The 576,716-nt window shown below is 44.0% G+C and overlaps 2 protein-coding genes and 1 long non-coding RNA gene across 10 annotated transcripts; 2 read left to right on the plus strand and 1 right to left on the minus strand.

Annotated features, from left to right (window-relative positions):
* The first annotated feature begins 62,883 nt into the window (after positions 1 to 62,883).
* LOC102452866 (pinopsin-like) lies at positions 62,884 to 222,717 on the plus strand. 5 transcript variants are annotated; one of them, XM_006114559.4, is made up of 5 exons: positions 63,230 to 63,499; positions 68,328 to 69,096; positions 100,642 to 100,967; positions 140,169 to 140,402; positions 166,248 to 168,638. In XM_006114559.4, the coding sequence occupies exons 2-5, from the start codon at positions 68,748 to 68,750 to the stop codon at positions 166,485 to 166,487; spliced, it is 1,149 nt and encodes a 382-aa protein (XP_006114621.2). In that variant the 5' UTR covers positions 63,230 to 63,499; positions 68,328 to 68,747; the 3' UTR covers positions 166,488 to 168,638. The 5 variants fall into 5 exon arrangements, with proteins under 5 accessions (XP_075773976.1, XP_075773985.1, XP_075773955.1 ...); XM_006114560.4 differs by having other exon boundaries at positions 63,235 to 63,372; XM_075917861.1 differs by lacking the exons at positions 68,328 to 69,096; positions 166,248 to 168,638 and adding an exon at positions 222,603 to 222,717 and having other exon boundaries at positions 62,884 to 63,372.
* On the minus strand, positions 156,366 to 474,680 carry ST6GAL2 (ST6 beta-galactoside alpha-2,6-sialyltransferase 2). Of its 4 annotated transcripts, XM_006114562.4 has the most exons (9): positions 474,545 to 474,680; positions 334,493 to 334,606; positions 266,128 to 266,337; positions 193,998 to 194,061; positions 183,632 to 184,634; positions 179,192 to 179,289; positions 175,806 to 175,907; positions 174,632 to 174,806; positions 156,366 to 161,692 (listed from the first exon to the last, which is right to left on the minus strand). In XM_006114562.4, exons 5-9 carry the CDS (start codon positions 184,575 to 184,577, stop codon positions 161,424 to 161,426), a joined length of 1,590 nt encoding a protein of 529 aa, XP_006114624.1. In that variant the 5' UTR covers positions 184,578 to 184,634; positions 193,998 to 194,061; positions 266,128 to 266,337; positions 334,493 to 334,606; positions 474,545 to 474,680; the 3' UTR covers positions 156,366 to 161,423. The 4 variants fall into 4 exon arrangements, with proteins under 4 accessions (XP_006114624.1, XP_075773918.1, XP_075773934.1 ...); XM_075917803.1 differs by lacking the exons at positions 266,128 to 266,337; positions 334,493 to 334,606; positions 474,545 to 474,680 and adding an exon at positions 231,365 to 231,560; XM_075917829.1 differs by lacking the exons at positions 156,366 to 161,692; positions 266,128 to 266,337; positions 334,493 to 334,606; positions 474,545 to 474,680 and adding exons at positions 168,654 to 168,964; positions 231,365 to 231,559.
* LOC142827047 (uncharacterized) lies at positions 283,219 to 304,986 on the plus strand. Its single transcript, XR_012901418.1, has 3 exons — positions 283,219 to 283,350; positions 304,203 to 304,259; positions 304,849 to 304,986. It is a non-coding gene; the product is annotated as an uncharacterized LOC142827047 (long non-coding RNA).
* Positions 474,681 to 576,716: the final 102,036 nt, after the last annotated feature.

Here is a 576,716-nt window from a genome sequence, read left to right on the forward strand (position 1 = left end):
ACTGCCACATGTGATAGTTGAACACTTTCCAAATTGTTCACAAATGCAACTACTTTTGGGAAGACTTGTGAACAACCATTGGGAAGTGGACTACTAGTATGTATACAGTTGTTCACACGCAAAGTTACTCACATGCATAGCAAGGCACTAGGTTATGAGCTCTGTCATGTGAAATGTTGAGCACAGTAAGATTTCATTGTTAACCTTAAGCTTTGATCCTGCAGGATGATTCTGACCTTGTGAAATTAAATCCTCCCTGCCCCCTAGAAAAAATGTTTTGTGTTTTCTGAAATATTTTGTTTTAATTTTGACCTTTTTAAACCCAAAATTTTTGTATAAAACAATGAATTTCATCTTGAAAAAAAATCAAAATGTTATATTCAGAAAATGTTGAAATGGGAGATTGTGGCATAATTGAAAGGTATTATTTGGTGGCATGTGTACACTAGGAAGTTATTTCGAAACAACAAGATGAGTGTTCACACTACCAAGCCTGTTATTTCGAAGTAATGGGCTTGTTATTTTGAAATAATAACTCCTGCTTCTGAAAAGGAATAAGCTTATTTTGAAATAGCTAATTTGGGAATTATTATTTCAAAATAACTTATTTTGAAATAACCTGGTAATGTAGATATAACCTGGGTGTTTTTAAAAATAAAATGTCATCAAAATAGATGTGATTTTTAAAACATTCCAGTTTTAAAGAATATGGCATATTTCACTGGCCAACTATATAAAAAAATTCCAACTAGCTCCATAAATGACAATAAGCTGTTTCTTTGGGAAAATTCCAACCAGTGGAAGATAAATGATTAAAAGGACATTATGGGTACATCTACACTGCACGCTTATTTCAAAATAAGCTATTCCAGAATAGTTATTTCAAAATAGCTTATTTCAAAATAGCACGTCTATACTGCAGGGAAGCCTCAAAATTAGTTTGAGGCAGGCTTCCCTAATGTAGACATGCTATCTCAATTTAGAGCCCCAGGAGACACTGGGGAAGATTAGCTTAGAATGGCGCTGGTGAGAGGCTATTTCAAAATAGCAGCAGTGGAGTGTCTACACACGCCTTATTTCGAAATAGCTATTTCAGAATAGGCATTATTCCTCATAGAATGAGGTTTACAGGTTTCAAAATAAGCCATCTGTTATTTCAGAATTGTTTCAAAATAATAGAATGGCTGTGTAGATGCTCACATTGTTATTTTGAAATAACATTAGTTATCTCAAAATAACGGTACAGTGTAGATGTAAACAACACCCTTAGCTTGAAATAAGCTGTATACTTTGAACTATATAAATTGCATAGCTTATTTTGAGTTAATTTCAAATGATCTTATTTCATAATTTGGCACTGTCTATACAACGCCAAATTCCAAAATATCCCTTAATCCTCAGAGAACGAGGTTTACCAGGATGTTGGAATAGGACACGTGTTATTCTGAAATATATTTTGAAATAACGAGTGCGCTGTCAAGAACAGCTATTTTGGGATACTGGAAGTATCCTGAAATAGCATCGCAGTGTAGACATACCCTATGAGTAAAGAATCAAAATAACAAACTAAATGTTTAATGTGCAGGAAGAAATAGGTTGCTTCATATAAGAGGTTTTGTGTTTGCTATAAAGCTTGTTAAGTTATTGCTCTAAAGCAAATGTATGTTTGTAAGGAAGTCTCCAAGGAATATTTATTTTAAAACATCTGTTCATCAAAAAATCTGGAAGCAGTTGGAAGATTTTGTTTTCATAAAATGACATTTTATCCATTAGTATTTTTTAAAAGAGTAATACTTGACGTTTTGTGTACACTCTTTAGTAGAAATAATAAAAAAAATGCCTTATGCCTACATTTGTTGTTTTTCAAATGTCTTATGTTCCACATTATGAAGAGGAGAATGAAACAGTTCATTTGTTCCAGGAATGTTTAAAGCTAAATAAATTATTAAAAACAAACACCGCTCCAGATATGAGCTAAAACAATGAATACTGCTATGATCTCATCTGGGCAAAAATGTCAATGGTCTTGTTGACATCCAGGTGTTCTGAAGCCTCACATTCATAGGCTAAAATTATCGAGCTCCCATCTCTCATTGAGGATCTTAAGTAGTCCTTTACTCTTTTGAGCACAAAGAAGTACCTCTCATCCAGTGCTGTAGAAATTGAAGGGCTCAGCACAATCTGTACAATAGGCAGTAAAGACTGGGAAGCCCTGAGTAAGTCCTTGAGAGTATTCCAGAATTCAGAAATGCAAGTGAATATTTGTGGTGCAATGTGCTCTTGACAACCTTGACTTCTGCATCCAAATCACCAAAATTGGCCTCTGTTGATCTATAGTGATCTGGAATTACTTTCAGTTTCTCATAATCAAGAACATTTTCGCTTTTTGGATCACAAGCAATGCAGAAAGCAAACTTCAGTTGGAGGTCAATTGTCTACCAAGCTCAGTAAGAATTCTCTCCCGAGCAGGATAGTAGAAGCTGGATTGTATAGATGCTTGAGTGCTCTTGGGAACGTCATGTGACTGACCCCTGTTACTAGAAACAATAAACAAGGCTGATATGGAAGATATTTTGTTAGATCTTCTTGCCACTTTTGTACTGCAGTCTGACGCAGAATGGCAATTTCACATTCCTTGACATTGGTTTTAGCTTCATCACATAACTTCTTCCATTTGCTTTCAGATGTTCTCATGTTTGTTGACAAGCAGCAAGATTGCTTGCTACTAATTCCATGGCACTTAATCAATTCAGGTTTTCATTTTACAGTTCTTCTGAAGCACTATTCAAATTCTTGACTAATCTATAGATCTTGACTAGTCTTTCCAAAACTAAGACCCTCAATGGAAAAGAATAGTTCTTTATCCTTGCCATTCAGCCCATTGCAGAGCTAGCGGACGATCCATCAGATTTCTGACCTGAAATGGCTTTCACTGTTTCCACTAGAGTGCCGCAACAGAGGGAGTCATACCATCTAGTTTCACATAATTTATCAGGATCAAGTAGCTTCCGGCCTACTCCTGCTGTGCCTTAAACAGTTTTTGTGGTGCTTATAACTACTTTGACACAAGATGTACAGCTCCTGAGTAAATACAAAGACTTCCTGACACCAGGTGTTGCTGGCACATATGTCTGCAATGACAAGCTGAAGCCTATGTGCGTGACAATGCACATAAATGGAATAGAGAATCCTTTCCTGAATTCAAGCTTGCTCTCCTGTTGAATGCCCACTCAGCACTAGGGATGTAAGCGATTAGTCAACTTGTCAACTACACAATAAGCCTAGGCTTATCAGGTAATCAAGTCAACTACTCACATTTGTCCCCCTCTCTCCTCCACTCCCCCTCCGCTGCCTCTGTATCAGAAGCAGCAACAGGAGGGGGAAGCAGGAGCTGGTGCTGAGGAGATCTGGCTTAAAGGCCGATTCCCCCAGCATCATCTCCATGATGCCACCTTCCCCCCCCCCACACACTGCTGCCTCTATTAGAGACAGCATTATTGGAAGGGAGGGGGAGACAGGGGAGGCTGCCATGAAGCAACTTCTGTTCGCGGGGGCTGCTGGATCCGGCACGGGTTGGGACAGAGCAAGCCCAACTCAATATCAGTTTGCACCAGATCTGGGAGCTACCCCCACTCTGGCTCTTCATTTTAAATATAGTAAGAACCGGGCTGGCAGGCAGCCTGGCTATTACTACATTTAAAATGCAGATCCACAGTAGGGTTAGGTCCTGAACTTGGTGCAAGCTGGGACTGAGCCGGGATGCCTGCCCACCCAGCTCTTACTACATTTAAATTGCAGAGCTGCAGCGGGGTAGCTCCCAGACCTGGCGTGAGCCAAGACTGAGCTCTTTCCCCTATCGAGTAATCATGTAATTGATAAAAATTCTATGGCCCACACGATTAGTGAAATACCCACCTCTGAACATCCCTGCGGAGGGAGGCCCTAAGCCTTGAGGGTCAGATCCAGGCAACCCAGGGGCCACATCCACCCCCGGGCCTTAGGTTTCCCACCTCTGAACATAGTGTGTGTCTTCACATAAAAAGCTGTGCCTGAGTTAGCCTGCCTGATGTCCACTTGACTTCAGCTAGACCAGGTAATAATGGTAGCGAAGACTACACAAAGTCTTCAACAAGGATAACACGAGTTTGGTATTAACTTGATTTAATTAAAAAACTGAAAATGCATGCTAAAGCCATGCAGACGTAGAACCCAACCTCTTTCAGAATAATGTCAAGCCATTGCTTCTTTGTCCCAAGGCCTCTCTTATGGAGGGCTACATCTTATCCCCATTCTTGTTCAACCGGCATGTGGTCTGGTTGTGTTGTGGACTGTTTGTTTTGTGTTGTCTGTGGGAGGTTAGTGGAAGTCTGTGTATTCTTCATTAGAAAGATGGTCCCCATTTCACATTTTCAACTCCGAGGACCTGGGCATTAAAATAGGTCAAATGACAGTGTCTCATGGGGAATGCAGCATGAATACAGCCTGAGGCCTAACCCGGACAAGACAAAGATAATGCTTGAAGCTGGGGAGAATAAGTGGAGGAAGTGGCCGAAAGCATCTCAGCACTGCTGAGTGGAAGTGCAGCCAGTGCTTAATTTGTAATGAGAGAGGTGCCAGGACTCAAGCTGGGTGGGCAGAGAGCAGTAGCTGCTGGCTGGGAGCCCAGCTCTGAAGGCAGCGCTGCCACGAGCAGCAGTAAGGGGGACATGATATAATGTTGCTGGGTGGCTAGAGAGCAGTGGCTGGGAGCCTACAAGTGCTGGGGCTCTGAACTGCCAAGCCCAGAGGCACAAACGTGGCAATACTCTGCACAGACTAAGCACCGGGTATAGCTGTCAATCATTTTTTATGATCCACAACCTCAGAGAGACTTCTTGGATCCCAGACAATTTCTAAATGTCCAGATAGAGAAGCACAGTTGGCAGCATCCCTGCCTTTGGCAAGCAGATTATACTCCTCCCCCTCCCCCAGAATGAAAATTCACCTTGAGGTTAGATTGTTGCAATGTGTTGTACGTGGGGCTATCCCTTGAAATCATTGGACATTATAGCTAGTGATGAACGTGGCATCCCATTCATTAAGCAGCACTTTCCTCCAGGACTACATTACACTCATGTTCTATATTGGCTGGTAGTTGCTATTTCAAAACATTAGTTTCCTCATCTATAAAAGCTTTATGGTTTAGGTCTTGCTTCCTTCATCTTCTGAAGCTGCAGAAGTGGAACACATCTGGAGTACTAGAGCCAAAAACATCTGGCATAAGCAGGCAACGGCAGGGCGGGAAGTCATTCTTGGGGAGGGGGCTTGGTGGCTCTGGAGTGTGCTTTGCATCTTGGTATACCAGAACCCTCTTGAGTTCTCGTACATTGCTGTCCAAAGAGAGAGCAGAATTTCACTAGAGTACTTCCCCTTGTCTGGTTGCTCCTGTGCATGATGTGTTGTAAACTAAAGCCCCTAAAATAAATAGCAGCTGAATATCTACTGAGACATGCACAGATGTATACTCTTGGTCCAAAATGCCTTCCTCCAGCTGACAAAACAAAACTCATAACTCATTTTTAATTCCTTTTTATGCTAACATTTTGTGACAGAGGGTACATCTAGACTACAGGGTTTTGTTGACGGAAGTTTTGTCGACAGATACTGTCGACAAAACTTCTGTCGACATAGAGCGTCTAGACACATTCAGTTCTGTCGACAAAGCAAGCTGCTTTGTCGACAAAACCCTGTAGTCTAGACGCAACCCTACAGGCAATAACACCTTCTGTCGACAGAACTCTGTCGACAGAAGGCGTTATGCCTCGTAAAATGAGGTTTACCAGCGTTGACAAAACTGCTGAGTTCTGTCGATGTTATGTCGACAGAACTCAGCGGTAGTGTAGACGCAGGTATAGTTTTGTCGACAAAAGTCCACTTTTGTCGACAAAACTCAGTAGTCTAGACACACCCAGAAACACAAGTGTTGGAAGACTTAGGTCACAGCATTAAATCCAGATAAAGGTGACCTGTGAGAAGCCCATAGCACAGAGAGTTGGAACACTCTGCTTCCCTCTTAAGCAGCATGGTGGAAAGACTCTCAGCCAGTAGGCTCAAATTACATAAAGTATCATTTTACTTACCCTAGGTTCCACATTGTGCGCATTTGGTGTTTATTTACATTTTGATTTTATACCTGAGAGTTGTTTAATGTAACTAGATTTATAGAATAGCATATGAATTGTGCAAGACAGAGAAAGAGTCACACTGAATTGAAAGGTAGGAGACACTCCATACAGAGCCCAAATTTGAAGAAGAGAGTTGAGGGAAGGACTGACGGGGTTTGATTCATATTGGATTCATGTTGGATTTCCTTGGCGATACTGAACTCTGTGGTGAACTGACTTTGCTGGACTGGACGAAAGCCTTACTCTTTCATGTCACTTTTAGTCAAACAGGGAGCAAGTTTGCACAATATGTTCAGAATCTATTGCTTTCTATAAAGTCACCTATACAAAAAGATGGACACCAATATAATCTGGAGATTTATACGTAATATAAGGAGGGAAGAAAAAGGGGATATGGGATTTAGACTTTGATGTCAGAGACCCATTGAATTCTTGGAGGGAAATGTTACTTCTTTGGCAGCTGCCAGGAGAAAATGAGACTCCAGTCATTCAATGAGCTGCAAATAGCCTCAGAAGGCCCAAAAACTCTTTATAGGTTTGGAGCCCAAGTGAGGAAAGTGGCAAAGAAGGTCTACATGCATCTCCAGAGCACAGTCTTCATTCAACCTAGCCCAAATGAGAGAATGAAATAATATGAGGTTGACAAAGGCTAAAACTTCAGCCATGATATCTGAAAGAAAAGCAACTGTAATGGTAGCATGATTATGCCATGCAACCAGAATTAAAAAAATGTTCCAACGTAAGTGAAATCTGATCCAACTCAGTGTTGCGTGCACCGGTTAGAATCTAAAGCAGAAAGGAAAGCCTTAAATAATTGTATTTTATTATTATCATAAAATGCTGATGATAAACTTTGTTGTATTCAACATTACAAAACCAGTTTTCATTATAACCGCCTGTTTTCAGATTCTTGTATTTTAAATCTCTTAGGCTGTGAATCTCCATACTTAATTTCCCTCCTCATTTAGTTTTCCAATTAAGTATTGGGGTGCAGCTGAAGAAGGGAGAAGAGTAAAAGCTTCATGCTTTAGTCAAAGTCCTGCAGTATGTGTCTTGAATATTTTATTGTGTGCCCTGAAAGTTAACACTGTTCACTGAAAATTAAAATCAAGAAAGGTGTTCTTTCAGAGAATAATGGACATTTTCCTAAATGTGAATGCAAAATAGAAATATATTTACAAATCTATCTATATATTTTTACAATTGTGCATCTGTCTGTCCTTCTGTGAGTCAGTTTGTTCAAGAACTAAAAGATAAGAGCTAGGACCAACAAGTTTGGTATGCTGCTTCTTCTTAAAGCAAGATCAGAGTTTGGTTGTGCCAGGACAATGGGATGTGCCTAGAATTCAATTGTTTCTCATACAGTGGAAAGGGAGGGGTCTGGTAGGAGGGAGTTATACTGTGGAATGACCACGGGGGGGGTAGGGGGGGGAGGGCCAGCAACCACCCCAGTGGGAAGCCACTGGCTGGCAGTAGCTGACCTGGCTTGCCCTGAAGAGCAGCTGCTTGCTGCTGCATGACCCTCTCCTAGGGATGGGGAGTGCTGGCAGGAAGCCTGTGTGATTCCCCCCACCTCTAGTTTTGGCCTGGGTAGTGCCAATGGGAGGCCTGTGTGGGCCCCCAACACTCCCTACCCCGGGAGCACCAGCAGGATGCCTCTAGATTCCCATTCTTACTCCAGGCTGGCCCTGAGGGGTAGCTGGTGGCCGGGGTGCACAGTCCTTTCCGCTCCTAAAGCAAAGCCAGTGACCATGGTGTGCACTCCTCCAGCAGATGCCAGGAAGAAGCTGGCAGCTGGGGTGTGTGGCCCCAGCCTGCCCTAGGCCAGACTCAGGCAATGTTGGGTAAGTCTTCTAGCCCAGTATAAATCCAATGTAGTTTAGGAATTAATGTGTGTATATTTTAATGGCACCATGTCATATATTATCTGATGGAATTACAATGGTATAAAGTCACTGAAAATGTTGAAGTCCTAATTATGAATAATGTAGCATCCACTGGGAAGCTTAGTTCAATTCAAGGACAAGGATCTGATGCCATTTTTATTTAAAAGCCAAATCTCTGGTTTCTCAGTTCAGCTCATCTTTCCTGTATGTTTTATAGCTCTGGGAATTAGCAATGTCAAATCTGTTCAAAGCTTGTGGGCTTACAGAAATTTTCATGATGTGAGATAGAAGGGAAGTTTTAAGAACATGCCAACAGAGAATTGCTTTAGGTGCGGTATCTTTGCACAAGACATTTAGGAAGAACCCAATAAAATTATAGCAGTAATTATACAATGACAGAAAGAGCATGACAGAATCAGTTAAGTCAGGTTATCATCAAGCTGGTGGATCAGCTATGGAAATGAGTTTCTAAACAATCACAGAAACTAACAAGATCTTTGCCAGACAAACCGTGGCCATCTAAAGGCAAAATAGAAAAAAACCAACCTCACTCTAATTACACAAAAAGACTAATCTATCCAAATTGCACTTTGGCCACAGAGAAATGCTGGAAAAGAAAAAAATGTTTGAAGGGAATTATTTAGCTTTTACATTAACTTTGAATAAATATCTCTGGAAGTTTTCCCCAAACCTCCTTTTTTCTAAATATTATAGATTTCAAGATAGTCTATTCTGATATCTATTCTGGCATTAAATGTGAATGTGGGGCTCCCACTATTGACAGTGGGAGTTCCATGCAGTCAGCTGAGAGCTGAATCTGGTTGTTCAACTTTAAGGTTTATATATGTAAACAACTTTGTTTAAATTACTCATTTACTGCCCTGTCATTATATCCCTTAGGGTATGTCTACACTACCACCCTAGTTCGAACTAGGGTGGTAATGTAGTCAACCGGAGTTGCAAATGAAGCCCGGGATTTGAATTTCTTGGGCTTCATTTGCATGTTGCTGGGCGCCGCCATTTTTAAATGTCCGCTAGTTCGGACTTCGTGCCCCGCAGCTACACGCGGCATGAACTAGGTAGTTTGGACTAGGCTTCCTATTCTGAACTACCGTTACTCCTTGTTCCATGCTCCATGCTCCACGTTCCACGAGGAGTAACGGTAGTTCGGAATAGGAAGCCTAGTCCAAACTACCTACATCGTGCTGCGTGTAGCCGCGGGGCACGTAATCCGAACTAGCGGACATTTAAAAATGGCGGCGCCCGGCAACATGCAAATGAAGCCCAGGAAATTCAAATCCCGGGCTTCATTTGCAACTCCGGTTGACTACATTACCACCCTAGTTCGAACTAGGGTGGTAGTGTAGACATACCCTTACTGAACTACCTACCTCCAATTATATTAATTGTAATGTGTCAAACTGCATATCTTGTCATGCATGACTACTTTACTCGTAGTATGGCCTTCATGTCTCACTGCATAAATTATAGAACTCTGTGTAGCATATGGAGTATAGCATTTCTTTCCCAAGGCTCTTAATAGAAGGGTTAGGAATTCTAAATATGATATATCCCACAGTAAAAACCTAAAATAGTTCCCTAAATATCTATTTTTTTAAAGAGAGAAACGGTTGCAAAATTATTCCATATGATCTGATGCCCTCCTTGGCAATGTGATTCAATCCAGTCAATAGGAAAACTCCAGTACTTTTTTCAGTGTGATTATTCATTAAAATGTCTACTGTACATTCCAGTATCTTTACAAACAAACACTGAATTCTCAGTATTCAAAACTAAATCCAATATTATCATGACATTTTGAGGATTATTAACATATATGCATTTATGTTGACTGCCTAATCATCTTAGATATTTTTTCAGAACATTATTAACTCTGTTTCTCTTCTCTTATATAAGTCCTTCTCTACTGCAAGAACAGCTGGAGTGCTTTGCTTGTTTATGCCCAGAACAATGGTCCCCACAGAGAAGGGATAGTACAGAGCTGTGACCAGGTTTGAAATAATTTAGCAGAGACTGGAAAAACATTAGTTCTGACAGGCTTTGAAAGGTGTTTTTTAAAAATAAAATTATTTCTCTGTATGAGCATAACATTTCATTAATTAAAATGCAGCTTGCCAGCCCTTAGAGAGTTCACCTGTCAGTTTACCTACTTATCTTCAAATAAACAACCTTTAAAAATATGACCCTTAATGGATTTTAAAAGCAAAGGATATTTAAAATGTATGTTTCTGCAGGTGTACTGCATCTGACCAACTCCAAATGCCCTGACATCTTTCATAAGTATATGATGACTGCATAATTTATGTAGTCAGGGACAACAAGATAACATTCACAGAGCTTAGGGAAAAGTACTCTATGTATAGAGTTGAAATGTAAATGGAAGATTAAAGACCTGATTATTTTTATATGCCAAGGAGGAAAAATGTTGGTTGTCAGATCCACTTTTATTTATTGTTTTCCTCACTTGTCAGCATCTTTTCCCAAACAAGAATAATAATTAAGGTGCATGTATGGGGGAGAAGGATAGCTTAAATATTGCAGTGAAGAAAATGTACCACACCTGCTGAAGCCATGAAAGTGGGCTTTACACAAAGCTGGCCAAAGCTCAGAATTTCCACAAGTGGACTCTGAAAAACATTTCTAAAATACTGATGCATGCCATTTTCAAAACCAAATCTCCTCAGGACTTCAGCACCTGTGCATGAAACTTTTATTATTCTTGTCAGTTTCATTGTAGCTATTTAGTGATAGCCAAGAATCAATTTCATACAGTACAACTTCTCCTGCTATTTCATGGCAATGGTTAGTTTTCATCTAGCACATAAAGGGTGTATCTACACAGCACCCTTACCTTGAAATAAGCTACGCAATTTGAGCTACACAAATTGCATAGCTTATTTTGATGTTATTTTGAAATAGCTTATTTTGAAATTTGGCACTGTCTATGCAGCACTTATTTCAAAATAAATTGCTATTCCAAAACTTCCCTTAACCCTCGTGCCATGAAGTTTACAGGGACGTCAGAATAGTGAGCCCATTATATTTTGATATAACAGGCTTGCTCTTAAGATGCACAGTGTAGACGTGGCCAAAATGTTTATTTTGTTACTTAGGGGGAAAAATGCAATTATATTAGAAAGATCTGCTTGATTAGTCAATGACAGAGCTGGTGAAAAATGGTAAATACATTTATTGCAATTTTTAACTCTTCCAATGTTTTAACAAAATCTATGAACAATTAAAAATGGTCAGTTTTTGCCCTTTTTCTGCCCCTTTCCCATCCCAGATTTGACAGTGACAAAAGGTAGGAAGTAGGCAAGTAGAATACAGACATGGAAAAACAGAAAATGAAAAGTTCTGATCTACTGGCATTGAAAAATTAGAGAAAATATTCCAGCTGAAAATGTTCATTTGGGGGGGAGGGGAGGTAATTTTATTGCAAAAGATTTAGAACTAAAAAATTTAGTTCTATCTTTTAGATACAGTGGGTTGGCTATCCAAACCTTAAAAAAAACCCAAAGTAATGAAGAGTAAACCTCTTTCAAAATGAGAAGTCATTTTAAAGCACCTGGGAGTCTGATACTGGAAAAAGAATTGTTTCTGGAGAATTGATAATATGTAAATGGCTCTGTTTTCTGTAGTCTATCCTTGTGATTGAGGTCTATACCAGCTGATATTAGAGAACCTTTGTTAATGGTTATATGTGAATGTATATGTACCCTATCAAAGTTTAAAGCTAGTATTTTGAAGTCAGGGCATATCTACACAGCAGGGCAAAAGTCAAATTAAGTTACACAGCTTCAGCTATGTCAATTGCATAGTTGAAGTCAAAATAGCTTAATTTGGAATTTGGCATTGTCTATACAGCAGGAAGTCAAAGGAAGAACACTCTTCCTTTGACTTCCCTTACTCCTTGTGAAATGAAGGTTACAGGAGTTAGAGTAAGACGTCCTCCAGCTCGACATTATTTCAAAATAATGGCTTGCTGTGTAGACGTGCTCTGTTATTTCGGAATAATGTCAGTTATTTCAAAATAACGCTGCTGTGTAGATATATCATCAGTTATTTGACTTAAATGCAACTTGTACTGCTATTCAGTATGGGCATTGTACACTTTTGGTGATGAGTGTTTGGCTAAGGGCGGCAATATGAATGTAATATTGATCTTATGTGTGTAATTGTGACCGGGGGGGCTTACATCCGCTCCCCCCCTCTGGTCGCTTCAACACCTATCGGCTACAAATACTCGGATCCAGTCGAGCTCGGCCGGCTGGGGAAGGGGGTCCGGGCCCACCCTCGCTCCTAACCCCGACCCAGGGCCCTAAGGTCAGGATAAAGATCCTCACCTAACGGGGGGGGTCGAGAACCCTAAACTCCCCCACTCTCGGGGTTCATGTCCCCGCCCTGGGTCGCTTCTTCCCCAGCCCTAGGTGGCTCCGCTCCCGAGGCTTTCGCGCCGCGGCCCCACCCAGGGCCTCCAGTACCTGGGCCTGCCAACCCTCTGCTGCGGTGCCCCCGTCTCCCACTTATCCCCCCTGCTTGCCGGCACTGGGCTCCCTTTTGAACTGCCCGCCGGCCGCAGGCAGATAACGTCGCCGCCCCCGTCGTCTTCCCGCGACTCTTCCAGCCGGCGCGCCAGTGACGTCATCCTCACGGCCTCCTCCCTCTGCCCCCTGCCTCCGGGGTCCGCCTATCCCGGCTCGTCACCCGGCCGGTGCATCCCTGTCCTGGCTTGTGGGGCGCGGGCGGCTGTACTCGTCGTGTTTGGGGAGGTCTCTTTCACCCGCTGCCGTGGTGCCGCGGCGGTTTCCGGGAGGGGCGGGGCTGCCCCGCCACACACCTTACCCCTCAAGTCTAGTGTCATACTCGCCGTTTCTTCCCCTGGGGTTTCTGCTACGCATCATAGCCAATCCGCGTTGCCGTTGGCGACCCCTGGGCGGTGCGTGACCTGGAATTGATATGGTTGCAGGCTAAGGTACCACCGCAAAATCCGCGGATTCGTGTCCTTCATCTGTTGCATCCATTGCAACGGGGCGTGATCCGTCACCACGGTAAATTTATCGCCTAAAAGAAAGTATCGTAATGAATCGATAGCCCATTTCAGGGCCAAGACCTCCTTCTCGATCGTCGCATACCCTCTTTCCCGAGGAAAGAGTTTGCGACTCAGGTATAGAATAGGGTGTTCCTCCCCTCCCTCCTCCTGTGTCAGCACGGCTCCCAGTCCCACCTCGGAGGCATCCGTCTGGAGGGTAAAAGGTTTATTAAAGTCTGGCTGGGCCAGCACCGGCGCCCTTACCAACCGGTCTTTCAGTTCTTGGAAGGCTGCGTCGCATGTTGGCATCCACCTTACCTTCTCAGGTTGACCTTTTCGAGTGAGCTCTGTGAGGGGAGCAGCTAAAGATGAAAAGTTAGCTATAAACCGCCGGTAACAGCCCGCCAATCCGAGGAATTGCCATACCTTCCTCTTAGTGGTTGGGGTGGGGTGTTCCCTCACGGCCTGCACTTTATCTATCAAGGGCCTGAGCTTCCCCCTCCCCACCGTATACCCTAGGCATGACACCTCGGTTCTCCCGAACTGACATTTTTTTGGGTTGGCCGTTAGGCCCGCCCTCCTCAGGGCTTCTAGTATAGCAGTTACGTGTTCTAAGTGTTTTTCCCAGGACTCGCTAAATATTATAATGTAATCAATATATGCCGCCGCGTAGTCCTGATGTTCCCTCAGGATTTGGTTCATGAGTCTTTGAAATGTAGCAGCGGCTCCATGTAATCCAAACGGCATATTCCTGAACTGATATAACCCGAAGGGGGTGGCGAAAGCTGTCTTTGCCTGGGCTTCTCCCAATAACCAAAGGGTATTGGCAAATCCCATTAAGTCGATGGTTGACAAGTAGGTGGCTCTGCTGAGGCGGCCCAAGAGTTCATCTATGTGAGGTATGGGGTAGGCATCAAAACGAGAGATTGCATTCACTTTGCGAAAGTCTATGCAAAATCTCATCGACCCGTCTGGCTTGGGCACCAATACAATGGGGCTTCGCCATTCACTGTGGGACTCTTGGATTACTCCCCACTCCAGCATAGACTGGAGCTCTTCCCTCACTGTATCCCACAGCTTCCTGGGGAGGGGGCGTATGTTATCCCTCACCACTTTGCCCTGCTCCGTTTTTATCTCATGTCGTATTAACGTGGTCTGCCCGGGCCGGCTTGTCAATACTGATCTGAATCAGTCGAGGAGTTGGTACAGCTGTTCTTGTTTCAGGGGTGGGAGTTCTTCTCCAACCCGTACCCCTTCGATCCTCACCTCGGGCTCCCCCCATGGGCCCCATTCGATGTCTGCTGTCCGGGGGTCAATCAGGAGGGCTTCCCGTGTTTTCCACTTCTTTAGCAGGTTCACGTGGTAAATTTGGGTTTCCCGCCGGTTCCCGTTTACCCGTACCTCATAATCGACCAGGCCCACTTTCCTTATCACCCGGAAGGGTCCTTGCCGGTGGGCTAGCAGCTTAGATTCCCTTCTAGGGAGCAACAGCAGGACCTGCTCGCCCGGTTCGAATTCCCTCACCTGCGCTTTCTTATCATAGTATGTCTTTTGTCCTTCCTGTGCCTTTTTTAGATTCCCTTGGGCCCATCCCGCTAAGTCGTGCAGGGTTTTCTTCAGCTGCTGCACATATTGGGCGGCTCCCAGGGTGGGGGAGACTGCCGCTTCCCACCCTTCCTTCACAAGGTCTAAAATCCCTCACAGTCGTCACCCATATAATAACTCAAAAGGGGAATATCCGAGCGACGCTTGTGGTACCTCTCTCACGGCGAACATCAGAGCCGGGAGCAGCTTATCCCATTCACGTGGGTCGTCCTGTGCGAACTTCCGTAGCATCCCCTTCAGCGTGCGGTTGAAGCGCTCTACTTCAAAGTAGGAATAAGAGATCCTCCGGAATAGGGCTTTATTCCGGAGGATCGGGCCAGTCTAGACGCTTTTTTCTGGCTTTTCCCCAAGCCGGAAAAAAACGGCGGACATCTTTATTTAAATCCCGCGGGGGATATTTAAATCCCCCGCGGATTTCCCTATTCCGAAGTTTAAAATTAGCATGCCCCTTTCGAAAAAGGGGCCAGTGTAGACGTAGCCATGGGGATGGGATGATTGACCCACCTGACGTGAATCCTGTCCATCACTTCAATTGTAAGAAAGAAACCCATTAATCCCCTATAACATGAAGGGTATGTCTAGACAGCGGCACTATTTCAGGATACTTCTGGTATCCCGAAATAGCATTTTCTGTATCTTGACACCCATCCGTTATTTCAAAATAGCTTTCAAAATAACAGGCGTGCAATTCCGACAACCCTGTAAACCTTGTTCCCTGAGGATTAAGGGATGTTTTGGAATAATTCTCTATATCAAAATTAACTTGAAATAAGCTACGCAATTTGTGTAGCTCAAATTGCGTAGCTTATTTCAAGTGAAGGGTGCAGTGTAGACTGCCAACTTCCCATGCAGTTGTGTCTAGATTGTTCCAGATTAATGATTCTTTACTTGTGGTGGTGAGCCTTTCAAATTGCAATAATTGTAGGTTGAATCTTTAATTGGGTGAGAAATAAAGTCACAACAACAAAATAAATAACCCCAAACATTCATAACCATGCTTCCAAGACTAGGTCATTGCTGAGGCAGGGAAGAAAAGAAAAGGAAGAAAAGGAAACTTCTCCAAAGATACCGACTGCCTATCAGGAAGAGTTGCAACCTAATGGCAGGTGGCCCTGGGTGCTTTCAGCCGGAGGCTGATTCCATAGGCTGCCTCTGCAGACATTTGCAGCAACAAAGCAGCCTTCAGTCTGACAGACTAGCTTAATGGGCATTATTCATTGCAACATCATGAATGACTGGTAAGGCTGAACACCCTGGTGGACATAATGAATGGACTTAATGGACCAAATCCAGCCCCAGTGTGAGGCAGTACAACCTCTTATACTGTGTCTGAATTTGTACAGACAAAGGGGAGGTTCTCACCACATTCTAGTGACTGAAATCACAGACAAGCCCAATACCAGAACTATTACTTTTTTATTCATCACTCCCAACTTCCGTAATATCTCTTCCCGTTTGTTTCATTCTTGCTGCTTGTTCTATAACACAGTAATACCCTATAAAGCTTAAAATATGGCACAGCACATCACAGAAAATATTTAACGCACACATTTAGTTTTACCTCTGAAGGAGTCAAGGGTGGTTTTATTACATGAAAGAAATACTTCTGCAGGGAAGAATGGTATTAATGACTGTGCTCCCTGCAGGAAAAGCAATAACACAAATGGCCCATGAAACAAAGAGGCTATTTGTTTATTTCTGTTATTTGAATCAAAACAGTTGCCCTTAAGTAAGTCAATCTCTTTTGAAATACAGATGTTCTCTGTTTGATACACTTAAAATGTATAAAACCGGATCAAGCATTTATAACAGTATATGATGTGGTAGAAATAATCTCCTTAATTTTGCTTGTAGTTGTAGTCATTGTTGATAATGAACGTGTTCCAGGGTCACGGCTCTAATACTGTATAGGGAACACAGTCATTTACCCTTGAGCAGAAAGTAATTCAGATAATTGTTGCCTCACTAATTAATCTGGACTATGAAGTCCAATGAATATCAGGGGGGAAAAAATCAACATTACTGCAACATATAGGCTGTGTCTACACTGGCCCCTTCAAGTACTTTGAAGTAGGAATAAGAGATCCTCCAGAATAGGGCTTTATTCCGGAGGATCGCGCCAGTCTAGACGCTTTTTTCCGGCTTTTCCCCAAGCCGGGAAAAAAGCGGCGGCCATGTTTATTTAAATCCCGCGGGGGATATTTAAATCCCCCGCGAATTTCCCTATTCCCAAGTTCAAAATTAGCATGCCCCTTCCGAAGAAGGGGCCAGTGTAGACACAGCCATAAGGAAAATCATGTGAGGCTACATCTTCATACAGCCGGCTCTAAGACTGGTGGTCAATTTAACAGGTGTAATGAAGACCCACCAAATCAACCGCAGACTGCTATGCAGATGACCCATGTACTCTATCTTGGACGAGAAGAGTAAGATAAGTTGATGGGAGAGTTTCTTCTGTTGGCCATCTGTGGTATAGACACTGTGGTAACTCAGCCTTAGGTAGGTCAACTCCAGCTACATTATTCACCGTGTGTATCTACCCTATGAGTGGCCACCAGGGAAACCTGGGGAGGGCTAGCCTCCCACTAGTTCGAATTAAGGGGCTACACACCCCTTAATTCGAACTAGCTAGTTCGAACTAGGCTTAATCCTCGTAGAATGAGGATTACCTAGTTCGAACTAAGCGCTCCGTTAGTTCGAATTAAATTCGAACTAACGGAGCGCTAGTGTAGCGCCTATGAAAGTTAGTTCGAACTAACGTCCATTAGTTCGAACTAACTTTGTATTGTAGACATACCCTAAATGTTCTTAGCCTTTGCTCCATTTTTTTTTAGATAACATCCCTCTGTTTCAATATTTTCAGTTTTGATGAGCACCAAAGAACAGTCTTATGTGAGGAAATAAATGAGTTAATGTTTATAGAATACAACTTTAACCCAATTAATAACTTCAAAAATTTAAATTCTTCTTCACAGAAGTTTCTAATTCTATTGACACATAGTTGCCTTCTACCGCACAACAAATATATTGGGAACAGAAGTGTTAGTATGTTTCTATATAAAATAGTTCTTGAACTTTTTGGTTCAGCAAACCTCCCTGTAAGTGAATAGTACTTTAGGTAGGATTTCACCAACTGGGACACTGTATTTTAGATCACAGAGTGCATAAGCACTCACAGAGCTCAAAACTGTTTCTGCTTTTGTATATTTTAGAAAATATGTATTGATGCTACCTCTTGACAATTTATTGTTGCCAAATTAGGGAAATATCAAATACAGTACGGGTGCATCCAGTGTAGACAGGCACCTTAATTTTTTGCTCAAGAAAGCCCGATGGCTAAAATGGCCATCGGAGCTTTCTTGCGTAAAAGCGCATCTAGATTGGCACGGATGCTTTTGTGCAAAAGCACTTTTTGCACAAAAGCATCCTTGCCAATCTAGATGCTCTTTTGTGGAAATACTTTTAACGGAAAAACTTTTCCGTTAAAAGTATTTCCGCAAAATCATGCCAGTCTAGACCTACTAGTAGCGTACTAGTTCTAAAATCTTCAATCCATGAGACATGTCCTCATATTTTCCCAAAAGGACACCTACTGGCAAGATGTTGTATCCAATGAGGCCAATGTGTAGTTTATTTTTAGTGCAGATTTTTGACAGAAAGCAGAGTTTACCAATGCCACCAAGGCCCTGTCTCTCCCCTGTCCACTTGTGGGTGCTCTGACTGACCTACTACACAGGCTTTGCAAAGGGGGAGTATAGGAAAGACTCCTTATACCACGCCCACATCCACAGGAAATATTTTAGTTTTGATCTAATAAATAGAGTCCTGCCAATCCATGGATCTCCACTTTAGATCCATGGGTGTCTGCATCCACAGATGTCAATGCTGATATCCGTAGCTCATTTTTGTGAATACAGATGCGGATGCACTGGGCTCTGCTAATAAAGTTCCTTCTGTTGCTAACATTGTTGTCCCACAATATCAGGTAAATTGTGTGGTCTGCATGGAGATGAGAGGTCTGTCTAGAAGTGTTCTCCACCTTATGTGCCGTCCCACATTTCTGTAGTGGTACTGCTCCAGGTTTCCGCAAATTAATTTCTAAGGAATACACTGTTTCTCTTAAACTGATTTGGTGAGCCAACAGGTCATTGAAGCACACTCTTTTAGATGTCAGTCAGCCCATAAAAGCCCCAAATGTTATCCTGTGTCACCAAGTTCCAAAAAAGGGCAGAGCAGACTGTGAAGTTCTATTTCAGTCTATTTCAATATTTCTCAGGACTTTTGACCACCACTGGTGGCTTATTAGAATTTGCCCTCATATTCAGGGCAGGCCCCCAGATGCCAACCACATATATCAGAAGGCTTCATCCTTCAGTTTTCTTCATCTCATTTGATATAGTTTAGGGCAAAATCTGTGTTATAATGAATGCAGCCCCTACAGCATCTCCATTAATACAACATATAAGCAAACATGCAGAAACAATCCCTAGCAGATATTTATCTCACATTGGGTGCTTTACCTTTGACATCCTGTGATGTTACACTCACCCTGGGTGTCTTGTCATGTTGTGTCACTTTATATCAGGCAAAAAGAGACTAGAACACACGAGGAAGGACTTTTGAGCCACCTTGATGTAAATTGATGACTCCTACTTTAAAGCAAAAAGACTACTTTTTACCATGACTAGCTGCAATCTGAAGTCTGTGAGCTGACGTAATCAGCCACCTTTTCAATTTCAATATTTTAAGAGTACTTTGACACAGACTTAAGTCAACCCTTTAAATGGGTGGTGGTGGTAGTGGTGGCCAGGAGCCCTGGGACCTTTTAAATCACCAGGCCCTGAGACAACTGTCCCCTTTGCTCTCTTCTTCCTACTATACCATGTGTCACCACCTAATGATTATTAGATGCTAGGTCTCACATACAACTATAAAAAGTGAATTTCTTGCATGTTTGGCATTTGATGGAAGTAGTTGTGTTTTTTATTATTTAATGAAGGAGACTGGACATTAGAATATCTCGTATTTTGGCCCTAAATGATCTTCAATCTAAATAATAGTGCCTAAATTAATCTGCACTACATACAACCCTGACGTTATTTCATGTTTAGTGTGGTAGAGCATTTAGGTCCCAATCCATAGCCCATTCAAATCAGCAGGACTCTATCCACTGACTTTAACAGGCTTTGGACTTGGATCAGAAATACTTATTTATCAAATTGGGTGCATGGGATATATAATTTTTGTTGTAAATAACCATGTGAATAATGTTTAGCTTTCCTGCACTATTTTCTTTGGCTGCTTATTTTGTTTCTTTGTCTCACCTATCAGCAATAGCAGTTTGTTAGACGTAGGTTACTGTGAGCTACTTATTTTCTGCCAATGATTTGCATGCAATCAGTGAGACTGCTGAAATGAAGTTGATGCAATTTTCACGCCTGCATGGAGAGTGCTGCTTTGATTTGGAAATTGGTTTTGATGTACTGGGAGATACAGGAACAGATGACATAACGCAGTGTCTCCCTGTGTGCTTAGTTTGGATGGGAGGAAAACAAAGGTCACAGGATCCGTCTCTTATTTTTTTGGCTCTCTAGGCAATAAAGATAATTTCTTCTTTGGCAGATTCTTAGTTTATGAATAACTGATGTGATTAAGATGGTATTTCTCTACATATTTATAAGTATCCACAGAAATTCAAGCAAGCACAAAGGATGATGGGAACTGACTCATGGCAAGACATATGTGAGAGGTGCTGGAGCTAGAGGATGCTGCAGGCTGATAATGAAAGCTACTGGACAATAGAAGCTGTGGAGCCGGTGCTTGGTGTGAGCATAAGGCCCAAAGTCCCCATGGTGGCCCCTGTGCCTGAGAGCTGTGAGGAACTGGGCAGGCAACTTGCCTGCCCCACTTTGGGTGGCCAACCAAAGTTTTAACTATCAGAGGGGTAGCAGTGTTAGTCTGAATCTGTAAAAACAACGAGAAGTCCTGTGGCACCTTACAAAGTAAGGGTACGTCTACACTTGCTCCCTAGTTCAGGCTAGGGATGCAAATGTAGCCAACCAAAATTGCTAATGAAGCAGGGATTTAAATATCCCATTCTTCATTAGCATAATCTTGCCCGCGCATTATTCTGCTGAACAGCTAATTCGAACCAGGAAGTGCGCTCCGGGACGCGTTTGTTCGAATCAAACCCCTTGGTTAGAACTAACATTACTCCTCATTTTTTGAATCAGCTGTTGAGTAGAATAACACATGGGCAAGATTATGCTAATGAAGTGCAGGATATTTAAATCCCCGCTTCATTAGCAATTTTGGTCGGCTACATTTGCTCCCTAGCTCTAACTTGGGAGCAAGTGTAGATGTACCCTAACAAATTTATTGAAGCATAAGCTTCCGTGGGAAAAGACCCACTTTGTCAGATTAAAGTTTTAACGGCTCTTACAGCAGTGCTGACTGGAGCTGCCAGGTCCTTTTTCTGACTGGGGTTCTGGTTGGAAACCAGTTGCTTGGGAACCTTAGTGAGAGCAGTGCTGTCAGTTCCGCATGAGCTTATTCTGATTGCTCCTTATTGCCCACAGGGCACTTAGCTTGGGGGCAGCCTCCATCAAAAGTCTGTAGTGATGGTTCCCCAGCCACTTGCAGCAGCAATTTCCTTGCCTTGTATAGTCAGGGTGATGGGGTATTGGGGAAGGTGAGGCGTGCTCAAAGATTGGAGCAAAAGCAGCAACACAGAGGCACGTTAATTCAATTGTTGCCATTTTCATTCATAATAATGCCTTATTTCCACCATTTTCCACCACGGGTTACACTAGCATACAGTGACAGATATGTCCTAATATGTTGCCTACGTAAAATGAGCCAGTGCTAGACACTTCCCGATTTCTATACTCCGGTGGTTATCAAATGTCAGCTCACACAGATGTGGTATAATGCTACGCTCACTGTGCACTGGAGGAAATGCCTAGACAAAGCACTAGAGAATCAAAACATATGTCTCTAAAGCATGGCTATCATCCCAGCAATTGAGTTCCTGAAGAAGCTGACATTTCGATTGCTGTGATACAATAACTCTTTTCCTATTGGCACAATTATCTGGGTAACTTTAGTTTTTTTCTTCACAGGCAGGTTTATACATTGGATGCAGTCAGGGAAACCTGGGGCCTGATCTTCAGCTGGGATAAATCCTTATGGAGCTACTGACTTTGGTTTATGCAAGCGGAAGATCTGCCCTATTGACTTTCAAAACCATTCCTTCACTACAGATGGTTTTGTGGGAGGAAGGGCTACACTCTGACTGGAATTAAACCAACCTCAAAACCATTACCTAGCCCAGTGGTCTCCAACCTTTTTAACATGACATCACTTTTTGAATTTTAAGTGCAATCCAAGATCTACCTCAAACCCAAACACCCTTGCCCTGCCTCCTTTGGGCCCCTTCTCTACTCACTCCATCTCCCTCTCTCGCCCATCCTCCCTCACTCCATCCCTGCTCACTCCATCTTTCCTCCCTCCCTCCCCAATCCTCCCTCACTTTCATCAGGCAGGGGCAGCGGGTTGGGGTGCAGGCGCTGGTCTTGGATTAAGGGACTTTGGGTATGTCTACACTACAGCGCTAATTCGAACTAACTTAGTTTGAATTAGTTAATTCGAACTAAGCTAATTCGAACTAACGCATCCAGACTAAAAAACTAGTTCGAAATAGTGTTTTGCTAATTCGAACTAGCATGTCCACATTAAGTGGACCCTGAACCAGGCTTAAGGATGGCCGGAAGCAGTGCCGGCAGGGCATCAGAGGAGGACTTAGAGCGTGGAGATGCTGTCTCAGGCTAGCCGAGGGCTGCGCTTAAAGGGACGTGACCCCCACCCCGGACAGACAGTTCTCAGGGGTGCCCTGCTTGCAAACCAGTCCTGGCTTGGATTGCCCGGAGTGCCCACACTGGGCACATCACAGCACTCGGCCATCAGACCGGCTGCACTTGCCGCAGGCTGCCATCTGGGGAGAGGGGCAATTGGGGGGCTGCAGGAGAGCTTCCACCCCCAGAAGCCCGCAGAGCCAGCCCAGTCCTCCCCATCGGGGGCTCGTACCCCATTCCTCCCTCACCTCCTTCCACTTACACTTCCCTAGCCCCTTTTCTTGATGTACAAAATAAAGGACAATTGTGTTCAAAAATGGAATCTGTCTTTATTGAACAAAACTGGGGGAGACTGGGAAAAGGAGGTGGGAGAGGGGAAGAGAGAGGCTGGGAGAGGGGAGGGCAACTAAAATGATCAGAGGTTTAGAACAGGTCCCATATGAAGTGAGGCTAAAGAGACTGGGACTTTTCAGCTTAGAAAAGAGGAGACGGAGGGGGGACAGGATAGAGGTCTCTAAAAGCAGGAGTGGGGTGGAGAGGGTGCATACAGAAAAGTTCTTCATTAGTTCCCATAATAGAAGGACTAGAGGACACCAAAGGAAAGGAATGGGTAGCAGGCTTCAAACTAATAACAGAAAGTTCTTCTTCACAAAGCAAATAGTCAACCTGTGGAACTCCTTGCTGCAGGAGGCTGTGAAGGCTACAACTAGAACAGAGTTTAAAGGGACGTGAGATCAAGTGACGGAGGTTGGGTCCATGGAGTGCTATTAGCCAGGGGGTAGGAGTGGTGTCCCTGCCCAAGGTTTGTGGAAGGCTGGAGAGGGATGGCACGAGACAAATGGCTTGGTCACTGTCTTCGGTCCATCCCCTCCAGGGTCCCTTGGGGTGGCCACTGTCGGCAGACAGGCTACTGGGCTAGATGGACCTTTGGTCTGACCCAGGACGGCCATTGTAAGCTCAGGGCTCAGGGTCGGGGGTCTCAGTGGACCACCTTGATTTTCATGCACACCTGCTCCTGGGTGGCCAGGCTGGCAGCTCTCCTGCCCTAGACGGCCACTTTCCTGTGCCTACTGCGGAGATCGTGGACGAGGTCCACGATGTCCGCACTAGCCCAGGTGGGTGCCCACCTCTTGCAGACCTGGGCAAGCTCCTGGGAGCCGCCAGCCTGGTCCCGGGAAGAGGGGGAGGGCTGGGGGGCATCGGGTGGGTGGCTCGATCTGTGCCAGGTGCAGGGTCTGCTGGCTGGGTGCTGGCAGGCTTGCACCTGGCACGGGCACTGTAGCCAGCCCGTGCCCCTTTAAGGGGTCCGGGCCCGGGAGGGGGGCAGTAGAGTTTCCCTGGTGTTGGCCAGAGTGGCCACCAGGGAAAGCTGGGGAGGGCTAGCCTCTCACTAGTTCGAATTAAGGGTCTATACACCCCTTAATTCGAACTAGCTAGTTCGAACTAGGCTTAATCCTCGTAAAATGAGGTTTTCCTAGTTCGAACTAAGCGCTCCGCTAATTCGAATTAAGTTCGAACTAGCGGAGCGCTAGTGTAGCGCCTATGAAAGTTAGTTCGAACTAACGTCCGTTAGTTCGAACTAACTCTGTAGTGTAGACATACCCTTAGAGTGGGAGAGGGGCTCTGAGCTGAGCTTGGGGCAGACCGTTGGGGTGCTAGAGGGGTTTCTAGGTGCTGGCTCTGGGAAGGTGTTTGGTTGCAGGATTGCTCGGGGCTAGGGCTGGAGCTTGGGGTACAGGAGGAAGTTCATGACTGGGGTAGGGTTTCAGGATGTGGGCTCCAACTGAGCACTGCTTACACCATGTAGCTCTTAGGTGGTGGTGCAATGGGGCTAAGGCAGACTCACCCCTGCCCTGGCCCTGCACCACTCCCAAAGGCAGCCAGCAAACTCCATCCCAAGTCCTGTTGTGCCTCTCAGTCTGATCTGTGGAGATAGAATACAGCATGGAAGAAGGAGCACCTTGACATCAGCTCCCCTCTTGTCCCTCCCCTGCCCTGCACAGCAAGCAGGAGGCTCCTGAGGAAACAGATCCAAGGCAAAGGACAGGAGATGAGCAGCAGTGGGGGGAGGAGCAGCTGAAGCGCTGGCACTTGACAGCCTCTTAGCCAAACCAGTCAGGATCACCTGTCAGAGGCTCCAAGATCTACCAGTAGATCTCGATCTATTGGTTGGTGACTACTGATCTAGCCAATATAAACATTGGGACAGGAAGGTATTGGAACTGTCCTTTTAAAAAAATACCAGACTTGCTAAAAGTGAATGTGGAGTTAATGATGAGAGCTATAAATCTAAGTACATACAAGGCTGCTTCTCTTTCTAATGTTTATTGTACTAGCAGGTCTGGTTCCTCAATTTGTTTAGATGACAAAACTGAGTCTTCAGAAGAACTTGAAAGACTTATTCTAGTAGAGGGAAAGAGATTTGGTGGAGCTCTGCATGTAGCTCGTGTGTCTCCAGGTGCTGTGCTTCAAATCAAATCAGCAGACACTAAAGGGCATATGTGAACGCCACAGCTGTGCAACCCATGTCAGTAGTGTTACATGTTGTCCTTATAAGTTCTCTCATGGGCAAGGCTCGATGGGAGTGTTAGCTGACTACATTCACAGCTGGGAAAGAGCTGTAGAAGCCACTGAGCTCGAGTCTGTTAAAAATGATCATTTTTGCCCCTGTTTTCAAGGACCAATGTGTCTTATTTTTGTATTGATGCGAAGTTGGGCAGGAGGAGAACAGAGGAGTTTTGTATTTCAGTAAGTCCATGTCCCCCGGTCACACATATTCTCTTAAAAAACTGTCCAAAAGGGTAGTTAACTGGGTCTGATTCTGATGTAAACTTTTGTTTGTAAACTTACCATATCAAGGTTCAAATGTTCAGTTTCTGGTAGATATTTCATTATGTTTACTTACAGCTACATGGTGCCTTCATCCTAAAGTTCAATATGTTCTCTATGAATGTAAGCAACTGAAATATAAACTATGTAGCCTATATTTCCATCTTACAGTGATGTGATGTTGGACCCCCATATTCCTTATACAAATATGCTTTTGAATATGAAACTGCCTAATTCAAATTTGCTTTATGCAAAATATTACATGTAACAGATTTTAAAAGTTATAACCTGCTGAATGTGTATATTTTATTTGTGTGCCTGTATTATTCCTGTATTTGAAGTTAGAAAAATGAAGCATAAGCCTGTTTCCTGATCTAGACATACGGGCTGTGTCAAGACTGGCCAGTTTTTCCGGAGAATCAGCCGCTTTTCCAGAAAAACTTGCCAGTTGTCTACACTGGCCGCTTGAATTTCCACAAAAGCACTGACTTCCTACTATAAGAAATCAGTGCTTTTTACGGAAATACTATGCTGCTCCCATTCGGGCAAAAGTCCTTTCGAGCAAAACTTTTGCGCAAAAGGGCCAGTGTAGACAGCTTAGATTTGTTTTCCTCAAAAAAGCCCCGATCACAAAAATGGCGATCGGGGCTTTTTTTGCGGAAAAGCGCATCTAGATTGGCATGGACGCTTTTTCGCAAAAAGTGCTTTTGCGGAAAAGCATCTGTGCCAATCTAGACGCTCTGTTCCAAAATGCTTTTAACGGAAAACTTTTCCGTTAAAAGCATTTCCGGAAAATCATGCCAATCTAGACATAGCCACTGAGTTAGGGTATGTCTACACTGCAGAGTTTTTCCGGAAAAACAGCCATTTTTCCAGAAAAACTACACTTACATCCACACTGAAATTGCTTTCTTTCAACAGAAAGTCAAAAAAATGCATAGACTTCTCATTTCAACAGAAAGTCAAAAGAATGCAGGGGTTTTTCTGACAGCGGTAAACCTCTTTCTATGAGAAAGAAGCCTTTTTCTGAAAGAGCTCTTTTGGAAAAAGGTGTGTGTGAATGGGGAAGAGAGTTTTTTTTTTTTCAGAAGAAGAGGCCTTCAGGAAAAAAGCACAGGTGCCCTACTGGCCACTACATCCGTAGTAATCACAACTTAAATACGAGATAGCGTCCAATCAACATGGACGCTATCTTTCAAAAAAGCAGATCAGTTTTTCGATGTGCTTTTGCTGTATGGACACTCTGTTTCAAAAGAAGTTTTTCCAGAAGATCTTCCGAAAGAAGCCTGCAGTCTAGACATAGCCTGAGAGTCATTAGTTGTACTTAATTAACTTAATGGCCCTGTATTTGGGACAATGTGAACAACCTTGCTTTTCCAATAAGCCTAGACCGTGGTTGGTCCTACAAGGACATGTGACCAGGCCACCGGACGCTAGAAACCACTTTGGACACTACTTTTCCACTTGGGCTGAGAAAAGTTTAAACTCAACACAAAGGGGTCCCATCTTGGGCAAAATCTACATAAAGGCATGAAACCAAACAACAGAGGCTGCTTCCAGATGCCAGGATACTTCTGGTTACTTCCTAAGATGACTGCTGGAAACATCTAAGACTGAACAGGGGGAAGAATGTGTGATAAAAAGTGATGAGAACTACTGTTAGGGTAAGAAACTGCATGTAATAAGTTTCTTAGGCTATGTCTAGACAGTGATGCCATTTCAGGATACCAGAATTATCCCAAAATAGCTCAATGCCCGTTGGTGTCCGATGCCTCCCTCACTATTTCCTTCCATCTTTCCCTGTCCAGTGTGGAGTGGCTTAGTTTTTGTAGACTAGCTCTGCACCAATCTACTATATCATCTACCCATTCTCTGTGGGGTGTGCCTCTCCTATTCAGTCCATCCATTATGCCAAATACCACAGTCTTAATTTTGTTCGTCGTTCATTCTGCAGATATGCCCGATAGCTGTAACTTCTGTTGTATAACCTTCTTCAGTAGGTTCTTTTTCAGCTGTATCTTCCTATAGAATTCCTCATTGGTGACCTTCTGCATCCATCCTATTCTCAGGATCTTTCTATAAGAACTCCTCTAGAACAACAATATCCTTCTCTTCAAATCTTTCATTATCACTCATGTCTCACATCCGTACAACATGCTGCTAAATACACACATTTTCAAGACGCTCAGCTTCGTTCCTAAACTAATCGCTATTCTGTGTCTTTAAATGGAAAGAGCTCACTCTGTATAAACTTTATGCATAGTGAGAAGGATTCTATCAGACATATCTGAGGTAACTAATTACTGGTTTCTGTGGGGAGAGCTCCCCTGTAACAGTGAACAAGTGTCTGGCTGCTCTCAGGAAAGGGTAGCCCCATGCAGGTTGTCAAGCGTCCAGCGGCTCTGAGGAGAAAAGCGGATCTGCATGAGGTGCAACAGCCATGTGTACAGTAAGTAGCTATCTCAAAGGTCTCCTTCCTACTGGATACTGGCAGTGACAACATAGACTTCTCATTTCAGTATTAACAAGCCTAATTTTTGCCTAGAATGGACCACTACTAGGATTCAGAGAGAAAATTAGGGTTAGTGATGATATCCATTGAAATCAATAGGAACGGTCTCAGTGGCTTGAAGGTACTTACTCTCTATTTCTATCCAGTCTTGGTCTCTTGCTCAGATTATCAAAATGGGCACCATTTGTTTCCCCCTGTGGCTATGGATTTTTGATACGGACATTTATACAGTGGGAAATGGATGATTCCACCCATTCATTTCATAAATGTTACTAAATGCTGCCAAATGCCCGGACTGGGTTTGAATATAATCCCTGGATGGGAAAATGGCTATGATTTTAATTGTCCTAAAGGAGTATTATGTGATTAATTTATTAACAGCATAAGCATTACCATAGTGCCTAGGAGCCCTAGCCGTGGACTAGGACCCCATTGTGCCAGGTGCTATACAAACGTAGAACAAAAAAGATGTACCCCGTCCCAATGATCTTACAACCCAAGTATAAGACAAGAGACAAAAGCAGAACAGAGTGTTACTCTCCAAGGTGAATTGCAGGGGCAAGAAAGTATCAGAAGTTCGTCCACCTAGAAGATACAACAGCCTCCCATAAAAATAAACTTACAATAAAGATACAGGCAGTCCCCGACTTACGCGGATCCGACTTATGTCGGATCCGCACTTACGAACAGGGCTTTCTCGCCCCGGAGGTCGAGGTGGCGGATTGCTGCCTGCGAGCTCCGGGGCGAGAAAGCCCCGTTCGTAAGCTGCTCCCGGTGCCCCTGGTCTGCTGGAGACAGTCTCCAGCAGACCAGGGGCACCGGGACTGAAGCTGCAGCAGCGGCGGGTTCCCGCGCTTCTGAGGCTTTGCTCTGCTGCGGCTTCGCTCCCGGTGCCTGTGGTCTGCTGGGGACCCTCCCCAGCAGACCACAGGCACCGGGAGCGAAGCCGCAGCAGCGGCGGGGTCCCTCGCCTCTGAGACTTTGCCAGAGCAAAGCCTCAGAGGCGCGGCACCCCGCCGCTACTGCGGCTCTGCTCCCCGTGTCCCTGGTCTGCTGGGGGGGGGGGCGCAGCTAGTGTGCCCCCCTCCAGACGACCAGGCTTTTGTTGTGGACCCTGGGGCAGAGCAGCTGGGGCGCTGCCGATTGGTCCTGCAGCGCCGCTCTGGGCACTACTGGACCAACCCGGCAGCACCCCAGCTGCTCTGCCCCAGGTCCTGATTCAGCCGCTGCTGGTCAGTTTCAGCAGTGGCTGAATCAGGACGCCTGGGGCAGCAGCTGGGGTGCTGCTGGGTTGGTCCAGTAGCGCCAAGGAGCGAGGAGCGGTGCTACTGGAGCAACCCAGCAGCACCCCAGCTGCTCTGCCCCAGGCGTCCCCAAGTCAGCCGCTGCTGAAACTGACCAGCGCTGACTACAGGAAGCCCAAGGCAGAGTTGCTCTGCCCCAGGCTTCCTGGAATCAGCCGCTGATCAGTTTCAGCAGCAGCTGACTTGGGGAGCTTGGGGTTCTTAAGTTGAATCTGTATGTAAGTCAGAACTGGCGGTCAGTTTCAGCAGCGGCTGAATCTGGATGCCAGTTCCGACTTACATACAGATTCAACTTAAGAACAAACCTACAGTACCTATCTTGTACGTAACCCGGGGACTGCCTGTATTTGAAAATGTTACTGGGGAGAGATGATGGATGTAGCAGAGGGGCAGCTGCTGTTTCTCTCTTTCAGTCTAGAGAGAGAATGGTAGGATAAATCATTTTGTTCTATCTTTCTCCTGGAGACTCTCTCAGTTCTTTCTTTCCCCCTTAATTGGAAATGAACAACAACTATGCAGAAAAATGTGTGATTTGGTGTAAGAGAAAAGCCAAGAATTCCAAACAAGAACTTTTAAAAAGCCTCTATGAAGAGCTGTAGATTTTAAATCTGAGGTGGTTTGTTTGCTAGAGAGTACATATCTAGCAAGCCTTTTACCAGATTCTACTCCCAAAGGGCCAAATCCTTGCTCCAATGATGTCAGTTACAAAACTCCCATTGACTGAAATGGAGCCAGGATATTTTGTAATGTCAACTCCCAAGGTAATATCAACAGTTAATAATTCTGAGTTTGCGCTGTCAAGAGGATCAAACTTAAAAAAAAAAACCTTTAAAATATGCAGTCTATTGTCATTTGAGCCTTAAACATCAAAGGCCAGTATTTAATATGAATTAATTTGATGTCTGGTCAGTGACCTTATCTTCTATTAGAACATAAAAGCAGATTCAGAGTTGTTTATATTAATACTTGCCCCAGAGCTATGGTGTCTTGTGAAGAATTCAGTCAGAACAAAAGATACAAGAATTTAACCAGCACGGTAGGCTTATTCAAAAGGGTAAAAACTAAATGAGAACTAAAACTGCAAGAAAGGACTAAGAGTGTGTTTACAAGTGAAGTAGCCTGCACTCATGAGCTCCCTCAACACATTTCCATAGGCAGTCAAATTCAGCTCATGCTGTCTTTTCTTTGTCAGATTTGATGTTGAATCATGGCCATTGGGCAAATGAAAGGCCCTTTAGATCTTCCAGTCCATTTTGTGCTAATGCTTTGTCCAGTCTAATTTTAAATGTCCAAATGGAAACGGGAAACCCTTTTGCTTAACTAATTCAACCTCAAAACACCACAAGGATAGGGATAGAGGTCACATAAGGAATTGGGGGCAAAAGTTTAGAAGATTCTGAACAGCAGTTCTGTGCTTGGTCCAGGAGTTCACTGTGCCCCTACAGTGCACATAAGCAGTTCCTATTAATATTACATATGGGCAGCAATAGTGGTGGAACAAGAAAAAGGCCCTTAAAGTCTCTATTCTACTGAGTTTCCCAATTGTGTTAGTAAGTTTCCAGCAAGAACAGCATTTCATTGTGGTTCTCTCAGTCCCTGCTTATGTTAGATGAGAAAGTGTTGTAACAATTAAGTGTGACCTTAAGCAGCAACACTTATGCATCACCTTGCACCCCAACACAGACATTCAAGTCATTTTAAAAGCACTGGTTAAAACAGCTGTTGCTGGATAGGGTGCATCCAACTCAGAGCAATTTGAAACATTTTGGGTGAGAACCTAAGCTGGTGTAATTAGCATTACCCCATTGACTTACACTGGGCATTTGTTGAGGCTTTTTGTTAAGCCACACACTGCTCAAAAACCAAATTTCCTAGCAAATAAATTCTTCAAGCCATCAAAATACAAAAGGATTCAAAATCCAAAGTAGAACTTATGCACTCAAAAAAAATGAGTCACCTTATAGCTTCTTCTTATCTGTGTTTCAGCATATTTCACAATTTTGTAAATTAAGAAATAAGGTTCGTGCAGCCAGTTCTGGGTAGACAGTACATTCTGTGTGGGGACGGAAGGATGGAGGACTGTCATATGCCAGTCTTACCAGTTACAATTAGTTTCACAACGTGCCCTGACTTCAGTTTTCAGCATTTCTTATAAAAAAAATTTTAAAAACCCCCAAAAACAAAAACCAACAACCCAAGAATATATATTGGAGGGTGATATTTTAATTTATTTTAAAATTAGGGTTCAATATTTTTAATTTCAAAATAAAAAATAAATTGGTATTCTAAACAGATATTCTATGGTTTCAACCATTTTAGCTATTCATATTTTCTTTTAGTGTATATATGGGGGAAAGGAGCTTCAAAAGACATTCATCTCCAATAGATACAACTGGACTGTTTTACATGCCAAAGATACAAAAGAAAATAAATTATGGAAATGTAACACACTGGCCTGGTGTATGTACTTATGTGCCACCCTAAAGGATGGGCACAACAACAAATAGCCTAGTGCAGTGGTCCCCAACCTTTATGGGCTCCCGGGCGCCCGGGGGTGGGGCTGCGCGTCCTGGGGCATGCCAGGGCCGGGGCCGCCTGAGCCCCTTGTGCCGTGGGCCCGGGGCTGGCGCCGCCGCCCGAGCTGCGCGCTTAGGGCCAGTACCGGCGCCGCGCGCCCGCATGTGCCCCGGGGCTGGGGCTGCCCGAGCGCCGCACACCAGGTGCCGGTGAGTGTCGCGCTCCTGGGGCCGGCGGCTCCAGTGCGCCGTGCGCCGGGGGGGGCGGGGCCAGCCCGGGTTGTCGGCGGGCGCCTACCAATGCCCCGGCAGGCGCCATGGCACCTGCGGGCACCGCATTGGGGACCACTGGCCTAGTGCTTTCTCACAGCCGAAACAAGAATTTTCTTTTAAGAGAGATAGACAAAGATGTGGGATTTTAGCACTGAGACTCTCTGGTTCATCTCCACCAACAATCAGGTGGTGTCCCTCTGGGGAATCCTGACAGGGATACGCTCACCCTCAAGGCACCTCCTGCTGGTCATCCTGGGAATTAGCTCTCCCATTCAGGAGTGCTCTCTTTTGGCAGTGTCTTCCCCTTCATTACTTGACTCCTTCAGGATCTCTGCCACGTCGGGACCCATGTCCCTCCCAGCCCATGGCACTGCTTCCCTTGGGTTCTGCCCACCCTTGAGTTCCTCCCCTTCAGGGAACTGGCTATGTCTACCCCCATCATTCACCTCAGAGACCCACTGCGGTACTTCCCTCGCGGCAAACTGTAGTCTAAATTGGCCACTCATCATTTAATGTGTGTGGACCTGCTGCATATTTCCTCCCTGTCTGCCTCCTGCAATCCCAGTAACCTCCGGGGCCCCTGTGATTAGGCCTCAACCTAGAACTGTCAGGCTGGAGTTCCCGTGGCTTCTACTGCTCTGTCCATGGTATCTCCTGTATAGACAGCCAGTTCTTTTACCTCTGTCTTGCAGTCCTTTTTATACAGCCCACACAGATCCTGATTGGCTGCCTTAAACCTTCTTCTGATTGGCTATTGCCCCCAACCCTCTCCAAAGTTTTAACCCCATTTTAGCCAGGGCAGGGCAACTACCCAACCACAGGAATGCATGCATAGTTTGTAACAAATGGCACCCTAAACAGGCCTTGAACGTCTGTGGATCCAAACACCTGTGATAAGCTTGTCTGATAGAGTATTACCACATACAGCTACGGTTGAATACTCTTGCCCCATCCCTTTCCCCTTCCCTGGGGCCTTGTCACGTCTTTGAGGCCCTGGCCCTGTTCACTGCATCCCCCTCTGTTGCTTGCTCACTCACTCACTCACTCATTTTCACCAGACTGAGGCAGAGTGTTGGGGTGCAGGAAGAAGGGGTAAGGAGTGTGGCTGAGGGATCTGGGGTTGAGTTAGGGATGAGAGGTTTGGGGTCCATGAGAGGACTGTGGGGTGGAGTCTAGGGGTTCAGAGTGACTCTGGGTTGGGACGGGTTGAGGGCTCCACCTGGGAGTGTGGGCTCAAGAGCAGGGCCAAAAGTGAGGGTTCAGTTTGTGGGAGGGGGCTCCAGACCTGGGCTCCAGCAAGGGGGGGCAGGCTCCAGGATTTGGCCATGGGTGAGGGGTTTAGGGTGTAGGACGGGGCTCAGGACTGGGGCACAGAGTTGATGTGTATGGGAGGTGAGGACTCAAGCTGGGGTTAGGAGTTCTGAGGAGAATTTCACTGTCTAGGCTCCAGCCGCAAGCCAAATGTCAACACAGCAGTTTTATAGTTCTGCAGCTCAAACTCAAGTCAGCTGCCCTCAGCCAGCTGCGGCCATGCTGCGGGTATTTTATTGCAGTGTAGATGTACCCTGGGTCAGCATTCTCTAGATGCTGTTTCTTTAGGGGCTTAACTAACTACCCTACAACAGTATTGAAAGACTCCCATTAATTTCAATGAGCTTTGCACTAGACTCTTCGTTAGCTGCTCCTAGGCTATGTCTACACTGGCATGATTTTCTGGAAATGCTTTTAATGGAAAAGTTTTCCGTTAAAAGCATTTTCGGAACAGCATGTCTAGATTGACAGGACACTTTTCCACAAAAGCATTTTTTGCGGAAAAACGTCCGTGGCCAATCTAGGCGTGCTTTACCGCAAAAAAGCCCCGATCGCCATTTTCGCGATCAGGGCTTTTTTGCGGAAAACAAATCTGAGCTGTCTACACTGGCCCTTTTGCGCAAAAGTTTTTCGGAAAAAGACTTTTGCCCAAATGGGAGCAGCATAGTATTTCTGCAAAAGCACTGACAATCTTACATGAGATCGTCAGTGATTTTGCAGAAATTCAAGCGGACAGTGTAGGTAGACAGCTGGCAAGTTTTTCTGGAAAAGCAGCTGTTTTTCCGGAAAAGTGGCCAGTCTAGACACAGCCTAGCTGTATAAGGTTATCTAGTACACCTTCCAGGAAAGAACTCTTACTCAGCAACAGGATTGTTTTAAACAACTTGGCTGAACAGAATGTTGATTGGAACATTGGGCTGGTTCAGAGGCACTTTCAAAGGTGCTCTTAATTATAATTGATGAGCCCTGGGAATCTAGAATGCCTGTCAATCTAGAACTACCCCTGGGATTTACAAAAGAATAGCACTGCCCTGCTGTTGAGTTGTAGAATTCAACCTTAAAAAACAATTCAGGGCTACTGCTGACATAATTATGTTATTTTCCTGTAGCATCCAGCAAAGGGAATGCAATGCTGCAATCTTTTGTAATGGATACAGAACAAACCTAAGAGCACTCCGTCTCAAAGGATGCTTAGCAAGTTACTCACCCACGCAAAGCCATACTATATAATAGTAGTTGACATTTTCTGAGAACTCATTTTGTTGCATGCTCTATAGTTTCTGAATAGGATGATTCATGTTTCATTAAAAGAGAGGTAGCCCAAGTTTTTGAAAAAATGACTAGTCATTTTGGCCTGAAGTATGGGTTGAAGAAAATTCCAAAAGTCCTGTTTATACAAGGCTTTCCTCCATTACCTGCATGTTTCTAATCATCCTTCATCTAGAAATCAGATAGAAGTTTCATAAAACAGATTGACTCAAGATATCCTGTGTTTCTTCATTCTATTGTCCTTGTGGTATTTCCAACCAAGGTTTTTTCTTTCCAAAGCTTTTGTAGTCAGATACAAGAAACTGTGCAACTAGCAGGTAGTTGAAACAAGGTGAGGGTAGGGGGGTTTGTGTAACAAAATTAACAGAATTGAGTAGAAATAGAATTCTGTTTAAGCGGTCTCCAACCTTTTACGCCTAAGACCACTTTTGACATTTCAAGGTAACTTAGGATCTATCTTGCTCCTTCCCCGAGGACCTGCCTCTTCCCCTATGCCCTGCCCACTCCTTCCCCTCTCTCTCCATCACTTGTTCTTCCCCACCCTCACTTGTTTTCACTGGAAGGGGGTGTGGCCTCTGGGCCAGGACCGAAGGGCTCGGGAGCAGGAAGGCGTGAGGGATGCAAGGTTTGGGAGGGAGTTTGGGTGCAGGAGGGGGCTCCAGGCTGGGGCAGAGAGTTGGAGATGCAGGTAGAGGTCTGGGGTGCTGGCTCTGGGAGGGGTATCAGGTCTGGGACACAGGAGGGGGTAAAAGGTACAGGCTCCAGCCAGGAGCAGACTCTTACCATAGGCAGCTCCTGGCTACCAACGCAGCATGGTTCAGACAGGTTGCCTGACTGCTGTGGCTCCATGCCGCTTCCAGAAGCACCTGGCTGCAGGCTTGTCTCTGTGTTTCCATTGGGGGAATGGGGACAGCATGTCTCTGCGTGCTGCACTCTGTCCCTAGCACTGTCCTCATAGCTCCCATTTACCAGGAGCAGGCACAGGCATTTTGCAGAGACAAACTGTACCCTTCCCCTCGACAGGAGCACAGAGACTAACTCGCAGCTGGCAGGCAGCCTGACTGAGCCTTGCTGTGCTGCTAAATTTTAGTGGCTCAGAGATTGTGATCGACTGGCTGAGACTCCAGGATTCACCAGTCACTCACTATTGATAGGTGGGTGAGTCATGGTTTAAAAATACACTCTGTGTATTTTGTTTAAATTGTGTTTAACACCCAGATGCTATTGGAATAGAAGCAGCACAAAATCTGTCTAAAAGAAATTAAATGCAAACAAAAAAGAAAAGGAACAAATTTGAGACCTCCAACTCTGAATTAATTCATCCCTGTTTCAAAATTAGAACAAAAATTCTTCCTTATTCTCAATGAAAAGTTTTCTGTAAAGAGTTCTCCTCTAAAAGGCCTAAAAGTAGATTAGATATACTATACAGCTATAGTAACAATGAATGGCAGTGTCTGAGAGAAAGCATCGCAACTCCCAAGCCCATTGTGCCTACATTGCAGGCATTTATTGAGCTGTGTTCTGTTTCAGTTCATGAATCAAACAACAGTGGACATAGCTGATGCTGAGGCATGAATAAAAAAATAACAGCTACAAGCTACTCCCAGTTAGCACACGCACTGCTGGCAAGGAGGAAAAAAAGTCCGGCGATAGTTTATAAATGTCATCTGAAAATAATTTGACGCAGAAATCACAGAAGTATTGGTACCTGACATCTAGATGACTTTCCCGCAGTGTGACTTCTGTCACACAGATGCAGGGGAAAGGGTCAATATAACTTTGAAGTATTTATTTTATTAACAGCAAACCTCTCTCACACTGTCAGGACAAATAATAAGTCCAGGCTACCAGGAAATTCTAATGGATGGAATAAACCCCCTGTGCAGCAAGTCAATCATAAACTATTTGCAGTGGGAAACTTTATCCAGAGCAGACTCTAAAACAAGAGTTTTGGATAAAAACTATAAAAACCCACACCTCTTGCCATTCTGTTAGCTTATTATTAAGCAAAGTTTAAATCCATTTTGTTATTTCTATCTCTAAGCTATTAAGTTATTGTGAGATCAACCTGCAAGTTTCATACTCAATATAACACAAGTTACCACTTGGAAGCAGTTGCTTGGAGTCAAATTTGGCCTCAATGGACATCTAAGTTCTCCTTAGTTCTAAGAGTGGCATCACTGCACCTGGCCAGGCATTTGAGTCCTCAGAAATGACCATGCAGTTGCACTGAGGATGCTTAATCCAGCAGAGGGAAGATTTTTCCCTGAGCTGACAAGTCAGTCAAATCAGGTCAGGAAGAAAATGTTGACAACTCTGATACAGAATTCCACCATGGAGGTGTTCTGCTCATGAGACATTTAACCACAGCTTTCCTGCCCCATTCATTTCTCGCTGAGGATGATGACGCCAAGAACACTAATGTATGGTGTGGGAACCAAACACCAATTTGTGGTGGAAGCTCTTTTTCAGACCTGGGAAACTTTCTCAAGGCAGGTCTACACTACGGAAGTACTTTGGAATAACTTTGTCACCCAGGCCTGGTCTGCACTAGACCAAGCAGGTTGGCTTAAGATACGCCATCCAGCCATACAAAATGTGTAGCTGGTTTCGTCTTACCTTAAGCAAAGCCACCACAGTGTCTACAGTGCAGGAGGCCAATGGAAACACACGCTCCCGTCAGCTTCTCTTACTCCGCACAGAATGAGGAGTATACAATTGCCAGCAGGAGCTGTCCTCAGCATTCAATGTGGGGGTGTACATTAGACCCATTAAATCGAATGCTAGAAGATCAACCTCTGAAGGGTCAATCTTCTCCATAGGATAGCCATGCCCTCCCGGAGGTAAAAAAAACCCCACACTCCCAGTTTAGAGTGATGTAGTTATACTGCTCTAAGTGCTGGTATAAACAGTACTATGTCAAACAGCACTGTCTATACCAGAGAGAGCTTTTCCTGATGACCTACCTATTCCCTTTCATGGAAGTGGATTAACTACACTGACAGGAGAGCTCTTTCCTGTTGGTCTAGAGCATCCTCATTAAAGTGCTAAAGCACCACAGCTGCACCTAAGCAGTGTTTTAAAGTGAATGGCTGTGTCTACACTGGACCCCTTTTCCGGAAAAGGGATGCAGATGAGACAAGTCGGAATTGCAAATGCAGCAGGGATTTAAATTTTCCCCGCTCCATTTGTATAAACATGGCTGCCGCTTTTTTCCGGCTCGGGGCTTTGCCGGAAAAAAGCGCCAGTCTAGACGGGGATCTTTCAGAAAATAAAGCCTTTTCTGAAAGGTCCCTTATTCCTCTTAAAATCAGGAATAAGGGACCTTTTGGAAAAGGCTTTATTTTCCAAAAGATCCCTGTCTAGACTGGCGCTTTTTGCCGGCACAGCCCCGAGCCGTAAAAAAGCGGCAGCCATGTTTATACAAAGGAAGCGGGGAAAATTTAAATCCCCGCTTCATTTGCAATTCTGACTTGTCTCATCTGCATCCCTTTTCCAGAAAAGGGGTGCAGTGTAGACACAGCCTAGATGTGCCCCCAGAGTATCACAACTAAATACAAGGCGGTACAGATCGGCAGAAGTAGTTAACCCATATGTCAAGGGACCAGTGCAGGTGAAGTGGCCTGTTAGAGGCAGTACCTCATCCACCTTGTCTCTCGAATAACCTGGGACTGACTTGGCTACACCAAATCTGGGTTATAGACCAGTGAGAATTTTTCATTTGCATGTTTATGAAGTTCTGTCTAGTATGAAGTTGTACACCTGAACCAAACAAAGAGAAAATACACTCAGCTTCCTATTTATCTAGTCACTGGAAGTCATAACAGGGAAATAAACGTTCTTGGTAGGAATAGCTGAAACTCAAAAGAGAGTAATTTTGATGAGTCCTGGCTTTGCTTCCAGAATCTGAAGGAAGGATCCCTGCCCTCTCCACAGACACTGCAATGCTTTTAGAGCTACACTACAATTAGGCACTCTGACTGCCTAATGCCAGTTGACTTGAGCTCTCAGGACTCCAGCAGCGGCCTAAGCTCTGAGACCCACCCACTTCACAAAGTCCTAAAGCCTGTGCTACAGACTGAGCTCAAACATCTGCACTGCCAGAGCCAGGTGGCACAGGCCAGTGGCAAATGTCTAACTGTAGCTTCAACATACCCTTGGCGCACAGCACAGTTTATTGAATATGACTTTTATATTTTAAGCTCCTTAGCTCAGGAGGTGTGTGTCTGTACAGCATTATGCACAGAGAGTGTCTCCTTCACCCCACCATCTGTCATGCGACTGCCTGTCAGCTGTCTCTCTAAAACTGCACGGTACCTTCCCCTATTAAATCCATGGCTCCTTTTACAGATTTTAACACCATTGTAGCCCAGTACTGGATTTCACTTATCAGGTTTGAATGTAGTAGTTGCTTTCAGCTGTGGCACTTTATTCTTAGCTCTTCACAGTTTGCCATCTCAAGGCCTCAATTGTTTGTCATTGTTTAGAGTGAGACTATTGAGACACAGTTTGGGGAGTTTGAGCCTACACAAATTAACCTAATCTAATAGTTGTAAAAATCCTCTTGATTGCTGCTGTCTTTTGTACATCAGTCAGTTTTTTTGAAGATTACTAAGGGCTTCTGATGTTTGCTTCTTTTCTCTGTGACTTAACATCAGGATGTATTCAATTATTTGATTATTCAAGTGACTAATTTTGATTCCTATTTCTAGGGAAAAATGTTTCTACCCTTTTTCCCCACCTCTACAAATCAAGTTTCATAAACAAAGCTCTATCTGTTCTGCATGGATATTAATAAATAAGTCTTAGGATTTATTTTAGATGAGAGCTTTTTCCATGCAGCTTTAGCCAAAACTTTCCCTCCTCAGATTGGTATGGCGTGTTCTGGCTACCAGAAAACTGGTGCTCCGCCACTCATATGTAGCTCCTTTTCAATCATGTATTTTTATAATTTGGAAATGTTTAAGAATATGTGCTTTAGAATGTAAAATATGCTTTAGAAAGATAATGTATTATAATTCTTATACTTGGCCAGAGTTAGGTCACCAGTGAAAATAATCTGATAGTTTTAATGTAGGCCCCAGTGAATACTTACCCATATCACAAAGTCACTCCGCAGTTTGATAGAATTGGCAATTTCTCTTCAGGAGAGGCAGGGTTTGGCACTGCAAAGATCCATTCAGCTAAGGATTATGATTGTCAGAATTTTAGGAAAGAAGTTATACAACATGTGCGTGCAATGTGCCTATTAGCAACCAAAAGCATTAGAGTCCTGACTTATTTATAGAAAATCCATCTTATTAGAGATGTGACTCAACTGTACAACTCTAATACAGTTGAGTGCACATGAACTTCCTATAGTGAAATTATTGGGAGTATACCTATGGTCAGAGAGATGGCAATATAACCTCCTGCTAATCAGATGAGATGTAGTGGTCTGTTCAGTCCCAAAGGTCTTCACTGAAATATCTCCTGCAGTAATTTACACTAGATACAACTAGCTAGCTGAATAATAAGAACTGGCCCCTTTCACTTTTAACTGAGCATGCACAACCACTTGTTGACACATCCCTCTTGCAGAGTCCAGGAGAAAGCAATTGTTACTCATTATAAATGGAAGTCTTCTAATCAAGGCTGCTAATAAACCTCAAGAAATGTCTAGGCAACATTCTGCAGCAATTTACATGACGATCCAAGTTAATCAGTAGGTGCAAGACAGTCAGGAAACGGGGTGCAAGCAGCAAAGTAATTAAACTTGTTTCACACTGTGGCACACTATTTTCACTGCCTTGAAAGATGCCGTGATAACCAACTCTTATGGATTAAGTCAACCAGAAATGAGGGATGTGGGGTTCCAACTCTCCATTGCTCTAATTTATTTTTTTCAAACCCTGTTTAGCTGCATAATGACCTTTTCAACCTCCTGTTCAAGTTTATGCTGTAGCTCTCGGGCTATTTAGAGAGTATGAGCCTCCCCCTGAATTCTTGCTATCGACTGCCCTAGTGAGACACTACAAAGTCATGGGAACCAGAACAGTGACTTTTGCATTGACTAGATTCTTCTTCTGGGTGCTGGACACATTACACTCTCAAATTAACCCTGGTGAGTGACACAGTCAGCATGGATGGAAATTAATTTATTTCATTGTTGTCTTTGTGCTGATTGACGCCTTGTCCAGCTGTCTCAGTGGCTGCACTGTCACCAGCACAACAGGTTTACAGAGTTACTCAGCTAAACCAGATTGAGATGACTGGAACAAGTGTTTCCAAACAGAGTTGTAAGTTCTGTAGACCTCCTCAGTTACAGAATGGTAGAAAGTAGAGCCCTGTACAGAACCATTTTTTAATTCCAATCCCACCTGCTCTCGCTATTATGGGCAACAGGTCTTACAGGACCCTGGGATCCCAATTCTGCTGCAGGGCTCTACACTAGTTCTGTGCAGGACTCTAGGAGAAGGGAACAGTGATGGGCAATTTCACTGCCCGTTTATTAAATCTTCAGCTACACGTCTCAAATGATGCTAGAGACTGACAGCTTGCAGAAATATTACAGATGATCAAAGGGGGAAAGTTCACTCTGCTCAGTGTAAACACACAAGATCTGGCCCACATTCTAACTGGGGACAGAACATGGGGGAGAACATCCGGGATCAACAGCTCTGCAAGTCTCTGACAGAACAATGTATGCCCCCTTCCCCCACATACAGACACACACAGACACACACAGCTCTGCAGAGATGGGCAAAGGACCACACACTTACTTCCAACCCCACCATCCCATGTCTTTTGGAGAGAGACTACCACTGAAAGCACTTACCCTCCCAGTGGAAATGGTTGCAGTCCCGTGCAGAAGCACAAGGCACCATGCACTCCCCCTCTTGCACACTTGTGCAGGACCGGCCATACACAAGCCCATAGGAAATATGCTCCAGACTGAAAATCATGTTCAAACGTGCTTGCTAATTTTGGGTGCTCCACTTGAGACCCAGGCTCTCATTTTCATAGATGGTGATGTCAATACAAGCAATAAGCTCAGCACTCTGAGAATCAGCCCTAGGAATCTTGTGCAGACACTCAAAATATTGGATAATATAGATATGACAACTTTTAATCTTTCCAGAACCTCTAGATTTAGTTCTGTCTTTTCTAGAGCTTCCTTAAAGCAGCCTACTGTCCTTAAACAAATATCAGTTACACTATTTCATATAGGTAAGATTTCACTTAATTCAGTAGGGACACTCTGGATCTGCACAAATGTAAATGCAAGTCTATAGTAACTGATTCTCCTGTCTAGACTGAGAAGAACCCAGTTATCTCATGTCTTGGTGTGATATCTAGAGCTGGTGCCCTTAGTTTCTTTTAGGCAGTTCTAATGTCTCTGAACACTATTGGCATTTAATCCCAAAACTGGGCTAGTAAGGCCAGGTCTATGCTAGACCTGGAAGGTCGGCTTCAGGTGAGCAACTCCGGCTACATAAATAACATAGCTGGAGTCAACGTACCTTAAGCCAGGCTTGGTGCTGAGCTTACAGTGGGAGGTCGATGAGAACAAACACTCCTGTCAGCTTCCCTTACTCATCATGACTGTGAGGAGTAGCAGCGCTAACCGCCAATTTACTAGACCCACTAAATCAAACACCAGAAGATTGATCTCTGATGTGGCAAGTGGAGACATGGCCTAAGTTTCCACCAAGGGACTTAACCAGCACAAGTGATCACCATGATGGTCTATGGGGGAACTGGTTCTCCTTGCCTTCATCTCCATTGTTGAGCTTTGCAGCTTTGAAATCTTCCAGGTCAACCTCATTTTTTCATCAGCCCTGCCTAGTGAAGTTCTGATGTAAACAATTTACCCTTCTTGGAGGGTGCTGTCTCCTCATTTCTCCTTGCCCTGAATTTTCCTTAAAAGGATGCATGGGGCCATGCCCATTTTATGACGTGCATCTCCTGGACCAAGCAATAGGATAATTTTTATAGGTAAGTTTTGTAATCAGTACATTAAAGGATTAGGCTACAACTAATTAAGAATGTAATGATTCGCTGCATTTAAAAGTGGAAATGTTACAATTGATCTGTTTTTGACTAGATGGATCCAAAAGAGAGTTAGCCATTTTTAAACACCAAGAAATGACTTATCTGCTTTCAAATGTTCATACTCTTATTTCTAGTTTGCCCTGAGCATAATCATAATGGCTGAAAGCTGAAAATGTATTTTTCTACTGCAAAAATATAAGGGGCCTAAAAATCCTCTGACAGTGGAACCCAGCTTGCAACTTGAACTAGGAGCTCTAATTGAGTGGATCACAGTGAGTATATTGAATAACCTGCAATTCCAGGGTTCCTTAAATGTCTCTTGGAGCCTCACAACTGTGCCAGTACATGACTTTTTGCAACCAGACGTGATATTCTGAAAAATCATCTGCAAAGGTTGTTCTGCAACAAGTCCCTTGCTACAATGACCACCCTGTTACTAGAACACATTTGCCTGGAGAGTGCAGACTGAAGCTAGTGCATTGATTCTACAGTTCTGAAACCAGACATCTGCCGTGTGCAGGGGCGGCAGGTTTATATAATTTTTGGTGGTGCCCCATTAGCCACACACCCTGAACCCCCATTAACCAGGCCTCTGGAGGTAACACGCTCAGGGCAAGATGGACACATGAGCAGATGTAAAAGGTGTCATGTCACCCCTCTCGAAGGACTTTTCCCACCATCCTCCTACCAATAGAGATTAGTTTGGCCCCACCAAATCCCCCTCATGCAACTACCCTGCAATTGCATTAACCCAATGTGTGTGACATTAACTTGGGGACAGCGAGGCTGGGGGAAGTGTTCCCTCCAAGGCTATGTCTACACTTGTGGCTTCTTGAGCAAGTACGGCCATTCTTGTGCAAGAACCCACAGGGCTCGTCTACACTGGCCCCTTTTCCGAAAGGGGCATGTTAATTTCACAGGTCGTAATAGGGAAATCCGCGGGGGATTTAAATATCCCCCGCGGCATTTAAATAAAAATGTCCGCCGCTTTTTTCCGGCTTTTAGAAAAGCCGGAAAAGAGCGTCTACACTGCCCCCGATCCTCCGGAAAAAAGCCCTTTTCCGGAGGATTTCTTATTCCTACTTCGAGTATCCACACTGCCTGCCTGCTCTTGTGCAAGGAAATTTACATTACGGCATGGAAAGAGAGGGCGTCTTGTGCAAGAGCTATGCTCTTTTCTAACAAGTGTAAGCTCTCTTGTGCAAGAGGACAGTGTGGATGCTCAGCAGGGATTTCTTGTGCAAGAAACCCCTATGGCTAAAATGGCCATTGGAGCTTTCTTGCGCAAGAGAGCATCCACACTGCCATGGATGCTCTTGCGCAAAAGCACAGCTCACACATGGCACATGAGCAGAATGAATTTCGTGCTGTGCACCAGTACTGAGTTCATGTGGCTTGTTTGGATGTGCCACTGTGGCACCCAAGTTATTAATAAATATTTTATAAACCTTTATCTTTTATCTCTGCTGCCATGTCTCCTCCCCTTGCTCCATCAGCTCCCCTGGCACCTGCTGCCCCCCAACTCCTCACCCTCCTCTGCTGTCCTGACCTCTGCCCTTCTCACTGCCCTCAGCCCTACTGCTATCTGCTCCCCTCCACCAGCCCTTCTCTGCCCCCTGTGCCCACTCCTCCAGTAGCCCCACCCTGATCATGTGAGCTACTCCTCCTCATCCCCTCTTCTAACATCTCCCTCTACACACCTGCCCTGCCTCTCCCCTCTGGTGTTGGTCCCTCCCCTGCAGGTGTCTGCCCTTCTGCTTCACCCCCAGAATCCCTTGCCATCTGCACCTTCCCTTAGCCCTGCACCCTCCTGGTGCCTCCCCCTTCCCTTACTACCCTTGCCTCCCCCTCCTTTGCCCTCTTTTTCCCTGATGCCCACCCCCTCACCACTCTCTGCTCCCATTCCCCTCATGCCCTCACACGATTTGCTCCATCCCCAACTTTCTCATGCCCACCCCTTTTTTCAAGCCTTCTCCCAGCACCTCTCCCTCCCACCTCTAGCCCGCAATGCCCTTACTCTCTCCTCTCCCAGCATCACCCTGTCCCCCTTCCCACTGACACCTCCCCTCCTGCCCTTTTCCTCATTGTCTGCACTTGGCCCCCTGGCATTTGTCTCTCCTCTACCCTGTCACTTGGTATCTTCCCCTTTCTTCCCCCTCCTCCTCCACACAAGCCCCTTCCCCCTAGTTTTCCCCCTTCCCTCCCCTCCCCTTCCATTCCCTCCCTTCCCTTACCTTGTGCTTTCCACTTTGTGGGGCCGGAGTCTGTGCTCAGGCCCCAGAAGCCCCAGACTCCAAACCTGGAGCTAGTCCGCGTGGTGCCATGTTGCGCCGAGCAGTTTTAAAGTCCCGGGCCATGACGTCACATCACACCTGGGCATCTCCCTGCTCACCTGTAAACGCCGTGCATGGCAGCAGCATCTAGCAAGGGGGAGCCAGACTGAAAGCTGCGCATGGCAGGGATGGTCCAGGTCCGGGTCCGGGGCTGGAGTGGGAGGACACACAGTGGGGCCAGCAGGTGGAGGTCGGGGCCTGCTCCAGGCAGGGCCGGGGGAGAAACCCAGCTCCAAATATTGGTGGAACAGGGCCCCCAGCTCTAAATATTGCTGGAGCATGGGCACCACGAGCCCATATAACTTGCTGCCCATGGCCATGTGATATAATCTAAACTTTCATTTAAAATTGGAGTTTGCAGCCTTTCTAATTATGCTGATGAACTTTAAAATATAAGCTAGTGCATAATATGCTTTTTTGAGACAGACAGACAATAGCATCCATCAAAATATGATCTCTTAATAACCCACTTAAGTTAAAGAACAATCACAACAGTTTAAATTAAGTGTAAGTAATTATTAAAGTTTTCACATTGATCACTGGATCAGTAATATACTACTAATGAGTTTACACCCAGCCACACTGGAGAACTTTAAATGATGTTCCAGTCATATATTTCATAAAGTGCTCTTTAAGAACATGGCTGCATTCTGGTATGCAAATACTTTAGCATTCAGCTCTTTCAAAACTGAACACATTTTCTATCCTTCAAAATGAAGTAAAAATGTAATGTGTTTGGTAGTGTCAGCTAGACCATGTTGCCTCTCATGAAGAAACTTGCAAGAATGAGAATTCTCTCTTGCTACAGGCAAGACGTGCATAAGCAGCATTGCACAAGTCAACTAGGAACATACTTTTAGAGGTATTTAGGCATCTAAAGATACAGATAGGCATCTAGTGGCACTTTCAAAAAGTAGTTAGACACTTCACAATCTTTAACATCAGTGGGAGTTAGGTACTTTTGAAAATTCCAAAAAGGTACCTATCTGTGTTATGTGTCTATATACCTTTAAAAATTTGGCCCTTATTCTGCCTCAGTTTCCCCACTTAACATGGCAATGATACTTACCTACCTCACATAGGTGTTGCGAATTAATTTTTGTAGACATTCTGAAAGCACAAATATTGCTTCAGAAATCCCCCCTCCTACACACACAATTCAGATTTGCCCGTTTCTCATCCACCCATTTCTCTTCCCCACTTCTTTTTTACCATGCCTAGAAGTGAACGAAGTTGAATTTTCTGAATATCAAGCCCAATTGCCAAAAGCCATGTCTAACTGCAGTTGGGAGGATCCAGTGGACATTCATTTTTATAATAATGAAGTGAGAGACATGACCAAAGTAAGTCTGAAACTAGTCAAAAGTTCCCTGTTCACACAAAAAGGTAGGCAATTTTAGGAACATTTTATGAGAAAAAGTATGTTCATGGGATAATCATTATTCTTAATCACCCAATATTAGCTTTGGAATAACAAGAATTATGACAGTGATAGAAATGAAGCCGTGTTAGTCTGGTGTAGCTGAAACAAAAAACTGGACTATGTAGCACTTTAAAGACTAACAAGATGGTTTATTAGGTGATGAGCTTTCGTGGGCCACGAAAGCTTATCACCTAATAAACCACCTTGTTAGTCTTTAAAGTGCTACATAGTCCTGTTTTTGTTTCAAGAATTATGATGAAATTGCAGGCTTTGCTTTATCTTGAAGGGGTTGAACAATTGCGGCTTGTGCACAGTTTCATGGCCTGTGTAGCAGTGCCAAATGGAATGCTGCCATCTTTTGGTTTAGTTAACAGAAGCAGATACAGATCTATTGAAGATTTTTCCTTTCTTTTGAAGGTAGCCAGCTGTTCTGAATAATTGAAATACAAATTCATGGCAAGTCTTAGTTTAAGTTTCAAGAGCATGGTTGCTATCCGTTAACCTTGGTTACTACTTTTTTCCTCGTGACTCTCTTACACCTCCCACTTCTGTTAATCCAGTCAAGTAATGAGAAAAGCAGTGGTGTATTTCAAACACCTTTAAGAAAGAGGCTTGAATAATTTCATGGACTCAACTGAGACCTAATATAGATTCCTGAAACTGCAGTGACTTCAACATATTGAATCAGTTGCAGGAGGTCTCAGTCTTCTATTCTATTCCAGTTCTCATCACTTGTATTCGAGAGCCTTCCAGCAGTACATTAAGCAATATGACTAACATCTTGGAGCTGAGACAACAGGGACAGAAAAGAAAATTGTGAATAATGATGATTTACAATGGGACGCCTCAAACAAATGTTTTGGAATCAGTCTCTTCAAGCTAAAATGTGGCAAACTGAAACCAAGTATTTCAAGTTGGGTAGCAACAAATGACAGCATCGTTGTCCTGAGGACGAAACATACTGAATGGCTATTAATGCCAAGGAAGGTCTATTGATCAATCCCAGACCAGCTTATTAGGCTACGTCTAGACAATGGCGCTATTTCGGGATACTGGAAGCATCCCAAAATAGCTATTCCATGTTTTTAAACATGCCCATTATTTTGAAATATATTTAAAAATAATAGGCATGCTTATTCTAGTGTCCCTGTAACCCTCATTCCACAAGGGTTAAGGGACTTGTCGGAATAGCACTTTATTTCAAAATTTGGTAAATTGCATAGTTTATTTTAAGACAAGGGTACAGTGTAGACACACCCTTAGGGATCAGTGCCCAGAATTTCAAAAGTCTGTAGGTTCCTAAGTTCCAATGACATCATGACAAACTTGCTACTTGTCCAAAATATTGAGGAGTGAGCAGGTCAGAAATCAGTCAATCCAATTGAAATTTGGAGCCTAAATACCTTAAAGAATCTAGGCCCAACAGACTTATCTTCTGATGGCTATTCAACAACTTATTTTGAATTAGTAGATGGGGAGAGAGAGTATCATAGGATACTTGGCAAGAGGAGGACTACCTGATTTACAACTTGCTTGTGCCTCAGTATTTTGGACAAGACACCAAGGTTGCCATAAAAGCTTAAATTAATTTCCTTGATAGAATCTGAAGAAAAAAGATGGATTCCCATTAATAAAAAGGTAACATGACCCTTGCACTAGGCACACTATAGTCGTATTGAGAGCTGCAGCAGATGCTCTTCTTTGGATCTTTGCTCAAGGCACAGCAGCACTGAGAGTCACCTGACAGGGAGACTGGCCAGAATTACAAGAAATATTTTCCTGGATCATCTGGCAACATTACTAACATTGAATCTTGTATGCCACATTGAGAAAGTATATACATAAAAAGGAAAAAACAAAATCTGCCATTGAATTGAACAAACTCACGGATGCAAGTGCCTCTGAAATAAACACCCAGAATGGACAAAGGAAGAGGACAGCCTAGAAAACAGAACTTAGAAGAAACTACATTTTTATATTAGAAAGGTGTGAAAAGAGAGGTGCTTTTGGGTTTCATTAGAAGTTGCTCTCCAACATACTGAAATTGAGCCCTTAGCTTCCCACTCTTTACATAAGAAGGCCTGCATGTCAGATTCAAAATTGGTAGTGTAGAGGGACAGAAATAAGACAAGCTCAGATCTGCCTGCCTATCCTTCTAACATTTGAAATCTAATAAGATAACAAATGCTGCCAAGAAAGAAGGAAAAATACAGTGCAATGACATGAATATTTCAATGTTCCTTAGTTTACATAGTCTGCTGAAGGGAACAACAAAAAAAGCGGGGGATGGATAGAGGGGTTGCATTTAAGGAAATTGACAATATTCAAACATCAGCTTCCCAGACAATTGCAATAAGATTTTACAAGGCACCAGCTGAGATTTGGCTGATGCCTCAAGGTCTAAGACCAGATTTTACCTAAATGTTTGTCTGGTTCATGCACAGCACTTGATATCCTGAGAGAGAGGATTTTCATTACAACTTTGCTCAGTTCTGCAATTTCACTGGAGTATAAAAGTTAATCCTCTTACCTATTGCCTTAGAACTTTAGTATTTCATTTCATAAATGCCATTTATCACTTTAGTACATGGAGGATTAGATACCATTACAGGTTGGCCCTCTCTGGTCTGGCACTCTCGGGACCTGACTGGCCCTGGATGAGGGATTTTGCTGGACCAGGGGAGGTTATTTCTGGACCCCTTCTGCCAGTCCTCCCGCTCAGCCCACTAGCCGGCTCCTCTCCTCCTCCTTGCCCCACTGCCCTGCTGGCCCCACTGGGCAGCCATTGCTGCCCTGGCTCGGGGACTCATAAGGCAGCTACACGCACAATTCAGGATATCTGACTCATGCCGGGCAGCCATGCACTGTGGCTCCCTGCCCCACCGAGCTATTGCAGCTCCAGCCCAGCTGGGCAGCCACACATGTGTCTCCCAACCCCACTGGGCAGACCGGCTGCCACGTGCTGATGGCAGGCTCACTGAGAATAAGGAAAAAAACAACAAATGGTCGGGTAGCACTTCATAGACTAACAAAGTAAGGCTGTCTCCACCTCCTGGAATATGTGTTGTGGGGTTTGAAGCCTGTCACCAGGGGATTCTCCCAAGCCCCCCAGTCATAGTCCAGGAGTTCTCTGATCCTGCTCCTGCCAGGACCAACCTCTGACACACCATAGGGGACTCCACCATCTGCCCATGAAACCAAGGATTGTGTAGCAGGGGCTCTGTAAGGAGATCTATTCCCTCGGTAGCCACCATGGGCATGGTTGCTGTAACCAGAGTCCAGGTCCAAAGGAGGCCCTGGTAAAAGATAAGCAGCTCAGAGAGGTCTCACGGAAGACCTCTTGGATGGAGATAAGTGAGCTCCTGGTCAAATTGGAGCCCTAGGACGCAGCAAAGGAAGGCGTGCACCAGCATGCTCCATGCCAAACCACCTGTATTATAAAGGAGTCTCTGCAGGGCATGGACGCAGAGCACAGGGACCTGTATGTGTATGAGGATGCCTTCTCTAAGGGAAGATGGAAAACCCTGCAGAGACCTAGTGCAGTCCCAACCAAATAAATAAATGAATGAATGAATGAATTCCGGAACTTTTGGAGATGGGCCAGGAATGCAGGGTCAGGCACAGGTTGTTGAGCTGGTACCAGAGCATGGACAGGACCAGTTGGTTGAGCACTAGTGCCCTTCCTCACAGTAGCCCTGTGCACCTCTGCAGCTGCTCAGTCACCTGACCCTCTAACCTTGCCAGTTCTCCGGTGGGGACAGATGTGTGGCAGAAAGATAAATTCTGAGATAAAGCAGCAGACGTGCTCTCCACCGAATGGCCAGAAGTGCTGGTGGCAGGGAGGGAGCTTGCCTGCCACCTATCCCTGACCATCCAGTTAGAGCTGCTGACCCAGGCAAAAGAGGCTACCAAGTCAATGGCTTGACAGGACGCCACCCAGACCAGGTTGCTTGGGCCCTGGACCACAAGGAGCACATCATCAGCATATGCTGAAAGGATCAGCCACAGCTCTGACTCACAGAATCCCAACCCTGTCAACCTCTTACGAAGGAGACACAGGAAGGGCTCAATGGCCAGAGTACACAGCTGGCCTGATAGTGGGCAGCTTTGATGCACGCTTTGCCTGAAGTTGGTCAGTTAAGCCTGACCAAGCACTGAGTGGAAGTACCTGGAGAAAACCTACACACTGGGACACAAAGCCCAATGCACAGAAGATACCCATACCCAAGCCTTCTCCTCATCCAGAGACTAGAAGGCGAACGACAGACCATCCCTAGACATATGCTCAAGGAGATCCTGGACCAAATACAGATTATCGAAGATGGTATGACCAGGGATGGTATATGTCTGATCAGGATGGACCACATCCAGCAGCCCAGACCCCAACCCCAGCAAGATGGCCTTCACCACAACCTTATAGTCCATGCTGGAGAGATGGAGTGCCTGTTCCGAAGGATGTGGAGGCACCCTTCTATAAAAACCCAGTGAGCACAGCTCACCTGCAGGACATGGGGAGGGACCACTACCCAAGGACATAGCCCATTGGGTGGCAAGGTTTGGGGCTAGGACATCCCAGAACAGGCAGTAAAACTCCACAGTTAGCTCATCTTGCCCAGAGATTTATCAATAGGAGATTTATTATCTATGAGACAGAGACCTTCCGAGGACTTGGCCAGAGTGAAAGGCAACTCTAGTCAGTTCTGGTCACCCATGCTGACCCTTGGGAATTCATTCCAAAGCACTCTGTACGCAGTGGCGTCATTCCGATCTGGGGAGAAAAGGCTCAGATAGTAGACTCTAGTCCTCTCACACATCTCCAGTGGATCCATGAAAAGGGCACTATCTTCCCCTTTTCTCCAGGCCATAGAAGAAGTGGGAGCCAAGATCTATGTCCCGCAAGAGACAGATGCAGGATCAAACAAAAGCACCCTGAGTACAAAGGTCATCAAGGGCCTGGATCTCCTCCCACTTCTTCCAGCACATTCTGCAGAGGGACTTATTCCCAGAGCTGGTGGTCAAATGTCTCTCCAGCTCTAAGACTTCCTGTTCTAACTTCTCTGTCACCATATTCCTCTGCTAGCTGCCCCCCTGAATAAAGCTATGGCAGAGGAGGCAGGCATGCACCTTTCCCACATCCCATAACCATTATGTAGAGGGAAAGGCACTCCTCTGCCTTTGCCAGGCCACCCAGAACTCTTGGAAGGATGCCACAAAGCCTTCATTCTCCAGCAGACTGTTGAAATGCCAATTGGCTGGCTCCGGCTTCTCCAAAATGAGAGGTGGTCCAAAAACGGGGCCAGCCCAATGCTAGAGGAATGGGGTATGCAAAAGATGCTGACAAAAGAAGCAGATGCAGTCCAACTGGAAGCGGCATGACCGATGGTCTTCCCCCTGGACATAGGTGAATGTAAAGTCATTGTCTGGGAGGTGGCTTTTCCAGAAGTCCATCAGGGAGTGGTGATCTATACACGGCATTCAGTCCCCATGCATTCCCACTCCTTGAGGGTGCAGTGGAAATCCCCAAGATCAAGCACTCGCAATGATCTAGAGAGCAGAGGGAGGCAAATGTTTGCCTGAAGAAACGCACTGGCTCTGGGTCCGATGTTGGGGCACAGATGTTGATAAGATGCAGTGTCAGCCCTTCTCCCCAACCATGGAAGTGCAGCAGAACCTCGGTAGTCCCCAGTACCTCAGGCTGTATACTGGGGAAGCACAAGGTTGCCACTCTGACCTGATGAGCCAAAAGGAAGCTAAAATTTCTCCACACCAGCTACCAGCTAGCTTTGGTGGCAGGGTCCATGTGGGTCTCCTGCAGGAAGATGACTGATTACCCTCCTTCTCAAAGGAAGGAGAGCGCCTGACACCTGCAGAAACCCACCCTACAGCTCCAGGTGTTCAAAGTGGCAAAGTCAGGCAGTGACATAGGGAGGGCTGGTGAAGATCTTTGTGGGCAGGAACACGAGTAGTCCCCATAGGACTGACAGCAAATCATGTCCAACCTCAAAAGCCAGCAGGGCATCCGGGAAGCAGCGGATCCACTGGTAGGCTGCCAATGGTAGGCTTCCTGGTCATTTCAAATTTTCATTTAATTTTATGAACAAAAATTCAGAAACACTAACTGTATAAAATCAGAGTGAAACTATGCTTTTGGGGTTGAATGAAAAGATTTGCTTCAGCCAAAATGCAGGTTATCTTTTTTTTTTCACTTTTTGATTTGCTGATATTTTAAAAAAAGATATTTTTAGATTATCCTTGAAATAATTTTTTTCAATGTCAGAACTGAACTGAAAAATCCAGTTATTCACCCACCTTTACACAGCACTGCTATGAAACTTAATCCATCAATGATTGCAAAGCTCATTACATTTCTATAACACTCACCATCAGAAGATCTCATAGCATTATTACTTTATCTTCTAAAAATGCAGTTAATCACATCAGTGTTTAATCCTAGATGTTATAGCTGCCTTTTGAGCTTTATACTCATATGCTTTCTGCACAAGAGGATTATAAGCAGTTTGCATCTTGAGCTCAAGTCCACCATTTTCTCTTCAGAAGTCAGAAAATAAACTATCTGTGCCACTCAAATCATGTTTAAATGTGTATTCCAAGCCAATGCACCTGTCATGTGCTGCAAGTAAGTATTCTTCAAATCAAGTTCTTGGATTTTCAGGTATAGACCATAAGCTGCTGTGATTTTAATACTTCCATTTGAATAAAAATATACAAACAGACTTCTAAATAAGAAGCTCAAGACTTACACATGAATCCAGGTATTGTTTCTGGATATCTTGATAGCCCTGAATAGACAGAAGAGAAAGGGCATGACTTTTAGCATTTCTCAGTGGTACTCAAGTGATGTCATGTTGTGATGCTGCATCTCAAAGATGCCATATTTGTGTTCACCTGGAATGATGTTCTGTTTTGGACACTTCACCGCTTTGTGATGGTGAGTTCTTTTAATGTCATTGCATTCTGAAGCCTGAAGTAAATCTAAGATTATTTAGTTGTCATGCTAGCATGACTAATTGAACATAAGTGATAGTTATGACCTATGTTTTGTGAATTTCAGAACAGGTAATAACCTTAGCTTTGGATTGTTCAGGGAGAATAGTTGAATGAGGAAAAACTAGGAAGAGAGAAGTACGCTAGCCTGAATTCTCTAGACAAATGAGGGGGTGAGTAATTAGAATGAAGATAGAGCAAGAAAGATAGAATGATTGTGTGTGTGTCTCAGAAAGTAGCTTGTGGACCTCTTATGACCACAACATCTTAAGAGGCTAATTTTCAAAGTAGGCCTGAGTATTCAGGTTTGCCAGAATTGCCTGCCCTACAGTCTTCTCAATGTCCTTCCCGCAAAAGCAATATTAGAGACCAACTTATTAACAACACTGATTTTTGAAAAGGTAGACATAGATAATCTCCAGCGCAATACATCCACTCTCTTTTCACAAGATTTTGCAAATCAAAAAGGATATGATCCAAATCACAGCATAGTCTGCCCTGGACTCCAGCCAGAACAAAACCCTAACAGAAATTATCTTATATTTATTAGGAAAAACTTTAAAAACAACAAATAGTCTAGTAGCGCCTTAAAGACTAACAAAACATGTATCATGTAGATACCATCTACATGTTTTGTTAGTCTTTAAGGTGCTACTAGACTATTTGTTGTTTTAAAAGTTTTTCCTGTTACAGACTAACTTGGCTACCCCTCTGAAGCTTATATTTATTATTTGCCAAGTCTCCACTGTCCCAGATCTGCCACAACAGAGGCTTCCGATCTGAGAAACAGGTGGATCTCATGGCAGCAAGATGGACTTCATTGTTTAGCTACCCGCTTATTGTTGACAAAGGTTTTTGCAAGTGTATCCTACCTTGAAAGTTTGCGGATGATAGAAAAGTTTGCGGATGATACAAAACTGTTTAGGATAGTCAAGATGGAAGCAGACTGTGAGGGACTCCAAAAAGATCTCACCAAACTGAGTGATTGGGCAACAAAATGGCAAATGAAATTTAATGTGGATAAGTGTAAAGTAATGCACATTGGGAAAAATAACCCCAACTATAGGTACAGTATGATGGGGGCTAATCTGGCTATGACAAATCAGGAAAGAGATCTTGGAGTTATCGTGGACAGTTCTCTGAAAACTTCCACGCAGTGTGCAGCGGCGGTCAAAAAGGCAAATAGGATGCTAGGAATTATTAAGAAAGGGATAGAAAATAAGACACAGAATATCTTACTGCCCCTGTATAAAACTATGGTACGCCCACATCTTGAATAGTGTGTACAGATGTGGTCTTCTCACCTCAAAAAAGATATTTTGGCCTTGGAAAGGGTTCAGAATAGGGCAACTAAAATGATTAGGGGTTTGGAATGGGTCCCATATGAGGAGAGGTTAAAGCGACTGGGACTTTTCAGTTTAGAAAAGAGGAGACTGAGGGGGGATATGATAGAGGTTACAAAATCATGAGTGGTATGGAGAGGGCGGATAAAGAACATTTATTTATTAGTTCCCACAATAGAAGCAGTAGAGGACGCCAAATGAAATTAATGGGTAGCAGGTTTAAAACTAATAAAAGAAAGTTCTTTTTCACACAGCATGTAGTCAACCTGTGGAACTCCTTGCCAGAGGAGGCTGTGAAGGCCAGGACTATAACAGAATTTAAAGAGAAGCTAGATAATTTTATGGAGGTTAGGTCCATAAAAGGCTATTAGCCAGGGGATAGAATTGGTGTCCCTGGCCTCTGTTTGTCAGAGGCTGGAGAAGGATGGCAGGAGAGAAATCACTTGATCATTGTCTTTGGTCTACCCTCTCTGGGCACCTGGTGCTAGCTACTGTCGGCAGACAGGCTACTGGGCTAGATGGACCTTTGGTCTGACCCAGTACGGCCGTTCTTATGTTCTTGAAAACTTATTCCTATATTTTCTGTGGCTTGGAGCCTTGCTATTTAGGACTGAATGTTCAGAGTTTAGCATAAGAAACGGATATTCCCTTATTTCATCTGGCAATAAGGCTTCTTTAGTGCCTGCAAAAGCTCACTCTCCTGTACATGAAAGAGCATTAGTATAAGTGAGTTTGGTATCTGTGTACCAACTTGCACACTGAAGTACCCAACTGAGGGGGTTGAGGGCACAGCCTTCTAACTTAATTGAAAATCTGGCCCTTCAATTTTTCCTCCCATTTTGAGTTGTTCTCTACATATCGGATACATTCAGACTTGTATGGAGCTTTGAACAGCAGAAAACCTGTTAGGGCTAGCCAATTCTTTTTAATTTACCAGTAAGAGGAATTCCAACCAGCAATTAGTGGAAGTGGATTATTGACTCTCTGCTAAAAGGACTGGCAACTCTGTGTTTAGTTTCCCTTGGGCTTATTGCTTAGTAGCTTTGTTTGGAAACTCTTTTAGCAAAACATTATGATTTATTTTCTGTATTATCAGAATACCAATCATAGAACAAGGCCCCATTGTGTTAGACACAGTTGCAAAACAAACAAACAAAACCCAAGCTTGTCTCAACTGTTTTCGCTCAAATCTTTGTGGCTACATCTAGACTGCAGGCTTCTTTCGGAAGAAGCTTTTCTGGAAGAGATCTTCTGAAAAAACTTCTTCTGAAAAAGTGTGTCCGCACTGGCCAAGCACATTGAAAAAGCAATCCGGTTTTTTGAAAGAGAGCGTCCAGACTGATTGGACACCCTCTCGCATATAAGGCCACTTGGAACTACTTCAGGCAGGGCTTTAGATCACCAGTTGCTTCTGAGTGCTGGTGCCGGCACCTAGCAGAGACACACGCTTACATGGCCCCCCGGACAACCATTTCTCTCCTTCTGCTGTGTGCTTGCGTACCTCTCTGAGGGACAGCAAAGCTCTTGCAGTGTGTGCGGTGGTTGCCCAGCTTTTTTGGATGCCACAGCTTTTTCCTTTGTGCCATGGAGCTGGAGCTGCCTGTGGGCATGCAATGGCCCCACATGGCCATGCTGAAGTTTCTGCAGCACTTTGTGCTGGCTGCCTTCCTGGTCCTGCACAAGCTCGACACCGAGCTCATTCAGGGGGCGTAGGGAGGAAGGGCTTAGATTTATAAGGAACTGGGGAAACTTTTGAGATGGGGAAGCCTATACAGGAAGGATGGGCTCCACCTAAACCAAAGTGGATCCAGACTACTGGAACTTAAAATTAAAAAGGTTGCAGAGCAGTTTTTAAACTAAGAGATGGGGGAAAGCCGATTGGTGCAGAGGAGCATGTGGATTGGACAGAGACGTCTCTTAGAGGACAGTCTATTGATAGAGATTATCTAGGTTTTAGTCAGGAGAAGAGGATGGATGAGGATAAAGTATGGGCCAGATCAGACGAAAAACATTCACATAAAAAAGAATGACACCAGAAAAAAGCACACAAATAAACAATGATAAGTTTTTAAAGTGCTTGTACACAAATGCTAGAAATCTAAAAAATAAGATGGATGAACTAGAGTGCTTCGTGTTAAGGGAGGGCACTGATATAATAGGCATCACAGAAACCTGGTGGAGCGAGGACAATCAATGGGACACAATCATTCCGGGGTACCAAATATATCAGAAGGACAGAACAGATCGTGCGGGTGGGGAAGTGGCACTATACGTGAAAGAAAATTTAGAATTAAATGAAGTAAAAATCTTAAATGAATCAACATGTTCCATAGAATCGCTATGGGTAGTACTTCCCTGCTCTAATAAGAATATAACAGTAGGGTTCTATTATTGACCACCTGACCAGGACAGTAATAGTAACTATGACTGCGTAGAGATGTGGTCTCCTCATCCCAAAAAAGTATATACCGACACTAGAAAAGGTTCAGAGAAGGGCAACTCAAATGATTAGGGGTTTGGAATGGGTCCCATATGAAGAGAGATTAAAGAGAGTAGAACTTTTCAGCTTGGAAAAGAGGAGACTAAGGGGGGATATGATAGAGGTATATAAAATCTTGAGTGGTGTGGAGAAAGTGAATAAGGAAAAGTTATTTACTTGTTCCCATAATATAAGAACTAGGGGCAACCAAATGAAACTAATGGGCAGCAGGTTTAAAACAAATAAAAGGAAGTTCTTCTTCACACAGCACATAGTCAATCTGTGGAACTCCTTGCCTAAGGAGGTGGTGAAGGCTAGGACTAGAACAGGGTTTAAAAGAGAACTAGATAAATTCATGGAGATTAAGTCCATTAATGGCTATTAGCAGGGCTTGACAAATAATACAATCTACTCACCCGTGGCGAGTAGATTGTAACCCAGAAGAACTGGGTTCGGGCAATTTGCACATGCCAATATGGGTAAGGAATGGTGTCCTAGCTTCTGTTTGTGAGAGAGTGGAGGTGGATGGCAGAAGAGAGATCGCTTGATCATTACCTGTTTGATTCACTCCCTCTGGGACACCTGGCATTGGCCACTGTCGGCAGACAGGGTACTGGGCTGGATGGACCTTTGGTCTGACATAGTATGGCCATTCTTATGTTTCTGGAGGCAAGACATCAGTTCTGACTGATGGGACCGGCCGATTACGGAGGGGTAGGACGACCAGCAGTGGCTCCAAAACTTCCGCATGCAGAAGGCCACATTTTTGGAGCTGTGTGCCTGGCTTGCCCCTGCCCTCTGATGTCACGACACCCTCCTGCAGCCCACCATCCCCCTGGAGAAGTGGGCAAGGGAAGTGTCCGGCCACAGTGGGATCCCCCCCATGGGTGGCAGAGGAGCTGGGAGCAGCCTGGCCCTCCCTGGCACCCACACACGTCTGCGCCTGGCAGCACTGCCCGCCGGAGAGGGTGCTGTCTTTCATGTGCAGGCATGCCCATGTGCGGCACTCCTCTGTGGTCTAGAGTCATGTCTGCACCTTTGTGGCCAGGGCCGCATTATGACTTTCGTGGGCCCTAGGCACTTTTGCCTCCATAAAAAAATATTAAAAATTATTTTTGATATAACTTTAAATACGTTAACATTGTTTTTTTTCTGTTTTAGGCAAAATTTAATAGATTTTCGTGGGCCCTAAAAGTTTAATTTTTTTCTGATGTGAGAAAAAAATTAAAACATTTCTTCAACCCTAAAAGTTCATTTTTTTTCTTCTGATCTTAAAATAGATTAAAACATTTTTGTGGGCCCCTAAAAGTATCGTGGGCCCTAGGCACTGTGCCTACTGTGCCTAATGGATAAGTTGGCCCTGCTTGTGGCTAGCCTGCTTCCAGCTATGGTAGGTGGTGGGAGGGCGTTTCTCCCTCACTCTCTCTCCCCCTCCTCCCCCCGGGGCCAAAGGTGTGTGTGGCCTCCCCTGAGTCTGGGAGCAGGATCCCGGGCATGCTCAGGGGCTGCCTGCTGAGTCTGCGTGGTGCACACTGCTTCTATATGTGGTTCCACATTCACGGATTGCAGCATGATGTCCAGCACGAGCAGGCCAAGCAACACTCACATCGCACCTCACCCCCTCTGCGCCCGCCTCCCCCGCCCTATGTGTGTGACAAACTGAGAGCACTCACCTGAAGATCCCTCTCCGGCATCAAACGATGCCTGGAAGACATCCTGGCTCGCAGCAACTGGCTCCAAGGAGAGCATGACAGTGGCTGTCTCATTTTCCTCCTCCTCCTGCTGTCCCTGGTCCTCCTTCTCCTCCACAATAACTTCCATCAGGGTGACAAGAGGCAAGTCAAGGCCGGAGTCCACCACAACAGGTGAAGAAATGGCTTCCCCACCCCAGGTTTTGGTGGCACTCCTTGTAGTAGGGGCAGGTAAGGGGTCCTGCTCCGGAGTGCAAGCTGTGCTCTCTGGCCCTCATGTATCCCTGGCAAAGCTCTTTCACCTTACTATGGATCTGTTCCAAGGGCCAGGGTGGGTGTCCACGCTCCGCCATGGACTCAGACATCTGGCCATAAATGTCCACATTCTGGCATTTGGAGCAGAGCTCCTGGAGTGTCTCCTCCTCTCCCCAGAGCTCGTGGAGGGGCAGGATCTCTATTCCAGACCAGGAGGGTGTCTGCCTCTTGGTCCCCCTGGGAGAGTCCTTGGAGCCCTGGTGCTGTTCCCTGTGAGGGCCAGGAAGGTCTTAGGGAACTTGTGGCTCTGCCATGGGTGAGCAGGCCTTTGACAGGGAGAGCCGCGCGGTCAGGGTGCTGCTCCCAGGCCGGCTTCCAGCCATAAGGTTTGTCTAGGGTGTCTTCAGCTTTAAGAGGGGCCAGGAGACAGGAACTATAGAGTTGTGATTATTTTGGACGGAGTGGCCACCAGGGCACCTGTGTTATTTCCTGGAGGGCTGTTCTTTTGAAAGAAAACCTTCTTCCCCATCCACACACTCCTGTTTCTGAAAAGGCTCTTTCAGAAAATCCTCAGAGAAAGAGGATTACAGCTGTCAGAAAAACCCCTCTGTTCTTTCGATTTTCTTTCGAAAGAACGTGATTGCAGTGTGGACGTAATTCAAGTTTTTTCAGAAAAAATTCTATAGTGTAGACATAGCCAGAGTCAGGGCCGGTCCTAACCAATTAGTGGTCCCGGTCGACCGCCTGTCTCACCCATAGGGTTGCCAGATGGTTTTAAAAAAATGCCCCCTGAAAATGGCAACTGCTCGCCCCTAACACCGGCTCTGGCCAGAGTTACCCTCTCTTTCCAACTGGCAAATGCATCAGGCTAGCCATTTATTAGGCAGGGGATATAGAGAACTCCCTGAGTCCAGTTTTATAGAAAGATCTTGTTCTATCTAACTGAGGTGGAAAAGGAGGAGGATGTTCAACTGCAGGCATTTACTTTCACTGATAATTTTTAAAAAGCCTCATGTTGGAAGCTCAGGAAGAAACAGGACTAACAAGGGTTGTCTTCAGAAAGGCAGATCCCATAATAATTTTCTTTATGAGAGTTTTTCTACAGATGCATTCCCCAAAGTCCTTTTCCCCTAGTAAAAGGAACTTATTGTATACATTATTGAATTTTGAATTCAATTTGAATTAGAATTATATTTTTGTATGTTTTGATCTTTTTTGCACAATATATACTTCAGCAAAGAATAATTCTAAGCTTAGAATTGCCTGCTTTACTCCCAGTCATAAAAGTTCAAAAACAGACAAAGCTGAACATGACAAATGTGGATAAATCTATAAACAAATAACTGCATGCACAATATGCCTCTGAGGACTATATTCACAGAGGGATTTAGGCTTAGTGATGCTGAGCATCACAATGTTTAAGGGTCTAGCAAATTACAGGAACATCACTGGGTTTCAGAAAGCCTGATTTTAGGTACTTGGGATTTTTATATGATGAAGAGGTAAAGAGAAATGCTTTAAAATAGAATTCACAAAAGCCAGCATGCTAGGGAGAGAGACACCTAAAATAGTCAATGAGAAATGAAAATCAAATAGGTGTGTGCTAAATCCCATCCCTCTAACACCTTTATTTTCCCCATCTGACATCAGAGGAGAAGAAAAACGTGGGAGACCATCTGGGCCGTCACACCAGAATTTCTAGTGGGGGAGTGAGCCATGGGAAGGCCAAATGGTTGTCCGGCCCCCATGACCCATCTCCAATCCCAGCCTCGCTCCTCGAGGGAGGGAGAAAATCAGCCCCATTCTTTGGCCTGCTGGAGCATGGGGGAGGAAGGCTGGGGCAATGAGCCGCTGGTCAGCTGGAGCATGGGGGAGAGAGGCTGGATCAATGTGCTGCTTCTGCCTTCCCCTGACCAGCCGGAGCACAGGGAAGGGAGGTAGGGGCACTGCGCCGCCTCAGTCTCACGATTACTTGGAGGACAATGGGGGGAGGGGAGAGTGCATTCCCACCCTTTGCATCCCCCCTTACATATGGGCCTGCCATCTTGCAAATCATCAGGGCTCTGCCCTAAGCACTGAGTATGGGGTATTTGGATGTGGGGTGCCCTTGGTCTCACCTGGTGAAGCATCTTCCATTGTGGTTAAAAACTGAAATAGTCACTGGGCCAAAGGGGGGCGGGAGGGGATGATTCTGTAACCTGGTGGTTAGGTTGGAAGTCCCAGGGTCTGGTGCCCCTGCTCTAATTATGGTTTAATTTTGCCTCTAGTCAATATTAGTTTCCCCAATGTACACAAATAATCAGTTCCCCCTTGTCCCTTTGTGTCTTTCACACAACAGGAAGGGAAGAAGAAGCCCTGAGGAAAAGCCCTTTTACCTGCTGGCCTAAATTGTTGAAGTCCAAGACCCCAAGCCTCTTGCAATTCTAGTAGAGAGATATAAGGGACTAATCCAGTTTATCATCTAGGTGTGAGACATTTAAAAACCTACATTTGTTACACACACTTTTAAATTGTATTACTCTTTAAAGGGTGCTGCCAATTTTGCCAGCTTAAATTCTCAGCAGCCGTATTAAACGAGTGTTTTCTTTTTTGAAGGAAAAATCTATAACTAGCATTCATTGTATGGGCTCACACGGGTGCGTAACTCAATAAGTCATGTGACGCAACACTACATAGCAATACAACTCAGAAGTGACTATAAACACACAGAGCAGACAGCAGATAATGCTAGGGTTTGTGCCCAAAGCCTGAATTGTGGCTTATCCACTGGCCACTGAAATTCATCTTGAGAGTTCATTTCTGTTTTGTTTTCCAAAATGGCCTTTCAGCTACCAAATTATTGCTTTTCTCTTCAGATACAAATGTATCCTCATTCCTTGCATTCTGCTCTGGGAAAGCAACTTATTAAGAGCTCCTAAATGGGCAGGTTACTGGGTTTGTTTTTATTTAAATGCTTTGAGCCCTGGATTTTGAGACGGAAAACTGTCCCTCTTTCCCAATTCCGTCCTTAACTAAGACACCCAACAAGAGCCCAGTGGGGTTGAATTAGGGTTGCCAGGTGTCTGGTATTGAACTGGACAGTTTGGTATTTTCGCCTCTTGTCCAGTAAAAAAAATTCAGAAGATACCCGACACCTAAAATGTCCGGTACTTTCTGATTTTTTCCCAGCCAGGAGGTGAAAATCCTGGGCTGTCTGGCTCAATACGGAGGCAGCCTGGCAACCCTAGTGCTTACCGGATTCCACAGGTGAGCTGTCTGGCCCCACGCAGGGAGGCAAGATGGCAGGCAGCCGCCAGCAGCCTGTTAGGGCCAAAAAGTCTCACCACATGTTCCTTAAAGGGGACATGCTGTTTTGGGTTCTTTTTCTTAACAATTCTCGGGGTCCTTTTTTTCTTCTCTTAATAACTCTCGGGGTCCCTTTTTTTTGTTCAGTATTTTTTCTGAAACCATCTGGCAACCCTAGGTTGAGTTGGTTGGGAGGATGGGAATTGACAGTCATTCAGCAAGTCAGAGGGGACAGAAGGTGCCAGGGGATTTAGGAACCAAGTCTCTCCTGCCCCTTTGGTTTTTATGTACATTGGAAACAGGTAGGTTTGCCTAACAAGAAGAAAGACTCCAGGACAAAACTCGGGGGGGGGGGGGGTGGCAACCCCAGGAGCAGGAGCATCAGCCGGCAGCCGCGGCTAGCTCTTAGGGAACTGGAAGACGCGCCAAGCTGTCGCACACAGAAGGCGGGAGGACGGCGGTGGTGGGGAAACGCGGAGAAGCTCAGCCTCCAGGCCGGGCACACAGACGCCAATGCAGCCCCCTGCAGGCGCGCGTCTGGCCTCCCCCCGGCGCACGTGGGGCTGGCAGTGCCGGAGGCTGCGGCCACAGCTTGAGCCCTGGCAGCGGCGCCTCCTGCAGCTGCAGCTGCCTCGGTCCCACCTCCCGCCTGGGGGGCGCGTTCGCTGCTTGCTCCGAGAGCCCCCTGCCCGGCGCACGGGGGCCGCCCTGCGAGCTGGCCCCTCGAGCGAGCCGGGCAGCGGAGCGGAGCCGCGCCGGGGGCAGGGAGCGGGGCGGAGCCTGGCCGGAGGCGCCAAGGGAGCGCGGGGGCCGGGCTCGCTCTCTTTAGAGCCGGGCAGCGGGGCGGGAGCCGGGCTGGCAGCTGCGCCGCGGAAGCCGCAGGATGGGCGCTGCCGCCTTTGCCTTCCCCAGCCCGGGCGGGACAGAGCGGCCCCCAGCACCTCGGCAAGTAAGTAGCCGGCTTGGCTGAGCCTTGGGAGGGAGACCCCCAGATCCCAGCGCGGAGGGGCTTGGAACAGCCCGGAGCAGCCTGCCCCTCTGCCGCATGCTGTCAGCAAGAGAAACACATCTCGGAGGTAATAGCGATGTAGCCTGTTAGTCTAGTTTAGCTGAAACAAAAACCATCTTGTTAGTCTTTAAAGTCCTGTGTTTTGTTACGTCTCAGAGGGGCAGCACTGTTAGTCTGTAACTTTAAAGCCAGCCAGCCCTCCTGCCGCACCTTAGAGACTAACCAAAACAGCTGTCCCGCCAGGAGCCTTAGTGGGAACAACCCACTGAAGTTTTGTCCACCCAAGCTCATGTTTCTGTATATTGGCTAGTTCCTAAGGTGCCACAGGACAGCTGGTTACAAGCCAGTCTGTGATGCGGTGGCCCTGGCTGGTGGTGACAGGCACTGGGCATTTCCCAGTGTTAATTTATTACTTAAACTTTCTTCCACCTTGTCCTAACTGGCATGCAACATTCAGACATGATTGTTTTCTAATTCCTCCTGCTGCCTCCACTGAATTGCAGGAGATTACATCTTCTCCACAGCTGAGCTAAGAATCACAGTGCTGGGGATACTACTTTTTTTTTTTTTAATCCTGACTGGTGCACAGATGTAGATGTATTGTTTTCCATGCCAGATTAAAATTATCTGGAAAAAAGCTATAAAAATGTTAAGAAATCCGGTTAAGTCACACACAAAGGTCTGGCCAGCATTGTATTTCATTTATTTGGCCGTACATATGTGTATTCTGCTGACAGATGTGAGGCAGTTTAAATGCTTGGCCAGTTTTAAGGTTCTTCATGAAGAAACTGTGTATTCATCAGTTGAAAAAATGCCATACTGCTGCTGATAAAGCCTAAAATAGCATCCCAGAGTGACTCCCCAAGTCCCCAAAATGGCACCTCTTTGTCACTTTTGCTCCGTATTGATCTTCTGTATTGTCTAAGTGGCAGTTGTAAGTTCAATTGTAATTACTTGCTTTTCCTTCTTGAATAGCAAAGAGCTGTGGTGTGTGAGTATAATTTTTAAGATTTTTTTAAAAGTTTTTCCCACCACAAAGGTAGCTTGGAGTTTTCTTATAAATCCTTCCTCTCCTTTAATATTTAAAAAAATTCCTTGCCCCCTTCACAACTACGATGTTTTCCTCTAAATGAGGGAGGCTATAGGTTTTAGTTTGTTTTGATACACTAATATAAAGAGAGGATGCAGTTTTCAAATGTGGGTTTCCAAAGTTAAGTATCTGAACAAGTAGTCTGATGTTCAGAGTTTTGGGGACATCTGTGAGTGCTACAAAAATTTGTCTTGCGTTCTGTATTTGGATTACTTCCAAACACCTGAATTGAATCTTTCCTGTGTCATCTTTTCTGTGCTTCAGGCATGTACAAGGCTCCATCATCCTTGTGTAGCCTGGGTTGTACTTTGAGATTCCCATAAATTCTCGGTCTGAGTAGTGTTCAAGAGGGATTCTTTTGAGTCTTCCCCTTTTGTATGTGGAGAACTCAAATGCATGACTTTAGTTTGCTATATATAAGCTAAAAAGGTAAGAGATGATCATGCTTGTATTTGAGTTTTAATATAGTAAAAAAAAAAGTACCTTAAATTGTTGACTAAAAGGTGGATGCTCATTAATCCATCATAAAATCCACTAATTAGTTGTTTGCATCTTTAAAAAACTTTCAGCTATAAGACCTACTTTGCAATATCAAAACAGTTTTAAACATTACATTTTCAGTACACTTTTATGCTAGATAAATGTACTTAAGTTCATTTTTTTTAAACGAACCACTGCATTTACTGAGAAACTTTAAATCAGGTTCAGGGCTATACCCCAACAAGTTACAGTTTATTATACCACTCTGATGTGTACCAGCAGGGTGGCTGCTTTTTTGTTTGTTTGTTTTTGGCAAGAGGTTTTGGACATCTCATTGTGGGTTTTTTTTAAAACAATTTTATCAACAAGTAAGCTTGGGGGTGAATTGAGGACCCTTTGCTGGCATAGTTTACAGCTTTGCAAGATAATGCACATTATGAATTCCTCGACTGGAAATAAAAATATATAATTTCAAAAATATAAACAGAAGTCCCTTATGCTAGTAAGTTCAATAACTTTAAAGTCAAAAGCTGTTTCAGATTATTTCCAGTGTTTTCCTTCCCACCCCAAAGCAAGCTAATAGGGTCTGACGAATGCCATGCGATTCATTTACTAATGATATTTTTTAATTGTTGTAAAGCCACTTAGAGATGTAATATTAAAAAAAAAAAAGTCGGGTTGACTGTTCAATTAAGAATTTGCTAATCAGAAGAGGTGAAAAATCATACTGATCTAGGGCTCAATCCCACATCATGGTGAAGTAGGTACTGAGAGTCCTGGAACATCTCACAGTAGAACTGAGCACCTGGGATATTCATATCACTTAGTTATATGATAATATTAAACTATTAACCAGATAAATCCAATTTAGGATCTCAATTTAAATGAAGTCCAGAGGCTTTCTTAACATTATCATTTGGCATGTGGTTTAGCTAAATTTATAAAGAAATACAGGCTATGGTATTTGTGTTTTTAATATGGGACCTACTCTTGTCTAGCACAGAACTATCTACATGTTTTGTTAGTCTGTAAACAAATGGTCTGGTAGCACTTGTTTTTTCCTGTTTAGACTAACTTGGCTACCGCCTGAAGCTTCTTTCCCCACTAGGTATCTTTATGTCCTCTTGGAAATTTAAGCAGACTTTACAGCCAAAATAAATACAAACTAGGCTAAGTATTAGCACACATCCCCGATGTGTGTGGTTTTTAACAATTAGTATTTATTTCTCAAGCCCATAGATAACTGCTTTGTGTTTTCCCATACGAGCTAAGTATTACTGTAGTATACAGTACATGAGAAGTCTGTGGCACTAGACAGTGATGGCAAAAACATACCCTACCTGAAAAAAGAAGCAAACAGTGAGATGGTGCGGTTTGCAGGCTAAACAAAATTCTTCAGGATAGTCAAATCCAAAGCATATTGTGAAGAGTCACAAAGAGATCTCATAAAACTAGGTAACTGGGCAACAAAATGGCAGATAAAATTCAGGGTTGATAAATGCAAAGTAATGCAAGTTGGAAAACATAATCCCAATTATGCATACAAAAGGATGGGTTCTAAATTAGCTGTTACTTCTTTTTCAAGACACTGGTGTCCAAGGATTGCTTAATGTAATACACCTATTTTTTTTCTTTGTTTTCATTTGCATTTTGTCCCTGCATGCTTCCCTGCTATTGCTTTAAAGTTACTTCTACAGGTTGGACCCCCCTGGTCTGGCACCCTTAGGACCTGACGGGTCCCGAACCAGTGAGTTTGTCAGACCAGAGGAGGTCAAGGCTCCCAACTGCTATTGGTGCTGCTCCGGTCCCAGCTCTGGCCACTGAGATCTGCTCCTGGCTCTGGTCAGGGCTGTGTTCCCCACTGCACCAGTCCCACTGCCACCAGCCCCGGTTAGGGCTGCATTCCCTGCTCTTCCAGACCCACTGCCTGCCACGCCAACTGAGGCTGTGCTTCACATAGTGGTCCGGGCTGGGTTCCCAGCTAGCACCCTTGGCCTGCTGCTGCCCCCTGACCTGCAGTTGCTCCAGGAGAGGGGGGCCTTGTATGAGGCAGTGCCCCCCCCCCATCTTGTAGCCTGTTGGGGTGGGGCTGAGCACTGCAGGCTGGTCTTTGGGGGCTATCTCCAGCCTCCAGTGGCCCCCTCCGTCATGCAGACTGTTTGGAGGTGTGCTTGAGGGGGTGGGGCTGGCCAGCTCCATGGCCTGCCCCCAGCCTTCACCCCCCCCCTTGTCCTGCAGGTTGTCTGGAGGGGACTAGACTCTGGGGGCTGTCCCCAACCTCTAATGCTGCCCCCCCCCCCATGGTCTGGAGGCTGTGTGCGGGTATTGAGGCTCTGGGGGCTGTTGTAACCAAGATGGAAAAACTTAAACAACAAATAGTCGTGCAGCACCTTTAAGACTAACAAAACATGTAGATGGTGCTATGAGCTTTCGTGGGTACAAACCTAGTTCTTCAGATGAATGGCTATTTTTTTTTTAATTTTTCCAGTTACAGACTAACTTGGCTACCCATCTGAAGCTTTTGAAACCAAGATGTTTTCCCTGGATAGGGTGGTTTTGCTAACTGTGCATGTGTACCTAAAATGTGCGGGGCATGCCGCTTTAACCTTAGCAGCTCTTTGATTGGATGCAAATGGAGTGCACACAAGTCAATGTTGTGTGCAATCAGCATATCTCTTGGTTCACGTGCGTTTCACTTTAATATTTCCGGTAGGAAAACAAAATGTCTTGCAGGCCACACTTAGAAGCCTGATTGGCTGCATGCAGCCCCCAGGCCTCCGCTTTCCCACCACTTCCCGAGGCTTTAAGGTGGAGAAGCTTCTCCGTAGGGGGCCATATCTGAGAGATTTTTTTTTTTCCAGTTGGGGCCAGATCAGTATTGTTTTTCTTTTTTGCTTCTGATTAGCGTGTGGCCCCTGACTGATTTTTTTTTTTTCCCCTCCTATGGCTTGATGTCCCTCAACAAAAGGTTTCCCCACCCCCGTTTTACAGTTTGGGGAGCTATACACACACCGCAAGTGACACAGTATTGCACTGGAAAACTAACTTAAAACCATGTTCTTTACTAACCATTTCCTCGTGCTAGTGCTTGACTTACGAAGTGCTTACCTGGTCTTCTGCATCATAAACTGCTGGCTACAGAGAAACCTTCTGAAATAGCTTTCATAAGTACAAAAGGCGCTCAAAGACGTCAATTAACTCATTTTATACAGATAAAAGACTGAGCTTTGGCAAGAAGAACTTTTGTTAAAAAAGACAATATAGTCTATTGTTGTAGTTTTTTTTTGTATTGGGTGTAATACTTGTTTTCTTTCCATGTGTGCAGGATATTTGTGCCAGGAAGACGTTATTTGTGACACTGGGAATGAATGCCATTACTAGGCATTGCTCTGAAGAAGAACTTTTTCAGGCAGCTTTATAAGATGCCTTCTACCTGTGGCCTAAAAGTAATTATCTCAGATAACCCAACTTTTAAATAATGAAGGTGCCCTGGAGGCTTTCAGTCTCTTCTGTTATTCAGCCTACAGAGTTTCATACACAAATGATTACAAGAATAAGCAATGCAATAAGCTTTTCTACAGTGAGACACTATTTTCTATTCTAGTTAATGGTCAAGAAGCAGTTAGTTGACTGAAGACCACAGTAATCTAGTGCTTATTTGCATTGTGATGGAGGCCTACTTTTGTAAAGTAGCTCGAAGATCTGGGAGTAAAACATTTAATTTTTCTGCGTTCTCTGGTCTGCTATGATGTCAGAAATGAGTACCAACTGGACAGCCAACCTGAGCTTTGAAGCAGCTGCAGATCCTCATGAGTCAAGAACTGGACTCTCTAGAACAGGGCACACCATAGTGGCTGTTTTTCTTGGATTTATCTTGGTTTTTGGCTTCTTGAATAATTTGATTGTTCTCATACTCTTCTGCAAGTTTAAAGCCCTGCGCAACCCTGTGAACATGCTACTGCTGAACATCAGTGCCAGTGATATGCTTGTGTGCATCTCTGGCACCACACTCAGTTTTGTATCCAACATCCATGGTAGATGGATTGGAGGGGAGTATGGTTGTATGTGGTATGGCTTTGTCAATTCCTGCTTTGGTAAGAGTCTAAACATTTTTGTCTTACTATTATTTTTAACATGATGGATGTGGAATGTATATGTGTACTGTCAGTGTGACTAGCATTGTCAGGAAAATCAGCGAGGGATTCCAAGACCACGCATGACACTTTGGATTACACATTCCTGCAGTATTTGATGCATAGTCATCATCTCATGCAGCATTAGATCACCAAATGTGGACTCCCTACCCCAAACTGATGCTCTCCTAAAGGTAAACATCCAAGGCATCTATCTTGCACTAGGCAATTGCCACATTAACACAGTGAGCACTCAATAATAAAATGGTAGTGTATAATTAACATGTATTTTCAGATTATCTGAAAATAAATTCTCAGCCCCATTACTGTCTTGTTTCTCAAAAACCTATATCCAGATCGTTTTACTGTGCCTGTCGGTTCTGTTTTTGTGAGCCACCAATGTATTTAAGCATACAAGAATTCTGTTCTGTAGATTACTTGGAGGGGTGGTTTTCTGTATAGTTCAGTATCCAGTCTGCACTCTGAGACAGTAGATATGAGTCTTGTGTAGGGAAGAGGAATGTCAACATGTAGATGACTACACGACATGTAGATGACTATCGGTTAATCTTGTTGACTACATGCATCACCCTGCCCTTTCTACCTCTGTATTAGAGGCAGCAAGGGGCGGAGGAGGCAGGAGCCGGTGCCCTTGGGGAGCAGGCTTTTAATCTGCCTCCTCACGAACACCAGATCTGCCTGTCCACCCCCTCCACCCTGCACTGCTGCCTCTAATAGAGAGGCAGCAGCATGGAGGGTGAGGGGGGGCAGATGGAGCTGATACATCTGAGGAACTGACTTTCAAGACCAGAGCTGCCTGTCTCTCCCCCCTCCCCGTGCTGCTATCAGAAGCAGCGGTCAGGAGCAGAGGAGGTTGCAATGGAGCAGCATTGACCTGCCTATGGACAGGGACTGCTGCCGTGGAACAGCCTCTGTTCACGGGGAGCTTGGTCGCTCCTGTGGTCGCCCCACAGACAGGCTGCTGCTGCCTGCAGTACTGCCTCTGTATCTGATATAGGGACAGCAGTGCGGGGTGGCAGAGGGCTCCTTAGGAGTGGGGCTGAGAGCCCACTGGCTGCTGTTTCTTCCCCTGGGGGCTATTGGATAGTCATGTAACCACTAACATTTGATGTGGTCACACAACTATTCATTTACACTACATCTAACATCCCTAGTAGGGAGATATGGTCACCTATGTTGAATAAAGGACACCTGGTAAAATTACTTCTATTCAAGCAGTTTAACTGCAGTTAATCAGAACTATGTAGTATAGTAATTCCTCATTTAACACGTGCCCGCTTAACATGTTTTCACGATAGCACGATCTTTTTTTTTTTTTTTTTTTTTTTAAGGGAACATTTTTTGAATTACACAGCTATCCCCGGAATAACACGATTTCACTAGCTGGCCTGTCGCCGGCAGCTGCGCAGGGGAAATTGGTGGAGGGTTCGCCTCTTGCTGCACCATTCCCCGGTGACCTTCTCCCCCCCCCCCCCCTCGCTGGGCGCAGTGCGGGTCTTGGCAGACCCATCACAGGGGCATACTCCCAACCCAATCCCCCTCCCCTCCCCTCTCCTCCCTTCCCCAGAGCCAAACACCTCCCCTCCCTGCTGTAACCCAATCCTCTTTCTCCCCCAACCTTACGTCCTGGTCCCAACAGACACCACTACTTGAAACGCAACCTCCACCTTTTCCATGATTTTCAGTGGAAAAATTGACCCTGCATAACACGTTTTCACTTAACATGATCGTTTTCTGAAACATATCTATAGTGTTAAATGAGGAATTACTGTACAAACATTCAAATTAACTACAAGTCAGCTGAGCCCCTCTTAAAACAAAATAGTAGCGGGGGTCTCATTTTTATTTACCTTCTTATCTGTAATGCTTGCATGGGGAGAGGTGACATACCTACGCTGCCGGGCACCTCTCTCACATGGGAATGGGGGTGGCCGGCTGAACTGGCTCAACCCTGCTGGCCCAGTGCTCTCCAGGCCTAGCTGCATCTTCAGGATGGACCTGCCTCTCTTGGTACCTGGCACCATGTTGTTTTGAGGCAACGTGGGGGACATGCAGGGTCACAGGCCCCCTGATTTCTGTGAGGGTTCACACCAGAACATGGCCAGCAGCATCCTTTCGGCCCTCTATAGGAGGGAAGGAATGGGAGCTGCTTCTAGCCGTAGGGGTGTGGGGTTGGAGAGTAAGGATGATGTGGCTTATGTCTTTACAGAGATCATATCTTCACTTTCTCTTATCCATTCTCTCCTCCCCCCCCCCACTTCCCTGTGGTTAGAAGCAGCTTGTCCCTGCCTGCCTCCTCCCTCCACTGCTGTCTCTGACATGTGGGGGGGGGGGCAGGTTCCTTACATGCACTGGCTCCTGCCTGTCCATTTCCCCTCCTGCTGTGCTGCTACTGCATGGGTGGGGTGGGGGAGACTGGCATAAGCCATTACACATAAGGAGCCTGCCCCTCCCCCCAGGCGTGTCAGAGGCCGCACAGGGGGAGGGGCCGAATGTAATCGTGCACATTAATCGATGAGCCCAGGTTCATTGGTTAACCATGTAAATCAGGGCTACTCAACTCTGGAAGCCCCAGGGGTCACAATGATACTCTCAGCACATGCTGAGGGCCACAACTTAAGTGCATATGGTGTTGCACATATATATGCAAATAGCTTCTGTCACACTGATGGGAATGAATACAAACATAAGGCAAGACTACACAACATGCAGGCAGGCCCCGTTTAAGTCAGTTCTGCTCCTATTAATAAAATGCAATATCTACCTGATTTCTACCCATATGACAGCACTTTTAATGAGCAATGCTAGTCCAGGAATTTAACTGCTAAAGCGCATATCAACAGAAGGCCATTCTATTGACTACTTTTTTGTTTTGACACAGGGGGGGCTTGGGCAGCGAGGCAGCCCAAGCGCGCCTGGACTGCTCCGCTGCCGGCTTCCCCGCGGCTTTGCAAAGCCGCGGGGGGGGGAAGGGAGGCTCGGGCAGCGGGGCAGCCCAGGCGCCCCTAGGCTGCCCGAGCCCCTCTGCGGCTTTGCTCTGCGTCTTCTTGGTCTGCAGACCAGGGAGACGCAGAGAAAGCCCCAGAGTACACGGGCGGCAGGACCGCGAGGTCCCGCAGTCCGTGTACTCTGGGGCAGCCCCGTTCGTAACTGCGGATCCGACGTAAGTCGGAATCGCGTAAGTTGGGGACTGCCTGTATTTGGTACTAAGATCATCAGTCTAGAAGAGGAAGGTATTGCATGATCCAGTGGTTGGAAGTTGAAGCTAAACTAATTCAGACTGGATTTAAGATGTACATTTTTAACCATTAAGGGAATTTGGAACAATTTACTAAGGGTCATGGTGAATTCTTCATCACTGGTCATTTTTGGAACAAAATCACATGTTTCTCTAAAGAGTATGCTCCAGGAATTATTTTGAGGAAGTTCTATGGCCTGGATTACAGGAAGTCAGTGTAGATAGTTACAAGGGTCCCTTCTGGCCTTGGAATCTGTGGGAGGACAGGGCACTCTTTATTTAAGTGAAGAGGTACCAGAGTTTTCTAATTAACAGACATGTCACCAGTCTGGGACCCAGATTATGGAATCCTTGGTCTCATTGGGTCGTACCCTATTCCACAAAGAGCCTCACTGAGCTCAGTGAGAAGGCACACCTCTCTTATTGGCAAACACCCCCACCGCCAGGCTGCCTTAGGTAACACCACACCTAGCATGTTGGCTTTGTCTTTTGTGGATTATAATCTAAGGTGACTCTACCCCTTCGTTGTAGAGAGACCCTAGGTGCCTACCTTAGGCTTTGAGGATGTCAGTGTTGTTCCTGTGATTTTCTAGGCACTTGGAAGTTTGGTGTTGCAACATTCAGGGTCGCCCCTTTGAATTCAGCCCTTGGTGAGGGTGACAGAACAATTTCCACTTGATTTTGTTGTAACACAAGCAAACACCATGTACGACTCCTGTAAACCCTCTCAGCTCTTGTACCTTTAAGCCAAATACATGTTAAATAGTCAGAAAGAAAAAGTAACCCTGACATCACATATAGTAGTCTCTTACTGTTTTAAGCATCTGATGCAGCAAACCCATACTTACATTAGTACTTACTCATGCTAGCAACTCCCGAAGGAAGAATTTGGAGACTTGGGCCGTGCGTATGTTGAAGTAGGTTTGGTAATTCTGTAGGACGTTCTTTTTTTATATAAAAACAATGACTTAATTCTAGAGTGAGGCTGAGTGAATAAAAATATCCCTGTAAAAAACAATGCAGTGACTAACGTTATAGATCCTGTAAATTTTTCCACATGCCTGGGTCTCTGCACCCCACATGGAGTCTCACTGAGCTCCATGTCGACACTGCAAGAACAGACCTGCATTGTATACGTGCAGGGCTCTGCCTGTTCAGAGGAACAAGGCAGGATGGGGGCTTGTATTAGTATACGAGTTCTCAGGACACATTTTTGGTAGCCTCAGAGTGCAGCTACCAACTCTTGCTAGTGGCCACTCTCACTTTTCCCTAAAACACTTAGTGAGCTTTAGGGAGAAATAAATTACACACACATACACATCCATGTATTTATTGCTAGCTAATAAGCCTGCTGTGCAAAGTGCTGTTAACAAACATACAAGCATCACTTTTCCCAGCATCAGACTTACTCAGCTCTGGCAAGCCTGGGGACAAATTAGGCCCTGAGGGAGTGGAGAGGACTAAGGGAGGCAGCAGGGGGCTGCAGCTTGAAGCCCAATGACTGGAATACAGAGTCTGAAGATATGCCACATGAGCCCAGGGCTGGAGCCTGAAGCCTCCGCAGCCATAGCCTGCCTACTAGTGTTGACAAACAAATCCCTGAGCCCCACTGCTCCTAGGAAGGTGGGGAACTCACTGTCTGACTGCTTCTCCAACCCCTTCTGGCAGTCCCAGCAACCAACACCAAGGTGAAACAAAAAACAGGACTATATAGCACTTTAAAAACTATCAAGATGGTTTATTAGGTGATGAGCTTTTGTGGGTCAGACCCACTTCCTCAGATCAATATGTGGAAGAAAACAGGCATGACCATATATACCAAAGGGATACAATTAAAAAAAAGTGAACACGTATAAAAAGGACAAATCAAATTTCAGAACAGAGGGGATGGGGAGGAGAGAGGTAAATGTCTGTGAGCTAATGATATTAGTGGTGATAATTGGGGAAGCTATCTTTGTAATGGGTAAGATAATTAGCGCCTTTGTTAAGACCCCAGCGTAAAGTGTCAAATTTAAGCATGAATGACAGTTCAGAGGTTTCTCTTTCAAGTCTGGTGTTAAAATGCCTTTGAAGCAGTATGCAGGTAATCAAGTCGTTGAGACAATGCCCATTCTGGTTGAAATGGCAAGAAACTCTTTTTTCTTTGTGATACTGTCTGATATCCATTTTGTGTGCATTGATTCTTTGGTGAAGCATCTGAGATATTTGTCCAATCTACATAGCAGATGGACACTGTCGACATATGAATAGGGGAGGGAGTTGAGGATGAGAGAAAATTTGCCCATATTAGGTTATATGATCGTTCTCTGCCCCATTGCTGCCTTTCAGATGACATTTAACAGCCTTATTTTTAAAAAATGAAATCTTTGCTGATGCCGTCAGCTGTAGCTGTTCTTGATAACGTCGTCATGCTCAGTGTGCCTCAAGCACAATGGGTAGGTCTCAGTTCATTGTCAGGTAGTCATTGTGAGCACTGTCTGCTCTACCGATTCACAGCTTTTGCGGATTGTGAAAATAGCTGTCCTTATTATGATAGTGAAAAATTTAGTGTATGTTACTTATCCCATGGGTAGAGCGGGATTAGAGTGGGAGGCTGCCCATTTTTGGGGGGGCTCTCAATTGGTCAGGGACCTTTGGCATGGTCCCACATTGGATAATCCAATACTGCATGTCACCCTTAGTTCAGTTCATGTCCAGTCTGACTCAGGGTATGTCTACAATACGGAGCCCATACCACCATAACCATGTAACCCCATTGTAGATGCAGCCTACACCTCCTCTGATTCTTCTGTTGATATAGACACATCTACACTGGCGGTTATTTCAACATAGTTATGTTGGTCAGGGATGTGGATTTTACACACCCCTGACTGATGTAGCTGTGTCAACTTAACTTTTTCTAAGTGCAGACCAGGTTTGTGTTCCCTGCCATAAGCAACAGAACATGAAGCCCTGTTGACATATGATACTCACTGAAATAGAGAAACTAATGGTAGTGTTGCATCTTTTAGGTTCCGTTACCTAGTCATACATGATGGCCATTTTCGGTTGATTGCTTGCAGCAACCAGCACACTAAGCTATACTGCTAGAGAAAATATGTAAACAACATATCAGATCACATCTAGCTGAAAGAGGCTTAGGTGAAGATAATGATCATCTAGGATTTCCTGCAAAGTTACGTTGAACCTGAGCCAAGTCTAAAAGGTCATGGTTGTCAGATCTCTTTAAAAAGATGGAAGGTGTTTTCTGGCCAAGTTAGATTTAATCGGTTGCACGTGAAAGCACTGTTCCTTAATCTTGGTGCGCAGTGTTAATGTAGGAAATGCTATGCTTTATGTCAAACATGCTGTTTGAATGACCTAATGTTGAGGCAACAAAATGCCAAGGCCAGCTGTTTCTTTAGTCATTTAACTTATCTGTGAAGTAACATATTGTTGAAATATATATGAAGCCAAATCCTATCGTGGATTATAATTGTGCATCCTCACTGACATTGCTAGGAGTAGATGGCTATAAGTGAAGCCAGGACCTAAAGGGTAAATTGTGTTCTATATAATCCCTTTAATAGCCTCTGATCTTCTTCCACCTGCTTTAGCACCTCCAAATTGAAGGTCATTAAAATCACTTTCTTAAATTTTGTAAAATATAAAAACATTTCATGCAGCAATCTCTGAAACTTGCCAATGGGAAGAGAGACTGCCTTTTTTCTCTGCCTATTTAAATTACAATTAATTAGGCAAATGGTTCCTTTATAACAGCTGACATTTATTTTCCATTACAGTTTCTTTTAGGAAATGTTTAATTAGGACAAAAGGTATTTTCCAATCTGTTAGCCAAGTGAATGCTTAAAGGATGCTCAGAGACAATCGCTGTTTCAATGATTTCAAATAACTACATGATCACATAGGTGATAATTAAAATATTTCAGATTATCCAACTTCTCAGCCATAAGATGTCTCACCTAGAACAATTACAGCTTGCCCCGTTAATGTGTCTGCCAGTGTCCTCAGTAAGAATATTTCCTTACATGAAAAATCCTTTGCAAATTATCAAATAAGCATATTGTTGGAGAAAAGTGTGGGTGTGTGTATGGGGGAGGGGGGGGGGCTTCAGAATGATATATCTAAGTTGTTTACATTTGTATTTTTTCTAAACATTGAAAAGTGACAAACCAACATTAGAGAGGAAGCATCTTCCAAACACACTTATTCAGTAAATAGCTTGTGAATCAATAAACCACAGCCTCTATTGATTCACATACCATTTATCATTTTTTGTATACTTCACAACCAACAGAAGTACTACTTAAATAATCTATACCCCAGCCTGGTAACCAGACATTTTCTGGATTATTGAACTAAACTGACCTCTTGTTGCTTTAATCTTTTCCATAATTGACACAAATGGCATGCTATTGATAAACTGGAAATGCTAGGGAGAGTCACTCTGGGGACAGCTGCAATACAGTGACATCCTTGCTCTATCCTTTCTTTTTAAATCTTCATATTCCATTTCATTTTTATTTACCCTAAGTGATTTGGGACCTGGTTACTCAAGAGATGGCCTTTTCCCCAGTGTCACATAACCCCAGATGAGATCAGTGTAGGTACTGGAGCTAGAGGTCCTTTGATATAAATGAGAGGGGTCTGCGGAAAGGTATCCATCTGCCATGAGTGGTCCGTGACTTTGCAATATGCTGACCCATCTGGTATGCAGAGCCCACATTTGTTTGTTTTCTGCAATCACCCAAGGCCCATCCTTACCCACCTCCTTCCTGAAGGCTTTTGATGAGGTCTGGGTCAGCAGATTTATTGTATTATTCTCCTGAGCTCTTATTCTGCAAGGTGCTGAATTCTCTCAACTTCGACTGGCTTCAGGAGGAGTACAGGCTGCTGAGCATCTTGCAGGTTCAAGACACTATTAATTGATTTCAAATTGGATGAGCAGTCCCTTAGGGCACGTCTAGACTACATGGCTCTGTCGATGGAGCCATGTAAAATAGTTTACTCGGCATAGTTAATGAAGCGGGAATTTAAATAATCCCCGCTTCATTAAAATAAAATTGGTTGCTGTGCTGTGCCGATGATCAGCTGATCTGGCACAGCGCGGCAGTCTAGACGCGGTGCGGTCAATAAGGAAAGCCTTTGTCGACTGCTCTGGTACCCTCTAGACTGCCGGTACCGTCTAGACTGCTGCGCTGTGCCGGATCAGCTGATCATCGGCACAGCACGGCGGCCAATTTTATTTTAATGAAGCAGGGATTATTTAAATCCCCACTTCATTGACTATGCCGAGTAAACTATTTTACATGGCTCCTTTATAGATGGCACAGGTACTGCTGCTAATTGCTGACATTGCCCAACCCTTCCTACTTAGGACTCTGTTTCAGTTGTTATGACTTTGCCAAACTTCAACTGGTTGAGCTGAAGTTTTCCATAGTAGATGCTTGCCTCAGGCTGAATACGTAATTTGTGAAAGTTTTAGCAAAAACAGTAGAGCTCATTCCTTGGATGAGGTTAGGCAAAAAACACATTGTTTGCCACCTTAAAATTCTTTTAGCCATGAGAAGCTCTAACACCTAAGTGCTTTACAGCAGGAATGTCTTCCTGGCTGTAAATCTCTGAAAAGAAATCAGTTTGCACATGCTCAGTGGTTTATTAGAGGCTGCTATTTGCTATTTACTATTTACCATGTTCCTGTTAGCCAAATGGATGGTTAGAGGATGTTCATAGACAATCATTATTTTAACGATACCAAATAATTACATGACCATAGGTGGTCATTTAAAATATGCTATACAATTAAAATATGCTATACAAATAAAATATACAACTATACAAATAATTAACATAAAATATACAAATATTTCAGCAATATAGTCAAAAGCAGAGACCACATGTAATTAAGGGATCCATCACACCATATGGAGAGCAATTAGTCAAAGTGACAAGGCTTCAGTCAACCAATAAGCCTGTATTTTGTTTGCATATAGTGGCTGGAAAAATCAAAGTCTGTTTATGAACAATTCAGGAACAGAAAAAAAGAACCTAGCTTTTTCAGAATGAATAATTAAACCATCTTTTAAAATCAGCATTAGCTCACAGTTATGCTTAAAATATGTATATAATTATGTATAAGGTTCAGAACCATCAGTTATTTCTACACTTCTAGGTTTTAACTTGGCTTGAAGCACAAATATGGACATGCCACTAAGGGAGCAAATCTCATTATGCTTTTAGTGTTTTTGGAACTAGAAAATAGTGTACTTTTATGAGATTTCTAGAACAAGCAGTTGTGGGTTGACATGGACTTTGGATAGGCCTTTAAACTGTTACTCAAACTCACAAGCTGTGAGTTTCCTCTGCAATTTGCGTACTTTTTTCCAATAGTTTTGTTGGAAGAGGCTTTTCTGAAATTTGGCCAGTCTACACTGGGCCAAATTTTGGAAAAACCTTCTCTTTCGGACGAGCCCTTATTCCTCATGAAACGAAGAATACAGGGGCTTCCAGAAGAGCGCGTCTGCTCTTCCACATAGCCTCAGTCTTGAATTCACCAAAAGATGTGCTGAGTTTCACAAACCACTTGGTAAATCCAGGCAGAATTTCAAAGGGAAGAGTGTGGACCAACATAGGGTATCTCATAGATCACAGATTGAGGTGAAACAGTCAGCATAAGGTGCAGCAAGAGCAGATAGAGCATTGTACAGTAGAACCTCAGAGTTACAAACACTTAGGCTACGTCTACATTGTGCAGTGTTGCGCAATAAGATATGCAAATGAGGCGTGGGGATGAATATCGCCGTGCCTCATTTGCATACCTAATGAGCTGCCATTTTGCGGCACAGGCTTTTGCGCAAGAAGGAGCTGTCTACACTGCTCCTTCTTGAGTAAAAAAAACCCCTCTTGTGCAGAGCCGTTCTGCCGCTTGTTTTCAGGAAGAACAGCTCTGCGCAAAAGGGGGAGTTTTTTGCTCAAGAAGGAGCAGTGTAGACAGCTCCTTCTTGTGCAAAAGTCCGTGCCACAAAAATGGTGGCTCATTAGGTATGCAACTGAGGTGCGTCGATATTCATTTCAGATATCTAAAAGGGTGTCATAAGGAAGAGGGCGAAAACTTGTTCATCTTGGCCTCTGGGGATAGAACAAGAAGCAATGGGCTTAAACTGCAGCAAGGGAGGTTTAGGTTGGACATTAGAAAAAGTTCCTAACTGTCAGGATGGTCAAACACTGGAATAAATTGCCCAGGGAGGTTGTGGAATCTCCATCTGTGGAGATATTTAAGAGTAGGTTAGATAAATGTCCATCAGGGATGGTCTAGACAGTATTTGGTCCTGCCATGAGGTCAGAGGACTGGATTTGATGACCTCTCGAGGTCCCTTCCAGTCCTAGTATTCTATGATTCTATGATCCCTACTCCTCATTTGCATATCTTATTGCTCAATGATGTGCAGTGTAGATGTAGCCCTAGGGGATAGAAGTGGTTCATAACTGAAATGTCTATAACTCTGAATGTTATGGTTCTTTCAAAGGTTGATGGAATACAAATTGGAAACTTTACTGTCCAAAAGAAAAATGCTGTTTTCCTTTTATTGTTTTAGTAGTTTACATTGAATATAGTTCTGTACTGTTTGCTTTATTTATTTGTGACTGCTGTTGCCTGATTGTGTACTACAGATTGCACCTCCACGATCCTGCACCCTTGGGAACTGACCAGTCCTGAACAAGGGAATTTGCTGGACCAGAGGAGGTCCCCTTTCATCAGCCTCCCAGGAGCCCGCTGGCTCTGCTTCTGGTCCCAACTGGCCCCCACTGCCCTCAGCCAGCTGGGCTGCTAGCCCTGGCTGGACCCCTCAGCCCTGGGACTCCCAGCTGTGGAGCTCCCCCTGCCACTTAAGCCCCCTGCCTCAGGGCTCTCTGCACTGCCCGAGCCCCTGCCACGCTCCTGGCTGCATTAAATTCTCCCTTAGTAGCATGTCGCTACAGGGAGCAGCTTTGTACAAACTTCCAGAGCGCCCTGCGCTGCCTGAGCCCCCTGCTGCAGGGCTCCTAGCTGTGCTGCGGGGCTCCCTGAACCTCTTGAGCCTCTCCCATGAGATTCCTAGCTGTGCCACTGGAGCTTCCCGCGCTGAGGGAGCCCCTGCCACAGTGCTACTTACTACTGCCAGAGCCCTCTGCCACAGGCTCCCGGCTGCATCATGGGATTCCTGTGCTGCCTGAGCCCTCTGGTGCTGCAGTCTCTGCGATGCATGAGCACCCGCCCACCACTGGTTTCCCTGCCCCGGCCTCTCTGGTCCAGGAACATTCATGGTCCTGCTGGACCATGGATGTTACTGGTCCAGAGAGTCCTGGTTTAGGGAGGTACAACCTGTACCAATTCCAAAAGAGATGTGTAGCTGACTGGCTGGTTTGTAACTCTGGTGTTCGTAACCTGGATGGGGAGGGTCTACTCCCCTGTGTGCATTCCTATAAATGTAGGTGTATTTGTTTTTCATGACCTTGTGAGATGGGAAGACTGCAGTAGAGGAATCGGGTGATGGCATACAGGAAAAAAATATCAGTCAGTGCAGACTGAAATAGGATTTTTGTAATACTCTGTTGTATATAAAACACTTTGTGACACAAAAAACAAAGTTAAGGATTAAACAGTCTCTTCACAGTGTGAGGAGACAGTGTAAATGCTTTATGAAACTTTGCCTGCACTGAACAGAGCACAATTGCTAGCTTAAAACTGAATTTGAGGATGAATATAAGTAAGACTTTGTGTTATTTAGGACTGGGACAGACTTTAGAGATATAAGGATTAATGGCAGCTGCTGAAAGTGGATTGTTTCTAGCTGTCCTACTTTTCCTGTTATCTTTCTAAAGGTGCAATAAATTGTTCAGTAGGTGGGAGCATGGAGTGTGTGTGTCCATATTACACATTATTAATCCCTCCGGAAAAGACCACCTAACATTGCACAGTTGCATGAAACTCAGAAAATGCTGAAGTTAAGGTGTAGGTTGTCATATACAGCAGACCCCTGCATCCTTACTCCTCCCATTAGTCCACCTCCCTTGGGACTATTCATGTCCCAGACTTCTGAGCTGCTTTCAAGAGACAATGTTTTATTTAAACAACTAAAACAAACTACTGACACACATTTATTTATTTCCTCTTGTGGTGAGGACTCCCCTTTTTGCTAGGCAGTTCCAAACTCCTACCAAAGGCAGGAATTCACACAGGAATCACACCAACGCCCAGTGCTTGATTTGTAATGAAAGAGGTGTCGGGGCTCAGGCAATTCTTTTACATTTGTTTCTGCAGTGCTTTTTTTGTGCTGGTACTGCCCGGTACTCAGTACCGGAACCTCCAGACGCAGTACCAGCACCTCCAGTCAGAGCTTAACAACTTTTCCCCTGTAGTACTGGCACTTTTTACAAAAAAAGCACTGCGTAACTGATTCAGCAAGCCCAGATGTGCTAGGGCTATGAATTGCCAAGCTCCAAGTGCACAAATTAAGCATCACCAATGCTAGAGATGTAATTGTGCAAATGAGTAAATGGTTAACTGCTGAAGCTGGACTTCCTGCCCACCCCCCTGCGCTGCTGCCTCTGTGTTAGAGGCAGCAGCTCAGGGTGGGGGGTGGGAAGGCAGCTCTGTAGGAGCCATTACGTGTGGGGAGCTGGCTCAAAATCTGGCTCCACATGCACACTGGGGCCCCTCCTATGTGTAAATGTGTACCCGCTGAATATTTCTTCATCCCTCAACCTTCACTCTCGCACCCCATCCCCTCACCCTCACCCTCCTGTACCCTCCCATCACCAGGGCCCTGCCCTGAAGGACCCGGGCAATGCTAGATAAGTCTGCTAGTATCCTATAGTTAGTGTTCACTTTGTTAGGGAATTGTCTTCCGTAATATTAATACCATGTTAGAAGTGTGGCCCTGCCACAGTGAAGTGGTACTACCACTACGGAATTATGGTCCGTGAATTCCTTCCCCTGGCAATTGAGAGATGTGATATGTAGCAACTTGGAAGGATTAGAATTTTAACCAGTACCTGCAGTAAATGTCTTTCACCATACACAGACCAGCCAACAAAAAATATTTCCATCAATAATCAAAAGTTTTAGAAAGAAAAATGCTGCTGGAGAACTGATTAGGGTTTAATTGATGGATATCTACTTTGAGGATTTTGATATGTGGTGTTGATCATTTTTGTTTTAATGGTTATAAAGCTTTAACTTTTTGAATCTCAACATCTACTGTCATTAAATAATCATCAGACCCCAAGTACATAAATGGTCACAGTTGCAGGGATTTAAGTCAAATTAAAAAAAAAAGCTTAAATCCCATAATTTTGCACAACTGAATGTTTAAATAGATAAAATAGAAACGGTGCTTAAAATAAACATATTATTCAATTTAATTATACAAATAAAAATCTGCCAAGCTAGCATAAATCTACTTATGTCATAGGAGAGCATTGTCTAATATTAGCAATGTTACTTTGCATGTTCCATAACGCAAAGACATCTGGATAGTAGAAGGACCAAGGTGTTGGCCTGATGAGAGTTAAGAAGCTTCATGTTCCCACACTGACTTTGTATTTCATGGTGGAACTGAATACTGGAGACAGAATATAAAACTAATTTTGTTTGTACCCTGTAAGCTCTAATGAAAATGTAGGGTGTACACAAATTTACAGGTAATTATATTTACCTGTATTCATATCATTCAGACACAAGAGGGAACTCTTTTCTACATTAAGACATTTGTAAAGAAAGTGGGTTTATATGTGTATGTTAAAAACATTATTCAAAATTGTGCTATTAGTAAATGTCAAATAACAAAGCAGGAATAGCAATTAGAATCACCCTTAATTCAAAACAGAAAAGCTTTCTTTTAAATCCATCTACAGAAAAAAAGATAAGGAAAAAGTGGCCTGAGTTTTTAAGCTATCCTTTACACACTGCATTACAACTAGAGTAAGAGCTACTCCAAATCCTGAAGACCTTACCAGAGAAAGAGAAGAGAAAAAAAGTGAAGACAGAATTTCAAGTAAGGAAAGATGAAGAGGAAATAATAGTGAAGAAGAAAATTGAGTGGGACTGGTACTTTGTGCTTCCAGGCTATCTGAAAAGGTCTGGCTGTGGGACGAGTTCCTTATCACTTACTTTTAAATATAGTCAGAATTCAAATTGCCTTATGCCTGTTAGGCTCAAGTAAAGAAGACCTATGCTTTAAAATAAAATTGCAAAATTTTGCTGATTGAATAGACCACTACTACAAGTTATACAAGTAGAAGAAGAAAAAAAGAAAACAAAACACTTAACAAGGTCTGGTCTCACAAGAAATAGCCTCTACTTTTTCTGATTACATTTAGGAAAAAATCTTTGATGTCTGAATTTGGCTCTACTTTGAAAGACTAACTTGGAGACATTAAAAAGCTGGGTTTTAGAAACAACGGATTGTGATTCTGCACAAAATGCTTTTCCAATTTTAAATTAGTGGAAGAATTTAAGACATAAAGGAAATGGTAATCTGATCACTAAAGTCTGCCAGTATCATACTGGAATAAAAGGATCTAAAGATAAGTGTTTTTGTGCATTCTGACTGATAGTTACATTTCTTAGACATGTGTAGTTGAAATATTGCAGTGTGGGAACAATTTCAGCTCTCATGCATCCCCATTGGTTGGTTAGAGCGTTCATCATGTTGCAGGTTTGGTCTTTCAGAGAATTTCCTGGGAAGTATAAAGAATGCTGCTGGGGCGGGAGGGGGCGCAGCTAGTGCGCTACTGGACCAACCCGGCAGCACCCCAGCTGCTCTGCCCCAGGCGTCCCCAAGTCAGCCGCTGCTGAAACTGACCAGCGGCTGACTACAGGAAGCCCGAGGCAGAGTTGCTCTACCCTGGGCTTCCTGGAATCAGCTGCTGATCAGTTTCAAGAGCGGCTGAATTTGGACGCCTGGGACAGAGCAGCTGGGGTGCTGCCAGGTAGGTCCCCGCAGCGCCACACCTCAGTGCTGCGGGGACCAACCTGGCAGCACCCCAGCTGCTCTGTCCCAGGCGTCCAAATTCAGCCGCTGCTGAAACTGATCAGCGGCTGATTCCAGGAAGCCGGGGCAGAGCAACTCTGCCTCGGGCTTCCTGTAGTCAGCCGCTGGTCAGTTTCAGCAGCGGCTGACTTGGGGACGCCTGGGGCAGAGCAGCTGGGGTGCTGCCGGGTTGGTCCAGTAGTGCACTAGCTGCGCCCCCTCCCCCCCAGCAGACCAGGGAGACACGGGTGGCGGGACCGCCAAGACGCGCCGCGGTCTCGCCCACATCCTCTGTGGCTTTGCTCCGCGTCTCCCTGGTCTGCTGGGGGAGGGGCGCTCCCCCCAGCAGACCAGGGAGACGTGGAGCAAAGCCGCGGAGCAAGCGGGCAGTGGGACAGCCCAGACGCACCGCGGCTGTCCCGCTGCCAGCGTGCTCCGAGGTTTTGCTTCCCGTCTCCGTGGTCTGCTGGGGGGAGACGCGGAGCAGCTTTTCTCACCCCGGAGGACGCGGGCGGCAGGACCGCGGCGCATCTGGGCGTCCCGCTGCTCCCGTCCTCCGGGGTGAGAAAAGCCCCATTCGTAACTGCAGATCCGACATAAGTCGGATCCGCGTAACTCGGGGACTGCCTGTACTTAGTAGCCTACAACTTACAGAAGTTGGTTCAGTAATGTTTAGTTTTTTAGTAACAACAATGCTTGTTTGAGCATGCACCTCTGTTCTGAAAAATTTTAAGGTTTTGAAGAGGTAGGCCATGTAATGTTGTAATAGTCAAGTGGCACTCTTTTACCCCAGTGTGTAAAGTCTTATATCTGGGCCACCATACTTCAGGAATTTTGCCTTGAAGAATTCTGTCAGGCAGAGAAAGGTCCTGCCAACAAACCACATTGAGCTCATATTTTTTCTGGGGTTGTTTAAGGACAGAAGGCCATCTGCTGGAATACTTGTGCTCTGCACTGGCTTTGACTTTCATAGCTATTTCTGTTCCAATGCAGCTTTTGGTTCTATCGTTTAAAAAAAAAAAAGTGTTTTTTGTAAAAAGCAACAAATAGTCCTGTGGCACCTTACAGACTAACAAAAATATATAGAATCATGAGATTTCATGGGTAAAACCCTTCATCAGATGAATTGGAGTGGAAAAGTTACTGCTATTTCATCTGATGAAGTGGGTTTTACCCACAAAATCTCATGATTCTATACATTTTTGTTAGTCTCTAAGGTGGCAGAGGACTATTCATTTTTAAAGCTACAGACTAAGATGGCTACTCCTCTGAGACTTGGTAAAAAATGGTATTGTGTGCTTCTATATTCACTGTGTCTCACTAAATTCCATGTCAAATTTGCTGTGTGTATAATGTTTTCTTCTTTGTCAGCACCACAAACTCAAGCTGTGCTCTGATAATCAAGATACATCTCTTTTCATTCTCTGCACCCTCTCTCATATGAGATTTTGCAGACAAAAGTATGCTCTGTTACACCTGTGCAAATATATTGTCTGCACTGATGTTGCGGATAGCATAATCTGTAAGCTTTCTAAATGGGGTTGCACAGTTGTAGCTGAGGATATGATTTAATTTGCAGAATGTATTATGGGTGATTGTGTACATGGTGGAGCAAACGACTGACAAAACTGAGAGAGTTTGCAGGTTTTAGAGTTAGAATAAAACTTGTACACTGGGCAAGTTTTGTTTTCCCTCTATGTTTAGTATTATATTTTGCAACAATAATTTCTTGCTCATAATTGGTAAGGGGACTTCAACTGCCAGGTCATCAAACTCCCCAATGCGTCCCATACTGGCCAGTGACTTAGCTTTTGAAAATTTTTGCTACTGCTGTTACATTATTCCTACATCAACAGCTGCTGTAGATTTGAAAACAACTGGGGGGCTGTGTTTTAAGTGCTTTGATCTGTTATTTATAGCAAATCGGATGAAAGTGTTTTGCTCAGTACAATAACTAATCAGTTGCATGAGAAACAATCCCAGGGCCCAAATGGTACATGGATTTCACTTTTGAACACTCCCCTTTGTTATCTCAGGGACTAAGGCAACAAAATAAATTGCAGCAAACCCTGAATTTGGGTTGTCCCTGTCTCTCAGGAGTTCATGCCTCCTGGCCAATACTGTCTCTGACACCGGAAGGGGTGTTACTCAATTCAAGTAAATTAAAGAAAAACCGACACTAAATCAGGTTAGCAAGTGTATTAAGGGATAATTAATAATAATAAAAAAAATAAGATGGGAAAATGGGGAAATACTTAATCAATCAATAATAACAGTCAGATCCTTAAAATACAAAACCTTAGAAGACAGTACAGGAACCAGTAACAGTCAGAAAGCCTAGGCTCAAAATATCCCAGGTAAAGAAGAAAAAGATGATAGAATAGACCCTGTACAAATAGGAAGTTTACAATACAGTGTTGATAAATGAAGGACAGCGTGAATCCTGGGACATCGACCATTGAGCTATTGGGAAGCTCATCAGGAGGAACACCAGGGAGATGCTAATGGAGAAATCCTGTGATGATATTGGATCTTGTCTTCACTGTAGCACTGCTGGAATTCCTCAGTGCTGGGGCCTGGGCTGCCTGAGGAGTCGCACTGTCCTGGTCTCAGATAGACAGAGATGGAACATCTCAGATGGAACAAAGACGCTGCCTGATTGACAGGTGCAGGGCTTTTATCCATTCAGTGGTGCAAAAGTTCATGTGATTAACAGCTCTGTGGTACGCAACTTGTGAGGTAAAAGAGCTTGTGGTGGGAAAATCCAGTTGCAGCCAGATTGATCCAGCTTCACCCAAGCACCTTTCCAAAATGGAATCTATCCACACAAAATGGAGTGTTGCAGACACAAAATGGAGTCTTACAGAAACCATTATATCACATAATCTTACCACTTACAAATTCCTCACAACACCTTGGTCTCCATGTAACTGCAGCAGGTAGAATGCAAGGTGCAGCTGGGCCTTATGTCGACTTGAAAATGACCTCTTCATACCAGTTGCCTTTTTCTTCAAACCCACTTTTATACTTTTCACATAAAGCTTCCCGTGCTCGCATTTCATACACTGAGGGAATGCATGATTAAAAAGGTTTTAAAAAAAGAAACCAAAGAATGAGTGTGTTGGAAAGGCCACCTTTTTTCTTTTGAATTGCTAAACTGTGCATTTCATGCATTCAGTGCATTATTCCCATGGGAGACCATCATAAAATGTACTTTCGTTTAAAAACAGTAACAAAATTATTTCCCCTGAAAGAAGGTCCTCTCTCACTGGATCAGAACAAATTAGTTATATAACGGAATCAGATAGGAAGTAGTGATTTTTGACAGTGCGGAATTAATTCTGAAATCTTAAAATGGAGCCTTCAAAGAGCTTTGGTGTACAAGGCATTATCAGTACTGGAATTGCTGTACAAATTGTTTTCCAGGAACAGAGATTACAGTTCTTCTTTGAGTGCTTGCATATGTCTCTTCCAATGTAGGGGTGTGCCCACCGAGCACAGTTGCTGAAATTTCCCCCCTACTGATATCCATTGGGTTGCGTGCTCATAGCATCCATGTAAAGGGCCTTGTCAACCCTGCTTCCCTTCAGTTCCTTCTTACTGCTCGTGGTGGTTGTTCAAACCCCTCATTGCTCAGGCAATTCATCTCCTATGTGGTTTTTTTTCCTAGTTTTGAGTGTAAATAGTTTAGTATTTATAAATTAGTTTTGGATGCCTCCCATGCTTGCTTAGTGGGATTGTCCACTTCCTCAGTGCTAGGACATGCCTTGGTCATCAGGTTTCAAGCCCCACCTGCCCTGCGTTAAGTCCGTGCCTTTGAGCAGCCTATGTTCAAGCTGTCTCAAGTACTCGGGGAAAGCTTATAGGAAAGACCATTTCCAAATGTGCAGCCACTTTAGACCCTGGACCATGAAGGACCAAACTGCAAAATTGTGGGTCCTGGTCATGGAGAAACACTTACGACTTCCTTCTAGATGCGTTTGGGCTCAGCACCAAGCACCTCAGCCTTGGTGCGGAGTGCTTCTCCAGGGACTCGTGGCTCTCAACACTGATCCTCTTTTCCGATGCTGAAGAAGAAGCATCAAGAGAAGAGCCGGTGCCCAGTGCTGATGGTGACAGGAAGCAAGATTAGAACAATACCTGTTTTTGGGCATTCTTCATCCCTGGCACAGCATTATGAGGTGTGTGCAAATCTGGTGCCGTCACAAGCACCCGTCACCCACACAGGAGCTACCTCCTCAAGGAAAATGGTGTATCACCTGTAGTGTGGTTCTGTTGAAGTCTGGGGGGATTTGTAGTGTCTGGAGACTGTTTCACCCTACTGGCAGCAGTGTCACTGGAGGGTCAAGAATTTGTTACTGCTGGTACAACTGAGCAGCAGGGAGTGAACACAAGAACCTTGCCTGGTGCTGTGGCCACTGTCTAAGGGAATCCTTTAAGAGCAGGTTGGGTAGGCATCTAGATCATGGGTTCCCAAAGTGGCGGGGGTGGTGAAGAAATTCTGTGTGTGCAAGGCGAACCAGTTCCCCCCTTCCCCATCAAGTTTTTTCCCCCAAGTCAGTTTTTTTTTTTTTTTTTTTTTGGTCAACAAGTTTTGCTGCTATTTTTTGCGGGGGGTGGTGGGTGGTGTTTCAAAAATCCGAAAGGGGGCGTGATGCCAAAAAGTTTGGGAACCCCTGATCTAGACAGTGCCTGGTCCTGCCGTGAGGGCAGGGGACTAGACTCCATGACCTCTCAAGGTCCCTTCCAGTTCTAGTGTTCTATGATTCTGTTGTTCTATGATCCTCCCATTGACAGCCTCAAGATCTCCACCCCAGCAACCTTCTCTTTACCAACAGGCACAGTACTATCTTCATTTCCACACTGCAGCTAGTCAGATCTGGTAGGAGGATCTTATTCAGATAGTAATGGGTCCTGCCATGAGTGCAGGAGACTGGATTCGATGACCTCTCGAGGTCCCTTCCAGTCCTAGTCTTCTATGATTCCCCGCGTTGGCATCTTGCTGTTTACAGGACCATTTCTATTCTACCACAGCCCTGAGTTCAGCAGTACCTCCAAATGTTTGGGCAGCAGGTCCATGGGCATTGGCATCTATGCAGTGCCTTTTTGGAACCATTGGGGGTGCCCCCCCTCTTCAGGGAACCCCCTCAAGGCACTCATACTCTGTCATCTCAGAGGCTAGGGCACAACCAGTACTGTGCTGAGAGCTTCCAGATCTAGATTCCAGAACAGAGCATGGCACGAAGCTTCAGGAAGGCACCCTAGCAGGTTCCTGCAGATGCCAGAGAACCAACGGAGGCTCCTCAGCCAGTTTTTTAACCTCCGCATTCTCCTCTCCAAATGAGACAATAGTGACACCTGAGGTCTCCCTACCACAAGCATCCCAGTACCTGATAAAGCAGGTAGTCTTGAACTTGTGGATCCAAGCAAAAGTGGTCAGGGAGACAATATGCAGTCCAGAAGACATTTTGTCTTTAAAAGATCATCATTCTTTTCAGAGCAACCGGTTGCTTGGCTGCATGGCCTCAAGGACTCAAAGGCAATCTTGAAGTCTCTGGAGCGCTACATGCCAGCAGAGTCAAAGACACAGAATGGCTGTTGTACAGGCTGTTACTTTCTCAGCCATGCAGACAGAGGCAAAATTGGAGGGAGTTCTGGTATAGACACCCTTCACTGTCTTCCTTTGCAGGTCCCATGCAGTCCAGCCCCAGGCATTCAGGATTTTCAAAGCGCTTCTTTTGATGAAATTCTCGAGGTCAGCATTGCAATCCCTTTTTGTTGGGTCCATGATACTCTTTGTTTTCCAACCACCTCTCCTACTTGCTGGATGCCTGGACTCAGATCACTTCAGACTGCTGGGTTCTCAGCACACTAGAACTGGTTTACACCATCCAGTTTCTGTTGGCTACCATCTTCTCATCCCCTCTCCCCATCCCTCTTCAGGGACTCTTCTCATGAGCACCATTTGGAGCAAGATGTCCAATCCCTTCTTTGGGTCAGAGCCATGGAAAAGGTTCTCTTTCACCTGAGAGGAGTAGGGTTCTATTCCTACCATTTACTAATCCCAAAAGACAAAGGTGGTCTCAGACCAATTTTAGAACTGTGTTGTCTCAGCCGCTGTCTCAAGAACTAAAGGTTCTACATGGTCTCCTTGGCTTCTCTCATTCCCTCGATGGGTACTGGAGACTGGTATGCTGTCTTCAGTCTTACTAACTTCCACAATTTCTATCTTCCATGGACACAGATATTTCCTAAAATGTGTAGTGAACTAAGGACACGACTAGCTGGAGGTTCTTCCATGTGGCCTGTCAGTCCTGCTGTGAGTCTGCATAGTAGTAGTAGATGCCTTTCTCAGAAGAAAGAGAGTCCATGATTGGTTAATCAAGGGCTGGTCCAGAGCTCAAGCAGAAGCCAACACCTATCTCATTCAATCAGTTTTCTTAACTGTTGCTCATAGGTCAGGTTTTCTAAACCATGCATCAGTTTTGTTGCTCTCCTGTGGACTTTCTCTAGTTTGTCCACATCTTTCTTAAAGTGTGGCACCCAGATTTAGACACAGGACTTCTGCTGAGGCTTCATCAGTGCCAAATAGAATGGTAATTACTAGGGATGTGAAAGTGTAACCATGAACACAGTTAACTGATAAGTCTGAGCTTATCAGTTAATGTTAATGGTTACACGCAGGCTCCCGGTATGCGTTAGAAGCTGATTTAAAAGCTGGCTCCCCGCGCACACCAGCTCCCAAGGAGTCACCTGCTGTGCTTCCCCACGCTGCTGCCTCTGTTTCAGAGGGAGCAGTGTGTCGAGGGGCAGGTGGGAGTTGCCTGCTGCCCCACATGTAACAGTAACCACTAACATTTTCAGCAGTTGCATGGTTACCTAATTACACACATTTTAACATCCCTAATAATTATTTTGCATGTCTTACATACTACACGCCTGTTAATATTGGGGTGTAGAGGATTAACCAGTTAACTGGCTACCCAGTGGGCATGCACTTTATTGGCATGCTTACCGGGGTAACTGGTTAACCAGTGGAGGGTGGGAACTTAGGAGCTGCTCTGGCTAGGCACATCTGGGCTGGAGCAGTCCCCTACCCATGGCATAGTGTGGCATCCAGAGCAGCCCCCTGCTGTGGGATCACAGTTAACCAGTTTAATGGACTTTTTAACTAGAATGTTATATCCCTAGTTAATATGGCCAAGAATTATTTTAGCCTTTTTTCAACTACAATACTATCACCTAACCAGTTATTTCCTAATTGTAGTTATGCATTTGATTTTTCCTTCCTATATGATGTACTTTGTCGCTATTGACTTTCATCTTGTTGATTGCAGACCAGTTCTCCAGTTTATCAAGGTCATTTTGAGTTCTAATCCAGTCTTCCAAAGTACTTGCAACCCCTCCCAGTCTGGTGTCTTCTGCACTTTTCCTAAGTACATTCTTCTTTCCATTATCCAAGTCTTCAGTAAAAATACTGAATAGTACCCAGAACTAACCTTTGCAGGACTCTACTAGATCAGTGGTTCTCAAACTTTTTGGCCCGTTGCCCATCTGGCTCAGTGCAAACCTTTCTGTGGACCACCAGTTGTTAATGGAAACTTGCCATTTGTTACCTAATTATGCCCAAACCATTTTGCTAGTGCTGCAGCTAGAGAGAATGGTTTAATTTAACCAGTAAGAAAGGAAATATGAATTTAAATTATTAAACAGATTAAGTGCTTTAACTTTCTCATGTTAGTTTATCAGACTTCATTTTAATAAAATAAAATACTAATTTATGTCCAACACAAAAAGTTCCCATGTTTTCTTTATTTATGACAGGGATGCAGAACCTTTTTTGGGCCACTGACCACAGAAAAATCAGTTGGGGACTACGCAAGTGAGAAGGAAAAAAACCCCTCTAAAGCCCCAACCCTCATTGATTGGTGACACTTCACTCCTCTGGCGCTTCAGCCCCATCTGTGGGGGAGGGACTGGGAGGACTGAGGTTCAGGACTTCCTATAGGCCAGATTAACTCTTTTGGGGTTCTAGGGTGAGTGGATTTTGTGGATTTCCCCCAGGTTCTGGGCTTCGGACAAAAATGAGGGGTTTAATATGTGGGACAAGGCTGCCTGTGAGGGGGGGGTGCGGGATCTGGGCAGGAGGTGGGGTGCAGGAGAGAGTAAGGGGGTAAGGTCTGGATGGAAGGTAATGTGCAGGAGCAGGCTGTGGGAGTATGGTGTCTGGCCAGGGCGAGGGGGCAAGAGCAAGGGAAGGTGCAGTGTCTGGCCAGAAGGGAGGGGGCAGAAGCAGGTTCAGGGTGGGGTGTCTGACCAGGGGAAAGGGGACAGGAGCATGCTGGTGGTGTGGGGTCTTGGTACTAGAGTTCTGTAAATGGATGAATGTCCTAGTTTGTGATATTAATTTGAAATCCTTACACAATCTGTTCCCTGCAACTAATTGCCACACAGGAAGTTCCCCATGCCTGAGATACAATTTAGCTAATTACTGGTCTTCTATGTCAGTGTTTGACACTTCATTTAGAGAGAATTCTGTCTGATGCTTGTTTATTATATTGAGAAATAGGGGCTAGGGAGTTACATTTAGCATATATAGCATAGCATTATGAAAGCTAGCTAGCCAATTAGAACCTGAAGCCATGCTGATAAAATATTTGCACTAGCTAACAAGACCATGATTATAGTCAGCTCAGTTTTGAATGGCAATGTGACCAGAGCACATGATAATTAGCTAGCTTTTGAAAAACAACTATCAAGACAAGGCAATGTATGTATGTGACAACAATGAAAATCATTGAGCAGCCTCCATGAATAATACTGTATGTACACATTGGAAATGCATAGTCCCCATATTGCGTTCAGATGTAATTTTAAACCTTATTCTGACTTAGGTCAATGTTGTACTAGCTGAAACCTAGTGCTTGCTCGCTCGCTCGCTCATTCATTCATTTTGTAATTAGTATAGAAAGAGGCTAAGCAATTTTGGTGCAGAATCTGTTGTTCACTAGGTGTTAGTGTATTGGTTGATTAGAGTGCCTGGAAACAACCATACTACCAGAAATAAATAACTTCACATGTAAATCTACATAAAAATAGCTTTACTAAGCACCAAAGTCAAGCACTGAAAAGTTAGAAAATATAAGAATTGAGGTTGCCCATACAACACTAATTTTTTTGTATGCCTTTAATTATGTGATTGTAGGCAGCCTTAATCCTGGCATTTCTTAGCCTTTAGACTTTGCAAACTTAATGATGCTCTTTTAACAAGAGATTTGTGTGCAGTGTTGATAAATGCAAAGTAATACACATTGGAAATCAATTCCAACTATACATATGAAATGATGGGGTCTAAATTAGCTGTTATTACTCAAGAAAGATCTTGCAGTTATTCTGGGTAACTCTCTGAAATCACTCATTCAATATGCAGCAGCAGTAAAAAAAAGTTACAGAATGTTGGGACTCATTAGGAAAGGGATAGATAATAAGACAGCAAATATATTGCTTCTCTATATATCCAAAGACCAAATTGCACTGCCTCCTTTCCCCATGCCAGGTGAGCTAATTTTCCACAAAATGAAAACCTTGTACCTTAACACTAGTGAACTAGCCAGCAGTTCTCTTCAACAATTTTCTGCCTTCTGTCTTCCATCACCACCTGTGGGACGGGTAGCATCTCCAAGAGGATCACTTGGACATTCTACACCTTCAGTGTACTAATGAGAGGAGCAGTTGTTTTTTATATTTTTCCAGGTTATTGAGAAGTCATATTCCATTAATTAGCATAATGTGCATTACGTATTCTTGTTCAAATATTGAAGTTGTTCACGTGCTGCATTGTAATAAACAGGAGATTTAGATTAGAAAATAACACAAGATGGGTCCATCTGTACTGAGTAGCTGCTGCCCTTAATTATTTTAAAATAAAGTTGAATATTTCAACTATTATGCTATATCATAATATGCATTACTAATGACTTGTAATACAATGAAATAATATAAAACTGAAAACAAAGTAAATATTATGAACTGCAGAGCCTCCTCTCTGATTTTTCTCTTCCTCTTTTTCTTTCTTCCTCGAATTGAAGGTTCTTCTTAAATGTGGTTGTCCAAGAACTCCTCAGTCGTTCTGATGCTTTGTAGTGTCTGTACTTATCTTTCTAATCCATGAATTATTTCTTCCACCACATTGACCAATTTCATACTCAGGAAACCTTTCTGGCTTCAGGCAGGAATGAAAGCAAGACATGCCCATTGGAAGTCCCAAACTCTATTCCACTGATGCCCATCATATTTTTGGGAGTAAAACAGCATCTGGAAATCAAGCCTCTCAAATACCTATTCTGAAGACCCTGTAAAAACTGTTTCACTTCTTTTCATCAACGTGGAAATGAATCAGACAGAAATGGGAATACTCAGTAATGTGCAATCAGAAAATAACCAGGGCTGAACATGCAAATGAAACTAGAAGTCTTGTCTACCCGAAACAGATTTAATTAATTTGGTACAGCTTTCTCATGGAGACAATCTGTTGATAAATACACAGTTTCTATTAGCATTAATTGTGCTTACATGGAATGTATCAAGAAAGAATACAACATGTTCAAGTCAAGTTTGTATTAAGAGAGGCATGGAAAAGTTGCAATTTATTAAAAAGGAGGTAATTTTCATCACTGATCACATCTCGTTGCTAATAAAAGTTGCAGTTCATAGGTGAATTTCTTAGTTCATAAAGGCAGCACAAGTAGAACTCAATGAGTAGCTCTAAACATACTTATTCTTATTCTAATACTGAGGCTTATTAAAAAGTTAATATGTTCATACCTCTTGGATTTGCAAAGCTGGGCTAAAAATCTTGTACTACTGTATAGCAATATTTCAGCCCTTCCATTTCAGGAGGCTGAGCAATGAAGAGGCATACAAAAGTGAAAAAAAATTAGGGGAAAATAAAGATGTAACAAACCTACTAAACTTTTAATGAAATGTTATTTAATGCTTTGGACAAAGTTTTGGGTCAGTTCTTTACTAATCCAAATTAATTAGTCAATTTTTAATAATATCTTGTAAATTAGCAAGTAGTAATTAAGCTGAAAATATATCATGTAAGTATTAAAACAAGGTAATTGAATTGTTTGTAATAAGCACGCATAGCTTGACCTGAAGTGTTCAGATAATTTTTTAAATTATGAAATTCATTATAATTGCAGGAGGAAATTACATGAGAGAGCAATATCTTTATCAAAGAATTCACTGTGGTTCTTTCTGATCTTCATCCCTTTCATGTGGCTTTGAAACCTACCCAGACACTCAGGAAATGAGTGAAGCCTCCTAGCTCTTTTGTTGCATACCAAAAAGCATCAGGTGCATAAGTCACTTCACTCTTTTTGTATGTATGTAGGGAAAATATGGAAAGATTTTAAAGTGTGTTTTAGCAAGTATCCAATAGTGCGGTCATCAGACGCTTTGAGTTGCTTGTTTTCTTTTATACACCTGAAATATGGAGACGTGGTTTGCTTATAGGAGGGACTCTCCCATCTCCCGCTTACTCAGGCTGGAGTTAGTGAGCCACACCTGCTGCAATGAGTTGTCAGCAGGAAGCCAATGTCTCCTGACAAGTCCTAAAACCTCCTAGAAGGGTGGGGTCACCAGCATAGTTACAGGCCATAAGGGAGTCTTAAGAAAACTATGGTAATCTAATATGTAGCTGATAGGAATTTAAATGATGTCTCTGTATGGCTGCTGAGCAAATCTTGTCTGCAAAAAACCCCCAACAAACTCAAAAGTGATTGATGATAGTGGGACATATGTGCTGAGGTCCTTTTGTAGGCCTGGGCCAAAGTTCAGAATGGAAGCCCTGACAATGGCCACGCTCAAATAGAAACTTTCTGCTCCAGGTTGTTGTGCCATTGCTTGTTGTCAAAAAACCACAAAACCCCACCCCAAAAAACAAACCAAAAACAAAACCCCCCCAACAACACACAAAATAAATAAAACCAAACTCCAGACCAAGCCACCGGATCCGGCCCACAGACCACCCTACAGGGACCCTCAAGTACACAGCTGCCCCGGTTTAAAGCGCAGTCCATGCAGATCTCTGCTCTGCAGGGAGTGGGAGACTTCCTGTGATCTCCCCGCCCCCACCCCAATCCTCAGCTCATATTGGCTAGAAACAACCAGCCAATAAGAACTGAGAGATTGGCCTGGGGGACAGGGGCAGCACAAATCTCTTCCCCTCCTCCCCCCCCCCCCCCCCCAGAGCTGAGAGCCACGTGGAGGGAACAGCCTGCAGTTTCACGTGGTCTGGGGCTGCAGCAGGCAGGGAGCCCAGCCTTCTTTAAGGGTGCTGCAGAGTTGTTGGCTGGGAGACAGGGCTCGTCTAGACTACGCTGAAGTTTCGAAAGAGGATATGCAAATTCTGTGGTAATTTGCATATCTTCTTCCAATCTGACTTTCGAAAGCAGAGCTTTCGGCATAGTCTAGGCTATGTCTAGACTATGCTGAAGTTTCAAAAGAGGATGAGCAGAGCTTTCGAAAGTGAAAGTCGGGACGCGTTTTTTTTTTTGGCAACCCCGACCCCCTTTTTTTGAAAAGCTGCTCTTCCTCAAAAAAATGAGGTTTATGCAGCTTTTCGAGAAAGGGGAAGTTTCCGAAAAAACACATCCTGACTACTTTCACTTTCGAAAGCTCTGCATATCCTCTTTTGAAACTTCAGCATAGTCTTGACATAGCCTTAGGTAAGTACCTCCCAGCCAGAGCCTGCCTCTGGCACCCCAGCCCCTCCTGCACCCCAACTCCCTCCCCCAGATCACCATCCAAACCCTCTGCACCCCTGTACGCCAAGTCACAACTCCCTCCCAGACCCTGTACACCTTCCTTCACCTCTCCCTCTGGCCGGAATCCTCTCCTGCACCCAAACTCCCTCCCTTACCCTACACCTCAATCTCCTGACCCAGGTCACAACCCCCTCCTTGACCCAAACTCCCTCTCAGACCTCATGTCATCTCCTGCACTCCAGTCCCTTACTCCTGCACCCCAGTCCCTTACCCCATTTGTCCTTCTGCACCTATCTTCCATCGTAGACTCTGCATCTTCTCCACAGGAAAGTGTGGCTCTTGACCACTTTCCAAAATCTTGGAGTGGCCCCCACCAAAAATTATTGCCCACCCCTGCTCCACACTCACAACAAGAAAATCCCAAGAGTTGAGATTTATATTGCATTAGGTAGACCCTCTTATTTTATAAACATACTTGAAAGTAGGAATAAGAAATCCTCCGGAAAAGGGCTTATTTTCCGGAGAATCACGTCTAGACTGGCGCTTTTCTCCGGCTTATCCCAAGCCGGAAAAAAGCGGCAGCCATGTAAATGCAAATGCCGCGGGGAATATTTAAATCCCCCGCGGATTTGCAATTCCGACTCGTCACATTAGCATCCCTTTTCCGGAAAGGGATGCCATGTAGACGTAGCCCCTCTGTGTTGCTATAAGATTGTTCCTTATTGTGCATCTTCTACTTTGGTCTTATTTTAAACTTTTTCACTTTTTAAAGTGAAAGGGCTTACATTATTTACTTTGCAAATTATTCCATTCTAATACTTCGCATTCCTAGGAAGTATTCCCTGTTAATAATCCTGGGTTTTTTGTTTGTTTGCATTTTTTGCTCCTCTTAATTTTATCTTACTGCTCATTTTTATACCCCTTGTACAATCATTTCTCACTTCAGAAGTATTTGGGGTCTTCAAAAGCTAGTTGTCTCACAACTGCTTAGTCTTTATTTAACCAATTTGCACAATGTATTAATATTTTATGCCATCGTAAGACAATCCCCATTAGCACTTCCATATTTTGCCCTGCTCTTCTCTAAATTTCCACCTAGTCACACCCACTGCTACTGTTTTTAAAAGTACCAGGACTCAGTATGGCCTGATATTCAGTGCAACACTGTTATATGCTCTAATACAATACACAGTTTAAAGTCTTACTGGGACAAAAGTAGGAATATAATTTTTTAGAACTTCTGTAGTTTGGAATCACATATATCACTGGCCAGGTTCTGCAGAGAAAAGTAGAAATATTTGTTGTATCAGAGGAAAGACTAGAGAAGTAAAACTAAAATGGCTTTAGGTTAGGGTTGCCAGGTGTCTGGATTTGAACTGGACAGTCCAGTATTTGAGCTTTCTGTTCGGGAAACAACTTGAGAAATTATAAATGTCTGGTATTTTCTAAATAAGATGTAATGTAGACTGTGATGTAATAGCAAGTGTGTCCGGTATTTTTTTGGAAACCATCTGGCAACCCTACTTTTGGTACATTATAGATGTGTGTACATTTCTGTGTAGATAAGAGAAATGGTTTCCTATGCAATATTCTAAAGGAAAATGTGTTTTTGGGGGTTTGTGTTTTATCATGGTTGATAATCCCCGAGTCCTAAGTTAGTAGTTGAGCGTCTATTCTGTGTTGTTTCAAAAGAGAACTTTAAGTTCAAAAAAGTGTAAAGTGGTATTAAAATAACTTATTTTGAAATAACTCCAGAAATAACTATTTCAAAATAGTGTGTCCACGCTACAGGGAAGCCTCGAAATTAGTCCAAGGCAGGCTCCCTTAGTGTGGGTGTACTACCTCAACTGAGAGCCCCAAGAAGCACTGGGGAGTAATTATTCTGAATGACTCTGGGGAGTAGTTATTTTGAAATAATGGGCTTGGTAGTGTGGATGCTCTGCTTGTTATTTTGAAATAACTCCCTAGTGTAGACCAGGGTTAGGTGAGGTATTTTCAGGCTGTGCAGTTCCCTGATTATACCGCAATCTTCCCAGCAAAAGACAGACTGCCTATGCTTTTCTTCTCTCCTCAGAATTGGTATAATGCCAGCAGAGCCCAGTTGTCTCCAAGTGGAAATGAACCTGGGACCTCTGGAGCTTAGTACATGAGCCTCTACCTCATGAACTAAAACCCAGCTCTTAGCTAAGGCTGTAGAGCAGACTCAATACTCTCTTTCTATGTGGCCACTAGATGGGAGAGTACACTACGCCCACTAGGTATGTGGGTTACATAGGCACACAGTGTAATTGCTACAGATAAGTTACCACACGGCCCTTTATACGCTAGCACATTTATTGTTAAAGTGAAGTATAGTAAAACTCCAATAGTCCGGCACCCAATTGTCTGGCACTCCTGATAGTCCGGCATCAAAATGGCAAGTGCTCCTGTTGGAACCGGGACGGAACCCGGAACCGCTCAGGTCAGCCACTCTCGTGTGTTACAGCAGGGAGGGGAGGTGTTTGGCTCCGGGGAAGGGAAAGGGGAGGGGAATTGGGTTACGCTTGGCGTCCCTGCCAGCTCATTGAAAAGCCGGATACTCAGCGCACGTGCCTCAGTGCCTGGAGGGAGACGTGTGGCTATACCAGCAGCTCTGGGACCCGAGCATAAGGTTGGGGTGGGGGTGGGGAGTATGTAGTACTTCCTGATACTCCGACATATCCTATAATCTCGCACCACCTAGGTCCCAAAGTTGCCAGATTATCGGAAGTCTACTGTAATTACTGAGAAAACATATTAAAAACAATGAAAGAACCTACACACAGGCTAATCAGTTTATCAAACACCATTCCAACACTCCAGGAAGTACTCTGGTTGGTGATTAGACCTTCAAGCCACACACAATGGTTTTTCCCTTGATCATAAATTCATCAAAGTTTAAGCTCAGGACTAGCTCCCACCTCTTATAGAGCTTGAGTGAGTCAAAGACCTTCCAACCCTTCCCTAAGGATTGTGCTTTCCTCCCCCTGGCCTCCTTTGTGGACAGAAAGCCCTGTCTGTTTATTGGATCAGAGGGAAGTCCCCGAGTTAACTTAGGTTTAACTTAGGGTATTTAACTGACAGTCTTCTTTTACTGTTGGTTCTGGGAGCATCCAGTTTGAACCAGTGTCTTTGAGACTCTCACTGTTGGTGGCACCTCTCTGAGGATGTTGACATATGAGTGAATTTGCCTAATCCCCCTCTCGCTGCTCTTAATTCCCAGAGGACTATGGTTCCCCTCCTCGATAGTAATTCATACTTACCCTCAACAGTACTAAAACATTTGCTCTTTCATTACAATGTACTCCTAAAATACTTAAGCATAATTCAATAAGGTTACAACTTTATTCAATGATGTGTGTCCAGATTATTATCGTATCTGTGACAGTGATGCCATACAAAACAGTGGTACTAAATCCCTAAATTGTTTGGTTTGTTGCAGGCATTGTGTCCCTGATCTCCTTGGCTGTCCTGTCGTATGAACGGTATAGAACCCTCACCCTGTGTAACAAACGTGGCTCTGACTATCAGAAGGCTCTGCTAGCAGTTGGGGGCTCCTGGCTTTATTCCTTGATCTGGACAGTACCACCACTCATTGGCTGGAGCAGTTATGGGCTTGAGGGGGCCGGCACAAGTTGTTCAGTACGTTGGACCTCCGAATCAGCTGACTCTGTATCCTATATCGTCTGTCTCTTCATATTCTGCTTGGTCATCCCTGTAACGGTCATGATATACTGTTACGGGAGTCTCCTTTATGCTGTGAAACAGGTAAGCTACAGTAGCTAAATACAGACAGTATACATGACCTGAGAGATACTGCCTCTATGAGCACTCATTTTCCTTTCAGTATCTGGTTTTAAGCGGTGGTACTAATAAGAATGAAAAAAAGGCAGAAAAAGTTTTGGGGACGGAAGATGGACCTCACTAAGTGTTGGGGTTTTTTTTATATAGTTTTTCTTTAATTGAAACAGAAGTCTGGGTATCTCTAGTGCATGCTGGCTCTCAAATTCACAGAATGGAACAGCAAAATGTTAAATATTAAATAAGCCAATGCACTGGAATGAGCCCTGCAGTCAGCTTAACGGGGCCTTCAGTTTCACCTTTCTCCCCCATTTCAGTCCTACATAAATGACATTCTAATATGCTCTGCCTCTTAAAACTCTAGGTCCTAATTCAATACTCATGTAACTCCACTACAGGCAGTGAAGAGGAGTTTGATCTTTTCTCTCTTTGATACACTTTTAAAAAAATGATTTTAAATAAAAAGACTCCTTGGGATTCCCCCTCTCATTACTTTACAGAGCAGCCTGGATCATCTGGCACTCTAAATTTTAGCTTCAGACAAAGCTGGCCGGAAGAAAGGACACAGTGAAATCCTGGCACTGTTGGGACTGTGGTGCAGTGTAGTGATGAATAAGGAATGAGGAGAGAATGCTTAGATCAGGGGTTGGCAACCTTTCAGAAGTAGCATGCCAAGATTTAATTTTCCCCATCCCTCTTAGTGATAACCCTGTGCCCTCACATCTTACCCAGGCATCATCCTCTCCTGCCCACACATCCTTGTGCCCCCAGGACACACACTGTCGGGGCAGCAGTGCTGGGACTCGTTGCTGCCCAGGAGCAGCGCTGGGGCAAGAAGGGACTGTGGGGCAGAGTCAGTTCCTTGCCTGGCCCAGCCCTTTGTTGGGGCTTGTCCCTCACCTACAGGCTACGCTCTGGAGCTCCCCCATGGAAATGGCAGCAGCGTGTGACTGGCCACACCACCCCTATCTGCAGAGCAGCCCAGCCCCACCCCCTCCCAGAGCGGGAGGCAGAACCCATAGCAGGGGGGAGGGTGTTAACCCCTTAGCTCCTGGGAGCTGCATGCCCCAGGGACGTGAAACCCAGCGCAGGGTCATGCTGCCCGCTCTGCTTGCCAGGCTGACAGGCCCCCACACCATGCTGTGAATGCCACAAAAAATCATCTTGCATGCCCTTGTAGCATGCATGCCATATGTTGCCAATCCCTGGCTTAGATTTTGTCTATATGGGGACATTCTGGAAAATTAAGATGAAAGGCATGAAATTAAAAAGATTTAATTCCCTGTGTGGATGCTGTCATTCAGAAGTAAAGTAGCCATAGCTCCTGGTTTAGCTTAATCTTTAGGGATTTGTTTTACACCATTAGTTAATTAGTCTTCATTAATTAACTAATTGTGCCTGTGTACACAAGCTCCTAGAGGTGGCCCAAAAAAGAGTATACAGTAGACACTTGCTATTCTCTCCTGTCTGGTGAGTTCCTAGCAGTTGCTGGGAGCACCGTGAGTTCAGGAGCTATGGGGAGCTCACCCCGGGGATGGGGAGCTGTGGCCCCCAGTATTTGTGGATTTTGCTATTCGCAGTGGTGCCAGGAACGCACCCACCACAAATGGCAAGCGTTTCCTGTATACTCTTAGCAGTGATCATAAAAGTATCATTTTCTTATTCATCTCTTGCTTCGCTAAATCTTTGGTACTGTCACCCACCAGCGGAGCGTACAAATACATTGTGAGGGGTTCTCAACCTTTATCTTTACAAGGCCCCCCTCCAACATGCTATAAAATTCCATGGCCCAGCTTTTTATATAAAAGCCAGAACTCGTGTTAGGAGATAGTAAGGAGGGCACTTGCCTGACATCCCACTCTACAGGAGGCAGCAAGAAGCTCAGTTCGGCCGCGGGCTGCAGTCTCACATGTCACGATTTCAGCTTTTTGCCCTTGGCCCTAGTGAATCTAATCCAGCCATGCTTGGGTAACCCCCGGAAACCTGCTCACATAGACCTCTAGCTGAGAACCATTGGCATATTCCTCATTTTATGAGTACTGCTATAATTACCAGTGTCACTTTACTGGCAGTTCTGTTTTTAAAAATGAGTAATATTCTTCTCACACATACATGGCTGATCTGAACTTGCAATAATGAGCATGTTGAAAGAGCAAAATATTGGAGACAAAGTTCATGTGCAATCCATAGCCACAATGAATTTAGATCCAAAGGGATTTCTGCAGCATGTGGTATAGAAAAACTATAGATTTTATTGGTAATTGACCATAACAGAGGTATGAACCTTCTACTGAGGCTTTTAAAAAAGACTGGTTTCTGATTAAATCAGAAGATACTTAGTCCTGCAATGAATGCTGAGTACTGGACTAGATGACCTCCTGAAGTCCCTTCCAATCCTATGATTAATGACTTTATGGAATCATTCAATGGAAAACATTGGGACATTTAGGTTAGAGATACATGGATTTCTTGTAAATGGTGGAAATGGGAAGGAGTCAAACTGGAGTCGTGCATATTTTTTCAGTAAGCTAAAATTAATTCAGGACAAAGGAATAACCGTATTGGATTAAATCATCAATACATAAAATACATATAGATCCAGCTGTACATTAATGGTTTAATATTACATATGTATCAGATAAACATTGGACTGCCAGCCATAGCATCTAATTCACATCCTGTCAACATTTAAAAAAAAATCTGAATATGATTCTTATTGCTGAAAAGTAATATAACAAAATCCTGACTGCATTCATAATGTGTGCTTAATGTTCAGTGGCATGAATTTGCTGTAATACATTCATGTAATATGACTTTTCAGAAGATTTCCATATGGTTTCTAGCAGGCCCAGCTGAAGAGTGTGCGGGGCCCAAGGCAGCACACTGAGCCGCACGGCTGCGTGGCTCCCAACTGGGTGGGTGGGGCCGGGAAGCACAGGGCCCTGAATGTGTGGGGCCCAAGGCAACCGCCTTGCCCAAGGGCCGGGCCTGATTCTAGAAGTTTCTACCATAACTTCTTTACCACTTTCCATTTTTTTCTATAGCAATCTTTCTTATAAGATAGAGGGATTTTTTCCTCCAGTTTCATGTCATCTAACTATTTGTAATCTCACTCTACGTAGTTACCTTCTGTAAAATGCTAGGCAACATTATGGTTGAATATACAGATGAGCTGGGGGGTGATAAGAAATTGGCTCCTTTCTATACAGAAATAAAGGCAGTATTTTTGGTAATAGAAAAATATTTGAGAGGTTACTAATTCATTTTAATGTTGTTACTTTTTAAGTAAGGAAAAGAGTCCACTATCAGAAAGCAGAACAATATTCTTATTTTATAGATGAAAAGGTGAGTGTTTTTGTAACATTACCAGTAATATGTTAGGAATAATGTAGGTCTGCAGCACACTATAATAAGTAAAATAACTATGCTGTAGCTGCTGGCAAGTTTTCTAAAATATGCATTATTACATTTTTATAAGCTATGAAAGAAGTTTGTACATTAGAAAATTACATGCATAAATTATATTATACCCTGAGATTAGGAACACAGGAGTTATGCCACTTTTAATCCTGTCATGTTAATTCATTAAAGTAGAAGAAATATCTTAATAGACATTGAATAGATAATGCAAGGACTGGCATGGTGCCTACATTTTATTTTTAGGGGCTGTAATTGTGGGTCTACTTTTCTCTTTTCCTTTTGAAAATGTAACAGGATATTGTAGTTTTCTGGTATACTAGGCATTAGTGCTCTGTGTAGTCATGTGTAAGTAATTCATTGGTAAAATTTTGCAAGAATTTCATTCACAAGTAGGTGTTGTAAATGATACCAATTTCCAAAGAATGTAATAAACTTAGAGAAAGTTACATATCAGTAGAATCTGTGTATCAATATTGGAAAAATACCTTTTTGAAGCAAATAACATTAAATATAACTAAAAAGATGACATCTATTTTCAGTATGCCTCTGATTTAAGGGTCTCGAAGAGTTTTGGACATTTTTTTTAAAAGTATGTTACGTTAGGACAGGTTTCCTGCAAAAATTATACTGGATGGCTGGGATTGATTGGTTGGTCAGACTATGTGCTGCCAGTCTCATGGTAGATTAGGAATGTGTCTCATAATGGGGGGCTACATATATTTACATCTTTGTGTATATGAACTTCCATATGCCTGCATTTCAGTACACACACTCAGGGGCGGATATAGGGCAGGGCGAGCAGGGCGGCCACCCCGGGCCCCGTGCTTCAAGAAGCCCCGCACATGCACTGTGGTGCCACCGCGCATGCGCCGTGGCAAAGGGGGGCCCTGCAAAATTGGGCTGCCCTGGGCCCCGCAGAATGGTCATCTGCCCCTGCACACACTGACACACCACATCTAGAAAATATTCATTAAATGTCACACTGTCTGTTTTAGAGCAGGGAGGTTTGGTAAAGGCTGCAGGTCAGCAGGCATGTCCTCCAGACAAAAAACTGAGCAGTGTTATTGTTTTATTATGTCTTTCATAATTTATTAAAGAATTAAAAGGAAAGTATTATAGGAATTCCAGATTAGAACCAAAGAAATAGAAGGGGATATTGAGAACACTAGGTGGATTTGAAACTTCCGAAGTTGGTAAACAATGTCAGAGATCTGAAGATCAGGAAAGATTGTGAATTGGTGATTTATGACTGCTTCCTGTGCTTTATGGCCCTATTATTTGAAACAGTTTAAAGTCAGATTACATACACAGTCTTTTAAAACATTCAGGAATGCATAAAGAAAGAATATTTTTGAGAGCTTAGCCAACTGTCAGGCCCATTTGGATATGATAGACTTTATATGAAGGCTGCATTGGGAAAAACTGTTCAAGTGAGTCAGTACTAAAATATATCATCTTCAAAAGATTAATCAAAGGAGGGAGGATAGGTAAAGTATAGATTATTTCATCACACAGTATTATGCGTACTGTATGCCAACATTTGTGGATAAACTTGGTGGTCTAAACTCTCCTTCTTCTACCCTTTTTTCCTCTTTCTTTCTCCATGCACTTTGCAATATTCACCCTCCCAGCCCACTGTTCAAAGTGTGATCCAGCACTGGCTTGCAGGATCTCACAGAATACTCAGTTTTTATTCTCCTCATTGGGTCTGTCATTGTTGTGGAGGGGAAACGACTGTCAGCAGAGTATATACTGAAAGCAACACTTAATACCCAGAAATCTCCCCCTTCCTTTGCTCCCCAAGCGTGTTAAACAAGACATGTTTATTGGCAATTCTGATTTAGAATGCTTATTCACAGAATCACTAACCACACCAGCCATAATGAGTATGACTGCCAGGGTGAGGGAACAAGGAGAGACTTGCTTGGGGCATGGAACTGAGTATAGGGCAATGGCCCTAGCCTGAGTTTCCAACTCATGGTGGTGGTTTTAGTTCTCATTTCTGAAGGTAAGGAAGGCAGAGAGAGAGGCTATGTCTACACTACAAGGTTTTTGTGCGCAAAAACTGGCGGAGTGTCCACACTTCAAGCGCGTTCTTTTGATAGTAAATTGACAGGACAGAGGGCTTTTGCCGGTAGAGTTATTCCTTTCCTCATGAGGAATAACTCCTTTTTGCACTACAGCTTTTGTTCAAAAAGGCAGGTCTGGACACTCTGGAGGGGTTTTGTGCAAGAAACCCCTATTGGAAAAAGCACAGGTGCTCCGATGGCCATTCTGTGAACGGCAGTCACAGCTTTCTTGTGCAAGAGTGTCCATGCAGTGTGGATGCTCTCTTGCACAAAAGCACATCACTTTTGCGATGCACTTTGAGGTCTGGACGTGCTTTTGTGCAAGAAGTTTTTGCGCAAGAACTTTTCCGCAAAAGGCTTCTTGTGCAAAAACCCTGCAGTGTAGACAAAGCCAGAGAGAGAAAGCACGGTTACTGCTGGTGTCTCAAAGTTACCTGAGCCCCTATACCACTAGCCTGTTTAAGGCAATGATGTCTGCTGAAGCTGTCATCAATTAGCATTGGAAAGTGGTCTACTGTGGAGGAAGAAATGAGGCTGCAAGCCATAGAAACTTTCAAGGGAGGAATGGAGGTACCTGGTGAAAGTTTCATTGCGTCTGAGGAGGCTACGAGGGACATCACTGTGTACATACACCAATTGATCTGTATCTTTCCATCCTACCTTAGAGGATAATAGACAGTTGTTCTTTCTTTGTTGTATCATTCCCTCTTCTGGTGGAACTAAACTAATTATTGAATTTTAACTGTTCTGAAAGGTTTGGGGGACTGATAACTGTAATGGGAAATTTATTTACACACTTACCTGAGATTCCTTCCCCTGCTTCAGGCGTGCCCATTCTCAACTTCATGGCTTGCAGTGGATTAAAAAACAGGTCCTGACTTGTAGTACAGGTGTATTCTCCCCCAGCTGCCTGCCCTTTAGGCTCCTTGGATATACCAATAGTATATTGGTCAGGAGCACTTTGTCATGGTGACTTCCCCACCAAATATGGCATGCAGCTCTTCGTAAAAGCTGCCACAGGCCCCAGAGATCCAGTATCTCCATTCTGCTCCAGGCCGGAGTGTGTCCAGAGTATGTAAGCAGTATGGTTAGCTGGGTGGTTGCACACAACAATGGAGAGATGGTAGTTGTGCTTGCTCAGCTGGACAATTAGGAAAAGGCATTTCAGAAATGTTCAGGGATTTTGGAGTGGGAGGGGCACTTTCAGACTACATTACCCCTAGACAGTGTAGTTCATGACTGTAACCAAAGCAGTCAGTATGCAGTATTGTGGGACAGAAGTTGGAGAACTGTTAGGTAACGCAGTGTCTGTGCTCACACTGGCTGTGTCTATGCTGCACAGTTATTTCGGAATAAGCTATTCCGGAATAGTTATTCTAAAATAGCTTATTTCAAAATAGCACATCTACACTGCAGAGAAACCTCAAAATTAGTCCAAGGCATCCTTCTCTAATGTAAACATGTTATCTCAATTTAGAGCCCCAGGAGGAATGGCCCTGTTGAGGGGCTATTTCGAAATAGCAGAAGTGGAGCATCTACGCACGCCTTATTTCAAAATAACTATTTTGGAATAGGCATTATACTTCGTAGAATGATGTTTACAGAAGTTGGAATAAGCCTTCTGTTATTTTGAAATTACAGGCAGTCCCCAGGTTACGTACAAGATAGGGACTGTAGGTTTGTTCTTAAGTTGAATTTGTATGTAAGTCGGAACTGGCGTCCAGATTCAGTATAATGCCTATTCCAAAATAGCTATTTTGGGTTGGTCCTGCCGCCCGCGTCCTCCGCGGCTTTGCTCCGCGTCTCCCTGGTCTGCTGGGGGCCTCCCCCCCAGCAGACCAGGGAGACGCGGAGCAGTTTTTCTCGTCCTGGAGGACGCGGGTGGCAGGACCGCGGCATGTCTGGGCGGTCCTGCCACCCGCGTCCTCCGGGGCGAGAAAAGCCCCGTTCGTAAGTACGGATCCGACATAAGTCAGATCCGCGTAACCCGGGGACTGCCCGTATTTCGAAATAAAAGAATTGCTGTGTAGATGCTCACATAGTTATTTTGGAATAACAGACATCATTCCAAAATAAGTTTGCTGTGTATACACACCCACTGTGTCCACCTAGACCTGATACAATTCTGCTTGGGAAGATAGTCTTACTGGTTACGTCTAGACTGCATCCCTCTGTCTACAGAGGGATGCAGATGAAGCACATTGAAATTGCTAATGAAGCCGGGATTTAAATATCCCGTGCTTCATTAGTATAAAAATGGCCGCCACTTTTTTCGACATGTTTTGTCAACAAAAAATGGCAGTCTAGATGTGGATCTTTCGACAATTAACCCCTTTTTTTACAGTTCCTGTAAACCTCATTTATTGAGGAATATAGGATCTGTCGAAAAAGGGTTTATTGTCGACAGATCTGCGTCTAGACTGCCGTTTTCTGTCGACAAAACTCCGAGTCGAAAAAAGCGGCAGCCATGTTTATGCTAATGAAGCACAGGATATTTAAATCCTGGCTTCATTAGCAATTTCGATGTGCTTCATTTGCATCCCTCCGTCGACAGAGGGATGCTGTCTAGACACAGCCACTGTGTTGGTGTAACAGTGCCCTTACCTTGGTATGAGACAGCTTTTAAGTGTAAACCTGTTAACAACTAGGTCAATACAAGGTGGTTTATGTCAACCTGAGTTTGTAATTTATACCAGGCCTTTGTGAAAGTTGGAGATTTTTAGGGATATTTTGGATCTGTTCCTAAGCCAGCTGAAGTGTTTGTGATGTTTTGCCACTAATTTCAGTAGGCTCAAGACCAAAACTGTTCAAATCTAGTTCTTCAAGGTTAAGGTGTGGTGTGAGTTCTGAGTGTGTTGGCACTGATGACTCTGTTCAGCTCCAATGATAAGGCTTCCTTGTAGACTTTACTTCATTTCTTCCCTAAGGGCTTCATGTTGCTTCTCTCCCCCACAGTCTACAAGGCTGGTTATTATCCCTGTTTTATGGCAGAGAGGGGCAGGAGAAACAAAGAAGTAACCTACAGAAAGAACTCTTTGAAGTTTTCTTTATCTGCTGAATAGCAGTCTCTTGCATATTCTTTCCTGCTCCTTATAACCTCAACTTTCTCTTTAAGAAGATGAATATAAAGCAAGTGTTAATTAATCTTTGAGTAAGTTCCTATGTTCCTGACTTTGTAGTAAGGCCTATGGAATTAAAAGGTTGTTTCTGCAGACCTATAAGGAGAAATTTTTAGTTCAGTTAGCTCTTAAAGATATAACTTGTACTGTCCTTATACTCTTTCTGAGTTGTCAGTGGTGGCCCAGTAAGAGTATGCCTACACAGCAGCGTTATTAGTGTGGGTCTACACTACAAGCCTTTATTTCAAAATAATGTCGAGCTGGAGGACTTCTTATTCCGACTCTTGTAAACCTCATTTCACGAGGAGTAAGGGAAGTCGAAGGAACAGTGTTCTTCCTTTGACTTCCTGCTATGTGGACAGCGCCAAAAGCCAAACTAAGCTATTTTGACTTAAGCTACCCAATTGATGTAGCTGAAGTTGCGTAGCTTAATTTGACTTCAGCCCTGCTGTGTAGACATGCCCTAAGTGAACAGAAGAACTTGTTATAGTTAGGCTAGTGTGAACATTGATTTCATGGCTTATTACTTGTGACTGTAAAAGGGGTCTAAGCATATGTACAGAATTGATACCAAGGCAGTATGCCTACAGCTGCTGAATCCAGTATTTCTGTAAAAAGCTGAAAAGTCAAGGAATAAAGATAGCTGGGTAACATCTGATTTTTCTTTATATCGCTGCAAGAGCCAAATGTTCAGCTGTCTAGCTGTTATCTGACAGGCTAATACAAGGTGAATCCAATCAATGCAGAAAGTCTTCTAAAGTATTTGGACATACCAGATTTTGTCTGGAGAGTCACTTCTTGCATCTAATTTAGGAATCTTTGGAAACATTCAGCTGGTATAATGTAACGTATTTCTAATTAATAAATGCAATCTAAGACTGTGTCTACACTGGCATCCCTTCCGGAAAAGGGATGCTAATGTAGCACATCGGAATAGCAAAATCCGCGGGGGATTTAAATATCCCCCGCGGTATTTGCATTAACATGGCTGCCGCTTTTTTCCGGCTTGGAGATAAGCCGGAGAAAAGCGCCAGTCTAGACGTGATTCTCCGGAAAATAAGCCCTTTTCCGGAGTATCTCTGATTCCTACTTCAAAGGAATGCCAGTGTAGACGTAACCCTAATGTTTACACGCACATGACAGGATCATTCTCAGTACCTTCGGTTATTTATGAGCAAAGCATAGGTCCTTTCCGTTCATTGCTGGGATGGAGACAGCAAGGGAGAAATGTGATAATCCTAAATCTTTAGTAACTTCATTGAATTCAATTAGCTATGGGCACACAAAACTAAAATGAGTGTGATCAGGATCAGGTGCTCTATCAATCCACTGTAAAAAAGAAATGGTTCTTGGGAAGAGGATTTCCTTTTGCTATCTTTAAGGAAATTTTATAGAAATTGGAGGCTGAGGGAAGCTTGCACACACAAACTAGAAAACTTTGAAACACATATATTAATGACAGCAGCACTCCCATAAGGGGAAGTCTGACAAATCACAGAAATGTAAGGATGGAAGGAACCTCAAGAAGTCATCACGTCCCCAGCCCAGTTCTGTGGCCGGACCAAGTAAGCCTAGACTATTCCTGACAAGGGTTTGTCCCTACTGGTTCCTACAAGCGTCCAGTAATGGAGATTCCACAACCTTCCTTGGAAACCTATTCTAGAGCTTAACTATTATAGTTAAAAAGTTTTCCCTAATAACTAACCTAAATCTCCCTTGCTCCAGAGGGTGTGTGGCACCAACCTCCCTGGCCCTGCAGCACCGGAAAGGTGCGTGATGCACAGCTCTGGTCTGCCCAGCCCTGGGAGAGATCTGGAGTCTGGGCAACATGGCCACAGCCTCCACAGCTCTAGAGCATGGGAAGGCAGGCGGCATGTGGTCCCAACTCCACCAGCAGAGCACTGGTTTGTGTGGGTGTGAGTGGGCTGGAGCTGGAAGCGGCAGGGTCATGCCTGGCTGTTTGGAGAGGCTGAGTCTTCTACAGACAGATCCCACCACCCTCTCTAAAGGGCATCTTGGGGGTGGGAGGCTTGTGGCTGGGGCAGTCCCAGATGGGGGGGAGGGCATGACCGCAGCCAGTTCCTTTCACCTGCCTAGTGATTCTGTCTCTTTTCTATATGGTTTTATGCATCCCTGTACAAATTTGAGGGGGAGAGGAGGAGCTTCAGCCGCGCAAACAAATGTTTACCTTGCTTTAAGTTATGATGAGAGGAAGCTGTATACTGAATTTGGTGGTCCTAGCTCTTACTGTTTATGAGTTCTTTTTATGCATCCCCATATGAATTTGGATGGGATGGCAGCTTTATCCCCTCCACCACCTCAACCAAACCCTTTCCTTGCTTTAAGTTACAATAAGAGGAATCTGCTTACCAAATCTGCTCTTACAATTTAGGAGGTGTTTTTGAATAAATTGATGGACTGACACAGACAAACGTTCTCATATAGATAGTAGATAAAAATAGAGAGGCTTAACTTTGACTTTTTCCAGTTTTGAGTCTGAACTTTACATTTGGTTGAGCATTGCCCTTTGATAAGTCTTACAGAAAGTAGTTGGCATCTGCTCAAGATCTTAAAATCATGGAGCTAAACAAATGTGTCTCTAGTGTTAGGATTTTTTGAAATTGTTGTTTGTTTCTAGCTGACAAAATGCTATTTTATTTGTTTAACTAGTAGAAATAACATCTGCTAACCAGATGTGTGTTTGTTACAGCTTCCCTTTGGGTATCTTCCTGGCATTATGTTCTAGGTAAGAGTAGTAACATAAATTCAAATTGGACCTCTCTCAGCTATGTAAGTAAACTGTAGTTGAAAAGTGCTGTGAGATTTTTACCAAGAGACTTTTAGTAAGACTGCACACAGTTTTATTTCTAGGCACATTAAAGAGAAATGAGACACAATGCCAAATGTTTGAAAAGGCTGTAACATCTGTTGCAATGTAACCCAGGCCTTTCAAACTTCATTGCACCACAACTCCCTTCTGACAACAAAATTACAACATGGCTCAGGGAGAGGTGTGGTACCGGAGCCCTGCTGCCCTGGTTGGGGTCACGACCTGCAGTTTGAGAATTGCTGATGTAACTCATTCGCCTAGTATTGGCCATTGTGCACAGAGAGGAAGTAATGTTCAATGAGTGTCAATATTTACTCTGTGTTTAAACATTTTCTATTGGCTAAATAAGAAGGGAGAGAGGTTTATTTGGAAGCACAAACAAAAGTAGCTTATCAATACTCTGAGCCCAAAAGAGAATAAGGTAAATATTACTTTGAAAAAAAATGGAGATTTTGCAAACACTTAAGGGCATGATAACTCTATTCACATAAGTATCACCGCTGAGAATGTACAGAATGAAGGCCTGTACTCTGTTAAGCATTACATAAAAAATCAATGCTCCATTGCAATAGACATGAGGACAAGCAATTTGATAATGCCACTAGCTTTTGGCCATACCCTTCGCTAGGTAAGGCCTGTTAGTAGGGGAAGGCCAGTTTTTCAAAAGGGCTCAACATTCAGCAGCTCCACTTATTTTGGGGTGCCTACATAGGAGCTGAGCCCTAAGAGACATCCACCTTCTGAACTAAGAGCTGCATAGTAGGATAGCACAGCTGAATTTTGCTTTAAGTTTTGCCATAGGCTGGGTGTGTGAGCATGCTAGATCCTTTTTTGGGTATCATGAATGTTGTCTTAGTGCAGCCAAGTATGACAAGCGAAGATCTATAAAGTAATCGGCGGATTGACTGTTGGGTTGTATATCTGGGGGCCTCCTTAGGGCATGGCTACACTAGGAAACTTTTTCAAAATAACTTATTCCAAAATCAATTTAATAAGTCCCAAAATATCAAAATCGAAATAGTGTGTCTACAATATGAGGAAGCCTCAAAATTAGTCCACGGCAGGCTCCATTACTGTGGATGTCCTACCTCGACTTAGAGCTCCAGGAAGCCCTGGGGAGTAATTACTTTGAATGACTCTGGGGAGTCGTTATTTCAAAATAGTAGCACCAGAGCATCCACACTACTGCTATTTCAAAATAGCTATTTTGAAATAAACATTATTCCCAGAGGAAAGCTGAAGTTATTTCAAAATAACCAGCCCCTTATTTTGAAATGACGGGTTTGGTAGTGTGGATGCTTCACTTGTTATTTCAAAATAAGGGGGGTTACTTTGAAATAACTCCTTAGTGTAGACCAGGGCATAGTGTCCCTGAGAGAGGTGTCTGCATAGAACAAAACCCAAAACAGCTGGCACTCACTGACAGGCTTTTAAGCCATCTCAGCTGAAAGGCCGAGAATTGAATATTCATGAACTGTCTTCTCAACCTGATCTCTCCAAATCAAGCTTTAGGCCTATTGTGGGCTTCCTTCTAGCATGTTTTATCCTACCAATAGTTATCTCCAGCATATGATGGTGTACTTGTCTGCCTGCTGCATCTGGGCATTTGCCCTTAAGTGAAACCAGCAGCACATGAGTAAGAATAGGAGGCCAAGGAACAAGGAGCATAGAAGTGAGGGAAAAACTCCCACAACTATACTAGATTTGTAGCTGAGGGCATTCTGGCCCCAGGCAGTCAGTAGCGTTGCAGCAGCAACAGCAGAGCCCTTCAATTGGGGGGGATAGCCTAAATAGGGACCAGCCGTATCCCACTGTTATGTGGCTTCCTGGAAAGCATTGACAGGGACACCCCCTAAAACATTTAACCCGAAAACATCCCAGGCACCTGCCCTTTTCACAGTCACCAAAATTCTTTAACAGATTGAAAAGCTGTTCCCCCACCCCATATATACAGTGAAAAACATCCTTATAAAGAGGGGTGAAAATATGCTAATGTTTCAATTACAGTGCAGTGTAATACAGGATTCCACATTGTGGCACATATTTGGATGATTTGTGTCACCCATTGGCATGTTTGAAAGTTGAGAGGTCTTTTGGAGTTCGGTTACCATCTTGGCTGGCTCACACTACCAGTCAAGGATTCATAATATGCATGGAGCGCGGTCATATAAACAAAATAAACATAGATTCTAGTGATAGAGTATTGTGGTTGCTGTCCACCCTGCTAATCAGTTATTATGACTTAGAATGTATGGTCAATCAGCTATGGCTGTGGTTATAAATGCAGTCACTTGCTTAAATGTATTTTTTCTTCGATTTCTTAAATGTGATCTGCAGAGGAAAACAAAAGTTAGGTTGTGAGCTAGGGGAGGGAGATGAGAGTGGCCATTTTTTTCTTCTGTGTGGTATATAAAGAAGATCTGAATATTTGTTTAAGTGCTTTCTTTCTGCTTGTTGTTCACATTAGAAATCTGGGTCTCACCTACTCTGGGAGGCTTATAAATGGATTTGTAGATTTTAAGGTGAGAAGGTACTTCAGCTCATTGACTGCTTTTATATCACAGGCCATTAAATGTTACCCAGTGACCTCCATATTGAGCCCAATAACTTCTGTTTGGCTAAAACAGATCTTTCAGAAAGGCACCCAGTCTGCAAGACATCAAGAGCTGGAGAATAACACTCTGCTAGTCATCATAACAAACGAGCTTTTCCTTTATCATGTTTCTTGTGCAGTTCTTCCAGCTTGTGAACATTTCATAGAACTGTTTTAGAAGCTGAATGCAGGAAGGATACTGAAAGGGTTGGGCCTGCCTCTTCGTAGGGCACAGGTGAGGAACATGTTTTGAGTCAGGGACCACTGACCCACAGAAAAATCAATCAGGAGCCACACACAAGTGACACCCACACCCACCCACCCACCCCCCTCCACACAAACACCCCCACCCCCCACCACCACCACCACCCCCCACCACCACCACGCCCCCAACCCTTACTGACATGGCCTCAGAATGAGAAGGAGAAAGACACTTCCCACATCAGAGCCTAGGGGGGCCAGCCTAGTAGATTTTGTGTGCTCCAGCTCTGTGGTAGGCCTGAGCACCAGCACAGACTGCCCAATGCTGGGGCGGGGACCCTGAGTCTGGGGGGCCAGATCCAGGCAAGCTGAGGGCCACACCCTGAGTTTCCCCACGCCTGGTGTAGAGAGTTTTTATAGATCTTTACAAGTGAGAGCTGTGGACCATTTTCCTTTTAATTTCTTTCCTTTATCTTGTTTTCAGATAGGTGCATTTTAGCTTTAGTCAAAAGAGAGTTTGCTGGCAACAGATGCTTTTTGTATTAATTCACAGGTGTGTTAAAATGCAGACATGACTGTGTTGCCTTTTAGTTCTCTGAAAGCTTGAATAGAAATGTATTTATGACTCCTCTGTTAGACTACGCCTATATTTCTCTTTCCCAAAAGCTGCTGGAATATAATCAAGTACTGCATAATGGAAATTCTAGATCGGGGTGGCCAACTTGCAGCTCGCAAGCTGAATGCAACTCTTCTCCCCCAAAAGTGTGGCTTATGAAGCCGCTTCTGTGCTTCCCCAAACTGCCCCTGGCTCCCATGTGCTCACTGGGGTGGCGATTCAAAATGGCACCCAAGATGATGGCTGTCGATGGGTGCCTGATATGGCCAAAAAGCCTATGCGGCTCTTCGCATTTTTTCCGCCACTATTTCGGCTCTCTTTGTTAAATGGGTTGGCCAGCCCTGTCCTAGATGGTCCTACTGGTGAAAGATTAGCATGTTATCGGCTAATCTGTCATCACACTTTTCTCTGTAGTTATAACTTATTAAATAATTAAAAAAAAACCTGTAAGGCATCATTGTGGTTTAACTCATAAGAGTACAAAAATCCAAAAATAAGATTGCCTGCTAGTGTGCCCTTATTTCATCTCAGTGTGTAGGTTTTGCATAAATACCAATAGCCCTAATGCAGGTTTAGCCTGAGACATATGCAGTAAAGTATGCCTAGGGACGGGATGTTAAGCAACCGAGAGCAACACTGACTCCAGCGGCCCTGTCCCCCTTCTCCCTACATCTTCATCCCCTAGCTCACCCCCTCCCCTGGCCACCATCTCTCCACTTCAGCATATGCCCAGCCCCTGCTCATCAGGCGGTGGCGAGCGGTGCAGGTACAGCCCAGAGGACTCAGGAAAAGCAGAGGGTGGATGCACAGATGGCAACTGAAGGGAAGAAGGAAGAGGTGGTTGGCAACCCCATGTCTTCTACAGCTTCTGTCCCCACTCTCCACCATGGGAGTGCCAGTGCTGGGCTTCATAGCACACTAGGATTGATAGGGATGATCCTGCCCAAATGAACTGTTATAGTTCAGTATGAAATTTCTGGTAAAATATACAGAAAAGATTTTCTATTGACACTGATTTTTGAGCTGCTGTCCCTACTACAGGCAGTCCCCGGGTTACGTACAAGATAGGGACTATAGGTTTGTTCTTAAGTTGAATTTGTATGTAAGTCGGAACTGGCTCCAGATTCAGCTGCTGCCACTGAAACTGACCAGGGGCTGACTACAGGAAGCCGGAGGCAGAGTTGCTCTGCCCCCAGCTTCCTGGAATCAGCCTGATCAGTTTCAACAGCTGCTGAATCTGGAGCCTGGGACAGAACAGCTGGGGCGCTGCCCGGTAGGTTCCCACAGGACCAACCCGGCAGCACCCCAGCTGTTCTACCCGAGATGTCCCGCAACAAATTCCTGGTCTGCTGGGGGGGAGAGGTGCACTAGCTGCGCCCCCTCCCCCCCAGCACACCAGGGAGACCCGAGCAAAGCCGCACAGGCGGAGGGACCCCGCTACCCGTGCGGCTTTGCTCCCGTCTCCCTGGTCTGCTGGGGGGGGGGTCCAGCAAAGCCGCTGGACCCCCCCAGCAGACCAGGGGGACAGGAGCAAAGCCGCCCAGGCGGGGGAGTCCCGCTGCCTGAGCGGCTTTGCTCCGGGGCAAACGAGCAAAGCCGCCCAGGCAGCGGGACTCCCCCCGCCTGGGCGGCTTTGCTCGGGTGTCCCTGGTCTGCTGGGGGGGTCCAGCGACTTTGCTGGACCCCCCCAGCAGACCAGGGAGACCGGGAGAAGCTTTTCTCACCCTGGAGGACACGGGTGGCGATCCGCCGCCCCTGAGCTCCGGGGCGAGAAAAGCCCCGTTCGTAAGTGTGGATCCGACGTAAGTCGGATCCGCATAAGTCGGGGACTGCCTGTACCATCATTTGACTGTTATTCTCCCACCATGCAGAACCAATATAACACAAACCTATGCTTCTTTTCCACATTGTTGGTAAACATTGCTATCCAGAATAGGGCAACCGAACAGTAGTAGCAAAAAATATGCACTAGTGAAACGTTCAGTTTTCTCCTTTGTTATAATTTATTAAAAGGAGAAAACAACATTCTTAGAAATGCAGACTATGATGCATGATGTCTCATATTGAGCTGCTCTTGCAGGTAGTGTATCCAACTAGTGGTTGGATCCAATATTGTGTTGGAACTGAGTGATTAATCAGAGTTTGGGATCCTGGACATGTTTTGATTGGGAGTTGAATTTGATCTCGGGTATTTATTTAGTGCAGTTTTGTTTCTTTTCAAAATATATACAAAATCCTATGTACCTGGACACTAAACAGCAGGAAGAGCTTCTTTTGTACCAAGGACAGACTCTTCAGCCTGCACCCCTGACCCAAAAAAGCTCTTCTCTGAGGTTCATCTAAGGTCAGACACTGATTTCAGGTGCTCTGTCTTTCTTTCAGCCTAGCTCTTGCTTGTTCTGCATGCCCCCACATACACACCCAAAACAATACTCAGCAACAGCTCCTGGGAGAGTTCACATACACATTACCGAAGAGCTGAAGAGTAGTTGAGAATGTTTTAAGCAATGTTTCATAAAGCAAATTTGTTTTACTTTATAAGAACTTTGTCATTGATAATTAAAAGCTTGTTTTCACAAATACCTCTTCAGGCCGTTGGTGCTTCGGGCATCTTTTACTGGCAAGAAATAGCACTGGCCTTAAGGTTGCCAGATGTTTTCAACAAAAATACTGAACACACTTGACATTAAATCACAATCTATGTTACATCTTATTTAGAAAATACCGGGCATTTATATTTTCTCATTTCTATCTTCTCAATTTGTTTCCTGAACAGAAAACTCAAATACTGGACTGTCCGTTTCAGAACTGGACACCTGGCAACGCTAACTGGCCTTAAAATGCTTGTGTGTCATCTTTTTAAACTTTTCCTAATCTTGCAAGTAGTGTGTAAATGCCATTTTGTGAGTCATGCTCAGTAGGCTATGGCAAAGAATGGACGAGAGATATGGTGAGCCAGTCCTGCTCCTCCTGGCACATCAGAGCAGGCAGCATGATGGAGTTGTCATGTGCCACGAAATATCATGAGAGCAATAGGAGCAGCTGTCCTGGAGCCCAGTGATGTAAAAGGGCCTGAGGTTCCTTGTCTGCTTCTCCAGTGGCTGAGGCTCCACTAGTAATTTGAAGGGCCTAGGGCTCCTGTCTTTCACTGCTTCAGGCCCCAGGACTCTCGGCTGCTGGCCAGGAAGGACTGGCTGGGAAAGGATGCTGGGCCCGGTGCAGGATCCACCAGTTAGTCCCATTGTCTGCTTTCTCCCCTGATGACTAGTGAAGGGTACAGGGAGAAGGAAGAGATTACTGTGGGAAGGAAGAGATTACTTCAAAGTAGGAATAAGAGATCCTCCGGAATAGGGCTTTATTCCGGAGGATCGGGCCAGTCTAGACGCTTTTTTCCGGCTTATCTACAAGCCGGAAAAAAGCAGCGGACATCTTTATTTAAATCCCGCGGGGGATATTTAAATCCCCCGCGGATTTCCCTATTCTGAAGTTTAAAATTAGCATGCCCCTTTCGGAAAAGGGGCCAGTGTAGATGTAGCCTTGGTATTATTCACAGAAAAGCAGGTGGACTTTCCCTTTCCCCAAGCGTGTAATATGCCAATTTAAAATGGTCATTTTGCATTTAGAAAGACAACGGTGTTTTTCCTCATCTGGAGGCCTGTTACAGTTGCTAGGTAACCAGGCCTTTACTTTCACACTGCTTTGTCTCTCTGTGTCAGAGTTCAGGGGCACAAATGTCTGCTATTCTCACAGACCAGCATGGCCAGCTGGGATTCATTTAGAAAACATTGGGGTTAATGAGCCTGACTGCCCAGGGATTTATTATCATGGTCACACCTGCCTTGTTAGCCTATACAAATGCGTCATCAGTGTATGCAAATTGGCCTGATACACAAAAATATCTCTTGTATATTTTGCTAGGCCGCAGTGCCATACTGGGACTGACAAACCGGTCAGGATGCATTCTTCCCTTGATGCTCATAGCGGTGCCTGGAATATTTTGTACCCAAAGGTTCTCTCTGTGAGTCATCTGATGTTCCTGATAGACCTACTGTAGGTCTCATCTGTATAGATCTATAGGGAAGGATCGTGGAGGCAGGAACATAAGAGAAAAATCTCTGTATCCTGTGAATGAGAGGGCAACTGTGGCATAGGTGCCAACTCCATGCATGCTCGAGGGTTCAAGCACCCCTGGGGGAAAAATAGTGTATGCTCACAACTCAGGGGCCAGAGCTTGAGTGTGGAATGTCATGAGTTCTGTTTTGCTAACAACTCATGTCCTTGGGAAGGGAGTTTGTTTACAAACAAAGGCAGGTGAGAAAGATGACAAAAGGCTTGCCATTAAATTGAGGATCCTTAGATGATCATGAAAGCATTGCCAGGCACTCCAGTTAAAAGATAGGAAACAAAGGGTAGGAATAAACAGTCCGTTTTCACTATGGAAAGAAGAAAATAGTGGCATACTCCAGAGACTTGTATAATGGGGCTGTTCAACCTTTTCATTCATGATCTGCAAAAATGAGTTAACAAGGAGGTGGGAAAGTTTGCAGATGATATAAAAGTAGTCACGATTGTTAAGTCCAGAACGGACTGCAAAGAATTACAAAGGGATCTCACAAAACTGGGTGACTTGGCAACAAAACGGACAGATGAAATTCAGTGTTAAATGCAAAGTAATGCACATGGCAAAATATAATCCCAGGTTCACATACAAAATGATGGTGCCTAAATTAGCTGTTACCCATCAAGAAAAATTGTCATTTTCAGTACTCTGGAAGCACTGTGTTTCCAGAGTACTACAGATTCATAAGCAGCCTTCTCATTGTGCCTGTGTAAGGTCAACAGATGGAACCAAACCTGAGACCTGTAGAGCTTATTGCATGAGCCTCTAGTGGCTGAGCTAAAAGCAAGCTGGCTCACAGCTGAAGCTGTAGAGCAAACTCATTCCTTCTTTCTGTTAGTGGTCTAAGTGCCACTGCATGGGACAGTGAACTTCACCCAGCAGGTGTATGGGTTACATACCCTCTCTAGGGGTACGTCTAGACTACAGGCTTTTGTCGACAGAAGTTTTGTCGACAGATACTGTCGACAAAGCTTCTGTCGACAAAGAGCGTCTAGACTACATTCAGTTCTGTCGACAAAGCAAGCTGCTTTGTCAACAAAACCCTGTAGTCTAGACACAACCCTACAGGCAATAACACCTTCTGTCGACAGAACTCTGTCGACAGAAGGCATTATGCCTCGTAAAATGAGGTTTACCGGCGTCGACAAAACTGCTGAGTTCTGTCGACGTTATGTCGACAGAACTCAGCGGTAGTGTAGACGCAGGTTTAGTTTTGTCGACAAAAGTCCACTTTTGTCGACAAAACCCTGTAGTCTAGACACACCCTAGCTGAGGAAGCATATACTGAACTTTAGAGACATTCCAGCTGAAATCCCCAGTGAGCCTCCACTTGTAATTGCCAACAGGCAGAATGGAACCTCGACAGCTTTAGTGCGTGAGCCTCTACTGGTTCAGCTATAGGCTCTCAATTAAGGCTATGGAGCACACTCATTCTGTCTCTCTGTAGGTGGTCTAAGTGCCACTGGGTAGGACAGTACACCATACCCAGAAGGTGTGTGGCTTACACCTGTATCATCCTGAACTCATTCTCCAGATTCAGAAAACTTCACAATTATCCAAACTTGGTTCATTAGTGTGTGTATGTTCTCTAAAGCATCCAGCTCTTGTATAAAGCTGCCTGCTTTAAAAAAAATCCATTACATGCTCCTATTTCACTTGCACCTAGAATTAAATGCTCATGTGGGGATTTAGGCATGCCATGCTTCTAAAAATGTAGCCCATAAATCCTTCCTGGAGAGTTTTGCATGTACATCACATTCTGGAGACTTCTTGACCTCTAACTGTGAGAGATTTGGTGGGAGGATTACACAGTATTTAGCATAGGCTTTCGTTTTGTTTAGTTGTGGATTATTTGTATGTTCAATCATGACTTTTTGTAAGCAGAAATAACTGCACAGTTGATGTTTGATTTACGGGATAATTTATCAGATTGGTAAAGCATTAGTTTTGTCAGAAGTCAGAAAAAACAGACAATAGAGATATGAGAATCTACAAAATATAAAACTTCTATTACAAAAGTAAATATATTTCCTAACTGGAAGCTTTTAAATTACATTTCATTTCTAGACGATTCTCTTTCGTGCCTAACCCTATGTAAGTACCGGTACTTGATTCTGTCTAGGAGAAACTCATGATGTTATTGTGCATTCATTTTATGAACACTCAGATTGAATATAATTCATCAAGATAATTTCATTATGTTCACCATCTCTGATATTCTCAAGGCAGAGTTTGAGAGACCCAACTCTTCCCACTTACGATGTAATTATTTTTTCAAGTGTTTAATCTTCCTGGATGCATGACCTCGCTATTAAAAATGGATAAACATCTATTTGACATGCATATTGGAGGTAGAGAAATTTTATTTCCTTCAAGTTTACAGTGAAACCTTCTTTCCTCAACAAGCAGAGAAGTAAATGAATTAAACCTGCCTGGTTACTGATCCCCATTAGCTTCCACTGATATCAATGGAATGGGTGTTGAGAAGACACAGCACTTTGCAGAGTCAGGCTGCTACAGAGTATGTTTCTATTAGGGTGAATACTCCAACCTTTGAGGGAAATGGACTAACAACACTATGGAGTAGAGGCCTGATGGCCAATTTCCGTTCAACTTCTAGGGTTAGGGTTGAATTTTCAGAAGTTCTAATGAGACTTGTACCCCAGAGTCACTGAGGCTACATCTAGACTGCAGGCTTATTTTGGAAGAAGCCTTTTTTTTTTTTTTAAAGATCTTTTGGAAAAACTTTTTGTGAAAGAGAGCATCCACAAACCAAAGCGCATCAGAAAAGCAATGTGCTTTTTCAAAAGAGAGCATCCAGACTGATTGGACCCTCTCTTGCATATAAGGCCATCCGCATATAAAGCCACTTCAGGCAGGGCTTTAGGTCACCAGTTGCTTCCAAGTGCTGGTGCTGGAGTCTTGCAGAGACACGCGCTTAAAGAGACCCCCCTGGACAGCCATTTCTCTGCTTCTGCTGAGTGCTTGCTATCTCTTTGAGTGACAGCAAAGCTCTCGCAGTGCCTGCTGTGGTTGCCCTGATTTTTTGGATGCCACAGCTTTTCTCTTGGTGTCATGGAGCCAGAGCTGCCCCAGGCATGCGATGGCACCACGCAGCCGTGCTGCAGTTTTGCAGCACTTTATGCCAGCTGCCTTCCTGAGCCTGACCAAGCTTGACCCCAAGCTCATTCTGGGGACCCTCTCCCTGGGTGGGGGAGCTACACACTGGCAACCACAACCCACTGTGGAGAGGCATTTCTGGAGGATGGACACCAGTTTGGACTGGTGGGACTGGCTGGTCATGGAGCAGTGGGATGACCAGCAGTGGCTCCAAAACTTCTTCATGCAGAAGGCCACCTTTTTGGAGCTGTGTGCCTGCTCACCCCTGCCCTCCAGAGATGCAACACCCACCTGAAGTCCGCCATCCCCTGGAGAAGCGGGTCACAATTGCCGTCTGGAAGCTTGCCACCCCCAACAGCTACCAGTCAGTGGGCAACCAGTATGGCATGGGGAAGTCCACCATCGGGGCCCTCCTCATGGAGGTAAGGCACTCTTGGACTGTAGTCCCTGCACAGGGGCGGGGAGAGTCTTATTAAAGGAGGACCCTTGGGAAAGGGGGATTAGGAGCGGTGGGAGGTAGAGTGAGAGTGGGGGGAAGCCCTGTCCCAAGGAGGTTGTGCCTTCTCTCTCTCTCACACAGCCCTGCAGCTGGGGGGGAGGAAGGGGGACAGACTCATAGGGGATGGCTCCTGGGGTGTTTGAGTGGGGGAGGGGTGAGAGCAGTCTCACTGCAAACCATTCCCCATGTTAGTATTCCTCCCTGGTGCTGTTCTCCCCTGTATGTATCACCTAGACTTCTAGGAGTCTAGACCTAGACATTGATTTGTGCTGCAGTAAAATGAGCGACTCGGTGGTTCTTTCCTGGTGAATTATAGAAGAAGGTGTCTGTTGAACTTGTTCTGAGCACAGGAGTAGGAGAGGGGGAAAGAACGGTGTGAAAGCACTGGAGCACTGTCTGCACTCTAGTAATTTAGCATGCATCCTCATGGCAAACTGGAAAATGAAAGCAGAACCCACACTGTAACTAGTAGAGTGGGTAAGCTGGTACAAGTCACATATGCTGTACCACTGAGACACTTATTGACAATAAGCTGTACTGGAAAGGCACATTTTCAGAACCACCGGGCTCTCCTGGAAACCGCAGCATCAAAAGGAGCAGAATGTGGGGCCACCGCTCCCACAAGCTGGCAGTTCCTCTCGTAAGGCTGTATGGCTCTTCAGCCAGCCTTTCCACAGAGTCATGTTTCCTGTCTGGGGTCTGTACAGCACACCAGAGGACAGGACTAGGGGGTAGGGATGGTAGCAGTACAGCCTCGCTAGAGGAGCTGTTGGTGTAAGGCACTGGTTCCTGGGAGTGGTGGCCCCACTTCCTGTTCCATTTGTCACTGCAGTTCCCAGGAGAGCACTGCACTTCAAGTGATTAAGCTGTTTTGGAGCTGCCTTTTAGGAATTTTAAGATCATTTGAGTATTACGCTGTGAGAAATAAGTCTGTAGCAGAAGAGAGCAGACGTTTAATATGTAATGCAAAAGATGAAGCAGAGAAAAGAAATCCTCTGCATACAATAGTACTTCAATAATATAAAGACCAGGCATGTGTATGAAAAGTATTAACAAAGATACTGATGGATGAAGGGATTGCTTCAATAATTCCTGATTGATGTAGCATTAAAAAGAACAACAACAAAAACTTATTTTAACATCCCTTTGTAATTTAAACACAATTTTACAATAAGCACTACTTCCCTGGCACAGTACTGATATTTTAAAAAGAATATGAACATTAACTTTTATGGTGTCATCATGACCTGTAGGTATTCAAGTGTGTCAAATCAAGACAATGCCATTGCTATCTAATTGTCTAAAGACCGATTGCTTAATAGTTTAAAAGCATTCTGCTTTGTTTTTGTTGTCCTCTTCACTGTAGTGCTTTTTTGGAATTGAAGTACATATTTTAAAATGCCTTTTATCATTAAATATCTTGAGTGACCAGGGACACATGAATTTATACTTATGAATGAACTTTCTGTTTTCAGAAAAAAAATTACTTTCATTTGTGAACTAACTTTATAATGCAAATGTGTTTCTAATGATTTCAGGGTAAGCTATGTAAGCTGTATCCAATATACTCATTTGACAGCTTTTGATGACACAAAAGTGACACGAAAGTTCATTTTGCCTAACATATTCTTGCTCTACTGAGATCTCAGTGAAATGTGACTGAAATAACCAAGAAAATGAACAATATTCTAAGATACTACAAAGCGGATAGAGCCCTGCGCAGATACAAATTTCTGTCAATGGATGCAGATATTCAGGAATAGAAATCAGTATCCTCTCTCTCCAAGGGTATGTCTATACTAGCCCCCTAGTTTGAACTAGGGAGGCTAATATAGGCATTCAAAGTTGCAAATGAAGCCCAGGATTTAAATATCCCGGGCTTTATTTGCATCTTCCCATCCGGGCGCCATTTTTAAATCCCCTTACTCCGAATTAACTGCCCGCGGCTACACGTGGCAGTCAAACGATAACTCGAACTAAGTCCTTAGTCCTTAGCAATTAGGAAGGAAAAAGTCTTTCCTGCAGGTCTTGCTAAGCTGGCTGGTATAGAAAGAGCAGCAGGGTCATATGTCTATACTCTCCATCCTTGAAGAAAAGCAGCAGTGAGTAGCCTTTGTGTACCCCAGAGCATCAGGAGAGAGGAGAATGCTATTTTGGGTTGCCCTTGTACATCCAAAGGGAGGAAGACTACCTGTGCTCTCCTCCACATTGTGTACCTGCCCTGACTTATATTTTCTATAACTTCAGAAATGGCATAATGAGGAATGAACCTACCAAACAGTAGATAGTATTTCTGTTTGATTTATAGGGGTTTAATTGTTTTTAATAAAAGCCAGGCTTTCCGGTAAATATACTCCCATAAGAGCTGCTGTATGGGATCAGATGATGGCCCATCTTGCCCAGTAGCCATGTCTTTGACTGTGGCCCATACCAAAGCTTCAGGGGAGTCTAGAGAACAGAGAATAGGGCAACTGTAGAGTGATAATTCTGTTCTTTATTGTAGTTTCTACTAATTTGCTCAGTACTGAAGTCAGGCTCACTGGCTTGTAATTACAAGGATTTACTTGGAAGCACTGTGGGGGGGGGCAAGGGGTTGTGTGCACCCCAACACCATGAGTGGGAGGAGCAAGGGGCCGGCAGGCAGTGGGGCCTAACCCTCTGGGCAGCCCAAGAGACTGGTGGGGGCTCTAGAACCTGAAGCAGGGATCGGGCTCACCCCTGCACTCACCAGCAGTGGCGGAGGGAAGCAGAGCGACGCGGCCCTAGCATGCTCTGCTCCCCTGGCTCCCAGCCATGTCACTCAGGAAAGAGGGTGGGAACTCACATGGCTGGGGAAGCAGGCTAGGCTGGGGCCAGGTTGCTCTGCTTTCTGCTGCTGGTTGGTTCGGGAGGGGTCCAATCCCTGCTGCCAGCACCAGGTCCCCCCCAGTAGTCTCCCAGGCCATATTGCTAGGAGGGAGGAGCTTGGGGGAAGAAGTGGAGTGGGGGTGGAGCAGGCGCTGGGAAGAGGTGGTTATGTGGCCTGGTAAGGGTGGGAAGAGGCGTGGCAGGGGCAGATCCTGGGGCAGAGAGGGATTTGTCCCCTCCCCTAGGCTAGAGGTGGCATAGGGAGGAGTCAGATGTGGGCGGTCACATGGCCAGTGTCACCCCCACCCCCTGGTGTCCCTCCTCCCCTGTCACTCCTGCTTCTAGTCATCTGGTACAGAGGCTGATTTAAGCAATAGGTTACATACCACAGTTTGTAGCTTGGCAATTTCATATCTGAATTCCTCCAGAACTCTTGGGTGAATATCATCTGATTCTGGTGACTTATTACTGTTTACTTTATTAGTTTGTTCCTACACCTCTTGTACTGACGCATGAATTTGGAACAGTATTGCAGATTTGTTGCCCAAACGGAATATCTCTGACGTGAGATCTCTCCCACATCAGTGGTGGGAAAAAAGTAATTTAGCTCCTCTGCAGTATGCTCCTTTAATACCTTTGTCATCCACACTGATTGTTTGGCAGGCTACCTGCTTCTGATGTATGTACAAAAATTCTTATGGACAGTTTTTGTGTCTATAGCAAGTTGCTTCTCAAATTCTTTCTTGGTTTGCCTTATACTTTTACTTGCCAGAGTTTCACTTACTTCCTATTTTCCTCATTAAGATTTGACTTCCAAATTTTAAAGCATGGGTGGTAATCTCTAGCTGGCAGACCACACACGGTTCATTAGACTTTGTTTATCTGAGCGTCCACAAGCTCCCAGTGGCCGCAGTTTGCCATTCCCAGCCAATGGAAGCTGTGGGAAGCAGAAGCCCAGCATGCATCGCTTCCCACTCCTCCCATTGGCTGGGAATGGTGAACCACGACCACTGGGAGCAGCCAGCAGCTGTCTCTGCAGATGCTCAGGTAAACAAAGTGTCTGGCGGCCTGTTAATTCTGCTGAGCTTTGTGCGACCAGCTCAGTGGAGGTCCCCCCCACCCACCTTATTTTAAAGGCTACCTTTTTGTCTCGAATGGCCTCCATTGCTCTGCTGTTTAGCCATGGTGGCGTTCTTTTGGTCCTCCTATGGTTTTTCTTTATTTGGTATATACTTTTAGTCTAACCATCTATTGTGAAGTTTTTAAGTAGCCCCCGTGCTGCTTGCAGGCATTTTTTTCTTATGATTGCTCTTTTTAATTTCCTTCTCACTAGAGTCTTCATTTTTGTGTCATTCAGTTGTGATAATTGGGCCTACAAATTGATTCTAATTGAGAGCTCAACTGTAAAAAAGTATGTGACAGCTTATAAGATGTTGTATAATAACTAACAGTGATGTGAAAAGGTACAAAAATGAGACAGAGAAACATAATTTGTCTAAATAAAAGCCTATTGCCATAACTCAAGAACTGTGTTAAGGTTGTGCTTGATTAAACAAAAAAAAGTGGGTCCAAAAATAAATGATCCAAAATTGGTGTCCTGGAAACTGGGCCTACTTGGTGGACAAAATAATGAGGGGATTCCACACCCCACTTCTCTTGTGGACACTTAAAGAAGGAAATTTGGGGAAGGAAGAACAGATGGAAGCTATTGAATCAAGGTTCAATATAATGGATGTTACTCCCACTATTTCCTATGACCTCAATCCTAAGAGATGTCCTGACCAGACCGGGCCAGAGAGAGGGACCCAGATAACATCACCACCTCTACCTACTCCAAATGAATCTCAAACACTAAATGGGATGAAATAGGATGGGATTTTAACAACAACAGCTGCAGGCCATCAAGAGTGACCAGACATCTCAATTTTATCAGGACTGTCCAGATAATAGAAGCTTTGTCTTCTCTAGGGACCCTTATTAAACTCTCCCCTATCCCAATTTTTCACTCTTGCTCCTTGATCATCCTTAGCCAAATTCAACTAACTTATTTTCTTTTCCCCAAAAATACAGTTATAGCCATCTTTGATACCCTCTAAGAGACTGTTAAACCCGTTTTTCTCTTCTAAAACTCTCTCCAGCAAAAGGGTAAAGAGACACAAATATTGTTAAAAGGAGAGTGCTACTTAGTTCTTTACATTTCAAATTATTTAACTGCTTTTCCTTCTTGTCTGTATCTTCAGTAAAAGGTTCAAAGGATTTTTAATGCTGTGTTTGCCACAGTAACAAGCAAACTGAGGTCTCTGTGCACCAAATCCCAAACCTTGTTTAACCCTGTTTAACGTTGGATGGAGACTGGGCTATATTAACACCTTTCACCCACATATTCCATCTAATTTAATACAACATTTCCCCTTTTTAAAGTTAAATGTTACTGTGGCTATTAGGTAGGGTGGGGTTGTATTATCCTTCGTCACCTCCCTCCCCCACAAGAGGATGCTAAATGTAATTGCACTATGGTCACTAACTGAACAGCTTGGTAAAACAGTGCCTCTTGGATCACAGTCTGTGCTTCTCTTAGGACTAAATAAGACTTTGCTTCTTCCCTTGTAGGACTAGCTGCTCCAAGAAGCAGTCATTTATCCTTGCATCACACCCTATGATGTCATTTACCTAGTCAATATGGGGATATTTGAAATCACCCATTATTATTTCTGTTCTTGTAGGGTTTCTAAGTTTTGTTATTGTTTCATAATAAACATCATTCTCTTACGTCAGGTGGTCAGTAGCATTTTCTCAAGCATATAATTTCTATCCTTTGAGACTCTATGGTATAGTTTGATTCATTATCAGAGGGGTAGCCGTGTTAGTCTGAATCTGCAAAAGCGACAGGGAGTCCTGTAGCACCTTATAGACTAACAGATGTATTGGAGCATAAGCTTTTGTGGGCAAAAAGTGGGTCTGACGAAGTGGGTCTTTGCCCAAGAAAGCTTATGCTCCAGTACATCTGTTAGTCTATAAGGTGCTACAGGACTCCTTGTCGCTTTTGATTCATTAAGATTTTCACCTTATTTGACTATGTATTTTTTAACATAGAGTGCCACACTTCCCACCAGCATGTCCTATTCTATCATTCCTATATATTTTGTATCCTACTATTACTGTGTCCCATTAATTATCCTTGTTCCATTAAATATCCACAACAGCTGTTGTATCAATATCCTCATTTAATACTAGGCACTGTAGTCCATTCATCTTAGTATCTAAACTTCTAGCAATTGCAAATAAACACCTGTACATTTTGTCAATATTTATTTGCTTGCCTTCATATTTTATGTGTAACTGGGACCCTTTCATGTTTGATTGTTCCTCACTACCTCCAACCTATACTTTATCCACTTCTTTCCTATCTACAGTAGGATACTAAGTCTCTCTTTAAAAAAATTTAATCTTATCTCTGTGCAAATTGCGTGCTCCTCCATATCTGTCAGCTTCCTCCCTTCCCAATATTAGTTTTAAAAAAATCCTCTACATTGTTTTAAATTTTATGGGCCAGCTGCCTGATTCCATTCTGGAGCCCATGCCTTTTCTGTCAGGATAAACAACTGCAAGTTCTTCAAACTGTCTGTGCTCTGTAGGTATATCTACACTGCAATGTACGGGTAGGGGTTAGCAGACTCTGGGTTTGTAATCTAGGGCTCGAACATCTATATTCATTTGAAACCCAGGTTAGGAATTGTTGAACCTTGTGTTCCAACCTGAGGTGCTAGTGTCCACAGTGCATTATCTGGGCCCAGATCCACTCTCCCATATCTCAGACTTCCTAGCACCTTCCCCAAATGTGGCCATTCTAACCCTTTGTTCTTGCTTCAGTGTAGAAGAACTTGACTGTTCACTAAACTCAACTGTCTAGACTGGAGGACAAAGAAATTTGGCAGATTCCCAGAGCACAAATCTAGTGGGGCTGGGTCTCTGCTGCAAAGTAATAGGACTCAAACCAAGGGTTGAGCCCTTTTGACTCAGGCTCCTTGGAGCCTAACCTAAAACCGTAAGTCAGCACAATTTGTGTGTAGATGGAAGGGGTTGGGGGGTTAGGCTTGAGCCTGCGTTCCAACCGTAGGCTTATACTGCACTGCAGGCTTACTATCAGTCTGCAAAATGGAGCATGACAATTTGTGAGAACAGGATCCTGGGTGAAATGTTCAGTATTAATTGTGTTCTGGCTGAAAAATGCAAAGGAAGAAGAAATGAACCAAACTATCCAAATTGTCACATTTGAGTTTGGGGATACGGTTTTGGTCTGTTCTTATTTTGGCCAAATCAGTTCCCTCATCTCAATTGAAATAAACTCTTGCTCTTTTCCTAACCAGCTACCACACGATTGTTGTTATTTCCTACGTTAATCATCATTGTTTCAATTTATCTTGACACTGTTTTACTTTTGACATCCAATGCTACACTTACAGGTGTAGGTGCAAATTCTGTTTCCTACACACAGGTGATATTAACATTGTATTTTTTGGCAACCACACATAATGTGTGTAATTAATTGAAGCTTCTCAGCTGTAATTTAACTTCAGTCTTTGAGGAGTTCAACCACAGTTGCAATATTCAATTGCAGATATTCAATTGAATAGATACAGAAGGTGCATTTAAACTGGCAGGGAACAAATAACTCACACTCACACACAGTGGGCCCTTTCACACTCTATTTTAACAGTTCAGTCAATGCAAAATGCACAGAAGTCAAATTTTAAATACCGATTTGTTTAATTTTCCATTTTTCTTAGCTCTAACTGAATGGTTAGATCAGCTCATAACATTACAAGAATTAATAAAAAAATAAAATAAAACAGCAGAACTTAGTTATTGGAAAACTACAAAGAATTTCTGCATAGCTTATTGCAGAAGCCTTAAGTTAGACACCTAAGTTCATATTTAGGCCATCTAAGTTAGATGCCTCATTTCTGAAAGTACTCCCCTTGACCTCAATAGCAGCATGACTCATTGCTGAGTAGCACCTAATAATTTATATTCTCTCTTGTTACATGACTTGCTATTCATGTTATTGTGCTAGATGCACCATTGTCCTCACTCTAGTCTCTGAGTGCTTCCTCTCCTGTGTCAGACCTTGTGCTTTTACTAAGCCTGAGTGGAATTCTGCAATTCTCTGTCTTAGACCGGGCCCTCCGCTACAGTATCCTGCAGATCTGATTTTGCCATCTGTGATTTTTCCATTCAGGAGCCTGTGGCCAATGGGATTCAGTAACAAAACACCCTTCCTCAAACCCAAGCATTGTCTCTTTTGACAGAAGGAACAAATCAATCATGCTATGCTGTCTGGAGTGATTTAGGACCATGAACGCCTGCTTCAGGAGACTGACAGAAACAGAGTAGACACCCCAAACTGGTCTGTGTTCTTTAATTAGATTCCACCAAGGCTGGACAGTGGTGGGGGAATACTTTTAATAGTGGGGGTGCTGAAAGCCAGCCTGCATTTCTCTGTCCGCCCTGCTCCCTGTGCCTGAGCTGGGGCCAGGACTAGAGCTGTGTTTTCAGGGGCCGGATAGGAATAAGTGGCCTGAGACTGGGGCCACAGCTGGGAGTGGGCATGGTGCTGGCAGCCAGTTACTAGAATCATCTTTAACTTGAGCATCTCAGCCTGCATTAAAAAATGAAACACACACACACTTACAGATTTCTATCTTTTGTTAGCGCAACAGTCAAAATCACAAATCCTAGACGTTCCAACACAAGGAGGCAAACTGCAATATGATTGTTAAAATGTCATGATAATGGGGAGGCCTTGCTCATGGAGTTTGGACACTTGGGGCTGTCAGTACTACAACTGATTTGTTATTTAATTATAGTACAACACAGTGTGTGCATATATATATATATATATATATATATATATATATATATATATATATATATATATATATATAAAAGCCCATTGTCTGCAGCTTCCTGACCTGCCTCTGCAGCCTACAGCGCTGCCTTCTGGAGAACAACCCTTCAGATGCACAGCTACAAATTAAAGACCTCTTCTCCACCCAACAGTGGTTTCTGGTGCTTTGGTCATGGGGTTACAAGGCTGGGAGAAGCTCCTGTCCTCCAGGTGTGGGCCAAGCCAATCATAATCTGGCCTGCTGAAAATATTCTCTTTCTAGAGAACTGATGAACTTAAGATTCTAAAGGAAGGAATGTCAAGTAGATGGAAAAAGAGAAAAGTCAGTCAATGAAGTGTGAAAGTTTGACGCTAATAGGGGGGGGGGGGGGGCAAAAGCCTTCTATGGTCAAATAGGATCAGCCTGAAGATGAAGTCCCTGCAGCATTTTTGTCTAATTTCAGACCCAGTTATACTGTTTATGCCAGTATTCACTGATTTGAAATGTTATATTTATACCCTGCAGTGGTTGTGGAGTGTGTTAGGTGCAAACTGGGCAATAGAGAGCATTAGCTGGCATTTGTATCAGCATTGTCACGTCATTCATTTGTCTGAAAAAATCATGGATGGGAAGAAAATGAGACATGGAAAGGGCTATGAAGTGTGTTTGATATTCAGAATAGAACAGTTTGCCAAGAAAACCTGTAGGCATTTAATTCTCAAATGGTATGTTCAAGGTCATTTACATTCACATTATTTTTCCACCAGCAGCGATGAGTAGAAATAATATGGTACAAAACAAATACAAAGTATTTTTTTAAATAAAAAACCCGCTCCCCTTCTTCTTAAGATTCCTCTCCCCTCCCTCCCTTTTTTTGTTGGACTGGATGGTTTAGGAAATTGTTAGTAATGTGCCTTTCACTTTGAGATCACCAACCCTAGTCTGACCCAGACTGGTAGCAATTGGAAGCTCTTACTATCTGCTTATACTGGTTGCTGGTGTGAGTCCATTTCTGGGCAGGTATCTATATCACACACAGAATTGTCACACCTGGGACTGAATAGACTCATAGATTGAATTATTTCCTAAGACTGGTTCTCACAAGTCACAGCGGAGACATGAGGGAAATTCAGGTATGAACTGCCAGAATGCACAGACCACAATGGTCATGACACCCCACTGTGTACTCCAGTGAGCCCATGAGCATCATATGAGTTTATTCTGGTGGGTGGTGAAGCTAGCTATAGCTACTGGGTATAGTGATGTTCTAAATGTCTAAAGCTATGAAGTACAGGGTGCAACTCCGAAAACTGGCACTCTCTGGTCTGGCAACGTCTGTGGTCCTGCTGGATCACAGATACTCCTGGAGCAGACAGCTTGGAAGCCTACAGGGCTCTTATACATTTCAAAAAAGCAGAGAGCACAGGGCCAGGAGGGAACTGCTTGCTGGCCCCATGCTCACCATGGCGCCTCCGCCTTTGAAATGCAGCAAAAGCCAGTAAGGCTCTTGCTGCATTTCAAAGGCAGAGGCGCCCTTATCGACTAATCAAATAGTCGATGCAAATTCCATCGACTATTCGATTAGTTGATTAATCTAAATTTAACATCCCTACTTCTTAAAGCATGAAAATGTGTTTATCAAATCAGAATACTATTAAGAAACATTTAACTACGATGGTAAGAGAATCCTCCCAGGCTGTGTCCAGACTCAAGGGTTTTTTCGAAAAAAGTAGCCTTTTTTCGAAAAAACTTCTCCTGCGTCTAGACTACAGCCGCGTTCTTTCGAAATTAAATCGAAAGAACGTGGCTTTTCTTTCGACGGCGGAAAACCTCATTTCACGAGGAAGAACGCCTTTTTTCGAAAGTGCTCTTTCGAAAAAAGGCGTTCTTGAATGCAAACAGGGCTTTTTCAAAAGAGAGCATCCAGACTGCCTGGGTGCTTTCTTTCGAAAAAGCGGCTTGCTTTTTCGAAAGTACTGCTTGCAGTCTAGACGCTCTTTTTTGAAAGAGGCTTTTTCGAAAGTATCTTTCGAAAAAGCCTCTTTCGAAAGAGGCTTGCAGTCTAGATGTAGCCTCAGTGAAACTAATTAAAGGTAGAGAAACATAGACTTCCCTAAGTCCAGAAGAGAGCTTAATTTCTGGTAAGGGAAATAACATGTGTGATGTCACATTCTGTATATGCCCCTAAATTTGGGTCTATCACTGTTTTTGTATTATAGACCGAAACATTAACATTTAGGATCAATAACTGTTCTAGCTTCACTATTCAGGATTACAGTAATGCTACAGGTAGTTTAATAAAATATCCTTGATCTCAATTTGATCTTGTAATTGTAACAACAATAGTAAAATAAGTAAGAGTAAAGCACCTTTTATGATGCCATGACTTATTCATTTTGTATTTTTCTGCTGATTTTAACCGGGATCTGTGGGAGACACTGGCACTCAGAGCCAGAGATGGAAATTGGAGAGAGAACTGGGAGCCAGTTGGCTGGGGTCTGAGAACACTGAAACTGGAGGAAGAGCTCGGTTGCAGGATGGTGAAGACAGGGAATAGCTGGACAAGGATTGTGGGACTAGGAAGCACTGGGGGTACGGGAGGGGCAGGCAAGGAAGGAGACATCTGACAAGGAGCTGTACTGAAAGAGGGGGAGGGGTCCTGTGGACTAAATCGTGATCATGTAATTAAAGATTGTGCCGTAAGTCATATGTGTAAGGGGACTGAATTAAGGATGTATAAGAAACCTCAATTATAGCTTTTTCTAACACGAGAGCTTGACTTTTCAACCTTTTAAAAAACCTGTGTTAAAAGAACATGTTGTATAATACAGAAAGTGTTTACAATGTCCTAGTATTTCATCTGATTTAGACAATGCATCCTGAGCCGGCGTAGTTTAGAAGCTAGATCAGGGGGTCTCAAACTGCCAGCTTGTGGGCCAGTCCCAGCTGAAGCAGACAGCCCCCCCACCCCACGCAGCTTGCCAGGATTCCAGGATTTCACAATCGCTCTGGCTGGGGAAAGCCCACAGGCTGGAAGTTTGAGATGCCTGATCTGGAGAGACCCCAGGAGGTATAAATATCATTCCAATGGCAAGCACAAGTTGTCACTATATGACTGTTTTCAGCCATAGTACAGGCAGTCCCTGGGTTATGTCCAAGATAGGGACCGTAGGTTTGTTCTTAAGTTGAATTTGTATGTAAGTCGGAACTGGCGTCCAGATTCAGTCGCCATTGAAACTGACCAGCAGTGGCTGAATCGGACACGCCTGGGGCAGAGCAGCTGGAGTGCTGCTGAGTTGGTCTGGTAGCACCGACCCTTGGCGCGGCGGGACCAACCCGGCAGCACCCCAGCTGCTCTTGGGGATGCCTGGGGCAGAGCAGCTGGGGTGCTGCTGGATTGGTCCCGCAGCGCCGCTCCTCGGCACTACTGGACCAACCCGGCAACACCCCAGCTGCTCTGCCCCAGGTGTTCCCAAGTCAGCCGCTGCTGAAACTGACCAGCCGCTGACTACAGGAAGCCCGGGGCAGAGCAACTCTGCCTTGGGGACGCCTGGAGCAGAGCAGCTGGGGTGCTGCTGGGTTGGTCCAGTAGCGCAGCACCTCGGCGCTGTGGGACCAACCCGGCAGCCCCCCAGCTGCTCTACCCCAGGTGTTGGCGAGAAAAGCCTGGTCTGCTGGGGGGGGGGGGGGGCGCACTAGCTGTGCCCCCTGCCAGCAGACCAGGGAGACGCGGAGCGGCTTTTCTTGCCGCGGAGGACGCTGGCGGCCCGACTGTGGCACGTTTCGGCGTTCCCGCCGTCCGCGTCCTCCGCGGTGAGAAAAGCCGCTCCATGTCTCCCTGGTCTGCTGGGGGGAAGCGCCCCCCACGCTGCCGGAGGCAGCGACAGCGGGGGAGGTGCCCCGCACTAGCTGCGGGCCCCCCCATTCGTAATTAGGGGTCCGACTTAAGTTGGACTGACGTAACCCGGGGACTGCCTGTACATCCTTTCCAGGAGTGGCTGTAGCTATAACTTGTCTTCTAAGATCAGTGGTAGCAAAGCATTGAGATAAATTTGGTTCAGGACAAGTCCATTCACATGTTTGCTCCTGAATCTTCAAAACAAGTACAGACTTTCTTCACACTGGGGTTATGTCTGCACTACAAGCTTTTTGCACAAAAACATCCATTTTTGCACAAAAATCGGGAGAGCGTCCACATCTCAAGCGTGTTTTTGCGCACACAAAAAATACAGTAAATCGACAGGACAGCAGGCTTTTGCTAGTAGAGTTATTCCTCTCCCCACGAGAGAGGAATAACTCCATTTTGCACTACAGCTCTTGCACAAAAAGGCATGTGTGGACACTGCAGGGGTTTCTTGTGCAAGAAGAGCCTATCAGAAAAAGCACAGGTGCTCTGATGGCCATTCTGTGAATGGCAGCCAGAGTTTTCTTGCACAAGAGCGTCCGTGCAGTTTGAACGCTCTCTTGTGAAAAAACATATCGCTTTTGCGATGCGCTTTGAGATGTAGATGCGCTTTTGCGCAAGAAGTTTTGAGGAAGATGCTCAAAAATGCTGCAGTGTAGACAAAGCTTGGGATTTCAGTCACGGGCATAGTTGAAGTGATGCAACCCCTTAGTGTTGTCAAGGCTTATACTTACGTAGCATGATTTGGAGAAGCACATCTTTTTTCACCCAGCAGGGCAAATAAACAAAATTGTTACACATTGAATCTATACTAGGGTTCAGATGCTGTGCTGTGCTTCAGCTGACAGCCAGGGGAAGAAGAGAAACTGTGGTGGCTTTCAGCCATGCTCATGTCCTGCCAGTCCCAGGCTCTTCCTTAGCCTTTGGTGTACCTGAGCCTTAGGGGATAGTGTCAGTGCTTGTGAGTGCTGCTCCATGGGCCATTGCACTGCCTGGAACTCTTGCAGTGCAGTTCCTGCTGCCCCAACATGTCCTATGGCTAGGCTCCCTATGTTAGGGCTTGCAGGGGTTGAGGAGTCCTCAGAAGGCAGACGTACAGTGTCTTGCACAATGCCCAAGCCAGGAGAATCTTCTCCAGGCCAGAACTGGGGCTTACAGAGCCACTTCATGCTCATTCAGCCCTCCCCAGAGTACTGGGATTGTAGTAGGAGTAAGAGTTTCACCCTAGGAATTTGTACTGGGGCAGCTATTCAGAGGAAGGTAGTGGTTTTAAGCCCGGTGTAGATCCATTTATTAAATATGGACCCCCAATGGACCCCAAATATATATTTTGCTATCTTTTCAGTTTACTTTTTTATTTAATTAAACTACATTTCACTCAAAATAGCAAAACAAAACATTTGAACCTCATTGCAATGAATACATATGGAAACAGCTTTTGAATACTCTTTTGCTTGTTGATCTTTATGGCATTATTTAAATCACTGAAGAAGATATTGAACAGAACCAGACCCTAAACTGATCCTTACAGAACCGTACTCATCATTCCCATCCAACTTGACTATGAACCACTGAGATCTACTTTCTGAGAATGGTTTTCCAACCAGCTATGTGCCCATCTGTTAGTAGCTCCATCTAGGATGTATTTTCCTACTTTGTTTTTGAGATGGTCATGTGAGACAGTCTCAGAAGACTTATTATAGTCAAGATATATCACATCAACCACTTCTTGATAACCTGTCAAATAAAGCTATTGGCTGTTAAAGCTGTGACAGCCAAGTAATATTCGTGAGTGCACAGAAAACTCATATCCCCCTTAGGCAGAAACCTCACTAGACACTGGAGGAATAGACTGTGTTTTGTGAATTTAGTCCCTTTTTTGTTTCTCCAAGTGCCCCCTACACATGAAATATTCTTCCTGATCATCTATGCCATACGACCTCTTTGCTCTTTCATCCCCCTACTCTTACAACCCAACTTTTCCCACAATACGTTAAACAATGATCCTCTCATTAATAAAATAAGAAGTGTAATTCTAAAAGACTTGCTCTTTAACGCCTCAGAGAAGAATAAAATACAGGACTATGTAGCACTTTAAAGACTAACAAGATGGTTTATTAGATAATGAGCTTTCGTGGGCCAGACCCACTTCCTCAGATCAAATAGTGGAAGAAAATAGTCACAACCATATATACCAAAGGATACAATTAAAAAAAAAAGTGAACACATATGAAAAGGACAAATCACATTTCAGAACAGAAAGGAGGATACGGGAGGGAGGGGGGGAAGGAAGGTAAATGTCTGAGAGTTAATAATATTAGAAGTGGGGAAAGGTAGATGTCTGTGAGCTAATGGTGCCGTATTTTGTTTCAGCTACACCAGACTAACACGGCTACATTTCTATCACTATTCAGAGAAGAATAGAGAGTATTGGTGAAAATGAGAGTCAGACCCAAATGATCACATAAATATAAATGTCAGATTCTTCAAACAAAAAACTGATAAGAGTTTGTAGTGAACTGATTTTGGACACATTCTGCTGTAGACTGCTGAAATGCACATAATGAAGGCTTTGTTTCAGGAGAAAAAACACATGTACATGAAGTGATTAGAGGCAAACTTGGGAAACTTGACAGTTTGAGAAGTATAGTTTCTTCCAGTCTTTACATAAACTATGCACATTTTAATGACATTAGCCATGCAAATGATATAACCCATGCAAATTTTAATGACATTTGTATACTCAGTCCTTTATTTACTAAGTTGAACGTGTGTACACACACACACACACACACTCACTTTTCAAATTATTAACAAATATTTGTATGTACTGTGACTAATGTGAAAGGTAGAGCAATCTGATGTGATGGCAGTCCTCCTGATGTGGCATTTGTTTGGTACCACAAATGCATTTTACTAGTGCGTACAGAAAGCAAATAAAACATTGCATGACCCAAAATGACTTTGTCACATTTCCCAGAACCCTCTATTCCAATTCTCTCTTTAAATAGTAATAAAGAAATCTCGACTTTCTGATTTAGGGAAAATCATTTAGTAGGAACAAAGCTGCATATATAATCATGCATTGCTTGTTCACATAAAACTCCCAGGGGGTGCGTCTACACTGCACCTTAGCTCGAAAAAACCTCTGCAATTTGAGCTATGCAAATTACATAAACTATTTATAAATTAACAAAATAATCTATTTCATAATTTGGCGCTGTCTACACAGCACCAAATTTCGAAATAAACCGCTATTCCAATACATCTCTTAATCCTTGTGGAATGATGTTTACGGGGTCGTTGGACTAGTGAGCCTGTTATGGGCACTTATGGGCTTGTTTCAAAGACATGGAATAGCTATTTCGGGATACTGGAACTACCCCCTTGGCTGTAATGGAAATAGTGTCTATTTGCAGAGTGTAGGTCCAGCTCTGGGAGCTGGAATAGTATTAGAGACTTAATATTAATAGAGACAGGCAAAGTCCCCAGTTCAGTCACGTTAGCCAGAGTTAAAGATGCTTCCACCAACACATTTGTGCACCCCATCTAAAAGATGGCCCTGTCGTGAAGATGGTGTTAAATTGTTGTACCTCTTTTAAGAAGCACATGGGGATGATTTAGGAGATGAGAAAAATGAAGTGATGATTTTGTCATCTTTCTACTTTTTCTTAAAACTTAAATGGGGGTCAGGCTGATATTTCCAGACAGCTTTATGCACTCAGTGCTTCATCCAAAGCCCAGAGGAGTCAATGGAAAGACAACCATTGACTTCAGTCACTTTTGGCTCAAGCCCTCATTTTCTTTCTATAGTTAAAAGATGGATTATTTATCTCACAGTGTGATACTCTGAGTGTAGTCCAAGATTTATAAGCTGTTTGAGAGAGAAAATGGCCATTGATGGTCCTTAATAATTATATATTATTGTTTCCCTTTCACTAGGTTGGAAAAATCCGGAAGAATGCTGCCCGTAAAAGGGAATACCATGTCCTCTTCATGGTGATTACTACAGTAATCTGTTATCTAATATGCTGGATGCCTTACGGAGTTATAGCACTGATTGCGACATTTGGTAGTCCAGGTGCAGTTTCTCCAATAGCATATGTCATACCTTCTATCCTGGCAAAGAGCAGCACTGTATGCAATCCAATTATCTACATACTTATGAACAAGCAGGTAAGGAATGCTGCTGTAATTACTTATTCACTACTGATTAACACTCTTTTTAAATGGCTCATTTGTTATTACACGATCAAAACGAAAAGGACACTTCATGCCTGGTTGACCTCAGGGCTTAAAATAGTTTGGACTCATTTAAAGGGATTTCATGCCCAGTAACTGTACTGATTGACTTTAAATTGATCTTATGTGGTTATCATTGCTCTCTACTCATTCCAACTATCTGACAGTCCTACATGGCAGCTGTCATCTTATTCTTTATCTTCAAATGGGGATAACTCATATCCAGATCTGTAAAGTGCTCCTTCTATTAAAGGTACAAAGTATTACTATTTTGGCACCTCTCAGGTACAGTAACAAACACAATAAAATGGTCGTGGAGTTTTGCATGTTCTAGTAAATTATTCAGAGAGCTGCATCTTTGTGCTAGTGCCAGTTTACTGCCTTGTGGAAACAGATGAGCAATACATTAAATTGGGGATGACTGGTTGAAGTCCCTACTAAACCTAGACAGGACAGAGTAAGTATGCAGGAGAAATTGCATTCGGCACCGAGAGATTGGTTCTTCAGTAAGAAGACATGGAGTAGACGGAGGAAGCCACCATCAGCAGAGATGTTCAAAAATTGGCTGGATGAAAGACACACAAATTTTTTTTCTGTAGAGAACAGTACTGTAGAAACCCAAGGGATAAATTAGATCCTCCTGCAGATGCTTTCTAGCCACTTCATTTAGAATTAAGAAAATCTGGAGACATTCTTGATATTGAAAAATCACGAATCAATTACTGTAAATTTTAAACATACATTGAAATAATTAATTTTAAAAGTTTAATGTGGTTTATAACAACATCCTTTTTGATACAATAACTGTTAAAATTACTGTGGAATTTTACCTCCAGTCCAATATATTATCAGCATATTTAGATATAACAAAACAAATAGCAGCTTTGGATTCTTTATTATATTTACTAAGAATATATTATATTCTTTATTCTGCTGGGACCTACTATTAATATTATTTTCAGCAGTATTATGCTCAGCTTAGATATGGAAAAATGAGATTTTATAGGTGTAGTAAAGGCTTCAGGCCTGGGGGAGGGATGTAAGAGGGGGTGCAGGGTCTGGGATAGAGTTATGGGGTGGCAGAGGCAGGTTTTGGCCAGGAGTCGATTACCCAAGCAGCTCTTGGCCAATAACACTCTCAGGCAGGCTTTCCTGCCTGCCATCAGCCCCAGACCGCTCAAAGCAGATAGCTGTTCCATGGGTCTCTCTGTGCTGTAGGGTGTGGGGGCAAGGTGGCTTCACACACTGCTCCCGCCTACAGCAAAATCTCTCAACTCCCATTGGCTGGAAACTGGCCAATGGGAGCTGAGAAATTGTGCTCCACTGCCCCCACCTCTGCAAAGTCTCTCAAGCTCCCAGTGGCTGATTTCTGGTCAATAGATTTTTCTGGAGCCAGGGATAGCATGCCTAGCTTCCTTCCTCCCTTTCCCCACAGCACAGACCATAGTCAGTCAGCAGCTGATGCTCTCCTGTGAACTCTACCTGCGCTTCTTATGCCAATGGAGTGCTAGAGTCAATGGGAGAGTGCTTGGTGATCCATTAATCATGTCTATACTAGAAACGATAAATTGACTCCTGCTGGATCCATCGCTGCCCATTGATGAGTTCTCCCCTGCAACTAGTCCAGTTCACTTCTTTGTTGTGAAAAAACAGTGGAGACAGCAATGAAGCCACCCCCTTATGCCCAACTGCCCAACGGTTTGAACACTCAAGAGGTAGGAAAACAGATCAGACCCCACAGGTGAGGACAGGAGAACATCTACTGGGACTTCAATGTGAACTACACACCAAGCTTCTCAGTGAGGCAGCTCAGTGCAGTTTCCGGATTTAGGCACATGCCTATCAGCAGAAATGTAGGTGCCTAGAGGGCCTTTACTAGTGGAACTGTAAGTGCTTGGGGATTTTAGGTCCCTACTTTAGGAGTAGGACACAGTGAACAGGGTTTTTGTGAATGCCAAGATGCCTGAACTTTGACCCCCCCTTCCCAAATTCTGTAGCCCATATTGCCATTTTTCAACTCCCATGCCATTTACCAAGTTGAGTCAGAAGTAAAATAGGGTGAATTTTTCTCTCAGAATTAAAAACATTGAGGATAAAGACTAACAAATGTATTTGGACATAAGCTTTCGTGGGTGGCGCTCACTTCGTCAGATGCATGTGACAAAAGTGCATAGACTAACATGGCCACCCCTCTGCAACTTCTCTCAGAATTGTGGAACTTAAGTGTGTTTAGTAAACATAAAAGTAGAAGATCAAAGCAAAGACAACTTTTTACCTTTTCCCACAATAGGAACACACTGATTCGCTGGGTCATGGACCATCATAACAACTCAATTACTCTTGTTCTAATGTTGTCTGCAATTTTGGCAGCTAAGAAGCAAATGTCAGTGCATTTCTCATGTTGTCATGGTTCCAAATCAGGAATTTTCCTTTCAGTATTAATATCTGAAGAGTTTGTGAGTGCCATATACTTCATATTACTGTAATTTAAACAAAATTAAACTCCTGTCAGTAAATTGTTTAAAGCTCCGTAGAACCTCTTGCTTGGATGCCTGTGTAAAGATCACAAGCTGCATCCTCTGCTGATGTTAAGTACCATAAACTACATTGCAATGAAGCTGTGTCTAATTAGTTAGTTCAAGAGTTATTCCTAACTGTTCACGGTTTCAAATTCTGCCCCGAAACGATATCCACTAAGTCTTGCACGGCCAATCCTGCACTGTGAAAAATCATACTGTGATTATCAATGAATGTTTCCTGGTTGTGTTAAAATAAGTACACTTATTAAAAAAAAAAAGCTAACTTTAATTTTTCAAAAAACGAGGAGAAAGAAGTGATCCTTAAAAGACTAGGCATGTCACTTAAAAAAGTTTTAATACAGTGACCATTCAAACCTCCTCATACAACAGAGGAGGGACAATATCTTGGGAAAATAGAAGTGAACTCATCAAACTGCAGACTCCCGTTGTCTTCAGTGAACATTGGAGCAGGCCCATAATTCATTGGAAATTGCCTGTAGACAAGACCTGGGTCTGAATTTGTGCAAGCCTTATGCTGGTGAGCACCTATTCATGCAAAGAATCCCATTGCCTGCAACAGGACTGCTCACATGAATAATTAGCTCAGTGGTGTGAATAAAGGTTGCTCAGTGGGATGTGTTTAGGAACAAGCTGCAGGGAGGTTGTGGGCTTGTGTACACTTGAAAATGGCTGGAGGTTAATTTGAATTGTTTCCTGATAAAGCTTCTTGCAACATTTGTTGTTTGGAATCATCTGGCATTTTAACTTGCATTAATAAGGCCACTTTGGAAACAGATTTACAAGATATAGAAGGAATTATTTGAAACCAAATAGGTGCAGGTGCATCCATATCCTGAAACAACTGTTCCACATCTATATGGCAGCCTTCCCACGGTGGGCTACCTGTGTTGGCTTCTCTGTGTGCCTTCTCCTGCTCCGGAGTCATCTTCACTGGCTGTCACCTCCCTGTTTAAATGCTGGCAGTCGCTATTTGTTTCAACAGCCTCCATGTTGAAAATGGGCCAATTCTCATTTTTTCTAATTTGTACAAAATGATCTTCTAGTTCACTATATTTCAGTGCAGTTCAAAAACATTTCTCTAGTTTTCTTTCGACTGCCCAGAGTTCCAGGGTTTCTGTATCCTGAAAAAGTTGGAGAATTGTTCCAGGGAAAAAGAGGTTATTATAACAAACAGGTTATTGTAGCAATAGTGGCTATGGAAGTCTTAGATTAAAAGCAGTTTGCAGAGAACCTGATTCTCTTATGCAAGCAAAACTGTAAGTCAAACTGTACAGAAATGCACAAGACACACAAACTTTTTGGACTGTACCAAGCTTTGGAACCTACCACCCGTACACAGGGAGGTTAATAGAAATCTTTGTCTGCACATTTTTTTTTCTGGGGGAACCAGAAAACCAAGGACAGCAATACATCATTATTTAGTATTTAAAGTGATGTGTAATGTGATCTTGTTGTTTAATATTCACATAGCACTAGGTCTGCCTAGGAGGGCTTTCCAAAATTAAGAAGAGAGAGCCTCTGCCCCCAAGAGAATGCAGTGCAAACCAAAGGAAATGATTGCGTCTGACTAAGCCAGTAGGGAAAAAAGGTTGAATGATTATTATAACAAAGTTAATATGATTTCAACTATATTGTATATGTGCCTTGTAAATGCCAGGAGGTGGAGGAGGGTTCTTTTGCGAGAAGGTAGCGAGAGAGGAGAACCTGAAGGCCCTGGAGTGGAGGTCATCAGTGAAAAGCTATGGAAAGGAGTGGGTATTGAAGAGGGATTTGGGATGACCATGGAAGATGGTCTTGTGATTTAAGGTACCCTAGACAATGAGATATTTGTTCTGTTCCTGGATCTGCCACAAATTCTGCCTCCTTGGGAGAAGCCAATACAGTAAAACCTGTGTTATCCGGCACACTCGGGAATTAGGGCATTCCTATTATCTAAAAATTCTGGTTATCTGAGGGTCCCATCAACCTAGGAAAAACCAATAGACAGCAATAGTAAAACTTAAGGTTTTAATATTGGTAGATTTTAGTGTGAGGCAGTTGGTTTCACATTTCTATTTTGAGTTAAAGATAATTAGTACTTCTTAAATAAAAAATTAAGCCAATCACGGTAAACCAAGCCAGGCCTGTGCACCTGAAGATGTGACAGTATTGTGGCTAGGGGCAATGCCAGTTAACAACGTTTTCTGGTTAACAGAGTGCCGGATAACAAAGGTTTTACTGTATTTTCAAAAGCTCAGTGAGATATAAATGAGTATGTATGCATCCCGGCTGCACTGACTTGTACTACATTTGAAAATGAGCTAAATGTAGAAATGTGTGCTGATTCAGAGACTATGTCAAATGTATTCATATATTGCTATTAATTCAGAGTGCTAATGGGACTAAAATTTTAAGATAAAAACCCATCAGGAAGTGCTGAGTTTACATACACTCTGATCAGATAATGCCAAATGGTGGTAGGCCAATCTAGTTGAAGTAAGACAGATTACTCTAAATTCTGAACCCCTGAATCAGAGTGGCTGTGTCTATACTGCACCCCTTTTCCGGAAAAGGGATGCAGATGAGACAAGTCGGAATTGCAAATGAAGCGGGGATTTAAATTTTCCTGATTTTAAGAGGAATAAGGGATCTTTCGGAAAAGGCTTTATTTTCTGAAAGATCCTGTCTAGACTGGCACTTTTCTCCGGCAAAGCCCCGAGCCGGAAAAAAGCGGCAGCCATGTTCATGCAAATGCAGCGAGGAAAATTTAAATCCCTGCTTCATTTGTAATTCCAACTTGTCTCATCTGCATCCCTTTTCCGGAAAAGGAGTGCAGTGTAGACCCAGGCAGAGAGAGAGAGAGAAAGGCTTCCTTTGTGCCACCCAGAATTGTAATTGATCATTTAAAATAATCATTTAATAGATTTCACTCCCTCAAGAGACTGTCTACACTGCAGAGGTTGTATCTTATAGCCTCCTTCCATTGCTGTTGTAACTCCACTGGGTGCAGGACAGTGTGGGCTCAATCAAAGCCTATTGAAGTCAGTGGGAGTCTTTCCATTGACTTTGGATCAGGCACTATTTGAAGTTTTGAAACTACCAGGGAAATACAGGTAGGTAGGATATAGCGCTGACTTAAAACCACCCACATATCTCCACTATATGCTTTGAACTCTCCAAGAAACGGGAACTAACAAAATAACCTGAAATTGCTCACAGCATGTTATGGCAATAACAGACCCTTTATTTTTCATCTTTAAGTCAAATAGCGGAGTAGTGGCTGTTAATTTGCCTCTGGCACTGTCAGTTGGTATCTATCAATCAGATTTCATTGTTCTAAATGAATCTGACTTAGAATATGAATAGGAACTAGATGCAATGGCCTCATAAGTACTAATCTGTTCAGTGTTCGGGAGATTTTTGTTTTGCAAATATCACAGGGATAACCTTGTTAGTCTGTATCTGCAAACAACAGCAAAGGAGCCCTACTTACAAAGTGGGGTTTTGCCCATGACAGCTTATGCCCAAATAAATCCGTTAGCCTTTAAGGTGCCATAGGACTCATTGTTTTTGTTCTGCACATTACTTTTTTTCAGGTAGAAGAAATTGACGTTACATGTGCTGGACTTTGAAGTAATACACTTTGCTATTGTGATAGCAAATGTGTTATTGTGATATTGGTACTTTGCTATTGAAAACTGATGAGTAACTTGTATTAGGTACATACACCATTTAATTGACTTTGTAGTTGTAAACAAAGTCCTATGTCTAACATTGGTTATATAGAATTATTTTTAAATTCATATTAATACTTGCTACTTTTATATCGGTTGTGTAAGATTAAAAGCAATTTCCACTGGCAATTCTGCAGAAGTATTCTGTGACATGCACACCAATGGCAGCTAAGATAGGAACTTGATGGCATGCATACTGAAAAAGAAGACAGCTCTGCTATGCAAAATAAGATGCTAAATTAATAAGTCACAACAAGATATTATTTGTGATTAGTAATTGGTAGATGTATCACACAGCATGAAAGACAGGCTAAATATTTTATACCACCTCACATCTATGCATCATAGAGGCAACTAATACAAACTCTGTGATGTCCTACTGCCTTTATGTATGGCTCCGTAATTATAGGTGGGGCTGATAGTACAGTTGCACCTCCATGGTCCAGCACACTTGGGACCTGCCCAGTCCCGGATGAGGGATTTTGCCGGACCAGAGGAGGTCTTCTAGACACCTTGCTGCTGGTCCTCGTGCCTGGTCCGCTGGCCTCCTGGTCATCTCCTCACTTCCTGCTGGCCCCGCTGCCCTGCCATGCTGGGGCTTCCGGTCCTGCCAGGCAGCCACACAGATTGCGTGGGGCATCCGGGACCTGCAGGGCAGACGTGTGCCATGGCTCCCTGCCCCACCAAGCTATCACAGCTCCCAGACCCTCTGGGCAGACATGTGTGTGTCTCCCAACCCCGCTGGGCGGACCTGCTGCCACATGCTGATAGTGGGCTTACTGTGGGCAGTCCACTTTGTTGCCGGCCCCACAGGGATCCTTGTCACTGCCCCTCCACCAGGACCCTCTGGTCCTGCAACATCCGTGTCGGACCATGGATGTTGTCAGGATCCTTGTCACTGACCTTCCACCGGGATCCTCTGGTCCTGCAACATCCCTATCGGACCATGGATGTTGATGGACCAGAGAACCCCAGTTCACAGAGTTTCAACCTGTATTGTCTATTAAGATTGCCTGGCACTTCCCATTATAAGACGCTTTTCTCACTTGCTTTTAACGTTGCCAAGCTGTTAACCATGCAGGTTATCTACCTCAGGCTGATTTTTTTTTAAGTTTAGCAAAAACTGTTTAGCTATTTTCAAGATCAAGGCTAGGGGAGAAAAACATCGTTTTGCCCATGTTAAAAATTCTTAAGACCTTTTCTTTGAAATACTCTCTGACCCTTATGCTTTGGATCAGGCACCTGACTTTGGTGGAAGGCAAGGGATGGCCTTTGTGTCTGATATGTGCCTTTCGCTCTCCCGCTCAGAATCCTCCCAAATGTGGCCAAGTTATAGGCTTTGAATAATCTTAGTTGACACATGATCAGGAGAGACATCGTGATTATTAGCGGCTAAAACCTCTGAAGATTCCATCCTCACTGAGCACGTACCAGCCTCTCCCTGCTCTTAGTACAGATCAGACTGCGCATGGGCCACATGCACAGAGCAATTGAACGTGTTTCCTCCATCCCCAAGGCTACATTTATCTTTGTCCCAGTAACAGCTGCTCTGTAATGGCTGTACCCTGTAATGGCTGCTCTGGGCCAGGGTGGGGCTGGGCACTTTAACTGAGGGCAAGGAAAGGTCTTTCTTGCTCTATAAATATATTAGAAGCAAGAGGAAGACCAAGGACAGGATAGGCCTATTGCTCACTGAAGAGGGAGAAACAATAATAGGAAACTTGGAAATGGCAGAGATGCTGTATGACGTCTTTTCTTCAGTCTTCACCGAAAAGTATAATTATATCTAACATAGTGATTCTAGTGGAAATGGGATAGGTTTAGAAGATAAAATAAAAAAAGAACAAGTTAAAAATCACTTCGAAAAGTTAGATGTCTGCAAGCCACCAGGGCCTGATGAAATGCATCCTAGAATACTCAAAGGAGCTGATAGAGGAGGTATCTGAGCCTTTAGCTATCATCTTTGGAAAATCATGGAAGACAGGAGAGATTCCAGAAGACTGGAAATGGGCAAATATAGTGCCCATCTATAAAAAGGAAAATAAGAACAATCCAGGAAACTACAGACCAGTTTAACTCCTGTGCCAGGAAAGATAATGGAGCAAGTAATTAAGGAATTCATCTGCAAACACCTGGAAGATATTAAGGTGATAGGTAACAGCCACCATGGTTTTGTAAAGAACAAATCATGTCAAATCAATCTAATGGGTTTCTTTGATAGGCTAATGAGTCTTGTGAATAAGAGAGAAGAGGTGGACGTGGTATACCTAGACTTTAGTAAGGCATTTGATACCATCTCGCATGACCTTCTTATCAATAAACTAGGCAAATACAACTTAGATGGGGTTACTGTAAGGTGGGTGAATAACTGGCTGAATAACTGTTCTCAGAGAGTAGTTATTAACGGGCCACAATTCTGCTGGAAAGGTATAACAAGTGGTGTTCTACAGGGGTCTGTTTTGGAACTGGTTCTGTTCATGGTCTTCAACAATATAGAGAGTACACTTACTACGTTTGTAGATGATACGAACCGGTCATCTGAAGAAGTGGGCTGTGCCCACAAAAGCTCATGATACCCTCTACATGTTTTGTTAGTCTATAAAGTGCTACCACATCATTTGTTGCTGTTTTTTATAATTTCTCTCATCCTTGGTTCTGCGGCAGTGGATGACCTCTTTTGCTGAGCAGCTCTCCAGTTTTAAGAATTTTGTGGCACCTGCTTGGTTGGAATACTTGTGTCTACCTTCATGTGGATCCCTATTCAGAACAATCTATTGTTCCAGGAGGATGGGCGAGTAGTGGAGAGAGAGTCACAGTTAATGGCCTTAGAATGCTGGCTGATGGCTTCTCCTAGATGGTCCTTCAACAAGATGTTGAGCATCTTTCTTGGGCAGGGCACCCATTTGGAATGTATTACAATCGCCTGCCTTCATTGTAAAATGGAGGTTGTAATTGGACATAAACATCTCTCACTCTATCATACTAGTTCCCATATTTAAGGCCAGATTGGGCCATTTAGACACTACTCAGTAGGGTTCTATATTACCTAAGGGACATTTTCCAAACGTACACACACAGCTGTTATTACAACCTCTTGTGGGGTACAGATCATTCTCTCCTGAGCAGCTGGCCAGCTTTGCTGGCTGATGTATGTAGGGTCAGATAAGGAGGAGACCAAATGCTCTGTCTTGTACCCATCCTTCCCTGGCCCCTTTGGGAGCAATCACCAAACTTCCCAGAGTATAGAGCAGGCCTGGACAAAATACAGCCCGTAGGCCAGATCTGTCTTGCCAAGCCACCGGATCTGGGCTGCGGATGCTGTGGGAAGCCCAAGTCAGGCTCCCTGCTTGACTCGCCCCATGTGAACTCCGCTAAGAAACGCGGCTGCGGGGTGGGTTTTCTTTAAAAACTGAGTCTGGAGGGGAAGGGAGAAAGCTTTAGGAGTTGCTCCCGCCCCCAGCACAATCCCATTGGCTGGTTTCTGGCCAATGGGAGTTGCCTGTTTCAATAAAAGGCAGCCATGAAGCACAAGGGGCTCCAGAGCACATGGCTGCAGCCTGTGCAGGGATGGGGCAGGCAGGGAGTCTGATTCAGGAACAGCTGCTGGCTGGTAAGTCTCCTGACCACATCCTGCTTCTGGCACCCCAGCCCCTCCCTTTCCCAACCCTCTGAGATGTGCTTTTGCGCACGAGCATCCGTGTCAGTGTAGACGCTCTCTTGCACAAAAAAGCTCCGATGGCCATTTTAGCCATCGGGCTTTCTTGCGTAAGAAATTCATGTTGCCTGTCTACACTGGCCTCTTGTGCAAGAACAGTTGCGCAAGAGGGCTTATTCCTGAGCGGGAGCATCATAGTTCTTGCGCAAGAAGCACTGATTTCACACATTAGAACGTCAGTGTTCTTGCGCAAGAACTCTCCACCAGTGTAGACAGGCAGCATGTTTTTGTGTAAAAGCGGCCGCTTTGGCGCAAGATCACGCCAATGCAGACACACCTTACAGGTATTCTAAAAAGAATAGAAAAAGCAATAGCCAGCAGTTCTCATTTCATTTCTTCTAACCCCCTCTTAACTTGTTCCCCTCTCCTTCCTTCCACCGCCCATCACTATCTTCTCTTTTCCTCACCAAAGGGTGACCTTCTCTTTTTTCACTCCCACAAATCTTCATCTCTCTCACTTGACGTCCTCCCCTCAGGTAATGTTTTTTTCCAATCCCGGTCCCCCTTTCATACCGTAACCCATCCTCTCTCGGGCTCGTCTACATTGACCCCTTTTCCGGAAGGGGCATGCTAATTTTTCAGATCGTAATAGGGAAATCCGCGGGGGATTTAAATATCCCCCGCGGTATTTAAATAAAAATGTCCGCCGCTTTTTTCCGGCTTTTAGAAAAGCCGGAAAAGAACGTCTACACTGGCCCCGATCCTCCGGAAAAAAGCCCTTTTCCGGAGGATCTCTTATTCCTATTCAAAGTAGGAATAAGAGATCCTCCGGAAAAGGGCTTTTTTTCCGGAGGATCGGGGCCAGTGTAGACGTTCTTTTCCAGCTTTTCTAAAAGCCGGAAAAAAGCGGCGGACATTTTTATTTAAATGCCGCGGGGGATATTTAAATCCCCCGCGGATTTCCCTATTACGATCTGAAAAATTAGCATGCCCCTTCCGGAAAAGGGGCCAATGTAGATGTAGCCATTGTGTTTATGTTCAACTCCTGCTAACCTTATTTCCAACCTTTATGACTGCCTTTTTTCTGCTCTCTTAGAATCTATATTTAAGAAACCTATGTTGATACAGAAACTTTTTTATCCTCTGCTTCCCTCCTCTCACTAACTAATCATTTCCTCTCAACAACTCAGCATTTGCCTCAGCCCCTTTCTCAGATAAGGGGTGGATGAAAGAGGGTAAGACCGGGGCAGCCCTAGATGAGTTAACGGCAACTGGCACCCTAGGCAAAATGAGTGATCGGTGCGCAATTGGCGCCCCCACCTCCAAAGCCCTCAACGGCCATTTATCTTGGCGCCCTAGGCGACCTCCTGGTTTGCCTGTATTGACAGGCTGCCACTGGGTAAGCTGCAGCAGGATTCATCAGTTCTCACCTTGATAGCTGTAGCTCCCTATAAATAGAAGAGTTTCCCACTTTGTCTACTAAATGTCATTTCCTTTCTTCAATTTCGTCCTTAAAACCTACAACTCACACAAGGTGGTACCCATAACAGCAGCAGGCTTCTAAAGTTAAAAGCCTCTGGCATGTTAGAACAATGTAGGTCTGGCCTGACATAAGTAATATAACATGGGGGCCTCATTTCTTAGAAGACACAAGTTGAGAGATGAATTAATTGGCAGGCTGAAAGCAGAATATTTGTGTCAGCTAAGAAGTGAATGGATCAGTAAGATGAGACAATGTTTGAGCTGGACACAATAAAGAGGGAGAACACCGAGACAACTATTTAATTATGAGCAAAATAATGGACAAAGTAAGTCAGAAATGTAAAAATGAGGTAAAAAGTAGGTCAAACATGGACAGTGCATCAACAGAGCATCGCTCACAGGAATTGATTCCTACAACATAACTAAGCCAATCCTCAAATGTGCAAAGCAATGTATCTTAACTGTGTTAAATTATATGAAGGAAGAGATTTGCTGTGTAACTTTGAATGTCTGGTATGTTCCACCCTCGCTTTGTGCGCTTGAGTCTGATCCATGCAGCATAGCTTTGCTTTATGCCAAATAACACAATCTAAATGATGAGACAGGAGTCAAAGTGACTAGAAGACGTCTTTTGAAAAGCCCAACAGAAGACAGCAAGTGGAACCTGTAACTTCACTATAAATGTCGGCTTGGGACAGCAAATGAGGAAATGTGATAACTGTGAACCATATATAAAAATTATTCTTACCTTCTCCCCAATTCTCCTCTGCACTCCCTCTCTTCTTAATGGAACTCTTGTTCTGCACCTCAGGGAGTAAATTCTGAAGGGCAAGAAAATGTCTTTCCCTATTGTGTTTTGTGAAGTGTCATGTAAATTTACCGTTTCAAAGATTTTAATTGCCTCGACTCTGTGCTTATCCTGACACTGCAATACGGTCATTCATTTAGAGGCACAATTCAGCTGAATACACCAGGGATACTCCTGGTCATCACAAACTAATTCAGATTCTCTCTCAGCCACAGTCTGTTTTGCCAGCCAGTGTCAATGGTACCATTTCCCCATCATTGTGAAATGTTGCTTTCATGAATTTGTCAGTTATCTCTGTTGTTATACATGAAAAATAAAAATATTTCATGTTGCTGACTTGTAGCTTCTGTAATTCCATTGTTTTCTTAGCTGCATCCATTACTTGAATATATGAGGGAAAAAATTGTTAAGCATACATCTGGTTATATCATTCATAGCTTCTTTGATATCCTCACAGGCATCTTACTTTTATTTGCTACTGCTTCTGAAATCTTTTTGGTGAACTTCTTCAATTTATCCCCCCATTTCCAGAGAAATCTATAAAATCTACAGTAACACATTAAAGTTGGATTCAAATGTTTTAATGAACCTAATTAACATTTCCATCAATCTTGATAAGCATTTAATTGAGCACTAATACTTTTTTTAGAAACAAGAAATGACAGGAAGTGCATTTGTAGCTTGCCTTGGGCAACAAAGCAAAAAGCCAGAGACCGACTGAATTTAACATCCAACGATGTGCAATCGTTGCTTTGAAGTGCATTTCGTGGAGTGACTTATCGCTGTTGTGAAATATGACTTAAATAAGTAAATGTACCCAGGTGTGACAGTGTGCATCAACCTTGCACTGGAGCTGAAGGAGTTACCTTGGCCCAGCTGGCTGAGAAGGCCCCTCCCCCACAGCCCTATTGTGCATGCTCCAACCAGAGACTGACTATAAAAGCTTCTGGAGCTGCTTAGTCGGGGCTGACCGCTGAAGGGGAAGGAGGTGCTGCCGGAGCTCCAGTGGAGGAAGTGCAGCTGGACCAAAAGGTGGCAGCCGGGCTGAGAGGGGCTACAGTAGAAGCCGTGGGACCTAGCGTGAGGACAGAGAGGACTTTTGGGTCACTAACCCACAGAGATTATCAGTCGAAGGCCGCACACAAGTAAGAAGCGAAAAGCACGCACACGCAAAAACTGCTGCAGATACCCTCGCTAGAGCAAAGCCACCCCTCCTCTCTTTTCCCAGCTTCCCCCTGCTGGCAAGGGGCTCTGGAGCTTGCCTGGCTGTGGCTGCCCCTTCCTCTCTAAAGACACCACATTCAGGGAAGGGGCTGGGGGAGGCTGCTGTTCCCTCCCACTCTTGCAAGGGATCCCCACCCCCCCGGTCCCGCATGCTTCCTTACCGGCAAAAAGAGTTTTGCTGGCAACCTCTGCAGCCACTCGAGCCTGGGAAGTAGTGCCAGCCTTTTTCTCATTGCCGCCTGCTACACATGCCTCTCCCACATGCAGGCGAGGAACAGGAAGTTTTGGGTCGTGCTGCAGGGGAGGCTGGGGGGGAATTTTTAAGTGGTCCCAGGGACCCCCTGCAGCATTTCACGGCTGCTGGACCCCCCAAGGGCCTGATTAAATTGTTTGGTGGGAAGATCCAGCGTGTAGGCCAAAGGTTCCCTGCCCCTACGGTAGGAAGTGGCCGAGGGTGGGGAATTGCTTCCCAAGCGCTCAGCATGTTGCAGCAGGATTCCCCACTGAGCAAGCAATGGACCCTGCCACTGACAACAGTGGCAAATTCTTTATTAATCAATGCTCGTATCAGCTGCTCCTTTATCTTCAGCAAGTATCCCTGTTAGGTTAACAGGCCTGTAATTACCCGAATCATCCCATTTACTCTCTTTAAAAATTGGCACAACATTGACTTCTTTTGTCTTCTGGAACACTCACAGTACTTAATTTATTGAATATAATCATTAACAGTCCAGACTACTCAGCCAGTTTTTAAAACTCTTGGGTTATTGATGCTAAATATCTACATGTCATTCTAGATCCAAATCTTACTTACCCCAAGTAGTCCTTGGTCTACTCCAAAGATAAAACATATCAAATCCAGACAGGGCTCTGTTGGGATAAAAATAACCACTCCAGTAAAAGGAGTGTCTGCTGCCCATCTGTTGTGATGACATTTGGACTACCGGTAATTGCCCAACAAGAGGTCCTGGATGTTCTGAGGAATGACCAAATTCACCCACTGTAAAAGAGAACTATGCTCTTTATGACTGCTGACGTCTAGTAGAGAACTTCTGACTTCCATTCATAAATTATATCATTGGTGCCTCCTTCAAAAGGAGACAAACTACCAGTCACCCTATAGGAAATTGTAGTTCAGTTGGCTCTGAAGAAATCTATACAGGACACCTACCCCGGTTGCTTCCGTTTCCTTGCAATGTCATCAGAAAGATAATGGCTCACCTTTTCAGCCATCATCACTCAGCACAGAGCAGGTTAAGACACTGTGTCATCTTTTCTGATGGGTCTCAACCTTCTGCTGAAATGCTTGCTAGCACCCACATCTATTTACTCTTGTCTACCTGATAAAAGCGAAGAATACTCAAGTGATCCCAGGGTCTATGGCCTGAAGCATGTGAGGAGTTGAGGACCTTCAATTCCCAGTGAAGTCAACCTGAGTGGAGAATGGTCAGCACTTCCCAGGAGATCCTCAGCTGATTAGTCCCCTAAAGGCTACAGGATATCAGCTCATAAGTGAAAATTCAAAGGGCCTACTCTGTGACCAGTGCCAAAGCCGTAGAAATCCTAAAGTAATGGATTTTCAATACTTGACTGCGAAGTTTGCGATTTAAGTCCCACACAATAAGATAGGATTATTAATTATCTTCTAAGGCGGTAGAATTTAAATAATATAATCAAATAATGTAGAACTGGATGGTTTCTCAAAGTCATTTAGTCCAGTCCTCTGAACTGAGGCAGGACTATGTATAATCTAGATCGTCGCTGACAGGTGTTTGTCTACCGTTCTTAGTGGCTGCACAATGTAATATCTCTCCTAAACTTTGATGCAGGGAGGTTTTCCTTTTTTGGTTCATTTGTCATTTAAATTGTGGGCTCTAGGGAAATTTTTGCTTTACTCCTTTAGGTCATGACTTCTTGAGCAGGCAAAACATTCACTTCAACAGAAGTTTCCCTACATTCTGATCAGAGTATCAAGTCATTGGAGTGCTGCCTTTTCTTTAGGCTTGTCTGAGCAGAGAAATTGACAAGCATAGCTATAGCCGAGTAAACTATTATATGATAAATATGCCAGAATAAATGCCCATGTGGGCACTCTAGTCTGGAATAAAAGCACCTTGAATCAGAAATAATTATTCTACTATAGGTATGCCGGTCCGTTTCCCGGTGTACAAGCCCTAAGAGTCTGTATATTCTCACTATTGTTGTCATGGAACAAAGTTTGTCCTCAGTCACCCCAGATCCTTTTATTATCAGTGGTTTATAATAAACAATTTAGTTCATAATCGCTTTTTCCATTCCCAATCCATTTATTTAGTAGGCTTTCTATTTTTAATTAAATAAGCTACTTTAGATGCTACCTCTATTTACATTAAGGGCTTGTTCTCCTCGCTTTGTATTACTGGTCAGTAACGTTCCCATTTCATGTCATGTGTAATTTCATCTATTCAAAGCTAAGGACTGGCACTGCTAAATAAATGAAAACAAATGTTTTTATTTACAGCAAAATTCTGTACACTGCGCATACATAAAAATATACAAAATCAAAATAGAAAATAGAAAAGTGTTAAAATGTATACAAACACTGTTTAAAAATGTGACTCCTGTAAAATCTCAAGCTTTAATTGGTTGAAGAGTACACATTCATTTAAAAAATCATCATACAAAATAATTCTCAAAGCTATTAAAAAAAGTACACAGTCTTCCATAGTTGAATAGTTCAATGACTACATTTCACAGAGGATGAGATGATATGGATACATGTAAGGCTTTTATGTAGCCGATATTTCAAGAACAAAACTCTGAACTTGCTAAGTTAAAGAGAAGAAATTCATAGTGTCAAAATTCATTTAATTAAATAAACCTGTGAGAGGCTTGCCCAGACATAGGCTACTTTAAAGTTCAAACAGTTAAATCAGGTATCCTCTTAGAATCATTGGGCTGGAAGAGACCTCAGAAGATCATCGAGTCCAGCCCTCTGCCCAAAGCAGGACCAATCCCAATTAAATCAACCCAGCCAGGGCTTTGTCAAGCCAAGACTTAAAAATCTCTATGTATGGTTTGCAATGGAGAGGATAGTATTCAGGAAATAAGTATGTTCTTTCTAATGACATTGCATAATCTACTTTAAAAAAAACCATCTAGCATATCTACGGATTGTAGATGAAGGGAAAGAACACAAAGTGACACTTTCACAGACAATGCATTGAACATTAATTTCATCATTGGTTTGTATCAGCATCTGAATAGCATGTCCCCATTTTATGAGAGCATTATGAAAGAGGAAGACCAACACAAAAGTAATCATGTTGTGTCTACATACTACTTGGGCTCCCATTTAAGTCAAACTGTTTCTAAAGAGAACGAGTTAAATCTGTGCAATCTCTTAATGTAACACATTTCTTTCAATTTTTTTTAATTTGGCAAGAAATTGATGCAACCAGAATCAAGTTGCTATCCTTAATCTTTAAAAAAAAAAAGAGTCTACACCAATAGATTGCATTGATTTGTGCTCAAAGTATAGACAAGCCCTGTGGATGTAGCCCAATATAATTGTACATTGATCTCTCTCTCTCTCTCTCTCTACTCCACATCCAAGTGTGTTACATTGGTGTAACTTGACTAACTGTTACACTGGCATCAAACAGTGTGGTACACCTTGGAACCACAGAAGGAATGAAATATCAGAAGTATTTTTCCTCTCAAAAACGTGGCTCAAAATGAGTCAAAACTTTCATAATTTCTCTAGAATTAATAGAATACCTTGATTTAACCATCTAAAGAATTCATGCAAAAAATGACATGTTGAAAAAGCTGAATCATTCACAGTGGAAAACACAGCAGAACAAAAATTAACAAATTCTGCACATTTACTCAAGCCTTGTGGGTGTGTTATTTTTTTAAGTGCAACCATCTCATCTCTTAATTTTAACATCATCAGTGCACAGCAACTAAGCGTCTGTAACTCCAGAGACATGCAAGAGGACCATTCTAACTTGGTACTTGTGTCTTATGTTTCAGGAGGCATATTTGTGCAGGCCTTGCCCAGGCAAGTCTCCCATTGACTTCGAGTGGGAGTTACATACATACAAGGGTGACGCAATTGCACCCTGAAATTTTGATGAATGGTTTGGATGGGAAAATGTCTTACACATCACTTATGTGTATATATAAAACACCAGTCACAAGTTACCATTCTTAAAAAGCTATCCAGACATCTATTGAACACCTAATACACATTCAATCACTCCTAAATGCAACTGATTTTTATGGGATTTTGAGAAATGATTTCTGCTCCCAAAGTTTAAAAACCAGACACAATCAAAAACCTCAATGGCCTCCTGTAAAAGCAAAGAGTACCAACACTCGGAGAGAGGTACCATGAAGGGAGGGAAGACTGGTGAAAGCAACAATTCTATAGCTGCCCTTTGCTTCCGCCTACTGTTCTGTGGTTCAGAAGTAAAACTGAGGTTGAATTCTCAGTTAGCTAATCAGGTTCAGCTGAACTTGTACTGAAAAGTTTTTTGTTTTAAGGTCGAAAGAGTGGGAGGAGAAAATCTTAAATTGTCAAAAAGCCTGAGTTGGCAGTAGAATGAAATATCACAGAGGAAACCAGGTAGCTATCTCAAGATTTTCCATCCTTGGGAGGACTAAGACTATGTTTCACAGTTGATGCTGGTCTCCGTTTTAGGAAGAGACTGGTGTATTGAGCATAGCTCTACGCAACTGCTAGGGTGTGAAGATGTTGTAACACCCAAATGGATAGTGAATTATAGTGTACACAGGAATAGAATTAGGACAGATGAAGTGGTGTATGAATGACCCACAGCAATTTAAATAATTGATATAATCTGTGGAAAGGGGAAGGTTTGTTGGCATTTGCACTTGGCCAGGAAGAGTTTCTGCTCAGGTATCTCAAGTGCACACAAATAAGGATGTGCATGAGAATGTAAGAGAAAAGTAGAAAATACATTTTTATGAATGTGTACCCAGTTTTGTGGTAGAATTGTAAAAAGTAGCACTTCATTTAAACAGGAGTGCAAAGTATGCTGCCTCACATTTTTCTTTAAGGAAATCTAATCCACAGGGGTGCACTGTGATCACAAAAGGCAATACAACACAATCTTATTGTGCACACTTCAAGTATTGCGAGCTAGTTTTTTTTATTCCTGATGGAAACAAGTGTTAAGTTGAGGATGGTCAAATAAGTAGGAGACTGGCATACCATTTTGTGGAGTCTGAGAGACTCCTGCATATAGCACAGCAGCTTACTCATTTGTACTGGAAATATGATCAGCTCCATTTATTGAAAGGTATGGGAGCTAATTCTATTTGAACTTGGCACATGGCAAATGGAAACTGTAATCGGATACTAAGATCATCATATGACAAAATGCCACTGTCCCTACACAGAAAAAGCCCATTTAATGTGTTTTACTGAAGGTGAACTAAGTAAAACAAATATTTGGGAACTGTATATTTTCCTATTGAGGTTTCCTAGCACTACTAGGACTGGATACTTAAGAACAAAAACTGGACATAAAATTTTATCATGTACTTTTCAAACTCAATAGGTAATACATTGAGACGCTGAGGCTGAAATTAATTAAAGCTGTCCATTTGGGAGGATGAAATGAACATATCTATGCAAACAACAAGGCATATGGGGATCACATGGGAACACTTTCTGTCAACTAGGAATTTTAGGATCAAAAGCCCAAGATAATGACAACTTGAAAAAACAATACAAAGTTTATGCAATAAACTCATTCTGTTCTTATGGGGGGGGGGGGGGGGGGGAATAGCAGGGAAGGTTGGGTGAGGAGAATTACAAAATTCTTCTGATTTGTAACAGTGGTTTTCAAACTGTGGTCTTGGATCCCTGGGGAGCTACAGACTATATCTAAGATTTGCAAAGGGGTCCATACCTCTACTTCAAAAATTGTAGGGGCCCACAAATGGAAGAAAAAAGGTTTGAAACTACTGATTTTTATAAACAAAGAGATCAGAAAATAAGTTAATATCAATCACTTTTCCTTTCCACCATTTTTAATAATACGGGGTCTACCAGTCAGGAGCCTTTTTGCTGAATGGATATGTATGGATTTCTTGTACGTAATCACTCCTGCTGAATTTTTCTCATGCAAAACCAAATAATAAAAAGCAAACAAGAACACTAACCTATTTCCAGCCCAAAACTGAACTCTGTCAGGGAAAACATATTTTAAATGCATTAACATCTAGGTGGATTTTAGAAGTGGTATAGAGAATATCCATACTATGTTTTTACAATGCAATGGAAAGATTGTCTCATTGTCCAAGCCATAGTAAGCTTTTTGAAGGTTTTACAATGTCTCCAGGATACAGACTCTACAATTTTGAATTTAAAAATACTGACTCCTGTTCTTATCTCACAAAAACAAAACAAAAAGCCCTAATTTTAAAAAGCAGTAATGAATTTACTGGGGTTACAGCAAAATAGCCAAACGACTATTTCCTAAAATTTCTCCATCTAAAATATTGATTTCCTTTAAAAAGGTAGGATAATTTTTGAATTATCTTGTAAAAAAAAAATCTGCGTTTCACAACTTGCTTCAAATGTAGGTGTGCAAGCAGAGCACATTGTCTCCATTCCCCTGAAGTGTACCTGTACACATGTGTACAGAGGGGGAATCTGCCCCAGGCAGAAAACCCATATATCATTTCAGTCTCTCATGTGCTCTTCCTGGCCTACTGCCTGGGCTGAATGAGGGCAGAATGAATGATTCCTGGATAAATGAGATTATCTTCTCTTCACCCTGTGCCTGAATTCAGCATCTGCGTGGACCATGACAGATATGTGTTGCACTCTAGTTATTTAACAGTGATATCCATTTAAAAATGAGTAAATATCACTTCTTTTCTGGCTGCAGATACTACTTGAATACAATGGCTAGCTATCGGGCCTGATTCTCATTTATGAAGATCTCTTTACATTGCTAATTTACACCCACTTTACCACCCATTTACCCTGCCAGAGTTGAGTAAAGGGATCTTTGTGTAAATAAGAATAAAGTCCATTATATTCATAGCATTCCCAGTTAAAAATCATGATGGGGGATGAGGGGGAAGGAAATGTGAAAATCCTGTGGTATAAATCATCTATCTCTGAGCAGACAGCCATGTCTGTGTATGAATGATACAGATAGTTTCATAGTGACAGTTTTAACTGTTTTATACTTTTAAGTTTGGCATTTAGTAAACAGGGCATAAGAAACTTCTGATGTTTTCTGACAGGTCAAGCCCAAATCAATACATTATACTCCTATCTAACTGTGCCTTTGCACCTTTCATGAGCAAAGCGTTTTTTCCTCTATCTATTTGCAAAGCAGTTATAAATACTTAGGCTTAGAAAGAAAGGAACTCTCATGCCTGCTACTTAATTACAATTTATAGACTCAAGACTATGTTGGTCTAAGATACATTTTCAAGTATTCCTTTGTTGTTTATAGTACGCCAGTAGTACCTTATTGCACATTGCTTCTGAATGCTTCACTTTTATAAGTGTGGGACGTTTTCCCGTCCAGGGCACTTTACAGACCTGAACCCTGGCAAGATTACTTTCCCCTTCCGATACAGATCATCCTGTAAACCTTTGTTCATCCTCTGTACCAGCAGTTTTTCATACAGTAGTGGATGGTAAGCCCCTAAGGTACAAGCTGCATCATAGTATAGTTCGTGGTAGTGACAAAGGTCAGTTTGTCGGACAGAAGGAATGTATTCATACACGTGCACTTCGTTACACATGGACATCATGATGAGGATCCCTGAAATGAAATTTAAAAACAAACATATAGCTATATTACCACCTTAAAATTTTTCTGCAATCCTGTGATATGCCTTCTTTCACCACACCACTTCAAAACATTTTATTGTACTTAGTTTAAAAATATTCAAATGTAATAGATTAGTTGTCATTTTACACTGTTATATCAGAACATAGTATTTTGCAGTGCTGGTATTACAGGACAGTAGATATGAAACCTTTAATCTTCTATATATTTGAGTGTGTCTGTCTGTCTGTCCGTCCATCCATTTATGAATTTAAGAACGCCTTCTAAATGGTAAGAGCTGGGACCACCAAATTCCATATACAGCTTCCTCTGATCATAGCTTGAAGCAAGGTCAGGGTTTGGTTGTGCCAAGACAATGGGATGCACATGGAAAGGGAGGGGTGTGATAGCAGGGACAGGTATACTCACGTATGACCACAGGGGAGCAGCAATCATGAGGGGGAGGGGCTGTTTTACTCTCAAATAACTCCAGGGGCAGCCGCTGACTGGCCAGCATGGCTTTCACTGCCACAGAGCACCCCCGGGGCTCAGTCTGCAGCAGCTTCCACCCCTTCCCCCCACACCTCCCAACTCCCCGTCCTGACTCTTGCACCCCCCACTCACTGCTCTGGCTCCTGTACCTCCTACCACCGACCCTGAACCCCTCCTCACCTGCCAACCCTGACTTCTGCACATCCCATGCTCCCAGCCCCTGGCCCTGAAAGACCTGAGTAATGCCAGGTAAGTCTTCTAGTAGGCCTATAAAACCCTGTACGGCAATCTCCATCCTCCTCAAGTCACTGAAGAGATTGCTCATCCAAAAATTTCACGAAAAAAAATCATGAAACTAACCCAGGGATATGCTAAAACTTATTATTCAAATTACATCACTTTCATCATCACCTCTTGAATGCACTCCCTTATTTGTACGTTGTCTGTTTATATAGTTCTTTAGCAATACAGACATTATCTTTATACCTCTGGTGCACTTAGTACACTAGATGTTTTGTAAAAGATCCACAGTATTTCTTGGACAAACCCACCATCTTCATTTCTAAACTTTGAACAAAACTATGTAAAGACACAAATGTCCAATAGTCTTCTCCCTGCCCCTGGTTTCAAATGTGTATCTGTGCTCTGATCCTCTAAACATTTCTACACGTTTAACTTCAAAGATGTGAGTAGTCCCACTGACTTCAGTTTAGTTTAGGAAGTCATTGGTGGGGGAAAGGCTATCTTGAAAAGGCTAACATTTCCATTTGAGCTTCAAGGGGTAGCCGAGTTAGTCTGTTACAGGAAAAAAAAACAACAAATGGTCTGGTAGCACTTTATAGACTAACGAAACATGTAGATGGTATCATGAGCTTTCGTGGGCACAGCCCACTTCTTCAGATGACTGGAGTGGGCTGTGCCCACGAAAGCTTATACCACCATCTACATGTTTAATTAGTCTATAAAGTGCTACCAGACCATTTGTTGTTTCTTTCCATTTGAGTATTTCCAGGGTTAGGCATAGTCTGGTCTTCTCAGGCTAGCCACATGGAACTTCTAGGCTCCTATAAAGCAACAGCATGCTTGCCAAAGGGAGAAGATACTTCCTGCCAATGTAGCAATCTGCATGCTAAGCTGTAGCAGAGTCAAGCCTTCACCCATATTCCTCCCATCACTTCAACAACTTCTGGTCTGGAGGCTGTTATTGAGGGGTGAGGCTAGAGTATTAATCACTTGATGCAGTGATTAGAACATATTTTAGGTTATACTGAAATCTTCCTTTTACCTCAAAGCATTTTCTACTTCCTGTTATCATAATTCATGTCTGTCTTAGAGTGGGTTTGAGTCAGTTGCTTTTCATCCATCCACTGGCTTCTTTCAAGGCATTGAGATAGTTTGGAGACAAAGGCCTTGCATTGGTGGAGAAAGACATATAGCTGAATATCATCCACGTAGTGGGGGCTCTGTAGTCTGTGGCTTCTCAGATCTCTCCGAAGAGGTGGCTGGGCTACTACATGATAGGGACACTGTAGGTGGGGACAAGCAAGTGCCTACCGCAAGACTGGGCTTTGTCCGAAGAATAGGTGGATCCAGCATAATGCAGGACCACTTACTCTTGCTGTCTCATACATATTGTCATCAACTATGGCAAAGATTTCTAAGATCCTCAGTACCAGCACAGAGATTCACTTGCTGTTTAAAGTGTAGGAAAAGGTTGCCTCCGGGATTTTTTGTTTCTCTCCATGTCTGCGAATGGAACCTGTGTAGGAGGGGAGGGAGATTAGTAGAGCCATTGGACCTAAAAAAAGTATTAGCTTCTCAATGACCTCAATAATAGGATGATACATTTGTGCTAAGAAAGGGATGTTGCATTTTTGAAAAGGGAGAGCAACGAATTGGTTCACTTTAAATACTCTTTGAGAAGGGATTAATATAAAAATATTGGTAGTCTAAACTTTAATTGTGATTTACTAATTATTGGTTGTGTTTGTTTTACATAGGCACGTCAAAAGTCTCTAGTAATTAGTCAATACCCGACGGGGTGGCTCTTTATTTAATAATGTAATTTTAAAAAAAATTCAACACTTCTTATCAAAACACTGGTTACACTATCACTATCGCGGTTCATTGAGTGGGAGCGCTGTGTCTCAGAACAAGAATACAGTTGAACTAATATAGATTGAACTTCCCAAATCCAGGGTCCTGCTGGCTGTTGAACCAAAGAGCTCCAGGAGTGGGAGCCAGCTGAGAGAACACAGGGTTTGAAGAGTCCCCTCTGGGCCAGCAGCAGCTAGGCTGGGGAACCCCAGGAGCAGGGCCAAGCAGCAGCCAGGGAGTCCCAGGCCCAGCAGGGGAACCCCAGCATAAGTGGGGCTATGTGGCATCGGGGAGCCTCCATCCCGACGTGGGAATCCCCGGTGGCAGTGAGGTCAGGCAGCCAGAAAGCCCCGAGCATTGGGGCAGGCGGTGGCCAGGGAAACCTAGGAAACCCTTGGCGGCAGTGGGGCTGGGCTGCAGCCTGGGACTGGGAAACCCTGAGGAATCGCCAGAGGTAGTGGGGTTGGTGGTGGCCAAGTGGACCTACCCCTGGGAATCCCTGGTGCAGCTGGTGGGCAGCAGGTCAGGGAGCCTCAGTGGGTCCAGCTTTAGCAGGGCAGTGCCAGGACGGGGAGCCCCAGCCTTGGAAGCCCTAGGGAGAGGAACTGTCAGTGGGGCAGCCAGCAGAGGAGCCTTGACCTTCCCTGGTCCAGCAGATACCCTGGTCTGGGAAAGCTCAGGTCCCAAGGGTGCCAGAGCAGGGAGGTCCAACCTGTACTAACTTTTGGTCTTGCAAATTAGAACTTAAGATTAGGCTTTTCCATAAAAAAGTTTTGGAATTAGAAAGCCATGAAGGTATTGTGAGCTAATTCTCATGACAACTTTAATTTTTTAGTTTTAATATTGATGTTTTCATCCCGCCCTGCATCATCAGTTATCTAGGTGGGGGCTTCTTTTCTAAGTCACTTTAAATACAGGCTGGACCTCCCTGCTCTGGCATCCTTGGGACCTGAGTTGTCCCAGACCAAGGAATTCGCCAGACGAGGGGAGGTCAGTGCTTCCCGGCTGGCTGCCCTGTTGCCAGCTCGTCTCTCTGGGACACCCTGGGGCACCCTGCCCTGCGGCTGACCCGCTAAAGCTGGCCCATCTGCCCCCTCACTGTGCCAGGGGTTCCTCAGACAGGGCTGCCCAGCCACTGAGAGCTCCATTGCTCCTGGGGCTTCCTCAGGGTTCCCCAACCCCAAGCCACCCAGCCACTGGCAGCCCTGTGGCGGCGGCTTGGGCCCACTGCCCTGGGGGTTTCTTCAGGGTTTTCTGACTGGGGCTACTAAGCCAGTCCCTGCTGGGGCTGGGAGTCCCTGACTGCCATCTGGCCCCACTGCTGGGGTTCCCCAGTTGGAGCTCTTCAGCTCCACTGCTGCCAGGGGTTCCTGGACAGGACTATCCAGTCATCCCAACCCTGCATCAGGGAGGTCTCTGGGATTCTCCTGCTGCTGCCAGCCCCACTGCTAGGCACCCACATGACCCCACTGACACCAAGGTTCCCCTGCCCAGCTACTGCTGGCCCAGACCCTAAGCTTTCCAGGATGGCTCCTATTCCTGGGGCTCTTTGGTCCAGCAACACCCATGGCCTTGCCAGATCCCGGATGTTGCAGGACCAGAGAGTCAAGGATCTGAGAGGTTCAACCTGTAATTTATTTGTGATTACCTCTTCTTTCGTGACTTGGATTAGAACATGTTTTAGACTATACCGAAGTCTTCCTTTTACCCGAGATGGAATTCATAATCTTACAGAGTAACAATACTAATCCAAAAGGGAAGATGCCCAAACATGTGAAATGTAACTGTTTAGGCTTATGAGTCACAAGGAACGTGAGTCTGAAGTGAGAAATGTGTAATTACTAATTTGACAAATTATTAGGCTCATAACTCCAGTGTGAATCCATGTCTCCAACTAAAGATGCACTGAATTTTAAATGGCCTAGCAGCTATGCTAAAAAAAATTGATTTTTTTTTTCAGTTTTACAAATGCTTTCTTCTACTTTTCCATTGCCACCCTCCTTCATCTGCTGATGGAGAATCTGTGTGTCAGTCTAAGGTAACCGTATTCCAGCTGAATCAGAAAGCGGACGGAGGAATTGCTTGTAATGATCAAGTACTTCCTGAAACGGATGAAAAAGTGGCCTGTCTTCAGAGCCCCATATCAAGTGTGGAGCCAGCTTCAGAGGACACCCCACAGATGTTAGAGAACTCTCTCTGATGAACTGGAAAAAACCTTAACCAATATATGTGATTTTATTGCCACAGTACCTAACTTACTTGTACATTCCTAAAACATAATTTCTTGCATAAAACATTCCTATTTGTGGAACAGGAAAAATATGACAAGAACCAAAATAGGCTTCTGTTACTATTTCTTAATTCCAACTACGATTGAAAGTCATTGCAGAAATGGTTTGATATGGGAAGGTTTAAAAAAAAAAAAAAAAATTCAGGTGATCTTCCAGATATAAATAAATTATTTAATGGAGAACTGAAAAGCAGTGAAGGTTTAAATCTTTATAATCTGATGAACAGTGTTTCCAAGAGTCAACCTCCATTAAGGATGCATGCATGCATCTAGTTTATCCCTTTCCATCGCCGGACTGTTCTTTACTCGTGTTTTGGTCCTTTATACATATAAAAGTGAGTGATGGAGGTTTCCTTCTTTCCCTTCACCTGAAAAACTCCGGATTTTCTTGATATTCACCCTGATTTTCCTTTTTTAATTTCACTCAGCTATTCCCAGTTATACCCCTTTGCCCTACAGCATTCATTTCCTTCCTTAGAACTTATAGCAGTGCCATATTTGCATGTGGTTATTTTTTCGTATTCTGCACCCTGCCTTGCTAATATCAATTTATTTCTAGGTGCAGGTCAATCTCTTTAGGGGATTGATGACCCAGATATCTTTCTTTCCATGTTTGTTGCAACTATTAGTCTGGTATGGCATGTTTGTCTGTGTTCCTGGGGTTGAACTCTCTGGGACAAGCAGCCAGATATATACTGCCGGGCCTAAAGTAGATGTGAAGGGACAGGGCAGAGAAGGGATTTGCTCCCTGCACCACCAGCCAAAGAATAAGGGACACGTGGGAAGTGCTCATTATCCAAGCCATTGAGTGGAGGGGAGGGAAGAGTTTAGCAAAAGACTGAGAGGCACACTTTGTCCTTCTTCTACTTTCCATACTATTTACACTGCTTTTCCCTCATCTACCTGAATTTTGTAAGATTTACGTGAGCACTGATATTGTAATGAATTCACATTTACTATTTTAATTATGCTGTCAATGTATTTATTCATTTTTGTAAACCTATGCTACCTACTGAATACATAATGATTTCCATTATCCTTCATTGGCCAATATGCAAAATGTACTCCTATATATAAACATTATCACTTGTGTAAACAAATAATCAAATTTACACATGCAAACACAATTTCTTGAATAAATCACACATACAATAGAGTCTCAATTCTCCAACCTAAACGGGACTGGAGGATGGTCAGATAGCAGAAATGTTGGATAATACCTATAATTCTTTTAATTTTATACATTTGCCCTTTGTAATACCTTGCGGGATCCAGTTCTAAACCTCCTGAATCTGCCGCTTTGACCAGCCCTTGTATTTCTCCCCAAATGGGAGTAAGATCCGGGGCTCTGCCTTGCAGCGGGAGTGCAGCCCTCGCCCTGCGCCACGCCACGTTCCCCAGCGATGATTTTCCAGAGCTGTGTGTGGATTGCCTGAGCTATGACGCAGGGCAAGGCGCTCGCCACTTTCCCCAGAAACAGAAAAAAGCAACATTGCCAATGGCAAATTCATAAGCCACAAGAGGGCGCTGCAGACCTGCCAACCAAGGCTCCCGCCCAACCCTAGAAAAGGGAAAGGGAAAAGCAGGGCCATTGTGGTGTGAAGCTTTCCTGGAGCCCCTTGCTGTGACGGGCAGCATGTCGGATAAAATGGAATGTTGGATAAACGAAGGTTTGAAAATTGAGACTCTTCTGTATCTCTGTTCTGCACAAATTAGGTATGGCATGAAAAATCTCTCATGTGAACAATTCCTTGAAAAGTAACATGCACTCAAATACAAGCTGGGTTGAGATAGCTTTTGGAAGTGTGAATAGATATTGAAAGCATTTCCTCAATTCTTATTGCACTATTAAGACATTTTAGAAAGAATTCCACGACTTTTCAGTGTCCTTCTGATTCCAATAGCAGCTGATTAAAAGACTAGAAAAGAACAATACCGTGATTCATTCTCGTGAACATACATGAAAGCAAAGACAAAGCTTTACAGAAGGGACAAGTATTAGCTGTTTTTAAAAATGTAAACAGAGCTAACTGTTAAAACCTGTTGTAAAGAACAATAAAAATGACAATAAAATAATTAGTGATGTTTTTTTAATTTATGTAGCGTCTGCAGTTCAGAATACTTTACAGTACAATGCATCTAACCAACCTTATGTAAGGAGAAGATTAAGTCACTGGAGAGTACATACTGGCAAGAGAAATACACTATGACTGAATAGCTGTTTTCCCTCTGTAACTTCTGATCCCATTAACAAAACTGACAGTATAAAACCTGTCAAGAAATCCTCACAATCCAATAAAAAAAAAATCTTTTAAAACTAGCAACAGAAACTAAAAAGCCAATAAAATTCTAAGTTGGTGATGACACTCCATTCTTTCTTCCCGCAGCTGTGAAAGTGAGAACAAACAGGAAAATTAATCTCTTCACTTGGCATAAGCATGACTACACACCCTAAGCTTATTTAAAAGCTTTAAATCCTTTAATTTTTTAAATTACATTTAAAACAGTTCATTCAAAGAACAAACCCTACTGTCTGATAGATAACCTAGGACTAAATTTAGAAAAGCATTCAATAGAAGAGTTGGAAAATAGCAGGAATCAAAATACTAATAGAAATAATAGAAATGAGAAACAGAAAGAACCAGGACATTTAAGTCCAGCCCCTCACCAATATCAGTAAGTCCCCCCCGCCCAGCATTTTCTATTGCTCTGCCCTTTCTGCTCATTAAAAGTCCCAAGCAATAGTGCTACTAAATTTTTCTGGGGAGTGCATTCCACAGCCTAATACATCTCATAGGCAAGCCTCCCTTTCTTAATTTAGTTAAGTTTTCTTATAACCCTTTTCCACCATTCTCCATTATTTCCATTTTCCTTACTGTTTATGACCTTAAAATGGGAAATTTGTGTCATCTGGGTACAGCTACTTAGTTGTTACTAGGCCAAGCTACGTTTTAAAAAAAAAAAAAAAATCTTTCCTTAATTCAATTTCTTCATCCCCTTGAGCATACTGGGTGGTCTTCTCAAGCCCCCTTGAAATTGCCATAAGTTTGGCATTGAGATGCCCAGAAATGAAACCCCATATTTCAGATGAGCAATATCTTAACTATGAGGCCTACTCCTCTACAGGGAAAGCCTTATCGGTTGATTCCTTTCAAATTTAGGCTGGACAGATTACTCAATAATACACTGTGGGGATCCGTGCAGAATCAAAAAGTGGGCGGAAAAAATTATTAATAGGCCTTTTCCAGCTCTGAAGTGCATAATAAACTATTTTTGAGCTCTCAGAGCTTAAATATCTATTTTTAATGTGGAAAAAGGAGCACATGGTAATTACAAAGAAAAATGTAACCTGACCTTAAACGTGGCAAGAATAACTGGTGAGGTTACAGTATTACCGTGCATGCCAAAAGGGACTGAAAAGAGTTCTCTATAAACCAAACAGTCTATGATAATGCCCTAGCCCCTTTTTATGGTCCAGAAAGTCCTATTTGGATTACAACTGTTGTAAAATTTTAAAAAATCGTTGTGTCCATGTACAGAAAAATCTAGAAAAGCTGCTTTATAGAATACTAAGATGCAGGCCTTATGAGTATTCTGAAGAAAAGTTACTGGGGGGCTGGGGGGGCGGGAAGAGAGGATTAGCACTAAAAAACATTCATTTGAAAAGAGTTTTTAAAATATGCATTATTCAGATGAAATTATCAGATTATCAAGCTTGCTGACCAGCTGTTTCTTCATTACAACATTACAGTTTTGGACACTAATCAAAATTTAAATATTTTTAAAATGCTCACTAGGCTATACTAGTTTACATTTATTTTATATATAGCTGAAGAATGTTTAAATATGGCTTAAATTGGGTCTAAATGGCATAGCTAAATTCTTGGGATTTTGCAATCTGTGCTGCTGAAAATATTTAAACAAAATTAATGGTAAATTATTTGCATGGGTGGTTTATACAAATTATTCTATCAAAAGGAGAAAATGTGTTAATTTCATTTTGATCATTTTAATGACCCAAAAGGTTTTCAATTTCCAACATGCATCTTTTGCACAGTACAATTGTGCTTTGTGGTTAGCAAATTAATTAAAAAACATTTTTTCTAGTTTGTAAGTACATAGAATATAATTTAATACACCTGAGTATAACAGATGACATATAAAGTCATCTGAAGTAAGGAATCTAATCCAAACATTAATCAGCTCAGCTTTTGATGTAGCAAAACTGTTTAATTATTTACAACGCAGAAGTAGAGCACTTGATTTTTCAGAAGTGCCAGGCATCCACAACTTCTGTTAAGAGTTGCAATGTTCAGTAACTCTGAAAAATGAGGCCTATGTGTGTTTTTTTAAGTAAGCATAAAAGAAAGCTTAAAAAGCTTATAAACCATCTCGTTAGTCTTTAAAGTGCTACATCGTCCTGTTTTTTGTTTCAGCTACACCAGACTAACACGGATACATTTCTATCACTTTCTGCTTATGAGAGAGACTGAACAAAGTCAGTCACATATGTGATCTGATAACCACATACATTTGATCTGATTATTGCACACTCAATACATGCAATATTTTCTCATACATCACAGTAGCATTCACACTACTGTGTTTAACAATGTAACTATTTTAAACTACTTTGTCTAACAACATACATTATTTTAAGGATTTATGAACAAACAGGGCATAAATAAAAGTTTCCTGCACATTACCCTGTATGTGTACACTATGGGTGCGTCTAGACTGGCAAGATTTTGCGCAAAAGCACCTGCTTTTGCACAAAAACTTGCCAGCTGTCTACAATGGCCGCTTGAATTTGCGCAAGAGCACTGACTCTGTAATGTACAAAATCAGTGCTTCTTGCGCAAATACTTTCACACTCCCGCTCGGGAAAAAGCCCTCTTGTGCAAGAATACTTGCTCAAGAGGGCCAGTGTAGACAGGGAAGAATTGTTTTGCGCAAAAAAGCCCCCATGGCTAAAATGGCGATCGGGGCTTTCTTGCACAAAATCGCGTCTAGACTGGCCACAGATGCTTTTGCGCAAAAGCACTTTGGCACAGATGCTTTTGTGAAAAATCTAGATGCACTTTTGCGGAAATACTTTTAACAGAAAAACTTTTCCGTTAAAAGTATTTCTGCAAAATCATGCCAGTCTAGACGCAGCCTATGTGTTTGTCATTCTTTGAAGAGACATGTCATCATATCGAAAGAACAGTTTCTCAGGTGGGTGCTACTTATTCCATCAAATTTAACAAACTTAAGGCAAGAACAGAATCAGTGCTAAATACTGTAGTTAAGCTATCACTCATGTTATAATACTACAAAACACACGTACACATGAACATTTTTGTTGTTGTTCTGGTAATACTGGATGCCAGTATTACCAGAACATCCATGGATGTTCATGTTTGTAAAAGGGAGCCATATGATGCCACAGATATGCACAGGAATTAAAGGGAGTATGTACCCTCAATTCTGTGGGTTTAATAGATTTTTTTCCCATGAGGAAAAATGCTGTGTTCATTTTCAAGAGAAAGCTATTTCCAGTCTGTATGATCAAACAAAGATGACAAATATTAACCACAAGAAAACACTACTTGAATTTTCAGAAAGTCAACACCAATTAAATGTCACCAAATGGCTTTTGTGCCTGGACATAAAGCAGTAATATATTTGTGTTTGCTGTAGATTTTTGCATCATGCCATTTAATTAGAAATCAATGTATGTTGCTGTAAACAGAAAAGTTGCACCATTTATCAATAACTATAATGTATTCTGTAAATTCACTGATATGAAAATGCTAACCAATATTACTATGTGCTGTTAAGTGTTTCATTCAAAGTCAAGTGACATGTTAGAGTGCTAAAAGAAACCCACCATACACAATGAAAGATGAAAAGTGGCAGATAATGCCTGGAATGCTATTTAAAATGAGTTTACTCTCTTATCTGTGTATACCAGAAAGCTGGAGCTTATTACACATTTGAGTGTTTTTTTTTATTTGCATGATAATATTTAAACAAAACCTATCTGAAAAGAAGAACCACTGCTTGTTTTTTAGCAACTAATTACCAGATTCCTAGCTCAGTCAAGGAAACAGTAACACAGGCAAATAGTTTTAAAGTAACTAATGTGTTTAACATTGTCACCCTCTCTTTTTGAGTTATGTAAACATTCTTCTTAAGCCTAGGCATAGATCAGCAGCTTACTTCTTATCAACATGCCATCTAAAATGGTTTTATGTCCATGTCCCGAATGAAAACCATCTGATAATGTACCAGTGTTATGACTTTCTTGCCTATGTTGTCATCTTGAGTCACGCATGCAAAGGAAGTTGAATATAATGTTATTAAGAATCCTTAATGCCTCACTGTGATTTTGAACTGTAGTGTGAACTGTAAATCCTGAAACAAGCATTTTTGTTCAATAATAAAATATGTACTTAGTTACCGGTTATAATTTTGTTATTACTGAGCTTGGAATTTTGCCCTACCCTGCCTTATTTCTCTTCTTACACCTACTCAGGGTAAGTTCTAACTAGTAGCAGTGATACTGTTTAATAGGTGAATCAGATGTTCTTTAGCACATAGGTTACTATAAGCACTGACTTATTTTACTACTACCACATAGCAAATCAGGTAGATATGCAACTGTGTATGGCTCTGTACTCACAGCCATAAAAACTCATGCTCTGGATTTGGTATAATTTCCATGTACCAGGTAAGTGTGATTATACATGCATACAGAGTCTTCAGAGAGGAATCAAGAGAGGGCTAGTCCCCAGGTAGCCAAAGTGATCCAACACCCATCCAATACACATCTTGCCAAAAATTACCACAAAAGGGAGCATCGGTCTTCATAGTAACAAAATGTGGTATGTGCACAGAAGTTGCGCAACAGCCAACTACTGCATTAAAGGGAAGAGAACATTACAGCCAACGCCAACTAAATGTCAGCTCTGGTGGCCAAGGCAGTTGGTCCCTTAGGCACATGGTGACAGGAGTACACCAGCTGACAAAGAATCCTTTATCCTGAGTAGCTGTGGAAGAGAATGCAATGATACACCCCCTGCTCCTGGCACATCCTTTCCATTTTTAAAACTGAATGGTGTCCCAACAACAATCTTTAGCACATCATGGTGGGACCACAGAAAGGCAACTGACTTAATAGGTACCAGAATGACAATACAATAACAAAAAAATGCAGTTAGACATGAAGGGGGTTGATGTCACAGTAAGCTATGGCTTATGGTTTGTTCCTCCAAGTCTCCAACTCAACATCCCTTTCCACAATAGATAAAATTCCTTCAGCTCAAAGTAGAAAATTAAACCCAACTGAAATGGTTCCATTCATATTCCCTCCTCCTGGGCAGGTAAACTGTGCTGTGTGGGTTATGTGCCATGAAAAACAAGCAGTGGGTCCTACTCCAATTAAAAGCTTCTTGTCTATAACGCTGGCTCAGTTAGATAACTAAGTGGCAGTATGAAGATCGGCTCCCCTTTTCCTCCCCAACACCACAATGAAGTTCCTCATCTGCCCCGTGCCCTGTTTGCTACTGCAGAGGACACAATTGTGTGCTGCAACTGAAACACACCATCATCTTGTGCACAGTTTGTATGCTGGTTTAGAGTTGGCAAGCCCAAAAGGCAGCATAAAATTTCTGCACTAGATGACTAATCTTGGGAGCACTCAGCCCAATAGGGAATTATGTCTACTCTAAAGGCTGCAGGTGAGTGTGGAAGGTGACTCCTGCTGCTGCCCTGCGCCAGGCCCCCTGATAATTCCGTGGCTTGTGTTGCTTGGTGGAGGGAGCTTCAGCAAGGGGGCAGGGAAGGGGTGGAGCGTAGGGTTTTGTTTTTTTTAGTCTGGCTTGATTCCAAACACATTTTGTTTGGGGTTTTTGTTTGTTTGTTCCCCCCCTCTGGCTGTGTCTTAAACAGTCACTGTCATTACACTAGCATAATCAATAATGCATGAAAACAGGCCTGATTATGGTGAATGTAAATATTTAACATCATTTAGATCACACGTGTTTTGGGGCATTGCTAGATACACCTACCAATGAAACCTGATGAAGGTGGGTTGGGCTGTATCTTCTCCTGAGTGTTCTCCTGAATGATGTCCCAGAGTTGCCATATAAACTTGGGATGGAGAATGTAAAATGGCTGGTTTGGATTCCTTCTGCGATGCTGCACGTAAGGCGTGAACAGGTTATAGTCTGGCTTCTTATACCACTGGAGGGGAGGGGGGAGACAACAAAGTGAGAAACTAGTCAATCTGAGGGTGCTCTCCACACACACACACACACCACACAGTACATAAGATACAACACTAGCAGCTCTGCACTGGCACGGAAGTACAAAAGCACAGACAGCGAGCCAGCCTGAGCTGCTGGACATTTTCTTAACGAGCAGGTCTGAACTTGGGCTGCTCTGCTCCCTCCTCTATGTGTATGCTCCCAATACAGAATTCACTTTGGTACATGGGATGCGTAAAAAGGCCTGCACATCACTCCGACTCTTGTTAAGTAATTAGGGATTAAATAGCCTTAGTGCAGGACATTAGCACGGGGTGAATGTCACTCCAATACATCCTGACAGTACCTTTCTGTCCCCACCAGCTCATTGAGAAGGCAGAAAGCACTGTAGCAGCTGTACTACAGAGAAAACCGGCACACTTCTCTCCAGCTGCGGTGTACTCAGCTCTTGTTCCCCTGGGCTCCCATCCCTATCTCCTTTTCTACAGAGCCCTCCAAGTGATGACTGCAAAATGATTTTTTTTTGGCGGGGGGAGGCGCAGCGGTGACTGGGAACAATGGTATTTGGGATGGAGGGTACCAGCACACTAATTTGAAAGTCTGGGGACTCATGAGTAAATATAAATGGTGGTCTGCTGGACGATGGATGGATTAGGAAGAGTGTTATGTATTTTTATTTAAGGACTGAATTAGTGTGTCAGGGCTTAAGGGAAGATGGAAAACTGGAATGTGATTTTCTACCTTCTCTCATGCCCCTCCACAAAACTCTAGCTGCACATTCCCTACCTGCCACACTGCAATTTCTCCGATATGTATTATCAGTCTCATTGTTAATACATAAAACAGTAAGACCTCACCCCAAATCCCTACCAATCCATCTGCCTGCCCTCATGGCTGTAGAATCAAACTACTCTTTGCAGGTACCTGCCCACTGTTTTCAGCCAGTTGGGAGGAAATGAGCAAACTGAGGGCTTACCACATTCAGATTTGCAGAGTAAGGAGCAGGATCCCAGGCCACTAAAATCACATCTTTATATAACGAACTGTCAATGAAGTGATGATTTGGATTGGTGAGAATCTGCAAACACACACACACATACATACACACTAATGTTTTCAATGAAACCTGAGCAATATGAATCCTCTCTACTAAAGAACATGCATAAGAATAACACAGATAAATGCAAATGTGTGCCAGGAACTCTGTGTGCATCAAGTTGTTTGAAACATGGCACATCAGTGGTAACATATACATATCCTTGCTCTTACTGGATTATAAACAAAGCAAAAATCAGGGGGAAGTCAGTTATCAACTTTTGCTTCACGAGGGTGATTTCAAGGAGCTTGGGGGTTTTGTAAACAAACAAAAAGGCCTGAGCCCAAAAGAAATACAAAAAAGAGCTGACATCTACAAGAGCTTCTCATTCTCTACAGCTTCAGATGCTCCTAGTTATTTGGTGAGCCTGTGATCACACACAGCAGCTGTACACACACTGTACTATACAGCTGGTGTGTGCCCAGGAAATGGTTACCAGTATTACTCATACCTTCAGCTAACTTTTACATCTTGAGAGTTTTGCTGTAAGTAGCACCCATGTTTTCCTGAAGATACAGATCACTAAATTACTACTGTGTCCACAGCAGATCACCAGTAAGGAACGTTACAGGTCCACCCAGAAGCCCCACCAGTTGTGAGTGGACACAGCTATGTTAGTTTTAAATTTCCAAAAAACACAATACTGGCCTAAACGAGGGATGTTAAATTTGGATTAATCGGCTAATCGATTATTTAATTAGTCTATACGGGCACCTCCGTCTTCAAAGGCGAAAGTGCTGCAGAGAGCACAGGGCCAAAGAAAAACTCAAGCAGTCCCCCACTAGTCCCATGCTCCTTGTGGCATTTCAAAGCGTCAGTGCTGCATGGAGCCTGGGGTCAGCTGGAGAGTCTTTCTGATAGAGGCAGCACGGGTGGGAAGTGGGTAGTCGACTTTGTTTATTGAATAGTCGACTAGTTGTTCTCATCTCTCACCCAAACTGCACATTGGAGCCTTCTCTTGGGAAGCCAGCAACTTTCTCAAGGAGGGCGATGACCCTGGGATCCTACTTCCATGTTCTATTTTGTGTAGTTTAAAGAAGAGACCCCACAATCAACATAGTTAAAAAAAAAAAAAGGCAAGTTCAGCTCTTCAGAGTAAAAATTCATCTGCTTTGATAGGAGACAGATACAGAATAATTCCAGGTTAGCAAAATCAGAATACAACTTGGATCCACTGTTCTCAGTTTCCCCTTGTTTTTTCCCCAGTACATCTTCCCCCTAATTCTTCTAGTCCACTGTGGCTTTACTTTTTATTCTTCCTGGGCCATCCTTTCCCTGAGTTGCTATTCCTTTGGCTCCAAACCAGGTCTTACTGATATATGGGGAGGATGGAAGAATGACTTCAACAGTGTTTGAAGTTGCATTCATTCGGGTCTAGTTGTTTTATTCATCTGCATTCCAGACAAATGACTTCATAATAATTTCCATCCCCTTTAGATTTCAATGAACGGTATTTCCTTAAGAAAGGAATTTGCTACCATATTTAAAAATTTCCTCCACAAATTTTAGCTTAGGTGACAATACCGAAAGAACCAGTCCAAAACACCATAGCATCCCTAACCTCCCGGTTCTATGGGTAGCAGGTTTTTTTTAAAATTATGCAAGCTTTTATCTTTCGAGTAGGGTTGCCAACCCTCCAGACCTAGCCTGGACTCTCAATCAACTAAAGATTAATCTTTAATTAAAACAAAATACAGGACTATGTAGTACTTTAAAGACTAACAAGATGGTTTATTAGATGATGAGCTTTCGTGGGCCAGACCCACTTCCTCAGATCAAATAGTGGAAGAAAATAGTCACAACCATATATACCAAAGGATACAATTAAAAAAATGAACACACATGAAAAGGACAAATCAAATTTCAGAACAGAAGGGGGATGCAAAGGGGGCGGGGAAAGGTAAATGTCTGTGAGCTAATGGTATTAGAGGTGATAATTGGGGAAGCTATCTTTGTAATGGATAGCTTCCCCAATTATCACCTCTAATACCATTAGCTCACAGACATTTACCTTTCCCTCCCCCTGCGCATCCCCCTTCTGTTCTGAAATGTGATTTGTCCTTTTCATATGTGTTCATTTTTTTAATTGTATTCTTTGGTATATATGGTTGTGACTATTTTCTTCCACTATTTGATCTGAGGAAGTGGGTCTGGCCCATGAAAGCTCATCATCTAATAAACCATCTTGTTAGTCTTTAAAGTGCTACATAGTCCTGTATTTTGTTTCAGCTACACCAGACTAACACGGCTACATTTCTATCACTATTCTTTAATTAAAGATTGTCATATGATTTAATTTCCAGGAATACATCCAACCAAAATTGTCAACCGTACTTCAGAATATAAACTCATTAAGTCAGGGATCATGTCTTCTTTTCAGTTTGCTCAGCAGCTCTCTGACACTGGGAGCGCTATCAAAAACAAAGAGTTAAAAAGAATAATTTAACAATAATCCTACTAAATGGAGTTACACAAGGTCTGCTATGACAATATAGAAAATGCAATAATAATTGCATGTATATAGCATGTTTTATGCGCAAAACAACGAGCAGTGACTAATTAAATCCTCACAATCACCTGATGGAAAAACTGAAAGGAGAAAATGGTTTGTCCAAGGCCGGAGCTCAAGAAATCAGTTCCAGCAGTTTTTGAAAACTGAAAAGAAGACCTATTTCAACCACAAGATGTCACTACAACTCAACAAATGTTAATACCTGTCAAAGAAAACATTTCTTGTTGGTCTGAGGAAGTTTGGCTCAGATGTATCATCTGTTTTTTGCTGTGGTTTCTCTATTTTGCATACAGATGTGCAGCGACTTGGCCTAGGTCATGTCGCTCACTCCTAAGAAGAGATGGGGGCAGGGTTTGTAATGGAGACCTTGACAGGATCACAAGGACCCGGGAGCAGTACGGAGACACAGATCCTCTGCAAGGAGACTATGGCCTTAATGATTAAGGCTATGGCCTGACATCTGCAGTTTTCATCTAAAACTTTGCAAACCCAATCTTGATACCATTGTCTCAGGGAAACTCGGATTCCAGACTCAAGTTTCCTGCCTTCATATAAAAATATCTTGTAGGTGAGTACTGACCCCGAATATTTCATCAGTTCTATATCATGGTTACATCATCTGTGTGAATCATTAGTTGCTCACTAGATTATCCAACCAGCTTTGTTCTTAAAATATTTGATTTCTAAGATGTTAATTAGCCAGTGTTACATCGTATAGTCATAGTAAACACATGAATTCACAAAGGACTCTGACCTGGGAGTTGATGATGCGCATAGTTGTTTTATTTCCAACGTCTTTTTCATAGCCACGTGTAGGAGCAGAATTAAATCTCAGAACAGCATCGTGAGAATCTAAGGGTACAAAAGGGCTACATTTATATATTTCTTAACAAAACAATCTCATTTCAAGGAAAATGGGTTTGTACATTTTTCTAATCCTAGTATTTAGAGGATAAATATTCTACTATGAGACAAAGCCCAAATCCTCTTTACCTGCCATATGTTACTACAATTGTTCAAATCCACTGGGAAAATTCAAAACAATCCAATACTAACTCAACTTGCAATGCATATACAGTGTAGCTGTAGCCATATCACACCTCACCCACCTTGTAATTCCTACATATTTACCCTAACTGGATAAAACGGTAAGGTTCTTCTTCTACACAATTTCACATCTTATTTCTACTGCAACATATTAAAATAAATACTTCATGCCAGGATGCATTAAACTAGGGCAATATGCAGGTACACAATGGCCCGCACACACGGCTTAGATACAAAGCTCTATAACAGGTGTTTCTGTCCCCCAAAGCTGCAAATCCAACCTCGTCCCCAAGGTCAGTGCAGCTCTTGTGGAATTTGTGGGAGGGCAGAGCTATCGACACAAAGGCTTTTTTTCCTCTACAGTAATTTTGGGGCCCTCTCTCGCTTCCTGGCAGAAGGGCACCAACAGAGCTACACTGCTAGCGCTTTCCCACAACCTGGAGTCATGCAATTAGAAAGAGGAGCTTTGCATAAGAGACAACTGACTTGGGCCCCAATTCAGGAAAGTGGTCAACCACATTCTTATCTTTAAGCTCATGCTTAAGTCCTATTGAAGCTGGGTTGAAGTTTCCATCAGCATTGTCCATGTGAGCATTCTCTACCGGATGAGAAATGCTCAAATGCATTCCCTCTGCATAAGCAGATCTCAGAAGAGGTTGAGAGAGGGTGCAGAGTAACTGTGAGAAAGGGTCCAAAGAAGTCAGTGAGAATGACGCCCACACCACAGACAGTATCCTCTTGCTTTCGCACCTAGCCCAGCAATCTCCACAGGTTTTGTCCCTTCTGCCTATGGAGAGAAGGGAACGATGTAGGTCAAAAGCGAGCTACCCACATCATCTCATGTAGAGTTTTAACTAGGGATGTTAAAATGTGCTTATTGAAGTAAATGGGTAACTGCGGGGGAGTGGGGCAGATGGCACGCCAACAAGCATTGGCTCCTGCCTCCCCCGAGTCCCGTGCTGTACCAGAGGCAGCAGTGCACGCTTGGGAGGTAGGGTGGCATGCATGTAACCATGCATGTTAACCAATGAGCCCAGGTTCATCAGCTAACTATGAACGTTACCTCTTTCACACCCCTGGTTTTAATTGAGGAGTTACTATAACAATTACTAATTTATTTTTAAAATGTATATTTAAAAGGTACCCATCGCCCTGGGCATAGCTACATCAAAGTTATTCAAAATGGAGCCCAGTGTTCACTTGCACACTATGCTGGTTCCGCCCAAACGAACTCCCCTATTCAATCAAGGGCTTCTGCCTGGAAAAATAGTGGAGAGCTAAGCAATGCAGTGTGACCCGAGGATTACGACATCCCAACTCTGAGGTTAATGGAACTACTTGTGTGAGATTCAAGCAGGGGTGAAAGGTACTTAAATTTCTTACAGATGCTATCCTATTACAACCCTGGTCTCTGCCAGCTTTTGTAACAGCTCCCTGCCGGCTTTTGACGCAGCTTAGCCAGCTCTTGTGGGAGCTACGCATCAGGGTGCACCTGCTTACTTTCACGTTTGGATTCAAGCACCTCAGCTCCTTCTGGTACCAAGCAGGGGGCGGAGGCTACTTGTACACTTCTGTACACCATTCAGTGGCCTCACGTAAGCTGGCTCTAAAGTTTTTGGCCCCTTCCACCTACAGTAAGTGCCCAGAAATGCTGCATAGCTTGACATCAATGGGAGCTGCAGGCTCAGCACTTCTGAAAATTAAACACCTTATAGTTAGGTGCCTTAATATGGATTTTAGGTCCCTAACTATAGGTGTCTGATTTTGAAAGTTCTGAACAAATCTTGTGACAATGGGTAGGGTTGCCAGGTGTCCGGTAGTCACCCAGACAGTCCGTTATTCACCCAGAGAGTCTGGTATTTTTGCCTCCTGTCCAGTAAAAAGAAATTCAGAAAATACCAGACACCTAAAATGTCTAGTATTTTCTGATTTTTTCCTGGCCAGGAGGCAAAAATTTCAGATGCTTACTGAGTTCCACAGGGGAACTGTCCAACCCGGAGCAGGGAGACAAGATGGCAGATGGCCGCTGGCAGTGTGTTAGGGCCAAAAAGCCTCAAAAGCATTTCTTAAAAGGGCCACGCTTTTTTTTGTTGTTTTTGTTTTTAAATTTCCAACAGAATTTTTTTCCCCCGGTAGGGTTTGGGGGAGGGGGGGTTGGGGAGGGGTGTTTGGTATTTTTGGTGAAACTATCTGGCACCCTAACCAAGTGGAGTCATGCAGTTCACTGTGTACTTAACACCTTTTAGCAAGACATGTTAAAACATCCATTAGTGAAGTACATTGAGGTACCAGGATACAGCTAAAAAGTGACTGGTTACTGTGGAGAAATTAAAACCGCCCCTCGACTTCACAACAGAATGTGATGCTTTTGCGTTTGCCATTAAATAACATGATCTACAAAGAAAGCATTCACACTTGAAACACCTATCATCTTTCAAAATGTTATGAGAGTCCAAAAGTGATGATCAAATTGAAGTCTGAGACAGCATTTCTACTAAGAACACAGAAGAGGGAGCTAAAGGGCTACTAATAAAATGTGTCTGCAATCCTCTTTTATCCATTTTTTTTCTTCTGGAAAGAGGTCTAGATATAACCCCCATATGCAACAGTATCATAAACTCTGAGAAGGAACGTGCACGTGGAGCTACACCCTGCATGCTTCAATCAACCCATCTCCCTTTCTAGTTGGCCCCAAATTGGTATTCAAAATCTGTGCTGGTTGGGAGTGGGTGGGAGGGGAGGAGCAGCATGGAGCCAGAAGAGCCAATAAGCAGAGCCAGCATCACAGTTCCAGCACACACACTATGCGCAGCATGCCATATCCCACACCTTGACTCCAGCAGAGCCCATCCAAATAGCTGGAGTGGGCATTAAGGCCAATGCTGCAGAGCAGGGGCCTTGCAGATGTACTGATTCTGCAATCAAGCACTCTCTCTCCTAAGTTCTGGAGGGGGCTCCAAGAGAAACCTTAATTTTCGTTCCCCTGTTCCTTGCCCATGGCTTTTCTGAGGGAAGGGTTTGAAATATTTGATGAAAGCCTTATTAACGGTGGCCATTCAAACCTGTAACTTTTACTAGGACTCTTCCATTAGGAGGCACACATCAGATGAAGATTCCCAATTAAATTGAAGGCTCCACAAGAATACTGAATGAGTGGCATGAGGCTGCCATGACCAGAATAGTTATGGAGGGACCACTTAGTGCCATGGAGTCAAGTGGGCACTGAAGGCACCTACCCTATCAGAGTGACCATCCAATACCCTACTATAAATACCTGCCCGGGGACTGAGACTGGCACTAAAGGATTTTGCTTCATTTCAGTGAGAGCACACAGTGGGAGGAAGGAATGGTTGAGCTATTTCACCTCAGAGGTTTCTAAATCAGTGGGATTTCACATGAAATTGGGGGTTACTCAGTTTTGATTTCAGGTGAAGGCTGGCAGGTCATTTGTGCTGTGCTGGATGCCCATTAGAGTAGTTTGATAATGACAGCGGTTCTAATAGATCACAGAGATTTAAGAGACACCCGTCTGTGTCAGTAAAATGAAGCAGGCATAAGAATGTGAAATGCTGGATGATGGGAACAAGCACACACCCAAAGTTTTCTATGGAAAGTTGGGATGTAGATTATTCTTGGTGTTCCAGAAGCAAGTGGAGGAAATGTGATGCCTACATTTATTCCTTTTTCTTGACCTTTTTAAACATACCATGACTGTCACATCAGGAGAGAAATCCTAAGACAATAAATAAATAAAAACAAAAGCTTTCCCTTACACTACACAAATGTACAGACACAAATACTGCTTTTAAAAATGAAAGCCTGTGAATAAATCTATTCTGTTAAAGGAAATAAACATGCATCACACCAGCATGTAAAACTGTCACTGTTCTATTAAACTCGGTGCATTCTTTGTGCCCCAAGCTACAATAAAATAAATAAAATGTCACCCTCTTAAAATGAATAACTATCATGGGCCTGATTTTTTCTCAGCTATACTAGTGTCACTCCACTGAAATCTATGGAGTTATACAGATATAAAGCTGAGGGGAGAGAGAGAAGGAGGATCATCAGGCCTGTGCCTGAAAAAAGGATGAACCTTTTGACAGAAACACACACAAACTTATGAGTGAGAAGCATTTTCACCCACCTATTTCATCCCCTAGAGAAGAGTTCAGTATTGCACCAGCAGACATAACCACGGCACAGCTCCCGAAGCCATGCGGATACAGTTTGCCCAGTGGAATTTGAGGAACGTGCTTTTCCCATCCAAGCGCAGAAAAGGGAGCCTCCTTGCCATCTATTGTTTTCACATTCACCCTGCCCTTGAGCTCACAGATTAGCTGCTCTCCTGTCAACCTGGAGTTCCGTTTCCCTTTGAACCGCACCCCGTGCTTATTGGTGTTCAGGTAGTCTTTCATGGCTTTCTGCAGGCGAGGATTCAACATCTTGGAAGAGACATCCCCTTTCCAAAGCCTGTACAGGAAGGATTTTGACATTGTGGAATATAACCCGTCCCAGTCATCAGGCTCATCAAACATTGGGCTTCTCCTGTGGGCTGGGTTTCTTTTCCTTGTCCTTTTCTCGTGGGTCCATTTTGCCTGTAAAACGTTTCTCTTTTGATCAGCCTCATTGACAGAGATGAATTTCACTAATTCTTGAAAGTTGCTGTGCTGCTGAGAGGGCCCCCCAGCAAATAAATAGTTGTCATCCCCTTGATAGAAAGCACCTTTTGATTTTGTCCCCATCTGGGAAGGAAAAAACTCTTCTTCGTTTTCAAAGCCATCCTCGAGATCAATCCACTTTTTAACGCTCCCAGTCCCCGATTTAAATGAACCTAAGAGATCTTCATTAAGAAGCGCCTCGTCCCTATCTATGGTTTCAGAGAATGATGGATCATGTATTGCTCCCATAATAACTCTATGCTTTCCCTGGATGGGCAGGAGCCTCTTTGTCTCAATGTAAGAGAAGGAACTCGGAACTGGTTCAGCACTGTTGCTATCTGTAAAATAGATGAAGATCGCCAAGAAAAGGAGACCCCATGCAAACAGCCCAAACAGCATTAGTTGTTTCCATTGCTTCAAGTTAGGTTTCATGGCAATGCCTGTACCAACTCCTCTGTGCTTTGAAGTATTGGTGAAGGGGAATGAAACCTGAAAAGAATATCACATATTAATCAAGAACTGTTCTGAAACCAGAGAACACACAGAAGCATATCAACAAGTTCTGGGACAAGCAGGCTCAATACATTCACAACAGCATGGGAATCTCAGGGGAAGAAACAAACATAGGAGCTCAGGAACACCATACAGGTGACACTTGATATAGTGCACTATGGAGGAAGTCCAGCACCCTCCTCTGAGGCTATGGATGGTCCCAGTGCAGTCGAGCCACTGTGGTTCTTCTGTAAAAAAGGTCAAGGAGCCACTTGGAGTGCACACGGCCTCTGCATGGTACAGAACCTTGCTGTGCATATGGGTTAGAGAGAGGAGGCTCGTGGGCAGATTGGGAATAGGGATGTAAAATCCCGTTTAGCTGGCTAACTAGTTAAACAATGAGAATGGAGCAATCTGGGGGACTGATCAAGTCCCCACCTGCCGCTGGGCTGGAGTGCTTCCCCAGCCACAGGTAAGGGTTGCACTGGCTGGGCTAAAGCAGCCTGTTTGTGGTGGACCCCGGGAGGGCTCAAATAGTTCCTTGCCCGCGACAGGTGGGGAGCTGCTCCAGCCCCCACCGGTTAACTTTAACTGGTAAGCCTCATGCATTAAAGGTGAGGCTTACCAGTTAACTGGTTAAACAATGTCATCCCCAACTGTGTCAGGGGCTTAATTAACTTACTTCCCTTTTTATATGATTAACTTATGCCAATGGATGTACAAGTTGTTCTACCAACTATTCAGTTGCATGTTATAGCCTCAGGCTGTGCTGTGGATAACTGTGTAACCTCAGCATTTCAAATACAGAGGAGTCTTAACGCAGACTTTGAGCCCAGTTCTTCTTTCATACTAGTATAAATCAGAAATGACTCATTTGAAGTCAATGGCGTTAGACTGGAGTAAAGCCTGCACAAAAGAGAGGCGAATGAGACCCACTATTCCTATAGAAACAGAAGTATGCTGCATGGAGCATCTCACTCTTCCCTCCTCCCCCCTGCCAAAAAGGACTCCAGACCACCATTATCCCATTTAAAAAGGTATCCACATGACCCAGGTAATACAGCTACAGAGTGTATCTGCAAGTCCAGTCTGATCTGGCCCTCTCAAGAAGGATGGAGCTATCTAGTCTAGGAATATAAAGGGTTAACCATTAACCGTCACCCTTACTTTGTGATGCTCATGGGTAACTGGTTAACTAACTACAGCAGTGTCCTACCCGATCTGGGTGAGAAGCTGCTTCAGCCTGAGGGGGGAGGGCTACTCCAACGTTAGCCAGTTAAACTTAGCATTTAACAGGTTAACATTTTAAACGATAATTAACATTCCCACTCTGCACTCCCACCTCACAGATCCAGGTTTTGTGAGGTCTTGGGAAGGTAGGGCAGTAATGCAGGGCCTATTTGTCTAGTACTCCCTCACTGCCCCATGCACACTTTCCACAGGGTGGAACAGCCATGCATGGGGACGCGGGGGGGAGGAAGAGAGAGAGAGAGAGAGAGAGAGAGAGAGCGAGAAAGAAGAGTCTCTGTGAGAAGCTCTGAAGTACATAAATGGGCCCCAAGGACATCTTGTTTTATTTTTATTTCTTGAAAATGAATGTGTTAACTGTACAGAAAAAAAGTGCTGCATGGAAAGCAGAACTAAAAATGAACAATATTTTTCTTTCACTACTAAAAAACACCAAGCTCATATTACACAAATTAATCTAAGGAACCCCATGGATTTCTAGTATTTCTGTCTGGGCAGTTAGTTCATCATGCAAATCTCAGACTACAAAAGCAAGTCTAGACCAGTCTCCATGTTTTCTCCTTACTCCAATAAGATCTAGTTACGCCATGATAGATTCACTTACCCCTTCGTGCACACACAATAATGAGACTAATGACACCTTGCTAGTTTGGTACTCTCTGGTCCAGCAACATCTGTGGCCCGGCATGATTTTATTTAGGCAGATGTTTGCTTATTATGGGTGTGGCCAAGTTTCCCATGGTCCCATAAAGTTTGTTTACAGCCACCAGACCTGGCTCTCAGTGTTCTATGTTGATGGGTAAGATCCACCTGCCATCTGGAAAGTGTGTGTCTTTAGCCAGTGTGCATGTGTGAGAGTTGAAACTCTCTCAGGTCTGGGGGAATTTACTTAGTATTTTATTAACAGTATGTGAACTGCAAAAAGAAAACCAGAATACTTCCAGAAAATAATCCTAATTCTCAATCAAAATAAAATCAGGCACAATTTTTCCAGTGAAAGCATTGATCTGTGGGAGGTGTAACTTTGTTCTACAAAGATTCAAATTACTGGTGTGCTGCCTCTGTGCTATAACTGCAATTGTTTCAGCACAAGGGGCACTTTCATTTTTTCTAAACCAGGCCTCCTGACTACTTATTAAGGGAGAAGGGATGGGTGAAGGACATCCCTTTGTAGCATTCCTCCCTTTCAAGGCTGCCTATTGTTAAATTAATTCACGTAGACCCCAGCAGCTAAGAGGTCAGCAAGATTCAAGTTGATGTTCTAAGTTTCTTACTGTTATGTTAAATAGGGTTTTTCTTTACTGCAGTTTTATAAAGAGTAGGTCACTTGGGGGTTATTTGGAATACTGAATGTTAGTTGCAGGCAGACATTCCCATGGTGCTCAAAATCCGACTACAGTTTATTTCATGGAAAGCTTACATGGACTGAGTAGATAGCTGACTACAGAAGCACGTCCTGATTCATTGGCATTAAGAAACCTCTGGCATGAGGCAAGAAAGCTGGAGAGAAACACATATGCATACACACACACACACCCTTTTGTCAGGGAAGTGCCAAATTATTTTTAGCATTAATCATTGTTGCTGCACAGGCTTATACAGTAGACAGCAAAACTGACAGACCTCTTAGGATGGATCTGCCAAATATACATATTGGTTTGTTTATAGCCAATAGATAAGTTCCTATGCTATAATTAGGCCTTCTAATTAATGAATCACACTTGGACAGCTCTCTTGTTAGTATCATTGATCATTATTTGCCAGTGAAGTCAAATGTATTCAGTATTTCTTGTGGCAATGTACAGCAGCTCCTTTTTGTTTTTGGAGGGTCATCTAACTAATGCAGTGCTAACATATCTATAAAATTACTTTGTGCTTTGGACCAGACTAGCACTTCCCAGGGACCACGTAGGGGAGGAAAAGAGATTCAGTATTACCAATCCCAAAATTTCAATAATCATGAATTAGATTGACTTAAAAATAACAAACTTTTAAAAATAAATTTGGGATTCTTATTTGCCTTCTGATGCTGGATCATATACAATGTTTTCAAGCTATTCACGGATTGTGGCAGCTGGGACTGTAAAAACAAAACAACAAAAAAACACCAAATTTCTGTTGAGGACTTTTTCTTAATTTATTCTGCAGGCTTGGGAGGCTTGGGCTGCACAAACCTCAGTGTTTCATTGGAGACCAGAGTCACTCTATGCTTCTGATACTGGCTCACCCTTTAGCACCTTCCCTTCAGTTACTTGGTAGAAATGTTGGTGGCATCTTGGCTCTAGTGCCACCACTGTTCCTGGAGCTTCAGCAAATGGACCCCATAGCTCAGAGAATACCTCAAGCTAATGTTGTCTGGGCCGTCAGGAGGAAATTACGTGTGTTACTCCCCCTCTGCATCCAACCTGTGGATCCCCCCCGCGATATGAAATGGTCTTCACAAGATCCAGGAAGCGATGGAACAGTGTCTCAGAGAAACCCCATCTGCCGGTTAAAATGTCAAGCAGCCCATCTATCACAACCACCCTCACTCTTAATACTCTCCACAACAGCCACATCTGACTCTCACGAATAGTAAAATATCAAGGAAGCATGATTTCATCTGGTTTCCTTTTGTAACTGTGGACTCAGAGATGAACAATCTCTCCATCTTTTACAAACTATCCACAGCCCTATCCCAGTTTGGGCTCTATCCCATATGCCACAGTTTTAGGCTCTCCCAAAGGTAAAACAACAAAGGTGATGGTGTGCAACCTTTACATACACATACATACCACCCCGGCAAAGGCAGCAGAAAGCCGATCATCTCCTGGTGCAATATGGTGGAACAGGGTAGGTTTGACAGTGCTTTAAGTTTCACCAACCAGTAGTGAATCTCTACTACAGGTTGCTCTGAAAGAGGAGGTGGCCATAGCATAAGTAGTTCTGGCCACAGCCCCAATACACCTTCTACACTGGTCAGGCCAGGAACAAATGACACAGAGCCTGCGATGGCAGCTTTATAGCACCCATGACAAGAAGAATCCCCAGCTAGCTGTTTAAACCAGCTTTCCATCCCCTTTATGACGCCAAAGCAGTACAAAGAATACAGAGCAAGGCCAGAAATCAGCTGAGCTATTATACAGGTGATCCTCATTTCAAACAAGTTTTCTGGAAAACCTAGTATAGTACATACTAGTATCTACTAATGCTGTTAGATCATAGTATGTTATTTGTCTAAGCAACAGAGGCTATTGGTACCTGTTGACATCAGTATAGAGCTGCTGAAAGTGGCAGGTATCTCTAGAAATCTACAAAATCAACTTCACCATTACCACACTTTTGTGTTACATAGTCCTGAAAGAAACCCATTTCCCAGCTTGTCAGTAGAGTTCCTGTAAGGGCCCAAACCTGCAACTCTCACTCATGTGCATAGACTTTACACATGAATAACCTACTCCCACTGACCTCAGGTCCTAAAATAGTACCTTTTTTCCTTCAATTTCCTCTAGTCCATCATGAATTGAAATAGAAATTTCTATTATTTATATTTTATAGTGTAATAGTGCCCAACAGCTCTGATTAGCATCAGGGTCCCATTAAGCCAGGAGCTGTACATATGAAAAGTACCTACAGCTGCTCACAAGGCCCCGTCCCAAAGGTCATACACCTAAAGAACAAACTAAAGCAAGGATGAGGATAAGGGGCAAACATACAAGTAAAGCAATAGTGTTGATGAGCACGTGCTTTGTTAGCTTTTCTTCTATTTATTCCATGATATTATTTTATTGTGGGGGGGGTGGGGTGGTCAAGGTAAAGTGAGAGGGAATGGCTGAAAGGAGGAAACACAGATGAAAGGTGCTGGAAAAAGGGGAGGAGAGGGGATGGTGAGGGTCCAAGAAAGAGGACAGAAGGAAGGGTGGGTTAGAGAATAGCACAGAGAATGGGGGGGAAGAGAAGCTGGATACAGAGAGACTGTGACTGAGAGACTACAGAGAAGAGCGACAAGAATGATTAAAGGTCTAGAGAACATGACCTATGAAGCCAGGCTTCATGAACTGGGCTTGTTTAGTTTGGAAAAAAGAAGATTAAGGGGGGACATGATAGCGGTTTTCAAATATCTAAAAGGGTGTCACAAGGAGGAAGGCGAAAATTTGTTCCTCTTGGTTTCTGACAGGACAGGACAAGGAGTAATGGGCTTAAAGTGCAGCAAGGGAGGTTTAGATTGGACATTAGGAAAAAATTCCTAACTGTCAGGGTGGTCAAATATTGGAATAAATTGCCAAGGGAGGTGGTGGAATCTCCCTCTCTGGAGATATTTAAGAACAGGTTAGATAGACATCTGTCAGGGATGGTGTAGGTGGAGCTTGATCCTGCCTTGAGGGCGGGGGGCTGGACTCGATGACCTCTTGAGGTCCCTTCTAGTCCTATGATTCTATGACTGTCAGCACAAAGGCAGCCAGTCAGATAGATAGTGTCAACAGCTTCAATTAAGAAAAGAACCAGCCAACAACCTGGAACTGTGCCAACTGGGGATGGGAGAGGGACATGATGGGTCTCTGCTGGGCTTCGTCATGTCCTATTGGTGCTAAGGATATCAACGTGTAAACATCTACACGATTAACTGATAAGCCTGGGCTTATTGGTTAACCCTGTCGACTACATACATCGCTCCCCCTTGTTATCTCTGTACCAGAGGCAGCAAAGGGGGGGAGGGGGGGGGAGAGCAAATGAGAGACAGTGCTCATGGGAAGTTGACTAACCCCCCAAACCCTCCGCTCCTGCCTCTGATAGAGAGGCAGCAGTGTGGTGGGTGAGGGGACAGTGAGCTGGACTCAAAAGTTGGTTTCCTCCAACTCCAGCACTGCCGAGCTTGGACCCCCCACCAGGATAGGGGCTGCTGCCGCCCAACACTGATGCCTCTGTATCAGAGGCAGCAGTATGGGGCAGCAGGATGGAGCCAGTCTGTGCAGGGAACAGGTTTTTAAACCGTCTCCCCTCTCAGACCAGCTCCACCTGCTACTCTACGCTGATGCTTCTCCCAGTGAAGCAGCAGAGCAGGCTGGCGGGGGGCTCCCTGGGAGTAGGGCCAGGGACTATCAAATAGCTGTGTAACTGCTAAAATTTGATGCAGTTACACAACTATTCAATTACACGCTAACATGCTGCCACTGGTTGCACTGGGGGAGTAGGGTTGGCTTCACCCCAGAATGCCCAACTCTGCTTCCCTTCAGCTCACATCATTGGAGAAAGGGAAACCACTGATGCCTTAGGCTCTTGGAATTCCGACATTTGTATGAGTAAATTGCAGGACCTCAGCTATGTGTCTCCCTGCCACTCCCAAAGGGTTGGCCAGTCCCAAGAGGTGCTGCTCTGGTCCCCACAGGAAGGGAGAAATAATTGGGCCTCATAGGCAGTGTATGCCCCTTTTATTTCTAATATGAAATCAGCTTTCCTCCTTCCTATGAGCACTGAGATGGACTTGATGGTCTGTATTTGAAATAGAATGCGCATTTGTATCATTACAAGTGTCCACAAGAGTGTATTAGTCATACGGTAGTAACTGTTGATGAGAGAGGAAATTCTAAAATACAAGCGCATTGGTATGGTGTGACCAATCATCTAGAGCGCAGATAGAACACCATACCCATTTTCAATGCTCTCTGATTATCTGTGGAACCGATTCCCTCTGCCCACTCCTTTCAATTTAGAGAAGTGAATGGATTTCTTTTCTCCTGAAAACCGCAGTTCAGAGCAGCATGCTCCTGTATTCTGACGTCAAGTTTAACCAAGCATGACTGCACGACTTTCCTATAGGACCGCAGCTTGAAATAGAGAGAGAGGGAGATGAATGGCCAATTAAATAGAAGGAAAATACTCAAGCAGCATTTTTTTTAGGGATAACTTTTGGTATGTGTTTCTGCTGAAACACATAATTTAACAAAGGAAAGGAAGTGTTTTGAGTTTGTTTGTTTTAAGCTTGACAGGATGAACAATTTGCTCTCTCACCAAATCGTGCAAGCCAGTGACTACTCACAAGAAAAAAAATGTTTAAAATGTTTCAAAAAAATGTTGTACAGTATGCAACAGCTCATTTTATTTCTGCTTTCAGCGAGGTTAAAATAAAAGGCTTCTTTTCTTTGCTCTACAAAGAATTGTAGTCGCTGAATTACTCTTAGGGTACGTCTGGGATGAGGCATACCTGGGTTGTCGACAGCTCCCTTTGATGTCGGCAGGGGAGCGTCCAGACTATCGCGCTGAGCCGACAAACAGCTGATCAGCTGTTTGTCGGCTCAAAGCGGCAGCCATGTAAATTTAAATGAAGCGGCGATTATTTAAATCGCCGCTTCATTTTACTCTGTCGGGTAGCCTAATCTACATGCCTCTGGCGACAGAGGCATGTAGTCTAGACGTACCCTTACTGAACACAGCAGTTATCACAGCACAAAAGAGAACTCCAAATTGCTTCCTGGAAGAGGGAAGTATGTATGTTCATAATCATATGAACACACTAATCATGGTTCCAAAAGTTATTTAAACATTCAAAAACTTAGCCCGAGCTCACATCTGATATCTAACCAGGAACGGTTTGATTTTCCATTGGAGGTCTATAATGCTCTTGACATTTTTCCTTCCTTTACTCTGTCAAAATAGAATGGTAAATTCTACATCTACCGAATAAACCTTTATTATAAACATGTTGGATCTCCCTGGTCCAGCACCACTGGAACCTGACCCGACCCAAAGGAGACAGTTTGCTGAACCAGGGACAGACAATTCTGTCCCTCTGCAGAATCCATCTCCCGGGATCCATCAGCAGACCCAGATAGGCTCCTCTCCCAGCTGCTAAGGTCCCACCACTCTGCTGCCAGTCTGGCTCCATGAGCACTGGAAGCAGAGACACCTGCCCCTGCCCTGCTGCCTCTGATCAAGGCAGCAGAGCGGGGTGAGGGGCAGAGGGGGGCTGTCGCAGAGCAGCCTCTGTTTGCAGCAGGCCCAGGCTCACAATGGACAGAGAGGCGCTGCTCTGTGGGATGCCAGTGCAGCCTCTGTCTGCTGGGAGCTCATTTTAAAACTGGCTCCCCCTGCGGACTGGCTCCTGCCTATCACCCCATGCTGCTGCCTCTGATACAGAGACAGCAGCACAAGGTGGCAGGGGGCTCCCCAGGAGTGGGATCAAAGCGGACTGGCTGCTGCCCTCGGGGACAGTAGAATAGTCGTGTAACCAATAAGATTTGATGCAGTTACACAATCATTGAATTAATCAATATCTAACATCCCTACCACAGGGCTGAGGGTGGCCTGGAGGATTACTGGGGTCGGGGAGCTGGTGCCAGCAGCAGGGGTAAAGCCTACCCCCACAGTGACCAGCAGTGATGGGAAGAAGAGTGATCTAGCCGCAGCCCACTCTGCTCCCCTGAACAACATGGCTGGGAGCTGGGCTCAGAGAAGTGCAGTGGACTGGGGCCAGGTTGCACTGCTTTCCACCATCGTGGTGAGTGCGGGGCTGGGGGATGAACACTGCTGCTGGTGCTGCATTACTTGGGAGAGAAGGTTTGCAGGCTGGGCTGTGATGGGGGTGGAGTGGGGCAGGGTGTGACTGAGGAGGGGGGAAAGGGCGTTGTTCCAGGCCTTGCATCTGCCCTACATATTCAGTCTTCCTTACCTACAAATGTACGTTGTCTGGGATGAAAGTTGAAATGAAAGATTTCTACCTGGGAGAAAGATTGCCAACCTAAAGAATAAAATCAGCTTGACCCTTTTTTAGATAAGTATAATACAAAACTGCAATTTTCTAGAATGGTACACATGGATTTTTCTTTTGCATATTTAAAATGCAACAATATTTAACATACCAACATTGCTGATGACAAGCCAACCAACATTAGCTAGATGTTTTGTTTGGCTTTATAAAATAAAATAAAATAAAATAAAATAAAATAAAATAAAATAAAATAAAATAAAATAAAATAAAATAAAATAAAAGCAGTATTAATGTTTACACTTTTTCCTTTCTGGCACTTTTGTGTGCGTGGCTCAGTGATTTACTACTTTAGACCAACTTTAAATAAACAGATCTTTTCTACTGTATGTAATCTGATGCTATCCACTGGAACTGGTTGTGATTTTTACCTGTTTGGAAACTTTGCAGCTACGCAGGAGGTCTAAGAAGTGCCATCATTCAATGTGAGGAACCCTGTAAATAAAATTAAGGTTATGAGTGTGGATTCTCCACTGACTTGCACTTCATACAATCATAAAACATTGCCATTCTGAACTTTCAGCAACTTTTTTTCACTTTGCAGTAGGGAGGTAACAGTTTAAGCGGGTAACCAGTTAACCAACAAGCTCATGCTTACTAGGTACCGGCACTGGTTAAACCCTTTATAGGCCTAACAAGGAGCTGTGGCAGCCCCAGGAGGTGTGGTTTATCATGTAACCAATAGGAATTCTATCAGTTACACAGTTAATAATTTTTTAACATCACTACTTTACATACATGTGAATGTGCCATATGCAAGGCAGTAGAGAATGAAGCCCTTTGAGAACAGAGGCATTATATCAGTGGAAAAAGTGGTGTAAGCAAGTCCATCTGGGTGGTAAAATTAGCCCGGCTAGTCATTTTTGCTATGAGATTTAAAAGGAGGGTCCCCTGACTGTTCTCACACTACTTTTGCACACCTGTAATTCTAGAATTTACTCCTAATTTACACCAGCGTAACTGAGATCAGAATCAGTTCCAAGGTGTTTTTTAGACCTATAAGCCACTGCAGCAGAATGGTTAAACAATAAATGTATTTCATTTGAAGCCTTAAATTCCAAACTCTTTCTAGGGGTGCCACGTGTCCAGTTTTCGACCAGAACACCTGGTTGAAAAGGGACCCAGCACTGCTGATTATCATTAATGAGCAGGCCATTAAAAGTCTGGTTGGCAGAGATGGCTGGCTCTCTGCTTGGCTCCAAGCAGCTCTCAGAAGCAGCGACATGTCTCTTGGGCTCCTAAGCGCAGGGACACCGGGGTACTCTATTGCTGCCCTGTCCCGTGCGCCGGCTGTGCAGCTTCTATTAGTTGGGAACCTGCATGTGGAGGCAGGGCGTACTGCACAAAGCCATCTGGCTACACATCCACTTAGGAGCAGAGGGCCATGCCGCCACTTCCAGGGTCCCTCAAGGTGATCGCTGCCCCGATCCTGCTCCCCACACTCCAACCCCCCACTCCTCTCTCATGCCCAGGCTTGGAACCCTCTACCAGCACCCAGAATCCCTCCTGGAGCCACTCCCTCCCACACCTCAACCCACTTCCCTAGCCCAGAACCCCTTCCCACACTCAATCCCTCACGTCTGGCACCTCTCCAGAACCCACATCGCCAACCCAAAGCCCCTGCCTTAGCCCAGAACCCCCTCCCACACTTCCAAACCCTCGGCTCCACTCAGAGCACCCTCCTGTACCCCTAATATTTCATCACTGGTCCCACCCCAGAGTCCGTACTCCTACCTCCTGCCCCAGAGCCCCCTCTCACACCCTGAGCCCCTCATTTCTGGCCTCACCCTAGAGCCAGCACTCCTGACCCAGAGCCCTCACCTTCTTCCGCACCATGAAAATGGATGAGGGGAAGTGGAGAAAAGCAAGCAGCAGGGAGAGGCGGAATGCAGTGAGTGGGGCTGGGAACTCACAAGAGGTCAGCAGAGGGCGGGGCAAGGGTATTCAGTTCTGTGCCATGAGAACGTTTGCAACCCTAAGACAGCGACTGCCTTTTGTTCTTGGGTTGTACAGCACCTAACACAGTGGGGTCAGGTTCTGTGGTTTAGGGCTCTCAGGAACGACACTAATGCAAACAATAGCAACTTTCAATAGGGGCTGTTTGTGTGCCTTTACCACAAAAGGAAATGCTCAGTTTAAATGACAACTTCGAAGCCGGAAGCCATTCAGTTCACTTACAATAAGTTTCCCTTTTCCTATTATCCAAATTGTAAAATTCTCCAGTTTCACAAAACATTTGTTAGTATGTGTTTCAAATGCTGTGTCTTTTTGGTTTTCAGCCAATAAGCAAATCTATGAAATGCCATTCACTTCACTTGAACACTCCTCTCTAATTACCTTGAAGGAGCAAGGATAAGCAAATTCTGCTTAAGACATCGTCCTCATGAGGGGAAGGGTATGTGAAGTAAAGCAACTGGTGGGCATTTTGTCTCAAGCTGAGGGACAATCGCTGCTCCCAGGCCTTGCTTGGGTTTCTGTCCTTGCAATCAGCCAGCAGATGTTAGATATATTTGAAGCACTCTTTTCCTCTCTCCCCACAATCCCTAGACTGCTGTAAACAGACCTCTCAGAGTAGGCTTATTGTGTTGTAATTTGAAATACATCTGGGGATCACCCCATCCCAAAACTACCAACCAAGATTTAGTAATTGTCCATCACAGGCGTGCTATAACAATTACCCAGTAGGAGAGAGTTAGGGTTGGGGTTGTTACACACAGGGATAAAAGATCATTTAATCGTAGCCGAGAGAATAAAACTGGTTGTCAAAAAAAGGTGGGGTGATTATTTAAGTCCAAACAAATGGAACGGGATTCCACTTAAATATATAAATAATAAATAATTAACAGTTCAAATACACATACATACACTGTCACTTAGCAGTAAGTGTAACTAAATATAATCCTTTAAATAAATATTAGGGATGTTAAAATGCATTTATTTAGGTAAATGTGTAACTGCTCAAAATGTCAGTGGTTATACACTTACACATGGGGAGAGGTGGCTCCCGGGGAACCATCTGCCCCCCACCCCGACCTCTGTATCAGAGGCCAAAAGAGGTGGCAGGATCTGGTGCTGATAGAGGCAGCATGGAGAGGGGAAAGGGCTGCATGTAACCATGCACATTAACCAATAAGCCCATTTGCTCGCTTGCTCTTGCTCTCAAAATGTTTATATATATATAAACATTTTATCTTGCAGGTTATTTTGTTCAAGGTTCCACTTTCCCCAAATTTCTCACTGGGTGCTAACAACCTGCAAGCACCTGATGTGACTTCCTTGGAGTTGAATCTCTCTCTTCAAGATGCCTGCTCGTGGTGGAGTGGAGTGCACATTAGACCAGAATCACAGGATCAGAAAGACCTTTGGGTCTCCTGCTTAGGATGCCTGGGACAACACAACTCAATGATACGAGATGACTGAAACCAATCCTCAGGACCACACCATCAAACATGGACTGATTTGACCAGCCAGCCTTAAAACTAAGGAGACCTCCCCCCACCCCTCATCTGCAGCCTGCCCTGCTCAAAACTCAGTCTCTCTACCATAGGCATGCACATCACATTTCATTAGGGTGTGCACCCAAAGAATTTTTTTTAAATGTACTTTGACCCCAATTAGCCACACCCCGATCCCTGTTAACCACGCCCCTGACCCCCATTGGCCACACCCCCTGACTCCCATTGGCCACACCTCTGGAGGTAACACTCTCGGGGCAAGATGGACACATGATCAGAAGTAAAAGGTGTCATGTGACACCCCCCCCAGGACTTTTCCCACCATCCTCCTACCAATAGAGATTAGTTTGAGACTAAACCCCACCAACCCCCCTCATGCAACTATCCTGCAATTGCATTAACCCAATGTGTGTGACATTAACTCGGGGGCAGAGAGGCTGCAGAAAGTATTCCCTCCCATGAGCAGAATGAATTTTGTGTTGAGCACCAGTACTGAGTTCATGTGGCTTGTTTGGATGTGCCACTGTGGCACCCAAGTTATTAATAAATATCTCATAAACCTCTACCTTTTCCCTCTGCCGCCATGTCTCCTCCCCTTGCTCGATCAGTTCCCCTGGTGCCTGCTGCCCCCCAACCCCTCACCCTCCTCTGCTGTCCTGACTCCTGCCCTTCTCACTGCCCTCAGCCTTCCTGAGACCTGCCCCTCTCCACCAGCCCTTCTCTCCTCACTGTGCCCACTCCTCCATTAGCCCCACTCTGATCATGTGAGCTACCCCTCCTCATCCCCTCTTCTAACACCTCCCTCTACACACCTGCCCTGCCTCTCACCTGCAGGGGAGGGACCAGCACCAGAGGAGTCTCTGCCCTTCTGCTTCAACCCTAGAATTCCCTGGCACCTGCACCTTCCCTTATCCCTGCACCCTCCTGGTGTCTCCCCCTTCCCTTACTGCCCCTGCCCCCTTTTTCCCTGATTTCCACCCCCTCACCACTCTCCCCCATTCCCCTCAAGCCCCTCTGTTCTCTCACACATGCCTTGCTCCTCCCCCGCCTTCCTCATGCCCACCCCTTCTTTCAAGCCTTCTACCAGCACCACCTCCTCCAACCCCCAATGCCCTTACTCTCCCAGCATCACGCTGTCCCTCCTCCCACTGACACCTCCCCTCCTGCCCTTTTCCTCATTGTCTCCACTTGGCCCCCTGGCATTTGTCTCTCCTCTACCCTGTCCCTTGGTGCCTTCCCCTTTCTTCTCCTGACCTGCCCCCCTCCCCTCAGCACAAGCCCCTTCCTCTCCCACCCCTTCCTCTTATTTTTCCCCACTTTCCCTCCCCTCCCTTACCTTCAGCTTCTGCCTTCCAGCTTGCGGGGCTGGAGTCAGAGTCGGCCCAAGCTACAAGCCAGCCAGGCCCTAGCACGGGGCGCCTCAGGGGCACCGCGCGGTGCTGCCGGGCCAGGTGGGAGCGCCCTCGGGTGCATAAGGGACGCCACACGGTACTGCTGGGGCAGGTGGGGTGGGGCCCAGGCCGCAAAAATGGCTTGGGCCAGCATCTGTAGTCGGGCCCCAGCTGCTTCTGGAGATGGGCCGTGCGATTTTAAAGTCTCGGGCCGTGACATCATGCCACACCCCGGCTTTTCCCCTCTCACCTGTTGTGCAACATTTGAGGACATCACATGCGCTCTCTCTGCCCCACAGTGCCCTGTAGATGGCTGTGGGGAATTTAAAGTGAGGGGCTGCAGCACCCCCTTATAAATCCCCCTCTTCCTCCAGCAGCCACTAGCCGGCCTGAGACATTAGGGTGTGCCTGGGCACACCCAGCACACCCCGTGTGCACACCTATGCTCTCTACTTACTATTGATTTGTCTCAGTCACACCCAGTTTCTCTCAGTTTGCTCTCAGACTTTCAGGTCCACATTGGTCTGCTTTTGTGTCTCAAACAATCCCCTCTTCTCTGACAACTTAAACTTTCCCTTCATCTCAGGGTAGGGGTCACCTTTCCTCCATAGAAAACTGACAATGCATTCACCTGAACACATTCATACATGGTGGAGTTCTTTTACCATATTTATACAAAAAGGGATCTCCTGGATGCTAAAGGAGGTAGATTTCCCTGTTCTACTCTTGCCCTAGCCTGCCCCTACTCACGTCTTCTTTTCTGTGTCCTCCTCTTTCGAATGGCTCTCCAGGCTAGGTTCACAAAATGAACTTACATGCCTAATTGTCACTTTAGATTCTTGAGTCACAGATTTAAGCACCACTGGCATTCGCAACCCCTCTGCTGAGCTGATGTAAAATGCTATAAGCGACTAAATTTTATTCTGAAAAACACAGATAGTCAACCATTATTTGTCAAGTTTCAAATTTCTTGATCAAGGTCTAGGCAACGTTCAGATTCCAGAGAAGAAAATAATAAAAAATAATGGCAGTAATAAGCACATAAAAGATTTTTATGATCCATTCAAAAATATTTGGTGGTCCAAATTTTGCCCAGGGTTCACCTATTGGACTATCCCTGCCAAGTTTCCTAGGCACTTATATTTCTGCCTGTGTGAATATGTACTGCTGCCTCACTCTAGTTTTATCACTTGGCAAGTTGTTACCAAAACCCTTTTTTGGAGACAAAACCCAGAGAGTGTTCACTCTGCAATGTAACAAAGGTCGTGAACATGCACATTTTGGGCAAAAAAACCTTACACCACTCTGAGGGGCTTTTGTCCCTCCACATCCTGATACTGTTGACTGTCATGCACTGTTTACTATAGTAGCCTTTTTTTCCCCGAATGTACCGAACTCCAGGATGCCCAATAAAGCCACTCTAGCTCACGCTTTGAACTCTGCAGCTCTGCAGCCACGTAAAAGAATTTACACACATACAGTGACAGAGTGCCTCCAACACAGATGCACGTGCTACCAAAACACCCTCTCCCTTCATGTGTCTAAGAAGTCTAATTTCTTAGAAGCACAATCAACATGACTGGACAGAGGGTCCAGCAGAAGAGCTCCAGGATCTATGATATGCCGTGATTTTGAAAAATGTCTTCAATAACTTACTTTTCAATAGTGGTAGAAATGTAGCCGTGTTAGTCTGGTGCAGCTGAAACAAAAAACAGGAGAGTGTAGCACTTTAAAAACTAACAAGATGGTTTAATAGGTGATGAGCTTTCGTGGGCCAGACCCACTTCCTCAGATCAAATACTGGAAGACAATTTGTCACAACCATATATACATACCAAAGGATACAATTAAAAAAAAATGAACACATATGGAAAAGACAAATCAAATTTCAGAACAGAAGGAGGATGGGGGGGGGGGGGGGAGTGGGTCTGAGGAAGTGGGTCAGGTGATGAGCTTTTGTGGGCCAGACCCACTTCCTCAGACCCATTCCCCCCCCCCCATCCCCCTTCTGTTCTGAAATTTGATTTGTCTTTTCCATATGTGTTCATTTTTTTTTAATTGTATCCTTTGGTATGTATATATGGTTGTGACAAATTGTCTTCCAGTATTTGATCTGAGGAAGTGGGTCTGGCCCACGAAAGCTCATCACCTATTAAACCATCTTGTTAGTTTTTAAAGTGCTACACAGTCCTGTTTTTGGTTACTTTTCAATATTTCACACTTAGTTTTTGTGGTCCTGATTTTTCAGAACAAATGCCCATTAGGCAACATTAGTCTCAGACCAGGAGACTACTCTATGGAGCCTATGTTTGGTATTTGACATACAAACTACAGCTTATATTTAGCCATAGATTTTGGATGAACTATGACCAGATATCTAAGCAGTGTAAGTCCAGTAAGTCTGGAATGGCCCACCACAGTAAAAGCTGTCTGGTAACTAAAGAGACAGATCCAACTGGTTCACGTCCACTATGTGGCTCATCTTATATATATATTGGAGGATTTAACTCTTTTTTTTCCAAACTGCTGTGCAAAGTTTGATGGAATTTCACAGCGCTGATCTAATATACATATAGTCAGCACCAACTCCCATCTGTTTTAGATTTTCACTGTTGTATGCAGTGCTGTTGTAGCTGTGTTGGTCCCAAGATATTACAGGCACGAGGCAAGCGAGGAAATATTTTTTATTGGACTTACTTCTGTGGTGAGAAAGACAAGCGTTCAAGCTTACACCGAGCTTGTTTCCTTGATCAACAGAAGTTGGTCCAATAAAAGTTATTTTCTCACCAACCTTGTTCTCTGAAATTTTCACCTAGTTTAGGCCCTTATCTTGTAAGGCACAGAGAAGAGTCCCTGTGACTTCAACAGACTCAAACTGTGCCTATGAACTAAACGCCCTCACGTGGGAGAAATATGGCTCCTACTCAATTCAATGGGAGCTGTGCAAGAGGACTGACATAACGTAAAGCTCTCTGATGAAGCACTGTGAAATGTATTCACACAGCAGCAGGAGCTTAAGAATGTTCTGAGCAGTGCATTTTATAAGATGAAGTTTACAGAAAATAACACACACTTACTTTTATGAATATGTGGAATGAATAGATTCACAGAGTTTTTAAGACCACAAGGAGCCATTAGATCACCTACCCTAACTTCCTTTACATCACAGACCATTACATTTCACCTAGTTACCTATTTATTGAGCCCAATAATATGCATTGGCTAACACAGATCTTTCAGACAAATAAAACCAGAGATTCTATCCCTCAGGGCAACCTGTTCTTACTTTGTCCTGGAATTCTTCACTAATTAGGCACACATTATTTTGCCTATACGAGCATTGCTGTCAAATTCTGGGCCAGATTTTCATGCTTATCTAAACTGCAATTGGCTTTACACAATCTAGGGAATTCCTAGGTGGAGGCTGAAGTCAACTTCCATCTCCAAGATACCTCACAGGCCCTTGAAGGTAGGGAAGCTAAGCTAAGGATGTGGGTTTGTGTTTTAATAGTCCCTATCACACAATAGACATGAGCAAGCACTCGAAAAAGAAATAATCTCACACCTGCTATTAACTCTAATAAAACTTTGCTAAAGGATAGGGAGGGAAAGAGGGAGAGGGACTTTAAATATGAACATATGCAGTTTTCCAGTGGAGGAATTGCTTCTTCTTAGGTGTTCATATGTCTCTTAGCACATTTTGGATGCTGCTACCATATAGTAGTACAGAGAAAAGATAGGTGAGATAATATTTTTTAGTGTGGGGGTCTCAAACTCCCGGCCTGGGGGCCAGTCCCGGGTATAGCGATCGTGCAATCTGTCCCAGGATTTTCAGCAGGCTGGGGGGGCTGTTCATTACCGGCTCCCAAGACCCGCCCCCTTCTTGCTATTGCCCCACTACTTTAGGGATCAGTGGGGGGAGTGGGGCCGGTGCAATGAAGTGGCAGCAGTTGACGCCCTCTACACTTCCCGTTCCGGCAGGAGCCACGAGGGAAGCAGAGGGAGTGCACCCACCCAGGGCGTTCTGCTTCCCACGTGGCTCCTGCTGCCCCAGGGTGTACAGGAGTGGGGGAGGGGGTACTATTGTCACTGCACAGTGCCAGGGCGCCACAGTGACCCCTAAAGTCATGTGTTCAGGGGACTGGTTGTTATGGGGGGGGAGGGTGCGACAATGGCAAGAAGGGACAAGACTTGGGGGGCTGGTAACAGAAAGGGCCCCCTCCCAGCCGGCCAGGAGTCCCAAGCCAGATTACATAATCACTCCAACCTGGACTGGCCCACCCACCATGAGTCTGAGACCCTTGTTTTAGTGGATCAACTTCTGTTAGTGAGAGAAACAAGCATCTGAGCTTACACAGAGCTCTTCTCGGGTCAATATGGGAATATCACAGTCCTAGAAGCAATACAATATATAGCTATACAGTAAAAACGTCACCAATTATTTATTCATATTCTTACTGAATAATTGGAAATACACTGTATATTCTTAGCATGACAAGCATGTGGGGAAAAGAAAGACTTGAGCAGAAACAAAAACAAAAGGACTGTATATCGGACAGGTTATTTTATACTCTAGATTATGGCTACTCAACACGTGGCCCAGGCCATGTTTGTTTGTGGCCCATGGTGTGGTTTGGGTTTACGCAGGGCTCAACATGTGGCCAGTGGGTGGGAGCGAGCGAAAACAAATAAGTAGTCAATATAACGGTCTTCTGTTGATATGTGTTTTAGTAGTTAAATTCCTGGACTGTCATTGCTCATTAAAAGTGCTGCCATATGGGTGGAAATCGGGTATATATTCCATTTTAACAACACCAGCAGAACTGACTTAAATGTGGCCTGGCCTGTGTGTTGTGTAGTCTTTCCTTAACCTTTGTATTCATGCTCGTCGGTGTGAAAGATGCTATTTGCATCTATTTGCATGTATATGCAACCACACTTAAGATGTGGCCTCCAAGACTTCCAGAGTTGAGTAGCCTTGAACAACATATTCAAACAAGTTGAAACAAAAAATACACTAACATAATTCAGGCAAAGGGCCCAGTTCTGCAAACTACATTAATCAACACTTGCTCATATGTATAAGTTATCCCATTAGCTTCAGAGTAAGAAAATGACAAAATAGCTCTGCTTCTGTTAAAACAGTCTAGCTACTTAATAAGCGCATGCTTAAGCCCCGTATTTTATCAGTATCTAAAGGAACATTATTTCAAGGAAGACAATTAGTTTTATCCAACTCTTCCATCTAGAGCCTGCTTCTGCAATTTTTCTTTACACAGAACTCCCATTAGCCTGAGCTAGAGTTACATGCAAAAAATGACTGGTGTGGAATTAGACTCTCCAGGCTCAGGAACTAGATTTGTAAGATGAAAGTGGTCATTACTTAAGATCTAATTTTAAAGTCTCTCTCCTCCTCCCCAACACATGTACTGCTTTTCCAGATTTGAAAATCAATTTAAAGATTGCTCAGAAAGAGGCAGATATTAGTAACAGTGAACTCATTTATACTGAATTGGACTTATCACACGAACTACTGACAATTTTTCAATCTTTAATTGTGAGGATTCGATACATCTTTTTATGGATCCTGTCCAATGTGCTTTTACATTTCTCAATGAACGGTGTTTATCTGACTTATTTATTAATTACTTACTAATTACAAGTGTCCCTCAGGTCTGACTCATTTTTGATGAAGGAATGAGGAGACAGACACACTCATAAGACATATAAAGAGAAACAAAAGTGTTTCTGTGGGCTAGGCCACTGATTCCCAACCTGTGGTCCGCGGACCCTGGGGGTCCGCGACAGTATTGTAGGGGGTTTGACAGAAAGCTTAGGAAAGGAAAGGGAAAGAAAAGTAAGGATTGGGCCCACCATGGGACTGGGACTTTCCGCCAGGTGGTTCTCACGCAAGACTCACCATTTGCGGCTGCACGCATGCTGCCTTCCTGCCACCAGCTATGCTGCTGTTTATGCTCCAGACCTCTACCCCTCCAAGTCCTGCGGTGGGCCCGATCCTTACTTTTCTTTCCTTTTCTTTTTTTTCCTCCCTCAGGGACCTGTGTCCAGGCAAGCGGGGAGTGCCAGGGCAGGAGCTGCCTTTGGCCATAAGAGCCCCCCTCGCCATATCCTCCATGAATGGGCAGGGGATGGAGGATATGGGAGTTGAGAAAGCAGGGTGGGCCAAGGGACATGATGGCCGCCACTTCCCTCTGCTCCCCTGGGAGGGATCCATAAAACTTTTAACAGATTGAAAAGGGGGGTCCATATGCTTGAAAAGGTTGAGAAACCACTGGACCAGGCCAAGCAAATGCTGACTATTTTTGGGGAGGGAAGAATGGAAAGGAAGAATTTCTAACATTACCAACACACACAGGTAACACCTTGTGTGTGTCTCAAATCCGTCACGACACTGTCAGTCTCAAATTTCTCCTTTACGTTTTCAGCAACAAAACAGGAATAACCATTAAAAGCTAGAAAAAAAAATCCAGCCCGCAGATACTATAAATGTCACTGTCTCCATAAGGATATAGAATCTGGACAAGCACATGAAGCATAATCACATATTTTCAAACCACTTAAATAGAACATGCCCAAGGGCATGCTATAGAGGAGCCAGCATTTTCAGCAGCAGGTAACAGATGCAGTTTCCTTTCCAGGAATCACAGAATCCAAGTTTATGTGAATTCTAATATATCAGTTTGCTGCCAAGCTCAATGTTGTAAGAAATGGGCATGTTGATTTCTTTAGTTTAAAGGCAATTTTGCTTGGCTTGGTAGGGGATCAGAGCCTTTCAAGAAGACTCCTTTAAATTCTTACTTTTTATAAAGTGTTGTTTTGAGAGGCTGTAACATTGGCAATTGCCTGTATCATTCATATTTAATTTTGTCTTTTCCCTTACCACTTCATTTCTAGTCACACTTTAGTGTTCTGATCATGAAAAAACCCAAAGGCTGAAAAATGCCTTCTTTCTAATGTGGCTACCCTAAATTTCAAAACCTCTCTGAACAGCAGCATTCCTAACCATGTGTGTCACAGGACGATGACCTATGAACCAGTTACTACAATGGTAAGCCCTGACCCAACATGTCTTTGCCATTTTGAATTTTTCATTTTGTTTCCAAACCATTTGAAGTGTCTGTGAGTACTGTGTTTTCCCCCGCTGTCTCAGCCATGGATAAAGGAATAAGCGACTAAGTATTTTAATTAGGGAAAGTATTATATTTCAAAGAGAAAACAGGCCTCAATTCTGTTTGGCAGACAAAAATTAGAAATTCAGTGTCAGAGAATGCCATGAAGGCACCAGCTCAATTTGGGAATGATGAGGAATTACACAAAGGGAGGCTGGGATGTTTGAGTGGCGATCTTCCCTCTGTGCAGGGCAAGCTCTGCAACTCTATTTAGAATGGAGGAGAGGGGCGAAAATCCAGTTTTATGGAGGATAGGGTTGCCAGGTGTCCGGCTTTGAACCGGACAGTCCAGTATTTGAGCTTTCTGTTCATGACACAAATTGAGAAAATATAAATGAGAAAATACAAATGTCCGGTATTTTCTAAATAAGATGTAATGTTGATTGTGATGTAATGTCAAGTGCATCCCGTATTTCTGTTGAAACCATCTGGTGACCCTAATGGAAGGTTAGGGCATGGGCAAACTAGAAGGAAGAACACACTGACTACAGAGGTTACTGAACCAGTGTGCGTGACTTTAGCACCGTGGCCACCAACCGGTCGATCGCGAGGCCTCGACCAGTCGATCGCGAGGCGTTCGGGCGCCCCCACCCCCATTCTCTCCCCACCCCCGAAAAGCCCCACTACCTACCTCCAGCAGAGTGCCGGCTTCCAACAGGGTGGACGGAAGTCCTGCCTGCAGGGGTTCTGGAAGTGTGCTGGCTGCTTCCCTCCCACAGCTCTGTGGCATGCTGGGCGTGCGGCGGGATGGGGCGTCAGCCCCGGAGGAGGAGTGCAGTGGCTTCCCTGCATCGCAGGAGGGGCAAGTTGAGCACAGAGCTTTCCCTGAGCTGCAGGAGCGGCGATCAGCCCCAAGGTTTGGCCCCGGGGCAGGCACCCACAGGGGTTTGGCTGCTCCACGGGATGCACGCGCCAGCTCCCGAGGAGGCACGTGCCGGCTTCCCTCAGGGGGGCGGGAGTGGGGGGGGGGGGAGAGAATCCTGGAAGGAGGCGGGTGAAGGGGACTCTGCCCCCATTGCCCCCTGTTCCCTCTCCGCTCTTCCGTCTCCCCTCTCCCCAGCCGCAGGAACCTGTCCCCACTAGCACCCCGTCTCCTGCCCTCCTGGCACCCTCCCTCTCCCCTGTCCCCAGCCGCAGAAACCTGTCCTCACTGGCACCCTGTCCCCTGCCCTCCTGGCACCCTCTCCTCACTTCCCAGCCTCAGAAACCTGACCCCACTGCAGAGGCGTAGTGAGGGTGTTTTGCGCCCAGGAGCAAAGGCCAAATTTGTGCCCCCCCCAATCATTTTTTACTGTGGATCTGTTATTATTTCTAACTCAGCAGTTAGGTGGAACAGCTATTGATGAGAGAGAGCGAGCACACGAGAGAGAATAGAAGTATTGACTGCTCTATGTGTGTATTACCAATAAATATGGCATTTTGCCTTTTCCCCAAAAAAGATCCCATGCAGTACTTTTAAGTACAACACAACTATCCCTGCCCCAGAGACAGCCCCCCAGTATCCCCCGTTCCAAAGGCACTCACCCCCTTCCCCTGAGCCAGCCTCCCCCCGCAGTGCTCCCCATCCCAATACACTCACCTGACTCCTGCCCCAAAGCCAGCCCCCCCATGCACTCCCTCCTCTTGCACCCAGAGCAAGGCACCCCCAGTGCAGGGAGGAGCACACTCAATCAAATCCTTCCCCCCCCCCCCCACAGCCAGGCATGGAGGAACGTACCCTTCTTCAGAGCACTGCTCCTCCCACCCAGCTGGCTGCTTTTGGCTTGCACTTTGGAGAGAGCCGGCGCCGGCAGCTCGCAAGAGCAGCGTGCGCGCCGCTCGGTCCCACACCAATCCGGCGCCACCCTAGCATGGTGCCTGAGGCCAACTGCCCCCCCACCCCTCCTTCGCTACGCCTCTGCCCCACTGGCACCCTGTCCCCTGCCCTCCCGGCACCCTGTTCCCTCTCCCCACTCTCCAGTCCCCTCTCCCCAGCCTCAGAAACCTGTCCCCACTGGCACCCTGTCCTCTGCCGAAGCACCCACTAGCACCCTTCCCCAGTACTATGTCCCCTACTCCCACCAACACAGTTGGGGCCCACATTAGTGAAGCTTGGGGGGAGGGGGGTTGGAGGAGGGTTTTTTGGCATCTCACTTGTGTGGCCCCAACTGACTTTTCTGTGGGTCAGTGACCACTGACTCAAAATAGGTTCCCTGCCCCTCTCAGAAATAAAGACAGTGCAGAAATTTTGTGTTTGACATAGTATTTTATTTGAAAATAAAGCCTGGCCAACAAACCCCAATTGGGGCCAAGCTCACATCTGGCCACAGCATCATGACAGTCTTGTACTTCCCTTTCCCCCAGACCCTACATCTGAGCCTATCATACACTGGAACCCCCTGCTCTGAGCCCCTTACATACCCCAACCCAAATTCCTGAACCCTCACATCCAGAAGTCTGTGGCTTACTTAATACTCTAACCCTACATCTGACCCCAACACTCCCCGAGCCAGCGTTCCCTTATCCACCTCCTCCTGCATCCAGATTTCCTCCCAGAGCTTTCACCTCTCACCCCTTCCCACACACAAATCCCTCATTCCCACCCCGGAGCCTACACATCCTGTCTCAACCCAGCGAGGGTACGGCTAGACTGCAGGAGTTTTTCAGGATTCTGGAGATGTCCCAGAAAAACTCTTCTGCATCCAGGGATGGGTTTGTTCTTCCACTTCTTTTATTGGAAGAGCAAACATGATCTTTTGGTCACCCCTATATTCCTCTTTCCAAAAGAAGGGGGTTTTCTGACATTTGGTCAAGTCTAGACAGGCCAAATGTTAGAAAAACTTCTTCCTACAGAAGAATTGGGAAAAAAGCAGCAATGTAAGGATTGGAGATAGCGAGTGATGGAGAGGAGGAGAATAGAGAGGGTGGGGCTTCAAGAAAGGAGCGAGGCAGTAGATCTTGGCTTGTTCTGTCATTTAAAAAGTGATCTTGAGTGTAAAAAGGTTGGAGACCACTGCCTTAGCACATAGGGTGGGATAGGCTAGTGAAAGCACCTCGCAGTCTCACAAACAAATGCCTAGCAAATTAGGCAACTAAGCCAGGTACAACCCTCAACCTCATCCTGAGAGGTAAATTTCCAGGGTCTATTATAGTATTAGTGTTTGTTTTGCAGATGTATCATGCTCTGTCAATCATTTACTTGAGAGATATTAGATAAAAGTTACAAAGTATCACAAAGTTAAGAGGGCTTATTGGGTTGATGTTTTCGGTTCAGCCCATTTAAAGATTATGCTATAAATAAGAAAGCAGTTATAGAAATAGAGTAGAGAGGTAAAAAAGCATTGCCACTGGATAAATACAAAATATCACAAAAATGAAACTTACCTTTACTTCTCTCTTGGTGGTATTAAATCTGGGCCAGATAGCCACTTCAGTATTACTGACTGGTTCAGCAGCTTTGAATATGATTCATTATGGGCTTTTTCACTAGGGATGTTATATAGTGTGTAACTGAATAGTTGTGTAGCCGCATCAAATTTTAGCAGTTACACAACTATTCAATAATTCCTGGAAGAGGGGCTGGCAGCCAGTTCAGAGGCAGCATCGCAGGGTGATAGGCGGGAGCCCGTCTACAAGGAGAGCCAGTTTAAAAACGAGCTTCCCGCTAGACCAGCTCCTGCCTGCTGCCCAGCGCTGCTGCTTTTGATACAGAGACAGCAGCCCCTGTATGTGAAGGACCTGAGCTCGCCGCGGACAGAGGCTACTCCGCAGCAGCAGCCCCTGTCCACAGGGAGCTCAAACCCCCCATAGACAGAGGCTGCTGCCACAGAGGAGCCACTGTCCACAGCGGGCCCAAGCTCACCATGGACAAAAGCTGCTCCATGGGATGCCAAAGCAGTCTCTGTCCACGCTTGGACCCCCTGCAGACAGGGGATGCTGCCACGGAGCAGCCTCTGTCTATGGCGAATCCAGGACAGAGGCAACTTTGCGGCAGCCACCTCTGCACTGTGCTGCCCCTGACAGAAGCAGCAACATGGGAGAGGCAGGCAGCACCATGGAGTTGGTGCTGGGAGAGCCAGCTTTTAAGGCAGCTACCCCCAGCACGGGCTCCTGTTGCCCCCACACCCTCCACTGCCTCTGTAGGAGGCAGCAAGGGGGGCACAGGCAGGTCCATGGAGCTAGCATGCATGGAGAATGGCTTAAGAGCGAGCTTCCCAGGCGTATTGGGTCCTGCCTTCCCCTCCTCACCCTCCATGCTGCTACCTCTCTATCAGAGGAAGCAGCATGGGGATGGGAGGAGGCAGGTGGATCCAGTGAGCTGGCTCCCCATGGGCACCAGCCTCTGCCTGCCCCCCCCCCCCCCCCCGCTGCCTCTTAAAGAGGTAGGAAGGTGGGGAACACACGTAGTCAACAGGATTAACCGAGAAAGCCCATGCTTATCGGTTAATCATGTAGTCAATGACAAGCTGACTAGGGATGTTGATTAGTTGATTAAACAGAATTTAACGAGTCAATGGATGGATTTTCCATCGACTAGTCGATAAGCGGGGAGCCACAGCAGGGTTTGCTCGCGGCCCCAAGAGCTAACCCCGCTTCGGCTCTGCTTTTTAAATGTATTGACCCTGTCAGTTCTTAATACATTGAAAAGGTTGACGCGCAGCTGGGGGGACTCTGCATGAGCTGAGACAGCTCATTTCTGGCTCCTACTGGGTCCCTCCCAGTGTGCTTTAGCCTTTTAAATGTATTAAGAGGCAGCAACTGGGGCGGGGAAGTGACAAGTTGACTATCTAATAAGGTTTTGCTTATTGGATAGTCGACTAGTTGCTCACATCCCTAACACTGACATACCTGTTTTTCACTGATGATTAAGAAGTGCTGCTGGTATTTCTGGGGTTTCCCTTCAGTTCCTAACACTGGTGAGCAACCTGTGGCTTGTGAACCGCAAGCTGCCCAATGTGGTTGTGTGTGGCCTGCAAGACATTTTGTTGATCGTTGCCCACACACAGGGTTTCTAGTTTCCACTGGTTTTTTCCCCTACCAATGTTACTAAGGTGACACACAGTTAAAGCAAGGCTACATGAATTAAGGTGCATGCTGATTGCACACATCCACTATGAGAGCCATGTGCTCCCTCTGCATCCAAAGCACTACTACGGTTCAATCAGCAGGGACATGTATGCAAGCACAGTTAGCAAAACTACCCAATCCTGTCCATGGTTACAACAGTCTTGCGGCCCACTAAGATAAAGGAGAGCCACTCATACGGCCCACTTAGTAGCCTGGTCCAAGTAGGAATGTTAAATTTAGATTAATCGACTAATCAAACAGTCAATGCAATTTGCATTGACTATTTGATTAGCCAATAAGGGCGCCTCTGCCTCAGAGCTGTTGCTACACTTCAAAGGTGAAAGCACTGCAGGGAGCATGGGGCCAGAGTGGGAACTCAAGTAATCCCCTGCTAGCCCCATATTCCCTGAAGCGTTTCAAAGCGGCAGTGCCACATGGAGCCTGCGGTCAGCTGGCCCCAGGTTCCATGCAGTGTTTCAAAACAGCTGCACCGTGTGGAGCCCAGGGTCTGGCCCCGGGCTCCATGTGGTGTTGCCACTTGGAAGCATTCCCTCCTCTCCCCCTTGCTGCCTCTCTCATATAGAGGCTGTGGGAGGGAAACGACAAGTTGTTCACATATCTAGTCCCAAGCATACATAATCACCAGCTAGCAGTTAACACTAACGACATTAACTATGTTGCGACCACTGGATTTGCAGCATCCCTCAATCTATTCTCCCCCAGTTTGTTCAAAGCATCTGTGGGACTTTTGCAAACTTCATCTCTAAACAAAGGACAGTGTCATCTGCATAGTACTAGTCAATAATTATAGCTACGTTTTTTTTTCCCCGTGGACCATGCTAGACCGGTTTCAGCCCTGAAGGAATGCATAAACATTAGCTAAATGTGAGTCTCTTGGTCTCAATTCTGAGAAGTTAATTCATTACTATGAGGGGATTCCCTCTTCCATTCTGACCCTGCTTACTGAGGGAAAGGCACCTAACCAAGTGAAAAACCTTGTCACTTTTGGCCACAACTTTTATTAAGTCCATGCATCAGACATGCTATGAAAGTGGTGACTTTTTTTTTCCCTCCAATTAAACAATTTGCTCTGACTGTGAATTTATTTAGATCATAAAAACCTTGCAACAGCAACATACATCCAAGAGCAGCAAGGCTTAACTAATGTAATTCCATGGTACCAGAGCTTCCAGCACAGTGTGTCTCTGCCTCTTCTGAATGAAGCAGGATGTCTGCTCACTGGTTAAGTAATTGATCACATTACATCCACCCTGCCTTCCTTACAGTGGCTGCCTATAAAGTGGCAGATTGATTTTTATATAGCCCTGCTGACCCTTTTAAAGCCCCAAATAATATAGATCTGGCTACGTATGAAAGTTGCTGATAGGTATTTCATGCAAACACCAGTCTTGTAGAGAGAATCCATCTGTCATGTCCTCCATGCTTCATGAAAACCGGCTTCTGAATATGAATATGTATAACAAAGACACTTTATGCAAAATGGATCGTGTAACATATCATTTTAGAAGTTCTAATCTGTTGAATTTGTATATTCTGTGTGTGTGGACACATTAGAGATGTGAAGGGTAAACCAGTTACCCACTAAGCATCACCTTTGAGTATTGCTTATGGGTAACCAGTTAACCAGCAGGCCCAGCCAGGCTGGAGCAGCCCCCACCCTCCACATCTACAGTGCGATACAGGTGGGGGACTGATCCAATCCAGCTGGGCCCACTGGACTGCAGGCTGCTCCAAGGTTAACCAGTTAAACCTAGCATTTAACCGGTTAACATTTAAAATAATTAACATCCCTAGTACACACATTTTTTCTTGCATGTGAAGTTAAAAATATTAATTGGGAAACTGTTTTATTAGTCCAGGTTTTCTAGTAAAAGCCATTAGAGATACTTTAGGAACTTAATGGCTTTGTGATTACGTCAATGATGTGTGAATGCTTATGTTTTTTCAGTAAGCCCAAACTGTGGTTGGTCCTACAAAGACATGTGACCAGACCACCTGATGCTGGAACCCATTTTGGAGCTGGTAGTTTTCCACTCAAAGAGACTTTTGTTTATCATCAAGTCCAATGTAAATAATTGTTAGCTCGGGGGGGGGGGGGGGGGGAAGGGGGGAGAGAACCACTGTGCATTTCTTGCTTTTATTGATAAGGAGGGCAAACTTATAAGAACATAAGAATGGCCATACTATGTCAGACCAAAGGTCCATCCAGCCCAGTATCCTGTCTGCCGACAGTGGCCAATGCCAGGTGCCCCAGAGGGAGGGGACACAACAGGTAATGTTCAAGCAATCTCTCTCCTGCCATCCATCTCCAGCCTCTGACAAACAGAGGCTACGGACACCATTCCTTACCCATTCTGACTAATAGCCATTAATGGACCTAACCTCCATGAGTTTATCTAGCTCTTTTTTAAACCCTGTTATAGTCCTAGCCTTCACAACCTCCTCAGGCAAGGAGTTCCATGGGTTGACTGTGCACTGTGTGAAGAAGAACTTCCTTTTATTTGTTTTAAACCTGCTGCCCATTAATTTCATTTGGTGGCCCCTAGTTCTTATATTATGGGAACAAGTAAATAACTTTTCCTTATTCACTTTCTCCACACCACTCCTGATTTTATAGACCTCTATCATATCCCCCCTTAGTCTCCTCTTTTCCAAGCTAAAAAGTCCTACTCTCTTTAATCTCTCTTCATATGGAACCCATTCCAAACCCCTAATCATTTTAGTTGCCTTTTTCTGAACTTTTTCTAATGCCGGTATATCTTTTCTGGGATGAGGAGACCACGCCTGTACACAGTATTCAAGATGTGGGTGTACCATGGATTTATTATATAAAGCTTGGATTTATTTATAAGCTTTCTCTGTTCTCTGTACAGAGTTTTCACTGAGTAAGATAGATGTATTTGGTGTTTTGGTCCTCTTAAGGGGCTGTTCTCCTTGGTGTCGTCAATAGCCTTTTAACTAAGCCCTACCAGAGCTGAGCTGGTTCAGCACCACTGTTGCTCTTTTGGAGGGCTGTTGCCAACTCTGTGCATTAGCTGAGGGATACCAGAGCTTCTGGTCCAGCAGGACAGAGTGGTAGGATGCTGCAGAGAGCAGATTGGTGGGTTTAGTGGTGTGACCAGTACACCAGGTAACAATTCCAAGGGGTTGAGTGGTCTCTCTGTCTATATTTAGTATTATCTTAAATATGTGGTTTGGGCAGATAAACATCTCAGGCTAACCCTGTGGCAACCTTATAAAGAACAAATCAAAAGCGTACCTGAAGAGAGGAAACTTCAAGCCTATGCTACTCTTTTCCCTCTCTAAACTAGATTAAGATTATTAGAGAAAACACAACCTAAACAATAAGCAGCAGTGAGTAATTAGTCACTATAATAGATAACTTTTAAATTTTTAAAGTGAGAAAGCAGCTGAATACAAGCAGGTAAAATTATTAAACATAGAAAGATGTTAGTTTCTTCCATACTGAAGTTTTCCTATTGCAATCTCCAATTATGAGCTTCTTAACTTCTTCAAAGTGAAACATAGTCACATGAAGTTTTGCAGGCATGATCTTGTGACAGGGTAAAGATTTCCTGGAAAGATGGAGGCAAATCACACCGAGGATATCAGTGCTCCAGAAACGAGAGCTGTTTTCATTTTCAGACAGTTTTCTATTCCTCCTCCCCACGCCCCACTCATAACTCAAAAACAATTTGGCTTAGAAATCCAAAATTGCTTTACTATAGCTTGGCGAGGACTGGTACCTTTGAGTAGTTTCAGGCTATTTTCTTATTAAAAGAAAATATGGATTTTATGCATGCTATAAGGCACCACATTGTTAACACCACCTGCTGGTTCGTGCACTGTAGGGAAGTTATAGTGGCCCACTACAAGCTACTTTATTCAGCCCACATCTGCCATGTGCTGTGTAGAAGGCATAGGAACAAAAAGTTAGTTGGGTGCTCTCAAGCAATGTGAGATTTAGGAACTCCTCTGTCATTTACAAGTTCAACTGGCTTCTCCCCAAGCCAGACAGAAATGTTTCTGTGGCATCTACAAGCTTTGCAGCGACTGAATTTCCTTTTTTACAAATATTACCAGCACTTCGCAGATGGCAAGGCTGTCACCACCTCACTATCCACTCAGCTTCTTCAATTCACAGTCCTAGCTTCTGAAGCATCTGTAAACTCCACTTGTGAACTCCACAGTGTGAAGTTCACAAGTATCCTACTTCACTGACGTTTATGAGCAGCACCAGAGCAAAGGGCCCCTTGCTTCCTGAATGGATGCTGCTTCGTTGTTGCGGTCCCTGTTTCCCTTCTCTGACAGCTTCTCTCTCTCTGCTCCTTCAATCTCTATTCCCCTCTTCCAGTTGGGGCTGCCTCTTCCACATACCGATTGGCTGCTAAGCTACCCCCCCTCCCGGTTAATGTTCATATGTCTACTTCCATGTGTACTGCCTAACACAACCCTGGCCGTCTGCTGGCAGAATCAAACCTGGACCTCTGGAGCTTAGAGCCTGAGCTTCTACAGCTATTAGAGCAAGCTGTAGAGCAGATTCTACAGTTTGGCACCAGTCAGGTGCCAAGGGTGCCAGACTAGAGAGGATCCACTCGTACAACTATCTTCTACTCTAGATTTATCATTCTCTCTGACAACCACCACCACCAGCAGCTAAGTTGTCTGGAAAGTTTAAAAGTAAGTGGTCTCAGTGCCACTAGATGGGATAATACAACACACTAGGGATGTAATTGACTAGTCAGCTATCTGATAGCGCCCCCTCTCCCTGCTGCCTCTCTCAAGAGGGGAGGGGGGAGCAGAAGCCGGTGCTGGGAGGAGCTGGCCTAAAAGCTGGTTCCCCCCAACATCGTCTCTGTGGCGGGGGCAGGGGAGGTAGAAGCATGGGGGGAAATGGCGGGAGCTGGAACTGAAGCAGTCTCCACTTGCACTGGTTCTGCTGGGATTCTGCTTTTGAAATGTACAAGAGCCCCAGCAGGGGAGGGGAGCGGGAGAGGAGAGCACAAGAAGCCTGAGGCCAGCAGGAGACTCCCTGAAGGGCTTTCCTTTTCCACCAAACTTCAAATACAGTGAAAACATCTGAGGCAGTTTCAGCCCTCAAGATTCAATCTCCTCTAGTAACCTGGAGCCTGGATGAACCAGGAAACCACTGGAGTCCAGAATTGGCTTCCAGTGGGAACTGACCCGTAAGTAAAGCTTCCCAAACATTTTGGTTTTGGGAAAAGATAGCAGGACAGCATCATATATTGACATAACCATCAATATATACAGGTTAAACCTGTCATCCATCACTCTCTGGTCCAGCAATATCCATGGTCCAGCATGATTTTTAGTTAGCTAGCCAAGTTTCCCACAGCCCCATAACATTTGTTTACAACCACCAGACCTGGCTCTCTGTGTTCTGTGCTGTTATTTAGCTCTAAATTACTCCTAAATATCTTCTAAAGCCCAGTAAGCAGTGGAAGTGTTGATAATACTGTTAGACAATATTGACCTCCCACAATTTGGCATTGGTCAGGTGTCAAGGGTGCCAGACTAGAGAGGTTCCACCTGTACAACCATCTTCTTCAGTAATTCCCCTCTAGATTTATCATTCTCTTTGACAATCACCACCAGCTACATTGTCTGGAAAATTTAAAAGTGCACAGGTGAACAGCGGTGGAAAATGGTAGGAATGTATTCTTGCAGTAAAAATGCTTCTTTGCAAAGTACATTTCTGCACACCACATGCCTCAACTACAAAGGGAGCTATTCTTTTTTGAGGTGCACACATGCATGACTCCCATTGACATGGTTTATGAGGGCGCATCAATAGAATAGGCTTCAAAGTGCCTACATTTACCAAACATTGATCCATCCTAGAAGTAATTTTTAAGAATGATAAATTCTTTCCCCTAATGCATTTTCCTTTCTGCTTTTCAGAAAGGAACAGACTTCAATAGCTGACTAGATCCGGTGCCATAAAATAACCCCCCAGATGTAAATACTGTTGAAGTTGTGTCACAAAACCTCGTAATTCACATTATTTGTCTAGGAGATAAGAGAAGCATAAAGATTTTCCACATCCCTGGGTCAAGTGTACATGTGTTAGGGCTGTTTCATTTGCTATGGCAAGGAAAATATTGAATTCTATGGCACAGGGGTTATGTTTTTTTTTTTTAACCCCCCCCCCCCCCCCAGGTAAACTGTCTGCATTTAGAACACAACAGACTTTCTTGAGAGACTCACTTGCCTCAAAATAGCAGCCAAGGCTCAGTCAAGCAACACAGGCATGGCCACATGTCAAAGCACTGCAAATCCAAATTGCTGAGAGGGGAATCTAGACTTCACTGTAGGGATGTCAGACGCTGTGTAATTCAGGGGTGGGCAATAATTTATGATGGGGAGCCACTCCAAGAATTTGGCAAGTGGTTGAGGGCCGCACTCTTTCATGATATTGATGAAGGAGGAGCAGTGGTCTGGGATGGATGTTGGGTGCAAAGGAAGCTTGGAGTATGGCATTGGAACGTGGGTTATGGGAGGGAGTTTGGGTGAAGGAGGGGATCATGACCTGGGGCCATGAACAGGGATAGAGGAGGGGATGCAGGATCTGGGAGGGGAGTGTGACCTGGGGTAGGAGTGCAGGTGTTTGGGTTATGACCTGGGACAGGGGGTTGCATTGCAGGGCTTGGGAGGGGTCTGGGTGCAGGAGAGGATTCTGGCCTGGAGGAAGGGTGCAGGGTCTGAGAGGGGGTTATAACCTAGGGCAGGAGCAGGAGCAGGATCTGGGAGGCAGTATGGGAGCAGGAGAGGGATCTGGCCTGGGGGAGGGGTGTAGGAAGAGGGAGTGCCGGGTCTGGGATGGTGGTGTAACCTGGGGCAAGAGTTCATGAGGGGTGCAGGGATTTGGGCTGTGACCAGGAATAGCGAATTGGGGTGCAAAGTCTGGGAGAGGGTGTGTGACCCGAGAAGGGGATGCAGTGTCTGGAAAGGTGTATGGGGGCTGAAGTAAGGTGCAGAAAGTTTGGGTTAGATGGGGTAAGGGCGCAGGAGGGGAGCTGAGGGTTAGGAGAGGCCAGGGTGCCATTGGCAGGATTTGGATGGTAGACCGGTAGACCTTACCTTAATGCTTCCCAGCTAGCAGCCCAGCAGGTTCCTTAACTGGGGCCTCTGCCTTCCACACCCCTGTACTCCTGCTCACAGCAGCTATAGGGGCTGCGTTTGCAATTGCAAAACCTGTGAACCCGGGAGATGAGGAGGGAAAGGGGCGCTTCACATGTTGCCTGTCCTGCAAACAGGCAGCTGCTATTGGCTAGAAACTGGCCAATGGGAGCTGTGGATGGTGGGAGCAGTGTGAGAAGCCTCTGCTTCCTCTCCTGGGCTTAGCATTCACAGAAGAACTTGGCCCTGCAGCAGCCGGCTTCGCTGAGTGCCGAGTGGGGGCAGGGCAAGCAGTGAGCCAGCTGAGGCTCTTGCAGGCAGCTTGGTGGGTTGGAGCCAGCCCACAGATCATAATTTTCCAAGCCTCCGTGTAACTGAAGTTGTGTAACCGGATGAAATCTTAGCAATTACATGACAATTCTAGAGTCCCCAGAGGTGAGCCGGCAGCCAGTGTGCTCCTGACCCCCTCCTGGGGAGCCCCCTGCCTTCTATCAGAGGCAGAAGCGCAGGGTTCTGGTCAGTGAGGGGAGACAGTTTAAAAGCCAGCTCCTTGCACAGACTGGCTGCCTGCTGCCCCACACTGATGTCTCTGATAGAGAGGCAGCAGCACAGAGTGGCAGCAGCCCCTGCGTGCAGGGGCAGGGCGTTCAAGCTCCCTGAGGACAGAGGCTATTGCAGTGTTTCTTAAACTGTGTTCCATGGCACATTGGTGTGCTGCAAGGCAGTCGGAGGTGTACAGCGGAGAACAGAATTCAAAATGGCCGCCTTTAAAGGGGCAGGTGAAATTTTTTCATCTCGACTTTCCCCTGACCCTTCCCACCCCCCAATAACTTTCCCCCTGGCCTTTTTCCCTCCCCCCCCCCCTTCAACAAAAAATCCTTCGTGTTCGTCATAAAAAAAAATTATTGTCTGGTGTTCCTCGGTCTTAAAAAGTTTAAGAAACACTGGGCTATTGCCATGGACAAGCCTCTGTCTGTGGCAGGCCCAGACTCACTGTGGACAGAGGTTGCTTTGTTGCAGCCTCCCTCTCTCCCAGCCCCCGTCCTTCCCTCCCGGCTGCTTATCAGTTAATCATGTAGTTGACTACAGGTAGACATCCCTACTTCACTCCCCCTAACTCCAGAGCCTAACCAGTGCACAAGGACGGAATGCCTGCTGCTACATTTCTAAAGGCGGCACAACATACTTCCCCTGCTACATTGGGCTCATTCAATGGGCTGATGTGAAAGTCACACTCTCTTTGGAGAGATGTGAAGCAGCAGCGTGGGATCAGGGATAGTTCTGTGACAAGCCAACGATCAGGGTGTACAAGGATTGAGGAGGCACCTTATGTATTCTTCACCCCCTACAGATCCACATAAGGCACGGCACAGTCTGACCCTGACTTAACATTTTAATAAGGATATATTTCTCCCAATGGATGGATGACTGTATACGGTTCTCAGGACACTTAAAAAAAAAAAAAAGACGAGTCTTTCATATACACACATTTTAGCATTTAATAAAATTCTTAAGAACTATTTTTCAACTGTAATCATTCCACTTGTACATTTACAGGTTTATCATAATAATGAAAGAAAATGACTTCTCTAGTAGACTTGCAGGTTCCTGTTAGCTTTAAATCTAAGGTACCCAACACATAATACAAATGCTGTTTTAACAAAGAAGGTTGTCTGTCATTGGCATTACGTAAACCCTGGTCAAGTAATTAACTTTTATGTTTATTAAATACTTTCCTTCTCAGAGGGAGACCTTTAAGAATAAGCTTCACTCGAGAGTGGATTTTGTGCATGAATTATAAACCTCTGACAGACTATTATTAAGGAAGTGTTGATAAAACCTCAGTTATGGTCATGCAAACCCAGCAGCATAAATAAAGAATATGCCTAAAGACTCTTCTTATGTACTCAACTCCCATTAATGTTTGTGCTAAGTCGGTGCATAGAACTAAGTTGGATTGACCTTGTATCTGTATATTATGTATTGTATGATATCAGAGTTAAATTTTCTTAAACATTTGTCACCACCTACTTCTACTACAAACCACACGTGTACTTATATTATTGTAAACTACCTCACTTATGTGAATGTAACTTGTGAAATGGAATAATTGCTGTCACTATGAATTTTAGAAAGTTATATACTATACATTACATATTTCAAGACTTTCATTATAATCTCTCTCTTATTCCAAACACCTGTTTTATAAAGTAGGGTTGACAAGTGTCTGGTTTTTGACATGGCAGACTGGGACATTAAAAGTCAGGTTGTTGTAGGGATAGTAGGCTCCCTACCTGGCTCCGCATGTCTCCTGCAAAGCAGTGAGGTGTCCCTCAGCTCCTAGTCAGAGGGACAGCCATGGAGACTCCACATGCTGCCCCCTGCCCGGGAACCACAGCCAATGGGAGCAATGGGACAGCACTTGCTGGCAGCAATGGTACATGGAGCCACCTGGCCACTCCTCCACCTAGGAGCCAAGTGACATATTGCCACTTTCAAGGAGCCATCTGAGGTGAGAGCTGCCCAGAGCCCACACCTCTGACTCCTTCCCGTGCTCCAACCCCAGCCCGGAGCCCCCCTCCCGCACTCCAAACTCTTTGGCCCAACCTGGTTCACTCTCCTGAATCCTAAAGCCATCATTCCAGCCTCACCTCAGAGCCTGCACCCCCAGATGGAGCCCTCATGTCCAGACCCTAACCTCCTGACTCAGCCCAGATCCCCTTCCAGCTGAACCCCTCAATTCTGCCCTTCCCTGGAGTCCTACATCTCCAGCCCAGAGCCCAAAGCCATACCCCCCTTTTACATCCCAATCTTCCGTCTCAGCCCCAAACACCCTCCCACACACTGAATCCAGATCCCAGCCTGGAGCCTCTTCCTGTATCCCAAACCTTCCATCCCTGACCCCATGCCTAATCTTCCTTCCCCAGCCTTGTGAAAATGAGCAAGTGAGGGCAGAGGAGCGCAAATGACAGAAAGGGGAAGGATGGAGTGAATAGGGGGCATGGACTCAGAGAAGATGGAGGGCAGGGACAGGGCCTCAGAGAAGGGGAGGGGCAAGACTGTTCAGTTTTGTAAAGTTAGAAAGTTGTCAACCCTACTATAATGCCTTATGATAGTGTCATATCAGCAATTTATTCTTTTATAAACAATGAGCTTCTTTGATACATCACAACATATCACTCCGATTCAGGTATATTTCCTACCTCTTATTCTGATCCAAAGATTATTTCAATTCAGGCCAATGAGTTTTGGATTAGGTTCATAATGCACTGTATGGATTACAAACCTTATAGTTCGGTATATATTAAGCATGTTAAGATGTGTGTAGTTGACTAATCATGTACTTGACACAATTTGTATTGACTACATCAGCGGTGAGCAACCCATGGGTCGCAACCCCAAATAGGGTTGCGAATGTCTTCCCAGAGAGATCACGGCGCTTAGATCTGGCTGGCCAGGGGTTGGGCCCGGCTGTTGGCGGCCACACAGTTCCTAGATATGGATAGCTGGGGGCTGGGCCCAGCAGTTGGTGGCCCCTACGGTGCGGGGGTTGCAGATCAAAAAAGGTTGTGCACCACTGGACTAGACGATTAGTCTAGAAGGGCAGGTGCTCTGTCCCAGCTCACACCGGGTCCAGGAGCAACCCCCGCTGCAGCTCTGCAGTTTAAATATAGTAGGAGCTGGGCATGCAGAGCTGCAGCAGGAGTAGGTCCTGGACTGACACAAGCTGGGACAGAGCCAGGAGACTGCAGCTCTGCATTTTAAATGTAGTAAGAGCTGTAGCGGGGGTAGCTCACAGACCGGGCACAAGCTGGGACTGAGGAGTCCTGGCTCATGCGGGGTCCGAACAGCTGCTGCTCTACATTTTAAATGTAGCAAGAGCCAAGAAGCTCTTACTACATTTAAAATGCAGAGCTGTGGTGGTCCCAGACTGGTGCGAGCCAGAACTTAGCAACTTGTGTGGGCCCAGCTCACACAGGGTCCAGCAGCCCCTGTCCGCAGGGAGTTCCAGCAGGGAACCTGCTCGTAGTGGCCGGGGTTTGCTGTGGACAGGGGCTGCTTTGTGGCTCCCCTCAACACCGGCTCCTGTCCCCTCCCCTCCTCCCCCCACTGCCTCTGATACAGAGGCAGCAAGGGGGGAGCGAGTAGTTGAGTACTCAAGTCAACTACTCACTTACATCCCTAGTAAATATCACTGTACCATTTACTTTTTTTTGTAACCATTCTGTGCATTTGTTTTTTATAAACATATACTTTGCAAAGATGCGTGATTTCAAGATTCCTGAATTAATGTGATAGATTCAATAAGTCTCCAATAAATTTACAATGGATATAAGGACTTACATTAAGATAGTTAGTGTCTAATTATTTAAAAATTGCTTTGAATGTATTGGTATCCGAGGTACATTCCAGGCTTTCATTACCTTCAATGTGACTGGATTGTGCCCTCAATAATTATGTGGTGAAATCCTTGGTCCATTGAACTCACTGGGAATTTTCTGACTGCCTTTCAAATAGAGCCATGATTTCTCCCATGTTACTGGGTATTCTACATTTTCTTGCTTCTGTGGTGAGCGACAGATTTCCTGGGTCAAAGCATCAAGCGTGCTGAACTTTGAAGTTGCGTAACTATTCCAAGTTCAAAACAAAGAGTTGGCTTACCAGCAGCCATTTTGTAATCCTAGCAATAAAACATCTGTATCTGGTGTGTTTACAGTGTTTTCTACTCTCAGGTGCAGACAATACAGATGTGTTGTGAATCCTACTGGGATGACAATTACAAAGGTATGCAATGAATAACATTTATTTCTCATTTACATTTAGATTTATAAAACACATTCTGCCATAAAGCACAGCGCAAATATATCCAATTGTAATAAAGTATGTGTAACTAAATCTAAGCACATCTCTTTCAGGAAGTTAGAAAAGAAGGCTACCATCTCCAAGAACTTGATTTTGTAAGGTGTATACCCTCAGGCTACGTCTACACTGCAGGGTTTTTGAGCAAGAAGTCTTTTGCGGAAGAGTTCTTGCACAAAAACTTATTGTGCAAAAGTACATCCACACTTCAAAGCGCGCCGTTTTTGTGATGCGCTTTTGCGCAAGAGAGTGTCCACACTGCATGGACACTCTTGCTCAAGAAAGCTCTAATTGCCATTCACAGAATGGCCATCAGAGCAAGCCCCTGTGCTTTTTCTGGATAGGCTGTATTTGCGCAAGAAACCCCGGTGGAGCGTCTACACGTGCCTTTTTGCGCAATAGCTGTAGCGCAAAACAGAGTTATGCCTCGCAGAAGTAGGTTTACACCGCAAAAAGCCCTCTGTTCTGCCATTTTACTGTTGATTTATTTGCACAAAAGCATGCTTGAGGTATGGGCACTCCACAGGCTTTCGCTCAAAAACTTTGTAGCATAGGCGTAGCCTCATTTCTCAAGAGGTCTGCAGCACCATGCAAGATCCCGCCTCTGGAAAGTCAATTTACTTTAAAGGTTAGTAAACAAAGGCTCTGTCAGAGCAGCTACTAGAAGCAAATTACATGGTAAAGTAGTCTGGCAGCCAAATGCAAGCTTTTGGCAGTACCTTGTTCAGTGTCAGTACAATGATGGATTCTGAATTTTCAGACCCTAAATTCAAAGAAACCACTTTCACTGAATTTCAATTGTTTTTAAATGATTACTTCACACTAATTTTTTTATGGATCACAATCTGCAAGAAGCTCAGTATGTTATATATCTGTATTAGTGTCTGTATTAATGGACCTTTTCAGTACACCTGCTTCCCCCCCCCCCCCCCCAACTGAGACAAGGCATATTCTTCTTGCTCCCTCAGATCATTCTCACATAAAATTTTATACGCACTCATGAGAATTACTTTTCAAATATAGGACAATTATAGGCATTATAAATCAGTCAACTATTTTATTCATTCACCTTTCATTCAGCAATTCCTTAGAGATCACTAAACACCCTGAGCTATAATAAACAGTCAGTGGTACAGTGACACCACCAGCCAATATAGATGATATACCGGTTGAATGTCTATAGTCTGGCACCCTTGGGACCTGACCGATGCCGAACCAAGAGAGGCCAATATTGTCTAGCAGCATTACCAACACTTCCACTGATTACTAGACTTTTAGGGTGCATCTACACAGCAGGGTTCAACTCACAATAAGTTACGCAAGTTGAGCTACATTAATTGCGTATCTTATTTCGGAATTAAGAGCATCTACACAGCACTCATTTCAAAATAGAGCACTCTTCCTCTGACTTCCCTTACTCTTCGTACAATGAGGGTAACAGGAGTTGGAGTAAGGAGTCCTCCAGCTTGACAGTATTTCAACATTATTTCAAAATAACTGACTGCTGTGTAGATGCAGACTAAGTGAATTCGAAACACTAGTTATTTCGAAATAATGTTTTTATGTAGACGTACCCTTAGAAGACATTTAGGATTAAATTAGAGCTAAATAACAGCACAGAACAATGAGAGTCAGGACCGGTGACTGTAAAACTTTATGGGACTGCAGGAAATTTGGCTACATCTATGATTAGTGAACATCTGGCTACCTAAAATCATGCTAGACCACGGATGTTGCCAGACCACACAGGTACAACTGTACTTTCACATGGAATTCAAATACAAGAATTTCCACACCGTTGGCCCACACTATTCTATGATAGGATGCCGAGACACTGGCAGTGGCAGACAAAGCATGCACAGATTGGCCCAACAGAAGTATCTGACTTCCACAAGAAATCACCTGAACAGTCAGTGACAGGGCCACAGTTCTGTGGGTAGCACGCTGGTATCAGTAAGGACTTTGTGATCAGTGTCAGAATCTATACTAACCACTAGCTAGCAACAAGGAATGCATATCTCCTCTTTGGTAGGTATAAAAACTACCTCAAAGGTCACAAATTCTAGCAGAGCTACAGAAGCAAGTGTATGAGTTGAATACAATGTGCACAACTCCACAGAACGCTATCTTGATGGTTACTGAAAATAAACATTTCATTTAACATAATTTGTTCAGAATTCATTCAAGACAAGAAGTATAACCAAACACTACACACACCATTGGCAAAGAAAACACCCCACTGAAAATAAATCAGGGAGGTACAATAATCAACAGAGAAGAAGCTGGCAATGTCCCTGTATAATATGTATAACAGTTGCAAAAGACAAACCAGTAAGAACATCAGTATTCTCACACAATGCTGATGTACTTGTCTTAGTCTTGTTCAATTACCTTAAACAGGGCCAAAGGTTTTTAGTAATTATACAACCCTGGTCCAAGAGAGAGCTGAAAGTCACATCAGTGCTAATGCAGAGCCACATCAGAACATCATTGTACCAGGACTGTCACCTGTCCACGCACTCTCATATTGCAATACAGTCACTTATTGCTTATTTTTGGACTCAAGAAAGGCACTGGGTTGAAGATTCTGTGAGCTGAATATCTCCTCTCTGCTGGGTTGCATCATTGCCTGATGTCACTGAATAGGTAACTAAATTCATGACTGCCTGCTACAGTCAGTCAAATTGCACCACCATGTTGGAAGCACAGGAGACATCATCAGCAGCAAAAATTGCCAAAGATAACCACATCAACACAAAATTTTAGCTCATTATCAAAAGCTGTTGCATTTATAAAAATGTAAAACAGGCAATTTTTCAGACATGTGTACAAAAAAGATGCACCACCACTTCATCTACTAGATCAGCATGGATGGATATGCGATGACAGTTCCAAGTTTCTGATCCTCACACCTGTACCTGATTCTTCTTCCAAATATTCTGAAGATAATCAAGTGCTTATTAGAGTGATGCACATTGTGGAAACTGAAGTCCATGTTATACACCAGCTCCTCTCCTCATATGACCATTATTTAAATATATATTATTGATAGATATTGCAAAATGGTGTATTACAAAATCAAGAGGAAAGAGTTCTATGCCCCGAATAATGCAAACTCTGATTTTTCAGCAGGGTGTGACAATGAAAGTAGAACGAAATGTCAATATTTCAAAATGGTCAACAATGATAAAATGTCATCAGGCAGATTCTTAAAAGGTCTGTTCTTGAGATACAGAATCCAAAAAGAAAACATTGTGTGACCCCTAAAGCCAGCTTGTCCACAGTGGCTAATGAACTAAATAGCTCCTCCTTAAGGTCACACTTATCAGCTTCCCAGCTTTTACCTCCAAGGACTGTAGCTCAAGCAACTCAATGTATATCTGTCTGGATACATTAAATTAAATTGCAGTTTCTACAAATGATCATCATATTTATGGCAATCTTAACTCTCATGGTTGATGGTTGTACAGTCAAATGTTATAAACAAGTCCTTTTTAAAAAAAATCCAACTAGCTAAAAACCTTAATTTTTCTTGAATTTTAAAAAAAAAGCAGCTTATTCAAAAGAGTATCACTAATATGGATAACAAAAACTCTGGAGTTTTGCATGAGCAAAAGTTTCAGGGATGAATCAAGAATATAATCCTAGATTGTTCACAAGCCTTACAAAAAGCTTGTTTTGTATTTTTTAATCTGATGTTATAACCCTTTTATGTCCCAATCCTGCAACCACTCAGAAGTTTATCTTAACACTCACAGTCAATGAGGATACAAAATCCATTATTAAACAATGCTTTTGTTCAACTTTGAGCACATGCATAAGTGTTTGTGAGAATTGAGACTTTTGATTGCAAATTCTTCAGCACTCAGATGTACCTGCACAGCAGGGGTGGGGAACCTTTTTTGGGTCAGGGGCTGCTGACTCATAGAAAAATCAGTAGGGGTCTGCACACAAGTAAGAAGCAAAGTGAGAAGCTCCTGACAGAGGGAGAAAGACACTTCCCACATTCCTCTTGCACACCAGAGCCTAATGGGGCCCAGCCCCCCCTGCCTCCCACCCTTAGGGCTGGAGCACCAGCATGGGCTCCCCAATGCTGAGCGTTGGGGGCCAGATTCAGGCTAGCCAGGGGCCTGAAGTTCCCCACCCTTGCTGTATAGCATCTAACTAACTTCTTGTGTTTTTGAAAATTATCAAAATAGTCAACATTTGTGAATGAAAATAATCGCTCAGAGAAACTGGTTTATGCACTTGAAATATTTTAAGTTTCTAAACTGTCAGGGGTACATGTAACTTGTTTATTTCAGTAAATCTGTGTCCACATTTTAAGATACATACACAACACCCAATTTTAATGTATCCCAAGATATACAATATATGATGAAATAAAGAATATCAATGTGAGTCAGTACAACTAAGAGAATCATGTTAAGTGGTTCTTTTTTTAGTTATGTAAAGTGTGAAAAGCAAGTAGCATATTTACAGAACCGATCCCTAAGGGTACAAAGTTCAGGGTAGAACAAGGCATGCAGCTGCTCTAAAAAAAGCATGCTCAGATTAAAAAAATATGAAAGCAATTATTTTTGCTGTATACTATTGTACATAGATCGCTGCACTAAGCTTATATAATTAAACAAGACAAAAGGTCAGATGGTACCTAATAAACCATTTATAGCAGTAATTATAACTAAGCTGTGGCAATCTAGTACTTGATAATAAATAACTGTATAATAATTACAGGGAAAAATCTCCTGTTTTAAGTTTTTCATTTTCAATCTGTACCACCAGCATTACCAATCAAATTTCTTCTCATACACATTAGATGCACAACAAAAGGTCTGTAGTATCAGAAAATGCTAATTAATGGCTCGATCCTGCAAATCGTTACTGAAGAGGAGACTCACTGAAGTCCCCAAATGTCCAAACAACACAGTATTTGTGTCTGCACTTGAAAGATGGGAGCAAACCCAAGTATTGTGCCTCAACTGCTTAGGTCCAAAGTTACTACAGCACGGGGAAATCAAACGTTTTCATATGGTGGACTATATCCCAGAAATTGTCTCACAAATCATCTCCAGTCTATTTGTATTGTAGTGAATACAGTTTCTTTTAGGATTTTTACAAATGGCAGAGGAGGGTATCAATTGCTTACCCAGACAAATAATATTAAAAAAGTAAGGCATGCTTAGCTTCTCTTAATGCCATTAACAACTAGTCCAAGGAAAAGGAGCCAGCACCACATGCCAGCTAACTCTACATAAACCACCAGCACGTGCTCTGTAAACCCACAATAAGTCTCCAAACCGCAGACTGAAAATTGCTGCTGTAGCAGAGGTGCTCCTACTGAGAGTTTTGAATACAGTTTCTGACTGGATCAGCAAATAGTCCAGTGCCTTGTGCTAAAATACCCTGGTGCAAATCCAGAGAATTTCAGTACTGTAAATCTTTAATAACTCCACCGTGATCTAATTTAGAATGCTCGTTCAGTCCTTTGTTTTATTTACCAGAACTCTTACCAAACTGAATTAAAGTATCAGATTCTATGAAAAAAAATTAAGACAATGTAAGGTGTGCATGAGACAGAGCACTCAAAATCAGGAAATATACAAATTTTGTTAACATACAACTTTCATTCTGCCCCCAAATACACTGTGATATTGTATTGTATAATACGAGAAATCACATAAACCCTACCATAACTCACATGCCTAAAGGGACAGATTTAAGATTGGTGTCTAACTTTCACCTGAGCATTTCCTTACCTGAGCACTTGGGCAATCCTAACATCCTCTTAAGATCATTTTATTATGGGATAGCCTAGTTGTGTGACTTTGTAGTTTGTCTTTAACACTGGGGAAAAGCAAAATCAGAAGGACATGGCACTACACTGGTCTCTAGCTTGCTGTCTTCTTCCAATAGTCTGTGTAAACTCCAAATCTGGAATTGTCTGCTCAGGCATCTCTGGATAACTCTAGCCTATACAACAGGTAGGGCCATTTGAAAAAAAAAAAATCTTGTATTACCAACATAACTGCATAGATCCCTACAGTAAATCACAATTCACATCCTTCTTCAAACCTTGTCAAGTACATAGAAGCCCTCATTGAAGTCCCTATCTCGTATCTTACAAGGCACAGGCAACTGCAGTGCCTACACAGTGCCTCTCTGATTTGAATGGCATCTGCATGGATACTATTAGTCCACCTACTCAAACTGCAGAATTAGAGTCTAAGGATACAGCTACACTGTGGTTTTTTTGGCAGAAGAAGGTATGCAAATTGCGCTGGCATTTGCACACCTTCTTCCGATTTTTTTTTCCAGGAAGAGGATTTTCCAATATTTGGTCCTTCTACACGTTTCACAAGGAATAAGGGGGCTTCCGAAAGAGTGGGGGATTCCAACACTTGGCCCCATGTACATGGGCCAAATATCAGAAAATCCTCTTCCAGGAAAAAAAATGGAAGAAGATATGCAAACGCGAGTACAATTTGCATACCTTCTTCAAAAAAACCCAACACAGTGTAGACATGCCCTAACTTCTTGCTCATTAACAGGTGTACAGGATTTAGACCATGCAAAACTTTAGTATATTTCTCAGTATATAGATAAATTAGCCATTTGTACATGCATGACACAGACTTCCTTAGCTGTACAATTTATGATGTCAGTTAAAAAAAAAGCAGATGCAAAACATACTGCATGTTCCCTGCTTACAATTTTCTGTCAAATCAAATTAAATTCACAAGAAATCTCAAAACTACTTCTCCTGAATAAGATATATTTCCAAGTCAAAAACCAAATCACAGCCATTCAGAAAAGAGAGATGTTTTAAACAAAAATTGCAAAAACTTTTTTAAGTTGAAAAATGCCCCTTCCCCACATTATCAAAAACAGCTGAATTATTTCTGCTCTGGCTTTCAACAATAAATAATCTTCAGGCACAGATGAAGCTGGGAGAGTTTCATCCCAAAAGATGAAGCAAAATGCAGGACAATGTAGCACTTTAAAGACTAACAAGATGGTTTATTAGATGATGAGCTTTCGTGGGCCAGATCCACTTCCTCAGATCAAATAGTGGAAGAAAATAGTCACAACCATATATACCAAAGGGTACAATTAAAAAAAATGAACACATATGAAAAGGACAAATCACATTTCAGAACAGGAGGGGAATGCGGGGGGGGGGGGGGGGGAGGGGGGAGGGGGAGGGGGGGCGGGAAGGAAGGAAGGAAGGTAAGTGTCTCAGACTATTGTGACTATTTTCTTCCACTATTTGATCTGAGGAAGTGGATCTGGCCCACGAAAGCTCATCATCTAATAAGCCATCTTGTTAGTCTTTAAAGTGCTACATTGTCCTGCATTTTGCTTCAGCTACCCCAGACTAACACGGCTACATTTCTATCACTATCCCAAAAGATGAAACCTCAGGAAGTTCTGCGTGACTAAAAACAGAAGGTTAGAATAAAAACTCTTACGTGACCTTGACTATAACAGTTGCTGCTGGCTCTACTAAAACTTCACTGCCTATTTAATATTTTCATATGTGATAGTGAATTAATATTCTGTAAGTGATTGAAGAAATCATATCACTAATCAAATGTGTTTCTAAAATCCATTGACACCACCGATCATTAAAAATAACTATAAATGATAGTTGAATATTAGGGAGGATAAAATTCCTGATACAAATATAATCACTGGACAGAAAGGACCAAACTTGAGTATTAAAGATACATTGGTAAGTATCTCCTTCCCCTGAAAAGACTGAGTCTTACAATACGAAACAGTTGTGTAACTATTCCAAGTTCAAAACAAAGAGGGAGCTAGCAAAAAAGCCTTGGAAAGCAGTCTCACAAAAAGGTCTCATTTAAATTCCTGGAAAGCGCAGCTTCTCTAACTATATCTATTCAGCTCTCTGAACCGGCAAGTCCTGCTAAAACACACACGCTGCCTACTGGAACCCTTCGAGTACAGCTTAGGCTGAGAGCCATACCACCGAGAAGCTTCCACGTATGTAGTTTCCACCCCGGAAAGGGGGTAAGCAGCAACCCTCCCCATAGAAAGTGCATGTTGCCAGTGAGTGTGTGCACAGCCCAAACTACCTCTGGGCAAGCAGGAGCTTTCTCTCGGCTCTTTACATTCGCGACCGCTACGACAGGGGGGCGGGGGAATCGGGATCGAGCTCCTAGCTGCCAGACGCGGAGCTCTTTGCTTTAATTCGGATTGGCACAGCAGCACCGCAAGGGCGAGCAAACCCCGCGGGTAACACACTTCCGACCCCCTTCAGCGCCGGGCTCCACCGCCCCGCGCCCGCCGGGGGCATCCCGCGGCTAAGGCGAGCCCCAGCTGGGCGCTGCAGGAAGGCGGCGCCCCTGCCTCCGACCGTCGCGCCTAGCCCGTCCTGGGAACACCTCGCTGCGCATCCCCCCCGGGGCTCCTCCGGGCGCCCCCCCCTGCCAGCCTGCTCCCTCCCCCACCCCCGTGCCGCTCCCTGCCGGTGCCCGCGGCGGGGGGCTGCCGCTATTGTCTCTCGGCGCCTCGCCCAGCGCTGCCCTGCAAGCGGGGCTGCTTCTCCCCCTCCCGGCTCGGCGGCAGCCGCTTCCCTCCCGCGGCGGGCACGGGGCGAGCCCGGCGTTACCTAGCGGAGCGGCAGGGAGCTCGGGCGCGGCGGCGGCTGCAGGGCGGGGGCCCGGCGGGCTGGAGGCGCGGCGCGCTGCTGCGGGGCGGACATGCTGAGGCTGCCGCTTCTGTGCCGCCGGCTCCGCGTCCCGCACTGAGCGAGGCAGGCAGGGGCGGGCAGCAGGCTCGGCGCTGCCCGGCTCATTGTTCGGGGCAGGGCAGCTGCGGGGCGGGGCGAGGGCGGGGTCAGTGCTGGGGCCGCTGGCCCCGCCTCGGGCTCACTCGCAGCTGCTGGGGGGGCGGTAGCGCGTCTCAGGCTAGGTGCGGCTCGCGGGGCTTCAGCCCTTTCCCGCCCCCCACGCGCCTGCGAGCGCCCGGAGGCAGCAGGCGCGGCTGGGAGCGGGGCCCGGCTGCAGCGAGCGTCGCTCGGTGGATGCCCCGAGGCACGTGCGCGCGGGGAGAGCTTGGGGGCGCTGAGACCCCGGCTCCAGCGAGCGGGCGGGATCCGCCACGCCACGTTTGCGGGCCCGCGCCAGTTGCCTGGCAGGTGGCTCTCGGGCATCCTCAGCAGGCAGGTCCCGCGCTCTACGCTGCCTTGTGGCTACCACCCTGGGGCTCTTCCTGCTGAACACGTGCCCTGCTGGTGCCCTGCCGCCTGGTAGGGCTGGAGGCTCCATAAGTTGATAAAGTATCTTGCAGAGTAGAAGGAGCTGCGGTGGGTGAGGGAAAGTGGGGACGTATTTTGCCCTTAGAAGAATTTTTTTTTTTAAGTACAATTTAGGTGAACGCGGCTTGCATAGGACACCAGAAAGGAGGGTTGATGTGACAGTTTCACGCACGTCGACTGGAGGGAAGCACGGTAGGCAGGAGGTAAAAGGTTGGGCTTTTAAGATAACACTCCATTCATTAGGGGAAACCTTTTAAATTGTCAATGGTTTGGCTGGATTTATTATCTACATGTCTACAATTGTGCATAAAGGACTTAAATACAATGCAGTGAAACCTGTAACATCAGCCCCAGCAAGGCAAATGAAAAATAAAACAAATCTTAAAATGAAGAACAAATATGCCTTTGTACTTCTGAACTTTTAACTAACCAACCCAGACTGGTTGCTTGCTGGTTTCTCAGCTCCCACAAGCAGATGTATTGAAAAGAAAGTTATTTGCAAACTAATCAACTCTAGGGCTGTACACAGAACAGTAGGTGAGGCTACTTGAACTATTCCCCTGCTTAAAGTTAAGCATCTATGTAAACCTTTGCAAAAGGAGGGGCTTATTGTGTCTATTTCTGTTGTATCTAAAATATCTAAAACAAAGTTTGAAAGAAAAAATGTCTTAAACTGTTCAAGAAAAGATAGTCAAAACAATAAGCATTAAAGTTAAATAGGAGACAACATGCTAAAATAAATTAAAATACAGAAGGTTAACACTATACAAATAAAAGTATTAAAGCAAAACATGAATCTGGGTTTAAATGAAAGAGTCAAAGTGTTGAAACAACCATCCGTACACTAAGAAAAGTGCTTAAAGATTCATAATCATTAGTATTAATCCACTTAGCATATTTACTGTTTTTGTACAAAGAGGAAGTTTGTGAAGAAAGTCAATCTAATTAATAAAACAAAATATTTTTCTTCACATAGGACAGTATGAAGTCAGCCTTTGGAAAAGTTACTTTATCTGAACTAGTGCAGTAAATTGTAGATAAAGACATGAAACATAAGGTAAATAGTTTGACTATTCTTATGCATCAGAGAAGACTGTAACAGCAAAAGAAGTCTAAGGGTACGTCTAGACTACAGGGTTTTGTCGACAGAAGTTTTGTCAACAGATACTGTCGACAAAGCTTCTGTTGACAAAGAGCGTCTAGACTACATTCAGTTCTGTCGACAAAGCAAGCTGCTTTGTCGACAAAACCCTGTAGTCTAGACACAACCCTACATGCAATAACACCTTCTGTCGACCGAACTCTGTCGACAGAAGGCGTTATGCCTCGTAAAATGAGGTTTACCGGCGTCGACAAAACTGCTGAGTTCTGTCAACGTTATGTCGACAGAACTCAGCGGTAGTGTAGACGCAGGTATAGTTTTGTCGACAAAAGTCCACTTTTGTCGACAAAACTCTGTAGTCTAGACACACCGTAAATAAAAGTGTTCTCACCAGGGATGTACTTAAGTGTTTGGCAGCTGTTGGGTAATCCTTCTAAGGCTTTATTGCTGTCTGAAAGTTATTCCCATAGTCATTCAAAAATCTAAAATTTAAATTAAATGCCAATTTTATGTATGTATGCTTTGCCTACCAAGTAGCTTTTTTTTATTTGTTGCGTCATCCTTACAAAGATACCTGGTGGTTGGTAAAATTAATCATAAGCATGTGTCATACAAAAATACAGTACAACACACATATTTCTAACTCAGTTTTCTTTAAGTTGCATTAGCAATTTGACTATATAGAAATACAGCTCCTGAGTCCTGATATGTATCTTATAATTGCAAAATGTGCTATTCTGTATAGTCATTCCATTTTTAATATTCCAAGTGAAAATTAATTTCAATTTAGAAGCAGAATAAATGGGTAGTATGAGTTAGCTAATATTACGAGAAAGCTGGTAGCACAAAGGTATTCTGCATGTGACAAAAGAACAGAACCTCACCTGAAAATGTTTCTCCCCGTCAGGAAAAGAATTCAACAATAGGGATTTAAGCTGTTTGAGCACAACTCTCAGAGGTAGGTGCTACTGATATTAAAGTCTATCTAAATGTAAAATTTATCTCTGGGAAGGCAGTTGGAGGCTGTCTGCAGATAAGGTTTGCTTTTGCCTCCAGCTTGGGTGCATTTTGCTTTTGGCTCAGCCAGTGAACGCTGAAGAATAAAGAGCTGTGGTTCTTGCCATTGGCCTGATTCTGATTTCACTTACATTACTATAAATAAATAACTCAATGGAGTTACATTGGAGTAAAGACTCTGTGAGATTATTAGCAGATTCCTAGTGATTTCTAAACACCTGGGAGAAAGGTTTGAAGTTCAGAGAACAGCAATTGCTGGAAAGTCCAATTTTCTAATCAAGCCACATGCAAGTGGGGGCATGAGGGCTAAAGTTTCAGACTCTATATTAGAGATGTAAAATCCCATTTAATTAGTTAACCGGTTAAATGTTAAGTTTAACCACTTTACTGATTGGACTGGGGCGAGAGGAGGGGGGCGTTCAAGCCCACTGTGCGGGCTCATGGGCTGGGGGTCAGTAGCCTTGGGCGGGGCCGGGAGCGGGACTGGTTGCCCACCCCACCACACTGCCACTTCCACCACATACAATGCTGCCAACTCCCAGCTCAGGAGCCTGCACGGGCTGGGCGCTGGAAGCCCTTCTCTGCTCCCCTCTCCCACTGCCGCCCCCCACCATCCCACTCCATGCAAGACTGCAAATTCCCAGCCCTTGAGCTCACAGCATCTCTATTGAACTGGAGCAGCTCTCTGCCTGCAGTGAGTCTGGGGGCTACTTCCATATAATGGTTAACCTTTCCTGGTTAGTATTACCCATTAAGGATGATACTTCCTGGTTACCTGTTCACATCCCTATACTATATACACAGAGATAAGGACTTTTCTTTTCTGTTACTGAATTTAAGTATTGATGTAGGTGCATCTCTTGTTTTGTGCTGAATTAGTGGCACATTTATGAAGGAAATATATAACCTAATTTAGCCTAGTCTTGAAACACAGCCCCTTAAAGTTATAACACATCAGTGCACTGATAATCGAAACTGACAAGATATAGTTTATACTGAAAGCCTCTAAAGCTCTGTGAGAAATCAATCACTCCTAGCTCATGTTCTAGCAAATATAATGGGTGAAATCTGGCCCCCTTAAAGTCAAAGGGGGGTTGTCATGGACTTTAGTGAGGCTAGGATTTCACCCATAGGAACATACTAGAATTAGTCTAGCTTTGAACATATAGGGCTCAATTATGGCTGTCTCAATATGTGGGCTGGGAGCAGGGATGTGTAGGGAGGTCTTACTGCCTTGCCTTTGCATATTTTGTGAGCCACAGAGGCACTGCTACTCCTACCAATAATGCTTACTGCCCCGGAGAACATGTTCAAGTGGATTAGATCCCACTCCTGCAAACCAGCAAGCATATAAAGCTATACCTGGGAAAGTGTATGACACACCTGTTTGCCATATAGGTATAATATACCTATGTAACCTGGCAAGCATACTCCCTTAAGTACCTCTGTAGACAGCATACCTGATGCTATTCTTCAGTAGCACTGTTTTCAGCTACTTTGTCTCCTTCAGTGTGTTCCTTCCCTGTCCCACCTATAAAGAAAACCAGGTAAAAGAAACCTTAAGATGTTATATAATGTGTACCTGATAAGGTGTGTCCAAATTTTATTTTTTTCATTTTTTCTAGGTGGTGATCAGTGGAATAGCTGTAGCTCTAAGGAAAGCTGTTTCTCTGCCCTTCAAAAGCACCATGATAAAATAGTAGCAGAATGATAGGGTGGGATTCGGGTGTATAGGCAAATAAATATGTGGAGGTATACCCATCTTATAGACCTGGACAGGTCATCAAGTCCAGTCCTCTGTCCTCACAGCAGGACCAAGTACCATCTCTGACAGATTTGCCCCAGATCCCTTCAGGGATTAAACTCACAACCCTGGGTGTAACAGGCCAATGCTCAAACCACTGAGATATCCCTTGCTCAGTAATTGAAGCTTGCACTCAGGCCATATCTACACTACATAGAATAGCAACATTGCCACAGTAATTAACATAGCTGGAGCTGTGTATCTTAAGTTGACCTTCCCCTTTAGTGTAGACATGCTCTCAGTGACTACAGCATCCTACCTCAAAAAAATTTGGGTGAAGGGGTGCGGCAGGAAGGATGAAGTGCTTACCGAGTTAGCAGGTGGTTGATAAAATAAGTCAGGTATGTTATTAAAAATCACTTTCAAATATATGTAAGTGAAAAACAATCTACTCCTGGGCCAGATTCTGTTGCTCACTGAAACTCATTCAGCATGAACAAGAGTAGATAGATGTAGGGTAAGTATAAAAAGAGGTTGAGAAACAGTGCCTTATCCATTGTGCTGCTGGAGGAGCTGCCCCACCTCCCTAGCTTCAGGGGCCCCCTTCTCTTTCCTGCCTTTCAATGGTGTCAACTTTGGCCCTCAGGGGCCTGGTGGTGTTTCTCAATTAGTGGTACAAGTACCCTCAGGGATACTCAAGAGAAGTCGGGAATGGGGGGGGGGTACGTCAACACAGCTGACATTTGGAGAAAATGAATTTTTGTTCTAAGTTTTACAGCACTTTATTATTTTTGTACTTTTTACACTAAAACATTTCATCACCCACCCAGCTATGATTAAGTTGTTTAAACAAATGTGTTGCAATGATAGAAAAAAATTTTGTGTGCCTGAAAACTCTAGGTACTGGGGATACCTATAACGCTTTTTTTAAAAAAGGAGGTACTTATAAGTTTTTTAAAGGGGGTACTTTATAAAAAAAAAGGTTGCGAAACACTGAATTAGAGTGTCCATGCTAAATGAGGCTGATAGAGTGGATTCTAAGTACTCTTAAGTACATGATGTTTGGCTTTTTAAGTCAGTAGGATGTGGAACATATTCTGGTTTACCTAATGACATAAAAAGCCATACACTACATTTTTAAGAGTACTTAGAACCCACTCTATCAGCTTCATTTAGCATGGACACTCTATTTGACTATTCTTTTCTCATTCTTTTCTCCTTTCCCTCCCTGTCCCCTTTCTTTCTCTGCTATTTATTTAGAATTTGGACCCCTTAAACTCCATTTGTTTGAAGAGGTGGATTGTTCCAACAAAAGCTCATGACACCATCTACATTTGTGTTGGCATCTGGAGTATTTGCTCCAAATATGTCCAGCATTTCCTTTCGATTTTTGTGTGAATGAGCTCTTGGATAAAGATTTCTCTGATCTTTTTATGAGCTTTCGCCAGTACAACCCACTTCAGAAGAAGAGGTAGTACCCACGAAAGCTCATGATACCATCTACATGTTTTGTTAGTCTTTAAGATGCTGCTAGATTATTCATTGTTTTTTAAGTTTTTCCAGTTACAGTCTAATTCAGCTACCCCTCTGAAGCTTCAGATTTTTTTGTTGGTGATGCCCTGCAGCACGCCAGGAGAGAGAGGGGAGGTCGGAGGCAGCGCGACTGGCCAGGTAGATAGGGAAGGTCGGGGGCAGCGCAACTGGCCGGGAGAGATAAGGGAGGTCGAGGGCAGCGTGGCTGGCCAGGGGAGATCAAGGAGGTCGGGGGCAGCGCGGCTCCCCGTGAAGCAGCCGAGCATCTGCAGAGCGGCAGCTGACGGGGAAAATACCTTGGACCCCTCAAGGTATTTTCTGTATTATCCAACATTTCGATTATCCGGCTATCCTTCAGTCCCCTTTAGGTCAGATAATGGAGACTCAACTGTAAAATTTTTGGTAGATTTTTAGCCTTCACAACTACATGTTAGCACTAAGATTAAGTTTGACCTGAAAATTCTTTCTTTTGTTATGGTGATATACAGGGCTCGCCGAGCTGCGGCGAGCCCTCTTCGCCAGCTGCGCTGTCCAGCATTCTGTGCATGCGCAGATCGCCCGAACCCGGCTCTTCCGGGTTGTAATCTATTTGTCACGGGCGAGTAGATTACATAGTTTGTCGAGCCCTGGTGATATATATGTTTGATGTTCTTACATTGTTGAGTTTAGTAAATGCTGTGGATGTCTCTTCTGTCATTGCTATCAGCTCCTTCTGAAGTATCTATTGATCAATATGGTGCTGTGCAGCTAAGTGAACTATCTGCTTTCTTGAAATTTTTGCTGTGTAATGTGATGACATTGCTTGACATCTAGGTTTTCAGGATGTTTGTTTTAGCATAACTAGTTTTCACTCTTACATGCCTACTGTTTTTGCTAGGTTGTCTCCATAATTTTAAAGGTATCATCCAGTAGTGTAATATCACCAGTAAAGTCTAGGTTTTCTAATTATTTGCTATCTATGTTAGACCAGTGTTTGTGATGTTAATACACTTCTCATTATCTAGTCTATGGCAATGCCAAACAATTACCAAGAGCAAATACAGCCCTGTTTCATGCCAGCATCCAAAATGAACCAGTGTTATTAAGTCTTACAGAGCACTTCACATCTCTGTAAGTGGTCTTAATGATGATGGTAGTGACTTTAGCTGAGATTGCATAAGATTGAAAAATATTCCACAATATCTGTTCTGTGCAAATTGCCAATGCCTTTTGAAGAAAAAAAATCAATGAACTTCATGAAGAAACCTTTCCATTCTGTACATTCTTTTATAATAGCCCTTACTGAGACTATCTGATCTCCACATGATCTCTTGGGCCTAAATCCGCTTGTTTTTCCTCTAAGCTTTGCATCCACTGCCTCTTTCATCTTTAACAGTATCATACCACAGAAGGATTTCTCTGTAACAGCATAATTTAACCTCTCTCCAGTTCTTACAGACAGTAACACCACCATTTTGGGGGTATTCTGACAATGATTCCATATTTCCACTGCTCAAGAGGGGTCTCTTTTTCTCAAACATCACTGAATAGTTCTGTCAGTTGTTAGAATTATGATATCAAGAGCTTTTACCACTTTTGCTGTGATTTGGCCATTTTTGCCATTATTCATGCATCTATGTTTTAATGTATTGTCACGAGTAGTACCTGATATGCACCATAAACCATACTTTGCATATACAACTATATACTCTCAGAAACTTATGATCATAAAACACACCCAGTATAATGTGCATTTTTGAGCCAACAGCTCATAGCAGTCGATTACAGCCTTTGGGACCCCAGCAGCATTAGATTCCAGAGAAAGAGACTGTAAAAGCAGTTCCTACCTTTTTTATCAGAACTTTACAGTGTAATCATTTACAGTTTGCTGACAAAGTTCTTTCATGGCTAAATCAGGAAAGAAATCTTCTATCTTCTCTTCTATTGAGTTCTCATATTGCTGAAGTCACAATAAAACTTTTGTAACAGATAAAGAAGTTACATATATAAATAAATGTTAGTTCAATAGTACATTATAATCAGAAGGGAAAAAGTAAGTGTAGATAAGGGAAGAAAGGTAAATTTTGAAATGGTGCAAGAGGTTTGCTACCAGCAATTGAACAGAAGAGACAATTTGACTCAGCACGTTTATTTTCCACTACATTTCACAGTGCAAAGATAGTACATAGTAAACAGAATTTCTCACTGGGTGGTGAAATTCACCTCTCTCCTTAACAAAGCTTAAATTCGTTGGCTTGGGGCAGGGAACAGAGGCAATTTTCGCTCTCAGTGATACTTTAGCAGCCCTTTTCAATACAAGAGAGAGAGCAAAATTCAGAAGGCCTCTGTGGAGAATGCAGGAAAAAACAATTATTTTAATGAAAATTAGGCGTAAATCAGTTTATCCAGTCACTTCTATATTGTTACCTGCTGGTCCCGGAGCAACTTTCCAGAGACATTCATTGAGAACAGTAGAATAAACAATAGGGTGTGAGTCACATTGATGCCTTGGTTGCATGAACACTCAAGAATGCTCAAGGGTGCTTTGTGGAGTATGGATAGATGACTCCCTGTCTGATGACAAGGCTTCCCGGAGTGTAAAGTTGCTTGAGCAGATTGGAGCATTGCCCCGACACTTGGAATCTAGCCTAGAGCAGCCCTCTGGCATTTAAGGCATGGAACCCTTCCACCACTAATCAAATTTAGTTCAGCCACCAACATTTCCTTTAAATCCCAAACATTTGGCATTTGGATCCTCCTCTGCTTGCTGGGCCCTTTTGCTGGAATCCATGGGCAGCTCTCCTCAGGAGCTGCAGACCCCAGGTGGAGGGACAAATTTCAAGCCAGTTGGGAGAGGCTTAGCTGTTCAGATGTATGAATTTGGGGGTTGATTCCCCATTGCATTACTCCCCTCTTAGAATTCCTGAGCTGTAAATCTCTGTGGTATGCCTGGGTTCAGAGATTACAAGATCAAGTGGTGAGTAAGGGGAGTGTTGTAAGAATGACTGTCAATCATACAATCTTTCTGTAAAGTAGTAGACAAATGCTTGTTATTATCTGTAATAAACCTGTCTTTTAATATTAGTATTAGCATTACAATAATAAGCAGAACCAACAGTCAGGACTGAGCCCCTACTGTGCTAGTTGCTGTACACATGAAGAGTAGACAACTGCCTTGAAAAGTCTGCAGACTAAGACTAGGTACAACAAGTGGATGTAACAAACAATTGGAGGGAGGAAGATAGTAATGTATTTATATAGACCTACCAGAAGAGCATTTTAGAAGTGATATAACAAAACAAAACAGAAAATCAAGGTAAACCTCATGTATAAGCATCATTATTTACCTAGCCACTAGCACTTTGTGGTTTCCTGTAGATATCACAATAGAAGTGGGTCTTGTGGAAGGATTAGAACAGATGTTTCACATTCATAGCCTGTGAGCCCTTTACAGCCAGAGCATGTTTGCAATCTAGCCTGGGAGTCACAGTGGCCCAGGAGGAGAGGGGGCTGTCCATCTCTGTCCCCTGCTCCTATGCCTTCCCACCACTGCCCTGCTCTCTCCCCCTGATTGCACTCCTTCCCCTGAGGCATGCAGCCTCATAGAATCAGAATCCTAGGGCTGGAAGAGACTTCAGAAGGTCATCGAGTGCAGCCCCCTGCCCAAAGCAGGACCAAACCCAACTAAACCATCCCGGCCAGGACTTTGTCAAGTTGGGACTTAAAAACCTCTAGGATGGAGATTCCACCACCTCCCTATATAACCCATTCCAGTGCTTCACCGCACTCCTAGTGAAATAGTTTTTCCTAATATCCAACCTTGAACTCCCCCATTGCAACTTGAGACCATTGCTCCTTGTTCTACCATCTGTCACTACTGAGAACAGCTTCTCTCCATCCTCTCTGAAACCTCCCTTCAGGAAGTTGAAGGCTGCTATGAAATCTCCCCTCACTCTTTTCTTCTGAAGACAAAATAAGCCCAAATCCCTCAGCCTCTTTTCATAGGTCATGTGCTCCAGCCCCCTAATCATTTTGATTGCCCTGCCCTGGACCCTCTCTAATGCATCCACTTCCTTTCTATAGTGGGGGGCCCAAAACTGGACGTAGTTCTCCAGATGTGGCCTCACCAGTGCCAAATAAAGGGGAATAATAACTTCTATAGATCTGCTGGCAATGCTCCTCCTAATGCACCCTAATACGCCATTAGCCTTCCTGGCACACTGTTGACTCATATCCAGCTTCTCATCCACTATAATCCCCAGGTCCTTTTTCTGCTGAACTGCTACTTAGCCATTCGGTCCCCAGCCTGTAAGAGTGCTTGGGATTCTTCTGTCCCAAGTTCAGGACTCTGTATTTGTCCTTGCTGAACCTCCTCTGATTTCTTTTGGCCCAATCCTCCAATTTGTCTAGGTCACTCTTCACCCTATCCCTGCCCTCCAATGTATCTACCTCTCCCCCTCGCTTAGTATCATCTGCAAACTTGCTGAGGGTGCAATCCATCCCCTCATCCAGGTCATTAATAAAGATGTTGAACAAAACTGGCCCTCATGTTCCTCAATAAGCCTCATGGATTACTGGCGGGCTTTGTGTGGGGCCGCAGCAGGGGTTGGGCCCCATTTGCAGCAGGAACTGTGAGGAAGTGGAGTGCCTTAGGCAAGCGCATATGCTTTGCTTCCCCCTGGCTTCCACTGCTACAGTGAGTGCAGCTTGACCCCTGCTGCTGTGAGTTAAAGACCTCTGGATTGGATGGACAGATTTCCAGGTATAAAAAAGCATGGGGTTCTTGGGGAAGAAGTAGACAAGTGATCATCAGAGAATAGCATCAGGGTATGTCTACACTTGCAGCCTATTTCGGAATAGGGCTGCAAATGTAGGCATTTGGAATTGCAAATCAAGCCCAGGATTTAAATATCCCGCGCTTGATTTGCTTCTTCCTGGCCGGGCGCCACTTTTGAAATTTACAAGCCCGGAATAACTGCCCGTGTCTACACACGGCAGTGAAACGGGCGTTCGAAATAAAGCCCTATTTCGAACTACCTGTTAAACCTCATTGCAGGAGGAATAACAGGTAGTTCGAAATAGGGCTTTATTTCGAACGCCTATTTCACTGCTGCGTGTAGACGCAGGCAGTTATTCCGGGCTTGTAAATTTCAAAATATGGCACCCGGCTGGGAAGATGCAAATCAAGCGTGGGATATTTAAATCCCGGTCTTGATTTGCAATTCTGAATGCCTACATTTGCATTCCGAACTAGGCTGCAAGTATAGACATACCCTCATTGTCAATTCTTACTGAAAGCAGATGAGAATACATTATACAGAGCCTTAAAAGTGTGGGCCAGACGCTTGTATTTGATATGGAGCAATGGACACCCACAGAGGGATTCAAAGAAGGGGTGGTCAGAATGACAGGGCAGATACTAGCCTATTCAAAATAGTATTCAGTAGCAGAGTTTTGAAGGGATCTGAGGGGATGACATGAGTGTCAGGAAAGCTAGAGAGGAGGAGGTTGCCTACACAACAGGGAGGGCAGGGCCTACACAACAGTTTTGAGTACCGTGGATGGAATTAAACAGGTGGATTTTAGAGATGTTATGGAGGAAGAAGCAGCAAGATTTGGTTTATAGGTTTCTTCACTTAACTACATCAACTCCATCAACTATAGCTTCTGGGGCTGCGGGTAATTTGTTGGAGAAAGTTGTTTCTTTCCAAAAAAAAAAAAAAAGAAGAAGCTTATGTCAATCTCTTTCCCATCTCTTCATCTGATTCTGCTAAAGTAATTGTCTTGCATATAAGCAGCAGCCCTCAGAGGTGCATGCAAAATCAAAGAAGGTATGCAAATTTGCATCCATAGAACATATCAAATTTCTACAGAAATATAGTGTACAAAGGATCCATTCCATATGGAATATCATTAATAATGTATCCCCTCTTCATCCTGAAACTGCCAAAATTCTTCTCCTTTTTCTGTCTTCCTCTTGGATGCACTGATTCCTATTAAAATATGCAGAGAAGCAGAATTATTTTTGCTTACTCAGCAAACTATGGCTAGAACCAGTATAATTTAGCCCTAAGCTGAAAGAAAGTTTTCAAGCTTACAACAGTTGTGTTAGAATCATTAGGCCAATTTCTTCTTGGAAAAAGGAGTCTGCAAATTGCACCCTGTGTCTCCTCTGGGTCAGTTATGTTGTCAGTTGTCTTCTCTCCTGAGGGAGGGCAGGTAGCAGTACTCCTAGATGGGAAGCTGTACATTGCAGCGGGGGTCTATAGGAGCCTTCCCAACAGGCATTATCCAGCAGACGCTGTGACTCAATTTTCCAGCCAGCTTGCCCTTTTCATTTTCCATATGGCCTTGCTCACTTGTGAATTGCGTTAGCTGGTTTTCGGCTCTTCTGCAGAATGATGTTGCTGGGCAATTTGTGCCATTCTGCCTTCTTCTCCTGCCTTAGGGAGTCCACGGTCTGGATTATTCAGATGTTCCAAGGCCAGAGGTGATGATTGTGATAATCTAATCTGACCTCCTGCACAGCACAGGCCGTAAGGCATCCCCACAATAATCCCTAGAGCAGAGCTTTTAGAAAAACATCCCATCTTGATTTAAAAATGGTCAGTGACCCAGAGTGACTTATTCAAATGATTAAGTCCCTCGCCATTATACATTGATACCTTAGTGTTGCAGTCTGAGTTTGTCTGGAGTCTTGCTTTGGTGCACTCCAAAGGTTGAAGGCAGCCATCATGTTTTGGATAAAGGAATATCTTGCTGTATTTGAAAAAGCAGCAGAGATGCAGAAAACACACTTTGATGCGTGTGAGTGAGAGAGAGAGAGAAAGTGTGTAATTCATTTAATTACACTTACAAAAATATTTGAAACCGCAGTTATCCTGTTGATTAAAGCTGATGTGCACCTGCATGTACTATATTTTGCAAGTGGTTTTTATTTTTTTAATAAACTTAAACTATTTTTATCACTGAAAACAAAAATGTCGAAGAGGCCCAAGCAAAAGAAACAAAAGCCAGTAAAAAAAAAAAGAGCAATGATAAGAAGGTGTTTTATATCCATTTCCAAACTACAGCCCAGTCCCCTTTAATAGCATAGTGGACTTAGAGTTTTGAGATGTAAGGTCAGTGTCCACTTGGCAAATTTGCTGCATATACAATGAATCCATACTTCAGTTGATGAGCCTCTGACTTTCACCAGCCAAGGGTTCTATTTAAACCCATCTCTGAAGGAAAAGGAAATGGGGGTAAGCAATGAGTGTTCAGATTGGGATGAGAGAGGCCAGATGAGCATAGCCCCCTTGTGTGGCATGAGACTTGTCGATACTAGTAGTGAAATAAAATTCCTTCTGTTAGTTTTCAATAATACTCTTTCCCTTAGGGCTCAATTAAGCAACAGCCATTCCCAGTTAAGCTCTCTGGAATTCATTCCATTATATAGCCACCAGTTTCCTTGGACTGATTACCCAACAAATGTGATCCACACCACTAAAGTTTTTTAAAATGGTGTCAGAAATAAGTTCTAATATTTCTTAATAAGCCAGTTTTTTTTTAAATTGTATCAGCAGTTCCTGGAATTTCCCATTTAATCAAAATAAGCCCTCCCTGTCTGGGCTATTAAACTAGTTCCCAACAATAAAGCAACTCATAAAGGTATGGTTCTAAAAGTCAACATCATATTTTCTGCAGCTAAGTTGAATTGTGTCTACTGTAACTCAGTGCCTAATATTTTCATTGATATTACTGACATCAGAATATAAAACACATACCGTGGCTACCATTTTAAAAAAATCAACATTTGCTAATATTTACCACACAAGGCCATTGTAGGAATAGCACTCATTTCCTGTGGAAGCAGCTGTGAAGCAGAGTAAGCTCTGTATGGTATTTCTAGGGGGCTTTTATAATTCTATTTGATATCTATATCAGATACTATATGTCTGATTTTTATTGGCAAATATTTACTCTTTAATGAAGTTCACTATATTATTGCAAATCATGGATGACAGCTAGCTATAGCTAAACAGTTTGGCTGTGTCTAGACTGCATCCCTTTTCCGTAAAAATGATGCAAATTAGACGCATGGCAATTGCAAATGAAGCGGGGATTTAAATCCCCCCTGCTTCATTTGCATAAAAATGGCTGCCGCTTTTTTCCAGCTCGGAGCTTTGCCGGAAAAAAGCGCCAGTCTAGACGCGGCTCTTTCAGAAAATAAAGCCTTTTCCTAAAGATCCCATATTCCTTATTTTAAGAGGAATAAGGGATCTTTTGGAAAAGGCTTTATTTTCCGAAAGATCTGCGTCTATACTGGCGCTTTTTTCCGGCAAAGCTCCAAGCCGGAAAAAAGCAGCAGCCATTTTTATGCAAATGAAGAGGGGGGGGCGATATAAATCCCCGCTTCTTTTGCAATTGCGATGTGTCTAATTTGCATCCCTTTTACGGAAAAGGGATGCAGTCTAGACACGGCCAAGGGAAAATCTATCACCATGCCATTAATACAATTTATATGTATATATTAATGACTAATATATGAAGCCTCATATTTGTTGCACAGTATTTCAATTAGATAACATTTATTCATTTGATTAGTTAGATTTTGGAATATGGGTGCTATACCTTAGGATGACAGCACACACCAGATGGATTTTGGAGAGTTATATATATCAATCTGAGAATTTTTGTAGGGTTCCTGCTCTATGCAATTAAACACCACGTTCACTGAAGCCTACCCCATCTGAACTTAGGTAAGGGAAGAGGAAGGCAGTGCACATTAAAACAGCATGAGTGAGATTTGAAACAAATGACGCAAGTGTTAAGGTGCATGGAAGTTAGTCTCTCTTGCAGGAGGTGCAAAGTATTCCCCTTCTAAGCAAGCAAGAGGAAGGTGATTGCTTAGGAGAGGGTATATGTTTAGACTTTTCTTTACCATTGTAACAGTATCTAAGGCTGGGGTGGGCAATAATTTTTTGCCAGAGGACATTTCAAAAATTTCTGAAGTGGCCCCAGGCTGCGCCAGACGGGGCGGGGCCTTGAGCAGAAAGGGAGGAGCCAGGATACTTTTGGGTTCCCCACCACTAGACCATGATTGGTCCGGGGGTGGGAAAGTGCTTTTGCTCCCTTTCCCATAGGTGCCCATGCCCCTGGCTGGGAGGAGACTTCCCACGCTTCCCTGCCCCCAAGCCAGGGAGCTAGTATATAGACCTCTCTGAAGCATACAAGTAGTATAGAGAACTCCACCCAGACAGTCTGACTGCTGCTTTTACCTCTCAGCTTTTACCACCATGAAAGGTGCACAGGCCTTCTGCGCCTGGGTGAATTCCACCCTCTGTCCATTTTATATTAGTGTCTTGAGGGATATGCTTGTAATTACTCTCTGCTTCTCCAGAAGCTACCCTTTCAGTGCCAAGAGCTTTCTGAAGCATCCTGGCACTGCCAGCTTGCTTTACAGTTTGTTCCTGACAAGGAGACAAATCTTTGTAGCCACCAATGGAAAAAATATGCTCAAATCTTAATAAGATGTTAGAGACCATTATTTGAGAAGTATTACTTTTATTTTTCTTGCGCTTAAAAGGAAATTTTGTTATTTCAGCTGGTGGCAGTTGTGGTTTTTATATAGGAATCTCCCATCTCTGAAAAGCTTCATTTAGTGAAGCAGAGTAAGGTGCCAGAGAAATGAGAAAGGAGATGAATATCTAACTTAAAAAAAAAGGGGACACCGAAGAAAAATGTTTGGAACCAAACTGCTCTCAGTTACAACACAGTGACACCCAGGCCACTGAAAGCAAAGTTTGCCCTTTGATTTGACAGAGAACTTGGTGCATTTATGGCAACGTCTGAGTTGAATATTGTGTCCCTTTTAGTGCAATTGGAATAGCATACTACTCTTCTTACTCTCTGGTTTTTCATCTCATCCAACATCCACAACTCAGATTTCTGCTGTGATTCTATAAAGTCAGTTTACTGTACAACACAAAATGAAAGTCAAGTTAATTTCGCGCTCTGCCCGCCTCAGTCTGATTAGCGCAAATTAGATTTGTGCTAATAAGACAGAATGTGTGACCACAAAGTGGAAATCCATGGGTTCTCGCTGACTGCTGGGGAAAATACAATTTCTTGCTATTTGAGAAACACTCAAGAAACATCAAAATATTTTTATCTCAATATTGAGGATTTAACAAGACATTCTCAACATGCAACATTAGATTGGGGCATCCCTGTTCTCCTAAAGTGGGGGAAAGAGCGGGTCCACTGGGAAATTGAGGCATAATACATATTTAACATGATAGCATATATCAAGAAATATACTTCTCTACTGATTACATGTTATGTTGGCATAACTAAAAGCCATTTTTAGGACTATCATCTGTGGGCTAAATTTCTCAGTTGTAGCATCACAGTTGGCAATAAACTGAAGTGTAAAACTTGCAAGATTTTACAGCATTTGAGACTATTGCAGCATGTCATTTTGATCACTGTGCACCCACAGATGTCACAGTTCTACTACAGTGATGAGTCATTGTCTTTACATCAAATGATGGATTCTAATCCTGTTCCTATCAAAGTCAAGGGGAGTTTTATTGTTGATTTCTGTGGAAGTAGGATCAGACTGTAGGCCAAAATCAGACCAGGGGCAGGCTTGTGCAATACCATTTCACTGCTGTGAAGCAGCATCCTCTGCATGAGGCTTGAGTTTCACCCTGCCAGTCTCAAATGTGCTTCTCCTTTTAGTCCCATGTTTCTCTGACAAACAATTATATAAAAATCAGCATACAGAAGGGAGGAGGAACAGATTGTACTTGACTTTAACAGCAACACATTTTTGGTCTGATAGCCCTTAAATATTTAAAAAACACACTGTCTGAGAAATGTAAATAAGACTAAGCACCCATCACGAGGTCCTGATCACATGATACCCCACTAATGCTCCATTCTTCAAGCAACACAAAGTGGCAGAGGACTGTGTTTTGGAGCAAATGGTCCTGAGCCCTCTATGCTGTTGGACCATAATTTCACTGGCAAGTGTCAAATTCAAGGCTACATTTTTTTAAAAGCAGGGGAAGGTAAAATTGCCTGTTATACAGCATGTTATGCAAAGCATGTACATAGCTATGAAAAGAAAGGCATTTTTTCCACATGCAGAGTTTGCAGTATGGCAGCAACAGAGTTGCTAGTGTGTCCATCTGAATCTGATTGAGCCCTGTAGATGAGCCATAGCTTTCTTTGAAAAGGGACTTTCTGAATGGCTGTAGCTAGATTTCTCCTTTGTAATTTTCTCTTCTGGTTGAGCTTTTTTAGACTATTGGCCTATGGTAGTGAGCTTGGGACAAGGGAAACTGAGAGAACTGAGATACGAAGGCAGCATAGTGAAAATGGGCCAGATTTTATGCTACTTTGCATAGGCACTTCTCCTTCTGCAAGTAGAGTGTAAAATTCTCCTAGTCAGATAAATGACGAGGCATAGAGGGGGGAATCGGAGCCAGGGTGTTAAACAAATGGAGGCACAATTTTTAAACATTAGATAATGAGTATTTTTTTTGCAAATAAAGTATGTAGCACTGTACTAAGTGTGGGGTGAAGCCACTTTACCTGTAAGATGACCTATAGTAGTTTTATTATGACTTGGTTTCTTTCGCATGCTCTACTCTGCCTCACCTGATGTCTCATTTCTTTAAGGATCAGCAAAGGAGCCAGGTCATTAGCTTCTTTGTGCCATGGGAACCAAAGTTTCCTTAAGAGCTCAGGATTCCTCTAGGAAATCCTTGGCAGGCATAGGATGGTATAGCTACATTTTACCAATATATGGGTTTGTTGAAGTAGAAGGGGTCAGGGTTGGAGAATGCTATTTTCTCAGGCGATGTCTATACTACACGGAAGATTGACACTGCTGCAGTTGATTTTCTAGGGTTTGATTTAGCGGGTCTAGTGAAGACCCTCTAAATCAAAATCAGAGGGCATCCCGTCTGTGATTTAAGAAGCATCGATTCCAGCTACATAATAAACTTAACAGTAATAAGTCACCGGGACCAGATGGCATACACCCACAACTTCTAAAGGAACTCAAATGTGAAATTGCAGAACTATTAGCTGTGGTTTATAACCTACTCTTTAAATCAGCTTCTGTATCTAATGCCTGAAAGATAGCTAATGTGACACCAATACTTAAAAAGGTCTCTAGAGGTGATCCTGGCAATTACAGACCTATAAGTCTAACGTCAGTACCAGGCAAATTAGTTGAACCTATAATAAAGAATAAAATTGTCAGACACACAGATGAACATAATTTGATGAGGGAAAGTCAACATAGTTTCTGTAAAGGGAAATCATGCCTTATTAATCTACTTGAGTTCTTTGAGGAGGTTAACAAACATGTGGACAAGGGGGATCCAATGGGGTATAGTTAGATTTTCAGAAAGCCTTTGACAAGGTCCCTCACCAAAGGCTCTTAAGTAAATTAAGTTGTCATGAGATAAGAGGGAAGGTCCTTTCATGGATTGATAACTGGTTAAAAGACAGGAGACAAAGGGTAGGAATAAATGGTCAGTTTTCACAGTGGAGAGAGGTAACTAGTGAGGTCTCCCAAGGGTCTGTCCTGGGACCAATTCTATTCAACTTATTTATAAATAATCTAAAGAAAGGGATAAACAATGAGGTGGCAAAATTTGCAGATGATACCAAATTACTCACGATAGTTAAGACCAAAGCAGAGTGTAAAGAGCTTCAAAAAGATTTCACAAAACTAAGGGATTGGGCAACAAAATGGCAAATGAAATTTAATGTGGATACATGTAAAGTAATGCACATTGAAAAAATTAATCCCAAGTATACTTACAATATGATGGGGACTAATTTAGCTACAACTACTCAAGAGAGAGATCTTGGAGTCATTGTGGATAGCTCTCTGAAAACATCCACTCAATGTGCAGCGGTAGTCAAAAAAAGCAAATATAATATTAGGAATCATTAAAAAAGGGGTAGAAAATAAGACAGAAAATATCTTATTACCTGTTTATAAAACCATGGTACGCCCACATCTTGAATACTGTGTACAGATGTGGTTGTCTCATCTCAAAAAAGATATATTGGCATTGGAAAAGTTTCAGAAAAGGGCAACAAAAATGATTAGGGGTTTGGAATGGGTCCCATATGAAGAGAGATTAAAAAAGACTTGGACTTTTCAGCAAAAAAAAGAGGAGACTAGTAATAAAATAGAGGTCTATAAAATCATGACTGGTGTGGAAAAAGTGAAGAAGGAAAAGTTATTTACTTATTCCCACAGTATAAGAACTAGGGATTACCAAATGAAATTAATAGATAGCAGGTTTAAAATAAATAAAAGGAAGTTTTTCTTCACTCAGCGCACAGTCTACCTCTGGAACTCCTTGCCAGAGGATATTGTGAAGTCTAGGACTTGAACAGGATACAAAAAAGAGCTAGCTAGATTCGTGGAGGTTAGGTCCATCAATGGCTATTAGCCAGGATGGGTAGGAATGGTGTCCATGGCCTCTGTTTGTCTCTGAAGAGGGATCATGTGATGATTACCTGTTGTGTTCCTTTTCTCTAGGGCATCTGGTATTAGCCACTGTCGGCAGTCAGGATACTTTGGTCTGACCCAGTATGGCTTATGTTCTTATAATTCATGTAACTGGAGTTGTGTCAACTTTCCCCTTAAGTGTACACCAGGTCTCAGTGAGTCCTGCTGATATATTGGCCTTTCAGAGCAATGCGAGGGTAAAAGAGCAGCCCTGAGTCAAAACATTACTGATTCATGCCTTGGTCTAACACCGTGGTCCCCAACGCGGTGCCCGCGGGTGCCATGGCGCCCGCCGGGGCATTCGTGGGCGCCCGCCGACAACCTGGGCCAGCCCCGCCCCCGGCACACGGGAGGCGCCAGCCCCAGGTGCGCGACACGCACCAGCGCTGGGTGCACGGCGCTCAGGCGGCCCCAGCCCCGGGGCACATGCAGGCGCTCGGGTGCGCAGTGCTCGAGTGGCGCCGGTGCCGGCCCCAGGCGCGTGGCTCGGGTGGCAGCGCCGGCCCATGGCACAAGGCGCTCAGGCGGCCCCAGCCCCGGCCCTAGGGCACACGCCGGCGCCGGGTACAAGGGGAACCCCAGACCCCTGGCGTGACCCCGGACGAGCGGCCCCACCTCCCGGGCGCCCGGAAGCCTCTGAAGGTTGGGGACCACTGGTCTAACACAACCTTCAGGGCCACTCCCAAACCTGGGAGAGTACAAAGGCTATTTTACGTCACTGAGGGTACGTCTACACAGCAACATTATTTCACAATAACTAGTGTTATTTCAAAATCACTTAGTCCTCTCCTCTGCCCTCTGGTGCCTGTCCCTCCTCCCACCTCACTCCCTTCTGCATGTCAGCCCTTCTGCTTCACCCCCACAGTCCTCCTGGCACCTGCAACTTGCCTTACCTCCTTCACCATCCTAGTGCTTCCCCCTTCCCGCACTGCCCCTGCCCTCCCAACACCTGCCTCCCTTGCCCTCTTCCCCCTTGGTGTCCACCTCCTCATCACCCTCTGTCCCAGTTCTCCTCATGCCCCTCTGCACCCTCACACATGACTTGCTCCAACCCGTGCCTTCCTCATGCCCACCCCTCCTGTCAACCCCTCCTCTGTGGGCACCCATTCCTCCCCTCTTCTCTTCCTTCCGCTTGCCCCCATTGTCCCTCCCCTTTCCTCTCCCAGCATCATCCTGTCTCCTCCCCTCTCCCATCCCCACTGACACCTTTGCATTCCCCCTCACTCCTACTCCCCCTGCCCTTTCCCCTCATTATCTCCTCTTGGCCCCCTGGCATTTGTCTCTGCTCCTCCCTGCCCCTTGGTGCCTTCCCCTTTCTTCTCCTGCCCTGGCCCCCTCCTCTCCCCTCAGCCCCTTCCTCTCCTCACTCCCACCTTTCCCTTAGTTATCCCCCTACCCCTGCCATCTGGACACCTGCACCTGTTGGGCAAGGCAGAAAGGCAGGCAGCTGCCCTGTGTGCTGGGGCTGGAGGCAAAGACAAGGTGCTATTTTTAGTACTGTGGCCTCGGCGCAAGAGCAGCTGCACCATGGCCCAGTTCCAGTCCCACGCTCCGTGTGCTGGGACTCAAGCCAGGCCACGATGCTATTTTTAGAACCACGGTCCCAGCCCCAGCAGCTGCCATGCAGCCACGGCCCCAGCTGCTCTCAGGAGCTAGGCCACGTGGCAGGTGTCTACCCCATGTGCTGGTACTGAAACTGGGCCACGGTGCTATTTTTAGTACCACGGCCCAGGCTCCAGCTCCAGCAGCCACCACAAAGGCCAGTTAGTGGCTGGCCAACTGCTCCTGGGATGGGTAGTTACCCGCCACATGACCCCATCTCCGGGAGCAGCTGATGTGTAGTAGCGTAGCTTTGCTGAGGGGGTGGGCAGGAATGGAATTCTTGGTGTACGCCTGCACGGGGGCACACCTTACAGGGAACCCTGGTGCTCAGATGCACAGCTCCGCCAAGAGCTATTTAAAGTGCTGGCAGGTATCCGGGTTACAATAGGTCAATACCTGTAATAGGGATGTTACATTTAGTTTAATCAACAAATAGATTAGTCAATGGAATTTCCTTCAACTAGTCAATAAGCCGGGGAGCTGCAGTGGGGTTAGCTCCTGGCCACACGAGCTAACCCCATTGTGGCTCTGCCTTTTAAATGTATTAAGAGCTGGCAGGCTCTTTAAAAGGTTGCCTATTTAAAAGGATGGTTTGCAGCAGTGGGGACACGGCGTGAGCTGAGACAACTGATTCCCAGCTCATGCCAGATTTCCCCCCCACACTCTGCACTTCTGCTTTTTAAATGTATTAAGAGCCAGTAGGCTCTTAATACATTTAAAAAGCAGAGGCTCAGCATCTGAAACTGGGCATGAGCTGGGAATGCTGATTCCTGGCTTGCGCCTGGTCCCTGCAAACCCTGTTGCTTCCCTCCTCCCCACCCCGCCATAGAGATAGTGCTGGGAGGAACCAGCTTTTAAGCCACCTCCCCTCAGCACTGGCTGCTGCTTGCCCCCTTGTTGCCTCTATCAGAGGCAGAAAGGGAGGAGGTAGAAGGGACTAGTCGACTATCCAATAAGCTTATGTTTATCGGATAGTCAACTAGTTACCTACATCTGTAAGAAATTTTAATTTACTTTCAGCATTGGTCAGTGTGCAATATAATCCAGGAGCAACTGGCTAGAGTACTCATGTCATTTATTTGGGAAAGATTTTGCATGCTAATGGCTGTGTGTAAACAGGCCAGGAGTGGTTGTTCTCTCAGCAAAGCAGTATAAAAGGCACCTTGGATTGGAGAAGTGAGGGGAGACAGTTCCTGAACAATCTAGATTGTACCCTTGGGAATGTTGTAGTCACCTTGTCCCACTTTCTTCAAATGTACCAAGCAGAGGAATGGTATTCCTGAACATCTAGTATTAGCCGTGCTGAGTTTAAACTGAGTGCTGGATTCTGCATTCAGTTCACTGACGCGTTCAAAATAGCTCATTTGGCCTTAATAGAGTTACCTACAAATTTATCCTGAAGTCACTGAGGGAAAAATTTGACCCTTAATGTGGAAAATAGTGCCAACTCTATTGCTGCTCTCTCTGTTGCTAAGAGTCTAATTTTAGGGTTGTCCATGTGCTAAACATGCAGTTGGATGATCAGTTCACAGCATAAAAAAGTGTCTGTTAAGCCAACAAGAACATAACTGTCATAAAGAAACCTATGAACACTTTGTAGTATATACCTGTCTAATAGTATCCCACAGTTGTAGTGAAAAGAGGGCTACAGTCCCTGGCACTGAACTTTTTATGAAGAATTATTATCATTAATGAATGATAGTCACCATCTCCTTGCCTGTACACATACTCTTGTGGTTTTCCCTTCATCCTCTTGCAACAAGAAGGCTGATAAGACAAACATTCAGTCAAACCTAGGTCATTTTGATGATGTATTTGCTACTGAACAGCTAGACCTCTTTAGAAGTGAGAAAGTTGCCTTATACACAGTAGTAATTGGTGTTTTAGCACCAGTAATATCAACTGTAAATCAAGCATAGGTGAATCAGGCCTCAGAACTCCGTAATGTTATTAGGAGCCAAGAGATGGTCTGTTACAGCTGCTCCTTTATAAAAGAAAAAAAAAATAGAAAAAGGTAACTAATTAGTGACAGTAGAACCCTTATTTTATGAACATTTTGGTGACTGAGGTGTTAACAAAATTAAACATGCCATAAAATGGAGCCTCTCAAAATTACAGGAGTTGAGATGCATAGGTTGCAGTCTGGTCACTACATCACTTTCTACTTTGTGCAAACTCCAGCAAAGTAATTTCCAATGCACTGAAGGCATCAAAATGTGAAAGGACATCGACCTGTTCTTCATCAATATCACCTTCCGTATGCAATATTTTCCCCGTTGGGAAAAATGGTTCATATTATGGGTTGGTCACAGGATGATGTGAGGTTTTGCTTTAATATGGGCTTCAGATTTGCTGAAGACATTTCAAAGCTCTGGTATTTAACTTCAAGCCACACTATTCAAATATGAACTTCATAACAAATATTTATAGATTCACTCTCAGATGGTGCTAAAACCACAACTAGGATGAGTAGCATCTGGTCAAATTCCAGAGTCTCTTTTCACCCACACACATATTGATGGAAGTCTTCCTAGCTGAACCTAATTACATACATCACTTTTTTCCATCTGTTTATAGGTTATTACTGTAGTGGTGGGAGACCTGAATACATAAACTACTCGCTGCTCTCCGTGCACTAATAGAATCACAAGCAATTGCTTAGATGCATCCATCTGAATTTTAATATTTATTTGTATCATGGCATGCCACTATGTGTGTGCTAATAATTCGTTGTTTCATTTTAATGAAGGTGGATTTTTGCCAGTATCTCACTGAAGCACACAGTACAAAAGATCTTACTGTTACCAGTGATTCCGCAAAGTATGGTATAAATTGCGTAATGTCCGCATATCCAGTGTCAGACAGGAAATATGGTGTATTTTCTTAAACAGTGAGAATAATTAGTCATTGAACAATTTACCTGGGGTAATGTCTATTTTTAAATCCAGATTGGATATTTTTCTAAAGGACACGCTCTAGGAATTACCTTGGGGAAGTTCTTAGGCCTGTGTTAAAGAGGAAGTCAGATGACATGATCGCAATGGTTCCTTCTGCCCTTAGAATCTATGAATCTTTTCCAGTTTAACATCCAGATCACACAGTTTTCTGCCAGGTTTTTAGGATTGTGTTGGCTATCCCCACCTGGGAGAATGTGACCAAAATGTTTTATTCTGGGCAATTCACTTGTCTTTTTTCCCTAACTGTCTGGAATATAACACAGATTTGCATTGTGTTCTTCTATAGCTGGCACTAAGCACGATTTATATCTTCAAAGTTATTCTGGTTTGCAGTAATTAAGGGGATTGCCCATAGATTTTTGCACATGCGTTTTGCTTACATGCACAATTTGTACAATCAACAGTCACCTGCATAGCCAGTCTCTGATGGGGAAGAGAGGGAGAAGAGTTTTGAGAACTGCTCATATGCATTTGTAAATATTACACTTATTTGTGTACCAGCATACAAACTATTAGGGTGCATCTACACTGCATCCATAGTTGGAAATAAGATATGCAATCTGAGCTATGCAAATTGTGTATCTTATTTTGATCTAATTTCAAAATAGCTTATTTTAAAATTTGGTGCTGTCTACACAGAGCCAAATTTCGAAATAAGTGCTATTCTGACAAGTCCCTTAACCCTTGTGGAACAAGGGCTACAGGGATACTGGAACAGCGCACCTGTTATTTCAAAATCTATTTTGAAATAACAGGCACATGGAAAGATGTGCGATAGCTATTTTGGGATACTTCCGGTATCCCAAAGTAGCGCCGCTGTCTAGACATAGGCTTAGTGGCAACTTTTCTCCCTCAGAGTAACTTCTGCCAATATTAAGCCCAGTTGGGGCACTACAGTTGAAAATGGTGCAACTTCTGTCCTTAACGGATGGTGATAACTTTCACTAAATCTTCTTCGGTGTTGCACTGTGATTTCTCTTACACCCTATGCATTTGTCAGGATGTATAGAGTTCTGCAGAGTGATTCCTTCTTACCATTGAAATGTATCTGTCCTTTTCATAGACATCCACCTGGTATTACATTCTACCACATTTGCCACTGGCTATCCCTTTACTTCTAGATGAGCCTGCCTGCAGACAGAGTTTTGCTACTCCCCACAGTGTCTCTGTTAGAATGGATTTTAGCTGGACTTGTGTCATTCCATGTGCTCTAGCATTGTCTCCTTCCTTGGCTCCCAACTGTATTAGATTTTTTTGAATTTGTCTTAAACAGTAACTTGTCTTAAATCATTTCTTCTATGTCTGCGAAATGCAGAGTCCAGAATCAACAAACCTGTCATAAACCATTCTATAGGTTCACTTGGACTTTGGACTAACTCATTAAATTTATAGCATGCCAATTTAGCATTAGCTTTTGGGCTGATAGATTTATCAAAACCTACTATAATACACCTAGGCTGCGTCTAGATTGGCATGATTTTCCGGAAATGCTTTTAACGGAAAAGTTTTCTATTAAAAGCATTTTCGGAACAGAGCGTCTAGATTGGCACGGACGCTTTTGCGGAAAAGCGTCCGTGCCAATCTAGAATACACTTTTCCACAAAAAAAGCCCCGATCACCATTTTCGCGATCGGGGCTTTTTTGCAGAAAACAAATCTCAGCTGTCTACACTGGCCCTTTTGCGCAAAAACTTTGCGCAAAAGGGACTTTTGCCTGAACGGGAGCAGAATAGTATTTCCGCAAGCAGCACTGATTTCTTACAGTAGGAAGTCAGTGCTTTTGCGGAAATTCAAGCGGCCGGTGTAGACAGCTGGCAAGTTTTTCCGGAAAAGCGGCTGATTTTCTGGAAAAACTGGCCAGTCTAGACACAGCCCTAGAGTCTCAGCTAACATCTAGAAAGCAGTATAAATGTCTCTACCTTTTCCTACTGATCAGATTAGCAGATATCATTTTTCTTCCTCATCTGTGGATTTCAGGGGACCCTCAGAGTGAACTCTGTATGTTGTCTGAAGTTCTTCCACTCTCCAGGAAGATTTATGCCTTCCCTAAGCTCCTTAGTCCTCTATAGTGTTCTTTCCATAGACTCAATCTGAATTTACAATTCATCTAATAAAATAATGTTTTTATACTGCTCATAAATTGTGTTTGTAGATATGTCCTGTAGGCAGCAGTTGTGCCCTCAAGAAAGGATTCAGTGACAGAAACAATGGTAGTCAATATGTCTGTATGCTCAGCAGCCAATCACAACAGCTAAGAGTAAGCTTTTCACGTAAAGCTAAATAGAACTTGTTGGTACTATTGCAAATAGTCTATCTGGTGGCTCCACATGATGTTGGAACTAGAGCATATGGTATATTTCAGCTATTGTCCACCTTTCACTGTAAGTACTGAAATTGCAATTAAAAATACAAAGAGAAAAATTTGTTGATTTGTTGTTTTTTTAAATCCCAATATTTACTTGTGGATATAATTTTCAGAAAGGCATGATTTAGGAGCCTGATTCCCATTTTCAAAAGTGACTTTTCTACTTAGAAGCCTGAATGTCACTGGAAGTCACTTAAGGGCTTTTGAAAATGTTACTCCATGATCCACATTGTTATCACTAACTGCTCCAAACAGAAGCTCATTGCACTAAACACAATATTTATGTATTTTAACAGATTCTATTTTGGCCAAAATCAGAATTAGGGAGGTCTTTCCTCAGCCTCTTATGCCGGTTGTGCATGCACATGGGTGCAAACTCCTGTGCATGTCCTTCAACAATTCTGATAGGGCATATTTACCCATAGTGTGGTCTTTGGGGGGTTTCTTCAAGCCACATCTGCTAGAATCAAGGGAAATTCTCCTTCATTCTCTCTCTCTCTTTATTTTTAAGTAGTCTTTAGTCCTCTTGGGTCTGGAGAAAATATTCTGAGTGTGGAGCCCTAAAGTCTCAGAAACCAAAAGAACCCCAATATTATTTGAAAAAAATTCTCATGCATTTTAAGTCAACAACCATTTGTGGGGACTTACCTCATGACTTTTAATTCTTGAGGTCGGTAATACTGCATAGACCCTTCTATTGGACTTTGCCCAGAGCCTGGGTACCAAGTTCTTATCTTTTACAGCAACTGTCTAAGCCTCGGTGCTGGAGTGTGCAGCCTTTCCTCTCTGCAGGGCCTCCTAAAGAATCCTGTTTTTTGCCAGATGCAAGTGTGAGAAAAGAGCACTCATCGAGAGCCTTCCAAAGATTAGAATGTGCGGAGCCTTGTGCCTGAAGCACCTTAGAGTTCATGGTACAAAGGACACATTAGCAAACATCTGGAAGGGACTTGTATACTACAACACTGATATTAGGTAATGAAGGAGTGTTACATGTGCACTCATCCACTTGTGTCGGGATTTCAACATTGCAAGGACTCTTCCTTTTTAGTGCTCATCTGCATCCTGCTTCCACAACGGTCTGCTGCCTCCATGGCCCAGCCCTGCAGCAGGTCAGCTCTCACTCAAGTCCCCTTCTGAGGTTAACAGAAAACTAATGCCCAGTTGGCTATTTTGAGATGAATTTAAGTGCATAATCTAAACATGCTGCTTCCATAGAGATCCCAGACCAGTGTTGTCAAGGTTAGGCCCTTGACTGGGCCAGGCTACTTGACTTAGGACAGGGATAGTCTCAGAAGCAGCAGCAGCCAGCTCTTTCTATCTGGTCTGCTGGGCTCTGAAAATGCATCTACACTGCACCCATAGCTCGAAGTAAGCTATGCAATTTGAGCTACGCAAATTGTGGAACTTATTTTGAGTTAATTTTGAAATAGCTTCTTTCAAATTTGGCGCACTCTACACAGCACTTATTTTTAAATAAGGTACTATTCCAAAACGTCCTTTACTCCTCGTGGAATGAGGTTTACAGGGACATCGGAATAGTGAGCCTGTTATATTTTGAAATAATAGGAAAACTCAAGAGACTCAGAATAGCTATTTCGGGATACCTCCAATATCCTGAAAAAGCACCTCAGTGTAGACGTAGCCTGATTGGCCTCTGACTGCTCTTGGCCCTTTTGTATTCCAGGAGGTCTGAATTCACTTCTTTTTCCTTCCAGCAGGAGATCTTTATAGAGGAGTACCAAGGTGGTGAGGTCTCAATGAACAGCTGGTACATCTTGTCAGAGAGCATGAGTGCTAATCCCTGTTCAGGATCTTTATTACGATAAAAATAAAAGTGGATCTATGTTTATTACTAGAATAAACCCATTTGATTAAAAGCACAATAAATTTCCTTTGCTGCTAGGCCCAAATACACATTTTTGTGCTGCACTAAATAGATGTTACATTAAAATCAATAGATTTTTTTCAGGAGATTTCAGTGTTGTGTAGCCATAAAAGAGATTCAAGTTTACTGAGCATATTGCTATGTTTTTCAGCAGCAGAGTTGAACAAAAGCTTCTTCATCATATTCCAGCCCTCTTCCAAAGTTAGGTCTTCTTTACATTGAGTGGGAGTGGTTATTTTGCACTAACTTAACTTTGTTCCTATTAAAATGGCTCATATCCACGCAATACAATTCTTAGTGCATATAAAGTGGCCAGTTAATACACATTAACTTAATGTTAATAGACATAATCCACTTTGAAATTGGATTAAATTAATTGCAGATTGAGTTACCGAGGGCTAACATTCTTGGGATACGTCTCTACTCTGCTATAGCTTGCCAGTCCTCTAACTGCCATTCCACTCTGCATGATACTAGAATGGCCTGACTGTGTGCTCTCCAGTGGTCATAGGAACCAGATGGGACTTCCCCGTTTAAATGCTGGCACAAGTACAGGGTCAGTCTATTTGTGGGCTGCAAGCTCCTATAGTCACATATATCAGCACTGTGGTCACATAGAGCCATGCTGAGGTCCCAGATATCCTGGCCCTCTGCAGAAAGACTGGGGTGGGCAGTCCTTTCCAACAGTCATCACATTACAGAGGTATACAAAGCCGTTGCTAAGGCAATGGCCTTCAGGGTCACTGCCAGACCATATTTAGTGCTGCAACAAAAGTGAGATGTTAGAGCACTCACCAGAGATCCAAGGTGAAAACTAGACCTCCAGCAGTGTTCCTGCTACCTGTCTCTGTTCTGAGGAGTGGGACAGGATTTTTTCCCAGGTCACTGAAATGGGGTTTTGTAGTGGGCATCCCGAAGGGCATTGATAATAAATAAGCTGCCTGCGTAGTCAGGGCCTTACAGTGGTTAAATTGAGAACAGAATCTGACCCCAAATTATATCCTCAGCAAGGCAAAAAGTGATGTCACTAATGTAGAGTTCAGATTTCATTGGAGAACTGAGAGGAAAGTGAGGTGGAGTGCAGAGAACGCATTTAAAAATCACAGCTGAAATAATAGCTAGGCCATAAAAATTACTAACGAAGTAAATTCCTTTTCGTATTAAAATAATTTTGAGTTTGTTCCAGGGTGAAAGTCACTTTTAATATTAATACCCTATATGCTTAAACTCTCTTCTTTTGACTCAGCTTAGGAATTAGTAGCATGAGAAACACAGGAAGAGACACGAGCTTGAAGGTCAGAACAAAATCAGATCAAAGATCTGGGATATGGCAACACAATCAAAGGTAATACATTTTTGAGAATTAAGTTTCTCATGAATCCCCGTGATACACATGTGCTTACAAACCTATGGAAATTAGGTTTGATTAATGATTTTCACTTTTTCTAAATGTAGGAGTTTATTCCTCTAGATTTACATTAGGATTTCTTTCTGTTTTACAGTCAGTTTTACATAAAAGGGGAACAGCCACTTAGCTGACTGTGGTTAGGACTCGGGAAAATCTTCAGCCATACGTTATTTGGCATTGTAATTTTTCTGTACTAGCATTCACTTTGTCTGGATAGAATTTTAGGAACAGTATTTCTAAGTAACAAATCATTACACAGTATAGACTAAATCCTGCCCTTACTTATAAATTTGCAATTCTCTTCAAGTTAATGGGGCAGGATCTGCCCCCGGTCTATCTAGAAATTCCCTAAAATTCATTGCCTCTCTTAATATATTCAAGTTTCTAACTTAACATGCAAGTCACAGGGTTGATAAATGTACTTGACTAGGAAGGGAAAAGAGCACTTTTACAAGTGTGCATATCAGCGTTAAAGGTGGAGTTTCAAAGCCCATAGAAACTCCAGATTGGCAGAGAAGGATGGAACCTCCACTTTGCTCTTCTTGGGCTGATTTTTTTATTATTAATTATGTGTGTAACCCATAGTGTTCAGACTGCAGCATCTCACAGCCTACACTGTTTATTCTTTGCCGTGACAGTACATACTCATCTAGGGGAAATGGCAGGTGTTGGCACAGTAGCAAGCACAACATGGGGGTGCAGTACTGACAGCCATGCGAGGAAGGAGGAGAGGAGGCGTTTGACAGAAGAGCATATAGAGGCACAATGACTCTGTGCTTTCCTCCTTTTAAAAGCTCTTGCCAATATCCAGCAAGCAGACAGCAAAGCCAGAGGAGATATGAAGGTGTCTGCATGAGTTTCATGTTAAAAACAGCCTTCAGGCACCAGGACAGAGAACCCCAGCAGCCATTCAAAAGTACTTATAGTGGCAAAGCTCCAGTGTTACCTCAGAGGTCCTGCACTTGTAGGTGGTTAGGGCATGCCTCAGAGGCTCACTGTGACTCTCGACGTAGCCTCTCTCCCTTTCTGGAGGCAAGGGTCACGGCCTACTGAGCCACCTTCATCATAGGCCAGTCAATGTGCTTGGTTTGAGACCCCTCCTTGGTCTCAGTCTTCTGTCTCAGGGAATGTCTCTGTGATGGTGTGGGGAGGATCTGAGGGAAGCCAGGTCTGCCCTCTACTCTGGATTCCAGCCCAGGGACCCTAATGGCAGCAACAACAGGTAGTTTTTCCTTCACTACCAAAGCTAAAGCCCTGCCCTGGGCCATTTTCCCAAACAGCCCCTCTAAGCACCTTGCTCCTGGTACCTGATCACACTCATCCTCCCAGCTCTCTTCCACAGCTCACCACTTTACACCCAGCTCCTCACCTGCCACCCTCCATGAAGAGGAGCCTTTTATATCAGTCCTAGCTGGTTCTTAATGGGCTGAAAGTGTTCTGATTAGCTTGTATGTCTTAATTGCATCTAGCAAGTTCTTAATAGGCTCCCGGTATCTTATCGTGTCTGCCTGACTTAATTGGTTCTAATACATTCCTGATTGCTCTGGAGCAGCCTCAGTCCTGGTCACTCAGGGATGAGAAAACTGTGCATCCAGTGGTCAGTATCCTTACCTTCTACCAGACTCCTGCAGTGGGCACGGGGTGTGTACTTGGTGTGATTTACCCCTTCTGTGGCATGAGAGAGACTCTGGCGCATGTCTACCTTGAGTGCACCAGCCTACAGCCCCTCTTTCAGTTCCTTCAGAACCTCTTGTTGAGGTTCTGGATGCACTTCTCCCTCACGTGTTGATTCACACACACCCCATCTATGGCCCCACAAAGTCATGGGACCTCCTCATCAACTCCCTCCTGGTTATGACCAAGATGGCCATCTATAAAACCAGGGAGCTTAGGTGGCTAAGGGAGGGGCCTGTGACTGTAGGGCCTTTTTCTGTTACTCTATCCACTCACACATCTGGGAAAAGTCCCTCTGGGTGGTGTCTGTTGGCTCTCCTGATGCTTTTGTGGAGCAGTGGGTGCAGTCTGGGGCTCTCTGCTCAGTACCCCCATCTGGTTCCCTTGTTTTGGCCCTTTGACCTTCACACTTGCCCCTGTTTTTCTTTTTATTTGTCCCCCATAATCATTTGGGGTACGTCTAAACTACAGCACAGTACAGGATCTTTTGAAAAAGGCTTTTCTTTTCGAAAGAATCACGTCTAGGCCGCGGTTTCACTTGCAAAATAGCGTTTTTCGAAAGAATGCCGTGATGCGGTTATGCAAATGAAGCATGAGAAATTCAAATCCTGGCTTCATTTGCAATTTCAATCTGTCTAATTTACATCCCTGTCGAAAGAGGGTTGTAGTCTAGACATAGCCTTGGATTCCAGGTTTCAGTGGATCCTCCCTGTAGGCTGAGGGAGGGTCCTTTAGATGTTGGCGAGCTTATGACCGCACACCTCCCAGTCTCCAATTGGACCATACTACTGCAGCCACCTAGTCTGGCTCTGTCACATTATATAAAGGAAAGGCTCAAGTGCCGTCCCTCAAAGAGGCAGTTTTGAAAGCAAAGCCTTATTAACCAGTTGCTAAGACTGAGAGCAATATGAAGGTGGGCTTGACATCTGCAGCAGGCAGATGGCCTGGGAGCCATGTGTGTGTAAAAAGTAGTCAGTTACATCCTTTGACACATACCACATGTATCTCACTAACTCTCTCTGCCATACTGAGGCCAGCTCTGCACCGACAAGATCAGGGGGAAGGGTGGAGGGGAACAATCACAAAAGTTGTTTTACAACACACCTGAAAATGGAAAGGCCAGCTCTGCTTGTTACAGTTTTGTGTCCTCTGCTTTCATCCAGTATACAACTGCTGGGAGGGGAACACCATTCCTGCATCTCAAAGGACCCTATGGAATCCTAAAAGGGCCAGCCCCATGTGCAGAAAGTGACAAGGGGAGATGGGACCACGTTATCGCTGAACTGCGTGGGAGTCTGACACTGCAGCCCACCTCTCCCAGCTAGTGTTTTCACACTTTAGACTGGGATGATGTGATCTGGGCATGGTGTGAGGGCTACAGTTCAGGCAGCAGCAGTTACATATAATGTCTACCATTTGGGTGGGGGAGGAGAACACAGGCTCTGCTACTGCACTGGATTCTGACCCCACTTGGATCAGCCATTCCCCTGTCATAACTTACTACCATGAGGAACAGGAAGCCACCAAGAAGAGCCTTGGTGAGGTCATGAGAAGAGTAAATTTGGTGGATCAAGAGGCGCCAGGTTACAGCTTGAAAGGGTGAAGTGCATATTACCAAAGGAATGTCACGTGTCAGTGACTGAGATGGTACATTTTTGAGAGAACCCATTGGAAAGTTTTGGTAGCACATCACTGCGGAGTCATTATGACTCAAAGGGATAATGCCTCCTGAGACGTGAGCAGTTTGTTTCCATCCTCTTAGCGAGGTGGTAGCACCTCTTAAGAGACACTGTTTTATCCTCTGATTCAGTCATTTAGACGTCCATCTCCTTTTATAGAAGGTGGATCTGACTATGCTAGCTGAAAGTGACTCAAGAAATGGAACTTCCATGAATTCCTTGAGGAGGGAATTAAATGCCCTATTGTGATTCAATGTTAGGAACATTTTCCTATGGTTCCAACTAAATTTTCCTTTGATCAATTTAATTCCTTTACTATTGCTTATCTCCTCACATCAGCCTAAACAATTCATCTCATGTCCTAGAATTTACACCCTTCACATGATTCTATGGCATTATCCTACCCTCTGAGTCATCAGAGAAACGGAACTAAGCATATTTAGTTCTTTTAATCTTCTTTATAAATTAATCCCTCAAGTCCTTTCATCATTTATTGCCCTTTTTCAAATTTCCTACAGTTTGTTGGCCTCTTTCTGATACAGTTAGCCATAGACTACTGCTCCCAGTTTCACTAGTCACTAAACTGCCCCTCTTTGGGATCTCACATCTCCAGTGCAGGTCAGTGGCAGAAGTGATAATGTGCAGTCTTTGGAACATGGAGTGGTGTCTGGGGCAGTGGCTGCTCTCAGCCCTGCAGTCAGTTGTAATCACGCTGTTAGAATTGAGTCCTAAGCGTTATGCTTGACTTAAATAAAGAAATATAAAATAACTTGTATTGCCAAACTCAACCATGCTCATCAGTATAGTATCTGTGCTTAAAGTTCTGGAGAGCTCTGGATCCTTCACATGGTGGAGGCTGCTCTTGGGCACCCTTCCTTCCCATCCCAGGTAGAGCGTCTGGAGCTACCCACAACAACACAGGATATCTGGGACACTCTTACCACAGTCCAGCTCTGACTTCCAGCCTGGTTGGGGAGTGGGGCCTCAGGGGGAAAAGGAGGAACAGAGGGTGGGGCCATGGAGAGGGGTGGAGCTTCTGGTACTGTTGCCCTAGACCACACAGCACCCTGAAAGCAAAGACTGAGACATTGACATTCTATGGAAAGTCAGTGTAGAGGGCAAAGGACAGGCCTGAAGGGTGCATGATAACCTGTGTTGCTGAGGAGATGTGCTGCAATTTCTATACTAGCCAGAAGTTTCCAAGTGCTGAAGGCTTCATGCCTAGTTATTTCTTATTGCTGTAGTCCAGCTAAGGGGATGACAAATGCATGACTACCTGAGGGTGGATCATCCTCAGCTAGGACAGGATTGAATCTCCTAGTCCATTGGATATGGTACAAGGCATTACTCCTGAATGCTGGTATGTGATAATTTAGCATCAGCAAAGAATCCAAGAGTACTCAGACTATGACTCGCATTCATCAATTGTGAATGTGTACCTTCAACAAACAGAGGCTGGAAATTCCATCCTAACTGCAGGTAAATCACCACAGAAAGCATGTTCATGAGAGACTTTTATATGGAAATCAGAGCTTATAGCGATAGTACTCACTAATGAAAGCAACATGCATTGGGAAGAGGCCAACACAGGAGGCTGATGATATGCCCAAATATGGCATTGTGCAGAAAGAATCAAAGCTTACGGTATATTGTGTCTTGATCCAGATTCTCCGATCTGGCTGGACTTTGCAGAGCAGCACAGGAGAGAAAGTCTGCTTTATATCACTCTGCCGCTCTCTGATCCTGAGTCTGGCCAGGTACAAATTCTGGGCACGGCACAATGCACGGCAGACTTAGGGGGCCATTCCAGTAGTCAGAGATTGATGGAGAGCAGGTGTGCCTGGTCACAGCTCCTAGTGGCAACACAGAGATATTAAGATTATTCTACTCAGCTGTGGGGAGGTAACAACACAGAGAAGCTGTTTTGTAGGAAAGAATCTCAGTTCTGCTATAATTGCCCCCCAGCACACAATTAAAATGAAACTCTTAAACACCCAAATCAAAATACAATGTTTTATTTTCGAAAGAGATATTATACTTTGAATGTAAAGACCAGCCTATTTAGTGCATTGTCACAGGATAACACACAAAGAGCTGTCAAGTTGTACTTTTGTTCTTGCTTTGTTCCATGTGTGTTCTCTTGGACTCCTTATTTGCATATCTTTTTTCTGCAGAAGCTGATGCACGTATTTGCCACCTTTTAAACATGATCATATGCTGCGTTTTGCAAGCATGAGCCAGAGGTGGAAAGAATAAAGCAATATTTCTACGGTTACCCTATGTCTGGGTTTTCCTGGACATTGCTTCTTTTACATCTTCTGCCCTCTGGGTGGATTTTTCAGATGATAGAAAATGTTTGGGGGAGGTTAGAGGAGGGTTTCAGAGTAGATGTTACAACTCATAAAGAGCCCTGCTTGGTCCACTTCCTGCTTGGTCCCTCCCCTGCATCCACATCTGATTGGTCCCTTGCAGCTGCTAGATGCCACCCAACTCAGGCCTCAGCCCACAGACTTGGGTTGAGGGAGAGCTCCACAGGGAAACTGACTGATGACTGTCCCTGTGGTCCAGGTCTATGCCAACCACCCTGTCTGTGTGACAGGGAGCATCACTGCCACCTACCTCAAGAATGAGGCTGCAGATACCCCCTGTATCTCCCAGTACAAACACATTCCTCCTGCACTCCCCAGATCCCCATCCCAGTACATACCCCCTGTACCCTCCAGGTCCCCTTCCCAGTACACACACACTCCTTCTGCACCTCCTAGATCCCCCTCACAGTACAAACACCCCCCACATCCCTCAGATTCCCCTCCCAGTATGCACACCCCCCTCCTGAACTCCATAGGTTCCCCTCCCACTACACACACATCCCGCCAGTCTCCCACTCCATTGTAATCTCCTCCAGCTCCCCCTTCCTCCCTCTCCACCAATGTCCTCTTTTTGAGAACCTGACCCCGAACCACTGCAGTAACACCAATGGAGGACCTTATTAGGCTGAGGGTTACAATTTATTTTACCATTTCCTCCAGACTCAGGCTGGCATACTATTATTAAAATATTTTGTACCAGAGTGTGTGGAGAAGGGATCAAATTTGCCATTTTTTAAATTTACAGAGCACAAAAAAAGTGCTTGGTTTCAGGCACTTTTGGTTCACTGTAATTAAATAATTGCTTTTGGCGGTTTTCTTCCATTGTATAAAAAAATCAATGGTGTGTTCCACACAGGGATTGATGACTGGAGATGGTCTGAAGTGAAGTTGTAGGGGCATTAATTCCTCATGTGAGCTATTTGTATTTGTGCAGAAATGGGTGTGTGGGAGAGAATTTGTTTCCATTTAGAAGACAGGCTACTGAATGCGCACAATAGCTAGGATTCAACAGCAACTCGTAAGCATTCCATATGGATTTAATAGGTATCAGCAACCAATTCAGTAATTCAATATGCTGATCAGTCAGACGGGCATTGCACAGTGGTTTTAGCTGAAGTGGAATGCAGAGCATCTGGTGAGAGTTCTTCACTCTGAGGTGGATTTCAGATGAGGTGTAATCCATTGTCTCCACCAGTGTTCCCTCTAATTTTTTCCATCTATGTGCAAAATACATTTTGTTATCATAGAATCATAGAACAGCAGAACTGGAAGGGACCTCGAGAGGTCATCGAATCCAGTCCCCTGCCCTCATGGCAGGACCAAATATTGTCTAGACCATCCCTGATAGACATTTATCTAACCTACTCTTAAATATCTCCAAAGATGGAGATTCCACAACCTCCCTGGCCAATTTATTCTAGTGCTTGACCACCCTGACAGTTAGGAACTTTTTCCTAATGTCCAACCTAAACCTCCCTTGCTGCAGTTTAAGCCCATTGCTTCTTGTTCTATCCTCAGAGGCCAAGATGAACAAGTTTTCTCCCTCCTCCTTATGACACCCTTTTAGATATCTGAGAACTGCTATCATGTCCCCCCTCAATCTTCTCTTTTCTAAACTAAACAAACCCAGTTCCTTCAGCCTTCCCTCATAGGTCATGTTCTCCAGACCTTTAATCATTCTCGTTGCTCTTCTCTGGACCCTCTCCAATTTCTCCACATCTTTCTTGAAATGCGGTGCCCAGAACTGAACACAATACAGGCAGTCCCCGGGTTACGTACAAGATAGGGACTGTAGGTTTGTTCTTAAGTTGAATCTGTATGTAAGTCAGAACTGGCGTCAGCCGCTGCTGAAACTGATCAGTTTCAACCACGGCTGAATCTGGATGCCAGTTCTGACTTACATACAGATTCAACTTAAGAAACCCAGGCGTCCCCAAGTCAGCTGCTGCTGAAACTGATCAGCGGCTGATTCCAGGAAGCCTGGGGCAGAGCAACGAGGGAGACAGAGAGCAAAGCCACTGAGCATGCCCGCGGCTTTGCTCCTGTCCTCCTGGTCTGCTGGGGGGGTCCAGCAAAGCTGCTGGACCCCCCCCAGCAGACCAGGGACACCAGAGCAAAGCTGCCGCCTGGGCGGCTTTGCTCGTTTGCCCGGGAGCAAAGCCACCCAGGCGGCGGCTTTGCTCGGGTGTCCCTGGTCTGCTGGGAGGGTCCAGTGGCTTTGCTGGATCCCCCCAGCAGACCAGGGGGACAGGAGCAAAGCCACCCAGGCGGCGGGAGTCCCGCTGCCTGGGCGGCTTTGCTCCGGGGCAAACGAGCAAAGCCGCCCAGGCAGCGGGACTCCTGCCTGGGCGGCTTTGCTCTGGTGTCCCTGGTCTGCTGGGGGGGTCCAGCAGCTTTGCTGGACCCCCCCAGCAGACCAGGGAGACCAGGAGAAGCTTTTCTCGCCCCGGAGGACATGGGTGGCGACCCGCCGCCCGTGAGCTCCGGGGCGAGAAAAGCCCCGTTCGTAAGTGTGGATCCGACATAAGTCGGATCCACGTAAGTCGGGGACTGCCTGTACTCCAGTTGAGGCCTAACCAGCGCAGAGTAGAGCGGAAGAATGACTTCTCATGTCTTGCTCACAACACACCTGTTAATGCATCCCAGAATCATGTTTGCTTTCTTTGCAACAGTATCAAACTGCTGACTCATATTCAACTTGTGGTCCACTAGGACCCCTAGGTCCCTTTCTGCCATACTCCTTCCTAGACAGTTGCTTCCCATTCTGAATGTGTGAAACTGATTGTTCCTTCCTAAGTGGAGCACTTTGCATTTGTCTTTATTAAACTTCATCCTGTTTACCTCAGACCATTTCTCCAATTTTCCAGATCATTTTGAATTTTGACCCTATGCTCCAAAGCAGTCACAACCCCTCCCAGCTTGGTGTCATCTACAAACTTAATAAGCGTACTTTCTATGTCAATATCTAAATTGTTGATGAAGATATTGAACAGAGCCGGTCCCAAAACAGACCCCTGCAGAACCCCACTTGTTATGCGCACCAAGGCATGTGCAGATGTGCACCACCAGTAGAAACTCATGCTGATGGCTGGAAGAAGGGCTCTGTTAATCCGCTGGGTGGCGCTTGAATCTCTCCGACAGGGGTGGTGGATATAATAGGCAGGGGAAGGTATTGCCTTCCCAAACCACCAGCGTGGCCCCACCCAGATTCCGGCTCCAGAATGTCTAATGTAGGTGTACTTGGGTGGAGAGTTGCTGCCTCCGAGTGCCCACCCTCCCTGTGCCCTGTGGCCAGGGAAGCTGGGGCCGTGTGCTCCCTCATCTCCCCGTGGTGCTCCTGGTGGGGGTGTACCTTTGCACCCGGGGCGGGAGGAGGGGAGCAGAGCCTGAGCAAAAGGGGCGGGACTGGGGGCAGGGCTTCCCCCAGCCCTACCTTCACCCACTGCCCTGGTGGCCACCCAAGTGCTCGACTTACAGGGAACAGTGGCCCCAGCATTTTCATGTTTTCTTATTATAGTACTCTGATGCGTGAAAGATTCCCACATCTATTCATGAGACAGTCCACAATGCAATGAGCCACTGGAGTGCCCATGAGGAGCTTCTTGTTTTGCTTTTATTGTTGATGAAATAAAGGAAAACCAGTACAAAGGGGTATAAAAGCAAAACTACTACATAGACACGGTCTCCTCTACACAGAGGGAATTCCACATCTCTGAATCACCCCGGTTCCATGCAGAAAGGAGTGGGTGGTCCTCAGCCACATGGCCCCACTGTCTTCCAACCCTGCAGATGCACCTCCATGCAGCCCAGGGTCCATGCCAGGGGAGGAACTCGACACTGGGCAGGAGGTTAAACCCTGCTCTAGACCCACATGTTAAGACATTACAGCCCCCATGTTTGTTCCTTAACCAGGCTCCTGGGGCAGCTGCCACCAGGGGGAAGCCCTGCCAGCAGTGTCACATTAGTTCTGTGCTGCCAGGAAGAAAGGCTTCCAGACCATACAGTCGGCAGGGAATCACTGGCATTTGGGCCTTCCCGCCTACAGCACTGACCTCTCTCTTTCCCCCAGCACCTGCATGGGTCCTAGGGGGATGGACAGAGTTTTCTACAGGTGCATGTGTACGGAGGGGGGGAGGGGGAGGGATGTCATCACATGGGCGCTTACCTCACCAAACTGTTTCCCCATAGAGAAGAGATGATTTGGGCAAAAAGCTGGCTCTACATCTTTCAGTCATCCAGGGGGGTTACTACCGGGTTGTATTGAACTGAATTTTTATCCTACTGTACTTCAGGACAACAGGAGGAGCGTAGGATGGAGAGTACCTTAATTTTGAATTTAGTCAGCTTGTGTCAAAGCTTTAAACCTAATTTTCTCATGCATTCTTACAAAAAAATGTTACTTACTGTTCATTTAACCTCCATGACCACAGTATTTACAAATCAGTTGTTAGTTTGTCAAACAAATGTAACTATGTGAATATTTTACTTGAAAAAAACCTGAGGAAAACAGTAATCATTCCAGATCTGGTTCCTTAACTCTCAGTTTGCATATATATATATATATGTATGTGTGTGTGTGTGTGTGTGTGTGTGTGCATGCGCTAATTCTTTCCAAACAAACACCGAAAGAAAGGCATCCATCTCAGCAAAGTTCTCTTCCTTTGTGTAATTCAGTTTACTCTATTTCTTGCCTATTCTCCTTCTGCTGAGAGAGCCTGTGCTTGGCAAGATCCAAATTTAAATAGTTTCTTCAGAGCTAAGGACAAATCCTTCCCTCCCTCTGTTATAACAAAATGGTATAAAACATTGTGGCTGTGTCTAGACTGGCCAGTTTTTCCAGAAAATCAGCCGCTTTTCCTGAAAAACTTGCCAGCTGTCTACACAGGCCGCTTGAATTTCTGCAAAAGCACTGACTTCCTACTGTAAGAAATCAGTACTTTTTGCAGAAATACTATGCTGCTCCCATTCGGGCAAAAGTCAAGTCACCTTACTTTAATTAAGGCCAGATCCTGATGACCTTGTTCATGATGTGCATGAGCAGTTCTGTCAGTTTCAGGGAAACCACGCACTGTAAGCAAGTTGGCAAAAACTGGGTCACTGTTAAAGCCTAACAGTGGCCATTCAATGAATTTGGTATTCAAGGGCATGAAAGGAGACTTGCGACTCCCTCTGAAGTTGTCTGACATGCTTTGGGTCAAGTTGGACCGTGATTTACACACCATGCGCCTGATTAATTTAGTTGTGGAAGTTTTGATTTCTGGGAGATGGCCTGGAGTTCAAGTCAGAGTCCAGTTCTCCCACTGAACTTAAAATTGTGACCCAAATATACTGGGAAGATAGACATGTTTGGTTGGGGAATATATGTTTCAAAAACAAATTCCTTCTAAGACTTGTCTGCACCAGAAAATGTTGGTGCTTTGACTGTACCACAATAGTTGAAGAGAAACCTTTCACCACTCCTCAGTGTGGATGTAGTTACACTGGTTAAAAGCACTTAGGGTACATCTGCACAGCAGAGTTATTTCGGAATAACATAGTCCACGTCTACACAGCAAGCAGTTATTTTGACATAATGTTGAGCTGGAGAACTTCTTACTCTGACTCCTGTAACCCTCATTTTATGAGAAGTAAGGGAAGTCGGAGGAATAGTGCTCTACCTCAGACTTCCTGCTGTGTAGACCGTGCCAAAAACTGAAATAAGCTCTTTTGACTTAAGCTATGCAATTGACGTAGCTCAATTAAGTAGCTTAGTTCGGCTTTAGCCCTGCTGTGTACATGTGCCCTTATTCTGGTATATCTGGGTATGTCTACACTACCACCCTAGTTCGAACTAGGGTGGTTAATGTAGGCATACCGCACTTGCAAATGAAGCCCGGGATTTGAATTTCCCGGGCTTCATTTGCATAAGCCGGGCGCCGCCATTTTTAAATCCCGGCTAGTTCGAACCCCGTGCCGCGTGGCTACACACGGCACGGGCTAGATAGTTCGAACTAGCAAGCCATTCCGCACTATCTGTACGCCTCGTGGAACGAGGTGTACAGATAGTGCGGAATGGCTTGCTAGTTCGAACTATCTAGCCCGTGCCGCGTGTAGCCGCGCGGCACGGGGTTCTAACAAGCCGGCATTTAAAAATGGCACCGGCCGGCTTATGCAAATGAAGCCCGGGAAATTCAAATCCCGGGCTTCATTTGCAATTGCGGTATGCCTACATTACCACCCTAGTTCGAACTAGCGGGGTAGTGTAGACATACCCTCTTATACCAGTTCAGGAAGAGATATAAGCTATCCTAGCATAAAGCATCTTTATACTGTACTAGTGCATTTACCCAGTGTTGCTTGGGTCCTTAAGGAGGGGCTCAGGGTAGGGGGCTGAAGGTGTGTGGAGTACAGTAGTCAGATTTGGGGGGGCGGGGAAGGGCTCCAGCAGGAGACTGGGTGTGTGTAGGGAGACATTCGTATCAGGGCTGCTTGCTCTTCCCCTTCCTGTCCCTGTCAGGGAATGAGAGCAAAGTGCATAGCTCATCTGCCCCCTGCACTCCCCAGCCAGAGTGAAGAATACAGCAAACTGTGCACTTTCCCTTCGATCCCTGACAAAGGGGAAGAGCCAGCTATATGAAACAGGGAGGGAGCTTCAGCCCCCAGCCCTCCTAAAGGGTGCCGAGGCGATGGGAGGCTTGGGCAGCCTCCCTAGCCAGCCCCTTTCACCTGCCTGAGGATTCGGTCTCTTTTCTGTATGAGAAACAATCCTATTCTGGGCACGTCCCATTTTCCTGCCACAACCAAACCCTGACCTTGCTGAAAGTTATGAGACGAGGAAGCTGTAGACTGATATTGGTGGTCCTAGCTCTTATCGCTTTGGAGAAGTTCTTGAACAAGCAGACAGACAAACTCTCTCAAATATATCTATCTATATATTTCAAAAATGCACACCTGTCTGTCTGTCCGTCCGTCTGTCTGTGAGTTTTGTTTGTCCAGGAGCCCTTCCTAAAGGGTAAGAGCTAGGATCACCAAATTTGGTAGGGAACTTCCTCTTACCATAACTTGAAGCAAGGTCAGGGTTTGGTTGTGCCAGGACAATGGGATATGTGTGGAATGTGACTGTTTCACATCAAACAGAAAGAGAGGGGGTGTAAGAGCAGGTACAATTGTATTCACCCATGTCCACAAGGGAGCAGCAAGCACTGGAGACAAGAATGACCACAGAGAGGCAGCAAGCTCCCCAGCAAGCAGCTGCTGGCCAGCAGCACCCACCGCCCCATCCTGCCCTGGGGAGCATTTGCTGGCTGCTGCGCAGCCCCTGATTCCGTGAGCCAGTCCTGGGGAATGCCACCTGTGTGTCTTCTCCACCCCTGGGCTGCCCCCAGGAAATGATGCTTGTGTGGCCTCCCACCCCTGCACTGGCCCTAGGAAGAAGCCAGCGGCTGGGGTGCATGCCTCCCATAGCCCAGCCTCAGGGAGAAGCTGGTGGACACCCATTACCTGAACCCCCACTCCCTCTCCTGAGAGCTCTCTCCTCCCAACTTCCGCCATGATTTCTGTACCCCCCGCACTCTGCCCTGAGTCCCTTCTCACCCCTTAACCCAGCCTCCTGCCCTGAACCCCCACATCCCCAAGTCCCTGCCCTGGCTCCTGCACCACCAGCCCTAAAAGACCCTAGTAAGTCTTCTAGTATTTGATAATTGCATCCAAACTAGGGTTTATAAATCCTATAAATCCTTTACAAGAGAATAAAAAAGCTCAACAACTCATCATTAGCCACCATTAACCAGCATTCTTATTCCAATATGAAAAATATTAAATCTTTTCTAATGCAAACCAGGCCTACCACATCAGGGAGCATAGCCAAGAAGAGTGCATACATTCAGAGAGAAGTTCCAGGCTCTGCAGTATCATCAATGATAACAAGTTCTAGTCTTTGTGGAGATATCAATCATGTAGTTAACATATTTACAAGGGTACCTCTACCATGTTTCTTCCATATGTTCCTGTGCATGCATGCCTGGCCATGCCAAAAATCTTCCCCTATTTTGTTCAATCCAGTGCAAAGTTGGTTTTGGCCTAATTTATTGCTGAAACTTTTCTGCATTGATCTAGGTGGTTTCGTTGAAACTTTTTGGGTGCTTTACTCATCACATAGTCCTACATAATTGTGTCTCTCCTCATTCTGCCTCTTGGATACCCAAATCTTGCCACGTTAGCTCACAAGCAGGTACCTTCTACTCAGTGCACAGTGAACACTTTTGTCCTCCACCACATGATGCCTGAGAGCTACAACCCCTCAGCTATGCTCAATAGAGTTTTTGACTGGAGCTGGCCAAAACTCAGAATATCGAGTGCAAGAGCATTCAACATTTTTAAATTTCCTGTTAACTAAAGAGTCTGATTTTTTGGTGTTCCCAAAAGAAAAAGTATTCTGGAATTTGTTAGCTACTGAGTGAAACTGTCAGGATTTTTGTCAATTTCACTATTATAGCAGCCATAAAACTGACAAGCTCACGTCTATTTCACTCAGCAGCCATCAGGACTCCTACAATCTGTGACACTTTTCTGCTTGACTTTCAGGGCAACTGGCTACTACTGAAAGAGTAAGGGGCTATCTGGAAAAAATAGTCTGTAGTAACATAATTAAAATAGTATAATGATGCATATGAACAAGGGGTCTGAATTAGAGTTGCACAGGCAGCCTTATTTCTAGCATTTCCCAACTTTTGAGTCCGTGACTTTGCAACCTTAGTAGTGTACTTAAACAGTTGTGTGTGTCTAATTGTCAGGGGTTTTTTACTAGAAAAATAAATTCCATTATACGAGTGTAAATATGCCCCAGGGGTCATCAGCAGGGAACCATTAGAACCATCGCAGACCTCTGCCACATGAGCTAGTGGAGTCACTGACAGCATTAGTAGATAGTTCTTCTCCTCTAGTGATAGCGCACATCCTTAGCAAATACAATAATTGTGAAACGTACTATAGGTTGAATCTTTCTAGTCAGGCATCATTGGGACCTGATCGGTGTCAAAATAGTGAATTAGCCAAACCGCGAGAGATCAATATTGTCTAACAGCATCACCAACACTACCACTGCTAACTGGGCTCATAGAAGACATATGGGGGTAAATTACAACTAAATAATATCACAGAACACTGAGAGCCAGGATTAGTGGCTGTAAACAAACTTGATGGAGCCACATCCAAGATAAGAGGCCATCCAACTAACTAAAATCATTCTGGTTTACAGAATGCTGGACTATTGAGTGCCGGATTAGAGAGGTCCAACCTGTAGGCTACGTCTACGCTGGCCACAATTTCCGGAAAAGCCATGCAAATCAGGTAAGTCAGGATAGGGAAATCCGCGGGGGATTTAAATATCCCCCACGGATTTAAATAAACATGTCTGCCGCTTTTTTTCCGGCTTGCGGAAAAGCCGGAAAAAAAGCGTCTAGACTGGCGCGATCCTCCGGAATAAAGCCCTATTCCGGAGGATCTCTTATTCCTACTTCGAAGTAAGAGATCCTCCGGAATAGGGCTTTATTCCGGAGGATCGCGCCAGTCTAGACGCTTTTTTTCTGGCTTTTCCCCAAGCCGGAAAAAAAGCGGCGGACATGTTTATTTAAATCCGCGGGGGATATTTAAATCCCCCGCGGATTTCCCTATCCTGACTTACCTGATTTGCATGGCTTTTCCAGAAATTGTGGCCAGCGTAGATGTAGCCGTAGAGTATAAGAGCTGTAGCTCTAGAAAGAAGCAAGGAATGGATTCCAAGATTATTTTGTCCCACAACTAAAGGAAAGGGGTCTGCTTTCTGGTTGGAACACACTCTTATGCAATAACTTTTCCCACCTCATATGCCCACTTCTGCTTCTGTGCCCTCCAGCCTGTCCCTATCCAAGGTCTGTCTCTTGCCCATCTTGGCTCCTTACCCAATCTCATTCTCCTTACTTACTCAATCCCTGTCCACACTCCTCAGGCTTCTTAGGGTCTCCTTGCTCAGCCAATCCCAAATCCTCAGCCAGTGTCTCCTACAGCCTGACCTCCAGTTGCCTCCACACCTCTCCCCATCCACATTGTCCATCCCCATTCTCTTCCAATCTCTGTGTCTCCCCCACCCCTTCTTCTTGTCGCAGTCTCCATGCCCAGCTAGTCCCAGGTCCACCCCCAACCCTGCACTCCAGCTCTTCATCTATTTCCCCTCTCTCTCACCTTCTCCCCTCTCCCCCAGCTCTTAGACCCAGTAAAAATAACAAGCGTAAAGATTGCAAAGTATATTAACAACAGAGAAGAAAGTCAATTTAAAATATATCAAAGATACTTTGACAATTCCTTTTCCCTCTTAGCACTTGTTCTGTCACATCTGTTACAGAATTTTCTACATGAGAAATAAATCAGCATTCAAGCACTAAAATTTCAAGGAAAAAATGTGCATAGCTCTTTCCTAGCTCCACTACTCATTTTGATTCCTGACATAAAAAGGCCGGCTGCAGAAGGTATGTTTGCAAAACATGCATATTTTGAAAACTTGATGATCACATGCCACACCATGAATGCTGAGAAATACATTATCCAGAGTGTCTTGTGAATTATAAAAGCTCTTTTAGTTCTCTTGAGTACAAGTACAGGACATTATCAAATTTGTACAAATCTACTAAGCAAGAAGCAAAAATAGGTCCAAAGGCAATTTTGAGTTTTAGGGTGCTTTAAGAATACAATAAAAAAACTGCCATGAATGAAACTACCACAGCAACTAATCAAGAACTGTGTTTTATGTTCATTCACAGACTTTAGCTTTATTCTCACGTCCCAAGATCTGTAAGGTTCTGCACCTCTTTGCACCTGCAAATTCTCTTGTAGGAAAGGAGGTTCAACAAGGACAAGTGCAGAGTCCTGCACTTGGGACGGAAGAATCCCAAGCATAGTTACAAGCTGGGGACCAACCGGTTAAGTAGTAGTTCTGCAGAAAAGAACCTGGGGGTTACAGTGGATGAGAAGCTGGATATGAGTCAACAGTGTGCCCTTGTAGCCAAGAAGGCTAATGGCATACTAGGTTGCATTAAGATGAGCATTGCCAGCAGATTCAGAGATGTCATTATTCCCCTTTATTTGGCTTTGGTGAGGCCACATCTGGAGTATTGTGTCCAGTTCTGGACCCCCCACTACAAAAAGGATGTGGATGCATTGGAGAGGGTCCAGTGGAGGGCAATCAAAATGATTAGGGGGCTGGAGCATATGACTTATAAGGAGAGGCTGAGGGACTTGGGTCTGTTTAGTTTGCAGAAGCGAAGAGTGAGGGGGGATTTGATAGCAGCCTTCAACTTCCTGAAGGGAGGTTCCAAAGAGGATGGAGAGAGGCTGTTCTCAGTAGTGACAGATGGTAGAACAAGGAGCAATGGTCTCAAGTTGTGGTGGGATAGGTCCAGGTTGGATATTAGGAAAAACTATTTCACTAGGAGGGTGGTGAAGCACTGGAATGGGTTACCTAGGGAAGTAGTGGAGTTGCCATCCCTAGAGGTGTTTAAGTCTCGGCTTGACAAAGCCCTGGCTGGGTTGATTTAGTTGGAATTGGTCCTGCCTAGAGCAGGGGGCTGGACTTGATGACCTTCTGAGGTCTCTTCCAGTTCTATGATTCTATGATTTAGCAAGTGGGAACAGGACAGTTACATTATCTTCTTTATTATCTGGAAAGCGTTTGGAGGAATGACAGTGCTGTTGTCAAAACACCATATTAGAACTCACAAGATCTGTGCTTACAGTTGAGCTCTGTCACAGACTTCCTGTGCGACCTCGTGCTTGGTGCTTTGGTTGCCTTTATGTGAAAAATGGCAGTGATTCATGCCAACTCCATGGGAGTGTTACACAGATAGATTCATTATTAAGTTGTATTCCAATTAAGCCTAGGAGCCCTAGTCACAGACAAGAACCCCACTGAGCTATGTGCTATGCAACAGAATGTAAAGACAGTCTCTGCTCCAAAGAGCTTACAATGTAGAGACCAGACAGACACAGGGTGAGGGAAAAGCTATATCACCAGGCAAAGTAAATAATGATGGCAACAGGCTTGTTAGTTTCTTAATTGGATGGTGTGTGTGCATGCGGCAGGCAAGGGGGCCTAGTTAGAAGGGGATCAGCTAAAGAGAAGAGGGAGGGGCCACTGAAAGGGGAAGACAGAGTTCCCCCCCCGCAAAGGTCCTTGCTTTGTCTGCTTCTGGCCCACCAACAGGAGTCTGTGGCTGGCTCCTCTTTGCAGATTTCTCTCAAGAGCACATAGTGGGGGGAAGGGAGGTATCACCATGGCCTTGTGCACCCTGTACAGTTCTTAAGTCCAGGGGAATTCTGAGGAGGGAGATGGCCCAAGCTGGGCCTTATTTTAGCCCTTCCCCACCAGTGCAGCAACCCCTTCTCTGGCTGTTTCTGCCTCTACCAGCCGGAGAGTGAGGTGCTTAGACCTGTAGGTGAAAGAAGACCCATCTAGGTACAAACTACATTTAAGAAGTTTAAAACAAAAAAAGAGGGAGGATTTCTACAAGTTTCCACACACATAAGGCTAAGTTCACTGGTTGTTTTTACCAGTGTCAAAGGTAGCCAAGTTCCCTGTGCCAACAGCTCTGCCCGAGGGTCTGGTTGCAGTGGCTGAAAGTCACAGAAACTCCCTTTAGAATGAAACTGGAGGGGTTATTGTTATCCTCAAACTTAGCAGAGCTGGCTGGAAAGGGGTATGGGCAGTACATCCCTGATATGTGCTAAAGGAGCAGCTGTTGCCTGAAAGAGCTCCCATCTACAGCTTGTCTGTGGGTACTGGGCAAATCAGAACTGCTCTCCACTCTCAGCAGAACCTCTCTGGAGAGCACAGGCAGAAACATGGCCGCCAAGCTGAGAGAAGACTCTCCTACCTACAGGCTTCCTCGTGGAATGAGGTGTACCGGTAGTTCGGAATAGGAAGCCTAGTCCGAACTACCTAGTTCATGCCGCATGTAGCCGCGGGCACGGAGTCCGAACTAGCGGACATTTAAAAATGGCGGCGCCCGGCAATATGCAAATGAAGCCCAGGAAATTCAAATCCCGGGCTTCATTTGCAACTCCGGTTGCCTACATTAACCACCCTAGTTCGAACTAGGGTGGTAGTGTAGACATACCCAAGTAGACTTCTGTGCCCATGGGGAGCTCCACTGCTTCTAGACCTCAAGTTGAGGGCATTATTGTAGAAGACACTTTGCATATGAGAAGATTGAAACTCTATGTAGACAAGGTTAAGCTTTGGGCGTGGCCTGTCCGTTGGATTGTTACTGCACTACACAGTGATTGGCTTAAGAATCTTGCATTTGAATCAAAAGGCCATATTTTAAGTGGGGTTTATTGAAAATATATTTGGAAACTGATTTTTTTTTTTTTAAATCTGGCAACTTGGTATCATTGCACTCAGGGTTGCAGCCATTTGGTAGAAATCCCAGAAGCTCTGTTGTATCGCAGTAGACCACTGCACATTCAAAAATCTGTCTATCATTTGGATGTTGCTATAGCAATAGCCTAGTTCCAGCAGGAAGGAACTGGTTTACTTGTGCCTGCACATCCTGAACTATGAGATTGCTTTCTCCCATTATACAGCAGTAAACTGTCATTTATAAATTGAGGTGCAAAATAACACCTGAAAAGTGGAAAGCTGTTAAAAGGATACCTAAACACTTGCTTTCATTTCAAAGCCTCTCCTTTGCTTATTTCCAGCTACATCAAATGGTAGCTCTTTTAATGGATTACTCCTAATTATTTCCAATGCTCTTGTTGCTGAACTAGAGTCTATATTAAGAAAAGCAATTTTACAGCATTTGAACCAATTAAGCACTTTTTTAGCATTGCTATAAATAAAGATGCCATTTCATGGTACTTATCAGTTCTCTTCAAGCTTGTTGGAAGGAGTGTGCAGCCCTGTGGAACTATAGTAATTACAAATGATCTCCAGATGGTACCATGACAGGCCAAATTGATGATGTTTTTTAGAGCCAAATGCTTATCTTCTCAGTCACAAATGAGCCCATCTTTCTAAGAAGGCTGAGCTTTCCAAGGTGGGGAGGTCCCTTTCCTCTTGTTCTATTTGGACTCTCGGTCAGCGGAAGTTTCTCTAGCGCCCTGGGTCTAATGTCAGATCCCTGACAGTGTCAGTGACACAGAATGAGAGCTCTGAGGTGGTACAGACTGTTTGTTTCTTTAGGAAAAAATGGTCTACATGCCCCAGCTGTCAGAACTGTCCAGGCACCATGACAATACACTGGTAGTGTGCCAAGTTTCCAGTGCCAAGAGAAAGACAGTGATTGAAATGGTGTGCCCATCAGCTTTGCTCAGTACTGTTTCTGCAGGACAAATTGTGCTAAGTGGCATTTCTGCAACTGCAGCCTTTTTGGTTTCTATTGGAGACTGCAGGGCAACCCCCATTGCTTTTCATGGAGTTATTCAAGTACAGCATTTTGTGGGGGAGAAACAGTTCTTTTGATGATGCCCAGCAAGGAATATAATCCAGTGTATTCTCTCCGAGCGCTGCAGAGCTCACATAGCCAACAGGCAGAGCCTGCTGTCAATAAATCAGGATATGTGGCAGAGTGGGAGAAGGGCAGATTTGCTGAGTAAGACAATCTGTTTCTTAACTCAGTCACTTTTTGGAGCAAAGTCTTTTGTAAGGTTCCAAGAATGACACTGACTCTGCTTTTCTGCACACGTTGTACAACAAATAAAAAACAGGCACAATGCAGTTCCTTTTGCATTTTTCTCCACACACAAAAAAATGCTTCTAAATTACGTTAGCAATTAAATCCCAATTTGTTTGAGAAAGCTATACCTTGTTTATGGTAATAGGACGAGGAAGGTAAACTGTAGATAGTTTTCTTCAAGGCAGATTTAGCAGGTCAGCCACTCGTCTACTTATGGCGTGAGTGGAGTATCTTTACAGAAGAAAGAAGGAAGCTTTAATTTAATAGAAACACCTTTTTCCAAATGAGGTAGGAAACAGCAAAAACTGTTGACAGTCTAAAGTAGCAAGATCTAAGTGTACCTTCTTCCTTTCCATCCTCAACATTTGCCCACAATGTTAAGACAGAGTATTTTGAGGGTTTTCCTGTCCTCTCCTCTGACACTCTGTATCTCAAAACAGCGCCCTGGATCCTCCATATTCATCACTGTCAATAATTATAATATATTTTGTACAAAGTATGTCTTGATTAGTTGAACATTAATATACTGTTGGATTGAATGTGATATCCTGTACATGCCATTATGAAGATTGTTCTGTGTGTTACTGAAATAGGTTGGGATCATCCACAAGCAGCCTGTCACGTACCACAATGGAGTAGCCAGATGTGCTGATAGCCTGTCAAGGGGAATCCACTCTTCCAGTGGCCAACTCAAGAGAACTTAGAGAGAACACTTACTGACCAATGGGAACTGCCAGATCTCCACATCAAAAGATCTTTCCAGCCAGCTGGAATCATAGAAATCATAGAATTCTAGAACTGGTGGGGACCTCAAGAGGTCATTGAGTCCAGCCCCTACTCTCATGGCAGGACCAAGCATGGTCTGTATCATCCCCGATAGATGTCTATCTAACCTGCTCTTAAATATCTCCAGTGATGAAGATTCCACAACCTCCCTAGGCAATTTATTCTAGTGTTTAACCACTCTGACAGTGAGGAAGTTTTTCCTCATGTCCAACCTAAACATAAATTGCTGCGATTTAAGCCCATTGCTTCTTGTCCTATCCTCAGAAATTAAGGAGAACAACTTTTCTCCCTGCTCCTTGTAACACCCTTTTAGATACTTGAAAACTGCTGGCATGTCCCCTCTCAGTCTTTTCTAAACTAAACAAGTCCAATCTTTCAGTCTTTCCTCATAGGCCATGTTTTCTAGACCTTTAATAATTTTGCTTTATCTTCTCTGGTCCTGGAAGAATCTGTTGAGGCTATGTCTACACTGCAGCACTTTTTTGGAAGAGGAAATGCAAATGGAGAACTCATTTGCAAATCCTGTGCTCTCATTTGTATATTCTCTTCTGATCCTTTTTGCGGAAGAGGTTTTTGTGATAAAAAGCCCTATTTAGATGTGGCCATTTGTCAGAAAAACCTCGTTTTGTGCAAGATCCTATAAACCTCATTTTTTGAGGAATAAGAGATCTTGTGCAAAACTGGGTTTTTCTGACAAATGGCCCCATCTACACATGGCTTTTTATCGCAAAAACCACTTCCGGAAAAAGGATTGGAAAAGAATATGCAAATGAGAGTGCAGGATTTGCAAATGAGCGCTCTATTTGTATTTCCTCTTCTGAAAAACTGCGGCAATGTAGACATAACCTAAGACAGGAAATGACATCATAATTGGGCCTCACATAGCCTCCTCCACAACTCAACACCTGGAAACACAACTGGAGAACAAAGACTATGAACTGGGAAGAGTGGTGCCAGGGTGGGAAAGAGGGAAAAGTCACAGCTCATGTAGTGAAGATTTGTGTGACCTATGTGCACCATCAGGGTGAGACACTGCTTGATTCAAATCCTGTTTATTGTAGAATCCAGATTGCAAATTGTTTTTTATTTCTTAAGTAACCAATTCTGATCTCAGTGCTTGCTACTTATAATGACTTAAAACCTATCTTTCTGTAGTTAATAGATTTGTAGTTTTATATTTTACTTAAAACAGAGTATTTTGGTTGAAGTATTTGGGAATCGCAGCTCCACTTACCAAGGCCCATGCATGACCTTGCCACATCAAGAGAGGGCTGGACTTGGTAATGAATTTGCACTGGCCAGGCTTCTGATGAGGACAACATGGTACAGTTCTAGGGTGCAAGTCTGGGGAGCTAGGAGGAATTGGCTGGAGCCTCTCTATTGGTTCATGAATGGTTGTGACAGCATTCATGTAACTCTGTTGGATGTGTCCCTGTCTGTGGATGCCTGAGTAAGTGCAGTGCCTGTCAGGGATTTGTGGCTTTACACAGAATCACAGTGAGATAGGAACACACAGGTTGGTGGGACAGAGGTCTCAGCAGTCTCACAGTCCAAGTTGTGCGCAGCTGATCTCATCACCCCCTTCCCATAAGACAGTTGCTTGTTCTTTCATGAAGATGGTGCTCGCAGAAAGCAGCAGTAATTTGTTCCTGGTTTGCTGTATAGGGAAAGGGTATACATCATAAGGAGAGTCAGTTGCCTAAAGCCCAGATGCAGACCTCATCATAGTCTCATTGAAGAAAGCAGGGACACACATCCTTGAGTACTTGCAGGATTGGGAACTTAGACCATTTTCTGTCATTTATCTCTTTTTAATTTTGTTCCCTGAATCCGAAAATGTTATTGCTCACTAGTGACAGTGCCAACTTGCATGTTTCAAACTTCAGCCATGCCTGTTGCCTTGTTCAAAAAGTGTGCTTACAACTTTCTAACAATGTGAAGAATTTATTTCTTCCATTTCCCCAAATCCTGTCCAGGCTAAAGGGCTTTGCCTCAAATTTTAACAAAAGTCTTGAGACAGAGACCATGCAAACAAAAATCTCCTCCCCAAAAGTGAACATTTCTGAAAGTCGTGGGCTTGTCAACAGAGAGTTTATAAGTAAGTAGTTTTGCAACTTTAGAAAAATGTAACTTTCCACCCTCCTTACGTCTTTTTAATTTGTGGTCTCTGATCCTGCACGTTCCTGTGTGTGAGAGAACCCCACTTCTTATATTGAGGACCATCCAGTCAATGGGAGCAGTTCACAAGACAGAGGCTTTAGGCTGCAAACTATGAAGTAGCGACTGTCTTTGTACAACAGGCTGCATAATGGGGTACCACTCTTGTTTGAGGTTCTGAGTAGTATGGCAGCAATGTAACTATGAAAGAGAAGGTAACCAATATTACATTGATAAACAGAACATGTATTCTATTCTGGGGACCCTTTGCATCACTAAACTGTTCATCATCTATCTCCGCTTTCTTGCCTCAAATAATTAATCCAGAGTATTATCATTAGGAGAAACTTTACTGAAGTCAATATGATTCATGCTAGATTTAACTGCTTAATTACTTGCTTCTAAATTAAGTCCTTTACCTGTTTCCTTCTGGGCAGAGATCTATATTCCTAGGTACCAGCAAAATGTCCCATACTAGCAGTGCATTGAACTATTCTACTATAAAAACAACAAGGAGTCTGGTGGCACTTTGAAGACTAACAAATTTATGAGGGCATTAGAATATGAGCTTTTGTGAGCTACATCTCACTTCCTCAGATGCTGAAGAGAAAGAGTACTACGTTTTTGTATTGCACCAATCACCCTACTATTTGCTATGAAAATAGGTCGATGAGCTGTTACAATATGTCTATACTCCAGAGATTGACCCTCCAGAGGTCGATCTTCTAGCATTCGATTTAACAGATTTAGTGTAGACCCCTGGCAGCCCCTACCAGCATCCTGCGTGTGCTCCCATTGGCCTCCTGCTGTATGGATGGGGATTTAAGGTACGTTAACTCCAACTATACAATTAATGTAGCTGGAGTTGCGTATCTTAGGTTGACCTTCCTGTCTTGTGTAGATCAGGCCTTTGAGCCCTGAGGATCTTTTCATTCTTCCACAGACAGCCCATTCCTCAGGTTTTAAGCCAGACAGTGCTCCTTTTCTAAGGTTTGTCCCCCATCTGGTACTGAGTGAGAACTGTATGGCTACGTCTAGACTGGCCCCTTCTTCGGAAGAGGCATGCTAATTTCTAACTTTGGAATAGGGAAATCCGCGGGGGATTTAAATATCCCTCGCGGGATTTAAATAAACATGGCCGCTGCTTTTTTTCCGGCTTGGGGAAAAGCCAGAAAAGAGCGTCCAGACTGGCGCGATCCTCTGAAATAAAGCCCTTTTCCGGAGGATCTCTTATTCCTACCTGAAGTAGCCTATGTGGTTTTGTCTGGTGTCAGCTGGGGGATGGAATTTTGCAAATCATGATGCCCCACCCCCTGCTAGCGTGACCTTGCATGTGCGACACGATCTTGCACGTATCGTGAGTCCAAGGTCACTCCAGTGGGGGTGAGCCCATGCTGTTTCTGGAAATTTTGAAATGTCCAGAATTCTGGGGTTGGGTGAATGGTCACCCTTATTCAACCTCCCGCAGGGTTCCATGACCTACCCAGCATCCTTCTAACTGACGAGTGCTGGTCTCACTGTGAAGTCCTTTCAAAACCTCCCTAACTAGGCTTAATTGATTACGTTTCTTAAAGAAGTCTTCCACAGGTCTTCTGTATTTTACCCTTCCCACCCAGGTAATGTTCATTGATACCATTCTCACAACAAGTCATTCATCAGGGGTCTTACTGCTAGGAGAGGGGCATGTTTCTTGATAGCCTGCTCAGTCCCTACCAGCCCAGGGAGTGAGGCTGGTCTAGAGGATCCAACTGTACTCTCTCATGCCAACACAGGCACAGATCACTAGCTACAGCCTCAGGGATCACTTCTGAGCATGATTTTTTAATGAGCAACCTCATTGTGGGTTGCACGGTCTGACAGGAAAGAAATCATAATTCCCGCTCCAAGCAATTTACAAACTAAGGGCTAGATCGTGGCTGTAAGCCATCTCCGCCAGCCAGGGGACAGTGCGGAGGCGGTTGCTCCTGAAGACACACTGACTGCATCAAGCAGGAGGCCTGTGGGAGAACAAACAGCAGCAGCTGCTACACTCTTTTATAGCAGAAATCACACACTCCACACCCAGCTTTTTGGTGGCTCAGCTCTGCAACCAGTGGGGAATGGAGCACCATTGTGAGTTCTCAAACATTGTGAATGCACAGATTGCCCTGTGCCTGAACTTGCAGAGGATCAAGGATGGAAAGGCTCCTCGCATACTCTCCTGTATCTGGGCAGGGCTAGATCAAATTGAACCAGCTGATGGAGGTGGTTCCAGGAGCTGCACTGTCACATGGTGGCAAAATAGGCCTACTTGCAGAGTTTCAAGGAACGTTATTGTTATTTGATTTTCAAGACAGCATGGAAGAGCCAAACTGTTGCAAGATACATGTGCCACATCCCAACAGGCTACAACATCTAGTCAAGGCAGAAGTTTTGTTACTTCTTGGGCCCCAGGCTGGCTATTGTGCCAGTGCTGAAGAGAGATGGCACCATGTGGACGTGTGAAGATTTCAAAATAAATACGAGTGGATGAAAGTTATCCTTTTCCACATAGTTGCTCAATTTTCCTAGCCCCTCCATGCAACTCCAAACAATGTTGTAATTTTCTGTCCAGCTTTGGTAAATCGGAAATCAGTGCAGAATATTCTCTTCTTCACCCTGAACACTGTTCCTTTACCTGGGTGTCAAACGTTTGGTGAAACTGATCTATGCAAGTTTGCTTGCAGAATTTACTACAGTACAGGGATGCAGGGAAGGCATTTTTATATCCCCATTATATTTTATATTACCATTTTTCTTTTGGGTTAAACCTGTGACTAGCCTTGTTTCAGAGGGCTATGAACAGTATTCCACATAACATGCAAAAATACAGTGGCAAGGCACCCACATAACATTCAAAGATCTGGGGGGGAAAAGAAGTTGAGTGAACATGTGAAGATGCATCATTTGTAGTCAGTGGTGCTTACTTACAGTAGCTAAAAATCAGCACATTGATCTGTCCAGCTACAGAGTACACTGTTCAGAAGCTGTTCAGCCATTCTGGCCTGCGAGAATAGCTAATAATCCACTATGGACCTCAGTTTGGATATCAGGAGTATACACTTTATTGAGTCAGCCCTATATCAAACTTGCAGCAGAAAGTTTGTTTCCAGTAAGAGAAACTCCTCATTAGTACACCCAGCCATTTCCTTATCAGTCATTTTCTGCAGAATTTAAGCTCCTACCCTTCTAGTCTTTGTGCTTGTGAAGAAAACCTTCCAGGTTTGAACTGCTAGTGTATTATCCTCCAGACTCAGGAGAGAGACACTTTGCTGAGAAAGAGAAAGCTAGAAATGGGGCAGTAGGGAAAACTTGCTTTTGGCAAGAGAAGGTATTTTAGAAGGTGAGGAGCGAGTTCAGATTTGCAGAAAATCGTAGTAGAGGAAAAAAGAATTATTAACTAGGGAAGTAATGTGGGGAGGTAGTCTGGGGAACCAATACCAGAAAACGGGAAGGAAATGCATTCTGAGGAGATTAGTTTATAAAGATAGGATGGGATCAGGAAGGTCCTAAAATGAATGGAGACACGCTGTCAGAAATGGGAGCATTCTTATATTGAAAGGAAGAAAAAAAATCATCCCATACCAGGTGAAAGCAAACCGTGACCTTGTTTAATTCAACCAAGAAAGACATTTAAAAATCCTATCCCAATGAGAGGCAGGGGCTCTGACTTTAATAATGCAATGCAGACTTTATTAGAGACCAGACAGAGTAAACCTGGAAGAATCATAGGCTCATGGGGCTTGCCTATATGCTAGAGTTGTGTGAAGGTAACAGTACTGGTCTAGTGAAAGCATACAAACCTCTTGTGTGGATGCAGTTATACCAGTACAAAGGGGTCTTATATTGGTGTTGCATATTCCAATTTCCATACAGGAATAAGCTACACACTTACAAAGACACCTTTATACTGGGCATAACTGTGTCTGCATTAGGGGCTTGTACAAATTTAACTATTTTGGTAAGAAAAAACCCACATACTTAACCAACATAAACTGCTACAAAATATAGTATTTAGATCTTTTACTGGGGTTTTTTCCTGAGAAAGCCCACATTCTCCAGCCATTATCCCATTCCTATAACACTTAGTCATGCAACTCTAAGCGTGGATGCAAGTTGATAAAACCCATTCTCAAATCTCATTACAAATGTCATAACAGCATTCTGACAAGTACCAAAGGGGTAGCCATGTTAGTCCATATCTGCAAAAATAACAACGTGTCCAGTGGCACCTTAAAGACTAACAGGTTTATTTGGACAGAAGCTTTTGTGGGCAAAGACCCACTTTGTCAGTTTCATCTGATGAGGCACGTTTTTACCCACAAAAGCTTCTGCTTAAATAAATCTTTTAGGGCTCATATAGACTACATGGAACAGTCAAACTTCATTTTTTGAGGAAGAATGGCTTTTCGACAAAGGGGGAGGGTTTGCCAAAAAAGCCGCGTCTAAACTACTTTCATGGAAGAAGATATGCATGGAATTTGCACATCCTCTTTCAACTGTTCCGCATAGTCTAGATGAGCCCTTAGTCTTTAAGGTGCCACAAGAATCCTTGTTATAACAGCATTCTGCCTGTCTGGGTTGTCTTCTCAGCCTGCTCAGAAAAGACAGGAAATTACATTTCCTTTGAGGACATCAGAGTACAGGCAGTCCCCGACTTATGTCGGATCCGCAGTTACGAACGGGACTTTTCTCGCCCCGGAGGACTGGAGCGACGGGATGCCCAGATGCGCCGCGGTCCACCGCCCCCGTCCTCCGGGGTGAGAAAAGCTGCTCCCCGTCTCCTTGGTCTGCAGGGAGACGGGGAGCAAAGCCTTGGAGCACGCCCGCAGTGGGACAGCCCGGGCGCGCTTGAGCTGTCCCCCTGCGGGCGTGCTCCGCGGCTTTGCTCCCCGTCTCCCGACCAGCAGACCAGGGAGATGGGGAGCAAAGCCTTGGAGCACACCCGCAGTGGGACAGCCGCGGCGCGCCTGGACTGTCCCGCTGCCTGCTTGCTCTGCGGCTTTGCTCCGCATCTCCCAGGTCAGCAGACAAGGGAGATGGAGCAAAGCCGTGGAGGACTTGGGCGGTCCCGCCACCCCGTCTCCCTGGTCTGCTGGGGGGGGTGCAGCTAGTGCCCCCCCCAGCAGACCAGGCTTTTCTTGCCTACCCCTGGGGTAGAGCAGCTGGGGGCTGCCGGGTTGGTCCCGCAGCTCCACTCCGGACCAACCCGGCAGCACCCCAGCTGCTCTGCCCCAGACGTCCTGATTCAGCCGCTGCTGGTCAGTTTCAGCAGCAGCTGAATCAGGACGCCTGGGGCAGAGCAGCTGGGGTGCTGCTGGGTTGCTCCAGTAGAGCCGAGGAGCCACGCTACTGGAGCAACCCAGCAGCACTCCAGCTTCTCTGCCCCAGGCGTCCCCAAGTCAGCCGCTGCTGAAACTGACCAGCGGCTGACTACAGGAAGCCCGAGGCAGAGTGGCTCTGCCCCAGGCTTCCTGGAATCAGCCGCTGATCAGTTTCAGCAGCAGCTGACTTGGGGACGCCTGGGTTTCTTAAGTTGAATCTGTATGTAAGTCAGAACTGGCGTCCAGATTCAGCCGCGGTTGAAACTGATCAGTTTCAGCAGCGGCTGACGCCAGTTCCGACTTACATACAGATTCAACTTAAGAACAAACCTACAGTCCCTATCTTGTACGTAACCCGGGGACTGCCTGTAATAATAATGGTAATACAATATGCGACAGATATGCAACCACATACAGTAACTCGAGAACCATATTGTATTATATTTATGACTGTTCTGTCTCTCACAGTAGTCTAGGGTTTGTATTTTACTTGATGGGTGACAGGCCAGCACATCCAGGAAGTGTGTTTGTGTATGGGGGGGGAGGGGCGGGAAGGGTGGTGATTACTGCTTCAAGCCCTGGGATTGTAAACAGCTCCAGAGACGTACCACCTCTGGCATGATTTGCACATACTAGCTCAAACAGATACTAGAAGCCAACGAGATAGACAAAGAGCTTTTGATATAAAAGGGTCAGCTAAAACTGAGAGAGAGGCCTTTGATTTGGATTCAGTGAATGGACCTGACCTTTGTTTTCAAGGGAGGGTCTAACTGTACTGAAAGTGTTGGAATGACTTGAACTTGCTAGGGTTACCAAGGGGACCGACTGGCAGCTTTTGGTACATGTAGTATGCATCAAGATCTTTTTATTGTGTCTTAGGTTTACTCTTTTGTCCTTAAATAAATGTGTTCTACCTTGGAAGAGCTGTTTGAATCACTGGTAAATCACTGTCCTTGTCCTTGGAAGGAAACTGGATGTTTGTCAGATTGCTTGATATAGTCATAGTAAAGTGCAAAAGGACTCCAGCCTAAAAGCCCAGTCAGAAGGAAGTGAACTATGAGTCCCTGCCCAGAGAGAGAGAAACAGCACTGAGGGGCATTCCTGCAGCAGACCATTGGGGGCCAGAGGTTTACATGTGCAGTTACCTGAAACTAGCATTGTGCATCATATAATTCTGGAAATTAGTACAAATCATTTAAAACCAAACATTAATGGCATTCAACTTGTGTGTTCGTTATCTGGTAAGCAGGTAAAAAGACATTGCATATTGATACAGGCAGTCCCCGGGTTAGGTACAAGATAGGGACTGTAGGTTTGTTCTCAAGTTGAATTTGTATGTAAGTCGGAACTGGTACATATTGTAGGGGAAACTCTAGCCAAACATTTCTCCAGAGCTCAGTTTTATTCTCCCACACCTCACTTCCCTCAGTCCTTTATTCTCAAGCTGAGGTGTCTGCTGAGAAAAGCCGCTCCTCGTCTCCCTGGTCTGTTGCGGGGAGGGGGGGGGGCGCTAGCTTCGCATCTCCCTGGTCTGCTGGGGGGAAGCAGCTAGTGCAGGGTTGCCTCACACCGTTTGTAAGTAGGGATCCGATGTAAGTCGGATCCATGTAACCCGGGGACTGCCTGTAGCTTGGATTGTCTTCTTCAGTTGCTTTTCCAATAGTATATTACCAAGGAGGATTTTTCTGCTTTTCTTTCAGAAGAGGCTTTCCCAACATTTGGCCCGTCTACACAGGGCCAAATGTCAGGAAAAAAACCCTCTTTCAGAACATCCCTTCTTCCTTGTAGAACAAGGTTTACAGGGATGCTAAAAAACCACGTCTGCTTTTCTGACATTTTTTTCGGAAAAGCAGACACATTCCTTGCACGCAGCAGAGCTTTTCCGGAATACCTCTGGTATCCCGGAAAAGCTCTGCAGTGTAGACATAGCCTTAGACACTGGTGGTGGTATCCTCTATAGGCACAGAAGCAGTGCACAAAATGGTGACCTGGCTGGAGGGCCAAGTTACCAAAGGAAAGATTATTGTAAAGTGACTCATGAGCAGCAAGGGGGAATTTGATGCCACGAGAGTGATGTTCCCTGACAGATATAAAGAGACATGCTAATGGTGAGTGGGGATCCTATTACTGAAACATTTGTCTGACAACAATGATTTTTCTTGCAACTTTGCCAAAAATGTCCCTGCTAACTTCATCAGACACAATAATATATTGTCAAGTAATGAGTTTCCTAAAAAGTGCCAAACTCCATGTTATGCCTTGTGAAATCTGCTAAGCAAGTGGCACTTTTATGTAGAGAGTACAGCAATTAGTGCAAAGAAGTCAAGTACAAGAAGTTCTTGTCAAAGATCCAAAATACACAGGAAGATAGGTCAAGACTTATGCTGTCTGCAGACACAGTGGGTATGTGGGGGAGGAACAGGCAGGGTCATGTACCCCCCCTCCAATTTCTTTCTTGACTTGTGCTAAGCAAGCTCAATAACCCCGTTGAATCTGACTGCCCTCACTTTGCCCACCCCAAACTATTGGTAGGCATGGGCCATCTATTTTCTAGCCATGTTCCCTTTTCTTTAAATATAGATTCCCCCTTTCCCCCCCGCCCTGCTTGGGAAACAGAGTTGAGGAGAGATAAAGGGGGACTTAGATTATGCCACAGAATGATCACTCTTACCATTCAGGTAATCCTCTCTGGTCTCATTAAGCCATCTTTAGAACCACATTTTGCCAGTATTGTGGTCTAGAGTCTTGGCAGGAAATAAAAAGGTGATGATCATACCTCAAGGTGAGAACTTCACTGTGTGTAAATCAGTGTAGCTCCTCATTGAAGTGGGCTAAGCAATGTTTTAGTTTGCTGGCTTTTCTGGGACAAACCCTGCACACATTTCAGATCAACCCAAAATCAAAATACAGAATTGCTGGTAAATCAAAAAAATCAGAAATCTCTGTGTTTCAGGTCAAACAAAGGACGTGTTTTCTTCAATCCCAAATGAATCCCATCATTTTTATGTTGGAGCCATTCATAGGACAGGGGTGGTGGTGCAGGGATTTGAAGCCAGGCCTCTCATACCCCATATGAATGCCCTAACCATCCAACTAGCGTTTTATAGCAGATTTCTGTCTCCCGCTGGAGCTGTTTCATGCTGTATTAAATATTCAGTGGGACATGTGAGTGCCTCTAGTTTGGTGGATAGGGCACTTAGGAGTGGGGGATGCTCAGGCCCTGTTCCAGGGTGGCGTTTTGAATGAGGGGCTCCCACTTCCAATCTGAGTGTCTTAAGCACTGGTCTATTCAGTGTGGCTACGTCTGGACTGCAAGCCTCTTTCAAAAGAGACTTTTTCAAAAGAATCTTTTGAAAAAGCCTCTTTCGAAAGAGAGTGTCTATACTACAAGCAGATTTTTTGAACGAGCGAACCGCTTTTTCGAAAAATAGTCTAGACGCTCTCTTTTGAAAAAGCACAGTTTGCATTCAAGAGCACCATTTTTCGAAAGAGTACTTTCGAAAGAAGGCTTTATTCCTTGTAAAATGAGGTTTACCATGATCAAAAAAACTGCCACGTTCTTTCGATTTACTTTCGAAAGAATGCTGCTGCAGTCTAGATGCAGGTGAAGTTTTTTTGAAACTGCTTTTTTCAAAAAAACCCTGTAGTCTAGACACACCCTATAAGAATAGCCATGCCAGCAGAATTCTTTGAATGGTAACTAAGTTGCCTTTTGACTGTAGAACCTCATTTCCTCCCACCCCCACTTTCCTTCCCAGAGGCTGGATATGTTGAAATGAACCATTTTGACCTGTCTGTTTTTCTACCCCTTCAGCTGTAACATTTTGCTGAATGTGACATATTCTCAGCGCTTTGGTCATTCCATAGCTGCACTTGTCAGTTACACTATATGGCTAAAACATGTCACCCATCTCCATTTCCATTGGCTTTGCTGTATTTGTACAAGTTTAGGATCTGGTCCCAGATTTTCAGTATAACAAAGGCTGTTGCTGCTCTGACAAAATGAAGACCATGTCATGGTTATAAAGAAAACTATAAGACAGAGAGTGTTAGGCTCAGTTCCACAATACAGAGCTGGATAAACTCCTAGGCTGTGTCTAGACTGCATCCCTTTTCCGTAAAAGGGATGCAAATTAGACACATCGCAATTGCAAATGAAGCGGGAATTTAAATCCCCCCGCTTCATTTGCATAAACATGGCTGCCGCTTTTTTCTGGCTCGGAGCTTTGCCGGAAAAAAGCGCCAATCTAGACACGGATCTTTCGGAAAATAAAGCCTTTTCCGAAAGATCCCTTATTTCTCTTAGAATGTTATTACTTGTTTTATGAATGTGCATAAGCTGCTTTTCAGAGGAACATTTCCCAGCCATTTACATTTAAACAACAATATTGTGGATAAAGAACCAGATCAGATTAAGGAGCTTAAGTGCATGCAAAATCTTAGCATGTAAATTATCATCTTTTAAAACATAGAAACTGTCAAAAAGTCTAGTAGAGTTTAACATCTTTAATTTTAAAATATGATTGAAATTAGTTGAAAAGTTTTAGAAGGAAAATTGCTCCGGAACTGTGGCCATGAATGGTGAGTTTCGGTGGAGGGTGTAATAAAATAGCTGAGAGATAAATCCTTGAAAAGTGGTGTTTACAATAAGCACAGTAACTCAGATTTAACTATGTGGTCATAAACAGAATTCTATACCACAGAATGGGTTCCTCTGTTTCATAACTCTTAGTAAATCTTGGTTTAGTCTTGAGTAAATGGTCATGCTTATAGTCATGTGCTTATTTAGCACTAGATTTACAACTTGGTTAAATTGTTTGAATAAAACAGTATGCTCAGTATGGTTGGTTAGTTTTGCAGGCAGTATAAGTCTTGGGTGGAGTTTCTGCAGCTGGCTAAGAATTTATCCTAAATACTAATGGCTCTGTTGCACTAGTCTGTGACATCTTAAAATTACTTCTGTTTATCTAGATGTCTATAAAATGCACCTTTTCAGTGTTAGGCATTTGTAGCTGTATGGAGAGTAATAATCACTATAAATGTAAAGAGTCACTTCTCAGTAAGGGGTGGTGGTGGCGGAGTGGGGTAAAGGGCACAAAGAAGAGGAAGAAAAACATACTAAATGTGCTCTTGCTTTGGGGTAAAACTATCAAAGTGAATAATTAGAGGAAAATCTGGTCTTATAGTAAGTACAGGAACTAACTGGGGTCAGGAGTCAGGATGGTTGGGTTTTATGCCTAACATTACGATGAGCTTTCACACACTTCAGCACAGTCACTTACTATCTGCAGTATTGCAAAACCTGAGTATTCAAAACTCTTTAGTCAGGCCCAAAAAACCCCTGTGGTTTTTGAGTTGTCTCAAGGCATAGCTTTTCCCTGGCTTCCAAACACTTCTTGCCATACATAGTCTCCTCAAAGGCTTATTCTCTTAATGCAAGCAAGTAAATCAACAAAACAGAATTTTAACTCATTCCTCTCTGTCTTCAGGACCATCTGTCCCCGGAGTCTCTGACACTCCTGTGCCTACTTGCCTCCCAGCTCTATTCAGCTCTGCTCACTTCCTGGAGCAGTAGTCCCGGGGTACTTTGCCCCAGAGAAACACCAGGAGGAGTTAGCTCTAGTCAACCATGGTTTCCCTTCCCCCAGCCACAGCCTGTTCCACTCACCCTCTTCCTTTTCCTGCCTGGTCTAGGTGTAACACACACTCTGTAACTGGCTGGATTGGGCACTTGCTCTGACTCAGGGGCTCTGGGCCCTGTTCTACTGTGACATCGTGTCTTATTTGTCTCTGGTTTTTGATCTTTGGGGGATTATTTGAGTCACTTTCAAGTCCTTTTTCTCAACTACTACAAAGCCTATTCATTTATTCCTTATCAATCGAATAAGATTACAGGGGTTTACCGGTTTGGCAATTTGAAGCCTAGCATGGCTGAATCGGGGTGCAACTACACAGCAGGGCTTAACTCAAAATAAACTACACAAATTGAATTAATGTCAATTGCATAGCTTATTTCAAAATAGCTTTTTTCGAAATTGGGAGTGTCTACACAGCACTTATTTTGAAATAGAGCACTCTTCCTCCAACTTCCCTTACTCCTCATACAATGAGGGTTACAGGAATTGGAGTAAGAAGTTCTCCAGTATTTTGACACTATTTCGAATTAACTACCTGGGGTACGGCAACACTGGTTGTTTTTTTCTTGGAAGAGGTATGCAAATAGCACTCGCATTTGCATACCTTCTTCCGTTTTACAAGGAAGCAGGGGACTTTCGAAAGAGGGGATTTCTGACATTTGGCCCCATGTAGACAGGGCCAAATGGTGGAAAAGGCTCTTCCAGGAAAAAAAATGGAAGAAGGTATGCAAATGTGTTATTTGCATATCTCTTCCAAAAAAAAAAAAAGACAGTGTAGACTTACCCCTGCTGTGTAGATGTGGGCTAAGTTATTTCGAATTAATGTTGCAGTGTAGACATACCCAGGGTAAAGTAATGACAACAGGAACAAGTATGGTTGAGAGCATCACTAAGTTGAACCATCACTGAGATTCATGGTCTGTTATCCAATTGTTAAGTTCATACCCATTTCCTCTGTTTTCACACTCCATGGATTATACCTATTTGACAACAGGAACTTTCAGCTAGTTTTTGAACACAGTCTAGATTTTCATGGGGCGCTTGACCTGAGGCTTTCAGGAAAAGACACCTACCAGATACCCTAAGCTTTTCAGGAAAGTTGAAAGTTGACAATAGTGCCTCTGTGTTCCTATGGTTTCCTATTTGTCATATGAGGATAATACTTCACTTACTGCATATGCCTCCTCTTGGTTTTCAAAGGGTTGTTTCATATTTGCAGCACTTGGAGTTGGTCATCTGAAAGAGAGTGCACCAGTGTGATGCACAAAATATTATAGTTCCTAGTCTTGACGCCTCCTCAAGTGTTGGCCACTATAACTAGTCACTATCTTATCTCTGCAGCCCGTCAGCTGTGTTATAGAACTACTCTGTAAATGAGATCTCTCTATGTGTAAATAGTTACTGGATACGGTGCCAGTAGATGGCTATACTATACTAAATACTTTTGAGTGCTCTGGTTTTTATAGGATCATTAAAAGCTTGTGTATGCGTGCTGCAAATGGCTTAACTCTCGCTCCCTGCTTACAATCTGGGGCTTGTTTCTTCACTCATTTACAGTGGCATGTATCAGAAATAACTCCATAGAGCTCAGCTGAGTTGCACTAGTGTGAAAAGATGATCAGGCCCAATGCTAGCTGTAGATAGACAAGGAAATTATGAAAAGCCGTCCAGACTATCAAGACTAACTTGCAATGGAAACACTTTTTCATGATACTAGTTTTCTGGACTAATATTTAGCATTCAGTATATTTGAAATACTGCCCAATTTAACTGACTGCACAGGAACAATTCATACTTGGTCTTTACAAAAACTTGATTACATAGGCCCTGATCTTCATCTCACTTAAAGCATTTTGCTGGGGTAAGAGATTAGAATCAGGTCCAATGTGCCAATTAATTCTATGGTGGCTTTATAATGAAGAACAACATTGTTTGAAGCGGGGGAGAGATAGAAGAATGGTTCCCTAGCGTGCTCTTCTCCAATAGCAAAGGAACTACAGACATGGTGGAAAGTAATTGTAAACCATGCACCTGGTGGCTGTGGTTCACTGTCCCATGTAGTGGCACTTAGAGTACTTACAGTGAGAGATAAGAATGAGTGAGCTCTACAGCCTACACTGAGTGCTAACTGGTTTTATAGCTCAAGCTATAGAGGCCCCTCCGCTAAGTTCCAAAGGTCCCAGTTTGAATCCACTACTGGTAGTTACACAAGGTTTTAACATCTCTTGAATCTTTCCTAAAGTGCTTTGCTATACTACAGGAGCCCACCTCTGACCCATACCAGTGATCTGAATCTTTGAACCACTTTCCATTACTCCTCCAAATCTGAGTTTCTTAATCCCTTCCTTTCCTGAAAGGGGTAATCTGCCCTCTGCAAGACAGATTTGTGCAATACTAAAGAGTTGAAGAGAGAAACTGTGAAAACTTTTGCCTCTTAGCTAGAGGTTAATTCTGAAGTCCACAAGTTGCCTCAGGGTACGTCTACACTGCAGGGTTTTTCCAGGATACCAAAGGTAACCTTCAAAAACTACGCTGCGTCCAAGGAACGAGTTTGATCCTCCGCTTCTTTTTGCAGAAGTGCAAATTTGCTCTTTTGGAAGCCCGGTCTTCCTCATTCCATGAGGAAGAAGGGATCTTCTGAAAGAGGGGGATTTTCCAAAATTTGGCCCAGTGTAGTTGGAAAAGCCTCTTCCGAAAAAAAAAAAATCTGAAAAAGGTATGCAAAATGTGTAGCTTTTTCCTAAAAAAAAAGCTGTAGTGTAGTGTAGACCTAGCCTCAGAGTTGGGGAAAAGGAGATGCAACAAAGGGCTGAGTGCAATTTCACATACACTGGTTGAGCTCAGGAATAAATCTACTAAAGTAAATGGTACAGTGGTGTAAGAGGAGTATTGCTGAGATCAAAACCAGGCTGTGCTTAGTGTATTGTTAATTGACTGTCTCTGCCACAACAAAGTTGTGGAGATAACTGATCCTGAAATCAGATTACTCTTCCTGAAGTACTTAGGGTCAGCTAGTAAACATTGTACAAGGCAGCTGGAACCCATGAGACGCAAGCAATAACATAGCCATTAAGGTATTTAGACCATTTACAAGTTACGGCAGGCTACTTAACCCCTTCCAGGCCTTACTAAAATGTGAAAATATGATCACTGGCGTACCATAATATGATATCACACAGACTCTCAAACTTCTTGAGCTCCTGGATGCTTTCCTGCTTGCCACAAATATAATCCTCAATCTTGTAAGAAGAGCTACACAGGTCAGTCCTTTTCCCCACAAATCTAGAGCCCCATTGAAATCGGTGTGTAATGGCCTGTTTGTGTGTGGCTGGTTGCAAAATTGTGGTAGAGCTGAGAAAATAATTGATTTTTCTTTTTGGTTAGCCCTAAAAATTCCCCCTTCCCAAAATAATTTGGTTCATTTTTGAACCAAAACTGCCTGGAGTTGGAATATCAACTGTGGGTAAAGTGATAGCAGAAGTTTTGAAGGAGATCAAAGATTTCGCTAATGGCAGCAAGCACAAAAAATATGCCTGAAGCAATTGCTGGCTTTGAGAAAATGGGTTTCCAAATTGTACTGGGGTCACTGATTAACTCAAAGCCTCTCTTCAGGGAGCAAATGAGTACATAAACCACAAAGGGTACTACACCATTGTTATGACAGCCCTTGTTCATCACAGAGGTGCTGTCATAATTAGGAGTGCTGACCAGCACCTGGTAACTAAGGTGTTACAGGTGCCTAGCAAGGTATCAAGTGGTTCAGCCAATAACAATGCAGGTAGGAATTTCAAACTGGAAAAGAGAGGTTTTTATCTTCTCTTCTTTGTTTGAGATTCAGAGTAGTTTCTCCCAGCTATCGAGGGAGATGCTTCTCTTTCCAAGAACGGCCTTCTTAAAATGTGTAAGTAGGGAAAAATTTAGATAGCCAGTCAGGGTTTATTGTTTTCCTTGTTTGGGGATTTGGAAACAATGTCTGAGCTTGCTAACTATTTTTTTCCCCTCTTTTGTAACTAAGCTTTCAGCCCAGGGGCTTTCTTTGAGTATCTATATCAATGGTGGCTCCTTCCATCTAGCCAATTTACTATGCTTGCAACTGTAGTTTTGTTTTGATAATAAAAGTTTGTTTCTTTTTTCTAAGTAACCAGTATTGGTTGATTTTTGTGTCCTGGAAGATCTGTCTGTGTGTATCTGCATGCATCTGACTGAGGGGTCAACCACCAGAGACTTCAGCTTGTTTTCTCTTTTCTTTTTCAAGCTTGTTTGGGGAAAAAGAGGTTGGGGTATGCCTGGGGTTGGTTTCAAGTGTCTACCCCTATTTGTTTGTTTCATTTTGGGGTTGAAAGCACTTGATGGTGGCAGCAGATTCCCCAAAATCTGTGTATTAGGATTCTTGGGGGAAGTTTTTGTATCAGAGCCTGTAGAGACAAGGTTTTAGAGTGGTCTTGTGGTCCCCCAACTTCTGCATTTGTCATGCCAGAGTGGGGAACAGCCTTGACAGATGCCAACATGGGCTGCACTGGATTTATGATGGCAGACTGGGATAATATTCCCACCAAGTGACATGATCATATAGGGAGTTACTGTTCCCACTGTTGTGGGGGACTCTACTGACCCCCTTTTACCTTTGCTTATGAAACCACATCCTGGTCTCAGAAGGTCAAGCAAAAAAGTTTACATTTTCACTTCAGCAGGGGTAGAATGGTGGCTGAACATGCACTTGGCAGACTGGAATCCCACTGGTGCTACTTATAGACTCATTTGGATTCCAGTTTCTGCATTAGATTTCCAGAAAGCCTTTGACCTTTGAAAAAGGTCCCTCACCAATGGCTCTTGTGTAAATTAAATTGTCATGGGATAAGAGGGAAGATCCTTTCATGGAATGAAAACTGGTTAAAAGACAGGAAACAAAGGGTATGAATAAATGGTAAATTTTCAGAAAGGTAACTAGTGGTATTCCCCAATGGTCAGTCCTAGGACCAATCCTATTCAACTTATTCATAAATGATCTAGAGAAAGGGGTAAGCAGTGAGGTGGCAAAGTTTGTGGACAATACTAAACTGTTCAAGATAGTCAAGACAAAAGCAGATTGTGAAGAACTTAAAAAAGATCTCACCAAACTGAGTGATTGGGCAACAAAACGGCAAATGAAAGTTAATGTGAATAAGTGTAAAGTAATGCACATTGGAAAAAATAACCTCAACTATACATACAATATGATGGGGGCTAATTTAGCTAAAACTAATCAGGAAAGAGATCTTGAAGTTATCGTGGATAGTTCTCTGAAAACATCCACGCAGCGTGCAGCGGCAGTCAAAAAAGCAAATAGGATGTTAGGAATTATTAAAAAAGGGATAGAAAATAAGATGCACAATATCTTACTGCCCCTATATAAAACTACAGTATGCCTACATCTTGAATACTGCGTACAGATGTGGTCTCCTCACCTCAAAAAAGATATTTTGACATTGAAAAGGTTCAAAAAAGGGGAACTAAAATGATTAAGGGTTTGGAACGGGTTCTATATGAGGAGAGGCTAATGAGACTGGGACTTTTCAGTTTGGAAAAGAGGAGACTGAGGGGAGATATGATAGAGGTATATAAAATCATGAGTGGTGTGGAGAGGGTGAATAAAGAAAAGTTATTTACTTGTTCCCATAATATAAGAACTAGAGGACACCAAGGCTATGTCTAGACTGCAGGCTTCTTTCGAAAGAGCCTGTTTCGAAAGATCGCGTCTAGACTGCAGGCGGATCTTTCGAAAGAGAAATCCGCTTTTTCGAAAGAGAGCACCCAGCGAGTCTGGATGCTCTCTTTCGAAGACGGCCTCTTTACATTGAAGAACGCCTTCTTTCGAAAGATGAACTTTCGAAAGAAGGCGTTCTTCCTCGTAAATTGAGGTTTACCGCCATCGAAAGAAAAGCCGCGTTCTTTCTAAATAATTTCGAAAGAACGCGGCTTGAGTCTGGACGCAGGGGAAGTTTTTTCGGGAAAAGACTACTTTTCCCGAAAAAACCCCTGAGTCTGGACACGGCCCAAATGAAATTAATGGGGAGCAGGTTTAAAACTAATAAAAGAAAGTTCTTCTTCACACAGTGCATAGTCAACCTGTGGAACTCCTTGCCAGAGGAGGCTGTGAAGGCTAGGACTATAACAGAGTTTAAAAAAGAGCTAGATAAATTAATGGAGATTAGGTCCATAAAAGGCTATTAGCCAGGGGGTAAGTAATGGTTTACCTGGCCTCTGTTTGCCAAAGGCTAGAGATGGATGGCAGAAGACAAATCGCTTGATCATTGTCTTCAGTCCACCCCCTGTGGAGCACCTGGCATTGGCCACTGTCAGCAGACAGGATACTGGGCTAGATGGACCCAGTATGGCCATTCTTATGTTCTTAGCAGAGCACACCAAGCCACAATCTTTGTGAAGTCAAAGATGAGCCACTTGCCCCTAAATGCACCTACGACAGCAATGGATTGTTGAATCAGAAAATGTACCAGTCATAACTTGAGCAGGATGCACCTTGCCAACAGAAATCAAGCGTGTCCTGTGCTACCTACCATGTAATGGACTTGCACGGGCCAAAGGAAGAAGGACAACAGTATATTTATGAATGCTTTTGTACAATAAAGGAGATAATACTGTGGTGTAACACACAGGGAAATGGGGGGCTAGGATGAGGCCTTTTCCTGTCACCATATTGTGTGGCCTAAGTCCTTTGTCTGCAGTCATATTAGGAGAGCAGCAGCCATATCCCAAGAAGCAGAAAGTCACATCCTCATATTCCATCTAAACCGGTGGTTCTCAAAGTGTGCTCCACAAACCACTGGTGATCTAGGGCCATCTTGCAAGTAGGCTGCAGGCTCAGGGCTCACCCTGTCCCTGAAGTGGAGAATCTGGGCTGGTGCCCCAGCCCCATACTCCCTACCCCCGTGAGGTTGGAGCATCAGCACCAACTTCCCGCTGCAGGGGTGGGGTGATCCTTGCTGGCTGGATCCAGCTTGCAGGGGGAGGAAGTGGCTCTGTGTGCTGCCGTTTCCCCGATCCCGTGGCTGGGGGAGCAGCAGTTCAGAAAACCGCTCAGCTGGAGGCTTTTCCCGCTGCTCCCATTGGCCGTAATCAGGGGTGGATGAGAGTGCTGCAGGGCCTGGGCAGCGCCGTGGGGCCCTGGGCAGCAAAATTTTGTGGGCCCTCCCCTTTGACACAGTGCATGCGCTGTGGTGCCAAGGCGCATGCGCGGGGCCTCGGGAAGCGCGGTGCCTGGGGCAGCCGCCCTGCTCACCCTGCCCTAAATCCGCCACTGGCCGTAATCATGACCATTGGGAGCAGTGGGGGAGGGGGCGGGGAATAGAGCATAGGAGCTGTGGGAGACACAGAGCTAGGTAAGTGCTTCCCATCTCCCTCATGCCCAGACTCCATACTCCCATCCTCCTCACACACACCACTTCCATTGAAACCCTGCACACCCAGTCCGCTCCTGTATACTCCCTCCCTCCCAGGTCTCCCACCTCCAGCCTGCTCTTACACCCTCCCTCTCTCCCAGATCCCCCACTCCCAGCCTGTTCCTGCATCCAACCTCCTGGCCATGGGTGGTTGGCTGGTGGGCTGTGGAAAGATCAGCATTGAGTGGGATAGGCTGTGGACCAAAACGTTTGAGAACCACTGGTGTAGACACAATGTCTGTGTACGTAGTGGGACCCACCAGAGCCATTTTGCTCTTGGCGAAGCTATAGGCTTCTCTCTGACTGTAGTTTAATGGCACCACATTGAAATATGGATACAATGTTCAGCATCTATGTGGAAATTAAATTGCAATAGGCAGTTCCCCACCCCCCTTTCCAATTACTTCAGTTAATGGTGATTTCAGCACAATAAAGCCATGTTAAGTAAAATAGAGAAATGACTTGAATTGCAGTTGGATCTGATGCCTGAATTGTCCAAATTACTTCCTTGAATTTATCTTTTGATTAGAGAATTATTTTCCCCTGCCCTTGCCAAAGAACGTTGTATTCCTCATTCCAATTAAAAAAGAAACTTGACTCTAAGAAAAAGTTAAGTGAATAATTTGGTAGAGAGATTCCACTTCATCATGGAGCCATGTTGTCCCACATGTAGCCATTTAAAACACTACTGCTAAGACTGTTTTCTTGCTTCAGCCATATCAACAGACCCTGCTTCTACACCACATTAACCACAGGCTACTTGTCTTCACTTTTAAGCCATTCATGGCTTATCCCCACCCTACCTGTCATCTCTTATACACTAGCAAGATACCAACTTTCGCCTGTGCTCCACCACACAGCCAGTCTTGGCTTGCTCATTTGTAAAACATTGTGCTTTCTCCCATGCAACTCCCTTATACATGGGAGGAGCCCCCAGATAAGTCTCCACAAAGTCACCATATTGTCCTTTTAAACATTCTTCCTAAAAGTGTCTTTACTGCAATACTTACAAAGCACTCAACAACAATTAGTCTGCTGCCATGCAGCGCTTCTCATGCTGTTCATGATCCCATTGTTACCTCATGGTCCCCTGTCAATTTGTTGCATTCAGCTGTTCTTCCTCACCTTATACTTAGATTGTAAGTGCTTCTCCACAGGAGCCATCTGTTCTGTTTGTACAGGGACTAGAACAATGGGGTATGGCTCATGACTTGGGGTCCCAGGCACTGCTGCTATACAAATCACAAATAATATCTCCCCAACTTGAGGATCAGTCATTTGAGTTTCCCACTTGTTTTTTTACAGTACTTGTTCCGGCAGGAATGAAGATCCACTTGCCTAAAAACAAGAACATCTGTTAGGGTATGGAGCAATTCTCTGACTGAGCTTCACTGCGTGAGATTTAGTGTTGTATAAATAGTCACAGACATTTCAGTATGGGATTACAGAAGTTATGAGGTCAACAAGATTAATCGTCAACATTTTATTAATGCACTTTTTCCATGCTTATAGGTTTTTGACATGTGGGTAGACAAGTGTATTATCACAGTAATCAGCAAAAGAAAAAGGCAGTCATGTTCCCAGTTTTGTGCAGCCTTTGATGAGTGTATTGCTTATTACAGCATGTGCTTCTGTTGTGAGGCCATTTGTTGACTACACAAACCCTAACTCATTACTGTGCTTTGTAAGGTACAGCCACGGTCCATGCTGTGCACTCTATTACAAGGTGGACCTAAACACCGTGGCAACGCTTCTGGATTCTGCAGCACCCTGTTACAAACTCTGTAGCAGCTTCAGATAAATTTTTTAAAAAGGTTGTATTATTCAGCTGTAGGTACTCAGTGAAGGAGGGCTCTGTATTTCTTCAGGGATATGCAAATAAGATGAATGTTTCTGTCAATGTGACTAATAGCGAAGCACTAAGTGTTCACATTTAATTTGTCATCCCTAGGTTACAGAAGTAAAGCCCAGATGTCCCGTTTTCATTGGTTGTCCCAGTTTCCTAAGAACATTGGGCAGCAGGAGTGACTTGGTTTTCCATTGCATCAGACAAAACTTTTGGTATTTTTCTCACTGGGAAACGGTTGCTTGTGATCTGTGGCTACCCTGATACAGAGTATTTTCTGTCTCTCTTTTACTCTCGGGACATAGGGGATGTGTTTCATGCCAACACTATTCAAAACCAGAGTTTGTCAGGAAACAGCTTGGCAGCAGCAGACCTGAGAGTGCTCTAGTCAGTGCAAAACCCCTGCTCTGTTCTCTTGTGGAGATGATGGGCAGGATGGGGACTTGATGGGATGGTCCCTCTGTCCTTTGCTCCCCTTCTCTCTACAGCCAGTGATACAGGGAGGAGGGAAGTGATGGACGGAAGGGCTCAGATTGAGGAGTCAGGGCGTAACCTGTCTTTGATCTGCTCTGCTGCTCCAGGGGGAGCTTTTCTGACTTAGGCTGAGCAGATGAAAGGGAGGAAAGAGAGTGTGGAGCATGTGAGTATTTACATTTTTTTTAAAGAGCCATAAAAAGTGTTCTGATTTTTGTTTTTGACAATATCAAAATGATACAGTTCCTTCTTCTCTGAGGGTATGTCTACACTAGCCCCCTAGTTCGAACTAGGATGGCTAATGTAGCCATTCGAACTTGCAAATGAAGCCCGGGATTTAAATATCCCAGGTTTCATTTGCATGTTCCTTGGCAGGCGCCATTTTTAAATCCCCTTAGTTCTAACTGACAGCCCACGGCTACACGCGGCAGTCAGAAGTTAATCTGAACTAAGTCCTTAGTTTGGATTAACTGTTACTCCTCCTGCAATGAGGACACAGGGTCATCTCAACTGTGCCAAACTCACACTTCACTCAACTGAGGTGGGAGTGGGAGAAGGGTAAAGTTTGTGGGGAGAAGAAAGTGACTACGCTCCATTTCCCCTATTCCAGTCTTGTGCCTGAGGTATGATGTCAGTGAATAAAGCATAAATAAATGATGTCAGGTATAAAGCATCATACTGCTTTAAAGTATGATGTCAGTGAACTCACTCTCAACCCCCCGCCCCCATCACATCCTCTACAAGAAACAAAGCAGGCTAGAGGTTGTGGAGCTTTCAAAACGCTTTATATTCTCCAAGGCTACGTCTACACTGGCATGAATTTCCGAAAATGCTTTTAACGGAAAGGTTTTCCGTTAAAAGCATTTTCGGAAAAGCGCGTCTAGATTGGCAGGATGCTTTTCCGCAAAAGCACTTTTTATAGAAAAGCGTCCGTGGCCAATCTAGATGCGGTTTTCTGCAAAAAAGCCCCGATTGCCTTTTTCACGATTGGGGCTTTTTTGCGGAAAACAGTACTGTGCTGTCTACATTGGCCCTTTTGTGCAAAAGTCTTTCGGAAAAAGACTTTTGCCCGAACGGGAGCAGCATAGTTTTTCCAGAAAAGCACTGATGATTTTACATGAGATCGTCAGTGCTTTTCCAGAAATTCAAGTGGCCAGTGTAGACAGCTGGCAAGTTTTTCCACAAAAGCAGATGATTTTGCGGAAAAACTTGCCAGTCTAGTCACAGCCCAAGGGTTCCTCATCTGCCCCTTTAGGGCAGCATTATAGCCCATTTCCACTACTGAAATACTGTGAAAGAAGCCTAAAATGCAGCCAAGTTTTTGCTTGTTTTTATATCTTTTTAAATTGTTATCAATGAATGCCTAGATGCCGGAGCACAATTCTGTATCAGTAGGGGAACTCTGTTGGCCAATTCCTCAGCCACAAAAATGGCAGAATACTCGGTTCCTTGGTTTTAGCTGCACTGTTAGTTCACAGTAGATACTAGCAAACCTGTAGCACCTAACATTGCTCATTCAGATGTGCCATCGCTGTGGTCCTCACCACTGCTGTGTCTGTATCCTAGGCAGCAAGTTACACTCCACTCCAAGTTTTCCTATACTAGGGTGAGGGCACTTTTCAATTGTAAAGAGGCAGAATAGTGCAGTCCTTGAACTTCAGTCAAACACGATCAATAGCTACACAGGAGCTTTGAACAGAGATATCAACCAGAAATATGTGCACTGCATCAAAACCCTGAACTTGCATAATGGGGGAGCAAAGGGGCAGGGATCAGCTGATGCAATTATGACTGAAGTAGGGTGAAGTATACAAGGAGTGAGAAAACTGGCTGAGGGAAGGGATGGGAACAGGTGAGTCACATCCAAAGTAACAGAAGGCTGAGGGACTGAGGCAGAGTGAGAAGCAGAGGAAGATAAGGTTGGATAATGGGGTGCTGGGAGGCAGAAAAATGTAGAAATCCACCCCTTCCCCCAGCTCGGATCTCTTCCCCACTCCACTTTATTCCCACAATAGATGTACCAGAGGCTACATCTACCTTACAGCCTATGTCAGCATAATTTATATGGTTCAGGGGGTTGAATAATTCACCCCCCGAGCAACATACGTTACACCAACGTAAGTGCTTGTGTGCATATAGTGCTACACTTGCAGGAGAGCATCTCCTGAAACATCACTTCTGCTATTTGTGGAGGTGGTTCTATTACGCCGACAGGAATGCTCTCTCCCCATGCATACTCCTCAGATGTGCCACAACTGCATAGCTACAGTGCCGTATGTGTATAGACATGGCCCAAGTATTTCAAGATGAATGTGTTCCCATGCAGACACCCAGCCAATTTTACAATTGGTTAACTAAGTCTATTGACATTTTATCCACTTGTTTTGTAGCCCATGAATGACTAAGCTGTGCTTGTCAAGTTGCCTGGTGCTCTAACCGTAGTAATCAAAGCCTATTCAGCATCTCATCAGGACTGGTATTTTAATGCATCTATTAAAAACAAAACCAGAAGAAATTTTTAAATAGCAAATATCTGAGTCAAGATTTTTGGTCTCCGTGTTCTTTATTCGAGAGCAAACATGACAGTGTCCATGTCACAGGCCAAAAATATAGCCTACCAAAATTCTCTGATGTCTCTATTTTGAGCGCTAAGAAGATGGGAGGGCCAAGTGTGAATTAAGCAATGAAACTTTGAACTGGATCTTGAAAAAACATGGGCTTTTCCATTTCATAACAAGCTAAGCACTCTTGGAAGCATTCCAGGCTTCTTGTAGATTTTTCTATCTTACCTACTAGAACTATGAAAGAACCAGAATTTCCCTTTCACAGAAAAAACTTGCATTGCTACATTTCAATGTTCCAAACAGAAATAGTCAGGAAATGCCTCGATACCTGATTTGCATGAAGCATTTACTTAGAATTGACATATTCCCATAGAATGTGTCAATTCTGTCAAAGAACAAGCACTTTCTGATGGAAAACCTGTGCCAAACCAAACATGAGCATGTTATTTTGTGTCTATGTGACATTAATCTGTGTCAGCCTGAACTGGTATAATACCTTATCTGAGTCGTAGTTCAGGTATTTCATGCCAGTCCTCCTTCTTGGGCCAGACTCCTTCCTTGAACTACATCTCCCATGGTGCACTGTTGTCTCTTTTCTGGCTGAACTGCTTCAGGTCCTCTTGGGAGTCCATGACATGGGCAGGATGTAAGAAAGAGAGGGTACGTCTACACTACAGCGCTAGTTCGAACTAACTTAGTTCGAATTAGTTAATTCGAACTAAGCTAATTCGAACTAACGCGTCTAGAACTAAAAACTAGTTCGAATTAGCGTTTTGCTAATTCGAACTAGCAAGTCCACATTGAGTGGACCCTGAACAGGGCTTAAGGATGGCCGGAAGCAGTGCCGGCAAGGCATCAGAGGAGGACTTAGAGCGTGGAGATGCTGTCTCAGGCTAGCCGAGGGCTGCGCTTAAAGGGTCCCGACCCTCATCCCGGACAGACAGTTCTAAGGGGTGCCCCGCTTGCAAAGCAGTCCTGGCTTGGATTGCCCGGAGTACCCAGACTGGGCACATCACACCACTCGGCCATCAGCCCAGCTGCACTTGCCGCAGGCTGCCATCTGGGGAGAGGAGGCAATCGGGGGGCTGCAGGAGAGCTTCCACCCCCAGAAGCCGGCAGAGCCATCCCAGTCCTCCCCATCGGGGGCTCGTGCCCCATTCCTCCCTCACCTCCTTCCACTTACCCTTCCCTAGCCCCCCTTCTTATTGATGTACAAAATAAAGATAACATTTCTTCCAACATTGACTCTGTCTTTATTGAACAAAAGTGGGGGAGACTGGGAAAAGGAGGTGGGAGAGGGGAAGAGAAAGGCTGGGAGAGGGGAGGGCAACTAACATGATCAGGGGTTGGGAACAGGTCCCAGATGAAGAGAGGCTACAGAGACTGGGACTTCTCAGCTTAGAAAAGAGGAGACGGAGGGGGGACAGAATAGAGGTCTCTAAAAGCAGGGGTTGGGTGGAGAGGGTGCATTCAGAAAAGTTCTTCCTGAGTTCCCATAAAGAAGGACTAGAGGACACCAAAGGAAAGGAATGGGTAGCAGGCTTGAAACTAGTAAGAGAAAGTTGTTGTTCTTCCCAAAGCAAATAGTTAACCTGTGGAACTCCTTGCTGCAGGAGGCTGTGAAGGCTACAACTAGAACAGAGTTGAAAGGGAAGTGAGATCAAGTCATGGAGGTTGGGTCCATGGAGTAGTCTTAGCCAGGGGGTAGAAGTGGTGTCCCTGCCCAAAGTTTGTGGAAGGCTGGAGAGGGATGGCACGAGACAAATGGCTTGGTCACTGTCTTCGGTCCATCCCCTCCAGGGTCCCTAGGGTTGGCCGCTGTCGGCAGACAGGCTACTGGGCTAGATGAACCTTTGGTCTGACCCAGGACGGCCATTGTAAGCTCAGGGCTCAGGGTCGGGGGTCTCAGTGGACCCCCTTGATTTTCATGCACACCTGCTCCTGGGTGGCCAGGCTGGCAGCTCTCCTGCCCTAGACGGCCACTTTCCTGTGCCTAGTGCGGAGATCGTGGACGAGGTCCACGATGTCCGCACTAGCCCAGGAAGGTGCCCGCCTCTTGCGGTCCAGGGCAAGCTCCCGGGAGCCGCCAGCCTGGTCCCGGGAAGAGGAGGTGGGCTGGGGGACATCGGGTGGGTGGATCTGTGCCGTGCCAGGTGCAGGGTCTGCTGGCTGGGTGCTGGCAGGCTTGCACCTGGCACGGGCACCGTAGCCAGCCCGTGCCCCTTTAAGGGGTCCGGGGCCGGGAGGGGGGCATAGAGTTTCCCTGGTGTTGGCCAGAGTGGCCACCAGGGAAACCTGGGAAGGGCTAGCCTCCCACTAGTTCGAATTAAGGGGCTACACACCCCTTAATTCGAACTAGCTAGTTCAAACTAGGCTTAATCCTCGTAAAATGAGGTTTTCCTAGTTCGAACTAAGTGCTCCGCTAGTTCGATTCAAATTCGAACTAGCGGAGCGCTAGTGTAGCGGCTATGAATGTTAGTTCGAACTAACGTCCGTTAGTTCGAACTAACATTGTAGTGTAGACATACCCAGAGTGTTCTCTGGCATGTAGAGGAGAATGGGCTAATGTAGCACCTCAGCTATAATTCCCATGAGGCACTCTGGCAGCTCAGGGGAACACAATTCAGAGTCAAGACAGATCAAAATAAACATTTTGATCAACAAGGGTGAAATATTTCATCTGACACTTTTCAAATCAAAATGTAGATATTTTGACTTCTACATCCTGATGTTGTAACAAAACCAAGTATTAAATCATAAAAAAGGACAGAAATGCTGAACTTTCCACAATCTGTAACCACATGTAATCATGTCCCAACTTCCCTAGCATACTGGTACACCAAGTCCTTTGTTTGATAGAGAGCAAGGCCTCCTCTTCTTGGAGCCCTTTGTTAATTTTAGGCTTTTTACAAAGCTATCTGATAAGGCTGAAGTTTCCCATCTATAGTCCATAGAACCCTGGAGTCCTCAGATTATGCCTAAGATTTCTGAAGTGGTCCAGTATCAGAGGGGTAGCCGTGTTAGTCTGGATTTGCAAAAGCGACAAGGAGTCCTGTGGCACCTTATAGACCAATAGATGTATTGGAGCATAAGCATAAGCTTTCGTGGGCAAAGACCCACTTTGTCAGATGCATGAAGTGGTCCACACCTCTATATGAAAATTGAGGGGTCTGCAAATGAAAAAAAAAAAAGTCTGTAAAGCACTCTTGTAGGGCATGGAGGCAGCAAGGCTCAAGCAACTCTACTTTTCCCACCTCAGCCATGTGAGGTCAGGGAAAAACCGGAAACTGCTGTGAAAAGTCATCCAGACACAGAACCAGCAGGAGTAGAGACAAGCATCTGCAACAGAGATCTTAGGATGCTGATGAGGTCATTAGAATGGACTGCTTTTCAGAGGTTTTACTCTGAATAGTGTCTGTCTTGTGCCAATAAACTTTGTACTCTGAACTTCTCCCCACCTTCTCCATCAACTTCACTCCCACCTGTCCACCATGTTTCCTTTTCTCCTAAACTCCTCCTTCCTGCCAGTTACCATTACATCTGCCTTTCCTTTCCCTTGTCTCTGTTTTAGAAAATCACTGTTCAACAAAGCCCCCCCCCAAAATTTAAAAAAACAACACAACAATCATTCATGGAGCACACGTGATACTTTATTACTAATAATAAAAACCATAGGCCCAACAATGGGCTCTTATGCATCAAGTCACATGCCCACTATTATTCAATAAATAGCTCAAAACATTCCACAGAAGAGCTTTCCTCTAGTATCACATCACTGATTGTTGCCTTTCCTCATCAGACACCCACACCCCCTGCCTTGTAAATAAGCTTCATAGCCACAAATGGCAAGTTCAAAAGCCCCATCTGTGACATATTCCTCTCCTTTCATTTCTGTCACTTCTTTAACTCCTGTTGGTCCTGAAAGAGACACAGTAATGGGAAGAAGGGTACTGGAATTTCTTCTCTGTAGGCAACTTAGAGTGATGTGGTGTTAGCCTAGAAAGAATCACTTAATGACCCCGAAGGATAAGTATGTCCATTCACAAAGTGGAAGTCTTCATTTTTAATGGATGCTAGCTTTGGCAGTGTCCTTGCAAAGACACTCATGCAAAATTATCAATACACAACCATAGCACTGAAATTACTTTTCTATTTCTTTCTTATTAGCAACTGTGACTCTCCGTGTCACATTGCTTCAAACGGCAGCTCATCACATTTAGTCAATCATGTCACATCAAGCACAAAATGAAGTAATGTGACATTTTTAATGTAATCGAATGTGATAGCATCCAGGAGAAAAAGCCTCATCCAAAATCTGAAAAAAATGTATCTTTTAATATGCACATTTTATACCTTACTGCTCTTTAGTAAATGACAAGAGTATCTGTGCATCTTTAAAACAAAATGCAGTGAATGGCTCAAGGTTGTGCTTTGCCTGTAGTTACCTAAACAGTGTCCTTTACCCCACCCCCATTTAACAGCTCAGGCATGCAATAAGATCCATACAGACACACGGGTTTTCCTGACCAGAGCTCACTGCAGGATTAGACCTAAGTCAACAGTACTTGCATACTCTGAGGGAAGAATATGGGCTGAGGCTAACAGTGAGGAATAGTTATTTTGTACTTGGGCAGCACATCTCCCTCCTGACATAGATTGCCTGCACATATCTGCCATGTTTTTTTTTCACAGATAGATTTAAGTGCCAAGAGATGTTACTGTAGTAGTAATCAATAACTGAAACAAATAATGCCGTATACTGCAGTCAACGATAAACCTATTGTCAAGAATTTGTACCACAAATCTGACCTACAGTGAATGGAATACTACAGTCTTTTTGGCTTTATGTGATTTAAAGCCAGCTGCCTGCAGAGTTCTAGAATGCTGTCTGTAGTTAAATATCCACATCCTTAGAATTTTAATTTCTGATAAGCTTGGCAACAAAAAAATGCAATTATTTTGAAATGATAGTTTTGGATATGCTGTGAGACTTGTTAACTAGCTATTTAAAAATAATTATGGACTTTCAGAATTATATATCTGTGCTCTAGCTTAACAGATTTTTTTTGATAGGGACTCTTTTTTTGTTTTGTGTTTCAAAAGTACCAAATGCATTATGGGTGTTACCAGAAACAAATAATAAATAAATGAAGGAGACTAAGGGGAGCAGTATTGCTAGAAAAAAAAACCCAATAGAACTAGGATGAAATGTGAGAAACTATTTCCACTCTTTAGGATGGATCCAGTCAATGAAATTACATTGATTTACACCAGGTGCAGAGTTGATCCTTGATGTTTTTTCTGAGTTGTGCAGAAAATAAGCAACATAAGTAAATAAGAAATCAAAACCTTGCCTTAGAAATTTAAACCCTGTAGCTACTCAGGCTCTGAGAGCTGATTCCTCATTGCATTAACACCTGTTCCACACTGGCATAAACTCCACTGGCTTCAGTGAATTCGCATCAGCATAAAACAGAAGTAGTTTCATGAGAAACTGAGTCCTACAAAATACTAAATGTTGCATACTGCACAGCCAGGGTGCTGATGTTTAAGTAACAGGTGGCAACATCACCAAGCATGTTATGGACTTCGATGTTATGCAAACAACATGAAGGAACATTCCCTTCCTGAGGCAGAAAGAGGCTACACATGTTTCTAGGCAAAACCCCTCCCACTGGGTTTGGTAGCTTTATACCTGTGACCAGGTTCAGGCAGTGTTAACTTACTGTAACGTCACCAACGGGATGGGGAGAGAAGGTTTCCTACCTGAATAATCTCTGTGGAAAAAAACTAGGTCAGCATTTGCCCTCTCTGCGGTATTGGTTTTGCAGCCTTTTAACCTGACACTCTCTCATCCATTGCTGCTGGCACAAAGCAGCTGCAAAGATAGCATCAAATCTCCGCTTGTAATGGGGTGCTGTCGCTGGTGTTTTTGTTTAGAGTGAAATATGCGCTCCCTCGGAGTTCAAACACAAAAGGTAGAGACCATACTGATCTCCCATGGTATTATGTCAATGAATAGGGTAAATCTAGTCTTAAAAAAGGCCAAGGGCTTAGCTATAGCCTCAGTAAATTCAGGCTCATGTTACAAAGCACGTTCAGAGGGCTCTTTCATCAGGCTCCTTTGCTTCCCTCCCCTATGGGTGTGATTGAAAATGTAACGGTTTAAATGCAGAATTTGGCCAAACAGTATCAGCCAAAAAATGCACAAATAACCACGAGTTCCATTTATTAGTTGTATGCGTTTACTTAATGTGAGGTTCTGGCTAATCTTGTTGGAATCCTGAGGATCTCTGATTTTTATTGTCTTTGAACCCTTTTAGCCCAAGGGCATGTCTATACTACAGGAGTTACATCTGCACAGCTGCAGCCGTAATGTAACATAAATGCTTCCTGCATTGGCAGAGGGGTTCTTCCATTGATGGAAGTAATCCACTTCTCCAGGGATTGGTCGCTACATCGATGGAAGAATTGCGCGGGTTAGGTCGGCTAAGTTATGACGCCCACAAAGTTTTTACACTCCTGAGTGATGTAGCCAGGTTGATCTAAATATTAAGTACAAACTAGGGCTAACCAACCCTGCATTGCGGCCACCACCATTGTAGTCAGAGCTGGCCTTCAGGGCTGCCAAAGTTTACACCGTGCCCCAAATCCGGTTGATTTTTATTGGAATTTGCCATTGAAGGATTCAAGCTGTTCAGCACCTCACAAGATTGGATCCTAGAACACAGCAATAGCAGCTCAAACTCATCTTTCCTTGAACCTATTCCCAGCAGTAATGGAATGAAATTCAATGTCAAGAGGTCATCTAAATGCTAACTTATGCTTCCAGTCTCCTTTGGAAAGGTTAACTCCAAGTTATTATTGGGTAGGTCAGGTGATGTCTATGCTACCGTCTGACAGAGGCATTGAGTCTACAGTGTTCTGTAGTTTTGGCCTGTAAGCACAGAACATGTGATCCTCTGGAATTTGCAACGCCACAGGAAGAGCCTCTGGGGACATAAGAGCTTTCTGGAGAGCAGATGGCTGTGGGACTTAGCAAGAACCAATTCAAGACTGTCGGTGGCATTCATGGTGCAGTGCTGCTTCTGGGCCTGAGAAATGAGCACTAGGTGGTGAGATCACCTCACAATTTAGGCTGTGCTTCGGTCACAGGTATTTTTAGTAAAAGTCATGAGAAGGTCACAGATAATAAACAAAAATTCATGGCCCGTGGTCTGCTCATGACTTGTACTATGAATACCCCTGACTAAATCTTAGATGCTCCGGGTGTTATGGGGAGAGTCCCATTATTTGTGTCCAGCTATGCAGGACTGCACTCTCCGCTGTACACAGGAGATAATGCATACATTCACGGCAATGGGATTCCCAAATTAGCATGCATATCCTGATTTTGGCACCAGACCACCTTGGCACAGCGTGCATCAACAGAAAGAGCAACTTTTCTATGGTTATGCAAGCAACTGGTGGATCATAGGGGATGCTTCCTGAAATCAGTGGTGGCTGGTCAGGGAAAGCACATGATGCTCCCATCTTTAAGAACACAGGAGTTCAGAAATCCACAAGCAGGAATTTTCTTTCCTAACCAATGGATTACCATGAGGAATGTTGAAGTGTCCATAGTGAATCTTGGTGGACTCAGCTTGCTATTTATTCCCTGGGCTTCTGAAGCCATACACTAGTAACCTCGACTGCACCAAGAAAAGATTCAACTGCCAGCATAGCAGATGCAGTATGACAGCTGAATGTGCTGTTGTTAGAATGAAGAGGCGCTGGCATTGTTTACTCACAAGAGCGGAGCTTAGTGAAAACCATATCCTGAGGCTTAGGGCTGTCCTGCATGATATCTGAGAAACAACGAGCAAAAAGTTTCTGCTGGTGTAACACAGACAGGTGGAATCAAACCTGGGACTTTGGTGCATGAGCATCTACCACTTGAGCTAAAAGCCAGTGGGCTGTTAGCTAGGGCTGTAGAGCAGACTCATTATTCTCACTATAAGTGTTCTCAGTGCCACTAGGTGGGACAGTACACCATGCCCAGAAGGTGTGTGGGGTATACTGGGGTGGAGGACAGAGGTGGAGCAGCTTGCTGCTGAGTTTGAACAACCAAAGATAAGTTATCAAAATCACTCAACTACTTGGGAGCGGGGAGAGGCTTGAAAAAGCATTTTAATAGCAAGTCACAGTGATGAGGCTACCTGGATCTGCAGTTTTGGGGCTTGTTAGGAATTGTGTGGTGCTTGGTGCACCTCTTAAATATGTGGTGCTTGCTGGACATTTATTATTGTTACATGGGGTTTGTCACTGATCCTATGAGTTGCGTCATGATGGACAACAAGAACTAAGAGGGTGCTTTCGCTACTGCCAGGCATTCTGCAGCATTATGTCATGAACTAATAAAGATGAATTGTTTCCCAAACAATAGCGTTTATTAGTAATGAAAACACTCCAAAACTGTGTGCAAGTTAAATCCTTAATACATTTATTTAACCCTAAATGAAAACCATAAAGAAGAGGAAGAAATGTTCGTGTCTATTTGAGTTACACATAGATCAACTGTGGCTCTCACAGTGTACGTGAAATTGCATCTGACATTAATGTCCCCAGCCTAGAGTGGGAGGGTAGAGATGTGGCCCCTGACTCCACATGGAATATGGAGGGGATGTAACCTGGGAGTGTTGAAGCTCTCTCCACAAGAGTGTGTTGCATCTGTTTACTGCTGGAAAAGCCCCATTATGATCCAGTGCGCCTCCCTCTCCTTTTTCTTATGGGATTTCTGGGCTTGTCTCCTCTCCACTCTTCCTTAGGGTATGTCTACACTGCAGAGCTTTTTCAGAAAAACAGCCATTTTTCTGAAAAAAAACTTCACATCCACACTGCAATCGCATTCTTTCAACACAAAGTCGGAAGAACGGAGGGGGTTTTCTGACAGCGGTAAACCTCTTTCTGTGAGGAAGAATGTCTTTTCCGAAAGAGCTCTTTCTGAAAAAGGTGTGTGTGGACGGGGAAGACGGTTTTCTTTTGAAAGAAGAGGCCTCCGGGAAATAACACAGGTGCCCTGGTGGCCACTCTGTCCAGAGTAATCACAACTCTATAGTTCCTGTCTCCTGCCAGCTCTTAAAGCTGCAGGTACCCCGGACAAGCCTTGTGGCAGGAAGCTGGCCCTGGAGTAGCACCTGACCACACGGCTCTCCTTGCCACCCACACTGGGAGCTATGGCTGAGCCACAAGTCCCCCAACACTCTTCTGGCCCTCACAGGGAGCACCATCAGGGCTCCCAGGACCCACCCAAAGGCACCAAACACCGTGCGCCCTCCTGGTCCAGGGCAGAGATCCTGTCCCTCCTCGAGCTGGGGGAGGGAGGGTAGAAGACCCTGCAGGATCTCTGCTCCTGGAGACGCAGTGCAGACATTTATTGCTGGATAGCCGAGGCTCTGGCCACCAGAGGACACCACTGCCACACCTTGGACAAAGTATGGAGCAAGATGAAGGAGCTATGCCAAGGCTACACCAGGGTCAGGGAGCGCAGCTCTCACTCCAGGGCAGGACCACACTACTGCCCCTACTTCAGTGAGCTGCATTGCATCCTGGGGGGTGGGGAAGCCCTTTCCCCACCCATTGTCTCCTGTTCGTTTCCCTCCCTGTTGTCAAGTTGCCCATGGTCACCTGCCCAGAGCTCCTTGACGAGGAGGAGGAGGATGAACAGCAGCTGAAGGATGAGGAGGACACAGCCAGCATGGTCACTCTCACCCTGGAGCTGGTACCCCAGGCCTTGGAGATCTCCTAGGCATCCTCTGATGATGGGGAGGGATCATCAGGTGAGTGCTGTCAGTTTGTCACACACGCAAGACGGGGAGGCGGGTGCAGAAGGGATGGGGTGCGATCGTCACTCAGCCTGGATATCGTGCTCCCAGCACATGCAGCGCCAGTCTGCACCATGTGGCCTCAGGAGCCAGCCCTGGAGCACCCCAGGATACTGCTCACAGGCTGTGGGGAGGCCCCACACATGTGTGACTCCTGGGGGGATGCCTTCCTACCACCCGCCAATGCTGGAAGCAGGCTGGGGAAAAGGGCGCATGCACGACCCCTCACAGACTGAGGAGTGCAGCACACAGCACACGGGCATGCCTGCCGTGGACAGCACTGCCAGGCGCTAGTGTGTGTGCGAGGGGAAGCTCCCCCTGCCATGCCTATGCTCCCTCCCTCTGGCCCCATGCCATCCCTGACCCCACTCAAGCCCCTCATCCTGCCCACCCCCTCGTTGTCCCAGGCCCCACTCACCCCTGAGTTCACCGAAGTTCCCAGACCTGAGGTGGCACTTCCAGCTGCCCCATACACCACTCCCAGTCCTGAGCCCCCACTTCTTTCCTCTCCAGCTTCTCAGCCCCCCTCCTCCACAGTTACTGTAAAAAAATACATTGTTTTTTGTTGTTCTAATCCAAACTGGTGTCTTTATTGACTGTGCAGGGAAGGGGGGAAGGATGGGGCTGTGTTGGAAAAGGCATGGGGGGGGGGGGGTAAGGCACAGGCCCTTAGTGGGGAGGCCCTGGGGAGAGTTCCTGGGTCCTTGAGAGAAAATCTCCCTCAGGGCGTCCTGCATGCACACCCCTGCCTGATGTGCCGGGCAGATTGTAGCTGTCCATGGCTGCTCGAAGGCCCTCCCTTCCCAGATGGCCTCTTTCCCCTACCCAGGTAGGAAGGCCTCCCCTTTCCTCTCCATGATGTTGTGGAGAACACAACATGCTGTGACCTCCTTGGGAATGTTGTGCTCTTTCATGTCCAGGCGGGTCAAGAGGCACCTGAACTGAGCCTTGAAGCGGCCAAAGGCGCATTCCACTTGCATTCGGGCCTGGCTGAGGTGCACATTGAATTGTTCCCTGCTGGCATCCAGTTTGCCAGTATAGAACTTCATGAGCCAAGGCATTAGTGGGTAGTCCATGTCCCCAATGATGCACAGTGGCATCTGCAGGCCCCCCATGTGAAAGATGCACTGGAGTTTCTGAATATGCGGACATCCTGTGCCCTGCCCGACCACTCGATGAAAATGTCTGTGAACCGTCCATAGGGGTTGACCAGGGCCTGCAGCGCCATGGAGAAATAGCCCTTGCAGTTATGTATTGGGCTGCTCAATGATGTGGTGTGTGGATTGGGATGTGGGTTCCATCGATGGCTCCCCGCAGTTGGTGGCAAATCCTGCGACGATGGGGTCCCAGTCTCCCAGGCAGATGACCCTGTGCAGCAGGACGGAGTTGATGGCCCTCACCACCTGCAGAAGGGGACAAAGAAATACACAAAACAGAGAATGAGAGGGAGTGCCTCAGCCCTTGGGAGGTGCCCCCCCATCCCAACACCCCAGGAGCCACCCCAATGAAGCTGCCCCCTGAGCAACAGGAGTGTGTGAGGGCAGGATGGCAGAACCCCCCCGGGAATGGGGCTTCCCCCCTTTCCCAGGCCCATCCCAACCCCCTCTTTCCCTATGGTCCCCCTTTCCAGGACTCTCCCCACTGCAGGGACTGTAGCCTGAGAGTGCCTTACCTCCATGAGGAGAGCCCTGATGGTGGACTTCCCCATGCCGAACTGGTTGCCCACAGACCAGTAGCTGTCTGGGACGGTGAGCTTCCAGACGGTGATGGCGACCCACTTCTCCAGGGGGATGGTGGGCTGCAGGTAGGTGTTGGAGAGCAGGGGCGAGCCAGGCACACAGCTCCATAAAAGTGGCCTTCCGCCTGCAAAAATTGTTGAGCCACTGCTGGTTGTCCTACTGCTCCATCACCAGCTGGTACCACCAGCTGTAACTGGTGTCCAGCCTCCAGAATCATCTCTCCACCATGGGATGCGGGGGCAAGAGCATTACTCCCTCATCCAGGCAGAGGGACTCACAGATGAGCTCGGAGTCAAGCTGGGGCAGGACTGTCAAGACGGTCTGCACAAACTTCTGCAGGACCTGCAGCATGACAGTGTGGGGCCATCGCATGCCCAGGGGCAGCTCTGGCTCCGTGGCAAGGAGTATGCTGTGGCATCCAAAAAATGGGCAACCAGAGCATACACTGCTAAAGCTTTGATGTCCCTCGGAGAGGTAGGCAAGCATGCAGCAGAACCTGAGAAATGGCTGTCCGGGGGGGTCCCTTTAAGCACACATCTCAGATAGCCTTAGGCAACAGCACCCGGAAACAACTGCTGACCTATTGCCCTGCCTGAAGTGGTTCCGGGTGGCCTTTTATGCGAGCGAGCGTCCAATCAGTGTGGACGCTCTCTTTCAGAAAAGCACATTGCTTTTTCAATGCGCTTTTTCTGTGTAGACGCTGTCTTTTGAAAGACGTTTTTTCGGAAGATCTCTTTGGGAAAAGCTTCTTTCGAAAGAAGCCTGCAGTCTAGATGTAGCCTTACTCTAGGCTTTCTGCAACATTCGCTCTCCAGGCTCTGTGCTCATGGTCTGATGCAGCACTGATGGAGTCAGCCTGTGTCCTTTCCTTTCTCCTCCTTGCCTAGCTGAGATTTTCTGTGCATGTGGAAGGGGCCAACACCACAGAGGCCGCAGCTGCAGGAAGTCACAGCAGAAAGCAAAACTTAAGATTCTGAACTCCTTTCCCTTGTTCCCCTTGGCTACGTCTACATTGGCATCCCTTTCCGGAAAAGGGATGCTAATGTGACAAGTCGGAATTGCAAATCAGCGGGGGATTTAAATATCCCCGGCGGCATTTGCATTTACATGGCTGCCGCTTTTTTCCGGCTTGGGGATAAGCCGGAGAAAAGCGCCAGTCTAGACACGATTCTCCGGAAAATAAGCCTACTTTCAAGTAGGAATAAGAAATCCTCCAGAAAAGGGCTTATTTTCCAGAGAATCGCGTCTAGACTGCGCTTTTCTCCGGCTTATCCCCGAGCCGGAAAAAAGCGGCAGCCATGTAAATGCAAATGCCGCGGGGGATATTTAAATCCCACGCGGATTTGCAATTCTGACTCGTCACATTAGCATCCCTTTTCCGGAAAGGGATGCCAATGTAGACGTAGCCCTTAAGTTTTAAAAGGGAGATGCTTATTGCCACCTCTGCTTGGCAGTGCTTAGGCATGGTGCCACTTGCAGCACCAGCCATGGTGAGTATGGCCCACCAGGGGCAAAGGAAATGAAGAGAGAATTGTTTGGTTGCATAAACCTATAAATATAGGCAGTAGCACTAAATGCCGGCAACATTTTCTACAGCTGTTGTTGATTTTAGCTGGTATCTTCCTGCTGAGAGCAACAGAGGCAGAGAGAACACAGCTGCTGCTGGTGTCCCGAAGCTGCTCAGGCCCGTATGCTGCTAGCCTGTGGGCTTGCCAAGATGGGCAATCAGGAAAAGCTTTTTTAAAAATTCACATGGGCTTGAAGATGTGTAAATCCGGTCTCTGTGACCCTGGGGCATCAGAGTTCACAACTGTGACCAGAGCAGTTAGTGCTAGGCATTGTGGGACAGCTGCTGGAGGTCTGCTAGGGCAACAGAAGCAACACAGTATCTATATTTATGACTTTGGCCCATTGACCCTGTCGGTGTAATGGAGAGCTTATAACCATGGGAAACTAGTAACTGTAGGCACACGAACAACTAGGTTGATGCAAGGCAACTGATATCAACCTCACTCTGGCTATGTCTAGACTACAGGCTTCTTTCGGAAGAAGCTTTTTTTCAGAAAAGATCTTCCAAAAAAACTTCCGAAAGAGAGCATCCCCACTGAAAAAGGTGCATTGAAAAAGCCATCTGCTTTTCTGACAAGAGAGCGTTCAGACTGGATGCTCTCTCGCATGTAAGCTGTGATTACTATGGATGGAATAGTCACCAGGGCATCTGTGCTTTTTCCTCTTGGCTCTTCTTCTGAAAGAACTCCCTTTTTCCTGTCCCCACACACCTTTTTGCGAAAGAGCTCTTTCTCAAAAAGGCTTCTTCTTCATAGAATGAGGATTACCAATGCCGGAAAACCCCCTCTGTTCTTTCGATTTTCTTGAGGAAGAATGCAATTGCAGTGTGGCCATTTTTCTGACAAAACTCTGTAATGTGGACATACCCTTTGTAGTGTGGGCCTGCCATTGGTATGTGGCATGAGCATCGGAAGGAACAGCATCCCTGCTGGCCATGGAATACCAGGAGCTTTGGATCCATGGGATCATGGCTCACAGCTCTGGAGTTCCTGTATAGCTGGATGGAGGGAATCTCCTTTGTATTTACCTTCAAACCCTTGTCAGCTAAGGTGGACTTTCCCCCATTTTTTCCTGTGGGTTGTTGGCCACCTGACTCTTCCTCTCTTCAGTTTTGACTTGCTTACTTCTTACATGTCCTTCACGGACCAAACGGATGCTGCATAGAGCTTAAGCTCCTTTTATACTGCAAGGTCTTTGGGGTAGGGACTGGGGCTTCCTGTGTGTTTATACCATGCCAAAACCAGTGGTACCCTGCTTGGGATTGGGGAAACAGAGATACTGCAGTGTACTGTACAATAACAAGGAGTAACAAGAGGAGTCCAGAGTGAAGTGGAAGTATCCAGCATACAGTTTGCTTGGCGTCACTCTGGCTTTTCCCTTGATTTTGTTCCCCTAAATCCTTAATAGCAAGTGGGCAGCATTTTGGCTAATGTATTTTAAAATGAAATAACTCCTAAGGACAAAAGAGGCCAAACAAAATCTCTTAACATGCATAATTTTATTTGTAACAGTGTCTGCTTGATAGGTGTGAAAAAGCAGTTTCCAGAAAATAAGTTAATATGTTGAGAATCTGTTTGCCAGCATGTGCCATGCATCTTCATAAACCCAGAAACCGAGTGACACATGGGTGCTCATTTTTCTTCCTCTTCATTGACCAGGTAGGTAGAGAGGAAATCACTCAGGAAAGAGTGGAGAATAAAGATTAATTACAGCAGTTTTCTTACAGTGCAATTGCAAGGATTGTGCTAGCACTGCTGGATATTGATATGATTGGAAAGAAGACTCATCAGAGGGTTCAAAGCCTTTTCTGAGATCAGAGACAAAGTGTCTTCAAAGGAAGACCTCAAACACATCAGTGTTCCCCATGGGGCTCCTGCAGAAGGGGCCAAAACTTAATGAGATCATTTGACTGTTATACCAGAGGATGCTGGAATTGGTGGAGTAATGAACATGAGAAGTTGACTAGATGTTCAGGTAACTTACTGTGTCAAACAGTAAATGGAAGAATATACAGGAAGGACCCACAATGATAGCGCAGCATCCTCCAAGGGAACACAACATAACCCGAAATCCTTCACTTTCCAGATGTAAAGAGGGAATCTATTCATTTTAATTGTGGTGTTGGCAGCAGGGGGAAAGGGAAGAAAAGAGAGAAATGTGGCAGAGTAAAGAACACTGATGTAAAATGGAAGAACGGAAATCAGTGTGGTCTTGAATGAACTTGGGTTCAGTTTAAAACAGGTTTAAGCCTTTATTTGATATCAATACATTTAATAAATATATCATTTTAATAGCTACATGGATGTTGCACAGGGGGGAATAAATGAGATGATATATTATTATTGGCAAAGCAATGTAGCAGAAATTCATGGACCACAAAAATAAAATTAAAAAAAATTCTTACATCTTCAAAGCAAACCCTTTCCTAAAAAAAAAAAATCCCATAAGAATCTGCTTTCTGGAGGGTTGAATGTTTGAGTCTCCAAATACTGTTCCAGTGGCAATAACACCACAGAAAAGCCAGTAACTTTACAGACACAAGGGTGTAGGTAAATGTAATGCAGGGTGCTTAGGCAGGTTCTCTCTATCCATCCCAATGAAATAACTCCCCCTCCAAAAAAACATTTATCATTTTTCTACTACAGTCTATAACCAAGCAATCTGAATGGCAGTGTCATCTGACATTCTTGTGTTCATATCCTTTTCAGCACCTTACGCAAATTAGATGAATAGGAGATTAAACTAGTAGAGCGCTCTGCTGAATTTGCAGAAACAAAAGGGATTTGTTGCCATACAACTGGAATGCAATTCCCCATATAGTATGTAGCTGCCCTGTGTCTCAGAGGGCATTTAGCAGAAGCCAGCAATCATCCTGAAAGCAACTAGATACTGTCAGCAGCTGCTGAGATCATATAGTACAGTTGGTTTTATTTCCTTGATAGCAATTCAGTTGGCTGAAGTTGCTAATTTTTGCCCAATGTAGGTGTCCATTACTCCAGTGGTTGTGAGCTGCTCATTAGCTGCAATTTTATTTTACCTTTGCCAGTACAGAATTATAGTGAGAGGTGAGTGCACTCTAATTGTCCTTTAGCTCTGTCAGTGCAAACTATTATTGATCAATATTGATTGAGTTGGATGAAACCCTCTTCTCTTTCCTCCTAATTTTTCTCCTAAGATGCAAGAAAATCTGCTCAGCCATAAGACAACAAACTGCAGAAGGCCTTGCTCCCAGATCTCTGCCAGCTCAGACAATGATGGCTTTGCCTAATTTAGCATAATCATTAATTTTGTCTACTTCTGGTGAAACACCCTTAGTAAATGAAATCTGTGCATTTTAGGGTTTTAACCCTATATACGGTATCTGCATAAGGCAAGGCATGTAGACGTGTTGCCCCAGTTAAGTATTCTGTGCCCTAGTGTGCATTTTGGAAGCCCTTGTCCACAGGCCCACTGATGAGGGGAGGCAAAGAGGGCAACTGCTCCAGGTCCCGGTGATTCAAAAGAGCCAAGCACTCCCAGCTGCTGCAGCAGCAGTGGCAGTGGCTGGAGCCTCTGGCCTTTTAAATGGCTGCCAAAGCCCTACACGGTGCACTCTGAGCAGTGCTGAGGTGCTGGCTGGAGAAAAATAAGAACGGCCATGCTGGGTCAGACCAAAGGTCCATTTAGTCCAGTATCCTGTCTGCCGATAGGGGCCAGTGCCAGATGCCCCAAAGGGAGTGAACAGAACAGGGAATCATCAAGTGATCCCAACTCTGTCACCCATTTCCAGTCTCTGACAAACAGGCTCCGCATGCTGGCTAATAAGTATTGATGGACCTAACCTCCATGGATGTATCTAGTTCTTTTTCAAGCCCTGTTAAAGTCCTGGTCTTCACAACACCCTCTGGCAACAGCGTGACATGGTCTGTGCTGTGCTGAGGGATGGCTGGCCCTAGCTCTGCCCCTTCCATGCAAGGTTCCACCCCTTCCAGGAGCACAGATCTCTCCTCCACCTTGCCTAAGGGTCTGACAGGTCTGTTGGCTCCCCTGCTTGTCCACTAAGTAGGAGAGAGACAACACATACATAGACATGGCTGCATTTGTTTGGGTTCCACCTTTAACCAGGGAGAGAATATAGTAGTGTTTTGATCATTGAATGCTACTGAAATAACATTGGTTTGCAGTGAGGAGTCATCAAAGACAACTAAAACAACCTTCCAGCACCACTTCTCCCCTCCATCTTACGTATTAAGCTCTTGTTATCCTCCAAGGTCTTTATTTGCAGCACATTAAACCAGGTCATCTAAAAGAGACGAAAGAACTGAGCCGTTCTTTATGGTCCATTCACTGTGAGCAAATTGAAATATTGTGACCTTGCCGCCTTATCGACAGTTGTGATGAAAGAGGCCAAAGGGGTTTAATGTGCTCGGAGTAACACTTACCTAGCTTTCTGATAAGATAGACCAGCTCCAGCTTTGTTGGTATAGAAATGTAATGGTGTATCATAGGCCTTATGTATGTGGCTGAAACTGTCCATCATGGATATTCTGCAATAAGTATTCCTCTATAGCTATGCTGGTCAATTTCCCCACGCAGACAAGCCCAGGCACTTACATTTTCACAAGAAATGATCATTAACAAAGGAAAGTTTTGCAGGCTACAACTGTATTTTGTAGGAAATTTACTTTTGCACATGAGAAGCATGACCTGAAATAAAAACTGACTTTGGAGTTGAGAAATTGTGTGTACAATTAAATTTGAAGCACATACTGAAGTGAAGCTGAGGTCAGACATAAATCTGAAAAGTAAGGAAATCATCAATGGAAAAAGTATAGGATCTCTTACTGAAAGTTCTATGGGTGCCCCACTGCAGTGGCAAAATTTTATTGGCTTCAGTGTTATGGTTGTACAATACTAGCAAAAGGATCCAGTCCTTCCATTAATTATTATTTTATTATTTATTAAGCATCGTTGGCACCACTAGAAGGAAAAAGAGAAACCAAACCATATATTTATTAATTTGCATATGGACGGTTATTTAAGAGTGTAGAATACTCTTCAAATGGAATAGTGATAGAAATATAGCCGTGTTAGTCTGGTGTAGCTGAAACAAAATACAGGACTATGTAGCACTTTAAAGACTAACAAGATGGTTTATTAGGTGATGAGCTTTCGTGGGTCAGACCTACTTCCTCAGATGAAATAGTGGAAGAAAATTGTCACAACCATATATACCAAAGGATACAATTTAAAAAAATGAACACATATGAAAAGGACAAATCAAATTTCAGAACAGAAGGGGGGTGGGAGGGGGTAAATGTCTGTGAGCTAATGAAATTAGAGGTGATAATTGGGGACGTTATCTTTGTAATGGGTAAGATAATTAGATCCTTTATTCAGACTCAGGTGTAAAGTGTCGAATTTTAGCATGAATAACAGTTCAGAGGATTCTCTTTTAAGTGCAGACTTAAAAGGCTTTTGAAGCAGGATGCAGATAATTAAGTCGTTGAGACAATATCCTTTCTGGTTGAAATGGCAAGAAACTGTTTTTTCTTTGTGATCCTGTCTAGTATCTGTTTTGTGGGCATTGATCCTTTGGCGAAGTGTTTGAGACGTTTGTCCAATGTACATAGCAGATGGACACTTTCGGCACATGATAACATAAATTATATTTCTGGATGCGCAGGAATATGTCTTCTTGATCTTATAACTCACTTGGTTAGGACCAATACTGGTATCAGCAGAGTGAATATGTGGACAAAAATGTTGTTGTGTTTGTTAAATATGCCCTGAAATATATATTTGGAAATAATTTGTTGTTACCCAGATTTTTTGTCACCATAACTTAAATTAAAGACCATACAAAATTTCCAGTGGTAGCCAGCTAGTAAGATTTTACCAAACAGGTTTTGTTAAAGGAAAAGACACGAGAAGTCATTCTTCTGCTCTACCCTGTGCTAGTTAGGCCTCAGTTGGAGAATTGTGTCCAGTTCTGGGCACTGCATTTCAAGAAAGATGTGGAGAAATTGGAGAGAGTCCAGAGAAGAGCAACAAGAATGATTAAAGGGCTAGAGAACATGACCTATGAGGGAAGGCTGAAGGAATTGGGTTTGTTTAGTTTAGAAAAGAGACGATTGAGGAGGGACATGATAGCAGTTTTCAAGTATCTAAAAGGGTGTCATAAGGAGGAGGGAGAACACTTGTTCATCTTGGCCTCTGAGGATAGAACAAGAAGCAATGGGCTTAAACTGCAGCAAGGGAGGTTTAGGTTGGACATTAGGAAAAAGTTCCTAACTGTCAGGGTGGTCAAACACTGGAATAAATTGCCCAGGGAGGTTGTGGAATCCCCATCTGTGGAGATATTTAAGAGTAGGTTAGATAATGTCTAGCAGGGATGGTCTAGACAGTATTTGGTCCTGCCATGAAGGCAGGGTCTGGACTCGATGACCTCTTGAGGTCCCTTCCAGTCCTAGTATTCTATGATTCTATGAAAATACTTCATAGGAATGCTGGTTCTTTGGGGCAAGAAAGGGAGCCCATTATCTGTTTTCATTTACTATACAGGCAGTCCCCGGGTTACATGGATCTGACTTACATCGGATCCCTACTTACAAACGGGGTGAGGCAACCCCACACTAGCTACTTCCCCCCAGCAGACCAGGGAGATGCGAAGCTAGCGCCCCCCCCCCCCCCCCCAGCAGACCAGGGAGACGCGGAGCGGCTTTTCTCAGCAGACACCTCAGCTTGAGAATGAATAAAGGACTGAGGGAAGTGAGGTGTGGGAGAATAAAACTGAGCTCTGGAGAAATGTTTGGCTAGAGTTTCCCCTACAATATGTACCAGTTCCGACTTACATAGAAATTCAACTTAAGAACAAACCTACAGTCCCTATCTTGTACCTAACCCGGGGACTGCCTGTAGTAGAATCTTACCTGCAGTATTTAATGTTGAGCAATGGGATCCCCTCCACCATATTTAGGACTAAGATTTCAAAAAGGGGCTAGTGATTTTGGGTGACCAGCTTGATACCCCTCAAACCATCTTGATTTTTACTTGGTAGATGCTCAGCTCTTTCTGAAAATTAGGCCTTTTTTTACTATGTCTTAAACTGGGCATGACAAATTGCGACAGCCAGAATATATGCCTTAATGAAACATTCATTTGGCAATACAAAGGCCAGTGTCCAGGAAATATGGTCAGTTACTCCATATACTTCCACAGAAATATTGAAACAGCCACAGATATTATTTTAACAATGATAATTTTGCTTCTAGAGATGGATAAGTTTATAGATATAAAGTAACCATGTAATGGAATTTTTCTTCTAAGTTAACAGAGCACCTGAAATAAAGGGCTTGTCTACAAATGGAGTTTTCCTGTGTAACCATGACTGATTCGACTGTCTTGTTTCTGTTTAGCTTTATGCACTCTGAATGTGTGCTAAGCTTAAGAGGAACGTGGCACTCTGATTCTGGAATATGAGGCTCTACATGTTGTTAATCAGGAATGACTTTGTGGCTATGTCTAGACTGCAAGCTTCTTTCGGAAGAAGCTTTTCTGGAAGAGATCTTCCGGAAAAACTTTTTTCGAAAGAGTGTCCACACAACTAAAGTGCAACGAAAAACTCCATTCCTTATACTCCTCTCCCATTCTTTTATACTTCCCTCCCCAAAATCATCTCCCGCTGAGAACATCTACAAATCACTCCAGTCTGACATTGGTTAGGCAAATGATGAGTCACAGCTTCTGCTTTTCTACTAAACTCTGTTTCACTGTTTCCCCATCCTGCCAACCCACACACACTGAATTTGTCTGGTTTGTTCACTGGTTGTGCCCATCTGACAGGTAGATAGTGAGCTCTCTGAGGTGGGAACCAGAGCTTCTCTGCCATTTATCCATACAGCATCTAGCACAATAATGCCCTGAACTGTGGATAAGGTTCCTAGGTGCTAGCATGGTACAAATATATTAATAAGTTTTGAAGCCCCTTCTGTGAAACCCCGCTAGGTGTGTGAATTAGCAATTCCATGATAGCCTTTGTTGGGCATTTCCTTGTTTGCTTGGCATTATGACTGATCATTTTGAATTGTTGCATTGTCATTAGTTTAGCATTGACATTCTATTTTTAGTGTCACAAACCCACTATTTCCAGGGTAGAATGCCACGGCAGCTTTTCAAAGCAGCAGTGGTGAGTAAGCTGTGATAAGCAGTACAAAGCAACTAAGTTTGATGGCCGACTCCTGCCAAAGTACACCAACAGGCCCCTATAGTAGAATGAGCTCCCAGAGCGTTCCAGTTTCATATATTCCACAAGACTTAGCACAGCAAGTGGAACAGCAGCAGAACAGTTTGAGTACAGCAATGTAGATAGTAGAGATGGAAAAGACCGACGACTGTCATTTACTACACTCCCTTGCCAAAAGCAGAAATGTTCCTGGGAGTGCAGAGTTTGCACTTCGCATTGTACTGTTTGGATTTTTGTGTTTGCTGTGCATGAAGAAGATTTCAATACAGCAGTGATGTGCACTGACTCTAGCCCCCTCACTAGACCTGCACAAGATCTAATTAAGTAGAGCAATTACAGCTCTGTAATTATTCGTGCATCTGAAGTGTCATAGCTATTCAATAATGCAGGCTGCAACAATAACTATGGATCTAGGACGAGCAGAGCAAAACGAGGGGGGGGAGGATATTTTCTTGGCTATATCGGATCGGATGAATCCTGCCAGAAGGAACCCTCCTCTCGAGATTCTGCAGCAGGACAGGGACGCAGAACCAACCCTTAGGAGTAGCTCCTTCTTCACCAAGAAGTAGCAATGGGAATACAGACAGACAGATGTATCTAGGGGCTATGTGAGTGTGTGTGTATGTGAGAGAGAAAGAGAGAGAGAGAGAGAAGAGCTGGGGCTTTACCATTTCAACTAGAGACACTCTCTGATTGCCGATTGGTGTGCCTCTTTCCCCTGTATTCTGTTTGTTTTATGTCTTTTTAGGGTATAAGATCTTCAGGGCATGGATCTTGTTTCTTATATGTTGTACAGATCCTAGCAAAAGGATCTGATGGTGGGGGGAGGGGGCATTACAACAATATAAATAGCAATAATAACAAATCAGCATGATCTTCTTTATGGATATTCTGCCCTCAAAGCATATCCCCAGTCCCTGTTTGTTTGCTAATTCTAGTGAAAATTAGCCAGACATTTGTCTGCAGCAGCTCGTTGCATGTGTCAAGATGAGATGTGACTTGTGATCAGGAAACCATGCTGCTGATGTTACGCCTCCTGCTCTGTACCGTGCTGTGACCCCCTTGATACTTGTGACTGCTTGAAGATGTGCCCGATTGCTTTTTTTTCCCCTACCGCTGTTGCTGCTGCAAAAGTGCCTCTTTTGTTGTGTGGAAAGATGACCTTACTCAACTGAGTAGACCTCCGTGTGGGTGAGGCAGTATCTTGTATTGGATCATCCTCTTCTGGTGAGAGAGACAAGCTTTCAGATCTCAAGAAGAGCTCTGTGCCGCTCAAAAGCTTGTCTCTTTCACCAACTGGAGTTGGTCCAGTAAAACATATTGGCTACGTCTACACTGGCCCCTTCTTTGGAATAGGCATGCTAATTTAGAACTTTGGAATAGGGAAATGCGCGGGGGATTTAAATATCCCCCGCGGGATTTAAATAAACATGTCCGCCGCTTTTTTTCCGGCTTGGGGAAAAGCCGGAAAAGAGCGTCCAGACTGGTGCGATCCTCCGGAATAAAGCCCTATTCCGGAGGATCTCTTATTCAAGTAGGAATAAGAGATCCTCCGGAATAGGGCTTTATTCCGGAGGATCGCGCCAGTCTGGACGCTCTTTTCTGGCTTTTCCCCAAGCCGGAAAAAAAGCGGCGGCCTTGTTTATTTAAATCCCGCGGGGGATATTTAAATCCCCCGCGCATTTCCCTATTCCAAAGTTCTAAATTAGCATGCCTATTCCGAAGAAGGGGCCAGTGTAGACGTAGCCAGCATGTCACTCACCTTGTCTCTCTAATACCCTGCAACTGACACTGTTACACCTACACTGCATAGACCTCAGTGAGCAGTTGCCATTAGAATACAACATAACAAATGTGATGCAAGCAGAGAGACTATCACAAACTCCCTGTTGATGCCCTACACTCTTGTCAGATCAAAGTAGATGATGAATAAGGAAAATATCAAAGTATATAGTAAACCTTTCAAAGGCAGGAAAATAAAGTCAGTTATAAACTGATAATAGGTACATCCTATGTAAATGTGACACATCAAACACTCATCTGGCATAGTATGTATCAGTAATGAAAGAGAAGTACATGGTTAATTGTAAATCAGTTTTGCTTTGATGTAAATAAAAAAGGTGAACTAATTTTTGCTTTATTGTTCAGAAGGAAGACTTCTAATAATAGCATATTCTTCCAAAAAATGCAGTCAAAATGGTTTCTGTCTCCCTTGGAAATACAAAGGGTTCACTCAACCAGTAAAGGAATCAAAATGTATCTCATTTGACCTCTCACTAGTGATAACCGATCAACCCAACTAAAAATTAAAAGAAATTTAAACATATATAGGCTGCAAAATGTACAATGAAAAAATCACAAAACTTTACCCATTTAAAAGTGTGAAACATTTTGCAAAAATGCCACAATTTTATAGATGTTATGCTATTGCAAAAGCAGGCAAAATTTAGTGACAAATGCTTTGCAGAGATTCCATTCAGCTATTCATTATGCAGTAGCTACAGCATCCAAATACATTGATTTTAAAAACATTACAAGCTAGTTCTATTGTGCTGGCTAACTGATGGCAAGATACTAGAGCAAATCTCGTTTTTGGGGACTGAATTAGTTAGGCCAAATAGTCTGCTGGTACAAATGGGTGAAAATCCAGTGATGTTATTTGAGCTAAGTCCTTTTATAGTCATAGATATTTAGCCTGTTGAGTAGACATCTTTGTTATGGCAGCTGAGAATTGAACCAAGCCCTCTGTGGTTTGTAGGCAGCAGCTGTATCATGATCCAAAAGTGAACCTTTTTCTGTCCCAGTTAGAGAATCTCTGCTAAATTTATCTCAGCTGGAAACTTCTCTTTGCAGATCTTTCAGTCTACATGAAAGAGCTGCAATACCTGTTGCTTTGCAGACTGATCATGAAGAAAGCTTTATATTGCAAATATTGGGTCTGATCCTTCTTCCCTTTGAAGTCAAAATAAAAAATCTCAGACCCTGAAGGTAGCAGTATCAGAACCATCATTAGTAACTTTCTCTTTTTGCAGCATCCAATTTAAAGGTTGAAGTCATAGTAGTTGTATACATGTGCTTTGAAAATATTTTTGCACTGGTTTATACACATCCTCAGACGCCTTAATACAATTCATTTCTAACTCACACAATGTAGCTTTCCTCATTTTGGAGTCCAAGATTTTGTCCTATCCGCATTATAGATTAACTCGCTGAAACATCTTAGGTGCAAAAACTAATCTATTTTTGGTGTAGCCAGGTAAAGTAAAAATATTGCAGAACCTTGAGATTTTTCCTCCTTTTGCTGCAGCTCTATACATCAAAAACTGATTATGTTGTTTCTTTGCATGGTACTAGCAGTACCTCTGGCTCAAGGAGGCAATGTGTTTTCCTTTTTGCGTTTATGACCCTTTTCTATTTACTGTACGGGTTGTTTCTTTATCCCTTAATTCCTTGGCTGTTTCATTTTTGGTTCTCTCTGTATTTTGCCATTTGGAAATGTTAATGGTGTCAGGAGACCCTCCAAAAGTCAGAGGTTCAGTTCAGTTTGGATGAGTACCCATAATGTGGATCATCTGAAGCTTATCCAAATCAAGTCTATAATATTTAGCTGGAAATATCATGAGAAAATGTGTTCCTCTGAGATTTCCAGCTAAATTTTGCAGACTCAAGGGGTTTTTGATAAGCTTTGGATAATCCTCCAGACTATTAGGTGCTTATCTGGACAGAACCCAAATTCTTAATCTTTTGCAGTTTGTCCATAGCTGATTTTTACTCTGTTCTATCACTATAACCTAATGGGCTTTTTTACCACTCAAGCCACCTAGTTGAGACCAATTTAGAACATAAACAGTGCCATTCATCTATTAAATGCTAAAGGTCTTGATGGTTAGTCAGTATTAGCTTTGGAGGGAAAGTGGTCACAAATTACTCTCCTTTAACTTTTAGGGCTAGTCTGCACTTTACAGCACTGCTGCAGTACAGCTGCCTTCACTCCTACAGCACTTAGGGTGTGTCTAAACTACATGGCTCCATCAATGGAGCCATGTAGATTAGGCTGATCGGCAAAGGGAAATGAAGCCGTGATTGAAATAATCGCGGCTCCATTTAAATTTAAATGGCTGCTACGCAGAGCCAACAAACAGCTGATCAGCTGTTTGTCGGCTCAGCGCGCTAGTCTAGACACTCCCGCGCCGACCTGAAAGCCCTTTATCGACCTCCCCGTTATGAGGTTTATCAGGGAGGTCGATAAAGGGCTTTCATGTTGGCAGGGGAGCGTCCAGACTAGCGCGCTGAGCCAACAAACAGCTGATCAGCTGTTTGTCGGCTCAGCACGGCAGCCATTTAAATTTAAATGAAGCTGCGATTATTTAAATTGCGGCTTCATTTCCCTTTGCCAAACAAACAAATCTACATGGCTTTGTTGATGGAGCCATGTAGTTTAGACATACCCTTAGTGACAACGCTACCTATGCAGCCTATACAGATGGGAGAGCTTCTCCCACTAGCGTAAGTAGTCCACCATCCCAAAAGACGATAGCTATGCTGGTGGGAGAAACCCTCTTGTAGACATAGCACTGTGAGCACTGGGGGAGAGGGAGAAGGGTGAGGTATGAGCCATGTCAATACAGTTATGCCAACATGAGTTGTTTGTATGGACAAAGTCTTCCTGAGAGTTTTGTTATCATTTCTAGTTTGTTTTCCTTCTACACAGCAGGGCTAAAGTTGATTTGAACTATACAACTTGAGCTATGTTAACTGTGTAGCTGAAGTTGAAATAGCTTAATTTGGCTTTTGGTGCTGTCTACACAGCAGGAAGTTGAAGGAAGAACACTCTTCCCTCAATTCCCTTATTCCTCGTGAAATGAGGGTTACAGGAGCCAGAGTAAGATTCCCGTTATTTTGAATTTATTTTGAAATAATAGTCTCGCTGTGTAGACACACTCTTTATTATTTTGGAATAACTAATGTTATTCCAAAATAATGCTTCTGTGTAGACATACCCTGAATGAGCTGTTTTTGTGACATCACTCACAAGGAACTATTTTGTGCGTCATTGTGCAATTTTAATACTTTCCTCTCTATGGTCCCTTTTAAAAGCACAAAAACTTAAAGAAGCCTTTTATTGGACTTTGATAATGACAGTCTCCAACTGGTATCATTTTTTCATCCAAAAGGCCAACAAGACTCAGAAATTATAATGATCATTTTGATAAGAACACATGATGAAAAATGCTTCTCCATCCACAAGATCAGCATTCACTGGCATTCTTTCTGTAAGCTTTAGGATTGAACAGACATGCACAGACAGTGACCTACCCGTTCACTCTAGAAGTAGTCACTCTAGAAGTAGTCCCTTAGATCAGTGTTCAAGCAAGCAGGTGGAAAGAAGAGAGAGGAGCTTGAACTGCTGCTGTTTACATTGTTCCTGATCTGTAGATAATAGAGAGATTCAGGAATGTTAATTTGCAGTTTTCCACAGCACTACATTGACTTTTATGTTAATCTTTGAATATATACAAAGGTTAAGGGCATTTAATATGAACTGTAATGGTTCTTAGCAAAATGGGTCACTACATATAGCTTATAAGAAAGGACCATAGGGAAAGATCAAAACAAATATGTAAACACTTCACTTTATCAGTGCCATATAACTTAGACTTTGGAAGCTAGAGGCACAGAAGGCAAATAGGGGCAAAGAGAAGACCAACCAATGATGGCAACATTGCAATTTCTTTCTCACTCATGTCCAATGGTGAAATGGGGAAGAGCAGGAGTGGCCAGCCCATCAGAGTTGAAGAACCAGAATAGCGGTGAACAGAGTGTGAAGAGCCACATACCGGGGCAGAAAGTTGCAGAGCAAAAAAAAAAAAAAAAAAAGTCCAGTGTGCTGTCCCAGCAAGAGGGCTCCAGGCTGGACAGCTTGTGGCTGTGAGGGTGCAAGAATTTGGGCTGGGGTACATGAGGGGCTCAGGGCAGGGAAGCTGGGAGTATGATGGGCTCGGGACACAGATTTGTGATGTGTGGATGGTGCAGGAGTGTTGTGGCAGAAGACTGGGGGTATGAGGGTGCAGGAGTTTGGGGATGTGAGAGGCTCAGGACAGGGGGTTCCAGTTTCTGATAGGCTCAGGTTTGGGACCTGGGGAGGGGTGCAGGAGTGTTATGATGCTGCATTAGTCCGGGAGCCCACCTTGTCCGTGAATACAGAGGCAAAGAAAGCATTGAGTACTTCAGCTTTCCCCACATCATCTGTCCCTAGGTTACCTCCTTCATCCAGTAGGGGCCGCACACCCTCTCTGATCACCTTCTTCTTGTTAACATGCCTGTAGAAACCTTTCTTGTTATCCTTCACATCCTTAGCCAGTCGCAATTCCATTTGCACTTTTGCCTTCCTGATAACCGCCCGGCATTCTTGAGCTACACATTTAAACCCCTCCCTGGTCATTTGTCCAAGTTTCCTTTTTTGTAAGCTTTCTTTTCGTGCTTAAGTTCACCAAGGATTTCCCCTGTAAGCCAATCCGGTCTCTTACCATGTTTGCCTCTCTTGCTACGCGTCGGGATGGTTTCTTTCTGTGCCTTCAATGAGGCTTCTTTAAAATACTGCCAGCTGTCCTGGACTCCTTTCCCCTTCATGTTAGCATCCCAGGGGATTCTGCCCATCAGGTCTCTGAGGGAGTCAAAATCTGCTTTTTTGAAGTCCAAGGTGTGTATTTTACTACTCTCTTTTTTTCCTTTGTTCAGGATCCTGAAATCTACCATCTCATGATCACTGCTTCCCAGATTGTCACCCACCTCTACTTCCCTTATTAGTTCCTCCCTCTTTGTGAGCAGAAGGTCAAGCTGCGCACGGCCCCTGGTCAGATCCTTCAGCACTTGTGTCAAGAAGTTATCCCCAACATTCTCCAAAAACTTCCTGGATTGCCTGTGTACTGCCGTATTGGTTTCCCAACAGATGTCAGGGTGATTAAAGTCCCCCACGAGAACCAGGGCCTGCGATCTGGAAGCTTCTCTCAGTTGTCTGAAGAAAGCCTCATCTACCTCACCCACCTGATTCGGTGGCCTGAAGCAGACACCAACCACAACATCACTGCTGCTGTTTGCTCCTTTAAACTTAACCCATAGACTCTCAACAGGTTTTTCTCCCTCTTTATACTGGAATTCAGAGCAATCATAGTGTTCTCTTACATATAGTGCAACTCCTCCTCCTTTTCTCCCCTGCCTGTTCTTCTTGAACAGTCTATACCCTTCCATGACAGTGCGCCAGTCATGCGAGTCATCCCACCAAGTCTCTGTTATCCAAATTAAATCATATTTCTTGGACTGGGCCAGGGCCTCCAGTTCTTCCTGTTTATTTCCCAGGTTTCTTGCATTAGTGTACAAACACCTCAGATAATCAGTTGATCGCCCTATCCTCTCCATTCAAATCAGGGATCCTCCTTTCTTGCTCGTTCCTCTCTGCATTTCTTCCCGGTATCCGACTTTACCACTCCCCTCAGGGTTTTGGTCACTGTCCCCCGACGAACCTCGTTTAAAGCCCTCCTTACTAGGTTTGCAAGCCTGCCTGCAAAGATGCTCCTTCCTCTCTTCGTTAGGTGGCATATTTAACTAGCCAAATAGCCACATTGTTCAAGCCAACTAGCTCCACTCAGCCAGCCAAATAGCCACATGTGACTAGCAGCTTATGTGTTGGATACCATGGAAATATGGGCTTTACATTTCATAGCCCATTCACCTCTGAGCTTGCCACATCAGATATGAATGAGAGAAATTTGCCTGAGTCCCTGCACTTCTTTCATTATAAATTAAACACTGTGCTCTAGGCTTTGATTCAGCAAGGGAAGGGCAGTCTAGGGGCAAGGTCAAAGCAAACTCCAATAGACCATTTTTTGTGTGTGTCTGAAAGCTCCTGTACAGCAACGGCAGAAGCTGGAGTTGGCCCTTTGCTGCTTGGTTTTGGTAAAAGTTAGACCAGCGAAGGATGAGGTAGCCACAACTGGCCTCCTGTAGCTCCTGCTGCCCATTATGTCAGAATGCAGCTTAGCTGTAGTGGAGAATCGTGGCCATGGTCTACTTGTCAATAAGTGGCTCTTCCCAGATAGCCCCCGGTGACCTCAGGGAGACCCTGCAAGCAGCCTCAGTTTCAGGCCTCCTCAATAATTCACAGATGATTGTCCATTTCCATCCTTTCTTGGGGTTTGCTTTATTAATGTAACAACTGTTTACAACAAAGTTTATGGACAGCCATTTGGTCCCAGGCCTTTCCTGCCTGTCGTCTCACTCCCCAAGGTTCAGGTTTCTCCACCCACTCGCAGCAGCCTCTGCATTTCATTCAGTCCCCAGTCACTTTGCTGGAAGCTATTGTCCCCCCCAAACCTCAGTTCTCCAAAAGAACTCTCGACAGGGCCTGCAGCCTGGCGTCTTCCTGCTGCTCCCATCGAGGTGTGCCTCCATCATAATCAGGCTTGGCCCGCAAGGGGCAAGCCACCCTATGACTCTACTCCAGCTGTGTAACATGAGATGTTTTGCAATACCCACATTGCAGATTTAATGGTAGTCTACCTTCCATACTGGACAACACCCTCCACCCACCTGGTGAAAGAGCCCTTTGCTTCCCTTATGCAATGTGGAATTATTCTTATAATTCTCCTTCCTGTGTTAACATGCAAAAGATGGTGAGCGATTGATAATTCAGTGCTAATTACTGTAAGGGATTCTGATGATCTCATAAATCACAGACTAAAAATAGCAGATAAACTAAATCAGTAGTTCCCTAACCTTCTACTAAGGCACCCTCCTGTGACTCAGGGCCTCTTGATTCCAGTTGGCAGAGAGCACAGGGGGTGCATTAAGTTGGCAGGGTCCCCAGGTTGGCATCTGCATAATAATTTACCTCAGGCTGACATAAGCTGGGTAGAGAGCACAGCTATGATCATAATCATTAGAGAACGCGCGCACGGATAATATTTAACGAATTATGTACCTAACCTGATACTATGCTCTTAAATTCTTGAAGTTAAGGTAGGTCACTGGGAGATGACATACCTCAAGGACACACTTGTGTTAGATAGGAAGTAAATGACATTTATCTCTCTGTCTGGCCAATTTATGCATTGTGTGCTGCATGCCTCACACCATAGGCACTGATCGGGGCTGAGGTGTGCTCTCCCCCTCCCTTCTCTCTCCCACCCCTACTCCATCCTTCCTCCAAACCCCAACTCCAGCCCACCTCTTCCTGCCCCTGCTCTGCACCTGCCCCTGCCCCTGCTCCTGCCCCACTCTACCCCTTCCCCCAAGCTTCTTCCCCAAGCTTCTGCCCCTCTCCCACCTCCACTACACCCCTCCCCCAAGCTTCTGCCCCTCCCCCACTTCCACTCCACCCCGTCCGCCAAGCTTCTGCCCCTCCCCCACTTCCACTCCACCCCTTCCCCATGCTTCTGCCCCTCCCCCACTTCCACTCCACCCCTTCCCCCAAGCTTCTGCCCGTCTCCCACCCCCACTCCACCCCTTGCCCCAAGCTTCTGCCCCTTCTATCTCTTCCTGCCCTCACTCCACGCACGCCCTACTCTGCTCCTCCCCCACCTGCATGGAGCCTCTGAACACCATGGAACAACCGGTGGCAGGAGGTGCAGGGAGAGGGGAGTAGCAGCTCAGTGGGGCCACCGACAGGTGTGAGGTGTTAGGGTGGGGGGAAACAGAGAGGAGAGCTTGGCTGCCAGTGAGTGCTGAGCACCCATTATTTTTTCTCAGTGGGTGCTCGAGCACTGCAGCACCCAGGGAGTTGGTGCCTGTGCCTCACACTGTGTTCCCATTTGATACAGACCTGGGTGCAAATTGAGATACTCTGAAAACTGCCAAAGAGAAAATCTACAAGATGAAACAAACAATAGTGGGGTGTCTTGTTTATGAGTAAAGATTGGTCTGTTATATCTCGGAGTGCAAGAAGACACTCTAAAACCTTCATCTCGCAGGCAAACTGACATTGTGGCTGTCTCATGAAAGAAGGCTCAGAGCCTGTCTGGCTGTACAAAGCTGCAAGGATTTGGAGTGAACAATATTTTATCAGACTTTCGAGTATCTGGTTAATGAAATCTAGACTCTAGACTGTACGTTTCCATTTTACTTGTATGTAACAATTTGTGCCTGGTACCTCTGCTTGCTATCTGGAATCACTGTGCTTTGTGTGTGAAGTACATTCAGATTTGATTTTACTGTAAACAAACCTAATCGCTGTGCGTGAAGCGGAACGGTGATCTGAGGTGGGAGTGAAAAGCTGGGGTGTGCTGTTCCTTTGGAAATGGCTAACTGATAAACACGTGCATGGAGCCGCGTGCATGGAGTCCGCACTAACGGGGATTTAAAAATGGCGGCGCCCGGCAAGATGCAAATGAAGCCCGGGATATTTAAATCCCAGGCTTCATTTGCAACTTCGAATTACTACATTAACCACCTTAGTTCGAACTAGGGTGGTAGTGTAGACATACCCCAGGGTGGTTAAACACTGGAATAAATTGCCTAGGGAGGTGGTGGAATCCCCATCATTGGAGACTTTTAAGAGCGTATTGGACAAATGTCTGTCAGGGATGGTCTAGATGGTGCTTGGTCCTGCTGTGAGGGCAGGGGACTGGACTTAATGACCTCTCAAGATTCCTTCCCATTCTAGTATTTTATGATTCTATGTGCAATCTCTGCCCAGCACTATGGTGCTAATCCAAGACTGGTGGGAGGCCCTTTGAGAGGGGGATTAGAGAAAGATACTGTCCTGTAATCACCATGCAGCAAAGGCTTCTATACTGCTGGACTAGGCTTGGCTCTCTAATCCAGCCAGTGCAACTCACTCAAATTTGTCCCATGACAGAAGTGTAGCCAGGGCAAATTTGATTGGTATTATGACATGTGGCAGGTTGCAATGTTTAAAGGGGAGCCTGGATCCATGGGACAGGAACTGCCCTTTCATGACAGTACCTACCCTCCATAACAGTACCTACCCTCCATTCTGGGCCAGGAGATGTACCACTTGGGAAACTGCATAACTATAGGTTCCTAAGAGTTAATGTTTTTTCCAAAATACAGTGGGCCTAATATTAAAAAAAGAATTTTATGAACCATTGGGAAAGGGATAAATAATGCAACAAAATATCATAATGCCACTATATAAATCTGTGGTGCGTTGGCATCTTGAATTCTGTGTGCAGTTCTGGTTACCCCATCTCAAAAAAAGATGTATTAGAATTGGACAGGGTATAGGGAAGGACAACAAACATGATAAAGGATTTGGAACAGCTTCAGTATGTGGAGAGTTTAAAAAGACTGGCACTTTTCAGTTTGAAAATGAGAGGACTATGGGGGCATATGATAAAGGCCAATAAAATTGTGCGTGGTGTGGAGAAAGTGAATGTGGAAGTGTTATTTAGTCATTCACATAGCACAAGAAGCAGAAGTCACCAATGAAATTACTAGGCCACAGATTTAAAGGGAACAAAACAGTCAGCCTGTGGAACGTGTGGCCAGGGGATGTTGTGAATATCAAAAATATAACAAAGTTCAAAAAAGAACTAGAAACCTTCATGGTGGGGCTGTCCATCAGTGGCTATTAGCAAAGGTGGTCAGAGATGCAACTGTGTATCCCTAGTCTGTTTGTCAGAAGCTGGAAGTGGACAACAGGGGATGGATCACTTTATGGTTCCCTGTTCTGTGCATTTTCTGTGAAGCACCTGGCATCGGCCATTGTCAGAAGATAGGATGTTGATCTTGACAGAGCTTAGATCTGACCCAGTACAGCTGTCCTTACGTAATTATGGCTCTGCTTGTGTGACGCTTGATCCAAAACCCATTGAAATCAATGGGGATCTTTCCATTGACTTCACTGATCCATTATAAGGCATAGAAGACACCCAAAGCCAAAGCCCTATTCTCATTTTGGTGGCTATATTGAGGAGCTCAAGGTGTGTGTCACATCTGCATGGGGCAATGGCACCATCATGGTCCCTCCCATCTATGTATCATGTCAGTAGAATAACACTGCAGGGAGCATCAAGAGCTGCTTCCCAGCATGCCAATCGCCAGGCATTGCTACTACAGTGCTCCACTGGTTCCCCAGTCAAACCACAACGTTGCTTCCCCACAGTTGTGCACTCTGACATTTGTAAAATGCTATTGCTACAATTAACCCATTGCTTAATTCCCAAGGTCCATGAACCTGAGTAGGATAAGCATATTTTAATTGCAAAGATAGTTCTTCATTTACCACACTCTGGTTTTTCTCATTTCAAGGGCCAGCATATGGTTGATATTCGGCACAAAGAAGTGGGTTTTGTTGTTGTTGTTTTTTGCTCTTTCAGCTATACTACATGGGAGGTTTTCCTTTTAAAAGACAAACATTGATTATAAAAACATGACAGGAAAGTGCCTTGATATGGAAAAGCCTGTCATCTTTCTTTCTTTCTTTCTTTCTTTCTTTCTTTCTTTCTTTCTTTCTTTCTTTCTTTCTTTCTTTCTTTCTTTCTTTCTTTCTTTCTTTCTTTCTTTCTTTCTTTCTTTCTTTCTTTCTTGTGTGTGCATGCAGGTGAGAGCAGCCTGCTTTCCTTTCTGAAACTTGTAAACATTTCACCAGTAGACCCTGCAGTGACACATTTGTCTGGTGCAAACATAAGTTGAAAGCCAGTGGTGGACTCAGCTAATTGTATTTGTGGCTGATTTTTTTTTAAATAATTAGTTGTCTTCATCGTTATTGTTTATGCCACAGCAATACAACTTATGCATAGCTCTTTTTCTATCGCTCCATCAGTGAAGGAGAAGGACATGTGCTTTGATAGGATAAAAGATTTCTGGAGTGCTCTTTACTGATAAGTACTTGAACCAAAGCCTTGAAAAGGCTGTATTTCATTCTTTTGAAACAGATTTTTTCTAAAACTTTCCCCCTTCGGGCCAACTGCAGAGATTTTGTTATTTAGTGTGAGACAGAAAGCATACCTCATGATCAAACCTGATTTTCCCTTTAAAAAAATAAACAGATTAAAAGCTACTCCCACCTTTGACAACTTTAAAGTGAGAATAAAGACCAATGCAAAAGAACTGAAGAGAAATAGATCAGTTGAAAATCATTATGGAGAAATTGCAGGGGGCTTAAATGCTGGGATGGCACATAGGAGGCAACAGAAATAATAAACCTTCCAATCTTATTCTTGTGCACAGATCTGTGGAGTAAGAAGGTGCTGTTTATCACACAGTTGCTTTTTACACTAGACCTGTGTTTTAAAAATTATTTGCTGTTTCAAATGCAAAATAATATATCTTCATATTATATGTAATTACTATTAAATAGCCTATTTTTTCCATTAGAGCTTAAAAAATCATGTGACATGTTCACACTGGAATATCTTAGAATCTATTTTGATCTCCCTTTATGGCAGATCCTGAATTTTTATTCTTTCTTTCTCTCTCTTCCCTTCCCCATTTCCTCCCATGGGAAATTTATGTCTGTTCCCCATCCTTTCTAAAAAGTGGTCATGGAGATAAAGGATTCACACTGGTGCTTTTGCACTGTCTAGTCTAGTGTATCTCTTACATCAGTAAATTACCCTTCTTTCCTAGAAGAGGCCCTACCATATCCTGCACTGACCTCTTGATCCTTGTGTGCTTGAAACATTTATTAGTTATCTTTCCCTCCTTAGCAACCTCCTTTCCATTTTCCACCTATTTTTGCCTGTTCTTTTTTAACCATGTCTTGACTTAATGCTTTAGCTTTCTTAGTCTGTAGCTCACAGTTATCAATTTAACAATTTAAATTTCTACATTTTGCAACAGTATAATCATTAATCATTTGCATTATAGGTGCATCCGATAAAGATCAGGTTTCCATTACGCCAACTACTATACATACACCTAAAGTCTCCTGCCCTGACGAGCTACTGTCTGAGTAGCCAATGAAAACAAAGAGTGGAACTGTGTTAACAATTATCTTATTTCTGACTGTCAGAGTGGTTTTTAGATGTAGGCCTTGTCTGCACTCATTTTGTAAGTCAATCTAAGGGTGCGTCTACACTGCACTGTTATTTGGAGATAACTAGCATAACTAGCATGTTGTTTTGAAATAACAATGCGGGCGACTACACAGCCATTCCGTTATTTTGAAATAATAATGGTTTATTCTGAAATCTGTAATCCTCATTCTATGAGGAATAGAGCCTACTCTGAAATAGCTATTTTGAAATAAGGCGTGTATAGATGCTCTACTGCTGCTATTTTAAAATAGCCCCTCACCAGGACCACTTCAAGTTATTCCTTTCTAGTGCCTCCTGGGGCTCTAAATCGAGATAGCATGACTACATTAGGGAAGCCTGCTACATTAGGGAAGCCTGCCTTGGACTAATTTTGAGGCTTCCCGCAGTGTAGATGTGCTATTTTGAAATAAGTTATTTCAGAATAACTATTCCAGAATGCTTATTTTGAAATAGCTGTGCAGTGTAGACGTACCCTTTGTTACGCTAGTTAAGGCACTTATATTACAACATAGCTTCTGCCTCTTATTGAGGTGGAGTACTTGAAGTCACCGAGAGAGTGCTCTCCCACCAATTTAATGTGTCTTCGTCAGAGCCACTAAATTGGCATCACTGCATCAATGGCAGCAGTGCTGATTTTGAAACGTAGTGAAGACAAACACAAACTATGACAAAATTTCAGGTAATCCTTTATCTGCTCTGTTGTCCTCAAAACCAAGCCAAACCTCCAATACCTTGAGGATTCAATTATCAGTTCTATAATGATTTAAACAACTAGACATTAACACACAACAGATTCAGCTCAGGAAATGCTTACTTTCATATAATTCTGAAAGAATACCAGTAGATATTGGCAAACATAGCGTGTCTTAAATTCCTAACTCTTCTTAAAGTGAAGCAGCAAAACTAGAAAGTCTTCCTTATCAATTCACAAAACAAACATGCACATAAGGCCTAGGCTTCCGAAGGAAAAAACTGGCTACAATCTCATCAGATCTCCAACATGAAAAATCTCTGACATTTTCATACTTAGCTTGCGGCAAGGACAGGCTGAAGTGACTAATAGCAAAAGTGTGCGTGTGTGTGTAGTGTTATAAGGATTTCTGGTGATAATGGTTTCAGCATAGTTGAATTTATTACGTGCAATTTATTAACTTTGCCTTTTTTGATATTCTGAGATGAGCAGTAGCATTTTGACACGGAAATTGAAGAAAGTCTCTTGGAGAAACAGGAAAAAAATCATTAATCAAAGGGTATTACCATGGTGCTAAACCCATAGGGCTCAAAAAGATATTTTTAATTTGAATTTCAGGAAATTATACCAACTTTATTTATCCAAGCGTTCCGTCTTCTGAATGTTCTCATGGGCACAATAGAAAAACAATTGCCAGTGCCAACAAAACAGGCAAAATAGACACCTGCATTGTAGTACTTTCATAAAACACGCAATGGGGTTTGTAAATTCATATGGAATTTTAACGGTACGTCCCATCCATTTTTAATGATTAAAACTGGCTTTCTGCTCTGAAAAACTGTTCATTCTGATAGCATCCCTGCAGGCATGGGCCTGAACTATAGCTGCCCCATAAAAACAAAGCTGGTGGCAAAAGTTGACTCAGCCCTAAACCCTGAGGGCGGGCGACGTTCTCCTTTCTCAGGGTACTAGCCAAAGGATGTCGCAAAGGCCATGACTATAACAGGGCTAAAAAAGAACTGGATAAATTGATGGAGGTTAGGTCTATCAATGACTATTAGTCAGGATGAGTAGGAATGGTGTCCCTAGCCTCTGTTTGTCAGAAGCTGGGAATGGGTGACAGGGGTGAGATCACTTGATGATAATCTATTCTGCTCACTCCCTCCGGGGCACCTAGCATTGACCACTGTTGGCAGACAGGATACTGGGCTATATGGACCTTTGGTCTGACCTAATATGGCTGATCTTATGTTTCTATGTAGCCTTTTCCCACAGAAAGACAAATATTGGCGATGATGAAGGCCGCCAGAAGGGTATTATAGTAGTACCGTGAGATTCCCAACAGAGATCAGAGCCCCACTGTGCAAGGAGCTATATAAACTAGCAAGAGTCCTGGCCCTGAAGAGCTTACAATCTAAATAAATAAGACCAAATGGTAGGGAAAAGTAAATATTATCCCCATTGTACAGATGGGGAATTGGGACATCAAGGTAATATCTAGACTGCATCCCTCTGCCAGCAGAGGGATGCAGATTAGGCAGATTGAAATTGCTAATGAAGCAGAGATTTAAATATTCCTTGCTTCATTAGCATAAAAATGGCCGCTGCTTTTTTTTCGGCACAGAGCTTTGTTGGAGAAAAGCGGCAGTCTAGAGGCTGATCTTTCGCTAAAGAAAGCCTTTTCCGATAGATCCTGTATACCTCATTTTACAAGGCATAAGGGATCTATCGGAAAAGGCTTTCTTTAGCAAAAGATCAGCCTCTAGACTGCCGCTTTTCTCCGATAAAACTCCGTGGCGAAAAAAAGCAGCGGCCATTTTTATACTAATGAAGCACAGGATATTTAAATCCCCGCTTCATTAGCAATTTCGACCTGCCTAATCTGCATCTCTCTGCCGGCAGAGGGGTGCAGTCTAGACATACCCTGAGAGACAACATGACTTACCCAACATAACACAGGAAAGCTGTGGCAGAGTCAGGCATTGAGTCCAGGTCTCCTAAGTACCACTCCCATGCCTTAGTTTATTTATTTATTTTTTAACTTTCTTTGGGCCTCCAAGGATTACTCAAGACCGCACATAGCGTTTCAGAGGAAAATCCCAACAAAACTGCAATTGTAGTAAAAATGATGAAAATTATCATTGGATGAATGTGTAAATTCACCTAAAACCAAAAAGGAGAACAGCACAACATTTCTAGTGAGGTAAAAGGTGAATTTTTAATAGAGTGGGTTACTGGGACATGGTTTTCATTGTTTGGAAATGGTTGATGTGTTATATATAGGCTGGCATGGGCATGGGGGAGGAAGTTAAGTATTCATGAAATGAATGAGAGAAAAATGGCTTTTGGTTCTGAGTAATACTATGAAGGCAGAGTCATGATGCATAATGTTGGTAAAGGAATTCAACAGGATCATAAATTGGATAAATAACAGACTATGTTTCAAATTCAAATAGAGAATATATAGGGGTCACAAGTGGCATACTGCATAAAGTTTAGATCACACACTATAGGAAAGGTTATCCAGGGTTTAGAGACATTTCAGAAGGATAGGAGATTGGTTTGTAATATGAAAGGACTGGTTTTCTGTAGGAGGAAAGTATCAAGGAATAAAGAACCTATCTCTCTATCTTAGGTATTACTTCCCTGTAGTATATCGACAAGTTTGTCATATATAAAAAGGAGCCTGAAAAAAGGAAGATTTTACTGTAATTTTCATATACTTGAACAGAGATCTATAGAAGGAAATTATCTATTCTACTTGCAGCACCAGGGGATAATACCCAGCCACAAATGAGAGCAGTAAAATAGAAAATTAAAGCTAAGAGGGTTTTTTTTTCTCATGAGAACAGTGACTGGAAAGTAGTATGGTTTGTCATGCATTTACAGCAAGGATGGATATAGACTTGGAATCCTATGTGTATGTATATTTTTTGAGTAGCACGACATACTTGCCAAAAAGAGGAGGACTATCTAGGTCTTTAAGTTCTTTGCATTCATAATTTCTAAGTTTTTGTTTCAGAAAGGATCCTAAATTTCACCTTCTGTAGGAAATCTTCTGGATACACCAAAATCACAGAGAACAACAACGAGAGGGTAGTTCTAGATCAGGGATGGGCAATAAGCTGGAGGCGATTCACCAGAGTTGGCTCTTGGAGGGCCACTGGCACTGTATCTACCTGCATGTCCACAGGTACAGCTTCTTGCAGCTCCTGTTGGCCATGGATCACCATTCCTGGCCAATGGGAGCAGTAGGAAGCAGCAAAGCAGCACAGACCGAGACATCGCATCCCACATCTTCCATTGGCTGGGAATTGTGACCCACATCCAATGGGAAATGGAAGCAGCCATACCTGTGGATGTGCAAGTAAGTAAAGCACCAGCAACCCACCAATAGCTAAACCGGGTGAATTACATCTGGCCTGTGGGTTGCCTATTGCTCACCGTTCTTCTAGATTCAGATGCAGAAGAGGACATAGAGAAAGATAAGAACCTAAAGACAGAAATGAATGATATGGACTCATGCCATGAAAAGGGGAAGAGAGGCCCGAGGAGACTACAACTACCTTGATAAGATGATCAGTAGTAAAACTCAGGGACTACAATCAATTTAATACATTATTATTTTTTCCTTTCATAGAGAACTACCATAGCTCCTACCCCATTCTGCAAAACAGTGCTTTACAGAAATACATGTGCTATGAGGTATCCCAAAAAGGACATGCTCTGAAATACATCCTGTCTTCTTTCCTATTCTACTTTGACACTGATTCCATTTTGGTAGTTTCAGAATTCAGATAATAAACAGATAAAAAAAAAGTATGTTAGATCAAGGACAAGTCAGATACAGAGGAAAAATAAAATTAAATGGCTGCTATTATATCCTAGAAGAGGAGTAGTAGTAATGAAACAGCCCTAATGTCACTGCCAGTGAACTCCTTACTACAGCTCAGTTTATGCACTCCACTCCTCAGTTCAGCTCATGTAGCTTGCAAGATATGGCCCCTATTCACAGAAAAATAAAGGCACACACAGCACTGCTCCACATATAGCACATACGGAAACTGCTAAAGTGGTTCTCTAAGAGCATTGTAGTGTTGTTAAGGTTAGTTTAAGTTTTCCATGTCAGTTGTACGGGAAGCTAATAACAATGCAGTTGAATTGTGAATCATTTCAAACTCAACAGTGAAAATGGAAAATGACTGCTTCATTTTTGTAAATCAAACTTGAGCTTTATTTCTTTCCTTACCCTCAGGAGCTCATTAGTTGCTATGGAGAGCTTCTACACAAATATAATATTGTATGTACAGGAACAGAACTCTAGCTGAGAACTCTAGGACAAAACAATCAATTCACAGGATTCAGAAGGAAATGCTAGTTTGATCTGAATTTTGATTTTAGTTTATAGTAGATATGTTCATGACTTTTTAAAAATGAGGTTTACTGAGATTTGATTTATGGATACTAGCTTTACCTTGCACACTGAATGTTCTTTTCATTTATTATAGTGAAGCTAGAACAATGTATCATGTATGTGAAAATGCACAAAATTAACAACTTTGAATTAATCATGTGATCAGGTCTGATAACAAAGCAATCAAAATGTTCAGTTGCCTAATGTGTTCATGAACCACCAAGATTGTTATTTTTTATGAAAATACTATGACATTATATGAATTTAGTCTGAAAAACTATGAAATAGACAAACAGCTATTTAAATTATTTATCTTTACCAAAGTTTCCCACCTAATCTCCAACCTGATTCTTATGAACCAAAGTTATTATTATTATTATTATTATTATTATTATTATTATATATTCCCAGGCTATCCTGGCAGCCAAGTGTTTCACCATACGGAATACTGCATTCCAATCATCTTACGGTAAACTTGTGGGTAATTCAAGTCTGAAACCTCAACAGACCAATTATACTTTTATGCTAAGAATTGCTCATGGTTTAGTGGATAAAACAGCTAACAGCTGGACAAGAATTCTTTGTAAAGTTTTAATCATTTTTATAGTCTCTAATAGCATGGTCAGATTAGTTTTAATGGCTTCACAAGAAACAAATTCCCTCTTTTGGCGAGAAGACACCTATACTGTTGGATGGTTGATGCTCAGCTCAGAACACAGAAGATAATGCTTTCTTTAACTAGATATATATAGTAATCAGGTGGCTGTATCCTCAACCCTAAGAAAAGACAGGATCGAATGTGTGAGCATGTAGGGCAAAATTGTACATATGTCCAAGCACAACCCCTCCACCCAAAATCAACTTCTTATATGGACCATGGGGATATTATATATTTCCATTTGTTGTCCTTAAATCTTTCCCTAGCACATATTAAATACATTCATACAGAACATACTTCACAGTAGATTGGTAAGTATCTATCCACAAATGTCTCAGAAAATATTATATACAGCTGTGTGAAAGTCAGCCATTTTGCTATGCAAGGGTGCATATGGTTATTTTCTGTTTTTATTCACAAGAGTTTGCACCTTATGAGTTTTGCTTTGCAATTCAGGCTCAAATGAACTCATAATCTCCAAGCAAAATGTAATTTTATCTGGTTTAGGTGGAGATATTGAAAAACAGCTTACAAAAACAGCAAAAGCCTGACTTTTGAGTTGGCAAAATTTGCAAATGCACAAAAACATTTGACTGAGGCAAGACTAGAGAAGAACATGAAAAATTTCAGAGGGACCTAACAAGGGGAAGTGGATAGACAGAGTGATCACAGATGAAATTCAATGTTGACCAATGTTTTATTTCTGAGCATTTTTTATTTCAGAAGGCAGAGAAAGCTACTAAGGGGAGGCTATTAAAGATTTAATTTTGATGAATAAAGAGGAACTGGTTGAGAATTTGAAAGTGGAAGGCAGCTTGGGTGAAAGTGATCATGAAATGGTAGCATTCATGATTCTAAGGAATGCTAGAAGAGAGTAAAATAAAGAAAATGGATTTCAAGAAGGCAGACTTTAGCAAGCTGAGGGAGTTGGTAGGCAAGATCCCATGGGAAACTAGTCTATGAGGTAAAACAATTCAAGACTGTTGTCAGTGATTCAAAAAGATATATTAAGAACACAAGAGCAAACTGTTCCACTATGCAAGAAAGATAGGAAGTATGGTGAGAGACCACCCTGGCTTAACCAGTAAATTTTGAATGATCTAAAAATAAAAAAGGAGTTCTATAAAAATGGAAACTAAGTCAAATTACAAAGAATGTGTATAAAAAATAGCAGGAGTATGTACAGGCAAAATTAGAAAGGCCAAATCACAAAACAGGCTCAAACTAGCTAGAGACGTAAAGTGTAACAAGAAAACATCCTACAAACACATTCAAAGTAAGAGGAAGATCAAGGACAGGGTAGGCCCATTGCTCAACGAACATGGGAAAAATAACAGAAAATGTGGAAATGGTAGAGTTGCTTAACGATGTCTTTGTTTTGGTTTTCACCCAAACAGTTCGTGGTTATTGGATGCCTAACATTCCCTCTACCTTCCTGAATTTTCTATACCCTCTGCTCCTAGACTCTGCTCCCCACCCCCTTCTCTCCTATTTATTTTGGGTCTGCACATCCTAAACTCAAAACTCCAGTCATCTGAAGAAGTGGGCTGTGCCCATGAAAGCTCCTGATACCATCGACATGTTTTCTTAGTCTATAAAGTGCTACCAGACTATTTGTTGTTTTTTTCTGTACAGACTAACTGAGCTGCCCCCTGAAGCTTGTGAAAATGAGGTAAGTTCAGAATCTAAAATAGTAAAAGAACAAATTAAAAATTACTTAAATGTAATTTAGTTGTCTTTCAGTCCACCAGGGCCTGATGGAGTGCATCTTAGAATACTCAAGGAGATGACTGAGATGATATGTGAGCCATTAGTAATTATCTTTGAAAAATCATGGAAGATGGGAAAAGTTCCAGAAGACTGAAAAAAGGGCAAATATAGTGCCCATCAATATATATATATATATGCTTTAGTAAGGCTTTTGATAGAGTCTGGCATGACCTTCTGACTAACAAATGAGGGAAATACAGTTTAGATGGAGCTACTATAAAATAGGTGCATAACTGATTGAATAGCCTTTGCCAGAGAGTAGTTATCAAAGGCTCACAGTTGTGCTGGAAGGGCATAATGAGTGGGGTTCTGCAGGGTTCAATTCTGTAACCAGTTCTGTTCAATATCTTCATCAGTGTTTTAGATAATGGCATAAAGAGAATGCTTATAAAGTTTGTGGGCAATACCATGCTGGGAGGGATTGCAAGTGCTTTGGGGGATGGGATCATAATTCAAAATGATCTGGACAAATTGGAGAAATGCTCTGAGGTAAACAGGATGAAATTCAATATGGACATATACAAAATACTCCACTTAGGAAGGAACAATCAGTTGCACACATAAAGAATGGGAAATGACTACCTAGGAAGGAGTATTGCAGAATGGAATCTAGGAGTCATAGTAGACCACAAACTAGTTGGCTGGGTCTAGACTGGCAAGTTTTTCCGCAAAAGCATCTGCTTTTGCGGAAAAACTTGCCAGCTGTCTACACTGGCCCCTTGAATTTCCGGAAGAACACTGACTTCCTACTGTCTGAAATCAGTGCTTCTTGCGGAAATACTATGCTGCTCCCATTCGGGCAAAAGTCCTTTTGAGGGCCAGTGTAGACAGTTCAGATTTGTTTTGCGCAAAAAAGCCCCGATCGTGAAAATGGAGATCGGGGCTTTTTTGCGCAAAAGCGCGTCTAGATTGGCAAGGAAGCTTTTCCGCAAAAAGTGCTTTTGTGGAAAAGCATCCGTGCCAATCTAGATGCTCTTTTCCGCAAATGCTTTTAACAGAAAACTTTTCCGTTAAAAGCATTTGCGGAAAATCATGCCAGTTTAGACGTAGCCAATATGTGTGACACTGTTGCAAAAAAAGCAAACATCCTTCTGAGTTGTATTATCAGGAACGTTGTAAGCAAGACATAAGAAGTAATACATTAGCTCTACTACATACTGTATAGGTTTCAGTTGGAATGTTGTGTCTAGTTCTGGGTACTACATTTCAGAAAAGATGTGGACGAACTGGAAAAAGTCCAGAAAAAAGCCACAAAATGATTAAAGGTCTAGAAAACAATGAGGAAGATTTAAAGAACTGGGTTTGTTCAGTCTAAAAAAGGGAAGACATATGAGGCCTTGTCTCCACTTGCTGGGAAATCAACTCCGCAGAGATTGAGCTCTCAGGGGTTGATTTAGCGGGTATAGTAAGTATTCACTAAATCAATTGCTGATCACTCCCCTGTCAACTCCAGTACTCCACCATAAGGGGTCAGCGAAGTCATTGGGAGAGTTTCTCCTGTTGACCTCCCACAGGGGGTACACCACAGAAATTAGAGCTAAGGTTTATCAGGTCCAGCTACACTATTGATGTAACTAGAGTTGCATATCTTAGTTTGACTTTGTTCCCTAGTATAGACCTTGCTGGAAAGAGGACAGGTCTATGATTCTATGAAATACAGGGTAATGAGCAGGGCTCGCCGAGCCACAGCAAGCCCCGCTCGCCAACCATGTTGTCCGGCGTTCTGCGAATGCACAGATTGTTCTGCGCATGTGCAGATCACCCAGAACCTGGTTCTTCTGGGTTGTAATCTACTTGCCATGGGCGAGTAGATTATAAAGATTGTCGAGCCCTGGTAATGAACACTGATGGGGATCATGTGAAATTTGAATGATTTCGAGAGGGGGTGGTAAGTAACCTGATAGGAGAGTTTGGCTAGATAGGCAAGCACTTACTAAGGATGGAGTCCAGCTAGTTAGAAGTGGGAAAGGCTGGTATAAGGTCAAGAAGTGAAGGCAAAAGAAGGCATCAGTGTGGAAGGCTGCAGCCACTCAGTCTCAGGGCTTATTGAGAGAAAGAAGGAAACCTAGGGGGAGAGTAGACACTCTGGGACTGAAGTCCTGAAGGAATGTTTCCCCAGAGAAGTGTTGGAGAAGGAAGCCTATTGATATAGACTAGGAAGGAGGCCAGGGGAATGGCAGCAAGGTTTGGGAGGTTGTAAACTTTGGCTGCTGATACCAGGATCCCTGGGCTGGAACCCAGAGTATAAGGATAGCCCCAATTCCCCTACTTGCTGCTGGGGGAAATGGCATCACTTTGAATTGAAGGACTGCTAGGAATGATACTCAAACAGGTTGTACAGTAAGATATCTGGGAAAGGAGAAACCACATAGTGACCCAGCAGGACAGCAAAGCCAAGAATAGGGAGCACGACAACTCTTGGTGCATGAGTGGGGACAGAACATAAATGAGTAAAGGAAGAGGGCATTAAGCTGGGCAGAGCTCTTCCTCAGATGTAACAGTCAGCAGAGAGCAGACTTAGGCACTGTTATGGTAAACTCAAAAAATGTCCAGTTATCAAAGCAAACAAAGTGTCAAGACATCTAAAGAATGGAAAAGCTACTTTATGAGCCAGCTTCACTTGCCTGGAGCCTCTGGCACCCCTGAAATTCATATAATAATTAATAATATTAACCTTCTTACTTCAGGTCACGTGCCACCAGCTAACTGAAGGGAGCTATTTAGAGGCCACTCCTATTCCATAAACATTCTTGGAATGGTCTCTGAAGTAACTAGTACTGGCCATTGTCAGAGACAAGATTCTGGGTTATGGAGGCTAAAGCAACTCCTATGTAAAGTTTACCTAGTTTCAATGAAAAATGTAAATCTGTCCCAGTTTACTGAAAAATGGGCCCAACTTTGGAAAAAGCTAATGATTCATAGTGAATTTTGATGAGCCTGGAGTTTCAATTTCTGAAACCAAGCACATTTTTCATGTTTTCGTTTGTTTCAAACATGCTTCACAGTGCTAATGCAAACCTTTGATTTACCCTAGGGGGAATCCATTGAACTTATACAGATGCCAATATATTCAGGTGGGTCCTCACAACAGAATAAAGTAAAGGAGTCACTTTTGAATATATAAGAAAATGAATCAGAAAAATCATTATGATGCTCCAGAGCCCTTCAATTTTTTTTCTAATTTTATGTATTTTCTAAAAGGATGAAAGAAAGGACTTGATTACATTAACCTTGGGTGAGAATGGAAAACTTGCCGAAAGGCTTGCCAAAAATAACTGAGCTGTAAAAGTATTGCCAAATAATGTTTTAAAATCATTTTACATGATGAAGATAATGGATATGGCCTGTTGGCCTCATTACTCTACCAAGTATTATTCCAAAGTCAATTTCTATTATGGATCATATTAGTCAGCTCAAGAGAACTTTTCTTGATGATGAGGAAAGTTACTTTCAGCAATAATTTGTGACTTCCTAAATCTCCACACACATTTGAACAGGGAAAAAATAGAACTACTTACTGACAGTTTTGTTGTCTGTCTCTTCTCCTACCCAAAATAATAATTAGTTATTAGTTCAACTACAATTCCAAAAGCAGGAGACAAAATATATCTATAGTAGAATATTTAGCTGCTGTTGCTTGGGTCCTTAACTCAATTAATTTTCGGTTTTCTTCATTTAAATCATCACTCAGGGGTGGGGCTGGGGACAAGGGGTTCTGTGTGCAGGCTTCCCTGGGGAGAGAACTACCCCAGCCCTCTCTCACCGCAGCAGCTTGGGGCCAGGTGAGATGCGCCTTTCCACAACCACTGCAGCTCCAGCAGACACAGTCAAGGGAGAGGTTTCACGTCCATCTGGCCCCTGCTCTTCCCAGCCAGAGTGAGGAATGCAGCAAACTGTGCACTTTCCTGTGCTCCCTGATGAAGGGGAACAGCCAGCAATGCTCCCGTATGAATGAGGGAAGGGAAGGAGCTACAGCCCCCTGTGCCCTTGCTAAAGGGTGCTTGGTGGTTGGAAGGCTCAGCACTGGGGCAGTTCTGTGGGTGTAGAGGCACCGCCCTCCAGAAATATAGCTTATTCTGTGTGGATATACAAGAAGGGTACAATCCAAGCAGATGGATTTAATTTGTATGCCTACCCAGGAGTGAAATTTTGGTCCCATTGAAGTTGATAGCAGTTTTGTCATGGATTTCAATGAGACCTCTATTTCACCTAATAACTTCTTTTAATAACTTTGTGGACTGCTCCTATTCCTAAGTCCTCTATAGCTTTTCTCCTAAAACAATAAATGCCTAATGTACTCACAACAAAAAAGGAGATTGTCTTTTAGAAATAAATTTATAAAGTTATTGTGAGAGATGCAGTAAAGATACAATGTGTTAGTAATGAATGAGCCTCATATTCTACTGGGGCATTCGGTACCAGGTTTGGGGACTTATTATTTAATTGAGTGTACTTTTGACGAAGCACAAGACATTGCTCCTGTTCTGAAGAACTTACACTTATTTTGGATGAGTAAATAAATGGGGGCATGCATTGAAAGGTGAGACAGTGTGGAGACATTGATGAGGTGTCCATAGAAAAGGTTCATGAAAGAAGAGAATTGTGGAGGGAGATGTGAAAGAGAAGTACTAAGTTGTTTGGCTTATGGGCAGTGGAATGATAATTTGATCAAATCAGGGATATTATGCAATTAATAAGGGATATTATTATGCAATTAATAAGGGATATTAATTGCATAATAATAAGGGGTATTATAATGCAGTGAATAAGGGATATTAGTATGCAATTAATATTAGTATGTAATTAATATCATCCAATTAATAAGGGTATTATTAATTAATAATTGATATTATTAATTAATAATTAATCAGGGATATTATGCAATTTAAGTTCAAGCTGAGAGAGGGGGAAAACTGGAAAATGCAGTGGGAGTGAGGTCAGAGTTGGAGGAGGGGTGCAGTGTTGTGCGCAACCTTAAAGATGAGGACAGGCAAGTAGAACTTAATGTGCGAGGAGAGGAAAAGCCAGTGCAGAGATTCAAGGAGGGAAGTAAGGCAGTAGCAGGGTGGTAGGTGAAAACCTGGCCACCATTTTGCGTAGACTGCAGAGAAGAATAGGAGGATGCATGTGTTTTAAGTATCAAGTAACTATGATTAAGCTTCAGTTCATCTTGTGGGGGTTGGTCTTCAGCTGGTGTAAATCAGGGTAAATCCATTTATTTCAATGGATCTATGTTGGTTTTGCTACCTAAGGATCTTGCCTGCAAACCCTGGAAACTCTTTTATTTTAGTGGGTTCAGGTTGGTTTGTTTATTTATTATAAGGAAGGGTTTCCAACAGTTTGTGGTGTTTCCTGGCAACAGCTCAAGATTTGGTTTGGTGGGATTGTTTTTGTTCTGAAACTGTATCCTCTGAGTCAAAAGCCAATCCACACACAGCTGCCTCTTATGATTCAACATGCAGTGACTGGAGTTGGGTGTTGTCTGTCATTGTAGTGTGTGTTTAATAGTGCTAGAGACAAGGTGGGTGAGGTAATATCTTTGTATTGGACCAACTTCTGTTTGTGGAAGGTACAAGCTTTTGAACTGCCATATAACTATTACCTCATCTACCTTGTCTCTCCTACATATCCTGGGACCAACACTACCTATAACAGCACTGCAAACAACTGTTAAAATACTGCTGCAGTTACATCGTTACCACTATGATTTCTTAAGTTGCACCTCATTAAATTTATGCTGGGGCTGTCAGAACACAAGGGCTGCTTTTTAACCAGATTCACATCCACTACAGTGACTTGAAAATTCATTAACAAAGCATTCTTTTTGAATGGATCCATCTTTTAGGTACAAAGTGAACTGGAGGTCACACTATATTTTCAAATCAAAATGCCAGCAATGGATTAAGAATTTCTCCCATTTGGAACTTTTGCAATGGTGACTTAGGCCTTTTCTAGACCAAAAAGTTGTACCACTTTGTATGATGAAGTGGTACAGTCCTCCTATTATAGACAAAGTTTCACCACTAGGTATCCTCAAATGGGAAGGGAAATAAGCTATGCTAGTATAAGGAACCTTTATACAGATGTAACTGTATGGTTTGTACCAGTGTAAATACCGTATGTCAGTTAACCCCCCCTCTTTTAACTGACATAGTTGCACTCTATAGAAGCTGTTCACAGACCAGCCATAGTTATATTAGAATTATTGAGATTCACAAAGCTTACATTCTTCTACAGCATCTTAGGCTGTGTCCAGACTCAGGGGTTTTTTCGAAAAAAGTAGCCTTTTTTCGAAAAAACTTCACCTGCGTCTAGACTGCAGCCATGTTCTTTCGAAATTAAATCGAAAGAATGCGGCTTTTCTTTCGACGGTGGTAAACCTAATTCCACGAGGAAGAACGCCTTCTTTCGAAAGTGCTCTTTCGAAAAATGGCATTCTTGAAAGCAAACAGGCTTTTTAGAAAGAGAGCATCCAGACTCACTGGGTGCTTTCTTTCGAAAAAGCGGCTTGCTTTTTCGAAAGTTCCGCGTGCAGTCTAGACGCTCTCTTTCGAAAGAGGCTCTTTCGAAAGTATCTTTCGAAAGAGCCTCTTTCGAACGAGGCTTGCAGTCTAGACATAGCCTTAGTGAGATACCAGTTTTATTTTCTATTCTCAGTTTTGCATATAGGTAACAGCCCACAGTGGTAGTTTTATCCAGCTGTACTCAACCGCCACATTACACTGCTCCATCATTCCTCAGCGGGAGCAATTCAGTGAAAACAGAATCTGGTGGCATCATAAAATTCTGATGGTCAGCACAAGGAGTCCTGGGTTGAGCTTGGCTATTCATGAAGGCCTTGTTTCTCTTTAATTTGTTTGCAAGTGAGTTTAGTGCATATGAAAGCTGCTGATCAAAGTTTCGCCAAAGAGAGGCAATATGAGCAGCACAAGCCTTCCTGCATGTATGTGTCTACTAACAACCTATGCTGATTTGAACCAGAAATTCAGTTGTGAAGTTCTCTAGGCCTGAGTCTGATCTCTGTTACACCAGAATTGGACTGAATTCAACGGAGAGAGTAAAGAGGCCAAAACAATTTCCCATTCCCAGTTCCCTGCACTAACCTGTTATTCCTTATCTATTTCCTTGTGGTACTGCAAGTTGTATACACAAGTCAAGATATTCTACAACCAGGAAATTCAAAGTACCATTACTACTCTGACAATGCAGATATTAGTGTGAGGAACACAGTGTAGTTCTTGATTTTGTTTAAGCATCATTATTTTCTGCAGAGATGGTCCTAAGAGATGGTCCTGACAAAGCATATGACCTTGTTACAGATGGCATCAATACTTTCTGTTTGTAATAAAGTACGTAGTTGGCATTCTTGTCATATTCCTTGTCCTAGTTTCTCTTGGCGCACAGTTATTTTTGTAAATATTTCAGTGTTAATTGTCTTTAGCTGAAGACATGTTAGAGGCTGCTACTATAGATTTTGTCTTTCTGAAGTCCTGATCCTAAGAAAGCATTATGAGGTGTGCTACCATATTCTAACACTATTAAATGTGAATATAAGGATTCAAGATATTAAGTATTTAATTCAGACTGTGCCTCCTACAGCCTAAGGGTGATCAGGAATCATATGTGGCTTCTGCAATTCTTTCACATTGTTCCCTGCTGGATATGTTGCAGAGTCCCTTTGGATACCGTATCTTTAATTACAGCCTTCATGCCAGGCTAGAATTCCATTCAAGTTCTTATACTATGACCAATACTGAATACTTTGAGTTCTGTTCTTGTGCTTTTTAGAATGCAATATAGATCATAATTAATATTTCTGACTTCATGCTACGTACTATTGTGACACAATATTTTTATATATGCAGCAACTTCATGTCAATAGTCCCAATAAAGTTGCGGTAACCAGACTTTTTGTTGTTAGCTTTTGTTGTTGGTCTAGAATGACTCTTTCAACCTCTTCTAAAATTGGGATATTTTGCATTTCTTGTCTGCACTTGTCAAAATTTGTTTCAGAAGTGGGCAGTAATAGAATTATATTTAGTTCAAATTCCTCTTCTTGAAGCTTCTTGCTTTCACTGTGTATAGGTAATCTTGAAAGCAGGCCTACTATAAGAAGCTCTTTATTGGGTCAATATTTCACATGTAATGAGTAGTTTTGCGATTTCACAATCATTTTCTGAAGTCTAGGTGATGCTTTGCTGAATAGCTTCTGTAATATGGCTTCTAAAGATTTATACTCTATATCTACTCTGACCTATTTCTCTCTAGTAACATATTTATGAAACTATTCTCAAATAAGAACTGTTAGCATCACTTTCCCAGTCACCACAGTGTTCTTCCGTATTACAGTCAGTCCTTTAGAAGTATGTGTCACTAGGCAAACATGCAGAAGGACAGCATGGGTTCATAAAGGACAGATCTTTATTTTTTGGCACCAGCTGTCAGGTGACATAAGTTTTACTCTAGTCACATGGCATTGGTCATTATCCACCAGCTGCACTGGCTACTGTTATGTGTCCTAGCCAACTGGCCCAACTCCTCCAATCGCCCATCCTAGACTGTACTCTTTGTTAAGACATCTGTTCTAAGCAACGGAATGTGTTTGTGCCTTAATTTGCATTTAAGCAGTAAATGGAGTCTTCGAGCAGGAAGGAAAGACAAAAAAACTTCAAACAGGTGAAAAAAACCCCAACATCCAGGGATCTCCTTCCACATAGATTCTTTTTTTCCTGAGACTCGGCTGGAAAGGTTTTTTGAGAGGGGGGAATGAAACTAAAGAAGGAGAGACAAACACTTCAATAGACTCCTCTCTTCCTGCCCATGGCATTCACTGCATCTGAAGAGACAAAGAAAGCAGCTATTGGACATTGTGAGAGTGGTTCTGACCTAAAGGATTTGGTCTGCCAAGTTGCTGAAAGCATGTGCTGAGAAAAACTTTGCTTTGAATCTAATATAGTTTGTTAAGTTGGGCACCAGTTGCATTTTATCTTTATTTCTCAGGGAACCATTTCTGACATGTATGTGACATCTTTCTGAGGCCTCTATACTTACCACACTGGAGATCATTCTTCTGGCATTTGATTAGTGGGTCTAGTTATGACCTGATAAATCAAACGCTGAGGATAGCTCCAGTTGGCACCAGTATTTCTGGCAGTAGTAAGGAGTAAAGGAAGCCAATGGGAGCATTTGCTCTCATCAGCCTCCCTGTGTGAAAACGGCTCCAAGTTCAGCTTAAGTTAAGACAATTTCAGCTACATATTTTATGTAGTTGGAGTTGTGTACCTTAACCCAACCTTCCAGGTCTAGTGTAGACTTGCCCTTAATAAAGTTTGTTTACTGCCTTTATCTAATCCAGTAAACTCAAGATGAAGTGTCTGTTTGGGGCAACAAGTTGTGTGAATTTTTTTTCCTTAGAGATAAAATCTGTATACATTTGTGTTGGGACTGGGAGTGTTTTGAGGTCACCCTGAAGCATGGCTGAAGCTGGTAAGAGTCAAGGTGAGGCTGGCTGGCTGTAGCACACACCGACATAGCTGGGAGTGACTTGCTCACTAGAGGATGCTGTGAGTAGTCCAGACTGAGGCTATAGCAGGAGGACATTGTAAAGGGCACTCCAATGTCACAAGACAGAGGTGACACAGCTATTTATTAGTCTGGATTGTACCATGTTGTGTCACAAGGGAAAAAGGTTCTCAATTTTAGTAACATGGTGTTGTTTATTTGCTGCCCTTGGTATTTGTATTCATAGCCCATTCCATTTACAGTCCTTTCACAGCCTCTCAGCCTCCATTTAGTCCAGTGATTCCCAACCTTTTTCCCATGGAGGAACCCCTAAAATAATTTTTCATATCCTGAGGAACCCCTACCTATGAAAACATTTGCTTGGCCAGGAAAAGTTGACAGCGGGGAGTGCAATTCAATTACTGCTAAATTTTTTCAAGAAAATGTATTTGTAAAGAGCTGTTATAAGTGTGTGCGTGTGTGTGTGTGTGTGTGTGTGTGAGCTTAAATTGTAAAAAAAAATTGGAGTATTTTTTCTGTCTTTTTTTGTATTATCTATTTTTTTTCAAATATCCTCCTCCTCCTGCCTCACTCTTTCTTTCTCTTCTCCTCCCCCTTCTGCTTCACTTTCTCTTTCTCTTCTCCCCTTCCTCCTGCCTCACTTTCTCTCTCTCTCTTCTCCTCCCCCTCCTGCCTCTCACTCACAGAGCCCAAATGGCTGCTTGCTCCCATGCAGCGGCCTGGCTGAGCTGCGCAGAAGTCAGCCGAGTGCCAGGGCAGGAGGCAAAGGCCATGACAGAAGTTCCAGGCCCCACCCAGCATTATGTATTCCATGATTTCAAACTGAACCCCTGATGATGGTCCATGGAACCCCAGGGTTCTGCGGAACCCCGGTTGGGAAACACTGCTTTAGTCCCGTAGTCTGGTTTGTTCATGCCACTTCCTCTAATGCAATTACCATGTACCTTCAAGGCACCACATAGGCCACACTCCAGTAAAGATGTGCTTCAAGCGTGTGAGCAGCCCCATTAACTTCCAATTAAATGTGTGCATCAATCTTTACAGGGCCAGAGCCTACATTAATAATATTTATAATCTTGTATTGTGGCTCTGATAGTCACAAGTATAGAGAACTAGATGGGGATATTGTAAGAGATGATGTGTGGACCAACAACCCTAGTGGGAAACACTGGAAGGCCTTCTGGCTCAAGGTCAGCTCTTCAGGGCCATATGGATTGGAGGTGGGGGGAAGGTGTCACATTATTGGATTTTAATATGAGCAGGCAAATCACTGCTGCACCCACTGGTGTGTGGTTGCCCCAACTTCTGTGCAAAGTGGGCAGGGTGAGATATCAAATGAAAGCTTATGTTAGGCTGATTCTACGTATGCTACTCATATATTTGTATGATTTTTTTGTATGTCAAGTTTTGAATATGGGCTCTGCACTCGTATTTGAAATGTTATCTGTCTAGGAGAGAGCAATAGGTCTTAACCATCTATTATGAGGAATACTTATAGGACTGTAGTCCTATAGGGAAGGACTCCGGTCTTGGGCTGTTAGTAGCTCTGTTTTTCAGCAGTTTACCCTGATCTAACCCTCTCGCGTTACTCAGACCCAGCCTGTTATATTACACATGGGCCCAGGGAAACATGGCAGAGCTTTAAGGGATAATAATGAGTTATGACCTGAAGCATGGCCTTTCTGAGAAGCTGTTTCTCTGGGTGAGTTACTCAGTAGCAGCCCCTATGTTTCTGTAATAGTCCAAGCAGCCGTGGACAAAGATGCAGAAGTCTTTTTAAGTCCTTCAGCCCCTATTTCATGGGTGGGCAATAAAATGGTGGCAGTTCCCCAGCGTTAATCCCTGGCAGGCCACCACTGTGGTATTTACTTGTGCCTCCATGGATACAGCCAATTGCAGCTCCCGTTGGCTGCGGATCACTGTTCCTGGCCAATGAGAACTGCAGGAGGTGGCATGGACCAGGACACCACTTCCCACAGCTCCTATTGGCTGGGAAGAGCGATTCACAGCCAATCGGAGCTGCAATTGTCCATATCTGAGGAGGTGCAGGTTAATATACTGGTGGCAGCAGGCTAAAGGCTAATCCTGGGGAAGCCTTACCTGATACATGGATGCTTTAGGCATTGGCCACACAACTATTGCACCAGTTTAAATCCATTACTAAATCAATTTGCAGGCTATGCCACCAAGTAACCTGTACAGACTATATAATACATGTGTCATACTATGAAACTGATATTGCAACTTAATTAATAAGAAATATTGGAAAAACTCCTGTTAATATATGTTAACTTTCATGCTTATACCTCACATTCACTTGACAGGATTTTAATTAACTTTTTGTCTGGAATTCCTACAGTGCTGTGTACCACTTGAATGTTGTATATTTTTTGAAGAATATATTCAAGATACAGTAACAAATGGGAAGGAAGTTCTTTAAAAACTTTTACACTACACTAAAACCAAAACTACCAGATTTATATAAAAATCCTATCAATAACCTAATTAGCTATAGGAGAGAATGCAGGCAGAAACCCAACAACAGAGTGGGAGGCTATCCTATTTATTGCTCCCAGTGTAGCATGTATAATTTACCTGCCCTATGGACAGGTGGAGTCTGTGTGCATTCAGTGGAAGGAGCTCGTGGCCCTCAGAGACTACGTACAGGCTTTGGAGGCCAGGGTGGCTAAATTGGAGGAGCTAAGGGAGGCTGAGAGGTATGTGGCTGAGGCTTTCCAGGACACTGTAGAAATGTCCCATCTCTGGTCAGACAGTGCCTGTGCTGTTAAGGAGGATGAAAGGCTCCGGGAAGGAGAACTGTCAACTGGAGCAGAGGGAAATGATCCCATAGTAGGGACCTTCCAGAGGATATTATTGTATCCTCTCACACTGAGGATAAATCTCTGGAGGAGAGAACTCCAGTTGTTAGAAAAAGGCAGGTGTTAGTAATGGGGGATTTGATCATTACAAACATAGATAGCTGGGTTTGTGATGATCCGGAGAACCAATGACATAGGGAAGGGTAGGAGAGAGGTTCTGGAGGCCACATTTAGGCTGCTAGGAAAGAGATTCAAATCCAGGATCTCTATGGTAGCATTCTCTGAAATGCTTCCAGTTCCACGCGCAGAGCCAAGTAGGTAGTCAGAGCTTCAGACTCTCAACACGTGGATGAAACAATGGTTTAGAGAGAAGGGTTTTAGATTTATTAGGAACTTGGGAAAATTTTGGGATAGGGTTAGCCTATACTGGAAAGAAGGGCTTCACCTAAACCAAAATGGAACCAGACTGCTGGCACTTAATATTAAAAAGGTCGTAGACCAGTTTTTAAACTAAGGGGTGGGGGAAAGCCAACGGGTGCGGAGGAACACATGGATCGGACAGAGACATCTCTTAGAGAAGGGTTTATTAATAGAGAAGCTCTATGTTCTAGTCAGGAAGAGAGGATGGAAATATGGGTTGGATCAGATGAGACACAGTCAAATGAAAAAGAGTCTAACACATCAGGAAATGGCAGACAGATAAATAGTGACACATTTTTAAAGTGCTTGTACACAAAAGTTAGAAGTCTAAATAATAAAGTGGGTGAACTAGAGTGCCTAGTTTTAAAGGAGGATATTGATATAATTGGCATCACGGAAACTTGGTGAAATGAGGACAATCAATGGGATACAGTCATACCAGGAATATATCGGAAGGACAGCTCTGGTTGTGCTGGTGGGGGAGTGGTACTATACATGAAAGAAAATGTAGAATCAAATGAAATAAAAATCTTAAATGACCCTAAATGTCCCATAGAATCTCTATGGATAGAAATTCCATGCTCTAATAAGAAGAATATAGCATTAGGGATATATTACCGACCACCTGATCAGGACAGTGATAGTGACTATGAAATGCTAAAGATCTCACCAAACTAAGTGATTGGGCAACAAAATGGCAAATGAAATTTAATGTAGATAAATGTAAAGTAATGCACATCGGAAAAAATAATCCCAACTATACATACAATATGATGAGGACTAATTTAGCTACAACTACTCGAGAGAGAGAGATGTTGGTGTCATTGTGGATAGTTCTCTGAAAACATCCACTCAGTGTGCAGCAGCGGTCAGAAAAGCGAATAGAATGTTAGGAATAATTTAAAAAGAGATAGAGAATAAGACAGAGAATATCTTATTACCCTTATATAAATCCATGGTACGCCCATATCTTGAATACTATGTACAAATGTGGTTGCCTCATCTCAAAAAGATATATTGGCACTGGAAAAGGTTCAGAAAAGGGCAACAAAAATGATTAGGGGTTTGGCACGGGTCCCATATGAAGAAAGATTAAAGACTTGGACTTTTTAGCTTAGAAAAGAGGAGACTAAGGGGGGGATATGATAGAGGTCAGTAAAATAAGAACATAAGAACGGCCATAATGGGTCAGACCAAAGGTCCATCCAGCCCAGTACCCTGTCTGCCGACAGTGGCCAATGCCAGGTGTCCCAGAAGGAGTGAATTGAACAGCTAATGATCAAATCATGACTGGTGTGGAAAAAATGAACAAGGAAAAGTTATTTACATATTCCCACAATATAAGAACTAGGAGCCACCAAATGAAATTAATAGCCAGTAGGTTTAAAACAAACAGAAGGAAGTTTTTCTTCACTCAGTGCACAGTCAATCTGTGGTACTCCTTGCCAAAGGATATAGTGAAAGCTAGGACTTCAAAAAAGAGCTAGATGGATTCATGGAGGTTAGGTCCATCAATGGCTATTAGCCAGGATGGGTAGGAATGGTATCCCTAGCCTATTTCTCCAGAGGTGGGTGACTGGGGAGGGATCATGTGAAGATTACCTGTTGTGTCCCCATCTGGTATTGGCCACTGTCAGCAGACAGGATACTGGGCTGAATGGACCTTTTGTCTGACCCAGTATGGCTTGTCTTAAGTTCTTATGTTCTTGGATAGATACAGCAGACAGGTACTGGGAAAACAAGTAGGCTGTGTCTACATTGGCACCTTTTCCAGAAAAGGGATGCTAATGAGACAAGTCGGAATTGCAAATGCTGCGGGGGATTTAAATATCCCCCGCGGCATTTGCATGAACATGGCTGCCGCTTTTTTCCAGCTCAGGGCTTTGCCAGAAAAAAGCACCAGTCTAGACGGGATCTTTTGGAAAATAAAGCCTTTTCCGGAAGATCCCTTTATGCCAATGTAGACACAGCCGTATTGTGATGACTGCAAGACTTTAATTATCAGGTGTCATACTAGTGTGCTCATTTTACAGTGGGCTATTTTAAAGCATTCATACCATATTTCTAGAAGGCAGGGAAGATGATTCCTTGTATGGCAAATTAATTTGCTTATGAAATTATACCCAAACTGGTACATTTAACATCTATTACTTTTCTCTGCCTAATTGACTCAAACCACAGATTTATTGTGCTGCTGCACAGTAATAATAAAACAGATATACGCTATACTAGAAACAAACATCTAAATCCAAGTATCCTTAACAAGAAGACAGCAAATGGCTTAATGCAGATTTTGGCAAATCAACCCAGCTGCACTAGTCACGAGTACCAAATTGTTTATTTTCCCAAGTTCAGTGAAAGGGGAAATAAAACTTTCGGTAGAAGACAACTTGTAGCTCATACAACATTAGGCTTATTCAGAATAAATTTCATTTGACACAGCTACTTCACGTTGGCACAGACCAGTATGAAACCTGTCCATCATATTAATAATCAAAGGAAATGCAGACATGTTCAGAGCAATTTAGGCTTGAAAGTTACTCATAGCAACAAAAGCTCTATGAGTCAGCCAGATGTTCCAGAATGAATTATTCAAAAAAGGATTTTCAAGTTAATTCTGTGAAATTAGTTTTCCTATTTTGTACAAAACAACAAGCTGTAGAGTATGTGATGGTAAAAAACAAAAAACAAAAAAAAAAACCCTCCAAAAACCCTCTGTCCCTAACATACCTATCCTGGATGGAAATACTTTCTGTCTTCAAGAAAGGGCAAAATGTGCAGCATGCGAGACTATGAAGTTATTATAGGTTACACATGTCTCTTCAGAATGCTATCAACAATTACAATAGCATGTTTAAAATATAGATGACCCCAGAGAAATGCAGTCCAACCACTGCTATTTACATGGCCAATAAAATATGACTTAGCAGTCCATCAAGAACCTTTTTTATGGTACATTTCATGGAATCGAATCCATTCATGTTGCAAATAACAAGGTTTTAAGAGCAGAGACTTGCATTTGGTGCTGGGCCTTATAATCCTTATTTTGAAGGATTTTTACAAACAGTCTCAAATGTAGAGTAGGATTGAGGATTAAAGGTTCTCAATAGTAGATGGATTAACCTGAGATATAAAATACGCATTTGGCTGCACTTGGCTGATTTTCCTCTAAGAGCAGTTTGATTATTTCAGATTCTCATGACCTTGATAAATTTTCTAGCCTTTCAGAGTGCTGGGTTAGTGCCTTTGATGCAGAAAATGCATTTTGCAGGGAAAATAGCAGGCATTACCTGAGTTAAAATATGTACAAATGATGTATATTCTCAATTTAAAAACATTTAATTGTTCTTACCATCACATTTCACAATAAATTCAGCATTGGAACTGACTGAGGACAAATCAGAGGGTATTAAAATGTCACCGGAACCAATCATTGGAATGAAATACAGACATTGTAGAAAGTCTGTGGGCAGTAGACTCCCCTGTCTGGATAGCTGAAACGAGGTGTACAGATAGTTCGGAATAGGAAGCCTAATCCGAACTACCTAGTTCGTGCCACGTGTAGCCGCGGGCACGGAGTCCGCACTAGCGGACATTTAAAAATGGCAGCGCCCGGCAACATGCAAATGAAGCCCAGGAAATTCAAATCCCGGGCTTCATTTGCAAGTTTGTATGACTACATTAACCACCCTAGTTTGAACTAGAGTGGTAGTGTAGACATACGCTAAGAGGGTTGTGGAATCTCATCTCTGGAGATATTTAAGAGTAGGTTGGACAGACATCTGTCAGGGTTTTTCTAGACGGTGCTTGGTCCTGTCGTGAGGGCAAGGGACTGGACTCAATGACCTCTTGAGGTCCCTTCCAGTTCTAGGATGCCATGATTCTATCACAAAACATTACTATGTGGTTGGTAGGGAGAACTGCCATTAATTAAATAGGAAGTAAGAGAGGAATGATGCATGGCTCCATCCCATAATAATCTCAGTAATCCAGCTAATCAGTAATCAGGGCCACTTTACTACACTGTGGATTTCAGGATATCTGCTACAGGAGGAGGCTAAAATGCCACTTGATGGACAGATGATCTGGAAACTCATGAGTTGTGGTACATGAATGTTGCGAGACTGCTATTCCCTGGCATCCTTTGGGATCAGAGGAGAGGTGTATTATAGCACCATGCTTGAGTCCATAGGACAGCCACGGATCTCAGGGATGTGTGGCCCTGTGCCTTAATCAGTAGACCACAGGGCAATATTACGCAATGGACAGAGGTAATAGCCCAACCCTTGTTCCTAGGTCAGTGCGACCTTATGGCCAGAGTCAGCAATATAGCCCTTGCTCTCAGCATAGAGTGGTCTAGCAGCCAATCACTAATACAACTCTAGGGTTCTTAGAGTAGTGCAGTCTGCTGGCCAGAGTCAGCAGTGCAGACCTTCCTCTCTGGGCATGGTGGCCTAGCAGCCAAAGTCACTAATATTGTTGATGTTGACCACCACCCAGTAGGTGTGTGGCCAGGGTAGGAGGAGCCAGGCCCACCTTTCCACCAGGTCCCAATCCAGGGTCCAGGCAGACACTAGCCTCCTCATGTGTTCTTGTTATTTGAGCCAACTGCTACTGACCCAGGCTCAGAGGGTTCATTGGCCAGTGGCCCCAACACAGAGAAGTCATCAGGCCTTCCCATTCCTTACAGGCCTTGAGGAAGTTCACATGGTAGACACGGTCGTGTCTCCAGTGCCCAAAGAACTGTATCTCATAGTCAACAGGCGCTACCCATCTGGTTACTTAGAAGAGGCTCTTTCCCTTGGCCAGCAGCTTAGAGTCTGAGGAGGGTAATAACAAGACCTGGTCGCTAGGCTCGAAGGTCATCTTTTTTCTCCTGTTGTACTGGTTCTCTAGAGCAGTGGTCGCCAAACTTTTTATACTCAAGGTCACTTTTTAAATGTCAGAACAAGCCAAGATCTACCGCTCCATCCTTCCCCCAAGACCCTACCCATTCCTTGAAGCCCTGCCATCTCTATTCTCCTCCTCTCCATCACTTGCTATCCCCAGCCCTTATACACTCGACACTGCCGCTTTTTTTTCAATTCTTCTTTAGGAAGAGGTTTTTCCAATATTTGGCCTGTCTAGATTGGACCAAATGTCAGAAAAACATGGAATGAGGAATACAGGGGTTACCAAAAGAGCATTTTTGCTCTTCCACTAAAAAAAGCGGAAGAACAAATGCATCCCTGGATGCGGAAGAGTTTTTCCGAGGTATCTCTGGAATCCTGGAAAAACTCCTGCAGTCTAGCCGTACCCTCACTGGGTTGAGACAGAATATGTGGGCTGTGGGGTGGGAATGAGGGATTTGGGTGTGGGAAGGGTTGAGAGGTGCAAGCTCTGGGAGGAAATTTTGATGCAGGAGGAGGTGGAGAAGGGGATGCTGGCTCAGGGAGGGGGCTCCAGGCTGGGGAGTGTTGGGGTATGTGAGAGGATAGGAATTTGGGTTAGGGTATGTGAGACTCAGGGCAGGGGGGTCCAGTGTATGATAGGCTTGGATCTAGGGTCTGTGGAGAGAGGGGTGCAGGAATGTTATGATGCTGCAGCCAGATGGGGGCTTGGCCCTAATTGGGGTTTTGTTGGTCAGGCTTCATTTTTAAATAAAATACTCGTCAAACACAAAAAAATTCTGCGTTGTCTTTATTTATGAGAAGGGCAGGGAACCTGTTTTGAGTCAGGGGTCATTGACCCACAGAAAAGTCAGTTGGGGCCACACAAGTGAGATGCAAAAAAATAACTCCTCCAACTCCCCCCCACGCCTCACTAATGTGGCCCCAACTGTGCTGGTGGGGGCAGGGGACATGGTATTGGGGAAGGGTGCTAGGGGGTGCTGGGGCAGGGGACAGGGTGCCAGTGGGGCAGGGGACATGGTGCTGGGGTAGGGGGCAGGGTGCCAGTGGGGGATAGGAAAGAGGGGACAGGGTGCCGGGGGGCAAGGGACAGGGTGACAGTGGGGGTAGGGGACAGGGTGTTGCAAGGGGCAGGGGACAGGTAGTCCCCCACACCCACCTCCTTCCGAGATTCCTCTCCCCTCCCCCTGCAGAGGAGGGAAGCCTCGGCGTGCCTCTTCCAGGGATGACTCCCCCACTCAGGCAGAGCAGGGAAGCCCCAGCGTGCACCTCCTCTGGGGACTCCGCCCACCCCCCACAAGTTCCCGGCATGCTACAGACCTGGGGGAGGGGAAGCAGCCAGTGCACTTCCGGAACCCCTAGAAGTGGCGTGCAGATGCAGGACTGCTGTCCACCCAGCAGGAAGCCAGCACTACCTCCTTTGTTGTTGGAGGTAGGTAGTGGGGCTTCTTTGGGGTTGGAGGAAATGGAAGGGGGCCCCAACACCTGGAAATCGACTGGTTGAGCCCTCATGATCGACCAGTTGATTGCGATCGATGGGTTGGTGACCATGGTTCTAGTGAAAGTTGTGCCCATAACAGGTTCTTGGCACCGTGGAGTCATTCTGGAGTCATTCCCATTACTGCAATATGTCCTGGTCAGACCCATTGACCCTCCAGGGCTGCCCGCCGTAGAGGAGTTCAATGGGGAAAATCTAGTGGAGAACTGTGGAACCGCTCATAGAGTGAAGGGTAGTGCTGGGAGTAATTTATCCCAGTTCTGCGGTTCATCCTTCATGAACTTCCTCAGCATCGACTTCGGGGTCTCATTGAACTGCTCCACTAACCTCTCAGTCTGGGTGGGGACAGACCAAGGTTTTGAGGGAATGGATGTTTAGCAGGCAGCATAGGTCTGCTATCATCAATCTGGATGTTATACTAGTTCCTCGGTCCTATAGTAACACGCGTGCTAGCCCAACACTGGCAAAGATCTGCAGGGGTCTGTTAGTGATAGCAGATGAAGTGGCAGTCCTCAAAGGGACAGCCTCAGGGTACTACATTGCGTAATCGACTACCATGAGGATATTCTTGTGTCCTGTGCTGTTCTTCTCCAAGGGCCACACCAGGTCCAGCCAAATATGCTCAAAGAAGATCCTGACCATAGGTAAGGGCACAAGACAATCCCAGATACCCCTTGTGGTTCTTGGTTTTGTGGCAACCTTTCTGAGCTAACCTGCGAAGCTTCTACCAAGTGCACATTTAAATTTGTACTAGAGCTTTCATCTACATCTCATTCTGATAGCGCTCTGGCACTAAACGTAGTAAATTGGTAATAGTAATTGGTAAAAATAGCTGAGGGGATTGCTGTCCTGTGTAGGATGCTGTCTGAAACCCTAAGGTAAGATTAATAGCTGCTCCTGACACTTCTGTCACCATGGCTACACTCACTGTTATGTTCAGCATGCTAGTTCACATGGAATTAGTGTGAGCTTGTCTACTGAAGCAAAAACAAACACCTCCAGCCCCAGTGTACACGCACCCATCGATTTACTTACATCTGCATGCTGCTTATGGTGAGTCTAACTAGCTTTTAGTAAAATACAAAACCTCTTCCCTTAACCTCTGTCTGGCTGGCTACGTCTAGACTGGCATGATTTTCCAGAAATGCTTTTAACGGAAAAGTTTTCCATTAAAAGCATTTGCGGAAAAGAGCGTCTAGATTGGCACGGGCGTTTTTCCGCAAAAGCACTTTTTGCGGAAAAGCGCCCGTGACCAATCTAGATGCGCTTTTCCACAAAAAAGCCCCGATCGCCATTTTTGCAATCGGGGCTTTTTTGCGGAAAACAAATCTCAGCTGTCTACAAAAGGGACTTTTGCCCAAACAGGAGCAGCATAGTATTTCCGCAAAAAGCACAGATTTCTTACAGTAGGAAGTCAGTGTTCTTGCGGAAATTCAAGAGGCCAGTGTAGACGGCTGGCAAGTTTTTCCGGAAAAGCGGCTGATTTTCCGGAAAAACTGGCCAGTCTAGACACAGCTGTTGTGTCTCTGCTCTTGGAATGTGATCTGCTCAAGGCAAAGTCCACCCATTCAAGGTTTGGAATACATCTAGCATGCTGTAGAAGTGCTAATGTAACAGCAATACTATCAGGGAATTTTTTGTGCCATTTGAGGATAGAACAAACACATTGAGAATGAAGGAAGAAGACTGGGGGAAATAACTTGAGGGAACTGATTAACAAGTCAGAAGCGCTAGCAGAAAGGGCATCTCTTCATTTGCTTGCAGAGGAAATAAAGCATTCAAAGTTTGGTTCTATCAGGTGGAATCTAAACAGAGAGACTCTTGTAAAGGGGGCGAGGATACTCATGAATCTGGGAAGTGACTCAAACGGAGTTGTATTGAATTTTAATTTGGAATTAAGAATTGGTCCATTCAAATGAGTGAGTGTTTAAAACATGTAAGTGTTGTTGTCAACCAAGGAAGATGATTATACCTGAACAAAAGCTGGGGGGATTCAAAAGCAAAAGGATTTTACATCTATTCTAAAATAAAACTGCAAAACCGGCTTAACTGGTCTTACTGCCAGATATTTTACAAAAAAGTCCAAATATAATGTGGTGAATGCCTTGTGTAGCTATTTGCTTTTAATTAACAAAAGGTGCAATGGCCCGATTCTCCCCTGGTACAAACTGGCATAGCTCTGTTGGCTTCATGGGAGCTATGCTGATTCACCCAAGACAAAGATCTGGCCCAATATATGTATGCACCCAAATGCTTAATTCCATGACTAGCAGAAATAGGTTGATTCAAATATTCTAACTTTAAAATTCTATTAACTCTGCTTTCTGCCTTTGTTATCTTTGAATTACCTGATAAAACCTTAAGATGGAGTCTGAGATTAATTCAGTAGAAATGTAACAAAGCAGTTAAATAGATAGTAAGGAGCACAGAGGCTAGATACATATTGATTCACTAGAAAGGCCATAATCTACAGTATATTCCCCACATGGCCTAGCCAGAGATGTAAACTTGAGGCTGAGATTTGCCTCATCTCAAATCCCTATAAACAATGGAAATTTGCAAGTGAAAGAGCAACAGAGAAAAGAAAAGACATGCTTAAGTCCTTCAAAGAAGAGTTACTTTTATCTTCAGAAAACCCTTCCCCCGCAGCCTTCTAGGCAAAACAGAGCTTTCTCTGCAGCCTTCCAGTTCATTTAAGAAAGAAGCTACCAAGAAGTCAGTATAACTCCAATTAAATGCTGGTAAGAGGGTCTTTAGTTCTGGACTCTAGTGATCTTCCATGGGTCATGGTTAGAAGCAGTTATTACCCCTAACTCAGGTGGCTATTGATGCATGTTCTCTATTTTAAAAAGTACATACAACGTATGTTAGAAATTAATACCCAAAATAGCAATTACTACAGCACACACATTGAGATGGCTAGGTTGCAGACTGGGATAGACCTGAAAAATGAGAATGACTCTTACTGGACATCTGTCACTAACCACCACTGCACCTGGAAAGCTTTTTGACCACACGACCAAGTTTTTGTTGTGAAAACCTTTCCTTCTGTTGAGGTCTGTTTAGCCACAGAAATGTGTCTGCCAGTATAAGCCTGGAACAGGTGTTTATACCCTTAGGTGCTTTTGAAAATAATCAATATAGTTCTTCACCAGCATTTCTGTCTGTCACACATTTTATTATAAGATGTCAAAAGTAACTATAGTGTTGGCCAAAATGAAAACAAGTCTACATATCTCCTGGGATAGCTTTGAAAACCTCATCCCTCTTTCCTGGTACCGGTCCCATGACAGGGGTCAAGGTTATGCCAAGTTAATAGCCCCATCGCAGGTGTCATTATCCAGTGATTCCAGCAGCTATTGTCAGACCCCGTTTTTTCACAAAGGTGAACTAACATGAAAGAAAACAAAACCCAAAGAAATAAAATGAAATACTCAAACCCCAACCAGCAGGTCCTGTCCCACAGTGCTGGGCCTGGCTCCCCACTCCACGTGGCGTGGCCTGGTGGTGGGGTCACAAAGCCAGTCATCCCCCTCAGCCTGAACAGAGGGCCAACTGGACCAATTGGAGTAAGTGGTGTTGTGATCTGCTGAGTGGGGTCACAACACTGTGAGGGATTGTCCTGGCCAACCCTCCGTCATAATGGGGGCGGGGAGTGGAGGCAACTGGGCCAAACCTGCATGAGGCTGAGACACACAGGGCCAGGTCCTAATGCCATGAGGGGACAGGAACAGTGTCCCTTGGAGAGATTAAAATGCTGCCCAATTAACTAGCAGAGTGCCCATAGCACCTACAGCCAGCAGCATGTGTTTCTATTGGTGGTGCATATCCACACATGCCTCGGTGCATGTAACTAAATTTATTCTGCCCATGGATGGAAAAAACAGAGGGGACATTGGACAGGAGCCAGCACTGTGGGACAAATGCAGAGCAGACTTATTCAGCAACCTGCCTTGCCCCTTCAGGCTTCCCATCCTCCTGAGGGTAGGGCCTGGACACTGCATGAAGAAAATGAAATCAAACACAAACCCCCTCCCGCAAATAAAACAAAACGTTATAAAAAATAGAAAGAATTCCACGGGACTCTAGAATCCCTTGCACCTGCTCATACTGAAGAACACAGCAGCCTTTCAATTGACTTCAGTGGGAGCAGGGTTGCACCCAACATCTTCCATTATCAGTGCTTTCATTTGGTAACTTAACAAGGCAGGGTCACTATTATTTATGTGCAGAGCATATTCATTAGTCAGTTTCATTCATGATAAGGGTGAATTCATTAGTTTCTGGTGCTGATTCAGATTCATAACTGTTAGTTATAATTAACTGCTAAAGAAGGCTATTAGTGCCTTGTTGGCACTTTTCCCTTTCCCATAAAATGCTAACAAGTTCTAACACAGGAAAAGGGGACTTCTCATCTTATGGAGAAATTGACTCACATTAACAAATGAGCCTAAATGGTGCAATTAGCCTTCTAGAGCATGGGATCATATGAAAAGAGAGCATCCTCTCTCTGCCAGGAAACCTGAAGCAATAGAAAGAGCTATTTTTTTCCAGGATTGTCTGTTGACAGTCTCTAGACTCTGAGAATCCACCTTTTCTCCTCCTACTTAGCCATGAAAAGGTGTTTCTAAGAGTATACACTTGTAGCTGTACTGGCAAGGCATCGGCTGTATTCTGCTCTCTGTTACGCTAATTTCAAGGCAAAGTATTCCACTGAGCTCAATTGCGAAACATCTCAGAGGGGTAGCCATGTTAGTCTGTATCTGCAAAAACAATTAGGAGTCCTGTGGCACCTTAGAGACTAACAGATTTATTAGGGCATAAGCTTTCATAGGTAAAACCCACTTCAGTTCAATGGCTTTACTCCAGATTTAAGTCAGAGGATATGTCTATACTAGCCACCCTGGTTCGAACTAGGGTGGCTAATGTAGTCATTCGAACTTGCAAATGAAGCCCAGCATTAAAATAGCCTGGGCTTTATTTGCATGCTCCCGGGCGCCACCATTTTAAATGCCAGGTAGTTCGAACACCCTGAGGGTACACGCGGCACAGGCTAGGTAGTTCGAACTAAAGCCCCTAATTCGGACTACTGTTACTCCTCCTGCAATGAGGAGGATTCCTTTATGCTTTATTTGCATGTTCCCTGGCATTTAAAAATGGCGGCGCCCGGGAACATGAAAATAAAGCCCGGGATATTTTAATCCCGGGCTTCATTTGCAAGTTCGAATGACTACATTAGCCTAGTTGGACCTAGGGTGGCTAGTGTAGACATACCCTCAGAGTAACTAAACTCACAATTGGTCCAAAGCCATGTGTGTCATGCTGCTCTGACCAGCATACCCTTCATATTGTAACAGTGCCAAGGAGCCAATAGCCTTTCAGGAAGGATCAGATCCTAACTGGCTCAAGACAACCCAGTGGGGAATACCAGGGACCAAACTGGTGCTCCTGAAGTCACCCCCTTAGCTAACCAGAAATGGAGTAACTGAGGTCAGAGTTTGCCAAAGCAGAATAAAAAGAAGCTTGCCCATGAAAAGGAAAAGTTCTTGCTAGAGAAGCTCTGTAGTTCTTACAGCTTGGAGGCACCCACGGGAGGTGCAGTAGGCCTTTATGGGGACAATCTCCAAATGAGGACTTGAGAGGTGACAGTCTTAAGAGAACTATCAGGGTACATCTACACAGCTGTGTTAATTTGGAATAACTGACATTATTCCGAAATAACAAAGAGTATGTCTACACTACAAGCCTTTATTTTGAAATACTGTCGATCTAGAGGACTTCTTGCTCCAACTCCTGTAACCCTCATTTCACGAGGAGTAAGGGAAGTCGGAGGAAGAGTGCTCTAACTCGGACTTCCTGCTGTGAAGACAGCACCAAAAGCTAAAATAAGCTATTTCGACATAAGCGGCACAATTGACATAGCTCAGGATGTATAGCTTAATTTGACTTTTGCCCTGCTGTGTAGACATGCTCTCAGAGTCCCCGAGGAAAGCAGACAGTGAGGGAGAGAGACTGTCAGTAAATTCCAAACAGCAAGTAATTCAGAGGTTTGTTCTTCAAAGAGGAGTAGCAGAATGAGCGAGTGAACCCAAAGCGGAGAGGTGGCGCTGGAGATCTGCTGACAAGAGGAGACAAGAAGGTTCCTGTGAGGAAGTGACTGAATGCTGGGCTTACTGCTATGTTAGTTTATTGGTTAATAATGAAAATAAAATCCCCGCCCCTCCGCCACCCAAAAATATCAATGAAAGTGAAGTCAGTACTGATTTATGTGGCCAGCAGGCGCCTGTGTTGCACACAGAAATATGGATAGTAGCTAATTCAATGGGCCTATAAACCACTGGGCTGTTTCTGTTTTAATGACAATGCTAGCTAGTCCTTCAAAGACCCTTGCCTCAGGGCATAATTTATTGTTTGAACACAAAAGAAAACATTTCAACTCCCCCCTAAGGTGTTTGCCATCACAAACCAGAGGGAAAAAAGATATTCCCGTCTCTTCTCTCTTCCCTATAGGCCCATTCCCTGTAGGCCCAGCTTTCTCTTTGTATATTCCATCCAACCAATGACAAGTAGGGGTCCTTTAATCTTTATTTGGCTGCTGCTTGACCTGGTTTTACACAAGAAGTTACATATGCCACCTCCAAGAGATAGCTGTGATGGTGCATTTCATATTCTTTATGCAAATACTCTTCTGAATACAAATATGCATCTCTGGAAATTGCTTTTTGCAAAATACTCTGTGTAAGATATTTTAAAAGTTGTAATCTGAAGAATGTGTATATTCCATTTGCATTCATGTAGCAATTGTGTATGTAAAATTAGGTATATTGACTGTAGATTTATTATCAATGTTCATGTTGGGAAAAGCCTATTATCAGCCCATCAGAAACAACAATGAAGAAGCCAGACACAGAGCTAATAGCCCATTAGTGAGAAACAACTGAGTGGGGGAGAAATGTCTTCCCGCAGTCCTATCTGAGTCATAGACTCTGGGGTGCTACAAAGACATATGACCATGTCAGTTGATGCTGGGATACATCTTGGTCCTTGTACTTTTCCACTAAAGATGAGAGCAAGTTTAAAATCAACACAAAAGATTTCTGTCCTGGGAAAAAGCTATGTAAAAGTGGGAAACCAAACATTAAAAATGGCTGCCAGATGCCAGGACACCCCTGCTTACCATCGAGTTGACTTCTGGAAACAACTAAGACTGAACAGGGGGAAGGGTCAGTCCCAAGTTGGGAGGCTTCCCAGCTTGTGAGAAAAGTGATCAGAACTACTGTTAGGATAAGAAATCACATGTAACAAGTTTCTTAGAGTATTAAGCTTGGTGTGTTTTGTTTTACTTTGTTTAGTAAATTACTTTGATCTGTGTGCTATCACATGTGGTCACTTAAATCCTACTTTTTATACCTAATAAAATCACTTTTATTTATTAATAAGCCCAGAGTAAATAATTGTTACCTTAGGGAGATAATAGTTGTACATCTCCCTTCAGTGATAAAGGAAGTGAACAACTTATGAGCTCATTCTGTATAAACTTAATGCATAGTGAGAAGAATTTATCTGGAATTTTGGTCCAATTTAGACTGTGCACCTAAGTGCTGAGTCAAGTCTCTCTGACTGGGCCTTCCTAAGGCTCAGATTATCTCAGTGTGTGTGTCGCTCTGCTATGGGCTGTGAGCCCAACTCTGTGCCATCACTGGGGGAGACCAAAGTTCTGGCTCAGCAGGACAGGGTGGTGGGATGTGCCGGAGGACATGTAGGCTGGCTCAGTGGTTTGATTGACACATCAAGTGACAGTTTCAAGGGGATCTTTATGACGGAACAATAGCATTACAATAAATCTCTTCTGTTGCTGAAAACACTGAGACATACACACACAAATCATTAATCAAACTGGAATAAAATAAAAGCTAAAATAAAATAAAAGAAACAATAATAGCTCAAGTCACCAAATGAAAATGGCTACATCATACAGTGAAGGACACTAAATTTGGGCTCCTTGTGGACATCCACTGAGAAAGATCTCTTTAAAGGGGTAAAGACAATCAACATTTATTTGTGTAATTGCCATTTAAATAACTAAATGTAAATGTATCTTTTTCCTCCCCTCCAACTTTGCTCATCTTCTCAGCCTCAGCTCATTTGAAGAGAGACACTGTTGTCTCTGCATGTGTTCAGTACCTAACCCAGCATAGTCCAGATCCCGGGACTTGGACTTCCGGAGACTGTTGTAAAATTAATTGTAAAGCTGACAGATACTCAGCAGCAGCAGGTGGGATTGAACCTGCAACCTTAGGGGCTAAAGCCATGTGCCTCTTCTGCATGAACAAAAAGTCAACTTGCACTTAGCTAAGGCTATAGAGCAGACTTCACGCTCCCTTGTCAGTGGTGTCAGTACCTCTCGCCTACATAATTAATAATAAAAATTCATAAATACACATTTAGACTATAATCACAATTCAAGAATGCTGGCCTACTGTTGCTGCTCATCTTCAGATTCATCCTGTTTATTCAAGATGTCTACATATTTCACAGACAAGGTCACTATGCTGATGATTAATTAAAAGGTTAAAATGGAAGTTATCAGCAAAGGGAAGGGAGAAGCTTTGGGGTTGAATGGCTGGATATGCACTGCTAGCAAACACAAAAGATACTTCACTGTGATAGTGAAGATAATGCATTCTACGGATGAAGATCAATGATGTCCAACTGAATACAATTAGCTCCATACAAATAGCCCATCATAGAAGACTAGATAGATAGTGCTGGCTGTTAATTTCAGAGAAGGTCTATGTTCTCCATTATGTGTTTGACACAAGGTCTTTTGCTCTATTTCCCAAGGCTACTGCATTCTGTGTAAGTTATGTGAACAGTAGGCATGAGTAAATGTGGCAATGGGCAAGGGAGCAGGCCATGGATAGACCATGCAGGAAGACTGTGTGTGCATATTACACACACCAAGCAGCTCTGCTTCACAGTGTCTTTCTCCTCATCAGTTTGGAGAAGTAGAGAGCAGGGATGAGGATGAGATAGACACACATTAAGTTATGGCCAATGGATACCCACGGGTCAAGCAGCCCCTACAAGCGTGAGCCCTGTGCATAGGGGCAGCAGCTAGATAGGAAGCCAGGGACCAAAGTGGCAGCACAAAGACACTCGTTGCCAACTCACAGAAGAATTCATCTCACCCCATAAACCAGCCACAGACAACCAAAAATAGGGAGTGGGTCTCATGAGTGGCTCTTCTTCACTTCAGTGTGCTGCAACGACCCTTGGCCCACTGGAATTCCACCTGTGGCCCGGTAGCCCTCCTGTCTGCCCTCCTTCCCCACACATCTCCTCCTCCTCCCCACACTTCCCATTCCTCTCCACCCACTCCTGGCACTTTCGGAAGAGCCACTCTGTTCCTGCTCCTCCTCTTCCGTCCCAGAGCTGGAATGCCATGAATCAGCTGTTTGTGGCTGTTCCAAGCTTTGGGAGGGAAGGGAAGGAATGAGGAGGGAACACGAATCAGCAGATTCATACACTCTAAAAGTTCTGGTAGGGGGAAGACGTAGGATGTGTGGAGCTCTGGTGCCACAGTGCATGAAAGGCGTGTGGGGTAGGAAAGCAGGAAGTTGGAACCCCCTGGGCTATAGGTTGCCCACCACTGCCATAAACCTTCTCAGATGTCCTGTACAAATCCCATTTCCCTGGGCATTGTACAGAGCATGAGATTTTAATATCAGGAGTGACTTAAACAAGAATAAAATAAAAAGTACTCTCATTTAAGCCAATTCATATTTTCTGTTCACAGATTATTTTTGAATATTTTATATAGCAAAGACAACTAGAGGAATAGCTTAAAAGCATTCATGTATATATTAAAGTGTTTAAATAGACTGAACATATAATAAAACTACAGTAAATACATACAGGAATTGAGTCTTTAAAGAAAAACATCAACTCTCATGAAGCCCATGATAATGTACAATATGTGACTTACAATAAGAACATAAGTCAAGTTATTCACAGCCTGGCCTTGAAACAGCTAGGAACTAAATTAGCCTCTGGACTAACAAATATCTAGGTAAGCATAATACTAATTGATTCTATATGACCCATAATGCAAGGCCATCTTCTCAAACACATTTTCTAGGTAAATATTCTTTTCAGCTGCAGCTTTTTTTTTCTATTTAAAATTATTAAAATCCAAATGATTGACATTCTTCCTGATTTTTTTTCTTACTGTTATTTATTTATAATCTGCATTTTCATAATTATGAAAATGTAACCTGTTCAAAAAATGTCTAAGTAATTTCTGAAGGCCATGTTCCCCTGGGAAATGCAGTGCCAAACATTTAAGCCAAGAGCCCTGGGCTTCCCTCTTATGATTGAAAACACACTTTCATTTCAAGCCCTTATTTGCAATTACCTTTGTATTGATGTTTCTCATTAGTGCTCTTCCAATTACCTTTGTATTGATGTTTCTAATTATTGTTTTTCTCCCATAAGTAATTTTGAAGGATAAGTTAGAAGAAAATCCATTCACCCTTTCAGTTATCTAAGCATGAAAGAACAGATTTTTTTTCACTAGTTCAGAAAGTTTTCACATTTCTCTCTCTTCCTAATTCAGTGAAAATGGTTTACATCTAAAATTTCGCATATCACATTGGGCCACATTTTCGGCTGGAAGCCAGTGTTCTAGCTGGATTGCCATGCTGTCAGTGGAGCTATGTTGATTTACTCTAGGGAGGAACTAGCCCCATGTTTGCCTCAGTGAAGAAGGAGTGCTTTGTAATATTAGGGGAAAATAATGTAGAAAGGAGCGAAAATAGCATGTTACATCATATGCTCAGGATATTATTTTTCCGTAGTGATTTACATGTGTCCCCTTAAATCCTGCTCTATCACCTCCCCAAAAAATGGCAGAGAAGGTTCCATGGGAGTGGTAGGATTTATAGTGCCTGCATTTAAGGAATTCTGGGTCTTTACAACACAACTTGGTCCTCTGAGAAAGGACTTAATAAACCAAGGTCATTCTCCAGTACAGGTTGGACCTCCCTGGCCTGGAGTGGCCCCAAAGGAGGGATTTTGCCAGACCAGGAGAATTTCTGACCCCCTGCCACTGCCCCCCAACCTAGCTCAGCTCTTGACCTGGACTCCTGGTGGGCTCCCCACATGTGAGCAATCCTGATGCCCTGCCACAGCAGCCGATGGTCCCGCTGCCAGAACACTTAGCTTCGCTGTGGCAGACCACTGCCCCGGTACCGGTGCTTCTAGCCCACCCAGCCTTGCCGGCCAGCCCACAGTCCTGCTGCTGGGACTCCCATCCCCGCCTCCTCCTCCCCACAGCAGACAGCTGCTCAGCCACCAGGGTTCCCAACCCAGCTAGCCCTACCTGGGCAGCACCAGCCATGTACATTGGCCAAACTGGACAGTCTCTATGACAAAGGATTAATGGAGACAAATCAGATATCCGAAATGGTAACACACAGAAACCTGTGGGGGGAAATTTTAACTTGCCCGGGCACTCACTAATGGATCTAAAGGTGACCATACTATTAGAAAACAATTTCAAAAACCAGCTGGAGAGAGAAGCTGTGGAACTTGCCTTCATTTACAAATTCGACACCTGTAATCAAGGTTTGAACAAAGACCTGATCTGGATGGGCTGCTACATTCCAAACCCTAATGACATCAAAAGCTAAGCACCGGGCACTTACAGCCCACTTGCCTCATTTAGCATGGCCACTCTAATTGATTAAAAAAAATTATTCTTTTTCTTTCCCTCCCCATCCTTTTTTTCTGCTCTTTATTTGTATCTCTGGACCCCTTGCTCCATTCATCTGAAGAAGTTGGTTGCACCCACCAAAGCTCATGATAGCATCTACATATTTTGTTAGTCTCTAAGGTGCTACCAGTCTATTTGTTGTTTTTTAAGTTTTTCATCTGAAGGAGTAGGTTGTGCCCATGAAAGCTCATGATACCATCTACACATTTAGTTAGTCTTTAAGGTGCTTCAGGACCGTTTATTATTTTTTAAGTCTTTTAATTTTTTTCAGTTACAGACTAACATGGCTCTGGGACTTTGAAACATGCAAGGAACTCTGTTGTGACTTTTTTTCTGTTTAAGAACAGAGGGTGATGAATTAGGTTTAACTTAATTCCACGGGGTTCCAAGCCCCTGGTTCAGGGGTGGGCAAAATACATCCCACAGGCCATATCTAGCCCACCTAATATTTCAGTCTGACCTGTCATGAGTCTCGGCAATTGAGGAAACTAGTAGAACAGGGGTTGGCAGTTTGCGGCTCTGGAACCTCGTGTGGCTCTTTGGCTGCCTCCTTATGGTCTCTTGGTGGCTAAAAGTCTTGTGGCACAGCAGGACATGCAAGCAAGCAGCCTGTCTGCTGAGGCCACACACAGCTGCTGGGAGTGTCCTGCTACTGCTGGCATTTCTCTGCATACTCCTGGAAGGGGGGAGGTGGCTCCATGTACCACCCTTTACCCCCAGAACCATCCTCACAGTTCCCATTGCCTGGAAACTGGCTCCAGGGCACGGGAACCTGGTACCCACCCCCCCACTCCTCAAGGGGCATGCAGAGTCATGCCAGTAGCCACCAGCCACTTCCAGCAGTAGAGCTGGCCTATGGCACACAGGCAGCCTCTTGAGTCCTGTTGTGCTGCTGGCCAGGAGCCACCTGTGGTAAAAACCTCCCGACAGAGCCTACACCTCACATGACCTCCTGCACCCCAACTCTCTCACAGACAACTCTCTCACAACTCCTCCAATATAGTAGAAATGTGTGGCCTGTGACAACCTACCAAAATACCTGGTGTGCCTCCGCCCCTCCCCCCAACATTGCTCACCCCTACTCGAGGTGCTTCTCAGAACAGCTGTGCTGTGACTCTGGCATCCAGCAGCAAAAGGGACATTTTGGAACGGGGGAGTGTTCACCCATCATGGGAGAGATGGGGGGGTGGTAGATGGGTGAATGAACCATCTCACATCCCTCCTCTCCCAAATGCAAAGCCCATTTACTATGAGCTCAGGATTTTCTGCTTGAGTTCAGCTAGTGAGTTATGTGGATGTACTTGAGTGCTTACATCTATGCATAGTCAGTTAGAGCCCTTGATACTCTGGATCCTCTCCAAACCTGGCAAGTCATCCCAACCCGGCAAGTCACCTTGAATTTTCTGCCTCAGAGCAGCATTTCTGCTGGGTTACAGTGAAAGGGGGGGGTCTGAACAAACTCAAATCAAGGTGTTAGCCCTTTTTTATTGTGGTAGGAAAATTAATGCAGGGAAATTTGTTAATGCGACATAGCTAAGATACCACCACAAGTCAAGGAATTCCCTGGAGTACCATATGCATATTTACATATCCCAGTCAGTTCCTCCTCTCATCCCCTTCTGCCAGTTGTGACAGTGGGCAGTTCCTGAATATAAATGGCAAGTTGCAATAATAATAATTGACACTAGTGCAATCCAGTGTAACTTCTCTACCATCACTCCAGTTACTCTGAAGTGATGCTGATGTAAATGCCAGGAGAATCCAGCCCTAAGTATGCACCAAGGGACAAGTACAGGGCAGGGCAGAAGCCACAAATGACATTTCCACAAATGCCATTTCAGCCATAATATTGCATTAACAGATTTTTTCATTTCATGACCATTAATCACAAGGCTGAACATCAGTGTAATTACAACCGAGACGAAGCTGGGCTATTAACACTGTTGAAAGCCACAGTGTAATTCCCTATGCTCCATGAAAGGCAACCAATCCCGAAAGAATGTGCTACAACATTTGCACAAAGTGTACACTAATGGCATCTTTGCATACATTTGACAGCAGGATAGTCTTCAGACTTGGATGAATCCAGTGCTGGTTTAAAAAACCAACTATTGACTTTAATGTGCCTTTCAAAAATTACAGGGACTACATACTGGCATGTCAGCACAGCTATAAAGAATTCCATCACATGGGCGGCACTTGTCACCTTGTCCGTACTGCTGCGAATCAAGCAGGAGTACATTTAACAAATCCATGATGCTGGCTCCCTGAGGACTTACGCAAGAGCATTTGTCACAATTGATTTGACAGCAGCTGTAGGAAGTGTAAATTATCATTAGTGGAATTTTGGGCATTTGATAATGGACATGCCACAACGTTGCTGAATGTAATATTGCAAAGGGTTATTGCAAAGGGGCTGAGGGCCTGATTCCGTATCTTTTATTCTTTCCTTTATTCATGGAAGTGAACCAGGACCATTCCTGTGACAAAGGATTATTCATCTGGGTTGGTTTTGAAAGATTTGACTCAAAATTGGAAGAAGCAAAAATATACAAAGAGCTTGGAGGTTTCTTTACTATTTGTGGTGGTAGAAATCCAGTTATGTATTTCTAGACACAAGTGGCCTGAGTCTGCTATCCCATTTAAAAAAAACCACTACAATAATTCCAATGACTCCATAAGAGTTAGAATCAGGACCCAAGAAGAAACACTCTCACTGAAAAGACAGATTTTTTAGTTTTGCTACTTCAGAAGATGTGTCTTCATTCTCATGCTACTGTTTTTGTTTGCTCTTTAGGATAGTCTCCTGATTTTAGACCTAATTCCACCATTCATATTTGTGTGGAGTATTACTTATGGAACTAGTCCCAACATAGCACAGGTTGGCAGAACTGGAGCCTTTATAGCAGGGCTACTCAACTTTGGAAGCCCCAGGATCCACAATGATACTCACAGAACATGCCAAGGGCTGCACTTTAGCGAGGTTGCATATACATGCAAATATATATGCAAATATATGCAGATAGCTTCTTTCACACTGACGGGCATAAATGCAAAGGTTAAGGCAAGACTACACAACACATGGCCCCATTTAAGTCAGTTCTGCTGATATTAATAAAATGCAATATTTACCCGATTTCCACCCATATGACAGCACTTTTAATGAGCAATGACAGTCCAGAACTTTACCTACTAAAATGTGTATCAACAGAAAACCATTCTATTGACTACTTTTTTGTTTTGGCTCCCACCTGTGGGCTGCGTGTTGAGCCCCATGTAAACTCAAACTGCACCGCAGGCCGCAAACTAACAGGCTGCGGGCTGCATCTGGCCTGTGGGCCATGTGTTCAGTAGCCCTGCTCAAAAAATGAAGTAAGCATAGGGTAGTTTCTGCAATTCTAGAAAATAATGGGCTGAGGATAACACAGACTGAGCTGGTGGGGCACTTTCAGATGGTAAGGTTTTCTATAGAAAAATTCTAATATTTTTTTATGGGGACATGTTGGATTCCACAGTTTTCGAGGGGAAAATTTTCATTTGAATAATATTGAAATATTTAATTTCATTTTTATTTTTAAATTAATTTCAATATAAACCTTATTTATATACAACACTTATTATCTAGTATGTATAAATATTAAACATTAAAGATTAAAAAAATCTGAACAGAAACCTTTCTGTAGTATTAAAACAAAGTGATCTGATGTTCTCAGACAGAAGTTTTTGAGTTTTGTTTTTTTCATTCCAATTCAGAAAAAAAAAATTAATCCAAATTTTTCCAGGGAATGGAATTCTGTTGCCTGCCCAGATCCAAACACCGCTAGCTTATTGGCTCCTCTGCTTTGCTGAGCTTGCTGCACTATGAACTGTGTGGAACTGTGGGCCTCATGAACTGAGAGTGATAGGTGCATGCTCTGCTTAGATATGTGACGGGCCAGCAGAAACACACAGCATTGTCAGTAATTTCTACAGAGCAGTAATGCTATGTCTTACATTTACACAATGACAAAAAGTGAAAGAAAAATAATTACTTGTGGAAGGAAAGAAAATCTCTCAAGAATTCTTTGTTAAAATTATAACCTTTCTTATGCTGAGGGAATCCTGGTGCAAAAAGTCAGTCTTTGATAGTTACCTGTTGCTGTAAACACTGGCCACTCCTTATGGTGCTTGGGATACTCACTGAAATGAAGTCATTATTGGTCCTTTCTTTGCTTGCACAGTTTCTGTCTGGAAATTGCTGTTAAATCATTTCCCCATCACACCAACCCCCATTCTAGAATCTGCTGATTGAAAGGGCGTGCAAAGCTACAGAGTAGTCAAGAAGTGTAGATGACACTTCAGTTTTCTGGTGTAAAAACAAAATGAAAACCCATGCTGTGGACTAATTATCCAAACTCAGCTCCTGTTTCTAGTGGAAGGGGAGATAAACAGAAACACTCTTCTGTAAGCAGCATGGACTGAATAATGTGCACTAAAGAATTAGCATTCACAAGCATATGCCCCCAAGTTTCAAAGCCTCGACATGTCACAATCTGAGACAACCCTCCCACAGGTCAGAACAAACTGAAGGTCACCAATTTAAAATGCTATTTAAAAAAAATCTTCATGTATGAAATAGGCTATTCAACAACAACAAAGTTAAGTGCTCTTTTAAAAGGAGAACATTTTCAACTCTTTAAGTTCCTGACCTTGCCAAAAACTTGGAGGGGAAATAAGTGATTCAAAAGATGTCACTCAAGGGGTCTGGGAGGAAAAAACAGAACACTTCATACTCTTTCTATCCACTCTTTAGAGAAGGTACCTGGGGATGAGGGAGACGTTTGGAGGGCTACAGATAAAATGGCCTCTCCACAAAGGTCAGAAAACTTGAAGGACTTCCCCTACCTCTTCTTTTCTTCCAAATAGTGCTGTCAAACAGGTAGACACTGGACAAGTTCAGGTAGAGCCCCATCCTGTCCCCTGCCTATAATATTCCTTTTATTCCCATGAAGACTAGCACGAGTCACAGCTATCTTAGAGCTGAATCCCTGAGCAACGTCTTCGCTGATGTGCTCCAAACTCTGGAGTGCCCAAATGAGGGATTAATTGACCCAAGTTTCTTTGCACATTACAATTTGTAACAGTCAGCTGGGAACCTCTTACTGAGATGCAGAATGCAGAAAATAGGGCATCCCTTTTCCTTACAAATGCAGTGCTGCAAAAGGAAAAGAAGTTGCTCTCAGAGACAAGGGGGTTCAGAAGCTGGAGGAGACAAAAAGATTATCAGAGAGGGAGGTAAAAGATGACAGGCAACCCCCACTCGCATGTCAAATGCTCATATTAAGTCCTCTCAGATGACAAAGTCTCCCCATAGTGCTAGCTACTTGCAATTTCTTTTTCTCAACAGTTACCAAAACTCATCTGCTCCCTCCCCTTCCCCTGACTCCTGCCCAACAGCCCCTTGATTTATCTGTGGTGATTGGTAATGTTGCAGAAGAATAAAATGAGCCTCAAATCATTTTGGTTTTGAATGTTTGGGTGACAAAGAACATGCATTTGTGTGTGTGTACACAAATACACACAGGATTAATTCAAACAGCATGCATAAAAAACTCTGAAGCCACAATTTATAGGGCCAAGAAATAACCCTCCATTTTATGGAAATTCATTGCATTCTTTAGACATTGAGGATAAAATCCTGGTCCGATTGAAATCAATGGGAATTGTGGTCATTGACAGCAAGGGCATTTGGATTTCACCCTTAGCATCTTCTTCATGTGTATATATAATTGTCAGCATCTAATCTTCTAACTGGGTAAATCAATGAACTTCTATCTTTTTAATTCCATTTCCTGTTAAAACAATGGACCAGATTCATACAGAAGGCCAAAAATAAACAGTTTCTGACACTAGCTTTATTTATTTGTTCTCCCACACTCCTCCTCTCCTCTGCCCCCAGCTTTTGATTAAGTACTTTCCAAATTTTGAAAAGCATTTAATGAATCACTCAGAGCCTGGTTAATATTAATAGTAATGAGCTTTATTCTATTGGAATGGGCTCATTACCATGCAGCTGTCAGCTTTGTGATGCCAAATAGGCTTCTGCTAGCAAATCCATCCCATACATCAACTTGCAGGAGAGAGAATGAGGACTGATTCTTATTCACATGATAGCCCGTCCCTGTACAGCAGTCTGGAAAGGGATGGTGTAAAGAAGGAGTGTAAACGAGAATCGGGCCCTGGAATTTTCAAGACTTGTGTGTCCATATCACTGTATGGGCATGATCCAAAGCCCATGAAATGCACTGAGTGTCTTTCCATTGTCTTCCATGAGCTTTGGGTAATGCTCCACCTGTATGGGTGTGTCTGCACTTCAAGGTGGGTGTGTAATTCCTGGCTCGGGGGGACAGACAGTGCTGACTTTGATTGAGCTAGCATGTTAAAAGTAGAGCAGGAGTGTGGAGATGGGGATAGAGGAAGGGGCTAACTACCCCCCTACTGTGTGCCCAGTGTCTCAGGTAGGGACTCACTCAGGGAAGCTAGCTCTTCCCACCACCTGCATCACTGTGGTGATGCTTTGTTCAGTGCACTAGTATGTTGAGAGCTACCGTGGTTACATCTCCTTGAGCTGAGAGTCACACCCCCAGTTCAGAGCATAGATATACCCTGGGTGTATACGCCATAGCAGGGTCAGATTGGAATCACCATTCTCTTGGGACCTATGCCAAGAGAGGAGGGAAGGACAGAAGAGGCCTGAACTATATTGGGAGTCTTGGGAACCTGAAACCAGAAAAAGATGAGCAGTCTTAAAGGCAGGGACACTTTGTATGTTGGACTAAAGAACAGATTTACTGGGATCTCTGGGAGTCATAGTTCATCAAGGAAGCCTGGTAGGATTTCTCCCTCTAGGTCAGGCTACATGAAATGAGGCTCTGGATTCCTCTGAAATCAGGTCAGCAGTGTATGTCAGACTTTGTTTTCCTGCCCATGACTGGCTTTGGGTGAGCTGCTTTGGGGTTAAAGATCTCTGAAGCCTGTGTCCATTGGCTTGCCAACCTTCTATTGTACACAACTGAATACCCCTGCCTCACCCCTTCAGCAAGGTCCTGCCCCTTCACCGATGGCCTGCCCCACCTTGCTCCATCTACCATCCCTCCCTTGCTCACTGTCTCCCACTTTCACTCACTTTTGTGGGCTGGGACAGGGTGTTAGGATGCAGGAGGGGGGTGAGGGTTCTGGGTGAGGGTGTGGGTTCTGGGGTAGGGCTAGAGAAGAGGTGTTTGAGATGCAGAAGTGGGCTCAGGAATGGGGCAAGGGGTTGGGATGTGGGGCGGGGAGGCTGCAAGCTCCAGGAGGGAGTTTGGCTGCAGGAACGGACTCTGGGCTGGGACAGGGAATGGGATATGGGAGGGAGTTCAGGGTTCAAGGTCTCAGTGGTGCTTAGTACAGCTCCTGGAAGTGGTCATCAGGTCCCTGTGGATCTCTAGGTACATAGGCAGCCAGAGAGGTTCCTCACTCTACTCCCGTGCTCATAGGACCATCCCTGCAGCCCCCATTGGTTACAGTTCCCAGCCAATGGGAGCTGCAAAGTCAGCACTTAGGGTGGAGAAGCATGCTGAGCCTCCCTGGCCAGCCATGTACCCATGGGCCACAGGGACCTGGTGGCTACTTCCAGAAGGCGTGCACAGCCAGGGCAGGTAGGGAGCCTGATTTAGCCCTGGACCCTCCTGTGTCACCAAATGGACTTTTAACAACCCAGTCAGCAGTGTGAACAGGAGTCACCAGGATCCCTTTTCATCTGGGTATTCCAAAAAACCAGGTGTTTGGTTTCATCTGGGTGTTTCATCTGGGTGCCAGGCATCCAAAAAAACAGATGCCTGGCACCCTAAGACTGAGGCCTGCCTGTGAAACTGCCATTGCATTTACCTTTAAAGCAGTGCCCCTTACAGTGTGTGAAAGAGTGTAGAGTGTGGTGTTGCATGAAACACAACTCTTTCTTCATTCAGAAAGCCACATAAATATGGAAAATATGGAAAATCATGGTTGAAGCATGCTTAGCATTATTAGAATATTGCATGCTTGCCATGCTTTGGAGGCATGCTTGGAAGGGCTAGATTTTTATCAGTAAAATGTCAGTAAACATCAATTTCACACAAACTGATGAAAACATATTTCCATCTCTAATAATTGAAATTTACAGATGGGCAAAGTAAGAAAAAATGCTGTTTGAGAACTCAGAGTTGAAGGAAACTTACTTTGTATATTTTGACACAAGACTTTGACAATTTATGTTCTAACACTTACAAAGTTGAAATCAACATTTGTGGTTAAATAATTGTCTGACCCACTCTGTTTTCTGACCCACTGGTCATTTCCCACATCAGTGAACATTTAAATTGATAAATATTAAAAAGCGTAAACCTCTGATTTTGCACAACTAAAAATTTAAATCAACAAAAATCTAAATATACTTAAAAGAAATAGAAATATTATCTATTGAAATTACAAAAAAAAATTCTGCCACATCTATGAATAGGGTCACCAGCTCTGAGACTTGGAGCAGAAGAAACACGAGGACAAGAATGGCAAATAGAGAGAGAATGTTAGATTTTAAACAGAAAGTGGCTGGCAACCGGCCAAGGTAGGAGCTATTTCATCTGCACCAAGGTCATGTGTCATAACTACCTCTGAGTGTCAGTCCCACAGGAGAAACAGAAGACGTTAAACAAAACCTAGGAGGACGCCAGCTCTTGGCTTCCTGATGTGCAGACAGTACTCCTGTTTTCAGAGAAGTTAAATCTTCCCAGTCAGTAACTATAAATTGAAATCACCAGGGGCAACAAACCAGCTCCAGTAGTGAATCTGCCTCAGTAAGCCATTGGTGAAGGGACTGTGTGGAGAACAAAAGTGACCAAATTATCAGAAAACTAGTGAAATTCAGACAGTTATTGACCAGTATCAAATAGGAATCAGAATAAGTCTCATCTGTCTGGCTTCATGTCAACACCCACATCTCCATTCTAGATCTTTCTTTACATTCTATTCATTAGTTGTATTTATGTGTGGCTGTTCTGGGGTTATATGGGTTTTTTTCCAAATAAAAATTAAACAATATTTGTCATTCCACCAACACATTATACTTTGAAAGAATTAGAAGAGTTTGGCAAATTCCTGGGCACTGTGCTACTTCTGGAATCCTTACAATGCATTTAAACAATACATAAATTCAACAGTATACACCCAACAACATATTCTCATTAGTATTACAGAACCAGTCAGGCAGGGAAGGGTAAAGCTGATGGGCCTTGTGAGTCGGACGGGTTGACAGGGAGTTTTGTAGAGTTTTATGGCAGTGGGGAGCAGATTGAGTCTCCTATCAGTTCATTTCTACACATTTGCAAAAGAAAATGTAATCTTGACCCAGGAGTTACAGTGACACATTTTTATCCTGAACTCTTTCAACAAAAGTGTTTTATTTGCAAATCTAGAATTATAGACCATTAGATTTTGGCTCAATACAAAATGAACCAATTCTAGATCAATCACTTCAATTTAGTGAAGGTCCAGGCGCAGAGGGCTGGTCACTTGCTTACTCAACAAAGAGGCACTTTTAGAGCTACTCAGGAAAGCATCCTTTTTCCCTGTAAACAATTTTGAAGCGAACTAATTTGTTTCATTTGTCAACATCCCTTTGGTTTCTGTTTTGTTTGGTGAAACATTTATTTTTGCTCCTGATTTTGGGAGTTGGTTTTTTTATATAAACTTGAAATGTTTTGGACAGAACTGACAAGTCTGTCATGAACAATTCTGATCAATTAAGAACAATTTTCTGGAAAAAAAAACACCCCAACAATCGAACTCTGACATTTCTTACCAGCTGAAATGGGAGTACATCACCAATCATGTGACACAGCCAGCACTCTCCGATACCATGGTGATGAGCACCATGTATAAGAATGTGAACATTGTAGGACAAACTTAGTAGATGTGAGTCAGTTAATCAAGCTGATTTCATTTCAGCAATGGAACTTGTAAGTGAAGTTATGGCTTTTTACTAACACTCCACAAAGGATACTTTATCTTTTGCATCTTTTCCATAGAAAGGAGCATGTTTCCTCTCCAGTCAATTATTCATCATGTAAACAGAAGTCAGATGACAGCTCAAAGTATTACACAAGAAAATAATGTGAATTAACACCATAGTTTTGAAATAAGGGTAAACGTATTACTGAAGTGAGTTATCCCAAAGTGTCAACTGAATCATAATTAGGGTCCTTCCGAATTCAGGGTCAATTTCACAGTTATTGGATTTTAAAAATAATAAGATACTTAAATCTTTATTTTCACAGTGTTGTAACTGAGAGTCCTAACCCAAAACGGGTTGTGGAAGGGTCACAGAGTTGTTGAAGGGAGGTTAGGGTATTTCCATCTTTACTTCTGCGCTGCTGCTGGTAACTGCGCTGCCTTCAGAGCTGGGTGGCCAGAGAGTGGTGGCTGTTGGCTGGGAGCCAAGACCTGAAGGCAGAGCAGCCACCAGCTACAGTACAGAAGTAAGGACGGCATGGTACAGTGTTGCCACCGTTACTTCTGTGCTGCTGCCTTCTGAACTTGACCCTTGGCCAGCATCTTCAGCTCTGCACCCACCCAGCAAGGGAGTCATTTTGGGAAGCTGGGGGCAGAAGTTGTGCACTCTGGGATGTGGCTTGCTTTTCATCCTGTTCTCCAGACGCTAAGGGAGCGAGGGGAAAGTGCTTGCATTCTGTGTATGCCTCTCACACCTGGCTGGTGAAGGGAGCTCACCAGCCAGGCATGAGGCATGCACGGAATGCAAGCACTTTCCCCTCACTCCCTTAGCTTCCAGGAAACGGGATGAAAAGCAAGCCGTGTCTCAGAGAGCACGGCTGCTGCTCTCCCTCACCCTCCCGAAATGGTGTCCTTGCCACCCAGTGGCAGTGCAGAAGTAAGGATGGCAATACCATGTGGACCCCTTTTGAGTCAGGATCCCACGTCTGAAAAACACAGGGCTCCCCCATGAAATCTCTAAAGTAAAAGCATACAAAAGATCAGATTTCATAGAGGAGAGCAGATTTCATAGTCTGTTGTGTTTTTTTCATGGCTGTGAATTTAGTAGGGTCCTAACCATAATCTTGGCTCTTATTCAAACTACATTTTCTTCCTTTCATACATGGTAGACATTGTATTGTCATATCTAAGATAAACCATGGTTTATATGTGTTGTAAACATGGTTTGTGTCAAGAGTGTTTGCTTTTTTGCTGGTAGGGAGGTCAGGGTCAACTGGAAATAGCTGCCTATCTAGCTCAGCAGTTACTTAGCTTGTGATGAACATTTCTCTGCATTGATACACATGGGGAGCTAGAAGTCTTTAGGGTTTGCAAAAGAAGATGCGCAGAGACTTCTGAAATAACTCTATTTCCAGAGATACATTACAATATTTTTGTTCCATGAATAATATGCATGGCAAAACTGAGGGTTCAAAGCCCTATATGGAAGAGGTTATGGCTCCCTTTTTATCCCTCATTATGACCACCCACAACAGCTTCATTCTGCTGGAACAATGCACTGTCAACTGACAAAGAGGCTTATCACTGCTTGGGAGAAAATCTTCACAGAAATTTGATCAAGAGTATGGAACTCACTGTCAGAAGAAGCTATACTGTTGCCACATTCAGAACCAAAGGTAACCCTGTCCAGTCTTTCCCACAAAAGGACCCTCATTCTCACAGATCTAAACTCCAGATTCTTGGTGTTATGGAAGGTATAAAAAGAGCCTTATCAGCTTGTAAGTGATGGAAGGTACTTGCATGCTATGGTGTACCTCTTTAAGTGGAAAAGACTTAAAAGTTGGAGGGGAAAACGATTTTCTCTGCTATCATTGCTAAAGACACGATGTATCAGTGGGAATTGTTTTCAAATGGCAGCATATAGATCTTGAAGCAGCAACTCAGCTGATGAAAACTGTCATAGCTCCGCTGAGTTCAGTGGCACTAAGACAACATATACCAGCTGAGGCTCTGTCCCTTTGAGCCAGACTAAGCTTCACTCGTTATATTTATTCAAATACCAGCAAATTGATTTATTTTAGAAAGCACTTTGTTATGGGGCAGGAGGTTAGTGACACATAACACAATGGGAGGGTACAAAACATTTCAGATTTCAGAAACGTTAATATCTTCTGCATATTTTCATCAACTAAAAGGAATTGAGGCGATAAATAACATTTTAACGTTATAAATTTGCTGTGATGCATAATCACTGGAAAATAACTTACGGTAGCTCTTTCAGAATTCACCATTTTATTTATTTTTTTTATTGAAGATTGTCTTCCTGCAGCTGTGGTATGAGCCATTTGTCATTTGTTATCTTAGACACTCTGCCTGCTATCCAGGCTCTAGAAATGTATTTCATCACAGAGCTGTCCAGCTAAATGGATGGTGTTTCTCTGTGCTAAATTTATGGCTCAATTACAATCAATCTTACACTATCAGCTCCCACTGCATGTATACAATTAATACAAACAGAATGGAGACCCATCACTTCTTGTGTCATGCTGCTAAAAAGTGAACAAAGTTAAGTCAATGCCTTCTTTATAACTAATGGGATTGAGCATATGATTTTAGAGGGCAATGCTATTTTCACCTGAGCTGATGTAATACAGAAGGGTACCATTTTCTCCAGTAAATGAGTAATTTATTCCAGTTTTGTAGGTTTATGGCTGTCATCTATATAAAAGCTTGCACACAGCAAAGATTTAGAAGTGTAGTTATTGGGAGGTTGGTATTTTTCTTCCCAGAGCAAGCTCATGAACCTCATTTGGGGTAAGGTTATTCAGAGCCTGCAGAGATCTGCTTGTCAGAATGGTTCTTTATATGGTACAATGAAATGATCAGAATATTGTTACATCCAGCAAAACAGCACATGTACTGCTTGTTCTATGAGAACATCTGAGTCAGGGAAATTGAGTAGCCTTTGAGGGGACTAGTGGGACACATCAGAGTCAGGTTTTATTGATGTGCGCTTGAGGATACAACTATAACAAAAACAAATATATTTCAATTATTTACTTTTCCACAGAAAATACGCCTCTAAATGGGCCAGTGGATTTGTTGAGCTTGCTTGGAGTATCACAAATTACTTTCTTCTGGATGTGAATGACATGTTAAAAATGAGCAGAACCTAATTCTGCAGTGTGATATGTTGCACCCAGGCCTGTATCACGCGCCTTATATATCTACAGATTAGATCCTGTTACATTTTACAAGCCATTCCATGAAGGTTAGGATTAAAGAACCTGGAAGAAATATTTACCCTGAAGACTGCAGTTAACCATGCAGTGCCCAGACCAATCACACTGCCATTTAAAAAAAATCAAAACCCCAAACCAGATTTATCATGGAGAGAATTTATGGCTAGAAATTAATCCTGGCAACATATTTAGCAGCTTAGAAGAAATCTCAGTATATGCCTGTAGAATTATAATAATACCTTCTTATAGTTCCTTCATGCATTTTCATTCTCTGGTCCTGCAAATATCTGAACTGCATAGCAAAGCTTCTCCCCACCCCCCTTAGAAAAATAGTGAGTCAGGATAGCTTGGCAATATTCCACATTATTTGATAATAGGTGTCAACTTGATACTTCATCAAAAGCTCATCTGCAAATGTGTTTGCTCCTGAACGATAGTGCCCACATCCATGGGTGGCCCCAGTTTTAATTGCATTGATAAGCCTTTTATCAATCAGCTCATTCATTTTGCATACCGCTTTAATACGCTTCTCAGTGAAATGTGAACATGCTCCACTAATATACTGTCACTCAGAGCAGCAGATGAGGCCATAGAACATGCAGTGCAACCTACTGCACAAGCACTGGAACGCAGCAGTTTAATTAAATCTTTCCTTTTTGTGGTAAGAATTAAGAGCCTCGTTCTGATGGGCTTTTACAGGAGTGTCTTCTCAGGTCAGACTGGATGATCATAATGGTCCCTTCGGTTCTTAAAATATAAATGCATCTGGTTTTCCTCCAATCCCTCTGGCCATCCCTTTATTGTCTTTTGTAAGGTCCTCCTCTATTTCCCCACTGTCCTGGGAGTCCCAAAAGGCGCCGAATTGGCTCCTGCCTCTACTTTGTTTACACCTTTTCTTCAGCTACTTTCCTGGCTCCAATTACTGTTGCGGAGTCACAAATCTACTTCTCTGTCTCTCTCACTTTTCCTCTTATGTGTGTCCCTGTCAATACCAGCTTTGCATGGCAAATCTGAGCTCCTTACCTTTGTTCTCCACTCTGCCATTTTGTCACTACAGGTTGAACCTCTCTAAATCAGGAATCTCTGGTCCAGTTTTCCAGGACCAGTGAATCCCAGTTGAGGGCTAGTGGCTGGGAGTCTTGTGGGCCAATAGGGCAGCAGGCTGCTGGCAGCTTGCTGCCAGCATAGCCAGGAGCTCAGCGTACTCCAACTGGGCTACCCAGCAGGGCTGGTAAGCCTGGTGGGGCTGGCAGGAGGGGGAAGTTGTGGCAGAGGGAGGAGTCAGTGGCAGAGGGAGAAGCTGAGCAGGAGGCCAGCAGTTGGGCGAGGGATGGGGGGGGCCAGTATCAGGAGACCAGAAATGACCTGCCCTGGTCCGGCAAAATCTCTCATACATGACCAGTCAGGTGCTGAGGATGCCAGGTCAGGGAGGTCCAACCTCTATTTTCACCATTGCTATTGGCGTTATCACTCAGGGTACGGCTACACTACAGCACTAATTCAAACTAACTTAGTTCGAATTAGTTAATTCGAACTAAGCTAATTCAAACTAGTGCATCTAGACTTAAAAATTAGTTCGAATTAGCGTTTTGCTAATTCGAACTAGCATGTCCACACTGAGTGGACCCTGAACTGAGGTTAAGGATGGCCGGAAGCAGTGCCGGCAGGGCATCAGATTAGGACTTAGAGTGTGGAGCTGCTGCCTCAGGCTAGCCGAGGGCTGTGCTTAAAGGGACCCGACCCCCATCCCAGACACACAGTTCTCAGGGGTTCCTCGCTTGCAAAGCAGTCCTGGCTTGGAGTGCTCTGAGTGCCCACACTCAGCACATCACAGCACTTGGCCATCAGCTCGGCTGCACTTGCTGCAGGCTGCTATCCGGGGGGGGGGGGGGGGGTCAATCAAGGGGCTTCAGGAGAGTTTCCACCCTGAGGAGCCTGCAGAGCCAGCCCATTCCTCCCTCACCTCCTTCCACTTACCCCTCCCTAGCCCCCCTTCCTGATGTACAAAATAAAGGACACGTGTATTCAAAAATAGAAACTCTCTTTTATTGAACAAAACTCAGGGAGACTGGGAAAAGGAGGTGGGAGAAGGGAAGAGAGAGGGTGGGAGAGGGGAGGGCAACTAAAATGATCAGGGGTTTGGAACAGGCCCCATATGAAGAGAGGCTAAAGAGTCTGGGACTTTTCAGCTTAGAAAAGAGGAGACGAAGGGGGGACAGGATAGAGGTCTATAAAAGCATGAGTGGGGTGGAGAGGGTGCATAAAGAAAAGTTCTTCATTAGTTCCCAGAATAGAAGGACTAGAGGACACCAAATGAAATGAATGGGTAGCAGGCTTCAAACTAATAACAGAAAGTTGTTCTTCATAAAGCAAGAGTCAACATGTGGAACTCCTTGCTGCAGGAGGCTGTGAAGGCTAGAACTAGAACAGAGTTTAAAGAGAAGTTACATAAAGTCATGGAGGTTGGGTCCATGGAGTGCTATTAGCCAGGGGGTAGAAATGGTGTCCCTGGCCTCTGTTTGTGGAAGGCTGGAGATGGATGGCACGAGACAAATGGCTTGGTTGTTGTCTTCGGTCCATCCTCTCCGTGGTACCTAGTGTTGGCCACTGTCGGCAGACAGGCTACTGGGCTAGATGGACCTTTGGTCTGACCCAGTACGGCCATTCTAAGCTCAGGGCTCAGGGTCGGGGGTCTCAGTGGACCACCTTGATTTTCATGCCAACCTGCTCCTGGGTGGCCAGGCTGGCAGCTATCCTGCCCTAGACAGCCACTTTCCTGTGCCTAGTGCGGTGGTCATGGATGAGGTCCATGATGTCCGCACTAGACCAGGTGGGCACTCGCCTCTTGCGGACCTGGGCAGGCTCCCGGGAGCCACCAGCCTGGTCCAGGGAAGAGGCGGAGGGCTGGGTGGCAGCAGGTGGCTGGCTTGAGCCGTGCCAGGTACAGGGTCTGCTGGCTGGGTGCTGGCAGGCTTGCACCTGGCACAGGCACCGTAGCCAGCCCGTGCCCCTTTAAGGGGTCCGGGGCCGGGAGGGGGGCAGAAGAGTTTCCCTGGTGGTGCCCAGAGTGGCCACCAGGGAAAGCTGGGGAGGGCTAGCCTCCCACTAGTTCGAATTAAGTGGCTACACAGCCCTTAATTCAAACTAGTTAATTCGAACTAGGCGTTAGTCCTCGTAGAATGAGGTTTACCTAGTTCGAATTAAGCGCTCCGCTAGTTCGAATTAAGTTCGAACTAGCGGTTTGCATGTGTAGTGCCTATCAAAGTTAATTCGAACTAACGTCTAACTGGGGGAATCCTTTTTGATGTTGTCTCCACTCCGGCCCCACAAAAACAGTCCATATTTACATATTGTGCTTTCTACCTCCAAAACATTCAGCCTGTCTTCTCTATCCAGACAGCTAACCTCCCCTCCTCTATGCTTCCCCCCAGCACCCATGTTGTCCTCCTCTAGTTCATGCAAACATTAAACATAGAAATGTACAACTGATTGTCATGGAGAAATATAAACTACATTTTTAAAGTGCTATTTGAAAAATTAGTCTGAGGTAATGCCCTACATAAGAGAGGGGAAAAAAAGAATATGCAGAAGGAAAGGTGAAGTGAAAGAAGATGAAAGGAAAGAACTTAGATCAGGTTGATGTAAGTATTATTTTTTTTTTTTTTTATTTGAGAGAAATGTAGAACACATACACAAATTTATAGAGTCGGAAAGATCATTATGACCACTTAATCTGATTCTAATACAGGTCATAGAATTTCACCCATTGATTTGTTTGTTTAGCCCATTAATGTATAGCTGAATTAGAGCATATCTTTTAGCATTCAGTCTTGATTCAAGCACCCTTAATGATGCAGAATTTACTCCCTTGGAAATCTTTTGGAATGGGTAATTACCCTCACTATTACTTACCTATTTTCCACCTAGAAGGTTGCAGACTTCAGCTTGTGCTCACTAGATCTCGTTATGTTATATACAAATTGTTCCATTACACTGTGTCGTGTTTATCATATAACTTTACAGAAAATATTCACCTGATATTTCTTACATTTTTAAATGTCACTAAAAGAAAAAAAAGTGAAGAACTTGCTGCATTGGCCAGTTTTTAATTAGCTGTTTGTGTAGTGAATTCTATGTTTCTTTTGAGCTCATTATTGGTGTTGCCACAAAAATAATTCATCAGTTTTCATGCAATACAGCAAACTGGCTGGGGGAGGGGTGATTATGCTTCCAAAATTCCCTACTAGTTTATGGGATTATATTTTGGCCTCATCGAAGACAACAACAAAACTCTCATCCGGGCCAGGATTTCACTCATTCACTTTTCAAATAAAGCCCCCAAATCATCTGGTCTTTTTAGTTTTCTGTATGCCCATTTCCATGTGTCACATTCCAATATTCACATTGTTGTGTCTTTTGCTCTTTACACAAAGTAATATAAAGGAATCACACAGATACAATAGGGTCCAAATACAGTAAACTTCCAATAATCCGGCACCTTTAGGACCCAGGGGGTGCTTGATTATCAGATATGCTGGACTATCAGAAGTGGGGGCTATGAGAGGTCTGGGGTGGGGTGGGGGGATGCTACCCCAGACCCGCTCATAGCCCTCCCTTCTGATAGTCCGGCTCTGCCCCAGGAGTCCCTGATTCAGCCGCTGCTGGTCAGTTTCAGCAGCGGCTGAATCGGGGACGCCTGCAGTAGAGCAGCTGGAGTGCTGCCGGGTTGGTCCAGTAGCGCCTACCCTTGGCGCTGCGAGACCAACCTGTCAGCACCCCAGCTGCTCTTGGGGACGCCTGGGGCAGAGCAGCTGGGGTGCTGATGGGTTGGTCCCGCAGCGCCGCTCCTCGGCGTTACTGGACCAACCCGGCAGCACCCCAGCTTCTCTGCCCAGGTGTCCCCAAGTCAGCCGCTGCAGAAACTGATCAGTGGCTGACTCCAAAAAGCCAGAGGCAGAGCTGCTCTGCCCCAGGCTTCCTGGAGTCAGCCCTGGTCAGTTTCAGCAGCGGCTGAATCGGGACACCTGGGACAGAGCAGCTGGGGCGCGGCTGGTCTGGTCTGGTAGCACCAAACCTCGGCGCTGCGGGGACCAACCCAGCAGCACCCCAGCTCCTCTGTCCCAGGTGTACCCAAGTCAGCTGCTGCTGAAACTGACCAGCGGCTGATTCCAGGAAGCTGGGGCAGAGCAGCTCTGTCTCGGGCTTCCTGGAGTCAGCCGCTGATCAATTTCAGCAGCGGCTGAATCTGGGACAGCTGGGGTGCTGCCGGGTTGGTCCCGCAGCTCCGAGGGGCAGCGCTACTGGACCTACCCGGCAGCACTCCAGCTGTTCTGCCCCCTGCTTCCCGGATTCAGCGCTGGTCAGTTTTAGCAGCGGCTGAATCAAGGAAGCTGGGGGCAGAGCAGCTCCAATGGTCCGGCTGCCCGGAGCACTTCCGGGTTCCTGATGGTGCCGGACCATCAGGAGTGCTGGACCGTCAGATGCCAGACCATCGGAGTTTTACTGTAACTTTGTTTACTAACTACACCCAAACCTAAAAGGCCAGCTATGCTGCAGCTCTGGCAGGCTGTTAACCAGAGAATATAAACACTGTCTTTAGAGGGCTAACAAACTATTTAAAGGTCTATTACCCGATTCCTATCCACTACAACATACTCACAGAAGCATTTTGATAGAGTTAATGGGCAACATCCTCAGCTGATGTAAATTGGGCTATCTCGATTATTGTAAACACTGAACTCATTTTATACCAACTGAGGGTATAGGTAAATTTGGAAAAAATGGTAAGGGTGTCTGCCATCAAAATAACAAGTAAATTAAGAGTGGAAATAACAGAAACCAAGAAAGATAGATATAGATATAGATATAGATATAGATATAGATATAGATATAGATATAGATATAGATATAGACATGAGAGCAGAAGTAATACCTGTCAGTTGTAGGTTCTGTGTTACTGAGGCAAATTAAATGGGCTGGGTGTGTCCTATGCATAACTTTTGATGTGGAAATGCAGAAGTTAAAGGCAAGAAAAAATTGGCTTTGTAATGCACCAACCAGTTGATGACTTTGTTCAAGCACTGGGTAACAGTGTCAAATCTGTAGATGAATTCCAGTTCTGCAGACTCTCTCTGTAACTGGTTAGTGAAATTCCTTTGTAGAAGAATGGCTACTTTTAAATCCAAGTTTGAGCAACCAGGCAGGTTAAAATGTTCCCCTCCAGGTTTCTGTGTGTTACCATTCCTGATTTGTGTTCATTTATCCTTTGCAGTAGAGACTGTTCAGTTTGGCCAATATACATGGCAGAGGGGCATTACTGGCATTTGATGGCATAGATCATGTTAGTGGTTGGCCAGGTGGATGAGCCTTTGATGTTGTGGCTTATGTGATTAGGTCCTGTGATGGTGTCGCTTGTATATTGTGTGGACAGAGTCGCCAATGGGGTTTGTTACAGGGGTAGGTTCTTGGTTAACTGTATCTGAGGTATGATATGTGGCTGGTGGAAAGGATTTGATCGTGGTTGGGGGGTTTTCTGCAAGTGATTTTGCCCATGAAAGCTCATGATTCTATATATTTTGTTTAGTCTTTAAGATGCCACAGGGCTACTCATTGTTTTAGTTACAGACTAAATCAGCTATCCCGCTGAGATTTTTTTGCCACCAAAATGCTTTTGAACCAATGCTCCAGCATGGCTTTTCTTGAGAGGATCATAGCTCTAACCAAGAATATATCCATTTCATGAGCATTTTGTTGTCTAGAATTTGTGTAGTGAAATTCCAAAGTGGACATTTACAAACTCAAATCAGCATATGTCCATAGTTTGGATAGTCTTACCTTCAAAAATTAGTTTGTCAGAAAATTTGTCCACTGCCTAGTTTAGCTGTATCATTAATTGCCAGGCAAATAAAGAATAAAAAATAACCAGAGCACAAAAGTATGCTTCCACTTGATGTACTGATCAGTTTATGCTTCCAGATTTGCCTGAGGCTGAAAAGGAACCCAGCATCATTTGCATATAATCATCAGCTACTTCCTCCTCACAGTTCTCCCTGTTTCAATATTATAAGGGTGCATCTACACAGCAGGGCTTAACTTGAAATAAGCTACGCAAATTGAGCTACCTCAGTTGTGTAGCTTATTTTGAAATCAGGAGCGTCTACGCAGAATTTATCTGGAAATAGAGTACTCTTCCTCCAACTTCCCTTACTCCTCGTACAATGAGAGTTACAGGAGTCAAACTAAGAAGTCCTTCAGCTTGACAGCATTTCGACATTATTTAGAAATAATGTTGTTAGGTACCCAAGAGGGGTGGGAGGAGACACAGGGTGGGAATTTGCAGTGAATACATATAGCATCACCTATGCATGGCTCATAATGCAGGAGACAGGCTGCATACATTTAAAATAGCTGCTTAATTTTTCAGAGTCTGATTCTCATTCACACTAAGGTTCCTTCCACCCACTCACGTAGCAGTGGAGAGGCATCTTAAAGTGGCTATGTTTGTAATTTGTTATGGCGGCTGCTGCAATATATCAGCAGCATACAAGAGCCATTCTCAGAGCTCTGTTAGACGGGGAGGAAATCCCACCCCTTCTTTCTACTCTCAGCTCTCCTCCCCAACCTTTTTCTGGGGGTTGAGGATACCATTCCAGAAGGAGGCTGCAGGCCATGGCACATTTTGATGCAGGGACACTCTCAGCTGAGAGTGTGAACTCAAGGCTAGAGGATAGGAGAGTGAGCTGCCTAAAGAGCCACTCGGAGCTTGCTCTGCTTTCAAGAATTATTTAGGGTTTCAGCAGGGCTAAAGCCAAAATAAAATACGCAGCTTGAGCTACATCAATTGCGTAGCTTAAGATGAATTAGCTTAATTTGGCTTTTGGCTCTGTCTATACAGCAGCAAGTCCGAGTTAGAGTACTTTTCCTCCAACTTCCCTTACTCCTCCTAATATGAGGGTTACAAGAGCCGGAATAAGAAGTTCTCCAGCTCGACGTTATTTTGACATTATGTCTAAATAACTGCTTGTAGAGTAGACACACGCTCTGTTATTTCAGAATAATGTCAGTTATTCCGAAATAACACTGTTGTGTGGACATACCCTTAGTGCCTAGGGCTTTGTCTTCACTGTGAGTTCTTTTGGCAGAAAATATGTTAGTGAGGGATTCATTAGCATAAGTTGCAATCTCATTAGCATATTTTCTGCTGTTTCTTTTTGCGCAAGGGGTTTTGTAGTTGTGCTGTTTGCTTGTGTAACCCGCACACCTGCTGGCTGTGGAGAACTGACCCATGTAGTGGCACTGAGACCACTTACAGAGAGAGAGAGAATGAGTGTGTAGGGTTGCCAGATGGTTTCAACAAAAATACCAGACTCACTTGACATTACATCACAATCTACGTTACATCTTATTTAGAAAATACTGGACAGCTATATCTCCTCATTTATATTTCCTCAATTTGTTTCCCAAACAGAAAGCTCAAATGCTGGACTGTATGGTTCAAAACTGGACACCTGGCAACCCTATGAGTGTGCTCTACAGCCTTAGTGGTTGATGCACTAAGCTCCAGACATCCCAGGTTTGGGTCTGTACTTTCAAAAAAAGGCATTCTTCCTTGTAAAACAAGGTTTTCCACAGTCGAAAACACTGCTGTGTTCTTTTGATTTACTTTCAAAAGAATTTGGCAGCACTCTAGATGCAGGAGAAGTTTTTTTGAAAAAAGGCTACTTTTTTCGAAAAAACCCTGTAATCTAGACATACCGAAGGAGAAACGCATGTGAATGCCCCATCAAATTACAGTTAATTTACTGAGAATTAGATACAAGAACTCTAAGATCAGATCCCATCTGAATCCCTATTCCAGATTACATGTGGAAAGTCTAATTATGATCCATGCATTGTGTCTAAATTAAGAACGAAATATATTTTAGGTAAAGTCTCACACACAAGAGATTTTGATAGGAGAGTGTATCAGGGACTTTCCCAGTCTAGCTTTAAGATGCTTTCCTATCTCAATTTCCTCTCTCAAATGTGGTAGTAATTTACCAGCTCCTAGTGCTCTTAGGTCACTGGCCATGTCACAAATATTCACCCCTTCCAGAGTTTAAATCAAATGTCAAAGGACAGCCCCGCTTCTCAGGGTCTATCCTGTTCCATAACAGCCTTGAGCCTTTCTGCTGGGCTTATTTTCCAGCTCACCTTAGCTCCAATCAGTCCCTTTCCCCCTTGGTTGATAGAGGTGGCTGTACCATCTCATAGGCAGGCAGCATGGGAGAAGTCACCTCCCATGCACACATCATCTACCATGGGTTCCTGCCCTCATAGCACAATCTTCCCCACTTTTGATGCCTGAGGTCTCTTGCCAGTTCAACAGCCTGCTTTTTGAAGGCAAACAGCTCTCTCTTGATCTAACTCGGGCTGCCGTCTTATCAGGCCTTGTTCTGAGTCACATGTGCTTGTCACATGTCCTTTGTACTCACCTGATTTTCACAGAGTGACCGAAGGTCAGGAACCTTGCATCAGTCTTTGGTCTATGGCTTTGAAGTGGTGATTACCTTCACCCAAGTACCTTAATGCATCTTGGATGAAAGCTTTGAAATGTTTGGTCTGTAACTAGAGAATAATTTACAATGAATAACATAATAATGAATCTGGACTCCTTTTTTCCCCTGCCTGAATGTTCAGAAGCAGAGTACAATTTCCTCCAATGAATACATTTTCCATATATATTTGATCAATTCAAAGTTTGTAAGATTTTTTATTTTGTTTTTAAGATAATCAATACTCAAAATTCATGGTCTATTGGTTAATTATCTGACCAATTACAAACTGCATGGAGTTTCCTGTTCCCTATTGGATGAGTACAGCTTGCATAAAAGAAGGAAGTCTTGAATAATACATTAGCACTTTAAATGTTTCAGGGATCAGTAGCTATTAAGCAGGATTAGAGAATTTCAGAACATTTTAAATCTTTTCATCTTGTGGACATAAAATTTGCACAGAGGACCATTTCTAGAAAAATTAGGCTGCTGTAAGATTTATTGGCTAGGTGTAAACTAGTTTATATTTTAAACAGATATAATAAACACTATTCCTATAAACATCTGAAATATATCAAAAGGTAGTTATGTAGTTTAATGGGCAAGCTCAAGAGAATGTTGTTGCTAGAGGGCCAGTTGCTAAGGAAACTCACAGGATATATTTTCTAGAAGTTTTGCTAAAGGGAAGAAAAAATTCAGATGGGCATTCCAGGTTCATCCTTTACTTGAAGTGGGAGTGAAGTCCTATGCTTTGCTATCAGGCTCAGCTGCACACACAGGGGGCTAGTAGCAGATCAGGGTACGAGTTTGGTGAACTAAAGAGGGGAGAAATTGTCAATTCCCCAGACAGAGATTAAGTGTAAGGGGGACCCTATTTTCTCCTTTTAGACAGAGCCAGGGGGCAAGATACTCTTCCGCTCTGGTCCCTTTATTCTGGCTTAAAGGATTGGAATGATATAAAAGGGCCCTAAGTCCTGGATCTGGCCTGCAAAGAACTCTCAAAGTGCAGGCAGTACACACAGCTGTCATTCTGGGGATTGTCCCCGGAAAAGGTTGTACACTGGGCTGGGGTTTGAAATGGGAAAACTATGGCTGCCAAACTACAGAGACTCTGGAAAGTGTTACAACATGTCAGATGACCTAAGGAAGCTGGAATAATTTCCTTAGCTCCCAATGCTGTCAGGGTATGTCTACACTACAGCGTTATTTCAAAATATCTTATTTCAAAATAGCTTATTTTGAAATAGCATTTTGCTATTTTGAAATAGTGTGTCTACACTGCTAGGATGCTGAATTGTATTTAAGGCTGGCCGGAACTGGTTCTGGCAGGGCATCAGGTCAGGAGTTACCTGCTGCTTGAGGCTATCTGAGACCTGTGCTTAAAGGGACCCTTCCGGACAGCCGGTTCTAAGGTTTCCTTGATTGCTCGCCTACCTCGTTGAGGGGCAGCAAAGCACTTTTTTTCTCTGCGTGCTCTGGTTGCCCTCACTCAGGACATCACAGCACTCTGCAGCATGGAGCTGGAGCCACCCCTAGGTACTATGATGCTTCTCCTGGACGTGTTGCTGTGAGCCTGGCAGCACATTCTGCAGGCAGTAACAGTCTCCCTGGTGTGCCCCACTGGGGGCTTGTGCCTCATTCCTCCCTCACATCCTTCCACTTATCCTTCTCTAAATCTCCTTCCTGCTGGACAATAAAAGATGCATGTGTTCATTACAACAAAGCCTCTTTATTGAACAAAACTGGGGTGGGAGGGAATGAAGTGAGGTGAAACTGGGGAAAGAAGGTGGGAGAGGAGAGGAGAGAGGGTGGGAGAAGGGAGGGGGAAACCTGGGAGGAGGGAGCTGGCAGGGAGAGGCAAGGGGAGGAAGGGGGAAGAGAAGCTCAGGGCTCAAGGTTGGGAGTCTAGCTGGCCCAACTGTCTCCTAGCACCCAAATGTCTCCCAGCATGGGCATCCCTGAGGGTGTGGGGAGGGTAGGGAGAAAGAAATGGGAGGGAGAGAACGAGTACGAGGAGGAGGGGTAGCTGGGGAGGCAGCAGGGGCTGGAGCAGCAGGAGGCAGCAAGCTCTGCCCCAGAGTCGATGACCACCTGGGGGGCACAGACCACCCTGCCCCCCAGGATGCGGTCCATGGCATCAAAATAGGGGCAGGGGTCTGGGTCTGCCCCTGGTTGGGAGCTGTCCTCTCTGGCTCTCGCATACGCCTGCCACAGCTCCTTTATTTTCATGAGAACCTGCTCCTTGGTTCACATGTGGCCTTTGGTGGCCAGGCTGTCAGCCATCCACCTGTCGATGGTTGCGTTCCTCCGTTTTGTGTGGAGATCATGGATGTTGGAGACTTCCCCCCAAACCTGAATGAGGTCCCTGATCTCCGCACTGGATCAGGCAGGCACCCACCTTCTCCAGCCCCTGGCAGGCTCCTGGGAGCTGGCAGACTGGTCCTGGGGAGCTGGTTGCCTGGCTCATGCTGGGGCCACTGGGTCAGGTGCAGCGACTGCTGGCTCTGGGCTGGCAGGCTTGGAGCTGGCACAGGCACTGTGGCCAGAGTCAACCCCTTTAAGGGCTCCGGAGAGTGGGGGAGGGAGAGGAATTTTCTTGATTGTGCCCAGAGTGGCCACCAGGGCACCCTGAGAAGGGCTGGAGGCCCCCTATTTCGAAATAAGCATCTACAGAGCCTTTATTTCAAAATAGCAATTTCAAAATTGGTGGTATTCCTCGTGGAATGAGGTTTATCAATTTCAAAATAAGCCCTCCGCTATTTCAATTTAATTTCGAAATAGCAGTTTGGCTGTGTAGACACTGGTAAAGTTATTTCGAAATAACTTTGCTGTGTAGACATACCCTCAGGGTTTTGCTGGAGGCCACTTTGGTCCTTAGGGCAAGCCAGGAGAGTGCATAAGTAGCTTAAAGTCTTTTTAGCCCCTATTTTCCTGGGCTAGAAGTTCTGTGTCACTTTCTTTGGGGGCACAGCACAGAATCTCTCCCAGGGTTATCATCATTCCCTAGCTATCATTTTGTTTAATTTGTTATTATTGTGTACACTTACAAAGTACTGTCTCCTTAATCATTGTATTATTGAAAAGCTTCACGGGGTAGCCAAGTTAGTCTGTACAGGATAAACTTGAAAAACAACAAATGGTCTGGTAGCACTTTAAAGACTAACAAAACATGTAGATGGTATCATGAGCTTTCATGGGCACAGTCCACTTCTTCAGATGACTATTTGTCATTGTATTATTGTTATACTTTCAACCCTGGTTTAATTTTTATTTTCCATTATTATACATTTACAGATAGTCCATTATTAATCTTCAGCCTGATTTTCTTTGTTGCTGTTTTTATTCTGGTGAAACTCTGTTGAATTCAGTGAAGTTATTCCTGATTTACATAGGTTAAAATGGGAGAAGTACAAGGCCCATTATTTTAAAAATCTATAAATTAATATCATATTCCTGATATCTTAACACTTTCTCCTACTATATGAAGTCTGATTTTATTTTAAATAACAGAAGTTAGGCCAGGTCTATATTAGGGGACATATTTGAATTAAGATACATAACTCCAGTTATGTTAATTGTGTAGCTGAAGTGGACATACTTTGATTTGAACTTTGGCACTGTCCCCACAGTGACAGGTCAACAGGAGAAATTCTCCCATCAACTTCCCTTACTCCTCGTGAGGAGTAGGAGTACCGGCGGGGGGAGGGGGGGGGCGTGTCCTCAGCAATTGATTTAGAGAGTCCTCATTAGACCTGCTAAATCAAATGCCAGAAAATCAACCTCCAGGGCATTGATCTGTGGATAAGTATAGACATATCCTTAGATGTTAAATTGGGGAACTGAGTCTACAGTGACAGCATCCAACCCACTCTACTGTATATTAGAAAATGGATCAACGGTGATAGTCCTTAATGTTGGTATAATGAATGCCTAAATAAGGGTTAACACATTTAATTTAGTAGCAACAGAGCCTAATTCATTTCTACTTTCTATTGCCAAGATCCGCTAAGCTGCATTATGCATCCAGCTGTCTGATAAGGATCATTACTTGTCATAGTGATATGAAACATTTGGAGAGAAATTTTCAAACATTGGCATCTGATTTGCACCATTAAACAACGTGTGTTGCATTTGTGTGTGCAAAATCCCACCTGCTGATTTGGTAGATGCATGTGCAAATTAGGACTGGCACCCAGGGGAAGTATTTACAAGTACTAATACCCATTTTGCATGCACAAATGTGAGTATACAAGCTTAACATCTGCAGAAACAAGTCATCCACCAGATTTACAGGCTAACTGCACTTTCCATCTCTCAGTCCCCCTTTCTCAGTTGAATATGGTATTTTCCACTTCCTGTTCTAATATAGGGCACTATTTAACAACAGCTGACTTAACATGCTATAAGTGGCTGTGGGCAAAGTGATTCCGCTATCTGTAAGTCTGGAGAATCAGAGAGCAAAAGACTTGTGTTTGGGGTCTCATTAGACTAATGGCCATGTATAGAGGGGTGTTACCCTGATAAATATCCAGCCAGGGTCAGATCAATTCATAATTTGGTCCTAGGTATGACAGAGAGTCAATTAGCCCAACCTGGAGTGAATGGCATTGTGACCTGGTTGCAGCATAGCTCAGGTTTTGGCTCTACCCATGAATTTGAGCCCTAGTTTCCCAGGGCATTAATCTGGCCCTGCATCCAACCCACTTGATAGATACATGCTGCCTGAATGGTATATGCAGGCTATCATGCTCCCAGATATGTGCTAAGGAAAGTTTAGTGTCAGTGGGGTATTGACTCTAAAATCTGATTAAGACCCTTCACATGTCAGCACTGCTTATTTTCATTGCTGATCATGTTAGCTGATGGACTGGGACAGGAGTGAAGCACAGAGGACTGCGAATGGGGACTTCTGAAGGGAATGTAATGCAGGGAAGAAAGGACAAGAGATTCCCTGCAAAGTCAGAGAAGGTGAGAAAGAAAGGAGGATGGGGAGAATGAGAGGGAGAAATAGCAAGGGAGCAGGAGCCCTAAAAGGGAGCATGTTTTCTCACAGCAAGGGGAAAAAGTTGAACTAATAATAAAGCAACGCTCATAGCTAAAAGTTTAGATACTGCTTAAAGGCCTGATTCCTCCCTTGCTGTTTGTGCAAACATCCTATTGACATCAGTGAAATATCTGCAATGGTTTGAGGGTGGTATGGAGTCCTCAATGAATACGCTGGTACTCAGTCTGTACTTAAAACTGGACTCAACTACAAAATGAATTAAACTCCCTTGTCCTGTATAAATGCTGGTAAATTAGCAAGGCCGAGTAGTTCCAATCATGTAGCAGATGTAAATGATCAAACACTCTGCCCATTTCTGTTCACAGCATCCTTCAGGCAGAGGTTTCAGGAAATGCTTCCCCAAATTTCATTTTCTACCTTCCCACTCCTTTAAGTGTGTATTGCAAAAGCTCATTTGTACCTGTGTTAGAGTTTGCCTGTGTATTCCATAAATCACTCCTAATTAGGAAGGGATTGCTATTTATATACTAGCACCAGTAAAGCTGATTCGACCTCTGAACAACTGTTTGCTATTGCATGTTAAAAGCTATGAAGTTTTACCACAGTTCCCTCTGGGAAGAGCAAAAAGGGAAAGAGGTGGTTAATGGTTTCTAATTATCAAATTATAAAATCAAGTGCAAAAGTAATCCATATTCCTGTGGGTAAACAAGAAAACACTATTAGTTCATTCAAATACCCATTACTTGAGGCAGGAACAGATTACTGTACCAGCCCTTTCTATGTCTTTTAATCATTAAACCTGCCATGGAGACTCAGCACAGGAGATGAGGTGGGCTGGTGAAAGCTGGTCCTAAAATACCACTTTTAAGGAATAATTAAATCAAATATATCCTAACCAGAGGCTAGACCTGTGCTCATTCAAAGTTTGTTCCTGCTGTCTGTTCTCATCTTCATTGATTCAGCATTAAGCACATGGATAGGCCCCTAGGGCATATATGTTAACTTTTTTTAATTGGTCAATAGTCACTAACAGAAGAGTACTTGCTTTTTGGATCAGCTTGGATGATTTATTAAGTAAAAGGCCTGGATAAAGCCATAGTTAATGAAAGGGAGTTTGTAGTTTCACCAGCCATTGTAGATCAATTTCCAGATGTCTAAAGGTTTGCCACTGTGAAGGCTGAAAGAACACGTGGCCTCTTTTCACAATGTGGGAAGCAACATTTGTAAGCGAATGCGGTGGGTTTAAGATGAGTGGTTATGTAAATATATATGTAAGGAATTTCCTCATTATTAGCTATAGCAATGATCACAGCTCTGCAGTTATATACAGTTCTGTCTGTAAAGGAGTTGGTGGTTTATAGGGTAATATTCCAATATTTCCATTTGGAAATAAAATAACTAGACATTATCTGTAAGCAGTGCTTTATTTAGACAAAAGGTAAGCATACTTTGCCCTCCTGTTGTGCTTCGGTAAATGGACTCCTTTGAGCTCATATGCTTTCTTCTGTCTATCTACTCTGCTCATACCTAACAGATCAACTCCTCTTAGCATCTTCAGTCATCCATTGTGCCATTATAGATCTACTTTTGCTTACTATTCTTCCCACTGTCCCACTTGCCCACAAACCTGTGGTTTTATCTAGACATTTTCACTCACATCCTGCCTCTCACAGAACTTTTCTTCTCCACACTTCATCTCCAGCTTATGTTCCTTTGAGCTCTCATCTCCCATCCTTCCTCAGGTCCCCATAAGTTTTTCAAAGGGCATTGTTAAGGGCCCAAAAGCAAGCTATTCTGCTGTGTCAGAAAGATAGAAAATATGGCAAAAGACCGCATTGACTTACCCATGAGATCTTGCATGATCTAAAAATAAAAAAGGAGTCCTATAAAAAATGGAAAGGAGGACAAATTACAAAGGATGAATACAGGCAGTCCCCGACTTACGCGGATCCGACTTACGTCGGATCCGCACTTACGAACGGAGCTTTCTCGCCCCGGAAGTCGGGGCGAGAAAGCCCCGTTCGTAAGCTGCTCCGGTGCCCCTGGTCTGCTGGAGACCGTCTCCAGCAGACCAGGGGCACCGGGCAGGTTCCCGCGCTTCTGAGGCTTTGCCAGAGCAAAGCCTCGGAAGCGCGGGAACCCCCGCTGCTGCCGCATGAGACCCGGTGCCTGTGGTCTGCTGGGGACCGTCCCCAGCAGACCACAGGCACCGGGACCCAAGCGGCAGCAGCCGGCAGGTTCCCGCGCTTCTGAGGCTTTGCCAGAGCAAAGCCTCAGAAGCGCGGGAACCCCCGCTGCTGCCGCATGAGATCCTGTGCCTGTGGTCTGCTGGGGACGGTCCCCAGCAGACCACAGGCACCGGGTCTCATGCGGCAGCAGCGGGGGTTCCCGCGCTTCTGAGGCTTTGCTCTGGCAAAGCCTCAGAGGCGCGGGGAACCGCCGCTGCTGCCGCTCCAGTCTGGGTGCCTGTGGTCTGCTGGGGACGGTCCCCAGCAGACCACAGGCACCCTGACTGAAGCCGCAGCCGCGGGGGGGTCCCGCGCCTCTGAGGCTTTGCCAGAGCAAAGCCTCAGAGGCGCGGGGAACCGCCGCTGCTGCCGCTTCAGTCAAAGCGGCAGCAGCGGCGGTTCCCCGCGCCTCTGAGGCTTTGCTCTGGCAAAGCCTCAGAGGCGCGGGACCCCCCCGCGGCTGCGGCTTCAGTCCGGGTGCCTGTGGTCTGCTGGGGACCGTCCCCAGCAGACCACAGGCACCCAGACTGAAGCCGCAGCCGTGGCGGGGTCCCTCGCCTCTGAGGCTTTGCCAGAGCAAAGCCTCAGAGGCGCGGCACCCCGCTGCCGCTGCGGCTCTGCTCCCCGTGTCCCTGGTCTGCTGGGGGGGGGGGCGCAGCTAGTGTGCCCCCCCCCCCTGCAGACCAGGCTTTTGTTTTGGACTCTGGGGCAGAGCAGCTGGGGCGCTGCCGATTGGTCCTGCAGCGCCCGTGGGCACTACTGGACCAACCCGGCAGCACCCCAGCTGCTCTGCCCCAGGTCCTGATTCAGCCGCTGCTGGTCAGTTTCAGCAGCGGCTGAATCAGGACGTCTGGGGCAGAGCAGATGGGGTGCTGCTGGGTTGGTCCAGTAGCACCCCAGCTGCTCTGCCCCAGGCGTCCCCAAGTCAGCTTCTGCTGAAACTGACCAGCGCTGACTACAGGAAGCCCGAGGCAGAGTTGCTCTGCCCCGGGCTTCCTGGAATCAGCTGCTGATCAGTTTCAGCAGCAGCTGACTTGGGGACGCCTGGGGTTCTTAAGTTGATTCTCTATGTAAGTCAGAACTGGCGGTCAGTTTCAGCAGTGTCTGAATCTGGACGCCAGTTCCGACTTACATACAGATTCAACTTAAGAACAAACCTACAGTCCCTATCTTGTACGTAACCCGGGGACTGCCTGTATAGGCAAACAACAGAGGAATGCACGGGCAAGATTAGAAAGGCAAAGGCACAAAATGAGCTCAAAGTAGTTACGGGAATAAAGGGAAACAAGAAGACATTTTATAAATACTTTAGAAGCAAGTAGAAGACCAAGGACAGGGTAGGCCCACTGGTCAGTGAGGAGGGAGAAACAGTAACAGGAAACTTGGAAATGGCAGAGATGTTTAATGACTTCTTTGTTCGGTCTTCACCGAGAAATATGAAGGAATGCCTAACATAGTGAATGCTAGTGGCAAGGGGGTAGGTTTAGAAGATAAAATAAAAAAATAAGTTAAAAATCACCTAGAAAAGTTAGATGTCTGCAAGTCACCAGGGCCTGATGAAATGCATCCTAGAATACTCAAGGGGCTGATAGCCTCTAGCTATCATCTTTGGAAAATCATGGGAGACAGGAGAGATTCCAGAAGCCTGGAAAAGGGCAAATATAGTGCCCATTTATAAAAAGGGAAACAAGAACAATCCAGGAAACTACAGACCAGTTATTTTAACTTCTGTGCCAGGGAAGATAATGGAACAAGTAATTAAGGAAATCATCTGTAAACACTTGGAAGGTGGCAAGGTGATAGGGAACAGCCAGCATGGATTTGTAAAGAACAAATCATGTCAAACCAATCTGATAGCTTTCTTTGATAGGATAACGAGTCTTGTGGATAAGGGAGAAGCAGTGGATGTGGTATACCTAGACTTTAGTAAGGCGTTTGATACAGTCTCGCATGGTATTCTTATCAATAAACTAGGCAAATACAACTTAGATAAGGTAGGTGCATAACTGGCTGGATAACCGTACTCAGAGAGTAGTTATAAATGGTTCACAATCCTGCTGGAAAGGTATAACAAATGTGGTTCCGCAGGGGTTTGTTTTGGGACCGGCTCTGTTCAATATCTTCATCAACGATTTAAATAGTGGCATAGAAAGTACGCTTATTAAGTTTGCAGATGATATCAAGCTGGGAGGGGTTGTGACTGCTCTGGAGGATAGGGTCATAATTCAAAATGATCTGGACAAATTGGAGAAATGGTCTGAGGTAAACAGGATGAAGTTTAATAAAGACAAATGTAAAGTGCTTCACTTAGGAACGAACAATCAGTTTCACACATACAGAATGGGAAGCTACTGTCTAGGAAGGAGTATGGCAGAAAGGGATCTAGGGATTATAGTAGACCACAAGCTGAATATGAGTCAGCAGTGTGATGCTGTTGCAAAAAAAGCAAACATGATTCTGGGATGCTGTGACGTAGTGGGGGTACTTGCTGGGCTGTGGTGACCTCTGCGGTCTGGGAGCATGGAGGAGACAGCCTAGGGAAAGGGGCTGGAGTTTAGGGGCCCAGTCTCCCCCCATCTCAAGGGGACCTGAGGCATCCTAGCCCAGCTCTGGGACCAGATTACATCTGTGCTGTGCTGTATCCTGGAGATGCAATAAACTTCCTCAATTTCACCGGCTGGTACAGTCTGTTTGTGCCATTTCGGGGTGCAGGAGACAGGGGACCCCCAACGCGCCGTCACAGATGCATTAACAGGTGTGTTGTGAGCAAGACATGAGAAGTCATTCTTCCACTATACTCTGCACTGGTTAGGCCTCAGTTGGAGTATTGTGTCCAGTTCTGGGCACCGCATTTCAAGAAAGATGTGGAGAAATTGGAGAGGGTCCAGAGAAGAGCAACAAGAATGATTAAAGGTCTAGAGAACATGACCTATGAAGGAAGGCTGAAAGAACTGAGTTTGTTTAGTTTAGAAAAGAGAAGACTGAAGGGGGACATGATAGCCATTTTCAGGTATCTAAAAGGGTGTTATAAGGAGGAGGGAGAAAACTTGTCCATCTTGGCCTCTGCGGATAGAACAGAAGCAATGGACTTAAACTGCAGCAAGAGAGGTTTAAGTTGGACATTAGGGGTACGTCTAGACTACATGCCTCTGTCGCCAGAGGCATGTAGATTAGGCTACTGGGCATAGGAAAATGAAGCGGCGATTTAAATAATCGCCGCTTCATTTAAATTTATATGGCTGCCGCGCTGAGCCGATCAGCTGTTTGTCGGCTCAGCGCGGTAGTCTGGACGCAAGGGTGTCGACATCAAAGGCATTTGTCGACCACCCAGTTATGCCTCATCCCAGGAGGCGACAGAGGCATGTAGTCTAGACGTACCCTAGGAAAAAGTTCCTAACTGCTAAGGTAGTCAAACACTGGAATAAATTGCCCAGGGAGGTTGCGGAATCCCCATCTGTGGAGATATTTAAGAGTAGGTTAGATAAATGTCTATCAGGGATGGTCTAGACAGTATTTAGTCCTGCCGTGAGGGCAGGGGACTGGACTCGATGACTTCTCGAGGTCCCTTCCAGTCCTAGGATTCTATGATTATATGATTGTCCTTTTGTCTCTTTGGGTATGTCTACACTACAAAGTTAGTTCGAACTAACGGACGTTAGTTCGAACTAACTTTAATAGGTGCTACACTAGCGCTCCGCTAGTTCGAATTTGAATCGAACTAGCGGAGCGCTTAGTTCGAACTAGGTAAACCTCATTTTACGAGGACTAACGCCTAGTTCGAACTAGCTAGTTCGAACTAAGGGCTGTGTAGCCCTTTAGTTCGAACTAGTGGGAGGCTAGCCCTCCCCAGGTTTCCCTGGTGGCCACTCTGGCCAACACCAGGGAAACTCTATGCCCCCCTCCCGGCCCCGGACCCCTTAAAGGGGCACGGGCTGGCTACGGTGCCCGTGCCAGGTGCAAGCCTGCCAGCACCCAGCTAGCAGACCCTGCACCTGGCACTGCACAGAGCCACCCACCCGATGCCCCCCAGCCCACCCCCTCTTGCCGGGACCAGGCTGGCAGCTCCCGGGAGCTTGCCCTGGACCGCAAGAGGCGGGCACCTTCCTGGGCTAGTGCGGACATCGTGGACCTCGTCCACGATCTCCGCACTAGGCACAGGAAAGTGGCCGTCTAGGGCAGGAGAGCTGCCAGCCTGGCCACCCAGGACCAGGTGTGCATGAAAATCAAGGGGGTCCACTGAGACCCCCGACACTGAGCCCTGAGCTTACAATGGCCGTCCTGGGTCAGACCAAAGGTCCATCTAGCCCCGTAGCCTGTCTGCCGACAGCGGCCAACCCTAGGGACCCTGGAGGGGATGGACCGAAGACAGTGACCAAGCCATTTGTCTCGTGCCATCCCTCTCCAGCCTTCCACAAACTTTGGGCAGGGACACCACTCCTACCCTCTGGCTAATAGGACTCCATGGACCCAACCTCCATGACTTGATCTCACTTCCCTTTCAACTCTGTTCTAGTTGTAGCCTTCACAGCCTCCTGCAGCAAGGAGTTCCACAGGTTAACTATTTGCTTTGTCAAGAAGAACAACTTTCTCTTACTAGTTTCAAGCCTGCTACCCATTCCTTTCCTTTGGTGTCCTCTAGTCCTTCTTTATGGGAACTCAGGAAGAACTTTTATGAATGCACCCTCTCCACCCAACCCCTGCTTTTAGAGACCTCTATCCTGTCCCCTCTCCGTCTCCTCTTTTCTAAGCTGAACAGTCCCAGTCTCTGTAGCCTCTCTTCATCTGGGACCTGTTCCCAACCCCTGATCATGTTAGTTGCCCTCCCCTCTCCCAGCCTTTCTCTTCCCCTCTCCCACCTCCTTTTCCCAGTCTCCCCCAGTTTTGTTCAATAAAGACAGAGTCAATGTTGGAAGAAACGTTATCTTTATTTTGTACATCAATAAGAAGGGGGGCTAGGGAAGGGTAAGTGGAAGGAGGTGAGGGAGGAATGGGGTACGAGCCCCCGATGGGGAGGACTGGGCTGGCTCTGTGGGCTTCTGGGGGTGGAAGCTCTCCTGCAGCCCCCCAATTACTCCCTCTCCCCAGATGGCAGCCTGCGGCAAGTGCAGCCGGGCTGATGGCCGAGTGGTGTGATGTGCCCAGTGTGGGCACTCAGGGCACTCCAAGCCAGAACTTCTTTGCAAGCGGGGCACCCCTTAGAACTGTGTGTCCGGGGTGGGGGTCGGGACCCTTTAAGCGCAGCCCTCGGCTAGCCTGAGACAGCATCTCCATGCTCTAAGTCCTCCTTTTATGCCCTGCCGGCACTGCTTCCGGCCATCCTTAAGCCCTGTTCAGAGTCCACTCAATGTGGACTTACTAGTTCGAACTAGCAAAACGCTAGTTCGAACTAGTTTTTAGTTCTAGATGCGTTAGTTCGAACTAGCTTAGTTCGAATTAACTAATTCGAACTAAGTTAGTTCGAACTAGCGCTGTAGTGTAGACGTACCCTTTGTGTTCTTACTTCCCCAGCTCCAACTAAGTACCTTTCCACTGATCTTCTGAGACCTGACAACCTTTGCCTGGTTCATAGCAGAGACATTGTGTCTATACTGAATGTACACCAAAAATCTTCTTTAAGCCCTGCAGCAGAATCTTAATGGGTATGTCTACACTGCCACCCTCGTTCGAACTAGGGTGGCTAATGTAGGCATTCGAACTTGCAAATGTAACCTCAAAACCTCCCTGCAGGAAAAATAATGGTAGTTCGAATTAGGAGCTTTAATTTGAACTACCTAGTCCGTGCCACGTGTTGCTGCAGGCAGGTAGTTTGAACTACGGGGCATTTAAAAATGGCAGTGCCCAGGAACATGCAAATGAAGCCTGGGATATTTAAATCCCGGGCTTCATTTGCAAGTTTGAATGCTTACATTAGCCACCCTAATTTGAATTAGGGTGGCAGTGTAGACATACCCAATGGGATTATTAGCATGATATTAAGTTACCTGTGAAAATGGGATGTAGGCTTCTGAATCACTTAAGCACTTTGGAAAAATTGACTTTTCCTGCCATTCTGCAACCATTATTGAGCTGGTCTCCTTCCTGACCAGCATCATAGTCCTGAAGAGATCCTGGCTTTTGGGGCGACAGTCCTTCACTGCCCTCTTTGTGGCCATCTTCCAAGGAATCTTGCTGATTATCCCAGAGGAGATGAGTGTTGGAGGGAAGAAAGTAGGCAGCAGGAACATAACCTTCCTGGGAGTCAGAGACCAGGATGTGGGCAGTCAGGGCTAGTGGCTGGAGCAGGAGTTGGTAGCAGGGTATAGGACCCCTGAGCCAGAGCCAGAGTCCAAGGCCAGATGCCAGAGCCAGGGGTCAGAAGTCAGGAGATGGAACTGGGGGGCAGAGCCAGGTTACCTGGAGTGAAGCAAGTCTGGGTCCAAGCCAAGGCCAGAGCATAACAGGCCTGGGCTGTACCAGGAACAAGTAGGTGCAGATGTTATCACAGCTGTGGGCACATACTTGAAGTAACTGATGCTGCTTGCTTTAGGAACTGGTCTCCTGACCTTTACCTTTCCTCCCCATGGGGTGGTGTAGAAAATCCAGCAGCTTAATACAGTCCAGAGGCATTCATTATGTTGCCTGGAGACCAGCTTTGCTGCAGGTCCTGCTTCCAGACACTGGATTGGGTCATAATGTAATTGTACAAAATCCTTCCCAGCACCTCAGAAATTGGGCAAGTCGTGTTTCCATTGCTGCACTTTCCCCTGGCATCCCTGGTTCAAATGGAAGCCTTCTCTATGCTTCCTCTGGTACTGGTTGGCATCTCAGTTGTGCCACTTGTGGCCAACAGCGTAGCCATGTCCACCAATGGATCTCTAGTCTGATCGCTAGCCACAAGGGCTTTTTGCACTCAGGCTTCTCCCCACATGGTGATGAGACCCAGGGGCTCAGCCTGGCACCAGACTGCTGCTCAAGGCATGTTGTGAGGCTGCTGGTGTAGTGTGGCAGCAGTATGGATACTCTCCATGCCAGGTGCACATAGACAAATGCTGGCCCCCCACCAGGTTTGGAATAGGAAAAGGGACACTCAGCCAAAGTGACACTAGAGCAGTGACAGGCACCCAGGAAAAGAGACAAGTCATTAATGGCCGCCTGCGCACCAGCGGGAGGTAGCTGTTGGAGGACTGCCAAAGCAGGGCACGGAAGTATTATGTGCACACACGCACTTGACAGAACTAACTCAATTTGCAGCAAACTCAGTTCCTGATGAAAAAAGGAGTCCAGAGTTCCTGGTACCCATAAGTCAGTGTGCTATCATGAATTGTATAATGTGTGGGCAAGTGTTTTCCATGAGTGTAATTCGACTTTATCTTGTTACCATGGGCAGTGGGTGAATGTAAGGCCTGAGGAGGCAAGCTCCCAGCCCCACCCCTTCTGCCTGAGGCCCTACCTCCCACAGAAGCCAAGCCCCACCACCACCACAGAGGAAAGCCTTCAGACCCACAGGAGCCTCTCTGGCCCTGAAGCACCACAAGAGGGTGGGTGGCACCTGGCCCCAGTCTCCCCACGTTGGAGCACAGGAAAGGCGCACCGCTTCAGCCTCAGCATGGTTGAAGCACCAGGGCAGCAACATTCAGCCCCCAGCATGCCCAGTGGGAGCTGTGCTGAAGCAGTAGGCATTCTGGGAGTGGAGTGTGGGTGAGGCCATGCCTGGCAGTTTGGGAAGGCATTGCCCTCTCCTGTCTCTTATGCCCATCAGCCATGTTGTTTACCTCTCCATTGTAGACAATCCTTTAGTCTTGAAACCAAATCATAGTCCTTTTGTTTTAGTTTGTTGTCAGCAGGAGAGTTTTCCAGGACGTGTTTATCTAAAATGAAAGCTTCAAAAATATATCTACCACTCGGCAGAGAACTCTTCCGCTTCTATTCAATGGAAGTATAAATCAAAGCTAGCATGGAGACAAAATCATCTCAGTTTAGCTTGCTGTGCAAGTCAGGATGTAGGTGACTGCTAGGAAGCATGTGCTGAAGCTGTCTCACAGCTTTGAGATAAAGGACTTCCATTTACAGCGTTATTACCTGCCTCTGCTCCTTGGTGTAAAGAGCAAATAATATGCTGCACACACATAAAACATTGACATTTTAAAAAATCCTCTGGAAAATATGTAAATGTTGGCCTGGTGAGAATTAACCTAGTTGTCATCCTGGATACCAATGTAGTCAAAAGAGGAATGTTTCCTAGCAAGTCATTGCCCTGGTAATTATACAATCTCCCATTTTATGAACAGCTTACTGCTTTGAAAAGCAGGTCAGATCCCTGTAGAGAGCAATAGAAAGTAGTCTGGGGGCAACTGAAACATTAGCATACAGTAGGATTCCTTAATCTTTGATTTCTGCTTAAATGCTTAACTAGTAGCTGGGGTTTTGTTCAAGTCTAACTGCAGGTAGGATCAGTTGAAATGGAGGTGGTCGGGAGCAAGCTTGAAATGTGAACCCACAGATTTTCAGATTCACAGGACTCCAGGTTTTCTAGTTTGAAATATTGAAGGCGATGGGGCTTGCAAGGCTGGAGTAGTGCAATAGCACTGCATAAAAAATAAATGTTCATTATGACCCTGTGAGTGTGGAAGGGGTGCAAGCTAATTCTACTGCACATTGGAAACACCATTCATCTGAAGAAATGGGTTGTGCCCACAATAGCTCATGTTACCATCTATATTTTTTGTTAGTCTCTAAGGTGCTGAAACACTGTTGTTTTTTAAGCTTTTTTCAGTTATAGACTAACACGGCTACCCCTCTGAAACAACTGTACATTGTGGCTACGTCTACACTGGCCCCTTCTCTGGGATAGGCATGCTAATTTCAAACTTTGGAATAGGGAAATTTGCGGGGGATTTAAATAAACATGGCCGCCGCTTTTTTTCCGGCTTGGGGAAAAGCCGGAAAAGAGCGTCCAGACTGGCGCGATCCTCCGGAATAATGCCCTATTCTGGAGAATCTCTTATTCCTACTTTGCAAAGTAGGAATAAGAGATCCTCCGGAATAGGGCATTATTCCGGAGGATCACGCCAGTCTGGACGCTCTTTTCCGGCTTTTCCCCAAGCCAGAAAAAAAGCGGCGGCCATGTTTATTTAAATCCCGCGGGGGATATTTAAATCCCCCGCGGATTTCCCTATTCCAAAGTTTAAAATTAGCATGCCTATTCTGAAGAAGGGGCCAGTGTAGACGTAGCCTGTGGGTCTAACAAAAGTAACTATGTGTATCTCAAAAAAGCTAATGGAAATGGTGTTAAAGTAGTGCTAAGGACCCAATTTCAACTCTGAAGAGCCCTGAGATCTAAAGCCATACTAAACCGCTTTTCCTAATGTGCTGTGTTGCCTTACTCAATTGAAGAGCAGTAAATATAAGATCAGTCATAATTTTTCAGAGGCTCACTGAAATTCCAAGGCAATATGGGATGAATTAAAAAAGGGCATCAAGGCTTACCTGAATTTTCTAGCATTTGTGACTTTAACTAAACCCTTCATTGTTTTAACAGACACGATACTAGTTTCTTTTTATTACTTCTTTTGTTTTCATAGTATTAAAAATAGAACAAAAATAAGGCATCTTGATATGGAACCACAGATACTGCTGGTTTCTTCTGTCCAAATGTCAATTTTCCTATTAAGATTTGACTGGATTTTCACTATCATTTCTCATAATTTATTCAGCATATATGTGTCTGCATAGTCACAAAAATCCAGATCAAGCAACAGTGATCTTTAGAAGTTACCAGGAGCCTAACATGTCAGAGGTGCTCTGCACGCACAATGCCAGTGATGTCAATCAGTGCTGTGAGTACTCAGGAACTGTTCAATTATCTACACATAGTCTCTTGCCTTCTCCCTACTGTACCTAGCCTGAAAAAATATTTTAAAAATACTCACATAAAACTTGCACCATTTCTACCTTAAGGGGCAGATTATTAGCTGGTAGAATGTGAAACAGCTTTTTTTTTTTACTTCAATGGTTCTGTACTGATTTACAATAGCTGGAGAACGTGCATGCATGCGCGCACGCACACACACACGCACACACACACACACACACACACACACACACACACACACACACACACACACACTTCTTTTCTGTGACTTTACTCCACTGTATAGTTATTCCTCTGTTTGCCTGAGAGTCACTTCATCTGTGCAGTGCTATCCATTACACTACTTCTGTAAAGCATGGTGTGATACTTTGTGTGAAGGATGCTGTAAACCTCATGGTATTGCACCAGCAAACGTTTCTTAAAAATCATTTTGAAAAATAACTACTGCATATGAAAAGAAATTACATTATAAATCTTAGTATCGTGGCTACTTTTTTCTCTGAAAGCATGCTACAGCTGCAGGTTTACTTTGAAGATAAATTAGTTTTTTATGTTCACTTTTGAACCACTTTTTTTTTCTGTGTAGGAAGAATAATGAGACAAATCCTACTGTCATTTCTTTCCGGAATCTATACATTCTACATGTGTGAAAAGTCATGTCTGCATTCAAAGAGGGACTGTCACGTTGTGAGGGGAGAGGTACAGGATATGGGACATATATAGATACGGAGCAACCCCTGAACATCCTGCTGTTAAAGGTTTTGAGTATGCCTGTTTTTTCATTTTTCATAATGTGGATCCTCCAGCCATCATGCCCCTTCCCCCCTCCCCGAGGGAAATGCAGGGGTTACATAGTCTCCTTCTGCCAGGAAATGTCTTTCTGGCTGGGTCAAATTTTGAAAGATTCCTTCTTGCAACTCACAAGGAAATTCCCAATGCAAAGGCCAGGTGCTCTAGTGGTACAGTGATGATAAATATTTGTGATGGATGCTTCATTTAATGTGTTTATCATTATATGCTTATTAACAATTTGTAGCCAAACTAAAATAAATATTAATTTAAAATATTTCTTTCTTTAAACCACACCCAAGCCTTGGAATTTCTTACTGCAAGTCCTTGATTTCTTGCACTTTAGGAGTTTAAAATAGGAGCCTTCCTATTTAAAGACTTGTAAAAGCTAATTGCTCTTTTTTAATCACATTCAATAGCAAAACTGGCAAAGCTGGGTTTTGAACTGCTACATATAAAAAGCCAAATCCTTTCTCCAATTCTGCTCAGTCCTTCGAGTCAAATTGAGTGTCGGTTTTGTCTGGGGAAGGAAGAACTGCCTGCACTCCTGAGAAAGGACATCAAGATTTGTTCCAGAGCTTTTCAGTGGAATTGCCGACGTATCCTTAGCTATAGGAATGCACATTGTGCTGCTGCAACTGTTCTTTTCTCATATTCAGCACTTAAAGTATCAACTGGATAACTGAATGCACGTATCAAACCTGGCGAGCTTTCTCGTTGATCACAGTGAGGTCGTGTTGCCAAGAGGCACAAATGTACTTCTGAGTAGAGAAAGGACAATAAATGCAGTGCAAGGGCTTGTTTTTGCCCTTTTGAAGATATGCAAACACAGACATAAAATATTGACATGCAGGGTGCTGGACATCGAAGTGGTCTGTGCTTTTGTTCATGTGAACCAACCAGTATGGGCATTGTGATGCTCAGACCCATGTGGCCGGCTAGTCTTTGAGTTGCTCGTGATCCAAACAATTCAATATATACATGCTTGGGGGCGGAGGGGGGGGGGCTATTTTGAGATAATGCCATTGAAAAGTCTTCTGCTCATACCTGTCCAGTGCTTATACCCCACTCTCATGTCCCTCCCCCCAGCATTTTGCAGCACACTGGTAACCAGCAGCATGCTGTACACCCAATGGCAACTCTCAGTGCTCTCTTAGGGTATGTCTACACTAGCCCCCTAGTTTGAATGAGGGAGGCTAATGTAGGCATTCAAACTTGCAAATGAAGCCCGGGATTTAAATATCCTGGGCTTTATTTGCATGTTCCCTTCCAGTCGCCATTTTTAAATGCCACTAGTCCGGACTAACTGCCCGCGGCTACATGCCGCAGTCAAACGTTACATCGAACTAAGTCCATAGTTCGAATACTCCTCCTGGAATGAGGTGTAACAGTTAATCCGAACTAAGGACTTAGTTCAAATTACCTTTTAACTGCCGCGTGTAGCTGCGGGCAGTTAGTCCGGACTAGTGGCATTTAAAAATGGTGACCGGACAGGAACATGCAAATAAAGCCAGAGATATTTAAATCCCGGCCTTCATTTGCAAGTTCGAATGCCTACATTAGCCTCCCTAGTTCGAACTAGGGGCTAATGTAGTCATACCCTTATATACCTTTGTGCCATTGTAGTTTTAGCATCTCCCTCTCCCTCCCCCCCACACACTTTGTAAATCTTTACTTGCTAGCTGAGAGGAGAAAGTCCATTGAATTTAAACTACCCTATCGTTCTTGCTAGCTTTAGTCCTTTCATTTACCCTTCTGCTCATACTATGCTCTAGTAACTATCACCTGTACTACCTTAATTTTCTAATCAATGGCTCTCTACAAACTGTATTGAACCTTCTTATTTTCCCACCCTTGCTTATTACTAACAAGCTCAGATCACCTGAAGAAGTCGGTTTTGCCCATGAAGGCTCATAATATTCTCTCTATATTTGTTAGTCTCAAAGGCTATATCTAGACTGCAAGCCTCTTTTGAAAGAGGCTTTTTCAAAAGATACTTTCAAAAAAGCCTCTTTCGAAAACGAGTGACTAGACTACAGCCAGTACTTTCGAAAAAGCAAGCTGCTTTTCTGAAAGAGAGTACTCAGGCAGTGTGGATGCTTTCTTTCAAAAAAGCACAGATTGCATTATATAGCACCTTTTTTCAAAAGAGCACTTTTGAAAAAAGGTGTTCTTCCTTATAAAATGAGGTTTTCCGTGGTTGAAAAAACTGTTTACTTTCAAAAGAAAGTGGCAGCAGTCTAGACGCAGGGAAAGTTTTTTTTGAAAAAAGGCCACTTTTTTTGAAAAAAAACAACCCCACTATAGTCTAGACACACCCTGTGTCTACACAGCAGGGCTTAACTTGAAATAATCTATGCAAATTGAGCTATGTCAACTGCTTAGCTTATTTCGAAATTGGGAGTGTCTACATAGCACTTATTTTGAAATAGAGCACTCTTCCTCCAACTGCCCTTATGCCTCATAAAATGAGGGTTACCGGAGTCAGAGTAAGAAGTCCTCCAGCTTGGCAGTATTTTGACATTATGGGGCATGTCTACACGGCCACACTATTTCCAAATAACTAACTCTATTCCGAAATAACTTAATCCGTGTCTACCCAGCAGGCAGTTATTGTGAAATTGTGTCAAAATACTGTCAAACTACAAGACTTCTTTCTCTGACTCCTGTAACCCACATTGTACAAGGAATAAGGGAAGTCGGAGAAAGAGTGCTCTATTTTGAAAGAAATGCTGTGTAGGCCTTCCCTATTTTGAAATAAGCTATTTCTAAATAAGATTCACAATTGACGTAGCTCAATTTGCATAGTTTATTTCAAGTAAAGCCCTGCAGTGTAGATGCACCATATTTAAAAATAACTGCCTGTTGTGTAAACGCGGACTAAGTTATTTCAAAATAACACTAGTTATTTCAAAATAATGTTGCTTCGTAGATGTACCCTAAGGTGCCACAGGACTGCTCATTTAAAAAAAGTTATTCCTACCATTGTCTCTGATACACAAAGCCTTTTTCAACATCCCTGCCTCACTCTCTCATCCATCCGTTCCCCTTCTCTGAGGACCTGTAAAATCAAGGCCATCTAGGGCCTGATCCAAAACCCACTGAAATAAGGAGCTACCTTAGTCACAGAAACTTCTTCGCTGAAGGTTTTAAAAAGGAGGCGTGGTAACCATCTGCCTTGGATGCTTTAGACCAAAAATAGTCAATAGATGGACCACAGACCAAATCCTGGCAGCCAGGCACTTCTGAATGGACCCCGAAATATAATACTAATTATCATTATTATCATTTTTAAATTTTCTCTGAAATCTGAACCTTGACAATACCGTGACCAAGATTTTATCTTCCCTTGATTTTAACTATACAAATCTTTTCCTAAATTCTTCTTCATGTTTGAAATATCTCTTTAGACAGCAAATATTTTAAAAAACCCACCTGTTTGTTCTTATAAAAACATTCACCAGGATCAGCATGCTGGATGGGTATACTAGAGTTGAAAATATTAGATTAAAAGCACTTTCTAGCCCTCAGATATGTCAGATGCAGACCCACCATTTTCATTTTATATGTTCAGGTAGGAAATTTTACTAGAGGGTGTGTGGGTGTAGAATCAGGGGGATGTTAAGGTTATTTGAGATACCTTAACTCTGCATTTCCACACTTTCCAATGTTTGTGATAAACTAAAGTGTAATCTTAATTTTGTGTGTCCTGGATTTTAGACTTTCCAACTGTAAGATATTAATAACTTTTTCTTCTCATGTTGTTGATATCTGGTTACAACTTTAATTTTGGCTTAATAATCTATTTTGTCTGAGAACATACCCTAGGGTTATTTATTATGATATTTTTTCATGAGAGAATCATGTTTGCCACAACCGAGCATATTTCTGAAGTAGCTTTAACTCAGAATTTAGTTGCTTCAGGAGAAAGAGAGGATACTGATACTTAATAATATCCTTACTTTATTTTGAATTTTTTTTAGTATTGTTTGTTATATTGAGAATTTTGCAGGATACGCAGAATTTAGTTCACTCCACCTAATAGTTGATAATATTCATTGTTCATCTAATTTCATCTAAAAGCTAATTTCTTTCATGTTTTCTATATGTTTCAATTAAATTATTCCATGTTTCACACTGTGATTCTCAAATTTGCTCCTAAATCTATTAAATCCATGTATATATATTTATTTTATGAACACTGTAAAGATCATGTTGAATCTAACTACTTCAGTGTCAGGCATCATGAAATATTGAAAGGTTTAACCACATCTGTGAGATAAATAAGAATTTTTCCCAAAGGCCCCAAAGCTGACATGTTCATATACAGCTCAAACTCCTGGTTTATGTTGACACACTACTTCCTGCTGTTTGGAATTAATCTATAAAATAGAAGAACCAGAATATTAGGGCACTTCGGTCTTTCCAGATGTTCTGTCATTACAGTAGTCATTATGGGAGAGAAAACAAAAGAACATTAAAAATGTAATATTCTTAAACATACAAAAGCTATTTTTAGTTAAAGTCAATTGACTGGTAAAATCTCCTCTTGTGTTGTGTTGGGGGTTTTTTTCCTAGTCAAGTTCACAGCAGAATATCAATGAGGCTTGTTGAAATGGAAACTTTTCACTGTGCATAATTAGAGTAAATGGAACGTGCATCCATTCTCAATGTGATTCTTTTATTTCTGTAAAATTTAATTTCTCAGATAATGGATGCAGAAAAAAATGAGGTAAATGTCAATTTGACTGAGAAGGAATTGGAATTGAAGACCAACTGATGTAATAAGAATAGGTCTGAATCTTTAACTAAGGGATGCAAACACTTCTTTTGTTCTGCCCTATTTATTTCTCAGTTGTGTTTCTGAAAGGCTCAGAGTACTAACTAGAAAAAGACATACTACAGGGCCGGCAAGGATGGCATATTTCCCCTCACAGTTCTATCAGTGTGGCTTGATCTGAAAATCTCTTGTTATGCTCTGAATTTTCTAAGTACAGAGCATAATTAATACACATACATTAGAACCACAAAGTTACAAACATTGTGAATGGAGACTGTTCATAACTCTGAAATCTTTGTAACTCTGAACAAAACATGATGGTTCTTTCAGAAGTTTACATATGAACATTGACTTAATATTACTTTGAAAATTTACTATGCAGAAGAAAAAAAAGCTGCTTTTCCTTTATTATTTTTGTAATTTATGTTTAACACCATAGTATACGGTATGTGCTTTTTTGGAGGGAGGCGGTTCTGCTGCTACCTGGTTGTATACTTCCAGTTCCAAATGAGGTGTGTATAGCTGACTGATCAGTTCGTAACTCTGGCATTTGTAACTTTGAGGTTGTATTGTAGTGACAGACTCACTTCCTGAGTTGAGGAAACATATCTAGGAGGGATTAGATGTGCATTTACCAAAATTACTTCACTTGTCACCTATATCAGATTTGAAAAGTGATCTTGAATGTTGACCACTTCTCATCACCAGTCATGTTTTACTTGATATTCCCATTTTCCATGTATAGGATTATCATGAATCTAACACTACAAACTAGTGAAATGTTGAATTAAAAAGAATGAAGGCTGGTACTATTATAGTGGTCATAGTGGACCACAAGCTAAATATAAGTCAACAGTGTGACACTGTTGCCAAAAAAGCAAACCTGATTCTGGGATGCATTAACAGGAGTGTTGTAAGCAAGACACGAGGGGTGTGTCTAAACTACATGGCTTCGTCAATGAAGCCATGTAGATTAGTCAGGACGGCAAAGGGAAATGAAGCCGTGATTTAAATAATCGCAGCATCATTTACATCAAAATGGCCACTGCACTGTGCGGCATGAGGCATAAAGGATCTGCCGATGAAGGGTTCTGGGGTTGGCAGATCCCCGTATAGACTGCTGCACTGAGCCAACAATAAGCTGATTGGCACAGCGCAGCGGCCATTTTGATGTAAATGAAGCCGCAATTATTTAAATCACAGCTTCATTTCCCTTTGCCATCCTGACTAATCTGCCATCGATGGAGCCATGTAGTTTAGACACACCCGAGAAGTCATTCTTTCGCTGTACTCTGTACTGATTAGGCCTCAACTGGAGTATTGTGTCCAGTTCTGGGCACCACATTTCAGGAGAGATGTGGAGAAACTGGAGAAGGTCCAGAGAAAAGCAACAAGAATGATTTAAGGTCTAGAAAACATGAACTATGAGGAAGACTGAAAGAACTGGGTTTGTTTAGTTTAGGAAAGAGAAGACTGAGAGAGGATGTGATAACAGCTTTCTAGTACCTAAAAGGATGTTAGAGGAGGAGGGAGAAAAAATTATTCTCCTTAACCTCTTATGATAGGACAAGAAGCGATGGGCTTAAATTTCAGCAAGGGAGGTTTAGGTTGGACATTAAGAAAAAGTTTAACTGTCAGGGTGATTAAGCACTGGAATACATTGCCGAGGGAGGTTGTGGAATTGCCCATCACTGGAGATATTTAAGAACAGGTTAGATAAACATCTATCAGGGATGATCTAGATGGTGCTTGGTCCTGCTCAGAGTGCAGGGAACTGGACTTGATAACCTCTTGAGGTCCTTTCCAGTTCTAATATTCTATGATTATTTCTATTTGTGTGTGTTTACACTGCACCTGTAGCTTGAAATGAACTGTGCTTTTTATTCATAATAAATCTCTATTCCAAAATGTCCCTTACTACTCGTGGAATGAGGTTTATAGGGAGGTTGGAATAGCGAACCTATTATATTTCAAAATAATGAGTGTGCTAAGTTGCAGGATAGCTATTTCAGGCTACCTCTTGGGGCAAGACTCAAGCCCCCCACCCTGCAAGCAAATGCCATATCCCATAGTCCACTCCAGAACCCACCCCATCTCCTGCTCTTCAGCAGGTCCCTTATCATGCCTCTGGTACCACGAAATAGCGCTGCCGTGTAGCTGTAGCCTTTTAGTAGTGCCCAATTCTTCTGGATCCCATCTATAAAGTCTCTGCCCCAAAGAGCGTATGATTTAAATAGGCACACCAGCCAAAGATTGGAGGAAAGAAATATTGTTGTTATTCCTGTTTTACAGATGGTGACAGGAGACACACATATACTGACCAACTTGTCCAAGAACACAAAGGGAATCTGTGGAAAAGCCAGGAGTTGAACCATAAGCCCTAGCTTTCCTTTAAATTAAGCTTACTTGTACAAGATATATACACATTTCTGCTGAATTAAACTACAGGCAGTCCCCGACTTACGCGGATCCGACTTATGTTGGATCCGCACTTACGAACGGGGCTTTTCTCGCCCCGGAGCTCACGGGCGGCGGGTCGCCACCCGTGTCCTCCGGGGCGAGAAAAGCTTCTCCTGGTCTCCCTAGTCTGCTGCGGGGGTCCAGCAAAGCCGCTGGACCCCCCCCAGCAGACCAGGGACACCCGAGCAAAGCCGCTGCCTGGGCGGCTTTGCTCGTTTGCCTGGGAGCAAAGCCGCCCAGGCAGCGGGATCCCCGCCACCTGAGCGGCTTTGCTCCTGTTCCCCTGGACCCCCCCAGCAGACCAGGGAGACAGGAGCAAAGCCGCACAGGCAGCGGGGTCCCTCCGCCTGTGCGGCTTTGCTCAGGTCTCCCTGGTCTGCTGGGGCGGGGAGGGGGCGCAGCTAGTGCAGACCAGGCTTTTGTTGCGGGATGCCTCGGGTAGAGCAGCTGGGGTGCTGCCGGGTTGGTCCTGTGGAAACCTACCGGGCAGCGCCCCAGCTGTTCTGTCCCAGGCTCCAGATTTAGCAGCTGTTGAAACTGATCAGGCTGATTCCAGGAAGCTGGGGGCAGAGCAACTCTGCCTCCGGCTTCCTGTAGGCAGCCCCTGGTCAGTTTCAGCGGCAGCAGCTGAATCTGGAGCCAGTTCCGACTTACATACAAATTCAACTTAAGAACAAACGTATAGTCCCTATCTTGTACGTAACCCGGGGACTGCCTGTATTTCTAAAGCAGCTCACAGTATCCCCCTTGCACTGCCCTCTTGGCATTGTTTCTAAGACACCATCAGGATCAACAATGAAATAAGTACAACAGAAGTTAGGAAACCATCATGGTGCCTGATTGTGACACAGTGCTTCCCGCAGCTAGCAATAAACAAAAACAAGGGCAAAGTCTATTTCCTTCGAGGCAGGTTTTCCTATTTGATTGTTGTTGGATTTCTATAGTATACAGGTCAAGCACAAAGCCATGCATGATTCCCTGTTTAAGCTTCCCCCCCACCCCAAGCCAGGTCACTGGGTACGTCTACACTACAGCGCTAATTCGAACTAAGCTAATTCGAACTAACGCATCTAGAACTAAAAACTAGTTCGAATTAGCGTTTTGCTAATTCGAATTAGCGCGTCCACGCTGATTGGACGCAGGGGCGCATTTAAGGCCGGCTGAAACTGGTTCTGGCAGGGCATCAGGTCAGTAGTTGCTTTGTGTGGCTGCTGTCTGAGGCTATCTCTGAGGCTCGTGCTTAAAGGGACCCCCCTGGACAGCTGGTTCTCAGCTTTTCCTGCTTGCTTGCCAACCTCGCCGAGGGACAGCAAAGCGTTGGTCTCTGTGCCCGTCTGTGTCGGTGCTTCCCTTTGGGGACGCCGCCGCAGGTGGCAACATGGAGCCAGAGCTCGCCCTGCACCTTCTGGTGCACGTTCTGGACTTGCTGCTGCAAGCCTGCCAGCAATGGCTCGAGGCTGCCTGGCACCACCTGGTGCACATCAGCCCCCTGCCTCTCCACCTGGCCGCCCTGGGGGCCGTGGAGGAGCCGCGGCGGTGCCCTGGCACCGGCGTGCCCCGCCCCATCTGGCGTCTGGACACCAGCAGCGACTGGTGGGACCGCATCGTCCTGGAGCGCTGGGAAGACCGACATTGGACCCAGAACTTCAGGATGAGGAGGGACACCTTCCTGGAGCTCTGCGAGTGGCTCGCCCCTGCTCTGTGCAGAAGGGACACTCGCATGAGGCCCGCCATCCCCCTCCAGAAGTGGGTGGCCATCGCCCTCAGGAAGCTCTCCACGCCGGACAGCTACCGATCCGTCGGGAACCAGTTCGGGGTGGGGAGATCCACTGTCGGAGCGGTGATCATGCAGGTATGGCACTCGTCGGCCACTGCGCCGGGAGGGTAGGGGGGCTGCAAGGAGGGGATGGGCCACCCCAGGGACAAAGGGGGGGCGGGAGGAGGCGAAAGCGCCCCGCACCGGAGGGGTCGGTCTGTCCCGGCCGTACTACACGCTGACAGGGGGGTTGCTTCCGGGAGTGGGGCGCGGGGCACTGCCAGGGCACGAAAGCTCTCAGCCACCCAGGCCCCCCACTGATTGGCACTTTGCTGTGTCTCTCTCCGCAGGTGGTCAAAGCCATCAACCGGGTGCTGCTCCACAGGGTGGTCCGCCTCGCCGACCTGGACACCGTCATCCGGGGATTCGGCGCCCTCGGCTTCCCCAACTGCGGGGGGGCCATCGACGGGACGCACATCCCCATCCGTGCCCCAGAACACCAGGTGTCCCGGTACGTCAACCGCAAAGGGTACTTCTTCATCCTCCTGCAGGCCATGTGTGACCACCGGGGACAGTTCACGGACATTAATGTGGGCTGGTCCGGCAAAGCACATGACGCCCGGGTATACCGCAACTCCTCCGTGTGCCAGCGGCTGCAGGCCAGGACCTTCTTCCCCGACCGCCACATCAGGGTCGGGGACGTGGACATGCCCGTGTGCCTGGTGGGGGATGCCGCCTACCCACTGCAGCCGTGGCTGATGAAGCCCTACACGGGGCACGTCAATCCCTCCCGCCAGGCCTTCAATGCCAGGCTGACCAGGGCCCACATCGTGGTGGAGGGGGCCTTCGGGCGACAGAAAGCCCGCTTTCGATGCCTCCTCACCCGTCTGGACCTGGCCGAGCACAACATCCCTCCCATGGTGGCAGCATGTTGTGTGCTCCACAATTTATGTGAGAGAAAGGGGGAGGCTTTCCTTCCAGCCTGGATGGCTGAGGCTGACCGCATGGCTGGCCACTATGGTCAGCCCCGCACCGCCGCCGTCCAGGAAGCCCAGCGGGGGGCCGTCCGGATCCGGGAAGCCCTGCGGGAGAGCTTCCTGGTGGAGGAGGAGGACTGACCTCTTCCTTGCATGCCCCACTGGGGCCTTCTTCCACCCAACCTCCCTTCCCCTTTCCCCTCCCTACCTACTGTCAAATAAAGACACCTGTTTTTCAAACAAAAACGTCTTTTTATTTTACATAACTGGGGTGCGGGGAGGGAGGAAGAAGGGTGGGAGAGGGCAGGGGAAACCTGGGATGAGGGAGCAGGAAGGGGAGGGAAGGGAGGAAGGGAAAGGAAAGCTCAGGGGGTGGGGGTCCAGCTGCCTCTCCTGTCTCGCAACACTGCGGGTCCGGGGGTGTCGGTGGGGAATGGTTGTGGAGGGTGGGGCAGGAGGGACGGGGGGTGTGGAGAAAGCATGAGTGGGAGCAGGAGGGGGAGTAGGGGGAGCAGGGGCAGCAGGAGGGGGAGCTGGGGGAGCAGGAGCAGGAGCAGAAGGAATTGGGAAGCGGTCCAGCAGGCTCTGGAGGTGGCCTCACAGGGCACGGCCCTGCTCCTCCAGGGCCTCCAAACTCCTCCGGCGCAGCCTCAGGTCCTCCTGGACCCAGTGCTCCTGGATACGGATCTGTTGCACCAGGAACCGGAGGTGCCGCCTCTGGTACTCCTCTTGGTTCCTGGCTCTCCTGCTGGCCCGGGCGCGGGTGGCTGCTGCAGGCGGGGTGGTGCGCCCTGCAGGCCCAGGTGCTGCGGCTGTGGTGAAACCAGAACAGCGATCAATTACCCCAGGGGCCCAGGTGTGTGAAACCCAGCTCCCCTCTGCAAGGCCAGGGCCCCTGGAGGATCCCCAGCTGCTGCTCCGTGGTGGGCAAGGCCCAGGCGCACGGTCCCGGGGCTCCCTCTCGCCCCAGCCCCCCGTACACATAAGGGGAGCACGATGGTACTCACAGGTGGACGCCTCCCCGGCCTCGGACGACACAGGCGAGCGGCTCTGTGGGGTGCCACGGGGGTCCCGGGTCTTGGGCAGGCTGCCGGCAGGCTCCTGGCTCTCGGAGCCCTCCTCCTCCTCCTTCTCCTCCTCCGTCTCTGGGAGCTGTCCCTCTGCCCCGGGGTCTATCACGTCCCGGGGGGCAGGGACGGCATGAGCCCCCAGGAGGCGGTCCAGGGCGTGAAAGTGGGGGCACACCTCCGGGTCGGCCCCTGGCAGGCAGGCCCGGGAGTAGGACTGCCGCAGGTCCTTGATTTTGCAGCGCACCTGCTTCCGGCTGCGCTGGTGGCCCCTGGCGGCCAGGCTGGCAGCCATGCGGCCGTACACTGCCGTGTTCCTGTGGCTAGTGCGGAGATCGTGGACATTGGAGGCTTCCCCCCAAACCTCGATGAGGTCCACGATCTCCACACTAGACCATGCGGGCGCCAGCCTCTTGCGGCCCCGGGCAGGCTCCTGGGAGCCGCCAGGCTGGTCCCGGGAAGAGGGAGAGGGCTGGGTGGCATCGGGTGGCTGGCTCATGGGTGTCAGGTGCAGGGGGTGCTGGCACGGGTGCTGGCAGCCTTGCAACTGGTACAAACTGTGTAGCCAGCCCGTGGCCCTTTAAGGGCTGCGGGGCCGGGAGGGGGGCAGTAGAGTTTGCCTGGTGTTGGCCAGAGTGGCCACCAGGGCAAGCTGGGAAGGGCTAGCCTCCCACTAGTTCGAATTAAGGGTCTACACAGCCCTTAATTCGAACTAGTAAATTCAAACTAGGCTTAATCCTCGTGGAATGAGGATTACCTAATTCGAACTAAGCGCTCCATTAGTTCGAATTAAATTCAAACTAACGGAGCGCTAGTGTAGAAAGTGTCCGTTAGTTCGAACTAACTTTGTAGTGTAGACATACCCACTCAGCTAAATCAGTTGTGGAACTTTTATTTGCCAACCTTGAAGCATCCAGCCATTATTTAGTTGTGATTCAGTATCACCCAGAGGCCATAAAGGAGGTCAGGGTCCCGCTGGACTAGGCACTGAACAAACTCATACACCAAAGGGCTTATTGTGTAGGGCTTACAACCTTAATAGACAAGACAGGCAAAGGGTAGAGGGCATATAATAGCCCCATTTTATGTATGCAGAACTGAGGCACAGAGGGATGAAGTATCTTGCCCACTGCCACCCAAGAAGTCTGTGCCATACTGAGAATCGAACTCAGCCCTCCCAGGCTTCCTACCCCACCAAAGCAGCCTTCCTCTCCAGTTCCGCTACAGAGAGGTTAATGAATATGGTGCCATTTTTGCTTTAAATCAGACGCTAATTTTGCTGTGTCCTTTCACAGGTCGGAGAGTGGTTCCCAGTAGGGAGGTTAAATATCGGTTAATTGAATAGTCGAGTAACCTCATGAATTCTTATCGGTTACTTGACTATTGTATAGTCCCCGGGAGTGGGGCCAGTAGTCAGTGCAATCTGGCCCCACACCCAAGGAGCCCCCTGACGCTCTGCATTGCTGCTTCTGTATCAGAGGCAGCAGCATGGAGTACCAGGCAGGAGCTAGTCCACTAGGGGAGCCATTTTAAAAACCAGCTCCCCTCATGGACTGGCTGCCTGTTGCCCTATGCTACAGGGGTGGCAGCAGCCCCTGACGGAGCCAGGTCTGGGCTGGAACTGAGCCAGACTGCCTGCCTGCCTACCTCCTAATAACACTTTAAATGCACAGCCAGAGTGAGAATAGGTCCAAGACCCATCGCCAGGACTGAGACAGGCTTCTGGCCAGCCTTCTAAAAAAATTTACTGGAAATGCACGTATTCTATAATATTAACCTATAAGATTTTGCTTATCAGTTAATTGGCTACACTATTACGTCCTTAGTTCCCAGTATCTCTCCCCTTGCTCCCTTGTGCTCCCATCTCACCACACAATGAACAGCATTGTTTTCTAAATGAAAAACAGTCACTTTTGAAAGTGTGAAAAATGCTTCTCTTACATTTAATTTTTTCTTGAGAAAAAAGAGCAGGTATAGCGTGAGGAGCTACACATGACAGACCTGGAAATGTAAAATGCATAGTCTTATTAATTTGTGTCCACATTAACCTTGGTTTATCACTGAAAACAGATCAACTAGTTTAGATTACATCCATTCTTTTATTTTGTCTGCCAAGGATTTCCAATTTGAAGCTCATAGAAAAAGCAATCTGTTACATTCAGACTTCTGCATGATCAGAGCAAGTAAAAGGTCCCATAGCAAACAAATATTTTATATTCACAATCCTGCAGTACATCTTTTATTCACTTTCCTTACCCTGCACACTAAATGTAATGACTAGATCATGGACAAAAAATAAGTTTGGAGCTGACTTGTCTGTGCTTTAGGGCAAGTCTTTGTACATTAATTTTGTTATCATTCCTCTGTCAGCCTTTTTTGCCCTGCTGACCCTAGGCAAATTCATCAGAGCACGATGGTCATCTAGTTGTACAGGTTAGGACAGTGTAGTCAGCATAAGACCAAAACATGAAAAGCAAACACAGGAATAAAAATTCCAAAATACCAGGAGGAAAACTTAACTGGAGGAAGACATTTTATTGCTACTACAAACTGGGAGAGATGATTGCCATTTAAGTTCACATTGTAAGGGGCCTCATCTGTGATTGGTGCACGGGAATGTTTGCCAGCGATTCACATTAAACCATTGCATGTTTTAATGGGTTTTATTTCTCACAATATTAGAGCATTAATTGCCAGTTTCGTTAGGGGGGAAGAGAGGGATAAAATATAATTATATTCAGTTATACTCCCAAAAGCCTGTTTGAGGAATGATTCTACATCAGCACAAGCAAGTTTAAGATGTGCAGAGATGATTGGGCACCTTGTATAGAGATGATTTTTTATAAGGGTGTATATTTTGTCAGAGGTAAGACATCAGCAGAATTAGGCTAAGTAGTTCTGGCACTTAAACTGTGAATGAAAAGACACCCATAGACGATAAAAAGTATTCTTCACAGCATGCTGATGCCGCTTGATACATTGGTCAGTGCTGATGTGATGATCACAAGTTGTTACTGTTCTGTCTGCATGTCTTGATAGGAGCTGACATAAATGTGCTAAAACAACTGAGTTGATTCCTTCCTATCTGTTCCAATTAGTCATGATAGGCAGCAGCTTCTGTTTTCCAAGAAAGCTGATGAGCAGTGTTACTCAGGGCCCTAGCCTGCCATCATTCTCATTTAACATCCTTGGGCAACCATTAAGGGAAATCATGAAAGTAACTCAGTTGAAGAAATCACTGGACCTTCTTGTCTACATTTCTGGGTTTTTGTCACGAATTCACCTCGCTTCCCCCCCTTTCCCGCCCCAAGTCCGTGTGGGATGGGGTCCTCACGTTAACTGTATGGAGGCTCCCATCCCTAGCTTTATTCTGGGCTTGCGCCGTAAAGGGGGCTAGGTATGGTCCACGCCCAGGTAGTTGGGAAAGACCAACCTACCACCCAGCAAGCCCCCCTAGATCCCCGTGGTTGGTGCAGGATCACCTGCTGTCTGGGGTGGAGAGAGCTCGGCACCCGCTGGGGGGTTACTCATAGCCTCCCCGGTCTGTCGGAGTGTTGTGGATGTAGGTGTCCCCAGACGTCGCGGCCCCGGGCCTAGTGAGGGCCCCGGGGTCTCCGGTCTTCCGGTGAGCTCCCAGCAGCCCCTGCCGAGTCGGCCTCTCAGGCTGCCCAGGCGTGGTGTTTCGCGCCTGCCCCTGCCGGCTTCGGCGCCTTCCTCCGCTGCCCCGTACCTCCGGCTGTCCCCTCCCTCTCCTTGGGCGCTGCCGTCGCCGCCCTGTAGCTCCCGCTGCGCACCTCCGCCCATTTGCGGGGACTCTCGCGCCAGTCCGCCGCCTCCTGCCGTTTCCTCCTCCCCCCAGCTGGTCTGGCTGCTTTTTAAATGCGGCGCTCAAGCCTGTGCGCATGTGCCGCACCGCCGGGGGAGCGAGTCAGTCTCTCCTCCCTGCCCCTGGATCGCGGGGCTGTCCGCGGCAGTGCACGGGGCCGAGGGTGCCCCGTCACAGTTTTATATCCACTGGAATTACTGAGGTAAAGGACCGGGCTATTATAATCATAGACACCTCAGTGAGTCAGAAAAGCAAATAAAATATTAAGTTGTACAGCAAATGGGATGCACAATAACAAAATATTATAAATATTTGTATAATTAATGGCCTGCCTGGGAATACTATATTCAGGCCTGCCTACTTCTTATCACAAAAGAACCAAGAGAAATTGAAGGATCTAAAGATGGATGTGGAACATGTTTGAAGGGGCCAGAGATGAAGCAAGGCCACGCTTTTTGCCCCTGCTTCCATGTGCCAGCAGCAGAGCGAGTCCTGCATCCTCTGGAAATCAGGTGCAGCATTGAGGGTTATATATATATATATACACTAGAGAGAGCTAGGAAGAATATTCTGCTTCTCTGGGTCAGAATTCATCCAGGAGCTCTCCTTGGGGCAGTGGTAGCTCTGCATTGCTTCTGATGAGAGGCTGTGTCTAACTGGCACAAGAAAGCCCTCAGAGAGGAAAAGCAACATTCCTTGACAGATATTTATATTTAAGCCACAACAATAGAAATGCTCCTTGGCATGAGAGCTCACATCACAGGATATTTTACATTGCAGTCATAAAAGTATGCAGATGTAATCTGAGAGCTTTGCAGGCTAAGTGCTTTGCTGAGAAAAGATGTGTCCTAGGCAGCTGGTGTGTGGAAACCATCACTTGCCATTGTTAGTAAAATAGAATTGCATTCCACCCAGGCTATGTCTACACTACAGGCTTCTTGCGCAAGAAGCTTTTTGAGGAAGAGATCTTCTGCAAAAACATCTTGCGCAAGAGCGCATCCAGACTGCAAAAGCACATTGAAAAAGCGATGCGCTTTTGTGCAAGACAGCATTCACACTGCGTGGACGATCTCTCGAAAGAAAGCGCTGATAGCTATCCACAGAATGGCTACCAGGGCACCTGTGCTTCTCCCTCTTTCCTGTTTTTGCGCAAAAAACCTCTGTTGCCCATTCACACACACCTCTTTGCGCAAGAACTCTTGCGCAAAAAGGAGTTATGCCTCGAAGAAAGAGGAATACCTACACTGGAAAAACCCCTCTGTTCTGTCGATTTACTTGTGCAAAAATGCACTAGAAGTGTGGACACTCCACAAGTTTTTGCACAAAAACAGTTGTTTTTGCATAAAAACTCAATAGTGTAGACCTAGCCCCATTGTAAGACAATGTTCTTGCCCCTTGGAACATTATAGTTCATCTGAGGTCCTATAGCAAGTAAGCAAGGAAAGTTGCTGGAGAGTTTTTGGAAAAGTTCTTTTAGTCCACGTGTAAGAAATTGTTATTAAGGGCAACCCTGAGTAACAATATCAGGAGCTCAGAATTCCAGAGGCTTCAGTAAGTGTCACATAAAACAGTGAGCACATGATGTTCATGGCTGACTTGTTTGTTCATATGTTTTATTCAAGTATATCCTGAAGGCTTTGAATTATATCCACTACCCAAAACACAGAAGCAAAACTAACCCTATTGTCTCTTCTCTTTTCCTCTTAGTTGTCATCTTCCCTGATGCTTAAGGGTGTAAACCAACCTCTGATAGTGATTGCATACCATAATGGGCAGTTATCCCACAGCTGTCCACTACATGGTTTTCTTGCAGCTTCACCTGAAACAGTTTGTTCTGGTTTCTTTTAAAAAGAGGGTACTGAAAAAGTAGATCAGAGGTCTGATCAAGTATGGCAATTCATGTGAATATGTTCTTCTCTCCTCTCGTATACTCTGTCCTTATCTTGTCTATTCTCATCCTCTCCCCTCCAATTTTGTTTCTTTCCTTTTCCCTCTCATCTGTTCTACTTTTAATGTAAATACTGTGGTTGTATGTTTGTTCTTACTCTTACCAAGAGTTTATTCATTTGGCTGTATTAGCCTGTCTAGGGCTGTGTCTAGACTACAAAGAAAAGTTGGAAAAAGATACACAAATTGCGAACCACAGATGCATGTCTTTTTCCACTTTTCTTCCGAAAGAGGCTTTTCTGACATTTGACCCATCTGCAGTGGGCCAAATGTCAGGAAAAAGCATCCTTCTAAACATCCCTTCTTCCTCATAGCACGAGTTTTACAGGGATGCCAAAAAATGTGTCTGCTTTTCTGAATTTTTTTTTCAGAAAAGCAGACACGTTCCTTGGATACGGCAGAGGTTTTCTGGGATACCGGAGGTATCTTGGAAAAACTCTGCAGTCTAGATGTACCCTAGATGTAGCTCTCTCTGTCTATGAGTGACCAATGGACCAGTGGGGAATGCAAGATGATTTTTCTAAAGCACGGTACACAACTGAACTTGCACTGATTCATGCTATTAGAAGAGTAAATGAAGGTAGTTCAAACATTTCACTTTATTTGCTGGATAAAACTGGAGCGTGAAGCTATCAGCAAGATTTGGGGAATTTGCACTGCTGTGTTTTCCACACTTCTCTCCTGATGTACTGTCACATCTGTTGAGAAGAATGAATACAGTCTCACAAATGATCCCTGCATTTTAAAGCCTGGAGTTCAGATCCCTGTATTTGAATGTCTGTAGCAGGAAGCTGTTAGCAGAGAACTGTTGGCCATGAAATCACTTCCTCTACTGGTTTGAGAGAGTCCATGTTTGTTAATGTTCAAAGCCCGGTGCATAGCTCAGCCTTCACATTTAACTGATACAGTAAAGAAGGTGCATATTTTTGTTTGCTTATCTTTAGTGTATTTATTTGGATTTAGTTACCATTAGTTAACTGCCAGTGGCATGCCTATATTCTGAGTCACCTACATATCTCATGGATTATTGCCTAATACTATCACTACCCATACAACATTTGGGTATTTGTCATGTTTGCAGGTGCAAAATCATACAGATAACCGCTTGAAATTAATAGGACTCTAGTTCCTGTCTCTTATCCTGATAAATTAGAGCCAAACAAAATGAGCTTTGCTCAAGATAGCACTCTGAAGCATAAACCCATTGTGAACAACAATTTGTTGGACTTTGACTTCATTGAGTTAGCCATTGGTTTGCTTTTAATAAATAAGGTAGGTTTGCATCCATGTAAAAGTTGTACTTGCAAAGGCAAAAATAATGTCTCTTTCAGCTATCGGCTGATGCAAACTCACAGCACAGGAAGACATTGGTGCCTATTTGTCTCATTGTGCAAAAAAACAAAAACAGAAAAACAAAAAAAAAAACCTTCACCAAAATTATTCAAAAAGGAAGTTATGCTGCCTGCACGTCGTTGTGCAGTGGCAGGTGGAAAGGGTCCATCTGACACAAGTAGTAGTGCTGCTCAACTGTGACCAGTTACTGTGGCACCAAGCACAACTGTAACAGCTGGCATAGAGAGGGCCTGTCCAGGAGTTTGCTAAAGGGGAAAAGGTGTTGGGGTGCAAGTAACAATGTCACCGAAACCATCCATTGTGTCAGGCGACTGAGGAAATAAGGAGTCATGTCACAGGCACTGCCATAAAACATGCACTCACGGCATGCTGGAGAATGACGGTTATGTCTGGTTGTTCATAGCACAGCACAATCAACATGGTTAAATGGGAAGACAACCCACATGAGGCGGTTGAATGAATGAACAATCCATCTTTAGGACACAGCACAGCAACACCTCTTGAGGTCCCTTCCAGTTCTAGTGTTCTATGATTCTATGATTCTAAGGGGAATGTCAGATGCAGGGGGGCTGGCAGTCTTGCCCACATGCTCAGGGTTTAGCTGATCGCCATATTTGGGGTCGGGAAGGAATTTTCCTCCAGGGTAGATTGGCAGAGGCCCTGGAGGTTTTTCGCCTTCCTCTGTAGCATGGGGTACAGATCACAGCTGGAGGATTCTCTGCATCTTGGGGTCTTCAAAGTATTTGAAGGCTTCAATATCTGAGATATAGGTGAGAGGATTATTCTGGGAGGGGTGGGTGAGATTCTGTGGCCTGCACTGTGCAGGGAGTCAGACTAGATGATCGTAATGGTCCCTTCTGACCTTAAAGTCTATGAGTCTATGAGTCTATGAGTTTTGCCATGGCGATGGGGGGTCCCTTGATACTCCCAGAAGGGGCAGAGTCTTAGCTTGAAGGGCCTGAGCTGAGGGCAGCCAGCCTTCAGCACTGCTCAGAGCGTAGCACAGTGCGCCTGCCCTGAGAGCCACCCGGAGCATGCTGCACAGCACTCCAGCAGCGATTTATAGGGCCCAGGGTTCCAGCCACCACCTGCTCCTGACGTAGCAGCAACAGCTGGGAGCACCAAGCCCTTTGGAAATGCCAGGTCCCAGAGCAACTGTCCCTTCTGCCCCCTGCCTTCCCCTCCCATCAGTGGGTCTAGTCAGATGTGAGCTGTGCACAGTTCCATGCATGCAACACAGCACATGGGAGCATGAGCAGACAACAGAAACACAAACCTGCAGCATGACCAAATGGCACTTAAATCTATTTAGTAATGAGCCTTCGGTGCCATATACACATCATTGCTATTTGCATGGCAAACAGCCATGACTTATGTTCCGTTTGCTGCACAACATTTTAGGAAGCATATGTCACTTTTGCTGGGCTCTAGCAGTATTGCTGCTGGACATGCTGGGTGGGCTGATGCCACACCATGCTGAAGAAACTCCAGACTGTTTTGGGGCAATGAGCTGTGGAAGGGGGAATACATGTAGCAGCCTGACCTCAGCATAGACCTTTCATGGGCTTCACTGAGAACTCCTACACAGTTTGCTTTGAGTACAGTGGACTCTAAACAGAGAATCTGGATGGGAAGATCCCTCGTTGCCAGAGAAGAGCTGTCCCCAAAAGTATTAGAGCTGCCTAATAAATATGTGAGTGAAAGAAGCTTCAGATGGTAGAGGAGTAGATTTGGTTACTAAGAACAAGCCTCGAATTCTGACATCTGAACATTCCTTATGCTGAGATACAGTGACTGTGCATGAAGACCTGGGATAGCTTTTATTGGTGGCAGCAGGGAAGCATAACCATGATCATACAGAACAGCGGTGCCCAGAGGTGTAAATATGTTACCATCACACGTAACATTGACAGGAACAAAAAATAGGACTATGTACATTAAAGACTAACAAGTTGGTTTATTAGGTGATGAGCTTTCGTGGGCCAGACCCACTTCCTCAGATCATATTGTGGAAGAAAATAGGCATGACCATATATACCAAAAGGATACAATCAAAAAAAGTGAACACATATAAAAAGGACAAATCAAATTTCAGTACAGAGGGGGGATGGGGGAGGGGAAGGTAAATGTCTGTGAGCTAATGATATTAGAGGTGAAAATTGGGGAAGACATCTTTGTAATGGGTAAGATAATTAGCATCTTTGTTAAGACCCCGGCGTAAAGTGTCAAACTTAAGCATGAATGACAGTTCAGAGGTTTTTCTTTCAAGTCTGGTGTTAAAATGCCTTTGAAGCAGTATGCAGGTAATCAAGTCGTTAAGATAATGCCCATTCTGGTTGAAATGGCAAGAAACTGTTTTTTCTTTGTGATACTGTCTGATATCTGTTTTGTGTGCATTGATTCTTTGGCGACGCGTCTGAGACATTTGTTCAATGTATATAGCAGATGGACACTGTCGGCACATGATGACATAAATTATATTTCTGGATGCGCAGGAATATGTGTTCTTGATCTTATAACTGAATTGGTTAGGTCCAATAATGGTGTCAGCAGAGTAAATATATGGACAAAGCTGGCAACGGGGTTTGTTGCAAGGAAAAGTTCCAGGGTTGGTATTAATGTGGTATGTCCTGTGGTTGTTGGTAAGAATCATCCTGATGTTAGGTGGTTGTTTGTAGGAGACTATGGGTCTGTCTCCCAGAGCCTCTCAGAGTGTAGTATCCTGTTCTAGTATAGGTTGTAGTTTATTGATAATGTGTTGGACGGGTTTAAGTTGGGGGCTATAGGTGATGACAAGTGGTGTATAAGTGGTGTACAAATCACCAATGGTAAATTAGACACCACTCTCTACAGAAAACCCACTGACTCATAGAATTACCGTCATGTCTCCAGCTCCCATCCAGAACACACCATACGATCCATCGTCTATAGTCAAGCCCTTAGATACAACCGCATCTGCTCTAATCCCACTGACAGAGACCAGAAGCTTCAGGATCTCTACCAAGCATTTATAAACCTCAATTACCCACCTGGAGAAATAAAAAAACAATTTGAAAGAGCCAGACGAACACCCAGAAACCATCTACTTCAAGACAGACCCAAGAAAACCACTCTGGGACCCCTCCATCATTACTGGTGAATGGGGTTGGGGGGTGGGGGTTGAAATGAGTGAGAGGCATTGTGACCTGACACATAGAAATTGCAGAGCTGCTCATGTTTGACCCTGTCACCTCTCCCTGAGAAGCATTGCATCGGCTGTGCACCTGGTTGTAACTCCACTCACTCGGGGTGTGTCTACACAGGGAAGTTATTTCGGAACAACGGCCGTTATTCCAAAATAACAATGTGAACACCTGCACATCAATTCCATTATTTCGAAATAATTTCAAAATAACAGATGGCTTATACCGACTTCTGTAAACCTCATTCTGCGAGGAATAATGCCTATTCTGAAATAGCTATTTCAAAATAAGGCGTGTATAGATGCCCCATTTCTGCTATTTCGAAATAGCCCCTCACCAGAGCTAGTCTAAGTTATTCTTCCTGGGGCTCTAAATTGAGATAGCACATCTACATTTGGGACGCCTGCCTTGGATTAATTTTGTGGCTTCCCTACAGTATAGACGTGCTATTTTGAAATAAGCTATTTTGGAATAACTCTTCCAGAATAGCTTATTCTGAAATAACTGTGCCGTGTAGACATAGCCTATGGCTCACTCACTCACTCACTCACTCTTGGCCCCCCTTCTCTTCTTATCAACACAGAAGCACTGTAGGGCCAATTCTGAGTGGCACTGTAACCCTTTCTTGTGAGACTGAAGTGTCATTCACTGACTGTTGGCCCTGCTTCCCCCTGGCATGATGGAGCGGGCTGCAAGGCCAAACTTGAATGGGCTATGAAGTGGCTACCACTACTTCCCCCATTTCTGCTGTGGTGGGGCCAGCTCCTTTTGCTCCAGGGCTCCCACATAAAGGCCTGCCCAGTCTAGCCTCGCTTCCAGCAGTCCATGGCCCTCCTGCTCTACCCACAGAACTTGCTCAGTGACAGCCTCCAGACCTGCTACAAGTCCAGGGAGCTGAGGTGAGTGTCCACATGGGGAGCCAGCCAGGAGAAGGAAGGCAGAGCGTGGACACATGGGAGTTCAGTTGAGTGTAGCATGTGAAAAATTTCTGGGGTGCTGCTGATACAGAAAGCTGTTATGTTGATACATATTCAACTGTTTCACAGCATGAGGCTATAAATCTATGTTTTGTAAATACAGGAATCAAATAACACAAGTAGTTTTGAGTGCGTGTTTTTTCAAAAGGCCTGTCAGCTCATCATAGTCAATAGCTTAGTTTACACAATGTACATCTATCATTTTAAAAAAATGTAAACTCTTAACAAGTAGCAATTTTCCCTATCAAACTTAAAAATAACTGAAGTGGAGCTACCTTGCAGTGACCTTGGCTACTAAAATAACTCTTTTTCTCTCTCTCAATAGTTAGTATGCATTTAATGTTTTAACTAGATAGGGGGTCAAAATTACAATGCTTAAATGAGGCATCATTTTAGCTAATTATTCTTCATGAAAAATCATTTCTCACACTTCAAGGTTATATAGGGCATTACAACCAGTGACCGAAAAATGATAGAGTAAAAATGCAGATTGATTTAGATTTTCAAAATTGATTAGCAGTTTAAGACGATGACAGCAATTTGTGTGGTGTTTTCAGTCTAATAGAAGCTAAAATTGATTAGCACTTTTTGAAAAGGTATAGCAAATTGCTATGCTAATCAAGGTAAATTAAGTCATGAAATGACTTGATTACTAGACTATTTGCACTTTGGGGGAAATCTTTAAATAAAACTAGTTTGGGAAACATTTTCTGACAGGAGATCTGCTAAAACTATTATTAAGGTGATCATTTTTCTTTCATGCTTTTCCTCTTGTATTTTCACATATCCTTTCAGAAGATAAACAAAGAGATATCTTGGAGTACCTGTCCTAATTCACATCGCTCTATCAGTTATTTTTTGTATTTTTCTCTTCAAGACTTAACTCTATTCATTCTGATCAATAATTCTGTATGTTATTACCCTCCCAGCTACTTTTGTAAAGTACAGTGGTATAATTTGCAGGCTACAGTCTGGAAATCTGAGTCTGCCTCTTCCATTAGAGCAGAGTTCCAGCAGAACAGATATTCTAACAAATTATTCCTTGAACTCTTCTCTTCCGGTTGGTATTTACATCTGTATAATTCTTTGCCCTTGGCGTATTTATATAGTTTAATGGGGGTGAGTCCTGTACTTTTGTTTCATGTGAAGCTGAAATTCACATATAAACAAAATCTGCATCAAGCCAAAGTTAAATGGATTTTGCATGAGGCACTCCACAGGGGTAGATAGAAATAATGTTAAATCACCTCCTCACTCTGTAAGGGAGTTTTTCAATAATGAAATCTTGGGTCTAGGATTTCCCTCTCTCCCATCTCCAGCTTTCTTTCACAGCTCCCTCCAAGACCATCTATTCTGATTTGACGAACAGGCAAGAAATTCTCCAGATGAAGGAGGAGTGGCTACTTGACCCTTGGGGTGAAGTTTGTTTTCTGTTTGTTTGCATGTTTGTTGTTATGCGTAGGCACGTGTCTGCCTGATAGAAGTTTATAGTATGGTGTGGGATGTGTATGTGTGTGTGTGTGTGCGGGGGGGGGGGGGGGGGGGAGAGGTTGGATGCTGAGCCTAGAGGCTTGGTCAGCAAGGCTGCAGTGCTTCCTAATGAGGCTATCCTCTGATCTCTAATCACTTTAGAATCCTTTCATAGGGGCAGGGCTAACTCAAGGAGAACAGGGGTTTAAAAAACCTACTCCTTAAGCAACCAGGGGAGCTAGCGAATAGGAGCAGCAAATGGGAGCTTAAAAAGGATGTGCAAGAGCAAAATTTGCCTAATAAACATCTGCTAAACATAGGCTAATAACAACCCCTCTATGCCCCATCCCCAAAAGAAAACAAAACAAAGAACATTCATAACAACCCTGCTGGAATAAAAAGAATGCAGGCAGAAAGTTCAGCAATAGAGTGGGGACTATCTAGTTTATTGCACTGAATTTAGCATAAGTACCTTGTTGGAAGATGATGTATGTGTGCATTTGGTGCAAGGAGCTCCTGGCTCTCAGGGTGCGTTTATACAGCACTGTTATTTTGAGATAATTAGCGTTATTTTGAAATAACAATGGGGCGTCTACGCAGCCATTCCATTATTTCAAAATAATTTCAAAATAACAGGCGGTTTATTCTGAAATCTGTAAACCTCATTCTACAAGGAATAACATCTATTCCGAAATAGCTATTTCGAAATAAGGCGTGTGTAGATGCTCCACTGCTGCTATTTTGAAATAGCCCCTCACCAGACTCACTCTAAGTTATTCCTCCCCAGTGCCTCCTGGGGCTCTAAATTGAGATACCACATCTACATTAGGGAAGCCTGCCTCAGACTAATTTTGAGGCTTTCCTGCAGTGTAGAAGTGCCATTTCAAAATAAGCTATTTCTGAATATCTATCATTTCAAAATAGCTTATTTTGAAATAAACGTGCGGTGTAGACATGCCCTGAAGAGTCCAAGTACAGGATCTTGAGACCAGAGTGGCTGAATTGGAGGAACTAAGAGAGACAGAGAGGTATGTTGATGTGATTTTCCAGGACACAAAAGAGCAGTACCACATATAGGCTATGTCTACATTGGCGGGTTGTTGCACCAGAAATATGCAAATGAGGCTAAGTGTGGAATATCGCCAAGCTTCATTTGCATACCTAATGAGCCACCATTTTTGCAGAAAAGGCTCTTATGCCAGAAGAAGCATCTACACTACCCCTTCTTGCACAAGAAAAACCCTCTTGCGCAATGCTGCTATGCTGATTATTTTCAGGAATAATGGCATTGTGCAAGAGGGTTTTTCTTGCGCAAGAAGGGGCAGTGTAGACAGCTCCTTCTGGTGCAAGAGCCTCTTCTGCAAAAATGGTGGTTCATTAGGTATGCAAATGAGGCTTGGCAATATTCCACATTTAGCCTCATTTGCATATTTCTGGCGCAACTACCCGCCAGTGTAGACATAGCCATAGTGTATAACTGCTGTGCTGTTGAGGAAGATGAAAGTCTAGGGGAAGGAGAACAAGCTAGAACAGAAGGAAATGACCCCTTAGTGGGCACGCTTCTTTCCGATAATGTCATGGCATCCTCTTGCCCTGAGGATACTCCTCAGGAAAAGATAGATAATAGCAATGGGGGATTTGATTAGAAACATAGATAGCTGGGTTTGTGCTGACCAGGAGAAGCCTAGTTGGTGCAAAAATTATAGAACTCTTGAGACATCTAGACAGGTTGTACTTATGAAGAGCTGGTGGTCATGCTACATGTAGTATCAATGACACAGGAAAAGAGTTTCTGGAGGCCAAATGTAGGCTGTTAGGTAAGAGACTGAAATCCAGGATTCCATGGCAGCATTTTGTGAAATGCTTTTAGTTCCCTGTGCAGGACTAGTAAGACAGGCCGAACATCAAGGTCTCAAGGTGTGGATGAGACAATGGTGTGAGAAGGAGGGATTTAGGTTTTATGAGACGTTTGGAGACTTTGGGGATAGGAGAAACTTATGCAGAAAGGATGGGCTCATCTAAGTCAAAATGGAATCAGATTACTGGCACGTACAATTAAAAAGGTTGGGGTGAAGTTTTAAAACGAAGGGCTGGGGAACAGCTAACAAGTGTGGAAGAGGATTTACTAAAGATACTTCATATGCTAGTAAAGGGGAGGAGTAAAGAGAAGTACAGGAAGGATCTGAAGGGAAACAATAAAATAATAAGAGAGTCACATTCAGTTATATCACTTGAAGCAAATAAACTAATTATTGGCAAATTTTATGAGTAATTGTTTATAAGTAATTGCAAAGGCAAAAAGTCAAGATACTGTGATGGGTGACCCCGAGTACCTGATATTTAATGAAGTTATTGGTATAATAGGCATCACAGAAATTTGGTGTTACAATGATAATCCGTAGCACAAAAAATATAGGAATGGCAGATATGGTTACACTGGTGGGGCAGTAGTTCTCTATATAAAAGAAAACATCGAGCCAAATAAGAATCACACTACCAATGAAACTCTATGGATAGAAATGCCATATTGAATAATAAGAATACAGCAGTAGGAATATACTATCGACCGCCTGACGAGGATGGATGGTGACGGTAACTATGAAATGCTCAGGTTGATTAGTGAGGCTACAAAAACAGAAAACTCAATAATGAGGAATATCCCCATATTGACTGGATACATGTCACCTCAGGATAGGAGGCAAAGATCTAATTAATAGACACCATTAACGACTGCTTCTTTGAGCAGCTAGTTCTTCACAAGGGGAGAGATAATTTTGTATTTAATTCTAAAGAGGTGCACAGGATCTGTTCCAAGATGAACATTCTGTAATAGCAATCCTAACGTAATTAAATTTAACATCCTGGGAAGGCGGGGGGATAACAAAGCAGTCCACCACAGTAACATTTAAGTTAAAAAATGGGAACTACACAAAAACGAAGAAGCCAATTTAAAAGAAATTAAAAGGAATAGTCAGAAGAGTGAATTTTTTTAAAATGCCAAAACAGAGGCTCAAACGAAATGTATACCCCAAATGAAAATAAAGAAAGAAAAACAAAAAGAGGATCACAAATACTGCCATTGCAAAATATCAGAGTAAAAGGTGGTTAGAGACAAAAAGACATTATTTAAAATTAGATGTCAAATCCTAATGAGGAAACTAAAAAGGAGCATAAATTCTGGTAAGTCAAGTATAAAAGTATAATGAGGCAGACCAGAAAAGAATTTGAAGAACAACTAGCAATAGACACAAAAGCTAACAGCAAAATTGGCTTAAAGAACATCAGAAGCAGGAAGTCTGCCAAACAGTCAGATCACGAGGCCCTTGCAGAGAAGCTAAATTAATTCTTTGTATTGGTCTTCACTGCACAGAATGTGAGGGATATTCCCACACTTGACCCATTCTTTTTAGGTGGTATCTGAGGAATCATCCCAGCTAAAGGTGTCAGTCAAAAAGGTCAATAAATTAAAGAGTAATAGGTCACCAGGGCCAGATGGTACTCACCCAAGAGCTGTGAATAACTCAAATATGAAATTGAAGCTCTACTAACTCTGACATGTAATCTTTTGCTTAAATCAGCCTCTGTATCAGATGTAATGCCATTTTTTTTAAAAGGTTCCAAAGGCAATTCTGCATTTATAGGCTGGTAAACTTCAGTACCTAACAAATTGATTGAAACTATAGCAAATAACAGAATTATCAGACAAATAGATGAACACAGTAGGTTGGGGAATAGTTAATATGGCATTTGTAAAGGAAAATCATGCCTCACAAATCAATCAGAATTCTTTGAGGGGGTGAACAAGCATCTGGATGAAGGCAATCCAGTGGATATCATACACTTGGACTTTCAGAAAGTCTTTGGCAAGTTTCCTCACCTAAGGCTCTGAAGTAAAGTAAGAACTCATGAGATAACAGGGAATGTCTTCTCATGGATCAGTAACTCATTACAATTTCGAAAACAAAGTCGAGGAATAAATGGTCAGTTTTCACAATGGAGAAAGGTAAATAGCAGGGTAACTCCAGGATCTGAACTGAGGCTTGTGCCTATTGGCATATTCATAAATGATCTAGAAAATAGGAGTAAAAAGAGAAATTACAAAATGTATTGATTATGCAAAATGATGCAAGAAAGTAAAGACTGCAACAAATTACAAAGAGATCTCCTAAAACTGGGTGATTGGACAATAAAATGGCAGATGAAACTCAATGTTCAGAAATGAAAAGGAGTGCACATTGGAAAACACAATCCCACTATACATATAAAATGATGGGATCTCGATTAGCTGTTACCACTCAAGAAAGTCATCATGGGTAGTTATCTGAAACATCTGCTCAGTGTGCACCAGTCAAACCCTCCCCCCCTCCCACCACTGAATTATGGGACTCATCAGGAAGGGGAGAGAAAACAAGACAGAAAATGAGGTCTATAAAATCATGAATGATGTGGAGAAAGTGAATAAGGAAGTGTTATTTACCCATTCACATAATACAAGAACCTGAGGTGACCTAATGAAATCAACAGACAGAAAAAGCCTAACACACAAAAGGAAGTATTTCTTCACCCAACGTTCATTGAACCTGTGGAACTCATTGCCATGGAATGCTGAGAAAGTCAGAAGCATTATCTGGGTTCAAAAAATACCAGCTAGATTCAGGGAGGATAGGCACATTCATGGGCGTTAGCCAGCATGGTTAGAGATGCAACCCTGTGCTCTAAGTGTCCCTTAAACCTCTGACTGCCAGAAGCTGGGGCGGTACAAGAGGGGATGGATCACCCAATAATAGCCATGTTCTGTTCATTCCCTCTGAAGCATTAGGCACCAGCCACTGTCAGCTGAGAGGTGACTGGACTAGATGGTCCAATGGTCTGATCCGGTATGGACATTCTTATGTCTTTTTGACAGTCTTTCGAAAGAGTCCAAGCTTGGAAACTTCCCCTCATGTGGTAGCTCCCGGTGCGTGTGTGCACACATGCACACACCCCTGACAGGCCCTCGTCTCTGTCCTCTTGACCTGGGAGAATTTCTCCCTGAGTCTGCAAAGGCCTAGGGCCTGCAAATTCAAAGGTCTCCCTTTATGACAGCACAAAACCCTGCCAGCTGCCTTTGGCACCTGCAAGGCCAGGAACCACAGTCCCTCTCAAGCTCTTTTGGGCCGTGTCCACACTCAGGGGTTCTTTCGAAAAAAGAACTTCCCCTGCATCCAGACTCAAGCGGCTTTTCTTTCGATGGCGGTAAACCTCGTTTCACGAGGAAGAACGCCTTCCTTCGAAAGTTCCTCTTTCGAAGGAAGGCATTCTTCAATGTAAAGAGGCCGTCTTCGAAAGAGAGCATCCAGACTCGCTGGGTGCTCTCTTTCGAAAAAGCGGATTTCCTCTATCGAAAGATCCGCCTGTAGTCTAGACGCGATCTTTCGAAAGAGGCTCTTTCGAAAGATGCTTTCGAAAGAGCCTCTTTCGAAAGAAGCCTGCAGTCTAGACACAGCCTCCGTGACCATGACAACACTGCATTGTACCTCAACATTTTGTGCTGTACTAACTCCCCACCTCCCAACCTAGGGAAGTGCTATACCCCACCCCAGAGTTCCCAAGCAGTCATTGAACATGTTCTTTCATCTGAAGAAGTGTGCTGTGCCCATGAAAACTCATAATACCATCTACCTGTTTTGTTAGTCTCTAAGGGTATGTCTACACAGCAAAGTTATTTCAAATAACAGCCCGTATTTCAAAATAACTTTCCTAGCGTCTACACACCCAAACCGCTATTTTGAAATAAATTTTAAATAGCGGAGCGCTTATTTCGAATTTTGTAAATCTCATTCTACGAGGAATATTGCCAAATTCAAAATAGCTATTTCGAAATAAGTGCTGTGTAGACACTTATTTCGAAATAGGGGGCCTCCAGCCTCAACCAAGAACACTCCTCTCCATCCCCTGCTCCCCAGAGTCCTTAAAGGGGTTGACTCTGGCTACAGTGCCTGTGCCAGCTCCAAGCCTGCCAGCCCAGAGCCAGCAGTCACTGCCCCTGACCCAGTGGCCCCAAAACATGAGCCAGCAAGCCACTGGCAGCCAGCCCTCCACCGCTCCCCAAGAGCAGTCTGCCAGCTCCCAGGAGCCTGCCAGGGCCCAGAGAAGGTGGGCACCTTCCTGGTCCAGGGTGGAGATCATGGACCTTATTCAGGTTTGGGGGGATGCCCCCACTGTCCATGATCTCTGCACTAGACGGAGGAACGTAGCCATCTAGGGCAGGATAGCTGCCAGCCTGGCCACCAAAGGCCACATGCGAACCCAGGAGCAGGTTAGCATGAAAATCAAGTTGGTCTGGCAAGACTCCCAACCCTGAGCCCTGAGCTTTCCCTCCCCCTTCTTCCCCTTGCTTCCCCTTCCATCTCCCCCCTTCCAGGTTTCCTCCTCCCCTCTCCTCTCTTCTATTCTCCCCTCTCCTGCCTCCTTTCCCCAGTCTCACCAGAGTTTCATTCCCCCCCCCCCCCCGTTTTGTTAAATAAAGAGAGTTTGTGTTCATGAAAATACACGTATTTTATTTGACATCAGGAAGGGGGGTTAGAGAGGAAGGACGTGAGGGAGGAATGAGGCACAAGCCCCCAGTGGGGCAGACCAGGGAGGCTCTTAGTGCTCCTCAGGGTGGAAGCTCTCCCGCAGGGCTGCCTGGATACTGACAGTCCCCAGATGGACCTCCTGGATGGCAGCCTGCAGAAAGTGCAGCCAGGCTCACAGCAACACATCCAAGAGAAGTACCAGAGTGCTGAGGGGCAACTCCAGCTCCATGTTGCAGAGTGCTGTGGTGTCCCGAGTGAGGGCAATCAGAGCACGCAAAGACAAAAATGCTTTGCTGTCCCTCATCGAGGTAGACAAGCAAGCAGGGAAACCTGAGAACTGGCTGTCCGGAGGGGCGGGGGTGGTGTCCCTTTAAGCACAGACCTCAGATAACCTCAGGCAGCAGCCCCACACAGTAAGTCCTGACCTGGTGCCCTGCTGGAACTGCTGCCGACTAGCCTTAAATGCGATTCAGAGTCCACTCAGTGTGGACGCTCTATTTCGAAATAGCAAAATGTGTCTAGAAGCGTTATTTCGAAATAAGCTATTTCGAAATAACATTGTAGTGTAGACATACCCTAAGCACTAAAGGACCGTTTGTTGTTTTTTAAGTTTTTTCTATCACAGTGTAACATGGCTACCCTCCTGAAACTTTTGAACAAGTCCGAGGAGCTGAGCATGCCACAAGCAGCTGGTTCCCTCCCTAGCTTTGCACCTGCCAATGGTACACACCGTGCGTAATATGTGCATGGCTGCAGGCATCATGGAATATGGGAAATCTCATATTTCATGTGGGATAGGGTGGTGCAGGGGTCAAAACAGGACATGTACTCAGCACTGTGGGGAGAAGTGCCACTTAGCTATATTTAAATCAAATGCTCTTTGTTTTAGAACAAAGACTGGAAACAGATTCAACTAAGAAATCATGAAAAGCTTCAAGTCTCTTCTAGGCATGGACTGTACACAACCCACTAGAACAGGCTAGAAGACCTGCCAACTCAGTGGGGCTTCCCAAAGACTGCAGGTTTTTTTCTACTCTGCAAGGAAAAGTTATGGGGAAATTCCCCACTGTTTGGCTACCTTCCCCAGTAGCTGAGATGATAGCATAGACATCCAACTGGAGATGCTGCCAGTGAGGAAGGATGGCCGTGCCCCTTACCACTTACAACAGGCTGAGCTGCTTCCCACTCTACATGTAAGGCTGGACTCTCCTATGGTACTAATGTAGTACTGGCAGACCCCAGTCATCTGTAGGCAGCATTCAGCTTGGGTCTTCTAGAGCTTAGAGCATGAACTTCTTCTACTGCATGAGCTAAAAGGCAGGGGTCAAAACAGGACACGTACCCAGAGCTGTTGGGAGAGGTGCTGCTGGCTGTTAGCTAAGGCTGTAGAGCAGACTCATTATTCTGTCTGTAAGTGGTTTTCGTGCCAGTACATGGGACAGTGAACTACGCCCAGAAGGTATGTGGGTTAAATAAAGCTTTCTTGGCGCACTCAAAGCTAGTGAGGGAGAGAGGATCTGAACTCCTTTCTGGCCACACTGCTCCTTTCTTGCCATGATGCTCTCTTCCACGCCTGAGGGGGAGTTCCCCTTCCAGGAGGATCTTTGTCTTCCTTCTGCTGCTGTCTCTTTCCTAGAATGAGGAGGGGGGAGAGGACTTTCCCTGGGATGAAAGGATTGGAATCCACCTGGGGTTTGGGATTTTGGAGTGAAATTGGTTAGGAGGGACAGGGAAGAAAGGTTGTATGGGGAAGTTCTTTTTGTAGGAAGGGTTGGAGAGGTGTGTGTCTTTTGGGGATGGTATTGTGTGGGTATCTGTTGGGCGAAATTGGTTTCTAGGCATTGGGGATGCTTTTGCAAGGTGGTGCTGATGCTGGGCAAGGAGGAAAAGAATTTAATTACCATGGTCTCTCACTGTCCCCCTTTCTCTTTCTGTGGGTCCAGCTACATCTATGCACATTCATTTCAATCTATGTTAAGTTACGCAGCAGCACACATGTCTGCACTCCACTGGCTTCTGTTCTGCAGATGGTGCCGGGTATGCCGATCTCTTCATTCCAAAAGCGGTGGCTGGGATAATGTCGCATATTCCACAGCTGCAGATTTTCTGCAGATCTCTTTTCTCTCTCTCTCTCTTCCCTTGTTCATGAGTGACTGCCCAGACTGGATACAACTTCCCTGCTCTTACAAATCAGCGATTCCATTTCCAGTAAGGAACTGCCTTCCACAGAGAACTCCTTCTCGCCTTTCACTCTTGCAACTCTAATTCTTGCCCCAACATTCTACTGGCTTGGCTACTTGCCTTCAAGATTACAGCTCTTTATATGTTCCCACTCTTGTTTCTTCTCAGCCTCCTCTCCCTCCCTCGAGGATCATGCCAGTATACAAAACCTGTAATATCTTCCTAAGAGTATTAGAGTTCATGAGAATAAGAATAGGTAGAAAATGTCAATTTTACACAGAGCTATCTATCACATACTGTATGGGGGAGATTTTAGGCTGGATTTTTTTGCTTACTCTCATGTTAATTTCTGTTAAGAAATCTATTTCCAATTAATTCCTCATAAATTACACAACCTTACACATTGTACTAATTGATTTGTGAAATGTGCAGCAGTGGCCATCGGCAGAAACCTATCCAGTAATGCAACAGTAACAGCTGGTGGTTCATTTCTTTTTAGGGCGAGACAATTCAGGCAGGGAGAATCCCACATAGTGTGTGTGATAAGTTCAGCCATTAACCTAACCACATCTAATTGCTTTTTTTTTTTAGCTCAGAAGCGGAGCAAAATGTTTCAGTGTTAAATTTCATACTTTTTCACTGAAAAAGGAATTTATTATCAGGAAGATGCTCCCCTTGCCACTTCCTCCATTGGCTTTTTGTTGGTTGGTGTGTGTTTTGGCTTCCTTCAAAGCCAGATATTGGCCTTTGCTGGAATTACACTGTTACAAATGTCAGAATTGATTTATGCCTTCGAAAAGAAAAGAAAAGAAAAGAAAAGAAAAGAAAAGAAAAGAAAAGAAAAGAAAAGAACTCTGGGATCTCTTTCTTACCTAATAATGGTAATAATCTGTAGCTGTTAGTTGACAATAGCACAGAATAGGAAAACAAAGGAAACAAACAACACTTCTCCCACCCCCAAAAAAACAACAACAAAAAAACAAGCCCTGGTGCTGTTAAACAATCTTTATACTAGTCCTTGGTCATGCCAGCAGTTTCATTGACTTCTGGAGGGTTACTCACATGAGTAATAAATATTCAAGGACTGGAGAGCTAGATCCTCACTCCTCATACGTTTCCGTTGTATGAGTGCCCTGTAACATTGGAGCCCTAACATTTACACTGTAAAAGTGAAAATTAGATGAAAAATCAGAGGTCAAGTTTTTCAAAAAATAGAAGTCTAATGTTAGGTTCCTATATCAACATTTAGTGCTTAGCACTTTTGAAAACTAAATTGCTTATTTGCGTGCCGAAATATGCAGTTAGTAGTCTATTTTTGATCCCCCTGGCCACAATAGTTACTTTGCGCTGTACAGCTAAAACCATCATACTGTCCTCTTTTTATTGTATAAAACCAAAAATGTCATTACTATAAATATACAGTAAATCATACTCACAACTCCTTCAAACAATTCATATTGTGTGCAAAAGGGGGAATCTTGAGTATGAAACATGAGAGCACCGTAATAAATTAGAGAGTTAAAATATTTGAACCTAAATTCCTTTATCTGCATTAACTCCACAAGTTTACATATAGGCCTCCCAGCAGTAAAAAACATCTATCCTGAAACTGCAACTTCTGCAAAAGGAATGCTAATGCTAACATTTTCCAAACCTACTTTGTGACGAATGAGACAGTAACACAATTTTCCACAGAGTATGAACAAGACAGTGTCTTTGACAAACTTGCTGTTACTAACTACCAAACCCTCACTTTAAGACTGCATAAAAAGATCACAGATAATATTGTCAGGTGCAAATCTCACAATTCTCTCACAGCTTTTTCCTTGCAAAGCTAAATTGATTGATATTCCATCTATTATAGGGGTACAAATTCCCCAGACTCAAATTGATAGCCCCTTTTGGGCTTTTTTGGCTCTTGATCCCAGTGGGATAACATCTTCAGATTCATCCTGATACTTTAGTACTTGGAGTGCATTGGGGCTGCAGAATTCAAATCCATATGGTTTTCCTGTGTATAACATTGTTAAAAAAAACCCAGCTTTGATTCTGATACTATCTCATTACTGTCTTAGCTTTCAAACCTTGTATAGTACCAAGTATCCCCTACTTAGAGCCATAATGAAAACAGCAGTTTAAATTTTGGTTGCTCTTTCTTACTTAACTGTAATAGGCTCTAATTAATTCCATCCCTGTACATCTGCTTGCTTTTATAGTTAGTAGAGAAAGCTGCTAATTTGCTCAGGGTGAACTGAAGAAAAAATCTTTTTTTGCACAGAGCATTGATTAGGGACTTACTGTTTTCCTGGCATAAGCAATGTTCCTGTGGCATTTGTGTTACATTGAACTTCAGCTATTGTGTGCTTAAATATCAATCACTTTACACTGTATGTAAACTCTTGGGCTGGTGCCTGGCATCACAGATGTGGCTAGAGAGCTTAAAATGGGGGGAGGAGAAAGAGGTGTATGCCCTCCCTTTCTATATGGTGGTAATGTCTTAGCCCTGGAGTTAGTATGTTCTGTGTCTTCAAAAGGAAGGTGTAAAAGCATCTCCTCTCTGTGCTCACCTAGGGCCTGGGTCAAGTTCCATTAAAGTCAATGGGAGACTCATGTTAATTTTGCCTCTATCTGAATCAGGCCACAAGCACTCAAAAGACATGCTGCCCGCATTTCTCATTTGTGAGCAAGATGCCTCCTGGAACTAGTGGTATGGTGCCTTCCCCCTAAGGATAGTAAACTGTGAGTAATTGACAAATCGAATAGTCGATGCATTTTGCATTAACTATTCGATTAGTCGATAGGGCACCTCCACCTTTGAAGTGCAGCAACAGCCCTAAGGCTGTTGCTGCACTTCAAAGGCAAAAGTGCCACGTGGAGCCCAGGGTCAGGTGGGGACTCCCCTGCTAACCCCGGTCTCCATGTAGCGCTTTGAAACTCTATGGGGAGCCCGGCATCAGACTGCACATAGCGTTTCAAAGTGGCAGCGCCACGTGGAGCCCAGGGTCAGCTGGGGAGTCCCCCACTGACCCCGGAATCTGTGCGGCGCTGCTGCTTTAAAATGCCGCAAGGAACCTGATGCTGGGCTCCCCGCGGTGTTTCAAAGAGGCAGCACCACATGAAGCCCAGGATCAGCAGGGGAGTCTGCAGCTGATCCTGGGCTCCACGCAGAATTGCCTCTTTAAAGTACCCCTTCCTTTCCTCCCCCCTCCCTGGCTGCCTCTTTCTGATAGACTAGCCTGTCGACTAGTTGTTCACATTCCTACTTCCCACACCTTTTTCTTAACCGGTTCTGGCTTTAAAGATTACAATACTGCTCAGTATGATTAAAATGCTATTTTAGAGGCCCTGTTTACTTGGCAGCCTGTTAAGTTCAGCCTACGCTGTATAAATCTGATCTGACCTTGCCATGTGCAAATATGCCCGAGGAACAAATAATTCCATCATCATCTCACACAGCTTTGCTAAGGTACTGGTCATGTTACAGGCCCCAACATTTTATCCTCATCCTAACAGAATTGAAAACAAACAGTAAAGGCATCCTGTGCTAGTCAGTCAATGTTACTAAGGGTATGTCTACACTGCAGGCTTCTTGTGGAAGAAGCTTTTCCGGAAGAGAGCATCCACACAGCAAAAGCGCATCGAAAAAGCAATCTGCTTTTTTGAAAGATAGCGTTCGCATTGATTGGACGCTCTCTCACTTTTAAGCTGTGGTTACTATGGACGGAGTGGCCACCAGGGCACCTGTGCTTTATCCTGGAGGTCTCTTCTTTCAGAAAAAACCCCCTTCCCCATCCCCACATGCTTCTTTCTCATAGAACAAGGTTTACTGCTGTTGCAAACCCCCTGCATTCTTTTGACTTTCTGTTGAAAGAACGCAATTGCAGTGTGGACATAAGTGTAGTTTTTCCAGAAAAACATCAGTTTTTCTGGAAAAACTCTGGAGTGTAGACATATCCTAAGAAAGTCCCTCAAAAAATCATGACTGGTCAGTCACACATAGGTTATGTAGGGAGCAACCAGTAGAAAAATTTGCTCCCAAGTGACAAGAAGGTGCACAGGGATGGGACACAGGTTTACCCAGAGCTCCCTGGGAGATATACTATGCTGCTTCAGTTGGCACAATTCATCTTCCATAACAAGGGGAATGGACGGGAATTTAGGGGAGCATAGGGCTAGGAGAAACAGCCATTCCCACTCATCATTTCCTATAAATTGGAAAAAAAATCTGTGCATGATTCTGTGTCCCTCCTTATCACCATGAAACACTTGTTTCAACAGATTCTCTTACCTGGTTTTGAGCTGCATATCTTTAAGTGCCTGAAACAATGTTTTTCTTCCTCTGCCCCTGCAGCCTTTCGGAGCATACTGCTAAAGCAACCCTCCTAAAGAGGACTTACTTCTGGGATTCATAAAAATACCTTCTAAAAAGCACCCCCTCTTTTACTTTGATCATAGACCAGATTACGCCTTGGGTCGGGTATTTTCAATACTGTTTTCAAATGAAAATACTTGTACAGCTTCCCCTTGCTGCAGTTACAAAAAAAGAAAATGGTTTTTAATACCAGCGTATCCAGGAGAATCTCTCTCTCTCTGTCTCCTAAAAGTTAGGAAATGGCAGAATTAATTCTTCCTCTCTCCCACTCGTCTTGTTCAGCTGTTTCCAGTTCTTCCCATCAATTTGTCCTTGGTGTTTTTGCCCAGCCAGTCCCATTTGCCTCCCTCATAGCTCTTCATCTGATCCATTTCTCTTGTCACACCCCAAAATCCTAATCTCTAGTTGCCCCTCCTTCTGCCCATGTTCCCTTTGTCCACTGACTACCAGCCACCAAACTCCCTGCCTGGACTCCTCATCCCATTGGAATGACTCCTGGCAATCTAATCTCAGCTCTTTGTTCCAGTCTCTATGCCCAGTAAGTTCCAAGTTTATCCCCTGCACAACATTCCTCATCAATCTGCCAGACTTATACACCCCCAGCACCATCAGAATTCAGTCTCCTATGACGGGAAGTGTTGGGCAATGATAATAATAAGCAATGTACTCAGCCCCGCAAGGAGGTTTAATGGTAGTTCGAATTAGGAGCTTTAATTCGAACTACCTAGTCCGTGCCGCGTGTAGCAGCGGGCAGGTAGTTCGAACTATGGGCATTTAAAAATGGCGCCTGCCCGGGAACATGCAAATGAAGCCCGGGATATTTAAATTCTGGGCTTCTTTTGCAAATTCCAATGCCTACATTAGCCACCCTAGTTCGAACTAGGGTGGCAGTGTAGATATACCCTCAGGCTGTTGAGAGTTCTCTGCTGAGTTCTGGCAGGAAAGGCTTGTCTCTGGAAGCTCCTCCAGCCATTTTGCTGGGCTTGCTTGGTTCAAAGAAGCCACTTGTGGAAATGGGCCTGATTGGGAAATTTTCCAGGGAAACAGAGTTTCATCAAAAAATGCCAGTTCATCAAACCTGAAATTTCTTGCAGAACTGAGGCGAGTTTGATGAATTACCACTGAAACACAGAAAGGGGCCCTTCTGCAACCCTGCCAGATTTCCTGCCAGATCTCCATGGATCTAGTATCCTGCCACTTTACCTGATCAGCTGCTGGGGAACCTTCCCACACACTGCAATGGACATGGGCATCCTGGATCTGTGGCTCTGGGGCAGCCCCACCATGTAGACTGTCATCCAATTAGGGACCCAGGGCTTTCAGGTTCCCCGGCCAGCTGACTCCTCAGGTTACTCCACTCCTGAGCAGACAACCCAGGGCGGCCACGACAGAAAGTGACATTCCTGACAGTGTCATCCACTATATATTTGAGAGAATTTGTCCATCTATGTGTCTGTCTGTCTGACTATCTGTCTCTTTGTTGAAGAACTCCTCCTCAGCAATAAGAGCTAGGGACCACCACATTCAGTATACAGCTTCCTCAGTTTAACTTAAAGCAAGACAAGGGTTTGGTTGAGGCATGAAAATGGGATATGCCTGGAATGAGATTGATTCTCATCCAACCTTAGAGAAAAGAGACAGAGTCACTGGCTGGGAGGCATGTCACCGCCTTCCCCCTGGTCTGGGGCTGCCCTAGCTTTGAGCCTTCCGGCTTTCCAGAGGCAGGGCTGAAGCTCCCCCCTCCCTGATTTGTATGGGAACATTGCTGGCTGTTCCCCTTTGTCAGGGTGCAAGGGGAAAGTGCACAGTTTGCTGCATTCCTCACTCTGGCTGGGTAGCATAGGGGACAAACTTCGACCTGCCCAGGCAAGGGACATGCACCTCTCTCCCCAGCTATGCCCAATGGAGTTGCGTGGCCATTGAGAAGTGCTTCTCACCTGGCCCCAAGCTGCCGTGGTGAGTAATGGCTGAGTAGTCCTCTCTCCCCAGGGCAGCCTGCATAGTGAACCCTCCATCCCAGCCCCACCCTAGAGTAATGATTTAAATGAAGCACGTGCTTTTTTATTTAATTAAAAATAAACAATGAATTTGGTTAAGGAGCCGAACAACACTGGGCAAATCTTCTAATTCTACTAAGAAGCAATAGCAGCTTTGAAACTGACAAGAATGTCACTTTCAGGCAACAGCTGCTGGTTTAGAGAGTGTTTTTGTTCAAGAAAATAGTTGAAAAACTGGGTCCTGATCCTTCTGCCACTGAAGTTAGTAGCAAAACTGCCATTAATTTCAGTGCATTTCCACAGGATTAGGCACCTAATGAACAGCTTCCTATGAGTATGTCTACACTGCGTTCCTCTTTCGAGAGAGGAATGCAAATGCAGACAAACAAAATTGCAAATGAAGCGTGGATTTGAATTTCCCGCACTTCATTTGCATAATTGTGGCCATACGTTTTTTCAAAATACCCTATTTCGAGATAAAAGACTCTGTTTAGAAGGGGTTATTTCGAGGAAAACCCTTCTTTCGAAATAATCTTTATACCTTATAAAATGAGGTTTAAGGGTTATTTTGAAAGAAGGGTTTTTTTCTCAGAATAACTGCATCTAAACAGTATTTTTTATCTCTAAATAGGGTATTTCGAAAAAGCAGCCGGCCGCGATTATGCGACTGAAGCATGGGAAATTCAAATCTGTCCTTTATTTTCAATTTCATTTGTTTGCATTTGCATTCCTCTCTCGAAAGAGAAATGCAGTGTAGACATACCCTATGGCTCCCACTCCTTAAATCAAAGACCATGTATTGGTGTTTCCAAAATGAAGGGGTTTTGATTCTGTGGTTTGTGAAAAATTTCCAGTATCAACAATTCTTTTCAGGTCCCAGAGTATGGTGTATGAATCTATAGTTCTATAGTACTATTCCATGAATTGAAATAGATAAACATAAAGTATTAGTTGTTGTGTCAATATCTAGTCATTATTTGTGCTATAAATTTGAATGGAGTTATTATGACAGTCAAATTTTTATTGTGAAATCATTGTTAAAAATCACAGCTGCTTCTAATTGCACAGGATACTGGGCTTGATGAACCATTGATTAAACTCATATGGCATCACTTAGCCATTAGTATATTTAGAATATTTGTATGGTAATATTTAAGACAGAGAAGTGGGAGTAATTGTGCATTTTGTATGCAAATGTGTGATTTTCTTTCTAGGTGACTGCTACATTAAAACCAAAGGGATTGCTAGCTCTTAGTAAGAAAATACAAATCTCACTGTCACCAGAAGGAAACCGAGGACCTCAGAAGTTGTTGTTGACCCGTGTCATTTTTTTGTTCAACTGGAAAAAATGAACAAATGACGATTTTCACCTCCTATGCTCATTCTATGATGATTCTCCCTCCCCACCACATAACTGTAAAATGACCCAGTTTGGCTTGATAATCCAGATGGAAGATTACTGATTCCACAGATGTTAAATAGGAGAGACAAGGAATGTAGCTTACTTGTTTAAATTACTGTACTCAAAAATCCAAATTATGTGCCACATGTATCTCCTTAAGCAAGTCACGTGAGTAGTTTCTCTCCTACTAAGTCAGGTCAAATGCCTTAAATAACAGTAGAGCTGAAAAGAAAGGACACTGTTGTAAATAGCGTTTTGATTTAACCCAGTGTTTCTCAACCTTTTTTTATAAAGTACCCGTTTTAAAAAAAATTACAAGTACCCCCAGTACCTACAGTTTTCATGCACACACATTTTTTTTCTACCATTGCAACACAGTTGTTTAAACAACTTAATCGTAGCCAGGTGGGCAATGAAATTTTTGTGTGTAAAAATTACAGAAATAATAAAACACTGTAAAACTTAAAACAAAAATTCAGTTTTCTCCAAATTTCAATTGTGTTGACGTATCCCCCAGACTTCTCTCGAGTACCCCTAAGTGTACTCGTATCACTGGTTGATAAACATTGATGTAATCTGACCCTTACTTAGTGAATCAAAACTTAGGACAAAATGATTGATGATGTGATTGTCCTTAGATTTGTCCTTTGAGTGTTGAACAGACTTCCGAAGGCGGTGGTTTATGCAGTTCTATGAACTGGAACCATTTATGCTGATATGCTTTCAGTTCCTACTTTAAAAAAATAAAAAAATGATACAGTTGGAGTCCAAGGCAGGTGTTCTGAGTTTGTGTGAGAATTGCTGTGGGGCACAGCTGGCAAGGGGTACTTACAGAAATAGCTCTGCATGTGTTTATAGGAGGAACTCTTAAACCGAGCATACTAGCACTGAATATCCCCAAACATTGGGTAGATCAGATCCAGACCAGAACTTTGCAATTCTGTCTCATCTCAAATAGTCAACATACAATCACAAACATTACTTGTGGTTGAGATGCAAGGGTCTTTACTCAGAAGAATACATGTATCTCAATAGGACAGACCCTTGTTAGGAAAAAGTAAGCCTCATGCCTCCAGTAGTTCAGTTCTCAGAAGCATATGCCATGAACAGAACTACTGGGGGCATGAGGAAATCATAATGCAGTTTATCCAATTTATGCTCACAGAACACAGATTTTCTAACTTAAATAGATAATCTTTATAGCCATTGACCTTATCTGCAACCACCAAACGTTCCAAAAATTGTACAGCTGGTGAAAGACCGATGACTTTTTTAAAAGTCTGTCTGGCATATAATAGAACAGAGGTGCTATGGGCAACAATTAAATGAATGGGTAAGTGCCCCCACTGTTTCCTGGAGCAGATCTCAGTTTTGCTCTGAGAGAGTTCCAACTCTGACAATGGAATCAAATCTTAGGAAAACATATGATTCTTCTTATTTTTGTCTTTTAGTTTGCTTTTATTACAAACCACCTCAGAGGATGTCAGACTAAAAAGGTGGCAGATAGCCGAAGGAGAGAAGTGCAATGCTCCTGCACCAGAAATATACAACAGCAGGATATTCAACTTGAAAAATGTGCCCAAAAGGATCACAGGGAGCTCTGTAATGAGACTGAGGCAGTAATTCACATCTGTGTCACTGTCTGGAGTTGCTTTAGAAGTGTAATACAGTACAATGGTGCTTTCCAATGAACAAAGCAGAGCACAAATTCTTGTCTGCATTGCATGCGGCCCTCATACAGAAATCAAGATTTCATTTTGTAATTTTTAAATCTAACATTGGACCTCTTTGCCAATTCTAAGGCTAAGCACTGCTGTTTGCTGACATGAACAACTGATTCCGCAAACTTTGCTTCAGAAACTGCAAGGAATGGCTATAAGGAATTCAATCAATAAGTTCTCTTCTTTGCTGAGTGGTTTCACCACTAAATGACTGTTTAATTCTCGAAAGGTGGTTAACTGTACTCTGTCTTTTTTTTTTTTGGAGGTGCTGGGGAAGGGCGGTACTTGAATCTGAAAGCTCTGAACAATAGAGAAGCGAGCAATATACCTATTCCCCTGGAGATCTATCAGATGGTTTGTGGATAACCATAGATGCACGGTACTGTCTGAAAGAGTATAATCTACACAAAGATTGAAGAGCAGCACACACCAAAAAAAAAAAAAAAAAAAAAAAGCAAGCATTTGAGAGCTCTGTGATGGAGAGGATAGACATATGTGCTCCACCTGTGACTTCTGACTCACATCTGCTTAGTTAACTGTCAAAAACAAGATTTTAATATTGTCCCTTCTGCAGAGCCAATATAACTGTCAAAGAAATCTGTATTCCGCAGGCATTGTCAATATCATTGGTACATATGTTTCCAGATCCTTTGATTCCAGAATTGCTATTATTGTGCTTTACAACTGTGTGTGTGTGTGTGTGTGAATTTTATTACTTCTGAAAGGTGTCAAATAAATAGGTGTGGACATGGAAGCCCTCCTTGACCAAAGAACAGCTAGCCCATGGGCAATAACTCCGGTCAGACATATGTCCCTTGGCTCAGAGTCCTAGAAGAACCATGTTGTTGCCATCACCCGGCATCCTCCCTACTCTTTCCACCCCATCCCCACTCCTCTCCCTCCTTTCCCGACCCAACAGCATGCTGTGAAACAGCTGTTTGCGGTGGGCAGAAGGCACTCAGATGGCAGAGAAGGAGGTGATCAGCGGGATTGCTGGTGGGCAAGGTGCTGGGGCAGACAGGGAGAGAGAGGGGCACTTGGCTGCCAGTGGGTGCTCTGCACCTGCTAATTTTTCTCCGTGAGTGCTCCAAACAAAATAAAAAACAATGTTAGGAGACGAGCACACATATTGGAGACAGTCTCTGCCCTAAGGAATGTACAGTACAGGCATCCAACACTGATAAGAGTGGGACAAAAGAGGTATTATCTCTGTTTTGCAGATAAGGGGTAATCCTGTTTTTTTTATAATGTTGTGGACACTAACTGCACCTGCAGCATCAGACTCCCACAGGAGGAATTTTTTACCAATGTTTTACATTTGCAAGTAGCATTTTAAGACACCCAGAAAAAAAAAAAGATGAGAATAACATTCCTTTGGATCAACTCCTAAGTTCTATGGTTCTGCATTAAAACATATTGCAGCTGACTGTTTGTCAAGTTGGATATTCAAGTGGCTAATGCTACACTCAACTGCATTTTTCCAAGGTAACAGCAGCTTTCTTCCTGCATGTACCAAATATATCTACATGGAATGATATTTTGTAAGACATGAATCAACACAGCATATGCTACCATGCTTTCACTTTGTTTTCATAATTGAAGGAAGCTGCTTTACGAGCAGCTGTTCTAGTCCGGGGGATGGAGCTTGCCATAGTCTCTTACTGAAAACTCCATCTGAAGTCACTGAGATTGTTCTGGATCAAAAAAGGATCGCAGGCACTGGCTGCTAGGCTTTCAGAGCAGGCTGTGCTCTTTGAAACCTCAGCGTGCATCTTCCTCCTCTTTTAATTGATTTTGAAGTAAGTGGGCTGTATAAAGCCGTGAATCCAACACTGAGGTTAAGGGAAGGTGAGACCCACTACGTTGCTGTCTGGTGCAGGTCTCATTTTTTGTTTCTGTAGTTCTGAACAGGGATGCCTTGTTCTCTGGGATAATGCGTGTACACCCCCTTGGGTTGTAGCTGTGGTCATAACTGTTCTCTGTACAGCTTCTCCAAACTTAAATTTGTACTGAAAAAGGTTCCAGGGCTCAAGCCTTTTTTTTTTTTACTTTCATAACTGATGCTGTAAGCCCAGAGGAGACTGATCTATGAACTGCCAAGCCTTGAGGGGCCGAGGCTCAGCTCTGGCAAACCCTGGTACAAATTGCCCAGGGAACTTCTCTTTTTGCAGAACATGCAAAGTGAAAATATGCTGGAAGTAAAACCTGGAAAACTGTTTCTAATCCAACATAGATGAAATGGATTTTTGTGAGTACAGTCACAACACACATCATGAATACCTTATGAAAACAGGTGCATGTCACAGTCATGGATTATATACCACAGGCAGAGAACTGGAGGACTGAGGTTCACCCATACCCGAGACTCCTGCAACAGGAGAGAATCAATTAAGTGCCCAGATAATCCGAGCAAGTGACCAACACCTCATGCTGCAGAGGAAAGTGAAAACCTTAGTTCAGGAATTCCTTCCTGTCCCCACATGTGGCAATCAGTTAGACCCTGCGCATTCCAGCAAGAACAAGCCAGCCAGGTACCTGGGGAGAAAATAAGGGAGAGAAGAGAGAGACAGGTAGAGAGAAAGCGATTGAGCTTTGTAAGTTTATGGAGAGGATGGTACAATGAGGCTGTCTACAATGACATATGGCCCCCCTGCAACTGCTGGTGACAAATATTTGTTACAGCTGAAGTTAGGACACTAGACAAGGAGTTACTTCAGAGAACTCTCACTTAGGCTATGTCTAGACTGCAAGCCTCTTTCGAAAGAGAGCGTCTAGACTGCACGTTGAACTTTCGAAAAAGCAGCTTGCTTTTTCGAAAGAAAGCATCCAGTGAGTCTGGATGCTCTCTTTCGAAGAAGCCCTATTTACATTCAAGAACGCCTTCTTTCGAAAGAGGAACTTTCGAAAGAAGGCGTTCTTCCTCGTAAATTGAGGTTTACCGCCGTTGAAAGAAAAGCCACGTTCTTTCGATTTAATTTCGAAAGAACGCAGCTTGAGTCTGGACGCAGGGGAAGTTTTTTCGAAAAAAACCCTGAGTCTGGACACAGCCTTAGGTATTTGGTTGTGGGTCTTACTCATATGCTCAGGTCTAACTGATCAGTGTATTTGGGGTTGGGAAGAAGTTTTCCTCCAGTCACATTGGCAGAGATTTGGTTGAGGGGTTTCCACCTTCCTCTGCAGTATGGGACATTGTGGCAGGATCACTGGGGTACAGCCTGGAACTAGGATACCAGTGCGCTCCCTTAACTCTCCAGCCTGGGTTGTCTCTCCAAATGCTTTGCTAGGGACAAGCAACAAACCCCTCCAGGTGCTGCTATCACTTAGTACAACCACATGTGGAGCCCCATACCAACCTGAATTACATGGGTGCTCCCTGAGTAAGATGCGCATTTTACAGAGAAAGGCACCAACAAATCTCCCAAGCCCCCAGCCCTGTGCCCCTGGCATATACAGTCTTGCCCTGGTTAGAAGCCTGACTAGTGTATGTTTATTAATCTCTCTGTCCCTCCCACTATATGGAGCGGACACACACTAGCCCTTGCAAACTGGTCTGAGATTTCCAAAGCACTTCATCCAAAACACACTGACTTAGGCTAAATATAAAATAGATTGATTAGCTATAGAAAGATAGGTTTAGGTGAGTGTAAGTGGTAGCCACAAAAGGTCAGAGAGAGTTATCAAAGAAAATAAAATTCAAGAACAAAGTCTAAATGTTAAACTTTATTAGACCAGGTAATATTTAGATCAAGCTATTTTTCTCATCCCCAACAGATATTGAAGGTAACTTATCATTCTTAATACACAAGTTCCCCATTAAGCTTAAAACGAGCCTCTTAAGTTCAAGTCTCTGTCGTGGGGGAGAAGAACAGCAAAAGCATGATGTCCCCTATTTTATATCCTCAGTCCATGCTTTGAGAAAACATTAGCCCAAACATGCCCTTGTAAGTTTTGCTAAGTCACAGAGTTGACCCATCCCCCACTGTATGATGCTTTTGCAGCCCTTTTATGGCATCCTAAATCGTTTGTTTATAATTCCTCTACTGATTAATGGTCATGTAACACCCTTCAGGGAGTGGATCACCTCCTGTGTTGTCACTGGGGAACTAGCATAGAGACTGGCAAATTTCCAACGTATTTCAATAACAACTAGACGGTAAAATCTCATAACTTCCTACAGGCTTACAATATGCATTTTGAACAGAACAATGGGTTTAATCAAATCATGATCTTTCCTATGCTATCTTACACGGCATACTTTGTATGAAATATGTTATACGGAGACAAGGTGAATATGGAGGTTGCAAGGTGCTGCTTCAAGATACAGAGGGCCACAAGCCCAGGTCACTTTCTGATGTGAACTAGAGTAAAGGGTGGAGTCTATGATCAAGATTTGAAGACTTCAGTAACTCAGCCAGAGGTTACAGGCCGATTACAGGAGTGAGTAGGTGAGATTCTGTGGTCTGCAATGTGCAGGAGGTCAGATTACATGAGTATGATGGTCTTCCTGATCTCACAGTCTGTGAGAAAATGCCTAGTGCCACGTCAGAGGACTGGTCCACCCCTTCCAGTGTCCCCTCTCTAACTATGACTATCTTTGATGCTTCAGGAAAAGGAATAAAAAAGAAAAATGTCAACAAAACAGCCCTCACCAACCCAGAAGACCACGGGGGAAACATTCCCTCTCTGATCCCTGCACGTGAATAGCTGAAGCCCCACAGCATTAAATTTTAGCTATGAACTGGAAGGGACCCTCGAGGGCAACTGAGCAATGCCCCCTCCCCACAAGCAACCCCATCATACTATCCCATTCATAAATTTCTCAAGCTCTATCTAAAAACTAATTAAGTTGTCCACTAGGAGTTGTGATGAGCACCCTTCAGATAGCTAAGTGATGGGTACCAAAATGCTTTGATAGATTCAATATAGAAAAACAGAGGGAGTAATGAAAATCTGTCATACAAATGTGTGAAAAACTAGAAACAATTTAGAAGAGCTCTTTGCTAGTGCTTGAACATCTGGCATTTTCTGCTTCATGAATTGTAATCTTTGATGAGGATGAGAGGGAGGAGGGGCATTTTAAGTTGAAGAAGCAGAGGAAATGTTTGATTGAAAACCTTGGTCGGTTTGAAGGTGTGTTCAGATCTCTGTGGCTGTGTCTTACGCTGGCTGTATCTGACAATTCTGGATAACATTTACAGAACCAAGGCCCTTATTAGAAACCTGGGAGGCACTTGGCATTCAGAGCTTCCAAGGCCATTATGAGCATCTTGGCTGAACTTCTGTAAAACACACGCAACTTTCCCAAAATAATTTCCAGCCCACATCTTTTTTGGAAACTAATCCAATCTTGAACATTAGTAGGGAATAGCCCTGGTCTATGGTTAGTGGAAGGGTTAACCCTTAACCAAAAATGGAATTAAATGTGTATATTGTGTTACATCAAGAATGGGTCAAAATTTTCCAGGCTTCATTTTTTTAAATAATTCCTCCTCCTCCCCTCTGAAAATTTGATTTTTGACTGAAGCCAGACCTGCTTTACCAGTATTTGACCATCTTTTGTAACAGCATTTCTCAGGGTAGAGTCTACAGACTCCTGAAGGTCTGTGAAGGTATCCGGGGGGGGGGGGGGGGGGGGGGGGGGCTGCAAGTTGTGTCCAGTTCCAGGGAGTCTGTAAGTCCCAGTTCCAGGGAGTCTGTAAGTCCAGGGACCCCAGCCTTGCAGATCAACTCCTCCCCCTTTCTCCCAGCACCTCCTCCATGCTGCAGAACAGCTATTCAGAGATATGCAGGAGGCACTGGGAGAAAGGGGAAAGAGTGGGGCTGAGACATGATCAGGGAATAGGTGTGGGAAAAGGTGGGAAGAGGAGGGGTAGGGCAGGAGCAGGGGTGGGAAAGAGTGAAGGTTTTTAGCTGTTTACATTTAATGATAATAAAAAATAAAGAATAGTTCCTTACCCAGACATATTTATGTATTGCTAGATAATAATCAAGTTTAATCAAATAAATAATAGTGTTTGTGTCAGAAACAAACAAACAAAGAAACAGGACTTTCAATGAGCACAACATGTTTTTCTAGAAATGTAAATAAACATCATTAGGCTTGCGGGAGAGGGAAGAAGGTCCATGAAAAATTTTAAATCAAAATGGAGATTCTTGGGTTGCTAAAGTGTGAGCACTGCTTTCTTACAACATGGGCAAAGTATGAGAATTAGACACAACTGTGCTCTGGAGGCAGTGTGTGCATGCCGTCCCTTCCCTAGACTACTTAATACACAGGTGTGTGGGTGCAGAGGTTGTACCATCTTATAGGTAGGTAGGCCAGTTTTAGCCCATTCTGTGGAAAGCCATGATACCATAACACTGATTGCCTCTTCCCACTTAGGGGCATCATCAGATTACATAAGAACATAACATAAGAACATAAGAATGGCCATACTGGGTCAGACCAAAGGTCCATCTAACCCAGCAGCCTGTCTGTCAACAGTGGCCAGCGCCAGGTGCCCTGGAGGGGGTGGACTAAAGACAATATCAAGCAATTTGTCTCGTGCCATCCATCTCCAGCCTCTGACGAACAGAGGCCAGGGACACCATTCCTACCCCCTGGCTAATAGCCTTTTATGGACCTAACCCCCATGAATGTATCTAGCTTCTCTTTAAACTCTGTTAGGGTATGTCTACACTACCCCGCTAGTTCGAACTAGCGGGGTAATGTATGCATACGGAACGTGCTAATGAAGCCCGGGATTTGAATTTCCCGGGCTTCATTAGCATAAAGCCGGCTCCGCCATTTTTAAAAGCCGGCTTGTTCGAACCCCGTGCCGCGCGGCTACACGCGGCACGGGCTAGATAGTTCAAACTACGTAGTTGTTCCAAACTATCTGTACACCTCATTCCACGAGGCGTACAGATAGTTCGGAACAACTACGTAGTTAGAACTATCTAGCCCGTGCCGCGTGTAGCCGCGCGGCACAGGGTTTGAACAAGCCAGCTTTTAAAAATGGCGGAGCCGGCTTTATGCTAATGAAGCCCGGGAAATTCAAATCCCGGGCTTCATTAGCATGTTCGGTATGCATACATTACCCCGCTAGTTCGAACTAGCGGGGTAGTGTAGACATACCCTTATAGTTTTAGCCTTCACAGCCTCCTCTGGCAAGGAGTTCCACAGGTTGACTATGCGCTGTGTGAAGAAGAAGTTTCGCTTATTAGTTTTAAACCTGCTACCCATTAATTTTATTTGGTGTCCTCTAGTCCTTATATTATGGGAACTAATGAATAACTTTTCTTTATTCACCCTCTCCACACCACTCATGATTTTATAGACCTCTATCATATCCCCCCCTCAGTCTCCTCTTTTCCAAACTGAAAAGTCCCAGTCGCTTTAGCCTCTCCCCATATGGCACCTGTTCCAAACCCCTGATCATTTTAGTTGCCCTTTTCTGAACCCTTTCCAAGGCCAAAATATCTTTTTTGAGGTGAGGAGACCATATCTGTACACAGTACTCAAGATGTGCATGTACCATAGTTTTATACAGGGGCAGTAAGATATTCTGTGTCTTATTTTCTATCCCTTTCTTAATAATTCCTAACATTCTATTTGCCTTTTTGACCACTGCACCACACTATGTGGACGTTTTCATAGAACTAGCCACGATAACTCCAAGATCTCTTTCCTGATTTGTTGTAGCCAAATTAGCCCCCATCATATTATATGTATAGTTGGGGTTATTTTTTCCAACATGCATTACTTTACACTTATCCACATTAAACTTCATTTGCCATTTTGTAACCCAATCACTCAGTTTTGTGAGATCTTTTTGAAGTTCTTCACAGTCTGCTTCTTTCTTGACTATCTTAAACAGTTTGGTATCATCCGCAAACTTTACCACCTCACTGCTTGCCCCTTTCTCTAGATCATTTATGAATAAGTTGAATAAGATTGGTCCTAGGACTGACCCTTGGTGGACACCACTAGTTACCCCTCTCCATTCTGAAAATTTACCATTTATTCCTACCCAAGGTTGGAGTGTCACTTGGGCAGGGATGGAAGGAGTAAACCTCCTTGAGCATTTTACCCCAGAACTCATGCAAAGGTGAGCACCATCTTGCCCCTAAAGACACAGTTCATGGTAAATATAGAACTTTGTATCATACATTAACCAATTCAGCTACCCTTACTGGTGATAACTACACTGAAATCTTTGAGAACTGCTCAACTGGCATAAAGATATTCAAGTATGACCCCCAGCAAATGAGATTTTTTTCCCCTCAAACCTTTCTCCTGTCAGGTTGGCTTAAGATTTATGTTCATTGTTACATGGCAAAACGGACAACAGCAAAATCATCTAGTTAACAGGAACAAGCTCAAGTATGAACTCAGAACCAGATGTACCAATCGCGAGGGCTTCCTGTCCCCCATTCCCTTTTTTGCTGAAATTCTTTGTCATTACAGTAATTTTACTCTCATGCATGTAGATAAAGCCGGTCCACAAAAGGAGAAAAAAAAACTTAAGAGAAAACGCACTGCGTAATTGTATTCAGCAACGATGGAAGTTATACATAAATGCAAGGAAAAAAATGTACTCTGCTGCCAGGTTTTTTTACTCTCTCTATTGCTCCCTATAATACATTTAATGCACTAAATGTCATAGGCAATGATGCAATTTTAGCAACAATTTAGTTTGCTATTGACAGGGTAATGCTGGATCTCAAAACCTGGAACACATGGCACATAAGTAGTCCTATTTATAAATTCTATAGTGACTAGTTATACAAGCTCACTTATCAATTCCCAAGCTCAATCTGTCAGCCTGTACCCTTCACAATGATTCCTCTATCAATCTCATGTGATATGACTGAGCTGGAGGAAGCAGTACTTATTTTGTACTTTGCCAGTGATCTGAGGTGTGTACTTATACTAGCTTATAAAAGTTGCTCCTTAAACACTACAGATAAAGTCAACTGGAAAAAAAATCAATATAGTCCCTTTGCCCTGGACAGAGAAAGTAAATATACCCAGAGTGACTTGAAAGTAACCATAGGAGACCTAAAACCTAATCCTTAGATCTATCGTGTTTGTTTGGGGACAGAGAAAGTGATGACTAGGACACGAAGCAAGAGTCTAAAATTATCACTGTATATTTTCTTGCTATAAGGAACAACCCTCCTGACAGTTACAAATACAGCTGTGTCATCGATCTGATCCAATGCACAGCTGTATCCAACAGAGATCTGGACTGGAGTGACAATAACTAATGAGTGCACAGTACCGTGTCCTGAAACTGATGCAGCTGGACTGGATTTATTTGTAAAGGAAGTAGATTCAGTTTGGAGCCAATCAGTTTATTTCCTGTATTTAACCACCAACCAGTCTAGCCCATCACCAGTTAACACCTTTTGAATCAAAATGTTCAAGGCTTGAGCTTACTGGAAAGCTGTAAAGAGTGCACAATTCAAATCTACCATTCAAATTATCCTTGTTCTGCTAGGTCAGGAAAGCCATGACCTGACCTCTCAGCGAGGTGCTATCATTTCCTCTTGAGTCTAATGAACTTGATCCATGGCGTCTAAATAAGTAAAATGCATATCCGTGAGTGTGTGTGTTTATATATATTGAAATGAACTCTTGGACAGCACCGCTTATCAGCCAGATGATTAATAAAACATGTGACAAGCATACTTAACAAGCACACACATCAGTGTCCTGATCAGTAGATGTGCATTCCTTAGTTCTCTAGACTTCTCCTGAGCATAGTAAATCTGCATGGTAAGTAACAGAAGCAGGTAAAATAATATGCATGCAAATAACTCCCACTCTTCCACATACACATTTCTCTGCTATATAGCTGTCATCCCCGTTTTGTTAAAAGTTCTACATTTCGAAAGCCACCCGTCAGCAAGAAAACTAGCTTTGTTATTCTGAGCCTTTTAAGACACCTAGTACAATCAACAGAAAAAAAGTGAAGGATAAAAGAATCATCTTGCAGTTCTAAGAAGCATTACCAACCTCATCTCTAGTCATTTTTTTCAGCTGTTTTAAGCACTCCTGAATTTACTTCATGTTGCTTTAGAGCCCATACAACACTCCACACAGTGTTCTCTATTGCACGGATACAGAAAAGATTGAACCCATTAAAAAAAATCATTGAACTCTAATTGATCTCATGCTGCACACAAGCTCTCTCCCCTCCACCCTCTTCCTTTGCTGAGTTAATCTGTAGCTCTGTCAGCATAGGACACTTACCAAGGGGTTTTCACCGGAAGAATGCAGTTAGGTTCTCTTACACACTGGAATATCTGCTACCCAGTAATGAAGCAGGCGCTGAGACGTCTCACTCTTTCAATAGCTATTCAGGTAGTGCAGCCAGCTTTCTCTAGCCTTCTGCATATACACACACAGGCGCAGAGAAGGAGGGAGAGAGAGAGAGAGAGAGAGATGCAATAAACTGAGCATAATTAAGAGAGCTCCTTTCTACAAATTACAGAAGCAAGCAGTCCTTACAGCAGTGGTTTCTTTAAAAAAGCAGTTTCTTCCCAGAACCCCTGCACCGTTTACTTTTTGCTTGTTTGTTTTGGAGAAACAAATCTTTCTAGGAAACAAAGTCATTGCTGTGTGATAGTGAGGCTATTTTTTCTTCTTCTTTTTTATGATGAAAGTTTCATTGTGAAATTCAGTCTAGTTTGCAGTCAAATGAAAACCATCTCTGTTCTTTATAGTTGAAGCAGCCTCTCCGCAAAGGGGCTTAGATCAACGGTCTCCTGCCTTTAATGACAGTATTTATGAAAGAAAGCATCTGCTCTAATAAATTCACCAATTAAGGAGGTAATGGCTTAGTAAATACATATTGATGCCTTTTTCAATATAAGCACCATGGGGAAAAAAATCAATATTCGTAAAAAAGCAATACGACGTGTAATAGACCTGGTGCACTTAAAAAAATTTGGAAGAAAGAAAATAAACGTGTGAGTGTATCAGGTCTAATGTGTCTGATATAGGTGTTGGCTACTTGTCACTGGTATATGTTGATTAAAAAGTGTCAAGTGATTTCATAATGTTATTGCATTTGGCAAGGAGATTTGAGGGGTTAAAGAAAGTTTAATCTCCTACACAGATCTTTTAAAAATTATTATTAAAGAATTCACTGTCTTTGTAGCTTTAAAAATTAGTCTTTGTTATTTGTGATGTTACCTTAAATAGAAAGCAGATAAAACTAGTAAAATAAGAAAGCATCTGTCTGTGTCTCTCACCCACACATGAAAAATCATCAATTTCCTTTAATTTAACAATATGCATTTTTTAGTGCGTCTTTTGGGATCTTGGGACCTATAATATAGGATCGTTGCTGGGACAAGTGCAAAGTGGGGATAAAAAAATGAGTGGACATATTAATGCAACTTTCCCCCACTAAGCTCTCAAAACAGCCAACATGACATTGCAGACCCTTGTGTGAGGATGTTTTCAAGGACTGCTGCTTGGTGCGTGTAGATGATGCTATTGTTAGAAGTAACTTTATCATAAAAGATGGAAATGGGAAGAAAAGGAGAAAGGCAATAATTAACAAAAGCCTGTTGAAATAAGTCACTACCGAGAGACTCCTGTATTGATACTTCTATCTAAAACAGTTTAAAGCCCTATTTCTGAGAATCTCCCTGACACTTTTATTCAGCTAGCTAATCGTTTGAGAGTGGATTTTTTTTCTCCACACACACAACTGTACAGCTCATGTTAATCTCTAAAGCATTCATTTGGTATTTAATTACTTTACACAAAAGACAAATACTTCAGCTGCTTTACTGGCTTTATTGGGAGGTCATTAAATGTAACCCAGGCAGCAAGAGGATACATCAGTGTCTTGGTCCTCTCCTAAGGCAGGCTGGGCCTGGAATAGATGTGAATTCCCCCCATTCAGTGCTCCTATGCTGTACTCAAGCGGAGAAATGGCCTTGTTTTTAAAGCAGGTGATAGCACTCCCTGAATGACCTTGACCTTAGGGTTGTATTTTCAAAAGGGGCTTCCTGTTAGGATCTGGGTAGGGAAGACACTCAAAATTAGTTGATAATGTGGAAAATACAGGCCTTAACTTCTATGCCTCAGTTTTGCTCCCAACTACAAAATGGAGATAATACCTAGAATACTTATATCTGACAGAGCTCTCTATATGCGATTTGCTGCACGGAAACCATCCCTCACAAATCATACCCTACATTTCTTCAGGCTCAGTGCTCAGTCTGACAGTCCAACCAGAAGGCTGATGGCTTGAAAGGTCATCAGGACTACCCATGTCAAAGACCCTCAGGGAAAGTTCCCAGCTCCTTACAAGCTTTGGTGGCCCCACGTCATAAGCACCCAGGCAGTATGGTAGTGGGCAATACCCCTCACAATGCTAAGACATCATGGCTGGATCCTGAGGACTTTACCACACTGGAGGGACCAGGTGGGCCACAGCGAGGTGAAGAACAGCAAACAACTGCCTCAGTAAGATCCGTCCCTCATGGAACTTATCAAGCAATATCACGAGGGAAAAAAGCCAGTGCCAGATACCCAAATCACTTGTTTCTCGAATTAAATTGGACCAGCTTGGACAGCTGATACTTGATACCTTTTTGTGTTTGAAAATAAACATTCTATCCTTCCAGCTATTCCATCCTTCCCCATCCTGAGGTACAGATGCAGTACCTCACAGAAGGAAAAGATACAAATGGGGAGAAGAAACTTTTATTGTCTTTTTAGAAAGAATACAGGGACTTATGTCTTTTGGGAATAACTGAACTCACTCTCTTCGGTGGGGTAGCACGTGACAAAATGCAGCCTACACTAAAAGGACTGTGTGTGATATAAGGAAAGGGGTTGTGGAGAGCCCTCCCCTAAATTATGGCACAACTTTGAAAGAACAAAAAAGTCATCTGAGAGCTGTGAATCTAATTTTACTTTGCAAAAAAAAATTTTCTATAGAGCTGTTCTCCTGATATGTGTAATCAATTGGTCATACTTCATTGATATAATCAAATTTCTTTCATTTGCCTGTTAATACCTAAACTTTTACTTTTAATAAGTATTATTAAAGCCACTGACAACCTGTATATGAAGGCTCTGAAGAATAATTCTCACTTTATTTGGGATGTGCAAAAAAGTGTTTACAGTACCAACTAAAATAAGAAGCATATTTAATATGGTAGAGAATGTCACTGCTTCATCATTTTTTTTTTTTTGTTCCTAGTGAGGATGCAGAGAGGTTGCATGTAGTGCATTATTTAGTTACCTTTAGAAGGTAAGCAAATAAAAATGCCACAATTATCAATGGGGATTTTCATATCATATGATATTGCCAAATGAATTCTCACTGCCTGGAAATGGAAAGAGGTAGCAAGTCTTAAATCTTTTGGAATTGGTAGGAAGTGTTACAAGTCCTGATTTATTCAGGTCCCACACCCCGTTAGTTTATGGCATCTAGCGTGCCCCGACTGGTTCGAGGCACACTCTACCCAGTGTCAATTGCGAGGCTCACAATGAGCAGGTCTTTGCCTTCTTAAGTCATGTTACAAACGCCTGCCGGTGGCAGGGAGGGGGGTCCGGACCCACCCACTCTTGTAGACCCCGGCCCAGGGCCCTGACACTGGGAATCGCATTCCCAGTGGCAGTAGGTGGGGGCGTACCCCTAAACGCGCCCACTCTCGGGCTCCGCGACCCTACCCTGGGCCAATATTCAACCCTGCCACCCGGCTCCCCCTTCCTCGGAGAAAACCCTTACTCCTCCTCCATTCCCCTGGACTCTGTACCTACTCCGCATTCACCTCCCTCCCCTTGCGCCTCCCTCATCCCCTTTTTATCTCTGTCATCTCCCTCCCCCTCAGCGGGTGTTCTCCTTTTCTCGGCGCCCATCGTGCTGGTGACATCATCCCTCGTGCCTGGTGCACCGGTGATGTCCCCCCGGCGCCCGGCGCGCTGGTGACGTCATTCCTCGCGGCCGGTCCCAGGTGCAGTTGGAATGCCCCAGCCACCTCTGCCCACCGTATTTCTGCACCATGCTGGCCCGCCCCTTCCCCGTGAGTGTCTGTCAGCGCCTGCCTCGTTGCCGCTTGGGCTGTGTCTGCACGCACTCCTGCATCGCCCCTGTCCCCTTGTGGTGGATAGTGGCGGGGTTGACTCACCTCGTCACAGGAAAGATATATGGAGGTATGTACAGTACTGTGATACCTCCAATCAAGAATGCCCTCAATTACTTGTGAAGAGAGCGTATGACTACAGCCCTTAGTGGAACTTGTGTCTTGCAATTATCATACCAATTAGTACTAGCACTCACTAATTTTCGTTACCACTGTCCCTTTACATGCTTCTCCTCAAACTCAAACACTACATAGGTGATTGATTAGTAGGAGAGGTTTTTCCTGAGAAGCAAATTATTTATTGTTACTCCTGATACTATTTCTAGACAGAAACAAACCAAGACCATTAGCATGAAGTTAAGGCTGAGAGTACATTTTGATAATGTAACACCTTCGAGGGATGTTGTCATGATCTTAACACCAAAAATTCAGAGTTAATGTTACAATGGAAAATATCAAGATATGTAAAGGTAGGGAAAGGCACAGTTGAGATACACAGAAGACCTTAATTCTGTCCTGTAATGATACTATGCAATACATTTACAGCATGTGGCCCCACATTAGACTAAGCTGTTTTTAAAGACGGGGGCTGTGTCTACACTGCACCCCTTTTCCGGAAAAGGGATTCAGATGAGACAAGTCGGAATTGCAAATGAAGCGGGGGATTTAAATATCCCCCGCTTAATTTGTATAAACATGGCTGCCGCTTTTTTCCGGCTTGGGGCTTTGCCGGAGAAAATCGCCAGTCTAGACGGGATCTTTCGGAAAATAAAGCCTTTTCCGAAAGGTTTCTTATTCCTGATTTTAAGAGTGCCCTTGTTATGATCCTGATATATTCCCGCCCCCCGTCCCATCCTAAGATTCTCTCCAATCTTGCACAGCTATGCAGAGGTCTGGAATACAGTATAGACTTTAATAATTTTTTATTGCTGCACATGTCAAAAAAAGTATGTGACTTTCAATGTACAACATAGAAGATTTTATATAATTGATTTATGGCAGGGTGCTTTTCTTTTTTACTGCATTTAAATAGACCATGGGGAGATTGTGTTCTCATTTACACATATATAACAAGACAAAACTAATCAAGCTAGAGTTGTTAAATGTATAGTTGTGTATTAAAAGCTAAATTTGACACACAGCATCCTCTACCTATACATATTGACTTGTAGCTTTTGTAACTTCAAGACTGAATGTGCCATCCTGATGAACTTTGAAAATATCAGCGCCTCTATGCCCCAAGGTCAAACTGTATCATTCTCAAGGTTTTCAAGGTGACATTTTGGTGCACTGGCATTTTGCTACTGATGTCCAATCAGGTTTTTTTTCCACATCACGAGCGGAGCCTCTGGTAAACGGCAATTTTTGAATCATAATCCATCACTAAGGAGTTGCTAATGGCAAAAGAGCATTCCCAGCAAAGGTTATTAAACAAAATAAAGTTACTTCATATTTTTTTTCTTGTCAAATGTCTACTAAGACTATTTCTCCACATAGTGAAAGCCCTTTTAATAACAATGTGGATATGGTAAAAATGCATTTGAAGAACTCTCTGATGTTGTGGGTATTTCTTTCCTGGTGCCAATTCTACTTAACTCTTTGGGGATTAGACATACCACACAGAGCAAGGACTCAACCGGTGGAGCTTCCACAGAAGGCTGAAGAAACAATGAAGCAGGTCCTCCAAAGGGCACACTGAAAGAACAAATAGAGAGGCAGGAAGCAAACCAGAAGAGAAGAGACTTATGTGAGCAAAGGAAAGACTTCGAGAAAACATGAAGGACTGTCAAAGTCAACTGACCGGTGACCCAGAAGAAGGATTGTCACGGTGTACTCTACTCACCACTAACGCAGGCCCTTGTGGCTGCATCTGGGGATGAGCTCTGCCAGTCTGATACCCCTTCCATCTCTCTCTTGGGACTCAACTACTCCCTCTTCCTGGCTTGGCCCTGCAATCACGCCAGTGTCATTTCACTCTTCTGGATGTTTTGCATACCAAAGTCTCTCTCTGTACCAGCTGCACAGGAAATCTTCCACTTTACTGTCCCTCAATGCGGCTATTTCCCCAATGTCTGATAGAGGAACCTGGGCCTGCCCTATTCTCTGAGGTTATGTCTACACTTGCCCCCTAGTTCGAACTAGGGAGGCAAATGAAGCATACTGAAGTTGCAAATCAAGCACAGGATTTAAATATCCCACGCTTGATTAGCATAATTGCGGCCGGTCACCATTTTAAAATGCCAGTCGCCCGATTTAACTTGCCATGTGTAGATGCGGTAGTTCAATCAGAAACCCTTCCCTCAAATTAACTGCAATGAGGAGTAGCAGTTAATTTGAGGGAAGGGGTTTAAATCAGACTGCCTCATCTACACGCGGCAAGTTAAATCGGGCGACCGGCATTTTAAAATGGTGACCGGCTGCGATTATGCTAATCAAGCGCGGGATATTTAAATCCTGCACTTGATTTACAACTTCGGTATGCTTCATTTGCCACCCTAGTTCGAACTAGGGGGCAAGTGTAGACATACCCCGAGTTCCAGCACAGGGACCTACAACCAGCAGCTAAGGTCTTCACTGTTCCATACCTTTCTGTTCTTTCTCACATTGTATCTATCAGGCTTCTTCTCTATCCTCCTCCAGGCATACCATTTCCTTGTGGAGCCAGGCTTCCTCTTCTCCCTAGCTTTAGAGAGTATGTCGGCAGACCCCTTCCCTGAAGCCTCTTTCTGCCTTCAGTAAGCTGGCAATATAAAAAACGTGCTTGTTCCTGCCCAGTACAACTTCAGTCTTTAATCGGTCCTCATTGCTTACTAGCTCCCCCTCCCTTGCACACTAGGCAGGTTAATTGACCTGCCAAACACCTTAACCCATGAGGGGCTGGTGTGGGGCAGACAACCCATCACAAGGATGGCATATTGTTTATGAGATTAGTCTAGAGAGAGAGAGGTATTTACAGACTTTGGTGAGAACAGTGTCATTAGAGGGCAAGGGGCAGAAGCCAGATTGGAGAAGGCCCAGGATGGAATTTGAGGAGAAAAATACCAGACACTGTGTGTAAACAGTATGGTCAGTGATCAGAGGGTATGTCTAGACTGCATCCCTCTGTCAGCAGAGGGATGCAGATTAGGCAGGTCGACATTGCAAATGAGGCAGGGATTTAAATATCTCATGCCTAATTTGCATAAAAATGGCCACCACGTTTGGCCAACCCAGCAATTTGTTGGCCAAAAACAGCCATCTAGAGGGGGATCTGTCGAGAAAGAAAGCCTTTTTCGACAGATCCTATAAACCTCCTTGCAGGAGGCATAAGGGATCTGTAGAAAAAGGCTTTCTTTCTCGACAGATCCCCCTCTAGACTGCCGCTTTTTGCTGACAAAGTGCTGTGTCGGCAAAACGTGGTGGCCATTGTTATGCAAATTAGGCATGGGATAGTTAAATCCCTGCCTCATTTGCAATGTCGACCTGCCTAATCTGCATCCCTCTGCCAACAGAGGGATGCAGTCTAGACATACTCTTACCGGGTATGTCTACACTGCAAAGTCAATTCTAAATAACAGCCGTTATTTCCAATTAACTTTAATAGCGTCTATACATGCAAACCGATATTTCGAATTTAATTTGAAACAGCGGAGCACTTAATTCGAATTTGGTAAACCTAGTTCTATGAGGAGTAATGCCAAATTCGAAATAGCTAATTCAAAATAAGTGCTGTGCAGACAAGTCATTCGAATTAGCTGGCCTCCAGCCCTTCCCAGTTTCCCCTGGCGGCCACTCTGGGCCAAAGCAGGAAAACTCCTCTCCTCTCCCTCAGCCCCAGAGCCCTTAAAGGGGTAGACTCTGGACAGACAGCACTTGCCAGATCCAGGCCTGCCAGCAGTCTCTGCCCCTGAACCAGTGGCCCCACCATAAGCCGGGCAGCCAGTGCCAGCCAGCTGTCCACCGCCCAGTCCCCCAGCATACAGGAGGCAGCCAGGGGTCGTAGATGCCGTGTTCCCTCCTGAACTAGTGAGGAGATCATGGACCTCATTGAGGTTTGGGGGAAGGCTCCCAATGTCCATGATCTCCACACTAGATGGAGGAACGTGGCCATCTACTGCCGCATAACTGCCACAATGGCCCAGAAAGACCACAGGTGCACCCAGGAGCAGGTGCGCCTGAAAATTAAAGAGCTGCAGCAGGGGTATGCCAGGGCCACTCGGGGCAGCTCCTCAGCAGGGCAGACACCTGGCACAAGGCACTGGACTGCATCCTGGGGGGCGAGATGGTCCGTGCCACTCCGGGGGGCAGCGAGCTGGGACCAGAGGGCCCTGACCAGGGCGCAGAGGAGGAACCACCACGGAGGGTACCACGGAGGGTGCCACACTGGCTGGACTCCCAAGCTGTCCCAGCAGCGGAGTCACCAGGGACATCCGGGGAGGCCACACCATGTAAGTGTCATCACTGTCCTCTTCCCGGGGGGCGGGGGAAGCAGGGGGAGACCAGGGAACGTGCATGTGGGCCTTGCTTACCACGGACCATGCAGCAACCTGTGCACATACGAGCACATGCCGTGACACCCCTGGTCAGGTGGCTCCAGTCGCTTGCCACACAGGGGCCATGGCTTGATAGCCGCACGCGTGTGTGAAGATACCTGACATGCTCCTGACCCCTGGGTGGGACACAGCAGGACGCCCTCCCTTCACAAGGCCCCTCTAACATCTCCCCCCCACCTCACCCACACTATACACAACACAGGGGCATGAGTGTGGTCTCAGGGCAGCTCCCACTCCCGGGGATAGCCGGACATTCCGACTATGGCCTCTGTGCAAGCACAGCAGCTCTGACGGTGCAGGGCATGGTCATCCTCACCTTGCAGAAGGGACCCACTGTGTCTCCTGGGAGAACTGACCACTTCTCTTCTTTCTCCACAGCCGCACCAGCTGCACGTACAGGGTGCACCATCCTACCCGGGACATGCTCCCGCACCCGAGAGTCCACAGGACGACCACAACACAGCAGGGGTACGGAGACCAACACCTGGGGTCCCTGCGAGCCCTGACCCGCATCATGGAGCAGTGAGCACAGGAGGAATGGGAGTTCCAGAGGGAGCTGCTTGCTCAGGATCGTGCCATCTGTACCCATCTGCAAACCCTGGTGCAGAGCTTGCTGTCTCGTACTGCTCCAGCACCTGCTGCCCCCCCCAACTACCATTCCTCCTCCCAATTCTTCTCCCACTCCTGCCTCTCTCTCCTCAATCTCCACACCCCCCACCTCAACCTCCACACCCTCCCCCCAATCACCCTGGGGACGCCGAGGCCCCCGCACCTGCAGTGCTGGGAGACATGTGGCCCGACGAGACCCCGACCCCTGAGCGTTGAGCTTTCCCTCCCCTTCCTCCTCTTGCTTCCCCCTTCCAGCTCCCTCCTCCCAGGTTTCCCCCTTTGCTCTCCCACCCTCTTGCCTCCTGTCTCCCACCTCCTTTCCCCAGTCTCCCCAGAGGTTCATCCCCCCTCCCCACCATTTTGTTAAATAAACAGAGTTTCTATTTTTGAAAAAAAGTGTATTTTATTTGACATCAGGAAGGTGGGTTAGGGAGGGGTAAGTGGAAGGACATGAGGGAGGAATGGGGTACGAGCCCCCGGGAGGGAGGACAAGGGTGGCTCTGAGGGCTCCTAGGGGTTGTGGAAGAAAACAAGCCTTCACTTTGCGTTGTGTTTAAGCAACAAGTAGCCAGAGGCAGTTTATTCGAGCAATATTGCAAGGGAAGACAGCGAAAGCGGTTCTTCAAATACAAAACAATTAAAAGCCAATATAGATACCTTTCTATTACATATAACATTAAACAATTACTTCCTTGCCAAACCCTGAAATGGCCACCCAAATCCCCTTTCCCTTAGTCCTGCTTCTACAGGGTGGACGCTCTCCCGCAGGGCCTCCTGGATCCTGACAGCCCCCCGATGGACTCCCTGGATAGCAGCCTGCAGCAAGTGCAGCTGGGCTGATGGCAACAACCCCAAGAGACTCACCGGCGTGCCTAGGGGCAGCTCTGGCTCCATGTGGCCGAGTGCTGTGGTGTCCCGAGTGCGGGTACTCAGGGAACTCCAAGATAGGACTGCTTTGCTGTCCCTCATTGAGGTAGACAAGCAAGCAGAGAACCCTGAGAACTGTCTGTCCGGGGTGGGAGTAGGGTCCCTTTAAGCACGGAGCCTCAGGCAGCAGTCCCACACACCAAGTCCTAACCTGATGCCCTGCCAGCACTGGTTCCAGCCAGCCTTAACTTCGGATCAGGGTCCACTCAGTGTGCACATGCTATTTCAAAATAGCAAAGCACTATTTTGAAATAGTTTTTGTGTATACATGCATTATTTTGAATTAGCTTAATTCGAATTAACTATTTTGAATTAAGATAATTCGAAATAGCGCTATAGTGTAGACATACCCTTAAAAATGAAAGTGAGACGGGGAAAGGGGTGGACGTTGAAGAGAAAAGTGTGGTGTTGGGTGCAGTTTTTTAAGATGGAAGAGACTAATACATACTTGTATTGTGAGGGGAAAGAGCTGAGGCGCAGACTAAAATCCTTCTCTTGCCTCATCATGCATGGACTTTGCAATTGTTTATGAAAACATATTTTGTTGTTGGACAAGGTGACATAAGTCTGAAGAAATAAGTTTTACCATTTGTGCTGAAGGTGCTGAAGTTCATAGTTATTCCAGTTTCTTCCAGACACGAGCTGCGTACTTTTGTGCCCCTGGCTGTGAAGGCGTGGGTGGGCCTGAGACAAAGCTGTGTGATGTAGTGCCTTGCAGATGTCTGCATTCACTGGTGCGTTAGCCTTCATGAAATGTTTTACTTAAAAACATCTGTCTATGTAAAGTTTAACAAACAGTGAGCAATGTGCTAGCCCACCAGGAAATTGGACACCTATGAAGCAGACAAGCCACAGTAGATTCAAGGGACTGTTAATTTAGACTATTGGAAAAGATTTTTTTCATGAACACTTTTCATGGGCTAGGGCTTAGTTTTACTTTGTTCCAGAGAGGGAAGTACAAATAAACTTTTACCATTTTTTCTTTTTTTGTAAAACTTCGTTGAGTATCCCCAAGTTCTTATAATATATGGCAGGGTCTAGCAATAGGGGAAAGGGAAATGATGGGCATACTACATCCAATCATCTCTTGGGCCTAAGCAAGAACCTGTGTGAACAGTTGCACAAGAACATTGGTTAGTCATGATCACCACCATATCTACCTGGAAGCAAGCTCTGCAGGTGCACCAAGTGTTAAGGTATGTCTACACTACCCTCCTAGTTCGAACTAGGAGGGTAATGTAGGCATACCGCACTTGCAAATGAAGCCCGGGATTTGAATTTCCCGGGCTTCATTTGCATAAGCGGGGAGCCACCATTTTTAAATCCCCGCTGGTTCGAACCCCGTGTAGCGCGGCTACACGGGGCTCGAACTAGGTAGTTCGGACTAGGTTCCTCGTGGAACGAGGAACGAGGTGTACCGGTAGTTTGGAATAGGAATCCTATTCCGAACTACCTAGTTCGAGCCCCGTGTAGCTACGCTACACGGGGTTTGAACCAGCGGGGATTTAAAAATGGCGGCTCCCCGCTTATGCAAATGAAGCCCGGGAAAGTCAAATCCCGGGCTTCATTTGCAAGTGCGGTATGCCTACATTACCCTCCTAGTTCGAACTAGGAGGTAGTGTAGACATACCCTTAGAGCCACGTGGAAATCCATCATTCAGTGGGGTCATGTAGGAAGGAGACCCACATGATCATATCACAAAGCAAATGAGGATCTTTACTCCCAGCCTGGAAGAGACATGGGTCAGGACTGGGTTAATCTCAGCCAGACCCATTTGGGAGGGTGCTCCATTAAATATTTTCAAACCTTTGGAAGACCCAGGATACCCCTCAGGGCTGAAGCTCTGAGCCCTGGATCTCTAGGAAACATGCAGTGAGAATGTAAGTCTTGAGTCATAGGGAATGTAGGGTAGTCCAGTAAAAGAAGCTAATCCTCAAAACCAGTATTCCGGCCTTCAGGAGCGGCCCGAGGCCGGCTGCAGCAAGCAGCGCCCTAGGCAGGGTGGCGCAATCGGCGCCCCTGCCTGCACGGCCATCAGTGGCCGAAACTATTTCGATTTAAGTTAACTCAAATTAATGCTGTAGTGTACACGTACTCTCCGACAGACCTATCTCCTTCTGGCCAAACTAAAACTTCAGCCTGTCTCTCTCATATCTCAGGTCTGTCTGAAGTTCAGTATAACTAAATCAGAGTTCTGATTTTCAACCCATCTGTTTACACACCACCCTTCCTATGAAAGCCACCACAATCCTGCCTGTCATTCAGGACCATAACCTGAGCCTCCTCACCTACAGTCTCAGTCTAGACAGTAGAGTCTTTCTGCATAATCTCTATAATACAACTTTTCTTATCCATTCACACAGTTAAGCTTTTGCCCATGGTCTCATCTCAGTTACTGCTCATTCTTCCCTCTGGCCTTAATAAATGCAATCACACCCCAGTAGTCTCCACTCACAATGTTGCTGCAAAGATCATTTTCTTAGCCCATTGTTTAGCCCATTGCATCCTCTTTGTATCCCTTCACTTGCTCCCCATCAAATATAAGACCATTCAATGTCCACCCCAAGCCTACCTATTATATCTCACCCTCAAGATGTCACTTCCTCTCTCCTCATGGGCCCATGATGTCATCCTTCATCATCCACTTGTTCAATATATAAAAAAAGTAACTTCATGCTTTCCCCTGTGCTGCTCCTCAGGCCAGGGAGGATCTCCCTGCAAATATGTGGAAAGTTACCTCATCAGCCTCCCTTCAAATCTCTCCTCTGCAAGGAAAGTTACAAAATATCTTGACAACAGTTAAGGCCACTGGTGTGCTGAGACCGCTGCCTATTAAGCTGACCAGCATTTTTTCATTGTTTCCTGATAATCCCTCATGTTATTAGTTGGATACAGACAGGCCAAAACAAAACCACAGAAGGGATATGATTGATGACTACAAATACACCAGGGAGGGAGAAGAGTTATTTAAGCTATTTAAGGACAATGTTTGTTCAAGAACAAATGGGTATAAACTGCCCATGAATGAACTCAGTCTGGAGATTAGAAGAAGGTTGTTGGAATAGCCTCCCATTCAGAGGAGTGGAGGCAAATATCTAACTAATTTTAAGATGTACTTTGAGAATCTTATGGGATTATCTGATAGGGTTGCTTGTGATAGCAGGCAATTAGACCTAATGTCCCAGGAGGGCATTTCCAGTCCTAAGTCCTTATATTTCTTTATCGTCTCTTGTTCTTATAAGCATCTGTGCTTAATGCTGTACAAACAACAGGGTCATGGTCCATGACTGGAGCTCCTAGGTGCTAATACAGCTCACACATTGACCCCAGGGGGTTCAGAATCTGCAAGAGCAGCTTTGTTAGCAATTCTGTTGATATACAGTAAGAAATAGCATCTCATTCCTTTCCTTCTCCTTTAGCTGTGTGGGCTCATCAGTGCTATCTTGAGCAGAAATATATTACAAATCTTACATTATTCACTCAAATCACTAGACGTGAATTCCAAATAGACGCAGGGAGACCATCTCTTCAGTACGGAGATTCTATTTCTACATAGCCTCTTTTCAGATAAGAAAGCAGCCTAAATGACTACTCTCACAACCTTCTGCACCCTCTTCCGACTGCAGAGTGATCCAGTACACGAGGGCTGTGTCTAGATTGGCCAGTTTTTCTGGAAAATCAGCCGCTTTTCTGGAAAAATTTGCCAGCTGTCTACACTGGCCGCTTGAATTTCCACAAAAGCACTGACTTCCTACTGTAAGAAATCAGTGCTTTTTGCGGAAATACTATATTGCTCCCGTTCGGGCAAAAGTCCCTTTTACGTAAAGCTTTTGCACAAAAGGGCCAGTGTAGACAGCTCAGATTTGTTTTGCGCAAAAAAGCTCCAATCGTGAAAATGGCGATTGGGGCTTTTTTGCGCAAAAGCACGTCTAGATTGGCACGGACGCTTTTCCCCAAAAAGTGCTTTTGCGGAAAAGCATTCATGCCAATCTAGACACTCTTTTCCGCAAATGCTTTTAATGGAAAACTTTTCCGTTAAAAGCATTTCCAGAAAATCAAGCCAGTCTAGACGTAGCCATGAGGTTCGGGTGAGTGTGACCTCTTCTATAAAGCTAGAATCAGAGCCACAAGAAGCATGTTGCACAAAAGGTCTGACCTTCCTAGACATCAGCCTTACTAATGTCTACCTCAGCAGTCAGCATCTCCCTTTTGGCCATTACTCCTCCTGGACTTTTCCAGATATGAAGGGCAGAATTGTTTAGAAAAAAAGAAGAAATAGTTCCTTGGAAACAAAAAGAGAGGAAGAATACCACTGAAGAAAGCAAGCTAAGGATAGGAAATAGAGCTAAGGGACTCAACTCTCATAAATCCATTTATTTATTATTTGTTTATTATTTATTAAATAGCAACCAAAGGCCCCCAATTGGGATGAAGGCCCCATTGTGCAAGGTAGAATGCAAAAGCATAGTAAGATATAGTATTTGCTGAAGAGCTTACGGTTCAAAGCTCCAAGTCATGTTTACATTTTAGCAGATCTAAAAGGCCAGGTCTACACTAAAAGGTACAATCGACTTAAAATAAGCAACTCCAGCTATTAATGTAGCTGGAGTCGAAGTATCTTATATCATGTTTCAGCACTGTCCACACAGTGGGAGGTCTAGCAAATACTCCCATTGGCTTCCCTTACTTCTCATGAGGAGCAGGAGCATCGGCGCAAGAAGGAGCACCCTCTCAGTTTGAATTAGCGGGTCTTTGCTAGACCTGCTAATTCAAACCCCAGAAGACTGACGGCAGTAGCATTGATCTTCCACGTAGTGTACACAGGCAGGATCAGCGCTTACAGCCTCAGAACAACAACTGATTTTTCAGGTCACCAGAGGTCCACATACATGGAACCAGTTGTAGGCTCTGGACCTAATTTAAGAGAAGATGCAACATTCATTATAGCAAACGGGGGTGAGAGGACATTTGGTATAATAAACAGTTGAGGGTGGGAGGAAAGAGGAAGCGCAAAGATGAAGGTAAAGTGATAAAAAAGAGGCAGTAGCATAAACTGGATAGTGCACAACTTGGTTTTAATTTCAGCCTATTTAAATTGTATTTTTGCAAGTTTTTGCCAAACATTCAAAAATGACTCTTGATGCATTTTCCTATAGAATGTCCTGTTTCTTTCAAAAAACAAAATAGCTCTGCCTCTTTCCATATTTGCAAATTATTTATCATAATAATTAATTCAGGAACTCTGCACAGAAGTATCTTTACCTTGAAAAGCATGTACATGACCTGGTAGCACAATTGCTATACCCAGTCTAGTTTAGGCTACTGAGTGACAAATGACTAACTATGCCACCCCTTCCTTCTAACTTGGGGGACCCTTTACACTGCTTTGCTATTGTTGACTCCACTCCTGGACTGCTCATAATCAGCATCTGGCATGTAAGTCACTCCCATCTGTGTGAACTTGCAACCTGTCATTCACATCTTGGCTTTTATCAGCTTGAACTATACAACAGAGTGACCCTGGTACATTCCTAGTTCCAGACTTTTCCCCAGAAATATATGTCTTGTACTACCTAATCCTCTCATATAAAGTCTATCATTTTCTTACTAGAAAATAATATGCACAAATCATGTTAGCCCAAATGGAGTTTCCCAAACACTTCAATCCAAACACACAGGTTTAGATCAAACAATAAAACAAGTTTATTAACTGTAAAGAAATGTGAAGTGAAATACAAGTAATGAGGCATAAAAACAGAAATGGTAACAGGAGAAGTAAATATAAAGTGCAGCTACTGCCGAACTTAACAAACTGTGTTACATTCAAAGCAAAGTTTCTTTCTCAATAATCTTACAGGCCAAACTTCTAGGCCAGGACCCCTTCTTCCATGTAATGACTACATCTTTTGTTCCTTCTGATGCTTATAATTGATGGACAGAGAGTGAGAGATGAAGAGAAGGGGTGCCTGCCCTCCTTTTTATCATGTCAGCTCCTCCCTGGGAAAATATTTCCAGATGAGATTTAGGAGACAGAGTTGTTGGGAGAAAGTGATTTCAGCTATTTTTCCTCACCTTCTTGAGATTTCTGTGTCTATCCTTCCTGCTTGATGACTCTGTTTGCTGCTTCAATGCAAATTAAGTAGAGCACACATCCTTTTGTTTGACACAGACCTGTTTGCCAACTTCTGTTTGGACAGGTGCCAAGCTGTGGTTTGGAACATGTATTAATAAAACCACACAGTGGAGTCTTACAGTGTTATGTACAATGTTGCCACACACATTTTATCCGGACATTATTGGCAACAAATTATGAGTTTTCCAATGAGGCATGCAATCTACAAATATTATTATAATGCCAGGGGTGAATGCAGGGCTGAAGTTTGCCACATACAAATCCTACTAAACTTTCAAGGTTTTGAAAATCCTGCACTTTAATTTTTCATGCTACCAAATGTAAATTAAAGTTACCTTAATTTAAAGTTAAAGGTTTTTAAATGTTTTTCTGATTAAATAAAGCTCTGAAGACATTTTACTTAATATGTACAACATTTTCACAAAAGTTCTGAAGCCACCATAAAATGCCACTATCTCAAGCTTCTCCCAACTACACCATTAGGAGATGCTAGGAAATGTTATCTTTTCTTTATTGTTTAGTAACAGTTCAAACACTTTCTCACATGGTTCACTCGCCACTAAGTCACCTGGCTGTTCAGAGCAGGGTTGGATTTAGGGGCAGGTCACCCAGGTGATTGTTTGGGATGCCTGTGGTTATGTCTACACTACAGAGTTCTTTTCAGAAAAATGGCTGTTTTTCTGAGAAAACTTGAGTTATGTCCACACAGTAATTGCGTTCTTTTGAAAGAAAATCAAAAAAACAGAGGGGTATTTCCGGCATTGGAAATCCTCATTCTATGAGGAAGAAGCCTTTTTGCGAAAGAGCTCTTTCGGAAAAAGGTGTGTGTGAATGGGGAAAAGGGAATTCTTTTAAAAGAAGAGGAAAGAGGAAAAAGCACAGGTGCCCTGGTGGCCACTCCGTCCATAGTAATCACAGCTTACATGTGAGATAGCGTCCATTCAGTGTGGACGCTATCTTTTGAAAAAGCAGATTACTTTTTCGATGCGCTTTTGCAGTGTGGACGCGCTCTTTTGGAAGAAGTCTTTCTAGAAGATCTCTTCTAGAAAAGCTTCTTCTGAAAGAAGCCTGTAGTCTAGACATAGCCTTGCTCAGGGTGTCATTTTTTCTGTTGGCAACAAAAGGGAAAAGATAATCTTAGAAGTAACATGTAACATTCTAGGGCTGTCATCTCGTGTAACACTGTTTAATACTCGTGCATCCAACATTGGTACATCGTTCCATTTTTTGATACTATATTTCAGTTGTTCTTCAATTTTAGATGTTTCTATATGCATAGAGGTAACAAATTACTTTATTTGATTAAATATGGCATGAATAAATAGAGATTTCCAGATCCTTGCACACAAATTTGTAGTTTCATCTGACAGATAAATCATGTATCAAACTTACAAAATGGGCTACAAATGCAATAAAATTAAGGTATTCAAAAGTTTAACAAATAGAGGTCACTGAAGATGTTCCTTGCCTGAGATGACATTTAGTCTAGAGCCAGTCCTGGCTCAGAGGATTAGCTCTGTCCAGGTTTGACACCCCTTTCCATCATTTTTATTACTATGGCCACGCTCATGCTCTGGAACTCAGAATGCTCCCCTCTCTTCAGGGTTTGGTTTTCCCTCTGTATGGTTTGTCACCCTAGCCTGGTCACTACATGCATTTCTCCTTCTAAGGGTATCAAAGACGCTCTAGAAAGACCAGCTCTCCAGTTGCCTTTCCAGGCTGTCCTCTAATTCAGGTTTATGACACTTTCTTCAGTGTTGGGCAGGGAACTCAGACCCCAGCACAGGGAACCTCTGTGCAATCTGCTTAACCCTTTCAGGCGAGCTGTGGACACGGATGCTGGAACTGGGAGTGCTGGGAGCCATTGACTCAAACTGTAAAACATGTATATAATGGAAGCCACTCCAAGCCACTTCAAGCTACCGCACTCCCAGCATCCCCCTAGTTCCAGCATCTATGGCTGTGGTGTGAACACCCCATCACACAACTACAGACAGTAAAAAGAGAAAAAAATATCCTCAGCTGGTGAAAATCAACCTAACTGAATGAGCTAATCCAGTTTATGCCAGCAGAGGATCTGTTTATATGAACAATATAGAACACAGAAAAAGAACACTGGCAAATCAGTTTGTTCCTTTTGTTTTCAATTAATTCCCCCAACACTGCCTGTGCATGCTCAAGGCATTTTTGTAAGAGATTGGGTTTAAATTTACTGTGTTGCTATGCATTTAACTATGGGTACTTATATTCATTCAAAGAATGCATGTGTACGGTTGTTGTTTTTAGCAGACGCTGAGTCCACTGAGGAATAAAAGGCATAGAAAGGTCAGGTAATAAGAACATTTAGAAAACAATGGTAAATGCCAGCAACATAACTGAAAATATGGTAAAATTGATAGATATATAAATAATTTACAGCTGGTTCTTTTCCCCTTCCCTCCCCATAAAAGCACACAGCAGTGAAGAATTTGTAATGCCATGTGCTGTAAAAATGGTGTTTATAGAATGAACATGATTAACTATCTTGGACTTCCAATGCCTTCAGTACCATAGTAAAACTAATGCAAAATAGCAACTAACATGCAACTGAGCAGGTTGAAGTGGTAGAGCTAAACTCTTTCCTGAACATTTTTTTCAGTCAGCCCATGAAGAGAGACAGGGCTATATTTTGCCTTTGGGGGAGCAGGAGCACCAGAAGGGAAAAGGAGTTTGTGAGCATCCGTTGATGCAAGGTGCATATGCATCTGCCATCCCATGATGACGCATGACAGTGGGCTGCAGCTACCAAGGAGAATGAACCACAGTGATCTCCCACATGGATAGCAGCCAAAAGAGACTCAGAATGCAGGCGTGCATATGTTAGCTAACATGTGGGTGGCACGCTATCCAACTATTACCAGCAAACTCTAGCCAGCATGCATGGAGCTCCTGTTGAGAAGAGCATTATATAGAGCTCCCTACCATGCCTTGTGTTGGCTCATTGTGAGACTCCGATACTTGGGTGACCAAGGGTTGTGAGGCGCATGGATACTGACTGTTCTTAGTATGAGGACACCTGGGCTATGTCTAGACTGCAGGCTTCTTTCGAAAGAGGCTCTTTCGAAAGCATCTTTCGAAAGAGCCTCTTTCGAAAGATCGCGTCTAGACTGCAGGCGGATCTTTCGAAAGAAAAATCCGCTTTTTCGAAAGAGAGCACCCAGCGAGTCTGGATGCTCTCTTTCGAAGACAGCCTCTTTACATTGAAGAACGCCTTCTTTCGAAAGAGGAACTTTTGAAAGAAGGCGTTCTTCCTCGTGAAATGAGGTTTACTGCCATCGAAAGAAAAGCCACGTTCTTTCGAAATAATTTCGAAAAAACGCGGCTTGAGTCTGGACGCAGGGGAAGTTTTTTCGGGAAAAGGCTACTTTTCCCGAAAAACCCCTGAGTCTGGACACGGCCCTGGTCTCTTCTTGCTGGAGCTCAGCAGGTCAGTTCACTGCAACTCAACCAGACATGCTCAGCAAAATGAGCCCTCTCTGTGATCAAAAGCAGCACCTGTATATTCACAACCTGCACACCCTTTTAATAAAGTGGTATCATGTGTTGTGACATTTGAAAACTAATAAATTTCTGGTGAATGTTATTACAGTGACATGCACAGCAACATTATGGGAAAAGAAAATGTTTTTATAAGATGTACAAAACGCACAGCCCTGCACCCATAGAAGTTGTAGAAGTATATTTTAATCTAAGCCCAATCCAATGTATTTTTAAATGGAACATTTTGGTAGCTCCAGTTAAAGTAGCAAAATATTGAATATTGACCTCTTGCAGGGGCAGTGGCTCTTAATAGTTTGTACTATATAGGTGAGGGCTGGACGGTGCAGAACACGTCCAGAATTAGGTGTTGGGGCCACCTGCAAGTAGTAACCAAGGCTGGTGGAAGTTAAAGTGTGACTGATATATTGCTAACAGGCTGCTGGGGTTACAACTGCTGGACTAGGGCTGCAGCTATTCACAGACACTGTGCATGTGACCTGCATGCTCTTTAGGATCAACCCAGGTTGGGGGAAAATCATTGTGAGGCACTCAGGGTTATGAGGCACCTGGTGACTGAGCTATACTGCATTCCAGAAAGTGACACTCACCTCTAGGTCTTGCAAGCCCCACCACCACTCTGCAGGTTAGTGCTAGGCACACTCCAACCCTCAGCCCCCTCCAAACTCGTCCTTGGAGGGCCCAGTCCCGAACCCACTGAATCTTCTCAGAATTCACTGAGCCACTGCTTCCAAAGAAACAGATAACCCAGCTTGCCTGTTTCATCTCAGATCATTGATCCACTTAATATACAGTACTTATATTTGTTTACATTGAATCAAATAGGAGTGTATTTAACAAAGCCTAGAGATCCAAAGTAGTAGCAATTAGAAGTATTGGTATATAGGTATCAATATATACATATACAATTATAATACACATTCTATTGACTAAACTTAAATAACAAGATGCTTTCTTGTCTAAGAAAGCATCTAAATCAGGGATGGGCAAAATACGGCCCAGGGGCCAGATCCGGCCCGCCAAGCCACCGGTTCCAGCCTGTGGACCACCCTGCCGGGACCTTCAGGCACACACAGCTGCCATGGTTTAAAACATAGTCCCTGTGGCTCTCTGCTCTGCAGGGAAGGGGAGACTTCATTCAATCTCCCTGCCTCCGGTCCAATCCTCATCTCCTATTGGCCAAAAACAACCAGCCAATAAGAACTGACTTCAGCCAATCTCTCAGCTCCTATTGGAAACAGCCAGCCAATCAGAGCAGAGACTGGGGCAGTGCAAGCCTCTTTCCCCACTCAGAGTTGAGAGCCAGTGGGGGGAGCAGCCTGTATTTTCAAGCAGGCGGGGGCTGCAGCAGGCAGGGAGCTCAGCCTGCCTTGGGGGTGCTGCAGCTTGCTGGCCAGAAGACACTTAGGTAAACTCCTCCCAATCTGCACCTGCCTCTGGCATCCCAACCCCATCCAACACCCCAACTCCCTCCCCAATCACCATCCAAACCCTCTGCCCTCCCTTCCCAGGAGACAACTCCGTCCCAGCTCCTGTACCACCTCTCACATCCCTCCCCCAGGCCAGAACCCTCTCCTGCACACACACACAAGCCCCTCCTCCATCCAAACACCCTCTCAGACCCCACACCGTCTCCTTCACCCCAGTCCCTTACCCAGTGCGTCCTTCTGCAGCCAACTTCCAACCTAGACCCTACACCCCCTCCACAGAAAATTGCGGCCCTTGACCACTTACCAAAATCTTGCCCCAACCATAAATTATTGCCTACCCCTGATCTATATCATTGCTCACCCAAAAACTGTACAGCCAGTTAGGCTGTTGTCTGTCTGTCACAAGACAGACATGCTGCCTGTTCGACTCCAAAGTGCAAGATTCAGTGTGTCTCTTTGCACTCAAAGATTTACCAGAGCAACCCTTTATCTTTATTCATAAGCAGGACACTCGTCTGATGTTTGTTTCATCCCGTAGATTTCTTGTCTTGTAGATTTGGTGGTCTGTCAATTTGCACCTGGCTCTGTATCAAATGGGCATTCTGTATGATATGTACCATATGCAAATGGCCAGACAGGGAAATAGTTTTCAGTTATCTCCTGTGTGTGAAAGGGACATTTCCAAGATATGTCACCTGCCTTAACGCCAAGTCTTTAATAATATACATTTTTCTGAATAGATACATAGTTCCCGTATACCCTTAGGCTACGTCTACACTGGCATGATTTTGCACAAGAACTCTTTTGTGGAAGAGTTCTTGTGCAAAAACTCTTCCAGAAGAGAGCGTCTACACTGGCATGTGCCTTTGCACAAGAGATGTGCTTTTGCACAAGAGCATCCATGCCAGTGTAGACACTCTCTTGTGCAAAAAAGCTCTGATGGCTATTTTAACCATAGGGTTTTCTTGAGCAAGAAATTCATGTTGCCTCTCTACACTGGCCTCTTTTACAAGAACAGTTGCGCAAGAGGGCTTATTCCTGAGCGGGAGCATCATAGTTCTTGTGCATGAAGCCCTGATTTCATACATTAGAATGTCAGTGTTCTTGCGCAAGAGCTCGTGGCCAGTGTAGACAGGCAGCAAGTTTTGGCACAAAAGAGGCTGCTTTTGCGCAAGATCATACCAAGGTAGACACAGCCTTACATTTTACCTGCAAATACATTGCAAAATTATTCTGATGGCCATTTACTAGCTCTCAGAAGAGACATCCCGTGCTCCCTTCAAGGAATTATTATGTGGATATCTAGCCCTGCAGAAACTTTCACAACCCTGCACAACTCCTGTGCTAGCTAGTCCCTGGGACACAAAGGCAACTTGCATTGCCAGGGCAAGATGTCTGCTCACTGGCTATGAATTTCCACAAGAGATGGACCAATATCTGCCCTGCACTAAATTTTCACATACAGCCTGAATTTGGCTCATACTGAATGGGGACCAGCCCTGTATAACACATGGTTGGTATCAATAGATATTCTAAAATCCTCTTATAATTCATCATCTTTATCCTTGGAGTGGGGGGGGGGGGGGGGAAATGGAAGGGGGGATGTCACAGAGACAAAGAGTTCCTAGTTTGTGACGCAGATCACAGTGGGTCAAAGTACTAACCCAGAAGAGATCAAGCAGGATTTATCAGATGATCTGTCATGTCTGTTTCTAATCTCCAATGTTCAAAGAGATCAAAACCCAGAACTACAGGATGGCCTCATCTTACATCCAGTAAATCTGACTGCAATTACAAGAAGAATTTTTGCAATACAGATTGCTTGATATTCATTGTATTTCCCCTCATTATATATTGCCTAACAGAATAGTCAGACATAATTAAAAAAAAGTAGACAGAGTCCTTTAAAAAGGGAGCATAGAGGATAAAATATAAATTCTACTAATTATTGCTCCTTTAGGTGTATAACAACAGTCTTTTAGATGCACTTACCTGAAAACTGTGAGATAATTGTTATTCAAGCATCAAGCAGCACAGCAAACAAATATCAAATCATTAGCAGTGCAGAGAGTAACAGTGAATGAATGAATACTTATTTTATTTCCCAAGGAAGCTGATAATGACCACTGAAGGCCTGGTTCTGCGAAATCTTATTCAAATGAGTTGTCCCAATGATTTCGATGTACATATGAGTAAGGCTGTACCGAGTCAGACCTTTTGTCTGGTAATAAAGGTGTCTCTGGTAGCATAGTGTTGATTATATAAAAGCCAAAAAGTTCTCTCCAGACATAAAAGAAATCAATATCAGTTTTATGGTTATATTAATTAAAGCATAAAAATGGATAAAGCCAGATTCTCTGTTGCCCAGCACCTTGCGTAGCCATTCACACCAGTGTCTTTGTTGAGGTTAATAATTTTTACTCACCTTGCGCTGGCATCAGTGACCATACCACGTGCAAGGCAACAGGGAATTTGGCCCATGATACTATATTACTGCCAAAAATATTTATCCACCACATTTTTACTGAATTTTTGTTTTGTTTTTCAGTCTCAGATGGACTGAAATATATAATGGAGCTCCAATGAGTAAAACAGTGGAAGAATAATTCCAGCACAGTGTTAAGAGCTAGTTCTCTGAAATGCAAGAGATTATTGTGTGATCATTGTTATTGAATATTTCAATCCCAATCCTGCTAAAGGATGTGAGCAGGAAGGTGCCCTGCACCCATGCAGACTGTAATTGAGGGGCCCTGGCCAAAGATAAATATCCGTCCAGGCGCAACACATTGCAGGATCAGTGCTCAACTCACTAAAACTCAGGGCTAGCGACAGACTTTGCTAGGCCCTGGGCAATAGGGGTGGGGTCAGCTCTAGGCCCCTTAGGCAGGGCAAGAGTCAGCCAGCCCTCAGCGCTGCCCAGACCACACCAGGTCTCCCTCAGCCAACCCTCAGCATGGCTTGGACCATGCTCTGCAGGGCTCTGGTGGTGATTTAAAGCTCTTGGGGCGCCAGCCTCTGCTGCTCCCATGGTGCAGCAATGGTGGCGGCCCAGACACCTGGGCCTATTACTCTCTTTGCCCTCGCCCCCCTTTGGCAGTTCTGCTAAGACTCACTGCTGGAGCCAGGAGGTCCAGATATAAACATGGAACCACGTCATAGGGAAACACAGATCTCTCTCTCGCTCTCTTTCTGATATCTTGGGCCTGGAAACTTGCCTCACAATGGTAAGAACATAAGAACAGTCATACTGGGTCAGACCAATGGTCAATCTAGCCTAGTATGCTGTCTGCTGATACCAGGTGCCCCAGAGGGAGGAAACACAACAGGTAATCCTCATGTGATCCCTGTCCTATCATCCATTTCCAGACAAACAGCGGCTAGGGATACCATTTCCACCCATTCTGGCTAATAACCATTGATGGACCTAACCTCCATGAATCTATCTAGCTCTTTTTTGAACCCTGTTAAAGTCCTGGTCTTCACCACATCCTCTGGCAGGGAGTTCCAGAGGTTGACTGTGCACCGTGTGAAGAAAAACTTCCTTTTGTTTGTTTTAAACCTGTTGCCTATTTATTTAATTTGGTGACCCCTAGTTTTCCCTAATGGTATGGACAAAACTACTCCTTAGGAAGCTGTTGCAAACCCAGGCACTGTGACTACATGTCTTGTATGCTGCTGCATTACAGAAAAGTCTGTGTGGAATTGTTTCAAACAATTATTGTATATATTGTGCCAACAATGTGGTGGACGCTTAGCTTACAGTCTAAATAGACTATATATAAATGGAAACTGAAACAACTGAAAACTAGGAGCTGCAAGGGTAACATTTACTTTTACCCTGGTCGTTCATTGATTATGCTGTGCTAAAATGTGAAAGAAAGAAAGAAAGAAAGAAAGAAAGAAAGAAAGAAAGAAAGAAAGAAAGAAAGAAAGAAAGAAAGAAAGAAAGAAAGAAAGAAAGAAAGAAAGAAAGAAAGAAAGAAAGAAAGAAAGAAAGAAAGAAAGAAAGAAAGAAAACTCACCACATAATGAACAGAAAATAGATGGAATAATGTTCCTTTTGGAATCCATGATTAAGTTTGTATTTTGCTTAGCTTATATCAGTAAAGTAATAGTTGACCACCTTATTTTTCCCTATTATGTTCTGGACGGTCTGACTTTTAAGAAGGGTTTATAATCATGCTTCATAACTATGAACCTTGTTGAGACCAAAAAACACACTCTGAATTCTAGTATGCACAAACACGTGTGTTGGGCTGCACACAGGAGTAACCTACCAGAAAGAAAATGTCCCCCATTGCTCAGCGCCACTCCAAAATTCTCTCCGGCTATGTATACACTACAATGATCTATTGGAAAAAGGCACGCAAATTGCATACTGCAATTTGTGTACCTTCTTCCAATAGTTTTTTTGGAAGAGGCTTTTCTGAAATTTGGCCCATCAACACTGAGCCAAATTTCAGAAAAGCCTCCTCTTTCGGAAGAACCCTCCTCTTTCGTGGGAGAAGGAAGACAGGGCTTCCAAGAGAGCACTGAGCTACTAAAGAACATTTTCCTCATGGCAGGATGGCCCAAACCTCTGACAAGTCACACAGAGTGGAATGAGATGGTGTAACAGAGCGAGCGCACCAGCTAGCACATACCCTTACAAAAGGGCATGGAGTTACAATGACTCTAGCTCAGTGTATCCCACCAGACAGCCATGGCAGTCAGCCTCTTCTTCTAACTCGAGCTCTCTGGCCAGGTCATTTGTCATCTCACCCCTTCTGGAATACTAAAGAGTCTGAGAGGCCAAATGTCCTGTGACCTTGAACTGGGTATCAGTCCCAGCCTCAGCTCTGTTCCCTTTGCTCTCTCTTCCTCCGGGAGGACTTGTTATCCCTGTTTCATGGGATAGTAGGGAAATCCAGACTCACTCTCTCCTCAGTCCCAGCCAATAGGACCTGTTCCTTACGAGCCCTTGCTGCTTCCCTGGGCTGCTTCCAGATCTTACCGCTGCCTGTCCACGGGTGCTTTCCCCAGGACTCTGTTTTCCTGTTGTCTCGCTGTCTGTGAGCCTCTTTGTGCAGCTTCTTGCTAATCTGTTGCTGAGGAACCTTTTCTGGGTAGTTCCTGGCCTCTCTGGCAGCTGTTGGGAACCTCTTCTTCTTCTTCTCCTTGTTGTCCTTCCCCTCAGCACCATGCCTGGGAGTATAAGCTCCTAATCCAGTTCTCTTCTCTCAGCCCTCCCCCATTGGCCCTGCAGCCCTGACATTATAGGAGCCACCCAGTTAGTGCTCCTCAGCTGAGTCTGTCCCTTCGGGTATATCAGCCCTGCTACCTGAAGCGTGTCTCCCACTTCCAGGCCTGCTTCAAGCTAAAAATAACATTGTGGACATTGCAGCATAGGCAATGGCATGGACTAGCCACCTGACTATAGACTCCAGGCTTGTGCTAGGGTGGTTAGCCCATGGTGCTGCCTGTGCAATAGCTACACTGATATTTGTAATGATCTAGCATGGGTCTGTCTACCCAGGCTGGGAAGCCTGTTCTCTGCTACAGTGTAAATATAATGTAAAGTACCCGTCTTCTCTGCAGGTGCAAGAACGCACTGATTGAGCTCTGCATCTCCCCTTAACGCTGTCACTGCCAGAGTGAGGTTTATGCACCACAGTGCTTGCTATAAGCCCTCCCCCACCCAGGATTCACAAGTAAATGGAACACATTTGCTCAAATGCAGCTGGACAACTTTGACATTTGAAGTCAGACACAAATAACAGAGCAACTAAGGGTCCCTAAACTTACACTATGTAAGTTCGTGGTTCACCAGTTAACTGTCTGGGAGTAATAAGGTACCAGAGGACCCATCCATCCAAGTCTCACTTTACTAAATAATGTTATTCAGGAATCAATCACCGGTGGCAATCCCATTATTAGCAATTGGCCTTCCTTAAACAAAGGAATGCAAACAGGTATGCCAACGGGAGGGAAAGGGGGCAATTACCTAGGGACCTAGGCAATTTAAAAGGGCTTGGACCGAGACCCCCTGGCCTCTGCTGCTTTCAGCACACTGGGGCTAAGGCAAGCTTCCTAACTGCCCTTGCTCCGCACCACTCCCAGAAGCGTCCGGCACCAGCAAATCAATCACTGCCCTGGGGGCTGACTCAATGCACTGCCCCCTCCCTGAGCACAGACTCCGCAGTTCCCATTGGCCAGGAGCTGCTGTCGGTGGAGGCTGTGGGGGCAGTGCCCGTGGGCAGCAGCACATGGAGACACCCTGTCCCTCCCCCTGCCTAGAAGCTGCTGCCAAAGGAGTGTTCTGGTCACTTTTGGGAGCCACCCAAGATACTACCCCGACCCCTTTTCACACTTCAACCCTATACCCCTGTCCAGAGCCCACACCCAAATTCCCTCCCAGAGCCTGCGCTTCACACCCCTCCCCACACCCAAACTCCCTCCCAGAGCCTGCGCTTCACACCCCTCCCCACCCCCAAACTCCCTCCCAGAGCCTGCGCACCGCACCCCTCCCCACCCCCAAACTCCCTCCCAGAGCCTGCGCACCGCACCCCTCCCCACACCCAAACTCCCTCCCAGAGCCTGCACACCGCACCCCTCCCCACACCCAAACTCCCTCCCAGAGCCTGCGCACCGCACCCCTCCCCACACCCAAACTCCCTCCCAGAACCTGCGCACCGCACCCCTCCCCACACTCAAACTCCCTATCAGAACTCACACCCTGCACCTCTGCCTTCACCCAGAGCCAGCACCTTAACGCCGCCGCCCCGCACCCCTACCCATACTCCAATCCTTTTCCCCTGCTCAGAGCCAGCCCCCCAACTCCCTTGCGAATCTGCACCTCACGCCTGCTACCACACCCAAACTCTCTCCCAGAGCCCACACTGTAATCCCCACCCCAGCCTGGTGGAAGTGAGTCAGGCTGGGGGACAGCAAGTGATAGAAGGAGGGGGGATGGAGTGTTTGGGGGCGGTGGAGCCTTGTAGAAGTGGTGGGACAGGGGCATGGCGGCAGGGCAGGGATATTAGGCTTTGCACAATTAGATAGTTGACAACCCTGCTGGGTGGGTATGTGGAATCCCTGTGCTGGAAGAGCATGTGCAGCACCACCCAAATATCTGGCGGACTGCATCAAGTGCAGCACCACCCAGGAAAGATTAAAAAGCCACCCAGCTGATTAGTAGGGTGCCCACAGTGTCCACAACTGGTAGCATACCAGCTTCTACTGGTGGTGCATATCCACACATGCCTAGGTGCACATAACAAAATTTATTCAGCACATGAATGGAAAAAATAGAGGGAACGTTAATGCCCCTTGACTGTTCTGCCTTAGAGCCCAGGACTTCTGTCAGTAGTCCTGGATGCAAATAAAGTTCCTTCTTACTTAGTACCATGATGGTATCATGATACACCATACACATTGCCTAGGAGTGTTTCCATCTAAGCAAGAAGCTGTTATCTTGATATGTGTTTTAAACTCCAATAGAAAGATTTTAATTGATAGTAGGTTTTCTCCTTGGCAAACCTATTTTTTGGGTTTATGTCAGTCTGATACTCTCTTTTTGAGCCTGAGATAATCCATCTTCTTGACCAGAGTAGCACTGATTGAATCTATGTTAACAGATGGGTATTTATATGGGCTTTTATATGGTTGATGTTTCAGAAGCTATTGGTTGGTTGTATTCCCACAGATCAAATAAACTGGTGACAACAGGAGAGAACTGCGACATTTACTGTAACACCATAGACAAATTACCATTCCTTTAGCTACCTTATTTTCTTCTCCAATAAAGTATTACATTTCTAAAAGCAGTCTGAAGAGAAGTAAACACTATGACTTACAAAGAAAAATGAATGAACAAAGACTCAGACAAGTTTGGGGATATTTCTGGAGATTGTGAAACTTTTTATTCCCCCACAATGAAAATTTCTTTCAAAGTATCCAAAGTTCAGGATGGTTGAGTTTTACATAAGGGCCCGGTCCTTCAAGTCCTCATTGTCGTGAGGAATTCTTATTCATGCTAGAGGTCCATAGAGGTCAGTGGGGCATGAGAATGGACTACAGTATTTAGTACAGGGGCGGGGAATCTTTTTTGGGCTGGGAGCCATTGACCTGCAGAAAAATCAGTCAGAGGCCATATACAAGTGAGAAGCAAAAAACAAAACCAAAAAACCCCAACAGAACAAAACAAAACAAAAACCCCTCACTGACATGGCTCCTGAGAGGTAGAAAGACACTCCTCACATTCCCCTCACACACCAGAGCCTTAGGGGGGTGGCGGCTAGTATATTTTGTGTGCTCCAGCCCTATGGGGAGGGTAGTAGGAGGTATGGAGCACCAGTGTGGGCTCCCCAATTCTGGAGGAAGCCCTGGCCTTAGGTTCCCCATCCCTAATTTAGTATGAGGAATGACTGGCAGGATCAGGAATTGAAATGCCAGGTGACTGTGCTTGTATGGAATCACCTTGATTAATTGGTTTGTATGTGGGTCCAACCAAGTGGAGCAGTGTGAGGCTATGTCTACACTTGTCCCCTAGTTCGAACTAGGGAGGCAAATGAAGCATATCGAAGTTGCTAATGAAGCGCGGGATTTAAATATCCCGCGCTTGATTAGCATATTCGCGTCCGGTCGCCATTTTAAAAAGCTGGTAGCCCGAATTAACTCGCCGCGTGTAGACGCGGTAGTCTGATTCAAAACCCTTCCCTCGAATTAACTGTTACTCCTAATTGCACAAGGAGTAACAGTTAATTCGAGGGAAGGGTTTTGGATCGGACTACCGCATCTACACACAGCGAGTTAATTTGGGTTACCGGCTTTTTAAAATGGCGACCGGATGTGAATATGCTAATCAAGCGCGGGATATTTAAATCCCGTGCTTCATTAGCAACTTCGATATGCTTCATTTGCCTCCCTAGTTCGAAATAAGGGGCAAGTGTAGACACACGCTAAAGGATCAGGGCCTTGGTAATTGTTCAGTGGCCATGTGGTACCATTATAACGCCAGCAAGATGGGTAACATAATAGCATTTGTTAGACCAATTTCTGTTGGTGAAAGAGATTAGTTTTCAAGGTACACAGAGTTCTCCTTTGGGTCTGGGCTCTGTGTAGCTTAAAGCTTGTCTCTCTCATCAACAAAAGTCGGTCCATTAAAAGGTATGACCTTCGCCCACCTTGTCGCTTTAATATCCTTGGCCCAGCATGGCTACAAAAACCCTGCCAACTTGTAATGAATCATATGCTTTGGAATGTGCTTATTTTAGTGAGTAACAGAGAATAAGAAGGTTGAATTATACATAAGCAAATCAAATATAGTGTTTGGCTAACTTCAACATCACCCGTTTTGGAGAAATTTCCTTATTCTTTGTTCTTTAAAGATAAATTGCTTGGCCAGTACCTATACCTCTAACTATACTGGGGGCTTCTTTGGGGAAAGAACAAGGAACCAGACTGCAGCAAATGAAGAATCTATTGTACTGTTAAAAGGTTTGGTTAAATCTCACTGAAACCAGTGAGTGTAGTAGCCACCCTTCATTCCCATTAAATATAAGAAAAAATAGCAGTCTCCAAACCCAAGTCCAGACACATGTTCCTGTCCAGAGCCAGGCACCCCCCAAGCTACTCAAGGATTTGAACTATTTGGACATGGGCGAGGTAAGAGTGTATATGTGTGTTAGGGGGTTGAATTAAGAGAGGCAGGACAGCAATGGAAGCAGAGCTACGGAGTATTCTCAACACACACTGGGTCAGATGGAGATGAGGGTATTCAGGGGTATTCAGTGCCTTACAGGACTGGGCCGAAACAAAATAAGGACACAATCCTGTTCCCATCCACACTCCTGGCAAAACTCTTGGTCAAAGAGTACAGTCCTCAGCACCAGACTCGTACCTCCACCTGGTCGCTCTGGGGTTTAGCTTGAGGCCAACACCCCTGCCCATAGTTTGCTCAAGGCCTCTTTCTAGTCCACCATCCATGTATCCCCTTTCCAGGGCGTGTATCATACATCATCCTATTGTCCAGCCACTTTCCCAGTAGAGTGGGGGGACCAGGCCTCGCCACTTCTATGGGTCCAAACTGAAAGACCCTGTATATAGCAGCCTCCTGCTGGGTCCTTTTAACTTCTGTCAATTCTGCTATATTTCCCTGGACCCCTTTCCTGCATCCACAGCACTTTTTTGCCCTTCCTTCAGGGAACTCAGCTGCTCAGACCCACAGCCAACCAGAAGCTCCCGCTTGCTCCCTATTCCCTGCCAGAAGCTGCTCTGTTTAAGGTGCTTACAGTTCTCTTGGCCCTCCAGGGGCACAGGGTTCCCTCCCTGAGCTCCCTGCAGCAACTGATTCCACTCTAACCAGCAACTCCCTTTTCTTTCAGCCTGCCACACTCGGACTGGGTGCTCCCTGCAATTCCTCCCTGACTGACAGTGCTTCACACAGACTTTCTGGGTCACTCAGAATACTCACCTCCATTACTCCTTCCAGGGCAGGCCATGAGTAATCCTGTTTATGCCTGTGTAGGGTAGTTACCCCCTGACACACTTAGGCTGTGTCTAAACTGGCCAGTTTTTCCGGAAAATCAGCCACTTTTCCGGAAAAACTTGCCAGCTGTCTACACTGGCCGTTTGAATTTCCGCAAAAGCACTGACAATCTCATGTAAGATTGTCAGTGTTCTTGCGGAAATACTATGCTGCTCCCGTTCGGGCAAAAGTCCTTGCAGGAGGAATAACGGTAGTTCGAATTAGGAACTTTAATTCAAACTCCCTAGTCCGTGCTGCATATAGCACGGTAGTTCGAACTATGGGGGCATTTAAAAATGGCAGCGCCCGGGAACATGCAAATGATTTAAATCCCGGGCTTCATTTGCAAGTTCAAATGTCTACATTAGCCACCCTACTTCGAACTAGGGTGGCAGTGTAAACATACCCCATGACTACATCTAGACTGGCATGATTTTCCGGATATGCTTTTAACGGAAAAGTTTTCTGTTAAAAGCATTTTTGGAACAGAGCGTCTAGATTGGCACGGACGCTTTTCCGCAAAAAGTGCTTTTGCGGAAAAGCGTCTGTGCCAATCTAGACGCGCTTTTCCACAAAAAAGCCCCAATCGCCATTTTCGCAATCGGAGCTTTTTTGCAGAAAACAAATCGGAGCTGTCTACACTGGCCTTTTGCGCAACAGTTTGAACTAGGGCGGCAGTGTAGACATACCCTTACAGTTGTTTGCAGTAATAAGAGCTAATCTTCAATGCATAGACAAGTATTACAAACATGCAATTCCTCCTGCACTTATCTTCAGAGATCAGACATTAGCTGTTTTTTTCTGCCACAACATAATATCATGAACTAGCAAAATGTAAGAACAGCAGCTCCCAGGTCTGTTTTTAAGGAATTAGTTATGTCAATATTTGCAATTGAAACACAGAAACCCAGACTCAGGTCATGAGTGTAGAAATATAGAATGTTTTGTACAACAAAGCTCACAACCAACCTTCTTCAGAGATTTCCTGCACTGTTCAGAATATTTTCAGTGGTGTTCAAAACTATGGATATAGTTCAGCCCCATCTCCAGTCTTGACAAATGAATTGCGTGTTGGCTCATTTGTATTAAAGTTCATAAAGCAAAAATGCATAAAGCAATGGCAACTTACTGTGAACAAAGTAAAAATAGATTGAGGTTCACTGTTTCTGTGGACAAGTTATAATGCATTTGGGCAGGGGGAAAGAGTAAAGATTAATGCTAATGTAGTAAGAAAAGAGCTGTAGAGTAATTGGTTATTTCAGGTAAAGGTAAACTATTTTCTTCTGCACAACACCTGCCCTCAATTTAAAACTACTGGACCGGTGTATTATTTTGACAAACTCATCAGCAGATGTCAGACATCCAGCAGGGCATGTGAGCAATGAGATATATGCAAAGGGAACATGGACAGGTATCAGTAATAATGTAAAAGCATTTCCTGGTTTGTTAAAAGCATCAGACTAAAAAAGGGCGGGAGGAGATTTGGTCCTGAATGTATTTGCATACACAAGAAGCAAATGTCTTTTGGATTCCTTTTCCAGGTTCTTGATTAATGTGAATCTCTCCAAGTGCTGGAGATGGGGTTTGAAGACTCAGCCATGAAAAAATACTCAGAGGGTTCACATTAACACAATATCAGGGTTAGACAATATGTCTGGGGGATGTCAACGTCACTGAAGTAATTTTTATCAGGGGATGGACCACATAACAACGGCAAGTCTTGAGAAGCACCTTGCCTGTGTTAAAATGGATGTGCTGGCTTACTTTACTATTAAAGCCATAATGGGAAAAATGTGGGAAATCGATTACAAAGGTAAAAAGCTGGCTTACAAAGGAGTGACCTTAACTTGAAGAACACTGCACTTCAGGTGGAAATGAAGAGTTTGTTCTTGGCCTGTAGTTCTGAGGCATAATTAAATATTGTACCTAGCAAGGAAAGCTACTGTTCCCAGTTTCAGTGGCCCTTTCTTCCAGTGGGAATGTTTCTTGCTTGTTTACATAATCAGGTCCAGTCCAGGAGGCTTTCCCATTTGCTTCTTTTCTCCTTCCCAGGAATGGCTGTAACACTGCAGCAGGAAATAATTATTCCTTCTTCTCACTCTGGGCCACCTATTTTCATGACACATTACTCAGCTTTATATTTAGTATCTGACACAATTTAAGACCTAAAATTTGATGCCTGATGAACCCAGAAAAAGTACATTCACCCTATAATTAAGGTAAAAGCCGATTAATTAAAACCCTAACAAGCTCTGTGAGGGATCACAAGCCTGAAAAACTACACACATCACAGTCCTCAGACCAGAGCCATGCCCTCGCACCCCCACTCCCACCCCCAGCTCACCTGACTCTCCTTTCCTCTGCCTCTCCTGGGGCTTGGGGTTAGCAAGCTGACTGAGATGTACTACTTAAACCAGAAAGAGGCACCGGAATCTGTCTGATTAGGCAGGTGAATCTCTGACTGCTGGCTGGGATGCTGTCTATTCCCACCCTATTCCTGCCATCCTTCTCCCAGACCCCTATCTATTCCTGGTTCCTGCTTTTCTGTTTTGCTCCAAGTCCCTGCTCCTCGTTTGATTACTGTTTCTGGCTGTGACTTTAGGCTTAGCACCTGACTTTGACACTAGTTCTGGTTCTAGGACCCTGACTCTAACCATTATGCCTGGCTGTCCACATCTTGGTCCCCACAGATTTTTTTTGTAACCGAGACATATGTGCTTCATTTTTCTCTCACCTCTTATTCATTTGCTCTGTTGAACTCTGATTCCATGGTTTCATTTCTCTTTCTCTTTCTTCCCTTCCATCTCTCTTTGGGTCCTTCTAGACTACAAGCCTCTTTCGAAAGAGGCTTTTTTGACTCTTTCAAAAAAGCTTCTTTCGAAAGAGATCATCTAGACAGCAACCACTTTTTTTGAAAAAGAGAGCTGCTTTTTCGAAAGAGAGCACCCAGGCAATCTGGATGCTCTATTTTGAAAAAGCACTGCTTGCATTCAAGAACAACTTTCTTTGAAAGAGCTTTTTAGAAAAAAGGTGTTCTTCCTCATGAAATGAGGTTTACCGAAGTCAAAAAAACGCCATGTTCTTTCGATTTAATTTCAAAAGAACGCGGCAGCAGTCTAGATGCAGGTGAAGTTTTTTTTAAAAAGGCTACTTTTTTGGAAAAAAAATCCTGTAATCTAGACATAGCCTCTCTCTCTCTGTCTTTCTATCTCCCGCTTCCCTCCTTTTGCATTTCTCTTGGGTTTTTTGTTTGTTGTTTCCTTCCCTCTGTCCCTTTTTTCTGTTCCATTGCACCTCCCAAATGCCAATCTTTTTTTCAGAGAGACTTCTCTGTCTCTTTGGTCTTGTCTGCACTATGTGGTGGATTGATGCTGCAGCAATCAGTTCACCAGCCGTCGATTTATCTCATCTGCTTAGATGCAATAAATCAATCTCCGAGAGTGCTACTGTCGACACCAGTGCTACCAAGACAAGAAGAGTAGCCGGCTTCAATGGGAGAGCAGCCCTCACTGACTTAGCCGCAGGCAAGACACTACAGCGAATATGTTGCCTTCAGCTTCACTGTGTGCATAGTTGATATATATCAACAGCACCAGTTAGTGTAGACAAGGTCTTTGTTTCCTATCTCTCTTCCCCAACCTCCTTCCTAAGTTCCTTTCCTTTGTTCATCTCTGAACTTCTCTTTATTCTGGCCTTGTCTTGCCAACAGCATACTAAAATGCAGACAGGCATTTGCTGTCTGCTCTATCTACACCTGACCAAGTCCAGAATTTGCAGCCCCCTTCATTAGTTCTGGCCATGGTGTAACAATGTCCTACCTACCTAGCATGTAGGCTTTTCCACAGATGCTTTCTGGGGGGAACACATCTTGAGAACGCCCGTGATGGTGCTTTAGTGGCAAGAATGGACAATTAATTTTATTTCTCAAACAAAAATGTTGATCCATTTTCATTTACCATCTTGCTTCTTGTAGTGTCATCTTCACAGAATTATGTTCATGTAGAGAGAAAAATAGGTCAACAGTTCGGCTCTGTAAACTGTTCTCCTGCCATCATCATAAAAAGTATTGTGTTAAGATCTTTTCCAATTGATTTCTTTCTGCAATATGTTAATTTCTTTCTCTGGGTTTTATAAGATGTCATTGACTTTAACAAGCAAACAGACGCTTTTAATATATTAGCCCAGGAGTAATTAGCATATTTGCCCCCCCCCCCTTTTCCTTGCTGACTTAAGATATCTCAGTGACAGATAATACTTATAATATCTTTGTTTGTACCTTAGGGATGATGCCCTGAGATGTCATGTGTCTTGTCCCACTTAGATAGAAGTGTGCATTTTAATGCAACGCATGACAGGAGAAACCCAGTGTGACTGTTGACTACAGATTCATAACTAAGTAGGACATTTCCTGGTTGAATTTAGTTTGATTACAATTGCACTGAATCACTTAATTAGACATTATTTGTGAAACATTTATGAATACAATTGCCTGCTAACAATGTTCCTTCTTCCCGCTTTTCCCCCCCTGCTTAATTGTGCATCAGTTTGTTTGTACATATAAAGATTAAGAGCTCACCACAAAACACTGATTTATTTGGAGGTATTGTAGTAGTACCACTGTAATCTAAGTTTCCTTACACAGCCTTGCTTATGACCTCAACCCTGATTTCTAGGTCTGAGATATAATTTAGTTTCTCTACCAGCTGAGAGCTTCAGGTTTTTCATCAGGCTGCTGTAGGTACTGTCTATAGGGGGATTGTTGTGTTATTTTCTACTGAAGCCTGGACTGAAACAGCAAACATCTGTAATGATCTTCTCAGTGTGGGTCTGGATGTGAAAGTCCTCTGACATGTCTCTCCCTAAACCTCAGATTACAATTTTAACAGACACATGTTAGCCCTGTTGCAACAAACAGGGTGGACCGGCACAGCAGTTGGTGCTCTAATATAAGCTTATCAGGAACATTGGAAGGGAGAAGAGAGACAGAGAGAGAGAGAGAGAGAGCAGCAAGCACAATTAATTATTCATAATACACTTCTTAGAAAAAGGATTTGAGTAAAAAAATGTTTTACATTAGGATTGTTTTGGTACTTTATAGCGACACATCTCTGTCAGGTGAAAGCTCTGAAAATTGAAGCTTCCATGTCCCAGTAGGACAACATAGGCCTAGTGAAAATAAATATGCAGCAGAACATGCTCCCTAAAGGAGAGATGCTGTCAGCATATAAAGATTTGCCTTTGGCTCCACAGCAACTGGATGTTTATTTTTAGTGAATTTCACGTCTACCTTTCCTTCTTCTTTATTTTTGCTGTGTTTTCATGGTGTTTTGTTCCCCACTTGCTCCAATTTTGGAAGTTTCCAGGAGTTACTAACAATACTGCATCTCCAATTTCTGTTATTTAGTTAGATACTGCTAATGGGACAATGTTTCAGCTGTCAAGAAAACCGAATTTTTAGTCTTTCTCCAACTTCCTTTTAATTTATATGAGAAATATGTTGTGTGCAGTGTATATTTTTAAAAAGGCTAAATAATGTTGGACATCTTCGCAGGTCTCCCAGAGAAAGACACATGCTTCACTGACTAAGCAATCTGTTTTCTACAGTATGAAGAGCAGTGTCCTCCAGATATTATAAGTTCCTCCCTTCAAGCATTTTTAGTTGGAAAATAAGAGGACTGAGTGGCAGGGGTGTAGCCACAAATGGACTGCAGTGGGCCACCGTCCACCCACCTAGCACCGAGGCCTACTCAAACCAGAGGCTCTGTGACACCCAGGCTGCTGTCATGACCACTAATTCCTCCTAGAAGCCATTGCCTCCACTGCTGCTGCCATTTGAGCTGTGGAAGAAATCCTGGCTGTCACTCATTCCTACTGGCCAATAGCATTTAAGATAGGAGGAAGCTTGAGGACAAGAGCTTACACAAGGCATGTGCCCTGGAGCAGCTCACCTTTGCTAAATTTTGGGCTACTGTGTGTTGAGCACTGCAACGGCCTTCCTGGGAAATTCCTGCACAGCTATGCTGAGCCTGGTCAGGCTGTTTCCTGTGAAGCCAAGCCACGAGCTGCCACTTGAGCTAGGATTGCCAAGTTTTGCCAGGAATCTCCCAGCTTGATCTCCCCTAAGCCACTGCAGCTAGTCTGGGAGATTTCTGGCTGTTAAGAATCCTGAGATGCAGAGGGGCTAAGGGCTGAACACTAACACCATAGCTCCCATTGGCCAGAAGCTGGGAACTGCAGCCAATGGGAGCTACGGGGGTAATGACATCAGGCAGGAGCAGTGCACCGAGCCACATGCTTTCCCCCTCTCCTCCCCCAGGAGCTTCAAGAACCATGCAGTGGTGTTGGGCTAGGGCAGGCAGGGACCCTACCTTAGCCCTGCTGCGCTGCTGACTGGGAGCCACCCCATGGTAAGCACTACCTGGCAGGATCCTGCGCCCCTCATTCTGTACCCAATCTCCGGCCCTTGACCAATGAAAGCGAGTGAGGGTGGGGGGGAGTGAGCAATAGAGGAAGGGGGATGGAGTGAGTGGGGCAGGGCCTCAGAAATAGGTGAAACAAGGGGGGAGCTTTGGGGAAGGGGGCAGAGCAAGGGGCAAGGCCAGTATGCTTGGCTTTGTGTGATTAGACTGTTCACAATGCTAGCTCGAGCCCAGCTGCTGCTGTAGGGACATCAGAACATGAGCTATGCCACCACCTCCAAGCCTCAGCAGCACCAGCAGCTAAGTGGTGACCACTGCCTCGGGTAGGGCTGTTGCCAGGAAGCATTGGGGTCCTGCAGAAATCCATTTTGGGAGGGTGGGGGTGATGCCCATGGAGCCATTTTGGCTTGATCCAAAAAACCAGAAGCACCCTGAGCAGGCACCAGGAGGGATGTGGGCATAATCCTTGCCATGAGAGGCCCTGGATTTCTGCACCTTCCCCTGCTGAGCCTCAGTGCTTGCAAAAAGAGCAGCTGCATGGATAGGTGCATGAATCCTCCCTGAGGGGCAGGGCTGGTGTGATCCTACCTGTGTGGACAAACCAGCAGGTGTCTGTAGGTGCCCTTGTTCCCCTGTGGTATCTCAGACAATGACTCCAGCCAATGTGATTGAACTGTATCCACCATGTCTTGGAGACTAACCAGATTCCACTCCTAGTTGCAGTACTGCAGGGGTGTTGGCAGCACTGATTTAGGCGTTCCATAATCAGAAAAGTTTCTGCTGTCCAAACCCTCCAAATGGGCTTTTTGTCCTTTAAAGCAATGAACTAGAAAGATCCTAATCCTGCTCTGCCTATGTCAATGACAAAACTCACAACGATTTCTGCAAGGGCAGATCCCAAGTTATAATTGAATCAATCAATTAACAATGAGGACATTTGATTCTTTTTACAAGACCATTGTTTGACCATGTCAAATTGGTATCCCCTACCCCTTCACCAAGAAACCCTTAGTACACTCCAGTTCCAGCCCAGTCCAGTGTTTAGCCCACGACTGCCCTTGGGAGGGTAAAGAAAACTGAACCAGTGCTGTGGTTCCTACTGCTTTTCCATGAGTTTGGCCTCCTCATTATGTAGCTCTTCAGGATTCAGCTCTTAGAGGAGAAAAAAATCTTCTGAGGAAGTGGGTCTGGCCCACCAAAGCTCATCACCTAATAAACCATCTTGTTACTCTTTAAAGTGCTACATAGTCCTGTTTTTTGTTTCTCTATCTGAAGGAACAGCACTACTCAATAGGTCATGATAGCCTGTTCATTTACTGAATTAGAGCACCTCACAAACTTTTTAGGATGATATATGATACAGAAGCTGATGTATGGGGTTCATAGCACAGGGCCTATGGGGCCCTATGAACAGGCCTATGGGGTTCATAGCACAAGGGAATACAGGGAATTATAGCATGTTTTTTATGATTCTGAGGGGAACTTTTTCTCCCCACCTTTAAGTATCACCTGTTTGGTCCTGGAAGATGTTCTCTGTGTGGAAATACTGGAGAACTTCAAGAAAGCAAAGCTTCCTTACTGACACATTAAAAGCCCAGAAAATTATCTACACATTGCAATAGCTAGGCCTAATTAAATTGCTCTGATTTGTATAGTTCTCTTGACAGGTTGTTGCCATACTCCCTCCTTTTCACGGGTTAAGGTTAGCAACCTAATGAACATGTCTCCCTTTGTCACTATAACACTAATGTGCTACTACGTTTAAAGTAACTGGTTTCTCACGCAAAATTGCCATTTCAGAGGGTTAAATGATAGCCACATTTTTGTAATTAGTTAAATATCAGTATGTATCTTGAATTAACATTCCCAAATGCTCCTTATAATTTATTAGAGCTTTATTAGAGCCAACAGACAAATTTGCTGTTAATAATTTCTTCTAATTTTGCCTCTTTTTCTGTTTTCAATAGCTGCCTTGAACATGCTCGTTATTCATATGTATTTGGGGACACAGAAGGGTCCTGGAAATTGCCAGCAGAGCCACAGTTTTGCAGGTCCACTGGCCTCACCCCATATATAGGCATTTCATACCTAGTTGAGTTTGCAGATTTTGGAACACAGAAGATGGAGTAGTGGTTACTAAAAAGTTGCATAGGTGTGCCACAAGGTATCAGTAGGCTGAAAGAGTATCGCCATCCTGTATTCCCATAGCCCATTACTTCTGGCTGTTTGAGGGTCAGGATTTAATTCGCAGAGAGTGGGGGAAATTATATCATTTATTTGCAAATTCATCACTTTATTAAATTTCATTTTCCAGGGCAAAGTTTTTCCAATAATCCCAACCCCCTGTGTATCTATCTGCATTCCATTTTCTCCTTCCTCTACTGCCCTAGATGTACATCTCTTCAGAAGGTATGACATGCCATGCCACCTGTTTTGATTTGTCTTGATTTACCACCACTTTTTCTGCAGAAAATGTTTGAAGTTGCCTTAAAAGCAATAAAATAACCCACTGCCTACTGATTAGCTCTAAAAAGACTCATACTTGAAAGAATGCCTGACTAGCTGCTGTTCTTATGGGACCTAATTAAGAAAATGTAAATTTCATTCTTATTCAAACACCAGTTTTAAAGCAGTGGTAAATAAAACTATTGCAGCAAATGCAAGCTGGCTGTAATGACAGGAACTGTGTAATGGATAATATTGTACATGTGAATGTACTTTTGCACACACACACACACACACACACACACACACACACACACACACACACACACACAGTTTTTATTTATTATTCAGTTTGGAATCAACAGGTTTATAAATAATTTTCCTAGCTAGCTCTGATCAAACCAATCCCAGTCAATCTTATTATCTTAACAGTTAAACATTAAAAGATACAATGTATTTTTGTTACATTCTCCTGGGGCTATATTATGCAAATTCCAGCTATATATTTAAAAATAGTTTTCCACGTGATTGCTAGAATAGCGTACTGAATAAATGAAGCCATACATTCATATGTAATAGAGTCAGAGGCCTCTCCTGCATTTCTTTGTCATTGCCCTCCTTATAGTAAACCAAGAAATTGAAAGCTTGAGAGGAAATGTAGAAAAATCCACTCTAAGCCTCTCATTACTGCTGCTGTCAAAGTGTGAACATATTGAAGACCTCTCTCTCTTTTCTTTTCCAATTCACAAGCACAGCCTTGGGGTACACTGGCCACAACATTTTCCTCTTAGCTTTAGAAATTAATGCTTTCCCATCTTCTGTCTTGCCTTGAGTTAGGATTCATTGGGAATGAAAAGGCTGCTCAGCTGCCTCTTAAGCTCAGTTTGCTGGGACTTGTGATGTATTTCTTACCAGAAGGGATTGATGCCAAGGGTACAGAAATATTGTAAAACATTTCCCTCCTAGGCCTGAAGAACCCTCTGGCCAGAAACTACTTCCCACATGGAATTTATCTGTTATTCTCAAATTCATCCTCAGGTCTATGCTGATATCTAACTTTCCTCCTCATTTTTTTAACCGTCCAAATCCACAATGAAATAACTTTTTACAGGGGCCAATGAAGATGAACCCAGAATTAGATTGGGTCCGGTAATCACAAATGTATGATAACATAATAGACCAATACAAGGTAGCCCCAAAGACAACCCATCCAGACAGCAGTGAGAAAGGAGGGGGCAACCGCTCCCTTAACTGTTCTCAGTCTTGACGATCAAATCCATAGCAGCATGACTAGTCTGCTTCCAACAAACACCCTGAGGAACCCAAACAATTCTTGGGTCTAGCTCACCCCTGCAACCTGTAGTTATTGGAGTAGGGAGAAGGTGTCTCCTATTGCCCAGCCAAGTGTCCTGATTGCTGGGCTATAGAGTAGTTCTTTCTCTTATTAGAAAAGAACAGGTTACCCAGAGGTGGATGGGGGTAGAAAGGAACCTTTATTGCAGATACTTGTTCTGTCTCGGGCCCTACCCCACCAACCTTGGTACACCTTTTAATCTTACTATGCAAATACACTTGTCAATTACATCACCCTTTAAGCCCTAATTTAGTAATGTGAACACCCATATAATGCATGATCATAGTCATGGGATGAATATAATTATACCCACCCCTATTTACTGTTTACAGCTTTTTAACTCATATAGGCAGTTTTCACACAAAAACTAAGTTTCACAAAACTCCTTGAATAAGCAACTTACAAAGAAGGAAAGGAGATGTGACCCTGAATGTATACTGCAGAGCAAATAGGAATGGATAATGGCGTAAGAATGATAGCATGGTTAAGGCATAGACTATTCATGAAAAGTTACATCCTGGGTACAGCTGTACCTGAACTATCCTGAGCAAGCAGAAAAGGAGGAATCGAAGTAAGTCTATAAATCAGTAGAAGCAGTGTCTTCCCGTGCTGTAGCCCCATCATCATGGTGGCAATTACCCAGCCCCCTTACTTAACCCAGTATCTCTCACTTGCTTTCCCCCGGCCCAGGGAAGATTTAATACGTATGTCTAAACTACATCCCTTTTTCAATAAAGGGATGTAAATTAGACATATCAAAATTGCAAATGAAGCCAGGTTTTGAATTTCCTGTGCTTCATTTGCATAATGGCAGCCACGGCTTTTTTTTTTTCGAAAAGCCGCTTTAAAAAAAAAAAAAAACCCCGTGGCCACCATTATGGAAATGAAGCGTGGGAAATTCAAATCCCAGCTTCATTTGCAATTTTGATATGTCTAATTTACATCCCTTTATTGAAAAAGGGATGTAGTTTAGACATACCCAAAGTGGAAGAGCTTCAACAGGACAGATTGAGTGCAACCTGTCCCAGACTATCCCATAGTTCAGTGGTTCAGGTACATTCTTGAGTGAACTATCCAACTGCAAGCCTGTCTCCACCTCAGGCAGTGGGGGAAATTCAACTTGGGTCTCTCCCATCCTTGCTGAGTGATCTAACTACTGGGCTACAAGTCATGCCAGGGCACCACTGCTGCTTATGGCAATTTTGTGTGAGATTAGGCGTGCTCTGTGAAGGCCTACTTCATTGGGCCCCATCAGCAAGCTAGGAAGTGAAAAGCCTACATTGAGGATTCCACAGGGGCTTAGATAGGTTCCTGGGCACCAAGACGGAGGTTTTTGTGCTTGCTGAATATCAGAAACATGGGTACCTAAGAGACTTTAATGATAGATATTTAGGCATTTATCATAGAATCATAGAACCATAGAGCTGGAAGAGACCTCAGAAGGTCATCAAGTCCAGATCCCTGCTCTAGGCAGGACCAATCCCAACTAAATCAACCCAGCCAGGGCTTTGTCAAGCCGAGACTTAAACTTAATTTATGGGGTCAGGCAGTTGCTGAGTATGGTTTGGGGGATCTCAGTGGTGGCAACATGTTGAACTTGAGCACCTCAAGTGTCAACTGAGATGCACAACCCCTTTTGTGGATATAACCCCTATATATTTTGTGGATATAACCCCTATGTCTGTTGGGTGCAGGCCAACCAAGGGGGAGGGGAGCAAAAGGGGCAGTTGCCTCAGGGTCTGGTGAGTCTAAGGGGCCCACGGCTCCCAGCTGCTGCCGCTTCTACTGCAGCAGCAATGGCAGCCAGAGCCCTAGGCCCTATAAATCACCACCTGGAATGTGAGGGCTGGCTGGACCTGGCCTCTCCCCTTCTGCCCAAGGCCCCACCCCTTCCAGGAGTGACAAGCGAGGTCTAACACCTTGCCCAGAGGCCTGTGGAGGCTGTCGGCTTCCTTGATTGTGTGGGTCTTTACTGAGCCCCTTTGAAAATTCAGCCTATGCTATATAAAGGGATGACACACTTTTTAAAAGCTCATCTAGCAATGAATGTCATCAGATGTCTGAAAGGACACTCCAGGAGAGAAGAAAAGGGGAATTGGTATGGCAGATTCCCTCGCTATTGCTAACTGCCAGTATTTTAGTTTTAGTCTCCTTTTTTTTTAAAGTAGCTGGCCAATTTTGTGAAATAAAACTGAATGACTCTGAGGTCTAGTCAGCAAAATATCTCATTGTTTTGTTCTAACTCAAGACTATGAAAGGACAAAATAATGTAAAGAGCTATTGACCTTCTTGATGCATGAGCTATTTCTTCTCTTCGTTGTGAATGTTGTGCAGCCATGGGGGGCATAGGGGAGAAAAGTAAAACCTATATTTCTGATCTCACTGGAGCAGTACAGTAACAGCACCTCCGATATTTGCCTGCAGAGAAAATATGCTGCTGTTCCTCATGAAAGGAATGAAGATTTATACGCCGTGTCTTTGTGCTGTGCACGTTAATTTCAGCTCCTGGCTTCAATGAGCTACATGAGTTAGAACCCTTTGAAATGGTCAGCTGGAGGCAACAGATGATTCCTGAATTCAATCAAAAAGGAGCCAATCAGAAGCACTCCACAGTAAGTGTGACTTCTCCGCTCTATGAGGTGCTGGTGAGTAAATTCATTTATCAATTGGAGGTAGGTGATCCTTTCTACCACCAAACTACTTCTGGCTCTCTTCCTTCAACAATCAGGAAACTCACATCTAACCACACAGCTAATTTGTAAATGGACACAGAGTCTCAAGTACAGTGTCAATGCTGCCAGCTAACTTTGATCAAACTGTGCTGTTTGAAAGGAGAGAAGAAACAATTTTGTTTGCTGAAAGCAAATTCTTAGCAGGAGACTTCATCATCTGCATTCTGGTTTCTTTGTCACTGATTTGATAATCAGGCCTTTTGTTCTAAGCAACTTTCTCATGTTAAAATGGTCAGTCAGTCATTTCTCTTCTTTTTTACAGGCTGACGTTTATTGATACTTTCCATATGTAGTTTCCACGAATAGCTCTATGTCCAGACAATGGGAATAGCTGACTCGAGTTTCTGGGTCACTACTTAATCACAGATTAGTGCTGTCAGCACCTGATGGATGAAGGGAGAGATGTATCAGAATGGATGTGTGTGGTTTTGCTTCTGCTTTGTAAATCAGGCAGGAAATCCCAGTGTAAACTAAGTTCCTGCCTGATACAATAGATAAAACATCTCATGAAGAGCAGGGCCCTGAAGCTAGACAGTCCTTTTGTTGTTGTTGATCAGACTTCACATGGTCTTTCCACATGTTTGTCTGATATTATACTAGTGACAAGAGATCCTGGCATTTAATTATTAAACCCCCAAATCTAAGAAGTCCAAGAAATACAGTTATAGGAAACAAATGTTTAGCATTTCCACAACTCCGAGTGAAGTCATGTGGAGTTAGAGGTGCTCAGTTCCTCCCAGACCCTTTGCTTGGGCACCTACCACCAGCAGACTGAAAAGTTATACAACCCATTGTGGAGTTTTTCCATTGCAAAAAAGTCACATCCGTGAATTTGAAAAGAGCTGTGAAAATTTAACTCTCCCCATTCCTCCAGTCAGACCCTTCTGACCTCCTCTAAAGAAAAGATGCCTTTTCATATTTTGACACATTGACAGTAATTCCGATACTGAATGATATAATGGTAGTGTCTACTACATCAAATTGGACTTACATCTGCTGCTCTTGCCATACACCGCCACATATGCAGAAGCAAAAATATTACCAGGTAGTGTAGAATTAAATTGCTGCAATCTCTTGTATTCAGCATCTTGCTATATACATGCAAGACATAGATGCTAAGAAAGCAGGATATGAAGAAGCTTTGAACTGAAATGTTACAGGCGAGGGCTGTGAGTTAGCGATAGATCTCACACAACTAATAAGGTAACCTCCCAAATTTGCAGCATAACTAGACTGATGCCTGATATCCTCAAGATGATTGGATAAAGAAAACTTGAACTTGCAGGACAGATAGGTTGGATGAGCAGAGGAAAGTTGCTGAAGCAAGTTTTGCAAGCACTGGTGCCCAGAACAAGGGACAGCTGTAGTGAATGTGGTTCACAAAGTCATTGCCTGGACAGGATGGGGAATAGTCCACTTTTCAAGCGTGTGAAGACAGCAAAATATGGAAGAAGATTGGTGGCTGATGGCGGCCATGTCCTGCCTGTACTGTTCATTGGATGCAGTGTTATGCTTCTTTGCAGTGTGAAAGTGATGAGGAGGATGTGCTACAGGGCCTTCCCTTCCTTTAGAATTCAGCTAATTCTATTAACAATCTCCAGTCAGATTGTTCTCTGATAGAATTTTTTCCCCAGCATTCTTTTCTGGAGCTGGCCCTTTAAATTTGACAGACATGCAGCCATATTCCCAAGAAGGCTATTCTGGATTTGGCTGCTACTTCCTGCATCTACCTCGCTGGCTGCTGAAAAGTCTCCTTTTTTTCTGATAATGTTTTCTTTTCCTTATCCCTGGGAAGATGCCACATGCTCACACCCCGTATTTAACTGACCTGGCTGGAAAACTAACAATTTTTCATGAAAAATGTCTTGGAATTTGAAGAAATATTACCTAGCTTTATCCATAGATTCCTACATTAATGCGTGAAGGAACCACAGAGACCATCTAATATGACCCTTTCCCCTAGTAATTTCTGCCTAGGGCCTCACAACTTCTACTCTTGTCTTTAACAAAACCATCAAATACTGCTGCCACAGCATCCCTGCTTTTCCTAATGTTAAATATTTCTGGTAACTAATTATGAGACTGGGGGGAGGGAAAGCAAAAAGAAGAGTTCCCTAAGACAACAGGTTTTATGCTTTTCATAATAATACCCATGCAGATGCCTTGAGCATACATTCTTTCTTTACATTACTTAACACTTGACTTCTGTTATTGAGTCCTAGATAACAATGTATTAATGTGGTACATCCAAAATACTCTAAAGAGTAAGGTTAGTGTTAGGGAGGCCTCCGTCTCTCTCTTACACTACTTTTATACCAGTATAACTCCACAGACTTTGGTCCAGTTACTCCCACTTCCAGAGGAGAAAGTCAGGCCACGGTAACTACAGCTTCCTTGGAGCCTTGATGAAATGTTTGGGAATAGGCTCAGGGTTCCTTATTTTCTTCTGCTGCTGTCCCACCTCTCTGTATAGCCTTCCCAAACATTCCCTTCTGCCAGGATTTACAGCTCTGGCTACGTTTGCCCCTCACAGGCTTTGGGGCACTCTAGAAACAATTTTTTATTCATCTCTTGTTCTTGCGCCTCAAGCTGTGGTGAGTAGATGGGATTTCCAAGGGTACATCTACATAGCAGTATGATTTTGAAATAACTAGTGTTATTTCAAAATAACTTGGACCACATCTACACAACTGGCAGTTATTTCGAAATAATGTCGAAATACTGTCTAGATGGAGGACTTCTTACTCCAACTCCTGTAACCCTCCTTGTACGAGGAGTAAGGGAAGTTAGAGGAAGAGTGCTCTGTTTTGAAATAAGTGCTGTGTAGATGTTCCCAATTTCGAAATAAGATATGCAATTGATGTAGCTCAATTTGTGTAGCTTATTTTGAGTTGAAACCTGCTGTGTTGATGCACCCCAAGTTTCTTTTGACACTACCCTGCCTTCCTTTGATAATCCTATTCATAGGGATTGCTGATGGTTGAATGGTTTATTAGATGCCTTTCAGTTTGTGTTGTCTGAGCCCAACATTTATTACAGACACTTTGGTTGTAGACATGTCCTTTGAGAGCCAGTGTAGACATGCCTTTTGCGAGCCATCCTCTCTGGGAACAGGGGCTGAGTCATGAGGAACTCACTCTTCTTGGGGTGAATTCAGAGAAAGGAACCTCATTACCTAGGTATCTGTCCTAAGATGGGGTGGCTCCTGGAAATGTCTATAGTGACTGCTACTGAAAGTCATTGGAGAGAATCACTTTGTTATTAAGTGGTGCTTCTCAGCAAGTTTTACATCCTGATCTCTTAGGAGTTCCAGTGTCATCCCTAAAAAGGGCCCATAATTACTTCCAGGTTGTTGTTAGTATTTTTAATTCTCCATGCACAATAAATAAGAATGAAAGAGGAAATCATCTTGTTCTCAATTCACTGTTCAGATAGCTGTCTAACGACTTACTTGGCTTTCATCACTATTCTCTGAGAGCCATATTAGCAGGCTCCAGCCAATGCCCATTGAAGTCAATTGGAGTTTTTCCACTGAATTCAATGGACCTTGGATCAAGCCTGAAGTAATGAATGATCTAATAAAAATCCAGATGGGTCAGCATGACTAAAAGTATGTCTGCATTGCAGCTGGGCAGTGTAATTTCCAGCTCAGGCAGATATATACACATTAGCATTGATCAAGCTCATATGCTTGAAACAGCAGTGTAGCCCTGGTGGGGTAAGTGGGTGGTTCAACCTAGCCACCTAAGTATGTACCTAGTTTCTCAGACATGTTTAGCATCAGGAGACTAGCCCATTTGTAGCATTTTAACTCTGTCAAAGATGACGCATGTACATCTACCCGAACTGGAAATTACACTTCTAGCTGCTGTGTAGACATAGCGTAAATCAGAGTATCTCTTCTGACAGACTTTTGTTTATGAATAACCTAAATGGTATTTCTGTTTATTTGGATTGCTCCCATTTTTCAATTGCTGTAATTCTCCATCTCCATCAGTAGCTACCAATATATACTGTACTTTTAGGCACAATATTTAGAAGAATTACTCACTGTAGAACTAATGTGCCTACCTAAAAAGCAGGGGGGTGGGAGGGATGGAGAGAGAAAGAGCAAGAGAGAGCTCTATGCAGCATATTGATTCTGCAATATAATTAGTTTGGGATTTAGAACATATATTTGTGGTAATGTATGAGAGTCTTGCATTTTACATTCTTCTGAACTCTCCATGGATTTTACTCTGGAGCTAACAAAGAAAAATAAAAATTGATTAAATAACTCAAGTGCCTGATAAAAAAAACTACCAGTCTTACAGTAAATGTTTACAACTGGAATGTAGACCATCTGAACTTGGCTCTACTTTTGATTGTGTGATACCTAACAACAATAAAAAACTTTCTCCTGCTTATAAGTCTAATTTTATACAGAAGAAAAGGGGATCTGGTGCACAAAGATATTTGATGAATAGTGACAGCTGCTGGGGGAAAAGCTCAGATTCAGAGCATGGAGGGTTTTATAAATGGCATATAGTGTGTGAGTTTAAAGCTGAAATCATTGTTCTGTCAAACTGGTTTCCATCCATTATGGAACTCTCCTGGTTGTTTTAGCTGTTGTTAAATTGTTCCTTTTGGAATTGGTAGCAAATTTCAAACACTGACTATAGAAAGAGAGGACTAGAAGAGAACTCGCGAGGACATTTATTTCAGCCCACTATGGCGAGGGAGGACCAAGTAAACCTAGATCAGACAGACTTGCCAGGCCCGTAGGCAAAGTGTGTGTGGGGGTGGCTCCATGATCCTGGAAGGGGCAGGGCCTCAGGCAGAAGCTGCAGGGCTAAGCTAGCCAACCCTCAGTGCTGCCCACACCATATCGTGCTCCTACACACACACACACACATTCCACACTCCTCCAGCCCTCAGAACTGCCCAGAGCACACAGCACAGGACTCCACTGGCAATTTAAAGGCTAGGGCTCTGGTGCCACCCTGCAGCCGCAGCAGTGGCCAGGAACCCTGGGCCCTTTTGAATCGCTGGGTCCTATGGCAATGGCTCCCTTTGCCCCCTCATTATTGGTGGGCCTCACATAGACTATCCTTCACCATTGTTTGTCCAACCTGTTCTTAAAAACCTTGATAATGGTGGTTTCACAACCTCATTGGGAAGCCTATTCCAGTGTTTGACTTTCTTTTTAGCTAGAAAGTTGGTTGCAAATTAATCCGATTACTTTTAGTTCAATCTCAAATCTTGACTATTTCTGTCTTTTCACACTGGCCAAGCATTTTATTTACTTGTCTTGAGTGATTCTCAAAAGTTTTGCAGGATAGATTTGAATAATATCCCAAAATCTAGTTGTGTGGTAAAGTTAAAAGGGATAGGCTAAGCTTTGGACTATATTATTGCTAGCCCTTTAGGGTATATCTACACAGCAGGGCAAAAGTTGAATTAAGCTATGCAATTTCAGCTATGTCAATTAAGTAGCTTAAGTTGAAATAGTTTAATTTGGCTTTTGGCGCTGTCTACACAGCAGGAGGTTGAAGGAAGAACACACTTCCTTCCACTTCCCTTACTCCTTGTGAAATGAAGGTTACCATGAGTCAGAGTAAGTCCTCCAGATTGACATTATTTTGAAATAAAGGCTTGTAGTGTAGATGTCAGTTATTCTGAAATAACGCTGCTATGTAGATATACCCTCAGTTATTATCCTGCTATTCAAGTCCTCTGCAATGAGGTTTTTCGGTATACTTTCCTAGGCAACATCTACACTGCAAAGCTATTTCGGGATACAGGAGTATCTCAAAATAGCTATTCCACTGTGGAGATAGCACCAAATGATGAAATAAGCTATTTCGAAATAACATGAAAATAAGATATGCAATTTGCTTAGCTCAAATTGAGTATCTTATTTTGAGTTAAGGTGCTGTGTAGACACACCCCTATATTAGAGCAATACCAATGAGCATTGAAACATGATGGGGCAAAAATGCTGTAAATAAATTCTATATATTGATATTACCATGATTTGCTATTTCCTGTAATTGTTTCCAGTTTGTTAAAAAAAACTACCCTAGCATTGCTATGCACTGCTAAAATATGTCATATGATAGTTTTTGGTATCTCAAGCTGTTTTACTCCAGCCATGCATATAATGTACATTGCCATGGCAACTGTAAGGCAAAGTAGAAAATACTTGACTTATTTGATAGGTTTTTTGTGAGCATTAGATTTCTTTTTCTCTTTAGACAAGATTAGATCTCCTGGGGGTTTTATCCCACGATAACTTCATTGACTTTATTTTTTTTTACAACACTGTGACAATAGAATCAGGCCTTATCCACCTCCAATGTGTTAATATGTCTGGGGAGGAAATACTTAAAAAGTAGAAATGGACACACCTCAAACGATCTGAAATCCCAGTTGTTTTCAGACAAAGATCCTCACTTCTGGATCTTTAACCAACCATCTCAGGTTTGCAGAAGTGGGCTGGAAAAAAAATCTCCCTAGGACAGTCTTATTCATGACACTTCCACGATTTTTACTTTTCTGTTCTGATTTACTGCTAGGCAATTTTCATGAACCCAGTAGAGTTGTCGAGTTGTAACCAAGGGGTGAATTTGAGCCATAGGCCCTGGTCTGAAACTGGAAGTTAAATCAAATTCTATTTTAAAATTTCATAACCTTGTAAAGGGATTGGTTTAGTTCTAAAAATGGGCAAGAAACTGTCACTTCCCTCCTTACAGTGTAATTCTGTGGATATTCAGATACCACATAGGTGAGTGTGAGGGGAAAACCTCTCCAGATAAACACATGGCTATACAGAAAGATGCCTATGGCATTATTCCAATTTTGCACAAGTCAAAGGCTACGTCTAGACTGCAGGCTTCTATCGGAAGAAGCTATTCCGGAAGAGATCTTCTTTTTCAAAAGCTGGTGCCCACACTGAATGGACGCTATCTTGTATTTAAGCTGTGATTACTATGGACAGAGTGGCCAACAGGGTACCTGTGCTTTTTCCTCTTCTTGCAAAAGAACTCTTTCTTCCCTGTCCACACACACCTTTTTCCAAAAGAGCTCTTTCGGAAAAAGGCTTCTTCCTCATAGAAAGAGGTTTACCAATGTTGGAAAAACCCTGCTGTTCTTTCGATTTGTTTTCGAAAGAATGCAATTGCAGTGTGGATGTGTGTTTTTTTTCGGAAAAATGGCCGTTTTTCCGAAAAAACTCTGCAGTGTAGGAGAACCCAGGGGGCAAGGACTGAAGAAGGTTCTTGGTTTTGTGAACTGTTTCACCCCTATTTAAAAATGCCATATTGAGAGTCAGTGTGCACTCCCAACCCCTCCCCATGTTTTACATTCACCAGCATTCACATCGCTCACAAATTACTTCTTGGAGCCTAGATTTCATGTATTGGCGGGCATTATCCCTTTTCTGACAGTGGCGGCAGCCAATCAAATATTTCCAATGTGTTTCTCATCCATCAAATCTTCCGGTCTCTATTGTTAAGATAATGCAGTGTTAGATTTCACCCAAATATCTCACAAGCAATGCCTTCCAAAAATAATCCATTTTGTAGTTGTCACATGACATTGATTAATTATGTTCTGTTTTTAAAGCATTCTGATTGAAATGTTTGAGATGATTGAATTAAAATCTCAATGAACTCCTACTGCACAAAGCAGAGCAATGTTTTCTTTTGGGAAACTAGACCACAGCCAAAACGATGTAAAGACATGTCTGTGACATCATTTCCCTCAGGAAAAGAAAAACACAACAGACCATGTGTAGAACATTAGAGGCCACCCAGGAATACAAAGTCTTATAAAGACTGAAATTGTAAATTAAAAAGTGACCTGTGCAGGGCACATCCCGTGTCTTATTAGGTAAGCCATGGTTTCAGGGGCCACGTTATTTATTTCTTAATTGCAAGAATTAGCCACAAGTCAATACTTTTTAAAACACAGGAAGTGCTAAACTACCAAACTGTGACCTGTATTTAAAAGAGTTGATAAATTCCATAATCATTGCTGTAGCTTAAAAGATTCATGTACACAATCTGAGTCTCTTGTAACATCTGGATGATATCATAAGTCGTCTTTTTTCAGATACAAAGCATATATAGTTTTCTACAACTTGAATACCATACTATATGTCATTGCTTCTCTTTAGCAAAAGAAGTCCATTGTCCCATATTGCATCCATAATTAACATACCGTGGAAATAACAGCAGGCTGCTACAGCTATTTAAAATGTGGCTGCCAGAAAAATACCAGATAGCAATAACTAAGATTTCAGGAAAGACTTCTAACTCAGTTGCAAGGTTCTGACAAGGTATTACAAACTGTGTTTGTGGGTAAAGTATTGAAAAATAAATCTCCATGTATTGAATTTGAAGTTTATCCCTTTCTGTTGATTTTCTATTATTATTAATTATTATTTGTATTTAGTTGTTTATTTATTTATTTACTAAAACAACTGCCTTGAAGTCTTTGGATACATTCCTGCCAAGTAACCTCTAACTTCTGTCAGGTAACTGGGACCAGGGCATAAAAACTAATCTTTTGCTAGCACTGCTATGTGTCACATCTTTATACTGTACACCAACCAGGTAATTCATTTGTGTTCCCTATTCAGAAGAAAGTGACAATCATGCGTAGATTTTGGTCTCAGCATTTTGCTCCCAAATAGGGATGTGATTTTTTTATTTGCTTTTGATCATTAGTGGACTGGTGCAATTTTTGAAGTATTCTACAGTACATTCCAGTTGACTGGGATGTGTTTAATCAGAAAAAAAGGCTTAATTGGGACCTTGCTCAGGGATCCATTTTAGGCCCAGTGACTGTGGTGATGCATACTGATTGATGGCGAATATAATTCTGCTTATTGGGATGCTCTCAAATGATCTAGTTGTGCTCATGTCCTTGGTGTCCTTGTCTAACAATGACTTTTTCTGTGTGATTCTCAAAACAGTTTTCTTTCTCTCCTTAACTGTGGTACATGCAGAGAGAACATTAATTGCTTCACCACTCCTGCCTACTGGTTTGCTCTTTCTAAAATGAGTACTGTCACTGCACTGTAATACTGAATGTTTTATGTTTTTCCTTACCACTGGCACTGGGCAGATAAAAAGGCTAGCTTCCCTCCTAGCACTGATAATGCCGGCTCTTAACTCTGGATTCACCAAATTGCATAATGTGTCTGTTCTAGCTGTCTGGAAAGCATTTGCACTCAGAGGCAACTGGCAACGGGATGGGAGAGGGGTGAGACTGGCCACGTGACCAGCCTGGTGAAGAGTCAGGACAATCCCACTCTGCCTCAGTCCCTACCTCTCCCTTCCCCTTTCCCACCTCTTCTCCAACTGATTGCTCCCAGGAGGACTAGTAGGGTTGGGGCACAGCAGGGGAAGCAGAGCAATGCAGCCCCATCTTGGTTTGCTCCCTCAGATATGTCGCTCTGCTTCCTGATGATGAGCACAAGGTTTTTCCTGACTCTCCCCTGAGCGAGGTGTCTGAGAGAGCAGTGAGAGTGGGAGCCACCTTGCTCCTTTTCCCCTACTGCTGCCAGTGAGTGTGGGGAGACTGGACAACTCTTGCAGGCTCCAGGTCCATCCCCCACACTAGTTCCCTCAGTGTTTAGAGGGTGTGCAACCCCTTGTGCTCCCCATGCATCACCCCTGATTCAAATGCTATTTTATTTTAGCTGAGGGTTCCTCTTAATGACATTCCGAGATCGAGTAAACACTACAGATGGTATGCTGGTGTAACTGTTTGTCAAGGGTGTGAGAAATACTGACCTAATCCTCACTGTAGACAGTGCTGTCAGTTGGGGTTCGTCTACACATCAACGTTATTTTGGACTAATGTTCGTTATTCCGAAATAACAGATTGCCCATCTACACAGCGAACCCGTTAATTTGAAATAAATGTGAAATAACAGACTTCTTACCCTGATGTCTGTAAACCTCACTGTATGAGGAGTAAGGGGAAGTCGGAGAAAGAGTGCTCTATTTCAAAATAAGTGCTGTGTAGACACTCCCAAATTAGAAATTTGACTTAAGCTACGCAATTAGCATAGCTCAAATTGCGCAACTTGTTTTGAGTTTGGCCCTGCTGTGTAGATGTACCCCAGGAGAGCTCCTCCTGCTGCTATAGCTACTGCCTTTCAGGAAGGTGGATTACCTATGCTGAAGGGAGAGCTCTGGGACATCAGCTTAGAGCGTCTTCATTAAAGCATCAGAGGAGTAGTCGTGTTAGTCTGAATCTGCAAAAGCGATGAGGAGTCCTGTGGCACCTTATAGACTAACAAATGTATTGGAGCATAAGCTTTCATGGGCAAAGACCCACTTCATCAGATGCATGTCATTAAAGTGTTATAGCAGTGCAGCTACATCAGTGCAGACGTGCCACATGTCTGTCTGATACCACTGAAGTGTAATCTACTGTATTTCTCTCTAGTAGTGACCTGTGGGAACAGAACGATGAACTGTCATCTGATTGTGTGTCCTTTGTTAGGTGACATTATATCTGACCTTTAATGATCACACCAGCACTTGCTAGTCTGACCCGCAGGAGGCTGCAGTGGAGAGTCAGCATTCAAATGCAGCTGGTGATGCAGCATTAGGCTCCAGTTCTTCACTTTGAATTTGAAAGGAAATGGCCATAAAAAACACATTATTGTTTGGGAATTTTTACCATGTGCAAAGATCTGTCTAGAGTGCCAGATGAGATGATTGCATTACGCTGTTCTACTTTGAGCACCATGGTTTCTACATTGCCAAGTATTCTTGAAACATTTTATAAATCTCCATCACAAAAGTGTCTTGCATAATCAAGCACTGCTGATATCTCTGGGAGGAAACCCAGTCCATAGTTAATACTGTTAAAAGCCATATCTATTCACTTTATTACCAAATATTTGTCAGTGGTGCCCAGCATGTCAGATGGGCAGCCTTGGTATTTTATAAATCAAAATAAATGAACTACCTTATCTCTCTACTTTGCAGCAGCTATGTGGTCCCACAGATCTATAAGAAAAAACTCAGGACTGAGCGTCAAGAGACCCTGAGTCCTAACTCCAGTTCTGCTATTGACTCACTGGGTGACCTTGAGCATGTCACTTTCTGTCTCGCTTTACCAATTTGCAAAAAAATGAACATTACTCAGCTACCTTAGGGCATGTCTACACTGCAGGGCAAAAGTCGAATTAAGAAACGTAACTTCAGCTGTGTCAATTATGTAGCTGAAGTCGAAATAGCTTAATTTGTCTTTTGGTGCTGCCTACACAACAGGAAGTCATAGGAAGACTTCCCTTACTCCTCGTGAAATGAAGGTTACAGAAGTTGGAGTAAGAATTCCTCCATCTCTACATTATTTCGAAATAACGGTTTGCTGTGTAGATGCACACTATATTATTTTGAGTAACGTCAGCTATTCTGAAATTATGCTGCTGTGTAGCCATACGCTCTCTGACTTTCTGTGAGACTTAATTAGCAAGTATCCACATCAAACTGTGAATGTATAAAGCACTATAAGTTTGCCAAATAAAATTAACATAGTCTTTCTTCAGTGTGACTTCATAAGGAGTAGAATAGAAGTGCAATTCTGCACTGAGACCCTTTTCCAGGAAAGCACGTGGAAATGTATAAATGTGTAGCTAGAATAAAGCTATAATTCTTTTGCTTATTTTACGAGTTGTTTCATGTGCTTCATTAGGGGATGTAGAACAATGGATGAACTATGGTTTTTAACTTTAGTTTGGAGGTTAACATGAATGATAGGCCCAAAACAAGTGACCAAAAAGAATGAGATCATGAGAAGGAAGGGTTGTTTGTGTGAAATCTGTAGTGACCTTTGAAATGCCAACATCATCTTTTTTAAAGTTTGGGTTGAGATCATTAAAAATAAGAAAACATGGTTAACTGACTAAGTGCAATAAATACTGGGTTGCATAGGTTTGTTCAATGCAGTTAATTATAGAGCAGGAGTGGGCAATAATTTTTAATGGGGGGGCACTCCAAGATTTTGGTAAGTAGTCAGGGGGTGCACTTTTGTGGAGGGGGTGAGGTGTCTGGGACAGCAGGTAGTATATAGAAGGGAGCTTGATAGAGAACTGGGGTGCAGGAGGGAGTGTGGGGTCTGAGAGGGAGTTTGGGTGAAGGAAGGGATTATAATCTGGGGCAGGGACTTGGGGTACAAGGTCCAGGAGGGTGCAGGAAAAGATTCTGGCCTGGGGGAGGGGTGTAGGAGAGGGTGCAGAGTCTGTGAGGGAGTTGTGATCTGGGAGAAAGGGGGTGCAGAGGTTTGGGTGGCAAAGTGGGGCAGGGGAATTGGGTGTAGGGTCAGGGAAAGGTATGGGTGCAGGAGAGGATTCTGGCTTGGAGAAGAGGTGTGAGGGGATGCAGGATCTGGGAGGGAGTTGTGACCAGGAGGAGGTGGAGAGAGGGGATGCAGAGGGTCTGGGTGGAGGCCTGGGGCAGGTATTTGGGGCGAGAGAAGAGGGTGGGGTACCAGAGGCAGGCTCTGGCTGGGAGGCGCTTACCTAAGTGGCTCCCAGCCAGCAGCTCTGCAGACTCCCTGTCTGTGGGCTGCTCCACGTGGCTCTGCTCTGGCAGGGAGGGGAGAGCGAGGGAGTAAGGAGTCTTCATCTGCTACCCCTGCCTTCAGCAAAATTTCTCAGCTCCTATTGGCTGGAAACTGACTAATGGGAGCTTGGGGATTTTGCTAAGGGGTGGGGACAGCGCATGAACCTTTCTCCTCCTTACCCAGCTTGCAGAGCAATTAGCAGCCTGCTCTTTAAAGCAGTTGCCCCTGTTCTGAAGAAAGAGTGCTGGCAAGGTGGCCATGGGACGGATGCAGTGGCTTGGCAGGCCGGATCTGGCCCGCTAGCTGCATCTTGCCCATCCCTGTTATAGAGCAATATGACATAAGATAAGAAGGAAATATTGGACAAAGGATCCCAGCCATTAATCTTGTCTTAAACTGTCCATAGACTTTCAGCCCTAAACGGCTTCATCTGGTTTTAGCTAAGGTCCAAGAATCAGCAATGACAGGACTTGTTTATTATAGTATATTAAAGGCCTTTTAGGAGGTTCTCTGTCAGAGCTGTTACTTACCCCTTGGGGGCATGCCATCTCCTGAGTTTGATCCTAATTCTAATATACAGCAGGGCTTAATTTGAAATAAATGACACAAATTGAGCTACGTCAATTGCGTAGTTTATTTCAAAATAGCTTTTTTTGAAATTGGGAGTGTCTACACGGCACTTATTTTGAATCAGAGCACTCTTCCTCCAGCTTCCCTTACTCCTCGTACAATGAGGGTTACAGGAGTCAGAGTAAGAAGTCCTCCAGCTTGACAGTATTTTGACATTATGTTGAAATAACTGCCTGCTGTGTAGATGTGGACTAAGTTATTTTGAAAAAACACTAGTTATTTCAAAATAACATTGCTGTGTAGATGTACCCTAAGTGTGTACGTTTGCAGTTGTGTTTTGGAAATACGCAATGTTGTAGCCTTTGAACTAATGAAGGAATATATTGCGGAAGCTCAGTCATGGTAAGCCTTGAGTAAATTTATAAGGAAAATTATTTCCAAGGGGGAACCCTGGCTAGAGATTTCAGAGTTTACAGAACATGCTGGTAGGAAAGTGTCTTTGCATTAATGAGGCTTTGTTTTGTTACCATGTTGTTAAACATGATAGCTCTCAGCAGATTCTTACCACCCGTATTACATCCTTATTGTGTCATTTCAAAATTTCACAGTACACATTAAGAACTCTGCCTACTGCTCAACCAGTTAATCCATGATGTTATTGTAAGGTGGACTGAAACATCCAGTTGAAAATATTCAAGCTTTGGGTAGGCACGGCTTAGAGAAACTAACTGTTATGTCGCTGACTCCTTTCCAAAGGAATATTGCTGAATTTAATTTTCCTCTTGGAAATATATGAAGAATTAACTAGGGAAATTGCCACTCACTAAGCCTACAGAACATCACTGTTGTTTTCATCACTCTGCATAACATGAAAATGCACTTAACAAAGAAAGTCCTCCTGTTGAGCACTGTAAAAACAGCTAGGTTGGTAATATTGACTCAAACATGGCTATCCAATGGCTTGTGTTCTGGATCCTCACTCGAGAGATTGTACCTCCAGGAAACAACCCATTCCAATAATAATCTGTGGCATGCGTCTAACTCAGAAGTAATAATTATAAATAATAAGTATCTAATGCACTTAAATTATAATTTACACACTTTTACTTAATTTAAAGAAACAGAGTTTAACACACTGCATTTAAATATCACTCCTGAATTAAATCCACAGGGTACAGTTGAATAAAATCAACTGAAGACAATGGGACACCCAGCAAGAAATGGAGGAGGCACAAAGAGAGTGGCCCAGGTCCTTAGCAAGTGACACACAGTGCAGCTCAAGGGTCTTTGTGACCCCCTGACCCTGGACCAGTAATGTGCCCAAGTGAGATTTGCATCTGGTGTTTAGGCTGCTATACGCAGCTTTGGCTGCTGCTGGCCAGAGAAGAGTGAAATGGCAGTTGAGGTTTGGTGAGGTGTCCAGAAGCTCCAACTATAGTCACTTTGACCTGGCCAACTGCCAGTGTTGTCAGGAGAGAGCAGTCAATGGCACAGGAGCAGCTATCCCCACACTGAGTCACTAGAATCATAGAAATGTAGGGCTGAAAGGAACCTCACAAGATCATCATGTCGAGGCCCCTTGCACTCATGGCAGAACCAACCACCATCTAGACCAGGACTATTCAACACGTGGATCACGGGCCACGTGTGGCCTGTGGCCTGTTTGTTTGTAGCCCACGGGTGGGATCCTTTGAACATGGCCTCCACTGGGAACATGCTTCACAATGGCGAGTCAATATAATGGTCTTCTGTTGATATGCGGTTTAGTAGTTAAATTCCTGGACTGTCATAGCTCATTAAAAGTGCTGTCATATGGGTGGAAATTGGCTAGATTTTGCATTTTATTAATATCAGCAGAACTGACATAAATGGGGCCTGCGTGTTGTGTAGTCTTGCCTTAATCTTTGTATTCATGCCCATCAGTATGAAAGAAGCTATTTGCATATATTTGTATATATATTTGCATGTAAATGCAACCACACTTAAGTGGCAGCCCTCCATGTGTGCTGTGAGTATCATTGTGGCCCCTGGGGATTCCAAAGTTGAGTAGCCTTGATCTAGACCATCCCTGGCAGGGTTTTATCTAACCTCTTCTTAAAAATCCCTAATGGTGGGAATTCCACAATGTCCCATGCACTGGGGTGAGCTTCCTATGCTGCAGTGAGCAGAATGTCAATGCTGCACTGCATCCCACAATCTGGCTTTCTAAGTCATTGCAGATCTTAGCTCTAGAGTTGGGAAACATATTTTCAGTTAATAAATATTTTCCCCCAAAAAATGTATTTTTCAAGGCTCCAAAATTATTTGGCCAATACTAATGGCTGAGGGGGAAAAAAAGGAAGATAAACAAGCCTTAAATGGTTTGCTTTGAAACTATATTTCCGAAACAAAATGTCAGCTTGAAATGACATTTCATTTCAAAAGTGTTCCCATTTCATTTCCGCATTCAAAATGTTTTGTTTGACCTGAACAAATCTGTTTGTGGCTTGTTTTTGTCTTGTGAAGCAAAAGCTGAAAAAAATTGCATTTCAGTTTGAAATTAGACTTTTTTTTTTGGAGGGGGTAAAACAAGGGAGGGGAGTTTGGCTAGCGGGGAATGCAAGCTTTGCCGCCAAACCAAACAGAACTGATGTTGACACAGCAGTAGTTAGGACAATATTTTATGATTTTTACACCAATTATTTTCAGCTGCTTTGGAGACAGCGCTGTCAGTTTAATTCTTCATTCCATTTTCTGGTGACTCTTTAGACTGAGTAGCACAGTATTGTTAGGCTTCCAAGTAACACTGGAAGCACAATGCTATTTTTGAAGCTCCCTCAAGCACTGGTTCTTCCAAGAGATGATCGCCATTCTACTGAGGATATCTATGTTGACCATAACTGCTGATTTCTTGAGGAAATAGAGAGAATGTTTGTTTTTTAATAAAATAAACCAGTTTAAGGAGCTGGGCTATGCAGTAGTCATGAAGAAATTAGCATATTGCTGATAAATATTTTGGGTGAAAATCTGGCCCCAGTTAAGACAATGGAAGCTCTGCCATTAATCTTTTATTCATCTGAGAGAGAGATGTAGAGAATATGTCTGGGCTGAATGTGTTTCTGGATGCCCTTTCTTGAATTCATAGAAAAAGGAACATTGTAATTAAGCTAACTAATTAGTATGGCAAAACTTTGGTCATCAGAAGAAGTGGGCTGTGCCCACGAAAGCTCATGATACCATCTACATGTTTTATTAGTTTTTAAAGTGCTACCAGACCATTTGTTGTTTTTTAAGTTTATCCTGTACAGACTAACTTCGCTACCCCCTGAAGCTTCTAGATTGGCGATATATGAGGCTTTTGGTCTAACACTTTTATTTTGTTTTTTAAGGCAACTGAATATCATTATTTTAAAATATTTCAAGTTTTTAGTTTTATATTATGTTTAGACCCTGCTTACTCCATAAATTTGTATACAAATGTTGTATAGATTTTAATTTATTTTTCAAAAAATTAATGCGTATGAAAATAGAACTATTAATATGTTTCTTGTATTAGTATGTACATACATGATTACTACAGTTTGCCTTATTTCATTTGAAATTTTGGCCTAATAATGATAGGCCAAATTCACTTCTCTGTATGCTACATGAAACCACAGTTATGCTACAAAACATTTTATCATTCAGTTGCTTTTTAAAATTTTGCAAAATATGTTTTATAAGATGCTATATGTTAGGTATTTGATTGAATAGTGGAAAAAAAATCCTTAGGCTATGTCTACACAGTAACATTATTTCAAAGTAACTAGCGTTATTTCAAAATAACATAATCAGAGTCTACACAGTCAGCAGTTATTTCAACAATGTCAAAATACTGTCAAGCTGGAGGACTTCTTACTCCAATTCCTGTAACCTTCATTTTATGATGAGTAAGGGAAGTCAGGAGAAGAATGCTCTATTTTGAAATAAGTATTGTGTAGACAACACCAAAACTCGAAATAAGCTATTTCAAAATAAGGTAGGGCAATTGACATAGTTTAATTTGCGTAGCTTATTTTGAGTTAAGCCCTAACTGTATAGACACGCCCTAAGTGTCCTATTCTTATTCCTGATTGGAGAACATTATTTTGTGTTTGCAAGAAAATTTTTTTAAGTCAACCCTTATCCTTATAAAGAAATATATGGGTCATAACTTCTTCAACTGGCGTTTAGCTAGGGTCTCAATGTTGAGAACTAGTATAGGTTTTATTTCTCTATGCAGTTCAGTGTACTGACTCCTTGGGCCCGATTCTCCTCTTACAAGTGTCACAGTAAGTTCAATGGAATTGTTTTTTTCCCCCCACTGGCATGAGTGAAAGAGGATTCAGGTGCTTTGTTTCTGACTTCAAATGGGAGATTCAAGTCAAGCACTCAAAGGCAAAACTCCATTTCAGAAAATATACACATAGTTAAATTGCTAGCAGTCTCCTCCAACAATCCAAAGCAGTCAAATTATTTTTAGTAAAAGAACAATAAATTTGTATTGAAGGTAAAAGAGCAGGATAAAATACCTAATATTTAATACATTTACATGAACAATTTCATAGTTCTCAGAGTTAGTCATCAGTTTTGCAACATTTTGCAATGGGATTTTGTATTCAACAATTAACAAATTGGAAGGGATTATTTTTAAAATCTCCTTCACACAATGTGACAAATTCTAAATGCGGTGTAGATTCAGATGATTGACAGAGAATAAAGGGAGCAAAGAGAAGAACTTCTGTTTTACAGTACTGCCAGAGTCTCTCACAAACAAAGGCAGAAAAAAACGTGTTTTAAAAAGACTTTTAAATACTCCATGAAGCTTCTTTTGTTTCTGAAAGCTGTCAGAACTGCTACAATTACAGTTCTGGTAAAACAACCAATAAAAGAGTTGAGCTTTGTAAACTTTTTAAAATGAGACCTGCAAAATTTCTATTTCAAAATGTCCATCCTGGTCCTCCAATCTGACTCTCAGCCTGCGAGGAAATAGCATCTGAAACTTCCCTTGCCCTTATCTGGAGCTAGATTCTGCTCAGTGCTTCACCAGGAGAGGGTATGAAGGGATGGAGAAGTGCCTGGAGTCCATGAGTCTGTCTCAGTTAGACAGAACAAATCTTGGGGTCTCACTTTAAAGGAGAAACAGAGGTGTGATATGAAAACAGAAACCTGACCATCCCCTGCCCTGACCTGTCTGTCTGATCCCTTTGACTCCCATTGATTTCGAGACCCGAAGACATAAAGCTTGACAAGTTCTCTGAGGGTATGTCTACACTAGAAAGTTAGTTCGAACTAACGGACGTTAGTTCGAACTAACTTTCCTATGCGCTACACTAGCGCTCCGCTAGTTCGAATTTGAATCGAACTAGCGGAGCGCTTAGTTCGAACTAGGTAAACCTCATTTTACGAGGACTAACGCCTAGTTCGAACTAGCTAGTTCGAACTAAGGGCTGTGTAGCCCTTTAGTTCGAACTAGTGGGAGGCTAGCCCTCCCCAGGTTTCCCTGGTGGCCACTCTGGCCAACACCAGGGAAACTCTATGCCCCCCTCCCGGCCCCGGACCCCTTAAAGGGGCACGGGCTGGCTACGGTGCCCGTGCCAGGTGCAAGCCTGCCAGCACCCAGCTAGCAGACCCTGCACCTGGCACGGCACAGAGCCACCCACCCGATGCCCCCCAGCCCACCCCCTCTTGCCGGGACCAGGCTGGCGGCTCCCGGGAGCTTGCCCTGGACCGCAAGAGGCGGGCACCTTCCTGGGCTAGTGCGGACATCGTGGACCTCGTCCACGATCTCCGCACTAGGCACAGGAAAGTGGCCGTCTAGGGCAGGAGAGCTGCCAGCCTGGCCACCCAGGACCAGGTGTGCATGAAAATCAAGGGGGTCCACTGAGACCCCCGACACTGAGCCCTGAGCTTACAATGGCCGTCCTGGGTCAGACCAAAGGTCCATCTAGCCCAGTAGCCTGTCTGCCCACAGCGGCCAACCCTAGGGACCCTGGAGGGGATGGACCGAAGACAATGACCAAGCCATTTGTCTCGTGCCATCCCTCTCCAGCCTTCCACAAACTTTGGGCAGGGACACCACTCCTACCCTCTGGCTAATAGGACTCCATGGACCCAACCTCCATGACTTGATCTCACTTCCCTTTAAACTCTGTTCTAGTTGTAGCCTTCACAGCCTCCTGCAGCAAGGAGTTCCACAGGTTAACTATTTGCTTTGTCAAGAAGAACAACTTTCTCTTACTAGTTTCAAGCCTGCTACCCATTCCTTTCCTTTGGTGTCCTCTAGTCCTTCTTTATGGGAACTCAGGAAGAACTTTTCTGAATGCACCCTCTCCACCCAACCCCTGCTTTTAGAGACCTCTATCCTGTCCCCCCTCCGTCTCCTCTTTTCTAAGCTGAACAGTCCCAGTCTCTGTAGCCTCTCTTCATCTGGGACCTGTTCCCAACCCCTGATCATGTTAGTTGCCCTCCCCTCTCCCAGCCTTTCTCTTCCCCTCTCCCACCTCCTTTTCCCAGTCTCCCCCAGTTTTTTTCAATAAAGACAGAGTCAATGTTGGAAGAAACGTTATCTTTATTTTGTACATCAATAAGAAGGGGGGCTAGGGAAGGGCAAGTGGAAGGAGGTGAGGGAGGAATGGGGTACGAGCCCCCGATGGGGAGGACTGGGCTGGCTCTGCGGGCTTCTGGGGGTGGAAGCTCTCCTGCAGCCCCCCAATTACTCCCTCTCCCCAGATGGCAGCCTGCGGCAAGTGCAGCCGGGCTGATGGCCGAGTGGTGTGATGTGCCCAGTGTGGGCACTCAGGGCACTCCAAGCCAGAACTTCTTTGCAAGCGGGGCACCCCTTAGAACTGTGTGTCTGGGGTGGGGGTCGGGACCCTTTAAGCGCAGCCCTCGGCTAGCCTGAGACAGTATCTCCATGCTCTAAGTCCTCCTTTTATGCCCTGCCGGCACTGCTTCCGGCCATCATTAAGCCCTGTTCAGAGTCCACTCAATGTGGACTTACTAGTTCGAACTAGCAAAACGCTAGTTCGAACTAGTTTTTAGTTCTAGATGCGTTAGTTCGAACTAGCTTAGTTCGAATTAACTAATTCGAACTAAGTTAGTTCGAACTAGCGCTGTAGTGTAGACGTACCCAGGGCTTGAGGGAAGGTTAGAAATCTCCATTGGGAGAAACCATCATGAGGACAGAGCGTAGGTTAAGATTTAGGTTTATATGCACAGTCCTGCCTCAAAGCTTTGTTGTGTACCTTAAAAATAAAGGGAAATACTCTATTTTTACTATTTTTTTACTATGCTATTTATTACTATTTATTTTTACTATACCCTACAAGTCTGGATCTCAGAGAGTTTGTAGTCAAGATGCAATAGGAGGAGATAATCTATTAGGGTATGTCTACACTACCCCGCTAGTTCGAACTAGGGGGGTAATGTAGGTATACCGCACTTGCAAATGAAGCCCGGGATTTGAATTTCCCGGGCTTCATTTGCATAAGCGGGACGCCGCCATTTTTAAATCCCCGCTGGTTCGAACCCCGTGCAGCGCGGCTACACGGGGCTCGAACTAGGTAGTTCGGACTAGGGTGCCTATTCCGAACTACCGGTACACCTCATTTCACGAGGAGTAACGGTAGTTCGGAGTAGGAACCTAGTCCGAACTACCTAGTTCGAGCCCCGTGTAGCCGCGCTGCACGGGGTTCAAACCAGCGGGGATTTAAAAATGGCGGCTCCCCGCTTATGCAAATGAAGCCCGGGAAATTCAAATCCCGGGCTTCATTTGCAAGTGCGGTATGCCTACATTACCCTCCTAGTTCGAACTAGGAGGGTAGTGTAGACATACCCTTATATATTTTGAAGAGTTTGTTAGTGGATCCGTTTATGCAAAATAAAGTCATACTTTGCGATTACCTATAGATACCAAATTTTGCATAAACAGTACTGCCTCTTAAATTAGCCAAATGCACTACTTTTTACACCAGAATATGCTCAGTGAAAAGTTTAAATAATTACTTTTGTTTTTCATTTGAAAAAAGTCATGACTGTTATGATTAGAGTTCATAAAAATATTTGCTAACAATTAAAATTGAGTCACTTATTCAACTGCCATTTTAGTGCAAAGAAAAATTTTACTGTTACAAATCACAAATTAATTAAAATAGTTATGGAAAGAACAACAGAATCTTTAAAAGTTTCTGATTCAAATTTACTATGTATGGTAATTATTCAATAAAACGAATAATGTTTGAAGTTGAAATCCTACAAATTTAAAACTGTTCTTTTACTTCCCTTTTGCAAGCACATTAATAAACAATTGTATTTCATATATTTAACGTCTTGAACTTTCCTATCGGCGTCATCTACCCAAAATGCCCAGTCAACAACAGGCCTTATCTGCTAGTACAACAATAAAAACCTAATTTTTTCACAGTAGAGTTAGAGTTTAAGTCCAGAAAGGATCACCAGATCATCTAGTCTGCACACCCGCCCAACACAGGCTACTACACCCCACCCATTTGCCCCTATATTGAGCTCTCAGAGAGCAGGAGGGACTGAGATGCACTAGTGACTGGGAAATGAAATGATGAGATATGCCTAGTAGTGATGCTCATCACCAATGTTAGAAGCATTGCAGCAGTCTAACGTTGAGCTGCCACAAGCGTGAATCTGTAATGAGGTCCCCAATAGAAAAAATTATACCCTATTTTTCGTGTGTAAAACTGAAGAAAGCTTTCATGGGCTCCCTAATCATATGATAGTAGCTAAGGCTCTATATCATCCTGAATTGCAAATCCAAGCAGGAAGCAGTGGAAACACACCATCAGCCTCCACCATTTTCTTTGCACTCTTCCACGAAACTGTGGAAACATTACCTCAGCCTCACCTGTGTTGTGCCTCAGGTACTCAGTGCTTATCCAAGACACGCCATCAGTCAGACAGTGAGAAGTCACTCGACAACAGTATAACAGATTCATGGAAGAAAGGAGTGGCAACCAATGAGTCAGAGAAAGAAGAAGTCAGAGGAGAGGTGGCTGTTCACAGTTATTGGGGCCAAGAAGTGACAGGAGCATGCTTTATGTCTAGAGAAAGAGGAAGATGGGCATGCTGTGGCTGTCAGACAGAAGATGATCAGCAGGAATTCCCACACAGCTAGAACATTCAGCTAATATTCAGAATGGAAAGAACCTTCTGCATGAACAGGCCAATACAGGATGGTATGTGCACTCTACAACCAGGCTATAAGACATCACTCTAAGATTGAACAGGCTTTTGAGGTAGATAGGAAAAGATTCACTGGTGATGGTTCATACTGGCATTAATGACACTGCATTAAGGGACAGCTGGCAGATAATAGAGGACTTCAGGAAACTCAGAAGCATGCTGAAGTAGAAGGATGACCAAATGATCTTCTCTGAGAGCCTTCCTATCCTGTGAGAAAAGTAAGATGCAAGGCAGAAGATTCTGGAAGTGAACTGCTGGGTAGGTAAGTGGTGTAGGTAGAAGGTTCTGATTTTGTGGAACATTGGTCTAGCTTCTATAGGGAGAAGGGACTTTAAGGTCTGGTTAGCCTCCACTTCAACAGAGGGGACATCAATCAACTTGGAGTCAGATTGGCTAGAGTGCTCAGAAGTTTGTTAAACTAATAGCAAAAAGAGGAAGGTAAAAAGAGGGGCAATATGAGTGCTTAGAATAAAATCAGGATATTGAGAACAATACTAATTAAAGAGCCAAAGGACATAAAGAAAAGAAATAGTTAAACTGTCCATATACCATTCCTAGGAGCCTGAGTAACAAACAAAAGGAATTTGAATTTTATGCATATCAGTTTGATATTTCTGAAAACTGGTGGGATGATTTGCACAATTTAAATGTTAAAATCAATTGTTATAATATGCTTAAGAAGGAATGAGTGAGCGGTGGGGGGAGGGGAGAGAGGGAAGAGTAGCACTCTATGTTAAAATGACATTACATATTTTTGAGTCACTGATAATTCGTAAAAAAAAAATTCTTAAATGCTTATGGATCAATGTCCTAACAGATAAAGCACAAGATGGGGCATTGGTTGGTGTCTTCTCAAGGCCACCAAAATTATACTATAGAATAGGATGGTCAGTTCTTTGTGAACCTACCTATCACGTGTAGGGGAAAAGAATCTGTGTGATTATCATGGGGCACTTCAGTCCGAATGACATATTTTGGAGGTCTCATGTTGTCAGTACTTGGATGAAAATTTGCCTCCAACATTGGGAAATTGTGTATTAAACCTTATTTTAACAGACAAAGAGGAATGGATTGCAGAAGTAAAAATTAATTTTAGCTTAGGTAAAAATGATAATAACTTAATCACCTTTATTATGTGCAAATAGAATAAAGTCCAAACCAATAATGTACAGAACTGGTGTATTAAAGGGGCCAATTTCACAAAGCTGTAAATGATTAAGAGCCATATTAGCAGGGAAGATAAATTTAATCAGATAAAATGAATCGTAATTGGGAAAAGTTTAAGACCTCTGTATTACATGTCCCAACTCTACAATCTCACACCTTAGGGAGAAAGCTGTAAAGCGACTTGGTTTAAAGGGAAAGTGAAGGTAGCACTCTCTCTCTTTTTTTAAATCTTTCTCTCTCTCTAATGGAAAAAGGTGACATTGGGTATGTCTACACTACAAAGTTAGTTCGAACTAACAGACGTTAGTTCGAACTAACTTTCATAGGCGCTACACTAGCGCTCCGTTAGTTCGAACTTAATTCGAACTAATGGAGCGCTTAGTTCGAACTAGGTAATCCTCATTCCACGAGGATTAAGCCTAGTTCGAACTTACTAGTTCGAATTAAGGGCTGTGTAGACCCTTAATTCGAACTAGTGGGAGGCTAGCCCTCCCCAGCTTTCCCTGGTGGCCACTCTGGCCAACACCAGGAAAACTCGTCTGCCCCCCTCCCGGCCCCGGATCCCTTAAAGGGGCACGGGCGGGCTACAGTGCCAGTGCCAGGTGCAAGCCTGCCAGAACCAGCCAGCAGACCCTGCACCTGGCACGGCTCGAGCCAGCCACCCGATGCCCCCCAGCCCTCCCCCTCTTCCCGGGACCAGACTGGCGGCTCCCGGGAGCTTGCCCGGGACCGCAAGAGGCGGGCACCCACCTGAGCTAGTGTGGACATCGTGGACCTCATCCACAACCTCCGCACTAGGCACAGGAAAGTGGCCGGCCTTGGGCAAGAGAGCTGCCAGCCTGGCCACCCAGGAGCAGATGTGCATGAAAATCAAGGTGGTCCACTGAGACCCCCGACCCTGAGCCCTGAGCTTACAATGGCCGTCCTGGGTCAGACCAAAGGTCCAGCTAGCCCAGTAGCCTGTCTGCCAACAGCGGCCAACCCTAGGGACCCTGGAGGGGTTGGACCGAAGACAGTGACCAAGCCATTTGTCTCGTGCCATCCCTCTCCAGCCTTCCACAAACCTTGGGCAGGGACACCACTCCTACCCCTGGCTAATAGCAATCCATGGACCCAACCTCTATGACTTGATCTCACGTCCCTTTAAACTCTGTTCTAGTTGTAGCCTTCACAGCCTCCTGCAGCAAGGAGTTCCACAGGTTGACTCTTTGCTTTGTCAAGAAGAACAACTTTCTCTTACTAGTTTCAAGCCTGCTACCCATTCCTTTCCTTTGGTGTCCTCTAGTCCTTCTTTATGGGAACTAATGAAGAACTTTTCTGTATGCACCCTCTCCACCAAACTCCTGCTTTTAGAGACCTCTATCCTGTCCCCCCTCCGTCTCCTCTTTTCTAAGCTGAAAAGTCCCAGGGTATGTCTACACTACCCTCCTAGTTCGAACTAGAAGGGTAATGTAGGCATACCGCACTTGCAAATGAAGCCCGGGATTTGCACTTGCAAATGAAGCACCTCGTGGTGTACCGGTAGTTCGGAATAGGAATCCTAGTTCAATCTACCTAGTTCGAACCCCGTGTAGCCGCGCTGCACGGGGTTCGAACCAGCGGGGCTTTAAAAATGGCGGCTCCCCGCTTATGCAAATGAAGCCCGGGAAATTCAAATCCCGGGCTTCATTTGCAAGTGTGGTATGCCTACATTACCCCACTAGTTCGAACTAGAGGGGTAGTGTAGACATACCCCCAGTCTCTTTAGCCTCTCTTCATATGGGTCCTATCCCCAACCCCTGATCATTTTAGTTGCCCTCCCCTCTTCCAACCTCTCTCTTCCCCTCTCCCACCTCCTTTTCCCAGTCTCCCCCAGTTTTGTTCAATAAAGACAGATTCCATTTTTGAACACATTTGTCCTTTATTTTGTACATCAAGAAGAGGGGCTAGGGAAGGGTAAGTGGAAGGAGGTGAGGGAGGAATAGGAAACACGCCCCCAGTGGGGAGGACTGGGCTGGCTCTGCAGGCTTCTGGGGGTGGAAGCTCTCCTGCAGCCCCCCAATTGTCCCCTCTCCCCAGATGGCAGCCTGCGGCAAGTGCAGCCGGTCTGATGGCCGAGTGCTGTGATGTGCCCAGTGTGGGTACTCCAGGCAATCCAAGCCAGGACTGCTTTGCAAGTGGGGCACCCTGAGAACTGTCTGTCTGGGGTGGGGGTCGGGACCCTTTAAGCACAGCCCTCGGCTAGCCTGAGACAGCATCTCCACGCTCTAAGTCCTCCTCTGATGCCCTGCCGGCACTGCTTCTGGCCATCCTGAAGCCTGGTTCAGGGTCCACTTAATGTGGACGCGCTAGTTCGAATTAGCAAAACCCTAATTCGAACTAGTTTTTAGTTCTAGATGCGTTAGTTCGAATTAGCTTAGTTCGAATTAACTAATTCGAACTAAGTTAGTTTGAATTAGCGCTGTAGTGTAGACGTACCCATTGATAGTAATGAATATAAATCAGAAAGTAAGAATTGTAGAAAAAATTATGAGACAAACAAGGGAACGCAGAGAAATCTACAAGCAGCAGAGTTAAGGACAATAAGAAAGAGTTTTTAAACTATATTATGAACAAAAATAATCCTAACTGTAGTCTATTACTAGATGAAAATGGTAGCATTATCAAAAAGAAAGCAGAAAAGTGTTCAATAAATATTTATTTTCTGTATTTTGGAGACAAAACAGATGATGTAGTTATATTATCACACTGCCAATTCCACTAGTATCTCAGAAGGATGTTAAACAGCAGGTACTAAAGTTGAACATTTTTAAATTAACCAGTTCTAGATAATTTGAATCTAAATGTTTTAAAGAACTTCCTGGGGAGTTTGCTGGACAGTTAAAGTTGATTTTCAGTAAGTCCTGTGTCAGGGCTGTTCCCCACCCTGGCACTCCGAATGAAGAAAATGGGGGCCGGCAAAGAGCACAAAAGAAAAAAAAACTTTGCCTTTGTAGGCACTGATTACAAAAACTTTCCCCAGAAATCACAAAACACGGATTTTAGGGAATCACTGCCACCATCAAGTGATTTGTATGCCTAAAAAACCCGGGAGTGAACACTTGAACCCACCCCCAGGAGTACCTTAAGTTCTTTTGCCCTAAAAGAGCTTGAAAAAAGAAAAGAGGAAAACAAGCTGCAATCTCTAGTAGCTGACCTTTCAGTCTGAGGCATGCAGATACACATAGACAGACAGACAGACTTTCCAGGACACAAGAATCAAATCATCACCTTAAAAAGTTATTTTTATTTCAAAATTAATATATTGCTTGGTTGCTAGATGTTACAGAGCAACTAAACTAAAAAAAATTAAAACACAGAGAAAAGTCTCTGGGCACAATGCCAGATGGTAAATGGGGAGAGAGGGGAGCATAGATTCACACAGACCAGATTCAAACCAAACCACAAAATAAAGAAAAAAATACCCTGAACATGTCTAGTTTCACTTTTTCCCCCTTTACTTACTTCCAATCTTTTCTTGGTACAGTCCACTTCCATGCCCTGAATTTCCTGGAGGCATGGTAGTCGTGCCTGGGTTTAAATCATTCTGTGTCTCTCTATTCCTTTTTTTTCTCTCTCCCACACAAAGAAAGCAGGCAAGGAATCTATATGCAATTCAAATTTCAACACGCTCTCTCAATTGGTTCTCCTGGACCCTTGGCCAACACCTTTGCTAGCTACCTGAGTTTAACCCCTTAGTCACTGGGTGCTGGTCAGCACTCCTCCTGTCCATTACATCTTGGAATAGAGGGTAAGTTCCAGAAGACTAATGTTGTGCTAACGTATGTAGCACCCCTCTCCACCCCCCTCTCCAGCTGGTTACCTTCTTTAATGCCCATCTGCTTACAGATTTCGGTGGACAGGTCTGGGTTCTTCTGGATCCAGCCACCCACTCAGCAGAGTGTATCCTCTTTATTTTTTCCTATGAATTTATTTGGCGGTGCTTTCACCCCCCCTCACTCCTTCCTGGCAGGGTCACCAGGGCAGTTTGAGAGGAAAATTCTAACCAGAGGGTAATCCCCACTTACTTGCCAGATAGTTGGAGACTTCCAAGAAATAACACAAACACATACAATATATTCAACACAATAATTTATATTAAACAGGAGACAAATATAACATAACAGGGTAAAGCACTATTTTTAGGTTCACCGGTGCCCACGCTGCTAATACCTGTGACTTGCCCCAGTCATGTGACTTGATGTAGCAAATGTAAGATTAGTGTCCCGTTGGTACGCATACTTTGTTGAGGCCTGTGATGACCGATGACCACACAATCCTTCTCTGCAGTGGTTTAGCAGTGTGGCTGACTGGGTTCAGAACAGCCCAAAGGACTCAGAAGTGGGAGAAGGTGGTAAATCCCTCCACAGCTTTAATAGGCAGCAGGTTATAAAAACCCCAAACCCTTACTCCCTGGCTTGAGGACACAGTTCAGGAAGTAGGCGGGTCCCCAAAACAAATTCCCTGACTGACTAACTAAAAGCTGAGGCACTCGCAAACTCCATGAATGTTCCCCAGGTTCAGAGATGACTCTGGACTCCACAGTGAGGGTATGTCTACACTACCCCGCTAGTTCGAACTAGCGGGGTAATGTAGGCATACCGCACTTGCAAATGAAGCCCGGGATTTGAATTTCCCGGGCTTCATTTGCATAAGCGGGGAGCCGCCATTTTTAAAACCCCGCTGGTTCGAACCCCGTGCAGCGTGGCTACACGGGGCTCGAACTAGGTAGTTTGGACTAGGATTCCTACTCCGAACTACCTAGTTCGAGCCCCGTGTAGCCGCGCTGCACGGGGTTCGAACCAGCGGGGTTTTAAAAATGGCGGCTCCCCGCTTATGCAAATGAAGCCCGGGAAATTCAAATCCCGGGCTTCATTTGCAAGTGCGGTATGCCTACATTACCCCGCTAGTTCGAACTAGCGGGGTAGTGTAGACATACCCTTACTGCAGAGGGCTGATCTCTGCTGGCAGGGACCCTACTCAGGCAGGAATCAGGCTGCTTCGGTCCCAGGATTTCCCCTCACCACAAAGGGGTGCAGGGCTCATGGTGCAGATTACACAACTGTACTAAAATCCAGACTGTAGTCTCGTAGCCCAGCGTCCAGACACACACACAGCAGGCAGCAGCCCTGAACTAGCAGGCAGAGCAGAGCTGACCATGTGATGACTGGTCTCACGTAGGGAGCTGGAGGGATAACTCAGCCTGGCTGGGGAAGTTTCCCAGCAAACTCTACAAACTGGGAATCAAAAGTGGAGAAGGAAAACCCAGCTGAGGGATCTTGTTTTTGGGTCCCTAGAGGCCAGTTCTCAGGGGGAACCCTGCATGCAGGCCTGGGGCTTACCAGCTCCCCACACAGCCAGCCCTGCCCTTGTCCTGGATGGCTCCAGACTCACTCCAAAAAAACCAAAAATGGCTTTTCCCCTTTCCTGAACTCCTTGGGTGGGGCATCTCATTCCCTATTGGTTGCTGGGCAGACTCTGAGTTTGCCTTGGCTCCCCCTCCCTACCAGGGACAGTGTGTCCCTCCCTGAACTGCCAGCAGACAGAGCCCCAGGAATCTAGGTCATCTCCTTGGGTATGTCTACACTACCCCGCTAGTTCGAACTAGCGGGGTAATGTATGCATACCGCACTTGCTAATGAAGCCCGGGATTTGAATTTCCCGGGCTTCATTAGCATAAGCGGGGAGCCGCCATTTTTAAATCCCCGCTGCTTCGAACCCCGTGTAGCGCGGCTACACGGGGCTCGAACTAGGTAGTTCGGACTAGGGTCCTATTCCGAACTACCGGTACTCCTCGTGAAACGAGGTGTACCGGTAGTTCGGAATAGGCACCCTAGTCCGAACTACCTAGTTCGAGCCCCGTGTAGCCGCGCTACACGGGGTTCGAAGCAGCGGGGATTTAAAAATGGCGGCTCCCCGCTTATGCTAATGAAGCCCGGGAAATTCAAATCCCGGGCTTCATTAGCAAGTGCGGTATGCATACATTACCCCGCTAGTTCGAACTAGCGGGGTAGTGTAGACATACCCCTTGGGAGTTACACATATAAAGAGGGTGAATGGGATGAGCCAGGTAATCACTGTATAGACCTGTCAGTCTGACATGTATCTTGAACAAGGCAATGGGATGCAGCTGATGCAAGATTCAAATAATATTTTGAATTGAATTGAAGGAAAGTAATATAGTTAATGCCCATCAACATAAGTTTATGGAAAATAGATCCTGTCAGTCTAGTTTGAAAACTTTTTTCGAGTGATTACAAGTTTGGTTGATAAAGGTAAGTGTTCCCTGTAAGCTGAGTGCTTGGGCGTCCACACAAGAGAGATTTAAATGCTGCCCAGATGATTAACAGAGCACTCATGGTGCCCACAGCCAGCACCTGTGTTCCTACTAGTGATCCTACTAGTGTTCCTACTAGTTATGCACATCCACACATGCCTCAGTGCATATAACAAAATGTATTATGCACACAAATGGAAATAGCTAGAACACTAGTATAAATCCAGGAACTGGTTTTAGGACCCAGGCTAACCCATGTTTTTATCAATGCCCTAAAAGAAAACTAAATCATCCCTCATGAGATTTGAATAAAAATTGTGGGTGTGGTAAAAAAACTAATGAAAAGAACTGATCATTGATACAGAGAGATCTGGATCGCTTGATAAGGTGGATGCAAGCCAACAACATGCATTTTAATATGACTAGATGCGATTTAGGAACAAAAGACTGTAGGCCATTCTTACAGGATTGGGCACTCTAACGTGGGAAGCAGTGATTGTGAAAAAGACTTCAAAGTTGCTGTGGATAATTAGCTGAACATGAGCTCCCAGAATACTGCTGTAGCCAAAAGGACTAATTGCAATCTTTGGATGAATAAACAAGGAAATCTTGAGTAGGAGTTGATGTTGATGAACTGGAGTGTGTTCAGAGAAAAAGCCATGGGAATAAGTATAGGATAAGAAAACATGCCTTATAGTGATAGGCAGGGGCAGTGGGTGAACCCAGGGCTGCAGGAAGCAAGTCCCCAGCCCCACCTCTTCCACCTGAGACATCCCCTCTGCTGCTCAAGACCCCCGTGGGAACCACATACCCTCAACTATAGGGGCAGTTCTCCCCTACCTCCAGCATGCATCATATGGCCTCAACCTTCTCTGGCCCCAGAAGCATGGTTGGTGTGCAGCCACCCATGATGATGATAGACTCAAGAGCATGGGGAGGGCAGGTGGCACATGAGGGGTAGCTCCCCTGGCTCCAGTCTCCTCTGTTTTGGCAGGGCTGAAGTCCAGACAGTCCTAGGCGACTGGAGAAGCCGAGCTGATGGAGGTGCCTGGGGGTGAAGTATAGACAGCCTGGCAGTTTCAAAAGGCATTGCCTTCCCCTGCCTCTTACACCCACTGCCCATAGTGATAGACTCAAGAAGCTAAATCTATGCAGCCTGACAAAGAGAAGGTGAAGAGGTGACTTGATTACAGTCTGTAAGTATCTACATGAGGAACAAATATTTTTTAAAAGTTATTCTGTCTAGCAGAGAAACAGAATCCAGTGGCTAGAAGTTGAAGTTAGACAAAGTTAGACTTGGAATAAGGTAACTATGAGAGTAATTGATCATTGGAAAAATGTATCAAGTGTTGTGGTGATTCTCCATCACTAACAATTTTTTAATTGAGATTGGATATTTTTCTAGAAGACATGCTCTAGATATTACGAGGGGAAGCTCTATGGCTTGTGTTATATGGTAGGTCAGACTAGATTATCATCATGGTCCCTTCTGGTTTTGGAATCTATGAAATTTTACCATTCGTACAACACAACATGGACACAAATATGGGAGCTGAATGCTCTGTAGCCCACACTTCCTAGTGTCCTTATGTGTAAATAGAACTGCAGGGTTTCTAAGAAAGATTTCAGACCAGGCAAAGTACCAGTGAATGAATGCAGTAATTCAGAACACTAAGATCAACTTAGAAGAGTTTCTTGAGTCTTTTGACTCTGAGGCTTTGGATGATGATGGAGATTAGGAAGAAGATCAAAGACTAAGTGAGTATTTTTCTCCCTTCTGAGACAGTGAATATATTAATGTAATAATTTGCCTGTTGCTGTAACTAAAATGTTGCATAAAATAGTTAATTTATTCTCTTTGAGTGTTTGGCTTAATGTACGGTACAGTTTGAATTTCCTTGCTCATAGCCAAGAATAGCAAAGTTATGGAGGGGCGACCAGAAAATGCTGAATTGGATTTCAGAATGTTTTGAGTCTGTTGAAAACAGATCAGATTTTCCCAAGCCAGAGCCAAGCAGAGAGGAGAGAGGGCAGGAGAAGAGCCAAACAGTGGGAGGGGGCAAATTGCTAGAAAACCCAAGTGTAGCCATCTGTTTTCTTAGTCTAGAAACCTTTTGGATAGTCCCAACTTCACATGGGGTTTAACTACAATCTGTGGTGAAGCTGTGTGACTTCCTACATGCTGCGCTCCATTCTTTGTTTGCTGGAAGTTCTCTTAATTTCCTCAAAAGGCCAGCCTCCAATACTCAGCTTATCGAGGCTAGCAAAAGTTAAATGTTCACATTTTAGCTACTTTACTGCTGACCAAAGCATGTAAGAAAGGAGAATTAGGATCATGGTGAGATCTGCAACATCTGTTGACAGTAATAGCTCATCTTGGTGTTGGAGTATTGCTCCTTATTCTGTTGTGGGAACTAGCCAAATAAAAACAAACACGAAGGAACCTAGCAGTGTGTGAGGCATCCAAGCTTCAATACTAGAAAGCCAGATCCAAGGATCCCAGCATTGCCAATGAGTGTAGCCCAGTCCCACGACCAGGTAGCCAATACCCAGGAGCTCAGCAGAACCCACATGGTTATGAGCAAGAGCACAAGAAGCTCTGAGTCATATTTCACTTTGGTGTTTCAAGAGGAAAAGCATGTTGTTAGTGGAACCTTTTGCAGGTAGGGCGTGGAAGAGTATCACTACTTTTTTCCATTGTGATCCTTATTTAGTTAATATTTTTTTGCACATGCCTAAGCTCAATGCATTGCACTAGTATTGGTCAATGGCCATGATTGATTCCTCCTTTTTAATGTCTTTTCCATCCTCCTCCAATGGTCCATTAAATTGCACACTGATGCTATAGGACTCGGAGGGTATGTCTACACTACAGCGCTAATTCGAACTAACTTAGTTCGAATTAGTTAATTCGAACTAAGCTAATTCGAACTAACGCATCTAGAACTAAAAACTAGTTCGAATTAGCATTTTGCTAATTCGAACTAGCGCGTCCACATTAAGTGGACCCTGAACCAGGCTTAAGGATGGCCGGAAGCAGTGCCGGCAGGGCATCAGAGGAGGACTTAGAGCGTGGAGATGCTGTCTCAGGCTAGCCGAGGGCTGTGCTTAAAGGGTCCCGACCCCCACCCCAGACAGACAGTTCTCAGGGTGCCCCACTTGCAAAGCAGTCCTGGCTTGGATTGCCCGGAGTACCCACACTGGGCACATCACAGCACTCGGCCATCAGACCGCCTGCACTTGCCGCAGGCTGCCATCTAGGGAGAGGGGGCAATTGGGAGGCTGCAGGAGAGCTTCCACCCCCAGAAGCCTGCAGAGCCAGCCCAGTCCTCCCCATCGGGGGCGCATACCCCATTCCTCCCTCACCTCCTTCCACTTACCCTTCCCTAGCCCCTCTTCTTGATGTACAAAATAAAGGACAATTGTGTTCAAAAATGGAATCTGTCTTTATTGAACAAAACTGGGGGAGACTGGGAAAAGGAGGTGGGAGAGGGGAAAAGAGAGGCTGGGAGAGGGGAGGGCAACTACAATGATCAGGGGTTGGGAACAGGTTCCATATGAAGAGAGGCTAAAGAGACTGGGACTTTTCAGCTTAGAAAAGAGGAGACGGAGGGGGGACAGGATAGAGGTCTCTAAAAGCAGGAGTTGGGTGGAGAGGGTGCATACAGAAAAGTTCTTCATTAGTTCCCATAAAGAAGGACTAGAGGACACCAAAGGAAAGGAATGGGTAACAGGCTTCAAACTAGTAACAGAAAGTTGTTCTTCACAAAGCAAAGAGTCAACCTGTGGAACTCCTTGCTGCAGGAAGCTGTGAAGGCTAGAACTAGAACAGAGTTTAAAGGGACGTGAGATCAAGTCATGAAGGCTGGGTCCATGGAGTGCTATTAGCCAGGGGGTAGGAGTGGTGTCCCTGCCCAAGGTTTGTGGAAGGCTGGAGAGGGATGGCACGAGACAAATGGCTTGGTCACTGTCTTCGGTCCATCCCCTCCAGAGTCCCTAGGGTTGGCCACTGTCGGCAGAAAGGCTACTGGGCTAGATGGACCTTTGATCTGACCCAGGACGGCCATTGTAAGCTCAGGGCTCAGGGTCGGGGGTTTCAGTGGACCACCTTGATTTTCATGCACACCTGCTCCTGGGTGGCCAGGCTGGCAGCTCTCCTGCCCTAGACAGCCACTTTCCTGTGCCTAGTGCGGACGTCGTGGACAAGGACCACGATGTCCGCACTAGCCCAGGCGGGTGCCCGCCTCTTGTGGTCCTGGGCAAGCTCCCGGGAGCCGCCAGCCTGGTCCCGGGAAGAGGGGGAGGGCTGGGGGGCATCGGGTGGGTGGCTCGAGCCGTGCCAGGTGCAGGGTCTGCTGGCTGGGTGCTGGCAGGCTTGCACCTGGCACGGGCACCGTAGCCAGCCCGTGCCCCTTTAAGGGATCCGGGGCCGGGAGGGGGGCAGACGAGTTTCCCTGGTGTTGGCCAGAGTGGCCACCAGGGAAAGCTGGGGAGGGCTAGCCTCCCACTAGTTCGAATTAAGGGTCTACACACCCCTTAATTCGAACTAGTAAATTCAAACTAGGCTTAATCCTCGTGGAATGAGGATTACCTAGTTCGAACTAAGCGCTCCGTTAGTTTGAATTAAATTCGAACTAACGGAGCGCTAGTGTAGCGCCTATGAAAGTTAGTTCGAACTAACGTCCATTAGTTCGAACTAACTTTGTAGTGTAGACATACCCGGACAGGGTGAATAGGAGAGTGAATTTTAGCACAGGAGACCAGAACACTTTTCCCTCTCCTTTACTTCTGAAAGCTGTTAACGGGTTCCATTCCCTGCACTCCAGCCAGCTGTGTATGTTAATCTGATTTTGAGGAAGAATTTAGGAAGATTTTGACAAGACAATTTTAGATGCATGACTCAGTAAAGGGAGGAAGCTCAGATTGCAGTAGGGAAAAAGGTTTGGGACTCCTCAGCATGCAGAGTGTACTCTTACAGAGAGCATGAGAGAAGAGAATGTCATGCATGGATAAGGGGTAGAACAGGATAAATGATCAGGGTGAAGGGAAAGAGATCATGCCATGTGGAACATCAGTGGAGGAAGTTGGTAGAGTAAGAAATCAATCAAGCATTGAGTTGTGAAAGGTAAGGGAGAACTTCAGCAAAATCATTACAAGGCACTCTTAAACTGATTTAAGAGCATGGCCATACCTCCCTATCAGTCCCACCTCATTCTTAGATCCTTAAAAAAGTAAGAGTTATTACGGGATCAGCAGTCTCCACAGCTCTGACCTTCTAGGCAGGGCCATGCGACACATAGTTCGGGGCCCTGATCACAGGCTGGGCAAGACAAGAAAGAGTCTATGTGCCCTGGCCATCAGACCAGCAGAGAACCAAACAAAGAATCTAAGGTCTCAGGCCCGTATGTAGTGTGGAGCATAAGCAGTCTATAGGGTCAGGTAGATGGGAGCACAAGCAGTCTATAGGCTTGGGCCCTTGGGCAGGGCAGCGCCTCAAATAACCTAGGAGCTCAGGCCCTTAGTCAGGGTAGAGCAGCAAACACAGCCTGATATCTTGGCTTTGGCAGATGGCAGATGGCCTCTTAGCCTGGAATGGGGAGGCTGTCTCCTCAGGAGTGCAGTTGATGGAAGGGGAGTAGGGGGACACAAGGTCACACTGCTCTAGTAGGTCCCAGCCCAGGTCCCTAAGGGTAGGTCTACACAGCAGGGCTAAAGTCAGAATAAGCTATGCAACTTAAGCTATGTCAATTGTGTAGCTAAAGTTGAAATAGCTTATTTCAGCTTTCAGTGCTGTCTATACAGCAGGAAGTCGAAGGAAGAACAATCTCCCTTTGACTTCCCTTATTCCTTGTAACATGAGGAGGTGGAATAAGAAGTCTGCCAGCTCAACATTAGTTCAAAATAAAGGCTGTCAGTGTAGATGCGCACTATGTTATTTCGGAATAACGTCCATAATGCTGAAGTAATGCTGCTGTGTAAACATAGCCTCACAGTGGTGAAGTGCTCCACCACTGGGTCAGCAGGGATCCAGCCAAAACACACTGACTTGGACTCAGGCAACAACCAGTGGGGGAAAATGTACCCAAAGAAGTTAATTATGTAAAAATACAGCTACTCTGAAAAAATGTAAATAAGTAAAAGTCAAAGTATCCTTCTGGAAAACTACTTGAATAAAAGTACAAAAGTATCATGTCTTAATTGTGCTCAAGTATCCAGAAGTAAAAAGTAGCTGTCCTATGGAAATCTATGGTTAACCACTTGAGTTATCATAAGGCACCATTATTTCACACACACACACACACATTTATATATATATTTATTTATACATACACATACAAAAACAGCCCTCACTGATGTGACCCCCAACTGCGATACTTCACTTCCCTTGCGCTCCAGCCCATGGTGGGGGAGGGAAGGGAGAGGAAGCAGGGAGGACCAAGCTTCAGGGTTTCCCACAGGCCAGATTAACTCTTTTGGGGTCTTTTGGGGAGGGTTAGTAGATGTTGTGAACCCTCCCCCCCAGGCTCTGAGGTGAGTCCAAAGTGAGGGGTTCACTGTGTGGGAGGAGGCTGCCAGGGAGTGGGATAGGGATGGGGATGACGGTGAGGGTCTGGGTGGGAGGTAGGGTGCTGGAGCAGGCTGAGAGTGGAGGTCTGGCCGTGAGGGAGGTGCAGGAGTGGACTGAGGGTGGGGTGTCTGGATGGGTGGGAGGGTGCAGGAGCAGACCAGGGCTGGGAGAGCTGGGCGGGAGGGAGGTACAGGAGCCAATTGGAATTGAGAGAGCTAGGCAGGAGGGGGGGGCCACAGGAAATCTGGCCAATAGGAGCAGCGGGGAAACCCTCCCATGAGAGGTTTCCAGCACCGCATTCCCCCAGCCGGGGGGGGGGGGGGGAAGGGTGAGCAGTGCCACGCTTATTCTCCCCCACACGCTGGATCCGGCATGTGAGGCTCGGGGCGCCCCTCCTGTGTTCCCTCTAAGCTGCAGAGCAGCACAGCTTCACAGGTGATTAATCAGCCCCGCCCAGTCAGTCAGCTCTGTGCAAGGAACCCTGAGCCTCTGACTGGGTGGGGCTGATTAATCAACAGTGAAGCTGGGCTGCCCTGCAGCTTAGAGGAGACCCTGCTCCCCAGCCCTGCTTAGATACTGTTTTTGAATGAAAAGGTGTTGATGTGGCTATTAAAAGGCTTCTTCGTTGGTAGGATGGTTGTGCTTGTTGGTTGGTTATTTTTTTTAATTGTCACTGCATGACAATTGGATGCGTTGTGCATGTTGCTGTGCTTTAGCCAATCAGAACGCTGGTGAGTAACTGGGCGCTTCCGGAAGTGACAGTGGAGTAGAAAGTTTCTCCCTGGGTATACTACGAATGGCAGTCCCAGCGGCTTCTTTGAGTCCCTGTCAGCAGGCAGGTCTAGCAGCTCCTCCAAGTCCTCGGCATTGTAGCAGTCTCTGCCCAGCTCAAACCCCAGCAGCAGATGAGAGGCGTCCACCTCTGGCAGGTCCAGCCCACATGAGCTGCGGGGCCTGACTTTTATACTTCCTGCCCTGCCCTTCTGTTTCTGGCAGAGCAGGTGTGGATATCCTGGCCCTGCCTGATTCCTTCCTATAAATCTCCCTGTCAATCAACATGCACATCCCCTCAGTACATGCCTGTGCAAAAAAGTGGCATTAATTGAGCTAGGTTAGTTTCTGTACCAATTCAAGTAGAAGTGGGACAGCTTTAGTATGTAAGCAGGGCCTTTGGATCGATATTGTTGAAAAGGAAAATAAGGACATTTGGGCTGGGGTTGTCAAAAGCAGTTATGTGACCTACTCCTATGAATCTCGAAGGGATTTGAGTGACTAATTCTCTTCAGCTCCTCTGAAAATCCCAGCCTTCATCTATTATGCCAGGATCCGTCTCAACAATGCGGTGCACCATTCTAGCAGTAGATATGTTCCAGAGAAAGTTTTCTACAATGGGTGTTTGTCTGAAATAAAGAAATGTTTTCATTTTTAATGAGAGTGCTTAGAGGCAAAAATTGTGGTCAATCTTAGTGCTTAAAAAAAAAAAACGTTGAAAAAAGCGTTGGGTAATTAAAAGTGGCAGGTCCTAAGATCAAGGGATGGGAGTAGAGGAAGTGCCAAAACATAATACTCTAAATGACAAAATGCTAATGACATTTGTGTATTGCTGAATGTTGTGTTGAGTAAAGATAGTAGGAAAAATCAACCTTAGCTACCTACAGCTACTAACAATGACGTCGACTGCTCTATGCATGTCTTAATTCTCAAACCACTGATAAAATCAAGCTTTTAAAATAAAATTAAACCCAGGTTTAACCAAGACAGAAATGTCGGAATGTAAACAACAAACATATTAAATGAAATTAGAGAAATCATTGGGGTTTTTCAAGACGTACACAGGCAAAGTGATTAAATCAATAGGTGTAATTACAGTGATCATGGAGCACTACAGTCTTAGGCATTCATCGCAATTGTGAGTCTTTTAGAAAACAGAGTTCATTATTGTTTAGGGACTACTTGGGTAGCCTAAAATTAGACCAATTGTGTCTATGAGCATGTTAGAACATAATAGTCTGCATAGGCTTAGAGGATAGACTATTTGCTGGACTAGCATTGTGATTTTTTTACTGATGAATAATATATTATGAAAAGGAATAGAATGAAATCATTAGTGAAAGAGGGGGATGTGTGGAAGTTGTACAAGCCAGATGCATATGCATCACAGTCAGACATAAATGGCAGGATAATTCTCTACAATGACTAAACTGCATTTAAGCATAATGATATACTATGGTGGAGAGTTACTATGAATTCTCTGCGACATTTAAATCAATATGTCAAAAGAAAACAAACACTTACTCCAGTCTCTTAAGAGGAAAAAAGCATACCCAGATTCGTTTGGCATGTGTTTATTAGCATCTGAAAAACAAAAAGAATCCATATAAAAATATTGCCATTAATGCTGCCGTTAAGTATGTGAAAGGTTCCTCATATTCATAACATGACACATTTTTAAAAAATATCCAATTGAATATTACTCCACAGAGCCCTAGCAATAAAATGATCAATGAACACTAAGATATTGGTCTGTACCTCAGAGTTGGGAACAAGGGAGTCCCACGTTCAAATACACTGACACTAAAGCTACGTTGGCACTGCACACCACTTTTGGCAGCATGTAGAGCAGCGTTTCCCAAACTATGGACCGCAGGAAAAAAATACCGGGCCTCAGCATGGCTGCCAGGAGGGGAACAGAGCGGGATGGGCTGGGAGGAGGTGTGTGTGTGTCAGGGGGGGAACCGGCCACCAGGAAGCAGGGTTGAGGGAAGCAGGGCTGTCCCGCAGAAATGGGGGGAGACGGGCGGCCAGCAGAAGCAGGCTTGGGGGCAGCGGGGCTGTCCTGTGAAGATCGGGGCTGGTGGGCAGCAGAAGCAGGGTTGGAGGTAGCAGAACTGTCCCGTGGAGATCTGAGCAGCCAGCCAACGGAAGCAGGGTTAAGGGCAGCGGGGCTGTCTGGTGGAGATCGGGGAGGGTAGGTGGTGGAACCAGGGCTGGCTGGGGGGCGGGGAGGCTGGCCGGGGGAGATCAGGAGGAGGAGGACGGGAGAACCAGCTGCTGGAAGCAGGGCTGAACAGGGGCAGTAGGGCTGGTTGGGGGGTCGTCGGGGGAGCAGGGCTGACCGGGGGAGATTGGTGAGGGGCAGGGGGAACCAGCTGCCGGAAGCAGGACTGGACGGGGGCAGCAGGGCTGGACTGGGGAGATCGGGAGGAGAAGGGGAGGAGGGGGACTGACCCGGGCACATGCAGACCCTGGCAGATGAGTGAGTCCAGCTGGGGATTCCATTTTGCCCCCCTCCGCCCTCCCATACACACACATTTCCCTCCCTGGAGTAGTTGCGAACAGCCTGGCAGGTAGACACACTTAGGCAGCGTGAGCACATCTACCAGCCAGGCAGTTCGCAGCTAAGGACTGATACATCTAATTATAATAAAACTTACCTAATTAGAAAATATCGGACATCTCATATGTCTGGTAATTTCTCAATTTGTTTCCCAGACAAAACCCTGAAATACTGGATTGTTGGGTACAAAACTGGACACCTGGCAACCCTACCCTTCCTTGCACCCTCCCTCCTAGCCGGATACCCTACCCCCAATCTGCTCCTGCTCCTGCCTCCTGGAGTGCCCATGAGGCACTGGGTCCCTGAAGCCCTGGCCCAGGCTTGGCAGAGGATGCAGCCGGGTGAAACACTGAAAATTTATTCATTTTTAATTCTTTATTTATATGTGTTTATATTTTTGGGCTGCAAAAGACAGTACTGAAAAAAAATGGGTTCCAACTAAAGTAAAACGTTTGGGAAACCCTGATCTAGCCAGCTTTCTAGCCATCTTACAGTCCATTTATCCAATCCATATTCCCTTAATTTGCTGGCAAGAATATTGTGGGTGACTGTATCAAAAGCTTTGCTAATGCTGGCACTGGGGGCTTTGGGAGGACCCAAAACAATTTATTTGAATATTCATCATTTGCTTAATAAATATGCAAATATGCAAATGAATGTTACCAGTCCTCCAAAAACTCGTGAATGGATTTATGGTCCCTGTGTCAAAAAGTTTGGGAACCCCTGATGTGAAGTATGTGTAGCCACTCACCACAATGAAAGGTGTGTCCACAGTGTGTGAAAGGCTCTGGCACTAGGGAAGCAGTGGAGAAAGGCATCAGCAGCTCCCCACTGCCAGGGATTTTCCCCACTGCTGGAATCTTTACTTGTAACAAGGAAGGTCTCCAGAAACGGGAGGCTGCTGGTGCCTTTTCACACTGCTGGAGTCTTTCCCATTGCCAGGCTCTTTCCCTGAGTCAGGGAAGAAACTGTACATCTAGACTGCATTGCTTTTCCGGGATACCACAGGTATCCCGGAAAAGCAATGCTGCGTCCAAGGAACATGTCTGCTTTCCCCCAATATAATGCGAAAAAGCGGACACGCTCTTTCACCATCCCTGTAAACCTTGTTCTGTGAGGCATAAGGAATGTGTCAAAAGAGGGGGTTTTCCCCAGCATTTGTTCCTGTGTAAAAGCGCCAAATTTCAGAAAAGCCTCTTTTGAAAGTAAATTGGAAAAAGATATGCAATTTGTGTATCACACATCGTGTATCTTTTTCTGATTTAATACTGCAGTCTAGCTGTAGCCATAGTGGACAGCTGCCAAAGTATTTCTCCACTACCATTTTCACCCCAACCCCCTTCCTGCCAGAGCCTTTCCCCGCTGCTAGACCCTCGAGCAGCTGAGAGCCAATAGGACACTATATGGCTAAAACTAGCAATGGGAGGCATGGCTTGGGCAAGCAGAGAGCCAGATAGGGTACGTGCCATACTGTCTGAAGTGGCGTATGACCATAAGTGTGTATGTAACACCAGGAGGGGGGATCAAACATGGCACTGCTGGAGCTTAGTGTATGAGTCTTATAGCTTGAACTGAAAACAGCTGGTTGTCAGCTAAGGCTGTAGAGGAAACTCATTGTCTCTCTCTGTAAGTAGTCTGGGTGCCACTATAGGGGACAGTGAACCACACCCATTAGGTGTGTGGGTTACACCTGCCTGAGGCAGAGGGTGCGTTTACACTGCACTGTTATTTTGAGATTACTAGCGTTATTTTGAAATAACAAGGTGAACGTCTACACAGCCATTCCATTATTTTGAAATAATTTTGAAATCATGGACGGCTTATTCCGAAATCTGTAAACCTCATTCTACGAGGAATAATGCCTATTCCGAAATAGCTATTTCAGAATAAGGCGTGTGTAGATGCTCCAAAGCCGCTATTTCAAAATGGCCACTCAACAGGGCCATTCTAAGCTATTCCTCCCCAGGGCCTCTAAATTGAGATAGCACGTCTTCATTAGGGAAGCCTGCCTTGGACTAATTTTGAGGCTTCCCTGCAGTGTGCTATTCTGAAATAAGCTATTTCTGAATATCTATTCCAGAATATCTTATTTTGAAATAGCCATGCAGTGTTGACATACCCAGACTATCAAAAACAGGGTATCAAGTATCAGGGGGTAGCCGTGTTAGTCTGAATCTGCAAAAGTGACAAGGAGTCCTGTGGCACCTTATAGACTAACTGAAGTGTAGGAGCATAAGCTTTCGTGGGCAAAGACCCACTTCGTCACATGCATGACAGGGTAGACACCTCCAAAACTGATGATGTGTCCTATAATTAGATTTCACCAAGCCAGTAACAGATGTGACCTCCGGGATCAGTGTAACTGTTCTACTATGGAATCACAGACAGTCCCGTTTGACTCTCCAGCCTGTCTTGCCACCCAGACAAACTGGGCTTACTGATAAATGGTTACCTACACCAACTATCAGACAATATTCAGGTTGCTTCCAGTCCCAAAATACAGTTATTTTCTCAGATCAGTTGCTACCCTAGATAGGACACCAAAGACTACAATGAACTATCTAAAGGGTTATTAAGTAGGAAAAAAATGAGTTATTTACAGGATAAAGTGTGCAAACATACATACGCAAATGAGTTAGAATCTAAATCATAAGAGTGGTGCAGATCAACACAGGCTCATTTTTATTATCTTAGTCACATACCAGAAGCAAAAGGTTGACTTTATTTTTTGGTAGTTTGGGTTCTATAGTTTCCATACTGGAGTGTTGCTCTTTTAAGATTTCTGAAAACATGCTCCACACTTCATCCCTCTCAGATTTTGGAAGGCACTTCAGACACTTAAACCTTTAATCAAGTGCTGTAGCTATCTTTAGAAATCTCACATTGGTACCTTCTTTGTATTTTATCAAATTTTCAGTGAAAGTGAAATGAACAACTTATAATCATCTCAGATTATTATAAAATGAAATATATGTGGCAGATTGCATGTAAAACACAGAGCAAGAGACATACAATTCTCCCCCAAGGAGTTCAGTCATAAATTTAATTAATGCATTATTTTTTAACGAGTGTCATCAGCATTTTCCCATAAATTGTGGATCATTCTCAACAGCAACTATAATAGCTAAGCGAGCTGTAGAGGAAAAAGGCCAAATTCTCCAGTGAATGTGGCTGCTTTGTGTTGGAAGATTTTCCTAATAAAATTGATGCATTTATCTCCAAGCGGCTCACCCCAGTGTAAGGGAATGCTTTGGTAGCATAAATCTGTCAGAAAGGCCCTGCCATAATCCTCCTCCTCCTCGCTACTGGCAAAGGGGGTATGGCAAAAGAAAAGTCATGCATGTGTAATCAACACGGGGCAGATTCGAACGTGTAACCTATAGAGCTAGCTGTCACTCAGGTTTGGTTAAGCTACAGAGCCAGCTGGCACTCAGCTTTGATTACAGAGCTCACATGTTCTTATCTCTTGCTGTCAGTGGTCTAAGTACCATTACAAGGGACAGTGACCCGGACTAGGGCTATGTCTACACTGCAGAGCTTTTCCGGGATACCAGAGGTATCCCGGAAAAGCTCTGCCGCCTCCAAGGAATATGTCTGCTTTTCCGGAAAAAAATTCGGAAAAGCAGACGCTTTTTTCAGCATACCTGTAAACCTCATTCTATGAGGAAGTAGGGATGTTCCGAAAGAGGGTTGATTTCTGACATTTGGCCCTGTGTAGATGGGTTAAATGTCGGAAAGGACTCTTTCAGAAGAAAAGCAGAAAAAGATACGCAAATTGTGGTTTGCAATTCTCATATTTTTTCCAATTTTTACCTGCAGTGTAGCTTCGTTGTGTGGGTTACACGTGATTTAGCTGTTCCTTCATTGTGGCAAATCCCCAACTGTGGTTTTAGCCTCTTGAGGCTGCAAGTGGTGACTTTAAGTTAGAGAAGACCCTCTTTCTTTAACTAGGAGTCTGGATTGACAAAAATATATCCTGCAACTGGAGAAGCATAAAGATGAGCCTTCTATTATTTTCCACTTGTCCTGAGCTATGCTGTGGGTGTTCCAGTGCCAAAGCACCAGTTTCACATTTAACCCAAAATGTTCCTATGCAATCATGAACGTTGCTTTACTAACGATAATAACGGTTCTGGGTTTAAAAAGCTTCTGTTGTTTACAGATGAACTGACAACATTGTCACATGAATTGGCTATTTTTAATAGCTGCTTAAACAATTAAACTGACTACATGTGTTCTAAAGTGTCACAAGGTACAATATGAAGCAATTTTTACAGGAGTCATTCAGAGACAGAGAAAATGTTATGTGTCATGTAGACATGATTCATTATTCCTTCATCATGACATGAATTTGTATTTGATGAACTCTACACTGCAAAATGAGATGTGTTGACAATTTATGGGTGGTGACACAGTAGGGACTGGTGATGACAGTGAAAATTTAGTGACCACTAAAAAATATGTCAACTGTAACTTCATCTGTTGCACCCAGCCTTTTGTGACACTGGTAGAAAACACTGGGAGAATGAAAATACTTTAGCTTTCCAAGACCATCTGCCATGAATTTTGCTATCGCTATAAAAATCACCAGAAATCGATGTCAAGCATTTATGTGCAGGCAGCTGACAAAGAGACAACACAGCTATTTCACCATTTGGCTAACCAGACAACATTGTGATGCCTGAAAACTTTTTAATGAGATTATGTGACTGAATGCACCACTGTATTCACACCTTACACGCTACTGTAATACTCTTTGTACAAAATATGCCTTGTGAAGTATCATTTGAAAACTAATAACTGGCTGGTCAATTATCTCCTGGTAAAATGCATATAGTGACATTACATATAGAGTTATGAACATAAAATGGGCTTAGGTGTGAAATGTGTTTACCAGCCAATTCTCAGTAAACCAGTTTCTCAAAGACAAAAGACAAGCCAGGTGTTGTCTAAGCTAATGGGCAGTCACCTGTCAATTAAATTTTTTTTTTTACAGTAACAGAAGGGTTTTTTTCCCCCACTGTAGTAAATCCATGCTCCTTTTCTCCCACCCCACCTCAACAGGTGATAGCTAGGTCATTGAATGAATCATTCCATCGGCCTTGTGGTATCTACACTAAGGCTGTGTCCAGACTCAGGGTTTTTTTTTTTTTTGGAAAAAGTAGCCTTTTTCCGAAAAAACTTCACCTGCGTCTAGACTGCAGCCGCGTTCTTTCGAAATTAAATCGAAAGAATGTGGCTTTTCTTTCGACGGCTGTAAACCTCATTTCACAAGGAAGAACGCCTTCTTTCGAAAGTGCTCTTTCGAAAGAAGGCATTCTTGAATGTAAATAGGGCTTCTTCGAAAGAGAGCATCCAGACTCACTGGGTGCTTTCTTTCAAAAAAGCTGCTTGCTTTTTCGAAAGTTCCACGTGCAGTCTAGACGCTCTCTTTCGAAAGAGGCTTGCAATCTAGACATAGCCTAGGGGTTAGGTCAACTTAATTGCATTGCACAGGGCATGACATTTTTCGCAGCCCTGAGCAATGTAACTAAATTGACCTAAATTTTACATATAGATCAAGTCTAATTGTTAAGGAGATTCCAACTCTTACAGTTAGCAGAGAACACAAAGCTATGTCTTACATCATGTGCTATAAATGGCTAGACTTTAGCAAATCACAATAATAGGGTGGATCATTAACGCCATCAATTCTCTTATTGAATCACCTCTGTCTTATTTAGACTGGACCTTGTACTGGAAGGGAAATTAAGAAAGCTTGCTTAATATAGGTTAGAACAATTTTTACTAAAATGCTGCTCATGTGGAGAGACAGAAAACCTAGGAATAATTGTTTAATTATTAGTAGGCAGCTCAGACTTCATTCTAGACAGGATAATAGCTAAATCTTGGAGACACATGTGAATGCAGCAGGGAGATTGTGTCAGATATGCAGATGAGTAATTTAATATGGAACAAAATAAGTGAGCCAGCAATTGTGGAGAAGATGTAAAGTAACATTGCATAAAAGTGCTTAGTATTATTTTGTGAATTAATATTGCTATATGTCATTCAGCTGTCTGAAAGATTCAAGAATGTCATGGTGACAAATTCTTCATATGACGTTACTAAAAGTTCTGGTGTGCCTAAAAATTAATTCAGCTGTTTTTCAGTGAGAATTAGCACCGCAGCCAGTAAGAGACTTTCAGAGACATACCCATTCAGAAAATTTAACTTCAGTATACCATAGCCAACTGAAATCCTTCCATGCTGAATCAAGGGCAAATATAGTAAGGACCTTTTTTTATGGCAAACAATTTAAACGTGCCTGCTTCAGAATATAACATGAGAATTCAGAGGGAGTTCTTGGTTTCAATGACTGCTATTCAAATATGCGGGTGGGAAGGAGAGAAGCACACCTCCAGACCTTTGGCTACTGGTAGAACTGAATTTGAAGTTCTGAATCTCTATGAGAAAGGGTGTATGTGAAATGTAATATAAATCACAACTATCAGAAGTACTGAAGATAAGCAAGAGGATATTCTTAGGACTAGACATCAAAATATTTGATTTTGGAAATTTCAGTGAAAATTAAAAATCTGACAAAAACAGTTGGACAAAAATCAGCAAGGCTTTCTTTTCATTTTACCAGTTTTATTATTAATACTTTCAGACAGGACTGGAAATGGAAGCTCCCAGAAATCCTATAAGAAACTCTGTCTGTATGGGAATTCCAAGTTAAATTGGAGAATTTCAAATTCAATTTCCAGGTTAAAGAGCAAGTTTTTATCATTTCCACTTATGAAAAATCCAAGTAACTCTGATGAATACAGTTGTTCTGACTTTACACAAGCAGACTTTACAACAAAATTTGATGTGAGAGGTCTGGATAGTTTGAGAACACTGTTAACACTTTGGGAACTAGCATGTTTGTCTTGCATAGCTTCCAGGATATCATATTCACAACAAGACATGACTTTTACAATACTAGTACATCATTATTCAGTAACTCTGAGTCAGACCATTGACAAAAACTGTCAAAGATAATTCATTAGTAAATTGACAAAATTATCATAAAATCATTATAAAAATACCTAAAGTCATTCAATTTTCATAGTATGTGGTAACCGTAGCAACCAAAGGCCATATTCTATCATACATCCTCAACCTGAGGAATACCTTACTCTGTGAGTAGTCTCATCAACTTCAAATATACAGGTGGCAGAATCTGGCCCTAAATAAAGTTGTGTTCTCACAACTGATGGAATCCAAGTTTTGAATGGGCCATTTATTCCACACAACTTGTACTCATTTTTTTAAAGTGCATCCTCTAATGCAAACTAAGCAGCTTGTGTCCCAAATGTATTTGTTATATACTTAAGCTCAAGGAGAGGAGAAATATTTATCTTTATCTCCTCTGACTCTCAGCTAACTTCTTTATTCACTTGTAAATGTCAGTCATGACCCTTTACTGGAGAGACTAATCAAGGTTACAGCCTCTAATGAAGATGATATTTTATTATCTCAGCTGTCTGGTTGCATTACAGTTCCAATTGTAGCTTCAGCTCTAAAGGCTTTTTTCTGGCCAGACCAAGTAACAACCTTTCAGTTTCAAAATAAGTTTGTCATTTTGGACTACGTTTTTAAACCCAATCCCTCCTTCATTTTTCTGAGTGCAATCATTGCAGGAACAAATTTGCAAGGGCAATCATATTTTGTGCTTAGAAAAATATATCCTGTTACTTTTTTATAAAGAAGATTTTCTTTTCTTTTCTGTTCAAGAGAAAATGAAGTGCTCCTTTCAAAATTGGCTTTGTCCTCCCCAGAATCGATTCTCCTGAAGCTGTTTGCATTATAGGTTCCTAGACCTTCTGTGACTCCATTGAAAGCAATCTGGTCCCTGCTTGCAAGAGTTTCATTATAGGCTCCAACGGATGCAATGATTTTACTGACAAAAATAAAGGTGGGATATAGCACACAAGTTGGTCCCTGAAAACACACAAACTCTAATCCACTAAGGGCTTTGAAGATGAAGACCAGGTCCTTATGGTGGATGCAGAAGTGAATGAGGATTAGGGTCATCAGAATCTTTATAGAATTATGGGGTGGGGACAGAGACAAAGACCAGTAGGGAGGCGGGGGCATAGCTTGCTCACCCATAGAGAGGAGTTAACTCTTTTCCAGTGTGGGATGAGTGCACCCTCTCACATACACCTTAAATATTATAATGTGGCTACATTTTGTATTCTGTGGGATATTTAAGTAGTATTTTAATTCCCCTACTTCCTTACCGGGCATGCTGCAGGTGCAGCACTAGTATAAAAGGGAGCAGTTCAGCTCAGTCTGAGCTGACCACTGAGAAGGAAGGACACTCCTTACTGGCTTCAGTCTGGAAGCAGCTGGAACCCCTGACTGGAGAAGCTGGAGGTACCAAGACCCAGAACGACACCCAAGAGCATGTAGATACCTGAAAGGGATCAAAATCACTAGGAACCCCATGCATGGCGAAGCCCAGGGGCTTGACAATGCATTGATGTTAGCTCCAAGCAACATGGCCAGAAGTGATCCAGAGAGGACTAGCTATAATTCTGCAGGAAGCTAGCATGTTTCAGTTGGAGGCTCAGTGGTAGAACATTCTGCCACTGCTAGGGCCCTGGGCTGGGACCTGGTGGAGCAGAGAGGGCCCAGATTTCCCTATCTCAGTAGTCAACCACCTGTAGGTGGCAGCCCACGTCTCTTACTGTCTGCTTACAGCCTGAGAGCCAGGGCAAGTCTGTTGACTCTGGTCACTAAGCTATACAACCCCAACTCCTTTGGCTTTCACCTGCGCTGCTGGGAAGGTGAACCATGGGCACTAGAAGCTGTGGAGCTCTGTGCCTGAGGACACTCTGATAAACAAATGTCTTGCAGCCTGCCAGTAGCTAACCCTGTGTGTGGCCCGCAGGCTGGAGTTTCCTTACCCCAGTCTTACGGAGTTAGGCTTCAGCCAGTTGCATTTTCCGTGAGCGCATAGTACATTTTCAGCACTTGGAGCAGATGAGTGATCATGTTATTCTACTCCTGACAGACAGATGGGAGTTTTATTGCTGGCATCTGAGCCTATATGGTCTCTCAGTTTCATCTAAGGCAGAGGTTTTCAAACTTTGGGTTGGGCTACAAGCTGCAACCCAAAGTTTGAAAACCCCTGATCTGGTGAGCTAATGTAGATGCTGAACAGAAGAGGGCCAATAAGTGAACTGTATAGAACATCGGAACTCTTGGGAAAGAGGCGTTCTTGGCCATTATGAGAATGTGGGATCTATCTGAAAGGAAGGAATGAAGCCAACTTTATGAAGTTCCATTGATCCTTACAGTGTTGAATACATGGTCCATAAGTACTATAATATGATGAAAGCTACATTTTTATTTTGTTCTTGGCTACAAGGAAATTGTCCAATAGCCTATATACCCTCTGCAAACCTCATGGCTACGTCTAGACTGGCATGGTTTTTCGCAAATGCTTTTAACGGAAAAGTTTTTCCGTTAAAAGCATTTGCGGAAAAGAGCGTCTAGATTGGCACGGACGCTTTTGCGCAAAAGCACTTTTTGCGGAAAAGCGTCTGTGCCAATCTAGACGCGGTTTTGCACAAGAAAGCCCCAATCGCCATTTTCGTCATCAGGGCTTTTTTTGCGCAAAACAGTTTTTAGTTGTCTACAGTGGCCCTCTTGCGCAAAAGCATTTGCACAAGAGGGCTTTTTCCCGAGGGGAGCAGCATAATATTTGCGCAAGAACACCGACAATCTTATATTAGATCGTCAGTGTTCTTGCGCAAATTCAAGTGGTCAGTGTCGACAGCTGACAAGTTTTTCCGCAAAAGCAGCTGCTTTTACAGAAACACTTGCTGGTCTAGACACAGCCCAGGTGTCCTGGAGAGAGGTTAGAAAGCCCTACCCACAGCTTTAAGCTTGCCGGTCTAGACACAGCCCATAGTTTTAACTCAATATCACTTTGAGATCTGGAAAAGGATAGGGAAAAACCCAGGATACTGACAGATGTTAATTACAACTAGGACTGGTTTGCCATTATCATCTTGATGACTTTGTCCAAAAAAATAAGATGAGGCCCTGCAGCATTTGACAAGGTGGTTGGCATCTAACTATAATTGTCTGAGTACTAGCTAAATTCTTATGTACCAAAAAAGGCTAACAAGAAAGTGGACAGCACATTAGCTGTATCTGACATACTAACAAAAAAGAAAAATGGCAAATGCAATTTTGGGCTGCAGAATGAAAGGCATTGACTGATAGACCAATGACATAATTTTCCCTCTCTTTGTGGCTCTGATGTGACCTCCACTGGAATAGTTCATTCAATTCTGAGTGCTGTATTACTATAGATAAAAGTCTCAGAGTGGTAGCAATGTTAATCTGTAACTAAAAAAAACTTAAAAAACAGCAGTGGTCCTGTAGCACTTAAGACTATGTCTACACTGCAGGTTTCTCGCGCAAGAAGCTTTTTGTGGAAGAGATCTTCTCCAAAAACCTATTGCACAAGAGAGCATCCAGACTGCATGGATGCTCTCTCGAAAGGGCACTTGTGCTTTTTCCTCTTTCCTGTTTTTGTGCAAGAACTCATAAGAACATAAGAATGGCCATACTGGGTCAGATCAAGGGTGTGTCTAAACTACATGGCTCCATTGATGGAGCCATGTAGATTAGGCTGATCGGCAGAGGGAAATGAAGCCGCAATTTAAATAATCGTGGCTTTATTTAAATTTTAATGGCTGCAGCGCTCTGCCGACCAGCTGATGATCAGCTGTTTGTCGGCAGATCGGGGCAGTCTGGATACGCCGCGGTCGACAAGGAAGCCTTTGTTGACCGGCGCAGGTAAACCTAGTTTCATTAGGCATACCTGTGCCGGTCGACAAAGGCTTCCTTGTTGACCGCGACGTGTCCAGACTGCCCCGATCTGCCGACAAATAGCTGATCACCAGCTGGTCGGCAGAGCGCAGCAGCCATTTAAATTTAAATGAAGCCGCGATTATTTAAATCATGGCTTCATTTCCCTCTGCCGATCAGCCTAATCTACATGGCTCCGTTGACAGAGCCATGTAGTTTAGAAACACCCCAAAGGTCCATCCAGCCCAGTACCCTGTCTGCCGACAGTGGCCAATGCCACGTGTCCCAGAAAGGAGTGAATCAAACAGGTAATGATCAAACAATCTCTCTCTTGCCATCCATCTCTACCCTCTGACAAATAGAGGCTAGGGACACCATTCCTTACCCATCCTGGCTAATAGCCATTTATGGACCTAACCTCCATGAATTTATCTAGTTTTTTTAAAACCCTGTTATATTCCTAGCCTTCACAACCTCCTCAGGCAAGGAGTTCCACAGATTGACTATGAACTGTGTGAAGAAGAACTTCCTTTTATTTGTTTTAAACCTGCTGCCCATTAGTTTCATTTGGTGGCCACTAGTTCTTATATTATGGGAACAAGTAAATAAGTTTTCCTTATTCACTTTTTCCAAACCACTCATGATTTTATAGACCTCTATCATATCCCCCCTTAGTCTCCTCTTTTCCAAGCTGAAAAGTCCCAGTCTCTTTAATCTCTCCTCATATGGAACCCATTCCAAACCCCTAATCATTTTAGTTGCCCTTCTCTGAACCTATTCTAGTGCCAGTATATCTTTTTTGAGATGAGGAGACCTCATCTGTATGCAGTATTCAAGATGTGGGCGTAGCATGGATTTATATAAGGACAATAAGGGTATGTCTACACTACCACCCTAGTTCGAACTAGGGTAGTTAATGTAGGCTACTGAAGGTAGTTCAAACCGGTAGTTCGAATTAGAAAGCCTAATTCGAACTACCTACTCCGTTCCACGTGTAGCCGCGGGCACAGAGTCCGAACTACCGGGGCTTTAAAAATGGCGGCGCCCGGAAAGATGCAAATGAAGCCCGGGATATTTAAATCCCGGTCTTCATTTGTAACTTCGGTTGCCTACATTAACCACCCTAGTTTGAACTAGGGTGGTAGTGTAGACATACCCTAAGCTATTCTCTGTCTTATTCCCTATCCCTTTTTTAATTATTCCTAACATCCTGTTGGCTTTTTTGACTGCCGCTGCACATTGTGTAGACGTCTTCAGAGAACTATCCACGATGACTCCAAGATCTCGTTCCTGATTAGTTGTAGCTAAATTAGCCCCCATCCTATTATATGTATAGTTGGGGTTATTTTTTCCAATGTGCATTACTTTACATTTATCCACATTAAATTTCATTTGCCATTTTGTTGCTCAGTGTGGTGGGTTTGTCCATGCCTGGGTCCCCCCCCCGAGTCTGGAGAGGTGGTCCTGCATATCCCGCCGCCTTATTGTCCCCCAACATCCTGGGAGTCCATCAAGCCCGAGTCTCTAGTGTCCTTAACAAGAGGCTGCTTTGCTGCTTAGGTGGCGTTCTGTGCTGGTCCACTCTCCTTGCTGGCCAAGGGAAGGGGGTTGATGGGGACCTGGGCCTTCCATCTCCACCAGGTCCCAGCCCAGGACCCTAAAGTGTAGGGGAGTGCCTTCCCCTATACGGTTGATGGGTTGTGTCCCCAAAACTTATCAGCCCATGGGCTCCAATATCACCCTGTCCTGGGCTGCTTTCTTCCCCCTCCCCCATCTCCCCCATCTCTGATTCCCCGTGCCCCAATCGGGGTCCTACCAGGTCCTCCGTAGTCTCTTCCTCCGTTGTCCTGATGTGGTCCTTCCCGGGCTCCCGCAGGTCCCCCTCCCCAGCCTCTTGGTGGCCACTCTTAGGAGGCTGGTTCTCCCGGGCAGTGCACTGCTCCAGGTCTCCCCCCTGCTGCCACAGCTGGGTGCCTTTTTGAATGCACCCACCGACATCAGGGATGGCTTGAGGCAGCGCTGCAGTGGCAGCCAATCACCACGTCACGCTGCGCTCTCCCCGCCTCGCCCCGCCCCCACCCACAGCGGCCGCCCGCCGGTGGCCTTGCATCTCCCGCCCATGAGTCGCTTCTTCCCCAGCCTGGCTTTCCCCACCTTCCAGGAAAGTGCCTGGGGTTATGCCAGCCTCAGTAGACCCGTCACACGCAGTCACTTAGTTTGGTGAGATCTTTTTGAAGTTCTTCACAGTCTGCTTTGGTCTTAACTACCTTAAGCAGTTTAGGATCATCTGCAAACTTTGCCACCTCACTGTTTACCCCTTTCTCCAGATCATTTATGAATAAGTTGAATAGATCTGGTCCTAGAACTGACCCTTGGGGAACACCACTAGTTACCCCTCTCCATTTTGAAAATTTACCATTTATTCCTACCCTTTGTTTCCTATCTTTTAACCAGTTCTCAGTCCATGAAAGGATCTTCTGTTTTACCCCATGACAACTTAATTTACGTAAGAGCCTTTGGTGAGGGACCTTGTCAAAGGCTTTCTGGAAATCTAAGTGCAGTACACTATATCTACTAGATCCCCCTTGTCCACATGTTTCCTGACCCCTTCAAAGAACTCTAATAGATTAGTAAGACATGATTTCCCTTTACAGAAGCCATGTTGACTTTGACCAACAAATTATGTTCTTCTATGTGTCTGACAATTTTATTCTTTACTATTGTTTCAACTAATTTGCCCGGTAATGACATTAGACTTACCAGTCTATAATTGCTGGGATCGTCTCTAGAGCCCTTTTTAAATATTGGCGTTACATTAGCTATCTTCCAGTCATTGGGTACAGAAGCTGATTTAAAGGATAGGTTACAAACCATATTAATAGTTCGGCAATTTCTCTTGGGTAAATGCCATCTGGTCCCAGTGACTTGTTACTGTTAAGTTTATCAATTAATTCCAAAACCTCCTCTAATGACACTTCAATCTGTGACAAGTCCTCAGATTTGTCACCTACTAAGGATGGGTCAGGTTTGGGAATCTTCCTAACATCCTCAGCCGTGAAGACTGAAGCAAAGAATTCATTTAGTTTCTCCGCAATGACTTTATCGTCTTTAAGTGCTCCTTTTGTATCTCAGTCGCCCAGGGGCCCCACTGGTTGTTTAGCAGGCTTCCTGCTTCTGATGTATTTTAAAAACATTTTGTTATTACCGTCTGAGTTTTTGGCTAGCTGTTCTTCAAACTCCTTTTTGGCTTTTCTTATTACATTTTTACACTTAATTTGGTAGTGTTTATGCTCCTTTCTATTTACCTCACTAGGATTTAACTTCCCCTTTTTAAAAGATGTCTTTTTATCTCTCACTGCTTCTTTTATGTGGTTGTTAAGCCATGGTGGCTCCTTTTTAGTTCTTCTAATATGTTTTTTAATTTGGGGTATACATTTAAATTGGGCCTCTATTATGGTGTCTTTGAAAAGTGTCCATGCAGCTTGCAGGGATTTTAATTTAGTCACTGTACCTTTTAATTTCTGTTTAACTAACCTCCTCATTTTTGCATAGTTCCCCTTTTTGAAAATAAATGCCACAGTGTTGGGCTGCTGGGGTGTTCTTCCCACCATAGAAATGTTAAATGTTATTATATTATGGTCACTATTTCCAAGCGATCCTGTTATAGGTACATCTTGGACCAGATCCTGTGTGCCACTCAGGACTAAATCGAGAATTGCCTCTCCCCTTGTGGGTTCCTGAACCAGCTGCTCCAAGAAGCAGTTGTTTAAGGTATCAAGAAATTTTGTCTCTGCATATCGTCCTGAGGTGACATGTATCCAGTCAGTATGGGGATAGTTGAAATTCCCCACTATTATTGAGTTCTTTATTTTGATAGCCTCTCTAACCTCCCTTAGCATTTCATAGTCACTATTACTGTCCTGGTCAGGTGTTCGATAATAGATCCCTACTGTTATATGCTTATTAGAGCAGGGAATTACTATGCACAGCAATTTTATGGAACATGTTGATTCATTTAAGATTTTTACTTCATTTGATTCTAAATTTTCTTTCACATATAGTGCCACTCCCCCACCCGCACGACCTGTTCTGTCCTTCCGATATATTTTGTACCCCAGAATGATTTTGTCCCATTGATTGTCCTCACTCCTTCAGGTTTCTCTGATGCCTACTATATCAGTATCCTCCTTTAACACGAGGCACTGTAGTTCACCCATCTTATTTTTTAGACTTCTAGCATTTGTGTACAAGCACTTTAAAAACTTGTCACTGTTTGTCTGCCCTTTTCTGATGTGTCAGATTCCTCACTCTTGTGCAAAAAGGAGTTATTCCTCGTAGAAGGAGGAATACCAATATCAGAAAACCCCCTCTGTTCTGTCGTTTTACTTGCGCAGAAATGCACTTGAGGTGTGGACGCTCCACGAGTTTTTGTACAAAAACGCTGTAGTGTAGACCCAGCCTGAGAGACTAACAAAAATATATAAATAGTATTATGAGCTTCTGTGGGCACAGTCCACTTCTTCACTAGAGACAAAGTAATACATGGGAGAAGATATCAGAGAAGACAGGGAAAAATTATGGGAAGCTTGGAGGACTATATTATGAAGACAGGTTAAAGGAACTAAATATGTTCTGCTATGCTAAATGATTGTAAACAAAATATTTTGCATTTAGCTGCTCTGAAAAACCTCACCACACCTTGGATAGAGACTTGCAGAGAAAAACTTTGAAAGAGGGATTTAAGCATCATAAAATTTCCCCTCTCCAGATTGGCATAACAATGATGGTGACAACATCACAATGTTTTGGCTTTCACTAAATGGTTTTAAGATTAAAGCTTTAGATAAGTAGCAATTAATGATAGTTTAGAGTTACAAATTCACAATGGTAGTCACAGTGATTCTCTATGGAGAACACAGGGGTAGATAGAGTTCAATGGGGAATGGCTCAGCATGCCTCCCAAGACTTCAAGGGGAAGATCAGAGGGAAGACCTATGCTAATGACCTCAAGGGAAGATCTGTGCAGGAAAGCCAGGATCTAGAAAGGCTGAGCTCTATGAATATAACTGGAAGCTGATTGGCTGAGCTAATCTAATTAGGCAGGGAGGATCCTTCCTAATGAGCTGGACTTGAGAGAGCAGCCAGCTGACAGGTAGCAGATTTAAGTGTAGGTGTCTATGGTACTTGAGCTTCAGAACTGAAGAGAATAAAGTTGAAGAAAAAGCAGAAGATTTCGAAAGCAGCTACTTGCAGAAGCAGCTGCAACCAAAGCTTTTGAGGGTTAGCAGGATTAGCTTGCTTTAAAGGGTCTTCTGCCAGTCAGAGATGAGCCCACTGGCAATACCCTGGCAATTCCTCTAGGGTGAGCCTCCACCTTGTTGTCCCTTTGGATAGAAATAATTGTTTTTTGTAGACAAATCATTGAAGTATCCAAGGTTCAAATTGTGGGGTAACATGATGCCCAGATTGTGGGATAACATGATGATTGAAGTGGTAGTATAAAGCAGATGACCAATAATGGGTCTTGTGATAATCTGATCAGTGTATTCTTGTGGTACACTGATACTGTATATCAGTCATCTTTAAGTCACTACAGTAACTGCTATAGGTTATGGTAAGAATTAGAGACATAAATATTGATTTAGAATATAGCAATATCACATCAGGATAAGAGTAAGAAAGTTATTCCTTTTGTGTTGATGCTTCAGTAAAATACTGGATTTGAAGCTTTTGTCTTTCAAGATTTAATGGGGAAAATCCTCTTATCCCTTTGATCAATCATGGATGACTTAGTCCTTTTTTGTCAAAGTCTTTGAAAATCCATCAGTATAACTTTCTTTATGCTCTTAATACCTTTCAGACTTTAAACAGATTGTGGAAAAAGAGAAGGATTTTCTCAGTTCTCAGTACTATCAAACACACTGCACTATTTGGTAATTGCTTAAGAAAATGAATTGAGAGAACTTTATGAATCGCAGTCAAATAGCATAGCAATAATATAATTTACTATGCTAATACTATGTAAAATATTTGTCATCTTGAAGTTTTCATAATACGGTCTTAGCATAAAATAGAAAGATCTAGTCTTCATTAAGGACATTAGAAGTTTGAACTATTCACTGAATTTGTGGATGAAAAAACCATTGTTAGATTTTTAGGCCCTTGATTTTTTTTTCTTTCATTTTTTGCACTGAAGACAGGAATGTCATACCAGATGTTAGCATAGGTACTACTGAAGAGGTTTAAAACTAAAATTAAGAATTGCTTTTTTTAAAAGAAAAGTTTTAGGATCCCTAATGTGCAAGGAATTTTTTCATTAAATTTAGAACTAAAAGCATTTAATTAAAAATAGTGTTTAAAAATAATCAACATGTTTTCTACAGCATTCAATCAAAAGAACATTATGCTAGAATAGGAGTCAGAAAGCAAAAAATGGAAATGAACTATCCTGTATGGTTTTCCAAACTGACCAGCATTCAAAAAGTAAAAAAGGCCTTTTTTTCACTTATAACTTGCAGATTCAGTAATGTAAATTATGGTTGGTAGCACAGCTCAGGAAACACACATAGGGGGAAGACACACAGTGTAATTGTTTTCATCTTGACTGCCCCTCTGTGTAGACATTTAGAAGTTCATTGTCTGTTAAGACTATACTTGCTTTGTATCTAATATCTCAGTGTACAATAACAGGATTTGGGGGATTCTGCATTAAAGCTTTGACTCTGCAATTTCCTACACATAGGGAGCCAAAGGAGCTCTGTGCGGGCACATCAGTTTGCCCAACAGGCCCAATGACAAGGAAGGACACGGGGGCAATTGCCCCAGAATCCAGCAGTTCGAAAGGGCTCTGGGCTCCCAGAGCTGCCACCATGGCTACTGCAGCAGTGGCAGTGCGTGCAGCCCCTGGCCCTTTAAATTGACTCTGGAGCACTGTGCAGAACACTCTGGGTAGCTCTGAGGGAGAGGGTTGTGGTCTGGGCAGCCCTGCCACTTCTCCCCAAGGCCTTAACCCGTCCAGGAACAAAGACCAAGGCCCTCTCTCTTTGCCCAGAGGCCCAGCTATTGACTCCCGTGCTGCCCAAGTATAAGAAGTTACTAGAGATTTTGAA

Source organism: Pelodiscus sinensis, chromosome 1 (assembly GCF_049634645.1).
Source record: "Pelodiscus sinensis isolate JC-2024 chromosome 1, ASM4963464v1, whole genome shotgun sequence".
Classification (NCBI taxonomy): domain Eukaryota; kingdom Metazoa; phylum Chordata; order Testudines; family Trionychidae; genus Pelodiscus; species Pelodiscus sinensis.

What these genes read in the sequence shown, in the direction of transcription:
- LOC102452866 (XM_075917840.1), top strand. Translation starts at nt 62,937, where the DNA reads ATGCAGCCCCCTGCAGGCGCGCGTCTGGCCTCCCCCCGGCGCACGTGG. An exon ending in GGCCCCCAGCACCTCGGCAA is followed by an intron (nt 63,373 to 100,641) that starts GTAAGTAGCCGG and finishes GGTTTGTTGCAG; the next exon opens with GCATTGTGTCCCTGATCTCC. An exon ending in TCCTTTATGCTGTGAAACAG is followed by an intron (nt 100,968 to 140,168) that starts GTAAGCTACAGT and finishes CCCTTTCACTAG; the next exon opens with GTTGGAAAAATCCGGAAGAA.
- ST6GAL2 (XM_006114562.4), bottom strand. Translation starts at nt 184,577, where the DNA reads ATGAAACCTAACTTGAAGCAATGGAAACAACTAATGCTGTTTGGGCTG. An exon ending in TGCGCATCATCAACTCCCAG is followed by an intron (nt 175,908 to 179,191) that starts GTCAGAGTCCTT and finishes GTGTGTTTGCAG; the next exon opens with ATTCTCACCAATCCAAATCA. An exon ending in ACTCTGCAAATCTGAATGTG is followed by an intron (nt 174,807 to 175,805) that starts GTAAGCCCTCAG and finishes CCTCCCCTCCAG; the next exon opens with TGGTATAAGAAGCCAGACTA.